This window comes from Periplaneta americana, chromosome 1 (genome assembly GCF_040183065.1).
Source record: "Periplaneta americana isolate PAMFEO1 chromosome 1, P.americana_PAMFEO1_priV1, whole genome shotgun sequence".
NCBI classification, from domain to species: domain Eukaryota; kingdom Metazoa; phylum Arthropoda; class Insecta; order Blattodea; family Blattidae; genus Periplaneta; species Periplaneta americana.
In genome coordinates this window covers 175963152-176539867 of record NC_091117.1, presented here as the reverse complement: position 1 = coordinate 176539867, position 576716 = coordinate 175963152, and the positions used below count along the sequence as shown (strand labels likewise).

At 36.5% G+C, this 576716-nt stretch overlaps 10 protein-coding genes and 1 non-coding gene across 17 annotated transcripts in view; 4 read left to right on the top strand and 7 right to left on the bottom strand.

Moving 5' to 3' along the window:
• Positions 1–2550, bottom strand: part of LOC138704680 (uncharacterized) — a 5160-nt gene extending 2610 nt beyond the window's left edge. Inside the window, exons 1-2 of the mRNA XM_069832808.1 lie at positions 2413–2550; positions 1–113 (exon numbers count right to left, since the gene is read on the bottom strand). The exon at positions 1–113 is cut by the window's left edge and continues 55 nt beyond it. Coding sequence (XP_069688909.1) covers positions 1–113; positions 2413–2420 — 121 coding nt within the window. The 5' untranslated portion in view covers positions 2421–2550. The remainder of the gene's footprint in view (positions 114–2412) is intronic.
• The window catches only part of Cubn (Cubilin), a 300325-nt gene extending 224437 nt beyond the window's left edge, over positions 1–75888 (top strand). Inside the window, exons 47-70 of the mRNA XM_069832790.1 lie at positions 5748–5909; positions 9482–9663; positions 12855–13020; positions 14570–14776; positions 19281–19372; positions 19463–19645; positions 23745–23964; positions 26233–26417; positions 26860–27000; positions 33742–33907; positions 39025–39219; positions 40010–40133; positions 41315–41541; positions 44175–44383; positions 51071–51233; positions 51575–51792; positions 53731–53814; positions 57339–57486; positions 60268–60431; positions 61491–61650; positions 67102–67242; positions 68480–68586; positions 70629–70740; positions 75758–75888. Coding sequence (XP_069688891.1) covers positions 5748–5909; positions 9482–9663; positions 12855–13020; positions 14570–14776; positions 19281–19372; positions 19463–19645; positions 23745–23964; positions 26233–26417; positions 26860–27000; positions 33742–33907; positions 39025–39219; positions 40010–40133; positions 41315–41541; positions 44175–44383; positions 51071–51233; positions 51575–51792; positions 53731–53814; positions 57339–57486; positions 60268–60431; positions 61491–61650; positions 67102–67242; positions 68480–68586; positions 70629–70740; positions 75758–75780 — 3779 coding nt within the window. The 3' untranslated portion in view covers positions 75781–75888. The remainder of the gene's footprint in view (positions 1–5747; positions 5910–9481; positions 9664–12854; positions 13021–14569; positions 14777–19280; positions 19373–19462; positions 19646–23744; positions 23965–26232; positions 26418–26859; positions 27001–33741; positions 33908–39024; positions 39220–40009; positions 40134–41314; positions 41542–44174; positions 44384–51070; positions 51234–51574; positions 51793–53730; positions 53815–57338; positions 57487–60267; positions 60432–61490; positions 61651–67101; positions 67243–68479; positions 68587–70628; positions 70741–75757) is intronic.
• An 8688-nt stretch (positions 75889–84576) lies between these two features.
• On the bottom strand, positions 84577–107780 carry LOC138704686 (protein CREG1-like). The gene is made up of 6 exons (XM_069832822.1): positions 107641–107780; positions 94479–94697; positions 89993–90147; positions 89162–89281; positions 87497–87578; positions 84577–84830 (listed from the first exon to the last, which is right to left on the bottom strand). Exons 2-6 carry the CDS (start codon positions 94654–94656, stop codon positions 84718–84720), a joined length of 648 nt encoding a protein of 215 aa, XP_069688923.1. The 5' UTR covers positions 94657–94697; positions 107641–107780; the 3' UTR covers positions 84577–84717.
• Positions 107781–114304: 6524 nt separating this feature from the next.
• Manf (mesencephalic astrocyte-derived neurotrophic factor) lies at positions 114305–118917 on the bottom strand. The gene is made up of 5 exons (XM_069832835.1): positions 118789–118917; positions 118466–118573; positions 117320–117444; positions 117083–117224; positions 114305–115693 (listed from the first exon to the last, which is right to left on the bottom strand). The coding sequence occupies exons 2-5, from the start codon at positions 118551–118553 to the stop codon at positions 115524–115526; spliced, it is 525 nt and encodes a 174-aa protein (XP_069688936.1). The 5' UTR covers positions 118554–118573; positions 118789–118917; the 3' UTR covers positions 114305–115523.
• A 7896-nt stretch (positions 118918–126813) lies between these two features.
• qin lies at positions 126814–383493 on the top strand. 4 transcript variants are annotated; one of them, XM_069832718.1, is made up of 33 exons: positions 126814–127070; positions 131884–132195; positions 139544–139629; positions 154978–155184; positions 160709–160789; positions 311520–311881; positions 316175–316320; positions 323353–323493; positions 323695–323847; positions 324627–324777; positions 325594–325725; positions 329463–329625; positions 333664–333777; positions 334285–334384; positions 335564–335739; positions 337561–337787; positions 341426–341504; positions 344770–344963; positions 345054–345207; positions 348535–348747; positions 353755–353897; positions 354049–354072; positions 358245–358356; positions 358744–358966; positions 360348–360499; positions 362556–362699; positions 366778–366894; positions 368721–369059; positions 372129–372257; positions 372339–372429; positions 376123–376267; positions 379562–379715; positions 382390–383493. In XM_069832718.1, the coding sequence occupies exons 1-33, from the start codon at positions 126962–126964 to the stop codon at positions 382498–382500; spliced, it is 5184 nt and encodes a 1727-aa protein (XP_069688819.1). In that variant the 5' UTR covers positions 126814–126961; the 3' UTR covers positions 382501–383493. The 4 variants fall into 4 exon arrangements, with proteins under 4 accessions (XP_069688819.1, XP_069688845.1, XP_069688834.1 ...); XM_069832744.1 differs by lacking the exon at positions 131884–132195; XM_069832733.1 differs by lacking the exon at positions 154978–155184.
• Positions 162687–261090, bottom strand: LOC138708858 (uncharacterized). The gene is made up of 5 exons (XM_069839119.1): positions 261032–261090; positions 244111–244240; positions 238985–239150; positions 167766–169189; positions 162687–164297 (listed from the first exon to the last, which is right to left on the bottom strand). Exons 1-5 carry the CDS (start codon positions 261088–261090, stop codon positions 163989–163991), a joined length of 2088 nt encoding a protein of 695 aa, XP_069695220.1. The 3' UTR covers positions 162687–163988.
• TRNAY-GUA (transfer RNA tyrosine (anticodon GUA)) lies at positions 180665–180736 on the bottom strand. The gene has a single exon. It is a non-coding gene; the product is annotated as a tRNA-Tyr (tRNA).
• LOC138704662 (uncharacterized) lies at positions 268914–309109 on the bottom strand. Its single transcript, XM_069832777.1, has 3 exons — positions 308984–309109; positions 277578–277736; positions 268914–275570 (listed from the first exon to the last, which is right to left on the bottom strand). Exons 1-3 carry the CDS (start codon positions 309036–309038, stop codon positions 275233–275235), a joined length of 552 nt encoding a protein of 183 aa, XP_069688878.1. The 5' UTR covers positions 309039–309109; the 3' UTR covers positions 268914–275232.
• On the bottom strand, positions 382800–401349 carry CstF64 (cleavage stimulation factor subunit 2 CstF64). Of its 2 annotated transcripts, XM_069832755.1 has the most exons (9): positions 401199–401349; positions 400970–401048; positions 400234–400403; positions 397036–397289; positions 393247–393590; positions 391671–391697; positions 388847–388926; positions 386815–386948; positions 382800–382991 (listed from the first exon to the last, which is right to left on the bottom strand). In XM_069832755.1, the coding sequence occupies exons 1-9, from the start codon at positions 401242–401244 to the stop codon at positions 382872–382874; spliced, it is 1254 nt and encodes a 417-aa protein (XP_069688856.1). In that variant the 5' UTR covers positions 401245–401349; the 3' UTR covers positions 382800–382871. The 2 variants fall into 2 exon arrangements, with proteins under 2 accessions (XP_069688856.1, XP_069688866.1); XM_069832765.1 differs by lacking the exon at positions 391671–391697.
• A 1609-nt stretch (positions 401350–402958) lies between these two features.
• Positions 402959–479196, top strand: phtf (putative homeodomain transcription factor). Of its 3 annotated transcripts, none has more exons than XM_069832691.1 (17): positions 402959–403095; positions 410656–410732; positions 417410–417549; positions 418966–419186; positions 420804–420984; positions 423293–423392; positions 426368–426541; positions 428066–428627; positions 431787–432107; positions 445339–445384; positions 445456–445578; positions 447295–447493; positions 452105–452333; positions 454137–454295; positions 461096–461239; positions 462554–462649; positions 463505–479196. In XM_069832691.1, the coding sequence occupies exons 2-17, from the start codon at positions 410707–410709 to the stop codon at positions 463652–463654; spliced, it is 2871 nt and encodes a 956-aa protein (XP_069688792.1). In that variant the 5' UTR covers positions 402959–403095; positions 410656–410706; the 3' UTR covers positions 463655–479196. The 3 variants fall into 3 exon arrangements, with proteins under 3 accessions (XP_069688792.1, XP_069688809.1, XP_069688801.1); XM_069832708.1 differs by having other exon boundaries at positions 402960–403095; positions 454137–454232; XM_069832700.1 differs by lacking the exon at positions 402959–403095 and adding an exon at positions 403236–403257.
• Positions 479197–515993: 36797 nt separating this feature from the next.
• On the top strand, positions 515994–573292 carry oys (lysophospholipid acyltransferase 6). The gene is made up of 11 exons (XM_069832679.1): positions 515994–516154; positions 537285–537430; positions 541959–542036; positions 551857–551948; positions 557662–557773; positions 561723–561861; positions 563576–563723; positions 565372–565577; positions 566998–567195; positions 569629–569780; positions 572338–573292. The coding sequence occupies exons 1-11, from the start codon at positions 516068–516070 to the stop codon at positions 572474–572476; spliced, it is 1497 nt and encodes a 498-aa protein (XP_069688780.1). The 5' UTR covers positions 515994–516067; the 3' UTR covers positions 572477–573292.
• Positions 573293–576716: the final 3424 nt, after the last annotated feature.

Below are 576716 nucleotides of genomic sequence, written 5' to 3'. Positions count from 1 at the left end.
CGCCTTCTGCCTTATTCTTCTTCTTTTTGTTCTCCTTACTGGACTTTTGGTACGATCCCAGACATTCATCCAGCACCAGAAGGGCGAGGAGCAGGACTGCTAGTACTTGCAACCTGAAACATGACATGTCAGCGTGCGTCATTTCAATATCAAGATATTGTGAATAAAATAGCAATGTTTTAGGCCATTATTTCCTTCGATAAAAAATCGCGAAAAGTCTTAAGACTAAGAAAGTACATCAATACTGGTACTTACGAGACTACCAGTAAGTGGTAGTTTAATGTAAATTTGCCATCTTGCAAAATTAATATTGAATTTTAAATATATTTCTTTGGAATGAAACTATAGAATTAAGACAATTTTGTTTTGAAAATACTTTCAAGACTTTCTTACCAGTATCAAATATATTCATCGTGTACCTTTTAAGTTTCATGAACTTAAAATTTGGACAGTTCACTCTTCCAGGTTTTAGAAGTGAAGTAGAGCAAAGTAAACCGCGTCTTGAGCGTAAATTAGTGAATCGTGTTTTCATTGCAACGAGTGAATTCGTTAGTTTTCAAACACACATAACTCTCCTAAGCTTGAAGAACATTAATTTGGATATGTGGTCCAATTTAATTTATTTTCAAAAATTCTCTTGTTCACCTGATAACGAAAATTAGCTTCCCGTTTCCATGCATTCTTCAAATATAACTCTACATGGGCTACAACTGTCATGATTTGGCTTCAGAACGCCCTCTAAACCACTAAAATCTTTCATTAAAAGTGGCTATTGGAATCAAATCGACTCCTGTCCACAACAAAATTGCGACAAAATATTAGTTCCAGCTTTGGAATCGAAGACTCTCGTCCTCCCATTTGATTCTAAATGCACCCAACCTTTTTGGTTTCATAATGTCTCTTACCTAACTGGTAAGAAATTTTAGATTTAAAAAAGTTTTTCGTGATTTCCAACAAAGTTATGGGAATAGGCTCCTCAATACAGACATTTCCTGCAGGCTACTACCACAATCGGCCAGGAGAATAAATATGAACACTCCATGGAGTATAAAAAAATGAACTAGATTTTAGGCCTATTGTTTTACGATAACTGAAGGGTACACGGGAAAAACTAACAATGTCACATTTCCATTAAGGGTGAGATAATGATCTATTTCAGTATATTACTGCAAAATTTATTATTTATTTACTTGAAATGAAGGAAATGATGAGTGTATCCGAGGTTTTAATTCTCCTTTACCATTTTTGGTAAAAATAACATTAAAGTTTGTAGTAATACAATGAATTAGATAACATCACCCATAACAGAATTGTGACCTTGTTCGTTTTTTCCCCGTGTACCCTTCGACTGTGAAATACACTGAAATTAAAACTTTAATAACTTGTAAACCAACAAATACTTTATGTCAAAAGTAAAACATACTTATCACCATTTAATTCGAGAAAAAGTCGTAACGGCACCGGGAATCGAACCCGGGACCTCTCAGCTCTACGCGCTGAGTGCTCTTTCCAACTGAGCTATGCGTAGGCGAGACCTCATATATAATGAATATGTGATGTAAAACATACTCATTTATAAACTGAATAAATTATTAAATATGACATTGTTGATTAACAGTGGTAGCTTTTCTAAGTTTTTCCGACAGGGCACAAATTTAACGAGATTTGTTCGAATAATCTTACAATTAAGAATTTCTCATGGTCATATTTTCAAACTTCAGATGTATCGAGCGTCTCATCCTCCCAGAACTATCTCAAGATCAGTTTTCATGTTGTTGTCTTTTATGTACTGCAGTTAATGTGATCAAGACCCGGCTTAAAAAAACTAATACGATCTAAACACAGTTTTCCTAAACTACAGGATTCAATCCCAGATTCAGATTTACCTACAGAGAAGGTTTCCTACTACCCCCTCATTTCCCCTTCGTACTAAAAAAAAAGGTAGAATATTCTTTTAAATAGACTACAGCTGCTATATAAAACACCTTTTTTTGTACTCAGAACTGGTGTATAAACGTGTATGACAAAACATCAATAAAATTTATTAGATCTAACAAGAATACTAATAATATGGAGGGAGAGATTCAACATGAAACTGCAACATTAGGCATACTCAAAAGAACAATTTCGAAGAAGTATCTGCATGATGCATTATATTATAATTTTGAGAAATAATACAGGTATTGAATATGCTATTGAAGTTTAACTACGTAGAAGAATATCACTTTCAAACTAAATACGTAGGCCTACGATATCTTAATCTGATGAGCAACGTCCATAAAAGTCCCACGAGTAAAATCGTTGTACTTCGATAAGGAATTTAAGTAACTGGATTTAATAACATTTTAAATTTGATCTTCCTACGTGTGTAGAACTTCCAAAAAAAAATCCTCGAACATACAAGTGACTTACCTTCTCATGTTTGTGATCCTCGAGTAAAGAACAAGAACTGAACGCTCCGCTCTCTGTTGCGCCTATTTATGCGCCGTGTGCCGGTTGGAAGGGGGAGGCTGAACACACGCTGCCTCATTTTTATGTAGCTTTTCTGTAGCTCTGTCTCATCTTTATGTAGCCTGTTTCAAAGTTATAACTTGTTCATATTAAATTTCCGACCATTAATTCTGGAATATTAAACTCTGCGATATGAAATGCGAATATGAAAAATTGAACCTTCAGTCTGAAAATAGATCAGAAATTTAATATTTTAACATTATTTTTCAATGACAGAGATTATTCAGATATGACGAAATGACACGCCGACAATATAGCAATGAGAAGACCGAAATACTTCGAGGTCTTTTACCGTTTTGTCCACAACAAATGTCACACAGTCTGTTGAAGGACCTGAATATTATAATATTATCAAGCAGTTCGTCGGATGACATTATTATTATTATTATTATTATTATTATTATTATTATTATTATTATATTTCTAATCATGCAAATTTGTCTCATTTACGATTATGGATTGCAGACGATCACTTTTCATTTGTCTTGTAGGTATAAATACTGTAAATCTTGATTTTGCCATCTCCATTCATTTCTTAAAGCAGATTCCGTCAAGTTAAATAAAATTTAAAAAACTTAAATCAATTAGTATTTTTTCCACGAGCTAGTACTGAGACGTAACATACACATTTTAGGGTCAACAACTGAAGATAGTGTAAAGAGTTTTTGTGTATGCCATGTAGTTTACTAACCACGGCAGGACGAGTTTTGTAGATCTCATTGTGAGACACCCTGTGCTTGTAAAATCTTTAATTCGTCAGGGTCTATCCAGAGTGCACTACAGACGGTGGAGCTATATTACACTCGTAATGAATGATAAAGATGATGAATTTTATTGTTGGGATATAACTGGACCGGAGTACCTGGTGGTGGGGGGGGGGGAAGAACCTATGTTATCTGGACTAAGGGCATATCCATCACAAGTTACACACTCGGGATGAACCGAAATTTGAACCCGAGACCTCTGGTTTACAAACCCTGAACGCTAACACTGAGCCATCGTGTCTGTTATTAAACAAACATTTTAGTGTGTGTGTGTGTGTGTGTGTGTGTGTGTGTGTGTGTGTGCGTGCGTGCGTGCGTGTGTGTTTTTCTCTCGAGCGCTTTAAATATTGAAAACATGAAAATGAAGAATGCAGTTTGTACTCTCTAACAGTACAACCGTCCACACCTGTGGAGTAACGATCAGCGCGTCTGGCCGCGAAACCAGGTGGCCCGGGTTCGATTCCCGGTCGGGGCAAGTTACGTGGTTGCGGTTTTTTCCGGGGTTTTCCCTCAACCCAATATGAGCAAATGCTGGGTAACTTTGGGTGCTGGACCCCGGACTCATTTCACCGGCATTATCACCTTCATCTCATTCAGACGCTAAATAACCTAAGCTGTTGATAAAGCGTCGTAAAATAACCTACTAAAATAAAAAAAAAACAGTACAATCACAGTCTAGTATATACAGTCACGAAGCTTGAGTTTATGAAGGTACTAGGAACAATAGACTGTGCAGATATTATTTTGCATTGGTTATAATGAGGCGATAGTAGCGATCCTAGTGGTTAGCAACTATCTATGGATGCATATTTACTACGTATTGAGCTTCGTGACTGTACATATTAGACTGTGGTACAATATTGTAGTGCATAGAAATATAGTTTCTTGCCCCAGAGCTCCACTTGAGTGTGGATTCGAATCCTATTTGGGCTGATTACCTAATTTTCTCAGAGATTTTCCCCAACTATAAGGCGAATGTTATGTAATTCCAAGGTGAATTCTCAGACAAATCTCGCCAAATATATCACCAATTTCAACATCGCTGGATAACCACGAAGTTGAAATAGCGTCGCTAAATAACATTTTTAAAAATCATAATCACTCTCATTATCCAAACTTCATACAGATTTCTCGTCATCCAAATGCTTTCTTTGTCTTCCTATATTTAATTGTACTTGTAGGCCTATTTAATCAATATTTGTTAATGTGAAATTATTTCGAAGAACAAGTTAATGATGAAATGCTTATGTCAGACGTGTTTTTCAAAGTATCTGATAAGGGAAAGTTTTTAGAGCAGGTATAGTAAGTAATGAACACACAATGCAAATATGCATGTGCCCTTTGGGTTCCGTGAAATATACATTTTTGGATAAAAAAATGTTTAAAACACTCAAATCATCTTTCAATAATAAAGAGCAAATATAATTCGAGTTCCGTCTTTTTGTTTACGTTCCTTACGATACACGTGAACATACATAGGTATGTATTAATTGTTATGTAAGAGTCTTTTCCATTGGGCCACGTTCTCTGGTACTGTGGGAGCCAGTAGCGTCGTTCCAAGTCTGTTCTTATCGCGAGCTCGGCTTACCACGTCAAGAATATGTTTGCAGCAGACTTTTCAGTTCCTATTTGAAGAGTTTCTTTAATCCTTTGGTTTTTGAGGAACAACGTTTCACAAATATAGACAATAATATTAAGCACAGCTCGCAGTATTATTTGCAACAAGTCAGTTGATAGTTTACTCCTCATATTGATAAAATTTCGAGCCCCAGCCAAGGAGAGCGAGAAGTTGCTCTTTCCATGTGTAACGACTCACCCTTAGAACATAATCAAATCCTCTCCTTTATTTATACAAATTCATTTTTAAGCTACGTAACGGTTTGCATGAAAGCCACGTAAAGGCAACGCCGTACCCGCAGAAAGTGATGTAGAGAACTTGGATTTTTATAATGCAACAATAGTAGGCCTACCGGTACTCGCCCATTTCATAGCAGTTGCTGCAAAATATGTTCTCTGCCTGAATTTAGGAATAGGAGGCACATCCTTAAGATGTTCTAATTTACACGAAGTTCTTGCGAGCTTATGAGAGAAATTTCTTCATTGTCTTTTTAGTTTTTTATAAAGTAGCCTATATGAACTGTATTACATATGCAAATATTTCTTTAAATTTTCCACAGACACGAATCACACGGCGTAATATCGAGAGCGGGATTTCGTATTTCAATTAACTAATCTTGTAAAGCACTCAATGACGTCATCTTTATTTTTTGTCTGAAATAGAACCCCTACTTTTTGTTATAATACGATTGTGTGTAGTATATCTCTATTGGAAATTTCGATATCAGAAAATTCTTTAACTTTTAAAGCTTCATGTCAAAAGCGGAAATAAAGCAAATTTGACATGGATTGATCTGGTAATTTGTTTCATAGTTTGTCATAATAAGTTTAACTTTGACTCTCTTCATTTTACAGCTGTGAGCGAGCTTGCCAGATACTGCAGGAGGCAGATTCGTCTACCTCCTCCGTTCAACAGCACATCCAATGAAGTGACTGTGAAGTTCCATTCTGATGACCGCTCTACATCTAGAGGAGATTTCAGTGGCTTTTCTCTGCGCTATAACACAAGTCAAGAGGGTGAGAATCATTGTGATATTATGTAATGATAATGGACAAGCCACTTTTGTGGCTCAGGTGCTAGCGTACTGGTCTTCCATCTAGGCGGCTTGGGATTGATCCCTGACTAGGTTGTGATGGAATTTGCTATGAGCAAAGCAACGTTGCAAAGGATTTTTTCTCGGGATACTCCACTTTCCCTCATTGTACCAACTCTCTCCACCTCTCCCTCATATTATCTATCATCCGGTCGGCCATGGTAGCATTGTTGGTATAGCGCTGGCCTTCTATGCTCGAGGTTGCGGGTTCGATCCCGGCCCAGGTCGATGGCATTTAAGTGTGTTTGAATGCGACAGCCTCATGTCAGTAGATTTACTGGCATGTAAAAGAACTCCTGCAGGACAAAAATTCCAGTACACCGGCGACGTTGATATAACCTCTGCAGTTGCGAGCATTGTTAAATAAACCATTTTTTTTTCTCTCATCCGAAATAGTATAAACAGGCTGGGGTGAAGTCTTTGAAATAGTAGGGGTTTCCGATACTGATACAGGAAGAGTTTGGGGCTCTGGGCCTCTAGGGCAGATCAGGCTACTCGACTGCGGGTGGGACATGGCTCTATCAGGGGCTGAGGCAGGTTGGTCCATCTGTCAGCATTGGATTCACGAATGCCACCCAGGCCAATGTCGAACTTGGATAATCAGCGCAGGGTTCACATTGGGCCAAAGCGTGCCTAAATGTAAGAAATCCTCCCAGGTCCAGTCCTCGAAAAACCAAGTCAAGATAATGGACAAGAAATAAAATAGTCTGATAATATTTCATCCCATTACACTGATATCTTGCCGATGGAACCAGGGACAGGCCTCCGGCAGGTATGAGATATATTCTTAAAGAACATATTGTGGGTCATGCAAATCTAGTCTTTCAGGTAAGGTTCCCTGTAAAGCACATTTGAATAATTTCAAGGGAAAAATTGTTCCGGGGCCGGGTATCGATCCCGGGACCTCTGTTGAACGTACCAGCGCTCTGCCAACTGAGCTACCCGGGGTGTCTGGGTGTCTGGCGCTTCGTCAGCCCACGTGAGTTGTGTGGATATAAAGGGAAAGGTTGAGACGGTGTCGGGTAGAGTTCCTGGGTAGCTCAGTTGGCAGAGCGCTGGTACGTTCAACCAGAGGTCCCGGGATCGATACCCGGCCCCGGAACAATTTTTCCCTTGAAATTATTCATATTGTGGGTCATGTTTTTTGTACCTATGATATTCAGGTTTTTCTCACAAAAAGAACCGCAGTTTGATTTTCTTGATTCTATGAAATTTGAGCACACCTTTTCTTTATGTCGGCAGGTCTTGAATCTTGTACGGAATCATTGCAGAGTAGGGGCTGACATTTAGTGCTTCATGGAGCAGTTTCAAATTCCGTGAATGAGTATGAGTACCGGTATATCTAATGAGAAGGGAGACACCATAGGCCACTCTTCAACCAATACCTAGGCCTATAACTTAAAACGTGGAACACTACAACGTGCAATGGTACAGCACACAGGAGAAACTTTACATTCAAAAGTGACGTACAAGCGCAAATTTCTTCGAGAGTGGGAAAACGAATATTTTTGCCTATTGAGTGGGGAAATGTCATATTCCTTCTATGCAATAAATTACTTACGGATTCTATAACAAAGCTTCATATACATTATAAAGGAGCTGACAAGGATCACCGTAAAATTACAGTTCAGAAATATGTAACTATCGCATTATTTTCTTTCTGTTGTTTTTGTTGAAAGCACTAGGAATTAAAATTCGAAACAAAATAGATCCATACATTAAACTAATTTTATTATCTTAAATGCTTACGCATATTCTTTGTTAGTTTTAGGTCTGAAAAGGACAGGGAATAAAAAGTAAATTAGAGGAAAAGGAAAATGTACGGTAGCAACAAAAGAGAGCAACAACATTCTCCTTGCAAATTATCTTGTATCACGGGAATTAGCTCAGGCTATGAAACCATTTATCGAAATGTGCATTACGAAGGTCGCTCAAAAAATTTGTCGTGCCTACCTATATGATTTTGAACGCCTGAAGCAATCACAGCGCACTATGACCCGCAGAATAGATACTGCATTACTGCTCCTAACATTGATCAGCAAATGCTGTTGAAATGCAGAGAGTTTTCGTGCTTTTCCCTTGTAGGTGAAAGCACAGACTTAATTGATAAAGCACAACTAAACTCTAAATTCGTAGAATAGACGAAGACTTGTCAGTTCATGAGTTTGTGCTTGATATTTTGATACCTAAGATTGTGCTACGAGGGAAAAAATCTTCCAACATGAATGCAATTCAGTAGAAGCCAAGCAGCTAGAGTGGAAAAACCTAATTAGTGTTGCAACTGATATACCACCGACTATGCCGGGCCAAAGGAGGGATATTCTAGGGGACTTCAGGATTTTATCATTGGTTTAGTTTCATAAAAATATTTATAAGGAACTCGTAAGTTTCTGGTAAGTTTCCTACTTTACTATGATATTTGAAATTATATTTTTAAGAACGGTCCCAATTTGTTCTTCCGGACGGACTCGTCCATTTCTTACTCAGCTGCAGAATATATAATAATATTATTTTATAGACTCTAATATATATACCGTTAATAATAAAAAATAATTACATTTTTACTTTCTGGAACGTCGTTCCAGTACGTTCCATTCCAAAGAAACAACTGATTTTATATATTAATAAAATTGTTTCCATCTATTGTGTGACAGTCTGTGATCTGCACTGGGCATATAAGAAGCAAGATTTCCTTTCCCTCCTTCTCTTCATAGACTACCCATCTACGTTCCTCTGCTCTCTTACAAACACCTACGTAATGCACAGAAAACTGCTTCAGGGTTTGCACTTCCTTGTTGTAGAATAAGAGGCACAATATAAATGGATTAAAATTAATTGTCTTGTTTCTTCATAAAATGCTAAGCACTACCATAACTTAAGATAACTAACCTAATGTTGTTGTTGTTGTTGTTTTTGTTGTTTTCTAATGCCAGGCGTTTGACAATAAAGTCATTTGACCTCTTGCACTCCAATATTTTTCAAAGATATTATCATGGTCAGCCACTGAAGCACAGATTTTGAGGTGTTCCGAATTCATTTCTTGGTTTGAGTTGCACAATGGGCAGTTAGGGTACTGATATATTCCAATTCTATGCAGGCGTTTGGCCAAACAGTCATGGCCTGTTGCCAATCTAAATGCAGCTACAGACGATTTTCGTGGTAAATCGGGAATTAACTGTGGATTATGATGCAGAGAGTTCCATTTTTTCCCTTGAGATTGTATTATCAAATTTTGTTTGTTGAAGTCACCTAATGTGAAAAATAGTATACCGGTACTTAAACTTACAGTAATATGTTTTGTTTTATATGACTATAAAAATGCTTATATTCGAATTTTCTGTGCCAGATGGTTTGCGATGTTGATTCATGACTGTGAAATAAATGGTGTAAAGAAATGCGGAGCTAACAGATAGGTAAGTTAATAAAGTATAGCTAGTAGGCCTAATTGAGTACTGTAATGTATCTAACAATTTTTCTTTGTTTTTCTGTTCTCAGCCTGTGGAGGACGTTTAGAGGGTCCGAGTGGAGTGTTCCAGAGCCCTGGTTACCCTTCAACACAAGGTTACCGGCGCTATTGTAAATGGGATATTATTGTACCCGAAGGGCGTAGAATAAAGATTGAAATGTTGGACTTCGATTTGGAGACATCAATGGAAGCAATTAGACATCGAATTCTTGTGAGTTCACGTTTTATGAAACTGGATTTAAAATATCATATGCAGTTCTCATTTTATTACGGATCGTCTACAGTATCAACTAGAAGTTTAAGATCGCACACATACACATATTTAGATAGCTCTAACTTAATTTTCAATTTTAAACTTTTATATTGTACTTTCTGAACTTCTGAGAAGTAATTAGATTCACCGAAAACTAAATTTTAAAAAGAAAAGGGAATGTAAAGTTTCGGAAAATACGAGTAATTTGAAGTTGCGGTATGAATTTGTGTGACCTCATTACATACATTAACTGTTATTTTAATCAATTTATGTTGTTTATTAAAAATAAATGTAACATTAAAATAGCTTTTTAAACAGTACATTAGAATAAAAAATACATATTTTATGTACAAGTTTACAAGAACTATATGAGCGCTCTGAGACCTAGGGGCATAGTCTTTAACACTGAAATAAGTTCGCTATTATCATACAGTTATTGAAAAATTATGCTTTTGTTTTTTTTTTTATTATGGGGGAAGGAAAGCTGTGATATTAATAAATTTGGAAAGACACATGCCCACCTACACTCTGTCTCACGTAAAGTGAATCTTAAATGGATGAATAAAATTAAATTCTGGTTTTTGCAAATCTCGTTAGAGAAGGGAGGCCTTGCACATTGCATCATGGGTGGCATCCTGTTCTGTTCCACTCCACTGTTTATTGAGCTGAATACCAAAAGGTGTAGTTGTCGACATAAATTTAACATGCATATATATAATAAGCACAATAATAAAATTACAGGTAGGCCTAATTCTGATGTGATATACAAGAACATGCATCGTAATCAAGATTTAGGATCTTTATCAATATGAATTTTTTAAGATTTGGTATGTTGAGAAACTACATTATAATAGTAACAGTAGTAGTAGTAGTAGTAGTAGTAGTAGTTTATTCACCATAAAGATCTTTACAAATCATGGCTTCGTCAATCTTATTTCTAAGTCTTAATCTAGTTTCTGATTATACTATGGACATATTTATGAATTTGTAGCTTTGTTACTGCGGGACATCTGCTGACATGATTTAAGAAGAACTATATCTAAGATAGTATAAAAATAATAATAATAATAATAATAATAATAATAATAATAATAACAACAACAACAATAATAATAATAATAATAATAATAATAATAATAATAATAATGTTAACAGCAATAACGACCTATATGCCTTCACAATTACACATTAGTAGGCACTTTCATGCAAGGTCTAAAGACATAAATTCCTCTACAGTATATGGCATATGATGTAGCAGCAACCTGTTGACCATGCTTTTAAACTTCTTTTGTTTACTACTTATTATGGGGCTTGGAATTTTATTATACATATTTATGCCTCTATGTAAAATACTTTTAAGACTTGTGGTTATTCTATGAGTGGACAGATGGATATGACTTGATGTTCTTGTTTGATACATGTGGTAGTCTGAATTCAATTTGAATTTTGCTTTGTTTTTATGAATGAAAGACGCTGTTTCTAGAATGTATATACAAGGTATTGGCAGAATTTTGAGTTCCCTAAAAATTTCTTTACTTTGCGACCTTATAGGTGCTTGTTTCATAATTTTTATAATTTTCTTCTCTAGCTTAAAAATTTCCGTAATTTTGCTTGTTGCGCCCCATAATGGATATGTCTAAATGCATCTCGATTCAAAAATAGATACCGGTATTATATATAATATTAATATATGCCAACCACTTTCAATGTTATATTCTGCATTCCATAAACCCTGATACCTAAATGGTAGCTTATTAGCCTGCCAAGAAAATGTTTCGTTTTCGATTTCCAGCTGTGAGCCTGTGACTCTATTATTATCATTATTATTATTATTATTATTATTATTATTATTATTATTATTATTGTTGTTGTTGTTGTTGTTATTATTGTTGTTGTTATTGTTGTTGTTGTTGTTGTTAAATTCGAACCTGTGTTACTCAGAATTATGTGCTTCTTGAATACATCTTAAAAAAGCAATAGGAGTAGGAGGAAGAGGAGGAGGTCAACATCGACTTTCTTTTATTTAAATTACAAATAGTTTTTCTGAGGCAGCACCCTTGAATTTTCTTCTTTATATTGTGTTATAGTTAATTTCATCTCGTTTTAATTGTTTATAGTTTATTTTTTAATTAGTCAGTAGAGCTATCATGAGAGTTTCTGCAATCTGTTGCTAATCTAGTGTACAGTAGTGGCAAAAAAACGGACCGACCCTTGTAGCTGATTTCAGAGCCTTGTTCACTCCAGAGCACGATAGACTGTTAACTAAGACTTTCGTGGTTCTAATCCTGCCTGGGAAGAAAACTTTTTTGTTTCGATTGCTAAAATTCATGTTCTGGGAATAATAAGTTAATTAAGTAGTAAAAGATCACTGCAATCGAAAAGTATTGGGAATAAATTTGAATAAGGAACAAAAAAAAAGTTTCCTTCCCAGACAGGATTCGAACCAGTCTATTGTGCTCTGGAGCGAACAAGACTCTGAAATCAGCTACAAGGGTCGGTCCGGTTTTTTTGCCACTACTGTACATAATAGAATGTCAAATCCCTATTATTTAATTTTTCACTTCTTTTTCATTTTGCAAATATAGTGGAAATCGAAGTACTGGACATAGGCATTTAACGCAAGAAATCAATTATATGTAAATACTTTTCTTTCTTATATGTTTCAAAGGAAAATGTTATAAGCAAAAATGATAAGGAACTAAAAATAGATCGAAATTCACTAAGAACTAGGCCTATTTGATTTTCTTAATAGGTTCAGAGGAATTAATGTAATAGAAATTCCAAAGTGTAACTTTATTTGCTTCTGGATTTTACTTTCCTAATAACATTTCTCCGAAAAATTAACAGGGAAGAGAGTATTTGAGAATAATTGATTTCCCATATTAAATTCTGCTGTCCAGTACTTTTATTTCCACATTATGTGTGTGCTTGGGTGTCGCCCATTTGGTTTCCTACCTCAACATTTTTGGCTGCGGTTCTGAGAACTTAGGAAACCTTGGAACAGAAATTCTTCAAGACCAGGGTTTAAGTAATTCACATTTACGTAAAAATGTGGTCTTGAACTTTGGTTTGCATGTATATTTCAGTGAAGAATCAAGTAAAGAAGTGTAAAATGATATTGAACCCTCATGCAGGTATATCTGTTACAGTTCTTGGATGGCATACGGAATTCAGTGCCAGCAAAATGGCTCTATGCAACAAATACGCCTGAAATAGTGAGATCAACAGGCAACACGATGCGAGTAATGTTTGTATCATATCATAATGCAGGACATCGGGGCTTCAAAGCCCGCTATACGTCAGATGAACCCTCATGTGAGTATCATATTCATGTTAAAAATTCCTACGCAAAATCCAATGTGTTAACCCAACAAAATTCTATAAGTAAACCATAACCACAGTCTAGTATATACAGTCACGAAGCTCAATACATAGGGAATATGCATCCACAGATAGTTGCTAACCACTAGGATCACTACTATCGCCTCGTCACAGACAATGCGAAATAGTACAGGCACAGTCTATTGTTCCTAGTACCCTCAACAACTCAAGCTTCGTGACTGTATATACTAGACTGTGCCATACTAAGTTTTAATTTCCAGCAGTAAAGAATATACTCTTTACCATTTGCGTGGTGCTACTGATTGTAGCAATGATACATTGCAAGAATGTTGTCTCTTCTGGGTATGGAAATTGCGAATTGAAGTTAGCAGACCTTTGAATCTGATCTAAAATCGTACGATTTTTCAGCAGGAACACTACAGTTCACTGCAATGATAACTTTTCAGACAATTTTCTTATTTGTACACGTGGCACTCATAGTTTTATAAGATACATCCATTTCATTTCTATGGTATAATTACTGGTGAAATACGAATTACCTAACATTCCATTGGCCTATCAGGTTGGACTCATGCTCTGAGGTTGTGCTTGGGCAAGGGTTCGAATCACTCGTAAATGTATTACCTGGTTGAGTTTTTCCACACCTTCAGGGCGAATGTCGGGTAATCCCATGACGACACCTTAACCCGAGCTCACCAAAATACTATGTTGATATATTAATTCCATCGACGTTAAATCACCATACAACATAGTTGATACAGCAACATAAAAATGACTGATTATGAAAATTCATTTGACAACATGGTGCTCGAGCTTGCACGGGTTCAAATCCTGGTTGGGACAAGTTACCTACCTGGTTGAGGTTTTTTCCGAGGTTTTCCCTCAACCCATTAAGAACAAATGCTGGGTAACTTTCGCCGCTGGACCCTGGATTCATTGTGCTGGCATTATCACTTTCATTTCATTCAGACGCCACTGCTGTAGTCTGTTGCAGTCTCGAAATCTATGTCTCGTTGGCCTCTCTACTTGTCTTTTCGATGATGTTTCGAAGTTGTCAAGAAATATAAAAAGAAAAATTGTTTTACAAAAGTTAAAAATGCTTGTTTTAATTTATTCTGTATGGCTCTTGTTGTTCAGTTGGTGATTAAAAGCTGCGTATTTACATTTGTCGTGAGTTTGTATTGGTGTGCAATATTGCAACCAAAATAATTAAAGCTGTTTATATCATTTATTATTTATTGCGTTATGTTAATCTGGCCTTAAGGATTCTATATCCTTAAAATATAAATATTTTACTTTCATTGCAAAGTCTTTTCTATTAAGCTTGAAAACTGTTCCTTGTAAATTACTTTCTGATGGTACATTTCTTATTTCAAAAAAAGTTCGGGAATTTATTGAAATTTATTTTCTAAAATATTTAGCTTAATTAAATAATTTACTGATGTTCTTATGTTGTTGCGTCTAATGTTGCACTAGTGACTTATCGAGAATTATTGGTGAAGTGTCTTTGTCACCTTTGCAGTATGTCTTGGCGATTTGAATGGAGACAGTGGCTACATCCGTCCACCTTCCAAATCCCTGAATCTGACTTACTTCCACTGTGAGTGGGAGAGAAATGTGCAGGCGGACAGTAACAGAACTATTGCCTTCACAATGTTGAATGGCACATTCGGCAATCAGAAACGACAGATTTGTTATTATCAAGCAAACATGGCAGCCATCACTACAAGTAAGTAGTTACAAATACTTAGCTTGTATCTCTATTATTATAAATTAATTTTCTTACTGATAATGTAAAACTTTAAATAGTTTGCCGCTGCTGTTTTCCTATTCTGAACTACTATTTTTTAGGGAGAAACAAATTAAACTAGCTTACTTTGGCGATAAAACACAAGGTCAGTTAAAAAAGTGTAAAATTATTTGGTGTTAAAAATATTGCAGGTACAGGCTGCAGGATTGAATAATTGATGAATTAAAAGATTCTTAATTTATTTCTGGCATCGCGAAATACGCAAATAGCAAAAACAGTAGAACATCACCAGTAGATGCAGTGTTTTATAATATAACAGTGATTACATGATGCAAGACGTCAGTACATTCAACGAAAGTTAGCCTAGAAAAAAAACTCACTTATAGCAGAAAGCACACAATATTGTAACTTTTAATTCAAACAATAATGTAACTTTATTTGTCACAACAATAATCACTTTCTATTATTTAATTTAAACACTCCCGTCAACAATGGGATTTGCACTCCACACAGCAACACAGTATTCGTTATTGCACTCCACAGACGACAATGACAGTACACTTGGATTATTGAAAACAACAATGTACTGCTAATTTCAACTAATGTTCACAAAGTACTATTTACAAAACAAAACTGTCAGTTCCCAGTTCTCAGTTCGTTTGCCTTGGCTAATTATTCTAGCTCATTCACTCAAGTTCACAGTATCTCGAACCCAAGACTTTCAGAGACAGTCCACTGAACTTCGAACTCAGGTCCCCCAATTGCGGTCCACTCCACGTCGAACCACAGACTCTGGATACGCCGCACTCGTCTGGACGCTCGCACAGTTGTGGACACACATTCAAGTCGAACTCCAGTCTCGAAGCTGGCTTCACTGCTACACAAGACTGACTGGCTTGCTGACCAAAAACTGAACTCGCTTCTCCTCGCGTCAGGGGCGTATTTTGCGGGCTACCGGGGCTACCGGCGGTAGCCCAAGGAAATTACAAAAGAAAAAGTTTATAATATAACATAGTGTAATAACTTTGTATTATTAGTTTTACCATAGTAATTAAAATTAAAGTAATTGTTAGATATATTTTGTGTAATAATAGGGTCAGCGGTAGCCCAAACCCTTTAACCAGTATACGCCAATGCCTCACGTCCTGTATTTATTACTAAATTACACGTTCTCGTCATTTCGATTTCCAGATGTTTCGCTATAACAACCGGCTCGCGTAACTTGTCAAAACTTCCAGCTCCCCCTGCTGGCCAGCCTTCCTTTACGTCCGTCGCAGTCGATTTTCTTCCCCTCTCCCTTCATCACGTGCCGCGCCGCCTCCTCGCGCCCCCCTCTTTTCTGCCGGATGCGCACGAAGTTCCCCGAAGCGGCCAGGAACGCCGAGAGTATTCGGCCTGCCGTCACAATATTTTAAATACAAGCCACTGATAACGATATTTGACAAAATCAAAATATACTGAGACGAACCATAATGAATTTTATTATACTGTAGAGTAGTCATGGCTGTAAACCCCGACATCATCCTTCAAGACAAACGAAAGAAAACTTACTACAAATTACCAAGCACATTGCACAGACATTGCCAAAAATTTAACTAAACCATAAAGCTCATCTAAGAAAATCAAAACTAGGTCGAAAACAAAGGCATCATTTATGGAGGGAAAGAGCAAACCTTTGCTATATTACTGGTTGTCGTCAGTTCTCAGCACAATTGTGAGTGTTCATTTGTTCGCACCTGCGTCATATTAACAGCAAGTGCATGTAAATTACGTAGAGTGCAAGTAGGATAAGAAGTTAAAACTAGGCCTATGTGTGGAAACTGGAAATGTACTATAAAATGGGATAAATGATCATTAAACAAAATAGAATAATAATACACCAGATATCAGCTCCATTTGGGACTTAAAATAATAAAAGTATTTCAGAAATGGAGAAAAGGTAATGAACTTTAAAAATGTGTTCAGTGCATCTGATATTATAGTTTAAATCTTTTTTTTATGATCAAGTTTGCCCCAATTTGTGGTATGGAAAATAGTTCATTCCAGAGGAAATGCGGAGGGAGTAGACCTATATACCCTATAAGGTCTTCCCAAAAAAATCTTGCCACTCTCCCAAGCAAGAACTGAAATGACGCCCGGATCGAAAATAAAGTTACATAGGTACGGTACCGGTACCTCAGTAATTTAGATCACTGAGTTCGATTTTATTTGCCTAACATTTAGTTACGTCATTCTTGTACTCAACAACTCACGCTAACCAGAGGGTGAGAGAGAGAGAAATTATTTCCCGCCTAGTCTTACCACAGTCTAGTATATACAGTCACGAAGCTTGAGTTGTGAGGGTGCTAGGAACAATAGACTGTGCCAGTACTATTTCGCATTGTCTGTAATGAGGCGATATTAGCGATCCTAGTGGTTAGAAACTATCTACGTATGGATGCATATTTGCTATGTATTGAGCTTCGTGACTGTATATACTAGACTGTGGTCTTACTCTCCTCCTGATCCTCACTCTTCGTCTCTATTCTTCTGTCCACTAACTTTCTGTAATATCAACTCGCATGTGGCTGAGTGGTTAGATGCTCTGTCTTTCACATTGGCAAACTAAATTTAATTTCCCTTCTGTGTTAAGGTGGAATCTGTGGTGGATAAAGCAAGTGCTGAGGGGTTTTCTTGGAGTTCTCCTGTTTGCTTTCACTTATAATTCCACCAAGACTCAACAATCATCCTTCACTCTGCAACGTCCCAGACTAAAAAATTGCTACAAAGATGAGCAAGTTGCACATGTTGTGTGTAATGAAGATAATTAATTACCATATTTCAAGAAATCAAACACTTTACATACCGGTACACAAAACATAGTTCTCGTGTGGTTCAAATCTTATGTGTCACCTGCTTCGCGCTAAAATGATACAAGTGAATGTTTGGCAATTTCTGAATCTACGTGAAGATTATTATTTTTGGTCCTACAGAATTTTTCTCCTCCTTAATTGTTACCATAACAGATATATTCTGTAGGACCAAAAAATAATAATCTTTACATAGATTGTTGTAGTAACAGTGTATATTTTGTGTACAGATTACTGTGCATATTACTGTGGAATCCCGGCCACCAAGTCACTCAACTGAGTACACTGCTTATATAATGGCAGTTGACTTAATATAAAATGTCAACATACATGCCCAACTTGGAGTCAGGTCACAAAGGGAAAAAAACACTGTAGGAGGGGAGTTCGATCCAGTGCTGTGAATTGGACTTTAGCGTAGCTCAATGGTGAGAGTGCTTAGTATGTAGAACCAAGGACCCGGTGCCGGAGCGAATTTTTCTCCTCTAATATTAATTTCTGAATCTGTTCCAATAACGGTGGTGGTGGCAACAGCGGCAGTGACAGAGTATTATTATTATTAGTAGAGATGAGAATTTCATGGACTATAAAATCTCAAAATATGCATGCATTCATGCTCTATCAAACTATGGAACATGCACGATCAAGTGCACTTCACTTTTTTGCACAGTTAACAACTAACAATAATTTCTAATTTCAATATTGCCCTCTATGCAACAAAGAAGAAGAAATGACTGAAGATCATCTACAAACCTGTGAAGTTCTACCTGATGGATCCACCACAGAGAAATATTGGAGAGCAAGAATGCTAATGGCTTCATTGCCAAAGCCCGGCATTAGATAACAACAACAACAACATAATTTCTAAATTGGTTTCTGTGAGGTTCCTGCTCCTGTCAGTCAATATGTTTTTGTAGGCAGAGAATAAATGTTAAATGTTATGTTTTATTTAACGATGCTCGCAACTGCAGAGGTTATATCAGCATCGCCGGATGTGCCGGAATTTTGTCCCACAGGAGTTCTTTTACATGCCAGTAAATCTACTGACATGAGCCTGTCGCATTTAAGCACACTTAAATGCCATCGACCTGGCTCGGAATCGAACCCTTAACCTTGGGCATAGAAGGCCCGTGCTATACCAGGTCAGCGGCAGAGAATGATCTCTCTACATCGCAAGAAGTTATGGGTGCAAACTTGAATCAACCTTTTTCTGTTATTTAGTTTTTTTTTCTTTTCCTTCTTCAATTCTGATTTATGAGTCTAAAATAAGGGGCATAAAAATCGAGAAACTAATGTGTCAAAACCATTAAAACATGCATTTAAACTGAAAATAATGTAATCTTCATCTTACGATGTTTGGTGACATATAAAAATAATGTATATTATATGCATGATTAAGTTAAAAATTGCTTAAATATACATTATGCATGTTTTTATCCCCAAAAAGGCCAAAACATGCAAATATACACATATTTGGAACCGGAAAGTAATGAAATGGATAAGTACTAAGTTTGAGCTATGTCCTATGCTCCTATAAAAACTTGCATTTGAATGGAATTCTCGTCTGTAGTTATTAGTAGTAGTAGTAGTAGTAGTAGTAGTAGTAGTGGTAATAATAATAATAATAATCTTAACAGAGAGCAACAAGAACACTTATCTGGGAGACTTCTGTGGAAACTACACAACTCCTGAGACTGTTTTGAGCCCCTACATGGACGTGGTGGTATTGGTGAGTGTCAATACAGCAACACATATGATTATGCTGATTGTGGCAGACTAACAGCACGCAATAAAATGGTCTTGTATTGCGTTCTTGCAGGCGTCACAAGGCAAGTACAATCGTGCTGTTGAGTTTGTACTGCAGTACAAAGTTTTCAACTGTGGGGGCATTCTATCTGGACCTCAGGACGTGGTGTCCAGCCCTGTGGCAGCCAATGGAAAATACCCACCCAGCACGTATTGTGCATGGACGGCCTCGTATCCCAGTGGATCTGTTATAAATGTTAGTAGACATGACCTCATCTACAGCAGTGAAACCAAAATGACTAAAATTAAATCTGATAATAACTTTCTCATGTTTTATTTTTCTTGTTATATTCCATTCAGTGGCGTAGCGTGGCAATAAGGTCTGGGTAGACTATTTTAAGGGGTTAGGTACAACTTACAGCAGTAAAATTTTGGAAATATTCAACATTTTTTTTCCTACATTACTGTATCTTGTACAATAATGAAAATTAGTATGTGTAAAACACTGTGCTTCTGCTATATGAAACAACTATTTTTACGATTTAAAAAAAATATTTATATATATTTTTTTCAAAATTCAAAATGTTGGCAGTTCATTGTGCAGTGATGAAGCATTTCCCTCATAACTCAAAAACGATCCAACATTTTGTGATCAAATTTTTTGTGTGTATTTATGCGTGTCATATCTACAATATGATGCAAAATCACATGTCTACCTTTGATAGACTGTCTGATAAAAAAATAAATTCATTTACAAAAGTGGTCAAATATCAGCATTTTCTTGTAACACAAAATAAAAGAAATATTATTTATTCAGGAATGTAGTTGAAAGACCATGATATTGTAAACATGAGTTTCAGCAATGTAATAAAAGAGAGAGAACATGAAAAAGTTAACACATTTATGAATTATGAGGGAAACGCTTCATCACTGCACAGTGAACTGCCACCATTTTGAATTTTGAAAAAAATAAATAAATAATTTGTTTTAAATCGTAAAAATACGTTTTTCATATAGCAGAAGGATAGTGTTTCACATATACCAATTTCAATTATTGTATAAGATACACTAATGGAGGAAAAATATGTTGAGTATCTCCAAAAATGTTACTGCTGTAAGCTCTACCTAACCCCTTAAAAAGTTGTCGACACTCAATTTTTTGTTTGATTTACGGTACAAACTAGAAGCAATATATACAATATAAGTGAGTACCTACCACATTCTATTCATTTCAAGCAAATTAATAATTTTTTTAAATCATGATATACCCAATCCTATTAATATTCTATTTTAAAATCTAAGATACTTGATGATGATGATGATGATGATGATGATGATGATGATGATGATGATGTCACTAGTCAGTTAAAATTTCAGTACTTACTGTATACTAAGTTATTAAGCATCACGCGAACAAAATTGTATCTGTACAAGTGGACGAAACATTGGATATCTCATGTAAGCTTCTTTAATTTATCTCTGAATCTGTTCATTTAGAACTGATGTGATAATCTTAATAAGTTCGTTCTGGATATCTGGCGAAATGCCTTTGAAACAAGAAGAAGAAGAAAAGTGGTTCTTCATAAATTGTTCTTCTTGTGCAGTATAGTCTAACAATTCTAAAAAATTACCCTTATTCTTTGATTCTAACACTTCTCTGTTTTCCCTGAAAGCTAGTTCTTGTTTTCCCAAGAAAGTTACAGCTTGAACAAGACAATCTAATATTTTGCGATTAGCAGACACTTTTTCATTGTGTTTAATGGCAGTCAAACGTGCAGCTTCAGATAAAACATGTTCAGTTCGTGTGACCCTACCCAGTAGTTGAAACGATTTCCTATTATGAGTATGTCTTTCAGACGCTTCATATTTTCATGCTTTCCTTTACTTTCTTTACACTTCTTCACTCCGCTCTTTTTCGCCCCCAAACAATAGACATACAAACCAATACAATTTATGTTGAGTATGACTGCCGGTTAACCAATTACATTTGTCATATCACGATGTTTGAAACATTCGCTTTTGTCTCTTCTAATGCAAGATAATGTCAAGTTTAGAGGTTGGTCTTCTACTTTTTAATTCGCACTTTCTTTCGTAAGACAGTGTCGAAAACTGCGTTTTTAATCAATATCAACCAAATCAATAGAATCGTCCATACTTCCAAAACAATTAAAATCGGAATATTTATTTAACAGTTGAAACTTGGTCAGTGAGTGAGGGATATTGGCGTATTCAGCCGACCGTTTCCCACCCTCATTGTCACTTCAAGAGAGCAGGCAGTTAAAGACTAAACTTTAAAAAACAGCATTCAGTCTCAGACGCTGCATTTTATGCCATTTATGGAAAATAAATAAACCCTGTCTTCCTTCAGTGGGCAGGTTAAAATTCAATGGGAAAAGCTATATAACTCACCCTTGTATGAGACTGGGAAGGTTCCAGTCTTTACTCGACTGTACTGCCGCATCAAATAATTTCAAGACTGCCTAATCACATGGCACATAAGTTGGACACTATCGTAGTTTATTTATTTATATTTTATTTTTTATTTTTTGGTCGGTAGACTCTTTTTGGTAGACTCAGTCTCAAAATCTCCCCTGACGCTACACCACTGATTCCACTTCTTATATATCATATCTTCTTCCTCTTCCTTGCTTCACACCCTCACTTGCTCTCTCTAATATTCTCGTTTTATTTCTTTTCTTCCTTATCTTCGTCTACTTCTTCTCTTCTTCTCTTTCTTTCATTTCTTTCTCCTCTCCTGCTCACTTCTTGTTTCTCCCCTTCCCTCCCTATTTTTCTCTGTCCTCTTCTCTTCTCCTTCTCATGGACTTGCTTTCCCTTTCTTCGCTCTTTTTCTGTCTTCTCTTTCTACGAGGGGGATCCAGGAAATAACGACCGTTCTGTTGTAATAATTAAAAAAATATATTTATTTGAAAAAACAAAGTCTGTTACATAACTGAAGCTTCCTTTACTTCTCTACATAATCACCACCTACATTTAAACATTTGTCGTATCTGTTCACTAGCTTTAGAATTCCCGTGTTATACTCCTCTGCCACCAGTTCATTAAGCCAGGTGTTCACTGTCTTCTTCAACTCTTCATCACTTCCAAAACGCGTACCACCAGAAAGTATTTCAGCTTTGTGAAAAGGTGAAAATCGCTAGGAGCAAGGTCTGGACTATAGGGCAGATGATCAAAGATTTCCCAACCGAATTGATCCAGCAATTCTCGAGTTGAAGCAGCAGTGTGCGGGCGGGCGTTGTCGTGAAGAAGCACAACTCCTCTTGAAAGCATTCCTCGCCTCTTGTTTTAGATGGCTCTCTGTAGTTTTCGTAAAGTCTCACAATAACGATTTGCATTGATCGTAGTGCCTTTTGGCATGAAATCCAGCAAAAGAACACCTTTGCGATCCCAAAAGACAGTAGCCATGACTTTTTGTGTTGAGAGAGTCTGTTTGAATTTTCTCGGTTTCTTGGGTGATGAGGGATGATGCCACTGACGTGATTGGCGCTTGGTCTCTGGGGTGTTGTGAGACACCCAGGTCTCATCACCAGTCACAATTTGATCAAGAAAGGCGTCTCCATCTGTGTGATATCGCATCAAGAATGTCAATGCTGAGGCCATTCTCTGAGTTTTGTGTTGGTCACTCAGTTGCCGTGGAACCCATCATGCACAGATTTTGTGGTAGCCAAGATGTTGCGACACAATTTCACCAAGCAAAGAACGAGAAATGTCAGGAAAGGCAATATGCAATTCGTCGAGTGATGTGCGCCTGTCTTGCAAGATTCTGTCGTTCACTTCAGTCTTCAGGTCTTCTGTGATGAGTGATGGGCGTCCGGGTCGAGTTTCATCATGGACATTTGTTCGCCCATTGTTGAACATTTCGTACCATTTTCTCACATTTCTTTCATTAATTACAGTATCACCATACACTTCTTTCAATTGCCGGTAAATTTCTGCAGGTTTCAAATGTCGTGCATTCAAAAATCGAATCACACTCCTCACCTCACAATCGGCGGGATTATCAATCACGTCGTTCATTTTGAAGTAACACAAAATGCACAATGGCGACTTGTTGCAACCAGTACTCACAACATTATGAGAACACATGTTAAGGAAGCCAGTTGACCTTCAAACAAGGAAGGGGAGTCAGCTGCGCGGCGGGTATGCGCGAACTGTCGTTATTTCCTGGATCCCCCTCGTACATTAATTGAAGCTCTAGAAACAAAGTGCTAATATCGGGCTATAGCTCTCATAGTGAGTACATCACTTCACTAATGGAAGCAGAAAAACAGAAAAAGACATTTAGATTGTATCCTAACTTGGAATAATGAACTAGTTACTCTGGGTCTCCACAGATAACGTTCACCTCTTTGAAGCTTCAGAGTGACTGCAGTGCTGACTATGTGCTCATTCGAAATGGTCCGTATCCTAATTCCCCGCTACTGAATAAATACTGTGGCGCTACTGTCCCAGCACCAATGCTCTCGGAGGCCAATTCTCTGTGGATAGAGTTTCATTCTGATGCATCGGATGAGGACCAAGGCTTCACTCTGCGCCTCGAGCCTGTATTTGAAGGTGAGTTGGCAACATACTTGTCTCTTCATGACTTAAAGTTACAATCTTAAGAGTTTCTTCAGCAATTGAAGGATGTTTCAGAGTTTGGAAATGCTGACCAATTATGTAGAAGAATATAGCTACGCCAAAAAAGACAATATCGACAAAACATATTTTCAACCTAAAGTTTCAGGTGAATGTACAAACGAATTAATTAATGAGAACGTAAGGGTCATTCCATACCAACATAGCAAATAGGCTGTGGCACCAAATTTTATATTTTATTTAAAGTTGGGCTATATGTAGGTATATACAACTGTTTCATTTCCGTAATCGGTTCAAGTATTAAAATTGTAGGTACTGTACAACTTTTCTCGTTTCACTGTTGTTGAAGTTTCGTGTCGTCTACATTTCTTTCTTCCTAGTGTGCTGCCTTCCCAACGCTGACGTATGCTTATTTTCACCTCTGCTGCTTTCCTTGATTCACCTTACTTTGCTCGATTTTAGTCCAAAACTCTGGTTTGTCACAATTCTTTTCACAGTATTCGAGATCGTAAACTTCATCATTGATTTTGAATTTGTCCTTATTCATGATCGCAAAATGTCCTTTGCTTCTCGCTGTTTTCAGATATGGTAGCAATAGTTTTCTTCTTTTTACTTCGTTTTATTTTATTGGGTTATTTTACGACGCTGTATCAACATCTAGGTTATTTAGCGTCTGAATGATATGAAGGTGATAATGCCGGTGAAATGAATCCGGGGTCCAGCACCGAAAGTTACCCAGCATTTGCTCGTATTGCATTGAGGGAAAACCCCGGAAAAAACCTCAACCAGGTAACTTGCCCCGACCGGGATTCGAACCCGGGCCACCTGGTTTCGCAGCCAGACACGCTGACCGTTACTCCACAGGTGTGGACTTTTACTTCGTAACTAAGATCATTTTCAAAGCGCAATTTTGTTCCCCTCGCATTTTTCACTCTGCTCATAATCGTTTATTTCATCCTAAAATTTTTTAATTTCTCTCAAATTGAACGCAATTTTCGCTTGCCAACTCTCGAAACTACTTCTATGTGGCCATCTACACCTACTTCGAAAAGCTCCCAACACTCTCTCCGGACTGCATTGTAAGTTTCTTCTCCATACTCTCTTTTGTCCTCATTTATACCGGAAATTATCAGATTCTTCTTCTTTTGGCTATCTTTAAATCTCTAATTTTCTTTTCCAACTGACTATTTAAGTATTGTAGCTCTTCAATTCGTTTATTGTTGTCCTCCATGTTTGTCTTCAGATTTTACTGTTTTAAAATGTTTTTTTCTTTTTTTTTGTGTGTGTGTGTGTTCAAAGTTAATATAAACCAAAAAAATAACACGATATTTTTAACTTTTATGGTAAAAGTATTGAGAAATCTCAATTATAAGTTTCGTTTAATTTTCTCTGTGCCAACTACTGTAATGACACTTTATGTATAATAGTGCAGTCTGAAAGTAAGTGTGTTCAAGTGGTAGATCTGTATTTGAGGTACACGTGCTGTTAGTTTTTTAGTTCTATGGTACCAGTACCTACTTCAGTTCTACAGCTACCTGTTTATTATTTTTACTAATATATTGTGACTAAATTTCAAGCAAGAATAAAACAAATTTCTTACAAGTTTCAACTCAAATTTAAAAAAAAACTATTGCCATTTGAGGCAAAATGTTTTTCAGTTATTTTTAAGCACACTTAGTTCAGTTCCTTTGCCACAAAATTTCAGACATATCTGAAAGAAGTGTGCAATCCTACTTGTCTGTGGTGTAATAATCATGATGAAGATCTGGAACACATTCTTCTATACTGTCCATCCATAAACCACAAAAGAAGTAAATTAAAATCATCAGTACCAGTTGCAGAAGACACAGCCCCGCAGTATATATTGACTACACCCCACCTCTGGCTACTAGCAACAGGCATCTATAATGAACACCGATCAAAATACCCCTCATTTCTCGTGAAAAACAACAACTGAATAGACTACAGTGGACTATAGTGGACTTTATGTTGTCAGCAAACAGCTGGATACATTAAGAAGATTGACAATTGAAAGAAGTGTGCCACAGCATTTAGGTTAAATTTGCTGTTTTTACATGGAATGACCCGTAAGTGAGTGAATAAGAGGATAGGCCTAATCTATGAATTTGGATAATGAATTAGAGTGAATAAATGAGTGAGTGGATGAATGAATGAACGAATTACGCAACAGGAACTACAGGATTCCAGACTCTGGGCCACAAGTGTAACGTTGTTGTGTTACAGGTTGTGGCGGTATCCTACAGACCTCTGGAAGCACCTTCACGACTCCAAAGTTCCCAGCAAACTACCCACCGAACTCTGAGTGTACTTGGGACATCAAGTTTCAGGAGGGCTACTTCATTTCCCTTAGTTTTATCGAACGCTTTGACATAGAGCAGTCTACAGACTGTACACAGGACTTTGTGCAGGTGAAATGACATCTCCTCTCCATTTTACTCACTTCAACTAACTAACCCGTTCCAATACCTATATTCAGTGATATTTTGACCAAGCCTTCCAGCCCTCTTTGCAAGTCTCGTGCTATTTTTATTATATGTTGTGCATTAGAATATATTGTATTGCTAATCAATTTCTTAATGTGGGCCAAGCTTCTATGTTGCTTTCCTATTCTTCAAACGTATAATTTCATTGCGTAGTTTTTTTTTTTTTTTGCTTCTGTTTATGCAATATATCAAATTCCGCTTAATAAATTAAACTATGGTCCGTAAGTCATGAAATGTTACACACCCTTGAACATTATTATCTTCAATCTTAACTTTAGTTTTTACTATAAATTTGTGAAATTGAAAAATCGTAAAGCACAATATGTTTAAATAAAATATGTATTTTACTATGTAAATCCTGTTTCAGATATTTAACTACATTGGAAATGCATGGGTGTTAATGAACACACTATGCGGTCGCAACCAGCCACCCACAATCAATTCAACTGGCTCTCAGATGCGGGTGCTGTTTCGTAGCAACTCTGGAGGTGCCAACTCAGGCTTTAAGGTTGTCTAACTTAATTTAATGAAATATTATTGAAAATTAACTTTCGAACTATGAAGTCAATCACAGACTACAAAGTAATGAGATAACGATAAAGAAATAATGGCAAAACGACTGATTGTTGAAACCGAAGTATGACGTAATTGGAAAAATCTTTTACTTTCTTTCTTTTTGCCTTATTTTACCTCCCTTTTTTTTACCGACTTACAGTCATTCTGTAAACGCAACGCCCTACCGCACTTGTGGCTCATCCGACATCAGTACAGGACACACCTCTGCCATACCTTTCAGACCACAAGATCATTCCTGGGCGCTGCGTAAATCCAAGCATGATGCTGCATATCTATTCCAACGAATTTTAATGATTCATAATTATACAATAACCACTTGTAAATGCAATCTCATGACAGTTACTATGTAAAAGGTCATAAGGAAATAATTGTTTCACATCTGAAAGGACTGTATACGCTGCAAAACCTCCATATTAGTATGTTATCATTTTTAAATATGTGCATTCATTAATTTTATCTTATATTTTATATTTTATATTTTAGTACAATATGGTCTAAGTAACCCATTGCACATCAGCACAAGAGTTCAATAGAGGTAACAGAGATCTGAAGATGGCTTACAAAGCCGAAAACGTTCATCAAGTAGAATGAAATAAAAATATCACATTATTATATAAGATAAGTTTATGGCGGACTTGAAGAAAATATTGTTAAATTAACAAAACTTATCGGAACAAAAATGGGTATAAAATTGACTTACAGTCCAATGTGGTTTAGGGAAGGGTATGTCTTTGGATCGAACACCAGATTCTCTCACATAACCGGTCTTCCTGATTTTGCAGTCAGCATGAAGCAAAGCCACTGCTGAGACATCACAAGAGAAGTACAAGAAAATGAATAAATATCTAGTCCCGTAAAATGGGAACAAACCTTCGCCAATGCCGGGAATCGAATCACGGACCACTTGCCTTGGGAAGCACACATGCTATTAGCAGAGAACTCGGAAAAATTCCTCTCACAAAAGCTAACAAAATGGAACCCCTAACTAAGTTCAAATTCATGATACAGATACTCTGACTTCCTAGGATACTTGTTAGAGGGGTCCTGTATTCTACACTATTATACATAGTGGGCCAAAAGTCTCCATACATAGGAGCATGACACCTCATAAGGACAAGAATGTGCTTCCACAAGATATTTTCAATATGTTCTGTTACAAGTGATGCAAAGCTCCAGACGATCTTCTCAATCACAACAAATAGTCCGCAGCTCTGCTGGTGATGTGGTGGCACAGGCATTGATGATTCACTGTCTCAAATGTTCAAGGTTAAAAATGTTCACTTTGTACATCATAACTTTCAAGCGACTCCAGAGGTGAAAGTCAAGGATAGTATAGTAAGGTCAAGGACCGTGCCAGCTAATCTTGTGGATCCCAGCAGCCAGGAAGCTGCTGATCTAACCACACTGCAATAGGGTGCTACCCCATCTTACTGGAAGAACACTGGAAATTTGTCCTACCTCATTCAACATCATTGCACTGACATGACAGTGGTCTCAGCATCTTCTTGTGTTTTACAGCTGTTAGGGTCCCTTCAGTGAAGTTGGAGTCGATCATACACTTGACCCTCATTCCACACCAAACCATTATCTTCGCACCACCTTGAATTTTATTCCCTGTCAACCAATGAGGATTGTTGTTGATCCAATACCGAACATTTTGACGATTTACCTTCCAATTGAGGTAAAAGTACGCCTCATCATAAAAGAGAATGTTACATGTTCTCTATACTTCATTCCTCAATGCCTGACAGGAGATGTAAACATTACCAGCAGAGGAGGAGAGAAGTATAATTGCTATTCAACCAGTGGCAGAGGTCTCATTCCACATTTGCCTTGAAGTTGGGCGGTCTGAAGCATTCTACCCCAGCCCAACTTTAGGATAAGCATGGAATGAAACCTCTGTCATTGGTTGAATAGCAATTATACTTCTCTCCTCCACTGTTGGCAATGTTTACTTCTCCTGTCAGGCATTATGGGACGAAGTATAGTCCACTTGCAGAATTGAACCCGACAATGTGGATCATCTTAGGTCATGTGATGCAATGGTTGCATCTTGTATGGGTGCCACTTGCTTATCTTCAGTGTACGGTGCTGACTAACACTGATCTGCAAGGCCAAATGTCGAGTACTTTTCTGACGCTCTTGACAACTAATGGCACAAACGTGGATGCGATCTCATCAGTGAATGATTGTGGACGACCACCACTCCCGAGGAGATCTGCGACGGTGACAGACTTACGAAATTTGCTAATCAATTTCGTCCCAGTATCTTGTGTTGTCCCCTGGTGCTCTAGATGAGCCTGTTAAATTTCTCAGCAACCTTACAGCATCTTCGAGTTTCAATAAGCAAGCTAATACAGTAAAACTTTATTTATGTTTCTCACATACGTTTTTCACGCTTATACGTTTTTTCTTTTCTGAAGTCATGGCAAAATTTCAATATTTTCCAAGTTAATTTTTTTCATTTACACGTTTTTCTCATTTATACGTTCATATATTAAACTTTGAGATGTACAACACATTCATTTATACGCTCTAATTAAATTTTGTTCAAAATTAGGTTCATCGTGAAAATTTTAGAACGCGAAAATACCATATTTATACCATTGAAAATAATACGCACATCTCTTATAAATTCAATGATTTTCACTTCCGAAATCGCAGGAACTACCTCAGTGCTAGTTCCACCGCTTTATGAGTGCTGCCTTATTGGCCTTCGGACACTTGACTATATTGAAATACGGTAATCTCATAGCGCTATTACTGAGCAACTAGATTTACAAAGTCTCCAATGCCCTGCCATTACATGCAGTATGTAGGCCTATGTTATATCATATGGAAATTATAGGTTATTATTTATATTCCTATATTCGCAATTATACATTATAATTAAGCATAATGTCATGTACGATACGCCGCACATTCAATTTGTCTGTATTTTAATACTACAATCGAGTACGTACTGAATTATTGTATTTATCTACTTCTTAAGAGACGAAGTAACACAATCGTACGTACACTAATTTCATAGGAGTGGTATGGTAAATTTTCTATCTACAATTAAGGAAGGTAGATGTGTTAAATTAAAATCACAATATAAATTCTTTTTTATTAAACCTCAAAATAGCTTCCATTCTAAACTTAAAATGTTGATGCGAATAGATTATGTTAACATGTAAAATTCTCTTCACATGAAAATAACACAGTTTTGTAATTATTTCTGCAACAAATTATGCAATAAGAAGTAAACGGAACTTATGGACACATTACACTAAATAAAACTTGGCACTGATACGCAATAAAGTTATAATATAATATTTCACTGAGCTCCATACACTATCGTCTGCTCGGGAAAGGGTCTGTGCTGAGACGATAGTAGCGATCCTGGTCGTCAGCAACTATCTATGTATGCATATTTAATAAGTATTGAGCTTCGCAACTGTATATACTTAACTGTGGTATTATAATCACGTAAATACGGTTCAGTACTGGTACATGTTCATTGTTAATATGTGGTTGGCTTTGAGATTATTGGAAATTCGAAGCTGCCCATTCTTGTCTCTGCAAATGTAGCTTCATTAAATCAGTTATGCACTAGTCGAAGAATCAATTCAGAGGGGATAGAAGTACTGGTATGTGCAGAGGGAAGAAATAGAACATTTTAAACAATGAGAATCCAGGTCCAAAGCTGTGACTGCACTGAATTATAACTACCAATAACCTAACATCTCTCCAAACTGAAAATATTTTGACAGTAGACTAAACTTGTTATGACAAGAAGGTTACTGAATAGTTTTTTAATTCTAATGAGTGGAAGAAAAAGGAAATGTGTTTGTAACCAACTTTTTTTTTGTAAAATAATTGCATGTTGTTAATTATTAATGCCGTTTCAGATGTAATCAAATACCATTTCAGTTATACTTTTTTCTCAAATATACGTTTTTTTCTTCAGACCTCCATAAATTAAATTTACTGTATATTAATGTGTTCTTCCTTAACATGCATACATGTAAGACCAGGTAGTGTTGGGGTTGGCCTTTCCTTTTGTATACCAATAATCTGTTCTTGTAAACTGAGTTTCCTAAATTTTCCAAAATATATTATGTTTTCACTTCCATTCATTGTTGAATAATTGCACAAATTAACAATTACAAGGAAATTCACCTCGCAGCATTTTTCGAGCACACTACAGCATCACACGTGTTGGAAGAGACTATAGCTAGAAACATGTAATCGGAACCGCGGAAGTGGGAATGGGAAATAATCTGAGGAAAGCGAGAACACTGTACCCACCCACGTGGTCTGTGTTACCACATGTACATTTTACAAGTTCAGTATCACATGCTTTTGAAGAATATCAGTTCTTGAAAAGTCATACTACCATTATTGTTCAAAGTTGCCGGTGGCCAATTAATTTTTTATGTTAAAAATAATGTAGTTTGGAGTACCTACTTTCAATTTCAAATATATTTGTACAAAACTGACAATTTGGCTGTTGCCCTGTCTAGTACACAATGAACGGAAGTGAATTTCAGGGGCCAAAAAGATCTACGATACTAACGTAGAACTACTTCCTCTTTGTTTTATATAAACTCGACTTTAACTTTCAAATATCCTTGAAAGTTTCAAACCATGGATAGTAGCTTATATAAAGTGCAATGAATAATATTTTTGATTTATAATTTTTTTTTTAAGTTTATATGGTGCCTTTCATAGCGTTGCGTTAAAACTGTTTTTATTGTGCCTCCTCCTAGATGTATTATAGTCTGGTTGAATGCAGCATCATTAGATGGCAGTGGTAGTGAGCTTGCTGCACGACCAGTCGGTTTCTATTTCCCGCCCATGCACTGATTCAGAGGAGAATCTCCTCCCTCTCCATTCATTTACTCGCTTTAAAACTCTGCTTCTTTCTCTGGCCGCTAGTGCGCTGTTGTATATGTGTACTAACTGCAGTGAAGGAGGAATGAATTGACTTTCCTCCACACAAACAATTCTCATCTTTCTCACAGTTTTATAGCAGCACATGAGCGTGCATCGTTTAAAACTCGATCAACCGAGTTTTTCTTATAGCTGTGAACTTAAAAATTATCGAATCTTCCTTGAATTTCAAGGCACATAATTCATTTGGTTATTTACTTTCAAAAGAAGAAAATGTGAGGAGGACGTTCCTCCCTTCCCTCCCCCGAGGAACCGCCACTGTTATTACCAATATTTATAATTTCTCATCACAATGTCCGAGATCTTTAGAATCGCCTTCTCTGTTATATCATATAGGCCTATAGCTGACCATCCAAACAACTGAACCTTAAGCTTATTAAAACATAGGTCATGTTAATTTAGCATAAATCATTGACTTCCAGTCTCAGATACAATTCTTCAGAAAACCAAGAAATAGCGCAATATATTGATGTTTCTACATCAGAAAGACTGGGATTTGTTTCCTAGTATATAATTATGTAGTATGACTTAGCAGGGAACAAAGCCGTTTTTGAGACATTCCATTTTGAGTACTGGTACTTTGTTTTCTCCTAGCATTGTAATTCCACTATTCCTCCATATTTAAATGTAGTGTCACCAATTCTGAAAATGTTGTTGTTGTTTTCTAATGCCAGGCATTTGACAATAAAGTCATTTGACCTCTTGCACTCCAATATTTTTCAAAGATATTATCATGACTAGCCACTGAAGCACAGATTTTGAGATGTTCCGAATTCATTTCTTGGTTTGAGTTGCACAATGGACAGTTAGGGGACTGATATATTCCAATTCTATGCAGGTGTTTGGCCAAACAATCATGGCCTGTTGCCAATCTAAATGCAGCTACAGACGATTTGCGTGGTAAATCGGGAATTAACTGTGGATTTTGATGCAGAGAGTTCCATTTTTTCCCTTGGGATTGAGTTATCAAATTTTGTTTGTTGAAGTCTAAGTATGTAGATTTAATAAATCTTTTCACAGAGTAATATGTAGATTTAGTAACAGGTCTGTAAGTAGCAGTGCTGCCCTTCTTTGCTAAAGCATCCGCATTCTCGTTTCCCAGGATTCCACAATGGGATGGCATCCATTGGAATACAATTCTTTTATTGAGTGATATTAATTGAGAGAGCATTTTAGTTATTTCTGCTGTTTGAGATGAAGATGTGTGTTTAGAGACGATTGATAGAATAGCTGCTTTGGAGTCTGACAATATAACTGCATTCCTAAATTTATTGATGTGGCATAGAAGATTCCTGAGACATTCACTTATTGCAATGATTTCACCATCAAAACTTGTTGTTCCATATCCAAGAGATCTATAAAGTGAGAAGAGACAGCACATAACACCTGCACTGGCACCTTGTTCTCTGGAGATCAAGGATCCGTCGGTGTATAAATGAAGCCAGTTTTGTGGAGGGTATCTAATATTAATTGTCTCTAAAGACAATTGTTTCAGTATTTCAGTGTTTACTTCTGATTTCAGTATTTCTTCTGTTAAATTTAGATTATATTTTATATTTAATAGAGTTAAAGGGTTTGGTTTAATTTGTAAGTTTTCTTTTAAATTCGGGATATTGATTTTCTGTTTTAATTCTTGAACAATGGATATGAAACTTGATTCTGAAAATGTAATTAAATAGAAAACTACACAAGATGTATACAGTAAGTTCGATGTGTGACTGCCTTCTTCTTTTAGGCCCGCTTCGATGTCGGCTGTGGTGGTGTAATCAGCAACAGTAAGAGTGGCCACATCATGTCTCCAGGATTTCCTACGCATTACGGCTTTAATCTTTATTGCAACTACACCATCTTAGCTCCAGGACGTTCTGTCATGGTGGAATTCGAAGTGTTTGAATTAGAAGGTACAAAATTCTTTACAGTACTGTAATTCATTTTAAATCACATAATTGACTCACTGTTAGCCAAATAGCTAATGTGTCGGGTTGATGTATCCCCAGTCTTTTGGCGTGATGCTATCTGCTAACTAAGCTATACCTACCGATAAGTAGACCTTCTCAAGATATCAATTTTAAATAAATAGCATTCGATAGTGCAATTTCTGGCTCTGGTTTACTAAGAGATTTTTCATGGTTTTTCTCAGTGTCTCGATGAATCAGCAGGATAAAACTAGTACTTTTAAATAAACTACAAATTATTCTTCCAAATCATATAATCATTATTCTTATCGTAGTTTTAGTCTATTCTACTCTGTTCCTTTTCTTTGTTCCTTGTGATGAATTCTGTCTCCTGTTCTATGATGTTATATTCTATTTTATTCTTTCCTAAACCATCTCCTCCCTCGCCACTTTTTACTTCCATTTTCGAGTTAGCCTATATTCTTTACTGTAACACATTTTCTGCTTTTCTTCTCCTTTTTCATTTGGTTGTAATGTATCGGTAGGCCTACACATGGAAACAGGTTTTGCTTAGTACGTAGCTGTTCGAAAGTGATAGTCCACTTAGTGACTCAGCATGTCAGCTTTCGGCAATAAAATCTCGTGACTTACACATTACAAAACAAATGTAATTTATATCTTCTTTATGAACAATCAGACTATCAGAAATTGAATGATCGTTAACATAACGTTCGTCCAGTAATGGAATATGGTGCTGCAGGTTGGGATCCTTACAGATTAGAACATATTAAGACACTGGAAAAGATTAAAAAACGGGCTCTCAAGTGTTGTCGTAATAATTCACCATTAAAATGGGACACACTCAAGGCCAGGAGAACGCGAATTCGATTATGCGCAATGTTCAAAACATACAGAGGTGAGCCTGCCTGGAGAGAAATAAAAAATAGGTTGCAGCCGCCAAATTACTCTTCAAGGAACGACCACTCATATAAATTGAAGGAAAGAAGACAGAGGACGGACACTGGAAAGTTTTCTTTTCTCAATTGTACTATCAGGGACTGGAATGCTTTACCAATAACCAAAAATGAATTTAAAAATAGGCTTAAGAACTTTACTAATAGACGGTAGTATATTATACACACTATTTAAAGGGTGTAATTGATATCTTGTTATTTGAAGTGTTCTATCAGTGAGGAAGTGTGTTGTGTCAGTGAAGTGTGTAGTGTCAGTGAAGTCTATTGTGTAAGTAAAGTGTGTTGGTGTCAGTGAAGTGGCTGTGCAAAGTATTTGAACAGTGAAATGGTTAGAAGTGTCAGTGAAATCAGGTAGAATCCAGGGGCGTATTTTGCGGGCTACCGGGGCTACCGGCAGTAGCCCAAGGAAATTACAAAAGAAAAAGTTTATAATATAACATAATGTAATAATTTTGTATTATTAGTTTTACCATAGTAATTAAAATTAAGTAATTGTTAGATATATTTTGTGTAATAATAGGGTCACCGGTAGCCCAAACCCTTTAACCAGTATACGCCCCTGGTAGAATCAGTGCAGTAAGTGAGTTGACAGAGAAATAAGTGTAGTGCCGAAAGGTACTTGTGCAGGTATGAACCTGTCACACTTGTGGGTCTTAGTTCGAACTTAAGGGTTAAGATACCAATTTAGATTTACTTTAAATGTTATTTTAAGTGACCATGCTTCATTTAATTTAGGATGCTCCTTGTTGTTGTTATTATTATTATTATTATTATTATTATTATTATTATTATTATTATTATTATTATTATTATTATTATTATTTACTTTTTAACTTCGCTCTAGAATATGCCATTAGGAAAGTTCAGGATAATAGACAGGGTTTGGAGTTGAATGGGTTACATCAGCTTCTTGTCTATGCAGATGACGTGAATATGCTAGGAGAAAATCCACAAACGATTGAGGAAAACGCGGAAATTCTAGTTAAAGCAAGTAAAGCTATAGGGTTGGAAGTAAATCCCGAAAAGACAAAGTATATGATTATGTCTCGTGACCAGAATATTGTACGAAATGGAACTATAAAATTGGAGATTTATCTTTCGAAGAGGTGGAAAAATTCAAATATCTTGGAGCAACAGTAACAAATATAAATGACACTCGGGAGGAAATTAAACGCAGAATAAATATGGGAAATGTGTGTTATTATTCGGTTGAGAAGCTTTTGTCATCTAGTCTTCTGTCAAAAAATCTGAAAGTTAGAATTTATAAAACAGTTATATTACCAGTTGTTGTGTATGGTTGTGAAACTTGGACTCTCACTTTGAGAGAGGAACATAGGTTAAAGGTGTTTGAGAATAAGGTGCTTAGGAAAATATTTGGGGCTAAGAGGGATGAAGTTACAGGAGAATGGAGAAAGTTACACAACACAGAACTGCACGCATTGTATTCTTCACCTGACATAATCAGGAACATTAAATCCAGACGTTTGAGATGGGCAGGGCATGTAGCACGTATGGGCGAATCCAGAAATGTATATAGAGTGTTAGTTGGGAGGCCGGAGGGAAAACGACCTTTAGGGAGGCCGAGACGTAGATGGGAGAATAATATTAAAATGGATTTGAGGGAGGTGAGATATGATGATAGACACTGGATTAATCTTGCTCAGGATAGGGACCAATGGCGGGCTTATGTGAGGGCGGCAATGAACCTCCGGGTTCCTTAAAAGCCAGTAAGTATTATTATTATTATTATTATTATTATTATTATTATTATTATTAATTATTATTGTTTTTTATTAGTTGTGTTTATTATTAATTGTCATTATTGAGTGTAATTAGTTACCACTGCCACCGGGTATATACCCAACTGCAGTGTGAATAAATACATACATACATACATATATACATACATACATACACATAACAGTCTATTTCTAGTTCAGAAGTTATTGAAACTCGTATTGTATGAGTTCGAATATGATACATGTATACTTTTATCACTCCCCCCACAATTTAGCCATTTTTTCTATTAGATCAACCTTGGAATTAGATTAATAAACTTCCTTTTGACTATTAACACTGTCTATAATGCTAGGATAATTTGCATTAACACTGTCACTGTTCTGTTTCTGAATATTCCTATAAAAATCAAAAGGTTACTTTATTGCTTAATTTAAGCTTCTTATTTGAATTTGTTTTTGACATTTTCATATTTTCACAAACAAAATAAACATTTCACAATTCATATTAGAGTGTTGGCTTTCACGGCCGGCATCAATAGGAGAAAAGTTTTCCGAGTTATGAGGCCATGGTCCGTTGGTTGTGTGACCAAACGTTTCATTCACTGCTGCGGTGAACGAAACGTTTGGTCACACAACTAACGGACCATGGCCTCATAGCCCAGAAAACTTTTCTCCTATTTCACAATTCACTATGATACACAATATACTCAACAAAACTCAAACTCAGTTCTGAACCTCTTGCTGCATAAGGCTATTTTATAACAACGTAATAAAATAATAGATTTACAGCTTTGGCCCAATGAACATTACCCGACTCACAATAATACAAGGCAGTTTAGTTGATCTTCGATAATGTTGGGTTTGTTAAGAATATTTACAATAGGAGATGTGCCTACGTAGCTGCAATAAAATGTTATATGCACGTGTCATTATAATTCCATTGATTTATTTCCCCTAGTAGTAGATGCATTTTTTAAAGAGCCAGAAATGTAAAATTTAACAAACATCGACTGTCTTTGTGATGAACACAGTATATAAAGTGAAAGTGCACACAAGCAGAAGTTAAAAGACTGCATGTCACGGGGGAAAAAAAAATACAAACTGTGAGAAATTTCAGTTAGCGTGGGCCCCTCCCCCTCTAATTCTGCCTTTGTATATATATTTTTTTTTATTTGTACTACACTTCAAAATTGATTTTAAGATATATGGAATAAAACAAATGTAACGAAGAACTCAGCAGTATTGTTTCATTCTGCTCTAATATATTCTCTTCCACTCTATCTTTTATACCTTTCTGTTTATTTTGTTATCTTCATTTTTATTTATAATATTGCCTAATGTATGAGTTACTGGAGTCTTTTTGGGATCTGCTATGTGTCAGAGGTTGTATAAGTTTGACACTTCCACATAGTGCAGTAATAATGAGGTAGTATATGTGAAATTAAGGCTAACTATTGGTTTCCCAAGAAAATACCAGCTCAATTCTTATTTATTAGGACCAGGAATCGAACTCATCATTGCAGACTTTGAATCTGTAAGAACTAGCTGATTGTCTATGCGGATGACGTGAGTATGTTAGGAGAAAATCCACAAACGATTAGGGAAAACAAGGGAATTTTACTTGAAGCAAATAAAGAGATAGGTTTGGAAGTAAATCCCGAAAAGACAAAGTATATGATTATATCTCGTGACGAGAATATTGTACGAAATGGAAATATAAAAATTGGAAATTTATCCTTTGAAGAGGTGGAAAAATTCAAATACCTGGGAGCAACAGTAACAAATATAAACGATACTCGGGAGGAAATTAAACACAGAATAAATATGGGAAATGCCTGTTATTATTCGGTTAAGAAGCTCTTATCATCCAGTCTGCTGTCAAAAAATCTGAAAGTTAGAATTTATAAAACAGTTACATTACCGGTTGTTCTTTATGGTTGTGAAACTTGGACTCTCACTTTGAGAGAGGAACATAGGTTAAGGGTGTTTGAGAATAAGGTGCTTAGGAAAATATTTGGGGCTAAGAGGGATGAAGTTACAGAAGAATGGAGAAAGTTACACAACACAGAACTGCACGCATTGTATTCTTCACCTGGCATAATTAGGAACATAAAATCCAGACGTTTGAGATGGGCAGGGCATGTAGCACGTATGGGAAAATCCAGAAATGCTTATAGATTGTTAGTTGGGAGGCCAGAGGGAAAGAGACACCTTTGGGGAGGCCGAGACTTAGATGGGAAGATAATATTAAAATGGATTTGAGGGAGGTGAGATATGATGATAGAGACTGGATTAATCTTGCTCAGGATAGGGACCAATGGCGGGCTTATGTGAGGGCGGCAATGAACCTCCGGGTTCCTTAAAAGCCAGTAAGAACTATTTCAGTAATAAGCTTTGTATTTTTGTGTAGAAAGCTGGGACTGCTACTTCGATTGGCTGAAAGTATACCAGAAAAATCGTTGGGTCAATTCCTTGGATTTGTTGGGCAAGTACTGTGGGACCAACGCCCCACCACCTCTGTGGATCAAGGATATGGTGTTACTCTCCTTCAAGACTGACTCGTCTGTCAACCAAAAGGGCTTCCTGCTTAAATACCAAGAGGACAGTGAGTGCATGCAGACTGGTTTAGCCTGCTGTTTGAAATCTTAGCCATAATGTTTAAACTTCGTCAAATCTCAATTAAACAGTGTACTTACACTATTTAAAATGGTAACATTTATTTTGCTGTTAAAATATTCAATTGCAAGTAGATTATGTAACATTCGACAGATGACAGCATGCGTATGCTTTGACATGTGCACCAGCTAGCAGAGACTTCTTGAACTTCGTGTTATGCTAAAAATGTTAGATTTTCTCATCAATTGATAATTTTACCTCAAAAAAAATACATATCCATGTTAAAACGTCAATTTTTAGGCCAAACAGAACATGTCAAATGTAACTGTATCAATTTAACATTCATAATTTAAATGTTTAATATTACTGTTATACTGTTAAGACTTTTGGTAATAGTATGACAGTTTGTATACAAGTTGTGTTATGTTCATGAATTTCAGAGTTCCTTTTAAAATAGTTAAGATTTTTATGAATGAAGCAAACTTTTTCTAGAATGTCGATGCAGAGAAGTGGTAAAGTATTTAAGTCTTGAAAAATTTATTTGCTTCAAATGCATTTAGAGATGTGTTTCATTATTTGTATTATTTTCTTTTGAAGTTTAAATATTTTTATAGCTTCAGAGGACATGTCCCAGAGCATTACACCGTATGAAAAAATGGAAAATGTAAATGAGTATAGTAGACTATTTTTAAAGTTAGAAGAGAGATGAGATTGCTTCTCCTCTTTCAGAAACTATCATCATGCTGAAATTCGAAACATTTATTGAAACCTGTTCACAGGCTGTGGTGGAAATGTGACTCAGCCCGGTATCATTCAATCCCCACACTTCAACGGACTGTACTTAGAAGGATCGAATTGCACATGGAACATCACAGCTCCTGTTGGCCATGTCATACTGCTCAGGTTGGCGAATCTCACCTATGATAAATAATTGCAAACAAAGCATATTCCGTATACATTTTTTGTACTCCGTTCTGTCACTTTTTCTTACCTTGTTGCAAGTGGAAGTTACTTTTGTGAGTTCATCATTTAAGATGAAGTATTGTTTATTAGTTTTACACTGTTTATTGTTGATAGTTGTTTGTTTCCTTGATACAGTTCTGAGACAACATGCACAATATGAGAGGAAAAGTTAGTATAATATTTGAAACAACTTCTAAAACAGCCATTTTCAACCGGTGTGCTGCAAATGATTCGTTGGTGTGCTGCGAGAAAATGAAAGTATAGGTTGTCGTAGCAAAATTGGAAAAATAAAAGTGAAAATAGCAGTAACGAAAGAGTCAACTTTCAGTGAACATAGTGTAGATGTGCGGGCAGCAGAGATGACAATGACAGACACTCAGCCAGCTCTGTAAAGTTAGAATATCGTACCAACCTGGAATTGAATTGAATCTGAATTTAAGGGAGGGGGCACTATGACCATCACTGCGACCATATTAAATCTATTGTGCTGACCTACATGCATTCTCAATTGGCTGATCACACTAAGGTTCGCTGAGTACCCAGGTTCCTAGCAGGCAACCCTACTAGTTCCTATACCAGCTCAAACATATCCTCTGATTGAGATTCTGGCTGATATGTACCGTACACCTATTATTACCAGGCAGTACATCTCACTTGACTATATTTGTCAGAGGAAGAACAATTGTTTGTATGGATCTGAAGTCTGACTAGTGTAATATGTAGTGAGTTGGCGATGTGTACAAATGGAACGGCCAACCTACGCCATTATCTCCTGGTCTAGTTGCCTCATAAGTGGTACCTTCTTGGTATCACGTATGAGGTTCAGATCTGTCTTCGGACAGTTGACTAAACAATAGCTGAAACTATCATAAGAACATTAACAACTGTGTTTGTCAGGGATAAGTTCAAACATTTGTAGGAAAATTTCTCCTCTTCTAACGAAATGTTGAATCGAAAACAAAAACTTTTTGTGAACGGAAGTAATAAGCCAGAATCAATTGTCAGTGGAATGCCTATTAGAATATTAGGCCTGTTATGTAAATCTGTGGAATATTTTTTGCGATTGTCATTTCTTTGATTTTAAAAATATAGTACCTAGTTAACTGTTTTTCTTTTTGTAGATTCTCAACGTTTGTTGTGGAGTACAGTCTTTCGTGCCACTATGACTTCGTGCGAGTGTTTGACAGTGACACAATGAACAACAGTTTGTTGCTAGGTCAACTTTGTGGGAACATTAGTAATCCCCCACCCATCCTTTATTCGACCGGTAACAAGATGCTGGTGCAGTTCGTGTCTGATTACTCGCAGCATTACCCAGGCTTCACTGCTGCCGTCATTTTCCAAACAGGTACATACTCATATGTAGCTTTCCATTGTTTCTTCTTCGAGATTTGCTTAAGTAGGTACACAGGCGTATATAAACTCAAATGTAACACCTGCAACAACTTCTACATAGGACAGACAGGCAGACCATTTCAAAGAACACATCACAGCCATAACAAAATTACAAAACACTTCCACATATGCAGAACACATCACAAATGCTAACCACAAATACAGAGACATCAACACAGACATGGAAATTCTACACATCCAACCAAAAAGCCAGAAAATAAACACACTAGAACAATACAAAATAAGTGAAAGTCTCAGGAATCTTCTATGCCACATCAGTAAATTTAAAAATGCACTTATATTGTCAGACTCCAAAGCAGCTATTCTATCAATCGTCTCTAAACACACACCTTCATCTCAAACAGCAGAAATAACTAAAATGCTCTCTCAATTAATATCACTCAATAAAAGAATTGTATTCCAATGGATACCATCCCACTGTGGAATCCTGGGAAACGAGAATGCGGATGCTTTAGCAAAGAAGGGCAGCACTGCTACTTACAGACCTGTTACTAAATCTACATATTACTCTGTGAAAAGATTTATTAAATCTACATACTTTGACTTCAACAAACAAAATTTGATAACACAATCCCATGGGAAAAAATGGAACTCTCTGCATCAAAATCCACAGTTAATTCCCGATTTACCACGAAAATCGCCTGTAGCTGCATTTAGATTGGCAACAGGCCATGATTGTTTGGCCAAACACCTGCATAGAATTGGAATATATCAGTCCCCTAACTGTCCATTGTGCAACTCAAACCAAGAAATGGATTCGGAACACCTCAAAATCTGTGCTTCAGTGGCTGGTCATGATAATATCTTTGAAAAATATTGGAGTGCAAGAGGTCAAATGACTTTATTGTCAAGCGCCTGGCATTAGAAAACAACAACAACAACAACAACAACAACAACAACAATACAAAATATACAAACACACAAAAACACATCCAAATGAAATCCTCAACACACAACTCAATTTCAGAACACACACACTCTTTGACTCCACATTACACTACACAAACACATCTCTACAGGAAACAAAACAAAAGGCGCCTAGACCAGCAACAACCATTTCTGAAGATGGCCAATAGCAGGCCGAAACATGTTAACTAGGTAACATAAAATTTAACACGTGAAAGACATAATACGTTTTCCAAAGTGATATAGTGTTAAAAGTTGTGTAATCAAGATGTAAAATAGATTGAACTGAAAGTTAGAATTTATAAAACAGTTATATTACCGGTTGTTCTGTACGGTTGTGAAACTTGGACTCTCACTTTGAGAGAGGAACAGAGTTTAAGGGTGTTTGAGAATAAGATGCTTAGGAAAATATTCGGGGCTAAGAGGTATGAAGTTACAGGAGAATGGAGAAAGTTACCTCTTCTTAGTTCGTTCTTTAGTTTCCTGTAGCTTCTTCTACCTTTTTATATGTTGGTGTTTTTCAGTTTTCTCCTTTTCTCCATCTTCTCCAACATTTTCCCTGTGACCCATGGTTTCTTATGTTTCTTCTGCTGTTATCTGTATACAGCTTTCTAGATGAGTTCAGTAGGTACTCATTACTATTCTCAGATGTGGATTGTAATGTATCAACTTTCTATTGAAAATTTGCTTAAATTTTTTTTTTTTTTAATAATGTATTTTCAACAATAATTGCATGTGTTTTACAGAAATTCACCAAAGATTCTCCTCTGTCATTTCTTTTTCCTAATCCATAATTGTCAACTGTTCTTCCATCTTGTCCTTCTACTACTGCATTCCAGTCGCCCATTAGGATTATGCATGCTCCTTTCTTCTCCTTCTCAATTATCTCTTCTATTTTGTCATAGCTTTCTTCCACTTCCTTGGCTGCTAATCCACTATGTGGCAGCATGTAAATTAGCACTAGCACTAGCACTAGCACTAAATCTATTTTCTTCCCTAGTAATCTCACCTTAATCATCTGGTCATCTACATAACGCACTGATATCACTTTATCTTTCACACGTGGTCCCAGTAATACACCAACACCATGACTTCCTTTGCACTCACCATTTCAGTAAAACAACCTAAATTCATCACTCACCAACTCGTCATTATTTTCCCACCTCACTTCTAATATTCCCAACACATCCACTCTTTTTCTTCTCATTTCGTCCTTCAAGATTTCCAACTTATCTGCTTGCAGAAGAGTCCTCACATCCCAGGTTCCAATACTCAATTTTATTTTATTTTCTCTGTTGGGTTGCTTCATAATGTGTCCTTCCCCAGCATGCCTCTCCTGGACATCCAAATGGGAGAGATATTATATACATGTATAATTTGAAGCTATTTTTTTTAAGTTTATAGCTTTTCATTCTCAAGATTTTCATGTGTCACTGTTTTCTTTAAAAATAAGTAGGCCAATATGTTGTAACATCTGTGGATAGCCATGGCTTCGCAGACTTCTGTGGATTTCGTTTAATTGGTTATAATTGGACACGAGTACATAGGAGGAGGAATTAGGTCTAGAACCGGAACTAAGACTATTTGTAACACATACTGTAAGTTGTAACAAGACTGAAAAATGCCTTTACCCTTCATTGAAATTCATGCGTGTTGCAGCATGTGGTGGTACAATTCAGGTGAACAGAAGTTCTGCCATACTGCAACCCATTGCCACCTCTGACCAAATTGTCTCTTGCCAGTGGATGATTCTGGGAGCACGAGATCAGCAGGTGCAACTCACCATCACATCTCTCAACATCAGGCCTTGCAGTAATGCCAGCGCCAACACCACCAGTGCGACCAACTGCTCGTGTTCCTATGTAGAGGTACGTCACTCCAAAATAAATAATTGTACATAAGGTAACTTCTGACATCTAAAATTAAAGATCGGGTTTAGTAAAAATTCAGAAAATGATTGAAAAACCCTCTAAGAATACTACTCTCCCCTTGAGAATTTCGATGGCTTTATAGTGAGGATCACGTAAGAACAGTTCCTAAACAGTAAATATTGCCGTCTTGTCAGTGTTGCTAACTGTTATCAGATATCACACGATCCTACGTACTGAATGACTTATTTACTTACTGTACTTTACCTTTATGTTGGAAGGTTATTCTAAATAATTCAATAATTAGTAACATATTTTCGTAGGAAAACTATACGAGAAAGCGATCAACATGTTAGGTATTTTGTCTGGCAATACGAAATTCATTGGTTTGAGCAAACAATTGATTCACGAGACCTAACCTAAAAATGTATTTTGTTTTACCACATGAAATATTAGTACTAACTCCGAAAACTTACCTGACTCTAGTCTTGAATTATAACCACAACGCAACACATAAAATAACTATTATGCATTAATATTAATACTGATATTAGTTATTAGTATGTTCAAATTTCTCTAGCTTCAGGTAACCGGCTCAGAAATCTAGTACAATTTTAATTTCATAGAACTCCAGTACCGACAACATTTGTTTGTTTCAGCTGCCAACATACCAGTTACAAAATCACTACCATTTGTATTATTTGCCAGTATCGAAATTCGAAACCAAGTTGTCAAAAGAAAATTCAACTTGCAAACCAGAAAATCATCACAGTTCACTAGCATATGTAGTAATGGGGGAAAAATGGTTAGGTTTCACCCTTATGGTATGAAGTAAGCTGACCCGGACTATACTTACAGTACACATGCATAAAGTAGAACTTTATGGTAGAAAACTCAGTGGCCCATTATAAGCTAAGGGGTGAGCTCGAGTTGCTAGTAATCTATTATACGGTACTACAGTGTCAACCATTTGTTTCACAACGCATTGGACTGAAATGTTTGCTGTGCAAGGAATCTCCTCTCACTGTTACAATATATTGACTCGCACTGAATCAGTCCATAATGTTTTGCTGCATATGTGCATGTACTAACGAATTAAGGATAAAAGATTTACTAAAGAACAAGAATTTTGATATTTTGTAGTTAAAAAAAATATCAGCTGCTCAGATACATTGAATACTTCAGAAACGTTCAGCTGTAATACAGACTTAATAAGATGCACTCAATATTATGAAACAATAGAAACATATTGCATCATTAACAAATAAAGTGAAGTGCTTATAAAATATAGGTACCGGTACTGAAAATGTTCAGTATTTATTCGAAGACTGCATTTTGATTGGCCTAATGCAACTCTGCTTCCGAAATGTGGAATATTATTTCTCGATGTGTTTCTTCTCCCCCAGTTCATCTCAAGTTGAAATATTTGAATTATGAAATTCCACCAGAGATATCCACAAGCATAGACGGAGAGAGAACCGTTTCCTTGGGAGGGGCAAAGCAAACCATATAATCCCCATATAACGGGGTTATGGGGAACATTATTAAACCTCCTCCCCCCGTTATACAGTAGCTTGACCATCGTTCAGTAATTATAGTATATCGGAATGTGATCATTTAATGAAGGTATTTTCGGGGAACATGTTTCTTACAGTGTTACATCCTTATCTGTGATGTTTCGGACCGAATTGTATAAGGCTTGAACTGTAGATCTACTACAAATTGTATTATAATAGGGCATAATGTAAAACAATCTCTGTCTTCTTCTCTCTCGTACAGAAACACATATACATCAATAAAACTACGTAACAGTGCTAACAGAAACTTTTTTATATCAAGCTTTTCTGAAGATATCATATGAAATTTTATTTAATCTCGTCTTTAAGTTTACACATTATACCTGGATCACTTTTCTTTTTTCTGCATTGTTCTGCAGTATGTTATTCATATTCCTTCAAGTGGCGGCCTGAACGCCTGCAGACTTCTAAACATGAGTAATGGCTGTTACAAAAGAAACATTACAGGCTTCCATTCCCCATGAGGTGTAGAAATTCTTATACATTCAAAAATTTAAAGTAAATATTTTAGTCCAGACACATGATCTGAAGACATTACCGGTAATTCGTCAATTTAGGCACAGAAACTTAATCATAAACAAAAGCAAAAAAGATCTTTCGAATTCAATATTTTCTAATGTTAAAAAAAAAAACATGGTTCAGACAAGTTTGGGGGGAGGGAGAAGTGCCCCCCCCATAACTCCGCCTATATCCACAAGAACAATGGTTGCATCTTTATATAATAATAATAATAATAATAATAATAATAATAATAATAATGATTTATTTAACCTGGCAGAGTTAAGGTCATACGGCCTTCTCTAACACTCAACCGGAGTAAAAACTGCGTTACAAAAACACTACAAATTTACAAAGTACACTACAATTTTACACACAAAACTGAATAAGACAATAATAATAAAATGTAAACAACAAGTAAGAAGAAATCAGACATAATATACAACATACAGAAAGAAAGAAAAAAGCATAATAAAATGTGAACAGCAGGTCAAAATAAATTAGGCATACAAAGTATAAAAAATAAGACAATTATTGATAATAATAATAATAATAATAATAATAATAATAATAATAATAATAATAATAATAATAATAACAATAATAATAATAATAATAATAATAATGATGATGATAAAAAATAAGAATAGTAATAATAATAATGATAATAGTAGTAATAATAATAATAATAATAATAATAATAATAATAATAATAGTAGTAGTAATAAAATAGTGCAGTACAAAGCATACAATGAATACAATATTTTAAGTACACACAGTAAGGAAAATTATGACTATATATATATATATATATATATATATATATATATATATATATATTAAGCTCAACTTATCACATTAGAGATGTACCATTATCGGAAAATATGAAATCAAAAATATAAAATAAGTTAAATATCACTAGAACATAAAAAAAATGTGAATACGTGGAAACATGCAATACAACACTTGTCATAATAGTAAGTTAGTTTGGCAACTCGTCATAAGATAATTTTCTAACTTGGATTTGAAAGATTTCAATGTTTGGCAGCCCTTGACTTCAGGCGGCAGAGAGTTCCAGTGACGAGAGGTAGCAACAGTGAAAGATGAGGAATACAGAGATGATGTGTGAAGTGGAATTTCTAGCGTGTTATCGCATTGTGATCGAGTATTAATATTATGATAGCGAGAGAGAGTATGAAAACGAGCGAATAAATAATAAGGGGATGAAGTGTACATAATTCGATATAAGAGAAAAAGTGGGTGCAGATTTCTCCTCTCATGTAACCTAAGCCATGATAACTTCTCGATAGAAGGTGAGATATGATCATAGTATCGAACATTACAAATGAAGCGGATGCACGCGTTATGAACACGCTGTAGTTTCTGAGCGGAATCAATCCTGAGATCACTGAACAAAACGTCGCAATAATCGAAGTGAGGTAGAATGAGTGTCTGTACCAGCGTCTGTTTTAATTGAGATGGATAATGATACAATCTTTTTAGTGAATGGAGAATAGAGAATGCCTTCTTACATGTATATTTAATATGCGTATCCCAATTGAGATTAGATTCGAAATGCACTGTGAGATTTTTTACGGTAGAGCTAAACGGGATGATTGTTTTATTCAGTTTCACAGGTGGAATATTCAGGTCGTTGACTTCAGGAATTAATATACGGTTCGCGAACAGAATAGCCTGTGATTTACATGCGTTTAGGTAAAGCCCAAATTGTTGAGACCAGAAAGAGATGGAATCAAGATCTTCATTAAGACTATTAATGCTATCATTTAGTGCATCAGGACGGGCTGAAATATACAATTGAACGTCGTCTGCATATATTTGATATCTGCAGTGCTTAAATGATTTAGAAATTCCATTTATATAAATAGAGAAGAGCAAGGGGCCTAATACTGATCCCTGGTTCATACATTGATAAAAAGGATCCAGAGGCTGGGGCATATTGCAGACTATTCAGCCACTATATCTTAATAACAGGCCATAAAACCAATTTTGATGCTGAGCTAGAGACAGTTCATTTCTCCCATACTTAATTGATATTTTATAGATTGACAAATTTAAAGAAAGTAATATTTGTAGTAGACTCAAAATAAGCTCACAAATATATGATCGAAAAAGTAAACAACAGCAAATTGAAATAACACAAGATGAAATGTGGAAAAATATAAAAAGATATTAGGTATTGAAACTCAGAAGAAAAAAAAAGCTATAGCAGCTTTTCGACTTCCAGCATATGATTTTTTAGCAAACCGCTAACATCGGTTCAAAATATACTCTAACAACTGCACCTTATGTGGACTACCGAATTTCTTAATGGATTCGAAACACTTCAGTCAATGTATCGCCCTGATTAATGTAAACAGAAGATATACAGCAATGTATTGGAATTCTCGAAGGAAAATGGCTTAAACACCATTAGCCTGATGCCACTGGAAAAGAAGAACATATTTGAATTATGAATTCTCATCTTTTTACCCTCCCTAAATAAAGATCTCATATCATTAGGTCCGGAATCAAACAGGGCACAGTTCTTTCCTATTACCCTTTAGGTTTAGCTCTGTCTATATGAAAAAAAAATAGATATAATATTCATTGTTAATTATGTACCGTAAGCTGTCTGTTATTGGTACCGGTACAGTAACTGTAAGTGGTCACAAAATAAAATAGGACCAAATGTTCACGTTGTACTTAACACAGCAATATTAGGATCATGTAGCAATAATGGAGTTTCGTGGAAGTCTTGAGTGTTCTCATGATTAGTTCTGGTACTGTACCGGTACCTATTACTTTTGGAGTTAACTCATGTAAGTGGAATCATCATCTTTGCCGAAAATCACTAACTGTGGGTCCATGTATGCTTTTCCATAATCGTATAATACTGGTATCTGTAGTGTATTCTTTTCTCTTTTGAATTATATACTTCAATAATGTAGTATTGATTATGGATTTGCCTTTACAAATACCATGCTGTTTTAAAAATCTAAAACATATACAGTACGGTACTCTTCATCTTACGATGTTTGGTGACGTATACACGTCCGTTGATGTGACATATTAATGAATTTAAATACTATAATAGTCACAATCATGCCATGGTATGAAAGAAAAATTTCACAACCTCAAGCGGGGATCGAACCTGCGACTTCCTGTTCTCCTGTCAGGCGCTCTACCACTGAGCTATCGAGTTCGTCTCACGCCAAACGCTTGGAATTATCCTTTCATACTGGCGACTCTGTTATAGAGTACTGTCCATAGCATCTGATCTAGTCAGCACTGCTTATGGATTGAAAGAAACTTTACAAATGTAATCTTCATCTTACGATGTTTGGTGACGTATACACGTCCGTTGATGTGACATATTAATGAATTTAAATACTATTATAGTCACAATCATGCCATGGTATGAAAGAAAAATTTCACAACCTCGAGCGGGAATCGAACCTGCGACTTCCTGTTCTCCGGTCAGGTGCTCTACCACTGAGCTATCGAGTTCGCCTGACCAGAGAACAGGAAGTCGCAGGTTCGATTCCCGCTCGAGGTTGTGAAATTTTTCTTTCATACCATGGCATGATTGTGACTATAATAGTATTTAAATTCACATATACAGTAACTTGTTTTAACTGCAGTATGACATAATATTTAAGCCTACTTTTATTCTGCCCACCACAGATGCATAGTTGAAAACAGCTATTGGACTGGTTTCATCTTTGTACTCTAGTCTCTCTTGCTATTACTTTATCACTGTATCACTACTTCATCGATGCTGAATAGCCTTGGTAGTTCAAAAGTGTAGATAAATGATCATAACACTAAATCTTTCATGTAACTCTCACTCTCGACAAAAAGTATTGCATCTTCTAGAGAAAAATTGATGGTGGAAGGTAGAATAAACATAATCCGAATGTCATACTTCAGGTACTACACTGGGAACAAACGACACAAACGATAAAAATAGACATAAAGAGAATCTATAGCGAGGACAACGATAGGTAGATTTTTTAAAATTTAGTAGGTTATTTTACGACGCTTTATCAACATCTTAGGTTATTTAGCGTCTGAATGAGATGAAGGTGATAATGCCGGTGAAATGAGTCCAGGGTCCAGCACCGAAAGTTACCCAGCATTTGCTCATATTGGGTTCAGGGAAAACCCCAGAAAAAACCTCAACCAGGCAACTTGTCCCGTCCAGGAATCGAACCCGGGCCACCTGGTTTTATGGCCAGATGCGCTAGCCGTTACTCCACAGGTGTGGACACGATAGATAGAACTGATATAAATTTCACAGTATACTAATTACAGAATTCTAATGTTACTTAAGTCGTCGTCAAGATGACTCCTTAATGCTATTTATACCCTTTCATGATCTTTCTAATTTTTTCTGTACGTAACTTTCAATATGTAATTCTCATCTGACTTCTTCTCTTCCCTTATGATTGAACACTGTGTCCTAAGTAAAAACACAAAATTTCATTTAATATAATTAAAACAGATTGTTAAGTTTAAAAACATAAAATCAGATAAAGCTAAATAGGCTTTTTTTGTACTTAATATCAGAAGGCCAAGATTTACAATAAATCATAATCATGTCTTGTAGGTACGAGATGGTCCTGGCCCGCTCTCAGACCTGATTCAGCGCTTCTGTGGCACTACCATCCCTTCTCCCATCACATCATCTGCCAATCAGATGTGGGTGATGTTTATATCAGAGAACGGAGTCACTGCAAACTCTTTCAGAGCCACAGCGACAGGCGTGCAGTGTGAGTACACTTTGAAACAAAAATTGATCATTGACATTTAAAGTGAAAGACTAAACTTCCACATTAATTGCAAGAATGAAAAAAAAATTGGCCACTCACAAGAAGAATATCTGTATATTTATTTGTTTATTTCAAAATTATCTCTCTTCTGTAGTTACCTGTTTACGTACGGTACAGTATTAATCTACTTTTTTCTCTTGATGCTCGTTTATTTACTGTTTTTACATACGTATTTAGTCATTTACTTCCTTATTTAATTTTTACTTACATATTTTAATTCTTACTTACTTATTCTTTATTCATTTATTAACTTTGCCTTTATTATTTATTATTTTTATTAGCTGTTTGTGGGCAGATGATACGAAATGTGACGAGTAGCTATCAGGAACTGACATCTCCTGGCTACCCATCTAACTACCCTGCCAACACTCGATGCAGTTGGTATCTCATGAGTAATGAGTATCGCCGCTTTGACCTGCACTTCGTAGACCTCGACCTAGAGCCCAGCACTGGCTGCACTGCAGATTACTTGTCCGTCGAGACTTTGTATATCCCATATGTAAGAAACATAGCAATATATTCTCTATATAACAGGGGTATGTAAAGAGAGTTTTTGTAAGTAGTGAAAGTTAGAACAGCCTCTGTCCCCCTCTAATGGTGACACCTGATGTTGTACTGGTACTACTTTTCTTGCTTCATAGTTGAGCTTTGCAAGGCTCATAAACTTTCCATTTTCTGGTATGATGGCTGCATATCGAAGGAAGTGATGAATCAGTATATATTTTATGAAGACAAACTGCTAAACAAACGTGTCAACTTACATATCAATACCTTCTTTGCATTTATACTTCGTATAATGATGAAATTAAAATTTTTTCCATTTAAGGAAATTTGTACGTACAAGCATGAAAAAAATTGATAACATTTAAATTGCAAATGCACAAAACGTTGTAGTCATAATTTAATGTAATTTTGACGTTGTAATGGATAATTATTTATGGATATTTTAAGGTGTGAGACATGACTTTTAGGTGCATAGTTTTTCTTTACTTGCTACTACATATTCTTTTACTTGTATACAGTGCACACATCTCAAAAAAAAAAAAAAAAATTAAATAAGAAAGCTGAAATTTTGTGTAGACTTTCAGAACTCGAGTACATTAAAATATATGGACTGTTATGATATTCGTATAAAAATTTCAAGTATTTTTACAGATATTATTAATTTTAATCAGAGTGATATCTAATAATCAAATTAAACATTTTGTTCAACTTAACTGATCACAAAAACATTACCAGTACTATGGTATTCTATTTTTTAAATTTCCTTATCGAGAACTCCAGTAAAACAAAAAACGAGATCTTTACTTAACTTCTTTTTGAGTGAGATGAGTGCACTCATACCTACTCATATATGCAACTTTAAAAATATCTCTGCATAGAATGTATGATAGAGAGTAGTATAGAAAAAGTATGCACCTGAAGGTTATGTCTCACCTCTCAAGACGCTGTAAAAACTACATCAAATTATGACTGCAACTACTGTTTAAATTAGCAGATTTATAACGATTTATCCGACATATAAGTACCTTACACTTCGTATAATCGGATTCTCAACCTATAAAAGAATACCTTCTTTCTAGTTACACTTCGTACGAGTATATTAGGAAGTTAAAATTTCAAAATCTCAAAATCCGTACATAATAATACTTGTACATTCTTTCTATCTACACATTGTATAAAGAAAAGTTAAAATCTCAACTTCTCCACCTACATATCAATAACTCATTTCTATTTACAATGTATATTTAATAAGAAGGTTAATAATTCAAGGTTCTCTAACTACATTTTCTTTTGAGATGAGAAAGAGTAATCAGAATTTGACACGGATTGAGCTTTAAATAGAAGTTCGCTGTATTTTAAGTGGTCCTTTATTCATTATACACTATTTCGACTATTCTTTAAGCCATTCTTTATGTCTCACTAATTCAGAGAGTAATGTATTCAGTATTTAAGGTAGTACCGGTACATAAATATACAACTATCTTCCTGATTTTTATGACAAGTATGCAGAAAATCTTGCGTAGAAATTTGATATCATTCCTAGTTATATGACACCGTTGGAAATTTCACAAATACTGGTAAAATATTATTCTTTCAAGTTTTTCATTTTCATTTCATTTATTGTAAGCCTATTCGACAGATCTTACATCAGCATTAGACATTCAAGCTATTACAATGTTTGAATGTCACTAAAAGAATCTTTCTTAATCAATGGGCTTAATTCTATTTGTATCAGTGTATGTCCTTTTTAATCTGGTAAATATCTCTTTCTGTCTTTGTGTTATACACAGTTGCTATACTGCAGGTTAGACACTGCGTGGAAGCAACGTCATGAGTTCGAAGCCTGCTTTATGCTCGATTGCTCTCTCCATTCCTTTCCGAAAATTGATTGAATGATGTCAACTTAAAACTTTTCTTCTTAATTGTGTAACAGAGTCATAACTTGGTGACAGAAGGACTTGGCCAGAACCTGATATACAATGGGGGAAATCGCATCATGTACCAGAGCTTCTATTCGGCAAGTATATTCTACGTGTGTTCTAATGGCTGTAAGATGTTGTGTTTAGCACTCCTCTTTTACATATCCCACCCCAAATGGTTTTGAAACTTCAGTTTATTAGATTTTTCTATTTAGTGCCCCATTTTGAGGGATTTTCTCTACTGGTGTGCTGATGTTATCTCAAGAAGCTGCGAGAATTTAAGTAGAACTGGCAATAAGAAAAGCACAACAGCAATATCTTAAAAACTTACTAGCTTTACAAAGAAAAACTGCATTAATTTATGTGCATAAATCAATTTACAATTGTAATTGTGTATGTAATTTCATTCATGATTGAATTAAATAGGAAAATAAAATAATTTATCTGACAATATGCAGTCAAAATATTATAATAATAATAATAATAATAATAATAATAATAATAATAATAATAATAATAATAATAATAATCTTTATTGTCATTGAACGAAAAACTTCACTATAGACATTGTCAAATGTTACAATCTTACTGCAATACATTTCATAGATATACAAAATAAAAATTTAATTATTAAAACAATGTAGATATTTATCAAATTACATAATATAAAGTTAAAAGTACTATATTTACTAGATAAAAGACAGTATCAAGTACTAATTGTCATATGTTTAATAACTAATTAAGAATACTACAAACAGAGGTCAATAATAAACTTTAAAAATGCAACATAACGTAGTGCAATTTGCTCTATTCATTAATACATTGAAATTTAAATGTAAATTGATTTACCACTAGGTTTCATTTAAAATCTCATTATTAAAAAGTTAAGAAACAACAACCATAACATTTAAAACTGCATTGTTTAAAAATGTATGTCAATTTCAAAGAACTCATTTATTGAGTAAAGTGGGTTTTTAATTAACCAACTGTACAATTTTGTTTTATAACTTTCAACAGGAAGAAGTTGAATGTTTATAGGGAGCTTGTTAAATAATTTTATTCCAATCAATTTATAGTATTTTTTTATCACACTAAGTCTACAAAGTGGATAATCTAATAATTGCCTATTCCTCGTTGTATGATTATGTATCTCACTTCTCATATTAAAATCCTGCAAATGTTCTTTCATAAACACTAGAACATCATATATGTACAGATTTATGACGGTCTGAATATCTGTCTGTATGAACAGAGGTCTACAGTTTGTTCTACTAGTTGAAACTGTCAGTATTCTAATAACTTTCTTTTGAATTAATAAAATGTCTGTAATATCACTAGAATTTCCCCACAAAATAAGCCCATATCTGAATACACTTTGAAAAAAGGCAAAATATGCATTTCGAACATATTCAAAACTAACAATGTTCATCAGAGGTGATACGTATCTATGGCAATGGAAGTCATGAACGCAACTTAAATGTGTGTATGGAATTATGGAATTCTGTATAATTTTTAACAACATTTAAGTTAGTTGCCAGCAATGAATATTTCGTTGTTACAGTATATTGAATGCGAAAGCAAATTTAAATTTTACTTGTCATCTGAGACTGATTTCGTGTTTAAAAAAATAATAACACAAATGTCCTATATGCTGCAATTAGTCTTGAAGAGGTGTTTTTTATAAATGTTTCTTCTGTTTTTTTGTGATTGCCATGAGTAAATTTGTTGCAATAAAACGTAAAATGAGACAATGAAAATGAAAATTTTCAATGTGAATTTTAATTTTGAATGTAGAATTTTTTGCCGAACCCTGAACGTTAAGTGATGACAAATAAAGCAGCACTCTTCAAAGATAAGAATATAATTTATTCAGTGAATAGGTACCGTAATTTATCATAATTTATTTATCTAGGAGAGTAAAAGGACAATTCTTGTTTTATGTAACATAACTCTCAATAACAAAGCATTAAGCTAGTTTAAGAATCATTCCATGTCAAGTTGGTAGCACATTTACCTTTTATTTCATTGGTATTTTGAGTAAACATCGGAATACTCGGGGAAAACTGCACAAAGTATTTTGCTTTAGTTCATAAAAGAGACAGAGAATAAAACTTGTATGAAGCTCTTATTTTCATTGTAGCTATACAGAGAGTTTCTATGCAGACTGGTCCCACTTCAACCTCTGCCTAACAAAATCTATTGGTAGGCAGTGAGTGGTCATATGCACGCTCCCTATGCAGATTTAACCCAATTCACCCTGTATCGCTTAGCTTTCTTAGGATGGGTGCTCTGCACTATGGTCATTAAGCCAAGGGAACATTACTACCTGGGACTAGCGGACTAGTCTGCATAGGAACTCTCTGTGGTTAAATCAGTGCCTATATTAAAATGGCGTTTCTTTAAAAAATATACATATGGTTGTGGAACATTCATTTTATATTCAGTAATTCAATAAGAGAAGAGGAATGAATAAAAATTTCAATTTTTAAAGTGAATTTATTATTTATTGTTGTTGTTTTCTAATGCCAGGCGTTTGACAATAAAGTCAATTAAATGGCAAATTGTAGCCGATTTAAGTGAACACCATATTTTGACGTTTTGGTGGCTACTTCATCCACACACAACCCCCAAATGTCTGGAGGACCATACCTGCTGTTGGTCGACGGGTCTACTAGATCTAGTTGGGAGATCTTGTTGATCACCAGCTTTCCCTCCTTAAGCCACTGGAGGACGATTTTAATGCCATAGCAGGTCAGCACTAGGAACAGAAAAGTAGAAAGGATAGGAAGGAAAGTGAAATGAACCCCTAGGCCTCGAATACTCTAATACCGTCGGGATCAGAGAAAGTAAGAGTTCAGTCAGAGGACTGGATAGGAAAGGGTAAAGAGAGAATTAGGTATTGAATAGAGAAAAATTATACCAAATTCAGTCATTAACTCATCAAACTGACCAGTGATAATTGATGAGTAGCCCCTCCCTTTAGTTCAGCTTGTAAAATTATGGTTACTAACAGCTGCACCACGGGAAGGTAAGGATGGAACATTGGGTATTTGTCCAGGTTGATTCCTTAAAGCCTTCAATGGGAAGGATTAATGGCTCTCCCCCCTATATTCGACAAATACCCTTTTGCAGCCATTTATTATTTATTATCTCACTGGGGAAGTTTCGGTATTCAATTTGACAAGGGGCCGAGAGGACCATAGGGTCATTCTGGAAGTTTTGGCAACAAAAAATCCCGCTATTTTCGGGATCGAACATGGGATCTTCCCATTCCGTAGCCAGTTGCCCTGCCAACTGAGCTACCTAACTGCCTAGTATATCGCTCCAAGCCTTTTAAAATTTCTTACATGGATCTTCATCTTTCAGTGTTCTTGGGTCTAGCGCTGTGGGAGGGTTGATAAGAGTCCTGATGTTTTTGTTGTTGTTGTTTTCTAATGCCAGGCGTTTGACAATAAAATCATTTGACCTCTTGCACTCCAATATTTTTCAAAGATATTATCATGGCCAGCCACTGAAGCACAGATTTAGAGTCCTGATGTAATAGGGAATGTTGAAGCTCTTTTCTTGGCAAGAGCATTGGCAACTCTTGCCCCACACTTATTGGCTTCTTTGTCTATTACAGGGCACACGATATCCTCTGACCAAGTCCACGTTCTGCGGCCGTGGCCTGCCTTTGGACTTCTACTCAGACAGAAATGCTGTGCAGATGATATTCAGTAGCAATGGAGCAGTGACAAGCAAGGGTTTTAAGATACGCTACGCATTTGCAGGTAAAGTGGTTGCTGTGCTCGAGAAAGGAAGTCAGAATTCTTGTTAAATATATTTTCAAGTGAGTTAACATAAATATACCTACCACCAGAAAAGTATACTAGAATTTGCTTGCATATGGTGCAAGGTTATGTGGAAATAACATAACATATAATTTTATGTGGTTGGGTTAACATACAATCACAGATTGTTAGACATTGTTTTGGGGGGGGGGGAGGGAGAGTTGAACTTCATATCATACGAGTTTCATTATCGCGAAATCAAATTCAATAGAGAATCATAATGAAACTGGAAACGATTCCGTGTTTTTACCAATAATAAATCAAAATTACCAAATCGAATTCCCATAAATTAATAAAACTTATTATTGCGAACAAATAATAAAATAAATAAATCATCAAGATCAACATAATCACAAACTACGCAAAAACTTCCTTAACTTGATCCAGTTCCTGCCAAATCCCAAAAATGGTACTATATAACGGTAAAATTAATTATGTTAGCTTGTAGAAATTCTTTTAAATATCTATATAATATGGCATTGTTATGAGCTCAGTAAATTGAAGTGTAGTTTCTTGAATTTATCAGACCTTTATGAACTTTTAATTTTACTAAAGTAAAATTTATGGATACAATGAGTCCCAGAGAACATTCTCGCTGTGTCTGTGAACCTACCGGCTTCAGTCCCCTCTCTGCTACCACTGCTGCTTACATCTGCAAACTCATGGTACTTCGCCAGATTAAATCTTACATATTATGTTATATTAGCAACTTTAACAAGTTTTCAAAGTTGGACTAATCACTAAAGATGCCAATTCGACTATTCTGACGAATTCCTCTCCCCTTATCTGGATGGCTAGTGAATCCCCTAATGTATAGCTTATTATATATTACTCCTCATTGACAACTCTTATTGTGTACTTTGTTATTACAACAACACGACGTAGAGACAGTCTTCCTTCCAATGAAACAGACCCGCAGTTGGTTATGTTCGGCTAAAGACAAACGTGACCGATTATCGACTACTGGAGTTTACAGGATCCCGTGCTCCTGTGGTTCAGTATACATAGGGACGACTCAACGTAGTTTCAAGACCCGGATTACTGAACATAGAAGAAACTGCCGCCTAGGCCACATAGATAAGTCAGCAGTAGCCAAACACGCGTATAAAGAGGGGGAGCATAACAACAGGTTCGTGGACACTGACATCCTAAGCAGGACGCCACACTTCTATGCCAAATTACATCGAGAGGCCATTGAAATCTACAAACACAAGAACAACTTCAATCGGAAGGAAGAAGGCCTTAAAGTCAATCAAGCATGGTACCCAGCCCTGAGAAACACACGCATTAAATCATTCATACAACAGCCGAACACGACGGTAACTCATCACAACACGTCGACTACTGGTGCAGACCGCGGTGACAATGGTGAGCCATGATCCATCCTGACCTTAAATACCACAAGACAACCAACCACAGTCTCAGTCGCTCCTGGCACGCTAAGGAGATCTTTGCGCTCCTGCCTGCCACACCACTGACATGTCTGCCGCAGCAGCAGACGAAATGTATGGTAGCAACAGCACCAACAGACCACGACCCTTTAGCCCAGATAACATCGATCCCCAAATTCTATTAATTTAATTGTATAACAATACAGCTTCAAATATTTGGGGTGTACTATAAATATAACATGAGCTGCTACCAGGAAGTCAAATGGAAGATAGCAACGACAAAAAAGGCTTTTAAGAGAAAAAGAAGCGTCTTCTGTGGATCTCTGGAAGAAGAACTAAGAAAGGGACTAGACAAGTGCTTTGTGTGAAGTATGGCATTGTATGGGGTAGGAACATGGGCATTACGACGAATTGAAGGGAAAGAGCTGGAAGCATTTTAAATGTGGATATGGAGGAGATTGGAGCGTGGGAAATGCACAGATATTATAAGGAATGAAGCTGTGCCAGAAAAAGTGGGTGAAGAAAGATTAATGCTGAAGAGGAAAATAAATTGGCTGGGTCACTGACTAAGGATAAACTGCCTACTGAAGGATGAACTGGAAGAAATGGTGAACTGGAGAAAAGTTAGGGGCAGAAGAAAATATCAATCAGATAAAGACGACAATAAGATATATGGATTGTATGTGAAGACATAGGGAGGACTGGAGAATGCTGGGCAGAAAACTATGAATGAATGAATAAACTCTGATATATGTACATATATACATATATGTGCTGTAAGAACTTATATATTGTTATTGTCATCATTTTGAGGCCCCTGGTGTCCACCAGGTTCACTCATTCTTTAAAACGGCACTGTATTCAACATTGCTTATTTCTCCTTCCCTCCCCTCCTCTCACACAGGAATATTCCTCGAAAACCTTTTGCAACTCATTCTTTCCCCACCACAAATTTTACGTAAGACTCGCCAGGATTTGAACTGATGATATTTTGTTTGGAAAATAGACGCTATAGTTGTTCTGCTGAAAGTGGGCCTCCACCAATAAATATAATTACAATTTATATCATTCTAAATTTTCTACTAACTGCAATTGAAAGTTTCAATGTACAATTAAAATACCCAAAACATCAAAAATTCAAAATGTTCTGATGCTTCTAAGGACGATTTTTAGTGTTCAAACAATAAAATATAAATTTCTTCTCGAAGAATGTTTTTAATTAAATTTAAGTAAAATTGAACCATGAAACATATGAATAACGACTAGATATTAATTTCTTAAATATAAGGGCGGCCGTGTTCTCAGTGAGCTGCCTCTGTTGCGCACACAGGTTGCAACAGGAACTATACTGGCGTGCAGGGCCGCATCTGGATGGAGGAAGTTTCCGCAGATTGCACGCTGACAGTACAAGCACCGACTAACTCCACCATCGCACTCTATTTCCTCTCCTTCTATCGGGATACCAGCGACGAGTGTTCATCAGCAGGTTTAGAGGTAATATAAATTGTGTTTTTAAATTATTTTGATAAATTATTTCAATTAATTAATTTAGAATCTCTACAGAATGATCCAAGAACCAGTTATCCATAGTAAATGCTAGTCATTTAACTTTTTTATTATTGTTTCTGTTTGTATTGCATCTAGCATGTCTATAGTTAAATTGATTCCTTTCTTGTATGGTCATGTTTGTTCGAATTTGTAATTTAGATGAGAGGTGCAAACATTTTATGGCTCTCTAACCGGCAGTAGAGCCTGCTGGTTGTCAGGCATGAAAGAAAAAGAAAGCATACTCACTTCTTACAAAAGATATTGGAAGTGTTTTCCCTTAGCTTCTGTACAATGTAACATGTCCAGATAAATTTTCCATTGACTCAGCGCAGTTTGTCTTCAGTAATATATGATTCATTCAGAGCAGAAATGGTGTAAGTCAAAAATGGGTAATGAGGGTTGAAGTATACATTCTGTAAAATACAGCGCAAAGTAGCAATTAATATTCAGTTTATTTAAACTATTAGTAGTCAGTGGATAGCAAGAAGGACATATTAATTGCTACTTTGCGCTGTATTTCACAGAATTTTTACTTTAAACCTCATTACCCAATTTTGACTTATACTGCTTTTGCTCTGAACGGCTCATATTATATTTCGTGCCGAATATTTTCGTTTAAATCCTTTCATGGCTGCTCTTACGTCTCGTGAATCTGAGGCTTCTTTATTTGAAGTTTTTCAAGGTAGAACCTCAGTCATTGTGTCTGTTGTAGGGAAAGCTAAAAGATAAACTGTATTTCAAAACCGTACAACAATGAAGAATTAAAAGGAAACGTTCACCACTAAATTTCATCAATTTCTTAAGACAAATTGCGCTGAATCAACAGAAACTTTATCTGCAGATGTCAGCAATGTTAAATATTATTTTTCATTATTATTAAAACCTATGTTTCTGTTAAAATCTCAAAATTGATTTTTTTAGTAGTACTGCAATTGCTTTGATTTTCTTATTACTATTCACATTGTAAAGACTTTAGTCATTATAGCATAAGACATGATATTCCAGGTGCGAGACGGGCCCTCCAGGAACTCCCCAAAATTGGCCCGTCTCTGTGGCTATATGCTTCCAAACCCCATCTTCTCGACTGGAAATACATTATGGATTCATGCATATGGTGGCAGCACCTACAATAAGCTGGACATCACCTATACAACTACAGACCAAGGTGCTTATTCATTTCTTTTCTCTTGGTTACTATTGAAGTTTTTATTCTCTTGACAAGGTCATAATAAATTCCTAATCATCATTGAAATTGTTATTAAGAGAATTCATTCAAAGTTTCCTGCCCAAGTGCAGGTCTTTCACTGCGCACCCAGTATTCTCCAATCTTTCCTATTTTCCCCCGTTCCTTTTATTTTAGTCTCTGCATATGGTCCATGTAATTATCCTAAAGTTGTGTATCATCTGATATTTTCTTCTGCCCCGAACTTTTCTTCCATTCACCATTCCTTCCAGTACATCCTTCAGTAGGCAGTTTCTTCTCAGCCAGTTTTTTTTTTCTTTTTCTCTTCCTGAGCACTTTCAGCGTTATTCTTTCTTCATCCACTCTTTCTAGCACAGCTTCATTTCTTATTCTATCATAGCAATATTAGTACGAGTATTTATGTTGAGCTATATGAATTAAATTAATATTAGTAATACTAGGTGACCATTTCGTATGTGAAACGTAAATAGCAATGCTGCGATCTTGTCTTGTTATCTGTGCGAGAGAGAAAGACATAAGCCTATAAATAGAATAAGAGAGCGATTGTACTGCACAAGTGATGTAACAGCGGTAGGCCTACACTGTGTAGTACAAGCGACTATCGTCCCATAAATAGAATGATCTTTTTACATCTTTTTCACAAAAATTAATTTGAATGACTCCAATATAACTCACCCTTATCAAATTATCGCTATTCAAAATAGAAATTCTGCTTATAAGTATAGCCAGAGAGGTTAAGATCATCATTTATTGTAAGCCTCAGTTATAGTCCGCCGCTGTGAAGTAACGGTTAGCTTTCTTGGCCGTGAAACGAGCGTTCCTGGGTTCAAATCCTGGCCAGGACAAGTTACCTGGTTGGGTTTTTTTCCTGAGGTTTTTCCTCAACTGCTCGAAGCAGAATTGCTGGGTAACTTTCGGCGTTGGACCTCGGACTCATTTCGCCTTCATTAATATCGTTTCCATTAATCATCTCAGTAGGTTACAGTATAACCAAGAGGACATGGTGGATGTCAGAAATTCTTCATATTTATTTTATTTATTTATTTAAATTTAAATATACAGAATAAAGAATATAATTACAAAACAAACAAGAGAAATATAAATAAAATAATACAAGCAATATAAAAAGGAGATACAGTAATATTAACAAAATTTGACCGAATGAGCAGCGCTCGTGTTCGGTCGCAGTTCAGATATAATATTAATAGGCCTATAAGAGAATATAATATAAAATAAAATAGGAAATAGAATTAAAATTACCGTTACAGAAATTATATAATACAATATTAATATAAGAGAAATATAGAAAATAAAAAATAATAATAATAAAAATAAAAATAATAAGTAAAATAAAATAAAATAGGAACTAAAATTTAAATTACAGCGGCAATGGAATTATATAATATAATATTAACACTAGAGAAGAATAATATCGCACGTGAAAAGTAGGACTAATATATATTTCAAAATTATAGAATACAAATATAATATAGGTTGATTAATTCATACACATAGGCTATAAATTTATTTAATCAAAATGAAGACGTGGTTCCAGGATCTGCCTATAGGCGGCATCTGTCTGCAGGAGCTTTAATAAGCGGACTGAGGGTGACCAGGGGATGTAGCTCCTTTGGATAGATGGCGCCTTGGTCAGTCATGGAATCGATGGCGACTTGTTCTTCTGGTTGAGGTGCAACAGATTCAGGCACATGAATTGCGAACAGATGCAATCGATCTGAGGAGGCCGCAGAATAACAATTCAGGCAGGTGGAGGATCAGGTCTCCAGTCAGAACTGGATTCTGTGACTGAATCGATACGATGACACCATGAATGAGTCATGCACTTGAATGAAGCGATCCAAATGGACTTCAATCATTTCAACAGAAGGAGATTGCACAATAAGCCCAAGGCTGCAGTGATCTGGGTAGCTGTTAAATTTTGTGTAGTGTATTTTTTGTGTTTGTTGAAGTACCAGTATTCTTGGAAGTATTAGATAAAAAATAGTCCGAGAGAAGTTTGCATTGGGACTAGGAGATTAGAGAGTTTTCCCTAAAAGTGAATATTGAGTCTGGCCTTGAGAAAGGCAATGTTGATTCCGTGGATAATTTTCTCGGAGCGAGGTAACAAATAGGGAGATTTAACTTGTAAATCCTTAAAGATGACGTTTTCTTTTTTCAATCTGTACTGCATTATAAAATGTTATGGCAGGAAGTTTTAGAGTGGAACGCAGCCGGGAAGGTGGTTTCGAATTTTCGCCAGCGCAGAGAGAGACAGAACTATGAGATGCGGAGATGCCAAGTTGCTTACTCATAACAGCACGAAGCGCGACACCAGAAGCTGTGTTAAATTGCGAAACTAAAGTACTTTTTGCAGTTGCATGTAGGGAGGCTATCTTTATATTAAAATTGAGAATCCGTAAACGTGTTCATTTCATAATGCAACCAAGAAAAAAAATTAATTAAATTAACAATAGACACAGAATCAAAACAAAAACCATGGAATAATAAACACAAAATTAAAAACTATAATAAATTAATAAGTAGACAATTACCTGAACATTAATCGGAAATATCTCTGAGATCGTTTTTCGTATCATCGTCGTCTGCATCATCGTCTTCACTTTCTTCGTCACTATCTTCAAGATTGATGATGAAGGGCTCCATTATATCATCCCTACGAATCTCTCGTGCATAATCTTCCTCTTGCAATTTTTCCGCGTGCCATACACAGTTTTCCCAAGCCTCAATTGATATGGTTTCAACAGCCTCATGTGTCAATGTCTCGACATCGGCGATTTTAAAAGTATTGTTTTTCTCGGCAACATACGATTTCATTTGCGCCCAAATTAATTCAATAGGATTGTAATGGCAGTGGTAGGGAGGGAGGCGAACCACTTGATGGCCATGTTGTTTGGCAATGCTGTCTATTTCATACGATACTGTCTTCGACTTGAATAGTTTTACCAACATGAGGAGTTCGTCTCTTTTCTGGGAAGATGTGTGAGGAATATTGTGCCTCGAAAGCCAAGACATTATATCTGCTTTGCGGGTATTGGTGGATGGAGCTCGGTCTAGTTGAACTGAATGAATACTGGCGTTGTCCATTACTATTGTAGAATTGGGTGGAATGTTAGGCAATAATTTCTCCACAAACCATTTCTTAAAAAGTGAATAGTCCATATCTTTATGGTAATCTGAATTTGATGTCTTGGACTTTGAGCGGAATATAAATTTGCATTGCGGGATGAAGCCAGTAGCAGATGAACCAACATGCAACACAATGAGGTGGCCACACTTACCAATTGGTACCCGTAGTCCTCCAGAACCATCACTCATTTGCCAACAGGCACTCCTGCTATGATTGTGATTTATCCAGGTCTCGTCTAAGTAGAATATCAAAGACTTCCCGGCTTCTCTTATCTTATGAATTGTTCTTAATAAGGCTATTCTAGCTGTAACAATGTCAATCCTTTCCAAAAGAAATTTCCTCCCGTCATTGCATTTTTTAAAAAAGAAGCCCATTTGTTTCAAAATCCGCAGTATCGAATCCCTACTGCCATTAAATCCCACTGCTTCTTTCATTTTTCGAACCAATTTTAATGCAGTAGGATATTCACCATTCTTATACATGTCAAATATTATTGTACGCAGTACATGTTTATCGAAGTTATCCAAATCCGTGACTGGTTTTTTTCTCTTAGGATTTTTCCTTGGCGATTTGAACACTGCATTATTTTTATTTCCGTAGCTTGTTATTCTTTGCATTGTTCGTAAACCGATACCACATGCTTCTGCTGTCTTCTTTTGAGGTGTGGCAACGTCGCGTTCCTTACATTCACCACATCTCGCTGTCTGCTACTCGATGCTTACGAATTATAAATACACTTTAAACACTATTTCTCTCGCCTGCCGATGTAATACTTGCCGTTTTTCTCTTCCTGGATCCATGTTTCTATAGTACACACACAAATAATAATCTAAATTTGTTTATCGTAATACTTTCAATAAAACTCTTAAAACATCCACTCGTGAACTGCACACTCAATCGTCTGTTACTGAAATGATTCTATTGGCTCAACGGAAAACACGTCATACCACAAAGCGCGCGAATGCTATCGCGCAACCGTCTTCACGCCGCCTTCCCGGCTGCGTTCCACTCTAGTCATTGATAAATGCAATTTTTCCAGCTCACGGAATTTGGGTTAGTCCAATCTACACCTCTTCTAAACATTGCTTCCTCCCTCACTTAAATCACTGTTTAGCCATTTGGTATAATAAAAAAATAGTGTCAATTTTCCGTGTTGAAGGTAAAGGTTGAAATCTCTTTGAGTCTAATGAGAAATTATATTGGAATAAGACTGTGTTTGAGGATGATTTTCTCCGAGTATTCACGTTTATTCTACCAGCATTATACCGTTTACTCATCAATAAAAATCATCATCTTGGCATAACATAATCCAGCTTCCATAGTGCACCAAGGACAGTGTCAAAAAACAACAGTGATCTACGGTTTTAACACATTACTCTTAAAGGAGGAAGATACAGATCAAATGATAAAGAATTTTCAAGTACGCCATTGTACCTATTATTTTTATTATCTCTTTATTTACTTATATCCCACTTTATTTATTTACTTACATCTATTTGTTTATTTAATTGAATGAAAATATTGTGTGTCAGCCTTCAATACTTGGTACTAATATCAGATATAAAAAATACTAGGCAAAGAAAGTAACAAAGTAGTTGCAAAGCTTAGAAAACTGGATGTATGAGATGTATGTCAGTTTTATTTATTCAAGATGCTGACCACTGTAGACATGAATGTATGAAGTCTAATATTGAAGGAGATCTGGCCAAAGTTGGAATATAGCTGTAAGGGACGAGTCAGTCATCGAGTATGAAAGAAATCTATTAATATTCTATCCATTCTAATAGTATACAAATACAAATAAGTAAATAGCCGAATTCATCAAAACAAGACAGATTCCCGACAACTATCCAAAACTGGATTGTTCCCTCTTCCACCCCAATACCGAGCACTTCTTAATTAAGTCATTGCTTCTTCTTCTTGATAGATCTCGATTCCATTGACACCTGTTTTCAATTTCAGCACCATACGCATATTAGAGATCACTACACATAGAAGGGTATGAGTTAGTGGTATGGATATGGAACTTATCTTTATTCTTTTTTTTTTCATGAAAAAAAAAATAGGTTCAAAACCAGAAGAGATATTTTGACTTTCCTCAACCGAATTTGATAGACTTTCAAAGACCATCTTCAATATGGTTTCCTTCTGCAGGAAAGTAATACTAGAATCATATGGTAAATTTCCTGTAAATGAGAGAGCTGTTTAGCAATCGGTTTTTTTATTTTTATTTTATTTTTTTATCCATTTATTTATTTTTGCAGGCAGAGGCTGTGGAGGCAGGCTGTTCAACTATGGGGGCGTATTTACCAGTCCGATGTACCCCAACAATTACCGCAACGCATCTCAGTGCCGTTGGGATGTGTCTGTGCCTGTAGAGACACAGCCCCTCTTGAAGTTCACAGGTATGTTGAAATGAAGTCCAAGTCTGAACTCAAAACTTTACAAGTATGATACCGGTAATATTAATGTACAGTATCCTATTTATGCCTATTGCGACTGGTGTTTTATATTTTTGTCATTTTCATTTTTGTTTTCGAGACCAAACTTGTCTCACAATTCCTCCTCTTCATTATCTGAACTTGAAGGCGTTACTTGAAGGTATTTTTCCCAACTTATGAAATAGTCACTATCTGCTTTCAAAGAAATGATCCCAAGAACTTTCCCACAATTAATAGCAAACCTGTGCAGCATTCACTTCTTGTCCTACTGTTCGAGTGTCCGTACTTTATATTTTCTATGTAAAATATCTTCCATGAGTGTCAAAAGTGTTTTGCTAAGTATTGAAATAAAAATGCAAATAATTGAGAGCTTTGGGAAAAGAGAAACCGTGGCTCATTTTGCATCAGAATACGAATTTGTCATTACTGTGCACGATTTAATGAAAAACAAGGATAAAGTGTATGAAGTATGTAAATCTACAACAGGAGACGTCTACTACTTCTATCTTTTCGCAAACAAACATCACAAGGAATTTACTTGGGCCTTATAAATCCATCATTGACAACCAGACTAAATTAGTTAACTTCTGATTCACTATCTAGCATGTTAAACACCACATTATGGAGAAAATTACAAAACTGTAATATGCATTTAATTTATGAAAATATTTTATGATACGGATTATCCAATTTTTTCGATTAACCGTCCACTCCACTCCTTTCATTACCACAGATAATAGAGTTTCTACTGTACAAAGACTGTCTATTTAATAAAAAAAACAATAGAAGAGAGTGAATAATTTCGAGGGAAAAATTGTTCCGGGGCCGGGCATCGAACCCAGGACCTTCGGTTTAACGTACCAACGCTCTACCAACTGAGCTACCCGGGAACTCTACCCGACACTGATCCAATTTTTCCCTCTATATCCACAGACCTCAAAGTGGGTTGACAACCAACAAGCAACCAACTTCGAGTGCACCCTAACTCCGTGTGACTTAAATTGTGGTTTTCTGTTAACGAACAGTGACTGTATTATGCAAATCAAGATTTCAGGTATAACTCCCTGTAAAGTTGATTTGAATAATTTCGAGGGATAGAAGAGAGATACAGAATACAGTCAAACTACAAATGTACACAACATTGCTTTCTCTTGAATATTTCTTCATCTCTGAAAACTGGCTAATATCAACATTCTTGCAGTGTTCGACATTGGGTCTCGCAGCACATGCACATCAGACTTTCTCGAGATCTATGATGTGGATTTGGAGAATAACGTGGAAACTTTCGTGTCACGGTACTGTGGGGAGGTAAGTTTGTCCTTGAAGCAAAGACTACCAGTACATTATTATGAACAACACATTCTTAATTATTTTCCGTACAGCTCTTTATAGTTGAAATTATTGCAATTATTTCACGTTAAAGTTTCGAGAATGTCTTAGTTTCTTAAAAAGAAATATATATACATATTTTTTTTTCACAATAGGCTAATCAAAAGCACTTGTCTTATAGGTCAACTACTGTTAATTTGTTTTAGCATAAAATTATCAATGAGAGATTTACTCTTTCTTATTTTTTTCTTCCATTTCCTCATCCTTATACCAGAATTGTTTGCAGCCTTTCTGTCGAACAATAATAATTCATGTTTATAAAAATTATTTATAGATCCATACCAATATCTATATAGTTTCTTAATGTTATTTATCTCGAAAGTAAATGTATAATAAATTATATAATATCAAAATATTAAATGCACTTATTAAACGCAAGTAAAAGAGAATTAGTCTTTGTATAATCGTAAAAGAACAATGTCAGTTTAACAAGTGAAAAACATAAACTTGAAAAAGAAAAATGTCTCATAGTTTTTACATACACTTTATGCCTCATTTATAGAATAGAATGTTTTATTTTCGCTGCTAGAGCTAAGGCCATAAGGCCTTCTCTTCCACCCACCCAGCCTTAATCAATGCATTAGTGACATACATATTTAAATTATGAATATTTATAATACACTAAAGATTCTACAGCAGTAACCTTCAGTTAAATTTTAAATACTAGTGTGTGTTTACTTAATTTCAGATAAAGCCTATACGAAAAAGTAATAATTTTATAAAAATAATGAAATAATGAAAAGTGATGATTGTTACCAGTGTCAAATATTAAAGTGGATCAGTACTCTGAAAGCAATAAGGAAAATTAATTTGTTTGATTTCCACATTATATAGATTTTCATGCCAGTTTAATTCAAATCAAGGAAAATAAGTTCTACTGTATTTGACCGCCTACATCTGTAGTACTGGTAACTCTTTAATATCAAAATTTCAAACGAAGCACATAATACAGGAGAAAAAAATTGTAAATTGAGCATATATAGTTTATCTTAATTGATATAGCTATGTGAATTCAATAATTATAGTAATGGTATTCTTTTTCAAACTGTTCGTGTGTTTGTAACTGCATTTTCTTTCAGTACAGTAGCAGGGTCTGAACCTATTAAAATGTCCCCTTGCATACTGGTATATTATTGGAAAGAGTCAGTCGATCTTATAAAGGTCACTTAAGTTATTGGTACAATATATGAAAATATAATTTCTTAGATACTTTTCATATATTAATTATATGAACTTGATGGATAAATATGGTAATAATGAATACCCTTCCAATAATAAGACATAGAAGCAATTTCGAACACCATAATGTGGTGTTAAAGATTCTGAAAATACATATATTCATTTAAATCTGAGTCACCGGTACTTAATTTTCACTATTATACTACTTTCTTTGTTATAAAAACGTACTTTTATCTATACTTAAAACAAAGTGGGCCATGAGAACCTGACGATTTTCAAAACGAAATCAACAATATAAGATATAAATTAAAATGTTAATACGGTTATATAACAATAGGTTATTGAATGACATTTGGGTATATGACCTCATTTTCTAAACAGCACATCTCTTAAATGTCTCCCACCACTTACGAAAGATACATTGCTCTAGTCAGTCACGCAGATTGTACATCACTGATTGCACCATGTTGTCCTGTTGTCCCATATAGCCTTCTTGAGTTCATTAAAATAATTTGGTTTCCTAATGTACACTTAAGATTTAGGTAACCCCAAATAAAGTAGTCACATACTGATTGATCTGGTGAACGTGCAGGCCATGAAAATTCTCCTCTGGAAATCACATGGTTTGGATACATTTCTTTAACCATTGTAATGGCATTCATAGTGCATGCACACTATACTTATTGGCCCAAATGTCATTGTTATCAACTTATTTTATATGTTAAAAATCGTCAGATTCCCATGACTTACCTTGTATAAAGTCACATATTTGTGCGTTTTAGGATAACCCCGTGATACATGAGGGCAGCACCGGCACCATCTCAGTTCGCTACGTTACAAGTATGCATAATGGGGGCACTGGCTGGGTAGCCCACTTCATAGCCAGGAAACCAGGTACGCTCATTAAGCATCATGCCATAATGATTCATTGATGGCTCAGTCTGTTTAGTGACAGGAATCGGTTTTCTCCAAATGTAATTGCAATATATCATTCCCATCATCCCAATTACTCTAAAGCCCTGTTCAGACTGTGCTTGTTTCTTTGCTGCCAGCAAGCTTGGTGCTGTGGTAGCTATGCTGCTGGCTTCCATGTCTGTTATCATTATCTTGCATGCTGGGACGTAAATATCACACATTACAACAGTAATTCTTTCAGATTCTAAAGCTGCAATTCAGGGAATATGTTCAAATGCTACAAAGAAGTCAACAAAAATAAGAGAATGCTACAAAATGTTAACACATCTCCAAAAAGTTAATAAGATTGTCCGTCTCCAATGGATTCCAGCACACTGTGGAGTCACGGGGAATGAAACCGCAGACACACTTGCCAAGAAAGGCGCAACAATAAAACAAAAATCTAAATTTAATTTCTCATATTCCTCAATAAAACACTTGATCACTACAAAATTTTCTCATTCATACCTACAAGAAATAGAATCAAATGCTAAAGACAAAAAATGGATTACACTACTTTCCAACCCAGATATAATCCCCCAGAGACCAAGCAAAACAGCAGTTGCAGCCTTCAGACTATTGACAAATCATGACTGTCTAGCAAGTCATCTCTACAGAATAGGTATCTCAGCTTCACCCATATGTGTCCTGTGTAACGATCCAGCAGAAATGAATGAAGACCACTTGAAGACCTGTGAAGCATTAAGATCAGAAGACACTACAGTTCAAAAGTATTGGAAAGCACGACTGCTAATGGCTTCATTGCCAAATGCAAGGCACTAGACAACAACAACAACAACACATTGAATGTGTGATGGAAGCTATTGGAAGGAGACGTTTAGCAGCCTTTTCTGTTTTGCTGGTTTTGGATGCTGAGGAGAAGGAGAATCAAGTTCAGAAAAGAAAAATGTAGAAACGAAAATGGGCACCCTAAAATGGGGTGAATAGGATCAGTGGGGGGAATAGGATCAAAACTTCATTCTTGGTTATAAAGTTTTGTTATAAACTGCAGTGGGAAGACAGTCATTGCTTACTAGAACAATATAGTAAGCAATGACTGTCTTCCCTCTCAATTGTCCCCATTTTACAGCATTCGTTTATTATGGTAATTCCAAATTCGGACTCTCAATAGCATTCCTCATAGTCTTAACTTGATCTTTGATCCACTTGTAACTCATTTTGAATACAAACTTTTCAGTTGCTCTCTAGTACAATTGTAAAATCGTCTGCTGTTCATCTGTTGCTTTGGCTGCATTCAGCCAGGACAGCGCTGAGGTAATGCTGAAATAGTGACAGCATTGAACGCCTTGCTGACCGACAGCACTGAAATAGCAGCCGCCATTTTTCGTAGCAAATTTATTTTCACTGCAAGCCTGCTGCGAGCCAGCGGAAGTGGAGGGGGTACACAACAACCAATGGTGTCTTATATTCCGCAGTAGACGGAACAATGATGTGTTTCTTTGTCAACACAGTGGACATTTTGGAATCTGGTCGTTCAGCCATTCACAGCTGCTGTAACTCAGCAAACATGAATAGCTGAATCAGCGCTGTCCTGGCTGAACGCAGCCTTTGTTTCCAACACTCGTTATGAATAACAAACTAAACCTTAAGTGAAAAACCACTGAAGTCATAACAATAGTCAATGTTGTAATAACAAAGTAACTAAACCAGGAGTATAAAACAACCAGAGTCCTATATTTAATTATTGCTATATTCTTAGAAACTAAGTAATACAAAAAAAAAAAAAAACATACATTTAGTTTCAAAACAACTAATTTGGTTACACTATCCCAGCATGCAAGCACACACAAAAAAATAGCAAGGAACCTAATCAGGAAATTCAACAAGCTAGTTACCAAAGCAGCGAGCAGTGGGTGAGATTTTCTGCAAGTAAGCAACCTAACTGCCATCAGTGCTCCATGCGTGTGATCCAACATCCACACATCATGGAAACCAGGCTTAAGAAAACTTGCTCACAAGCAAACATTCTGATGCTCCTTTTCCTATTAAAAGCTTCCTTTGCCATTGCTATCCTCCTTTTGACTTCCTGGTAGCACCTCATATTACTGCTTATAGTACACCCTAAGTATCTGAAGCTGTCAAGTTGCTCTACTGCCTCATTTAGATAAGAAAGTTAAATTTTTTTCTTTCACTATGTTAATAATTTCAAAAGAAGTGATTATACAAATTTTGGCCACTTGACCGCAATTAGGAGGCCGTCCAGAAAGTGATTTTCCCTGGGGCTGTTTGCAAAAAAAAAAACAATTGCATGGAAAGATTTATTGAAACAGATACAGCAATTGTTGCGCTATTTGTCAACACATCCCCCACTGGAATTGATGCATTTTTCGTACCATGGGATCAATTTTTGTATCTTTGTGTCATAGAAGTCAGCCACCTGGGATCAGAACCATCGTTTGACAGCCGTCTGTATCTCTCTGTCGATCCCATAATATGATAAACGTCTCAGTTCCGGTGAAGAATATGTTGAAAAATAGCTCAACAATTACTGTGTTGTTCCAATAAATTTTTCCAGTGAAATTGTGTTTTCTTTTTGTTAACGGCCTCTGGCGAACTTATTTTTTTACGACCCCTGTAATTGCTGTCGAATGTCCAAAATTTGTACAAGCACTTCTTTTGACATTATTAAAATGCTGGCAGAAAAAAAAATAACTTTTTTATTTTCCCCCATCAGAATGTTTGCTTGTCAGTTCAAAATAATTGTAATTTAATAAGTTGCTCCATAATATTCTCATAATTATTTCCCATCTCCATCTGTAGACTTACGAAGTGTGAAAGCAATATAGTACAGCATATTTAACTGAGCAGATCAGTGAGAGTGAATTGGCTCGATCTTCCTTCCCTCAGGAAGGCATAGGCCTAATGTATTTTTACATTATAACTCGCAAATAATCTTACAGTTTAATAATGAATAGGCCTATTGTTTCTCATACTAGTGATGGTTATCTCCTGCCACCATCTATCTTGCAAGCACACTGTTCAGAAAACAGTGCAATCAGTTTGTTTTATAAAAAAAATTGTATATAGTTTTCTGATACTCTCGTTATAAAATGATGTTTGGACAGTGGCGTACGCAGAATTTTGTCAAGAGGAGGGGGTCATTATTAAAATTGTTTACAGTTTACACTGTCGGTATTTTAAATTTTGTGTATTATGTTACGGTATATTTATTCTTATTATACATGTTCTAATAGAACATATTCATTAATATCCTTACAAACTCTTTGAAACCTAATTTTTTTTTCACAGCCATCCAATTTTTAACAAATTTTAACTTGTATTTAATTTTGTATAATTAAGAGGAACAGATGCATTATAGGGACCACCCATCACACATTATACGCAAAAAAAGATCAACGGAAGTGATGGTTCGATTATCATTTTTAGCATTCAATATTCAACAAGCATTAAATGCTACCAAATTAAAAAATTTAAACAGTTTGTTACTACTGATGTGATTTTAGTCAGTTTGTATTATATTTTTGGTCCAGGGAAAATATATTTTACTATTACTGCCGTTATTTCCATTTTGACTATTAATTTAGATGTTGGCAACATATTTTATGTCGATTATAACAACAATACATATCGATAGTAGTATTCATACCAATCAACCATGCTCCTATAATGCATCTGTGCCCCAGTTATTTGTATATGATAGGTAAACGATTACTTACTTATTATTATTAAACGATTATGGATAAAAAATACTCGAATCTAAATATGTCACTTTTTTAAAGTTCAACACCCCTCTTGCGTATGCCCCTGTGTTTGGACAAAATTCACAGCAGCTTTGGTTGATAAATACAGTGAATGTTTGTACTTTCTAAGCATTGAATTTAATTTCTTTATCAATTTAAAAGTAAACCTATCTTACTGTGGCCATTATACAGAGTGTCTCAGGAGGAATGTAAAATACTTCAGGATAATGTTGTTTGAGTTAATCTACATCGATTTAACTTGATAGACCTATGTTCGAAGTCTAACAGTTGAAGAGTAATTAAGGGGAGAAATACTGGAACGTCTTGCATGTACTATACTTGACGTTTACGCCAGATCTTCAGCACTGGCAGCATCTGAGCATCACAGCGCCTGTGCAACACACACAAACGAATAAATGTTCACTTGATATTTAATTCGTGTATTCGCTTAGTGAATGCATTGGTTGTTGTTAAGGAATACAGATGACGTTTTCCTAATCGAAGTGTCTCACATAGTTGTATGAGTTCCTATGTTTACTGGATGTTATCTGAAACTGGCAAGCTACCAAGTGTTTCATTCAGGTCGGAAAGAGCCATAAGAAGGGCAATCTTAGTAATTTGTCTTATGTAATTATTTTATTCTCTTACTGAGTTTGTATTAATTGAAGACCTCCCCGGAAAAAGGATGTAACATCAAATTTCTTGAAATGTGTGATGTAGGTGGAAAAACTAATTTTAAAGCATTTATTTATAACAATAAATTATTGCATTCAATGACTGAATAAACTTTTATCCTTTTTAGTCAAACGGTTATGATAGGAAATATTTGCCTAATGAAATATCCCCTGAAATAATTTTCCTTTATCCTGAAATATGAATTACAGTTTTGTTGGTTACATCTTTATTCCGGGGAGGTCTCCAATTATGAAATAAACTTATTGGAACAGCACAAAGTACAGCATTTTCAATAATGTACCATATCACAATGTTCTAAAACATTGAAATACATCTATAATGCCTCTCTCCATTTAAAAGTTCGCGTATCAATAATTTCCGAACTGTTACATTTCGGACATTATATAATGTTAAATCGATGTAGATTAATCGAAATTACTTTATCCTAAAGTATTTTACATTTCTCCTGAGACACCCTGTAGACTCAGTCTTCCGACATTTGCGTTCCTTTGTGAAATGTTGCAAGGCAGAAGGGTGATGGCAATTCTTTTCTGTTTCAGGGGAGCTTGTACACGACTTCTGAAATGAAATGATTACTTTCTCACTGTAAATAAAGTCTGAATTATTCAGTTGAAGTTTTTCTTGTACATGTACCTTTATTTCTCTGAAATATATTAAATTATTCCTGTTATTGATTTTATGGATCTCAGGTTTGTAATTCTCCATTTTTCACATAATCAGCCAATATCGGATGATGAATGTATTCAAGAAGTCTTGAGTTCAATTCCTGACATTGATACCTTGCCTATGAAGTCTCCATATGTGACTCTATGTAATGTACCCTATAGGAACGTTGCCTTCCATGCTGTGCCTATTGTACGTGCCGAAATTCAAGGGTGTTTGTTGGGTGTTGCTTGTGTGCAGTTCACTTCAGTCTGTTGTGAGTTACTGAAGGGTTTACTCATTCGTGTGTATTGCAGTGCAAACTATGTTTTTTTTTTCTAATTCTTTGATAACTGTGTATGTATAGCACATTGCAGCGAGTTTTTGTAGTTTTAAATTCTGCGAAAAGTGGAAGAAGATATCCGAAAAGTAATTTCAAACTATACTAAATCAATCTCCGGAGATGTCAAAAATGTATTGAAGCAGAAGGAGGATACTTTTAACTCTCTTTCTCACTCCTTTATGCAGAGGAGGGGCCCAAAGAGTTTCACCACAGCCTGAGTCGTATTCTGCTTACCACTCCTGGTTTTTTTAATAATTTTATCACCGAATGTTCATGCTCTTACACACATACAGGATGCTGCACCATGAGCTTAATCCAGACTACTGGGTGTTTGTTTCAAAGTGTGTCATGATGTCACTCTGTGAGTCGGCGATTTGAGGCGAGTTTCTGCTTTTATGTCAGAGAAGTTGCCTATTATTCAAGGCGTTCAATCTGAACTTGAGAACGTGTATCGTATAACTTGAATGTCGTAGTAACAGATGGCGGTCTGTACAGTCTGTGTGCTACCATAACCTCTTTCGAACTGTGTTTTGCGCGGTTAAGTCGTAAGCAGGGTATTTGTTATCATCAGTTACGTACGGCAACATTCCACAACACAAATCAAATGCTCTGTGTCCATGTTGGCCGTCTAAGTTAATGTCAAATACTGTACATAAGTAATCGTCTTCACCCTCTCCCCATTTCCCGACAGTAAGAAAAAAACTCATCTCAGTACGTGTTTCCAAACAGTTCACATTCCTGCCACTACCGGCATTACCATATGTATCGGTAAGTACTCTTCAGAATGAACACCGTACTTGCCAGGCAACTTCTCTGGCCCATAGGTAATACACCTTTGCGGAAGTGTAGGAAGATTGAATTCTCTAGGCTCATCGGCTAGCCACATGACGGCATACAGTGAGCCATGACACACTTTGAACTGAACACGCAGTATAGTGATGGTGATAGTGACATGTGAAAAAATGATTACGAAATGAGTCCAAGGTCCAATGCCGAAAGTTATACAGCAATCCTGATTTAATTGGTTGAGGGAAAACCTCTGAAAAAAACCATAACCAAGTAACTTGTCCCAACCAGAATTTGAACCTGGGCACTCTCGTTTCAAAGTCAGACACAGTGTTAGACTTGTAACAAAGGTAAGATGCACTTGTATTCATTTTTAAGCTGTTTATAAACAATTCCCACTAACAGGTTTTAGAAACTAAAGTTACTACCACAGAAATGCGGTCAATTTTGGTGTAATTGTGCGAGGCATATATAACAGAAAATGCTGCTGAGCTTGCAGTGTGAGAGAAGCGTCATGTACGGAGGACTCTCTAGTATTTCTTTCATCTTCATGTTCTACTGTATTTTGTCCTTCTGTCACATATCCTCCACATCCAATTCCCATCTTCTCCTACACTTTTTTTCTTATTTGGGGGGAGGGGGACCCGAGGGCTTGCTCCACAGCCTGAAGCTTATTGTGCCGATCTTCTTTTTATGAAATGATAGATGATTATTGAAGTTTCCTCACCAGTGGTGGTTCTTGCTCTTTCTAATTGCGTGTGCACTATCACTTTCAAAATGTATTTTATTATACCATGCATCAGTCATGCTACTAGACAGACGTGCATTTACATCAAACAGATTTTATGAGAAATTATCATTAAAATAGTGAATGATAAAATCATGCCATTATTCTGTTACAATTTATCTTCAAAACTTAATTGAGTGAAATTTATTTGTTTAATTGCTGAACTGCAGCTATAATGTACAAATAGATTGAAATAGCCTACTGTAGTTTCTCACACTAGTCTGTAACAAATAAACATTGTTAGAGTACGTCAAGGATGCCCTTTATCAAGACAAGAACTGATTCCAAACCGATACTGAACTCCCAGTGCCAACGTGCTTTAGAACTCGTTCAGAATGAGTGAAATTGGTCTCGATTAAGAGCAGGAACTCAGAATTCTTAATTGCTGATGCATGCGCAGATGGTTTAATCTGAAGTTATGGTTAAAATGCTTCGAAACTAGGCAGATTAAAATAAGAGAAAAATATTGGAAAGTGATTGCGATATATTTTACAAAGAATTAAGTTCGGAAGATCCCGGGTTCGAATCATGGTTGGGACAAGTTACCTGGTTGGGTTTTTTTTTCGGGATTTTTCCTCAACAATTGAAGAAAAATTGCTGGGTAACTTTCGGCATTGGACCTCGGACTCATTTTGACATCAATTCACATATCATCATCCATACCATATCCCGGGTTAAGTCCACAGTGTGGTGTGCTGTAGGCTACTTGTACAAGAGTGCGGCTGTTTGGCTACCCAATCATTCACAGAATAGGAGTGGTAAGCACAATAACCTTCGGGTCCCTCCTCCGTACAAGAGAAAAAAAAGTTCGGAAGATGAATATCGGTATAATAGATCATTTTAATGTCAGAAGAAACTCTAAAGGCCGTGAAAGAACAATTCAAGACCGTAAAATCCCGAACTATACTTGGTTTTTTGAAAGATGGGACATGACAGTTAAGTCTCCAGCGGCCGAGCTTGGAACTACAGTGCTTTGTTGCCAATATGGACTAAATTGCTGCCAGCTGATGGAAGCTAGCAATTGACGTTAAGATGGCAGACGTTAAAACATTCACTGACAATTGACGCGAAGATAAGAAAACAATATAAAAAGCGACAGAGAATCAAACACGAAACGTCGCCAAGAGAGCTATTAAGCAATAGCCATGTGGGAACGGTAAGTTTGGCAACTCAACCGTTGTTACCATAGCAACAGGCTTACCACGCTATGTGACATTCAGTTGTTTTTCCGATCGCAACGCTCCTGTCATGTCCCATCTTTCAAAAAAACATGTATAGTTCTGACACCATATATAACTGCCGCATGCGTCGAAAGAAATTCGGTATTGGCTGGAACAAAACTATTGTCGCACCCTCGCCCCCTTCACCATCGTCTAGGCACCAAATACCAATCCGTGTTCAGCCAACACCACCTACAGTACTACAAAGAAAACCTCGCAAAAAATCTGAACATCTTGTGACGTCATGCTGTTTGGGCTTCAGGTTTTGAAGCACAGGCGGGAAGCCGGAATTTTTCACGTGTTTCTTGTTTAGGTTTTTCTATGTTTTAAATAAATGTGTTTGTGAAATTATATTTAAGTGGTCCAGTACTATCACATTAGAAGGCATAATGCCACAAAAGTGCCGAACTGTAGAGGCAATTATTTAAATGGACCGAAAGTAAAGTGTTTTGTCTTTTCCCACTACAGAAGATCGAAGACTAAAATGGATTAGAGCTATTCATCGGAAAAATGTTATTCTTACGAAAAACTATGAGGTATGTGTAATATTAGATTACCGGTATTGAATTCTTTTGATACTAAAATCACATTAAGGGATAGCAGTAGCCTATAGTTTCCAAATGTAACATAACCTTTTCTTTTATTGGTCATTCGCGTTTCAGTTTAAATTGGCTTGTAGGTATGTGAACTTCATTTTAGAGATTATGAGATTAAAAGAACAACTGTATGCATTTATTATGTAAAGATTGAAAAGTTACTCATTACACCTTTCTGAAACCCAAGATGGATTGATAAAAGGTTACCAGTAGTTCTATATTTCATTTCTAGGTAGAGTTGGCCTGCAATGCTGTAAATAAACAGCCCATACATTTCTTGTTAATAGAATATTAATTATGTGATACAGCAGTGTAACAAGTACCGGTAATTAAAAAAAAATTAATGTAGGCCTAGTTCCGTCACAGTTTCCAAACTGCCCTGAATATCTCTCTGATACCGCTGCTTCTGCCGTGAAGAATCATATTGCCAGATGTTTTCATGGAAATTCGCAATTCTTTAAAAATCGCCCAATAAGTTAGGCTGTTTTAATTTCACATTTTCTCCTATTTTAATGACAGACAACAATTCTGTTTTAATATTTACAACAGAAACATTGCGAACTTATAAGTTATAATACATCTGTCGAATTGTTAATAATAATTAAGGAAATTTTTACTTCTTTCATATCTCATACTAGTTCCGTTAGGATATTAGGGACTATGACAGTCTTAATTATTGCGGTGCACTTTGTTCTATGAAGTTGGAGGTGTACATTCCTACACTTGTAAAATTTAAATGAATAATTTGGTTTAAATGATCCAAAGTTTTAAATGACTGGCCACAAAACCCCCAACTGAATTTCAAATGTTGTTGATAATTTAGCAACTAGCAATACATTTTTAAGATAAATAGATTCTGAATTTTGTTTGTATTTTTATGAATCTACATCTACATTTACTCATTTCTCAGAAGATATTAATTTTTAGACCCTGTGTTTGTAGGACTTTTATTTCCTGTTTTGATGCATATTATCGCCTCTCTAAATATTGGAACCTTTTTTTTTTTTTTTTTTCAAAACACCCTGCATACTTCATTATTGATATATTTTATATAAAAAAATTGAAGAGCAGGCTCTCTTTCCTTCTCTGACGAGTCACTATTGTCGAACAGAATTTATTGCATACCGGTATTTTATTCTTCTGCTCTTCCAGATATTTTTAAACACAGCATTCAAATGAAGGGAAATTATGAACTCTAAATTAATATGATGTAATAGTAATGGCTAATTGGAATTTCCCAGTCTCTGATCAGATCAAAAACCCTGATAGAACTAATGAATTTCAGTGAAGTCCGGAGGACCTAATTAGTCAAATCCACTCTTCTCACCCTCATGCTGAGGTCCCCTGGGTTCTTTTAAGATGCGAAAGAGAGAGTGGTGTGCGAAAAGCAAAGGGAAGCTACTCCATTTGCCTTTCCCAAGAAAAACTGCAAACGTAATGCTGAAACTGATCAGGAAGAGAAAAAGGAATTGGCTGGGTCACTGGCTGAGAAGAAACTGCCTACTGAAGGATGCACTGGAAGGAATGGTGAACGAGAGAAGAGTTCAGAGTAGAAGAAGATATCAAATAACAGACGATATTAAGATCATATGCGGAAACTAAGAAGAAGACTGAAAATAGGAAAGAATGGAGTAAGCTGGGTTTGTAGTGAAAGACCTGCCCTTGGGCAGAACACTATGAATGAATGAATCAGTAACATGGCATTGTATTAAAAATCAATATAATATTTATCACTAATTTATTTTTATTACAATCAATAACAAAAAATAGTTTAACAATAAGGCACAACCTCTCAACCACAATATTCGTTCTGCCATAAAAGGAGTTCTTGGTCGGCTGAACAGTTATTTTAATTATTGCAGTATTTGTTGACTTAGTAATCACAGCACTCAATCTTGCTTTGGAATATCTTGATTATATCCTACATTGTAACATTACAACCAATTGAAATAACAGTTTTACTTTATGTTACTTTGTAATTTCATTTCAACTGACTGGGGATGCATATGTTTACAACATTTTTGTGTAATATTGTAACTTTAGACCTTTTCTATAAAAATATCGCCAACAGAAACAACAGTAGCCTACTTGAAACGAAATTGGAAGTGGTACAAAATTATGCTGATTAATAAAAATTAATCATAGCTGACTGAAACTAAATACATGGCATTAGAATAACTTAAAAAAATATACAAATTTCTAAATTGTAGGGCCTAATCTATAAAAATTGGTTTGTAAGTTCTGCGCAATCTTTAATTCATGAGATACAAGAAAAGTGTCTATTTCTGTTTCCATCTCCTTTATATAGCCTATATATCAGCCCTTACAGAGGCAGAACAATACTATGCTGAACCTTACTACAGGTACGAAAGTGTATACAGTATTGCCTATTAACAAGTATTGACAGCTCTGTTTTTATGTAGCTGTAAACATTCTCATATTATGCAAGAGATCATTAGTACCGGTAATCAGAAAATCGAACCCGAGACTTTTTGCATAGTAAAGAAGCACTCTAACCTATAGATTTGTCAGATACCGGTACCTTACTATTGTTCTAGAGATAATAGACGAAGATAGACTTTGGAAATTTTGATCTGTATTTTATGAATAAGTAAGCCTATAAAAGAAACTGGTACCCCACTTTTTCGAGCTGAAGTCTCAATTTATTGTCTGGATTAACTAGAACTGATATTTATAAATTTTCATTTGGATTAACAGAAAGAATGTGTATTAAGTCTTTCAATAATCAGAATTGAGTGGCAGGAAAAGTCTGGATAAAAGATTCCCAGAAAGTAAAACCTGAGATAAATTTCTGCAAACACAACCAACATGAACGGCATTAAGCACAGGCAATTAATAAAAAGAAAATAAAGAAATGGTACTCAAGTACTGAGTGTGGACTGCATGTTATTGTAGTGGCTTGTGCAAGTGCCAGTGGACAATGTGTTCCTCCAAGATTAATATTTCTTAGTAAGAAATTAATAAAACATGTTACGATAAAGCCATTTCAGTAGGAGATATGATGTTTGAAGTAGTTAAACAATTTAAATACCTGGGCGCCATAATCGATTACAACTGCGATATGAGCATAACTGTTAAGGACAGAATACTGGCAGGCAACAGAGCATACTTTGCGAATGTTAAATTGCTTAGTAGTCGGCTAATTACGAGAACAACCAAACTAAACATATACCACACTTTAGTTCGACCGGTAACAACATATGGATCTGAGACATGGACACTAACTAAAGTAGAAGAAGATCTCCTACGGTGTTTCGAGAGAAAAATTCTAAGGAGAATATACGGACCAGTATGTGAAAACAACGAATGGCGGATGCATTATAATGAATAAATCAATCAACTGATTGGAGGACAAGATATTGTTCAATTTATGAAGTCCCAGAGGTTGAGATGGCTGGGACACATACAGAGAATGGACGAAAACAGAATTCCCAAGAGAATATTACAAGAGAAAGTCCACAACAGAAGAAGGAAAGGAAGACCTAAGAAGAGATGGCTAGATAGGGTCATCAGGGACTTGGAAATAATGGGAGTGAGGGGTTGGAGAAAGAAGACTGAAGATAGGTGAGAATGGAGGACTGTTGTACGAGCAGCCAAAACCCACCCAGGGTTGTAGTGCGAAATGATGATGATGACGATAAAGCCATACCAGAACCACTATATTCTCGCAACGAAAGTGACTATCTGACTGTACACCTGTTTGTAAAATGGCTGCACCAATTTACTTCTGCTGCAAAGCTTTCGTGGATGAACAAGTTCTGTTAATCCTAGATGGGCATACACATTAATAAACTAGCTCAATCGTGGTGATGTCTCCAACAGCAATGCATACACATGGTTTAGTTCCTTGACTTAATATTTCTGGACACTTGATACATAGTACAACTAAGAAGTTAGAAAGTGACCCCCAGACAATTCTGGAAGGATAGTGCCGATCTGTCAGATTGCAAAGCTGTTTCATTTAGCCTACATGTTACCTGTAAATCTCCCCCCACCCCCAAAGAATGCAATATCAGGCTTCTAGCAGCCAGAAATTTTCCTTTTAAATTCATCCAGAACACATGTGCAGTACAAGGAACCATTCTTCAAGGAAGAAATGCAAAAGAACATCGGAATGAAATTTCAGAAATTTTGACAGAAAAAACTGAATCACTACTACAAATTCCGCCAAAACCTTCAGGTTCTAAAACTGCAAAACGAAGAGAAATTAGCCAAGGCAGAAACTCTCAGCATCTCCAAACACAAAAGTACTAAAAACGAGAATTAAATTCAAAATAAAGTGTTTGTAATTAGAATATTAGAGAGCTTTTGTTAGGCACCATTTGATTTGGACCCCATTACAAGAAACAGGATCCTGTTGATGACGTTCCTAGCAATGACGATCTTGCTTGTTTGTACTGGGACTTGCTTAAGTCATTCAAGAAGCAAAGAAGTGTAACTACAATGTCTCTCTCGTTCAAAGAAATGTCATGTAGAATATGGCGGGGTATCAAAGCATACCGAAGTTCACATTAAGCATTCTTAAGAGAATGCTCTGATTCATTGCCTGTCTGCTTTGTACTGATGCTGTGATCCCATATTAAAGTTCAAATCAAAATTTCTTACGTGAATAAAAGCAAAATAAGATACTGTTATTTTTCATAACATATTTGTCTAAGCACATTAGTTTTCATTCTTGTAGCTCAGTATGTAAAACTGTACTTGTACCTAGAACAATGTTATGCTTCACTATTTCAATATATTGAGACTTGTTACATCTTATTGTATATAAAAGAAAAGTTTATTCAAAGAAGTATACTATGTCATTGTACCCAACCAGGTAGCCTAAAATGAAACGGGAATCATTTACTGAAAACTGAGATATATTACCAATTTTTTTAAATATACAGATGGTGGTTCTTATAATGTTGTAACTTCCCAGCTGCTTCATTTCAGGTTTTTAACAACTATTAGCTATAAAATAAATTTCTAAAGAAAGTATGTCATTTTAGGCCTCTTCCTCCCAAATATTAAATGTTATTGTATAATTGAAATTCAAGTAAAAATAACTGGGAAACATTTGACTTAAGTAGTTGAACAAGGGTACTTCTGGAACCATATCTCATTATTGTGGTGTTGCTTTGTAGTAGTCTTCAACACTGACGTAGACTGGACCACCAAAGTAATCCTGGACGACAACTTGTTCTATATTGAGCTTCACGATGAAAAAGTGGTGGTCTGCAACAGCAGAAAGCAAGACAATTATAAGGAATGATACAAATATTATTCAATTCCGGACTGACACTTGTACCTAAATTCAGGAGTAATAAATTCACAGCAATCCATCCTCTCCAACCATGCGCACTACAGTCATATGAGGGGCCAAGGCCAAGCTATGCATCTGCCACCTAGTAAGTCAACTGCATAACTACCAGATGGAATAGGGGTGCTACGAGTCCCCACAGGTGTTATTAATTGGCTTTTCTTTAGCCGAAGTTTGTCACCTAACATGGCTTCCAAATTTTTCTATCACGAGGTTGGATGGACTCCCTTCTAGACTCTTAAGCCTTAAAAAATCTCTTGGGTATAGCAGGGGATTGGATCTGGAACCTCGTGATTCATATTCAGGCAAACTAACCACTATACCAAGGAAGTGATCAAAGAAAATAAACATGTTTACAGAAAATATGATGGTGAAAGGAATGTTCTTCTTTACAGAAAGTTAGCCCAAAGCGTTTGATGTCAGAATAGTTTCAGCTTCGTTGAAGAAGTTGTTACTTGTCCTTAAGTCCTGTACATTGAATCAAAACCACAAGTAGGCCTACCTCTAACGAATGGGTAATTGTAGTAGCTGCCACCCATCATCAGAGGCAATACCTATAGCTCTGTTCATTTGTTTCTTTACATGAATAATATTTAATGATGAAGGGTTGGTGGAATGATAGCGAAGAAACGAAAGTATATCTCAGAAAGCTTGTCTTTGTTCATTGCAAGAAATGCTGATACATTTCATCTCTGCCACTGGTCTACAACTACTACCAGGAAAGAGGTACAGTTAGGAGGGTTATAGGCAAAACATTTTCTCAATCTACAGTCTGGAATAAACTCTTTAATTAACTATTTTATATACCTTCACCAGTAAAACAATAGGACAACTTACAATACTGAATATTACATAATACCATTACAAGCACTTCACTTAATGATATTACGTAATACCATTACAAGCACTTCACTTAATTTCTGTGAAATAAAGAAAGTGACACCTTTGGCTAGGACAACAATGGGTTTTCTCTGGAATAATATTAATAAAATTGTAGTAAAAGATTTTTATCTAGCGTAGGAAGAAGAAAAATTGCATTATTGTTTACTGTCAGTTATCTCACTAATATGTGAAAATTAACATTAGTATTTGTAATCATTTCGGGATTTTCTCTTCTTTGTTAAGTTAGTTTATTTCTAGTCACTTCTTGCTTTTCTTGAAACAAAAACTATGACTCTCAACTCAGTAGATGCAGCTAGAGCACTGACACTGACAGAGTATGGCCGTAACTAACGAAATTTTGCAAGAACTCTCAGAATACTACACACATTATCCTGAGGACTATACAATGACACAGAGGAATTGGTAGGTTTGCAAGGAGAAGTTGTTCAGGGAGAAAGAGTTCCACATCAGCTCAGGGTGATTATTTTTTGTGCTTCACACTATTACAGGCCATCACTCTATTACAGTTCAAACAAGAAATGTTCTCAAAGAAGTGCATCAGATTGATGTTACTGAGTGAACCATAAGGCACATGATTAACAATACTAATTCCATAATAATAATTTTTACTTATTTCATTACTAGTCTGAAGCACCTTAGCAGCAGTGCACTGACTACCTTTAGTCTTCCAGATCTCTTATCAGCAACAGAACCAGTTCTCTCAGACCTCCTGTTTAAGTCCTCGTAATTACGATGTACCGAAGTATATATGATATTTCCATGCAGAAATTCTGCGTCATCATATGATGAAGGATGAGTGGGGTGGAGAAAAATTCTCTCCGGTACCGGGATTTGAACCCTGCTCTTCAGCTCTATGTGCTGACGCTCTATCCACTGAGCCACACTGGATCCTTCATCATATGATGACGCAGAATTTCTGCATGGAAATATCATATGTACTTCGGTACATCATAATAATATATGATATGCGAAAATAATCACTTAGTGATTTAAAACAGCGCTCCTTCCGTCAGATCCCGGCTACTCAGTCACTCGTAATGAGTGCACCTCTGCACATTAGTGTGTTGGACATTGTGCCACTGTCACATTTGTGACGCAGTGCATGAGGGTAGGCCACTAGAGAGAACCTAAGAGATGGTGGAACTTAAACTGAGAGAATTCAATCCGGCATTGGAATGGGAATCGGGTGTGGCTCAGTGGATAGAGCGTCAGCACATAAAGCTGAAGACCCAGGTTCAAATCCCGGTGCCAGAGAGAATTTTTCTCTGCTCCATCCAACCTTCACCATATTCTCTTAAATTGTTAAGGGCCCTAAATTTTCTCAGATCTTGCTTTTATAATAGCATTAGCCCAGCTATATCGTTAACATTTAATGATAGAAGCATGGCTTGAAACTTCAAAATTCTTGTAGCAATACTAATAAAATCGTTAATGTTTTAATCAACAAAATGATAACTATGAGAAACGCAAAAAGTGAAATGAAAAATTCCCTTGGTTGCCCACATACTGTGATGTTTTTTCCTACCCAAATTTTATATTATTTTATATTGATTTAAAACCTGAAGTGACTTCTGAATAACCTAATATTTCAGAAAATTTTTCAGGTATGAGATAGACGGCATGTTTGGATAAAAGAAGTCTGTGCTTTATGACATCACAATACTGATATGATACGTACCTTCTGGCCATGTTTTCATGGAAGGATGGCGGCTGAATAAGGCTAACTTGGCAAAAGACTGCTCTGCTGATCCATTCTTTACCTGCCGACAATACATTTAATGTTCAGTTACAGCATTTCTTAGTACAATTACAATATGTTTATCATTATCATTCGGGCAAATCGCAATATAGCGAACGTAGAAGCTCCGCCCACGACCCCTTCCACTTTTCCCCTACTAGCTCATCAGACACTCTACGTGATAGGCGAGTGTTGTGTCGAATGCACATTTCATGTGGGTGGGGATAACTTCCCCTACTGGCGTTCGCTATATTGCGATTTATCCTATCATTCTTTCTTTATCCGTTTTACCTCCCCTGTAGTACTAAGTAGTAACGACTTACAGACCATTGTAATGTAGGGGCGAGAGGATATTGTCTTTGAATCATGACTAGACATCTACAGGCCTCCCTGGATGTAGGATTGGCACAATGCAGGACCACTGCAGCAACATCACAGGGCAATTACAAGGCAATGGAAAACCAACCAGTCCCATAGATGGAACATAAATTTCTTACGTTGTTTGTACCAGGAATTGAACCACATGCTGCTTGGATGGGTAGCACATACACCACCTCAGACACATGGTGGCAGACTCATTATTATCATTCTTATTAATAAAATCGTTTTGAAAATTATTTTATAAATAATATTAGCCTACCCTATGCCTAGAAATTCGTTCATTAAGGAGTCCGCACTATACAAATTCCTTGACTAACGAAGGTTTTTTTTATTATTGCAACACATGTAAACTAGGTTTTGAGTTTTTTTTTTTTTTTTTTTTTTTTTTTTTTTTTTTTTCCCCCCCCCCCGAACTGTGATTAGGTTAGGCTGACCAGATCCTGAGAAGCAAATCAGGACACATTATACTCTGTCCAGCAAAAGAATAAAGTGATGTAAAACATAGCATACAAAATAATCTCAATAAATCTATTCACATTGCAACAAACAAAAGAGCCAATTCGGAGATCTCAAAACTACATGCATTCATTTGTTGAAAGGACTTTAGTCTTTTTTTAATCAAATGGTGGGTACTTGGCTTTGAGCCAGTCAATGAAACATCACAATCTAGGTGCAACATGCATGGCTAGAGCTTCGGCTTTCCCCACTGGCAACTCGTGTTCGAATCCTGGTTGGTTCAAGTAGGTGCTCAGTGAGTAGGTTTTCACAGGGTGCTCTCGTTTCCCCTACCAATACTCCTCCATTGCTTCATTAATAACAAACTAAACTACATTATTTTAGTAATTGTTTATACTTGCATTCATGTTTAAACTTCATTAATAGATATAGCGAATTTTATTCATAATTATGTTAGCTACCTATCAAACAAAATGGTGGAGGACCTTTGGTGTTCTCTCCTGGAGGAACCATAAAATGTAATTATGTAAAAAGAGGAAGAATAAGGAAACAGAGAGAGGGGCAGAGAATGAAAGAAAGAATAGAAAAAACGAAAAGAAAAAATGAAAAACAATGATTTGAAAAAATAGACAAAGGAATGTCACAATGAAATAATTAGCGACCGAAATTGAACCCCTGCCCTCAAACATGATGTCAGCATGTTTCGTAATTTTCGCTGCACCCATTTAATGTTATAAAGCAGTGTTCATACATATTAATCATATTCACCTTTTCCAGCCGGCCAACTAGAGTAACTTGTGCACAAACTGGACTCTGGGGATCCAGCTCCTTCTGTCTGCAGTAGTCGCCCTGAGCCAGGCTCATAGTCAGGGAACACCGCGAGTCTATCTGCAACAGGCACGAGAAAAAAATTAATAGAAATCACCAAGGCTGTTTCTGGACTGTTAGCTGCTTCTGTCAAAATATTATTATTATTATTTTTTTATTATTATTATTATTATTATTATTATTATTATTCAGCTGGCTACGGACTGGAAGGTCCGGGGTTCGATCCCAGGTGGTGACAGGATTTTTTTCTCGTTTCCAAACTTTCAGAACGGCCCCGAGGTTCACTCAGCCTCCTATAAAATTGAGTACCGGGTCTTTCTCGGACGTAAAAGGCAGTCAGAGTGTGGTGCCGACCACACCACCTCATTCTAGTGCCAAGGTCATGGAAAGCATGGAGCTCTACCTCCATGCCCACCAAGTGCCTTCATGGCGTGTGACGGGGATACCTTTACCTTTTACCTTTTTATTATTATTATTATTTTTTTTTTTTTTTTGAAAAGGAAGAAATACAAGGAGGAGAATGAGGCTTAACATGAACGAGGAGAAAAAAAAGGATGAGATACAGAGAAATGGTCACATGACGAAAGAGGAAATGAGAGTACAGTACGAGTATCTCGTGGACACCTATCCTAGCACAGTCTTTGCATGCTAGAACTTCCATTTTGTCCAGCCAAGACTTGTTTAACAGTGCATTATCCTACTAGAAAGATATTAAAAAATAAACCATATGAAATAGTTTTCAGCAATATGTGAATGTAGAATCACTCTTACCTCCGTGTCCTGCACTACATCCTCCAGTCTGGTGACGTACATGTAAGGGGTTCCCACACTCTTTTCCACGGTTCCATCGCTCACAGACACAATTGTTCCCATAGGGAAATCTTTGGTCTTAGTATGCTGTGATTTGTACGCCAGCACAGTATAATCTGAAACACAAGAACACGAATTAATTCAAGAATCATGTTTGTGGGGAAATTGATATGTAGTTTTGTAAATCAAAACCTTAATATAGCATTCAAAATTTGAGACCAAAATCAAATAAGCTTACACGTATATTATTGATCTACATATGGTACATATTCAGTTAACGATTCCTGCCAAAAACGCAGAGGTTTTTTGTGTTTTTAAACGGTGGTCTTATGCCATGATCAAAGAGTCCCCTACTCGTACCATATTTGTCATGTTTTAAATGATGCCATGATCAAACAGTACAGTAGTCTTGTGCCAAGCTGATTACATAATCAAAGAGTGTCAGCCACCGGCGTGGCTCAGTCGGTTAAGGCGCTTGCCTGCCAGGCTGAAGTTGCACTCAGGCGCAGGTTCGATCCCCACTTGGGCTGATTACCTGGTTGGGTTTTTTCCGAGGTTTTCTCCAACCGTAAGGTGAATGCCAGGTAATCTATGGCGAATCCTCGGCCTCATCTTGCCAAGTACCATCTTGCTATCACCAATCTCATCGACGCTAAATAACCTAGTAGTTGATACAGCGTCATTAAATAACCAACTACAAAAAATCAAAGAGTGTCATCATATGTTTGTTGCGTTTTCTTGAATGGTATGTGCCATGCTCATCACAACACCATTATCTTTTGTTTTCGTGAACAGTGGTCTTGTGCAATGTGTATTTCAAATGTCTACAGTTTTGACTGGTAAATTAAGGTAAATTATAGGTTTAGTAAAGAATACTTGTCCCTGGCAAATGCTGTTGATGATCTGTCTAACTTAGATTTTGACAAGACAAATCCTTTTTTAAGGAACTATGTTGAGTGTTTGAAAGTAGATGAAACACTTCCCAAAGCGGAAATATCAATTATCAAAAACAGAGCAGTTGAACTTAAATACATTGGTTCCAGTCATTTGAACAAAATAGTAAAGAACAACCTATACCCAAATTTGCATGAAGTTCTAAGGATTATTGCTACTACTGTCATTCCCAATAGTTCAACAGCTTGTGAAAGGAGTTTTTCTGCAGTGAGAAGAATCAAGACATAGCTGAGAACTTCAATGATCCCAGAGAGAGATTTACTAATCAGGCCTTGCTTCAGATAGAAAATGGACTACTTCAAAACACCATCAGAAGTGACGATGTTGTCAATAGATTTGCTTAGAAACCAAGGCAGTTGCAACTGAAAGTGAGCAATTGTACTCGTTGCTGCTTCATAGAAATCTACAAGAATATTGGTAAATTATTTAAAGTATAGGCTATATAAAACACACTCAGACTCCCCCAGAATTAATAGGCTAAATCCGCCGATGGAGAGATGGTAATGGCAATTTTAAACATGTGTTCTAATTAATCATAAAATAAATGCAGAAACAGTACGTACCTGTACCGGTACTAGAAGAATTAAATATAACTCCAATTTTTAGGTAGGAACATGTTCTAAATAGACGATATATCAGATCTAACGTGTAAACCTGATTCCAAGGAATGGGGTTACGAAATTATTAAATTATGTATGGTATGACATTTCTACAAACAACAGAAATTCAGAAAGATCACGGAATCAGAATGGGTCCAATTCCCTGAGTTCTACATGATGATGAATTTAATTATATTATAAATTAAATGTAATTTGAACATTATGTTAAAGTATTTCTTCCAGTTCCATTTTAAATGTTAGGGTAAAGGCCTACTGAAACCACTTAAATATTATAGGGGTCTTTGATCTTAATCATGTGTCATTACACTTGCTATCAAGGTCTTGTTGTGTGCACACTGATAAGTAGCCTTAGTATACAAAGAAGATAAATGCTTCATCATTTAATTATCATATCTCTGATAGGAAGACAAAAGCCATGAAGCTCAGTGTTTGTTTTCAAGTCAGCATTAAATTTACTTACAGTTTTCAAGGAAACCATATCAGTATCTACTGGAATTAGACCCCTTTCTAGTCACGCTCTCCACACAATGTGGTTTGCATTATTTGTGTTTACAACTATTGAGCCAATGGCAGTAGAGAATTTGTTTGTTCACAATGTTAATCAGTCGTAGACATCTTCAATTGAATCTTCCAAGTAAAATTCTGTATTTTCCCAGTCTTTTTGGTAGAAGATTGAATAATTATTTCAAAATGTTATGACTGCTGTCATATCACGAGAAAGTCCAGACATAGTTCAATGTATGAACCAACTAGAAGTAGGGTGTGACAGCATTTTTCCTTCACAACTCCAAACTGTAACAGCTCTGAAAAAAAATCGCCATGATAGATAATAGAGATTTTATCACAGTATGATTTTTCTTTTTGGATGATTCTTGGCGACTGCAAATGTTGTAATGTCCTGACATTCAGAGTCATTCATTAAAGATGACAATCATATCATGAGTATAACACCAGAACATCCCAAAACATACATCTGAATTACCACAGGCTTACCGGAAGTCTTAACAGCATATCACATAGAGGCAGCAATTTATATAATAAACTTCCACAGAAAATCAAAGAACTTAACATAAGAAAATTCAAAAAAGAGGTAAAGAACATTTTATTGACACATATGCCATTTTGCACAAATGAATATCTAAATTTAAAATTTTAGAATTTAACGTTTCTTGATACTGCCCTTGACCATTTATGTTTCAGGTAACTCACAGTTGAAGAAAAGACAGGGAAAAGCAAAAAGAGAAGATACTAGATAGAACAGTGGAGACTGAAGATCAAGCTTGTCCTATAATATTAAATTGTTAAATTTATTTAGAATTAAGTCTAATTTTGTATTATATTGTATGTTATGTCATTTTTCTTGTGTACTGACGATGCCATGAATGCTTGTAATTCTATTCGGCTAATAAAGATCTAATCTAATCTAATCTAATATACAGTATGCCACATTCCAAGAGTAATGTAATCATAAGTCGTAATGTACAGCTTGCCTGGGTTCTTCAGTCTTTTCAATTCGTGGCCATTTTACAAAAATTAAGGAATATAACTGTTTCTTGCAAGGGGAATGTATATTGAAACAAAACCGGAATGAATCCGAACATTACATTAAAAAGGCATAATACAGCCCGTAATGTACCGAACACAAATCTTGGTTTCCCAAGCCATTATTTCTAACTGGTGACCAGTGTTGTGTTCAGTCATCTCTTTCACATATTCCATAACATTCGATTACTGAGATTTTATATAAATGAGTAATGAGTGTTGAATTGTTAAATTCATCTAAATTAATCACCTTTAGCAATATGGACTATAAATTAGCACTGTATTTAATCAAAACATTACAATTGTTCCCATCACAAGCAAACAAATATTTATGTTAATCGCTCTTCTGCAGATTGAATTGATATAGAGCTCGTGCAAGGAACGATTACCGAAAAGTAATGGTGGCATTGCTGTCTGTTTTGACGTGTGTATGTAGGCATGCCGAGGGGAGAAAGAGAAAAATTCGAAGCTAAATTAAACACGCAACATAGGTTTACGACTGAAATAATAATACCGTGCGATACAAGACACGTATTCACATGCAATGGCACAAACTAAAGTAATGTAACTATCACCAACGCAAGACTGATTCTATCGATGTCATTCCTCTTCCGACTGTACTCTTGAATATCATTCAAGCTATCTCGTGACCTTTCCTATCGCCCTCTCTTCCTTATCGCATTGTTTCATTCGCATTCCTTCCGTCGGTATTCCCTGCTTGCGAGACCTTTATACCAATGCAATGCCTATCAAAAAAGGTGATTAGCGCGGCAAGTATACTAAAAACAAAACACACTCTGAGTAAGTTACTCTGACCTCTGTTATCGCAATGTGTGGGAGTGTATATTCGCCCAAGAATGTTTACGAAGGTGAGTCATTCGTGGCAGAATATCGTCTGACTTGCAGTTGTCTGAATACTGGAGCTGTCATAACTATCAGTACATCAGTTTGCCATTGCTGTGAACCAGTATCGGTCTGAGATGGCGATTTCTCGGAGCTGTAACACACCTAGCACAGTGACAAAATCACAGGTCTGCAAATCACACTCCACCACTAGAACCAACCAGCCTTCAGTGAACGAATCAGGCAGGCAGTCAATCATTCAATTGGTCTGTGAGCCAGCAATCAAATTAGTTATTGAGTCATTATCATAAAAAGAAGGGTGTTTGATCCATGACAGATCCTGTGAGATCTGTGATGGAGAGGATTTTTCCATGTACTTCAGTTTCCCCCATGCTTTCATCATAATATTTTAATATAAATTTAGTTTAAAAGGAAAGTCAATTAAAAGGTAAATAAATATCAGAGTTTTAATTTGTTGACTGACTTACTTGAAACATGAACAACGTAGCGAGCCATCTTGGCCACCTGACCATGGGGTGGAGGTTCCTCAATAATTCTGTTGTCTTCTTCTGGCATATTCACTATGAAGATGCTGTTGTAGCTCATCACAGACAGTGAATCCACACAAAATGTGGTAACTAAGAGCACCAGCACTGTCCCATACATTCTGCAACACTAGTATTGCTCTTCAATTTCAGTGAACTTCCCTAGAATAAAAATAACGAGAATGAAAAAATGGAATAAAAATGGACTTCTTTGATGAAGAAAAAGAGAATGGAACAGGGCCTTTGCCTGAAAATAGTTGCTGCTGCTGCTGCTACTACTAGTGCCGCACCATTGCTCGAATGGCCTTCCATATTCTGGTGAGTTCATGAAAAATTTATAATGGGAAGAGATAGTGGTCATAGACATTCCTTTGTATTTATCATGACTCTATATTGGCTCACCCAGCTAGAGAATGTGGTATTAGTGTAAGTTAATAAAAAGCAGAGAGAGAGAACATTTTGTAGCATTTCCGGGTTGACTTTAGCACAGGCTTCAATGGCCTTCCATATTCTGGTGAGTTCATGAGAAATTTATAATGGGAATAAATAGTGGTAATAGACATTTCTGTGTATTTGTCATGACTCTATAACGGCTCACCCAGCTAGAGAATGTAATATTAGTGTAAGTTAATAAAAAGCAGAGAGAGAGAACATTTTGTAGCATTTTTGGGTTGACTTTAGCACAGGCTTCAATGATATGGTTCTTTAAAATGTTCCACATTCTCAATTTTCTCTTCATATACCAAGCTCTTTATGTAACCCCAAAAGAAAAAATCAAGGGGTGTTAAATCTGAAGACCTGGCCAGCCATTCTACTGGTCCATGCCGACCAATCCAATGTCCAGGGAACTGTTCGTCCAGTCTGCTGCAACATTTCTGTGGCTTAACCCACCAGAATGAAGAATGATATCAATTCTTTCTTCTTTCGATAATGCCATCACGAAAATCAAGGAATTTGTTATAGGAAAGCTTCACATAATCGCAACAATCCATTGAATTTTTGAGACAAACATAAATAACAAAAAGTATGAAAACTCACCTAGTTAATACTGCTTCATCCATGATTTTAAACATGTGAGTGCATTCCTTGAAATTATTCAAACCTGCTTTACAGGGAGCTACTACCTGAAAGCCAGATTTGCATAATATATTCCTTACTGGAGGTACGTAACAGAAAGCCACAATTTAAGTCACACAGTATTTGTGTGCATTCAAAGTTGGGTTCTGGCGTCTTGTCAGTCTGTTTGAGTTTTGTGGATATAAAGGAAAAATTGTGACGGTGTCGTGTATAGTTCCTGGGGTAGCTCAGTCGGGAGAGCATTCGTGCGCTAAGCGAAGGGTCCCGGGATCGATACCCGGCCCCGGAACAATTTTTCCTTGAAATTATTCAAACTTACTCTTTTTATGTTTATTCCTGTCAGCATGGCCAATTAAATCTGAATATTTTGCATTCAATATCACCTTACACCACCTTACACGGAGCTTTCGAACTACCACCAGCAACTTCTTTCACCCAATCTTTCAACACATGTATTTTCCACATATCTCTAAACTTTTGTATGTATGAAGTTTTACAGGCAATATTTTTTCAAAACTGAATAAAGTAGATCAAGAATATACTGGACACTTCAGAAATAATCACATTCACAATCACACCAGTCGGTTCGAAATCTGATTTCACACTGAGCTGGAGACGTACCTGCCAACAATGAATCTGGTTTTAAGTTTTAACCCTATATCTGTGTTACATAAACTGTAATGTGGAATGATAAATTAAATAATATATCATAAATTAAAATAATAATTCAGGTCATTATCTGTTCTTTATGATTAAATACATCAATTCATTTACAGAAACAATGCATACATGCATAAGAGTTTAACGAATGCAGACATACTTTATTTGTACAACAACAATGGATGAGCAGGAAATGGACGTGGTTACACCAAATCGAGTTAACATAAAACGTTGATATTTTATACTCGTACAATGAAAAGTGTGATAATACCATACTAAACTCTGGTTTATGATTAACATTGTTGTCCCCAAGTACATATAAATAAAAACAATTATAACATCTTTACAGAAAAAAAAAGCTTAAAAATATCATCTCCCTCTGCCGGAATCATAAAAAAACGCCAAATAAATAGCTGTCGGTAAGATTCTGTAGCTGACCATAGTCCTGAAAACACCATATTTAGCTACAAAACCGCTGACTTGGCAACACTGTATGTGCGGGCGACTATTTACTCATAGAGCTTACTGTTCAAACACCCCCCCCCCCCCAGCAAGATCTTGGGCGAGTTCATGTAAGTGGATGCCAATTCGTCTTTCGAGCAGGTGCCACGAGTTTGCTATCGGGCTCTACTAGGCGTTAGAGCTCTCTATAGTAAAGAGAGCATTGTTATAATTCGAATGTGTCGCAGCACCAAGCACAAGGATTATATATTGAAGAGGGGGTAGGAGGACTATGCCTTATGTCGATGTAGATTTTGTTACTCTGACAATGAAAAATTAGAGAAAGGAAAGCTATTATGGATAAAAAAAAATTCAAATCTAAAATGTATTTTTTTATAGAGATTCAATAGGGTTCAAACCCGGTAATTCCTTCCTTGCGTACGCCCCTATGATGATGATGATGATGATGATGATGATGATGATGATGATGATGATGATGAAAGGTATGCCGAATGTCAACAATTAGAGAATTTGTTTATTGTTACGGTAGCATGCTTCAAAGACTTTTCGATCGCTCTGATGCCGCCTGCGATCGAATGGCCGAGGCAACTTTAATGACTGGGAGTAACAATACACGGCCAACCAACAGCGATGTATGGAATCGTGACGGAAAAGAATATCAACAATGCGCTATGCAAATGCGTATGTATTCATTATGCTGTCATCCACGCGCCTAACGAAGGGTTAACAATACGCTATGCAAATGCGTATGCATTCATTATACTGTGTAACTTGCGAATTTTCCGTGTCAGTTACATACAGGTGAGTCACTAAATTATTAGGACACGAACGGTATAAGTGCACTAAGGACATTTGTCTCTCTACACATAACTTTTGAAAGGAAAAATATAATTCTTTACTCTTGTCACATGTATACAATTATATCTTAGTGAAAAATATGCATTAATATTTATAAACAGAAATAAAATTTACGATAAATTAAAACTTAAGCCATTCTTTTGTTAACAAAACTATTCGGACACTGGACATCTTTATAAATGAAATTAGTTCTGTATCCATACAAAAAAATATTCAATATCTGGTTGACCTCCCTTTCATTTTTATAACCTCTGCTAATCGTTCAGACATACTTTGCACCAATTTTCTTGTGTAAACCTTGCACACGTTTTGCCATTCTTTCTGAAGCCTCTCCTTAAGATGTTGTTTTGATTTTATTGGAGTTTTCCTCACTTGTTTTTCCAACATGTCCCATAAATGTTCAATCACATTCATGTCTGGAGACTGCGGAGGAAGATAGAGTACCTTTGGGCAGTGGTACAGCAACCAGAGTTGTACAATATAGGACGTATGCTTGGGGTCATTATCTTGGTAGAATGCGAACCGGTCATGAATCCCCATTTTTTCCGCACTTTGTTGTAGATTATCCTTCAGGAGTTGAAGGTATAAATACTTGTCCATTTTTCCGTCAATGAACACTAGATTGCCAACTCCATGCGTAACTGTTGCTTGCATATTTTGCTCGCTAAACTCATTGGGTCTTCGCCATATTGTAATCTTGCCATCTGATCCGCTGATATTAAATTTACTCTCGTCTGAAAAGATAACTCGATTCCACCAATCCTGATCCTTTTCTAGGTACTCTTTTGCGAACAGTAGTCTTTTACGCTTGTTTCTTTTGTTGATGTAGGGCTTGTTTCTTGCCACCCGGCCATGAAAATTGTTCCTCCTGAGGACTTTTCTAATAGTCTCGGGATGGACTTGTTTCCCTAATTCTTCATTGACCTCAGAAGCAATTCTTGGAGCACTTAATCTAGGATTATTTTACCTTCCGTATTATTAACGCTTCTTCTCGCATAGAAAATGTCCTTGGACGTCCTGAGTGAGGATACGATTCATCTCGGAACCGTTTAACAATATCCGCCACTGTGCTCTTCTTCATCTGTAGTATATCGGCTATGTGTCGGTAGGATTTCCCCCTTGCATGGTGGAAGATCACTAACTGACGCTGCTCGAACGTAGGCCTACTGTCTTTTCCTCTACGCCCCATCTGTTTCTATCCACTACACAATACTGATCTACTGAAGGCACACACTGTTACTGACTGTTCGTGTATCTGACTACATTATTCTGTAGGTTGCAGACAACGTACCTGTGGTCTCTGATAGGTGTCCGAAAAATTGTGTTGACTTCATATTATGACGTATACGGGTTCGAACCCCACTACTGCTTCCTAATCAAAGTATAAATATACATTAAACCCATTGTGTACAATCTTTGAAAAATAAACTTTCCAACAGATCACTTAAAATTCTTTATTTATACTTTTTATACATGTGACCGTACTATTTAGTAATAAATGGGCATTGTCCGAATCATTTAGTGATTCACTGTACGTCACATAATATTTATATAAGCTGATCTAATAGTGACAGTTGCGCTAGAGTATTCTCAAGGCACAGGGTCATGGGGTCGCAGAACCTTGACACCTTATGTTGGAATACTAGCACTTTGGTTTCATTTGAGGAAAAGTGATTCAAAATATTTAATACTTTCCTGCTATTTTAATAATCGCTATTATCATAAGTCAGGAGATGTCCTGTTTCATAATGCCGTTGCCAGTCGTCCTCTTTCTTGGTGCTTGATGAACTTGTGACAGAGAGCGGGACGCGTCATTAGCCGAACGCCTAGCTTCTACTTCCTCATTAATGATTCGAGTTCAGGTCCCAGAGAGTTCAAGGAAATGTGGTAGGCAGTGTCGGGGCACGATTTCTCGGAATATTTCCGCCTATCAAAGCTCCATCACTTTCCATAATTCATTATCATTTTCATAACCGTTCCAGACAGGAAAGAGAAAATCATTGACGTGAACAAAATTATGTCCCGCCTACTTACAAATTGTCTCTCTCTTGAGAGAAACTCAAATTTTCTGTTCTGTACTAGGCAAAATCAGGACAATGTGATATTTAGATAGTACACAACTGTTTGAAAAAACCATCCCATTATAACCATTTTAACACACACAGGCCTAATTATAAATACCAAAAAAATTGTAAACGTAACACAAAAAACTAAAGGAATTAACAAATTCCAAAAATAAAACTCTAGTGAAATTAAGAGTACTCCCATTAATTACTTACGTGTAAACTAAACCTCCCGACCCTCATTAAAATCGGACTGCATGTCGTGTCTCCGTAGATATAAAACTGACCACATCTTCACTAATATCAGCCGATCTTGCTCTATCACCCCTGAGCCTGTTCTGTTACATTGAACTGTGCTGTAGTTTTTTTTTATTATTAGTGTTTTGAAACAAGGGGATGCACTATCACCTTTACTTTTTAACTTTGCTCTAGAATATGTAATTAGGAAAGTCCAGGATAACAGAGAGGCTTTGGAATTGAACGGGTTACATCAGCTGCTTGTCTATGCGGATGATGTGAATATGTTAGGAGAAAATCCACAAACGATTAGGGAAAACGCGGAAATTTTACTTGAAGCAAGTAAAGAAATAGGTTTGGAAGTAAATCCCGAAAAGACAAAATGTATGATTATGTCTCGTGACGAGAATATTGTACGAAATGGAAATATAAAAAAAATACAAAAGCATAGCAATTCCCTAATAGATGACATGGAATATAGAATTACATTTCCTTTAATGCATTTCTGAAACAATGTGTTGGTGGACATTTATTTAATAGGTCATCCTCATACTCAAGGAGTTCCAGTGCTTCAGTATGCAGGCCTCACGTTTTCATCAGATGCTGATGATAGAAATCGTGGGGTTAGGGTGGATAAAATTTTACAAAAATCACTCGTCGCTATGGCAACGATCGACTAAAAAATGATGAAAATATCCACTCGTTGATCCTAGAAACAGTAACAAGAATATCTACAATATGAATAAGTTTATACTAGGTGTTCGGGTGAGTGTGTGTGGCAAACTTTGAGATGTGATACGTGGTGACAAATGGAACAACTTTTGCTTATAAACTCATATCCGCGACGCTCCAGTACGAAGCTACATACTGCTGAAAACAGCGAGTTTTTCCCACTACAGTTTTGACTCGTCCCTTTTCTGTATTAAATGCCTGGAATGACAGCAACCTGTTGAACGTATCTCCATATTTGGTTGCGTAATGCTAAGGGGTTTTAGTATTTTGTGTAAACAATATTTACTAGTTGTTACATGTGCCATTAGGTTACACTAAGGAACTAAGGGAATGCAATACGTATGTACAGTATCGGAGCCTTCTTTAGTTACAAGCCGGGGCATGGGTAGATTTGGCAACGCAGAGTGGAGGCGGGAGATTTTAGAGTGATATTGTGTTTGCTCATTGCTTTCGTTATACGTAACGCGTATTTTTTCAATATTACTTCATGCACAAAGGTAAGATCAAGATTCTGAGTAGTGATGTAAATTATTACGGGTTCGAAAATAGTGTTTTATTGCAATCAATTAGCTATACTTCAGAATACGGCGTAAGTAGGCTACTTACATACAAAGGCTGCCACTTAAAATAATTACAAAAAAACATGTTTTTATTGATAGTACGAAGGTAAATAAATAAATAAAAAAGATATTCCTTGCACCAAAAATAATAAAATCAATAATGCAATAAAGACGTAAGTTTCTACGCAGTATTCTTAAGTTCCATTCAGTTAACAAATTTGTGGCTAGCAAATTGACAATGTTTTGCGACTTAATGGTGTTTCATCTGTGAAAGGTTTAGGATATATTTTAATATTATCTTCTGCGATTATCTATCGTGTTTTTCTACAAATATTTCAGATGCCTAGAAAGTGCTGTGTGCCTATGTGTCGTAGCAACTACACTTATAATTTAAAAAAAAAATAAAAACATACTTGTTATTTTATTGATGATACAAGGGAAAATAAATAAATACTTAAAGAAATGTTACTTGTACCAAAAATAAATAAAATAATGACGTACTTTCGCAATACCCTATTCCAATCAATTAACCATTATGTGGCTAGTAAATTGACAATGTTTTGCCGCTTAATGTTGTTTCACCTCTGACATGAAAGGTGTAGATATCATATGCATTTTAATTTCATGTGATTATGTCGTGCTTTTCTATAAATATTTCAGATGTCCAGGAAGCCAGTTGTAGTTTGAACCTGGCCAGTCACCATAACAATACTGTTATCCTAAATTATTTGTTATAAACTTTTTAAAATATAATTTTAAATAAATATAACTACAGAAAACAAGCTAAGAATGTGAATTATGCAAATAGGCCTAAAATAAAATGTAAACAGAAGAAACTATTGACATCCCTATTACAATAAAAGTATGAGGATGTAAATACAGTTAAGCCAAGTAAAACAATCTATGAAAAAATGAAAACACATCCCTTCAACATAATACGTAACAAAACGCAATATTGTCTATTAAGTACATGTATGTATCAATTAGCGTAAACTCAGTGGACTTTAAATCCTGTAAATACCAAGTGAAGTGGGTGAATGTAGAGTATCCAACGCCCACTGAACGAATATTTCACTTTTATCACTGCCAATGTTGCGCTATAATCGTATATGCAAGGTAGGCTATAACAAAAACCTAAACCAACCAAACCTAACCTGTCAAAGAAGCAACAAGTTATACTAAATATGTGTAAAATTGGCCTGTCTCTATAGTGGGCGGGACATAAGTAACATTGACCAAACCAACAAAGTGATTATATGCATCTACAAATTATAGATAGTTCTCACGTATAGCAGGCATTCCGAATCTTCAACAAAACTGCAACATTTATGGGATCACAAAACAGCTGTTTACAATGACTTTGAAAACCAACGGCGTAACTTTATTGATATAGCAGGCGAGACCCAACAATTTGACTAGAATTCTGATACACACAAATCACAAATAAGAATATAAAAATGTGGTTATACAATATTTAATAGAATAGTCAATTACTTTGTCATCCATAACCGTAAAAATTCCCAAAGACTGCAACCATTTTATTTTCATTTATTGTCTTGTTTTTTTTATAACCAACACGCATTTAGTTTATAATACATCAACAATTAATGTTTGGTACGACCGCAAACATAATTCCATCGACACACACTTATATTGTAACATTAATTTACATTGGAAATCTGCATTAGCACAAACACGTGTACTGTACGATCAGCCTCCGGGTGACAGATCATTACAGTGTTGCCGACGTATGGCCCCGGCTTGTAACTAAAGAAGGCTCTGACAGTATCGTTGTGTAAACATTCATTCATTTGTCTACTGTACTACTAGAGTTGCGGCGTCGTTTAATACCAGGGCTGTATGTTTGGTATTATACCGAAACAGGGTATTATATAAATATAGTCCCGTCGCTCTAATTTCCGGCAGCCAATCACGTTGTAGGTCGGCTACATTTAAACGTGTGCGTCTTATGATTCGCTGATGAAGATGTTATGCATTTCCTAAGGCTAGATAAATATTTAATATAATCGCCCGCCATTTTGGCTCTTTCGTTGGCGTTCGCAGAAAGCACACGAGGACGTTATTTGCCGCTCAATTATTTGCTGAATTACAGTGCGTTTGATTTATTATCATAGGAGCTACGACATAATAATGTTTAACGGTGTGGCAAATAGATTCCTCGTGTAGTAGCTCTGCAACGAAAGAACAAAAATGGCGAACGATACTACCTACCTAGACTTAATAAAGCCTTCACTTCCTAAGACGTAATCAAAGAGGAGTCACGCCGGGAATAACAGCGTCGTGACTATAATATGTGATATCATTGGTAACAATGGTTGAATTGGTGACATGAATGCTTGTAAGGACTATGAACATTTTTGTTTTGAAAAATATACCTACATGTTCGTCATGAAAATAGTATTATAGCTTTATCGTACATATACGTAATATAAATACGTACAAGTAAATTAATTATTTTTTACTAATGTCGGCCTAAACATAGCAATGTTAATAAAACAAAAATTAAAGAAATTGAATTGCAATATACTTTGCATGATATTGACTTTGACTTATACTTTTAATGGAAAAAAAATGCACTGATTCTTGCAAAAGAAAGCAAAAATAACATTAGATACTCTTTCACAATAGATTTCACGTTATCATAGAAAACAAAACTTAAATATTTTGTACCAATATTAAAATGTTTTTACTAAGAGTTACAATAATTCGCAAGATCACTCGACCTCTTCATCGGATGACAATTACGATCCTTCATTCTCAAATCGTTCTGGTGCATCGCCCTTGTATCGGAGATTTCATTGTACCGAAACCAACTTTTCTGTTGTTGCCGGAGAAAGTCTGTTCCTAATTATTGTGTGGATTCACCCACGGGTTGAGTAATTGCGCTCCCATGCGGCTTATAATGGGGTGTTGTAGTATGTTTTTCTTTTTCTTTTTTAAGGATTCCCCAACGCAATATTGACGCTGAGAATCGTCACAGTGGATCAGTGCTAGAGCGCTGGGCTTAGAATGAGAACAGCAAGGAATACAAGAAAAGATCTCGGTTCAAGTCCCTATTGCGTTCTGAATTTTCCATGTCCTTTGTAGTTAACGTTTGTTTGCACATCTACGATATAATAGTCAAGCTATATACAGTATAGTATTTAGCTTTATCTAACAATTTTTATGAATACATCCACTTACTACCTCTGACTGAGGTTCTGACTGATATGTACTCTCTTATCAAGCAGTACATCTCACTTGACGATAAGTGTCAGAGGAAGAACAATTGTTTGTATACATCTGAAGTCTGATTAATGGAATATTTACTAGTCAGGGATGTATACAATGGAGGAGGAAAGGAACTGGCCACCCTACCCATTATCTCCTGGCCTAGTTGCCTCATAAGTGGTGCCATGTTGGTATCGGACAGCTGACTAAACAACACCAACAACATCCACTTAAAACTGAGTCTGTTGTGGCTTCTACAAACACGAAATCAAGTAAATGCTCATGAATATTGATATATCATCTGGAGCCGTATTAGCGTGCCTACATCTTACAAATAGCCTAGCGCAAATTATTACTTGCTTACTTACTGGCTTTTAAGGAACCCGGAGGTTCATTGCCGCCCTCACATAAGCCCGCCATTGGTCCCTATCTTGAGCAAGATTAATCCAGTCTCTATCATCATATCCCACCTTCCTCAAATCCATTTTAATATTATCTTCCTACCTACGTCTCGGCCTCACCAAAGGTCTTTTTCCCTCCGGCCTCCCAACTAACACTCTATATGCATTTCTGGATTCGCCCATACGTGCTACATGTCCTGCCCATCTCAAACGTCTGGATTTTATGTTCCTAATTATGTCAGGTGAAGAATACAATGCGTGCAGCTCTGCGTTGTGTAACTTTCTCCATTCTCCTGTAACTTCATCCCTCTTAGCCCCAAATATTTTCCTAAGCACCTTATTCTCAAACACCCTTAATCTCTGTTCTTCTCTCAAAGTGAGAGTCCAAGTTTCACAACCATACAGAACAACCGGTAATATAACTGTTTTATAAATTCTAACTTTCAGATTTTTTGACAGAAAACTAGATGACAAAAGCTTCTCAACCGAATAATAACACGCATTTCCCATATTTATTCTGCGTTTAATTTCCTTCCGAGTGTCATTTATATTTTGTTACTGTTGCTCCAAGATATTTGAATTTTTCCACCTCTTCGAAAGATTAATCTCCAATTTTTATAGTTCTATTTCGTACAATATTATGGTCACGAGACATAATCATATACTTAGTCTTTTCGGGATTTACTTCCAACCCTATCGCTTTACTTGCTTCAACTAGAATTTCCGCGTTTTCCCTAATCGTTTGTGGATTTTCTCCTAGCATATTCACGTCATCCGCATAGACAAGAAGCTGATGTAACCATTCAACTCCACACCCTGTCTATTATCCTGAACTTTCCTAATGGCATATTCTAGAGCGAAGTTAAAAAGTAAAGATGATAGTGCATCTCCCTGCTTTAGCCCGCAGTGAATTGGAAAAGCATCAGATAGAAACTGGCCTATACGGACTCTGCTGTAAGTTTCACTAAGACACATTTTAATTAATCGAAATGGGAGTATAGTCTGCAACAAAAAAATCACTATCGAAAATACGGTGATTGGACTATAGGCACATATGAAATTATGGTATGGGTTAAATTATGATGCGTGTATCATAATAAATTATGGTACAGTTTGCACCACTCGGACTCAACATACCGCATTGCACCTGTGTTTCCAACACAAAATTTCACAAAAATAACAAAAAAAAAATTCAGATCTCTGAGATGATCTATGTTTTGAACACCACGGCAGCAAGCAACAAACATGCTATACTCATTTATCGGCTGTACATGATAGAGAATCTTACGCCCATACATCACAAATGATTAGGTGACAACAAGAGATGCTTTCCGTGTCATTGTTGTTTAGTCAACTATCCGAAGACAGGTCTGAACCTCACAAGTGATACCAATAAGGCACCACTTATGAGACAACTAAACCAGGAGAAGATGGGGTAGGGTGACCAATTCTTTTCCCCCGTGTCATGATCGTGGTCATGGTTATACAATCAAAATAAACACTGAAAATCTAGTGCTATATTTATACATAATGTTAACAAATTCGTGCATAGGGTGAATAATTGTGGATGAAAATGGAGACGAAAATGTTAATGACAAAATTTCGTCGCTAAATAATCGATTAAAAATCAACCTCGCAACAATATCCTTGATACCATTCTGAAATACGAGTGTGAAGATACTGATTTCTTACGAAAATAAAGGAAACATCTTGTTTCGGCTTGTTATACACTTATTTATATTATCCTAGACATTGGATGACTCTAAAGATAAGAATACTATCAGACAAGATTAAGTGACATGTTTAAATAATATAATACGCCAATTTTATTTCCTTCCCACTAAGCGACACTTATTCCTGAACATGTGTAATGAAAGGAGTTTCCCTTACCTTCCTCGCGTTGTGTATATTGGCTAAAATCAAGCTTGAGATAACACTAAGGTAACACAAGACAAAGAAAGACAATAATTGAACTCATCCAGTCCCTTCGGAAGGGAGTTTAGTTTCCTTTATTCCTACTGGCAGTGAGTATAATAAAGTGTGGGTTTTCATGCACCGATTTCATTAACTCTGCCTGACAGGTGCATAGAAGAGCTGCAGAAAATTTTCCAGGCATCAAAGTTCTTAGTTGCCCTACAGTGCATAATATTGTAAGAGAATAAATTGGCAGAAATTTAGAGAGACTAGAAGAATGAGGAGAAGACTCAGGAATGAGATAATTTTATTCGTGTGAAACGTTTTGAATGAAGCGAGGTTTTTTATTTTTATTTTCAATACAATAAAATTGCATTTAGTAGTAATGATGAGTGACAATCCAAAAAACTAAAAAATAATATTTCGGGCCGCAATATGAATACGGTACCGCTGCTGCGGACAGTGAAAGTGCAACTCTGGAGTAAAGAAATAAAAGAGGGAAATTGTATTAATCAATACTTTATGCTTGGACACATTAAGATATATGGATCATATGGGAAGACAAAAAGAAAGGCAGAAAATATGAAAGACTGGAGAATGCTGGGTTTGCAGTGAACGACTTGCCCTTGGGCACAACACTGTGAATGAATGCATGCTTGGACAAAAAACATCTTAAAGTCATCTTTACATTATATGCGTTAATGCGTACGCATTATCTCTACACAACGTAACGAAAGTGAAGGTGAATAAAAAAACATTCAAGATCAACATAGAAATGGTAAAAGTATAAATAACTTGTATTTTGTTGTGTTAATACATAAATTACAGATCTACACGTTACTTGTTTCAGTGAACTGATTTGTGAATATAAGTCTGAATTAAATTAATTTCAAGTTTATAGCATACATACCTGGTGAAAATAGGAAACGCACGTTCATGCAGGCAGTACAACAGCTGATCTTGTTTATTAAGTCAGCTCGACTCAGCTATTATTTTTATTTGTGAAGATCATTGACGCAATTCTCACGTGTGATCGTACTTTTCCAACCGTGCTGTAGATGTCACTGAGTACAAGTGGCAAATGGTGGAACACTATTCGTTTCTCAAAAAGTCGCAACAGATGTCACTAGTGTCAGTTGGCGGGAAATTTTCTACATACGAGCTATCTTAAAGAAGTGACTCGCGACTAAGAATAAATAAAATTTATTGAAATTAACTACAATTGCATTTCGTACAAATAAATGCAGAATTAACAGCGCTTCATTTTATATGTTTTTTATACAGTGAAACTCTTGTACAACGTTTCAACGTACAAGAACTCCTCATTTCGACTCAGTGGGTCCAAGGCATAGTTCGCAATCCTTGTGAGTAGCAAAATGTGTAAAAATGCAGATATTCTAATATAATGTAGCACAAGTACGTAATAGAATATACTTTCTTTTTTTTTAATTCGTTAACTTTTTGGATACAGTATCGAAATCATTTGGGTGATCTCCCGACTGTTCCTAATTACTTTCTGCTTATTGCTCAGATGTAGTTCATTTATGATGCTGCACTCCCGTTATAACCAGGATGAACAGCGTGAAAACAAATTTGACAGATAACTATGAGAAGAGGAAAAAAAGGTGTACGATGTCTTGTGTAGTACTGAGGGTTATAAGTTTCTAGTTTTGATATATACACATTTTGATGGAAATGTGCCTGCTTATAAAATGTTTCAGCGAATCTCCTAATGAAACTGGGATACTTTCCACTTTTAGATCTTGATGTAGCTGTTCGTTTCTTGTGTACCACCCGCTGTTATGAATTACACGTAACACTTTAGTTTGTACTACTCAAATGGGATCTAACGTCTTAGGTGCATATCCCCATACTGTTGAACCATACAAAAGCACTGATCTAATAGCAATTTATAAATTGTCACTTTGGTGAATTTTTTAGATGTTGACAATGCACATGTTGTTAGAAGGGGATATAGTTGTACCATTCTTGCTATTGTTTTTGCTCGTGTATTTGCAATGTTGGTATGCCATAACAGACGACTATCCAAATGGATTCCAAGATACTTAACAGAATCCTGAAATGCTAGAGCAGTACCATATAGTGTTAGTTAAGTTTGTGGTACACTTCGAGTTCTACTGAAGGCTATAACTTGACTCTTCATTGTATTTACAAGAAAGCGCCAATGTTGGAACCATTCTTCTATAAGGTGGACATGCCATTGAAGTCGACCAATGGCTAGATCGGCATTACGATGTGTAGTGTATGCTAGTGTATCATCTGCATATAAGGCTAACCTGGTGACGTCAGTTTCTGGAAGATCTGAAGTATATGCACAATATAAGTAAGGGCCCAGTACTGAGCCTTGCGGAACTCCTCCAAGAATTTTCTTTTGTCTTGCTAAACAACAGTTTTCTTTAACACAGAAACGTCTGTTCCGAAGAAAATCAGCAATTGTATAAATCAGTGCATAAGGAAACTCTGATTCGATTAATTTATAAATTACACCAGTATGCCACAGAGTCAAATGCACTTTTGACATCGAGAAATATTGCTATGATAGTAGCTCTGTTGTTATAGAATATACAATTATGTATTAAGTCAGACCCATCTTCAGTTACTGAAGAAGGCTCTGATTAAGTTCATACAAGTTATGGTCGGGGCCCGAGGAACTACCCCACCCCACCACTTTAGGGTGTAAGACATTTTAATAATTTCACACTTAATATGAACATAATCCTTACTATCTTGTGGATACAAATTATAATTACTCTAGGTATGTCAAAATTATTTCATGTGCAACTTCTTACACTGAAATGGATGTTCTATAGATACATTTTACTGTATAAGACTGAAAAGTCTTATTTTTATTTTCTTTTCTTCCTTTTCAGAATCATGATGCAATGGTTCGTCAAAATGTTAGAACTAAAATCATTTCTCTCTATGTTTACAGATTCACGAACTTACGATGTCAGCCCTGTAACAATCTTCAGTACAACATGAAAATAATGTGAATCTAAGGCCTATTATTTCAGTTCTAACACAAGTAAAATTTGTCTTAAAGACTACAGTACCTGTATTAAGTGAACAATCCTTTAGAAGAAAACATTTATAGGACGATTTTGGCACCCTAAAACCATTGTATTTTGAGACCCATGGCCACACCTGTTCACGACCACAGTATCTTGGTGTCCACTTACTTTTATAAAATGAACATGGTTCTTTCGAGTTTTAATTTTGCCTATAAATAGTTACATCTTTCTTATTCTTCACAAAGTACTCTTAAATATAAACTCATTAAATTTTTAGGGCAACTTCAGCTTCGCATTGCTGAAATGAAAAGAAACATCAACCTACGAAACGTATCAAGTCACCCCGTTTTACAGTAGTTCATGTTGCTTTATTATAATTCGTGAAAGGCACAATAATGGACAAACTTTTTGTTTTCTGAAGTATGTTTCCATCATTCAGATAGTACAATACAATACAAATGGCTCTTAAGGAACCCGGAGGTTCATTGCCGCCCTCACATAAGCTCGCCATCAGTCTACCCTGAGCAAGATTAATCCAGTCTCTACAATCATATCCCACCTCCCTCAAAACCATTTTTATATTATCTTCCCATCTACGTCTCTGTCTCCCCAAAGGTCTTCTTCCCTCCAGTCTCCCACCTAATACTCTACACGCATTTCTGGATTCGCCCATACGTGCTATATGCCCTGCCCATCTCAAACATCTGGATTTAATATTCCTAATTATGTCAGGTGAAGAATACAATGCATGCGGTTCTACGTTGTGCAACTTTCTCCATTCTCCTGTAACTTCATCCCTCTTAGTCCCAAATCTTTTCCTAAGCACCTTATTGTCGAAACCCTCAATCTCTGTTCCTCTCTCAAAGTGAGAGTCCAAGTTTTACAACCATACAGGACAAACGGTAATATAACTGTTTTATAAATTCTAACTTTCAGCTTTCTTGAGAGCAGACTGGATGACAAAAGCTTCTCAACCAAATAACAGGCATTTCCCATATTTATTCTGCATTTAATTTCCTCCTGAGTGTCATTTATATTGTTTCTGTTGCTCCAAGATATTTGAATTTTTCCACCGAAATGTCACTGAATGGTTTGAAAATGCAAAAACCATTCTTAGGATATGCTGCATGCATCAATTTGTACCTTTGTCTAAAAGGCTAAAGTTTTTTTTCTATACGTGGTACAGTCATTAAGTTCTGACACTGACGCCTGAAGGGTAGGCACCCACAAGAATCTGGATGTCTCAGAAGATGCCGCGTGATACGGCGTACACTTAAACAGATCGACATCCTCCCTCAATATAGTCGCCGTTGACGGCTATGCACGTCTGCCAACGTTGGTGTAGCTGCTGGAAGCACCGCTGAAAGATGTTGGCAGGAAGATGCCGTACGGCTTCTCTTGTGGCAGTCATGACCTTTTCAGCCGCATAAAAATTACGCCCACGTAGGATTGATTTCATGAGGGGAAAGAGAAAAAAAATCGCATGGTGCGAGATCAGGTGAGTACGGAGGGTGTGGCAAAACAGCGACCTGTTGCCTTGCAAGTTCCTCTTGGACAAGGATGGAGCGATGTGCAGGGGCGTTGTCGTGTAGCAACAGCCAATTCTTCCTATGCCAAAGCTCAGGACGCTTACGACGAATTGAATTGCGTAAACGGCCAAGAATCTCTTTGTAGAGGATCTTGTCTACAGTTGCACCTTGTGGGATGAATTCTATGTGAACAATTCCATTTGAATGAAAAAAACTGTTAAAGCATCACCTTGCCTTTTGACCTGTCTTGTTGCGGATTTTTCTGTCGTGGAAATAATGGCATTTTCCAGGTGGCAAATTGTCGCTTCAGTTGCGGATCGTAAAGGAAACACCATGTTTCGTCTCCAGTTATGATCGGTTATAGCAGTTTCGCCTAATATCTGACAGAACGTGACGTTTGCCCGTTGCTCAAACTGCAACATACTCTAGTTCCGACGCGCGCATTCAAATCACCGTCACAACAAAGACCGTAGTTCTGCTTACACTATATGCACGTAACTGTATGATGCTGGGACGAGAGACTAACTGACAAGGTACCATATCACGGCGCCACCTATCCGTTCTAGTGCACCACATCGCCACTATGCCCTCAGTCTCAGAACTTAATGAATGTACCACGTATATAATATATGTTATGTTATAATTATTAGCAAAATAATAAATAAATATGAAATTGAAACAAAGTGATATGTTCTGATACAGACTACAGTGTGATATTTGACATATTTAAACCTGTTATGAATCCATACTTCAAGGCAAATTCTTATGTTGCTTATGTGTCTGAATCTTTGTGGTATGTGGATTTTATTGAAAAAGTTAATTATGAAGAAGGTGATGCTACAATAAAATTCATGCATCCAAATGGGGCCTCTCCATCATTTTTTTGGCCTGACAATGACAGTTGTGAAGTTCCATTTGCAAACATTTTGTACCAAATTGATGTCAGCACAGCCACAGGAAGGACCTATATTTTAAACCAAAATTCTTACAAGAGAATTGAAGCCAAACTGTCTCAGTTGTAAAAAGTTACATTTTGAGAAATGTTGTGCCTTACACTTCTGTATTTCTCTGCCAAAAAGTTATTTCCCCATTATAAATTTTTTGTCTACTGATATAGCACTGTGTTGTTGTTATTATATATAATTTTCAGCATTTTCTAAGGTTTCACATTTTTCACTTTGAAAAAGAAATAATTTCCAATCAACGCAAAAAAAAATTCGAAGAAAAGGTAAAAGCATCATACTTACAAATGGGTTTTAAGGAACCCGCAGGTTCCATAAGCCTGCCATCGGTCCCTATCATCATATCCCACTTCCTCAAATCCATTTTAATATTATCCTCCCATCTACATCTCGGCCTCCCCAAAGCTCTTTTTCCCTCCGGTCTCCCAACTAACACACTGTATGCATTTTTGGGTTCGCCAATATGTGCTACATGCCCTGCCCATGGTAAAAGCATCATAGTAATTTAAATGTGCAATTTTTATAATCTCCAATGTAAATTTCAGTTACAGAGCAACTTTAATAAAAATCCAATGATTACATTGGAAACTGTGGTATTATTTGTAATTTTTTCAACTGCTGACATACTATTTTCTGCTTCAATGACTTCATAGATTTCAATACAGTTTTAAAGGAAGTCATTCACCAAGGTATGTAACACATATGCAAAATCTCAGCAAAATTGGAAACAGTGGGTGACATGGTCTGGATGAATTGACATGGAATGATCCATTTGTTGTATTATCTTACATTATTTCATTTGTATGTATTAATATTTAGTATGTTAAGTTCACTTGTCCTATATTGATACATCAGTCAACAGGATCAAGTCCACTGCTGTGAAGTAATGATTAGCATGTCTGACCTGACTGTGAAACAAGTGGGCACAGGTTCAGATCCTGGCAGGAACAAGTTACCTGGTTGAGGTTTTTTCTGTACTTTTCCCTCAACCCATTAAGAGCAAATGCTAGATAACTTTCGGTGCTGGACCTTTGGACTCAAATTGCTGGTATTATCACCTTCATTTCACTCAGACACTAGATCAGTGATCAGTACTCGTTGAAATGGGTGGAGTACATGGAGGGTAAGGAACTCTCCTCCGTCGTGCATAAGGGATAGAGACAGCATACCCGCCAGCAGCGACAATTGCACGCTAGGGCTGTGTCTTGTCCACGGGTAAGAGATTCTAGCCAGAGTGTGCAGTGTTTTGATGACCGTTGCACTAGATAACCATCGCAGCATCACAGTTGATAAAACATTGTAAAATAAACAAATTAAAAAAATCAGGATCATTATTATTCATTAACCAATCCTCCTGTATGAAAACAATTGTAAAGCCCCCCCCCCCCCCCCCCGTTGCTCTCACTGTTGCCCCTGGCGCACAATGAGAGGTGCACCAGTAAAATAACTGAGCAAATGGTGGAATATCAGCATGGAAAATGGGAGTTCTCTGCAGAAACATGCCATCCACACAATCTTTAAATATTATGTTTTATATAACGATGCTCACAACTGCAGAGGTTATAATATCAGCATCGCCGGATGTGCCGGAATTTTGTCCCGCAGGAGTTCTTTTACATGCCAGTAAATCTACTGACATGAGCCTGTCACATTTAAGCACACTTAAATGCCATTGAACTGGCCCGGGATCGAACCCGCAACCTTGGGCATAGAAGGCCAGCGCTATACCAACTCGCCAACCAGGTCGACCACACAATCTTCGTCCACCACAAATTTTACTTTGAATCACTAGGGTTTGGCCTGGGCCTCTAGCATTGAAAGCAGACACTATCTGTTCAGCTATGTGTGCCTCCGATTCTTTCATTAATTTCTTAATTTTCTTTTTCTTTCATCTTCCTTCTGTGTATTAGATCTGATAGTCTTAATTTCCTGTCAATTTAATGTGAATATTTTTAAGTAGGCCTATTTAATAAAAAATCAACATCTCCCTATGATTGAGTTTGCTCCCCTTCCAGAGGAAAAAATTCATTTAAGAATTTCAATAGATAGGATTGAATTTCAAACTTAATATAACTTTATTAAATAACTTAATGACCCTTACATGAATATCGCGTGTTTTCTGCGCAGATGCACACAAACTCTACAGGGATTTAGCTCATTTCAGAGATAACAACCGCCACAGAAATGGTGCAATGTGTAGACTCCCATCACATCGAATCCCAGTAGACTAGGTCCGTTGTAGGAATGCAGTTTAACTACACAAGATTACGTGACAAACTCTTCAAATGTAAAAATAAATACTGTTTATTGCTTAGCTCACACTGTCTGCACCAACACACACTTTTTCCAAGACGTTCACATTAGCCACTCTCTTCACAACTAATCTCACTGCTTTCAAATCAGCACCACACAATATAAATCATTACTTCCACTTAAAACATGAGTTCAAAAATTACAAATTTTGCAGCCACAGTAAATAACATGAGGTGTCACACAATTGTTGGACCTCATGTTTCAAAAAACTTCTCCCCGGATTTAAAAAATAAAGATCTTGTTGAAAACATTACACATTGAACCAGCAGATCTGACAATTCTGATGTCATTTACACCATCCCTACTTGTGTTAGTATTTTCTGCAAACCGCTTTTCATCTTGACATAGGAAGTGGGATTGACTGTCCGAATTTATCACTTTCACAGAAGCTCCTCCCAAAATATGGAACCTCCAAGTAATAGCATCTGAGACATGTCTATTTCTGTATTTACTTGTGTCTCACACACTTACAACTTAGGTTGTATAATTGAAAAGAAAACACACTTGTCTGAAGAAACACTTCTGCCACTCAAATCAACATTACAACATGTTCTAATGTTTATAAACTGAAATAATGGCATGGTTAAATCTACACAGGACTAATTTTCTACGAGATTGTGAATTTATCTCATAGAATTGAAAATTTCGCCAAAACTATCAGTTTTAGATTTAAGTTCAAAGATGAATTCACAATTAATCTCATTTTATAGCCTGAGAAAATTATTTTACTCCTTTCTATACACATCAAATTATATTTTCATTCTCAATAGTCCTTGTATACACTGTAACATGACAATAATGCAATGTAGTAAGATGAAATGGAAGTGAAATAAAATGGATGAACACAGTCAAGACCAACAACAATCCTACCTACTCTTAAACTGAAAGAACAAGTCCAATGCCACAAGTAAATACAGAAGCTGACAGTACTGGCCGGCAAGTCACGCTAAAATGGGGCTAGAGTTCTTGGTGTGACATGTACTGCGGTTTCAGCTCCTCTATCCTGGCAATAAAGTCTGGCTTCTCTATGCACCCCTCACATGTTTCATCCCAGTCACTGAGGATCTTCCGCAGGTCTCGCACCTTCAGCTTCTTGAGGTCAACAGTTCGGAGATCGATTGTTTTATCTGAAACACAGATGTTATACTGCATCAAACAAACTCACAGAAAATAATTTTCAATAAGAACTCTGAACACAATGTTGTCGAGAAATATTTCGAATACAATTGTAACTGAGAAATTGAACTTCACGAAAACATGTGTAAATGGCAAAATGACTCTTCTGACACCTAATGTGATGATGCAATATTTGATGGAGTGCGAACTGTGTAAAATTTCCAATAAAGTAAATCTATGTCAACCAAACACGTGTTACTGTTATTAGTGTGGTTTTCTAAGGTATCATTTCATGAGATATCATCTGTGTCTTATCATAGTATCATGAGTAAGTGCCCAACTTGGCATACAAGCATTGAACAAATCCTCTAGCTTCATTTTAACCATTCAAGCTATGAACACATTAATAAAAATAAATACAAATAAGGATATTGAAGAAATAAACATATATATCTAGACACGATTACATTATTCCTGAAAATAAAAGTTAAATGTATTTCTTAAATTCAGTCAATTTCGATTTTTTCTACAACATATTGCCATTCTTAAAACTCTGTATATAATCTGTTACCAATCTTTTGCTTACAAATTAAATTTATTTCATAAAATGGAAAAGTGTGGTTTTGAAAATGAAAGTAATATAGGCTATTTATGCACAATAAAGTTGAGTTTTTAAGGTATTTACGTAAGCCTAGTTAGTAGCAAAAACTAGTATTCCTGAACTTATTTAGAAAATACTATTCACACTCGAACTCAATAATGTTATAGATGTTTCACTTTGTGGTGGCAGCACTTCTATGTCCTTGTTGCTGTGAGATGTTTGCTGTTTCTCAAAATCGGTTGAGATAAAGAGGTCAGAAGGTCTAATCATTATGTATAATCATGTGGCAAAAAGAGTTTACTTCCACTTATCATACAATACTGAGAGAGTATTTATTTTGTGTGTAAACAGGATTTTTATTACATTCTGATTGTACCAGGCTATCCTTGCTTACATTTAATCTGCATGTGTCACTCAATCCAACATTACACTGAAGCAACAGATTTCCACCACAAAGTGATAGCTCTATATCAATGTTCTATTCAGTTGAAAGTAGATTCGATTAAGATAATTGAAACTAATCATATATATACCAATATTTGCCACTGCAAAACTCCTCTGTAAAAATACGTGTTAGGCTTATTTGTACTCTTTCCACAGGAATAAATACCGGTAGTTATTAATGCCTGTATTTCATAGTGTGAAACATGTTGCAACTCTGTTATGTGTATCAAATGTGGACAATTTAACTTAAATATGAAAGGGGATTCTACTCCCGATATTCTGAATTTTACAGTACAGAACATACCAGTGTTTCGATTTCCAACATGCAAGCTAAAAACGTTAGAAACCAACTCACCATAGCGCAAGTCACATATTTGAGAGTCTTTCTTTTTCAGTTTTTCACACACTTTGTCGGCAGGCATGGACCAAGAAAGGGGCTTCGAAAGTTCTCCAAGAATACCTGTGGCGGAATCTTCAAGTCCACCCAGATAATAGCACTGCAAAATGAAATTAACAATAAGTTAACTAGTAGCAAAGAAACAAGGGTAATCATTAACATTCCTATAAGCACTTTTGATGTAGACAAACTTACAAATCTGTTCTCCTTGTTCTTTGAAGTCTTGCAAAATTTTCTGAACTCATCTTCTATTTTCTTAGGGTTCGACTTTATGTCTGAAGTCAGCGTGCTCGCGAATTTCTCTACCACAGTGATGCACACTAAAATAAATAATAAAAATAATTAATTACAGTAACAGGATATTTTATCCAGTAGGCTAGTAACTTAAGTGAACACAATGGACTATTGTTATTAATTGTTGTTACCAAAACAGATAAATTCTGTAGAACCAAAACTTAATATTTACAATGGACTATGTATAAAACTAACAAATTAGGCTATATATTCATCTTAAAAATTAAATTCAGTTATTCACAATGAAGTTTTATTCACAAATTCCACTTTTGTGTCAAAAAAAAATAGTGTAATAATAAAATTTGTGGTCATATAATTAGTGCAAACTGAATTTTTTGAATGCTCTATATACCAACAGTCCTAACACCATCTTAAGTTTATTTTCATAATAATAGTTACTATCTCAAATTTATCGGCTATTGTGAAGGACGTGTCTTGCATATACAGTGAAGTGGAAAGTACATTTCGCGTTCATTTTGGTGTGTTCTACCTCTTAACTCCACAGAAAACCTACCTGTTTCGCGTGTTTTTAGGTTATCTGCATTACCAGGTTTCATGCAATATTGAAAATTTTTCTGGGAAATTTAGCACCATAATTTAATTATTTTTACAATCCTCGTTCTTCAAACGTCTATTCATGAAAAAAAAACAACAGTTTTTGACAATTTTTGTCTCCCAAACTCACAAGTTACACGTCCTTCACAATCCCCGAGTTTATGTTTAGGCTATAGACTTAACGAAATGTTGTCATTCTCAAAAAAAAAAAAAAAAAAGTAATTGATATTGCCAAATCAGGCAAGCTAAAATTCAAAGAGTAGGAAAAAGTTTATGAATACTGGCAGTAAAATGTTGTATGTAACAGTAAGGAATACACTAGGTTAGAAGTTAAGTTAGTTTCAGTCAGATTAACATGTTAAATAAGTAGTCTATAACGACATAAACAAAAACTGTCCCCTATTATTTACATATTCACTCAATGAAAAATGTCTTATTAGAATCCCCCAAAATAGATACTAACACGTGGAATTTATCTTCAAATAACCTCACCTTCACAGTCTTCCTTCCTAAGTCCTTGTATAAAACCTGCAAACACCAAAACTCCAGCAACAGTTGAATATAATGTTACGGTCTTCATTGTGGAATGTATTTACAGTCCTGTATACAAACGCACAAGTTAATACACACAATCTTATATTGAAATTAACACTGAAATCCTGTTCATCAACGTCAACTTCACAACCTAGAAACAGAACACCCCAGAAGCCGGCGTTGATGTTACGATAAAATTACAATAATGATTATAGTATTTCACTTCTAAAGTAAATTGTCTAAAAACGAATCAAATCATAAACGATCGTACTCATCCTTACCTCTCTACGCACTGCTAATAAAATAAATGTCACAAATCTTTCTTTATCCCTATTGACTCACGTCATACTCTTGTCATGAGCTGTGAATGCACCACATTAACCAGATGGCGATATGCCATTGGTTAGATATGTAACTTCCGGTTACTACGTCAACAGAATGAATCGCTGTATTTCTCGAAACCTTACCTCGATGCAACTCCAACTTAACAATGATTCGGTTTTAATAATAATTACATCAGATGCGTTAATTAAAATACTAATAATTTCATCAAATGTGTTGAATTTAAATTCCCCCGTACAATAGTTTAAGCAAATGTTTTATATTACTATCAGTATTATCTCTAATGGACAAGTTGACTACTGTAGGTACCGTACCCTAATTAATAAAGAGCGTTTTCTATTAAATAAAATATGCTTATCGAAAATATTTAACTTACAAGAACAGTTACGAAAACTCAGATTTCTTCATATTCATCTTTAAAATAACTCAGGAAACTAAAAAAATAAAATGTGGGTGGAAAAACCCGTGACAGCCCTACAATGATATTAACATGAGTATACATGACTGTAGTACATTCATTATCCGTTTTGCTAATCCCTGCGGCCTGCGGTGCGGTAGCTGAGTGGTTAGACTTTCAGCCTATCACGCAGGCAATTGACAGTCTGGGTTGGAGTCCCAGCCAGACCTGGGATTTTTCATTTCATTGAAAAATCCATACGACACTTGTGACGGACAAGGTCGTCGTTAGGGTTCTTCTCGGGGTTCTCCCGTTTCCCCATATTAAGCATTTACATAATTCCATCACCATCCAAAGCATTCCCCGAATACCAGCTGACCTAGGGTCGAGTGAGATTGCTTGCTCAAAACTATAAAATTCAATTTAACTAGAGTGTTCAGAAAAAAATAATTTGAGCACAAATCCAGGACCTGAGATGTTTTTTTGTATCTCCTGAAAAGTTTAGTTTTCTAGATATATGGGGTTTCTCAATATTCCGGTTCAATTGATCTTGAAAGATCGCAATGCCCCCTTCCGGAATTCAATTCGTTTCGGTAAATTGTAGATGTTAGTAGAGTTCACAATAAGCTATTATTGCAATTTTTATGTAGCAAACTATATTTATGTTTCCAATAATAATATAATTCCATATATTATATATGTATTAGATTTGCTAAGTGGGACATCAAAATTCTCCAGAACAGGATGATACAGCATCATTAAATAAGAAGAGAGGAAGAAGGACATTAGTTTAACGCTCAATGACTAGGTTACCATACGTTAGTATTTTGTATGGACAGTTTGTATTTTAAGACCCATGTCCATGTCTGTATCATACAAGTAAAAAAATAGCGAAATGTCCGTATTTTCTGGTTCGGTTTCCGAAAGGAGATTAATAATTAGGTGCTGTTATAGTCATACACCCTTCAAGAGATGGCACCTACCACATATTCACCAATATAATAGCCACTGTTTCGTAAATTTTGGTTTTAAAGATAGGCTATATCGAAGACTGAAGTATTGGTACTGCATTCACAGATTATAATTATATGACAGCATTTAATTTTCTTTGTTTAATATCTCCGCTGCTTGAATATTTTGTACTTCTTGGCTTTTTCAATGCACACATAGTCTTAGCATTTGTACCTTTGTAGGCTTATTTTCTTTGTGTTGCTAGTGAGCATGATTTTAATAATAGAAATATTTATTATTGGCAATTGACAGTCTGGGTTATTTTCACTGTTTGCAATACACAGTTTTCAATTGCATTTGTTGTCGTATAATACTTTTTTCACAAATCTTTCATACAAAGAACAAACCTCATTCATGTTTGCTTATTTACATACAGTATTTGTCACTCTTTTCACAAATCTTTCTGTGACTCAACAATCTGTCATACATTTCCATGTATGAGAAACTGAAATTACACTGCAGCATTATGTTTGTTCCAGCATGGTTCAAAATCGATTCTGAATTGCCTGCTCATGCGCAGTAGCTTAATGTGCATTTCAACAAGACTAGAACTGATTCCGAACCGATTCTAAACTCCCAGATACCTATTCCAACATGCTTTAGAACTAGTTCAGAACAAGTGAAATTAGTTCTCGATTAAGAGCAGGAACTAGGAATTCTGAACTGTTGACACATGCGCAGATGGTTTAATCTTCAGTTATGGTTAAAATGCTTCGAGACTAGCAGATCAAAACAAAAAACATTGGCGAATATCGAACTTCGCCATACTCGAGAAACTTGAACACAACATAACGCCTGTAATGCACGACGCTAGTTTAAAGCATGAAGGGATGGGAGAGAAGGGCAGCAAATATTTTCATAATATTGGCGAACAAACATGACAGGCAAAGCGAACATTGGCAAATATCGAACTTCGCCATACTCGACAAAATGAACCAAACATAGTATCTGTCATGCATGACGTTAATGTGTAGTAGCATCGTTCATTACAGGCGCCAGGGTGAGAATTAACGGAGGGGGGGGATGGGGGATTTCCCCCTGTTGGAAAGTTATCCCCATCTCATAAATTCATATCAACATCTCTGCCAGGGATAACTTCTATCCCCCCTCACAAAATATTCTTTAATATGAGTATATGCACTTTGTAAAGTATAAACTAATCAAAGAAAATAATACTGATATATTATCATCACCGGCAAACTGACAACAATCAATAACTTAGGAATTACACATTTTATCTTAAGCCTGCTCATGGATATTATTATTATTATTATAATCAAGATGCAAGACAAGCAACTCAGTGCGACCAAGCGTTGAGCCGTATCGAATGAGGATAATAATAATTTTATGTATGGTATTCTCTATCTAGGATTCTATCCCTCCCTCATCAGAAATCTTAATTCGCACCCTGACAGGTGCTATGTTCAGTTCAATTTTGTCGAGTATGGTGAAGTTTGATATTCATCGATGTTCACTCTGCAAAAGTAGGCCTATTGTGTTTGTTCCATCTTGTTATAAAAATATTCTCTGTCCTCCACTCCCACTCATTCATGTTTTAACCAGTTAAGAATTTTAGCACAGATCTTGTGATTAATTTTTCATATGAAATAAGATGAAATTTGAAATATCTTGGTTACCTCTCTGATGTTCGAGCATTGTAGAACACTAATGTGTAGCATGAGACTGAAATTATTTAAATAAATAATTAAATATATAACATTAGTAAGTTGCCCATTTATCAATCTTCTGTAATAAAGTGTTAAAAGTAGTGTATGCAAGACTCAAGATTAAATTATTTATTTAACAGGCTGAATAGTATGTTATAATTATTCATTTATTTCATTCATTAACTGTTTTGCCCAAGGGTTCTGCAAACCCAGCTTTCTCCAGCTTTCTGCCTTCCTCTTTGTTTCCTCATATGATCCATATATCTTAATGTCGTCTATCATCTGATATCGTCTTCTATCCCGAACTCTTCTCCCGTTCACCATTCCTTCCAGTGCATCCTTCAATGGGCAGTTTCTTCTGTAGCCTATAATATTATGAAAATGAAAACATTTATTGAACATGTTGGATATTATTATTTTATTAACAGAGTGGATATTGTTTGTTGTTTAGTCAACTATCCTAAGACAGGTCTGAAGTGATACGAAGAAGGCACCTCTTATGAGGCAACTAGGCCAGGAGATAATGGAGTAGGGTGGCGAGTTCCTTTCCCCCTCCATTGCATACATCGCCGACCAGTGAGGAAAGTGAGATGGTACCAGTATGCACTGGTATGGAATACCGCACTGGTTTCTATGACCAGAAAACATACAGTTGGTGAAAAATGACATACTGTCACTGAAAAAATGTGATCCGTAAAAATTTGTGTAGGCCTATACATTTCTTCACAGCAAAGACTGCTATCTGTTTGCTTCGTAAATCTAAACCACAGCCTTCTGGAACTGTATTCAACGTGTATTTATTTATTTGATAAGTCAACCCCTGGAATGCTTACAACGGTCCCTATTTCAAGTATATAAGGCTGTGGTCTGTAGCTTGTGTGGAATGTTGCCAATTTAGTGACTGTCATTTTTGTTGTTGTTGCACTTTTTATTAATAATTAAGTAAGGCACTTTGAAGCTTTAACATTATTTTAAATGATAGCCTAAGTCTCAATGGACATTGTAAAATAATCTAGTAAATAACTGAAGTAACTTGAAATTATTTTATTAAGAAATTTAATGTATTGCATAAGCTTCAAAGATTCGCGTTACTGACTGCACGAAACAATTTATTGTATAAGTTACATCATGTATCTCTATATTGTTAGGGAGAGTGTATGCCTGTTTTAAATCGAGGTGCCAGGGAAAATCTTGGGGTAGCATACCACCTCTGGTTTCTTCCCACTTCCCTCACTGTCACCAACTAACTACATATTACACTAGTCAGACTTCAGATGCATACAAACAATTGTTCTTCCTCTGACACATATCGTCAAGTGATAATAGATGTACGGTATGTAACAACCAGAACCACAATCGGAGGACAGTGGATATTATAATGTATAGTATGGAAATGAATTCTTTTTCTTTTTATTAACAGGTAGGGTACTGTAAGTTTATTACTGGTATGTGTATTATAAAAATGAAATAATGATATTTCTTCTCAGGTTGTATATTGCAAGCTACAACGAATTATGTGTAGTACGAAAATGAACTCGTATTTTATTTATTATTACAATTTGGATATTATCAGTTATTGGTATAAAGATATGTACTATGAAATTGAAATGATTTAATTTTATGGAGTTATACAATATATTTTATATTATGTGTTCATGTTATAATACTTTAATCCATACAGTTACTTGTGACTGAGAGGTTAGCGAGTCTAACTCCGAACCCAGCGGTCCCGGGTTCGATTCCCGGTCAGGACGAGTTGCCTGGGTGAGGTTTTTTCGGGGTTTTTCCCTCACTCCTATGGATGAATATCAGGTAACTTTATCAGGCGATTGGAACCCCACTCATCTTCGCCACTTCCTTTCCTCCCCCATCATCCTTTCCTCATCATCCCGTTTCTCGTTTTTCAGATCACTCTACCGGTGACCTCCCGAAGCTGCTGACTCTCTCGACCAGCCTCCGTGAAATGTAGTTAAGCGACGTTGGATGGCTTCTGCAATGGCACCCAAGGCGGACGTACTCGGGGGGGGGGGGAGTTTCGCCTCAGACCGACAGGGGGGCCTTGGGGGAAGTTGCCGAAGCAGAAATGGTATATGGATTCTGTCGACTGTAGGGACCGGTCGTTAAGGGAATCATGTGATTAGAGCGTTGCATGTAGGGGATCTGTGGCATGCAACTCATTCCATATTGAGGGTTAGTGCAATAGATCTCAATAGGTCGCAGTACTGGGTCATCTGTGCCCCCTTCAGTTAAATTCCATTCCATTAATCTGTATAGCCACAGATCTATTGTTACCGAGCAACTGTAATTTATTTGAATATTATGTCAAGAATGTAATTATAACTACCTTATGTAGGTATCGGTATAGTAAAACCTGTCATATATTTTAAAACAAAATGTGATTCACCTATATGTACGTATATTTCTGTCGATATTTAATGATAATTTTGTAGTAAAAATTACCTGTCCTTATATCTTTATAAAACTTCACAAGATTTGTTTTAAAATCTTTATGCATCCAAAAGCATGAAAGGATGGGAGGAGAGGACAGCGAGGTAGATTCGAGCGAGCTGGATAGATCCGCTTCTTCAAGGCAGACTTCGGTTCTTGTTACACTCGACAAACTTGAACCGAACATAGCGCTTGAAATGCACGACACTAGTACCCATGCTGTGCTCATTTTCGAGGATGTTGCAGCAGCTGTTGAACCCAATTTGTTTTTTTATTTTCTGGTGTTGTAAAATATCTTAACTTCCACCATGTACAATGGAAAATGTGACATGGCAAACTGTGCAATAAACTTCATAATTTATATAAATTCATGAGGTTCTGGCTGATAGGCCTATGTAGGCCTCATCTATTATCAGGCAGTACCTCTTACTTGATGTTATGTGTCAGAGGAAGAACAATTGTTTATATGCATCTGAATTCTGACTAGTGTAATATGTAGCTAGTCGGCGATGTATGCAATGGAGGGGGAAAGGAATTGGCCACCCTACCCCATTATCTTCTGGTCTAGTTGCCTCATAAGTGGTGCCTTCTTGGTATCACTTATGAAGGTTCAAATCTGTCTTCGGACAGTTGACTAAACAACAACTTTTTACAAAAGGATTTCTTCAGTTTAGATGTAAATTCGCACTTGCGTTTAGACATATTGTTGATGAAAACACAAAACCCAATAGAATGTGAACACAAAATTACAGAAATACTCATCCACAAAACATACAAAATAAGAGCACACGAACTTCTCTATGCAGTTCACAGCAAGCTTCATTCAGCTCTAAGGCCAGCTCGGCAGAACATTGTAAGGAAAATAAGTATAGCTCGCTCAAGAAACAATTACCGAAAACCAATGGTGGCGTTGCTGTCTGTTTTGACGTGTGTATGTAGGCACGCCGAGGGTGGAGAGGTGCGAGCCGATGAAAGTACTGTCTCTTCCAAGAAGATGAACAAATGAGGACATCGCTGTGGAAATAAAGAACGTAGCAAGAGAAAAATTCGAAGCTAGTTAAACTCGTAACATATGTTTACGAATTAAATAATAATATTGTGCGATACAAGACACGCATTCACATGCAATGGAACAAACTAAAGTCGTAATGTAACTATCACAACGCAAGACTGATTCTATCGATGTCATTTCTCTTGCGACTGTACTCTTGAATATCATTCAAGTTATCTCGTGACCTTTCTGTCGCCCGCTCTTCCTTATCGCAGTGTTTGATTCACATTCCTTCCGTCGGTATTCCGTGCTTGCGAGACCTATACAATTGTAGATTTTCAAATATAGAAGCAAAGAATGCGGTAAAAATTAAACCAACGCTGAATATAGTTTTATTTCTATGTTAAGTAATGTTCTGCTGCAATTTAATCGGTTAATATTAACATGATTTGGTGCAATCAAATCGACAATCGCAAAGCGGTTTACGGCTATTGTTGTGTGAAAGCATGCATGCAGGTTAGTTACAACAGAAACCTAACAGAAATAAATCAAGCGAAAACGTAGAAAATAAGCTAAACTTTACCGGTACAACAAATTTTCATTACAGAGCTCAACATTTGCAAAATTTCAGTTTGTGAAATTTAACTATGATATGATGAAAATACGGGACATTTGTACGGTCCAACAAAAATTACAGGGATGCCGGCCATCTGGGCCAAAAAAGAAAAAGGGGGGGATGGTCCCGTTTTCTAAGGAACGTATGGTATGTAGGCTCAGACTATAAATGCCGAAAAACAATGTTTTAAATATTTTAAAACCTACTTTAGGTACCTAAACGCCCTTTTTTTTAGAGTTTATAAATCATGTGTAGGCTACTCAGCTTGAAACAGAGGGGTTCTGCTCTTGGAAGAACAAATGAAAAATTAACAGTCATAGAGCATAGGTAACTTACAAATATTTTTAAAAACATTTAAATGACTATAAACTATATAATTACCGGTAACTAATATTTTTTTTTATAAATTAATTTAACTACGCCCTAGCAATTGCTCTTCGTTGTAGCAAAAATATTTTTTCATTTGTTTTGAGCTTGTTCGAATGTCGTATTATGATTTTTTTTCGAAAAGAATTACATGTTAAAAAATTTTAAGTACCGATTTTTAAAACGTATTTTTTTGCTCACTCATAACAAAATTCGCGAATCTTTCGCAGGTCCTTCGGACAATAAGTAAATGCTGCCCCAGGGCAACTGCCCCGTTGCCCCGGTCTGCCCATTGGTAAATATGGACCTACATATTTAGTATGTATGTATTTATGTTTGAAATGCTACTCTACTCAGTATCGCGATGCTGGCTGATGTTTGTACCTTGGTTTGTATAGCGGAGCGCAGGGTAAAGGAATTTTGTCAGATCTGTGGCGAAATTCCGTACTTTTTCGTTGGCGACCCTGGTTGTCTGATAAGCCTCGTAGTGCGATCGGTTTATGCCGCCGCGTTATGCAGATTTTGAGTGGAAAGTTGAATAATCTCAGTGTGGATATTTTCTTTTGTCATGTTAGAGTTTAATACATAATTGGGTATTGCATCGACAAGATTCACGATGTCTAATACTTATTGGAACAAAAACTCTTTTTCTACACAGAGCATGGAGAGCAAATTCACTAGGAATATACTGTGTTCGAACTGTTCACAGTCTTTTTTAGTGAGGGGTAAGGTTAAATTATTAAATTAAGCTTACAAAGAATTTGAATTATTTTAATCCTACGGGCACATAGCTCCTTTGCCGCATTTTTAGCTTCCAGTTTCCTACCGTATCTTATCTAAAACATTTTACAATATTTTTCCACATTACAAAGGATTATGTACCGTAAAACGGGGTGACTTGATAACGCTTGGGGGTGACTGATATGTTTTGTAGGTTGATGTTCCGAAACGAAACATCAACCTACAAAATGTACCAAGTCTCCCAGCATATAAAACAGGGAGACTAGACACGCTGGGAGGACTTTATATATTTTATAGGTTGATGTTTCTGTTCCGAAACATGAACTTACAAAACATATCAGGTCTCCCCAAGCGTATCAAGTCATCCCGTTTTACGGTACTTTAGAAGAATTTGAAATTTTGTTGTATGAAGGCCTATATTTGTTTAGGTATCCACGGTAGATGTTAAGCACAGGAACGGTATTTCTTACCAATTTGTAAAATCACTTGAATAACATAGAAAATGAAAAGGAACAGGTCCAGTGAGCTCTATGGTAAAATAGGCTTACTTACTGGCTTTTAAGGAACCCGGAGGTTCATTGCCGCCCTCACATAAGCCCGCCATTGGCCCCTATCCTGAGCAAGATTAATCCAGTCTCTACCATCATATCCACCTCCCTCAAATCCATTTTAATATTATCTTCCCATTTACGTTTCGGCCTCCGGCCTTCCAACTAACACTCTATATGCATTTCTGGATTCGCTCATACGTGCTACATGCCCTGCCCAACTCAAACGTCTGGATTTAATGTTCCTAATTATGTTAGGTAAAGAATACAATGTGTGCAGCTCTGAGTTGTGTAACTTTTTCCATTCTCCTGTAACTTTATCCCTCTTAGCCCCAATATTTTCCTAAAAACCTTACAGTAAAATAGGCTACTAATACTCATTTTTACTCCATTTGTGGGTCTATTGTATTTTTGGTCCAGGGAAACTACTAGTCTTTTACGAAAACACACTTAAAAAGTAAAGTGTTTTCGTAGAAGACGAGTAGGCTATTTCCCTGGATCAAAAATATAATACAAATGGAGTAAAAATTTGTATTTTAGCAGTAGGCTATTTCCCTGGATCCGACCAAAAATACTTATAATACAAATGGAGTAAGAATTTGCATTTTATGCGGATCAAGTTTGTGGTAAAACGTCTCAAGCATAGGCTACATTACTATGGCTCACTGTAGCTGTTCCCTTTCATTTTCTAGGTTATTCGAGTGATTTTGCAAAGTGTTACGGAAAGGCATTCGTGTGCTTGTCATTTACTGGGCACAGTACTAATGAAACTTGCCATTTTCTTAGCAATTCTTCCTGGACGTCTTGCATGTTATTATGGGTAATTAGTAACAAGAAGACGAATGAATTAGAATGTACAGATATAGATCTCGCAAGCAGGGAATACCGACGGAAGGAATGCGAATGAAACAATGCGATAAGGAAGAGATGACGACAGGAAGGGTCACGAGATAGCTTGAATGATATTCAAGAGTACAGTCGGAAGAGAAATGACATCGATAGAATCAGTCTTGCATTGTGATTGTTACATTACAACTTTAGTTTGTTCCATTGCATGTGAATGCATGTCTTGTATCGCACGATATTATTATTTCATTCGTAAATATATGTTGCGCGTTTACTTAGCTTCGAATTTTTCTCTTGTTACATTCTTTATTTCCACAGCGATGTCCTCATTTGTTCATCTTCTTGAAAGAGACAGTACTTTCATCGGCCGACACCTCTCGCTCCCTCAGCGTGCCTACATACACACGTCAAAACAGACAGCAGCTCCACCATTACTTTTCAGTAATCGTTCCTTGCGCGAGTTATAAATATCAAATGATTTTTATGTTAAAAATATTTGTGACTGCAAACTAAAACCGCGTGTTTGTCACTGTATGCATTTCACAGAAGCCAGTGAAACAAAACAGTATTATTACTATTATTTATAGTAACAGATAATAATAATAATAATAATAATAATAATAGCAATATTAATAATACGAATAATAACAGTAACAGTAATGATAATAATAGTAGACCTAGTAATATAGTAACAATAATAATATACATTTCAAACCAACTCATTCTAGTTTATTCATAATTTTTATTTCTTTTTACATTTTTTTGACCTGTTTTTACGCAATGGACAAATTCAATTTCATTTATAGAATTAAACAAGTTATTCTTCACATAAGTTACGGTTGTATTTTTTTCCCCCACCATATTTACAACTTCAGAAGTGATAGGCCTAGGTAATTAATTATGGGATCTTAATTAAGTCATGATTAGAGTCTGGAAGTTCAGGCATTTATTTTGGCTAAAATAGGCAGACAAATAGACACTTAAAATTCAGGAAGGCCATTTAAAAATTATGAAACTGTAGCTAAAGTAAAATCATCAAAATAGTAATTTAATATAGGCTATTTAATAGCCTAAACCTCTGTATCACATTACAATACTTTTATTTTTCTTGGTTACATGCCACAAGATGCTTTTTCAAGTTCTCAACTGTTATAGTTAGAGAAAATGTTTTTCGTCATAGAAGAAACTATACTTAGTTTTACTTCCACAGAAGTGATTGGAGCATACTTAAAACGTGCTATTGTGGATTGACTCATACTGATAACAATAGAACTTTCACTTTTCAGAACATCACTAATATTTAAAAAATTTTCTAGGTTCCTGTTTACCATTCATCACATATTTACACTTTTCACTAACAGCCAGTCCTTTGACTCCCAGTGCTTCTCGCAACTGACTTAGAGTATGTTCGACATTCGTCATGGATGACACAATGTCGCAGCTCTTTTCTTTAACTTCGCATTGCTTCTGGCAAAACACTATCATGTGCTGCTGTAAATGCGATATCATTGCTGATTTCTTGTTGGTGCAGGAGATTTCACCTAGCGAATTGACGCAGCTTCATCTTCTGATAAAGCATCGATTACCTCACTGTCTTGTTCAAATTATTGATGTAGTAAACAGCAGCACAGATTCAGTTTTCCTATCTGGTCAAAACTGCTTGTGGACATAAAGCAAGCTCTGATGCTAAATCCTTAAAAATCCGGATTCAAGAGGGAGAAATCAGGAAAATTTTTTTGGTGTTTGAAGTCAACATCTGGATACAAACTTCTTACTTCTTCGTCGATTTTGTGCAGCCCATGAACTAAACATATTAGATGGAACATTTTCGGGAAGAGAACTTCCAGGCTTTAGTGACTTTTTTCATGTAAGATGTCGTATCTGTGATGAAAAGCAAGACATCATGCCAAAGTAGCATCAAAAGATTTGTAAATACCTGTGCCACTGTGGATCCAGTTGCTTTCTCAATATATTATAGATTTAAAAAATATAATAAGGTTCTTGTAAATAAAGAGGAGTATTTTTCCTAGCCCAGAAGTACAATGAAGGTTCGTCTAAAGAAAGACGAGTGTTTCCCATGGACCATAAGGGCAGGAGGCAAGGGCTGTGACATATTGGGTTAGAAAAGAGGATAGTTAAGTTTTAATTGGGTTATAGTAGGTTCAATATATGTATTGTGGGTCCCTATCACTATGACATTCTCAGACTGCAGATAGAGGAGATATGGAGGGTAGCTGCAAATATATTGAATAAGCAGTTGCGTACAGCCGATAAGGGGTGTTCCTCCAGCTTGGGGGTTAAGTGAAGGGCTGACAACCCATCACTGTAAAAAACAGCTTGTTACAAAACCCCAACAGAAACCTCGAAATAAGACTGATTCTGTGGTTTAGGAAGTTCTGCCAAAGTTGAGAAGGAGTTAGATGTTAATAGCATGTGGGAAAATATCAGAGATAATATCAAAATTACTGCTGAACAGAGCATAGGTTATTATGAAACTAGAAAAAGAAACCGTGGTTTGTTGAAGATTGTTGCATGGTAGTAGAAAAAAGGAAACGTATAAAATTGAAATTCTTACAGGGTCCAGTCCAGGCGAATAGAGATAATTATCTCAATTAAAGACGGGAAGCAAGTTGTACACTTAGAACAAAAAGAGAAGACTGCTTGAAGGAAAAACTGAATGAGGTAGAAACAAATAGTGAGAATGAAAACGTTAGAGATTTATTTAAAGGCATAAAGGAATTTAAGAAAGAATATCAATCAAGGGTGAACCTGATCAAGGATGAGAATGGTAACTTTGCTTGCAGACTCTCATTTCTTCCTGAACAGATGGAAAAACTATTTTGGACAACTACTAAATGTACAGCTGGCAAAAAAAAAAAAAAAAAAAAAAAAAAAAAAAAAAAAAAAAAAAAAAAAATTGGCCACACTCTTGCACAGCGAATATTCTAGGGGGATGATCATGCCAATCACATGTTATCTCCTTACTGGTTGGATGATAGTTCTTGTCTGCTGAGGCATGTCGATGTGAGGTCAGCAGTGAGCTGGTCTGCCTTGACCCTTTGTGGGTTGTCATACCACAGATTACTACTAGGTCTACTATCCTACTACTACTACTACTACTACTACTACTACTACTACTACTACTACTACTACTACTGATATAGGAAGCCAGTAGAGAGAAAATCTATGAACTGGAAAGATGTGCAGTGGAAGTAGTCTTACATAAGAAGGGGACTTATTTTTTTCATAATTTTCAAGACTGTTCTGGGATCGACTCCATTTCCAGTTATGCCAGCTACTCACTTCGTAGTATCATTGTCAAGTAATCAGAACTAACATATGTTTGCGACTAAAGATGTCAGTTGCAGTTTGATGATTTTAATATTTGATGTATTGATTGTAGACCCATTGCATCCTCGTGGGACACGCTGCCCCCTCATCCTCAGTTGTGGTCATTCAGCATGTGAGAACTGCATTCGTTCAGCCCTTCGTGCTGCAGATAGAGTGATGTGTGGCATTTGCAAGCGCACCTCTGTACCAGCACAAAAGACTGCAGATCTGAGGCTAAACTTCCCTCTCAACATTTATCTTCTTGGAGTATTTGCTGCCCAGCACTCGAGACAAGAACCACAAGACTCCAAGATAGCATTCATTCCTTCAGGATCTGCTCTATCCAGGGCTGGACAAAGAGGACTGCACCAACAAAACACTACAGGTAATACGATGAAAGAGTAATGGAACGGAGAAAAATTCTCTCCGGCGCCGGGATTTGAACCCATAACGAGTGCACCTCAGCACATGTGTGGACTTCAGTCCTAAGTTCATAGACATCTATGATGTAGTGCAGAGGACGGCCACTAGAGGGAACCCAAGAGTTGGAACTTAAAACTGAGATGATTCTGTCCTACGCCGGGGTGGGTATCCGGTGTGGCTTAGTGGATAAAGCATCTGCACGTAGAGCTGAAAACCCGGGTTCAAATCCTGGTGCCGGAAAGAGAATTTTTCTCCATTCCATTACTCTTTCATCATATGATGACGCAGAATATCTGCATGGAAATATCATATGTACTTTGGTACATTAAATAATATATATGATATGCGTAAATCACTTCGTGATTTAAGATGGCCCTTATTCCGTCGGATCCTGGCCAACTAGTCACTCATAACGAGTGCACCTCAGCACATGTGTGGACTTCAGTCCTACGTTCATATACATCTATGACGTAGTGCAGAGGGCGGCTACTAGAGGGAACCAAAGAGTTGGAACTTAAACTGAGACGATTCTGTCTGACGCCGGGGTGGGTATCTGGTGTGGCTTAGTGGATAAAGCATCAGCACGTAGAGCTGAAAACCCGGGTTCAGATCCCGGCACTGGAGAGAATTTTTCTCCATTCCATTACTCTTTCATCGTATGATGACACAGAATATCTGCATGGAAATATCATATGTACTTCGATACATTAAATAATATATATGATATGCGTAAATCACTTTGTGATTTAAGACGGCGCTTTTTCCGTCGGATCCCAGCCAACTAGTCACTCATAACGAGTGCACCTCAGCACATGTGTGGACTTCGGTCCTACGTTCATAGACATCTATGACGTAGTGCAGACGGCGGCCACTAGAGGGAACCCAAGAGTTGGAACTTAAACTGAGACGATTCTGTCCGACGCCGGGGTGGGTATCCGGTGTGGCTTAGTGGATAAAGCATCAGCACGTAGAGCTGAAAACCCGGGTTCAGATCCCGGCACTGGAGAGAATTTTTCTCCATTCTATTACTCTTTCATCATATGATGACACAGAATATCTGCATGGAAATATCATATCTACTTCGGTAAAAAAGGTAAAGGTAAAGGTATCCCCGTAACATGCCATGAAGGCACTTGGGGGGCATGCAGGTAGAGCCCCATGCTTTCCATGACCTCGGCACTAGAATGAGGTGGTGTGGTCGGCACCACGCTCTGACCGCCTTTTACCCCCGGGAAAGACCCGGAGGCTGAGTGAACCTCGGGGCCGTTCTGAAAGTTTGGCAACGAGAAAAAATCCTGTCACCACCTGGGATCGAACCCCGGACCTTTCAGTCCGTAGCCAGCTGCTCTACCAACTGAGCTACCTGGCCGCCCATATGTACTTCGGTACATTAAATAATATATATGATATGCGTAAATCACTTCGTGATTTAAGACGGCGCTTTTTCCGTCGGATCCAGGCCGACTAGTCACTCATAACGAGTGCACCTCAGCACATGTGTGGACTTCAGTCCTACGTTCATAGACATCTATGACGTAGTGCAGAGGGCGGCCACTAGAGGGAACCCAAGAGTTGGAACTTACACTGAGACGATTCTGTCCGACGCTGGGGTGGGTATCCGGTGTGGCTTAGTGGATAAAGCATCAGCACGTAGAGCTGAAAACCCATGTTCAATCCCGGTGCCGGAGAGAATTTTTCTCCGTTCCATTACCCTTTCATCGTATGATGACGCAGAATATCTGCATGGAAATATCATATGTACTTCGGTACATTAAATAATATATATTACAGGTAATGCTAGTGCGTTTGTAGAAGGACCAGGCAGAGGTGGCAGAAGGATGATCGAGAATACTACTCCCTCTGTGGCTGGGCATTTTCAATTTTTTTTCCTCGATCATTAATGAAATAATATGTTTTTTTCTCAGGACTTTGTCCGGAATAGTGACAGCACAGAATTGTTATCGAAATTTGCTCATGAGAACATGGTCCTGCAGTCCATCCTGATAGGCAAAAAAAAAAACACGTTTGCACTGCTTGCCCCTCCCCCCACACTCGCACGCGCGCGTACACATGCACGCACACACATACTCACTCACTCTCACTTTAAAAATGACATTTATAAGGTTTCGCTTTTATTTTTGTTATAGTTTTAAAATGACAACTTTACATATTTAGGATCAGTGGTCACTAGCGATAATAACATGTCCAAAGAAATCTCTAATTGATTAATGAAAGCAAACAGAGCATATTTCGGCTTGAAATATCACTTTAATTCGCATGCTCTATCCAGGAAAGTAAAAATTATTCTTTACAAAACATTAGTGAGACCAGTTTTGACAAATGCGGCAGAAACGTGGTCAATCTCCAAAAACGATGAAAAAAGATTGGAGATTTTCGAAAGAAAGATTCTGCGAAGGATCTATGGTCCAACATTTGAGGAAGGTCTCTGGAGGAGGAGATGCAATTATGCAGACTTCTAGGATAGCCACATATAATCAAAACAGTTAAAACAAGCAGATTGAGGTGGGCAGGACATGTAATACACATGGACCCAAGTGAACCTTGCAAAAAAATTGTAATAACAAATCCGGGAGGTCAGAGAATACGAAGTCGACCACACTTGCGGTGGATTGCTGGAGTGGAAGAGGATGCCAGAAAGTTGGGGTGCAAGAATTGGAAGGCTGCGACACAAGATAGAGACGGATGGTGACAATTACTAAGGGAGGCCCAGGCCCACCAAGAGCTGTAGCGCCAATGATAATGATGATGATGATGATGATGATGATGATGATGATGATAGTTTTAAAAACGACATTGCATTACGTTTGTTACGAAAATGTCATGATCCTACTAATCTACTATTTGTGATGTGTTTGGCTAAACACCTGCATAGAATTGGAATATATCAGTCCCCTAACTGCCCATTGTGCAACTCAAACCAAGAAATGGATTCGGAACACCTCAAAATCTGTGCTTCATTGGCTGGTCATGATAATATCTTTGAAAAATATTGGAGTGCAAGAGGTCAAATGACTTTATTGTCAAACGCCTGGCATTAGAAAACAACAACAACAACAACAACTATTTGTGATGAGAACAATTCAATTACCAAACATGCTACTAACTGTACAGGCCCAGAAACAAAATTTTCTATTTGAATTTTCCAAATTGCAGTTATAACATATGGTGCATGCTCAGTGCAGGATGTTATAACCGGAACTTGGGAAATTTAAGTGGCTCAGATTTTGTTTCTGGGTCTGTACAGTGACAAAGAGATAAACAACAAATGTTTTTGGTAGGTACTACACAATAAATTCTTGAGTAATGGACCCTAAAACTGGCTCTTTCAGTAACAACCCCTAAGGGTGGCTGCTCCCACCTCTTTCTTCAACCAGCAGAACTATAGATTCCTATCACAGACAGTATTAATCACAACTGAAAGTACCACATACTTCATCTGTTGACTGGACAAGAGATGCTTATTCATGATTACACTGAACAACAAATTTTTACTTTTTGTCTTGCTTCGAAATGAAAATAGGTGAATATTACTAATATGTGTGTGTCTTAAATCTGAATTTCAAATCCAAATTGCCCCATCACGTACCATTTTCCTTGCAAAATGAATTGAATTTTTTATGACAAAACTTATTTGTTTTTAATTTTTCGCTGCTATTGATAAAATTACAACACACTAGGGATTCAGAATTCCTCATAATACTTGAAAAATGTGTACTGGATACAAAAATGATGTTACATAGTTTAAAACACAACAAGAATAAAAATATTTCAAGCATATAATGAGAAAAATCTCGGAATTTGAACTTACATTTAAATTAATGTTCTGGATGACTTCTGTTTATAACCAGACCCGGGACTGTATTTTACAAGGAACTAACAATAGTCTGCAAGCATGCTGGATGATGATCTTCCTTTATATCACCTTTCCATTTCAGATATTTCTTGATGAAATCTTTCCCCAATGCTCTTCGTTTACCGCTCCAAATTTAGGAGGAAAGAAATCCAAATGAGAATGTAAAAAGTGTATTTTGAGAGACATATTACACTCCATTTTGTCATATGCATTTAACATGGTTTCCACAACAAGTTCTATGTAGTTCTCTGCCCTAGAATTTCCAAGGAAATTTGAGCAAACGTCTTTGAAAGCATGCCATGCCATTCTTTCTGTAACAGAAATTTTTTCCTCAAAGAAAGGGTCAGCCATAACTTCGTGAATTTGTGGACCAATGAAAATTCCCTCTTTTAATTTTCCTTCACTCAAACTGGTAAACGCTTCCTTTAAATACTGAAAACCACACCCTTGTTTGTTCATTGCATAGACCTCACTTTGAACTGTTACGAAATTTACTTAATAGAAGGGACCAATATCTGTTTATTGATTAGGAATACAAAATAACATGCCAACAACCATAATAAACCTTAAATAACTCATAAACTCATAAAATACATTAGCTTTTGTTTTGGTTTATACCCCCAACCCACGCCAGATGTTTCCTGGGGGAGCGCTTATCGAAAAATGAAATCATAGTATATCTTAAAAACCTTACGCGATACGAAGAAAAGAGATGCATTTTCTGATTCAGCGCACATCAAGCCATAAGGGACACATTGTTTTAAGTCTGAGCAAAATTCTTGTTGTTCAGTGTTACTAGATTTTCCAGCTAATTTGATTAGCTTTGCAAACAATATTGTGTATTATATTAAGAATATTTTCTCTCTCTCTTTTTTTTTTTTGAGGTAGATTAGTTCTGACTTGTTAATGTTGTTGTTGGTTTCTAATGCCAGGCATTTGGCAATAAAGTTATTTGACCTCTTGCACTCCAATATTTTTTAAAGATATTGTCATGGTCAGCCACTGAAGTACAGATTTTGAGGTGTTCCGAATCAATTTCTTCGTTTGAGTTGCACAATGAGCAGTTAGGGACTGATATATTCCAATTCTCTGCAGGTGTTCGGCCAAACAATCATGATCTGTTGCCAATCTAAATGCAGCTACAGACGATTTGCGTGGTAAATCGAGAATTGACTGTGGATTATGATGCGGAGAGTTCCATTTTTTCCCTTGAGATTATGTTATAAGATTTTGTTTGTTAAAGTCTAAGGTCGTGTCTCAAAGCTCAAGTCCATACTACACACTAGTGACTAGCAACTAGGTGACTTGTAAACTACACACTAAGGAGCTTTGGAAATGTATGCTTGAAACATGGCCTTCTTCATAGATTATTTTTCTAAAACCCATGACAACATGGTGCAGTACTAAATTAAGAAGGCAGTGTCCTAATGCAGTTTCATTACGAATTATGTGGAAAAAAAAGATAAGGGCTTAATATATTACAGTAATGCTTAACACATTGTACAAAAGGTACTAACAATGCCAGTGTTCAAAGTTAACGTGTTATTCTACATTATATTTACATTATTTCACTTGCAAAGCATTTTCAGATTTCATAACCCCAATTGCTGATGAGGTATCCATTTTATTTAGTGAACAAGTCAACAATCAAGCAAGCATTTTCGTTTACTAGCTACTACGGACTTGATTGCTATGCACTATGTAGCTTTGTATCATAACTTCTGACGTCACATCCGGCTATTTAGTAACAATCTAGTTCACTTCAGCTGAAAATGTAGCTTTGAGACACTGCCTAAGTATGTAGATTTAATAAGTCTTTTCACAGATTAATGCGTAGTTAATGTAGTTTAACGTGTTCTTCATAGACTTATAGTTAGTGGGCATGTCAAGTATCAAATTACTTAGGCCCTAAGTTCTTCCTGATCAGTTGATTACATATATCAGATTGGCCATTCCCATTTTATAAAATGGTAACATAAAAAAGAACGATCACTAGACATCTTCATTGTCGAAAATGAACTTTTGGTAATGATTGCTAGATGGACTAAGGCCGTATCTCAAAGCTACATTTTCAGCTGAAGTGAACTAGATTGTTGACTAAACAGCCGGATGTGATGTCAGAAGTCATGATCCAAAGCTACATAGTGCATAGCAATCAAGTCCGTAGTAGCTAGTAAACGAAAATGCTTGCTTGATTGTTGACTTGTTCACTAAACAAACTTGGATACCTCATCAGCAATTGGGGTTATGAAATCTGAAAATGCTTTGGAAGTGAAATGATGCAAATATAATGTAGAATAACACGTTAACTTTGAACACTGACATTGTTAGTACCTTCTGAACAAAGTTTTAAACATTACTGTAATATATTAAGTCCTTATCTTTTCCATATAACTCGTAATGAAACTGCATTAGAACACTGCCTTCTTAATTCAGTGCTGCACCGTGATGTCATGGTTTTTAGAAAAATAGTCTATGAAGAAGGTCATGTTTCAAGCATACATTTCCAAAGCTCCCTAGTGTGTAGTTTACAAGTCACCTAGTTGCTAGTCACTAGTGTGTAGTATGGACTTGAGCTTTGAGACAGCCTTATAGCTGCAAGCTCCATGGAGTAATAAGTATTACTCAATTCTTCGAATTCCTTCTTCTCTGTATTGTACAGAAAAACGATGTAGGCCTGATTTGAGCGCGTTAACATTAAACTCCCTTACCCAAATTGTATAAAGAAAATTATCGCTTTGTCTTATAAGTGTTATTGCATTTCATATCAGGGTTAAAAATATTGCTTAATGCGATAATTTTATTTATCACATTGCTGCCGTGTCCAGAGCTGTGTCATATGTTGTTGTCTGTAGAACTACTCATGTTGTTCCCAAAAATCCTATATTGCGGCCAATCTGTTATAGGTGATCAGAGCCTTAAGGTTTGAAATATCCTTCCCCCTTCAATTGCCTGTGGTATAAGCTTAAATATTTGTGGAATATCCATTTTGTGCATTAAAAGCAAATATTTATAATACTTTCTAGAACTGAAAAGCAGATGCATTATAGTTTCTACTACTTTTTACAGTTTCAAAAAATGGCGAGACCTCATATAAGAATATATATATGTATATAAATAATTTTCAACTCTGCACAGACTAATCTAAATTATTAGAGTAAAATATATTTTTTACAATTTTATGAAGATTATTCTTAATAGCAGCGAAATTTGTTCACCATCTTTCACACTTAGTGCCTTTGACTATTTTACACATGCTATTAGTGAAAGATTTGCTTTGTTTTTCTTTTTTTCACCTTCATTGTATGAAATATTTTGAAGACTCTTTTATTAAATCGGTTGTGATTAGAAAGTTGATTTTTTCTTACAAATGCCTCATTTAATATAAAAATTGTTATAATTTGTTTGAAATCTACAACTATTATATTACTTTCAGAATCTTGTTCAGAATGTGCTGAAAGGAAAACAGACTGGAAATGCATTCAGTGTGGAGTCCCATATTGTGAACAATGTTTCAACAAGGTAAGTAAGCTGTGAGTGAAAATATGCATGCTGCTATCTGCATGAATTCATACTAAATGTTCAAGTTTTAAATTGCATGTTTGTGAATTGGTATCATTGTTAATCTGTTTACTGTACTTGACGAAAATCAGTTTGATAAATATAAGATAAGACAAAACACAAGAAAATGCTGGACGTGGGTAAAATTAGTTTTTGCTAATGGAAGAAATTGTAGTTGTTACTTTCTTTATATAAATTTTTAAAGTTGCAATGTTCAAATTTAGTTTTTTTTTTTATATTGGCAAAAATAGTCTAATGTTATGTATAGCAGGAACATAATTATTATGCAGGCAGAAATGTTTGAAGATCTCTAGTGTGGTTCGTAAGTGACTAGTTTTAGTTCTTCTTGGACATAGATATGTTATATTTGAACAGAAAGGCAAAGTGAATATCTTGTTGTCGTATGAACCAAAGCTTTTGGCTTGGAGCATGCACGGTGTAGCATTCTTTCATATAGAAAATACTTCAGTTAATTAACTGTTATGTCCCTCATGATACAATAAACAATCAAAAAGAGACAATAAAGTTTTACTTATAAAGTTTATGTAAGTGATTCAGCATGCATATTACTAAATATTTTAGTTTAGTTCACCATTAGCAGGCGAGCTTACCATGCTGGTAACTCGCGTCTGAATCCTGGGGGGGTCTGAATAGAATTTGTGGTGGGCAGAGATAGTGCTTGGTGATAGGGTTTTGAGGGGTATTCCTGTTTTCCCTACCAACATTTCAACATTGTTTCATTAATCATCATCTGGTGCTATATAGATCGCCATCAAGATCAACACTACAAAGAAAAAAAGATCTACTGTTACAGCCTGTCACAGAAAACTCTCGATTATTCGCTCGCAGATTTTCCGATTTTGAAGTTATCTGTGCTGCACCACTGAAATTTATTTATTTAATTTTTTATTTTTTTTTCACAAAATATTGAACAAATATGAACCGAGCTTGGAATTTGAGTGTGAGAGTCTCAGAATGATCTTGTTGTAAAAATAGTCTGTAACAAGCTACCTTTTCCTGCTTTCTTTCCTGATACAAATCTAATTGCAATATACTTTATAAGGCTTATAATTATATAAATATCTGTATTTCTCAACTGACAACCAGATAAAACGAAGGAAGCATAATGCTTGGTTGAATACTTATTATAATTGGTCACAGCAATCCATGTTATCCTTTTGTTCTCTCTGGTCTATATACAGTAATGACTATACTAGGGGCAGAAGAAATCGGCGGGTATGGCGAACCCCTACTTCTCTACCCCGACTCCTACACCCCTCAGAACATGCTTGGTGTATGGTCCTGTCCCAAATAACTCCATTGATATTTTTTCACTGCAGGAAAACTTTGAAAATAAAATAATAACGTGATTTGTAATAATTACAAATAGGGCCTACGTTCTTTACTCAATATTATCATTATAATATTTCCCAAGTTAAGTCATTTCACAAATGTAATAAAGTGTAATGTAAACCTAATATAAATCAAATATTTAGCATTACACAAATACTTTGTATTTATGTATTTTCAGAATGTTGTGTTGAAATGGTAAATATTAAATAATGTTTATGTAGTATACTTACCAACTTTATAAATCACGATAAAATTAAACATTGAAGTACAAAATATTAATGTATGTTTACTGATTGTGGAATATGTATATTATTATAACATGAACGAATTTCGTAATGAAAGCACACTTACGAATGGCTTAGCTTAATAAAATAAATAACATAATAAGTATGACACAAAAAATCATTTTATAAATTGGGCACTCAGCACTATTCTGATTCTATGCGGTGAATTTCATTCAGTCTTGTTTATGCGTCTGTATTATTGAAGTCCATCAACAATTCAATACAAGAAGTGTTGAAATAGCATATATTCAATGAAAAAAGTCGATAAAATAGTCGCCAGTCACAGTTATATCTACTCAAGTTAATGTAATATTGACAGGTTATTAAATAACATTTCATTTTATGATTCTAATAATATTTTATTCCCAAACGTAATGTATTTTACCTAATTATAACAAACACTGGAGCTCCTAAAAATTTAGCAGTCAAGAACATGTAGTAGACTACAATATAATACTCCATTTAACAGAGATATAATTAGCACATCAATTAAGAAATTTACCTTATTCCGTGAACAATTTCTAAAAAATTTAAATTAACTTAATAATGGTCTTCAACAATCTAAATAATGAAACAATTTTCCATTGTTAATGTCTTAAATAAGCAACTTAATATAACATAAAATAAAATGTTACAATATCTAAAAGAAATATTGTTAATTTAAATGTAAAATTCCATATTATCTACATCTGCCCGTGTATTCTTTAAGTAAATATATGTAAAATTAGGCTCCATAGGATGATAGTTTTAATGCTATTCGTCTTCCTTCTGCATAAATTCTCTGGACCGATCGTAAAGAAGCGCCACTGGCCTTTGATAGTGACTGTCTGCATTGATGATAGGACATTTTTAATGTCCTCACAGTTCTTTCAAGAAACAGTGAAGTTGATAAACACCACCTTTAGTAAGGCTTCTGATATCAGGGCCCGATTGAGACATGATAGCGATTACAGTACTCGGATGATAGCTGTTTAAAAATAATGTTTATTATGAGATATATTGTATTTACGAACAAACTGTAGCACAGTAATATCACAGACAAGCACTTGTCAATAACTAACATTCGAACGGAGCAACAGAAAGGTTTCTTTGTTCAGGTCATAAACCACTCGAGAAAGTGTGGAGTGAGTTGTTTCCGTACCAAATCAAAAACCTGCCTATTGATTCTGCCTGTACTATAATGTGTAAGGTTGACATATGATCCAGGAAAAGAATTCACTCCCTTTGTCGATATGTTATCCATATTAAAGTTAGCTTATTGGGTGGATACTAAAGACACCAGGTAGCATTACATGAATGAACTTAACTGTAGCAGCTTTGGCTGAGAAATGGAAGATGACAACTTCCAGCAGGATTGACAAAAAATCAGGTTTTTTTTTAAAATCCAGGAACGCTGCTTTTTTTGGTTTAAACCAGGTTTTTATTTAAATAATTTCTGTTTTTAACAATAACCCCATACAATGAACAATGAAACAGCATTTGCTTTGCAACAGCACACTGATTTTATTATATTTGTAACAGTGATAAACTGATTTAGAAAGAGAAAAAACTAAATAAACTTCGTAGGCTACATTTTTTTTGCGATAGATCACAGCCAGTGTATCTATATAATCCCCTTCTCATGCCTTGACTATTTTTCCTCCTCCACCAATAAACTGACACCATTTAGTTAAATATCAAAATCATCCAAATTTGCCTCCATATTGAACACTATAAACAGGAATATCAACTTTGAGATTTTTTCTGTTTCCAATATCTGTCTAAGTTTAGAGTGAACTAGTCCAAATGATTAAAAAATGTGCTCAACATTAATAGAAGAGGCCTTAGCTGTGAATAGCTGTTGAATTATAGGGAACACTTTTACATTATATTTATTGAATTCATTTTTATGACTCTTCCACCAGTCATGTCATTATATTTATTCAATTCTGGTTGGATGATGGTCCACCTCTGCTTTGTCATGTGGACTTGAGGCCAGCAGCCGACTGGTCAGTCTTGGTCCTTCATGGGCTTTAGTGCCACGGATTTACTTTTACCCCTTCATTAATTTGACTATTAAAAATAAATTCAAATACATAATAAAAATGTTGATAAAAAGTACTTGTTTAAAATGAAATAACATTGAAAAACGTATTTACCACATTTTACGCTGAAATTATACCAAAATCTTGTATTTTTAGTTATCTGAAACAGTATCCTAGTTACAACAGAAAGAAGGTGAAGGATATTGACGATCTCGAAAGTCACTGACTAGCCATAGTTTGTATTTCTTTTAGTAAATAATTTTAGTAACGAATACGTTTTTATAAAACATATTACATGAAAAAATGTCAAGGTTTTGTTAGTAGATAATTAATTAATTTTTAAACCGCAAGTCCTTCAAAAATACATTGGAATCTGAGCTTTTGAAACAAGAAATCGAGTTACGTTGACATCCATTGTATGGTGATGGCATTGGGGGTGGTGGTGTCATTGTTTAGCTGCATTATTCAGCATCATATTCAACATAGGCGAAAAATAACTGACAAATTTTATCTGGAGCCTTCTATAAGTAGCAAGGTTCTTTTATGTGCCATAAATCTATGATACAAGTCTTTCAGCTTTACTTCCCTCCCAGAGGAAACTAAGGATTTTGTCGTCCTTCAAAGAATACATTGCCTTCATTTGGATCCAGTGGCCAGCTGGATAACCACAAAACTATCGAGGACAACTCCAGTATAGTTCCAGCAAAATACTCTTAACAAATTAAATTTAATTCTAAATGAAGTCAGCGAAATATACCAAAATAAATACAGAAAGAAACTACAAATATTCTTTAATTAAAAATTGCTTCAATTTGGCACTATACAGGTATTTTTCGATTGAAATTTAGAAATAAAATTCTTCAGAGGGATGATTTGTTTCAAATCTTTTCACTGCATGTAAAGATAAATTTGGAATAAAATGTAAAAATCAAGTGTTTCAGATGGATGATTCTTTAGTTCACACCTTAGTTTTAAATTACGGATCTAGTAGTAAACAGTCAGTACTATTAGAAAGAACTAATGAAGGGTAGAATGATTCATTAATACAGTAAAAGGGCCTGTTACATGGCAGGAAGAAGAAGAATAAAGAGAAGGAAAGAACAGAAAAACTCTGTTATCTTCAAGATATTCAAGTATCTGCATTCAGATTAAAATGTTAATCAAAGTAATTGTTTGTAGATGTTTTGCCAGTTTTCTATAATATATATTGACAATATGTCCACTGTGTTCACCTTCCCATATTCACTCTGTTTTCGTATGTGTATACTATTACACTGTACATTTTTTAATATATACTAGTATATTTGTCCCGCGTCGTGGTCTAAGGCATCATGCCTAGGACTCGCATTATGGAATGCACGCTGGTTCGAGTCCTCATAGGGGATGAAATTTCGGCCAGTGTATGGGACCGGTGCCCATCCAGCATCGTGATGCATTTGGGGAGCTACGATAGGTAGCGAAATTCGGTTGCGAAAGCCAGCTATAATGGCTGGGGGGATCATCGTGTTAACCATATTATACCTCCATTCTGGTTGGATGATCGTCTACCTCTGCTTCGCCATGTGGGTGTGAGGCCAGCAGCTGGCTGGCTGATCTGGGCCCTTCACGAGCTGTAGCACCACATATTATTATTATTATTATTATTATTATTATTATTATTATTATTATTATTATTATACTAGCTGTACCCGTGCGCTCCGCTGCACCCGTTAGAAATAAATATAAAGTAATTACATAATTAAAATAGGACATTTGATCCAGGGAACATTCGTGTTTGATAGAAGGATAAATCGTTTAATATGTTACTTAATTTAAATTGTGTTTAAATAATTAAAATGCGATCATTTCGGTCCAGAGAGCACTCATTTGGTGCAATGACAATTCCTTTAACATGTTTCTTAATTGTTATTACATGCAACCATAGTTTAATGAACATTGACATCATTTAGATTTAATATCTATACTTTATTTTACTTGCTATATGTTTCCATTGAATTATGGTAATAACTTAAATATTATATTATATTATATTATATTATATTATATTACTTTATATTATATCAGAAGTTACTGTAATAACATTATAGCATTATGTCCATAAAGAGAAACTACACTTTCCAATGGTGAAATAATAATTAATTATACAAATCGGTTAATTTAGCTTCCGATATTACTTCATACAAACACAGAAACATTCTCTGTAGGCTATCTTTCATAGCTTTCGATTGTTGCTGTCCAAGGCCCCTTATATACGAAATCATTTGTTTTTTATTTCATTATACGGCCTTAGATGGCAGTTATTTTAATTTTAAAACTCATTTATCTCATTAAATATCAGTTCCATCAAAATTTTTCAAGGAATAAAACTTATCGCAAATTATTTTTAAAGAAACTTTTGTTATGTAACATTTTTCACAAAAATCAATAATAAGCTAGATATTTCGATTTATTTAATTCAGGCCCCCTTATAACCCCCCTTTTAAATAATGTATTTTGAATGCCATATAGCCTAAAATCTAAGTTACAACGAACTTAATTTATATTCCAATTTTCATCGAAATCCGTTCAGCCATTATCGCGTGAAAAGGTAACAAACATACAGACAGACAGACATACATACAAACAAAAATTTCAAAAAAGCTATTTTCGGTTTCAGGGTGGTTAATTATATATGTTAGGACCAATTATTTTTGGAAAATCTAAAATTACCAGAAAAATTTCGGCTACAGATTTATTATTAGTATAGATTGTGTGTATAGTATAATTGTCTAATTTGCGATTTTCTAGTGATAGATAAGAAAGGATACAACAGTTTGCTGTGTTGCACTCTGTCTCACGGTATTTTGAGTACAATGAAGAGACGAATTATTTCGTAGACAGAAAATTAAAAAATTAAGGCAGGAGTAATTTTTTTCCACGAGAAGAGAAAAAGATTTTCTAGTAAACCAAAATTTTTGTAACATCATTCCAGTAGTAGAAATAGTAAATATATATATATATATATATTGGACATTAGAGAAAAAAGATATTTCTAATGTAAAATATATATATATATATTTTTTTATCCAATGCCACCAGGTTGTCTTTTCGACATTTCTGGTCTTCTCTCCTGGCCGTGGCTTAGTTGTAACCCACTTCTGAGGTTGGGGCGCCTGGAAGGCGGAGTTACATTACCCCGATGATGTGATAGGATGATTATGATAATGTGGTGCCAGGAGAGGTCTTAAATCTAAACTTAACCTAAATTCCAGACCATGGACGAACACAGGAATAATCCCCTTTAAGGAAAAATTCCTGTGCTCTAACCAGGAATCGAACCCGGGACCTCATGAACTATAGCCAGAAGCTCTGACCACTAGACCATGAGGCTGGTCATAATACGAAATATACAGATACACAAAAACACACCCACAACAAATCCTCAACACACAACTGAATTTCAGAATACACACACTATTTGACTCCACACTACACAACACAAACGCACCTCAGGAAAGAGGGAGAAAGAGGGGGGAAAGAACAGGAGGAGGAGGAAGAAGAGATAATGATAGAAATTTTGATGTAAAATATATACAGGGTGATTCAGACCACCCGTAACAGTAATTTATTTCGGAAACTAATGCATGAAAATTTCCAAGCCAAAAATATTTATAACTAAACCACATGTGAACTTTCACTTGAGCTTGATTTCATCGATCAGCCCTAACAGGAAGTAGGGTCAGTGGCTTATTACTTTAAAATTTCAAATGGGAGTCGGGGTCAAATAGGATACCATTTGATAGAGCTCTTCAAAACAAACAACTTTCATAGGAATCGTTTTTATTAATTCCTACTCTTTCAATTAGAAAACGTACGAAAAGGCAATGGGTGATTCGGATCACCCGTAAGTCATTTATTTCGGAAACTAGTGCATGAAAATTTTCGAGACAAAAATATTTATAACTAAACCACATGTGAACTTTCACTAGAACTTGATTTCATCAATCAGCTCTAACAGGAAGTAGGGTCAGTGGCGTATCACTTTAAAATTTCAAATGAGAGTCAGGTCAAATAGGGTACCATTTGATAGAGCTTTTCAAAACAAACAACTTTCATACAAAACGTTTTTATTAATTCCTACTCTGCCAGTAACTTGACCACACCGAAGTATTAGGAGTCACTGACAGTGTTAGAAGAAGAGTACAGGTGTATGCTGCTCTGAACGGCAGATAGTTTGAAAATTTATAAAAAAATTAATGGAATTGTGAAGCCTTTCAGTAACATGTCAACATTAATTGTCTTGTTTACATTTCGTCTTGTAACATTTCTGAATATTGATGACATTATCTTTTTGTACGTTTTCTCATTGAAAGAGTAGGAATTGATAAAAACGTTTCCTATGAAAGTTGTTTGTTTTGAAGAGCTCTATCAAATGGTACCCTATTTGACCCGACTCCCATTTGAAATTTTAAAGTGATACGCCATTGACCTTACTTCCTGTTAAGCTGATTGATGAAATCAAGCTCAAGTGAAAGTTCACATGTGGTTTAGTTATAAATATTTTTGTCACGAAAATTTTCATTCACTAATTCCGAAACAAATGACTTACGGGTGGTCCAAATTACCCATTGCATTTTCGTACGTTTTCTAATTGAAAGAGTAGGAATTAATAAAAAACGTTTCCTATTAAAGTTGTTTGTTTTGAAGAGTTCTATCAAATGGTACCTTATTTGACCCCGACTCCCATTTGAAATTTTAAAGTGATACGCCACTGACCCTACTTCCTGTTAGGGCTGATCGATGAAATCAAGCTCAAGTGAAAGTTCACATGTGGTTTAGTTATAAATATTTTTGTCTCGAAAATTTTCATGCACTAGTTTCCGAAATAAATGACTTACGGGTGGTCCAAATTACCCATTGCATTTTCGTACGTTTTCTCATTGAAAGAGTAGGAATTAATAAAAACGTTTCGTATGAAAGTTGTTTGTTTTGAAGATCTCTACTATCAAATGGTACCTTATTTGACCCCGACTCCCATTTGAAATTTTAAAGTGATGCGCCACTGACCCTACTTCCTGTTAGGGCTGATCGATGAAATCAAGTTCAAGTGAAAGTTCACATGTGGTTTAGTTATAAATATTTTTGTCTCGAAAATTTTCATGCACTAGTTTCCGAAATAAATTACTGTTACGGGTGGTCTGAATCACCCTGCATATCACATATATATATATATATATATATATATATATATATATATATATATAAGAAATTGCGACATTGAAGACGAAGTCACGATTTTGAAAGAAGAAATCCATACAAATCACGCTCAACTTAAGGTAACGCAAATAATGAATCTGTTAACATGTACAGCTGAAGAACATTTCAATGAACCACCATCAGCAGACACGAAATGAATCGAATTGAAGGGAAAGAAGTACTGTTCTGCAAAGCAAAGCCTTGAACAGGCATATAAATTAGATAAGTCAGAATTCAGCTCATCACTGTGGAATAACGGTTAGCGCACCTGGTCGTGAAATCAGCTGGCTGGGTTCAATTCCTGGTTGGGACAAGTTACCTGGTTGAGGTTTTCTCTGTGATTTTTCCTCAACCAATTGAAGCAGAATTGCTGGGTAACTCTGGTGTTTGAACCTCGAACTCATTTCGCCATCATTAATTCACATATCCATACAATAGCCAGGTTAAGTTCACAGTGCGATGTGCTGTACTTGTACAAGAGTGCGGCCGTTTGGCTACTCAGTCATTCACAGAATAGGAGTAGTAAGCACAATAAGCCTCAGGCAGCAGTGTAAGCCTTCAGGTCCCTCCTTCATACAAGGTAAAAAAAAAAAAAGCCAGAATTCAATACTTCTAATGGATGGCCTCTAGTCCAATTAAATAATGTGCAGTGATGTAGAATACAGTGTTAGGTATTAAATTTAGTGTTGTTAGTAAACTTTAATAGTGTTTAATGAGTCGGGATAACATTTATACAGAAAATGAGATTTTCATCAAGATGGTTCACCAATGGAATAAGTAACAGAAAGCTGATTTAATGTGAGTACTGTTAAACAGAATGTTTTTGTACTTGTTGCATTTGCGGCATGCCATTTTGTTTTTCATTTACACGAATGATAAAATGTTGCATTTTAACTTCACACCTGAATAATACGGAAACTTGTCCACAAAGGAAAACAAAATTAGGACCATGTCACTTTCATCCTGAACAGGTTTCGCTGTACTGTCAAAAGAAATGTTATACTACTATGCACACTCTTCACTACTAACATTTTCAATACTCTCTGTACATTTCTAATTACTACACATTAACTGCATTCATTGTTCGATCACTAAAACTTACTGAGCTGGCTCTGTAGCTCATTGTACTTCCACTACAAAACACTGCACACACATACATACACTATAACTCACTGCACTTACACTACTACACATTGCACACTTACTATAACCCACTTTCACTATAAATCTAACAAATAGCGAGCAATTTATACTACCATGTATTAGTAAAGTCCTTAAGCCTATTTTTAAAAACATTTGTGGTTATTGTTTAAGCCTTTAGTAAGTTTGTAGATAGAGCATTCCAGGCCCTGATAATACAGTTGAGAAAAGAAAACTTTACAATGTCTGTCCTCTGTTTTCCTTCCCTCAATTTATGTAAATGGTCTTTCCTTGAAGAGAAATTAGACAACTGCACTCTTTTATAATTGCCCTTCGGGGATATAGGCACAGTCATCTTTGTACATTTTTAACACTGCGCATTGAACTTGTGTTCTCTCCGTGAGTGCTCTGAAACAAAACTCATTAAGTCTGCTTTGAATTATAACTCAAGTTTGAAATGGATTCATACTTTTGGGAGGGCCCTACATCAGGCTACAAACTATTTGCTACTAACTCATTTGTTTCCCTTAAATAGACTTTGTAGCCCAATGTAGAGCCCCTTCTAACAGTATAAATCCAATTAAAAATCAGTTATGAATGGAAGTGGACTTGGCAGATTTTGTAGAGTTCTCAATTATAAAAATTATCATACACAAATACCTAAATACACTTCCTGCCTGGAATCTGCAAGCATAGCTACTGCTAGATGTCACCTGTATAATAGTGTGTATGCAAGGTGAGCACCTACATACTGTTCTATGTACATAATATTATTCCTACTTCACTGCTTGGTTGCTTAGATAAAAGTTATTAGTTCAGCATTCTGTTATTAAAGTTAAATGTATTTTTAGTGTTATAAAGTGTGTTACAATCATAATTTTAGTGAATAAGTATTAACAAATTAGTGTGACATTAATTAAAGGTAAGTGATCGTGATAAATGTTTTCATGTCTGGTAGTATATTGCCATCAAACACCTTACATGAACCCATTGCATATCATTACTTGTGCTTGCAGATTTCAGACATGTATATACAGGGCTTTCATTTCAAAACTTCCCAGTCTAAATAACTAATTATTTAAACTGAATTCAATTTGAACAAAAAACACGTCAATTTAAATATTGAGGGGAAGTCTGAAACCAGGCTTAATTGCATTTTAGATTTCACCTTCATCCCCCAGCCATTTCTACTTTGAAATTTCAAATGGCACCCCTATATTTTTATACCTAAATATGAAAGAGTACCTATTCAATTGTTTATACACCTCATTCATTTGTTTTTGCATCTTTTGTTTTCTATTGTCGCCGGCCACCTGGATTATTGTTATTGTTGATTAGAGCTAAAGAGAATAAAGTTACAAAAACTTATGGAGAATTTCATATAATAGTTGTGTTTGTGTATTAAATTATTTTAAAATGGTGTATACCTTTAAAGAGAGTACCTTTAAAGAGAGAACATAAATCATCCTTATTGATTAAATTTAGGAAATTACACAAAATAAGCTGTGTTTTCATTCTACAGTCAACTGATATTAACAAAAATACAGGTTGCCAGGTGACGATAGGAAACAAAAGATGCGAAAACAAATGAATGAAGCGTATAAACAATTGAATGCTCTTTTATTCTTATGTATAAAAATATGGGGTGCCTTTTAAAATTTCAAAGTGCAAGTGGCTGGAGGGTAGGAGGGGGGGGGGAATGTAAAATGCTATTAAGTCTGGTTTCAGAGTTACCTGTCCATATCTAAATTGACGTGTTTTTTTTTTTTTTTTTTTTTTTTTTTTTTTTTTTTTTTTTTTTTATTGAATTCAATTTAAATAATTAGTTATTTAGACTAGGAAGTTTTGGAATGAAAGTCCTGTATGTTATTTTATTAAAGTAAAAATATTAAACATTGCACGGTCTCTTGCAATGTGTGCCTCAAGTTTACTCTTAGATTTTGCCGAAGTAAACTTGGAAACTCATCTTGCATTTAACTTCCAAATGAACTAGATGTTTTCAGCTGGAAGGTCATTGGATGAAGAATAGTTTTTAAATAAAATTTTACCGTTACTACTTACCTAAATTCGAATTTTTAATATCTTAGGCAGTCTCATTCTTCAACCTTAACCCAATAGTATTCCTCAGCTGGGGTTTCTTGAGTCCGCTGCCAAGGCTAGGTGGATAGCATGTGCTTTTCACTGAAGTCTGTGGTTCGATTCCCAGCGTGGATGGAGATTTGTCTCCATTTCCTGTGACTGGGTCTTGTACTTTTCATGTGACATCTTCATGGTGGCTTTGTATCATGCTGACCACACGATCAGGAAGACTAGCCATATGGGAGTATCAGGTATTGGTTCAAAAGAATATTGACCCTCTATTGAGGTGTTAATATTAGCATATGAGAATTGTTTGTATAAGGCCTGCACAGACAAATGCGAATGTGAAAGTAAATGCGAACTATTCAACATTTGGATGATTATGCAGTGATGCAAACCAGTATGTGAGTAGTTAATGCAGACAGCCAGCCAGACAGATTGGTGTTACACTGTGATTCACTTGTTTCACTTTTTAGTGCTAGTATGGTTAAAAAACTACAGAGAGACTAATAGAAGGAAGGAAGTTCTTTAAACTTTGTCACATGATGACTACAAAAATATCAAATTAACAATCAAGATATGGAACGAAATAGGCTCTGCACAGTAAGATATAATTAGCTTTCAGAATTGATATTTATTTGTTATTATAGTTGTTACATAGTTGGAAAGAAGGAAATTAGCCTGAACACATGCGATTAAATTCAACTCTTTATTTAAGAATGGTCTTAAACTGAATTGAAAAACATAACAAATCTTTCACGTATCTCAAAGGCAACATTAGCTGATCTCATGAGATGCAAATTCCGATTTTGAAAGATTCTATCTTGAAATTAGCTGGTTCAAGAAGATATCCAAAGTTTTCTTCACTATCCTTTGATTATAGATAGTTAAGAGAAATGTAAAGAAAAAGGAAGATATAGTTTAATGTACTGCAAAGTAAAATGTTTGGACTTCATAAATAAGAACAGGAAATTCATGTGGTTGATAGAAAACGAAATCTGTAATGAAATAACAAACAAGAAATAATGAACAGACAGACGAAATGTAGAAGAACTATATGAGACAAGGAATTACCCAGATGGAAGACGAAGCAGCCATATCAGATGAAGAAAAAGGATTTTCTATTCTAAGAAAAGGAAGAAAAATTTTCTGTTCTAAGGAAAGGAAGAAAGATTTTCTATTCTAAGGAAAGGAACTAGTGCTTAAGGAAATGAAAAATGGGAAAGCACAGGAGTTGATGGAATGCCCATTGAATTAGTGAAATGCTTAGGTGAAGAAAAGAAGGAAATTCTATCATTATTAAGAAGAGGAATAAAGAGCATAAGTATGAATTAAATACTATTATAGTCACAATCATGCCATGGTATGAAAGAAAAATTTCACAACCTCGAGCGGGAATCGAACCTGCGACTTCCTGGTCTCCGGTCAGGCGCTCTACCACTGAGCTATCGAGTTCGTCTCACGCCAAAGGAGACCAGGAAGTCGCAGGTTCGATTCCCGCTCGAGGTTGTGAAATTTTTCTTTCATACCATGGCATGATTGTGACTGTAATAGTATTTAATTCATCACATCAACGGACGTATATACGTCACCCAAACATCGTAAGATGAAGATTACATTTGTAAAGAGCATAAGCTTTGGTGATATGGAATTGTTAACAAAAGTGGAGATAATATTAAGGGATATGCTGCTGGAGCTAACAAACAGCTGTGAGGAGTATGGGATGAAGATAAATGCAAGTAAGACGAAGACCATGGTTATTGAAAGAAAAATAAAGAAGATAAACGTACAAATTCGAAATGAGGCAGTGAAGCAAGTGAAAGCTTCAAATACTTGGAGCATAATATAAACAGTAAGATGAGCTACTGCCAGGAAGTCAAAAGGAGGATATCAGTGGCGAAGGAAACTTTTAATTGAAAAAGAGGCATCTTCTTCAGACCTCTGGAATAAGAACTAAGAAAGAGACTAGTGAAGTGCTTTGTATAGAGTGCAGTATTGTAAGAGACAGAAACATGGAAATTACGCCGAAGTGAAGGGAAACAATTAGAAACATTTGAAATGTGAATATGGAGAAGAATGGAGGATGTGAAATGGACAGACAGACAATAAGAATGGTGAACGGGAGAAAAGTTCAGAGCAGAAGATGATATCAGATTATAGACGACATCTAAGATATATGGATTGTATGCAGAGCCTTTAAGAAAGGCAGAAAATAATAAGAGAATGCTAGGTTTACAGTAAAAGACCTCCCTTGGCCAGAAAACTGAATAAATGAATGAATGAAGAAATACAAGCAGCTTTTACAATGAGATTTGCAGCTTTAACCCTCACTGCTAAAGGCCTGAAAAGTTTCCATTTTTGCACCAAAATTCCGAATGCACTCTCGCCTTTGCGTCTAGCTCGACATAACCTTTTTGTCGTATTTTTCTTTAATTTCGTTTCTAGATTACCTGTATGGGAATGGCTGCATCAGGTACGAAAATCTGCGTCCCCAATCATGATACATGGTGTATGCTCATTTTATTCTGGCAAAGTTCTACCTTCTGGAACATGGAGGTGGTACTGTTAATTCTTTTCCCTATTGATAAAGTTTCAAAAATAGCACCATCATTATTTCTTCCATATCCCCCAACATCAATACATGTAAACTTACAATCATACAATACAAAAGCACAATTGAGTATGTATGTATGAGTAAATAAATAAAGTAAGTTGAGCCACTTCTTTTTGAGAGTTTTATGTGCATAGGCTTCCCATTGCAAAGCATATTTACCTCTCTGTATCTTCATCATCATCCAAGACTCTTCCTACAGGAAGTCATTCTTCTTCAAATTGAGAAGGATCCACGTTCGTCGCAATGCTGCCCTCAGAAAACTGTTTGGTTGTGTGAGTTTTTGTATTGTTGTTTTGGTTGTGTGAGTTTTTGTGTTGGTGTTTTGGTTGTGTGAGTTTTTGTGTTGGTGTGAGCCTAAAGGTTCGTGTTCGCATTTGTATCTGTCTCGGTGTGCGCAGGCCTATATAAGTATCTTCTCTATTGAGAGTAGATATTCGTCGCAAGTTTGCGTCCAGAAAGGAATAAGATAGTGGTTTGTACTCAGAATCATTTAATAGAATAAAGAGACATAGATTCTGCATATCCTGGAGGGAATTTATGTCTTCCATCCCATTGTTTAAAATCGTAACCTTGTTTCCAGGTCCATAAAGCTGGCAAGGCCCTTTCCAAGCACCAAAAGTCGCCAATAGAAAGTTCATCCCTGCTGTCCTCACCGACGATCATATACTGTGCTGAGCACCAAACACAGAAACTAGAGTTCTTCTGCAAAGAGTGTGAAGTGATGGTGTGCTCGCACTGTATGATCTGTCAGCACCAAGGACATTCAGCCATGACGAAGAAGCAGAAGGTAGCACTCATCCCCTCTCAAATAACTTATTTTTATTTTGTTTACCGTTATAATAGCTAAAGATTTGACATTAACACTTTTATACGTTACTTGTTTGTGGACACATGTATATAAATATTTTATTTATTTTTTTTTTCATTTCTCATACCATAGCTCGCTAGTATGCTTAAAGCTGCAGCAATTCACCTACTTTTCTGTTTTAGATAGAAGTTAAAAAATTCTCCATTACATACTAAGTAGCTGGCATTGATGTTTGGTCTCAGTATAAGAGATGGTTGTAAGGTCGGAACATTAGAATTGCAATACTTGGTGACGGCACTTACCTACTTTTCTACTCCTGCAGTGGCTGAGTGGTTAGACCTCCAGCCTGTCACGCAGGTGGTCCCAGGTTTGAGTCCCGGTGAGGTCTGGGTTTTTTCATTGAAAAAATCCATAGTGACACTTGTGGCGGACAAGGTTACAGTTGGGATTTTTCTCGGAGTTCTCCCATTTTTCTCCGTGTTAGGCATCTACATAATTCCATCACCATTTTTCCATTCTGTCATCATTCCTTAGCATTCCCTGATTGCCGGCTGTTGATGCATGGAGGGTGCTACCCTAGGGACAAGGGGGTTGCCTGTTCAAAACCTGGGTACACAGCGAACCTTAGTTTAGTCAGCCAGTGTGAATTTGCGAATGCACCTAGTTTGAGGGTTAGTGCAATAGATTGTAATAGGTCGTAGTGCTGGGCCATAGTGCCCCCTTCTGTAAATTCCATTCCATTCCATTCCATACCTACTTTCCTACTACAGATAAAAGTTATAAAATTCTCCACTACATTGCCACTTGGCACTGATGTTCAATCCCAATAACAAGAGACATGGTTGTTGACAGAAAAAATTAGGGTATCAATATGTGACAAAGTGGTTTGTTGTCGAAGGAGTTTGGTTTCTCAAATACCTGCCATTGCTGAAACATTGTGATCACTGAAATTAAGTAGTTGCAAATTCATTCACTTCTGAGTTTAGAGTAAGTATCATTACTTAAGCGTGTAAATAGCTCAGTCCTTTCCAATTCAGGTTGTAAATATATTTTTTTCTTATGTAGACTTTACGAAGCTTAAGGATGGACCTATAACAACAAAATATACTATCAACCTATTAAGGTAATGTATTTTGACACAATGAAACTATATTTTCATATGCTGGTATTATGCCCGTTTTGGAATGGTGTGCTCCGTCAGTATTGATGACAGATTTCACCACTCTGAAATAGCTATATGGCGTATTTAAGATATATTACCTACTTTAATATTTTTAACACTATGACATTTTACAATTTACATGTATATAGTCCTCTCATTTACAGTTGAATGGTTAAATAATGGCTCACTTACTTACTTCCTTTTAAGGAACCCGGAAGTTCATTGCCACCCTCACATAAGCCTGCCATTGATCCCTACCCTGAGCAAGATGAATCCAGTCTCTATCATCGTATCCCACCTCCCTCAAATCCATTTTAATATTATCCTCCCACCTACGTCTCGGCCTTCCCAAAGGTCTTTTTCCCTCCGGCCTTCCAACTAATACTCTATATGCATTTCTGGATTCGCCCATACTACGTGCTACATGCCCTGCCCACCTCAAACGTCTGAATTTAATGTTCCTAATTATGTCAGGTGAAAAATACAATGCGTACAGTTCTGTGTTGTGTAACTTTCTCCATTCTCCTGTAATTTCATCCCTCTTAGCCCCAAATATTTTCCTAAGCACCTTATTCTCAAACACCCTTAACCTATGTTCCTCTCTCAAAGTGAGAGTCCAAGTTTCACAACCATAAAGAACAACCGGTGATATAACTGTTTTATAAATTCTAACTTTAAGATTTTTTGACAGCAGACTGCATAATAAAAACTTGTCAACCGAATAATAACAGGCATTTCCCATATTTATTCTGTGTTTAATTTCCTCCCGAGTATCATTTATATTAGTTACTGTTGCTCCCAGTTATTCGAATTTTTCCACCTCTTGAAAAGATAAATTTCCAATTTTTATATTTCCATTTCGTACAATATTCTCGTCACAAGACATATTCATATACTTTGTCTTTTTGGGATTTACTTCCAAACTTATCTCTTTACTTGTGTCAAGTAAAATTCCCGTGTTTTCCCTAATCGTTTGCGGATTTTCACCTAACATATTCATGTCATCCGCATAGACAAGCAGCTGATGTAACCCGTTCAATTCCAAACTCTCTCTGATATCCTGGACTTTCCTAATGGCATACTCTAGAGCAAAGTTAAAAAGTAAAGGTGATAGTGCATCTCCTTGCTTTAGCCCACAGTGAATTGGAAATGCATCTGACAGAAACTGATACAACAGCTTAAATATGCTTTCTCTGTGACTGATCTTGCAAGAAAGAATCTATCACAGGATTATAGTCAACTGCTATTTTTAGTTGATTGATTCTGTCATGAGCACGACAGTCGAGTTGAGGCATTTGTGTGACATGCAAGTCATCATGATTACTAAATTCTACTTTGCTATGCCTTGTTTCACCTGCTTGAAGTTTTCTTTTCGTTTGTTTTTTATTGTGTCCTCGTATTCGGAGATGGACAACTTTTCTATAGCAGATTTTTCATAATTATTCCTAGCATTTATTATGTACTGAATCAGTGATCTATACAGTTGACCAGTGAGTAACGACAGAAAATTTAACATCAAATGCTTTGAGTGTTTTGATAGTAGCATTGAATCTTTCCAAGAGATTACCCCACAGCTAGATAAAATAGCAGTTTTGAGTTGCTGCACTTGGTGGAGGTAGTCTGAAGCTTTACTTGATTCACAAGGTTTCTCTCTGACTCATTTTTCTCAATAGACTTGAGTAGTGCCATAACTTATTTCCAATCTCTATTGAGACTTGTACATGCATCATTATGGACTTAGCAAGTCTGTGATAAGTGTGATAACGATAAATTTTTTAGAGTTTGATTTTCTGGCTTTGTTAAAGCTTTTGTAGTTCATTGTATCAGTGAGTAGAACTAGAAAACACTCACAAACGTTTTGAGGAAGCTTGAAAAAGTGACTACTTTCTTCACAGCAACTTGCTTCATACTATCCCATTAAATTCAGAGGATGTGCAGAGCAGTTTGTATTGAGATGTTGAATTAAACTGGCTTGAAGTCCAGTGTAAGTTCTGACCATGTTTGAAGCATTGTCACATTAGTATGACTGTCCCCTACAGTTTGTCGTGTCAAGATCATAAGACTTTAGCACATCTAAAACATCTTTGAAAACTTCTTCTGATTTGTGATGTTGCAGGAGAAGAGAAACAAAAGTCTCTCCATAGAGTGCTCATTTTGTTGTACATATACGATAAAAATAATTATTTCTAGATCTATGATATTGTATCAGGACTGGAGTCTACAATTAATCAATAGTACTGCTGAACTTCTTGAATTATTTGTTTGGTAACTTTTTTTCGCCATTAGTTTAAGGAGTTGTTCATAAGTCATCATCATCATCATCATCATCATCCTTGCATGTATTGGCCTAGTGGCCCGTTACGGTCTCTTGCCAATGCTTGAACGGTCTGCCCAAGGCTCTGTTGCCCACAGGATGGTAATTTAAAATTTGGTGTGGAATTCTAGAACAAGGCATTCTGATGACATGTGATCTCCAGTTTTGTCTGTATTTCTTTAGGTATTCCATAATCGGTTCAATCTGCAGTTCTTTCATAATGTCAACATTTTTAAAGTGATCCATTCTCGTGTATCCTGCTGTACGATGCATAAATCTCATTTCTGATGCCGTTAATCTTTGTGAATCAATATTACGAATCGTCCAAGCTTCACTACCAAAACAAAGTATAGATCTGGCCAATGTTTTATAAATTCTGGTGCGCATGTGTTTTTGTACTAAGGTTGGTTTGAATATCTGATTAATTATCCCCATTACTCTGTTGAATTTAATAATTTTCTCATTCAAATCCTTTTCTTCTTCATATTAAATTTGGTGACTGAGATAACTAAAATTTTTGACTTGTTCTATGATCTTATTATTGATGCATATTTTGCTATGGACTGGTTCCTTTCCTAAAAAAGCCATCACTTTAGATTTGTCAGTTGAAATTTTTGTAAACCAAACGTTGTAAATTATCTTCTGAAGTTGCCATAAACATAATATCATCAGCAAATAATAAAGTATCTATTTGGGACATAAGTAAAAAGATAAATATAAGCAGTACTATAGTTGAAACATTTTTTTTACTGGAACTCAGCTATTTCAGAAGCCCTCAATTACTTCGTAATTTGTTTCCTTTACATGCTTACTGCAAGCAGTTTCATCTGTTGTCAGTCTTCCTATTCACAATCACTACACATATGGAAGTGCATTGAAGTCTCGTAGAGGGGAACCAACACAACTGATGAAATCAGCATGTAGTATTATTATGGAAGTAATGGAACATGCAGTGAATAAAATAAAAAACACAGAGGGAGGAGAGAAAAAGGGGGGGAGGAAGAGGGAGAGAGATATGTTACCAGGGTGCTGTGAGTGTTGCTTTAGGGCAGTGGTCGTCAGCACTCGTTGAAATGGGTAACGGGTAAGGAGTGTATCAGAATATGCACCGTCATGCAGAATGCAGAAGCGAGGGGGAGAAAGCACACCTGCCAACAGCCACTGATGCACTCTTAACCGCAGATAAGAGATGCTAACCTGAGGGTGCACTGTGCTGATGACTGCTGCTTTAGGGAGTAAACATTTTGTGTTATAGGAGTTTATGGGCTGTATTAATTTCATTATGTTAGCACTGTTGTAACACTCAACATGACCCTGTTGCAACATGAACTAAAACCATCAGCCTTAATGCATGTGATCTGGCATAGGATTTTTCATTGAAATATCCATAATGGCATTTGTGTGGTGACAAGGTCCCGCAGTTAGGAGGTTCTTTCATGTGCTCATGTTTCTGCACCTGTATCATTCCATTAATATATCTTTACCATTTCATAGCATTTCCTTGACTTCTGGCTGGCAAAATTGTGGAGGAGACTGGTTAAGACATGAGTAGAGCTGCCTGCTTGCAACTTGAATACACAATGAACTTTAGTTCAATCAGTTGACCTAGGTTGGAAAATGTATTACATTATACCAGGGATGATCTTCATGCTGTGTCTTATGACCTTACCAAATGAAAAATAAAAATAAAATACTCAACATTATTAAATTCCACCATGGAAAGTGAATGGAACATTCATTAGGTTCCTCAGAAACAGACCAAAAAGCTGGTTTTATGTGTTTATCAATAAAATTATAATAAAGCATTTTGTACCACTATCCTTTTCCTGTGTGCCATCCATCATCTAAGTATGGTGGGAACTGTAATTTACTATAAACTGGTGTAAGAGACCATTGTTTCCTAGTGGTTCTCTTTGAAATTCTGTCATTGAAGAAGAGCTTATTGTCTCTTCTCCTTACGTTTCAAAAATGAGACCTGGTGTTACAGTTCATAATTGATATGGGTTTATGCGTTCGGATGATTTCAGAATGAGGAAGATATGGAAGGACTTGACTCTGCAAGGGAGAAGGCTGTAGAAGTCCTGAAGAGAATGGTCCACACCCAGAAGGTAGGGCACAGTTCTTTTTCTCTCCTCTTGATAGTGCTGAATATACGAGGCCTGTTCAAAAAGTTCCGGAATTTTATTAAAAATCTATCTCTAGGCTTACCTGTAATTTATTGTGCATGGTCTCCCTCAAAGTACTCTCCTCCCCAGTTGATACATCGTTCCCAATGCCGTTTCTACTTCTGGAAGCAGTCCTGGAATCTTTTTTTCTCTATGATGTGTAGCACCATCTGCAAATTCATTTTTATCTCATCTATCACTTCAAATCATCGCCCTTTCAACGCGGTTTTCAACCTGGGAAATAAAAAAAAAAAATGTCCACTAGGACAGGTCAGGTGAGTATGGAGGATTAGGCAACACAGTCATTTCCTTTTTGGCGCAAAAGTCGCGAACCAACAGCGATGCTTGTGCTGGCACGTTGTCATGATGCAAGAACCACGAGTTGTCTCTCCAAATTTCATACTGTTTCCTTCTCATATTTTCTCTGAGACATCGTAGAACTTCCCGATAGTACCGTTGATTAACAGTTTGTCCCTGTAGCAAAAATTCATGATGGATTACTCCTTCATTGTCAAAGAAAACTGTCAGCATGACTTAGACATTAGATCTAACGAGCTTTTTTTGGTCTTGGAGAACCTTTCCCAACCCACTGGGATGACTGAACCTTGGTCTCAACATCGTAACTGTAGACCCATGTCTCTTTATCAGTTACAGTTTTCTTAAGAAACATTTCGTCCTCATTGGAGCGATTTAAAAGCTCTTCACAGATTAAGACGCGATGTTCTTTCTGCTCTTGAGTAATGAGGCGTGGGATGAACTTGGCTGCAACATGATCCATTCCAATCTTCTGGCATGCACAGTTTCGTTGACTTGCATGACTTTAGTGTTGTCGGTAGACATTGAAGGTTGTCCTGAACAAGGCTCATCATCAATTGACATCCAACCACTTTTAAACTGCTACATCATTCATGGCACTAAGTACGGCATAACACTCATCACCATAGGCTTGCTGGAGCATTTGGTGGTCTTGGTAAAGGTTTTATCGAGTGTGGCGCAAAATTTAATGCAGATGTGTTGCTCCTGTAACTCGGTCATCTCTAAATTCGCAAAAAACACAATGCACTGTTCTACTCAAAACAACATCCAACAATGACTAAGAGGATTAAATGAATGCATCTTGAAGCAGTTTCAAATCAAAGTCAACAAACAGGCGTACCAACCACATTTCACTCCGGCACTCCATTGGCTCGAAATTATGAATGTTCCAGAACTTTTTGAACAGGCCTCATACACTGGCCGGCAAAAAAAAGCGTCATTAAATTAAGGAGGTTTTATGATTGTAGAAGGATATGTTCAACATTGTTGAAGATGTTTATGTTAAGAATTCATAAAATACCACCCCATGAGCCACTTTCTTCACTGTAAGTGCCAGGCCGTGAGCATTATGATGTGCGTTTTCTGTCTAAAGTCAACATTTTTCTTCAGTTTCTCTTTCGAATTTGGTAAGTTAAAATGCATTCTAATCGAGAAGATATGAGAGCTTTCATTTTGGTTGAGGATGGATGAAGCATTCGATTTGCCGCTAATGTCACCTGTGCTTTGTTTGGAAACACTCAACATGTCCTATGGCAATTCTGTGATGATGAAGGATTTTAGGATTGGAAAGGAGTTTTGTTATTTATTTAATAATATACTAATACATTAATATATCAACAGCAACATCAATTTCTATCTAACGGTTACTGTTAGAATATGAAAGTTGCTAGAACCGAATTACTTGTTAAATTAAGTTATTGGGAATTTCTCTTGCTTAGGAGGACCATGAAAGAATTGCTGACCATTATTAATGAAGAAAGTTTGGGTTCCTCTGCCTTAGTAGATAATACAAATAACATCATCATACTTAGGAAACAGTTTTATTACAAAATACAAGCTACAATGCAAATATAAATTAGAAAAAAGTATTTCTCCAAGTTTTGAACAAGATCTACAAGTTATCTTGCATATTGCACATGTTTCAAGTGACTAGATATGTTGTTACCATCACAGGGGTATGTAAACATGTCGATGCAATCTTGGGGGTGGTGTTTATTCTTAATTGGAGGTTATGGTGTCATGAAAGAAAATTATATTGTACGTCATTGAGAGAAATGATGGATATTGCATACACCCCATAATTCGATTACAATGGCCTCATCACATTGCAGTCTTGTGTGTTGTCAGTCAGAAGTACTCGACATGTACCTCTTTATGACATTTGGCTTTCTGAACCACACACATTGTCTCTATTTACAATTACATTAAGTTATGATTTTCGAACTAATGTTCTCTGCCACTTGAGATTCTAATGATTTCTCCGTTGCACGTAAACTTAGGCAGTAATATCTTTTTATGATTGCAGCTTCTCGTGTTTAGGCTATTTTTATTGCATCTTCATATTTATAGTTCACTAAAGTTGTTCTTTGTCCTCTAATATTTGTACTAATGACAGGAAGTTTTGCTGGAACTTCTTCATTGCTGGAAATATATCAAATAGCACGTCATAGTAATGTTGAAAATTACTTTATCAGATGAAGAGGAATAGGACATTTTTTATTATAGAAGTTGTAACTGAATTCATATAGGATTTAGACTTGATCCCTCGTCCACAGCCAGTGCTTCTGAGATGTTAATTTTGAAGCAATGGGATTTGCCTGTACCAGTTTGGGTATTGTATAGTAAAAGTCTTTATTTTAATGACAAAATTCTACTTTGGTAATTATAGTCAGAATAAATTAGCAACGGTTTTCATTGCATATTGAGATTGAAGAGAAGCTTCTTTTCAAAAAAATGGATTACAATGTTTTCTAAATTCATAATTTTCCATAATTGTAATAGCTTACCAATAAGCTTTCTTCTCTTCATTCTCCTTATGTAAGGACAAAGATTGATTATTATTGATTCAAATTTGAACTGTGGTGCTGTTGTGATTAAATAATTCACCAGCATAAATTTGGACTATCACATGCTTGAAATAAGTTATAAATAAAAGAGGATATTTTAGTGTTTAATTGCTGCTTATGATGTTCTACCTGGACTCCATGAGATTACTCGAATTTGAAGTTTAACAAAAAGCAACTCCAATTACTATTTCAGTATATGAAGGTTTCATGAATGCTACTGTGAGATTACAGTTCTATAGTTCCCTTTATATTATTTATTTTTATTGCTCTTTACTTGGAGTTGCTGTCTCGGTTTTATTCGAGTTTTTAGCATTTTTCTTATTTTCCAATTCGTTAAACTTGAGTGTTAGGTATTGGTCCACAAGGGGTCCAGCAAAATCTTCAGGGAAGCTGGGTGCTACTGGCAGAATGTATTTATACAGCCTCTCATTCAGAACATATAGTTGTGGTGTTGATGAACATTTTACATTGAACCACCAGTCACATGTGAGACCAACTTGGCTGAACATGGTTCCATTTGGACAGAGAAATGAAGCTTGTCCACCGTTGAGATCGCAGTAGTGCCAGACCTGTGGACATTATTGATATGTAAATTAGAAATCTTTGTTGTTGTTTAATCTACTGTCCGAAGAGAAGTCTGAACCCCACAAGTGATACCAACAAGGCACCACTTACGAGACAACTACACCTTTTCCAGTTCTATTTCAGAAAATATCAATTGTATTTCAGATTTGTCATTTGTATTTCAGATTAGTCAATTCAATTTCAGATAGTATCAATTGTATTTCAGAAAATACCAATTGTATTTCATACTTGTCAATTTAATTTCAGATAGTATCATTTGTATTTCAGATTAGTCAATTCAATTTCAGATAGTATCAATTGTATTTCAGAAAATACCAATTGTATTTCATACTTGTCAATTTAATTTCAGATAGTATCATTTGTATTTCAGATTAGTCAATTCAATTTCAGATAGTATCAATTGTATTTCAGAAAATACCAATTGTATTTCATATTTGTCAATTTAATTTCAGATAGTATAATTTGTATTTCAGATTAGTTAATTCAATTTCAGATAGTATCAATTGTATTTCAGAAAACATCAATTGTATTTCAGATTTGTCAATTGTATTTCAGAAACTATCATTTGTATTTCGGAAGTTATGGTTGGCACCTTATTCTCCAATGTTAAATCCAATCGAGATCATTTGGTGTAAAGTGAAGATGTATGTAAAAACCCATTTTGGAATTCCTGACATCATAGCTCCTGATGTTGCAGGCAAATTTACCTACTGTAGAGAATAAAATTGATGAAGCAACACACATAATATTGTTGGCGGTGATTGTGCTCGTGCAGTGCAACACAGTACAATTCATTATGCTGCAGCTTTAGCTATGGAGAATATGCCTGTCTGACTAAAATGCAATTAAGTTAAGGATTTTTTAAATCCATTTTCCATTTTTTTAAATATATGTTAAAATCTCAAGTAATCCTACATTTGTTATTTTGTAAAGTAAAAGTGACTATGTAATCTTAAATGCATTGCTTATTTTCTGAAATACATTTGATACCATCTGAAATACAATTGAGTAGCTTAATATCAAAGACGGACATCTGACCTCAATCGAAATTTAGATAGCTGTGGTTTTTTATGCAATTTTTCATGTTCTATCCAGTTATAGTGAAACCATATGCAAACCCTAACACTACATTCATAAAATAAATTGTGTTAAATATTACAAAGAACACTGTGAATTAAAAAATTGCCTCTAGATCAAAACTATGGAGATGACAGATGTCCTTCTTTGATATTAAGCTACTCAATTGACATATCTGAAATACAATTGATACTATCTGAAACTGAATTGACAAATCTGAAATACAATTGATATTTTCTGAAATTAAATTGACTAATCTGAAATACATTTGATAATTTCTGAAATACAATTGATATTTTCTGAAATACAACTGGAAAAGGTGTAGATCAGAAGGTAATGGAATATAAAATTCTGAGCTCGAAAAGTTATGTATATTTAGTCAACTGTCAATGGACAGGTCTGGACCCCACAAGTGACACCAACAAGGCATCACTCATGAGGCAACTAGGCCAGAAGATAATGGGATAGGTTAGCCAATTTCTTTCCCCCTCCATTACATCACTGACTAGATACATATTACACTAAGAAAGAGTTATGTTGGTGTTAAATTGTGGAAACCTTTCAGAATATTTATGCATTGGTTGAATTGCTCTATCATCTTTGTCTTTCTTATTTCCGAACAATAGGATGTTATGATATTAAATATTTCCACTAATGCTCTTAAAGTAGCGATCCTTGATGGTCCTGTCTACCTTTTAAATTATTTGCGATGAGAAGAGAATACAGATTCGGTTGTAAGTTGTCATATGAAATGTATTGGAAACAGTGGTAGGCAGTTTGAACAACACATGCGAACAGTATAAGTGCGATACATGAAATTATATATTTGAAATAAATAATTTTGCAAGGAGAAACTAACTTCAAGTCACTTTGTACTTTCCCAATTGCGTACTTCTCATTTCCATTACCTTCTTATAGTTAGTGACACAGTTCATCTGCCCTGGAAGGAATGCGGAGTTGGGGTAGTAGTTTCGCACTAGTAGTGGATAGAGAGAAAGTTAGAAGTACAATGTAGCATGCATTATAAAAACATTGATTTACCAATTCCGTGTCACGTTACTATGGAGTACACTACACATGAAAGTTATATTGCTACGCCTTAACTTTGAATATATATTTACTCCAGCAATTCTATTAAGCAAACATTCACCTTCGTCTTCCAAGTACAAATTAAGAGAGAGAAATGGTTTTTTGGAGAAAATAGAAAGGGGATTAAGCAGAGGATATTCACACCAAAAGTACCGTTAGCCAGCCTCTTGCTCCAAAGTTAGCCTCACACCCCTCTAAACAACACCCCAAACTTCCCCAAGGTTCAGGGCAGATGAGCTGTGTCATCAACTGTAGAGTACTATTGGAAACAGTAGGGGAAAGAATACATCTTTGATACACACGTGAGTTTGTCTCTATGGGTTCAGTAAGTTTTCCTTCATTACTTTTATATATCTCAGTCATATCCTTGATTATATTAATAATCTCCCTCGTGATCTCGCATTCTTGTAAAAACTACCATAAAACTATTTAGGATATCAAAAACTCTCTCAAAGTCGAAGATTACACATGTGCAATCTGGAACTTAGCATTTTGTTGTAAAATTGTGTGAAATGTGCAGTATATGAGATCCATGTAGTTTATATTCTCTTGGTATCCTACTGGGTTTTCTAGGAAGAGATTCGATGTGTGTTTTAATTTGATTTGGAATGATTCTTGATAATACTGTACTCGGTAATTGATAAAAGATTTGATAATTATTATTGGTATCTTCTTTCTTTGGTATGTAATTTCAAATAAAAAAAAAAGTAATTTATTTCTTTCAGTCTTTCAGCATTTTCTCTTCCACTCTTATCTTTTGGATCAGGATTTATTGTGGCTTAGAGTGTAAACCTGCTAACTAACGAAAAGGTAATTTTTTTTTAGTTAGCAGGTTACAGTCTAAGACAACATTATACGGAGTTTTATCACGTATGATGCAATTGCCTATAGGACGAGCTTTAACATTATGCACTGTTCTCAAAAGATGTGTTGGAATTCTTAAACTCTTGTTCAAATGAAAAAAAAAAAAAAAAAATCTGTTCATGGTGCATGTGGCTAACAAGTGTAACAAAAAGCTGAGCAGTTATATGATAAAAAAAATTGCACAAATAATAGATAATATGTCTTGCAAAAAAATTAATCTGAATATTTATCTGTTTCCTTCCTATGGTCAATTAATTTACAAGTATTTACGGACATTAAGTTCTTTTTAAACGGTTTTTGAAGTCAAACACCTGTTTGACTTGTGTCATGGTAAAAAAGTAACATGTTTCTACAAATATTTGTACATTTTGAAAAATTTAAAGATGTTTTATTCATATACCATAAGTGGTATATGAACTTACCTGACAAGACGTTTCAGGATCTCCGAAGAAGCCTTTGTACCTCTGGTTTTTGCAGGTAAAGCTAGTTTCTGGAATTCTCGAGTAGGTTGGATAGTCTATGCCTGGGCGTCCTGGTGTGCCTCCTTCTGTTGTGGGATCTGGGAAGATCTGCGTTGTGGTCTGGCCATGGTAATAGTTGGACTGAGGTTGCTTAGTTGCATAGCCATATGTCTGCACCCCATCAACAGAATCTGTTACTGCTTGTGGTTTCTTTGAAGCTAGCTTGCCTTTCGTTGATGGTTTGCTTTCTGGAGTATCAATAACCTCAGAGCTATAGTCATAATTCTGAAGATCATTGACATTCTGAGCCAGGGAAGGAACTGGTGCTAATGTCGACACCTGAGGCAGAGCAGGCTTCGGAATGGGAGTTAAGGGACTGACCAAGATTTTTGGAGTGGGTTCTGGTGGGCTGGGGTCATCGTAAGCCTCATAGTCTAAGCTTGTTACTTGGTTTGGTACAGGCGTGGAGACTTGAACCACTTTGCCTACATAGTTCTTGGGATATATACGGATGATGGTAGGGTTAGCATTGGTATAGATAGGATTGGGACTTGAGCTAATGGGTGTGTCCACTGACTGGTAAGCCTTATATTGAGGAAGACGACTCAGAATTTTAGCCAGACTGGCAACAGTGCTGGTGGGTAGCTGGCTGGTTTGTCGCAAAATGTCCACAAGCTGTGCTGTTGTCTGCTCTCTATTGTTAGGGGTCACTGTTGTGGGCAGTCTGCGTATCGCTTGCAAAATATTCAGAATCTGCATTATAGTTGTTGCTCTGTCAGTGTCATACTTTATCTGTGGTGTTGGCTGTTGTCCTGTGTAGTCTTTGATTGGCTGAGTCTGATAGGTTTGTGACTGTTGGTAAGCCTGCACAGGTGGAAGATCTTTAATTGGGTGTGTCTGGTAAGTATGTGTTGGTTGATAGATCTGTGCAGGTGGAAGTTCTTTAATTTGTTGAATCTTGTAATTCTGTGGTGGTTGGTAGGTCTGTGCTGTTGGCGACTCTTTAACTGGCTGTGCTTGGTAGGCCTGTGCTGTTGGCAGCTCTTTAACTGGCTGTGCTTGGTAGGCCTGTGCTGTAGGAGAATCTGGATATCTGTTACTTGGAGAGAAAGGTCTAGGTGCAAGTGCTGGCCTAGAAGTGTAGCGGAGGAGGTAAGTGGTGGGCACCACGAGATTGCCTTGGTATTGTGGTACTGCTGATAGCTTGTTGCTGGTGACAGGAGCCACCTCCTGGTACTGTGGTCTGTTGCCATAGTTCTGCTGTGCAAAGTAGAATGTCATGTATGGAATTAGGCGTCGGAATCTCTCGTTCACTTTGATTGCTGCAGGATTTGTACCAGTAACATTTTGTGCTGTTACCAACTTGACTGTTGCTAGTGTTAAACCTGCAACACAGGATTTATTTATCATTATTTAAGTGTAATTATTTAAGTAAATTATAAAGTTAATAGAAGATTTAAACTTTTTTATGCTTTCGAAACTTATTATATACTTTCCATTTAAGGTTTTTAACTTATCTATTTATCTCAGATTTTTATTGTTATACATTGTGGAATTGTTTCAATACAAACTAGGTTCGCTAAATCTGCTTTTCTCCCGAAGAATAATATGAATTAAAAACACTGTTCGTGTGTTCCACTAGCAATTTCTTAACGCGCGCGGGGGGGTGTGTGTGTGTGTGCGTGCATGCATTTCTTTTTTACAGTATATATTTCAACATGCCCCATTACATAGGTTGTAATATTACATGTTTTGACATTTCTAGATAATTACATTTTTAAGATTGCAAATTTACCAGTTGCGTAATCAATAAATATCTGTGTGATAAGATATACGATGAGAATAAAATTATAGTTAAATACCATTCCAAATTACGAATCCTTACACCTTCCTTCTTACAAACTTACAAATTACATTAGCATTATTAATTCAAGATTATAAGACCCTATGATTACCCTAGTTACAATTTTAAATTACATTAGCAGCAATAATTTAAGTATATATCACTCCTACATTTTCCTAGTTACAGATTTCAATTCAATAAGCAATAAACACACAAAAGGATAAAGATAATACACCAGTAAGTTACACAGATAGATCAAAAGACATTAGGGACATGGACATAGTTCCACAGTATCAGTTTTACAAATTACACATACAATTAGAATATAATCATCTTAAAATATAATTACAAATTACCAAACCCCACATAAGAATAGAAACACACTAAATTATAATTAAAAATTATCAAGACTTCACTTTCACTATCCTATTTACAAGTTTTGCAATTTCACTGTCAAGTTTGATGTTTCACAGAATTGTGAAGTCTATACAGCGGACGAAGGTCGAAAATATTTGGAGGTAGTTGGAGGCCAGTGCTTCGCACATTGTTGGACACTTGCCTCCTGCTTCTTGGATTTTTCTTATCATGTCGTTCCTTTGTCTGGTCACTATGCTACAATCAAATATTACGTGACTGACTGTTCCTGCTGTCCACAGGGGCATATGGGAGACTCTATTATTCTAAATCTGTGGAGATTTGCCCTCAGCTTTCCATGTCCTGTTGTCATTGCTGTGAATTTCGGGAAAATGGGGTACCTTTTGGCTCAGCCTCCTCTTGACTGAGGGGAGAAAAGGCTTTGCTTATCCTTCCTTTCGTCGAATTGGACCATTGTTGCTGCCACATGTCGAGCCCCCTCTCCTTCTCTCGTGTCAGAATAACTTCTCTTGGTGTTTTATTGTAGACGACTTCACTATCCTCTAACACCGCTGCTTTCGCCAATCTGTCTGCTAGTTCGTTGCCCATTATACCAGAATGTCCTTTGACACAACCGAAGTGTATTATCCACTTGGATTGTGTTAATTCTATAATTTTTGTTTTTATTCTCTCAATTATTCTGCTCCGTTTGGATTTGTTACTCAGTAGGTCTAATGTTATCTTGCTATCAGTGTATATGGCGACAAGCTTCTCTTCGTCTGATCGGTATTGGATTCCTTGGAGCGTTTCTAGTACCTTTATGACTGCAATCTGTTCACCCTGGTTGTTTGTACAGTTTTTGTGTAATTTGTATTTTAGTTGGTGTGTTGGGTTCCCATTCTCGAATATAATTCCTGCTGCTCCTACATTTTCTCCGGTCTTGCTACCATCGGTATACACTTCAGTTGGATATAGGGCTCCTTGTTCCATTTCGTGAATGACTGGTGATTGTGCAGGATGTCGCCAGTATTTAGGTTCCAGTGGGGAATCGTATTCCGCGTTGTCGACTCTCGTTGCCAGGTAAGTTTGCACTTTTTCTTCTATTGTTATGGCTATGGGGGGGGGGGTGTGTCAGCTAGTATGCAGGAGGCATCATAAGAAATAGTCCGGTAGGCTTTGGCTATTTTGATGTTGATGAGTCGTTGTATCCTCTTGAATTTCGCGAGGTTCTTATTTTTCTTAATTGCTTCCGCCCATGCTGGTGCTCCGTAAGTTAAAATAGGCACAACGGCTCCTTCATAAATTGTCTTGAGCGATTTGTGACCTAAGCCCCATTGTAGCTTAGCTGTTCTTGCCAATCTGTTTATCAAAGTGAGAGAGTTTTCTGCGACATGATCTATATGAGAAGTGAAGTTGAATTTGGTGTCTAGGTATATTCCTAAGTTTTTAATTTCCTCAGTTTGAGCCAGCCTTTTATGGTTCAAGTAAATGCTGACATTTCTGTCCTTGTTCCTTTTCCTTGTTATGAAGAGAGTCTTAGATTTTTTGGCGTTAAATTCTATTTTGTTTTTAGTTGCCCAGTTCTCGATCTTCTTGCTGTCTTGGTTTGCGGTTTGTTCTGCTTCTAGTTTGAACTTTCCCCTTGTGAGAATGATTAGATCATCTGCGAAGCCTATGGCTTTGGTTTGGCTGCTGAAGTCCAGATTTAGGAGTGAGTTGAACATGATATTCCAATATCCAGGGCCGCAACATGATCCTTGTGGGCAACCTTTTTGAACTTCTCTTTCTGTTGTGTAGTTGAAAAAATTGCTCTTCTGTTGCTAAAGTAGCTGGCTGATAGACTATACAGATTTTTAGGGCATTGAATTTCTCTTAGTTGTTTAAGGATGCTGGGCCACCAGGCTGCGTCAAACGCCCCTTTGACGTCCAGACTGACTATAACGACACATTCTTTCGAGCTCAGGCTCTTTTCTACGAAGTTTTTAACTTCTACCACTGCGTCCACTGTTCCTGTCTGGGGGGTGAATCCATATTGATTATTGTTAAGGAGTTCGTTGGAGTATGTGTGATACAATATCCTGTCGATCATCAATCTTTCCAGCAGTTTGCCTCCGATATTCAGTAAGGTGATGGGGCGAAATTTGAACACGTCGTTGCAGTCCTCTTTGTCCTGCTTGATGAGTGGGACGATGATTGAACATTTCCATTTTGTGGGGAAACAGCCCTTCTGCAGACATGCGTTATACATTTTGGTAAAGAATAGAGGAAGGACTTTGATAGCCCTCATGAGGATTTCGCTGGATAATCCGTCCTCTCCAGGAGACTTTTTTGGGTTGAATTTCTTTAGAGTTGTCATTATCTCTTCTGTAGTGAAATTCTTGTCGTCCTCGGTGCCTATTGGCTCTTGATCTTCCTTTCTAATCTTCCTATGTTGGTCGTTATCGTTGTGTTGTCCATCTTTGGGTATGAAGTTTTCAATCATATGTGTTATTGTGCTGCTCGTGTCCGTAGTATAGGTTCCGTCTTCTTTTAATAGTATGTTCAATGTAGTTGGAGATCTAATTTTTCCAGATGCTATTTTGTATGCTTGGTTCCAAGGGTTGGTTCCTTCGTCAATGGTACAGATTGCTTTCCATGATTGTATTTTTGTTTCTTGCATTTTCTCTTCATATACTCGTTTTCCTTCCAAGTACTTTCCTTTTCTTTCTTGTCTTAGGTTCTCGTTATTATATGTTCGTTGGTATCTTCTCCTTAGTGCATTTGTCTTTTTCCTCAGCACTGTTAGCTCGTCTGTCCACCAGGAGACTGTGTTTTTCTTCATTACATGTTTGGCTCCTCTTGAAACTTTAAAGGTGGCGTTGCTGGTTTCTATGATGCAAGAGAATGCTGCGTCTATTAGGTCTTCCACGTGCTCGTAGATATTTGTTTTTTCGCACATTTCCTGGTCGACTTGGCCCGTGCTTTTATTTTCTTTCTTACAGTTAAATTTGGATGCAACTTTAGATATGAAGAGGGTATCAAACTTTTTTAGTTCCTCTTCCCTTACTGTGTATCTTGACCTCACATTTCCTATAGTGGTATTATGTCTTGCCTGCCTTTCCACTGTGATGTTATATGTGAGTAACTTGTGATCCAAACAACTTTCTTGTGTGCCGCATGACCAATCTTTAACGTGCTGTAATAATCGGGGGTTAATTATGGTTAGGTCCACGTAACTACTGCCTCTTATAGTTTCAAACGTTGGCTCTGATCTTTCATTTATGATGTGTAGGTTACTGATCATCAAAAAATCTTCCAGAGTTTTACCTCGTTGGTTAGTTACAGTGTCATGCCATGTTTTATTCCTGGCGTTGCTATCAACTGCTATTAATAGATCTTGCCCCTTTGAGAATTGCATAATGTGCTCTACTGCTCTAATGTTTATGTTGATGTCTAATGTGATATCGAAATATGAACATATTCCGTAGAATTTCAAGTTTTTGTAGCTTATTTCGGTATGATACAGTCTTCGTATGATAATTGTGTGATGAGTAGTACGTCTACTTCTTTGTTATTTACGATTACAGCCGATCGTTTCCTTCCGTTCCCACACACAAATGTTCTAAGGGATTTTGGTATACCGGCAAGATGAGTATGGATATTATACGGCTCCTGCACAAGAGCAATGTCTATTTGAGCTTCTTGCATAAGTTGGACCAAGTTGGTTGTTGCTGCGCGCTTGTGTTGTAGATTAACTTGTACAGGGACATCACTTTATTTTTACCAACATTTTTAACATTAACCTGGCTATACTCGGAAACACTGTTACCCCCCTTCCATTGCAGGAGTTTGGAGTTGCTAGTGCAATATGTAAACAAATCATTTTACTAGCGATAGGAGGAGAGAAAAGTAGTGTATCCATTTATGTTACAGGGAAATACAGTATTACGATTTTCAGTTTGATAATTACTTTTACAGTATTTTATCAAAAAACAGTAGAATAGTACCTGTAACAATTTTTTTTTTTTTTTTTTTTTTTTTTCACAAACTCAACTATTCAGGCGGTTATATTCATTATGTAATGTCTACTTTATTCAGCATATTACTAACCTAATGTATTCCTGAGAATTTTGTGAGCGCTTCCGTAAGGAACCCCAATTTCTACAGCTAACTTCTTGACCGACTTATTAGGACCTCGCTGCATCCTTTCTCTAGCATCTTCTGTCACCTTTGTTCGCCATCTTACACTTTTCTTCCTTTTTGTACACTCTGTTGCTCTAAATTTATCTACCAGATTGACATTTCTACGAAAATATTCCGTAATTATATAATCAGGAAATTGTGAAAAAACTATTGTTCACATTCGGTTATATTGTAATTCCAGTTTCCATCATCGTCCTTCATACCTACAAACAGTAAAACAAAACTCTTGTTTAAATAATGCTGTTAAGTACCGCAGCATATTATAGGGTACCGTACTTTCGATAACTCTAATCTTCACTTGTGCTCAGTCTACACAGATAAATTCAGTTATGCTACACACGATACCTATGTGAAAATAAACTTCAATATAAAATAAGCTCTTCCTTCTACAGAAAATGAAACATATTTCTGAAACACATTGTACTCTGTACTGTTTATTTCACTGCTAGCAACAGCGGCCATAAGTTTGTGTGACTGACGTTAGCAAGGACATCAGTGAAAGGGGTGGGAGTCAAGTACATTTAGAAACGCAGGTACAATAAAAATTGAAGTAAAAATAAAATGATGTCCCTGTACAAAACGTAAGTGGTTGCACTTTTTGTGTGTAGGGTTAACATCCATTTCAATAGTCGATCTTTTCTGCTAACTTCTTTAGTGCAATTGTGTAACAAATACCGCTCCTGTCAAGCGATGAATGATTTTCACGAATTGCAGCTCCATTGTTGTATTTATTGACATTAACGCAGTTAATACATCAGTGATCTTCTTTATTTGTTTTGCAGTCTGACTTTCTATGGTTCTGTGAGCAGTGTGGGCACACTAGTTCTTCTTTGCATTCCTGGGCTCTGTTGTTGTATTTAGAGCATTTGTAGCAGCGCAGGACGGTTAGATAATCGTCAGTATTACAGACATGCCACCCTATTTTAAACTTTGTTCCTGCCAAGCGTTTGCGTATTTCAGATCGCACTTCTATTACTAGGTTTTTGTGCTTCTTTCTATCTTCGAATACGAATTTTGGAGTGACGTCGCCTATACTCAAATTTAATTCCGAATTCTGAGATATGATTGCGTCCTCGGCGTTCTCTATATTTACCTCCCCGGGTACATTAAATACTATTATTCTTGGGTTTTTTAGTATGGGTAAATAACTGTGTGTGTGCATGCGTGCGTGCGTGTGTGTGTGTCTGTGTGACCATAAACAGTGAGTTCATTATTGCCTCTTTCACACTGCTTATTTTAACATCTCTTTCTACGATATTATTAATATTGTAACAGAATTTTTGTCTCTCATGAAGAAAGTGTGAAATAAAAATCTTGGGAGCTTTTTGCCTCTAAAGGGCGACTTTTAAAGAAATAATTTCGAATTTATTTGGAAACAACCTGGCAACCCTGACTCAAACTAGTAAGCTATCAGCTCGAATGAAGTGTCGTGCTTCAAGTTGCAACTTGCCGACTCGGCATTGATGACGTACTATGAACCGTAGACAGACGTGGTTTCCTTCCCCATGTTGTGATGAATAGTCGTCCTAATGTGGAGCGAGGCTGGTGCGGTGGACACTGACCCAGTCCGCGAATTGTTACGTAAGCGTAGCTGCTTCCTTTCACTGCAGTAACAGGCCGTGTACTCGTGTATTGTTACACGTGGGATACACACATCTCTCCCTCTCACGAGTTCTCTCATTCCTAGTGGTTCCTGATAATGTCAGTGAACTGTACTTTGTCATACAGTGTTAAACAAAACAGTACAATAAGATTTGTACCTCATTTTAGTTTAGATATATTTTATGAAACAATAATTTATAGAACACTGCTTTAGTAGAGTATTCTAAACTTGTGATCTGAGTTGTTTTTTCGGAGGTTGTGCAGTCTGCCTCGAGTGGTAATGTCACGCCGTAGCTTTGTGGTCTAAGACGCTTGCTTTGGATTAAGTGTTACGGAATGAGCGCTGATTCGTGTCTTCATGACTTCTTGGCCGGTGTCCACCCAGGATCGTGATGAATTTGGGAAGCTACAGTAGGTGGAAAAATCCGATTCCGTGAATCTGCTATAATGGCTGTGGCCTCATGCTAACGCAGGGGTTTCCAACCTTTTGGAGATTGTGAGCTCTACCCACGTGTAATATTAAGTGATCGAGCACCATGAAATCGAATATGCTTAATAGACCTATATGAGTACACAAAATAAAATATAGCTTAAACAAATAAACACATAAACAATCGAATATGCTTAATAGACCTATATGAGTACACAAAATAAATAGCTTAAACAAATAAACAAATTTTTAAAACACATATCAGTATAATGATATCCTTGAACTTGAATGTTACTCAGAATTTCAGTAATGTCCAAGGAGAAGTCGCATATAGCTACCTGTAAGCAGTCCTACAGATGTGAATTAGTTAATCCTGTTCATCTTTGTTCTTAGGTATTTCATAAGTGATAAAGTTTTTTTCGCATAGGTAGGTTGTCCCGAACATAGCCATACATTTGATAGAAACACTCCGCAATATTTGGAGTGCTGTATCTTCTGCTCTTCAAAGGCTGAGAATTTCTCATTTTAAACGAATATTTCAGAGCTAAGGAGGACTGGAGATCTATCAATTGAAGCTCCGCACGAGGAACCATATTATTCTCTTGAATAATATTGATTTCTCTTATTAAGTCCACAAAGGAGTTACGCACCATGAAATACGGGAAGGTCTATCAAGTCCTTAAGAAATTATAATGGATGGATGGAAACATAATTGTTCCGGCTCATACAACAAAGTATGAATTGAAAAAAAGGATCTCAGGAGCGTTCGTGCTTGCGATCACTTTTTATTCGCATGACGAGAGCACTAAATGTCTTTTAAAGAGCACCAGGTTGAGAACGCCTGTGCTAACCTCTTTACTGATTGGATGATCGTTCACCTCTTTCGAGGCATGTGGATGTGAGACCAACAGTCCGCAGTTAGGCCTTGGTCACTTATGGGCGTTGCGCAAGGATTGCTGCTACTAATACTACTAATGCTGTTGCTGCTGCTGCTGCTGCTACTACTGCTAATTAGCCTATGTAGAAACGCACAACTAACCTAACTACAAGTGTGTACACTCCCCCCTCACCCGTGAATAGTGTTCAAATTTCGGTGAATCCAAAGGAAGGCAGATTTTGTCGGAGTATTTTCCATTCCCCGTTAATTCCATCAATTTTCGAAGCTTTGCTGTTATAGTTAACATGGATATAGAATTAACAGAAAATATTACTACGTAATACGTGTTTTATTTTTCCTAGAAGACCAACGTGATCGGTTCTTACGAACGGTCTGCAGTGCAAGTAACCACGGAGTTTCCGAGTTGGCACCAGTACCTACATATACAGTATTAGACACGTGTGACGTCATTGAAAGGAGAGACGCGTGGTCGCAAATAAGTCCATCGTCACCATGCAAGCAACAGTTACTGAAGACTGCTGACAATAGCGGAAGGGATAAGATGACGAATCAGCTGACGGCGGGAAGAGTAGGTCATAGAAAACAGATCAAGAAGGTGGTTAAGAAGAAACAAGCAAGACGTCCGGAGCCGACAAAGAGGGGAAGTAAAGAAGATTTGGGTAGTCCATCTACTTGTGAGGGAAAGGAAGAAAATAAGGAACTTCAGAACTACAGTCTACGAAGTTGGTGCTTAAGGGGGATGGAGTGATAAAAGTGTGGCAAAAGACATAGAAACAATGAAGTGAGTGTTCAAGGAGTAGGAGTAACTAGAAAAATAATCGGAGGGATAATATATGAACGAATAAGTGAATTAGTGTCCAGAGAAACAATAGTTGATAAAAGAAGTGACTAGAGAAAATTAGAAGTGTTTGTTAATAGTAATTGGTAGTGAAAAGTTACTAATATTGGAGTGTCGACTAAGCGTATAATCAGAGAAATTGAAAAGATAGGAAGACAACAAGTATTTCAATGTAAGTGTACAAATGAAGGGTGAGTTGACTTACAAAAAATAGTGCCAAACGGAAAATTTATCGGGGTGAAAGGGAACAATTAAACAAAATAAACATGTTATTCAGTGTCTAATGGAGAAATAGGGGATAAGAGTGATGACAGAAGTGAGGAGAGGTAGAAGTGATTGTAAAGTAGAGGGGAAAGTGAATGATTAGGATTAAATAGTGTTAATAAAAGTTAGTTCAAAATTAGGGAAATTTTAGACGATAGGAAGTACTTCAATATAAGTAAACAATAAAAGTGGTGAGGTGTTCATTAGAAAGAAGAGAAAATTTTAAGGTGAGAGGTTAGAAAGCAAATTGAGAGTATGTATTATAGTAATAGAGGTAACAAAGGTAAAATAAGATGACTGCACACGTCAATGAAAGTTTGTATGTGTTATTGTAATTAGAAGGTAATGGGGAGCACGAATACAGAGATGTGGTGGCGACCCATTACCAAATAAGAGTTGTAGAAATAAATATATCATATCAAATATATCATATACAGTATTGGGATATACCATAGAAGCAAACAATCTGTCTAGTCCTTTTTCGCATCTAAATCATTTTTGTCTTAAGTTTCCGATTTGAGGCATACATTACTTTTTTTGTTATATATTATGTATTATGTTATCACTTCATTCTGCGCTGTGAGTAGTACTCGTATGGCTATTAGGAAAGAATAGAGAAATAACAGGTAGCTTTTGACGAAAGGAATCGGGGTTCGCTTCCAGACAATGATATTAGTGGTGTACAAAACGAATGCTGAACATATTCTGCTACTACTTCGTTCCTTCTCAGTTAAAATTTCACAATTTATTCCTTTATCTATTGTGCAGGCTTGTGTCAGAAGGAACCCTAAAATAATTTAAATTGTCGACACTAGATAGCTAGTTATGAGGATGGTAAGATCTTCACTTCCATTTCTGGAATCGAACCACACGCTATAGTATTTAACCCCACCCCCCCAAAAAAAGCTTATTTTATTTGTTGTCCTTCATAAACTTATCACGAGTTCATACCCTGCCGAAGGTGGTGCAATTCAAGTACACTTTCCATCGGATGAAGAAGTGAAACCATTGGTAGATTTCTATGTTCATTAATGAAAATTAAAAAAACAAAAATTTAAAAACATGTCCAGGCCGAATATTACGTTCTCAACTTTCAGTTACAGTGTCACTATGATTAAGATTGTGCCAGAGATGAGTGGGGAAATCTCACTGGATCTTTTACTCTACACTACAGTTTCTTCTATATGATGATATCTGCTTGTGTACATATTAAAAATGGATTATAAATTAAATCGAGACGAGTTTAAAATGGCTTAGTTGCCAAGTGCTTAATATTGAAAACCAATCGATATTTATTTATTTATTTATTTATTTATTTATTTATTTATTTATTTGTGTGTTACACTGTAGGCCTGCAGATTTATCATTATCTCTGAAATCACCGTGAAAAGTTAAAGTAATAACAGTGATGTAGCAGTGATAGAATAATATTGGCAGAAAGTAAATAACAAGTCGAGGAAACTAATCCACAGCTGCTTTGTCCGCCATAAATGTCAGAGGATGTGTTAAGATGACACCAGCAAAACTTCCGCTTCCAGCACGTCGTGAGAAATGTCAGTCGGACTGGGTCCTTTCACTCGGCCGCAAGTCTATCCTTTCTCCACTTGCATCTCCTAAAACTGGTTTCGTATATCACGTCGCTCATATTAATTATTTACTTTCGTTTCGTAATGTGTGATCATCGCTAATAGTGGCGGAGAATTTAGATGGCACTCCAGAGAGAGTCACTTCTTTCAGGTTTTGATTGCAAGAGACTATTGTTTAGAAGTACGAGTAGTTGACATTCTTCCTAATTAACAAACAATGGATTTTGGAATTATTATTATTATTATTATTATTATTATTATTATTATTATTATCACCACCACCACTACCTCCACCTCATATTCATGAGTTGTTTTGTTGTCCTACTCAACTCGGAATGAATTCAGTGTGCAATCTATTCAAAGGGTGTCGTAATATCTCGGGTGTGCTTTGTTTTTCTAATTTGACATTAGTTTGACTTTGGAATTCTTAAAACTTATTGTAATCATACGATGAAAGAGTAATGGAACGGAGAAAAATTCTCTCCGGCGCCGGGATTTGAACCCGGGTTTTCAGCTCTACGTGCTGATGCTTTATCCACTAAGCCACACCGGATACAAACCCGGCGTCGGACAGAATCGTCTCAGATTAAGCTCTAACTCTTGGGTTCCCTCTAGTGGCCACCCTCTGCACTACGTCATAGATGTCTATGAACGTAGGACCGAAGTCCACACGTGTGCTGAGGTGCACTTGTTATGAGTGACTAGTTGGCCGGGATCCGACGGAATAAGCGCCGTCTTAAATCACGAAGTGATTTACGCATATCATATATATTATTTTATTGTACCAAAGTACATATGATATTTCTATGCAGATATTCTGCGTCATCATACGTTGAAAGAGTAATGGAACGGAGAAAAATTGTCTCCGGCGCCGGGATTTGAACCCGGGTTTTCAGCTCTACATGCTGATGCTTTATCCACTAAGCCACACCGGATACAACCCCGGCGTCGGACAGAATCGTCTCAGATTAAGCTCCAACTGTTGGGTTCCCTCTAGTGGCCGCCCTCTGCACCGGAGAGAATTTTTCTTCGTTCCATTACTCTTTCATCGTATGATGACGCAGAATATCTGCATGGAAATATCATATGTACTTCGGTACATTAAAATAATATATATTGTTATAATCAGTTTTGTTTATGTTCTTAAATTCTGTATTCATTTGAACATTCCAGTTCTATATGTGTCTAAATTTTTAAAATCTAAAAGCGCGTAACTTATTCCTTCACTGCACGTCTGAACCTCATTTCTGCTGATTCGATTTTTATCATATATGTTCTAAGTAATAACCAATTGTCGCTTTTTTATGGCATATCCATCGGCGTTCCCTTGAGAGATTTTAACACATTTGTATTTTGCAAGATTACATTCTTCATTATTCTCTTGTTACACTGAACGAAATAATGATGATGATAATAATAATAGTAATAATAATAATAATAATAATAATAATAATAATAATAATGCTTCATGATGTTTATGTAGTTTCTATCCCATCATTAATCATTCTCAAGACTTCTTTCTTCTATTGTCTGATGTAAGCCTACTCGTATACAGCTGTTCCGTGGTCTTACTCTTTCATTTTCCGGTTGAAGACAGTGCAGTGCTTAGAGGCTAAAATGTCCAAAATAAAATGTTCATAGTAAAAATGCCCACGTTCACGAATGTTAAACAAATCCAAGGTAAAAGGTTAACATATAGGAATGTACACACGAAAAATCTATATTGTAAAATGTCCACTAATATTTGATATTGTCCAAATTAATGTCCATATAAAGGGAGCAAAGGCTAATTGGGATTTCCCGTTCTCTGGTTGGGACAAAAATCCTGATAGAACTGATATTTAACCCTTGCGGTGAATTTCGGTGAAGTCCGGAGAGCCCAATTAGTTAAATCCACTCTCCTCACCTCCATGCTGTCCCCCCAGGATCTTTTAAGTTGCGAAAAAGAGAGGGATGTGCGGAAAGCAACGGGAAGCTACTGCATTTATCCTTCCCAAGAAAAACTGCAAACATGCCATGATGAGTCTTTTCACGGTAAAAGATTCCGGACGTAGGCAAAAGAAGCTTTTAATAGAAAAAGGAGCATCTTCTGCGGACTTCTGGAAAAAGAACTAAGGAAGAGACTAGTGAAGTGCTTTGTGTGGAGTGTGGCATTGTATGGACATTACGACGAAATGAAGAGAAACGAATTTGAAATGTGGATATGGAGAAGAATGGAGCGTGTGAAGTGAATGGACAGAATAAGAAATGAAGTTGTGTTGGAAAGAGTGAGTGAAGAAAGTATGATGCTGAAACTGATCAGAAAGAGAAAAAGGAATTGGTTGGGTCACTGGCTGAAAAGAAACTGCCTACTGAAAGATGCACTGGAAGGAATGGTGAACGGGAGAATAGTTCGGGCAGAAGAAGATCAGATGATAGACAACATTAAGAAGTGTGAATCATATGCGGATACTAAGAGGAAGGCAGAAAATAGGAAAGATTAGAGAATGCTGCGTTTGCAGTGAAAGACCTGCCCATGGGTAGAACATGTATGTATGTATGTATGGTCCTCATTCAAATTCCTACTACACAGAGAAATCATATTAACAGTATTGAAAGATGGAATAAATAGGAATAGTAATTTGTGTACTACGACTACAAACATGGATCTTTATGTGAACATGAAATTAATGTTACCACAGTCTAGTATATAATTACAGTCACGAAGCTCAATACTTAGGAAATATGCATCCGTAGATAGTTGCTAACCACTAGGATCGCTACTATCGCCTCATCACAGACAATGCGAAATACTACCTGCACAGTCTATTGTTCATAGTAACCTCATCAACTCAAGCTTCGTGACTGTATACTAGACTGTGGTATTACGGTTCACCAGCCATATGAATAACGTTACACCAAATCTGTGGGAGACAGCGGATCCGTTTGCGTTTATACCTATACAGTATAGTTGCGATATACCGCACTGTACTGTGCAGAGTAGGCCTACTTCAACCAGATTGTTGTTGTTTAGTCATCTGTCTGAAGACAGGTCTGAATCCTACAAGCGACACCAAGACATTACTCAGCCAGGAGATAGGGGATAGGGTGGCCAGTTCCTTTCTTCCTCCCTTGCATACATCGCTGGCAAGCTACATATTACACTATACTTGTTTTTTTGAAAGATGGGACATGACAGTTAAGCGGCCGAGCTTGGAACTACAGTGCCATGTTGCCAATAGGGACTACCACGCTGCCAGCTGATGGTAGCTAGCAATTGTCGTTAAGATGGCTGACGTTAAAACATTAATTGACAATTGACGCGAAGGTAAGAAAACAATACAAAAATCGACAGAGAATCAAAGATGAAACGTGCCAATGCTAACATTGTGTGCACAATAAATGTAGCCAAGAGAGCTATTAAGCACTTGCCATATGGAAACTGTAAGTTTGGCAACTCAGCCGTTGTTACCATAGCAACAGGCCTACCACGCTTTGTGACATTCAGTTGTTTTTCCGATCGCAACGCTCCTGTCATGTCCCATCTTTAAAAAAAACAAGTATAGTCAGACGTATACAAACAATATTATTGTTCTTCCCCTGACACATATTCTCAAGTGAGATGTATTGCCTAATAATATGTGGTGATACACCATAACTAATATAAATGTTGATGACAATTCATATAATAAATAAATAAATATCACTGCTTGATAATAGGTATACCTACTTACCAGTCAGAACCTCAATCAGAGGTGTCAACTATATTTTTCAACCGTTATTCCCGTAATAGTTGCTTTATTTTAGGAAATAAGTCATATTCACAAGGATTTATTGTCTCAGTTCCACCTCACAAAAAGCTAATTCACTGGTTGGGCTGTGTGACAGTGTGCATCTTCCTGAATAAGCGTGAATTACTAATTGTACCCTAAAGAAAAAATGACCGTTTTCTTCTTAGCGCTGACTGATATGATAATGCAGAAATCGCTTGTAATACTTAGCATCCACGTGTGTCCCTGAGAAACTGCGTTATGCAGGATTATATAATATAAGGCGACAGCAAAATCACTTTCACTCAACTAGCATCTTGCCGAAATTTTTCTGGTCTAAGGGGTTTCTCATGTCACACTTCATTTGATTGACATTTCAGTTCCGGCTCAAAGTCCGTGCTCATGTTTCGTTTATGGCGATGATTCGATGAAAAATGCATGCTCCTGATTTTGATGCCGCTCCAGGTGGAGGTTTGGTTGTTAGCTAAAGGGCGCGTTAGTAGCTCTCGCTATTTGCGTCCTTACACTCGCGTCATTTTGAGATACCGATTTTAAAATGGATATACTGTATTGTACATTCAAGGTAACGGATTTAAAATTACTGAATCTAAAAAGAGAAGGCGATGCATATTTGGTGGTTTGCTACGGCATACTTTGTGTTACTTCTGTACTTCGGTAAGATGATTCGATATCCATATTGCTACTATTATTTATGTACGGAAACCATCATGCAGGAAGCAAGCCTCCGGCATAGCTCAGCCGGTTGAGGTGCTTGCCTTCCGATCGGGTTTGCGCTCGGGCGTGAGATCGATTCCCGGTTGGTTGATTACCTGGTTGTTTTTTTTTTTTTAGGTTTCCCAATCGTAAGGCAAATGTCAGGTAATCTATTGCGAATCTTCGGCCTTATCTCATAATCACCAATCTCATCGACGCTAAATAACCCAGTAGTTGATACAGCATCGTTAAATGACCAAGTAAGGAATCATGCAGAATGTGACGCATAGTGAAATCACTGAATCCAACCTCATGTGCTCATTGGCACGTTGAGCTCTTGTTATGCGCATGCTAGATGTTATATGGTATACAGTGGACGTGCAACGTCTGTAAGCTGAATTTTCTTATTTGTTTTGTCCATTATGATTATGTCCAGTTAGTTTGAGGGCGTCGTGATGTCTAAAAATGTCTTACTTTAACACATGTTACAGTTATCATTTTCCTGGATTACCGAGGGTTAGTGTTTGGAAGGGCTTGTCTCTCTGGGTACCATCATACCATTTACGAGATGTTACTGTACAGATCTTTGCAACGTTGTCATGTGTTCGTGTTGAGATAATAGTCTTTCAATTTAAGTATATTCCATTATCATATTTTTTGGACGGTGCAACAGCACATACTGCAGCCATCTCTCTGACGGAAATGCGGAATTTGGTTTGGGAATCATGCCATTTAGAAATGGAGACATTCCCTGGCCTCCACGATCTCCCGATTTAAGCTCATATGATTTATTTTTATTTTAGTCAGTTATCCAAAGGCAGATCTGAACCTCATAAGTGATACCAAGACACCACTTATGAGGCAATAGCCCAGGAGATAATAACAATAATAATAATAATAATTACGGTATTATTATTATTATTATTATTATTATTATTATTATTATTATTATTATTATTATTATTGGAATGAAACTTTAGCAAGGGTACGAGTCGAGTCCAGTGAAACAAAATTCTGAAATTCTGTGATGGACGTTTTAAAAGACATTTGCGTGCTTTTGCTACGGAATTGTGTACGTTGCTATGTTATCTCGTAAATAAAGTTGATGTATGTGGTTTTCCACGAATTTACACACATTAATGCATAAATTAGTGAGAATGGGGCTGCCGCCTGTCAGTGCGCCTCCTGTGTGGTGGTGTTACATTATAAAACGAAACCATTGAGCAAATTTCGAAGAGCTTTTTGTTAGAAAATATGCCGAATTCAGGGGCTGAACGTACGATAGCGTAGCATGAAAGAAAGTGTGCAATTGAGCCTGGAACGAGTGCGAGAATGCAGAACAAGAAATTGTTTCATTTTTTTAAATTTTGAGCAGTATTGAGCATGTAAATGTTAAATATAATCCTTATTTGTCGTCTGTCGTTGCACGAACATTTAAAAAGATCACAGTACACATTTACAGGTTAAGGGGAGAGGATGGTATTTTTGATGAAAAATGACTAAATTTCCAAAAAAAAAAAAAAATATATATATATATTCTTTAAAATACTATGTGATATGTGTGGATCGCCATTTTTAAACTTCCTGCGTTATGGATTTTTAAATCGCCCACTTTTATTGTTGTTTCCGGTAACTTAAATTAAAATTTTTTTTTTCTTTAAAATACCCTTTGATATGTATGGAATGCATTGCACAACATTTTGTGGGTATTTGTGCCCTTATCGGATGTTGAGACGTCATTTTTAAACTTCTTGCGCTATGGAGTTTTAAATCACACGCCCGCTTTTATCGGTTTCCAGTAACTTCATTTTTTTTGTGCTACATTGCCAGACAAAATGGATATAATTTCTGAACTATTAAATATACATGCATGAAATTTAGAACACATATTCTTTAGACTATTAGGAAACTTTTCTCTGTAACAGAATTTTGTTAATTTATTTCATTTTAAAAATACGTCCGTTTGTTTGCAAGAAAAGAAATCAGAAAATTGTTACTAAATTGTAATTGTTTATTTTACAAATGTAGGAACAAATATCAAAATTCTGTTACAGACAGTTTGTAGAACATACTTTTGCAAATACATTGCAAAAACTGTTTGAATCTATCTTTAAAAACGGTTTAGATATATCGGTTTTAGTACAATCCTGCATTGGGTATATTTTTTTCTAATTTGGGCCCCAAATAATTTTTTTTTTTTTTTCAAAATATTTTTATTTGGTTGAGTTGCCACAGCTATGAGCTCTCTACATACAAAAAATTAATAATTTACACCAAATAGGAAAAAGTTTTAAAAAATACCATCCTCTCCCCTTAAGAAGTTTCACTTCTGCCACGCGTAGAAGTTGCACACTATTATTATTATTATTATTATTATTATTATTATTATTATTATTATTATTACCTGTTCTTGTAGATCTACCGTATACACGTCTGGTTATTTCATGAACATGTCAGGTCAGGGTGAAAAAAGTGATACATTATACTCATAGCTTTCAGAATGTCAAAAGGATTCTAGTAGTGAAGGGTCCAATCACTTTCAGTTATCCTTGAGCATTTGCAGTGCTTGAGAGTAAATCGTTTAAAGGTACCGTTGTTCGCGTCTCACGATTTAGATATTGCACCGTCGAATGTTAGGTGTGGTTCGACGTGCAAGGTCATGGATTTGATCCACTGTACTGCAAGGTATCTCTGATTTTGACTTCGTTGCTAATTGTACTGAATCAACTGATCTGTGAACTTTTGAACAGGAGCACAGTCGCACCTCTGTCAGGTACAGAATTCTCGTCAAAGAACCAGGGATAAATCTTTTGCAAATTCTGTCAAATTTTCCTGTAAATCAACAGTGGGACAGGATTCCTCAGAGTACTTCTGTTTCTTCCGCCCACGCATTCCAAAGTTGCTTCATTATGTGTAGGGGAGAGTCGGGTAGTATCGGACATCGGGTAATATCGGACATTGCGTTTCTTTCATCTACCACCATATGACACCTGAATGACATGATTACGTTTCTCTATGCGACATCACAGAAACGTAACCATGTCAATCAGGTACTATCATCGTGCGCTAGATGAAAGAAACTCACTGTCCGATATTACCCGATGTCCGATACTACCCGATTCTCCCCTATATCTTATCGTGTCTCAATAATATCTTCAGTTAAAAAAAAATAGTATGTTATTTAACGACACTTTCAACTGCAGGTATTATTCAGCGAACGTGAGGAGAATGGCCGACAAATTTTGCCTGGAGCTCTCTTATCAGGAGTAGACTTCTTTTATATGCCATAAATCTATGATATGGTTCCTCCAGCTTCCCATGATAATCATTTGATATCGCTTTGAAATCATCCTTGGCTTGGTTTGAAACCTCGAATCTCGGACTCAGCGACCATCATGGTAACCATGAGACCACTGATGGCGATAGCACTAAATAATTAGTACAATTCGAGCTGATTAGTATAATATAATATTGTATCTACATTGAAATGTCCGAATTGTATCGTGTTGTGAGGAAGTCTGTCAATTGATACACATAGGCTCTACAACACATTATAAAAATAATAAGAAGAATTCATTAGACCTTCACATGTGCTCCTTTGATGAAACGTAGAATATCCTGTCTGTACTCGAATTTCCGTTTACGTTCTCTGTAACATCCGGAGTGATCGTACAACTTTCACCATCCCAAGTGAGAGATTAGGATTTGTCCCAGTAGGGACATGTAAACTCTTGATACAATGTTAGTATGAGTAAATTATTTTATGGAAATCTCTTGTAGGCTGTATATTTTATTCCTTCTAAAATATATTGAATTTAAACAACATAAATATCAAAAGTAATGTTATGTATAGTGGAGGAGGCAAGATCTGTCCTGTGACCTTGTCATATTTCGTGATTATATCACCAATAGGTATGGAGAGGGAAGATAGTTTGAGATAAACTTCCGTGTCGGTAGATTCGTATAATAGTAACCATTATGAAACAAAATCGTTTTCTGATAGCTCATTTGCCCCTACCGCACATCTCAGATGCCAGGTCTCGCCTCCTCATCTGTACACGGATATATGTACGCTGCTGTACTACATGTTTAATTATTTAGTGCTGATTGAGCACATTTTGTCAACGCCTCCCAATATACAATGGTATAGGAGAGGAGGCAAGACCTGTCCTCTGACCGTATTATGTGCCGTGGCTATATCACCAATAGATACGGAAGGGGAAGGTAGGTTTTGGTCTGAGATGAACTTCCGTGTCGGTGGATTCGTGTAGTATTAACCATCATGAAACAAATTCTCTTTCTGATAACTATTCTTTCTCCTATCGCCCAGCTCACATGCCAGGTCTCGCCTCCTCATTTGTACACGGATATATGTATGCTGCTGCAGTCTTTTATTTATAAACTACACGTTTAATTATTTAGTGCCGATTGAGCACATTTTGTCAACGCCTCCCAATATACAGTGGTATAGTAGAGGAGGCAAGACCTGTCCTGTGACCGTATTATGTGCCGTGGCTATATCACCAATAGATATGGAAGGGGAAGATAGGTTTTGGTCTGAGATGAACTTCCGTGTCGGTGGATTCGTGTAGTATTAACCATCATGAAACAAATTCTCTTTCTGATAACTATTCTTTCCCCTATCGCACAGCTCACATGCCAAGTCTCGTCTCCTCATCTGTAACCTAGACTTAGTTTGTCGCTGCTTGTCGGTCGATGTTAATTCTATTTGTTATAATATGGAACCTGGGAGGTGAAATTAATTATCACTATTGAGGCGAGATTGTACAGTAGAACTTGGTTATAGCGACCTCGTTTTGTGCGACACCTCGCCTATAACGTCAAATATTCTGTGGTCCCAACTAATTCCCCATAAGACATTTGCTTTCCTACCTTACTCAATACGACAAACGCATATGCGTCTACCTCGCATATAACGTCATTGTCAACCTCAGTTTGCAATAAGATTTTCTAAGAAACGAAGTATCTTAAGAAATATTTTGTTGAAATCTGATCCTGACAAATTCTTTACAGTCTCCTTCTGTCATAGATCTCTGGAATGCAGGCGGATTCCCCACCCCATTGTAACCTGCCCGAATTCATGCGGTATTAGATCAGTTTCGACAGGAAGTTTTCACTAAGTGGACGCATTTTAACGCAGTATGGCCACTAAAAGAAGTGAGTGACGCTTTAGAAGCCATTAGAATTATGAACATGTTCTATGAAGCTAGGGAAGGGAGCAGTGAAATTGCAACTGAAATTATGAAAATAGAAATTAATTTAGCCCTAGAAAGTGGGTAGAAGACAACAGAGTAAAATGACTGATTACTTCACTTCTAAGTAAAGTAGTTGGGTGAGTCCTGAACGAACTGTTTTAATACAGAATACTGTATTTATAATTGTAGGCCTACATGTATTTTATTATGTTCATTGTAGGCTTAAAATTCAATACATAAATCTAAAAGAAGTCTAATTAAGTTTGTTATTTTTCATTTTCCACCTCACTAGATTGATAATGTGAATCTCGGTTACTACGACACTCGTTTATAACAACATAATTTTTAAGGTCCCTTGGATGTCGTTATAACCAAGTTCTACTGTATATAATTGCAGTGGAATTATGATGGGCCAATTCTAATGAAACTGCTCGCAGTGATTCGAACTCGGGCCTTCACTGGAAAGTCGATGCTCTAGCCATTCGGTTAGGGGTGGGTGTGTATATATTCACTTGAGAAATTAAAAGGAAGTAACCTCCCCAAACAGTCGATTTCGGGCGCCAAACTTGGGATTACAAGGCAGGACGTGGCAGTTCCTGCTTGCTGGTCCTGCGGCGTGACCCGCTTGTTTATAAAAAGCTGTCATAACAATGACAGAGTTCCTCGTTATGCATTCGGGTCTGTAATGCAGTGCTTTGTTTTCTTTTCCCTGCAGTTTGTTCCTCTCACAGGATTATGAAACAATGACCATGATAACCTCGGCTGAACCCTATTGTTCTCTCAAATTCGTGCGAGTATAATCTTACATTTCCTGTATTTATTAATAGGCACCTAGATTCAGGGATCCGCAGGCATTAAATGGCTGTCTGTTCATACAGTGTGTCTATGCTTGGCGTCATTTATGCAAAATTATGGCCAGATTATGAGGGAAATAATGAGGTTTTCTGATTGCTGTGAAGGATAGAGAAAAAACAGCTCATTGTTAATATTGAAGAGCTTAGAGTAGACTGCTGAATAGAACACAGTCCAAGACGTGTTAATATATTATTCTCAGTAATATCCGAGCAACAAGTTGCACACATTAATAATTTATTAATATGCAGTAATTCAATAAAGTGATATAGAAAAATTGACTCCTGTGAAATTTGTGGTGGACAAAATTGTATCCTACGCTTATTTGGCTCATGGGCTCAAAATGGCTTTGTATTGCAAAAGAGTGGGAAGATATAATGGCTTATATAAAATTGCAATAGATATTGCTAAGACAATAACTCCTAGTTTATTAGGGATTGGTCGTAAAATGGTATATGCGGATAAATATCATTCTGGTTGAGTATGTACTTACTGGAGTAACTAAAACATTTGCTGGAATAAAATTGTCTGCCACGTATGGATAGATAGATAGTGCGGTTTAAAAAGGACGCATCAGCTACTGTGGCAATTTTTTTAGTTGGTTATTTAACGACGTTGTATCAACTACTAGGTTATTTAGCGTCAGTGAGATTGGTGATAGCGAGAGATGGTATTTGGCGAGATGAGACCGAGTATTCGCCATAGATTACCTGGCATTCACCTTACGGCTGGGGAAAACCTCGGAAAAAACCCAGGTAATCAGCCCAACGGGGGATCGAACCCGCGCCCGAGCGCAACTTCAGACCGGCAGGCAAGCGCCTTAACCGACTGAGCCACGCCGGTGGCTACTATGGCTATTTGCGCCGTTGCCACGTATGAATACGATTATGGTTATTATTACTACTACTACGACCATATGAACCGAATCTACAGGCTTTAACCGACCATCATGTTAAATGTTCAAAATTTATCACCATCTCATTCAGACGCTAAATAACCTAATATGTTGATAAAGCGTCGTAAAATAACCTACTAAAATAACAAATATTTATTCATTATGATAGTTCGGTCATTTTGAACAAGAATATTTATATGAATAGTAAAAGAAATTTTTTTTTTTTTAACTATTTAAATTTGACATTAAAACAATTTCATCTTGACAATCGTTCAGCATAGACAACATATTCATATGTACTCTATTGTTCGAAATGTTCAATGCTATGATCTCCCATAATATTGGCCTCTCCTCCTAAGATACCTGCATATTAAAGACATAGGTGTGTTTCAGGTTTCTATAGTGGTTCTGGGATTATTTGTTAACATTACTATAAAATTGTAGTATTTGACATAAGTCTTTATCACTTTCAAATGTCATTTTAGCGTTTGGCATTGAGATATTAGCTTACGTTGTTTACTAATAATGCAAGAATATTAATTGTGAGAAAAAAACATAGTTTTTCGTTCTTAAAAAGATGTACGAAAGATTAACCATGTGAGCAATTGAAAAAGTGCAGTAGGCCTCAAGGTACTTTTTAAGAAGAAAAAAAGATCAGTGTTAAATGCGGTTCGTATTATGTGGAATGAATGGCTACGAAAATTTCAATTCACAATGTTTGTCTAACTCAACCCGTCTACTTTTACTGTTGCTGCCAATCCGGAAACTTGTAGTTCTTGCATCTTTTTATGACCATGTTTTCAATCATTGGAGAAGTTCTTGGTATCTCGCCAAGTTATAAGAAAAAAAAGTAGTTTTTTCTCTCCCTTTAAGTTAGCAGTGGAATGCTGGCCCCTCTGTAAAGGCTAGTGACTGAGCAGTTAGGCTTTTTCCTGAAAATATTTGCTGTACGGAATTGGAATTCTACGTAATATTATACAGTACAACTGTTTAAAACAACTTAAAAGAAAAGGGTCTCGTTGAGTAATTAACTGTCACGTGATTTCTCCCGTTTCGACGAGCCTGCGACATAACCACTCGGTCGGACAGTACGGTGGTGGTGGTAATGGGGTGGTGGTGGTGGTGGTGGTGGTGGTGGTGGTTGTGGCGCCGGCGGCGGCAGCAGCAGCAGCAGCAGCACCTGCGGAGACTACCCGTTCTCGTTTGATACTGTCTTGATGATAATGATGAGGATGACAATAATAATAATAATAATAATAATAATAATAATAATAATAATAATAATAATAATAATAATATGTAAACGTAAGGATGTACCTATCAATTCTATCGATTCAAGAAGCACGGAACATGCATTTCACCAAACATCTGCAAGAAATTTGACTCCAGCAGTGATATCTTAGTATCATTTCTTTCAAAGGGGGATAATTTTATTCTTCTGACAGATCACATTGTTTAGACTTAGAGATTTCTAGCAGTTACAAGATGCAATTCTAAGTTGTGTTTCTTCCAGCGAAGACTTTGTTAAGTTACAAATTTTATTATTATTATTATTATTATTATTATTATTATCATCATCATCATCATCATCATCATCTTGGTCTTTTGAAACCCGTGACATAGTCTCCCGAAAGTCAAGATGATGATGATGATGATGAATTTCATTGGTAGTTACGTCAACACACTGTACTCTGTGCGTATTGGGTGAAATTATTATTTTTACAAATCAGTATTGTTCCCACTGTGGGTCGTCGCCAAGCATTGTTGAACGTCTACGGTTGAAATTCTGTGAGGCATCATTTTGCAATAGATCTGTTTTGTTGCGCTATTACGGGGAGAAACGCGACGCCACGCCGCCTTGGTTTTGTTGTAAAATAGGAAAGTGAGAAGCACACGACTGAAGAATGCGACGCACAAGGTCGCTATGTAATTCTCGTTTTCTAATGTGTTGATTGCCTGAGGTTTGAGGCAGGTGTAGCAAGTGTCTTGCGCGCTGGCATTGAACTTGCGACTTTCACTGTGGCACACATCCAGCCAGGCGCCAGGAGCTTGCTCCCCTCCCTTCCGCAAGTAATTATACTATGCATTAAACTGCAACTGTAAATCGTTTGAGATATCACCACAGTCTAGTATATACAGTCACGAAGCTCAATACGTAGTAAATATGCATCCATAGATAGTTGCTAACCACTAGGATCGCTAATATCGCCTCATTACAGACAATGCGAAATAGTACCGGCACAGTCTATTGTTTCTAGCAGCCTCACAACTCAAGCTTCATGATTGTATATACTAGACTGAGATATATCACTGAACAGCCACGTGCAACTCTCCCGAGCGATGAGCGCGATTCACGCCCAAGCGCAACAGTGCATTCAAGCAGAAGGAGGTACCTTTGAAAATGTGCGAAAACATCGACTCCGACATCTAGAATATTAGGTATGTATGCATACGTGAATATAAACTTTAAATTTGGCCGTTACCTGTCTCTAAATGCGAGTTAGTACAATGGAATCCCAGAAGCTTTTGTGAAATCAAAGAGCCATATCTCCGTAACCGTTCGAAAACGGGCCTTTATTCATATGAACTTTTTAACTCAATGACTTCAGAATTCACATCCCAAATTATTTACCTTTCCTCGTTAATCACCCTGTATTTCTTTACTAAAATCTTTTTTCTTGCTGACTACTTAATTGATTAATATGTTTCCAAATTTGCAATATTTTTAACACGTCTGAGAACGGTGAACAATGGTGCAACGAGGACAAAGTCTATCCTAAAGTGACTTGTGAGATAAACCGTGGCTCGAGCCCAGCTCCCTTGATAAGAGATCGTCACGCAACTGACTGTTCTTAGCCCTATTGGAGAATAACAGGGCGGTGGTGAAATCTGTGATTTGCAGCTTCTCTCCTGAAAATTAAAGGTTTTAAAGACCACACCTCGCAACGGCCGGGAGAAAGTCGTCTTCCAATATTACGTGCTTGCGAACAAGACACAGCAAACAGTCATGCAGCTTGTTCGGATTTCCTGGTGACTGTCTTGTCTCCATAATAGGCAATAACTGGTCGAAAACTGTTTAATATCCGTCATAATTTTAAATCTAGAAGTTCAGTGGATGTTTCAATAGATGTCATATTAAGAATTTTTCACAGTTTAGCTACAAATTGCTGTAGAATTCTGTGTCGGTGATAATATGAAGAGGACGTACACTTTAAGAATGCAGTGCTTGAATTACATTTTATATTAGATTACTTCTTATACAACGATATAGCTTTGTCAACTTTTATACAGATCAGGAGACTGCAATGGGCAGGACATGTAGTCAGGATGGAGAAGGGAAGGATACCAAGGAGAACTTTAGAGGGGCAATATGGAGGAAAAAGACCTGTTGGAAGACCACGGAATAGATGGGAGAATATGATTCAAGAAGATACTACCAGTTTGCTGCTATTGCGGAACTGGAAGGTGGCAGCAAGGGATAGAGAAGAATAAGAATAGAGGGGAAAATTGGGGAGGCCATGGCTCGAAAACAGACCGAAGAGCCATGGATGGATGGATGGATGAATGGTTAGATAGATAGATAGATGAGATGAGATGAGATGAGATGAGATGAGATGAGATGAGATGAGATGAGGAGATATGAGATGAGGAGATATGAGATGAGATGAGATGAGATGAGATGAGATGAGATTACTTATAGTATCACATCGAAGTGGCACTCTTGGCAAGTCTTACACTTGTACATAAAATCGCTAGTAATCGTACCTTCCACATGTTATGAATAATGGTACGTGGATAGTCAGTCCAGGTGAACTGTCTTATGTTCTCATGCCGATATAAGGCGAATTTCCTCACTTCACGTTTGTTAACCATCCTTGCTTCTCGTCTCGAATTTTTTTCAGCAGAATCTTGAAGAATATCGACGAGATGTTCTCAATGTTTCTTCCATCAGAAGTTTCGTGAACCATCATTAGATATTCTCAATATTTCTTGCATCAGAAGTTTCGTGAATCAGCAATAGTCATCGCTCTCTTCACTCACTAGAGCCTGTTAAATATTTCTTACTGCCTCAGGACACAGACCCCACTAAAAAAGCCCAAATCTATCCCAGACAAGTTAGATGACATTCCTCACCCTGCTCCAGAAAGGTATCTCTGCCTTCTTATCGAGCCTGTGGCCAATCGAAACTTTTCGATAGTGCGTTCAGATACTCCTTACATTTTTTTCTAATTCATTCCACAATACTTTCTCAATTTCTGTCTCACTCTTTCTGTTGGTGGCTGTTGCAAGTCATCCGAGGATTAATAGCAGAAGTGTCAGCGAGATGTAAGTGTTAAAATACACTTGGATGGAACAAGAGGATGATGAATTAAACGATTCTGGAAAGATGACGGACAGAAAAAGTGTTTTATAAGAAATGCGGAAAATCGTTCAGTTATAGTGCAAGAACAAGTAATCTCCAATATCATCTTAAACATACTTTCCAAGGTGGATCTACGTCTACTAACGTTGCTACTTCCAGTTCATCTTTTAAATCAACGTTGGAGCACCTAATAGTGAAATCTGTATCCTGTGTTAAACTGAAACAACGAATAAACCAGTGAAGTACAGTCAACGTATTGACGTGTTTGGCTGGAGCAACGAGATGTAACAGGAAAAAGAGTAAAGTGAAAACTTTTTTTCCCAAACTTATTGTATACATCATCAGTATCAATTGCTTCTTAATAATTATTTGCGATATAGCTACATAAATAAAATTATAAATATCTGGAAAAAGTATGTTCTTCTTTATAGCATATAGAAATAAAGTGATGTTGGGTGTTTTGTTCAAACTTTCAAGCACAGCTTAAATTCGATTAATATAATGTGCTGTTTCAACAATACTTATATTATGACAAAAATAATATAATAGTACACATCGTATATTATTTAATTATAAAATATGTATGTATTTATGACAAGATTAAAATATCTTCTTTTAAAACTTTCGCCGTAGATTATACGAATTACATGACCTGTAAGTTCCTGACATTACATAATAATTTCCTCGCCATCTGTTTTGTATGTACAATTGTTTTGTCACGTTTTGCAGGAAATATAAATGGCGTTTAGGAAGTCGTTTCAGCCATATTTGTTTGTCACAGATTTCAGCCTTTCGCCAAATGTCATAGATTGAAAGTTCCATAAGAAATGCGAACTGAAAGTGCAGAGTTTGTACGGTCTACACGTGCGTTTCCTTTTGATTTCTAGTACGTTTATGGAATAATGATGCAGTGTGTGTATGTCACGAACTGCATTGTGTGTTTTTTATTCAATATGTGAGCATTGAGGCATGTAGGTCTGCGTCAGTGGAAGTCATCGCCGTGGTTCAGGCGGTAACGCATTCGCCTCCGGAGCTACGCTCGGGCATCGGTTCAATTTCCACTTGGACTTATTAACTAATTTGACACCTTTTTCCTAGGTTTTCCTCAACTAAATCTAATGTCAGATAATTCCATGGCAAATGCTAAGCCTCATCTCGCCAAAATACAATTTCGATATCACCAATTCCATCGATGCTAAATAACCTGGTATTGGATATGACGTCATTAAATAACTCGCTTTATTTCCAATCTTACAATCTATAACATTATTTATTACTTATGTCATTCTCACCTTTCGCGACAAGCCGGGCCATCTGTCCGAGATATATCATAACTGGCTTGAGTGTGCCCTCCTCTATCGAGAGAAAATAAGTAACATTAGGAACAACTGCTGAAAAGGGGAGTCGCCTTAAAAAATTGGACTGATCAGATTTCCAGCAGACCCTATGACAGTCATTGGATAAAGCAGTTGTGGAATAGGTTTTCTTCTAGAATTTAGGCTTTCCCTGTCATTATCATTACATAGTTACTTTAAAATATTAGCTGCCGTAATTGAAAAGGAATGTTAAATAACGTATTGGCATTGTGACGATAGATGACTATAATTCTGCCTCTAAATGATCATAGCATTTTGTTCCCGGTAATGTATGGCTATTTTATAGTCTGTCCTCTTGATTTTCGCTAGGTAGAGGTTTATTATATTTTCACTCCAATTGAACAATAAACCGGGTCAGCAAGTCGCCGGACCTGCACCGGACAAAATAGAGCATCAGTTTGAAAACGGACGAACATGGCTACTGATGGAATTCGAACTCACGACCATGTCTTCCGCGCGACTCCGTTAAGCTGCGCGCATCAACTGGTTCGAACACCGCGATTGAATACACTAAATATCTCTGAACTGCAATTCGAAGTGTGACATTGCAAGGATTGAAAATCTTAATATTAAATCCAAAAAGCAATATAATTTTGTTTTAACTGTTGTGACCTCCGTTTCCGTTATAATATGTAATTAAATTATATGACGGTAATGGAGAAATGGTGGATAGAGAAATTCAAGGAAAACCTGAGTTTCCAGAAGAACTTGTGCAATAGTTGCTTTGTCCATCTGTCTCCCAGAATCTGTCGCAACCTTCGGTGAATAGATACTGCGGAATCTTCAAGATTTATATCTTATGCTGGTAGAAAATTACATATTTTGTAATTTACATTTAGATCCACGTAAGAGTGAATTTTCATTCATTATGCAACTGTTACTTGAAAGCACGTAATAGATGTAATACCATTAAAAGTTATTCCTCGTTAGAGAAGCACGTTAATTAAACAGTTTACATTAATTACAGACTGCTCAAACGGATGTAGTTTTGTTAACTTAATCGTGTGTATCTTCATATTATCTTTAAGTAATCTGATTGCTGTTGAAAGAATCACCAGTTAGAATGCATATATTAAACGAGGGTAAGGTGTATGTAATAAAATAACGTTTTAGAGTTTTTTCTTCAGCCATCGAGAATATTTTGGCCAACGCAACATGTTGACCTGATATTAGGGAGGGGTCCAACTTAGTCGACTCAGTTAACGGATTCGTATCAATGGGAACAGTTTTAAATGTTCGGTTTTACGAGATTTGTGGTAAACGAAGTAGCTGTGCGCTGTTTTCTTCCAGTATATCATTTCCCCACCATCGTCCTTCCAACGTTGATCTATTATTGCAATATCAATGTTATGCCCGTTTCTGATACACCTCAGATAACTCTCAGTTACTTAACTGCTCTTGTAAATTTAACTGCACTGGTAACTTTCGTAAGTTTCCGGAAAGTTAAATGTAGATTTATCAGTGCTTGTAACTAATAGTTGAGGTAACTTCAAGTTCAGTATCTATTTTATTATTTTGCTCCTGTTTTTAGATTATTTTTGTCTTTGTTAGTCTGATTTGTAATTCCTTATTTTACTGGTTTTATTTCTTTGAACTGGGTTTGTCGTTCATAGATGTCTCCACTCGTATTTTGTTAATGGTTTTTTAGTTATTTGTAGTTACTTTTGTTTGCAGAAGTTTTCAATAATATAGCTGATAGGTGCAATATATACTGTATCTACAGAGTGAGCTCTGTATTACTAGTAGCAAGGCTTTTTAGTTAAAGAACTGAGTGATGAACGATAGGGTAAGGTCGGGTGAGTCGCCCCACATTTAAATAATCTAATATTAAGACTAATTAAATTCAACATTTATTAACAAAATACAAATGAAATTGTAAAAGACACACTTAAGAACATGTTAAAGAACATTTTCAGTGTCTGTCAGCACTCTGTTTCTGCTTGTTTATAATAAAGTAGAATAGCACGCAACGGCCAACTCTCCCGACAGTGCGGGTGAGATGCCCCACGACTGAGGATGAAACGCCCCACTCACTTGTTTCTGTTTTGTCTTTTAAATAATTTTCCATACAAATCGCAACGATCACCATACATTGTATATTCTTCATGAATCCACTTTTTGCAATCCAAACACTTTATCCAGTCGCACCTGCATAAAGATCCTCATATCCGGCACACATTTCGTCCTCATCTTCTACGATTAAGGGCCCAGGTTCGTCCTTAACCTCGGAGTCAGTTCTGTGCTGACGTTTGGAAATAGGTACGCTTGCTATAGGCCTCTTGTGAATTCGACCTTTCTCCAGAAATTTCGGATGATTTTTGGCCATGTTTTCGTCTGAAGTCAAGACGGCTTCCGACTGTTTTCTTTTTGGTTGGTTTTGTGGCAGTGTCGGTAAAGGAGAAATTTCCTGCATTATTTTACGTGGTGTAGCTACTATTTACCATGCCTCCATCATTTTGGTCGTCGTTATTGCCCACAAGATTGCCAGAAGCTGAGGAAGCTCCCACAAGATCAGGAGGTCCTTCAGATTTCACTTCCATATTCTTTGGAGATTTAGAAGGCTCATTTTCATTTTGACTGTTTTGGTCTAGGCCTTCTTTGACAGCTTGACCAGAGAGGAGGAATGCATTTTCCGGGACTGCAGAAAGGTCGGAAGGGAATGTTCATGTGGCTCAAAATCCAGACATGCCATTTCCCGTGGTTGCAGCTTTCCTCAGGCTTTACTCAGAAGATACCTAAATTGTAGTCTGCTTAGCTTCCTGTTTTCATTTGTCACCATCCACGTTCGACAGGCTTCATAAAAGCAAGACTTCAAGGATTTGAAGAAACTACGATCTAGTGGTTGTAGGTAATGAGTTGTATGACTGGGCAGATACAAGAGGATTTCATCATCAGCAATGGCGAAGTCTAGAAGTTTTATGTTGCTTACATGCGATGAATGTTCATCGAGAATAATTATTAATACTTTTCCTGCAGATTTCCTTGAGAGGAAGTGTTCCCTCGAGCACATCATAAATATTCCGACGTGACATAAGCTTTTTTGAAATTACAGCTGTAGAACCGGGTGACATGCCATCTTCGAATCCTTTCTTTTTGTTTACTCCTTTAAATATACAAAAGGGTGTGAGAAAATATCACTCAGCACTGGAAGAAGCAAGAACCGATATGGTTTCACTTTTTTCTACAGATGTCAAGACGAACGTCTTTCGAGCCCTTCTTTGCAACAACATAACCAGGCTTGTTGTTCAGCTGGAGTCCTGTTTCGTCCATGTTAAAAACATGACCTGGCTTTTGCAGCAAGTCTTCCTTTTGAAGCATTTTTTCCAGCATTTGAAAATACTTTCTGACTTCGTCCTTGCTCATTCCTTGAGCTCTGTTCAAAGACATCTTCCGCTTTCCTAATACTAATTTCAGGATGGCGCCTCATGAACGATTTAAACCAGTGCTTGTCAGCTTGCCTTTGTGGACGGAAAAAGGATATTTGATTCCCAGCTCTTGAGCTATTTTGAATGCCATGATTTTTACATAGTTTCTGGTGGGTGAAAAATCCAACTTCTTGCATTTTCTGAATATGCGTCAACAGCTTATTCTCCGCTTCATCGCCTAAACATGCAAGACGGGCCAAGTGACTTTTTGTAGTTCGAACTGGTCATTCGCCTTCTTGGTGTTCTAGATAGAATGCCAAAATTTCGAGAGGCTTCATCACACCTATTTTATTCTCCCTAACGGCATCGATGGCACTTTTCAAATCGTCCTCTGTCCAACGGCCACGGACATCATTTTTCCTCTTGTAAACTGTTGACATTTCCTATAAAAGGAAATTTCATTGTGCTCTTTCTTCATTCTTACTTTTTAATCAATAACAAGTTTGTACCAATTTATTCGCAATGAAATTGCGTAACTACAAACAGACTTTTATGTATCCCAGAATAATAATAATAATAATAATAATAATAATAATAATAATAAGGTAATAACAAAAATCCAATATCACCTACAATAACTTAAGAAATTATCACGAATTTATAATTTAATGGCTTGATTTTACTAGGCATGTTAAATGACACTTCGATTAAAATTGTCAAAATTTGCAAGTGGTCTGAATAATTGTGATGAATATTAACATTTTAATATGGATTATTTTAATATTTCAATTGCTTCAATGATGGAATAATACTTTTAATAATAATATTCTCTCGAAAGTAAACTTTGTCATGTGGGGCATCTCTCCCTCATCGAAGTGGGGCATCACTCCCTCACATGGAGGGTGAGAAGCCCCAGCAAATAATTTGTCTTCCAGGAAAGAATTAGCTTTGAAAAGGTCACTGGCATATAACTCGATTGTTCAACTAACATTTTAAGTGACAAAAGGTTTTAAATAATCCCTTACCTCGTCTATAAGAAGGTTTCACCAAACTAGTATAAAAATTTCTTCCAGGTAGATCGGCTCCTCGTCCTCAACCTAACGGAATACTGTGGATATTTCGACACACAAAATACAATAGATAGCTCCCGTCGAACGTTCACACCAAACTGAAGATACGGACAAGAAATAATTTCTTTCCTAACATTTCTTATGTCCTTATGAGAGGGCGGGGCGACTCTCCCTCTGGGGCGTCTCACCCGAACTTACCCTACTGTACATGTACCCATGTGTTAAAAGGGTTAAGTCATTCTTCCATCTATGATGCAGGTATAGTGTTCCGTATTTTGTGACAAAGGGGTTAAGTTCACTACCAAAGGAGAGAAGTTTGCATATCTTACAATTTAACTTAACCGCCTTTAGACGAGCACCCGCGAAATATTCCTTGACTGACAATATAGAATCTGAAGTTGATGATGAAAATTAAGATTGAGATATTCGAAATTGTTTTTACAAACACATATTATCTTAATATATCATAGATAGTAGAACATTTACCGTAAATTACGTAAATAATACGACAAATTTTTAAAACTATATAGATAATATAGTACATTAATTTATTCTGGTCTTTATTATTAAATATCAGTTATTATAGTTTACGAAACAGTAATGCAGTAGCGCCGCATGTCAGTATTTATTTGAATCCGTACTAACAGCCAGGTAACTACAGACCTTTGTTAAAGGCAAGGGTCCAAGAGACATCTTAAAACTAAAAAAAAAAAATAAATAAAAATAAAATGATGATAATAATAATAATAATAATAATAATAATAATAATAATAATAATAATAATAATTAACTACAGGCCGAGGCAAGAAGCATAGATAACTGTAAAGATGACGGTAACTCTTGTTTCGGAAACTTCATAGGTAACTCTATATTTGCAGGTATGTCTTTCCAGAAACCGGGCATTGGACCGTTAAGTTTAACAGGGGTGTTAAATAACTACCATGTCATGTCTTTGCTACTCTATTACATCATATCCTAATAAATCACATCCGTATAAGATACAGAATGAGTCAGCAGCGGGATGACGTGCAGATTTATTATTGGAAAGGTTCAGAATTCAATCCCTATTCAATTCAGGCCAATCTTGAAAGGTTTCCCAAAATGGAACTGTATAATATTTTAAAGTAGACCTATGTGACGTCTGACTCCTTCCACATCTTTTTCTCGCTACTGAAAACGTCGTAAAATAAATTAAAACACGTTAATATTTAGTCCAAATCTATCGGTTTCATATTACGGACCCTCTTAGTTGAAGTTACATAAAGCTGATAAGAGGATGCCATAACCTCATCTTTGTCACTTTCTCTGCTTCCTTCCGGCCACTCGAGCTGAGCATCTTTCCTGCGAGAGAAAGTGACCAGAGGCTATTCAGAGAAAGTCCAGCAGTTTGCAGGGAACCTGGTCTTGGGCACTGATATTCTTCGAATTGTGTGTTATACCTTCGAGCTTTCTATCGCTCACATCAACTCTTCGTCCAAAGATGGAATAAAAATGTATGCCTAAGTGTTTATGTTATATCGTCTTCGTTCAACCTCAGTTTTATGTGGAATTGCACCTAAAGGCTTCGTATTGTATTAAATCTTTTGCATTATTATTATTATTATTATTATTATTATTATTATTATTATTATTATTATTATTATTATTAGATAATGGTCACCATGACGACATAGTAGCAGTGATGGTGGCGGTAGAGAATTGGTAGCATGGTGGTATGAGAAACAAGAGAAGCACCTTTTTTATTCACTACTAGCCGTACCCATGCGCTCCGCTGCACCCGTTAGAAATAAATATAACGTAATTACATAATTAAAATAGGACATTTGATCCAGGGACCATTCGTGTTTGATATAAGGATAAATCGTTTATTATGTTACTTAATTTAAATTGTATTTGCATAATTAATTATTAATGCGATCATTTTGATCCAGAGACCACTCATTTGGTCATAAAAATTATTTTAGGAAATACAGGAAACGAATGTACAGAATAGCCTATCAAGTTTTCTGTGCATAAGAAGCTATTTTAATCTTACCTGTCCTCGATTCACTCAGAAGTTTCTGTAATAACATTATAGCATTATGTCCATCTAGAGAAACTACACTTTCCAATGGTGAATTAATAATTAATTATACAAATCGGTTAATTTAGCTTCCGATATTACTTCATACAAACACAGAAACATTATCTGTAGGCTATGTTTCATAGCTTTCGATTGTTGCTGTCCAAGGCTCCTTATAGACGAAGTCATTTGTTTTTTAATTCATTACACGACCTTAATTCATTACTCGACGGCAGTTATTTTAATTTTAAAACTCATTTATCTCATTAAATATCAGTCCTATCAAAATTTTTCAAGGAATAAAACTTATCGGAAATGCTTTTTAAAGAAACTTTTGTTATGTAACATTTTTCACAAAAATCAATAATAAGCGAGATATTTCGATTTATTTAATTCACGCTCCCTTATAACCCCCCTTTTAAATAATGTATTTTGAATGCCATATAGCCTGAAATCTAAGTTACAACGAACTTAATTTATATTCCAATTTTCATCGAAATCCGTTCAGCCATTATAGCGTGAAAAGGTAACAAACATACAGACAGACATACAAACAAAAATTTCAAAAAAGCGATTTTCGGTTTCAGGGTGGTTAATTATATATGTTAGGACCAATTATTTTTGGAAAATCGAAAATTACCAGAAAAATTTCGGCTACAGATTTATTATTAGTATAGATAAATTACACTTGCACTAGCCGTAATTTGGATCTACGTATCCAAAGTGAAATTAAAATGAAAGCGATCTAAGAACACGGAAGAAACCAACCCGTAACAACTTTGTGCACTGCTCTTCTCACAAATAATAATGATAATAATAATAATAATAATAATAATAATAATACCCTGATTGAACTGATATTTAACCCTTGCGATGAATTTCTGTGAAGTCCAAAGGGCCTGATCAGTCAGATCTACTCTTCTCATGTCCACGCTGGGGCCCCCTGGAATCTTTTCAGATGCGAAGAAGAGAATGGTGTGCGGAAAACAAAGGAAAGCTACCGTGTTTATTTTTACCAAGAAAAACTGCAACCATAGTGAAGATTGGAGAATGCTAGGTTTGTAGTGAAAGACTTGGTCTTAGAAAACTATAAATGAAATTATTAATAATAATAATAATATTATTATTATTATTATTATTATTATCTTCACCATCGCCATTACCCTACTAGTACGACGTTTGAAACTGCATCTACCACTTGCGCGTTTTCCTTCTAGAGAAGGATGTAGGGATCAAGATGATCGAATAGGTACCCGCCTTTGGATAAACTGTTATATCATCGTCGTCGTTGTCCTTTGGGATAGTTGAATACCTATATGCCATTCCTTGTCTCTTCCTTATGTCATTTCCTACGCTCTTAGCAGTTTTCTATGTGCACATAAAATTATCCACAACACGTTGCGTTGCTAAGTTTTCACCATTTGTGTTGTATTATTCTCACGTTGTCTATTGTACTAAAGTTATCAACATGATGCTTTATATGTGTTGTTCTAACTTAACAGCTGTGACCTAATACTAATATACTTGCAAGAAGGTCTCTGTATTAATAAGAACGTTTAACTGAAGACGGGTATGGCAGAACTGCGAAATTGGGGTCTGTAATAGTGTACAGAGTCTGACATAAAATCTTAAGAAAAGGCTATTTTAACACATGCTGTCATTGTATTCGGGCTGTCCGGGGTTCGATCCCAGGATCGCCTATGCAGACTTCGGTTTTTCGTGATTTTTCAAGTCTCTCCAGACGATTGCTGGATTACTACCAATTACAAAGTCTATACCCGCTTTCTATCCAATCTTACAATCTATAACACAATTTATTACTTATGTCATTCTCACCTTTCGCTACAAGCCGAGCCATCTGTCCGAGATATATCATAACTGCTTGAGTGTGCCCTCCTCTATTGAGAGGAAATAAAAACATTAGGAACAACTGCTGAAAAGGGGAGACGCCTTAAAAAACTACCACGTGACTCTGCGAAGGCCTCACGCTTGAGATTCTTTGGCGGTGTAGAGTAGACTGTATATGGTGGGGATGTTAAAACACCCGCACAATAATTCCTTAAAACCGATGATTGTACTTTATCTTCCTGATAAGCGAACCTTGTTGGATTTGTATTGCTCGTAGTATGAGCATGTAATAAAGGCGCTGAAGGGGAATAGCAACGGCGTCTAAGTGGCGAGCCTTATGATATATTTGAATTATACATTTTTTGTAGATAGCTATAAGAATAACCTTGTGTCTGTCGTATTCATTTTATGTCAGGAAGAGAATTTAAGTTTGGAAAGTAGTGTAACTGCGCATTTTAAGTGTTCCATCAAGAGAATGAGTTTATTTATTGTACCATAAGATTTCGACACTTTTGCTGGCGGCCTTGCAGCCTAACGTTTAACTGGTTTAAAGGTTAAAAAAATATCGCATACATGTACAAAAAAGAAATTTCTCGTGAGTTAACAATAATATTATTAATAAAATAATAATAATAATAATAATAATAATAATAATAATGGGCCTAATTGTAACAACACAGCAAATTATAGACTTCATGTTTTCGCTGTATTAAAAAAACCTTTTGCTCCCAATCTCCATAAAATTTTCGCTTTTTAGAGGTAGATAGTATTGAAAACGACGTTATAATCTGCCACATTATACCAACTAATAAGCAACTAGAACAGGTTCAAAGACATTGCAAGCACAGCGGTGGTAAGGAGCTGAGTCGACGTCAGAAATGGATTGTAAGCAGATTTACTATGATATATGACGATTCACGTTTTCGTCATCGCTGATCTAATATTAACTCTGTTCTTGTATTTAGTTATGATGCTAGTGTCTTTGTATTTTAATGCGAAGTTTATTTTTGTCCTGTTTTTACTTGATGCAATTTTCTGTGTGTGACTTGATGGAACTGTGTCTCAGCAAGTAATAAGTAAAACTTGACATGATTATATACCGTATATATTTCTTCCCCTCTTCCAGTTCTTGTGCGAGAAATTAGCATGTGACCGCGAAATGATAGGCCACAAAAGGGATTATAACGTCCTCAGTTAAATTTGTTGTTTGTTAGTTTCATAATTTTGGTATGTAGGTCATGATTCTTTGTATGAGAAACCGGAGTCTCGGTTCCGTTTTCGTAAATTCGTGGAAGTCAGATTTCAGTAACCCAACGACAAAGTGACGGAAACGATGTTGAAGTATCCATATTGAAGAATTGAAATCTGAAACCATTCACTGAAAATAGATACATGGTTGGTATGACTGAAAATACTGTATTTTGTGATAGTGATACAATATTAAGTCGACATCTGTGAGTAACGATGGCCCGGGTTCGATTCCCGGTTGGGGCAAGTTACCTGGTTGAGGTTTTTTCGGGTTTTTCCCTCAACCCCATATGAGCAAATGTTGGGTAACTTTCGGTGCTTGACCCCGGACTTATTTCACCGACATTATCACCAACCTCATTCAGACGCTAGATAACTTAAGATGTTTATAAAGCGTCGTAAAATAACCCACTAAAATAAAATAAAAAATACAATATTAATTCAATCGCTCCCTTTCAAAATGGCCACAGTCCAAAAATTGTAAATTTGAGAAAATTTGAAAAAAAAAAACTGTTCTGTGTTGCTCATATTCAATAAATGACTTTATTAGCATTGTGATGCCATGGATGTGATAATAATGTATCCATATAACATAGAAATGGCAATCAAAAATTATTTTCTCTTATGTTATTAGACTTAAGCCCATTTGGAAAAGTTCTGAATATGTTTACGACAACTCGATACATAGCTAACCACAACAGTAACTGTCACTACTTTCAGACGGTTATTCTTTGAGGTATTTAAAATGAAAACTTTTAATACAATTTTGCTTGTTTTGGGAAAGCCATTGATTTAATTCCCAATATGCTCACTCAATTTTAGAGAGCAGTGTATTATGGTAACAAATGATTGAAAGAATTTTAGTTTTGTCCTTTAAATATGCAGAAATTTGATTCGAACAAATGTAACATTGTAAAATTCCTTTGCAAAACAAAAATTGACATGTGTTCGGATCTTCTTGTTTGAAAGCTCTCTCAATCCTGGTAAAGTTACTGTTCTTCTTGTGATTTACAGTATTCACTTTCCTCTTTCTTGAAGCATTATCTTGATCCATTTTTACTTACAAAATGAACCAGGAATGTCTTCAACAACGATACAACAGTCAAAGTACTACCAACAGAACATTACAATACAAATCATTAGATATATTTCGATTATAATTATCAATCCAATCGCATACATAAACCATGGTTGGTAACAGTTTTTTTTCCAAACAGGCCACAGTCCAGGACTGATGGCCATTTGTAAAGTAACATTTCTACACCTATAGTTCACACATTAGTATCAACTGGATTGACGCTGTTTTGTTGTGAAGTACTAATTCCAATAGAAAACTCGTTTTGCCAAAAAGTGGACTGAAGCCCTTTTCGAAAGGAGCGATTCAATTGCGAGAGGAAGATTAATCGCCCTTACAACGGCATCAACTTGTTCACGCATTGTTAATCTTGCATAATTAATTGTTTCCTTTGCAAATTTTACAGTAACGAACTACCTAACGACAGAAGCATGTTCCCGTAGCCTTGCATAAAATTCTTTGTTTTTGCAAATTATTATTTAACTACGCTGATATCTTTGTCGGTGGAATTGGTCGTGGCGAAGTGATATTTTGGCGAGACGAATCGGAGGATTCGCCATTAGATTATCTTAAACTATCTCCTGTAGCGTGAATTTGCCTAAGTCCATCTTCGTGCAGTGTCTGGTTCACACGACTAGGGATAGGACGTTTATTTTACACCTAATTTACCATTTTAATATATCTTTGTTAAAGATTATTATTTATAACACTTGATCTGTAAACATATGGAAAGAGCAACAAACAAACAAAGCAAAAACAGAGCGTAGCCTTGCATAAGAAATTTGTTGTAGACCAAAGTCTCACGAAATCAACCTAATTCTTCCGAAGAGGGCTTAGCGTATTGCAGCCTGTCTTTTTTGTTCTAAGATGATAGTCATTTATTCTTTCAATTACTATTAACCTACATAAGATTAAAACTAAATAGTTGAATCACTGTTATGCGACAGCAACTTGTCCTGTCTTTGCATAAGAATCTGATTTATTAATAAACTATCTTCTTAGAAATTAAATTTTTGGAGCATACACGAAACCGGTATTCGAGCTTTTTTCGTTTTAACACATTAATCGAACACAGATTGAGATTTCTTTTCCATAGAATCGTCATACAGCTCCGACTAATTACACAGAAGATAAGAACAAAAGCAGCTGAGCACCTAGCTCCACTAGCATACACTACGATCTGTTCGAGTAATATACAAATTAACATTTTTGAATTGGTGTGAAAGTAGTAACTACGAAAAAGGTACCTACGCAAATCATGTGAAATGAATAATTTCACTAGCCGTCATACCGATGTTTTTATTTTCACATGTACCCTGCACTAATGTAATGTCTTAACATGCTTTTAGAAATCCGCCTACTTGTTTAGAAGCTGTTATTATGGTGCACACAATGTATTTCAGTTTCCTTGTTGTGAAAGCAAAGTTGGTAAATGAGACTGTATTTGTGAAAACCAGGTATTTAGTAATTGATGCACAGGGTGTACGCATATGCGAACTTGAGTTACAGGAATGTTTAATCGTTGCTGCAATGTATGAGAACGCGGGTTGTGAATTCGCTGTCCGAAGTTCTCACACGCCCCCGGTACAAAGCGTGACCTTCCTAAGTAGCTGGGAGTTCTGTACAATGCATGCAAGGCAGGAGTGATATCCATACCGCCCATATAGGTATGTTCGGTGTTCTTTGGGGTTGAGAAGGGGGAGATTACCTATGGGAGGCCTAATATTCGTTCCATATAAGACTTCACATGTCAACAAACACAACGAAAAATCCGATTGCTTAGTGGTCCTTTCGCGTCGGAAAATGAGGCATGCATCGACATGCGTGAAGCACTGACAAACGACGTGATATAACAGTATTGTAACATAAGGCATCAAATAATACGATATTTTGACAAGAGTGTACTTACATTTTGAAGGGTTCACATCAGATAACGAACTGTTTCTAAAGAGCTGAGTCCTCAACTACCGACAACTGGATCAGTCAATATAGTCTACGATATTACTGCAAATATGTCACAGGATGTTAACAACAGATCAGTCACCAGCATAGCTCAGTCGACTGAAGAGATTGCCTGCTGATCCAGAGTTGCGGTTGGGCTGATTACCTAGTTGGGTTTTGTCCGAGGTTTTCCCCAGCCCTAAGGCAAATGTTAGGTAATCTATGGCGAATCCTCGGTTTCATCTCGCCAAATACCATCTCGCTATCACCAATCTCATCGGTGCTAAATAACCGAGTAGTTGTACAGCGTCATTAAATAACCTAAAGAACGGATCACCGTTTCCATCTAATTGTTTGCGTTAGAGTTTTGAGTTGTGACGCAGCCACAGATAAATTAGTCTCCTTGTTATGTTGTCGCGCCTCATTGCCAACTGTCCATTTCGTTCCCTCAAGAGCCTTTCAGTCTATTGGTTTTTCCAACTGCTTCATATTTTTTTATTTCTTTCTTATGTATATAATAACAAATTTCCCATTGTTGTTTAGTCAACTGTCCGAAGACAGGTCTGTACCTTCCAAGTGATACCAACAAGGCACCGCTTATGAGGCAACTTAAGACTTCGAGAATATACTAGTAGAGTCAGAAAGAACCGGAACTTCGAGTGGCAACGCCATGCTCTACAGGCACTTCTCTGCCTTGTCCGTGTGGTATGTGACCTACTCTCCAGGCGTATAGACTCAGTGCGGTTGCGCATGAGAATCGGGAAGACTAACGTAGCCGGAAACCAGTCGAAATACAATGCAGCTCTCAGCTTCGTTTAGTGAAGACGTGTAATACAGTGCAGCTTTCCGCTTCGTTTAGTGAAGACGTGTAATACAGTGCAGATTTCCGCTTCGTTTATTGAAGACGTGTAGGCACATGTGGTAAAATGAGCTAGATGTAACATTAAATTTTGTGTTAAACTCGGTAAAGCATTTATGATACTTTGGCACTCATGCGCCAAGCATATGGAGAAGAAACAATGTCTCGGTCCCGAGTGTATGATTGGCACAAGCGCTTCACAATTGGCCGTTTCAACGGATGATGATCCACGTTCAGGAAGACCCAGATCGGCAAGAACGGAAGAAATGATAGCTCGAGTTGCACAAGAAATCAGACGAGACCACAGACAGTCAGTAGACAATGTGGCTACTTTGGTAGGCATTTCCATGGTTCTGTGTAGTCCATTCTCCACAATGATTTGAAAATGCAACGTGTGTGTGAGCACGTTGTTTCAAGAAGCATAGCAGATGAGCAGCGGGAAAAGCGGCAACTTGTTAGTGGAGACCTGATTGACAGGGTGGACCAGGATCAAACTCCCTTGCACAGAGTGATCACAGGTGACGAGGCATGGTGTTTCCTTTATGACCCGCAGCCAAAGCTGCAGTCTTCAACGTGGAAATCTCCCGGCCCACCACGGCAAAAGAGATTCCATGCCGACCGATCAAAGGGGAAAGTAATGCTGGAAGTGTTCTTCGATATCAAGGTCTCATACATTTCGGGTTTATTCCTGAGGGTCGAACTGTCAGTAAGGAGGCGTATGTTGCAATTTTCGGCGTCTTCGTGATGCACTTCGACGAAGAAGACCCAACTTGTGACAAGGACAGAATTGGGTTTGTCCATCATGACAGTGCCCCAGAACATCGGTCGCTCTTGGTGAGCGAATTACTAGCACAATACAAAATATCTGTCCTTCCACATCCACCATATTCTCCAGATCTTGCTGCAGCAGAGTTTTACTTAATTTCCAAAGGTCAAATCCCTACTCAAGGATGGCGGTTTGCGTTAGCCGAAGAGGTGAAAATTCATGCGACGGACGTTGTGCGGGAAGTGACCAAAGATGGGCTGCAGGAATGTTTCGAGAAGTGATATGGACGCTGGCAGAAGTGTCAATGCCCAGGGGGCGTACTTTGAAAACGGTGTTGTGTAAATGGTTATATTTTATGCCATTTGTAACAAAGGTATCTACGCATGTTCACACTGAGTCTGTACGCCTGAAGAGTAGGTTACATACCACACGAATAAGGCAGAGAAGTTGCCTATAGAGCATGGCGTTGCCAACCGAAGTTCCGGTACTTTCTGACTCAACTAATATAACATTTTGTGCTTTCAGACAGGGATCTAATTAACGTCGCGCTCTAGATGCCATAAAGAGGTTCTTTATCTTGCAGTCAGTAGGAAATTACTTCGGAAAAGTGCATTTGTTATGCGTAGTCTTCTTATATAGAACGAAGATTACAGTAGCTGAATATAGAGTAAAATAAAATTCAAATTTCTATTGGTCTTAACTACACATTTCACCTACAGTATATCAAGATTTTTATTTGATGTCTCTGATCACGCATGTTTCAGAAGAAGTATCTCTTTGAGAAGTAGATTCTAACATAAAATGTTCATCCACCGTTGTGGAGCAATGGTTAGCATGCCTGACCGTGAAACTAGCGGGACCGGGTTCAAATCCTGTTTGGGACAAGTTACCTGGTTGAGGTTTTTCCGGGGTTTTCCCTCAACCTAATAAGAGAATGGTGGGTAACTTTCGGCCTTTGATCCAGGACTCATTTCGCTGGCATTATCTTCATCTCATTCAGTCGCTATATCCATAGCAGTTGAAAAAGCGTAGTAAGATAACTAAGTAAAAAAAGAAAACAAAAAGCTTCAAAGAAATTTGTCAGTCATTTTAAAATATGAAATTTATCGACATTGACTTCATTCAGTAGCATCACACAGTTTGGAATGAATTAGAGTGCTGCTATTCTGAACCCATCTGCCGCTCTGTATTATTTTGACGCGAATTAATGTTACGATACATTTGCGAGACAGATTAGGAAGTTGTATAATTGCAACAATATGGCATTAACAAGTCGTTTCATCCTCTTGTCTACATAAAAGTATTATTATGATTGTATCTCCCACACGCGTTTGTATAATTCTCGTGAATTATGTCAGTATAACTTATACTGCGTAAATACTACACAACTGAAGTAAGAGTCGTCGTGGCGGAACGTGTAATTTGATTATAGCTGATCAGTTCAGACAAGTACGGCTGCGTCACGTCGTCTAGATCGTCAGGCTGTCACGTAGGCGATTTGAGTTCGAGTTCCGGTCAGGCCTGGGATTTTTCATTGACACCTGTGATGGACAAGATTACGATTGGGATTTTCTCAGTGCTCTTCCATTTCTCCGTGATAGACATCAACATCATTCTGGCCGCTCTCCATTTCATTACCATCTTTGTAGCATTTCTGCAATCACCAGTTGACGAAGTGCTGAGGGTGCTGGCCTTGGGACGTGTGGAGTTGCCTGCATGAAACGTGGGTACAAAGCGAACCTTAGCATAGCCGGCTGGTGTGGATGAGAGTGTGCATACTTTGGGATCAGCGTATAGTTCACTCAGATGGTCGTATCGCTAGGGTTCGCCCTTCCTCTACAGCAGGCATGTCAATTGATGCCCACAGGAGCAAGCGCGCGCTTTAGAGCCCAGGAGAGCCTGAGCGCTTTACAGCGGAAAGGAAAGAGACAGACGAAAGAGGTGATATATGCCGCTTGGTCGAGCTATATTCAGGGATGGCCAGCACTGATTCAATAGATAAAGGGAAGAGAACTTATTAAAACTGTATCCATGTTAATTTTTAGATTTGCCTGAGAAGTATAAGTGCATTATAAGAATGTAAGTTTTAATTTTAATGCTCATTTTTCACAAGTTTGATTGTTTTGTTCAAAAGAAATATTTTCTCAACTTTTCGTATAGAAAAGTGAAATTTTCAGGTATAGGCCTATTTATTTAGTAGCCTTAAAGAATGTTTTCGTAAATCTAATATACCGTATATACGTATTACTGAAGATAGTGTATTGAAAATTTTGAAAATATTCGCATGGAAATTGTTTGTAAGGAAATGAATTAACAAAGCAACTACTGTTACATCATAAGCAAAAGATACGTGCCCATGTGTTGTAAAAATGTCAGCTCTGTAGCTTCATCATATTTCGAGAAAATAATTTAATATTCTGATGATAGGAAGTTGCTCACAAATATTACCTTAAAAGCATAATGCGATAAGAGTTTTGTTATGTAATATTAGTTACACTTAAAACAGATACGGTACCTAGGTAACTTTGCTTTGTACTGTAATATTGTTTTGGTTAGTTTATTGATTACTTTTGTAAGGCTAAAGATACCATCAATATAAATTCCAACTTATCATGTCATACTCAATCTCTTTCTTTGGAATATCACTTTCTTTATCAATGATGTGTTTCATACACTTAATACAGTATAATATTAACTTCTATGGAATTTAAGTTAATATTCCTTCTTAATTCTCTATTATGTTATTAAGATTTAAAACACAAGTGCAATATTAAGAAATCAGTGTTAGTACTTTCGTTTTACAGACAATATAGATATGTAATATCAAACAGAAAGAAGCCGTATAAAAATAACGACATAAAATTTCACGTTCCGTTTGAAGTTTGTGCACCACTGTTTTCTTAATCCAACAGGTTCCTTATTCATATACACAACCCTTCCTCTTTCCATACTTAGCGGTTGCTGCCCGCGCACGACGTCAAGGTCAGAAAAATGCGCTTGCTTCGACATCACTGCTCTACAGGATAATAATAGTGTATATTACTTCTAATTCACCATCACTTCCAATAATCCACACTTCACTCAGTTAACGGTGTCGCCTGCGCTAACAGAAGCGTGCCATTTGTAATGCAGAAGAAAGACTAGATATACGAGTAACTGTACGTTTATCAAAGACATCTGAGTTGTAGCTTGTGCTTTATTTCGATTTAATACGGACTGTACAGCATTTCCTCTCTTATTGGGGCATTAGTAACGTTCCTTGCGCCAGTGAACAAACCAACCATAGTTGAGCGGTAGTAATGACAAGAAAGTATGTGCTGCAAGTAATATAGTCTATGATTTACGAAGAGGGAGAGAAAGCTTTATATGCCTATGTGTCGATTTTCTTTTTTACACTTGACCTCGGATTGAATCCTGGAATCTCTCTCACTATTATGTGGAGATATGAATGCGCAGTATTTTATCATATTACAACATTTCTGCAGATTTGAAACTAATGAGTCAGATTTCGTTCAGAACGATACAAGATTGGAAGTATACAAATAGCTGGCCATCCCAACCGTTCTCTTCTGCCGGAATTTGGAAGCAAGTAAAAGCAGAAAATAGTAATAATAATAATAATAATAATAATAATAATAATAATAATAATAATAATACGAACTATACGAAATGTTTTAGACCATGATATAATTGCCATAATAAAATCCTCAAGAATAAGATGGCCGGGACATGTTATGAGGATGGATGGAAGATAAACACCCAAAAAACTTTTATTGAATGAAGCAGGGGGATGCAGAAAACGAGGAAGACCGAGATTTAGATGGTTGGACGAAGTGACGGAAGATTTGGTAAGGATCTGAATTCGGAAATGGAGAAGGAAAGCACAGGAGCGAGAGACATGGAGAAGAATTGTTGAAGATGCCAAGGCTCACTTTGGGCTGTAGGGCTAGTGAATAATAATAATAATAATAATAATAATAATAATAATAAGAATAATAAGCATGCTGGTCAGCATGCTGGTCTCTTACGCAGAGGGCCCGGGTTCGATTCCCAATCGGGTTGAATTTCCTGGTTGAGGTTTTTCAGGGTTTTTCCTCAACCGTAATGCAAATGCCAGGAAATTCGGGCCACAACATCCCTGAAAATCACCGGTCTCATTCATCACCGAAATCATATTCATAACAAGTCAGTAACATAAATACGGTCACCATCTAGTTCACAACAATAGAACCAGTCTCAACAATAGTACACAGGCCTTCGGATTTCAACCAACTCGCGATATGACCAAAGATGTTAAAGCGAGTATAAATAACAGCGAGAGAAATAATAATAATAATAATAATAATAATAATAATAATACGTAGATTGAAGTACGATTTTTTAGAATACCGATGTATACACGTTAATAAGAAATGAAATGTTTTAAAATAATTTAATGTGACTCCAGTAGAAGAGAAAAAAAAGTAAAAAGTTGAGTTTCACTTTGTTTCGAAGATAGACCTACTATATCAAACATGTCGAAGGAACTCATTCATTGAACAGGGGTGGTAAGCAAAATGTGGCTACGGTGTAAACCTTCGGGTCCCTCCTCCGTGAGAGAGAATAAAAAAACTGGAAGGAAACAGCGAATAAAATGTCTTAGAAGATTGATTATCATAATAATATGAAGCTTGAAACAAACGAGTCAGCTGCCAAAATCTATTAAGGTTAATTATCATAATTATCATTGTTGTATAGCAATATTTATATTCCTCCACTTACGTCATAGCGGTCGATTTATTGACATTAAATAACGGTTGTAGTGTCTCACTCCATTTGTTTCGAGATCAGAAAATTGTGGGTTTCTGGCAAGATTCTCAGAATCTCCTCGAATTAATTTCTGCCATGGCGAAATTCAGTTTTGAATAATTCAGATTATGACATTAAGAGTCTGGGCGTGAGATGACAGACCTCGGAAATGTTACTCAGCCCCGAGCAGAAACTCGTGCACGTCCTCTTGCAAATTAGAGAAGAAATGAAGATCGATGAATTGTTACGTCATCATCGCAGTGTACTCTTTCTCATTGTTCTCGTAAACTTGCGACTTAAGTCTAAATCGAAGTATCTGTGATTCAATATGTGCATTTAACTCAGGGTTGTGTGAATTTTTGTAGCATTCTTTTACTCACAATATAACTTAAATGGGAATAGCACAAATTTGTTTGTAAGACAGCATGCTGCCTGTATCAGGTTATCTTTTAAGCAATAGGAATACTTCTATAAACTCTACCTATGTAAATGTTATGTCACGTCGGACATCTCTTCGTAATCCCATCTCTGTAAATATTTACAATATTGCTGGAATTCAAACCAATAAGGTGGAAGTAGCGCCTCTGATAGGTCTCGCAAGCAGAGAATACCGACGGAAGGAATGCGAGTGAAACAATGCGATAAGGAAGAGCGGGCGACAGGAAAGGTAATGAGGTAGCTTGAATGACATTCAAGAGTACAGTCGGAAGAGAAATGACATCGATAGAATCAGTCTGGCGTTGTGATAGTTACATTATGACTTTAGTAATTTAGTTTGTTCCATTGCATGTGAATACGTGTCTTGTATCGCACGGTATTATTATTTCATTCGTAAACATATGTTGCGCGTTTAATAAGCTTAGAATTTTTCTCTTGCTACATTCTTTATTTCCACAGCGATGTCTTCATTTGTTCATCTTCTTGCAAGAGGCAGTACTTCCATCGGCCCGTACCTCTCGTCCCCGTGGCGTGCCTACATATACACGTCAGAACAGACAGCAACGTCACCATTGCTTTCCGGTAATCGTTCCTTGCGCAAGCTATACCAATAACTTTTAGCAGTGATAAATAATACAGTGAATTAAAACAGCAAAAATATTATGCAATATGACTCTGGACTACAAGATATGAAATTGTTTAGGTTATGCTTCTTCAAATTAGTAAGAACCTTTACTGTTCTTTCAGAAATGAAGAATAAAATGTCCGTAACTTGAACCTAATAAATTGACACATTCCGGGAAATGTTCGTGTATTCAGGGTGTAAAGGTATCTTCATGCATTTTTTTTTTCGAACGGCGAATCCACGATGTACGAACTCGACCACACACTGCAAGATCTGCTTGAATGGTTTCCGGTGCCGAAAATACGTTCAGTGACCTCATCCTAAGTATTTAGTTCATTATGCTATGATTAGGATAAGAAGGAATATGGACTCAGCCAGTGTTACCAGGTTGAGGGATTGGCGTAGAGATACTGTTCACCTAAAGGGATAGAGAAATATTTAAAAGAAATTTTAAGGAAAAAAATATGAAAAAAAAATCAATACTTGCTGGCGGGTGTTGCTAGATGATTTCCCTTGCTAACTACTTTGAGAACAGAGATTGATGGTGTTCGAGAATAAGATGCTTAGGAATATATTTGAGTCTGAGGGATGAAGTTACAGGAGAATGGAGAAAGTTGCACAATACAACTGCATTGTAGGCCTATTCGTTACCTAACATAATTATTAGGAACATAAAATCCAGACGTTTGAGAGGGGGGCAGGGCATGTAGCTCGTATGGATGAATCCAGAAATGCGCATAGAGTGTTAGTTGAAAGACCTGAGGGGAAAAGATCTTTGGGGAGACCGAAACGTAGATGGGAGGATAATATTAAAATTAATTTGAGGGAGTTGGGGTATGATGCTAGGGACTGGGTTAATATTGCTGAGGATAGGGACCGATGGCGGGCTTATGAGAGGCCGGCAATGAACCTGCGGGTTCTCTAAAAGCCATTTGTAAGTAAGCAAGCAAGCAAGAAAGCAGTATACAGTGCCCTTTTTGAGGAGGTTAATTAGATCAGCAGTCCAAATCATAGGCGATATACGGTAACACTTTCTTCATCCTCTATTTCTGGGTTTTGTAGGCCCATTCACGCGTAATAGTGTGTACCTATTTAGCTGATAAGTCCTTCGTAAATCACACGATAACTTGTGCTGCTGCAATGCCGGAATTCGAATCCTCAGGGTTAATCCGCATTCCAGAGGAACTGGGTATGGCCCTAATTCTTATGTTCGCACTGTGTTATCGTAAGTAACACGGGGATGCAGAGAATTTCGCTTTGCTTATACAGTGCGTTCGTAGCTCGGCCGGACCACTAAAACATTCAAATTTGAAAATTGTATTTTCAATAATTGTTCCTTTTAAAATTATTCATGTTTATTTTTTATTACATCATCCTTAATTAAAAGTTTTCTTGTTTATTGCATCATCCCTAATTAAAACTTTTCTAACATTATTATTTAGGTTATAACGGTCCGGCCGTGCTACGAACGCACTGTATTATTATTTTCTCTTCGCAGAGTAACTCATATGCGTAGTTTTCTCGACAACAAATGCAGCGGATATGAGTTCGATTCTGAGGAGTAGATTTATCTCTTTTTTTTTTTTCTAGGGACTACACCTGTTTTCCTTGCCTTGTTTTTATGGTGTGTTGTCTTAAGGGTATATGCACGTGAACGAACACAAATATTATCAGAAAATGCAGGCTCTAAATTTCTAAAAATTTTTAAGATAATGAACTCAGAATTGGACAAAATTACAAGGTACCACAACAAGACTTATTAGAACTTAAATATCTGATAAAATTATAAAAAATGTTACTAACAATATTTTTCAAACCAGTTTTATCAGAATAAAAAAAAATCTGCATTTACATTATTTGGTAACCATAACATTGTTATGGCCTCTCTGACATCTTTAATATTTTTCCTGCATGTAATAAACACTTATTTCTGAAAAGTAGACTTCTCTCAGACATGAAGAGTTGTTTATTTTAATACAATTAATTCTTTATTTGTTCTAGGATAAAATGTATTAAAATTTACATAATGTTTTGTGATCTAATTTTTCTATTTTCATAGAAATGGGCATTATTGTAGTCTACTTTTTGCGTAAATGTATGTTAAATCAGTGTACAAATTTTCAGAATTCTATCTCTAATGGTTGTGGAGTTATAAAATAATATGTGTGAAAATTTTCAAATTTTGGAAAATTTAATTTAAAGTAAAAAGTGAATTCTTAAAAATATTATTAGTAACCTTTTTTAAAATATTTTTATAAGATATTTAAGTTGTAATAAGTCTTGTTGTGGTACCTTGTAATTTTTGTCTAATTGTGAGTTCATTTCCTTATAAAATTTTAGAAATTTATAGCCTGCATTTTCTGTTAATATTTGTGCTCGTTTACGTACATATAGGCCTACTCTTTAGTGCCAAGCACTAAGCTAACCACATGGCCAGCGTGTCCCAAAGAATGTGAATATGTAGCGTTAGCTAAGAATTTTCTGCTTTCAAAATAGCCAGATTGACTTGTAAATGCTTAACACTAATTTATCTGCTGCCAGCACAGAGCTGCTCTTAAGATATTTTGGTGTACATTTTGAGATCTCCTCGGGATAGTGAAGGTAAAGTCAACTCCATTACCGGATGTTAATCTCCCGCGTCCACCGCCTTTACTCCCAAAAATCACTGGCACTAATTTCTTTTAAGAGACTGAATAAAGCACAGAGTCATAGTGCGGCTAGAAGAATTAGATCAACGGAGAAAATTCATGATTCGTTCGCGAATTGAACAAGCGACCTAACGGCTTTGCAGCGCGCACCAACCTTTGGTGTAGTCGCACTCTTGCTAGTTCACAGAGAATGAATTCGATTAAAAGTCGTCTGATTTTATCTCGTGTAATAGATCTACGACCCGCAGGGTAAGTCCTTGGTGTTTACTTCCTGCTTTATAATGGAACTGGCGCAAGATTGCTGCCCGTGTTTGTTTGTTTGTTTCTTTTTTACGTATTCATTCATACGATGACATCGCGTGCACTTTTCGCTGCTTGGCCGCGGGTGGCTGCGTTTTTGCCACATAACCTCACTCTGTGCTCTCTGAATGGGTCAAGTTTGTGTGTTTCGTGTCATAACATTGTCCTTTGTCACTCTCTTTGCAGTGTATCTGCTATAAATTAGTATTTAATGTTCTATTTCAGAATGGAGAGTTATTCTTGCCGTTATAGGCTACTATTGTTTCCTTCTGAAATTTGTTTGTAGAATCTCTTGGAAATAACATGTTTTAACCATATCTAATTGCGTCTCTGTTTTCATTTTTATATATCTGAACCCAAAAATGCTTTAATTTATAAGTAATTATGAATGACGCCATTTTTTATTTATAGGTGCTCGGTCATTAACAGTGTCTCATTTACTCGTAAACATTTAAAGTTATGCAATAATGTTTAATCGAAATCACTACTTATATTTAGACGCTAATAATATTAACTTCATACTCAACTAGCGAAATTTAAAATGGTCATTTCCTTGAGATCTTTTCCAACAGTATAATCTAGGTCATGTAAGATTCCCCAAAAAAATTCTTGTCCATAAATATTTTTTTAATTTTTAAGTACAGAGCCATCCATTCGTTTGGCGCTGCTTGTGGAAGTAGAGTGGAAGTGGCATTACTCCTGCACCGTATTCGAGAAGGGATGTCTGTAATTATTTTCACTGGAGTAGTCGTTCACAAATTCCATTATAGACTAATACATTTTCATAATTAGGCCTACATCAATTGTATATATTGATTTTCGTAAAAAGTAGAATTGTATTAGAAGTGAATGCATTTTCACAAGTGACCGTGTTTATGCAATATATGAGGAGGAATTCCAAAAATGTCCTTTAAGTGCGATCCATAAAAAGAGAAATGTATCTTCTCACGGTATATAGTAAATTACTTCGTTTATGAACGTGCTCTAAAATGCTAGTTCAAGAAAATAAAATATAAACGGTACTCATAGAATTATTATGTGAGGTAGTGGGTGGGAACTAGCAATGACATGGCGGACGCGAGTGGCTGCGGTTGCGCGGGTAAACAAACGGTGGTCGAACGCAGCCATAAGCAGCGAGACACGGCCACTCCGGACGCCGCCGCGCCGTGTCTATTAAAACTGCATACAAAATACAGTACTAAAAATGACATTTTAGGCGCCTCAAAAGGCTCTAAAAACAACAAAAATAGGGCAATAAAAGGGATTGAAATTATATTGAATCATCCATAATTCATAAACTAAACATCCATAAGACCATAAGTAATTTAACAAAGTACACTGGAAAAGTACCGGGTGTTCAGTTCAAAGTGTGTCATGGCTCGCTGTATGCCGTCATGTGGCTAGCCGATGAGCCTAGAGAATTCCATCTTCCTACTTCCGCAAAGGCGAATTACCTATGTGGCAGAGAAGTTGCCTAGCAAGTTCGGCGTTCATTCTGAAGAGTACGTACCGATACGTACGGTAACGCCGGTAGTGGCAGGAATGTGAACTGTTTAGAAACACGTAGTCTACTGAGGTGAGTTTTTTTGTTACTGTTGGTATATGTGGAGAGAGTCAAGACGATTACTTACGTATTCATTGACATTAACTTCGACGGTCAACATGGACACGGAGCATTTGATTTGTATTGTGGAATGTTGCCATACACAACCGATGATAACAAATACCCTGCGTACGACTTGCCCGCGCAAAACACAGTTCGAAAGAGGTTATGGTAGCACACAGACCGTACAGACCGCCTTCTGTTGCTACGACGTTCAAGTTATACCGTACACGTTCTCAAATTCAGATTGAATGCCTTGAATATAGGCAACTTCTCTGACATAAAAGCTGAAACTCGCTTCAAATCGCTGACTCACAACAGTGACGTCATGACACACTTTGAAATGAACACCTAGTAGTTCTCTGTTCTATAGACTTGTTTCACTTGTACTTATTCATCCACAACTTCATGTCCATAATTTGAGTTATAATAAACAACAAGCAACTTTTCAAGATTAACGCATAAACTTCTGTCACGTTTATTGGACAAAATCAGTGTGACGTCGGTAGAGCCGCGAAGTCCTACCAGCAAGCACCGTCTTTGTCCACCACAAATTATAGTTGGACTCACCGGGATTCGAAACCGGGTTATCAGCGTGGAAATCCAACGCTTCATGTATTCGACTAATAACTGATGTTTGTTGTTGTTTAGTCAACTGTACGAAGACAGGTTTGAACCTCACAAGTGACACCTATAGGGCATCACTCATGAGGCAACTAAGCCAGAAATTAATAGGCTAGGTCAGTGCTGGAGTTAGGTAGCAGTGCTGGGTAAGAACAAGGTCGATTCCGGAGTAAAGGCTGGTTCACAATAAATCTGGAACGGAAACGACAACGAGAACGGAAATATTGTTAAAATAAATGTATTTAAAAGTGAATATTCACAATTAGCTATTGCGAATGCTCACATTTAAAAACATTTATTTTAACATTATTTTAGTTCTCGTTCTCGTTATCGTTTACGTTCTCGTTTACGTTCTCGGTTTATTGTGAACCAGCCTTAAGAGAAACAACAACACTGCAGGTTGTCTCATATCTATGGCTACTGTAAGAACTGCAATTTGCTTAGTTTCGAACGCAGAAATAAATGCAGTATTGTTGAGTGAGTAGTCATACAAAGAAAAATGCAAAAAAGGTACATATAAAAGCAAGCAAAGGTAAAAAAAGTGCATATTAAAGTAAAAAAAAGCGTAAACGGCAAAAAAAATTCGAGATCATACTTCATCAGAATGCTTCATTTCTCATGATTCGTGCACATTTACTAAAAGCCTTTAAATATGAACATTTAAATAAAATAGGCATTTTCCTAAACATACGATGTCTAGTAATGGCTCAGTTTGCACACGCCCTAAGTTCCCCATTATTCGAGTGCGCGTGACAGGCAAGCGTATTGCCAAGTGCCTCGGTGTTCACGGTTTTCCACAATCGTAAACATAATACACTCGTTAGAATCATCTATTAAGATAACATTGTGAAATAGTCCCATCGAGATTTTTCTACTACTGTACCCGGTAGTCCTTCCCGACGTCTCTGCCCCCTCAAGATTCGTAGACCGGTCGTAAACACAATACCAGCGCCCCTGAGGTCAGAGGCTCTCAAATAGTGGTAGATATAAAAGTTTATACTTCTTTAGTACGGTAATAGGATTTTTCCTAGTCCGAAATTCAACACTGAAAAAATAAATCTCACGGTATGATAATACAGGTTGTATTATTGTTGTAAAACAGGACATCGCCATGGCCATCGATATTCTCAGCGAACAATGAGGTTTGAGCGCAAAGACACCCGCAGCTGTGATAGCGGGGTTGAGCAACGTGACAACGCATTCTGTGAGAACGGGATGTTTATTGCATCGAGCCTCCCCGGCGAATCCGTGAGAAAGTGGGGCACGCGAATGTGAACGCCTGTTATATAAACGTTACGTGTTCAGACTTCGCATCTCTTGCCAGGCTGGTTTCACAAAGCGCAACGAATGCTCACTCCTTTCTTGAGAATATCTGCATGATAGTTGATGCTTCAGAATTCGCGAAATCATTTGAAGGTCTACCGTTTCATTTAGTTATGTTGTGTAAAATGATTATTAAAATATTTAGTTAGTAAAAGAGGCCGTAGGGAAAAAGGCCTTTGGGGAGGCCGAGACGTAGATGGAAAGATAATATAAAAATGGATTTGAGGGAGGTGGGATATGATGGTAGAGACTGGATTAATCTTGCTCAGGATAGGGACCAATGGCGGGCTTATGTGAGGACGGCAATAAACCTCCGGGTTCCTTAAAAGCCAGTAAGTAAGTAAAAGAATCAGAAATACTGTATCTTATTAATGGCAGAGAGTATTAGTATATCAAGCGTGAATGTATGTTTGACAGGATTGTTGCTTGTGGAGATAGTTACCATCCAGTACCTAAATTCGAACGATTTAACATTTTAGAGTTGTCGAGTGTTGTATTGACAGACGATGAATAAAATGAAACGGTAAACATGGCAGATCTATGTTTTAGAGAAATTGAAGAATATATACGACAATAGAAACAAATTTATTCGTAATAAACTATTCTCGATAATTAAGAGACAAACGAAATAAAAAAAAACAAATGAGAAGTACGTACAAGGTGAAATAATGGCTGAACATCGTATTCCGAAATTAATCAGTAACAAACATGTTGTTGACAGGTGAAAACTTAGAAGGCCAATTTTAACAATACTTCCAAAAATTGAAATGGGCCCAAAGATTCTATTCTTTGTGTAATTTATAGTGGTGATGACGTATCACAGCATTGATGACGAATTTTACTTAAAACAAAAGTTTTTCAGAACATTTTTCTCCTCTTAGTTTTCCGATCTAGGCTAAGAGCGCATTCATTTTAGCTTATTCATCCTCAAATTTCTGGGAAGAAGAAAACTATTTGTCAGTTCACGTCTTCATTAGACTGCGTATAGGTATTCTTGTCACTAGTTTTTCATTCTTGTTATTTTTATTACATCTCTTCTTTCAAATGATTATTTTGCTCCCTACGGTGGACCTTCAAATATTTGCAGTTTCTTCTTTACGTTTACATTTTCACAGCTGTAGAGTCTGATTTCAGAGGATTCTCACCCATTAAGGACATCTGGGTAACATGAATATGATGTACTATTATAACCGGACACATTTCTATCTTATCATAAATGTAATTTAGAATTGCCAGACTGAAGCACAAAGGAAACGGGGGGGGGGGGGAGACGTCATCCATCCTGTCCACTGCCGCAAAACTTACGTGCTGTATTGATGAAGTGTGTTTCGAGTCAAAGGGAATGTCTGCAGTGGCGACACAAAGTCTTTTGGACCCTAACCCTTCTCTGTGACTGGTTTGCGGAGTTTCGAAGAGGAAGAACCATCCTGAAAGATGAGGAGCATCCAAGGCGTTCTGTTATAGCCGTTACAGACATGAATGTCATTCGCGTGGAAGCGTGACTCGTGGGAACCTTAGTATTGAAAGATCCACAAATGACCTGTTGGGGGATAGATATGTCTGTGCGTATTCATTCTCCGCAGGACTCAGAAATCCTCTATAAATATCTTCGTGTGAGGAAGCTTTGTTGCTCTTTGATCCCTCACCGCTTCACAGAACGACAAAAGGCAGGTGCAAGGAAATAATAATCGCTTCGATAAAAATGGGAACTGTGGGCGCTTTCACGACATGTTACAGGTGGCGAAAGCTGGATATACCAGTACGACCCGGAGTCAAGCGGCAGTCGACAGTATGGATCTTTCCATGTGATGATCTTCCGATCAAGGTTAAGCGATTCCGGAGCAGAGGCCGAACACGGTAGCAACTTTCTTTGCAAGTGGCCATGTTCTGATCATTCCACGTGAAGAACAATGAACAGTCACTGTCAACTGATACATAATAATCGCTTGCGTAGGGTGTTCAAAGTGATTACAAAAAGTCCGAAGTTCGGAATCTTTTGATTTTTACTCGATCCCAGAATATGATGGTTACTTATGTTCTGATCATCACTTGAACAAAGAACAGTCACTGCCAACTGGTACACAGTCTTTCCTGCCTAGAGTTTCCCAAGTGCTGACAGAGAAGTCGGAAGTTCGGAATCTGTGGATTTATGCTGTAAAGGGCGCAAATAGCCATAGTAACTGACGCGCCCTTTTTAAACCCCACCAACTAACTTTATGCTGTATCATGACCATGCGTCTGCACATACTACGTTACAAATAATGGACTTACTGCAAGAATCTGGTATAAAACTGTTAAATTATTCGTACTTACCATACAGTCCAGATCTGGGAAATTCCTCTGTTTTCTTAATAAAATTAAGAGAAAATTCGGAGTCAATCGATTTTGGATTCCAAATGAGATTGTTGCGCGCTACGAAGAGGAGGTTGGAACTACTTACTATATCTCTAGAGAGGCGTGACAAGGGTATTTCAGTGACCAGTTTCAGAGGATGCAATGTTGTTTAGAGTGTGGGAGAGAGTAGACATACTTCGAGAAAAAATAGACAGAGTTGGTGAGTTAGCCTACAGTTTTTACATTTAGTTTAATCCTAAAAATTAAATAGTTACCTTCGTATAAGCATATATTTATCTGCAGTGAAGATTTTTGTGCGCAGTTTGAGGAGAGGTTTCGGCATGAGCTCACCAACAGTTTCTTTGTCAGAAAATCTTAAATGTGACCTCGTACGAAAACTCACGCGGTTGAAAGCTGTGCTCGCACGCCACTACTATCGAGTGTTTCTCAACTTTTGCACGTCTGGTGCTAACTGCCGCCGCGAGTATGGAGGGAAGGGGAATTGCAGGTCACGAAGGCGATCTGGTTTGCTGGGTGATCTACTATACTGGACGCCGCCGCGCCCGCGAAGCAGCTGTAAGGATCCAGTGACAGTCACTACTGGCTACAACCCGATCTAGTAGGTGGAGATACAGAACATAAATCTCTCCTCTGTAGGCAGTGTGTGCTTTTACAATAGTGTTTTGTCTGAAGAGATGACCGTTAATCATGTTGACCTACAAATTGTGATCGAACACATTTTTAAAACAATTAATTGTTTCTACTCATGGAAGCTCAGGGCATTTTTCATGTTATATTCTCTATTTAAATATTTTTATTTATTCCCATATTCTAAACTTTGATGCTGGATTTTATTGTATATGCACGTACAGCAGTGACAAAAAAAAAACCGGACCGACACTTGTAGCTGATTTCAGAACCTTGTTCACTCCAGAGCACGATAGACTGGTAACTAAGACTTTCGTGGTTCGAATCCTGCTTGGGAAGGAAACTTTTTTTTTTGTTCCTTATTCAAATTTATTCCCAGTACTTTTCGATTGCAGCGATATTTTACTACTTAATTAACTTATTATTTCCAGAACATGAATTTTACCAGCAATCGAAAAGTATTGGGAATTTATTTATTTTTTTATTTTATTGGGTTATTTTACGACGCTGTATCAACATCTAGATTATTTAGCGTCTGAATGATATGAAGGTGATAATGCCGGTGAAATGAGTCCGGGGTCCAACACCGAAAGTTACCCAGCATTTGCTCGTATTGGGTTGAGGGAAAACCCCGGAAAAAACCCCAACCAGGTAACTTGTCCCAACCGGGATTCGAACCCGGGCCACCTGGTTTCGCGGCCAGACGCGCTGACCGTTACTCCACAGTTGTGGACAGTATTGGGAATAAATTTGAATAAGGAACGAAGTAAAGTTTCCTTCCCAGGCAGGATTCGAACTACGAAAGTCTTAGTTACCAGTATATCGCGCTCTGGAGTGAACAAGGCTCTGAAATCAGCTACAAGGTTCGGTTCGGTTTTTTTTTTTGCTACTACTGTATAAAATTCCTTCAGCACTCACACTTCAGACAACATGATCACAACAGGTCGGACAAAGTTAGTAGACTAACATACGATCTTAAGATATAGAAAGTTAAATTCACTCTTTAACCGGTTACGCTGTATCAACTGCGAGGTTATCAACCTTCGTTAGAATTTGTGATAACGAGGTGAGTCTCGAGGATTGACCGAAGGATTACTAGACATTCTGCCTACAGTTAAGGAAAATCTATGAAAAATTCAGTCATGTTAGCGACATTCGGACCCTCGCCCGAGCGTAGTTTCACACCACGAGCCCTGCTCGCTACCTTTAGATGAAGCCGGTGGCTGATTTTTTATGAAACATATTAGAAGAAAATGTGAATTTTATAATTGAAGTAAGAATTTTAACGAAATCACTGAGACTGCTCCACGCATATAATGGGCTACATTTAGGCCTAATCACATCGTCGAACACTTCTGGACTGTTTCCTTCACTTCAATAAATCCGTTACACGCGATTCTTTGTTTATTCATTTTATTTCTCTTCATTTGAAAACTTAATAGCATAAATAACACGAGGAAATTATTGTTCGTGTTTTACCTTACAAGCTTTACCCCACCCGGCTTTCATAGACCGTGACTTTACGCTCCAGTGACCTGCTTATCGCAAGTACATAATATATCATGGCAAAATGCAACCAATTACCTAAGATGGTCAGCATTTGTGCTTTTGTGAAGTTTTTATGCTATTTGATTTATGTTAAACTACCCGAGTTTACAATAAAATTAATCTACAACGGATACAAAAAATTATGTGTTGTTAACGACTATTCAATCAATGTGAACATCAGTCCTTTATTATTGCTTATGAATTCAGATTGTTAAAACTTTTTTTCTCGCTGAGGTATAGTAGCTTTTGAATATTACACATCTTTATACTGATACATAGTATAAATATGACGTGGTTTTTAGTGATTTTGTTATTATTTATATATGTTTTTTATATGCACTTCAACCTACAGCTCTAGTCCTTTCATTTATTTTCTTTGAAGCGATAGGGGTGATGATTTTGATGATAATGTTGAGGAGAATAAGTTGGACAGTGGTAAGGAAACGGCATCACTTCGGGAATTTTACCCCGGTATTGTATTTCTTTCACTTGGATTCACTGGAATTTGAATCCGGACCTCTAGCGTAAAATGACTATGCGTTAGCCAGTATTAAGGGTGCGCAGAACTTACGACATTATTCGTTGATTTCGCAGTTTACGTTTAAAGTAGTATGTTAATTGTGTGTGTGTGTGTGCGTGTGCGTCCAATGCCCACCCACTTCACTTGCGTGATTGGGGTTCCGCATGGTGCGGATACATGGCAGAACTGTGACCCATTTTCTAGTTGTACACCACTTCGGCGTGTCACGCTGTACATGATGTGTATCAGTGAAGAGTTATATCTTGTATTAGGGTGAGTGTATGTGTAAGTGTAGTGTTGGGAATGAGTGATGATGATGCTGATGATGAAGATGAAGGGAGAAGGGGAAACCCGATGCCGGCACATAGCCTACTCCTGTCGAATAGCTACCAGGCTTAACGTCCCCATCCGACGGACGAGTCACTATCAGCAGTGACATATGCCTTCTCCTCATATGCACTGCGGAGAGATTTAACCCAGGCATATTGGTGCACAATCTAGTGAAGTTGTGCATCGCCATCTCTCCTAGTCCCGAGGTAGAAATTTTATATTACAATTTCTGACCCCGCCGGGAATCGAACCCGGGCCGGCTATTCTGGCTAGACACGCTACCACAGAGCTAACTCGGCGGACAGTATCTTAATTATTGGAACTATGATTTTGTAATTGAAATTAGTTAAACGTCCCATCTGAAATTACAGACTACACTCAGAAGTGATTGTGATACTGTGATAATGGAGTAATTATATTGGCGAGAGACATTAAACTCGGAGAAAATCTGCCTAGGGCCACATAGGTTGATATGAAGTATGAGACAACATAGAACAAATAATACATTTTTAATATTTGTGGGAAGAACTAAAACGAGGGATCAAACCCGGAGCAGTAGCTGCAAGGGCTGTTACTGAGGTAAATCGGAGGATGAAAGATGTCAAGTTGCACTCGAATTTTTATGTGTATATGGGGAGTGAAATTTTCAGATTTAAAGTAGACCTATTGAAAAAGTGGAAGAATAATTCGAATTCAAGGGGGAATTGTGAACAGAGTTGGAGAAAGGGCCACGTACTGTACTGTGTTTTTGCAACATTAATACTGGCTGCCAGTGTTAAAATTGGTTTCTTGAGAGTGACCTTTCATAGTCAGCGACGGGTATGACCCAATACGTCGACCTCTAAACTGCCCGGACCTTACACGATATTCGTGTATGGAGATACTTTATAGGTCTTTCTTTCGTGGCCACTCCCTGTCATGAACACCGAGGTTGCACTAACTTAACGTAATGCCGGGGTTAAGTATCTAAGCAGAAAATTACAGAGTGTGAGTACATTCAAATCCCAACTTAAATCTTACCTCAAGACAAATCGTCAATCTCTCCATCAGTTAAAGAAAGAAAACGGAGCAATTCGACTCCGACAATATGGATTTTTACAAAACTTATAATCCATAGTGTACCTAGGTATGTAAGAGAGAAGGATTTGTTTAAATCATCAGCCTTCCAGTGAGGGTGACCACAAGGATCCAGAACAGTTATGTTTTTAAGTCGATTAATTAAAAACATACTAAATTTTGGATTTGGGATGCGCTTGATGCCAAAATGTCATATTGACAAAATTACCGTCCTTGAAAATATAGATGATATTGAATCATATGTAAAGAGTCCCTAAGAATTTGTATTAAGACGTTTTGTATTTGAAAGACTTGGAATTTTAATTTCGCTAATAGTTGGTTTGGTAGACTGTGGAAGGGAACCTCTCGCTCCAAATAACATACCGTTGACGACCCACTGATTAACAGGTATGTTATATTTAGAAGAGAGGAAATGTATATATTTCTTATTTTTCCTTGTTGACCTCGTCCGCTTGTGAGAGGTTTCTCTCAAAGCGGATGGTTGAATCTAATACAGGGATGTCAATGCGCCTGTATTACGTACTCACACTACAAGCAATACAAATCCAACAAGGTTCACTTTTTAGCAAGATAAAGTACAATCATCGCTTTTAAGGAAATGTTGTGCGGGTTCTTGAGAGCACGCAGTGCAGGCGCTTTGACATCCCTGATCTAATACCATGGCCTTATCGTTAACCCTATCGATGGCTATGATGTACGCGCGCCTGTTGGAATTTGCGGTCGAAATGCAGTGAAACTCTTCAAAAACCTCACAACCAAAGTGTCTTAGGACTTCTGCAATACTTGTCCTCACTCTATGATGTCTGTTGTTCCGTAGCAGCTCGCTTTTCCTGCAGAATCGCAATACGTGGCCAATGCTCTGATGAAGAGTGACACATTATAATTTTATATTATTCTCATGTTAGAAATGTTCATGTTATACTCATATTATAGAAATTCTCAGTTTAGTTTAAATTCGCATCGGTATACACTCTTTGAATTTGCAACATCATTCTGGGAATCAGACGTTCACAGTCCGCTGCCTACCTATCATTCAGTCATCGTTTATCAACAGTAATCTCACTAGAGGTTTTGATTTTATCGATAAATCTGTGAGTGGAACACGAGCAGATTTATCTAGAGAAAATCAAAACTCGAGTGGGATTTAATTGACTATTACACGATTAGAAGAAAGTATATAAAGATTAGAAGTAACAAAGTACTCCAATACAATAAAATATTAATTGGCTTATGAAAATACAACTGTCTTCAAATGTATCAACTATCGAACCTGACGATGTCATATCCAGGCCTTGTACACTGGTTTCTGACAAATAAGTATTATTATTATTGTACCATCTCAACATTACGCTAGATGGCAGTAGTGTTTTATGATTATGTTTTCTTGTTACCGGTATCAGTTGTGCCAACTGTGGAATCATCATTGAACTCTGTGGGCTGTTACTAGTCAAGAAGGCATTGTTGATTCAGTTTCATTTTTATTAAAATGCAACATTCCACTTCAATTATCCGAATCCCAGTAATCAACGTCACTTGACAGATAATTTTCAATAAATCTTAATATTAAACAATCTCTGATACGTGACTATCCATAATATCATATAGCAGAAGCTATAACATAACCTAACTAATATACTATACACAAGTGTTAGAAAAGTTTTAATTAACGACGATGACATAAAAAATAAACATGAATAATTTTAAAAGGAATAATTATTAAATGTACAATTTTCAAATTTGAATGTGGTTGGTGGTTCAATTGATGTTATATTGGACGTGTGCGTAATAGAAGTAGAACTCGTTGATTTAGGCCTACATGGTGTATTCAACTTATTCAGGATTTCCGAATGGTGCTCTTCATTTATTTGTAAATCGGATTTCAGAAGATACATAGGTATGATCAGTGATTTTTATTAATTCTTGTTCTTGAATGCCAATGCGAGTCATATTTGAAACTGCTGTGCATCGACTGGAGTGATTTGTAATTATATATATATATATTTTTTTTTTGACGTCCAGACCAGCGCAGTTTCAACTGTTGGCAAACAAAGAAACAAATGCTAGGGACGCGATAAAATTAAACAAATGCTAGGGACGCGATAAAATTAAACAAATGCTAGGGACGCGATAAAATTGTGCGATAAGCAGCCATGATTGGTTGAAATACGTCCTTTCGTACCGTTTTATTGGTCAAAAGTAGTATGACGTAGTAAGAGTGTAATAGTCATCTTAATTTCGTTCACGGTTGTATTACCTTGCATGAAATAGCTTTAAATTCTCTTGTTCCTTTCCTTTAGTGCCCGAATTGGGAAAGTTGTCGAGTCCACAATATTCTACTTCATGCATGTATTGTAGAACTGATATTTCTGTCTTGGTAGTTTATTGGCGGACCCGGGTTCGAATGCTGATGACGGAGGAATCATGGAGGACAAAGCCAGTTTTTCTCGGGCTTCTCCTATTTCACTCTTCATTCTACCGCCACTCTCCATTTCAGCATTCATTTACTATTTCAATACTATTCACACAGAACGGTGCGGCGTGATGTAACTGGAGTACAGATGGCGTTAGTCTGAGTGGGCGCAGTATACATTCAAGGGAGGGGATGGAAAGGCACTGTAGTGGGATTCTACCGGAACCTTAAAACGTGCAATCATAATCGATATATGGCACCATGCAGCTGAATCACGATGTCTACAAAAAAACGCGACCGTTCGATCTTAAAAGTCATTCCCAGTATTAGAGCGATAAGGCCCAATAAGTCCACTAGAGGCTGCAGTACCTCCGGGCATCTCTGTACCTACCAAATGACAGTAAAGAACGTGCATTTTGCGCTAAGATTTTCATGCCTAATTATAGTGTTTATTTCCTGAGAACATGATACGATTCATTGTATACTGAAGGATGCACTGGAAGTAATGGTAAACGGGAGAAGAGTTCGGGGCAGAAGAAGATACCAGATGATAGACGACATTAAGGTATATGGATCATATGAGGAGACGAAGAGGAAGGCAGAAAATAGGAAAGACTGTAGAATGCTGGGTTTGCAATGAAAGACCTGTCCTTGGGCAGAACACTATTGAATGAATGATATCCACAAAAAAAAAATAGAATGAAATTATTTTTTTTTAATAATAAGTAGAAAATTGACACTTTTAGTCATTTACAATCTTCTCCTTCTCGTAAAAATATTTCATGTTCAGGATATCTTCGTCAAGAATTGTGCCACCCACGTCCACGTAACTGATTTTTATTTTGCTCTTTACAAAAGGTTGATCATTTGTCTGTATATTTTTAATAAGACATCTTATAGACTCATTTAGCTTAGAATTATGTTTTGTTCATAGTTTGTTGGAACATTTACAGATTCAAAATTCCGTGTTCTTATGATGATTCGGTTTGGATGATATTAGTTTCTGTGACGTATCGAAACTATTTTCAGGTTCTCTCCAAGTCTTGAGGGATATAACCCTAAGATGAAACTTGTAATTATCTCTGAAATTAGGTCACAAAATTGAAACTTCCTCCGGAAAACGGTCGCTTCATGAATTGCATTTAGTTTCTCCTCTGTGAAAGATGGAATGATGCAATAGTTACCGTTGCCGCCACACAGGTAATCCTAATCTGTATTGTTTATATACTTGTTCTTTCCGTCCCTTTATGATTTTTGCGCTTTCATTAAGTATTTTCCTTTCTTTTGAAAATTCTTAAACTGCACCAAGATATTTAATTTTAGATGTTGAAACATGTCATTTTTTTCAGTATCGAAACCACTTGGCAATATTGGAGCTTTTTAAAAATTCTAGTTGGTAAATTTTCCGTATTCAACTGTATATTATTATTGTTACTACTACTCTGTAGCAGTAGTAGTGATTGCACTGTATTGAGTACTGTAATGGGGCAAAAATATTTCGAAACGCGAATGTATGTATGCTGTTGCGGAAATTGTATTCCCATCTTATGTAGGTATAGGCCTACATGTAGAAGGAAGAAATGGTGAACAGGTTAAGATTTAGTTTCCCTAGAATAACTAACTAAAAATATCGAATGTAGTTTAATAAAAAGTGCATGTACAAATGTATTTAATGCTCATTAATGTGGTAAGGATTGTGAAACATCTGCCTTGATCATCAGTTAAGCCTTCCTGTATGTAACAATGAAAGGCGGAACTCGTTCTTTTGAATATCTCGAGTTTCATAGAAGCAATCTGAATTAGCAACTTTCTAATGCAGAGCACTGAATGTTTTCCCCCACAAATGGAATCCAGACATCATTGCATCTTAAAACTGATAATTTGTAAATAAAATCATAAATGAAGGTGAACACATAGTCACTAATCCAGTTACGAGTGTCTGATCTTATTGGTGCAATATGCTTGTAAGTTTCAGTTTCTTTATTTAACTACTATTTCAACTGCAGAGGTTATTCAACGTCGAAATACAACGTGGATGAGAAATGGCCGACATATTTCGCCTGGAGCCCTATATCAGGAGAGGTTTCTTTTACATTCCATAAATATACAACATGGGACCTCAACTTTACTTTCCTCCCGCAGGAAACCATGCTAAGCATTTTATCTCCCTTTAAAATTCACCGCTCTCTGTCGCATTTGGACCCAGGAACCCCAGATCCATCTGCCAGCATAGTAACCGCGAAACCTTCATATTGGTGTCTATATAGGCGATGGAGAATTAGTGAAGTAATGATGGATTAAATGGGAGTACATCGAGAAAATCTGCTCCAGCACCGTCTTTACCTACAGCAGGTGGATACAACGAAATTTGACTTTCGTCTCTTGCGTAGGAAAGCGACGTATTTGTTTGATGCACCTAAAAGTCAAGTATTCGGAAAAATTCTTACCGAAAGCTGCTTTCTTCTACAAAAGTCTCGAACGGTCTTCCGAGTGTCGAATTCTGGTTATATTGTGAGGAGCCGTCAGCGAACTGAATCATGGCTATGCTTTTTCATTCATTTTACGTTACTAATCAGAATTGTTTAACTTCTATGTAGCAGAAAAATAATGATTTAGAAGTTAAGGGAGCTATCGTTATCTACATGAACTGTCGCAAAATTGTTCTGTAGAAACTGTATTAAAAAAACAGACATCTATCTGGATGGGTGTCACAGAGCGAAGTCCAGGATCAGCTTCGTATCCAGGTATGCTGACAAAGAAGGAAGGTGCAAGTGTTTCATATATCCTATCTGCATTTTCATATTTCTTGCTTCGAATCCCGCAGGCCCGTGTATATAGGTATAGCAATAGTAGGTATTTTATGTAATGTTTTTAACTGTAGATGTTATTCAGCGTTGAAATTCAATGTAGGCGAGAAATGATCGACAGATTTTGCCTAGGGACAGGATTCTTTTACGCGCCATACATCTGTTTCACTTCCGTCTCAGAGGAAGCCATACTGAGGATTTTATCGTCCTTCAAAACCATCGCTCCCTCTTGGATTTGCGCCCGCGAACTTCGGATAGAGCTGCCAGCATGGTAAACGCTAGACCACCGAGGAATCCGTTTGTCACTGAATGTTTCATGGCGGGAAGCACCGTATTTGTTTGTCGCCATTCGGGCCTTATTACAGGAATGTCAAAACGCCTGAATTACGTGCTCGTGCTACATCAGTACAAATCCAACAAGGTTCACTTATCTACAAGACAAAGTATAATCATCGTTCTTAAGGAAATGTTGTGCGGGTTCTTGAGAGCACGCAGTGCAGGCGTTTTGACATCCCTGCCTTATTCGATCAAAGGACCGCGATTGTTGTAATGCACCATGAACCAGTAAAGGCTGATACACTATAAACCGGAAACGGAAATGACAACGAGAACGGAAATATTGTTAAAATAAATGTATTTAAATGTGAGCATTTACAATTAACGATAAGCTTGCCGGCGCCCGAGAATGGGGACGTGAAAGTTAATTGTGAATGCTCACATTTAAATATATTTATTTTAACAATATTTCCGTTCTCATTCTCGTTTCCATTTCCGGTTTATTGTTAAAATAGTTTTGTTTAACGATGCTCGCAACTGCCGAGGTTATATCAATGTCGCCGGTGTGCCGGAATTTTGTCCCGCAAGAGTTCTTTTACATGCCAGTAAGTATACTGACACCGGTTTATTGCGAACCAGCCTTAATCGGCTTTGTATTATAATTCGATGCATGTTGGTCATGACCTCATGAACCATAAGAACCGACGTCCTTGACATTTAACACGGAGGTGTTGGTTTATATCGTGCTGGGAGAAATAAGTTGCGAGGGATACACACACGTCTAGGCCTATATATTTTTTAATGTATAACTCTTGAAGAACAAAAAAGAACGCAACTTTCTCGAATATAACTTTGAAGGGAGAGGAATGAAGCGAAGAATTCATGCATAATTTTAATATTTCGAACTTAACTATAATATTGTTTAAATTACATGACATTCTGTAAAAAGAAATTATATACGAAATTATAAAACCTATGCCAGTCATATAATTTAGTCTCTCTATGTGTATTTTGATATATTTTGAACTAACTTTTCTTTGTTGAATGGATACATTTTTAATGGTATTTTCTATGGAAATTGACTTTGAAATTAGTTTTTCCCAGTTCCAATGTTGTGTGTGTTGCTTTCTTTCTGCAGTGTGTTATACAATTGAGAATGTTAAGATACCGGTAATTCATTCAAAGAATTTCATTCCTGGCAGCATGAACTATGTAAATTGTACATACTTTTCTAGTTACAAAACGTGTACTCATTAATTGAAGCGTCGGCTGGAATAACGTTATAAGTTACATTTGGTAAAATTTACAGGAGCTGCAAAAATGTGTACGCGTACAACGTTGTTCTTATGAGGGTAGCAAACTTTTGAGTGGACAAATTTCACATACTGCATTGATGGACAGTTGCAAGCCAAGGAGTATAGCAAAGTAACATGACATACAAATTATTACACGGAAACACGCCGAATGAAAATTTTGTAACTTACAACGTTGTTCCAGCCGACGCTTCAATTACTGAGCTATAAATATAGTACTGTTGTAGCAAATTAATTTTATAGGTGTAATTCAAATATGTAATTTTAGTATGAACACACTTCGAAATTAAATTTAGTTTGTTTACTGAGACAAGCACGGGAGCTTTAAAATAGGTAACTTTGTTATATAGCCTACCAAATTAATTACGGAAATCTTTAACACTGCCATCTGAAGGAATTTTCTGTGTATTATTCGTTCCAACCCGCTAGAGGTTGTTTACTAAAGAAACCAACGTTATTTCCTTAGCAGATGCTTTGAGATTTGTAATGACAGGAGGGTAGATTTCTTCTTCTTTGTTATTCCTATCCTTCTCCATTATATATTTAGGGCCTATATGATAATGTTTGAATGTTTGAATAGCTATCGTGATGTGAAAGGGGCGCATCGGAATTGTTATAGTTGATCACATCATCATTTCGGCCAGGGTTTTATTCACAGAAAATTCTAGAAATGTCGTTAATTCCTTTTTTTATGTATGTGAGCTTTTCTTGCAATTCCGATTGTAGTATCTTTTTATTATTGCCTTATTATTGTCAGTGCACTTTTAAAAAATTGGAATAATATATTGGATAAAAATATATATGTGTGTACGTATATGTGTATTATACATACATACATACATACATACATACATACATACATACATACATACATACATACATACATACATACATACATACATACATACATACATACATACATACAGTAGAACCTCTATTATCCGTGGTAATGAAGGGGATGGACTGAATGGTTGATCGAAAAAATCGGATAATCCGTACCATGAAACATTTTGTAATTTTCTCCATGAGCTTGTATTTAACTCGCTAGGTAATGGATCAGAAGTTCACTAATTTAAGTCTGGATGTCACGATGGGTTTTTAAGGGGCAAAGAAGCCCTTTGTAATGACTGTCTTAGGAAAGATAGAAATAAAAGAGGTCTCATGTTGTAGATTTACATACTTTTTTACACGTTATCCCTTTTTTTTTTATTAAATCGCGCAGTTGTAACTCCAGTCTTGTATTCTGATGCGAGATGAGCCACAGTTTTTCTTTCTCATATCATTCACTTATTTCCATTTTTTTCTATACTTAGCTCAACACGTTTTCTGTTAACACCCGTGGAAGACATTTTATATACAAGTTATATTATAGAACGGCAAATCGAACAGTAGACAATGCTGTGTAACGATAAAGACTTGTAATAACAGTCTCTAGCAAAACCATATGTAGAACCTATTAATATGATGTACAAAACAGTACTTCATATAAGTTATTTATTTCTGAAGAAAAAAAAAAGAGCGAGAAATAGACAGTTGGATCATCCGCCAATCGGTTAATAGGGTGACGGATAATCAGGGTTCTGCTGTACATACATACATACATACATACGTACGTACGTACATACATACATACATACATACATACATATTTGAAAGAGGTGATGCCTCTTAATGTTCGTTACCGGAATGCAGACTTGGATAAGAAAAGTTCAGATATCGGACTAGTTATATTTTACTTCATGGCGAGAAAATGAAAACAGAAATAAGACTGGTATGCACGCATTTTAATAATGCCGATAGGCAAACCCCGAAAAATAGTAATTACAAAATTACAAACCCAGGATGAATTAAACATCTATGTCATGAAAATAATTTTGATGGACAAGGGCGAGAAATCCTGCAAAGAACGTCTAACAATTTTGTAATTCTAAATCATTAGAAAGAGATTTACGTGCAGACCTACTAAAAGATGCCTGGAGAATTATGAAGGCATATAGCTTAATCTGTGTAGTGACTCAAAAAAGAGAAGAGGACACAAATGTCGATCCTCTATTAATTTCTACAAAGGTTGCAAAAGCCAACAGACTTGAACCTATAAAGTGGATGATGAATATTATTACACTTAAGAATTATTGAATAAGAGCCTACCGCACATTAGGGGGCGGTACTCACCACAGAGAATCAACAGCAGCGTGCGGTGTCCCATGTCTGCACTCTCGTCCACAACTGCTGGAGGTCGCCGGCCAACTGAACTGTGGGTGCCTGTAGAAAGTCCTGGCAGGCGCTCAGTCTCGCGGGAAAGTGTCGGACCCCCGCTTTCATCCCGTGGACCAGCTCTCTTGTCCGATCAGGCGAGTCGCGTATGTTTACACCCCTTACTGCCCTTGTTTACCGTGGGAAGTTACAGACACAATACCTGTGAACAAGCTTCTAGGACATTCAGCTTCTTATGACTTTGAAGGTGGGCTAAGGGAATTTATTTCATGACGTCTGAAGTTGGAGAGTCTGTTCTGTATCTGAGAGCTGTATAGAGATCATGAAGCAATAGTGGAATAAGAATGACAGGTAAAGCCAAAAGCACTGCACTACAATCACTTTTTATAGTGGCGGTCCCTCAACAGTGCAGCAATCGAAGGCGTATTGTGACTTACTAAGTTAAAGTGAGCTACAAAATTTAGTGAAAAGTTTAACGATCCTTGTGTTATGTCTTAACGCGTTAGATGTTGTTACTTCACTATTCTTTGAACTGTTCTGTGCAGACTTGGAAAGAAGAAATTGCTGTTCTTGATAACCACGAGTCCACACCTGTGGAGTAACGGCTAGCGCGTCTGGCCGCGAAACCAGGTGCCCCGGGTTAGATTCCCGATTGGGGCAAGTTACCTGGTTGAGGTTTTTTCCGGGGTTTTTCCTCAACCCAATATGAGCAAATGCTGGGTAACTTTCGGTGTTGGACCCCGCACTCATTTCACCAGCATTATCACCTTCATCTCATTCAGACGCTAAATAACCTAGATGTTGATAAAGCGTCGTAAAATAACCTACTAAAAAAATAACCACGATCTTAAAACTACGTGCCGGTATTGCTTCCTCTTTATTACATTATTCTGATTCTCCTTTTTTTTCTTGATCTCTTCCTAAGGGGTATATTGTCTGTGCAAAATGTCGACATATAAGTAATGCTTTTCTTACGCTTGACTGTCTGGAGCAGAGGCCACCAATTAAACAATTAACTGAGATCTTAAAACATTGTACGAATTCTGAGGTCGGGACTATAAACGTATGAAGTTGTTGAAGGAAGTTTATATGAATGATATACCTATAGGTATAATACATATATGTACCCAAATCCGTAACACCACAAAATTAATCATCTCAACTTCAGTGAAATAAATTTCACGGAACACATTTTCATAATTACTGAACAAATGCAGTACAAATGTCTGAACTTCACAAGACACATTACAGAAAGAATGCTACTACCCGATGTGTCAGTGTGAGAAGTGGCACTTTTTGGATGCAACAATTTTAATGAAATATTGTTGTAAATTAGTGAAAGCTATTTTCAAGTCATGTAAGTGCTCATTTGTTAGTCATCATCTGAAATTGTTTTTATAAAGTTCATTTTTGAAAATGCGGATACACAAGTGTGTGTTCAACCGGAAAGATTGCGTAACATTAACATCAGCTTCTGAAACTCAGAATATTTATTTGCAGATATATATTTAACCCAAAATTGCTCATATAATGACTTCAGGTACTTTTTGAAACGTCTATTTTAAATTCTAAGTGTAGAGGACCTTTCTTGCTTTAGGAAAACAGTTTAATCTTCATTGCGCCATTGACCGATGGATTCCAAAGAAAAAACATTTGTTTTAACTTTTACTACATTAAATTTTTTCTCGAATTCAGCTTTTTAATTTGCGATGATTATGATGAAACAATTGCATTCCGGTTACATTGTTGTATTTGACGAAATCCTTTTGATTCGGGAAATGCAACAGATCAGTATCAGTACCCAAGCCACTTAAGAAAAGATAAGTTTGTTGGAGAATATTACATTTTCTGATATTAGTTTCTATTTTCTTTTCATTCATCTGTTGAAACAGGTTCCAAGAACACGATGGTAGACATACAGGTTTTGCATTCCAGAAACGCTAAGTGCTCCTGTACCGATTAATGTTTTGTTTTTACTTTTTGTTTAACTGGGCCCGGAAAGACAGGCTCTGCGATCCGCATTCGGACCGAGGCCCCCCAATTTCTAGAGAAATCCATACATAGCTCAGTGATTGACAACGTCTCACCTGGGAGACGGGAAGAATATTGTACGAGAATTCCTTAATGCAGTAAATCTAGTCTGAAAGGACTTTGGCTTAAGTTATCCGTCATAAACTTTTATTTCAAGTGACAATATTACAATATATATTTACTAAGACGTATTATTATTATTATTATTATTAGCATTATTATTATTATTATTATTCTTGTTGTTGTTGTTGTTGTTGTTAAAGAAAAGGCAATGACCAAGTGATTGTCGGAAGTTAATACCACTTATTTCTGTGAAAACGAGTCGTGCTTACGGATCAAATTTCCGCCGTCTTTGGTTAATTTTGAGGAAGTATTCTTGGCTGAGGTATGAGATGATTGGTAGGTGTACACGCGGCCGTCACACTGTCTGCATAGGCAGCGCTGACTCAGAACTGCAGAAGCACAAACAACACAATTTTTGTCGGTGTAGCAACAGTTACATCTGATGTAAGACTCCGTTCTCTCATTGTATAGCTAGCGGAGTAGATTCACTTTCAACGCAGGACTAACATAATATACAATACATGTACGTTTGTCCGCTGTTGTTTTGTGAAGTGCCTTCCTTTAAATTTGTTTCTGCAGTACGTATTACCCTTACCAGATAGGTCGGCCTTATAGGCTTTGACGTTAACAACTTTTGTTAGGTTCACTGCGCTGCCATCTAGTTGTTACATAAGGAGTCACGACATAATTCCCATCTGAATTGCATTAGCGACTATACTGCCATCTCGTGTTCGTTTACGGCGGACGGGTGGCGATCCTGGCGGTTGTTCTCTTCAAAGTGCAAACGATTTTAACATAACGATGACCTATCTGTTACATAATATATGATCTAGGGCAGTGGTGGTCAGCACTCGCTGATATGTGCAAAGTGTACGCGGTGCCGTCCCGTGTGCACCGTTGTGCAGCAGGGAGAGATAGAGAGCATACCCGCTAGCAGCTACGGAGTGCATCATGGTACACTGCGTTTTCTGCGGTTAAGAGACGCTAGCTCCAGCGTGTTCTGTGCTGACGACCCCTGATCTAGGGTAATACCTTGTCACTTTTGAAAAATGGATATTAAAATTATTGTTTCATGTTTCAGCCATCTCAGAATTCTACAAATCGATATTTTCGAATAGAGATATGGTTATGCGAATGCAGGTCTGAATAGGCGGATTGCGATTGCCCAGTTGTCAATATTCGTCTTATTCATCAACAAATTTTAACTTAAATCGTAATAGGCCTATTTATGCGTATACTCGAGGCTGTGGTTCTCGTGTGAATATCAGTTTTTTAAACAAGATATTCGTTATTCTAAATGAGGGGAAAGAGCAATGGTGAATTGTTTAGAAAACGTGTAAATTTGACTTCTTCCATATGAAAATGGATATCACAGCGTTTCGAAGATTGGCACATTCCTTGCCACCGTTGAACATCGAGTAACAACAGCTCATATAAATTGTTGTTCTCGAACAAATGTTTTGATTTCATTTTTCATTAACAGCAATGAAAAAGTCCAGTCTGCACCTTTTCTTAAGATATATATTTAAGAAGGGATTCGGTTTTCATGAAGATAAATTTCGCTGCTTACAATACTTCCGTTATAGGAAATATCAGAATCAAATGTTTCGTTAAGTCACGACTGTTTTCCCTTCGGTGTTTAGGTATAATATCGTCAGCTTACTTCTAAAACCCCGTTAATTCCAATTTTACCGAATGTCGAAATCTATGTATATTTTCAAAATGCGTCTGCTGTTAACACCTCGTGAGTGTGCAAATGTTTCTATATTTTATAAATAACAAACGTGTGACAGTTGTTAGCTGGATTATAAAAAGAATAAATTATTTTGCTCACTTGTACAATTTTTCTCAAACTCAGTTATGAGGTTTTAAAAGTAACTCAGTAATTTGTATTATTGTCTTAGTTTCCTTTTGCTCGAACTTAAAAAAAAAATACAATTAAACCCAGTTTCATACTAAAATTTCAACTAATATTACAATAATAAATATAAATGTAATACATCTTAAATATAGCAATATCTTAAAATTAGTCACACAACCAGTACTTTTTTAAACTTACCAACTTTCTATCACAATCCTAATCTCCAACCGATGTTAAACAATTGAGGGGATTAGTGGAAAAGGAGCCCATACCACAAAAACTAAATTTTTGTAGGAGAAGTATTTATTTCACTGAGATTATCTCTCTTCAAGTGAAGAAGAGGCATTTATAAATGCTTACCATGTCCGGTAGGCACATGCCACGAGACTGGAAGTTCATAAAAGAGGTTCTAGGTGGCAAGATCTGTGGGATTATCGAAGAAATTAAAAATCAACAGGAATGTGGCATGGACTTCTTTTCCACTAGTCCCCTCAATTTATAAAATTAAAAACGTTGTTCAATCGAAAGTGTAAATTCCGAATTTTCTTCGAGGAAGAGGCATTGTGGCGGTGGAAAAGGTAATAGTAGACCTAGTATTAGGAGCCGTGTGCCGTGACAATTATTGTTGGACTATTATAGTTGAGACGTCAGCCGTTCAAAAAGCGACTTCCTGTTCTTATCAAGCATGCAAGACGATGATGAAATTAATCTGGTGTAGGCCAAAGCAAAAACCACTTACTAAAAATCACTTTTATTTGTCACAGTCACAATTTATATTCCGACTCTTTTCTTATCTTATCGCAAGGCCGTTAATACCGTCTCGAAAGTCAAATGATGACAAAGCATGTGCGTACGGATGTTGTCAACTTTTTATTACTCTGGTATTGTTTTTATTGTAACATTTTCTTAGGGACTTAAAAGTGAAAATTATTCGGAATGAAATCCGGGATGTAAGGGGAATGCTGAAGAACTTCTCATGAATATTGCCGCTGCAGTTTTTTTTTTATGGTATTGCTATGCCGTCATGTGTTGTGATGCAAGATTGCTACATGCAATAATAAACTGGGATTTTCTTCGAATTGTCCCCACTTATTTAGAGGCCCTAATGTACACTGCCACAATAGCTTACCGCTCGACATTCACGGTGTTCCTTTGCTTGTTTTACAATATCTGCAAACAGTACCAGAAAGTCCAGAAATGTCACCTTTGTAGAAGATTTCTGGTGTTTGGATTCCTTCTTTGTGGATGTTATCAGTGGCCTAGCGTCAATGTAAGCTAAAAAGCTCAGCGTCCCCAATTAAAAATTCCATAATAAACCTGCAGTTTATGAACAAAATTATTTGTTAATTCTAATACAATTTATATTTACGCCTTAAATGTTGTGATGCGGGAGCTCAGGATGATTTGTGATGCAGCAGCAAACATGAAGCCTTCACACACCAGCTTCCATTCCCCTTCACAGACTCGTTTCTTTCACGCATTCTTCTGTGTAACCCACCCCGCAGATTTTCCATCTCTTTCTAACTAAACTTGCCGTGTCGCAAGGGTCGCAAGAAGCTAGCTTTGGCATTGGAAAGAATTTAGCTTTCGAGTTATCCCTTTCGCGGGTTGTGTTGAGTTGAAGTGTTAGTGTGCAGTGTGGCTGATATAATACATGAGTGAAATAATAGTTTCTGACACTAATTTATAATCTTCTGATAAAGATTTTAACGTTGATTGACGTAATTTTACTAACACTGTATCTATTGACCGTTAATATTGTGATTTCTCTAAATATGACAGGGAGTGAGCTAATGTTAAGTTATACGTAGGCTATATGTCTATTTCTTAGAGATATGTGTAAACCATGAAATATATTTTACTACCATTTGAGGTCATGCCTTATTGATGTTACATATGAGGTTTCAACCAATCTTCGGACTACTGACTTGACATCGACTACTCTTTATTTTAAGACTATATTTTTGCAATACGTTTCCTCATACATGAAAGACAACTTGAGTTAGCTTCCCCTGCTCAAAATTTCATGATATGCCACTGGATGTTATATGCTTGCATATAGGACAGTTTGCATTCAGATGTGTAGTGATTCATCGCTGATAACAATCGGGCTAAGAAGCAATTTGCCTTTCTTCTCATGACGCTTTAAATGTGCCGGACTTGTTGTTCCCCACTATGGCATTACGGTATTGGGGGATGTCATGACTAGGGAACGGATTTCTAGGTGCTAAAAATTTATGTAAATTTGTTTTTTTGTACAGAGTATTTTCTATTTCAGTTAACTCTTTATTGTGATCGGTTTAGGCCAGCGTAATAATAGGCGAATTAAATGTTTTTCATTGCTAGATTTCTTTTACCCTTAATAACATTGAAATGACTGAATTCACAGCGCTACTATTCCCATTTCTTTCCAAGACCGAAGAAACCAGCCACAGACGGTAGTGGTGGAGGTGCAGGGGAAGTGTTAGTGAAGGCAATTGTAGTACGTATATCTACTTATACTGTTCTCCAACCAGGAGATTAACCGTGAAAGGAATGTGCTTACTATTGCGTCATCTATTGGAGCGAAGTAGATAGATAATATTACCGTTATAACGTCAGTTTAAAAAACATGCGGTCTCCTGTATATGTTATTTCCTGTATGGAGGGATTAAAAGACCAGGAGATTAACCGTGATCTAATTTTGTAACTAGGATAGTATAAATATGTGTGTATCAGTGTTATCGTTTGTGCTTTGAGGGTTAGCCAATGGAGATGCGTGTACCCACGTGTGTGACCTTATGACATCTTACGACATCAATATTCATTCATAGCATTACCCTGCTGAGTCTCATTCCCCTGAGATTTTCTCCTGGGTGGAGTACAGTACAATAGCAGAAGTGATTTGATGGTCATGGTAGTGATTTTCAGATGTTAATCCTGAGTTAAAGTTCCGCCGAATCTTAGATATGATGTAAAAGACAATGTTAAGATAGTGTTTTTTTTTTCGAAACATAATTTCTTAAATTCTTTATTCCATTATACATAATACCCATTTTTTTTACATAAATCACTGTTTTCTTCAACATAAAGGAAATACATATCTGCCCAGTTACTTTTAACTGGAAGACGTTAAAAGAATATAAATTGAGATATTTGACTTATCTTGATGATAACATTGCTTTATTTATCCAAACATTGTAAATATCAAGTAAGTTACGAATTTATTCATCGCGTGGAACAGTTTACGTAACAACCTACTGTTGTATGCGTAAGATTTTTCTCAGCTGGACAGACCCTCACACGTGTAAGGTCAGCTTGGCAATACATTTATCTGTTTGTATAGTATGTGCAGTAATTCATTCACTTTCGCTGTCCGGATTCTTTTACGTGCAAGTATTCTGCCCGGCCCATCAGGAAAAGTCAATGGACGGCAGAAGAGATGATGAGAAATAGCGATCTCTAATTTCATGCCCACTGGGCCTGTCACTATGGTGATTAAAAAAGCAGGAAGCTCCATGATGACTGTTGTTTGGTGCTGTAAAAGTAACAGTAATTTATTTTGAGGTTAGGTTGTGCTATAATAAACAAGTAAACATTGGGCAGTTTCTAATTTTGTAGAAGTGTCGCGTGCATCGATGATGGTGAAACCGGAGTTGAGTTCCTTAATGATACTTTTAAATCACAGACGACGATCACATAGTTAACTTCCTCTCAACGTAGTCGATTCAAGCGACCGTGGTGTATGTAATAGTTAAGTTACAACGGCGGCGCTGCATGGCAGCCACGATAATGGATTAGAATTTCGCCTAGCACATGGATATTGGTTTGTTGTCTGTATGATGTAGCACTGCGCTAGCACGCTGGTCATCCATTCAAGTGGCTCGGGTTCGACCTCTGCCATGTATGCTTTGTCCACTACAAATTACATCACGACCTGTCGAGAAAAATAATAAAATATCTTACTGTCTCTGGAATCGAACACTATACCTATCGAATATCAAGGCGTTATTTTACCATTACGAAGAATTATATGAATGCTTCCCACTTTCATCTTGGCGAATATGATTGTGAAAGCAAAATTTGACTGGTATGTGAATATACTGCAAGTTTAATTTCTCTCCAGCAGATGACGTAAAGGTAGCCTCATTATCATCTTCATCATCATGATCATGATCATCAGTGGCATAACAGCCTTTTGAAATTCCTGCTAGGCTTCTCTTCTCAGTGCCAGTGTCCTCCAAAGATAGTAGGAAATCAAAATGTCATCGACTGTTGCTTAAAGCAGATATTCGAGATCTTTCCTAGAAGAGGAACAACATTGGGTGATTATTTTCTTGACAATATCGTTACCAGTGACGACACTGAGTATACCAGTATCAACCTGAGTCAAAATGGCAGTTACTAGACCTAGTGAGATGACAAATATTCTCCCTCGAAGAAATAGTTCATGACCAACAATATACTGAACGCCATGTGCAATGTCTTCCGAAATTAAAATTACGTAATTCTAGCGACGCGATGTCCTGGAAGCGCACTGTACTCTATTATAAAGGCAGATCACTGTTTTGAACCATTGGGAAACTAAACTTTGGATTGCACTGATTCAAAAGGGAAAAAGTTACACGTCTTCGTCATGTCAAAATAGAGAACTGTTTTTCCACATCCACCGTATAATTTTGATCTTAATCCATCGTACTTCCATCTGTTTGGTTTGATGAAAGATGTACTTCTAGAGTAACGCATGTTAGATAAAGATAATGTTTTCAAAGGTATTACGAAGTGGTTGACCTATACCTGTGTGGACTTTTCAAGCGGAGGAACTGTATAGAATAGAGTATAGTGATGCTTTGTAGAAAAGTACGTACAGTACGGCCTGGGTGACGCAGTCTGTAGAGTGCTGACCTTCTGTGCCCGAGGTTGCGGGTTCGATCCCGGCTCAGATCGATGGCATTTAAGTGTTCTTAAATGCGACAGGCTCGTGTCAGTAGATTTACTCGATTTAGATTTAAATTAACTCCTGCGGGACAAAATTCCGGCACACCGGCGACGCTGATATAACCTTGGCAGTTGCGAGCGTCGTTAAATCAAACATAATTTAATTTGTTTATAGTTCAATGCCGGTGTGATAATACCTGTATTAGAAGTGGTGTCACAGTGAAAACTTAGTTAAAGGGTTAACTATGGAATTTTGCACAAGGCTGTTGTGTATGCAGCGGACTCTCGAGTTACGTATCCTTGGTGGCACAATCGCATTCCTGGAGCGTTGCTACATGCATTTGTATGTCGTAACGCAAAAAGTACTGCCGGGTTCGGAACCCGGCGACGAAGCATATCAGGTTAGAAATGAATGTTATATATGATTGGTATTCTTTATTTTAGGCGCTAATTATTTTAACATTGGCAGTAAACTTAGGCCTACTCTTTTGTTACTTTATTTATTTTTTTTGGGGGGGGGGGAGATATAGTCGCTTACATAAATATTCTAAAATTTCATTTCATAACAAGGTATAGAGTATAATTTATTGGAGGTGAATTATATGATTTGCTAAACTTCTAGCATTGTTTGATCAGATATTAATAGACTCCATATTCCAGCTACTTATAAACTGTAATGGAGTTGCCCGATTCGAAGTAGCCTATATGTGACGTCACAGCGCAGGCATAGGTACGTTCGTATACAAAATAGTTACGCATCCTCTGCTCACTTCCTCTAGAAAGTCAAAACCGGGACGCAGTCATAGTGAGTAGTCTTATCGATCACTGCTCTTACTAGTCGTATTATTTAAATAACTACATCTCTGTGGCTGATTGAAGGTTCACTGCAGAGGTAAAATGCCTTAGGTAAGACGCTCAGCGTTTACGAGTATTTATCGTAGTATTGCAGGACGTAGTTGATATTTTAACTAATATTTTCCCTGTTAATATAGACAACATTACATACAAATTGTGTAAAATAAACGTATGTGACAAAAACAGTGGACTGAAAAACACTGCAATACCAAAAGGCACAGAATGTATGTTGAACGTAATCCAAAAGAACCAGTGTCATCCCAATCTGAAAATTATGAAAATATTAACTGGATGTTTAGCATGGATTTCTGTAGCCTACCATGACGTTCAGTGCCAACATCCCAATTAATAAATGAAGAGTCGACTGCAAGAATGATGGATGTCATTTGGAATACATTTTGCAGGAGAAGCAATTGAAAGTTTGAAATGCTTAGCGCTCAAAGCTTAACTGTGATTTTCCGATCATTACTGAACAATGACTATCAGTGTTAATGCCATATAACTCTATGTACATTGTATATGTCTTAAGCTATGCATTGACAGTCTTCGTTCATTTTCGACAATAAAGTGACATCCATCATTCTTGCAGTGGACTCTTCAAATTGAATAATCTTACATTTTAGGGAATTTGTAGAGAAGTACATAGAAAATTAGTGGGGTTTCAATTATAAATGGCATGCAATATCCTAATGAAACACGAAAAATATCAGACAATAGGGATATCTTGTACTACATCATGCATAAATAACGTCATGTGCTATTGAAAGAATTGCTTGCAATATAAAATCGTTTCAAGTGACATCCACATGTAAGTAAGATAGTTGCTAACCACTAGGATCGCTACTATCGCCTCATTACAGACAATGCGAAATAGTACCTGCACAGTCTATTGTTCCTAGTACCCTCATAAACTCAAGCTTCGTTACTGTATATACTAGACTGTGCTATAACCGGTATATTCCTGATCTTGTGCCTTCAGATTACTGTTTCATCTATGGTCCACTTCCTGCGTGGAAGAAATTTCCAAAACTTGGAAGCTGTTGAAACAAATATCACCCAATTCTTCGCATTAAAAACCAGAAACTGGTACCGTCGCGGGATAAACCTCACTGATAGGTGGGTCAAGATCGTAGAATCTAATGACCTTTATTTTGAAGATTATAATGAATTTATTGTCACTACACATTTCAACTAAATTTTGTTTCAAAATCGACATTACTTGTCAATACATTTTTTGTTAGTTTACGAGAACCGGGAAAATTGCTTACTTGAACAACACCTCTTGTAGTAAAGGTTTTGGCAGTAAGACCTATTCCATCATTGTAGCAACTCGACAGTATTTTGGCAGAAAGCTAAGAAATGTATGTTTCCATTTTAAATTTCGAAATGTAATGTTCTGTGCTAAAATAATTGAGAATTGCAAGTTAGGTATGAAATTCTAATTTTTTCTTTTCTAATTTCGTCGATTATCATTTTGTTTCCCTTCAGCACGTTGCCGATAAAAATTTTCGTTTGTTCGTTTCACTGGCTGCTTTATTGTATAGGTTTGGTTTGATTGATTGAGAACGGAAAGGTTCCTTTGTCAATGAATTCTTCGGAAAGTATATTGAAATGCAGAACTTAGGGTGAAAAGTTTTCTAAGATCAATGTACCGCGTAGCCGCTTTTTCCATCACAAAATAGTACAGTGTTCGAGCCCGGCATGCCCTGCATGGACTATAACACTTTTACTACGTCATTCTACTTTTGACCAATAAAACGGTACGAAAGGACATCTTTGAACCAATCATGGCTGTTTATCGCACAATTTTACCACTTCCTTGGCATTTGTTTATTTTTATCGCTTCCCTAGCATTTGTTTGTTTTTATCACTTTCATAGCATTTGTTTCTTCGTTTGCCAAAATTTCAAACTGCAAATTCTTTACGGTATTATAAAACATGCTTTGCGATCGTCATTTGTTTCCCGCATAGATTGTCGACTGAAAATGACGGCTCCGTTCAAACGTTTTGGTGAAGGTAACAGTAGTGAAATAGAATTTTAGTAAATCAATTAATATATATTTTATTGTATTAGAGTACTTCATTTCTTCTAATCTTTATATACTTTCTTCTGTTTTTATCACCTTCCTACAATTTGTTTGTTTCTTTGTTTGCCAACATTTCAAACTGCAAATTCTTTACACTACTATAAAACATTCTTTGCGATTGTCATTTGTTTACCGCATAGACAGTCAACTGAAAATAGCGGCTCCGTTAAACGTTTTGGTGAAGGTAGTGAACTAGGAAAGTTCAGGATAACACAGAGGGTTTGGAATTGAACGGGTTACATCAGCTTGTCTATGCGGATGACGTGAATATGTTAGGAGAAAATCCACAAACGATTAGGGGAAACGCTGAAATTCTAGTCGAAGCAAGTAAAGCGATTGGGTTGGAAGTAAATCCCGAAAAGACTAAGTATATGATTATGTCCGTGACCAGAATATAGTACGAAATGGAACTATAAAAATTGGAGATTTATCCTTCGAAGAGGTGGAAAAATTCAATTATCTTGGAGCAACAGTAACAAACATAAGTGACACTCGGGAGGAAATTAAACGCAGAATAAATATGGGAAATGCCTGTTATTATTCGGTTGAGAAGCTTTTGTCATCTAGTCTTCTGTCAAAAAATCTGAAAGTTAGAATTTATAAAACATTTATATTACCGGTTGTTCTGTATGGTTGTGAAACTTGGACTCTCACTTTGAGGAACAGAGATTAAGGGTTTTTGAGAATAAGGTTCTTAGGAAAATATTTGGGTCTAAGAGGGATGAAGTTACAGGAGAATGGAGAAAATTACACAACACAGAACTGCACGCATTGCATCCTTCACCTGACATAATTAGGAACATTAAATCCAGATGTTTGAGATGGGCAGGGCATGTAGCACGTATGGGCGAATCCAGAAATGCATATAGAGTGTTAGTTGGGAGGCCGGAGGGCAAAAGACCTTTGGGGAGGCCGAGACGTAGATGGGAAGATAATATTAAAATGGATTTGAGGGAGGTAGGATATGATGGTAGAGACTGGATTAATCTTGCTCAGGATAGGGACCAATGGCGGGCTTATGTGAGGGCGGCAATGAACCTCCGGGTTCCTTAAAAGCCAGTAAGTAAGTAAGTGAACTAGAATTTTAGTAAGTCAATTAATATTTTATTGTATTCGTGTACTTTATTTCTTCTAATCTTTATATACTTTCTTCTAATCGTGTAATAACCAATTAAATCCCACTCCAGTTTTGATTTTCTCTAGATAAATCAAAACCTCTAGTGATATTGCTTACTGTTTATAAAATACAGTATGGCAGGATTTCTTCGAATATTTCGATGTCTATTGCTTCATTATCGTCATATCAGTATCCCTCTTTGAATAGTGGCGTTAAATAACGAATTGTGACTGTGTACCGAGTCGACTTCCCAGGGATGTGTGCAATGAATTGCTTTTGATGACGAACGGTTGCTTTCCGCGTGCTACTCGGCCGGCCTTGCAGAAGTACTCTGCGCGGAGAAAGGGTTTCCGAACGTCCTTGTGACGTGTGCGATTTGCTTCAGGTGGAAGTTGCCAAACATGACACGTTCTCGTAATGCTCCAGTGACTACGAACTCGTTCACATCCGCCGTGGAAAAGTGAATCCTACACGACCAGAAAATATGCTTCACTAGAGTCATCCTATTGTTATTTCTGAGTAGAAGTTCTCACATTTTTATGCACACGTGCCATAATCTTCTTAAGAGGTGGAGAAGTTCAAATATCTTGGAGCAACAGTAACAAATATAAATGATACTCGGGAGGAAATTAAACACAGAATAAATATGGGAAATGCCTGTTATTATTCGGTTGAGAAGCTTTTATCATCTAGTCTGCTGTCAGAATATCTGAAAGTTAGAATTTATAAAACAGTTATAGAATTTATAAAACAGTTATATTACCGGTTGTTCTTTATAGTTGTGAAACTTGGACTCTCACTTTGAGAGAGGAACATAGGTTAAGGGTGTTTGAGAATAAGGTGCTTAGGAAAATATTTGGGGCTAAGAGGGATGAAGTTACAGGAGAATGGAGAAACTTACACAACACAGAACTGCACGCATTATATTCTTCACCTGACATAATTAGGAACATTAAATCCAGACGTTTGAGATGGTCAGGGCATGTAGCACGTATGGGCGAATCCAGAAATGCATACAGAGTGTTAGTTGGGAGGCCGGAGGGAAAAAGACCTTTAGGGAGGCCGAGACGTAGATGGGAAGGTAATATTAAAATGGATTTGAGGGAGGTGGGATATGATGATAGAGAATGGATTACTCTTGCTCAGGATAGGGACCAATGGCGGGCTTATGTGAGGGCGGCAATGAACCTCCGGGTTCCTTAAAAGCCAGTAATTAAGTCCTTGACAACTACTGGAACCATAAAACACCACTAGCATCATTTTCATTATCATCCACGTCAGAACAGGCTACGTCTGCCCTTTTCGCCCTGACTGTTGCGATTATTATGAACCAACACATTACATTCAGGAATATAGAAACTCTCTGATAATGTAAAATGCATGGAAAAATGCCAACATGCATTGGATTAATTTGTATACTTTGAACTATAACTAATAGAGTAAAGGAAACAATCGTTTGTAGGGCCAAGCGCTGTAATACGGTCAGTCTTTTAAAATGACCAGAAATTTAATTTTGAATTGTAGCGCCTTGGTAATTCGTCTGGCAAACGTGAGAGTGCTCTGGCAAAGAAGTGTTATCCGCTGTGTGTGTATGAGCTGTGGCTCGCTTGTGTAGCGAGTATTTTAGGAATAGAAGGTACTGTATTGTACTTGAAACCGAGTAAGAAATTGTGCTTTTTTTTTCAGTGTACACATTATATTTATTCACTTCAAGAGCTACGTTTTTTTCCTTAAATACAGTTCACTGTGATGATAGCTTGCTTTTTTTGTGTTCCTATCCGTAGTGCCATTTGCCCTGCAGAGCATTAACTACATCGATATGCACATTCTTGTTATATGGCCTTGTAGTGGCCATTTTACAAGGCTGAGTGGCCGTATTACAAGACTATAAGAAAGCTCTGTAAAGGGAAAAGGTTTTGGTAAAAGAACGTTTTGTCATCTGAAAATTAATGTGTTGATATCACAATGGAGTACGAAAAAGAAACAAAAGGCAGGCGTAACATATTATTATGATGTACCGAAATACATATGATATTTCCGTGCAGATATTCTGCGTCATCATATGATGAAAGATTAGTGGAACGGAGAGAAATTCTCTCTGGCACCGGGATTTGAACCCGGATTTTCAGCTCTACGTGCTGATGCTCTATCCACTAAGCCACACCGGATTCCCATCGCTATGTCGTTTCGAATCCTCTCAGTTTAAGTTTCACCTCTTGGGTTCCCTCTAGTGGCCTACCCTCATGCACTGCGTCATAGATGTATGACAGTGGGACAATGTCCACACTTGTGCAGAGGTGCACTCGTTATGAGTGGCTAAGTGGCCGGGATCCGACGGAATAAGCGCCGTCTTAAATCACTAAGTTATTGTTTTTCGCATATCATGTATTATTATGATGTACCGAAGTACATATGATATTTCCGTGCAGATATTCTGCGTCATCATATGATGAAAGATGAGAGGACTGGAGAAAAATTCTCTCCGATCTACTCATCTTTCATCGGGCAAAACTTAGTTTTATGCTTTCAAAAATTATCACCCAAAACTCTCTCGGTAAGAAAATCTGAGTTTTTTCATTGGCAGTGCTTGTCATTCTTGGATTAAACAATATCCAGAAAGAAGCATAACAATGTGGCAGTTTGGGATGTTACTTTCCCAAACTTTGAGAAAGGCAAATTTAATTGAAAATGCTGTCAATGGATTTCGTGCATGTGGGGCAGTTCCAAAATCTGCGTAGGCCTACTCTCCATTTGAATATTTCTCTCTGGTGGAAAACGAAAATTCTGAAGGGCTGGAAGTAGAGAAACAATGGGATCAACAAATGGGGCAACAGGGAGCAAATCCAGCAATAATAGGAAATTTCCAAGATTGTCTGAAAACCCCAGCACACAGCCAACAAAAAGGAAAAGTTCATCACCAACAGCGTCTATCGTCGGATGAGTCCGCGGATTACAATGAAAACAACATTTCACTGTTACGCAGGTTATGCCATATACCACATGTAACAATGGAAAAAAGTGGGTACAAGGGCGCAGAAGGCAACAATTTTAACTTTGCCTGAATAAATAAAGAAGAAACTGGAGAAGAAATTGAATTTCAAGAGAAACAAAACCATCCAAAACAAAGTTCAACTAAATAAGAAAAAAACATCGTACTGCTACCAACAAGAACTTTAAGAGTGGTTATTGTAGTGGACTATTCAGCGATGACCATGTTGTGGAAGTGTGGGTGTTCCGTGCTCGTGGCAAAAACTGATGTCATGAAGAACGTGCAGGACTTGCAGGAACATCAGGAATGACAAATTTTGTGTGTATTGACTGTGAAAATGAAAACCAAATATAGTGTCCACTTTCGTGCCAATATTACAAGACTGTCCTTTAAAATGACCATTTGTGTGGTTCTGTAATAAAACTGTATTTTCATATAAATATATTCAAGTAAAAATATCAATGTTTAATGTGATATTTTTTTAGTAATTTTCGAATCTAATACAATATAACTCATCAGAATAGTTCCAACTGTTTATATGAAAAGTTTTACAGAAAATTTTGTGTCTAAAACCATATTCCGTATCAAAAACGCTGGAAATGTGGATTTCATTTAAAATCTCATAGTCTAAAGACAGATTACAAATCCTACTTATCGTTTATTTAAATGACACTTTGACCTTCCATTGTGTTTTGTGAATTTTGAAGCTACGATTAGTTGCACTTCTAATCATCTGGTCACCGTGGCGCGATACTTAACACGATGTACGACAAAATGCAAGATAAGAGGCACATACATAGTTAGATTTATGAAGAGAACTGCAAATCTGCCTTTACCTGGTGGGAATCGAACTCAGGTCCGCTGAACTTCACCACTTGAATCACAGTGGAGGACAGAAGAACTTTCAGTATCTATCTTGTCTCTGTGTTCATCCATCTATTTATGTAAATTTATTTCTTTCTTCCTTCCTTAGGATTGTATCGTTGTTGGGATTAGTCCTTCTACATTTCATGTAATTTAATTTTACGCAGTAGACAGACATAGTGAGACTGCCACAACCTGAAATAGCACGACTCTAGGTCAGCACCAAAGACAACATAAGACATCTCATTAGCAGAGAACAAACATCCATGTCCAAATTTCAGTCAACGATAATAAATAATAAAGATAAAGATATCCCCTTTACATGCCATTAAGGCGTATGAGGATCATGTAGATAGAGTTTGATGCTTTCATGACTTACGCACTAGAATGAGGTGGTATATTTGGCACCACGGCCAGATCGCCTTTTACTTTCGGGAAAGACACGATACTCAAGTTTGTCAGAAGGCCGAGTGGACTCCGGGGCCGTTTTGGAAATTTGGCAATGAGAGAAATCCCGCTACCACTTGGGATAACCCGGGACCTTCTAGTCCGTAGCCATTTGCTCTACCAGCTGATCTCATGAAAAATAAAAAAGTGAAATTTACTCGTTTATTGGGCTGATTAATCGTTTAAACAAACAGTTAAAATTATCCGACAGCTTATCAGAGTGAGCTTGCACTTCGGATCATTGGTTCTGAGTAGTTACATTGCAGAGAATGACCGTAATAATCGTTACACTATGACTCCGCGAGATTCATCACTAGCACTTAATGATCTGTAATTGGTGTTCTTTTTTTCAATGCAGAAGTGGACCATAACTAACTTTTATTGTGTTCATATGATGCACGCAAGGGAAATCTGTCTTCAATCGCTGCGTCACACAAGACAATACCAGTCTCTCATTCAGGTTAAATCTGTCACTTTAAGACCTTTCTAATGAGTTGTTGAGGCGAGACTACTTTCAGATTTAGGTCACATCTTCAGTTTATTTTCATTCTTGTTAAATGCCAATGTTTAACTCAGTCGTCTGTTGTAGACTATAGTGACTGAGATTAGATTCCGGCATATTCTGTGTGATTGCATAAACAATTTTTTATTTGAGTGTATTTGTTTCTTTCGCCATTTGTCATTCTACGGTTGCTCTATTGTCAACATGATCTCTGATTGACCTCTGTAGTTTAATGGTGACGTTGAAGTTTATATTATACTTATAGATTTACGAGGATCTGCACTGTTGTCGACTGCAAATTTCCTCCATGTGACTTTCAAAGGCTTCACTGCTGCAGCGAATCGGAAACATGCATGTTGTGTGGTTAAAGTAACCATGACTCCCGCTACTATCAACAAGACAAAACATTTGGTGCTCGGGAAAGAAATCTATTCTAAAATTCCATAGCTTCCCATGCACAAATAAAATGAATTTCTAAGTAGGTACATCCGGAAAAAAAAAAAAAAAAACATGATTTTAGCTTAAATCGTCTTAACATTTTTGCCACATACAACAGAGTGAGACTCTTTCAAGAGTTGTGCAACTTGCGACAGAAACCTTGTTTTCTAGTGCTCGTAGATAAATATCGTTATCACCATATTAGCCAAAATACAGTGTCATGAATTTTTATTCATATCCTTGAGTAGGTTTCTTACACGTCTTATATAGCAATCAAACACAAGAGAATGTTTCGGACACCGGCATCGCCCAAGCATGTACATACTCGTACAAATATCCACAAACACATTATAGAAATATATAACAACTATTTAAAACTGTATGAAAAGTGTTTAAAATCTATTTGCAAAGGTCTGAAGATGTATTTTTCTGTGTTCCAGTTCGGATGGATAAACATGTGCCATTACACTCGGAAACATGCAGGTCTGGACATGTTTTCGGGCATATGTTTAGTTGCAGCTCGTGTCTCGGAGTAGCTTAAAGTACAGCTTACAGTGCGTGCGGGTCGTTACTTTTCTTTTTTTTTTATTGGCAGGAGTTTTGGAAATGTGTGGCGTACCAAAAACACTTGAGACATAGTTCTACTCCATACTTGTGGGATGTGTAGAAGTTAGGCTAATTTTCTTAATCCAGTTCCATCATTATTTATTTTAAGTCTTACAACATTTTCGGCATATCCATGACGTGCTTATAGAAATTTGCATGTCCACCAACTTCTGTTATTTTTTTTTATTTTTTTTTTTTTTTAACGCCAAAAGTATATAACCAATACTAACGTATGCGACTGAATGTAGGTGTGGATATTCTCTTTTCAAGAGTTGTGCAGATGTTTGTGAGGCACCACAGACTTTCCGGAAACAAGCAGTGCATCTGTTTGCTGGTAATTGTCTAGAGAATAACTTTGGAAAACTGTTTAAAAGTAGAACCTATTTATATATATTTTGCATTTGTATGTAGGTGTGGACTAGAGGTAAAAATGAGACTCAGTGGATTTTGCTTGGTCTTGGTCAGACTTGCAGAAATGAGTGCCAATTGTGGCGTACGTCACTCATCGGAATACGTCACTCATCCCTTCCTTCCACCCCTGCGTAGGGGAGGGGATTTGTATTCATTGTCTGTGTTATGTGATTGCGTATGGGTCACAGAGACGTCATTCAACGACGGTGGACTGTGGACGGGGAACCAACGCTTTCACCATGCTTTCCACTCCTCTCTCGCCATTCTGCATCCCTGGTCTTGGTCCTCTCTTCTGTCCTTTTACACCACAAGAAGTTTTGGGTCCTTTGGATAGTGCTCGCACTTTCCAGCAAAGCTCTTCATGATTCGATTTCCGGCGTGAGCAATGGAACATCTTTCTTCCACAGAACTGGCCGTTTGTTCCCTGTTCTGACTACACGACCATAGAGGCTCACAATGTAAGCTGTCTTTATTGTCGAGCCAAAGATATATCCTTCCGTATAACGTATTGAATCTAAGTCACTGTTAAAAGAATGAGGTAAAACAGACGAAGAAAAAAAAAAAAAAGACAATTTTTTTCCAAAATGCATAAACTTAAGTAACATATTTGTGTTACGTAAACGTGTTTTACGTTGTGACTGAACATTGTTTAATCGCTCAAACTATAACGTGTATTTTATACATAAGGAATCGTTCCACCAAGAATTTTAATCCTGTTGGACGAGTCCTGTATAAACAACATAGGCCTACTATAAATTCAAACCTACATGCTTTTCACGCTATTCGAATGCATAGAAAGGGTTTAAACATTTTTATGTGTACAGTACTGTTTTATTTACTTATTTTAGGCATTCTTGTGTTGTGGTGCTTATAAAAGTATTGGACAGAAAATCCGAATTTATCGATTTTTCACATACCCTTTTCCAGTGGTATTTTTTTATTAATTAATTTTTCTTCGTTTTATCATTTTGAACATATTTTCATATATTGCAACATCAATAATGTATGTAATTTTACTGACGTATAATTTGGGCTATTCTTAATCTAATTTAGGACAGAGTCGTGTCTTTTTTAACTGGTGCTTATTAATTATGAAACAAGCAACAAACTTTTTCTGCCAGCATTTTGGAGGTCGTTCCTAAGATTTTGGAGTGTTTGGTTTGTTTGTTATATCGATTTTTGAGAGACTATTATTGCACATCCTTATGCATAGTACATAATATCTCCGTCTTGTCCAACTTACTCCTTGGATTCGCACACGCACATACACAGATACATACATACATACATACATACATACATACATACATACATACACTCATACACACGGCTTAAAACGAATATCCTGAAGTATTTATTGACCTCCTTGGTGTTCTATGATTTCCGCTCCTCATATTCCTGTTTTGTCATTAATTATTATTTCTATTGTCAAGACTTGCTTTGCTAGATTTACTTTCACTTTCACTCATATACGCTAGCAGTTCGGAACACAGATTGTAGGAGGCAGCACTTGGCATTGAAGTTGAATACAAGCAGGTAGGATACATTCAAACATGAAGTTCTTAGTAGTGACATCTATAAGAAGGAATAAGCATTGCGTGGAGTGAGCCATGGAAAACTAGAAGCTCATATACACAGATACACATCAGATTGGTCATGCCCATGTTATGAATTGAGAACAGCCATCAGAGCCTCCACCGTCGAAAAGGCATCTTTTGGTGGAAATACAGTTGCTCCATCCAGTTCCATAAGGGTTATAACGTGACTTATTTTGCAGTTGCTAGATGGCAGCATAGTGAAATTAATAAAAGTAGTTGCCTTGAAATTCATTAGGCTGATTATTCTGCTGTAATTATGTGATCGGGGCTAGACGTATGAAATCGAAATTTCTGGGACAGAATATTGTAGAAGACAAGGAAAGATGTCCGTTCTTTTATGATCATTGTGCTATGTACTCGATATTCTGTATACGACGATCTGTATGACCTTAGTACAAAGTGACTGACAGTGTGTAACTTTTAGATGATTTAGATCAGTGGCTTTATGACCATTTCATTTACATGAAAAAGAAAAAGAAATGTAAATTTAAAAAGCATGAAAGTTGTACTGCGTAAGAATCATGAAACTTCGAGGGAAGCTGGCGGTAGAACGTTTCTCATGTCAATATCAAAAGGATATGTGTGAGTAATCAACCGAAGACCGAAATATTGCAGGAAATTTGTTTCTATCCATGATAAGTCGAATTTGTCGAATAGTGTATTCCAGTGTGTTGGTGTGGAGCAGTCAGCACTATGAACTATGATTTCACCAATTTTTAGGAGAAAACTTACGAAGAACACCTTATTTCTTCACCATGCTTGTTTTCCTGTCTCTATGGCTCCATATCTCTCAACTCCTCACCCCCTTTCCCTCTTTCTGTCTCAGAGTGCTACTGTATCTGCGTGTGTATGTTCTCATAAGAATTTGGCTGCAGCTGGACGGAGTTTTGCTGAACTGGTGTGTTTATACTTAATACAATTTTATTAACAATCTCAGTTTAATTTCCAGGAGTGCCATTAATGATAGTAAATTAACAACTGAGTGAAATTACTAAATGTTGTCAATATTGATTTAGGTGTAATGCAACCTTCATGTGTAACTTTAATATAAATTGATAAATTGGATCCATATCAAAGAACGAAAAAGTGTTCAACTCTTCAGTATTCTTTAGAATTCTAACCTTTAGCTGTTTAACTTCTTTTTTCCTAAAGTTGTCGTAACACCTTATCACGCTCTGTCTCCCTAAGCACAGAATATTCTCCTGTTATTCATCTTTACCGTTTCTGCATCTCATCTCTGGAACTCTCATCCACAGCATGTGAGAGACTGTCGGACATTATCAAGTTTTAAAAATAAACTAAAATTTTGCACTTCTTCACTTCAGATTTCCTTCAATTATACGCTGTGCCATAGTTTTATAAATTTTCTTTTTCACCATCACTATACTCCCTTGATCACCAGATGAATTTCTTATGATAGATTTTCCTGTTGCGGCTTTTATTTAAAATTTAGTTTTTTTTATTATTTTATTGCATTCCATTTGTTGTATTATTCCTTACTTTTCCTTAACTATTTGTACTAATTGAGTTGCTTGTGTTGTATTTCAATCTATAGATCTGTATTTTACTCCCTTGTATTATGGTGTTATTTTCATCTTGTATAGTCTCAATTTTGTTATAATTTTGTACATCTTGGTATTTTGTTATTTTTACTTTTTGTTAAATTTCACTGCTTGTTTATTTTGTGACCTGGTAGAGTGTAAGAGAAGGCCCTATGGCCTTATCTCCGCCAATATAAATAAATAAATAATGAATCAGTGAATGAATGAATGAATAAATCTACTTTTTGAAATGGCAGAAATGAACTTTTAGAGGGTGTCATGCTTGGAGGAAATTGCACAAATATAGATTTTTTAAATGCATTTATTTGTTATAAATTATTGTACAGTGTACAGTGTTACATACTCGTATGACATACTTTTAACTCTTACAAATAAAGTATCTAATCTAGAAATTCATATAGGAAATAGCAGTCAAAATTGAAAATTTGAAAATATATTTAGATAGGTAAAAGTGTGGTTTTATAATCGTGAAGTTGCTTCTATAAACAGAATCTTGAAATTTAATTTTACCATTTTTAGCATCTATCAGAGCTTAATGGCTGCAGCGGACGGAGGGACGGCGGCTTAGGATTACCATACGTCAGCATTTAGGTGGACATGTCCACTTTTTGATAATAAAAATAGTCGTCCACATACATTTTTGGAAATCCTCTAATTTGTCTGCGTTTTTGATATTGAAGTCTTATTTATTCATTTTTGTTTCGTTTGGTCTCATGTTGCTGTGAGCTGTGGGAAGCATATTGCCGTGAGTGTGATTGTTAAACATGTGAATGTTTTCATCCAGATACATCCTTCATTTTGTTAGTTATAAATAGCAGTGAACTTATCGAGTAAGTTATTAAGTTCCATGATTGTTAAACATGTGAATGTTTTCATCCAGATACATCCTTCATTTTGTTAGTTATAAATAGCAGTGAACTTATCGAGTAAGTTATTAAGTTCCATGGATTATACTTACCATCGATTCTGTGAAAGACTTGTGTCAGTGAAATTTGTAGTTTCCGACATTTTACATGCGAACTCTTTGTATATAGTAAGTAGCAAGGAATTGTTAAAGAAAATTGGATCTAGTGATAAATATATGCAGAAGCTACAGAAGTGATGTTATAAATGACGAAGTTGGTACAAGGAGTTCGTTGGTGAAAGGAATGTTTAGCATTTTCAGAGTTCAGAATATGGTAACCCTATGTATAATCTCTGAATGCACTTAGGCGTATGTATGTATATATATTTTTTAAATTTTAGTTGGTTATTTAACGACGTTGTATCAACTACTAGGTTATTTAGCGTGATATTTGGCGAGATGAGGCCGAGGATTCGCCATAGATTACCTTGCATTCACATTACGGTTGGGGTAAACCTCGGAAAAAAACCAACCATGTAATCAGTCCAAGCGGGGATCGAATCCGCGCCCGAACGCAACTTGAGACCGGCAGGCAAGCGCCTTAACCGACTAAGCCACGCCGGTGGATGTATGTATGTATGCATGAGTTCGAAATTCTTAGTCCCGGCCCGGCCCGATCTCAACCAGACCCGAACCCGACCCGATACCCGAGAATAGCTTATCCGAACCCAATTCGAAACCTGAAGACTAGCAGGTGAAGCAGAGACAGAGCCCACATGGGTCAGGAACAGCTACGAGAGATGTCAGTCCAGTAGGAGCGTGAAAAAGAGTAATCGCCCAGTCTCCCAGGTAAAACAGGTAGTCAGTGCTCTGTGTCTATGATAGAGACGAGACAAACGCCGTTAAGAAATACGAAGTCGGACTAAATAACGATACCGTTAGTTCATTCTTCTGGATCAGTATCGGATGAATATCTAATCGCTCATTCATTAAAATCTTCGTATTATTTATTTAATCAGTATATAATTCGCGGGAAAGAAATGATTTCCATCTCTTTAAGGTCCGAATCCGACAAGGATAAGTGAATTTCAGCTCGATTCCGGCCCGTATGTATGTAATGTGTATGGTATGTTATGTACGTACATATGTATGGGTGTATGTATAGTATTCTTCGCAAATCGCGTGGACTACATATCACTTTAATTTTCATAAGCTTATCTTCGATATGTTATGGGATAACTGCTTTCTCGTCATAATTTGCATGACATTGTTTATTGTGGGCTTCTTTATTGTTGCATAGGCCTAAATGATAGTTTCGTTCTTTGAACTCCATATATGCATTTTTCGAGTATCCCAGTTTCTTTCATAACAATGGCATTTTTCATAGTCGTTTTTGCGCACCTTCTTTTGTACAGAATTGGACATCTTATCTTAAAAGGGCGTAATTTGAGATAAATATGTTCTCCACCTTCTAATTTAATCTGTCATCTACAATAGTAAAAATTGGTTGGAGTGAAGTCTTGGGGTTTCCCCTGGGGCTTATCAGTCTACTCGTCCGCGAAAATCTGGTTCTATCGGGGGCTGAGGTAGGATGCACCACCTGTCAGCATCACGAGTGCAACCCAGGCCACCTATCGCAATTGGTCATTCGTAGCATATAAAGAGCGCACAATTGGTCGAAACGTGTTTAAGTGAACCCGTCCAGGGTCACGCCCTCGTAAAGCAAAATCAGCAGAGACATGGAATGTTGTCCTATGCACAAGTTAATTAAAGGCCTTTCTTCTACCGTGCCCTTTTGTGTTTACTTTCAGGAACATTAATTCATTGAGATAGATGATAATGCCTTTTTTTCAAGTCGTGGCAAAACCTGTATGTCTGCTGTTTTCTTGTAGTGAATATAATGCTTGATCAAATCTAATTTTCCTACACCTCTCAGTAATAATATACTGTCTAATTGATACTATTATATTTTCTACAAATTAATTACGCACTTTCTAATAGACGGAATATAATCCTTGCACTAAGAAAATATATATTGAATATTAAAGAATTCATTGAATGCAACTGGTACGTAAAATGTCGATACTTTGGTTACTGCGTGCAGTATACTCATATATAAGGGTGTTCCATTTTCTTGATCCGTTTACTTTAAATGTCCTGTTTCGTGACTTGAAAAATAGTTTTCCATAATCTTCATTAGAACCAGACGAATCAAAAGACTTTTGAAGATAATGATGTCAGCGATAATAGTAGTCGCAGTAGTAGGCCTACAAATAATAATAATAATAATAATAATAATAATAATAATAATAATAATAATAATAATAATAATTAAGCGAGGCGCATTTCTTTCCCTCTCTATTTACATTGCTGACTAGTAACATATTTCACTAATCATTAGAACTTAAGATTTAGGACAAACAATTTTATTGTTCTTTCTCTTGACATATCGTCAGGCGAGATGTACTGTCTGATATTGTATCAGCTTGAACCTCAGAGGTAATAATAATAATAATAATAATAATAATAATAATAATAATAATAATAAAGTGATAATGTCGTTGATAGTAGTAGTGATAATGCTGAGGGCAGCGGTGGTGGTGGAAGTAGTGACGGTGGTGTAAATTATGACCATTGTAGTGATGAAAGACGTTGTGGAAGTAGAGAGACTCAACGACAAATCTGTAGATGAGTGTTCTGTCATATAGGTGGCATAATACACACGTAGATTGTTTGTGTAGCTGTTTAACAGCTCTTTATCAATTGTCCTAGATAGGCAAGACCAAAAATAGTAAATTGCAAGCACGTTGCATAGGTAGAGGCCAGAAGTGAAAGCTAGTGAGCTCCGCGCTGTTTTTCTTGGCTTGACGCGCTCGTCCTTCAGGAATTTTTGTGCCATGTATGAGCAAGCAAGGGAATTGCCTTGTTTGACAAAGACACGAAGAGACAAGTATATAACGTAGTAATGTTTGTTTTTTTGGATTAAGGAACTGAAACTATATGTCACGCTGTAGTGAGCATGGTCGTGAGCAAGTGCGTGTTATTTTATATTCCTGGGTAAAAAGATTTTGCTAATAACTTTGTCTCATTTTTTGCTCAGCTCGTCTGAGCATGGTACAGATGAACACTTTCATCAATAAAGACATTGGATCCTGACTCAGGTATTCTTTAACGTTTTCAGTCTTCGTCACGACTACAAATCCAGCTGACCCGACCTCGACATCTCTTGTAGGGAAGTCTGTGTATGTACACCCTTTGGCACGGAAAATGGTCGCTCTCCTACAGCGTGAATTTGCCCAAGTGTCGTTCGGGTTAACGGAGATTCACACGGGGAAATATTAAGCATTGAGGTCTGAGGATGATATCAAGTCGTAGCAGCGACGTATCTGTATGTCATGAAACGACATATTCACTACGAAACCTTTATGGCTTAGCGATAGAGCTCTTCTCGTTACAAAGGTCGGGCTTCGAACCTCTGTGTAAAACGCACCCGTGTAAACAGCGCACACGATGATTCCCGAGCTATTCCGAAGTGGGACTTAGTCTCTGAACAGCGACCAATTTCCGTGTCGAAGGGTGTGCAAGTACCTCGTACAGTATTATGTTTTTCACTTACGTCTTGAAAGTTGATATTGCTGCATGCTGGCTACAAGGTCGCAGAGTTCCACTATTTTATTTATTTGTTTTATGTTCTCACAAGATTAAAACCTTTCTGAGGGATGGAAGTATGAAGTGGAAAACAGTCTTGATAAAAACCTTTCTTCGTTAGACGGGCCGGCCCAAGGATTGTGGTGTAACGCTCGGTATTATGACACCAGCTGAGAATCGAGTTGCGTGCAGCAGATCTCCATGTTTTGTTGTTGTGAAAACATGTGAATGCGAGTTTCCGCAGCTTTGTAATTTCAGTGGGAACTAGGTAGTGGTCAGATGCATTTTAAAGTGACACGGTAAATCTGTCCTGTACATGAGGTTTCTTTATAACAGTCACGATATCTGCTGCATAGTACCATAATTGAAGACTCAAACATGCAAAGCTGATGCTGTAGCCTTTCGGCTACATCATAACTAATTTGTGATAAAAGTGTAGGATTAGTAATGAAATGAATCGGGAGAAGACATCTGTGTACACTGAAGAAAGTGTGAACCCGCTGTATAATAGCGTATATTAGGGATGTATAAGAAATAGCGCGCGAACGAGCTTCGATTCTTCCGCGTGCTACCTGGCAGCAGTATATGTGCTGTACAAATAGCGACCAAGAGACAAGGGTGAACAAAATTAACATGAAGTCGGGATGTAATAACTCTTTATATTTTTGTTTATATAAATGCAATACAGTTACTTACCACACATTTTTAACAAATTCAGTACATTTATGTCACAGCAGAAGATGTTATAAATTATATGTACGATTTTAAATAACCAACAAAACGTTCCTTGTACATTACAATACGAATTTAATTTAAAAATAACAATAGCAATACTGTTATGCGAAATAAAATTTCGCCAGATTCTCTTTTTCGATTTCCACCTCACTCCAGCCTTATTACATCTCGCAAAATGTTATTTAAAGAAGCAAATCTAAGCTTAGGGCACTTGGCATGATCGAAGAGTTTGGCTCTTAATTTTGACTTTTTAGTTAGGTTCATGAAAACCTACCCGTGCGTATGTGCTCGTGAAAATCGTAATATACTAATTTTCACTGCAAATTTACGAATCCTCGGACACAGTTCATAGTTTAAGAAATTGTAAAAGCTAAAGCAGTCTATGTGATTATACGTACATTTCAGAGTCTGTGAAATATCAGTTAATTTTAGTTGAAACTCTGGAGGCAAATTTCCTGGGTTTGTGGAATGAGGGTGAGAGAAGAGCTCAAATTGTGTTGAATCATTTCCATTTGGCATCTCTGAATACTTCATTTCTAAATAATGCAATGTGTTCCACAAATTAAGGACAGTATATCTCCTTTTTGTTCTATATGTCGGTGCTCTATTTAACGTATTCATGGACAACCTTTGCAACGCTACCCCTCTTTCATTGCGTTGTTGTAGGGGAAGAAAGTTAATTCGCCCGCAGAGCACTTGCCCGCCGCGTGTTTCAGCGCGTACGGGCTTGAATATGCACCGCTGGCATATATCTTCCGAAGAGTCGATACTTTTTAGATATGGAAAAATATATCAACCATACAATTAATACTCGTGTTGTCTTCAACCAATAAACATTACCACATATTATTACTACGAAAGTGGAAAGTGGCATGTTAGAACAAATTATGAACTTCATGAGCTAAGAGACGAATTTCTGTGATCTAACAGTTAGTATTGCAACATGGTATAGTTCAAGATCAACAAACATTTAGTCTATCTTAAGTAGAATCTTCATTGTCACTGGGTACTTCGTTACGGTCTGGTGAACATTGACGCCATTATTCTAGATGTAGAAACATCCACTGTTTCTGAACTATAATATGTCTGCTATGTTCAGTAATTCTTTGACAGCGAACGTAATAAAAAGGAAGTTACTCGTATAATTAAATCTGTGGTTTGCGGTTTACACAGAAAACGATTATTTTCATTTGCAATACCAAATGTTTAGCAAAGCTTTTCTTCTTGATTGGAACAAGTTACCTGGTTGAGGTTTTTTCCAGAGTTTTCCCTCAACCCACTAAGAGTAAATGCTGGTAACTTTGGCGCTGGACCCTGGATTTATCTCGTTAGCATTATCACCTTCATTCATTCAGACGCTAGATATGCATAGCAGTTGATAAAGCGTCGTAAAATAACCAATTAAAAAAAAAAGAAATGACTATTTGAATTCCTAAGCAGTATAAAACAGCGCTTACTCTATATATTCTTAGACACAACTAATATATATGTTACTCAGTGTCATATACTTTTAGGTCATAAAAATCGTGACATCATTGTTAAACTTTGTCAAGAGGCAGCCTTGTATTTCGAGGAGGAAAATAAAATTAAAAACAAACAAACAAAAAACATTGATTCATGTAACATCTTATAAAGACACTTAAATTCAGCTGTGCGAGTAATGTTATAGAATCTCTTATCAAGGAAGATTGACACTTCTTCACATGACCTCTTCAGGTCCATACTTACAAATATAGAAGAGATCTGGATACTCTCAAATCAAGATGAAGAAATTTTGTTGTCGTGAACGGAAAATCCTTCTAAAAATCTATGAAGACAGAAAATCATGTAGAGAACGACCCGTAATTGTGAATTTCATGAGCTATTGATCTAGTCAGCTGGAAAATGTATAGTCACGTAGGCCTAGACTCAGGTATGCAAGTAATTTTATATAGTTTAACTACAGTGGAGGTTCTGATAATTGAGTCAAGAGGGAGAACAGAAGTGATCCAGTTGTATGCAGAAAGGCCAGAGTACATAAACTGGAAGTCTTGTCGCCTAAAGTCGAGAAGAATGATGAAAACCGTTTATGTGCATTAGCAATGGAAAATTTTTGTTGCTAAACAGTGTTGTGCAAAATTGTTTTCTTATTACGTAAGTGTTCCAGTCCCCTGTTCATAGTGTTAGGTCATTTTCAACATTATTTGTATCTCAGTCGTGATATTCCTCATAGTCGCTTTCAGTTTCTAAAAAAAATGAATGATTTGGCAATACAGTAGGAACCTTGTTTCGTAAAAGGAAAGGATAAGGAAGTTTAAAATTAAATAATAGTCTAGGAAACATAAGAATATGTTTTATAAACATTTTTGTACACTATATATGAGTAGTTTACAAAGTGATCTTTGCAGAACATGTAAAAGCAGCCCGTGACGAAGTGGAGTGTGAATATTTTATCTGCTGTAAAGGTTGGTTATGATTTATGAAACATGATGCATGTAAAAAAAAATCATATGCCTCTCGGACCACAGCGGAACCTCGATATAAGATATGAGTGTATCGATTTTCGAGAAATATTTTTTTTATTGAAGATTTATTTATTTATATTTTTAACGGTCTTTATTTTCGAAAAAGTGGACGGAGAATTAGAATTTGTATGATTTTGTTTGCCCTACTTGAAAATCGAGATGTAAAGCATCAGCTCCCAAGAATTCCCGTGGATACGTCATACACGCAGTTGATGTTCTGGGAAAGTAATTTACCATTGCTTTTGAACTCGTAAGGGGGAAGTATACAGTAGGTATGTGACTTACTGTAATTATTATGAGCTTAATAATAATAATAATAATAATAATAATAATAATAATAATAATAATCCGTGGCGCTACAGCCCGTGAAGGGCCTAGACCGACCAGCCGGCTGCTGGCCTCACGCACACATGCCGAAGCAGACGTGGACGATCATCCAACCAGAATGGAGGTATCGTGCGGTTACCACGATGATCCCCCCAGCCGTTATAGCTGGTATTCGCAACCGGATTTCGCTACCTATCGTAGCTCTCCAAGTGCATCACGATGCTGGGTGGGCACCGGTCCCATACACTGGCCGAAATTTCATGAGAAAATTTCTTCCCCCATGAGGACTCGAACCAGCGCGCATTCCGTAACGCGAGTCCTAGGCGGGATGCCACGGCGCGGGACAATTATTATGAGCTTAAGATCAGCATATTCGCTTCCCCTAGATAGAGTCAGTTTCATATGTTCATAAATATTCTTACTATGCGATTTTCTCCATATCTCAATACATTATGCGTAATCTATCGCCTGCTTATACTTAAAGAGTGAGACACTAACGGCATGCGAGTTGATCGTATGTGAAGACAAAAACGAACGTAAGATTGTCCATGCAGGTTGACGTGTTAACTTCTGTTATTTAGCTTTGTTCAGTGTAATAAATATTCTTCTCTAAATATTGGAGACGGAAAAGGCCAAATGAATAGCACAAGGCGTGATCTTGATGATGATGATGATGATGATGATGATGATGATTATGATTATGAAAGAAATAGAGTGAAGAAAATTGACGAACACGCATCCCACCATGCGATTCTTCGGTAAAAATCAAGATAATTCTAGTTGCATAAATTCCCACTCTTGCGTATTTTTCTCAGAAATATGTTTTGAAACGGAGGATGTGACAATACTAAATATTCTTTACAGATGGTCCTCCAAAAGTACTTTACTCTAGCCTTGCCGTTCGGTAAATTGTTACACTTTTGGCAAGCATATGATTGTAATTTTATATTAGTATTAAGTCAAGAAAAATGCAATAAATTTTGAGTTCAGAATGTTCTTTAAGTTTATGTAATGCGTAAATCATTAACTGAAAACTTAACGAAAATTAAAATAAAAGGAAAAAGTCTTACAATTTGAATTAAAATAAAAACGCTTTAGGATTGGGCCCTAATAATATTTTACACAAAATTCTGTTATAAACCAAAACTTCAACCGTTTACTGAACAGCAACGCGAAAGTATCATATCCCTGGAACATATGTATCAATTTTAATCCGTATCCTGAGAAGGATATGCAAGATTGGGAATTGTGAAAATTTTGCCAAGTAGTCGCATGGGGAAATGCGTGAAGACTAATTTTTCTTTACTATATGTAACTATTTGTGTATGTATATGTGTGTGCATGTCTCTCATATATTTGTGTGTAATTATTTTATGTTATGTAATTTGAGGTAGTAAAAGTGTAACTTTATGCCGTAATGAATTTATGAACGTTGTCTGTATCACTATTTCTGCACGTGAAATATTACGTTATTTATTATGGACCAATTATTTGTAAAATATTTTTATTATGTTTAAATATTAAGATTTTGAAATCAATTTGCATCTTTATGTTTGCAATGGTTTAGTTTGAAAATAATATATGCCCTTAGTCTGTTATATCTGTTCGCTAAGGTATTGAAGAATAATTTATAAAATGCATAAAATATTGTTACATATTTTAGTATTTGAAATAAATATTTCTCATCGACTACACTCGTTTTTATCGTTGTTCCACTGTGTTGTCGGAATTCGTAGGAAATGAATGGACATGATATTTGTAAATTAAATTAATTCTAGACAAATAAATGCAGTAGTATGTACAGATTCTTAGGAGCTAATCTACCCTATTCTAGTCTACATTGACAATGGAATGTTTGTTGTATTGCACAGCTTCTTACCAGACGTCAATTGAAACCAATCACTCCCATTCTACATCTTGGAACTTGACTAGACAGAACTAATTTGACTCGACCGTATTTCTGTCCTTCAGGCAAGTCGTCAATTAACCTTTCTTGTATATTTATAGTACTTTTCCTATTTCTGATTCCTCCAGATTGGCTTTGACTAGAGTTAAACGCACAATTGAAGACGGATGGGGAGCAGGAGAGAAGAGATGTAGCACCTAATTCTATATCTGTCTCATGTGTGGCAATTTTTAACAAGTATGAAGACTACATGAGTAGAAAACAAAATGTTTTTAATCGTTTAACTGTAATATTTATATTTTCGGGAATTTTTATAGCCCTAGAGGGGTTCACTCTAAGGCTGCATTTGTTCTTTTTTTAAATTATCACTTGATAGATATTTTGTAAGATACAGTGATGCTGAACCACCTTCATTAATACAGAAGTTCATGTTGACAACCGTAAACATCCATGCTCATTTCAAATCTATAACCGTGACATTCATGCAGTGTAAAAACTAAGCCTTAACCGTTGTAAATCGATATACCGTTAACATCTAAACTGTAATATAGACTTGAGTAATTTATTTCTTGGCATTAATTTCTACAGCCATAATTTCAACTTAGACTTATTATTTTTTATGCGAACCTTTAACTCACGTCCCCATTTTCTCTCTTTCAATGCTATAATGGTTTTACAAAAACAACTCAGTTGCCATGATTTCGTTCAGTCATTAGCTAGTAGATTGTGTGCATCGCCAAGTCACCTGCCTCCATTTCTGCGTTTGACTGTCTAAAGCCTTTACTGTGCGACTCGTCTGAACGTCATCATCTCTAGACCTTATCATTTACATTACTGCATTGGGATAGTGCAGTGCGACATTTTGCCTCGCTGAGAAATCAGTGGTTTCCGAAGTGCGCGCAATATTCTTCGGAGGGTTCTTCACTGTTACTAGAAAAGAAACTTTTGACCGTAGATTATTCTGATGTTAAATAATAATTTATTTGTATTATTTTAACCGACGAGACAAAATAAGCTCGTTGGATTATGTTATTTACTGCACTGAGGAGTTTAGGAGTTCGGGACACATGCGCTTTCGTACTTTTACGAATGATTATCCGAAATAATACTCGTTCTGTTTCTTTCCTATTTTGTTCCCAAACTTCACATTCTCCTTTTCAGTTTTTTGCGGTGTATAGAAGTGAGATGGACCACTGAAAAACGTAGTAGTTACAATTTTTTTAAGTTTTAATAATTGTGAGCCGGTATATTTTAGTTTAACTTCTGTCTTCCATCAACTTTACATTTTATCACTTTGTTTCTCTTTTGAAAAATGTACTGTAAAGTTGCCTAATGCCGTGATACCCTTAATCCCGTGATATTTTTTTTTAAACTGAATGTCAGTCAAAGCTTTGCCTTTCTGTCATAGCGCCAGACATCTTTCTCGAAAGAGCCATCTTTCAGCTACTTTTGAGAAATCGGTGAACTTTCAGGCAAGATACCCAATCTCGTGATAGTCAGTGAAAAAAAAATCACGGAATTAGGGGTATCACGGTATTAGGCAACTTTACCCTACATTGAGCTCACCGTGAAGTTGAACCGATTTCTAAGTGTTTGATTATCTCATTAAATGTATTTTTAAGTATATTCAAAGAGCTTCTGGATTTATCTTTGGTGCAAGTTGCACGGTGCATTACAAGAAAGGTAATTTGCTATGCAAGAAAAATTAGTCCTTTAAAAGCCAGCTTTAATTCCATTGGCGACTATTGCATTTATTCACTTAAACGCAATTATGATTATTGTGGGATTTTTTACTAATAAATATAAAGCAGAGTAATCTACGGTAACCCACAGCTCAGCACTGCCAGTCCCATGCGTCAGCAGCCCAGCCCACCCAAGACCAACACTGCCTGACGCGGCCGCTTCCTAGCCCGTCGCACTGGGCTTCGAAGCCCAACGTAGCCCACCGCACTGCTCAGCACTGCACTGACATCAACCCACCAGTTGGTTGCATTCTACTGCTTTTCTGCTTGCGCTCATTGGTTGTGCTTTCGCTTCTCGTGTGGCATGAGCATGCAGTTCCCCGCATACCGGACAACAAACAGCATTAAATTATTTTCCACTGCTGTCGAACACAGATTTGAAACCTGTCCCAATGATACTTATTTAATTTCCATCCGACTCTCTTGTTTTAAGCTCTCCAGCAGCGATTTTATCCTTCACTACTTTTTCTCACAGAGACTGTATTTTAGAATGTGTGCTTCCACGGCCGGTGTCTGTGTTGAAGGTTTTCCGGCCTGAGATGCCTTGGTCCTACTACATTCATCACAGAGACTGTTTTTCTTTGCGATGCACAATTATTTGGACTCGTCTTGAAAAAAAAACAGAAATCAAAAACTAAAACAAATACGTTTGAAACAGTAGCTGATCGTTGATCGAACCGCACATGCAAGCACAAACCCGCGCAAACTCAATAAGTAACTGATAGAAGAGGAGACTTGGGCTCGATGCCTTGATACCAGCCCACCGCATTAACCGCTACGCAAGCAGCCTGTCCGGCCTGTGCGGTGACGTCACGAGCTTGTTCCGTGCGAGACTGTGAAGCCCAATGCGGTGCAGTGCGGAAAGCAGCCTACTGTCTGGGCCGTTGTGCAGGTCTCTGATCTAAAGATAAAAGTGACTCAAAACCTGTTACGCTCCATTGATATTTCTCCTAATACGGTATTGGAGGCAGTGAAGTGAAGACGGAAGCAGCGGAATTTGGAAACCACTGAAATTACGGCAAAAGCTTACAGAAGTGTTATGAGTATTATGCATATAAATGGAGACTTAATGCTTTATGTCAGAATTTGCTGGCCTTCATGATCAGTTTGTACCCAAGTTAAATTCTAGATCTATGCTTTCACGTTTTGACAAGTTTTCACAACAGAATTAATATTTCACAAACAAATCCGGGGTTTTATTACTAAAATCTGAAAATAAATAGATTTCGGTCATTAATGCAGATTTTGCATTGTGTCTGAAAGAGAAAACATAAAATACGGTACCCTAGATACTTCTAAGAACAGTTCTGTTCAGTTTATAGAAATGAATTTGAGAGTATTACTAATAATTCACATGTTGACACTCTCTTCTACTCAGATTTAATTCTGTACGTATTTTATATCTTTGTCTTTTCTATGAATAACACAAGCAAATCCACAATTAGCTATTTCAGTGACAGTTCTTTCGAATCAGTAGCTTTAAACATGAATTTAAACTAATTGTTAATACATCACATGTTATCTGAGCTCAGGCATGATGGCGGATGGATTTTACATCTTCGTAATAAATAGCCTTCAAAGCCAACATAAAAATGAAAGCCTCGATTCACCAGTTATTTACCACTGAATTTCATTAAATTACTTTCAAATCTATTCGTAATTTCATTTATCTTGACGTTAGCAGGCCTGCAGAACTAACTGTAGCTCTTGAGAGCGACTGCTTTCCTCCCCTTTCTTACCTTACCCACCTTCTCTACCTGTGCGGTCACGGCGTTCTAGTTACGCTCGGCTGCATCAACATTTATTCTCGGGGCGGAAGTCGATCATCCCCAATAGAAGTGGAGTGAGGCTGACGTCATAGTTCTCCTACTTGCGAGTTCTGCAGGCCTGCGCTAGACGGTTTTTAAATCTGTCTTATCTTACCGAGAGTATAGAAGGGAAAGTCCAGAGCTGTTGTTATCTTCTGAACACTTCTTACCATTAAATATAAGATATTTCACACATAGCACACGCGGACAGATTCTTTCTTTCGTCACTCAAACTGGATTTCAATTCACATCTCTCAATAAGATGATGGAATGAGTTCACTTTACACCAAAAATAATTCAAAAGCCTCAGAAGTCCTGTGAAAATATGAAGCACATCGCCGAACTCACACAAAGATGTTCTGAAGCAGCTCTTTGGTGATGAATCTGTGAGGCCGTGTGGGGTCCTCCTTGGGTGTGCCATAGAGGCGACTGTTGATGGCATAGAGCGCGGGACTGAGGTCGCAGCGCACGTTGAACCACCAGTCGCACACGAACACGGCCTGCGAGAACTGCGTGCCGTTGGGACACAGGAACGTGGCCTGTCGCCCGTCAATGTCGCAGTAGTGCCATCCCTGGCATCGCGTCTCCATGTCCGCAAAGAATCCAGGATAGGGCTGCGAATCGCAGTAGAAGTTGGTGTACGGCACCGCTGCGAGCACGGGGTAGTCCGTGCCTGGCCGACCTGCAAGAGACATAATATGCTATCATCGTAGGGATTGTTGTATGTAAGATGTTATGAAAGAAAACGAGATCTATAGGTCACTACTAGCAGTGATGTACAGTAGTGGCAAAAAAAACCGGACCGACGGAATAATCAAAGTCCCCGAAATGAGCCACTGCGCATGCCACGCCCGCATTCACAAGATAGCGAGTAATCTATTGAAATTGTTGTAGTTTCGACTGCTGACGTAGCGCATTTCGAAAGCCATTATAAAATAAGCTGATAAAATTCATGTTCTGGGAATAATAAGTTAATTAAGTAGTAAAATATCTCTGCAATCGAAAAGTATTGGGAATAAATTTGAATAAGGAACAAAAAAAGTTTCCTTCCCAGGCAGGATTCGAACCACGAAAGTCTTAGTTACCAGTCAGTCGTGCTCTGGAGTGAACAAGACTCTGAAATCAGCTACAAGGGTCGGTACGGTTTTTTTTTTTTTTTTTTTTGCCACTACTGTACGTTTTGTTAAAACACAGCTCTTGTATATGCCGTTATTTGGAACGTCATTGGGCTGATATTCAATCATGGCCATTTAACATTTGATATATTACGTCACTGATTATAGAGATAAAGCCGTGACTTGAAGTAGAGTTATTTTAAGACTACAACAGGCAGCATACAATAAGTGTTGACCTGTAAAGCATGCCACTGATGGTAATACTGTGGCGTAATATAATATTTGTCGTGCAGATAGTGCCAAGCTTTAATCTAACAAAAACATGCATTGATGACAGAGATGGACATGATGTACAGTGAAGTTCAGGATAGATTATTCTTAAAACTTTGAGATTGCCCACTTTCAGAATCAGAATGCAGGCTATACTGTATGCATTTCACATACTTCACATTATATTCGGTTGTCTGACAAAGCTTTAACCAACCTATTTATTGATCATAAGATGAACTTCTAGCGAATACATTATTTTATTAAAATTTGTGCTGTATAATAAATACGAAATAGACTTTATTGCATTTCGAACAACAGAAAATATATCAATTTACTCACCAAATAAAACTCGACATAATTTTAATTTTCACTATGAGAATGTAATGGAAAATAAGTTACCGGTACTTGAGGATGTAGGCCTAGTTGTTTGTATGGAAACACACCACTGAAAGAATTTTTGAAATGTTGTCTTCTCTTTCTCTGTTGCACACTTGTAAGTGCTTGTTTTTCATTCTGTGTTTTCAGATTACTTGTATGTTCATGTTAGGAATTGTTTTCGACTTAGTTCTAAGAAATGGAGGAATATTGAAATATACTTTTCAAGTTTAGAAAACAAAAATAAGTTTACGTGTCGGGAGCTTTAATTCCTTAATTAGAAAAACAGGCAATTCATTATCTCGAAATTATATACAGGGTGGCACATAAGTCACCGTACAGGTAATTTACACTAAGTGTAAAATAAAATAAGTCTTATTTACTGACATGTATTACAGAACATAAAGTGCTTGAATGAGTTCTGCTGTTAAAAAATATGCTCGATGTGACTCCCGTCACAGGTTAATCCGATCCATCCAATCATCCTGAATGTAAATTAAAATGCAGCATCATCTGTATGGTATGCGCCACCCTGTAGATCAGCTACATGTTATGTCTGAGATTAGAGCCGTTCATTTTAGTTGGTTATTTAACGACTTTGGATCAACTAGTAGGTTATTTAGCGTCGTTGGAATTAGTAATAGCGAGGTGGTGTTTGGCAAGATGAGACCGATGACTCGCCATGGAATTACCTGACATTCGTCTTACAGCTATAGAAAGCCTCGGAAAAAACGCACAACTAAGTAATTAGCCCAATGAGGAACCGAAGTACGCTGATTATTACATTCCAAAGCATGATCATTATGCGTTAACTGTGATAGCAAACTATTGAAAAAATTGTTACTACTGTATTAGCTATATGATATGATTTTGACGGTCTGCTACGAGGTACTAATTCATGCAAGCTAGATACCAGAGCTGAGTCTTACCTGGAATGGACTTGCCCAGTTCGAGGTATTCCTTGACGGAGGGGCTGAGGAAGCCGGGCGGTACTGTACTGGGTTCGGACACCTGCACGTTCCTGTCTTCGATGTTCTCCTCGAGGTCGACGGGGGCTCGCGTCTTCTTCACGCTCACCTTCAATCCACCTGAAACGTGACGTCATCTACCGCTATTAACTTCATTGGCCTCCGCTATAACTTACAAGCCCAATAGGCCGACTCTGGTTCAAGGCGACTAGTGAAAATATATCTCCTTCACATAAGGACTGGATATTGTGTTACCTATGTGGTACTGCGACTTCTCTCTCTTGCCATTCGCATTCTAGATGTATTTCTTACCACTATAACTTATATACATAGTATAAATCTAAATAAACTCTCTGTGAATAAAGAACAGTTGATCTTCGGCTTGCGCGTTGCTGAGCAATCCCGTCCATATCTAAGTGGCAGTTGCTGCACGTGGGGTTTAGTCAAGGAGGGTCTTAATTGAAGGGTTCAGAGCTATAGTGGGCCAAGCGCCATTTATTAAAACGGAGAAAGCAAGGGTTCAAGTTAAGTGAATACCATAGTTCAATGAAGATTGACATATCATTTAGTTTTAAGGTGTATAATTTGTTACTTGCTATATATGTTTCCATTTAATTATGGTAATAACTTCATTTTAACCCTTGTTTTCTACGGTTTTAGTAAATGGCGCTTGGCCCACTATGGTTCTGAACCCTTCAATTATGAAAAATTACAATATCAAATAGGCTGTGTTGAAATTACGGAAACATAAATAATGCACAGCAAAATATACTCTTAATTTATTTCGTTTAACTCTTTATATCCATCGAATGAACTCATACACGCTTACTTCAGAAAAAAAAAAAGCATAAACTATATCCGTCACGAGAGGACTCTTCGCGATTCCACCCTGGTGTAAACTTACAGTGTCAGTAGTGGGATGCGGTGTTTGTTATGGCAACGCCATGCTCTGTCAAAGCTCAGTTGAGGGGCTCGGCGAAATACCTAAAGAGATACCGGTATTCAGTACGTAATGTAGAAATGAAATAAAACTTCTCTCGTGATCACAAAAAGTGTTATTACATTATTTTCATAAGGAAGGTAGCACCTCAGAATTTTTCTCCATACCCAACACTGCAAAGAAAGAGAGAAAGGACACGCTTTAGGCATTACCGATTTTGATGATATTGTTTCGGATAACGAAATATAGAAAGCCAAGTTTGCAACGGTCGAAGGTTACATAGTTATTGGTAATGAAAGTTGCTGTTTACTGCCTTCTCAGTTAACATACTTCCTCCTGCTTATGTTAGTTATAAGCTGTACGTCAGTGCATAGACAACAGGCTGAGAATATAGAGATCTGAATTAGAGATCCGATTAGTTTACCTGTTTCTTTTAGTTCTTGCCATATTATTATGCTATGTAATTTAGTATATAAAGATGCGTTTCTCACATATTTTAAATAATAGAGAAAGAGAGGTATTGTTCTTTTCTTTATACAGTGCCTTACTGTGAGTTGTGGATCTCAACATTATTCTTGTCCTGTATTCCTACGGGCTGATGAGTTGACCATTGTCAGGTATGCGATTGCCAGTAACCTGATAGATTGATGTGTGTGATCAGTAGGGAACAGATGTCTAGTTCCGTACCTATTTTGTCTGTTACGTCTAGAATTTTGTTATTCAGATATCTCTACGTTTCGTGTACACAGGATCCCTCTATTGAAATTCTATGGGACCTAAAACGCTTAAAGCAACCATAAACTTCTATAAACACCTAAACATTATATGTGCTTGAAAAGCGCCTTTTTAGTATCTTATATTTAAAATAAAAAATACCGGTATTAAAAATGCAAAAATGCCCATTAATTACAAAAATGCTATTTGAAACTTAAAGAAATTCTCTTACAAACACTGGTCTGGCAAGTTCCTCCCATTTTGATCTTAGAAGGGGAGGGAAGAAAACTTTACCAAGTTTCCTGGAAGCAAAATTCGTTTCGAAAAGTCCATCTTACCATAAATGTGGTGGTAGGTTATGTTTGGCAAGAGCTTGCAAATTAGTTTTCACGTCAATGCACCCTCGTTAAGCGAAATGAAACTGATCAGTAGGGCTATGAAAAGGGAGTAGTTAAAGCTAGTACAGACTGTACCGCTGCTTACGTCAAGTTGTAGGGAAAATTCACCACATTCCACCTGCCGCAGCTATACTCAGTACCCCATCACTAGCTTTAACTGCTCCCTTTTCATAGCCCTACTGATCAGTGATCACTCTTTCACTGATATAATTTGAGTATTCAGTTCAATAAAACTCATTCTCAGCACCAGTGCTCCGTATATAAATTCCACCTAAAATGGAATATTTACTGAAATTAAAAATGATTTATGTTTACCGATAATTGTTAATTTTATATAAATCCTAAAAGTCCTAAATAGGATTTTATTAGAAATTCGTTCCCTAGTGATCAGTGAAGAAAGCTATGTTGCTCAAAAATATAGATTTAGTACCAAGTTAAAATTAATACGATAAAAATATTAGAGAATGGATTAATGTAATATTACGCAATGCTTTCATTTCCCTTACTCACTGTCAGATAATGGCGTATTAATTTCATCATAATCACATACTGAATGAAAATGTCATTGTGTTTGGGTAATATGTATGTGGCATGAATCGCAGCCATTCGTGTTTCTCAGAAATGATACCAGTAACAGTCCCTGTCCCTCATACGTCGCGAGCCATCGCACGATTTCGTAACTGTACATTCTTTCTTATGAAGGGAAGGAACATAACACTGAAAATATCAAGGACGTAATACTCGTAGTCACAGGTTTACTGTTTGTATCTTTGTTGTTAAGAGAGTAGGCGTACTGAAAATTTGATTTCTATTGCGCGAATAGCGTTGAGATAGTATCGCTCACATTGCGTTAATGAATAAGCAGTAGCTACATCTCTTCTGTTATTTTGAAGATTATGAACATGCCCATAAATTATAGCAACAAGTGGAAACACTCAATAACGTGAAAAAAATAAGATAAATTAAACGGATCTTTTGTTCGTGGCCTCTCCACTGTCAGTTTCATGTGTACGCATTGAGCTACCGTGCTTACCTGATGAAAGTTGGGGAAGGTTTATTTCGTTTGTCATCACTAGCTTCCAACCGAAAGCTATTATTTCTAAAGCACATCCTTATTTTGCAGGTAATACGTGGTCTCCACGATTAGAAAAAAGAGTAGACTTGTATTGGATTAATCGGTTGGTTCCTCTGTGTTGTTTTTAAACCAGAACTGCAGAACTGTAGCTCCTCAGAGCGACTGCGTTACCATCCCTTCTACCTCACCTACCTTTTCTACCAGTGCGGTCATGGCGTTCTAGTTACGCTCGGCTGCATCAACATTCATTCTCGCGGCCGCAGGTATACAATACGCTATCAAGAATTACAAATGAACAGATAATAAAATCCTTAGGAGCATACCTTTAGAAAGTAAGAGAAAAATGAATGAGCGAAATAAATAAGTTAAAAGGTATGTAAAATAAATTTTAAAATGTATGTGTGCATATAATGTAAAAAGGTCTACCTATGTATATATCGTCTTATTACTAGTAAAGCCGATTAAGTCCACTTTTTGTGTAAATTAAGTACAGTCCCCGACTTGTCTTTCCGTGCTCTGTATTTTACTAAAATGGAATAAGTCCGAAATATTGCATGCAGGCAACAAACCAATTACTTTATTTGAAGAATTTATTATGAATTTTCGTGCATTAATAACATTTTAATTCCTGTTTTTATAAAATTTGCATTACTGGTCTAAGTGAGTGATAGCTATATGACCGGATGGCAATGCTGTCATTCAACATTGTAACACACTCCAGCCAAATAAATAAATACACAATACGCGTACTGCAGTTTAAAGAAAACTGGAACATGGCAAAATCTAAACACGTGAAGAAGGAAATGGGAATATGATTATTTTGTTGTTGAAGACGAAAGAATTGCTTGTTTACTGTGTTCCATCCAATTTATTTCTGCTCGTCATTTCAATATTAAACCACATTTCAACAAAGCCCATATTAAGAATTATGGAATGCACAAACTTTCGGTTAAGTTCATTATTACGAACTGTATAGGGTAAACATTGGTAATTTAGTGGCAGTGGTTATTTCGTGATACTTTTTCTTTGCTCTTTTGTGAACTAACCAATGGTGTTACGAGATCCAAATTTCCGCCAAGGGATTGCATATGTTGTCCAGTTTCCAGAAACATACAGCTAAGCTTTGTGACTATTGTAGTTGCTTCAGTGAGCTTTTATGTTTGGAGAGAGCAAGTTTGCGTCGACTTCTCAGGCATACAAATTTTGTGGATGTTTGTAATTACATTACAGGCTTATTACTAAAGGTAAGCCTATGATATTTGGTACAAAGATTTATTGTATCTTCATGAAATTTTAGGAAATGTTTTTGGAATTTTAGATACATCTGTAGTCGCCATATAGGCTTAGCTTTACTGATAGAAATCTTAGCTGTTTGAGGCGAAATTTTGTTGAGCATTAAGTGTTACAATTTTTTAAATAGTATAAAATGTATTACAATAGGAATTTTAGAAATCTGATAACAAAAAAGAAAACAGAGACGCAATGTGTTCAGTGTAGCTTCTGTTTGATTTGTTATCATGCTAAGTGTCAATGATTAGTGCTAGATGACTTGCAAGAATTGTGACAGAAGATGGAACATGGCTCAGACGTGTTGGTCCAGACTTTTACCGTGCTGGTCTACAGGCCCTCGTTCCTAGGTTACGTAAGGCAGTTGAAATGGATGAGGATTATGTGGAAAAGTGACATTTTGTTCCTTAAGGAAGCATCTACATTCTGTGAAAATAGCAAAGCTGTAGGATAAAAATATAATTTTTAAACAAACGTTATGCATTACTTTTGGAGTTATCCTAGTAATATAGGCTATAGTAAAGTCCGTAATAAAAGTGTTCACCCTTTCAGGGCAAAGAAGATCCCTTTTCAATTTCAATTTTTACTTTGATTTCATTCTTATATGTGTTGATATGTATTTCTATGTTTTCTTGCTATAAATATTAGACGGAATTACTATGTTTGAAGTCTTGTAACAATAAATGAGAATTTCATTTGACTAATGAATTTTTCCACAATTCTTCTACCTCTCACGAAATTATCAATGCAATATCACGAAATTACCAAGGTTATCACGAAATAACCAACCTTTCAGCTTAAGTTGTAAAAGTGGTTTTTGGCTACGTATCCAATCTTTTATGTCTCCAGATTTGTACAGCAAGTTATCGTATTTTAGATGAAAAAATCGGAATAAGGATATATTTACACATTTGCATTTTAAATTAGTTTTCATGAAATTATCACGAAATTACCAATGTTTACCCGATTGATTATTTACTTATTTATTTATTTATTTATTTATATACTGTTAAATTAAGGACGTCACTCGTTGTGTTCATTTTGAATTGAATTTAATATTGACTTTCAAGGTTCATTACTTAAATGCTATAAATTTATGTTTCCGTAGGTGATCATAGGAGAAAAGCTTTCGAAAATCTAAAGCAGGCTAGGAGCAAATAAATCTAAAAGAACATACCGACAGGAAATCTAGCATAATTGTAAAGCTTGAAACGATATAACGCCTTATAAATACAATGAATTTATTACAATCCTTTTTTAAAATTACAGTGCCGCCACTGATTGACCTTGCACGGGAAAAGAATCTAAACAACACGATCATCCCCAGTAGAAGTGGAGTGAGGCTGACGTCATATTTTCCCTACTTACGGGTTCTGCAGACCTGGTTTAAACCTTCATAGATATTATACATGCCGTTCGTTGGATCCGATATTCATGAGTGCATACCTTTTTCTGGGAGGGAATCAAAACTGTTGCCCCGTGTCGTACGTATGTCACGTAAAATAACCCAGTTCTTAGTTGAGAACTCTGGGGGGGAAAAATCGACCACTTCTTGTCGACGTTCAATATGACGTTGGATGACTTCTGCAGCTTTCAGCATCTTTAAATAAATTACTTCAAGTGCTATCTTCTATATCCCAAATATTTATTACCTTTTTTTTTGTACAAAAAATCTGGCGAGTTTTACGTATCGTGGTGGTGGTGGTGGTAGTGGTGGTATCTCTTAGCCTTTGCGTGAGAATGATTGTGAGGCATACAGTCTGTTACTCTGTCATATGGTAAGCATAGTGAAGACTATCCCACCTAACTCAAGGACGTATCTCTTCCTCGATTCCTATGAAAGTGGGAGAAGTCTACACTTTCTACCTAGAATCGAATCCGAGGCCGTGATACTTATTTACAGGAACGCTATCGCGTGTCACAAAGGATGACAGCTTTTGCATTTTTTATTTTAAACAAGCATTAATAGATTCTCATAGTCATTCATTCCTCATACAGCCTATTATAACTGTGACTACATCAGCCGAGGTAAAACGTGTTAAAATCCTTTGGTAGTCCGCAACCTCGCTCCACATAACGTGTGGAGAAGTTGCCTACATGGGACGGCGCCCTGTTAGTGCAGGGACTCTCCCTGCTGGAGTGCATTCTGCTCGGAGTTTACGATTATTTACGGCGTTACTCAACACGACACAGCATACACAATACTCATTACTATTCTAGCAACGAATTGCACACTTCATGAAGTTAAACAAGGCGTCGTGGAATCGGCTCTTGTGCTTAGTTATAGCTGTTATTAAAATAAAATTCATTTTGACAGACGTAATTATCGAAGTGCTGAGAATTACAAGTAAACTACCCACCATGTTATTAAGTAGGACACAGCACTCGCGTATCCTCAGCTTTAGTACGAAGTGATGCAGGCTTCCAAGGAAGTAACGCAGAGCCCGTGTGCCCAAGTCTGTCTTGCCGCTCTCACGTCTTATCTCGCTTGCAGACTTGAGCAACTTCCAGCAGCCGGTTTATTGTCAGGCTGATCTGTTTGTCAACTTCCGGGAGTCGATACGGCGATCGCCTTGGGGGCCGCTACATGATGGGTGAAAGTCCCGCTCGCTCGTTAAGCTTCTGCAAACGTTTTTGGTGTAGAGGATGCTTACCCTCCGTGACTTCGAAGGTTAAGTCTTGTTTCGCAGGAATGGAGGTGGCGCATGGTTATGCTTAAAGTGATCAGACTTGATATATGAATTGTATTTGACATTTTGTCTCATATGTCTGCTGACTAACCAACGTTTAATGTGGACAGATGAGATGAGATTTGTTGGAGGAGCTTATTTTATGTTATCTATGTGTGTGTGTGTGTGTGTGTGTGTGTGTCTAATGCCTACCCACTTCACTTTACGTGATTCGGTTTCCGCATATTGCGGATAGATGGCAGGACTTTGACCCATTTTCAAATTGCACACCACTTCAGCGAGCCACGTTATGCATGATGTGTATCTGTGAAGAGTTATGTCTTGTACTAGGGTGAGTGTATGTTAAGTGTTCGTGTAAGTGTAGTGTAGGGAATGAGTGAGGATGGTGGTGAGGAAGGGAGAAGGGGAAACCCGGTGCCGGCACGTAGCCTACTCCTGTTGAATAGCACCAAGTCTTAACGTCCCCATCCGACGGACGAATCACTATCAACAGTGACATATGCCTTCCCTTCATATGCACTGCGGAGAGATTTGGGATTTAACCCAGACATATTGGTGCATAATTTAATGATTAGAAGTTGTGCACCGTCACCTCTCCTAGTCCCGAGGTAAAAATTTTACAAGAAAATTTCTGAGCCCGCCGGGAATCGAACCCGGGCCGGCTAGTCTGGAGGCAGACACGCTATCATAGAGCTAACTCGGCGGACATGTTATCCATGTATGGTACATCATTATTCACTCAGTGATGACTCATGCTATCCTGCGTTATGTCTTAGACTGGCATATGGAATGAGCGTTAGTTCGATCCAGTCCTCATGAGGGAAGAAATTTTCTCATGAAATTTCTGCCAGTGTATGAGATTAGTGCCTACCCAGCATCGTGATTCATTGGGAACCTAAAGTGAGTAGCGAAATCTGGTTTCGTAAGCCAGCTATAACGGCTGGTCGTGTCACCGTGCTAAACCACATGTAGTCCCATGCTGGTTTCATGATCGTTCACCTCTCCTTAGGCCAGCAGTCGGCTGGTAGGCCTTGGTCCTCCATGGGCTATCGCGCAACAGATGTATTGATTCGCTCATATCTAGAAAGTGTCTTTTCTCAGACTTTTCTTGACACTTTAATTACTTCGTCCTCTGTTGCTCAAGTAGCTGCGCTTCCGGCTTCTAATACAAATTGCAGCAGGAAGGAGTATCGATCCATTCTTATGTTTGTGTATTACCTTAAGAGATTGCCTTTCACCATGCTGGAGTCACACTACTCGCTACATACGAACATCTAGTGTTAGTTAAATCTAAACAAGCTATAAAACTCTGTGGCTTCGTACGAAGGTCATACTGAAAGTTATGAGCAACCCATTGTTATAAATCTTAATTTTTATTTTTTAGACAAACCAGGTACATCATCTTAATCTACAGACTTTTCTGTCACTTTTCAACATAGTCTTCATTTAGCCTATTTGCACACATTTTTCCTGCCGTTCTGTAAGTTTTAAAATTTCCTTGCTGTAGAAATCCTTTCATCTTCCCGAAGACACTGACGCACTGCTTTACGGATGTTTTCCAGCGTCTCGTAGCGTTGGCCTCGCAGCTGCTTTTTTACAGAACCCAAAAGATGGTAGTCGGAGGGTGCCAAGTCGGGACTGTAGGGAGATTGCGGAAGAGTTTCCCACCCAAATGTTCTGATTTTGCCCACGGTGACACGATCAGTGCGAGGCCACCCTTTATCTTGTTACAGGATAATCTTCTTTCCAGGACGTTTCTCGCGCAATACACAACGGAGCTTCAAAACTGTCTGAATGTAGCGTCCAGCATTTATTGTCTGTCCAGGTTCAAGAAATTCAACCAGAATGCATCTCAGAACTCAACTCTTTCCTTGTTGCGTTCCGTGGAGGTAGTTCGAGGCCCACCTCTACGAGGCTCATCTTGGATGCTCGTGTTCCCATCTTCGAAATGTTTCACCCATCTCCTAACACTGCTAGCGCCCATTCACACATCTCCGTGTGCACGCTGAAGTATGAGGTGAATTTCAGCAGCAGATTTTTTTTATTTAATAAGGAATTTAATGACAGCACGCTGTCGAAACGAACCATCGTTGTCGACCATTTTGCAAACATTGTCTGTGGTCACGATAGGAGTTAATGACGTCACAATAGGCTATGTCAATACATAGTGTAAAGTCTGTAGATTATGATCATATAATCGTTTTTGTTACATTGTTGAAATCGAAATTATAGCAATGTGTTGCTCATGACTTTCAGTACGACCCTCTTATTTTAAGTACTGAACCCCCCGCCCATTCGAGTAAGGAGAATTATGCACTGATGCACGGTATTTGCAGGTACTTTTATGTAACTTTTTTATTTGATGTAATCGTCTACAACTCTGGTACATCATCTATATTTCAGAAACTCTACTCCATTCAGAACATAGCTCTTCGAATTATACTCAGCGCATATCGCACTAGTCCCACCCACAGTCTACACATGGAAGAAAACGAACCACCACTGACTGTCCGCAGAGTACAGTTAAGTATTAAATACGCAATAAAAGTTGCGGCACGTTCACATTCAAGAATACCTATATTCTTAAGTCTTCTACAACACTGACAGAAATAAACTACACTAACGAAAGCAACTCTCATTACCGTTCCAGCTGAGCTTACACAACTACCTATGCACAAACAATATAACAATTGAAGCCGCGAGATGTAAAACAGCACAAATCCAATTTTCGGCCAAATTGAGTTAAGCACAGAATCGTGTTCTTTGCATGCCTATGCACCAAATGAGATGCAAAACAACGTAAATTTCTCATCACAAGTCCTTTCTTTGTATGACTTTAGAAATAATGTGTAGCAAAAGAATATAAAGTCGGAACCTATGCTCTTTTGCTGCTCATTTAACTACCAGCATTGAAGCGCTGTGTACGTATGTATGTATGTATGTATGTAGGCCCTATGTATGTATGCTTGTGCAAGCATCATATACAAGAACGATTTTGATCATCTCTTCAGCTTAAAATGATATTCTTGAATGAGATCTCAGATTAGCTTTCTTGAGTATGAAAATTGAGACTGGGAGAAATGTTCATAGTCACTTACATAATATATGGGAAATTCGTAAGTGAAATTTCCTCATATTGCCAAGAGGTAAAGGAAAGAAACGGAAAGGGTAGTAACTTACATACGTCCAACCATTTTTCAGAAAATGTAAAGTTGGTAAGCGGAAGAACTCCGGGACAAACCCTCATCCTCCGATTTTGTTCACTCCAAGGATAAGATTATTCCAGTCGGCGCTGTGACTCGAACACGTACACTTAGCGGCAAAAAGAATGGGCCGGCGGACAATTTCTAAGTTCCAGAGACATAACATTGCGCATGCTCGTCTCGTCAAAGCCATAGTTCATCCGGTAACACTTAATTAAACCTTTTAAATTTGCTGTATTTTGTTTAAGAGTCTAAAATATGTAATAAAATCGAATGGCGGGTTCATTCTAGATACATCAGGGCCCTTGAAGAGTGAAATAATAATAAAATTGGTAAATACAAAATCAACTCGAGTGAATATGAACAGGAAAACCACGTATTATGCCGAACTGATATTAACGTTCACAGTAGCGTAAGTCGTTGCGGCATTGATGTATTGAACAAATTGATAGTAGTAGTTTAAGGTTCGAATCTCCCCCAATCTTCTTTTTTTAATTACAAATTTGCCATCGTATGTGTCTCTCAAAACTATAATTATGTGGCGATATCTCTTAGAATATGCCCAAACTCTAATAAATAATAAACCTCCCTCTGTCTTTCAAGCAACACTGCTATCTGTTAATACAACAGGATAATCATCCGATACACACCGCCAACCTGATTCAAAGATGGTTTACGAGGAGGCTGATGTCGACACAGTCGACTGGCCTCAAAATTCACCAGATATGAATCCGATTCAAAATTTGTGGGCTGCAGTCAAAAGGATCCTACGCTCTAATTGGGCAGAACAACCACCCGTTCGGACACCTGAGAAATTGTGGGACAAAGTTCTAGATGCGTGGGAGGAGATGGCTAAGAATTTAGACCTGTTCATAATCTTGTGGACTCCATGCCGCGCAGAATGAGGGCAGTTATTGACGCAGGTGGTTTGTGGACGAGATACTAGTCCCCACCACAGGCCTTGTTTTGTTAATATATTAAAAAATGGTTTGTTTTTGTTAATTTAATTATTTGTCTTTGATATGCCTCCGGTTTTTTAGGATGTGAAACAAGTATTTTTGTTTATACAGGCCACGGCTCACCTATTAATAGCCCACAGGTGATGAGCAATAATATTTTTACAAGGCAGGCATAACGAAGTTTGTTAACAAATGCCATTTCACATTTAAACTAATAAATTAAGTAAAAGTTAAGATAAAAAAGTAATAATTCTACCGTACCTGGAAGCGAACTCACAACCTCTGGTACGCATGTCAGACTTCTTACCACTGGGCCACACACTGCTCGTAAGGTTTACTACATTATAGACGGACGACTTTCAATGAAGAGACACCACAGTAGTGCCTTGCACTGGGTTACGTTTACACGAGTGAACCGCGCGATAGGACTTAGCATTTCTATCGACCAAGAGTCGGCCCATTCTTTTTGCCGTTAAGTGTACATACACATACGAGTGTGTCACAGGGCGTTTTTCGTTTTGGGAAGCATACAGGACGGCGTGTGAGGGTTGTGTGTACCCAATTTCATTCGCGTCACTGTCGCGGCTGGGCGGGATCTGGCACTTAACAATACTGAGGAGTGTCGTAATGCTGTGTCGGGTGGGTCAAGGCCCACGGTGTATACAATGCTCGTGGCGCGGGCGTCTCCTCCACTCACACAAGATCAGTCTGGCCGGAGTGTGAGCGACCTTTCTCGTAGTAGCTAGTTTACTTAATTACAAAGACTGTGAATGAGGTGATCGGTACTCAGGATGCCTGCGTCAAAACTGCTTATCCTTCAGAAATCTTACAAATTGCACATAAATCAAACCCTGGATTCTCTGTGTGAAGGCTTTAGCTGACCGAAGTAGAACTTGGAAGAAATTTTAACAGTAATACGGCACTTTCATATTCCCCATTACTCTTACGAATTGCTTCTCTAACATTAAGATCACGTTACGAGATTTCAAGTATTCACGTGAGTGGAATTAACAGCTTTGTTATTCGTACCAGTTCGGTTACAAATGCCTGAAGTCCTTTTCCTTCGTTAGTAAGTGATTTGTTAAAAATAGTGATTGGAATTTTTCGGTGTCTTGGCATCTTCAAATGCGAAAATCGGTGACTTCGCCTCGGAGGACATGTCAAAAAAAATATTATCAACACGACTTAAAATAATTTTGTTATCATTAAAACAGAAGTAAAATGCAATTTATTAACATAGCTCACTTTTTTGTTTTCATTCAGTGGTGAATAGAGTGCTAATGAACATCAGTAAATATATCCTCCTCACGCTGAGGAACTTCGAAATAGATTGCAAAAAAACTCTTTAAAAAACTCAGTTTCGAGAACGATTTTCCATAATCGATTGTTTTTATTCGATAATGGTAGGTTCAGGGCTGCCATCCTGACGTCATAAATTAATTTTATACTTATTTTGTGTAAGCATATTTTTATAATTTCTGGTTGAGGGGAAGGCTTTATAGCCTTATCTCTGCTAGATAAAATAAATTAGTATTATTATACATCTAGAAATACGTCCTTACGTTGTAAAACTTCGAAGTAGATTAAAACAAAGAAAGAAAACCCGTGAAAACAGTTTCGCGAACTCCGATTCGTGAAGTTGTTGCTATAAATCCCAAATTTGTGGTTTGTCGCGAGTTCAGAAACATTTGGACAATGTCAAATATTGTTTCCCCCTAGATGTTAAGTTATATATATATATATATATATATTCAAAATTCATTAAATTCGCGGCCGGAAATTATTCTGATCTCTACTTAAAAAGAATTTGAAACTATTTCGTAAAACATAATTTACTGTATTGTTATAATGCCATTTTATAAGGTATTTGATTCTGCCTTGGAGTCTGCCCTTAGGGAGAAAATTATAAATGTAAGTAGAAATACGCGGGTTCGATAATGAAGCAGTTTAAAACGGCCATGCAACCATGTCTTGATGCGTGTTCCTGGTCGGGAGCCGAGATGAACGATCTGTATAAATAAAACCGCTTAATATGCACCCAGAAGATGAATTTATGTTTCCAGGTTTACAAATGTAAAGCATCCCTTGTAAGGCCGATAAAAAAAACATTTTACTGAATTTATACAGGATGTTTAAAAAGTGTCGCATATTTTTTACAGGAGGTAGCATTGGTTGAAACTAATAAAAGTTCCTATAATCATTCGTCCGGAAACAAATATCTGTTGAGATAAGGGCCATGCTGTATTGTGGCCTACGATAAACACCTCTCTGTTACATAGACACTACAGAAGGTTTTCTATGTCGTTACCACGCATTGTTACACACGCTTCAACCCTTCTCAGTGAATCACGAACTCTTGCGACCACACCTGGCTGTTGTCGGATTTGCTCACATGCATTGGATACACGCTCCTGTAACGTTTGTACGTTGTCGATGTCTTTAAATGTGCCCATAGACAGAAATCCAAAGGATTTAGGTCAGGTGATCGGGGAGGCCATGCTACTGGACGACCTCGACCAATCCATCGCCCATTAAACCTCCGAGTAGAAAATGGGGTGGTGCCCCGCCGTGCTTATTAAACACTCTGTATATTGCACGGTTTAAGTACATATATGTATACGTATCTTTTCTGTTTACAGAAATTGGTATTTAAAAATACGAGTTTTAAAATGCGTTAGAGCGTTACACCTTGCATCATGGGTCATTCACGCGTAACAAATGAATTTACAGTAAGGACCGCAATGCTGTCCACTACTCTCCGGTATATGTTCAGATCGTGACAGAGTTCAAGACTCAAGAAAAAAAGACCAACAGATAGGTTCTCCTTCCCCTGCCTTATTTGATGCCTCGAGGCATGGGCTGTGACAAGTGCGGATGCCCAAAGAGCTCGCACCTCATTGAACACCGTGAAAAATCTAAAATTATGTTGAAACTAAACGTACTTAATAGGTGGAAAATTTTAAATAAAATGTTTAATTCAAAAGTTATTTAGAAAATGTTCAACTCTACGGGAGTTATGCTCTTCATTTGTACCATAATCCATAGTCTTTCAGACTTACAGTGGTACAAGCATGGTTGTTGTCATAATTGGGTACAAAAACTGTCTTACCAGGTCGTTGAGAGAAACTTCCCAAGTTAGGCAACATAATTTGAAGTGACCTTCAGAACTCAAGTGCTTTACAGAAAGATCTTCCTCACTCGTTGATAAATTCTGTTTGTACATCTACATTCTCATAATAATACTAATATGTGCCTGGAAAGAGCAGTTTCAGGTCCGCAAACACTCCCACTGTGGATGACTTCACTTGTCGAGTGCGTAAATCGGTATATTTGTGTGTGCAAATGGTTCTTGTGTCCGGGTCCTCGGCTTGTATCCCGTGGCAATCTCCCCTCCACCACAGTCTGACCCTGGCGAACGGGCCTACATTCGACCTTTCAGCAACAGCGCCTGCACCGTTGATTGGTGGCTTTGAACTTAAACGCGTGATGTGTATATTCTGCTGCCTTACTTGTATACTAGTGCAACTTCAATATATGAAATACAAACTGTTTACACGAGAGTATTAAGCAATTGACTCACTCTGCTCAGTTGAATTGCTGTTACGACAGCAACTTGTTTCCGCACTGTTAATAGACCTTGCCTAAGAAACCGTTGTTATTAACATCTTCTGGTAACGAACTGCCCATATCACATTAACTAATAACTAGAGCCCGGATTTTAGGCATTTATTTTGGTCAAAATAGGCAGGCATATAGACACTAAAAATAGTAAAAATAGGCATTTATTATTCATGGAAACAGACAAAAATAGACAAATACTTAATAAACTATCCCATACGGTACTCACTTTCCTTGGTTACATGTCTCACTGTCATAGTGAGTTGCCTGTCAGAGAGAGCGTTTTTCATGATGGACAAAGATCTTTCTACTTCTACTGAAATGATTGGAGCAAACTTAAAACAACTTATTTCAGAAGGATTATCTCTACTTTCTTTCAGAGATCGGGAAAATTCGACTGTGTATTGTGTCAAAAAGAGGGGTGTTAGAAGGGATTAGAGACCTCAAAGTACGCGTGACTTGTACGTGCAAGAGACAACAGTAACGGGACTTGGAGACTTGCTTTTAATACTTCCCTCATTCCCTTTCTTTCGCTGGTAAACCCCGAAGTGACCTGAGCACTGAGAGTTATACCGTTCAAACATCTTTGTTAAGTGACATAAAAGATGGAATCGGTAGGGGAGAAAAGTTTACGACTTTTTGGAAACATATGTATTGCTGGAGGATAAGATTCTCAGCATTTTTTGTGAGGTGAATATATATTTTTAATTTGTACAACTGTTCTTTTTTATTTTTTTATATAATTTATGTGCGGTTTTTTTAAATGCATTAAAAATTTAAAAAATGTACCATAACGACGTAAAAAGGCTAAAAAAAAGCATTTAACCTTAAAATAGACAACGGGAGCTAAAATAGGCAAAAAACGCAAAATAAAAATTGGGCCTATCGTCCCCAAATGTGTGGAAACGTGTTTATCTTTAACAGGTCTTTCATACATATACTCAGTTTAAAAAAAGGCATTTTGCCTAACATCCGAGCTCTCCTAATAGCAGTTGAATGTATGTTATGATAGCTGCATCGTATTATTTCGTTATTATGATAATAATTACAATTTCTTATAGTATGCGTTGATGTGCACATTTTTCAATTAACGAGAACTGTCAACATAACATTAGGTTGCGATGAACCCGTATTTACGTTGCGTTGAAGTTCTCCAATTAGAGGCTAATGTATTTACAATCAACGATTGAACTTAACTCAAGACGTGTCTACCCGACTTGTTTAGGTCTAGCTTCTGTTATGCGTCCAAGGGACCAGCCATATCGCAAGCAAGTCGCTGCTATCCGTTTGTATGATCAGTTTGTAGTTATATCACAGACTAGGCAACTTTTTCTGCGTAACACGCAAGTCAATCAAGTGGATGATAAGCGAAACTAACGTTTTTCATATTCATAAACCAATGTTAGCGATATGAATAATTCGTCCCTCCTCTGGCAAAGTCGGGGCTAGTTTAGCACGCTCGTAGCGGGGCTAGCGAAATTTCTATGAATAGCACCCTTAATGTCTTCATTCCCATTTATTATTATTATTATTATTATTATTATTATTATTATTATTATTATTATTATTATTATCATTATCATTATCCCCTACTAAATTCCCATCTACCGCATTTCATCTCTTGTAGGTTGACAGGTCTCATGTTAACATGCGCTCTGTGATTGTCAGGATCGATGTTAAGACGTTTCGCCGACACGGCTGTGCGGTTTGTCGCATTATATAAACTCGAAGATACGTATTTTAAGTTGAACGTCGGTCACGAATCAGAAACCGCATGCCGCGCTTCGTTTGTTTACACTTCTTTTGTTAAGTGACTCGTTATTTTAACTAGTTGAATAGAATAATAAGGAACGATCTTTTAATTTGAATTATCACGCCGCCCAAATATGTTTTCAATAAAAAAGAATCATCCGGATTATAAAAGCACAAGCAAAAAAATGATGACTGTAACATTACCTGTATTTAAATATTTTAAGTAAGTATAACATAATTTGTGCTTAATTTTATTGCAATATTATAATAATCAGCTGACTGTGAGCTTTTTGAGTACTTACACATTTGGTGGAGAAGTGAGCTATTAGTGATCGACATGAGTTCATGAACGTGTACGCATGTCGATCATAAATACAACGATTTCATCGACATCGACATGCGTTCAGATTCATGAACTCATGTCGATCATGAACACAACCATTTCATCGCTCGGTAGAAGTTTTAACATTCACATAAAATATACACAGCCTAAACCCAACATAAATGAATGGTGATCATAATTCTAGCTTTTCGACAACACTAAACAGTCGAATCGCAGTTGTTACGACAGTAACTTGTTCCCGCACTGTTAGAGTACCTTGCGTAAGACTCCGTTGCTATTCTTACCTTCTCTAGCAACGAAATGTTTACATGGCGTTTAATTGGACAGTATTCTTTCAGGTACCTTGCCTAATTCTAGATATCTCATGGATTAGTGTCGGAGGATAATGTGCAGTAGTTTGAGCTACCTTGTGCCTGATAATAAATCAAAGAGAAATGATGGAATGATGGCAAGTGAGATGTGAGTGAGAAGTTTTATTTTATTTTTCGTGGCGATGCAAATGTTCGTCCGCAACATACATTAAATTCTGTAATGTATTTAACCTGTCCTATCTTCTGACTGTCTGTATGTCCGACCAACGGCCGTCTGTGCATCTTCAGGAACGGAATCCCGAATATCCGAATGAAAAGCCTGCACGCCACTCTACGTGTAGCCCGATAGTTTTGAAGTCGTTTGACAGGAGCGCTCTGTAGCCCGGCCTTGATGGCGATATGTAAATGAGTCTCGGCGGATGAGACTTTCCCTCTCCGTTGTCTCTTGAGCCTTGGAGTCCTATTTATGTAAACCTCACTCATCAGTCATCAGTTTTTGTTTACTTTCTATGCACTAGGAAGTATCGGATGAAATCTAGATCATCTTCGTTAACTGCCACATTTTTGTTATAGAAACTGTTTACTGATAGACAAATCCAGTTCATTTTCTTACAACCCTCTTTCGTTAGTCTGTTCAATTCCACAGATAAAATGATTGTCTACACTTGTTTTATCTCCAGACAAACGTCGATCACTTCACTTGACGTTATCCTAAGAGTGAAAACGCATCATTATATAACTTTCTCCAGTCTCTTCAAGATTCATAAAATATTGTATTTTTACCATATTCTGTCTGAGAGAAAAAGAGAGACAGGGAGAAAGAGAGAGAGATCACATAACCAGTACTGACATAAGATCACTCGACAGCCCAGTTATCTGACGGCTTCTTGCGGAAGAGATTGTATTCGATGGTGTGGTTTATGGGGTACAAAGTTGCTATTCTTACAAATTAGGGCGAAATAAATGGAATGAAATACAAAAACAAATATATACTCGTAAATTACAGTCAAAAGTTACGCATTGAGTTTTCTGTTGAATGTGGCAGTATAGTCTTGGTTTTTCTGAACCGACGCATGCGAGTTGTGTAATGCGAGACCCACCGCGCACAAATCCGGACTACACGAAAGATAGTGAGTGGTTTCTATAACTGCGAGGTACGCAGACCTCGCACCTCGCAGTTAGAGAAACCACTCACTATCTCTTGTGTAATCCGGATTTGTGCGATGCGGGCGTCGCATCTCGCAACTCGCATGCGTCGGTTCAGAAAAACCAAGGCTTTAACTTTTGTTCCGCCACATGTATTTTTCCCCATCTGAATATGCTATCAGTTTACTTATGAGTAGAATATTTATGTTGATTTTGGAGTTTATATCGTATTTCTTTATAAATGAATCGCTATTTGTTAAAAGTCAGAAGTCACATTTTCTTCACAATTCATTTTTTTATTGAAATGTGTTCTCTTACCATAGACGCATCAATTTATGTTCAAAGGACGTTAAAAAAAAACAAGTAGAAATGATTAAAATTGAACGTAACATTTTATAATTTATGTTAAAAGGCGGATGTCCTGGACAGTTTTTGTCTCTCCTGTAAAATTTGTATTTTTCGACTTCTGCCCTTTTAACAAATAGCGATACAAATTTTATGTCGTAGGCCTATTTAGTTTTGAAAGTGAGCTCACTTTGCCAAGCAAATAGGCCACATTAAAGATTTTTCTTGCCTGTGGGTCACACTGGTTGCATGCAATCATGGGGTAGGCCATATTATACTTTTCCTTCTTTTTATGTTAAAATATGGTCGGTGTCGCACTCCTCAAGGGTATGATATTCCACAATTAATTTTTGGTCAATGGTTATTCAAAAGTACTGCATTTTGTAGAGTAAACATACATATGTTGCTACATGCGTATTCTTATTTTTACCAGGGTCTGTATCATTAATCAAATCCTCAATTTGGATTAGAAGCTACTTCATTTCCTCCTCAAAAACAAACGCCTTGACAATTGTGCACAATAAGATTATGTACCCATAGCTGATGTTTTTAAAAGGCCAGCGGGCTCTAAACTTGCGGTGTTGAAAAACGCTGCTGCATGTCAAAAGTAAATTTTTTGAGTGTAATGTAATATTACTAATGACTTGTCCTCCTTTACACATCTTAATCATTAACTTCGGTGTTTTAATAAATAAGTTTAATTGCAATTTAGTTAGTTTTCTTTAATTTAAAAGTTTCAAATTATTTCATGTTTTCATTGTATTATTTAAATTTTACTGTTTCTTTTATTAGTGTTTTTAAAAATGTATTTATATGTTTTTCAATGTATTCTGACGAAGCCTAAAACGGTATGTCTAATGGCCAAATAAATTGAATTGAACTGAATTGACTTACGCACAATTCTCTTTCATCTTCAATTTCAAAGCTATGACTTAGCCAGTTTACACACTGGAGACTCTTGGCGGACAGACATACTGTTAGAGCAGGCTTTGTTGGGCACTTCCCTTTTCCTCTGCCATCATTCTACCGTTTATCCATAGTTTATTCTATAGCAGTTCTTCTTGCAATAGCGATGGGAACCAAACATTCCGCTTCATATTTCCCGAGAGGTAGACTTCATTGGATCCATACGACGAACGTTCCATGGAACAAATAACTACAAGAATCCTTGGAAATGACACCCTCTACAAGCTTGGAAGAAATAAACAAAGAACGAAAGGGAGAATTTGTCATTTATCACCACCCGGCGTATTGAGTCAATCGTTCACACACTCGACTGCAGGCAATTGCGGAAATGAATTTAGATAGTGGGCGTAACTTTTTTTGTCTGTGGTTTTATCAACCAGTGACGCGCTGGCTTAAGATATTTGGTTACTGGCATTTCTGCCTCTTTTGGAGTATTGCGACACTTTCTCCGAACTAACCAGCCTGCAGGAAACCAGCAAAATGTGCTTGCAATAAGCAGCTAGTATAATAATTGTTGTTTTTTTTTTCAACTTATTGCTGAATATTTTAAGTCTACAGAAACAATAAGGACGACCGTACGTTGTGGTTAATGTGGTACTGTGAGCTAAAAGTCAGACGGCCTCGAGTTTATTTGAAAATATATTTCTTTTTCATGAAGTCTCAATGTATGTTGCAGCTGAGAAGAACTAAGGATTTCCTCTGTCTTACGTCACACGTGAAATTTTAAAAGTGACCCTTTTAGAAGTGTTCTAATTTCGTGAGCTATTATAAATGCCAATTGAAAATGTTTATCATATCGAACTTCTTTTTTCCCAATAAAAAGCAATTCACTGAACAGGTAAAACTCTTGTCATAGCTTGAAAATATAATGGCAGGGAGTAGTTTACATAATAATGTTAACATTGACAACGAAAAATACTTGCACTAGAATTTCGATTATCCGCTCCTCGATTAACCTTCTGCATATTATCCGTTGCCAAAATATGATGCGATTATTTTCAGCGGTGTATAGTAATGACTTAGTCTTTTCTACTTTGTTATAGTGTCTACCCCGATCGTATAACTTCATCGGATGCGTTACTTTCGTTCTGTTCTCTATCATCTCCGGTCTGTCATAAAAATTTCATTTTGGAACCTCTTGTTCGAATATTTCTCAATAAATAATAGATCTAAGTTTATGAAAAAAAATTAATTGTAGGAAAGTGTAGAAAAAGTAATCGACTTTTTAAAGTATCTTAAATAGCACTAGATACTCGTAGATTTAAGTCAATTAACATTGATACTACGGATTATGCGTTTTTTTCCTATTAACCGTTGACTGTATTCCGTCCATTAAAACGGATAATCGAGCTAGTATTGTACGTTCAGAATTCAAATTTAATTCCAGGGCCAGCTTTCAAATCCTGAAAACTGGCTATCAGATTCTACTTTGTCTTGAATTTTACATCAAATTACTGTATGTGTTTATTCAATCTATTCACACCTCGATCTACATTTAACTCTCCTTCTAGATATTCATTTTTTTTTTCACAGCTTACACAATGATAAACTACCGTAATACTAACAAGTTACAATTTTAACCGATTATCACTTAAAATATCTGTCGCTTAGAAAAAACGTCTAAAGAAATAAGCAGTAAATTCTCAGATGAACTCAAATTAACTGATAGAGCAATCGTAACAAAATGCAGACAAGATGAACCACTGTAAAACATCTAAACTGCAGTAAGTATAGTGTGCACACTTTTTAACGAAATTCATCCAAATCGGCCACCAACTGTAGTACAATATTTTTTGTCAGTCTACTTCGAGTGGAATAGAAGCAAAATCCAGAGAAAACATGGGCATGTCACAGACAAAAAAAAAAAGTTTTGTTTTATTTTCATTTTGTCAATAAAACTGTCTTCATAACACAAGGACTAACAAAATGTATTCACAATTAAATTAAATTGTTACCATAGTAAACCATACTGCTGTATAAAACAAATAAAGTATTGCATAGCGACAGAAAAAAATATGCTCTTTCAGATGATATTAAAAAAAGACTATAGCGTGCCATTTAAAAATATCCTCGATGACGTCATAATTTGCACAACAATAATTGCACATGTATTTATTTCTAAATACGAGGTTTGACGTGTCTCAGTTTTTTGTCTCAAACCCCCTCATTAAATTTTAATTGCAATTATGCGTTAATGTTGTAACACCTTGTGTATATTTAGAAATTACATGTTTTGAATTAATAACGGAAAGCAGATAGGTACGGTTACATTTTTCATTCATACTTTCCGTGCTTGTTCTGTGTAATGCGATAGCCTTGACCCATGGTGATTTAAGAATTCTAACAGTAGAGGCTACTTCGTTTGATTCTTTATCCTCACCTAAGTTAGAACGGAACGAATTGCAGGATTCTGAGCTTGGAAGCAGATAATGAAATCTCATACGATAAATATAAACAGAATGGGAAGACCAAATATGAGGTGAAGAGATGGTATCACATTCTTTGGAAGACGAACTGGAGAACTAAGAATATGGAGGAATGGAAAAAGTTAAAAGTTTTGGAGGAAGACCATGACCCACACAGGCTGTCGAGCAAATGATGATATAGTATATGAATTGGAATGAGACTGTGTATGCGCGCGTGTGAATTTCAATGGATGAATAATTGTATTAGTAACATATTCTTTCGCAGTTAATAGTAATTATTATGAGCGGCATGAATGCACTTGGAAGCTTAGAAGTAGTTTTAATCTGGAACACACGCTGTTCCAAAATGCCTGAATATTTCTCAGTCCTGTCACATTAAGTCTCGTATGTAGAGAGAGAGAGAGAGAGAGAGAAAAGGAGAATGTGCAGATGCCTCAAACTAGGAAGCTGCCTGGAGAGGGGAAGTAGTAGAGCTAACGGAGGGGGCCCACCTAAGCTCCGATACCCAGGTATAGTCATATTATCTGAAAAGTTGACCTCTTGACAATGTATTCAAGATGTAACCTCCCTATGCAGCCTTCTCAACTGTTATTAGAACTGAGCTATACCGTTCTAGTCCACAGTGCACAGCAGTAGGCGGACAGTGGTAGGGGAGAAGTGCTCTATGCGCCTGCGCGAACGAGACAGCTTGCTAGTTTGAGGCATCTGTACACATTTTGGAGGATACTTTGCTTAAAAAAATAATTTAGTTCACAGATGTACGGCGATACATTAAAATAAAATCTATTTAGTCACACATTTTCATATCCGTGATTTCCCTTGTGTGATACGACATACTTTAACAGTTTCGCTTATTTCTGGAATTTATAATTTATTTATTTAACTAGCTAGCTAGTGAGTACAAATTAAAATTATAAAACAAAAATGTTTCTAGCCACTACCGTAAGAGGCAGGCTCGTGTACGGTGTGGTCTTAGCCAGTAATGTTACATAAAATTTACAAGGGCAGTTTACTAAATACAGTAAGTAACTTAATTCAAACCAATAAATAACACACAAGAGCAGAAAAAGGAAGAAAGAGAGAAAAAACACATTTAATATAAATTGACGATCAGACAGAAGCCAGTGATATTCAATGAAAACATGAATATAGTCGACAGAAATAAAGTTTCTCAAGTTTCTTCTGAATCGAACAGTGCTTTAAACAGACTTGTTCGGAATGCAAGATATAAAACGCTTTTGAAGTAAAAACATGAGTTGGAAGAGATCGTGTTGAGAAATTTGTCACATGGAATTTATCGGCTGAGAAAATCTGCTTAAGTCACATTTTCGCATAGATAGGGATGTAATCTCCGCTTGCGGACTGCAGATTCCTTTCCCTTAAAAGGCAACTGCGAGGTTTGATGTACAAATTGTGTAACGCAAGTTACGGTTGCTCCACATCACAGCGTTTAACGTGCCTTTTTCCGTATTCGGTAGCTTTCATTATCTCAACACAGAACACAAGACCTGTAGATCCAGTGGTAGTATCAATTATTTTTGTAATGCTCTACGTTCACTCTTTCCCGTCAGATGACTGACTACCGCAAGGCTTAGCTCTGTTAAACTATTGTTGTTATTCTGTGTAGAATACTTCTAGTGGTTTTATGTACAGTCAACTCCGGATATAGTCAACCTCTGCGGACTTGCATATTTCGTTCACTATATCCAGAATGTCTTTCCTCTAGCCTTAAATGACGGAAATGAATGAAATTGTGAACAAGAAAATAAAATACTTCATTTTTGTGGAATGGATTACACTGTATACTGTTACTCACAGTTGATTTACTTAAACTATGCTGTCGACACACGTCCGCTTGCGAAAGACCACGTTCAATGCTACTTATAATATTCGCCTTATCTTCCAAAGAAACGCTTCGACATTTTTATACAGTACATTCACCATTGGAACACTAGAAACAGACTGATCAGGTAGAAATGACAAACGATGTTATGGTGTGACTGCGTACTCAGCCTTGGAATTTCCCGGTCACTTAAGGAAACTGGTAGAGGGTTGATGGGAGTTTGAAAACCATCGAAATTTTACCTTCATTTATGTTCTGGACATATGTCCGTCCACTTTTAATAAAGGAAGGCAATTTAATTTTCCGTTGTTGCGATGCTATCCGTCATAATGGAAATGTTTCTGAGAACAAAAGACAATCCTTTGACTGTGGAGGATTAGAAATAACAGTAGAGTACAGTAGAGTAGAGTAGAGTGCCTAAGAACAGAATGTCAACCCTTCGACGGTGGGGTGAGGCAAGGAAGTCACGCGTTGCCTGGATTTACAGTACATCTCATTATCTAGAGATCACTAATCCTGCCTTTGTCCTTTGACTAAAGGAATAAGAAACAAGGGGCCGTACTCATAGACATTCTTAGCGCGGGCTTTCGGTGGATGATCAGCGAACTAACGCTTTTCATATTCATAAACCAGTGTTAGCGATATGATATGAATCCTGTTTAGCACGCTCGTAGCGCGGGCTAGCGAAATATCTATGAATAGCACCCTTAGAATATTGTTCTCAACACATTCTTTCAATTTTAAACAAGAAGGTCTGACTTAAAATAAGAATTTGTCAGGATACAAGGTTCACTATAACCGAAGCGAGGGTTCACTATAAATGGAAATATTAATGCACTTTTTAATGTATACAGGTCGGAACCAACGATTTAGGTTCACTATAACCGAATTCACTATATCCAGAGTTGACTGTATATTCTTTCGAGTGTATCCAATAAACATTTATGGACATTATTATTATTATTATTATTACTATTAGTATTATTGGTGGTGTTAATGATGAAGTTTATAGGTTCCTTTCTCTCCTGAATAAGTTTCATCGCCCTTCTAAATATATTTTTGCACATGTGTTCGCAGCAATGGAAATAGATCGGAGCAAACCCTTCACGAATAACGAGTCACCATTGCTTTTAGTTTTCCCGACAGATCCGTTTGTCTGCCCTGAAGGGCAAGGAAACCCGCATCGTGTCGCATTATGTTTATTATCTTACTGCAAACAAGGATGCTGCTGGCGTGTATATGACTGTTCAGCCTTGATCTTTGCAATCCACCTCTCCCACTTACTGTACACTTCAATATTACAGGGCTTATAATACCGTTTAGAGTATGGTTATAGTATTGAGAAACATAAAAACGTTGGTAGTGTACGTAAAATACTATTTTGTGGCGTGACAGGTTGCATACGCCCTGTGGCTCAGTTGTAACTGTCATTCCTCTACGAAACTACTGCTGCTGTTTCTGCTACTTGTTTTCTATGTTTTTCTTGACTTTGGCAGGTTCTCTATGTAAAGTCCTATCGATTTTTGACTAAGATTGGCGAACTTCCTTGTCACGTTACAGCCTTTCGCATATCCGATAGGACATTTGTTTAAGGGTAATTTTGACAACTGTACTCCAAATGACTTCATAATGCTCATATAAAAATGTTCTGAACCTCTTATATAACATGAGTTATACTCGAATGACCGAAGATAACTGACAACTGTACTCCAAATGACTTCATAATGCTCATATAAAAATGTTCTGAACCTCTTATATAACATGAGTTATACTCGAATGACCGAAGATAACTGACAACTGTACTCCAAATGACTTCATAATGCTCATATAAAAATGTTCTGAACCTCTTATATGACATGAGTGATACTCGAATGACCGAAGAGCTACCGAGAAGGTAGCACATTGGGTCCACATGAATGATCTAGTGCGCGTGAGCTTGTCTCATCCATCACTCTCTGATGTGCAACCCAATCTATTGTAACATTGCTGCTTCCAAGAATTTTATTTTTCAGTGCTTAATGTTTCATAATTTGTATTATCTTTGAGTCCTCTTTGAGTTGTCCACATCTGTGGAGTAACGGTTAGTGCATCCGACCGTGAAACCAGATGACCCGGGTTCGAATCCCGTCTGGGCAACTCACCTGGTTGAGGTTTTTTTTTCGGAGTTTTCCTTCAACCCAATATGAGCAAATGCTAGGTAACTATTGGTGCTGGACTCCGGACTCATTTCACCGGCATTATCTATCACCTTCATTCCATGCAGAGGCTAAATAACCTGAGAAGTTGACACAGCTTCGTAAAATATCCCACAACCCTCTTTGAGTTAGAAGTGGAAGGAACAGCAATAGACCTATATGTATGTGCGTTAAGATAATGCTTGGCGTGTTGTAATTCACAATTCTGTCATTATTTGTTTTTCCAAAACAGTATGATTGTGCTGCTCTGAAGAACGAGACAAGAATAATGTATTTAAAATAATGTATGAATTTAGTGACTATAGTCGCGACGCTGTTATTCACGGCGTGAATCCTCCTCTTTGCTTACGTCTTAGGAAGTGGAGGCTCTACAAAGTCTAGGTATGTAGTATCGTTCCCCATTTTTGTTCTTTAGTTGCCGAGCTACCAGACGAGAAATATATTTGCCACACCGTTAAACATTATCATGTCGGTAGCTCCTGTGATAATAAATCAAACGCACTGTTATTGAGCGAATAATTGAGCGGCAAATAACGTCCTCGTGTGCTTTCTGCGAACGCCAACGAAAGAACCAAAATGGCGGGCGATTATATTATGTATCGAGCCATAGGAAATGCATAACGTCATCATTAGCGAATCACAAGACGCACACGTTTAAATGTAGCCGACCTGCAACGTGATTGGCTGCCAGAAATTAGAGCGACGGGACTATAGTGTTTGATGTTTCTACGAATTGCTGCTGCTGATTTAGCATTCATCTGCATATATAGTCTAAGGACACGATAGAAATATTCTCCTGGAGTTTGAAGCTTTGAAAGTACCACTGTGAGTAAGTATATGCACCTTTTAGAATATGTCCTTCAAAGTAAAATTCTTCTGACTTTGTTATAATTGATTAGCATCTGAGTCTTGGCCTTCTTTTCGCTATACATTCAGGTGGTTTGTCATGAAAAGGTCACGTTCAAACCATTTAATTCTTTAGACTGCAAGCTATCTCCTTAGGGTTTTTCATACTCTTGGCGGAGTTTAATCAAAACACATTTCAAAGTACCTTACGCAGGCACGGTGGGTCTCCTGCGACTTGGAGTCAGTATCATGCTGGCTTTGTTATCAGACCACTTATAAATATGATCTAATTTACTATGACTATTTCTACGGTGTAGACGTGTGGACCTTCAACTTGCAGTTTTCTGAGATGTAAGCCTATGCCGTATTGGCATTGGGATCTACTAAGTCCAATTTCCTGTACGCGCCAGTCGATCGGCCTTCTTATTATTACTCATCGGCCTTCTCTGTTGGAGCTGTGACATTGTTTCCGATTCTGAGCATTCGATGCTATATTACTGCCAACAGTTAATGTGAGTTCTGATTTTGAAATGATGGCAATTTTTCTTTTTCGGATGAAATAAATTTATATTTACTAGGTTCTCAGCGTTTTCAGTATAGTGCAAGATGTTTGTCTTGTGCACCATAGAAGCACTCGTTCATACTTTGGCTTTTCTAGTTTAAATTATCTTTTCTAGCTAAGGTTCTTGCTACATATGTAGTGGAACCAGGTTTCATTTCCGACGGAGAAGAGATTATTTGTCTTTGATTGGAACTAAGTGTTCTGTTTGTCCTGTGTTGTTTCAAGCACTGGCTTCTTGCCTTGTAGACTATATGGAAATTCCATATTTTGAAATGTATAATGTTTGTTCAGCATTGAGGACAGAACGGGATGACTCGGAGGATTCTGGCGGCGACGGGGTGGTGGTGGTGCTGGTGGTAGTGATGGTTCACACAAGTGAGGACGGTACGGATCAAATGACTGTGATTGGGTCTTTAAAAATATTGATTTCATTGGTAGTAGTGGATTATGATGAAAAATATCGTTTGAACCATTTGAAATGTAACAATAGAGCCATGGTAAAGTAGAATTCTCCGTGAAATTGAAGTATTTGGAACTAGACGTGCTCAGAACCTGCTTTATCGCCAAGATTTGAAGAACCTGCTTCTGATCGAACGCTTTCTTTTGTTAAGAGGCGGCTATCTGAATGTAAATTATCGGTTTATTTATTAGTAAACTTTCTGTTTATTTTTGCAGCATTTGTTTCGATTGTGGAGAAAAAATTATTCTGAATTTATAAAAATTTTTATGCTCGACCATGCCGAAATGTAATTGTACACCTGGTAGTAGCCCTTTAATGCACCTCATTAAAGTACACCTATTCATTATAGTTCAGTTGTTCAGCCAATGCGAAATCACCATTGTAGCATTATAAAAGCGCAAGTATCGATTATTCTCGGATATGCAATCGAAAGACAACTAGTAAAACGTCACGGAGGCCGGAAATCCAATACTGTCGCAGAAGGTTATGTTCTGTTACTATAATAATTAGCGTTAATTGTAAATAATATTCAAATAAATTCAATTTGTCATCTCGTTTTTCAATTCTAAATCAATTTCCAGGTTATATCAAGATTAATGTTCATGTTATTCTCTAGATTATATCAAGGTCAATGACATTCGTTCCTCGGAAAAAATCAATACTTTCGCGTGTGCGCACATCTCACAATTTAGAAGGTCAGTTCCGCTCCTCACTTAGATAACCATAACATGAATGCTTATGAATAATTTCAAGTTAGAAATATGGTCGAGCATAAAAAGTCGTATGAAACTTGCCTATAATTATAATTAAGACGCTCGTATGAAAATTATGAAACTCGCTTGCGCTCGTTTCATAAACAAACATACTCGCATCTTAATTACTACCATTATAGGCTCGTTGCATAATGTACTAAAAATGTGTTGTCTTTTCAGTATGTGCTCATACTACGCAACTCATAAGAAATCGGCAACTTTTCTGTTTCTTGTGTGGTGCATGTAGTTGATATAATTGCAGTCGTTATATATTAGGTTCGACGTAGGCTCACGGAAAAGGTTGTTCGGGATTTCTAAAAATTTAATTATTGTACTAACGCAACTCATTCCATGAGAGATCGGCAACTTCTCTGTCTCATGTGTGATGCGTGTAGTCGAGACGTATTGCTGCAGGAGTTGTATAGTACCTGTAGCTGTAGGTTCGACGCGTGACGTAGACACATGGCATACGTATTGACTAGATATAGAGAAAATGTGACTTAAAACAAGGGAAAACTTTGGTTTAGTGGAATGTACATTTCCATATCGTACAATCGAGTTCAAATTTCGTTCATTGGACACTTCTTGCCTGATAAAGCACATTATTTCTCAGATTACTTCCATCTCATTTGTCATCATTCCACAAATTATTCCACAGTTTATTATCACATATATTTCCGCTGGAGGAAACAAAAGGAAACTACTTCACAGTATTACATTTCCAAAAAAACTGATGCCATGACTAACATTCACGAGTGAAATAACCACAGGTAATCTCAACATCTGAGCTGTCAGATATGTTAAACCCTGTGCAGTAACCAAGAAACACAACATAAAGTTCTAAGAGAAAAACGTTTTATAGAACTCACATTCCTAGCTGTAATTTATTAAATTTAAGCCATTTTGGAATTTTGTAGGTAAAAGCAACAGCATACCATTTGAAAAAAAAAAAAAACCTTAAATTTTAGAATTTTTTGAGGTTTCACATTGACGTTTACTTTTGGACATACTTCTAGAAGTTTATTTTACAGTCGACTTAACAGAGGGGGTGAATAAAAGTTCTAACACATATCGACATAACACTCCTTATTCCTTAAAATTAAATACAATTTGTGTTGGTCGTTATTTACTACAACATAATTCTGCCAAGTCATTTTTTCTATGGTTAATTGCTATACTACCTACTGTATTCAAAATGCCGGTCCATGTAAGACTTTTGTTCGGTCTGTTGGGCGAGGGGCATAATACACGTGAGAACAGCATTTTTATTGCAGCACATTTACTCGTTTTGCCGTATTTTGCCGATACTGAGTTCTTTGAGATATTGCTGTAGTAACAATAAAACCTAAAATGTTGAAGCTTTCCGGAAAGAAGAAGTGTGATGAGCTGATGACAAACTCTGTGTTAAGTTATATGAGAACCGTTTCTGAAGGTAAAAGTTTGACATGCCTGTAATATATGTAAATAGTCTTACATTCTGCGTAGCAAGGTCTATTCCTTGAATCTGAACATGCAATGAAAATAACATTTGAAGGGTTCAGAGCCATAGTGGGCCAAGCGTCATTTATTAAAAACGGAGAAAGCAGGGGTTAAAGCTAAGTGAATACCATAGTTTAATGAAGATTGATATATCATTTAGTTTTAATGTGTATACTTTATATTACTTGCTATATGTTTCTATTGGATTATGGTAATAACTTCATTTTAACCCTTGTTTTCTACGGTTTTAGTAAATGGCGCTTGGCCCACTATGGTTCTGAACCCTTAATTTGTTTTAAAGTTTGTCACTTATATGAATTTAGGCTACTAGATCCTAATTTGTTCGGATTCCATTAAGCAGCATTATAAAATGTTTATATTTCACGTTATACGCAGTGATACACACGAAAGTGCAGTGAAAACAACTACTTGGAAATAATCTGCCTTATAACGTTTTGTTCACAAATATCACATAATATTTCTGATTCCATTTCATGAGAAGTCGTCATCTGATAGCTACTTGGGTCTTATATAACATCCAAAATCAGACATGGTCTTTTAGTTTCTATTCATATCGTTATGTATTACGTTGAAGTTGTTTTTACTTGTATTAGCGCCTCTGACATTAAGTACTATTTATGAAGACCAGCATTAGCCAACGACTAGGGCATCAAGTTTTCACGCCCAAAACCGAGGCTAACAAGTGAGAACAAGTGAAATTTGAGGTAGATAATACAGTGATGGGACATTTTCTGGGAGGGTACTCCAATTTCTCCTGTCTACGTTTTTAAATTGACAATCATCCTTATCTCCAGGGCAGGAAGAAACGGAAAATTACTGCTTCGTATTGCCTTTTCAGCAGGCATACTCCATAGAATCATATTACTTCCGTTTCCCCTCTCATCATAATGTAGTCATTCTTATCGCCGATGCCGAAAAAACGAGGAAACTACTGTATCGTATCATCGTCTCAAGAGATCTGTTTCATAATATTTTACAGGACGATTAACCGTCTGAATCCCTTGCGCTGGCGCCGCCGCCCGAGTATTGTACTTACCCCAGGAGCAGGTGAGCAGCTGGGTCAACAGCAGTGTGAGATGTAGTGCGTTCATGTCGTACTGTTCACGGAGCCATAGCCGCAACTGGAGAGAGAGCGCGCGGAGTATTGGGGTCAAGCTGCAGCCTCAAGCCTCCGTGACGTCACCTCCCTCCTCTCAAAGACTCTGGGTTCCCTCCTTTCCCTTCAGGTAGCAGAGGTCAACAGGCCAAGAACTACCCAACAGAGCTGCGCGCCTTTCTCATGCAGCAGTGACAAACCATCTCCGTCATGAACCCCGGACTCTTGTTACGTTCTGCAGACTTCACATTTCTTGTCAGTATATTTTGTCTCGGACATTAACTTTTAGCTTTTATTTTCAGAATGGCCCATATGCAAGTTAAAAAATCGGATAAAATAAATAAAATGTGAACTCCAAGCATGTATAATATTAAAAATATTCTTTCCTCATTAGTTTTTGCCTTTACATTCAGTCATTCTCGATAGTCTGGTGATTTCCGAGCTTGCTTGTAAAACTATTGCAAGTTCAAATTCGATCGAGTATGCTTGGTTTTTTGGACAAGATAATCCAAAATACGACTTCCTCTGAAAGGGAATAAAAGCTTAGTGCCCTGTACTGTATTGAAGTCCACACCTGTGGAGTAACTGTTAGCGCGTCTAGCCGCGAAACCAGGTGGCCCGGGTTCGATTCCCGGTTGGGGCAAGTTACCTGGTTGAGGTTTTTCCGGGGTTTTCCCTCAACCCAATATGGGCAAATGCTGGGTAACTTTCGGTGTTGGACCCCCGACTCATTTCACCGGCATTATCACCTTCATCTCATTCAGACGCTAAATAACCTAAGATGTTGATAAAGCGTCGTAAAATAACTTACTAAAATAAAATACTGTATTGAATTTGTAGCATATAATATTTATTTATGATACAAGTGTTAAAAATTACATTTTATTCTGTAAGCAGAGATGTTTGTGAAGCGAGGCGGCAGGCCGAGTGTAGCAAAGCTGCGAGCGAAATATAATATCCTGTAATATGTGCACAATATTTCTTGGCTACTCATCTGTGATGGTATAGAGGCAATTCCCCCGACATCTCCAATGCTGTATTCCTTCTCGTTGTAGTATTGAAACTTTATCACATTAAAAGTAAGCTGTGGTATTGCTCAATAGTAAAACATTTGATTGCAGATCGAGAGGTCCCTAGTACAAACCCGGGTCTCAGTTTTTATAATTACATTTAATTTGTGTACTTTCTTGACTCAAAACAAGTCTTTTTAAAAGTACACCTTACATTGTTTGAACCGCCTTATTGATGGGTTGAGATTGCTGCTATGTGACATCTGGTAGGAAACAATTGACGATCGGTGGAAATAATTGGAAGTCTTCAAGTTACTAAGTGAATATTAAAAAAAAAATGTGAAGGCATCGGTGAATTGAAACGGGTGATGTTAAGCAATAATTCATTGAAGGAAACTGCACTGTAAAGTTAAAGATGGGACCTGCTTATCATGTTCATATGCCTTGCAAACCATTCACGCCTGTTTTGAAAAGAGAAAAATATCACATTTGATTTCCTGACTGAAGCTCTTTCCATTGAGAAGCACTGTGACAGAAACTAAACAAAACTATGTGTTAAATTTACTGAAAAAGTTTGATAATAATTTAAATAATGCAAATGATTTGAAATATATTTCAAATATGCTAGAAACATTAGATTTTAAAGGTCGAACAGACCTAAACAAATTGAAATTCTACACCCAAATTGATGTTGTATGATTATTCTTATATATTTCTATTTATTGATGAGGAAGATAATAATATAATTTATCTAATATAATTAGTATATTAGTATATTCCTTGAAAGTGAACACGAAGTTGTGGAACTATGCAAATTGTTTAGAAGAAGTGTGTGAAATGGGTAGATTGTTAAGTGCACTATAAACAAAGAAAATAATAGGTTTCTGTAATAGATTTTGAAAATTTCGATTTTATTTAATTTCTGTACCTTATTAGAAGATACACATTCTTCAGGTATAGAACAGCAATTACAATTACTGTGAACAGACCAAACTGTATAATGTCCAGAACATCTCCCTTACAGTAATTTCTTCGAATTTAACCGTGAAATGATTTCATTCTTCATGTTAAATTCAGGATAATCAAATCTTCAAATTCTGGCATATTTCTTCTTATTTCACTCATACTTGGAGTATTTTTTTGTCTCTCTTGTAAAATCCAATTTTTTTAACGTAATATGGTTTGCAATGATGCTACCCATCTAGTCTAAGTAGCATTTCTCGGATGGAGGCTTGTGTATTGCTCCTGATGTTAGGTAAGAATGATGACTAGGAGGGTTGAATTCTCATAGGGACAAGAAATAGCCCTTAAATGTTGCCTAGAACTCTCTTGTTCAGGGATAGAAATTTTTATATCCTGTAAATCTGTGACATGATCCCAGCTTCAGTTCTTTTCCATGTTAAAAATCCATTACTGTGTTACATTTGAACCACCTTCATTGTAGCATGCGAACTTGGTTGTTTCAGAAAGTGGGAGAGGCATTGTGTTTACCTACAGCGACCAGTAGCAAGACAAAATCTGTGGAACAGGAGGTGATAGGTCACTTTCTGCACCTTCACGGAATGCTGCAACTCCTGGAGGAGAGTCTTATGGAACAGCTAAAGATTTGCAAGACTGAGACTGCAAGCAGCTTAGAGTCTGTCTCGAAGGAACTGACCTCCAACATCCAGGAGGTCCAACAACTGGTCCAGGAAGCCGTGACTGCCAAGGACTTGGCCTTTATTGACAAAGTTGAGGTCTCTGCCATAACAGAAAAGCTACTTGAAGTTCAGAATCTCCCATGCCATCTGCTGATCGATGGCAGAGATGTAATGGACACTTCTGTCAGGTGACTTGTTTCTTCTATACTCCCTTCAGTCTATCTACATAGCTGCTAAGTGCAAGAGTGTGATTTACTTGTGTACTTCCTTCAGTTCATCTACATTTCTGCTAATTAGGCCTACAGCAGAAAATGTAATATGCAGCTAAAATTACCGATACTTTATGATTGGCAATGATCATATTAACGAGTAGTGCCTGTTGATAAATAATAAACGGGATATTTGCAAGATAATAAATAACATGACATTCATCACTACAGCTATTCTATGAAATTAAAACATAAGTGAATTCTCCCAGTGTAGCTGAAAAGACTAGAACAATTTCTTTCATAAATTGAGTTACATTACGACTAGGCTTTCCTATTGTATTCTTCATTGTGTATTGCACATCTAGACAGAAATGACAACTTTTTTTTAACCTCATGATGTGGCCATACATCGTCGATGCAGAGTTATTTACAGCTTTCACCTTGGAATAATCTCTAGAATACAAGCAAGTAGCTAAAAAATCGCGCCATAACATTGCGAGAAATCAAGCCAACAGTATAAAGAAGTTTGTAAAGTAATCATTCCAGAGAAAATATTTCCCTTCATTCACTGATCTTTTTTTTTTTTTTTATAGGCAAGAGAAACTACAACTTTTTTTTCTTTATTCACTGACTAAATGGATTACTCATTTTAACTTGATGTTGTGTAACAAAATCTACTAAGCCAGCCAAAGCCTTTGGTCCAGGAATAATTATTCGGAATACATTGCTGGTCCAGGAATAATTACTCGGAATACATTGCATAGCCATCTTTATTGATCTTCACTTATTTCTCCTCTCCTTTGGTTCAAGGTTCGACACGGCATGGTCACTTATGCTGGAACTGCAAGAGGGATTTGATAGGCAACGCTATTTTAAGCTCGAACCAGAAGATAATTCTAATAGTAATTCTATCAGCCTCCTCTTCTATTTTGAGGGCATATTGTTATTATTTGTCATTTTTTATACAATTGTTTTTACCATTGCAGAAAGAATAATATTCTCTTAATTTTAATATCAAACATTAAAGATGCTTTTTATAGTACCAAAGATACTGGACGAAACTTCTGTCGAATTCTCCATCTGTAACTCAGCGAGATCACAAGTTTAATTTCTTATCGTTACTTCAGGCTTGTACTGAACGGTGATCACAGTTAAAGTTGGACCCGGAAGATTATTGGTATTAAAAAAAAAAAGCTAAAAATATCGAATAGATATGCAAAACTTTTAAGTCAAGAGAAATCATTCATGCGAACTCATTCTTGTTAAACTCTGTGTCTCAGAAGTCTGAGGTAAACAAAGAATATTCCAGAAGGCTGATAAAAAAAAAAATAAAAAAAGTGATAAAGTTAACATTAATTAAAATAATGTTTGAAAAACACCACATGTTGAGAACTGCTACCTTATAAAGTTATAATATTACGAATGATCTTCCCCCTTTTTGTACTTTCGACTATCATCCATTGCTCATCACTAGTCTCTGCTGAGTTTTTCCAGTAGTTCGTCCACTACAAGGCACCACAGCAGAAGAGATAATATTCCCCCTTGTGGGCAACCCAATTCCATGGTGACCTCTCTGTTTTCCCCAAGCAGAGATGCTGTAACTCTTCGATTGCTTAGAATTGAATGGATCCATAGATAAATGGTTTGATTGACCACTTTATTTTGGAGAGATTTTAAAATAAAGTATTTTTGAGACTATCAGAAACTTCCTCTGTGTCAGGAAATGTACCTAATGCTATTTGCTTGAATTTTATTGCTTTCTCTAGACATAGCAGTGTGCTATGTAATGCCATCTCTGTAGATTTGCCTTGCTGATACGAAAATTGTGTTGTAGAAAGTGAGTTCTTGGTAGTATCTCCTCTCTGATGTACCTGTCAAGCATTTTCTCAAGAATTAAGAAGCAAAGAGATCAGGCTAATAAATCTGTAAGATTTGGGGTCCTAGTAGTTTCTTTCCTGGTTTAGGAATGAAAACCACTTTTAACTTCTTCCAAATATCAGAAATATGTCCAAAACTAGACATATTTTACATGTATTTACTACTATGTAATGTCAATAAAAAGAACAAAATTTGATTACATCATTCTGTATCGACTAATAATTAATTTCAGGCATTTGACACTGCTTCTCTTTGTAACTAAATAATTTTTACGTACCAAACAAAGAACATCATCTCCTCTTTCATTACAAAAGAAGTCAAGAGTCCAATCAGCCTGAAACTTACTGTAGGACTTCTTCCTCAATGTCTAATGTGTTCACCAGTGACTTGTACTTGTGTGACCTATATACTCTCAACTATGCATATATCCAGTGAGGCACACCTGTGCTCTCGTTGACACACTGCTGTAAGTCATGCTTGCAGTATAAGAATGAAATGGAATATAAACAAGATGCATTGCTTCAGCAAGAATGCTCTATCTACTCTTCTCCAAAATTCGATATCATCTATCAAAAACAAATAGAAATGGAATATGTATGTGTTAAAAAATCTCTTTCTGAATATTATGTTTACGTTAAAATGTCATTGTGAATGTAGTCTTAGAGTCATAGGCTTTGAATTGATACGAAAGAATTTTAAGGAGTATCGTGAGTTAATTTTATCTTCTGCACAGCATTGATGCATCATTGCTTGCCACGTCAAAGTCTTGCAACAGTGGAACATAAACTAAAAAAAAAACACTATGTATTATGAAGCTGTATGAGCAGTAGATCAATAGTATGTAGGTTCCATAACAAAAGGAAGATTACAAATGGTTTTAAAAGTATTTTGAAATACGGAGGGTTGGAGCAGATAAAAGTAAATGAATTTAGCATGCACCCTGTGTTACCACACTACCATGGAAGATTTGGGACTCATACATAATATAGGTTGATATCTCTCTTGCAATACGTCTATTGTAGCTGCTCCTTGAGCTTTCTGTGAGAATGAAGTTAATGGCTTTTTGGGAAGGCTACATTTTTGACCTTTAAATTGTAAATGCACCTACTTCATCATAATAAAAAAAATGTAAAGAATCTGGAATAATTGTTTCTAAAAGCACCATCAGTAAGATGATTAATTGATGTAAAAGTCAAGCCCCTGAATAAAGAGGGCGGCCGGAAAAAATTAAAAGAAAAGGAGTTCAATCCTTTCTCACTCCTAGCATAATCAAGGAAGTGAAGTCTAAAGTTCCGAGGGAAAATTCTCCAACACAAAGAAGCATTCTAGAAGGAAGGCCTGAACTGTCGGACACATCATCTAAATTTACAAAGGCGACACAAAGGATGTGATTACCACTTATCTGGGAAACACATTCAAGAACCGTTCACAAATGCAAGGTAGCTCTATGAATAGCATCTAGCAGGCAACAGATGGCAATGAGTGGTGACATTAGATGAAGCATGGATATATCTTGATGATACCAATTATTTAGCCTTGAGCCATATTTTATCAGAAATGTAGAAAAAAAGGCCACTCTAATTTGATAAGACAATGCAAGGAAAATTTTTCTAAAGGGTGTATGGTGGTGGCTGGTTATTGCTCCTGGGGTGAGCTAAAAATTAAGAAAGTAGCCAACAGAGCTAAGGTCAATGCAGTTTACTTCCAAGAGGAGGTGTTGAGACCAGTGTACGTTCAAGATACCCCATGAGTTTATGGCAGAGATCCTAGTAAAGTTTACATTCATATGGACAAGGCATCCAGTCATACTACGAAATCATTGCTGCTGTTCTTCCGCCAAATGGAAGCTGAAACTGGAATAAAGATGATTCCTTTCTGTGGCTTTGGTCTACTGAAGAGAGGGCTTTCTAGTAGGAGGCCTGAAACTATTGAAGGCCTATGGAAAGCCTGTAGAGGAGTGTGGCAAGATATTCCCCTTGCTCATCTCAGGAGGAGCCTCTTTCAGTGGAAACTGTGCTGTTGGATGATAGACACAACCGTGGTCAGCACATCGAGCACAACAGATGGTGGAAACATGAGATTTCTTGTACTTTTTACAGGTTAGAAATGTTTACTTTTATCTGCCTTAACCCTCTGTGTATTGAATTAATAGAACTCATGGAATTAACAGATTAAATAACCAATTATCTTGTTTATAAAAATGGCAACAGGAGGAACTGATACAAAAGTAGAGATACATACTGCTTTCTTATTAGCTGCTACAAAACTTGCTTTAAAATAACACCTCAAAGATATAAAATAATTAATAGCAAAGCAATTTTTCTAAAACAGTATAATGGTTTATGTGTAGAGCAAATTAGAGTGATGAAAATTGATTTTGTGTATTCATTTCAGATTCATTGTGGATGAATCATTTATGGATAAAGTGGAAAACCATTGTGAGCTAGAGATACAAGGTATCCAGCGTTACACTCTAGTTAAAACTGCAGACCTGCCTCCTGATGTTATTGTAGAGCCTATTGAAGAGGATAATGAGAGAAGTATGTTGATTCCATTAAACTCATTAATGCACTTTGCATGACACAGTATTATGTTTTAATGTTGCAATAAGAGAGGATGAATAGATGTGAATAGGATTTGCTTTCTTCTATCTGAAACTGAGGATAAATGATCTGATATTGAAATAGTTTATCTTGTATAATAATTTTATTCTATGTTTTCATGCTAGATATAGTATAATATATAATGTATGTGTGCATGATGTAAACTTATACATATTGTTGATTATTTTTCTGTATTATCTTATATCTGCAAAGTTGTGCGAACAAGTACAGTGAAACCTCTCCTTACGGACACCCCCAAGATACGGACACTCCTCAAATATGGACAGATTTTTATGTCCCAACTGAATAATATTGAAGTAATGATAAATTTAACTCTCATTTACGGACACTCTCAGACACGGAAACGGACAGCTGTTTCACAGTCCTAACGCTTGCTTTACTTCCTGACTGCGGACAGAACTTGGTTTTCAAGACCTAGTTATGTTACAAAAATGGAAAATTTAGTTTTGATAACTGTACAAAAATTCCTTAACATGAAAGAAGACAGTAAGGGTCTCGTAGGCTACCACTAGTCCAGCTGGCTACCCCTTGTTAGCTGGAAGTGGGTGGATAAACGAAGTTATAAAATTTAACCTGTGTGATGGGTCTGAGGTTTCCGCGATCATGAAATTGTATTCGACACATGATAGGGTTAGTAGGATTATTCTCTTCACTTCAGTCAGTTGTTCTGTTTCGAGTGACATGGCACCTGAACGTAAAGATTAAGTTGAAAACTGTAAATTACAGTACTGTGTAACTGTAGACCTAGAACAAAATTGCATGGCACAGTACTGTATTTTCCTTTTTCGGTCTTATCTACTGTAGTTCATAGTTGCAAAGAATTTGCTGTAGTATACTGTATTTAGTATTAAACTACAGTAATACATTTCATTTAAAGCGTGAAGGGGTACATAATGCATATTATAAATTTACTGTTAGATTGGAGAGCCTCCATCCCAATAAAGGACATCTCCCAGATGTAGACAGATTGTTACGTCCCTTCAATGTCCGTAAATGAGAGGTTTCACTGTAATCATAATGAGTTTTATTTTCATTATGAAAAATAACTTAATCACAGACCCATTCTCTTTCTTTCTTGTTAGCATAGTCTATGTTAACTTGATATTGCTGCTAGGATACGAAATTGGCCTCATACTGAAGCTGATATAATCATTAAACAGGGTCGTAGCTTTGCAATGGTGCCCCTGAAAGCAAATATTTTCTGCATCCCAGCATCTGTTGATCATTTTTAAAACTTTCTCCACTAGATACTGTCATATAATGAAAGGATAACAAATATTTGATTCATCAAATATAACAAAGTTGTGTTTAGAATTATAAATATTCTATCATACTATATCCCTACAGTGAATAAGAATATGTGAATACTACTGAAGAGAGAAATTGCAGTCAGATTCCATACGTACACTAGTAAATTATTGTTATTCTCTTATGGTCTTACTAATAAACCGTGTATAGTTTTTATACGAGACTTATGCAGCGTTGAGACAGAAAACGTTACTAATAAACCATGCATAAGCAATGGATGTATAAACAGGCTGTAACTATACAATGGGAATTGCTTTGCAGTAGTTATATATACGAAACCCCTTGTTGAAGCGTTGTATATAGAGAAAAAATGGCCGCCCCTCTAACAGCTGTTCATATCGACAGTCATTTTATGATGATGGATGCCTGGTAGCCACAGAAGAACACACCAAAGAGCACAGAATAAGTAGAATATTATTGCTGTAGCTTGTTTTCTTTGACCAAAATATAGTGTGGTAATCGATCAGAGCCAGTTGTACTATCGATTCTTAACACGGCACACTAGAGCGCTCTACCAGATGCAATAAGAATCTCAGATATTCTATTACCTTTCGTAATGAAGTAATGACGAAACTATGACGTAGCTGTGTAACAGTTATACTGTTATACACGATGTATGTAGTGATTATTAGTAGGGAATTTACACATGACTTATAAACGAACTACTCATTATATACGTATAAGACAGTTAAACGTCTGTATATTTTTTTAATCCAATGCCACCAGGTTATCTTTTCGACATTTCTGGTCTTCTCTCCTGGCCGTGGCTTAGTTGTAACTCACTTCTGAGGTTGGGGGGCCTGGAAGGCGGAGTTACATTACCCCGATGATGTGATAGGATGATTATGATAAAAACGTCTGTATATAGAGTTTTTATTAGTAAGACCGTTAGCCTGTATCTCTTTTCACGCGACTTAGTTCATGGAGGTCACGGCTTTTTAGCCACCCAGAACAACATGAGGCATTCACACTTAAGTTGCCTAGTTATAATGTGTTAAGACTGAGTCGCTATTAGTTATGGTAAGTTAAATGTTATATGCGTCCAGACAAAATATTATAGCCTCGAAGAAGATGAGACACATGAGCTGAGTTGCTTGAAAAGTATAATAATAAAGTTTTATATATTTTCGTTTTGTGATATGTGAGTAATTTTTTTCATATTAATAACACGCACTGTCTTGTATCTCTCTAAATCCTATGCCCCTGACAGCTGCCCTGTCAGCTGCCTTGCTACGGCCCTGCCATTCAGTTAATTTTATGTGCATAATTCTATTATAATTTAACCTTAAGACTTGTTTCTGTATCGAGTGAACACAGTTAAATAGGGAAAATGTTGAATTTATTTTATGTTCATTACTAGTTGCAAAAGAGCCTTAGGCTCGCAACCAGAAGTTGTTGTATTGCTGTCACAGATTTTTTTGGTAATTTTTTTAATGCAAATACATTGAAAATGAGAGGACATGTGTCTGGCTTTTTTTTAATAGGCTCTAGTTCTCCAAAAAATTAATTTTGGTAGGTTTTTTTAATATTTTAAATACCAATATAACCAAAATGATATATCCCATGGGCCTTGGGACTTTCTTTGGGTAGTAGTGTATAAAAAATTAATGGATTCACATTACATCGGTTTTGCTAATATACCTTCGATCAGATTTAGAGTAATAATTGTTTAAAGTTCATGATTTCATTGCTCTCCATAGTTCCTTCTTGTCCGCAAGTCTCCAGCTCTGTCATCATACAACAAGCACAACACGAGACCTGCCAGATCAAACGTCATATTATAGACTGTTTATCATAACGTGATAGTGTGATTGTTTAATACATAATAATTACTAGAAATCAGTTTCTAATCATTTTAACGAGTTAGGGCTGGCCCTATATAGTATTGTTATCCAATGCTCGGCTATCTTAGCAATGAAGAAATCAGGTGAGGCCATCTATAATGACCTACTGATTTTTAGATATATGCAAAGCAATGCGCCAAATTAGCTCTGTAGTAGCGCATCTGCCTCTAGACTAGCCGGCCCAGGTTCGATTGCCAGCAGAGTCAGAAATTTTCATGTAAAATTTCTACTTCGGGACTAGGAGAGAAGGCGGTGCACAATTTCTAATCACTTAATTGTGCACCAATATGCCTGGCATAAATCCCAAATCTCTCTGCAGTGCTTATGAAGAGAAAGCATATGTCACTGTTGATAGTGATTCGTCTGTCGGATGGGGACTTTAAGCCTGGTGGTCCCCTTGATGCTATTCGACAGGAGTAGGCTACGTGCTGGTACCGGGTTTTTTCCTCTTCTCTCTTCCTCACCATCATCATCATTCTCACCCATTCCCTACACTACACTTACACATACCTTCACCCCAGTATACGACATAACCAGTGACGAAACTTCAGGGTAGGCAGGGTAAGCTGAACTTTCCCAGATATTTTCGAAGATGGGACAAGGTCAATTTAGAATTTAGTTAATTAAAAACAGGAGCATTTCCGCATTTTGTTTACCTTTTAGCGACGTAAAGCACGGCCTAGATCACCATGCCTTCAGCCCAGTTTACCCAAAAATTTTTTGTCACGCTTCGCTACTAGACATAACTCTTCACAGATACTGTACACATTATGCATAACATGGCACGCCGAAGTGGTGTGCAACTTGAAAATGGATCACAGTCCTGCCATTTATCTACAGTATGCAGAACCCAAATCACACAAGTGAAGTAGCTAGACATTAGACACACACACATATGCAGAGCTGTGTTTTTATGGTGGTAATTTTCTTCAAATTTCGCGTATCATTTTTTTAAATTAATTTTTTTTGGTGTTGAGCAAAGTATCAAATTTTCACGGTAATGTTGCAATAAAATAAAATGTGCCATTGGTGTAAACTTAACATTTTACGCATTTCCTTCACCTTATAATGACATATTAATTTACCAGTTGTATATTTAATATTGAATGTACAGTAGTGGCAAAAAAAAAAACAGACCGATCCTTGTAGCTGATTTCAGAGCCTTGTTCACTCCAGAGCATGACTGACTGGTAACTAAGACCTTTGTGGTTCGAATTCTGCCTGGGAAGGAAACTTTTTTTTGTTCCTTATTCAAATTTATTCCCAATACTTTTCGATTGCAGCGATATTTTACTACTTAATTAACTTATTATTCCCAGAACATGAATTTTACCAGCAATCGAAAAGTATTGGGAATAAATTTGAATAAGGAACAAAAAAAGTTTCCTTCCCAGGCAGGATTCGAACCACGAAAGTCTTAGTTACCAGAGTCTGTCGTGCTCTGGAGTGAACAAGACTTTGAAATCAGCTACAAAGGTTGGTCTGGTTTTTTTTGCCACTGCTGTACAATAAAGTGGATCGAAAAGATTTTAATTTTTTTTTCGAGTATTTGTTTTGGATCAGAATAAAAAGTTGCAAAATGGCATTGTATTGAAGCACGTTAAAACTTATTCGCTTAGAGTAAATTTTCACTGAAGCACAATTGACTTAAAATTTAAAGAATTTAAATAAAAATGATGAAATTTCAGGATTTGTTCTACTTCACTTTTGCTTAATATTTATTGTTGACTGTACCTTCTAATAGCATACTAGAATTCGGAAAGTGGTGTTATTACTTTATTTGTACGAGATGTGGGGTTGGGGACACTTTTGAGAGGTGACTGGGTGATGAAATTTGCCCAGCCAGCAGAACAGTGTGAGAGTGCCTTGCAGTGTAGCAGTTTGCTTTGCTCTACTGCCGTTGTGTCTTTGCATTATAAAATAGGAGGAAAGGTGGCCTATATGTAAAGAAGAAAGTGAAATGCATTCAAAATGATCTAGAAGTTCTTCAAAATATTAAAAATGACCAAAAAATGCCGAACAAATATAAAAGTGAACTAGTAGTTCAAAAACTGCAAAAATACAATATAAGAAATTAATTTTTTACGTTGATATTAACATAAAAAGGATTTCTATATTAATAGGCATCATCCTAATGTGAAAAATAAGAAGATGACTTTTCATCAACATCTGCCCCCTAATTATAACTATGTCGTTAATTTCAAAACAAAAGCAATAATATCTTCTTACTTTGAAAATACCGCACAGCTTATCGAAAGACTCCACTGTTTTTGGAACTTGGGAACTTATTGGGGGTGAGCTAGTTTCATCCATGTAACTTACCATGCTTTTAATAAATGTGTATGTATGTTATTTATTCACACTGCAATGTTTATATACCCAGTGGCAGTGGTAACTAATTACACTCAAATAAAGACAATAATAAACACAATTAATAAAAAATACAATTAATAATAATACTAATTAATACTAACAATAATTTATAATAATAATAACAATAACAACAGAGAATATCCTAAATTAAATGAGACGATCACTTAAAATAACATTTGAAATAAATCTGATTTGTATCTTAAACCTAAGTTCGAACTAAAACCCACGAGTATGATATGTTCATATCTGCATAAGTATCTTTCAACATTACACTCATTTCGCTGTCAACTCACTCACTGCAATGCAACTACGACACATTTCACTGATTCTATCTTGATTTCACTAATACTTCAAAAACATTTCACTGTTCAAATACTTTGCACTGCCACTATAAACTATAAAGCTTCACTGACAGGAACACGTTTCACTTACACAACACACTTCACTGACACAACATAATTCTTCACTGATACAACACTTCAATAACAACATATCATTTACACCCTTTAAATATTGTGTATAATTACCGTCTATTAGTAAAGTCCTTAAGCCTATTTTTAAATACATTTTTGGTTGTTGGTAAAGCCATTAGCAAGTCTGCAGGTAAAGCATTCCAGTCCCTGATAGTACGATTGAGAAAAGAAAACTTTCCAGTGTCCGTCTTCTGCCTTCTTTCCCTCAATTTATATGAGTGGTCGTTCCTTGAAGAGTAATTTGGCGGCTGCAACCTATTTTTTATTTCTCTCCAGGCAGGTTCACCTCTGTATGTTTTGAAGAGTGCGCATAATCGAATTCGCGTTCTCCTGTCCGAGAGTGTGTCCCATTTTAATGGCGAATTTTTCCGACAACACTTGAGAGCCCGTTTTTTAATCTTTTCCAGTGTCTTAATAAATTCTTTAATACTAACTCACACAACATACTCTATTAAAGACACATTCCATTTTTTAATTACTCAATTATTCAACTGTCAAACATTGTGGGTAGTGCAAATGCTCTTAAATCAAAGAATAGAACCTGCTATGATGTATTACAGCTGTAAAAAAAAAAAAAGGCTGGCATAGTGGCCTGCTGCTACTGTTGTGCTAGCAGTGGACGATATTGCTTGCAACATACTAAAGTACACTTAACATTTTATATGTATCTTTTATTTTTTATGGAAAAAGTAGTGGCTGTCTGCGAAAGAGCCAGGATATAGGTCCTCTTATTTTCGATGTACTTTCACCAAAAGATACTTTAATATGGTTATGTTGAGTGGGCACAACTTGTGTTAACAATGTGTAATGTGGTTGCTGTACTTTTAAATTTTATAAGTACTGTAACTTACACAAGGAAGTCACTGTTATGTCTGTTGCCCAAAGCTTCCTATGCATTTATATCAGAGATTACATATAGTCTCTTAAATAACGAATAATGCATTAAACAGATTCAGTTGTGTCTATGAGTTCCTGTACATCATCATTATCGGGTCCTATGGAGAAAGTGTCACCTCCTGTAGAAAATCAGAAAGAGAATTCCAGGAGACCTAACATCCAAAGACATTCACAAAATTCAAGAACTGTTAGAGGTAAGTAAGAGAAAGGACATTAAGACAAAAGTTCAGGAATTAAATGTGAATAATGTGTATAAAAACTTCATCACTATGTTGGGATTAATTTCTGACAAAAAAAATTTGAAATACTTTTATTTGTTAGAAAAAGTAAAATACTTAGCAAACTTTTATTTGTTCAATATCAGAACGTAACTCGTGGAATTTTTTCTGTTATAGGTAGTTCAAATGTAGTAACTGTATGTCACTTGCGTGACCCATCCAGTTTTTATGTCCACTGTGTTAAAGATATTACAGCTCTAGAAAATCTTTCCAGACAACTTATGAAACATGTGGACGTCTTCAATACACCACCAGAAAGTGTAATGAAAGGTAAATAAAAATTACACATTTACTTTATACCAAAAATATGTACTTTATATTTATAATAATTTAGTGCATATTTTTATTATTATTTGAACACTGTTATAGAGAGCACTGTAGGTAACTGATGTGTGACAATTTAGTGTGATGGTGTCGTGTATGGTTCCTGGGGTAGCTCAGTCGGTAGAGCATTCGCGCACTAAGCGAAGGGTCCCAGGATCGATACCCAGCCCCGGAACAATTTTTCCTTGAAATTATTCAAGCCTGCTTTGCAGGGAGCTACTACTTGGGAGCCAGATTTGCGTAGTCATCATATAGTTGTGTTAAGAATTAACAATCCAAATAACTAATAAATGAAAGGAAGTCAGAGGAACGTGATTTACACATTCTTGCAGTGTGTGATGAATCTGATTGAATTAGATGTATGTGCTCGAAGCCAGTGGGTCTCTTACCTCATTTCACGATCCTCGATTCATCTGAAGGGACTTGAAAGAATTTTGAAGAGAAAATGGCTAAAAAGGAAACATAGCCCAATAGAACATATGATGAGGAAAAATCTATTCATTCAGAAAGTACACATAATTCTCAAAACACAGTTTCTGTGTTACATGCATAGGCCTATAATGTACTGGAAGTATAGCCCACACAACTCAAGTTACAATCAATATGAAATTCATAAATATTGGAGTCATTACATGTAGACAGAAAGATACAAGTACTCAAAAACTACACAACAACACTATTTCAGTTCAAAAGCCACATATTTTGTATATCTCTGTATATTTCAGATGGTTTGTATATGGTCCAGTATCATGAGGACATGAAATGGTATCGTGCTCGTGTTAGAGCTGTCATACCTGAATCTGGTGAGACCAAGGAAGAAATGGCTGATATTCTGTATATTGACTATGGAAACACGCAAATTGTTCCAACCACTAAGTAAGCATTGTAGTTATACATTACATTTTGAAATTGTATTTGTATGCAATCCTGCAAAGTGAACATTATGGAACATATATACTTTTTTTTTTTTTTCAAACGAATATGTCCAAGGCTTTTCTTCGATCACTTTTTTTATCCGTATGTTTATGAAAACAAATTATATTACATAGGATTATTTTTTTAACATACCAGTACCTGTAATTTCGCAGTTGGTACATAAATAAATAATGAACTAGATAAATAAGGAAATAAAAAATCAGTATATCTTTGAAAAATATTGGAGTGCAAGAGGTCAAATGACTTTATTGTCAAATGCCTGGCATTAGAAAAGAACAACAACATAAAAAATCAGTAACTGTATAATGTACTGTAAAGAAATTACTATAAGTAAATATATAATTTTAAATTAATATTTAAATAAATAAATGGCTAAATAAAGCTGTGTTACAACACACAATAGTGGATGCCAATGATGTTATTTTGGTAATAGTTATGAAAACAAAACGAATATCAATGTAGCGAATACATGTCTGTCAGTCTGAGCTAGTATGCCCCCTATTGTTTTCTTTTCTCGAATAAAATATGCATCTTGGTTTTTGTTTAAAAAGGTAGAAAAAATGTATGTCTTATTTGAGTAAATATGGTACACAAAATAAAATATTAATATGAAATATAAATTAGGAATGTATAAATGAAGTACATAATATTTTCATTAATGTGTTTAATATGTGTGAAATAAACGAACATTACTTCCAGTCACAATGTTTGTATTTGTGTTGTGAACATTTGTTATACAGTTTAACAATGTTGCAGATTGCGCTGCATTCCACCGAAGTTTGCCCATACCCCAGCTATCGCTCTGCATTGCTCAATGTTTGGGGTGAGACCAGTTAATGACAGATGGTCCCAAGAGGCTGTGAAGACGATGGCAAAGATGGTCAATGGGTGAGTGAAAATAATAGTTTATATTTGATATTTGGTAGGTGACACAGATATACAGAACTTTGTTGTAACAAAATTGATTTTCAATTTATACAGTGAAACCTGTTCAAATCGGAACCTGAATAATCCGGAATCCTGTCTATTTCGGAACAATTTATTGGTCCCGGCGAAATTCATATGTATTATGTGTAATTTTTTCTGAATAAAACGGAAACTGTCCAACGCGAAAACGGAAACTGTCTGCTAATGTTCAAAACGGAAATAATATTTTGGACACACTACTTTAATGTAAACTATATTTTGAAACATTATGTGCTTTCAAGGAATGTACGAAATACGTAAGCCACTAAGATAAAAACAAGTTTTCTTTGCAAAATTTTCGAGGGTATGAGGGTGTGTTGGCCTGGTGGTCATAAATTTTATTTCCCTAATGACTAGGCAGACGAGTCCCTTCAAAGATATTCAATGCTTCACTTCTGTATACTGTCGTAGCTGGGTAGAACGCAAGTGTATTAGTGATTTCGTGATAAAAAAAAAAGGCTGCGTAAAAATGTTCCACTAGCATTAACTGATGAAGTAAAAGTTATTGAGGAAAATGAGAAACGAAGCGTATGTAAAATAATGTTGAAATTTAGGACTGGAAAACTCAGGTGTAACTGAACACTTTCAAAAATAAAGGCCGTATCATGAGTGAGTGGCTTGCGGTCAATAAGGTATGTATTTATTCACACTGCAATGGGTATATACCCGGTGGCAGTTGTAACTAATTACACTCAAATAAAGACAATAATAAACACAATTAATAAAAAATACAATTAATAATACTAATAATTAATACTAACAATAATTAATAATAATAACAATAACAGGGAACATCCTAAATTAAATGAAGCACGATCAGTTAAAATAACATTTAAAGTAAATCTAATTTGTACCTTAAACCTATGTTCGAACTAAAACCCACGAGTATGATATGTTCATATCTGCACAAGTACCTTTCAACATTACACTCATTTCGCTGTCACTCACTCACTGCACTGGAACTACGACACATTTCACTGATTCTATTCTGATTTCACTAATACTTCAAAAACATTTCACTGTTCAAATACTTTGCACTGCCACTATAAACTATAAAGCTTCACTGACAGGAACACGTTTCACTTACACAACACACTTCACTGACACAACATAATTCTTCACTGATACAACACTTCAATAACAACATATCATTTACACCCTTTAAATATTGTGTATAATTACCGTCTATTAGTAAAGTCCTTAAGCCTATTTTTAAATACATTTTTGGTTGTTGGTAAAGCCTTTAGCAAGTCTGCAGGTAAAGCATTCCAGTCCCTGATAGTACGATTGAGAAAAGAAAACTTTCCAGTGTCCGTTCTCTGTCCTCTTTCCCTCAATTTATATGAGTGGTCGTTCCTTGAAGAGTAATTTGGCGGCTGCAACCTATTTTTTATTTCTCTCCAGGCAGGCTCACCTCTGTATGTTTTGAACAGTGCGCATAATCGAATTCGCGTTCTCCTGTCCGTGAGTGTGTCCCATTTTAATGGTGAATTTTTCTGACAATACTTGAGAGCCCGTTTTTGAATCTTTTCCTTTTTGAATCTTAAAAAAAAATATAAAAAGGAAACAGAAAACAACTGATTACATAGAAATAAATGAACTGTTGTGGGAGTGGATTCTTCTTGCCCTTTCAAAGATCATGCCAATTTCTGGACCTATTCTGCAAAGCAAACCCTTGAACTGGCAAAGAAATTAGATAATTCAGAATTCAAGGCTTGTAGGCTCCTAGTCCAATTAAATAATGTGCTGTGATATACAATACAATATTATAGTATAGTGTTAGATATTAAATTTAGTGTAATTAATAAACTTTATAGTGCTTAATGAGTGAGTTAAGACACAATTTATACAGGAAATGAGATTTTCATCAAGATCATTAACCAATTAAATAAGTGACATGAAGCTGATTTAATGTCAGTAGTGTTAAATGGAATATTGGAATATTTTGTAATTCCTATAATTTGCAGCATTCAGTTTTGTTTTTCATTTATACAAATGATAAAATATTTTATTTTAACTTCATACCTGAATAACATGGAAACCTGTCCACAACGGAAAATAACTTAGGACCATGTCACTTCCGTCTTGAACAGGTTTCACTGTACTACACTTCGTGTGGAGATGAGTAGTTGCAACCTATCTAGAACTGTTTCTGCCACATGAGAATTTTATCATCCCAAAGACTAAAATGTCACTGAAAATGAAGATATTATTATTACTATTATTATTATTATTATTATTATTATTATTATCTACCTTATCTACCTTTATCTGAATGGTTACAAAAATCATAATAGGAATGATCACCGTACAGAATCAACTGAGTAATGAAATAATAAATATTAGTGTGCGTATTTTATATGTTGTCTAGAATGTTTATGAAACAGAACTCAGTCAAACAATACAATTAATTTTATGAGTCTAGTAAAATTAGGTGATGTTATTAGTGTGTTTATAAATCAGGCCCCATAGTAAATCTTACCAGGAGACTGTCTGCCATACATAGTGCAATGCTCAATAGGTTTATGGACACCTCCGAAATCTTCCATCATTTCAGTATGCCTAGGACTTCCAGAGGAAAATTTATCTTTTCAAATAATCTTTAAAGTCGATCCCTAAAATACATATTTATGCACTTTCTCATTTTTCTGTTGCATGTTGTATCTGAGTTTCAATTTTTCGAAACAAGGTTAGGACTATAAAGCCTAATTCTGAAGGTTAGGACTGTTTGCTTCGAAAGCTTCAGTCTGTTTTTAAACTTATATTCGTTTATATTTCAAAGTGGTGCACTCTATTTCGAAAACTTCTTGGCCGCTGTAGTCGTTCAGTAATATTGATCACTCACTTATCGTCACTCATAAGTTCTTGGAAAGCATCTGCAATATCCATGTGTAGGCTATTGCGAGAACCACCATCTTGCACTGTTGAACCTTGAACTGCAGTTTAAACAACAGAGGACTGCCGATCAAGTTAAACTCAAGATTAACTGGTTGTTAAGGTTTATAATACGAAACAGAACGAAAAACTTCAGTTTAAACTGAACATAAGGTTTAAACGGTGTTTGTAATACTGGCCCTTAAAAGAAAATTAACATATCAAATAATATTGGAGAAAGAAATAAAAACCGACAGAAAAGTGAGACAAATAGATCAGATATACTGTATTACTGTGCAACAGGCAAATTAAAAAAAAAAAAAGTGAAGGTAAAGTCATCCTCATTATAGGCCATGGGAGAATTTGAGAAGTAAACTCGGTGAAATGTTTGGATTTAAATTGAACGATCATGGAGAATTGCTTGACCATTTCATAGCAAAATGAAAGAATTAGTATAAGAAGACAAGTTAATTTCTGTCAGCAACGTAAATACTAGTAAGAAAATTCAGCAGTCTCTCAGTAAAATATACCTTCTGGAACATGCATTGAGATGCAGAAAACAGTTTTGCATAACCATTTTTGCGAGTTTATTTATAGACTGCAAATAAGTTGCACTTAATCATTGTGCCAATGAACTTTTTGCATAAGAGTAGCCCATGTAAATGGAAAAGTAATAAGTTGTGGTGGTGATGGTAGGGGTGGCAGCAGCAGCAACCATGGTGGACTTTAGTATGAGAGCCATATCTGTAGTCTGGTATAGAATATTTTATTTTTTTTTGTTTCAGAACCCATGTGAAGATGATTGTGATGGAGATCTCAGGTGACTCTTATGAGGTGGATCTCTGTCAGCTGCCTGGTGATGACCAGAACAATGATGTACCTCTGTCTGTCCGGGATGCTCTGGTGTTTCTTGAGCACGCCTGCTTCCTGAATGATGGCCAATCAAGAGTAATGAAGAAACCAAAATGCAATTCTTACAGATAATTATTGAAATGTCATTTCTTACCATTGAGATGAGTCATGCTTAATAGTCAAAATTTTGCCATACTCGCCAAAATTAATGGGTTCAAAACCAACTGAGAAGGATGGATATTTAGGAGGGATAAAAAATTTTTAGTTCTGTTTTGTTCAAAAGGAAAGAGGAATGAATTGTCCATATAGCAGATTTATAGCATGTAAAATAATCTCATTTCTAAATGAGAGGGCTCCAGGTAAAAGTTTCCTGCTCTTTTTTTGCCTCGTTATCATAATTATTTAATGTGTGTGTGTATGTCCTCCTGGCTCCCCAACCCCCCCCCCTCTCTCCCTCTCAGTCTGTCTCTCGTTAGTCAAGTGGTTACTATGTTCATAGGCGAAGATATGGGGGCCTGTGCCCCACAGGTCAAAGCAATATAGGCCGCTGTCTCTCTCTAGTGTTAGGTATAAAGAAAGCATGATTCTGTGGCGTTTTAATAGGTTTATTTGCAAATTAATATAGAAAATCAACATTTATGTAAACATTATGTGTACATTAAAAGTCAGGCTTGCCAATTTGGGTACAATTCACGTTCGTATTCTGAAGAAGAAAGAACAGTGGACCATGTATTTCAGTTTCCAAATTGTGGAGAAGATTGCAGAAGTTTTGCAAATCGAACAAACTAATGTTAAAAATAACTAGTAATTTGCAGTTGGGCCCTTCTTGTGCCAGCTTCGATTCATAAGACTATTATTTCATTAATATAATTTAGTAAGTTTACAATATGGTAAATTTTGTAGTTTGGAGTTCCAGCTTTCTTTCTATGATGTGTCATCTCGTTGAATTTACTTAGGCCCTGTTTTATAAATATGGTTAATCTAAAGATTATATTAAACCTAAGTTAAACCTAACCATGAGTTTAACTCAACGTGCCTTATTACAGAGTCTCGGTTAAGTTAAACCATAGTAGAATACGATTGGTATTACTGCTAGGAAAGAAAAGAAGAACATCACAACTGTTTAATTATATTATTGATTTAAAATAGCCGACGCTCGTGGAGACTTGCATGACCATCCGCGACGTAACTCCATACAGAATCAACTGAGTAATGAAGTAATAATATGTTGTTGTTGTTGTTGTCTAGTGCCTTGCATTTGGCAATGAAGCCATTAGCAGTCGTGCTTTCCAATACTTTTGAACTGTAGTTTCTTCTGATCTTAATGCGTCACAGGTCTTCAAGTGGTCTTGAGCACGACAACACACTTCTTCCCCCATCTACATAGAGAAGCGATCGAAATCTATAAACATGACAACAACTTTAATTGCAAGGAAGAAGGCGTAAAGCTAAACAAGTGTTGGTACCCGGTCCTAAACAGAACAGATAAGAAACCACTACAACAAAAGGACAGAACCCAGAACAGGAGCAGCGAACAAAGTGACGCGGACCGCAGCGACAACAGGCCTCGGCCCGCTAGTTGCACTATAAATACGCCCACACAACCAGCCACAGGATCAGTTGCCTCAGGTATGCTGAGAAGAGTTTTGCGACCTCGGATACCACTCCACTGAAGATGTCTGCTGCAGTTGCAGACAAAACATCTGGTAGAAAACCAACCAACAGACCACAGCCTCTCAGCCCGGAAAACGAATCTGGATCTATAGACTTCGGCCCTGAAAGCCTACACTACAAGATGTAACTGTTATTGATAAATGGATAAATTCTTAATAAAGAAAACTATCCAAAATAAAACGGCAATGAACAGAAACAGAATGATGAATTGAGTTATTGTAATGTCAGTAAAACTAATAGCTCATGTTCATCATTGCTGCAAGAATGAACTAAGGGTGAGCAAAACAATAAAAGGAAAAAGTAGCATACGAGGGCATTGTATTTTTCAATCACCTCAGGTTAAACTATTTCTTTATCAAAAATCAGACGGTGTTATTTTCTGAAAAATATGTAATAATATTTTGGAGGAACAGCTGTTAAAGTGTTCCTAGACTGTTTTTTTAATTGGTTTATTTTACAGGGCTTTATCAACTTCAATGGTTATCTAGTGTCTGCAACTTGTCCAAACTAAGATTTGAACCTGGGCCCACTCGTTTCACGGTGAGACATGCTAACAGTCACTCCATAGCTCTCAAACTTTTGTGCAAAGTCATGCTCCTCCAATATTTCAAAGAAGTCTGCGCCTGTGATCTTCAAACAAAGTAATGTCATTTTAAATATATGTATCGTACACTTTTTTTAAGATAGCTGTTCATCTGTACTGATATAGAGACACTTCCCCCTACGTCTTCATTGTTTACTGTAGGGTGCCTTTATTGTAATGTTGATACTTTTAGAATGTTAAAGGCAGCTGATGTAGCTCAGTGGTAGAGTATTCAACTGCAGATCAAGAGATCTCTAGTTGAAACCCAGGTATCTTTTAATATTTTTATTTAATTCTTCTTTTTGTATAATACTTACATACTTATGGATTTTAAGAAACCCGGAGGTTCATTGCTGCCCTCACATAAACCTGCCATCAGTCCCAGTCCTGTGCAAGATTAATCCATTTTCTATCATATTCCACCTCCCTCAAATACATTTTAATGTTAACCTCCCATCTATGTCTCGTCCTCCCCAAAGGTCTGTTTCCCTCCGGCCTCCCAACTAACACACTATATGCATTTCTGGATCGCCCATACGTAGTACATGCCCTGCCCATCTCAAACGTCTGGATTTAATGATCTGTTTTGTATAATTATCACTAAAATGTTGTTGAAATAGTTTATTTAATTTCTGTACGAATGCTCTCCTGACTGAGCTACCCCAGGAACTATACACGACACTATCACAATTTCTCCTTTATATCCACACAACTCAAATGGGCTAACAAGAAGCCAGAATCCAACTTTGAGTGCACACAAATTCTGTGTGACTTAAATTGTGGCTTCCTATTAATGTACCTCCACTAACAAAGCACTCAAAGTAGGGTTCTGGCTTCTTGTCAGCCTATTTGAGTTGTGTGGATATAAAGGAGAAATTGTGACTGTGTCGTGTATAGTTCCTGGGGTAGCTCAGTCGGGAGAGCATTCTTGCGCTAAGTGAAGGGTCCAGGGATCGATACCTGACCCCGGAACAATTTTTCCTTGGAATTATTCAAACCTGCTTTACAGGGAGCTACTACCTGAAAGCCAGATTTGCTTAATTTCTGTACGTTTCTTAACTAAAACAATCATTTTTAAAAATGGACCTGCCATTATTTGAACCACTTTATTGATTGGTTGCAATTGTTGCCATGTGGGAAACAATTGACAGTCAGCCAAATGATGGAAAGTCAGTGTTACAGCTATTTACGTTACAAGTCCGTTATGTAGAACTTAACATGCGAGCATGGAATTTAACTAACTAGCGACAGCGAGTTTATTTATCCATGTGATTATGTTGAGTTCTTATAACAGTCGTGTATTGTACAACATTTTATGGTATTTTGAATTGTATATCTTAAGAGAAAATAAATTAGTAATTATATTTTGCATGTTGTTGGAACAGAAATTATTGAGAATTTGTAGATATAACAATTGAGAAACGTCTTAATCGGTTATTATGATAGGGAAAGTCATAATCAGTTACTAAGGTAGGAAAATAAAACAAAACGTGTTTACTACAAATGGTTTTGTCTGAGATTAATTTGTAGAAATGAATTGCATTGAAATTCCTAACGAAATATTGGTAGAAGCAGAACAAGCAAGCCAGAGAGCTATACTATGAAAATCGCGAGATCGATACTATAAGGCGCTCTCACTATTTAATGAATGGCGAAAAAAGAAGGCTGTGAGTGAGATGTTAAATGAAGCGGTTGTATAGCCTGAAGTGTAAAATAAAAAGTGGTAGCCTGTTAAGTCATATTTTCGTACATAGGCGCATCTCTGTTAAACAATCTTTACAATTCAAAATACCATAAAAAATATTTACAAAAGATCTACTTTCAGAAGTGGCTCTCTAAGAAATTCTTTTTATTAAGATATGTTCTGTTTTCTGCAGATGCCCGTACAAAAAGCTGCTAAATTCTTTCAAGAAGAAAGCTTTCGGAAAGGTGCTGTTGTTGATGTGGTTGTAAGTCACGTGGAGACACCACACAGTTTTTATGTCCAGCGAGTAAGTACTCAAAATCTAGGTTAGGTCACTGACAATTCTGTTGGTTTCTGAACAAAAACTGTTATGTGACTAAGAAAGAACTTCTTTTATACTCTTTTATGAGATTGCGAAAAAAATTTCTAATTTTATATAATGTTGGAACAACCACTCAACGTAATAACTTCACATTGGCCCATCTATACCTTTGCTATTGAAAGAATTAGTGGCTGTTCCTTTATTGAAATTATTGGCCAAAAAAAATGTTGTGCTGTAGATTTTTCCAAGTTCTTTGGTTTCCCCTGCCATTTCACATTTCGATCATTTTTGTAAGTTCAAATTTCATGGAACTTTTCTTAAACTAATTTGGATTCGAATGGTTTGTACTTTTCTAATAACTTCAGTTATATTATTTGTGATTTCCGTATTATGTTTTATAATCTAGCGAAATGCAGCCTACAAAAATGACAACTTTTTAAAACCTTTCTTTTTCTCACCTGTGCGTATCTTTTTTTTTTTTTTTTTTTCTAGCTTGGAGACCATGCTCGTTATCTGACGTCCATAATGAAGGATATGAACACTGAATTTATCAATACCAGAAACAGGGGCATTATTTATACACCATATGTTGGTGAGTGGTTGTCCTCTATATTTTGTTCTAGGTGTTTAAATGCAGTGGAGTATTATTTCAACCTTTACTGAAATGTAGTGAAATACTTTAGTTAATAGGATCAGTGAGACCAACCATCATAAATTTCTTACACGTTTTTATAGTTTAATGTTATGAAGTGGTCCTTAGTGGTCTAGTGGTTACCATGCTTGTCTCTGGACTCAAGAGTATAGGGACAATTCCAGCCAAAGACAGTGGATTTTTAGACATAAAAATTCTGGGCAAATCTTTCATTGAATGAAAAAATGAAGTTGTTGGCCTGATATGGTAAATTTACTGCATGTTAAAGATTCGTTTGTTCATTAATAATATTATATTGTTGGTTCGCCATTATTCCATTCACAACTCCAGGTAACAGATGTTATTAGAATAATTGTGGAGATGTAGAATAATGAGAATATGTTGATCTCTAATCTCATTGTTTATCGCCTTCTATGTGTAATTGATGTCTAAATCTACATACATAAAATGAAAATGGATGTGAATTAAGCAGAGACAAATTAAGAACAGCCATTTACATGTATTTGGTGCTTGGCATCAGAAACCAACCAACAGTCCACTTTTCATTCATTGATAGTTTTCTGCCCAAAGGCAGGTCTTTTACTGCAAATCCAGCATTCTCCGATCTTTTCTATTTTCTGTGTTTCTCTTAGTCTCTGGATACGACCCATGTATCTTAATGTCGTTTATCATCTGATATCTTCTTCTTCCCTGAACTTTTCTGCTGTTTACCATTCCTTCCAGTGCATCCTTTAGCAGGGAGTTTCTTTTCAGCTAGTCACCCAACCAATTCCTTTTTCTCTTCCTTATCAGTTTCAGCATTATTCTTTCTTGGCCCCACTCTTCCTAGCACAGCTTCATTTCTTATTCTGTTCATCCATTTCACAGTTCTATATTTCCTCTCTCAGATTTATTGTGCTAATACACTGATTCTTTGCATATGGTCCCAGATACTTCTCCTACTCTATTTCATTTCTTCCCAAAATCTGTTTTTTTTATTATTTTAAGAACTCTTCTACAGTGTATTGTGTATGCACGGAAATCATAGTCATTATAAAAATTATCCACTAAAAAATTCCTGAAATAATATAAATGACAAGCCTGATATTGTTTTATAAGTTTCGGCTTCTTTATTTCCAGGAATGGCATGTGCTGCCCTGTACTCCATTGATAAACGCTGGTATCGTGCCAAAGTAATAAGCTTGCCAGGAAACAAAATGGTGGAAGTTTTCTATGTCGACTATGGGAATCAAGAAATAATGATTTGGGACCAAATACGAAAATTACATCCACGATTCTTACGTATTGCCGCTCAGGTACCTTTCTTCTTCTGCATTGTAATATTAGGATGTCTAATTTTTTTATTATCAATCACCCGTCTGGCTATATGTTTTTGTAGACTTGCAAGCATATTAGGAATTTCTCTCCAACTAGTTGCTAGCAAGGAAGAGGTAAGTCCAGTGGTGGGGTTGCCACCTACTTTTGTGAACCGTAACTGTCCTTCTGGGACTATAACCTGAATGGCTGATGATGATGATGATGATGATGATGATGATGATGATGATTAATTACCCCAGAAACTATTCGTTACTTGGTATGAAATTTTTTGCATCATGCTATACATCTGGAAGTATCCAACATTTTGGAGATACTTATTATCAGAGAAGGCAAGAAAAGGGGAACCTTCTGTTTGATCTGTTACATTCTTCAAGTGAGAAAACTAAAAATGAATATCAATAAAAACTATATGCAGCCAAAGTACAAAAGAAAGTAACAGAATCTTTTAAAGTGGCTCATGATTAGTTTTTAATTAAAAAAAACCACTGTTGTAAAGTAATATTAAACAATAATATTGGCATATTGTTTAAGTAAAAGGGATCATCCTTAATTTTCTGTTATCTGTCAGCCCTTTGCCGCCCATTATAATGGATAATTGAGATTCTACTTAGTTATTTTATGTTCGTCCTGTGCTCTTAAAACCATTGAGGTTCTACTGTAGTTATTTTATGTTCGTCATGTGCTCTTAAAACCATTGAGGTTCTACTGTAGTTATTTTATGTTCGTCCTGTGCTCTTAAAACCATTGAGGTTCTACTGTAGTTATTTTATGTTCGTCATGTGCTCTTAAAACCATTGAGGTTCTACTGTAGTTATTTTATGTTCGTCCTGTGCTCTTAAAACCATTGAGGTTCTACTGTAGTTATTTTATGTTCGTCCTGTGCTCTTAAAACCATTGAGGTTCTACTGTAGTTATTTTATGTTCGTCATGTGCTCTTAAAATCGGTCCCTATCCTGAGCAAGATTAATCCAGTCTCTACCATCATATCCCATCTGTTTTGTTGAAACTTTTGCTGCGGTTGCGAACAGTGTTGCCACCCAAATGTGCCAATGATACTTTTATTGTTTGGATATATTTTAATGTTAGAGGTGATGAAAATCAATGATTTGTAACAGTTACTAAATGTACAACACAGTCAGAGTATATTTGCTGATGATATAATTCATTTTTTTAATTTTTCGTAGTGTAGTTTCAAACAGGAGGGTTGCCAACATTGATTACGTGAATATGCTGTTGGTTATTATTTAAGTATATAGGCGTTTTTAATAGCTTTATAGTAAAAATAATGCCAATTTTTTTAAATATTAGTTAGGACAGAAAAGCAAATAATAGATAAGTAAGCTATTGCATGAGTTCCATAATTATGCGAACATAACCACAAAATGTATATTGAAAAGTCAACACGGAGATGGAAACCTGCAGTTAGACTGCAGCTGCAAAAGTAGCGCCTTGTGTGTGAACAGACTCGCAACCTCCAGTTGCAACTTTTGCAGCGCTCAGGTTGTGCAGTATGAAAAGTAGCTTGCAGCGTGCTATTTTTGGCTTACGTATGAACATGACACGCAACTTTTGCAGCTGCAGTACAAAAGTTGCGCAGCAAAAGTAGTGACATGTGACCGTACCTTTAGATTGCACTGTAGATCAATCCTTTGTTTACATTCTTCCTACACGTGAGAAGTAAGATGATACAATTCTGAAAAAGTGTACCAACTGCAACAAATAATGTAAACTAATCGTTAATCTGCTGCTGCCCTAGAGCCACATGTACATTTTCCTGATGAGGATATCTGTCATTACAGGCCATTCACTGCTCCCTGACCGACATCATTCCAAACCAGGAAGTGTGGACTCCTGCTGTGAAAGATTTTTTGGTCAAGACCACTGCGAAAAAAGTGCTTCGTTTGTATGTAGACGAAGTCCAACGAAATCAGCTGAAAGTGACACTGTATGAATCACAAGCTGAGGTAGACTTGTGCATTAATGCTCTGCTTGTTCGAGAAGGCTTTGCGACCAGTGTGGGAGTTAGGTGAGCAAATTCGTCCTCTCTGAATTAGTTTTGTTTATTCGTCTTTTTCTTAATAATAAGCAAATTAAGACCCAACAAATTTGTCTTCACAAACACTTTACGTTCAACATTTTTTAAACTTGGACTATAGCAATATGTAGACATTCCTTCTGTAATGTTAGGATGTAGTTGTAACTCACAAGGGAAGTATCACACCCCACATGCCGAAACTTACCTCGAAACTTTGGTGACATAACCGATGTACTATGAGAAGGCCATGTGAAAAATATTAGTTGCCTGTTTCCACTGCAAGGTCCCGAAATAAACCCCGGAATTTTGCATGTAAGTAATAGGGAAGTGGATACTAGTCGCTACTAGTTGGAATGGACAGCCCTTCCTGTGTGCAAGCCAGTGGAGCGGTGGGTGGCAATCAGACGTGAGTCAAGGTCAGTAATACAAGCGGACAAGGGTTATAGGTTTCGCAAGGACGGAATACCGACGGAAGGAATGCGAATCAAACACTGCGATAAGGAAGAGCGGGCGACAGGAAAGGTCACGAGATAACTTGAATGATATTCAAGATCAGTGTGACAATGAAGTGTTTATTCGTTGTGCATGGTGCTGAAAAGAATTGTGTTTTAAACATTCAATCGATGCCAGTCACTTCTGTCTTTTGTTTATACTTCATTGAGAAGATGGGATGCGAGAGAGTTTACTCCATTTCATACACGCACTCCACTCCGCTCGCCAGTGAGGCAGGGATGTCCAGCTGCGCCGTGTTATCGTCTGGCCACAGAAGGATTCCAGCGTCGATTTCGGGGCCTTGCGGTGGAAACAGGCAGCTAATGTTTTGCACGTGATCTTCTCGTAGCACATCGGTTATGTCACCAAAGTTTCGAGGTAAGTTTCGGCATGTGGGGTGTGATACTTCCCTTGTCAGTCATTTGACAACATCTCACGAAAAGAAACAAGATTTGTTTTTCAGCTGATTATGTGGGAGTTACAGTAAGTATTGCTGTATGGCACTTTATCTTCGAATGCTGAAATTTTCAATATCTTTGTCATTCACGTCTTCTACGTAATTGACATCAGCATATTAATATTGTGTAGCCTGTGTAACAGAAAAGAGTGATTAAATAGTTTTCTCGAGTTTTGTAGTCCTGTAAATATCTTCGTTCTTTCTTAAATAGAACACTTTTACTTACATAAAAATAAGTACCTATACTCTAGATCCTTAATATTTATTTGATGTGTTCGTTATATTTATTTATTTCACATGTTTACAATGTCTTTGACATCTTCCTGTATCCATTTCAAGAATTTATAGCCACTCGCCACTCATCTCTATTCTCCCAATCTCCCTCCTCTAAACCTCTCTCACGCAATGTTCTAACTATTCCCTCTGTCCAGGTTAAGTTCAGTCTTCCTCTCTTTCTTCTTCCCGTCGGAATCCATTCATAAATCTTTTCCGTCATCCTTTTTATATAGCCAAACCATCTTAACTGTGCTGTTTTAATGTCTTCTACAAGAAATCCTTTCAGTTTCATTTTTTCCCTTATCACGTTGTTCCTGATTTTTTCTCTCCTCGAAATCCTTGCAGATCGTTGCCAGAAATCCATTTCATTCGAATGATTTATGTATTGTTCTTTATTTGAAATGCCATGTCTCTGATCGATATGTGATTGTGTTTTTTACAGTTGAGTTATAAATGTTTGTTTTTGTTTTTATTGTAATATCTTGGTCCCATAAATGCTGTTTAGTCTTGATATTGCTATCCTTCCTTTGTTTATTCTTCCATTTATGTCCTCTGCATGGTTACCGTGTTTTGTAATTTTCACTCCCAAGTATGTGTGTTCTTCACAATAGTTTATGGTTCCTTTTCCATCTTCTAATATTAAGTCTTTTGAATCTGTCCCAATTGCCATGTAATTTGTTTTCTTCAGATTAATGTTTAAACCCCATTTTCCATATTCCTCTATCAATTTCCGTGTCATGTGTTCTACATCTTCATAATCTTCTGGAACTAATAACTGATCACCTGCAAATTGTAGTGAATAAATTGTATCCTCTGTTAATAATACTTCCATTTGTGAGCATTTCTTTTTCCAGACTGTTAAATCATTTTGTATATCTGTATATATTTTGTGACATAAAATCCAGTTGAAATCTTATGCATTTTGATTTTCGTATATGATTTATCATATAAGTTTTTTATCACCTGGATAATGATACTGTTTATTTTGTATTGTTTTAACGATTCCCATGATTTATTCTATGGCACACTATCATGTGCCTTTTCTAAGTCCACAAACAATAAGTGTAGAGGTTGTTGGAAAGTTATTCTTTTTTCAGTCAGTTGTCTTACACTAAAAATATGATCCATAGTTGATCGTCCTGCCCTGAATCCCACTTGTTCTTCTGTTTCTAGAGATTTAAATTCTTGTTATATAAAGTACTTTAATATCTTTCCACGCATATGACTGAAAATGCTTGTTACAGTGATTCCTCCATAGTTTTTACATTCGTTTCTGTTCCCTTTTTTATGTATGACTGAAAGAATCCAATTTTCCATGCATTTGGTACTGGTTCGTTATATACCAATACCAATAAGAAAGCTATGAAACTGAAAATATGACATTTGTCAAGATACATGCTTCTGTCTACCTATTTAATAAATGTTATGTAAACACACTCTATTGGACTGCTTCGCAACAAATGGTTCATCCTTCATTGTTGACTATTAGAAAAAGAATATAATTTGAGTGATTTTAGAGGCTATGTTAAATTTATTTGGTGCTAATATTACTTAAAAATGTTGTGATTCAGTCATGTGACTTGTCAATTTTAATGCAATCTACAATATAGTTTACATTATATACTATATTGTAGATTACATTCAAATTGATTGATAAATCACATGACTGAATCACAACATTTTTAAATAATAATAATATTAGAATTGACTTATCTGAACCTTCAGAATGAATTGTAAACTTATTTGGTGGTGCTAACGGGTATCATAAATTAATTTTTAAAATGCATTTACTGATATTTTTAAAATAATGAAAAATTCTAAACCACGTCATAACAGTAGAAACTTCACAATTTCTTATTGCTCATTCACTATGGCACTACTGATGATCTGGGATGTGATCTAATAAGCTAAGATCGTTGTGTACCTACTGAACAAGACTGTAAAATTTGTTATTGACAGAGCAAGACTGATTGGTGTAGTAAATGCATACAATTAAGTAAGACTTCTAAACTACTTATTAGTACACGTGAATCTTGTATGTGTGTTTGTGCATATTTCGTGTTTATATATGTGTGCACACATTCTACTGTAGTTTCCAAGCAGCTTATTGTTTCCTTAATAGAATTATTCAGAAACAGGACCAAGTCTTAGAACCTTTCCTTACTCCTTAGTTCTCTGTTACTACTCATAATAAACATGACTGTAAACAGTGACTCCTTACCTGAAGATAGAAATCCTACAGTTATCGCATAATAAGATAATTACAGTTAATTCATTATGCAAATAATGTTAAGCTCAGCTTTCCTATCAGGAAATCTTGCCATGTTTCTATGCACTTATAATTAAGAAGTGAGTTGTTGAACCTGTATCTGTTTACATATTTACTTATTGTTTTCTTGCCTAGTTCAAGTTTGGTGGAGTATCACAAGTTAGATGGTCTTCCACTTGCACCACAGCCACTACCAGTACAACAAAATTCTAAGGTAAGTAAATGTTTTATTTTATAGAAATACAAACTAAAGCTTGCTTTCTACTTTCATATTGACTTACTTACTTACTTACTTACTTACTTACTTACTTACTTACTTACTTACTTACTTACTTACTTACTTACTTACTTTTAAGGAACCCGGAGGTTCCTTGCCACCCTCACATAAGTCCGCCATTGGTCCCTATCCTGAGGGAGATTAATCCATTCTCTATCATCATATCCCACCTCCCTCAAATCCATTTTAATATTATCTTCCCACCTATGTCTCGGCCTCCCTAAAGGTCTTTTTCCCTCCGGTCTCCCAACTAACACTCTATATGCATTTCTGGATTCGCCCAACTTTCATATTGACACTACATTGAAATGTCACTTTGAAAGTATTACCATGATATTGTGGCATATCTTGCATTCAGGCTTTTGCTGTAAGATGTGAGATGGAGGGAAACAGGAGTACCCTGAGAAACACTATGCAGCGTCTTTGTTCACCACAAATTCCATCATGACTTGACTGGGAATCGAACCAGGGCCACCACTAGCACCTAGCACTTATGGCGTAGCATGGGCTGACAGAACAAGACAATTGCATTGAATTATGCATTCTCTTCGATGCTGACTATCATTGTTTTTGTAAAATACTTTTACAAAAGAAGTGCATTGCACTCAAGTCCACAATGGGAATAAATTACAATATGACAGTGCTTGTATCTGTCCTATTCAAACCAAACTGGCTCAAACCAGTGTTGCAAGATCGTCCAATTCACTGGCTTACTCTTTACATATTGTTTTTGCTGACTCTGAAATTATGAGCAGTAGAATTAATACAGAATAAACTGATATCTGTAACATCTTCTAAGAAGTTCAGTAGGAAGTTTTATTCTGATCATCTAAGTCATCATTCATCAAATGATTATTTTCTGTATCAAATTAAAAATCATTCGTTGTCATCATCTTCCTTGCAAGTATTAGGCCTTTTGATCTGTTATAATCTCGACAGAGAATAATTCTCTGAAGAACATTATTTTCCTTCCATCTTTTTCTTGGTTGACCTAGTGATCTTTTACCAGCTGGTTGGTAGTAGTACATGATCTTTGGTATTCCTTTTTAAGGATGTTCAATGTAAATGGTTGTACCATTTGATTTGATATTCCTGAATATGGTGCATTATAGGATCTGCTTTTAATTGCGATATTTCGTCATATCTTTTATGGTCCATTTTTGTATACCCTTGCTGTTCTCAGGAACTTCATCTTACAAGCTGCTAATCTGCTTTCTTCATTCTTCCTTATTGTCCGCACTTCACATCTGTAACGTAACACAGGTCTTGTTAATATTTTGTAAAGTCGTATTCTAGTATGCTTTTGCACCAAAGAGGGCTTCAATACCATTATTATTCCCATAGTTCTATTGTACTTGATAATTTTGTCTGGCAAATCAGGTTCCTAAAAAAGTGATAACTTCAAACCTAAATATGTAAAGGTGTTGACTCTTTCTAACAATTTATTATTTAAACATATTTTGCTCTATACAGGATATTTTCTACAAAAGGCGAAAACTTTAGATTTATCAGTATTTATAACCATATTCAATTTTTTTGCAATAATTAAACTTATTAAATATCATACAGAACAAATTTATTACTACTTTGAGTACATTTACTTACTTTTGAACACCAGCAGATTCCATTTCTTTCTTAGCTTTATTCTATCATCTTTCACCTTTATTTGTTCATAAGCATCTTCTGTATCTTTCCTCGACCTTCCTAATCATTATTTCCCTTCAAGTTGGCCCACTCATTCCAGTCTTACTGTTTTTATATTTCTCATTAATCAGTTTTTTTTTTTTTTTACATAAAACGTTGTTCATTTCATCATTGTTTCATATTCCCCAAGATCCTTGTTCCATTACTGGCCCACTAAGAATATTTCTGTCTCATTTATTTAGTATACTATTGTCCTTCTCTGAGATAATTTAATAGAATTAATCTATACTAATAATAAATCTGTAGCCGAAATTTTTCTGGTAATTTTCGATTTTCCAAAAATAATTGGTCCTAACATATATAATTAACCACCCTGAAACCGAAAATCGCTTTTTTGAAATTTTTGTTTGTCTGTCTGTCTGTCTGTCTGTCTGTCTGTATGTTTGTTACCTTTTCACGCGATAATGGCTGAACGGATTTCGATGAAAATTTGAATATAAATGAAGTTCGTAGTAACTTAGATTTTAGGCTATATGGCATTCAAAATACATTATTTAAAAGGGGGGTTATAAGGGGGCCTGAATTAAATAAATCGAAATATCTCGCTTATTATTGATTTTTGTGAAAAATGTTACATAACAAAAGTTTCTTTAAAAATAATTTGCGATAAGTTTTATTCCTTGAAAAATTTTGATAGGACTGATATTTAATGAGATAATGAGTTTTAAAATTAAAATAACTGCCATATAAGGCCGTGTAATGAATTAAAAAACAAGACTTCGTCTATAAGGGGCCTTGGACAGCAACAATCGAAAGCTATGAAAGATAGCCTACAGAGAATGTTTCTGTGTTTGTATGAAGTAATATCGGAAGCTAAATTAACCGATTTATATAATTAATTATTATTTCACCATTGGAAAGTGTAGTTTCTCTAGATGGACATAATGCTATAATGTTATTACAGTAACTTCTGATATAATATAATATAATATAATATGTAATATTATATAATATAATTTAAGTTATTTCAAGGCTTCACAACCATAGTGGGCCAAGCGCCATTTACTGAATACATAGAAAACAAGGGTTAAAATTAAGTTATTATCATAATTCAATGGAAACCTATAACAAGTAAAATAAAATATACACATTAAATCTAAATGATGTCAGTCTTCATTAAACTATGGTTGCATGTAATAAAAATTAAGAAACAGGTTAAAGGAATTGTCATTGCACCAAATGAGTGTCTCTGGACCAAAATGATCGCATTCTAATTACTTGGATGCAATTTAAATTAAGTAACATATTAAACGATTTATCCTTCTATCAAACACGAATGTTCCCTGGATCAAATGTCCTATTTTAATTATGTAATTACTTTATATTTATTTCTAACGGGTGCAGCGGAGCGCACGGGTATGGCTAGTTAATAATAAACGTATTTAAAATTGCACATTGGACATATATTAATTAAACCTTATTCTTCAAAAAAATTGACAGGTAGTTCTACAAAAAACACTTTCTATGCAGTGAATTCATTCATGGGCTTTGTTTTCAGCAAATACTAAACAAAGTCTCCAAGAGAAGAGTAAATATAAACAAGACGCAGGGAACTGGAGAAATAGCCATTACCGAGCCAACTGGAACCGAGGAGTCTGTGGACCCATTCCGCTTGGAAGTTAAGATTCTCAACTGCCCTACACCCAGCTGCATCTACGTTGCACTCTTAAGTCAGGAAGAACAGATAAAGAGGTAGAAATTCTGCAGATGAGTAATAACTTCAAATTGATTTGTTTTAAAATGAATGTATGTACTTAATATGAGTGATGCATCTTGTTTCAGTTTGATGTGTGATTTGCAAGACTTTTATGCTGGAAAAACATTCCAGTCTGAAATGCCATGGGAAGTGAACAGCAAGTGCTGTGCCTTCAGTGTTCAACATAAAATGTGGTACCGAGCCATCATTGTGGAGCTGCTGCCAGACCAGCAGGCTAAGGTATTTTGTGTTGGTGGTTTCTAGTGCTGTCATCACTCCATATTGTCTACAACATATTGTCGCCTGAATACAAGAACTAGGTAACTCGAAATTTGCGTTTTTTAGTTACCTCTTTTATAGCATAGCAAAAATCGCACAAAATGTAATCCAGGATCTAGGTAACTGATCGAACGATACCAGCGACACCTATTTTCCAATATAACAAATGGGTAAAAGAAAACGAGACATATTCCTTAGTGCAATAAATAAGTAAATAAGCAATGTCACAAAATATGAAAAATCAAGTTACCTAGTTCTTGCATTCAGGCGATGATATGAAAAAATATTTTTTTGTTCAGTAATCTTTTAAGCAGAAGTTCGTAATGGATCATTGCTCGAACATTACATTTATAATAAGAACAGCCTATGTCACCATCACGGATTGAACACTTTTACCCCTTGTTTAATTCTCAGAGTTCATACAAGAGAGAGTGAAGATGCTGTACATATATGTTTTTAATGATTATGTTTACCACACATACTGGTGACACAAGTCATTGAGAAATGGGAAACATTACTAATTGTAAAATTATTGTACAAAGTAACATAATGACATGTTCCCTCCAAGATGTCCGTAATATGAGTGAACTTTTTCATTTGTACTGTTAAGTTGACATATTCCCCTTTTGTACCACTAGAATTTTCCACCTTTTTTCTTCTTATCAGTTTTCCTTAATTACTTTCTGTAGAATACGTAAATTGAATACAGTACATAAATTGAAGTAGGCCGTGGTGTGGTAAACAACAATGCTACAGTTAGTTTGTATTTTGTTTCTTTTATTGTTTTTAGTTGTGATATTGATATTCATTCAAAGTTGAAGAGATCATGTTGACTCCTGAACAGCGAGTCGAGCTATTACTGCCCTGTGGGGACAATCACAGAACAAGAGAAGCTGCAGACGAGTTTTGTCGTCATCGTCATCCTGACATTCCAAAACCACCATACCAAAATTTATCCAAATTATTGTATAAATTTAAAACAACTTTCAGTGTACTTGACAAGAAACGAATTATGATGAAAGATGAGTGGAGCAGAGAAAAATTCTCTCCGACCTGGAATTTGAACCCGGGTTTTCAGTTCTATGTGCTGATGTTCTATCCACTAAGCCTCTGGACGTGTATGGACATTGTGCCACTGTCATACATCTATGAGTGCATGAGGGTAGCCACTAGAGGGAACCCAAGAGGTGGAACTTAAACTGAGAGGATTCAATCCGACATCAGGATGGGAATCTGGTGTGGCTTAGTGGATAGAACGTCAACACTTAGAGCTGAAAACCCGGGTTCAAATCCTGGTGCCGGAGATAATTTTTCTCTATTCCACTCATCTTTCATCATAATTATGATGACGCAGAATTTCTGCACGGAAATATCATATCATCATGTGAATGCAAGAACTAAGTAACTCGAAATTTGCGTTTTTTAGTTACCTCTTTTATAGCATAGCAAAAATCTCACAAAATGTAATGCAAGAACCAGGTAACTGATCAAACGATACCAGCGACATCTATTTTCCAATATAACAAATAGGTAAAAGAAAACGAGACATATTCCTCAGTGCAATAAATAAGTAAATAGGCAGTGTCACAAAATATGAAAAATCAAGTTACCTAGTTCTTGCATTCAGGTGACGATATGTACTTCGGTACATTGTAATAATATAAGAAACGAATTGTTCGTCCCAAATCTGCTACTGATGGACAGCATTCAGTAGACGTGATTGCGAAGATGATAGCCAGCCTTAAAAGGTCAGTGCGCTATGTGGCTCTAGAAAGTGGTATCAGTAGAGAATTGTTCACAGAATATTGAAATCTGCACGTTTTCACCTCTACAAATTACAGCATTTACACACACAGCAAGAAGAGGATCCACTCGAGGCGAACATATTGCAACTGGATCATACAGCATTTGTGTACTGATTGATCCTTCCATCAGCATGTTCTGTTCATTGACGAATGCTTATTCTTTCTGGATAGGCATGCCCATACACAAAATGCATGATACTGGTCCAAAGAAAATGAAAGATAGGTGTGTGAAGCTAACAACCTTGGTGCTCCAAAAATTATGGTGTGGTGTGGAATAATAGGTGAATATGGTTGTGGACGAGGTGGACCTCAGTCATGGCCTCTATGGTCACCAGACCTCACACCCCTTGATTTATTTCTATGGGGATTTGTGAAACAGTACGTTTTTGAGACAGGATCACCCTTGTTATCCAGCACATCCCACCTGCAACATTTTTAAGAATGACAGAAGAATGTTAGGATCAAGTGGGGCATTCAAGTGAATGGAGCAGATTTTGAACATTTGCATTAGTGAACATACTGTATACAATTGTATTTTCAATTAGAGTAATGTTTCCCATTTGCCAACTAATGTGTCACATGGTATACTGGAATACAAGGAACATGTGGGTATTGAAAAACATTTTTAACATAATTAATTATGAAATGTCGAATTTTTTAGTCAATGTTTGAGTAACGAGGTTCCTATCCTGAGTATACAGCATTGTCATCCTCTGCTATAGAAATGAGCAGCAAAATTATAGTCATTTTCGTGATTAAATATGCATACCTGTTACTTTCGGCATATATTCCAGACGATTAATTTCTTACCTTATATTTTTAATTCATGTAATGGATGAAAGTTATTTTATCTTTAAACTTCACCCACTGAAAAAATCACACTAACCAAAATCGAGAAACTTTGGAGATCAGAAAATATTACTGATGTGATCACCAAAGACTATGGAAATATTAGCTATTGACTAATTGGTGATGTGTGTAGTTGTTTACTCTCAATAAAGTATGCTTCTACGATAAATTTGATAAAGCAATGTATCTTTCTGAGTTAATAGTCCTTTTGAAAAGCATGGATCCAATTATTTATTTATGAGCACTGATTGCATTTTTCTATAATTTTGTGCGGATTTATCATATTCCAATAATGATTATTTTTACTATAAACATAATCATTGAGATAATTGCACTGTCACTGAAAAGGATTGAAATGAGACTGATTAAACCTTCATGAACATACTGCTGACAAAAGTTCATTCTTTGTTTCATAAATAAAAAATTCAATGCAACTCATTCTCACAGTGAGACCAGCTATAAGCAAGTATGTACTTTAATGGTTCAATTTGACTTAGATTGGCAATCGCACATCAGGTAATGGCATAGTGCAAGAGAGGCATTCATCTAGCAGCTAATTTTTTCAAGTCCTGTGACTGCTACTGCTCATCATCATCCTGCTGCTGCTTTTATTCTGATTTTTTTTTTTTGGCAGGTATTCTTGAAAGACTTCGCAGAGTTGGAGACAGTTCCTCTTTTGAACTTGCAGCCACTGGATTCCAAGTTCTTGCAGATACGTGATGGTGCTGTGAAATGCCACTTGTCAGGTGTGCGAGCTGCTGGTGATAAGACTGAATGGCCAAGTTTGGCTTGTGAATATCTCCAGGAACAGATCTCCAATTATCCGGAAATTTTTATCACCAAAAAGGTAAACATATGCCAGGAAGAAGATGTTTAACTTTCTCGTCATACAAAGTATAGTGAAACAATATACTTTGGGATTTAAAAAAAGTGTACTTCTTTCAATATTTCTGACATTTTTATGGCACTTGACCAGCCTAACCATTCATTCGTCCATACTTCTGTTTTCTGTCCAACAATTTCTTACAAATTTCGTTCATATTAATCAGTCTTTAATTGATTTGTCTGAAGTATGCACATAAAACATAAAAAATGTTCGACATCACTTCGAAACTTGTAATATTTCATTTGAGACTATTCAGCAAAAGCAACGCAAATGGCTGTTTATACAAAATCTGCTATAATAATTTTCGTTTTCTATCATCATCGTCGTCGTCATTGACATATTTTGAAACCATGTCCTCAGAGTCCCTTTTTGGTCATCAAATGGACGTTGCTGTACTGTACATCCATTTCCTCCCCAAAAAAATTTAAGAAATCTGCTATTAAAAAAGCAGTGAGTGACATTTACAAAAAAATGTTTATAATTCGTCAGTGTAAAGCTATACTGGACTAAATGTTCATATTGAGAAAAACGAAGTTGAAGTATTGTTGAAGACTCCAATCTTGGAACTTGTGGGGTGAAGTAGGGGTGTGAAGCGGGGAATCAAAAACAGCAGATAACGTACTGAGGCTTGTGTATCATCATTGCACGTATTCAATATTGCAAGACGTTCTGAAAATAATTTCACCCATCGTAGACTGGAGATCGAGGTACTAATATCTGATGCAAATAAATGAATTCCGGAGCAAGGGACAATCAGTTTTTTTTTAATATATAGATGAGACTGGGGTGAATAGCAATATGATATTTAAAAAATGTTGGCAAAATGAGATTGTAAGTATCCACACGATCTGAGAAGAATTCTGTAGACACATTGAAAATATAGAAAAACAATAGGGTACTGTGAAAAACGTGTACTCCAATCATATATGATTAATAAAATTATTAGGCTTGTAATGTTGGGGATCGATTATACAAGTTGACTGCAGTATTGTACATAGCCAGAAACGTGAGCTAGTACAATGACATTGACTTGGTTCTGCGATCAATTACACGAATTAAAGGTGCACATAAACAAATCTGGACAGGTCTAAAAGCAAATATACGCTACATAGCATTACAAAGATGTATTTTTACGTACCTTTCGTTATGTGCAGAAGAATTATCATAGAATTATTCGTGGGTTTGAGTTTCCTCCTTTATTTTCTTGTGCTTCAATGGCTCTGTATATAACATCGCTTGTCACCTCATGTGTTTGTATTACATAATTTACATGTAATGTTCCCGTCATTCACTTCAAAACTCTCACCAAATTCCGCTGCAAAAATATGAGCCAGAGAACCTTCAGCAGGTACACTGTTTACACATGCTACGCGAATGGAGTATTCAGCAGGTACACTGTTCATGCATGCTGGAGTACTGACTGGTGAATGGATAGTCAACTTGAAACCACTGTAATGCACCCTATAGGTCCCCAACATTACAAGCCTAATTATTTTAAATTTAAGGGGGTTTAAGACAGTGGTAGTGATAGTGATAACATTAGTAATACTGATGACGGTGATGGCAGTAGGAATAGTGAAAACAGTGACATTGCACCTAAATGTGATGCTGATATGACTTGCTCAACAGCTTCCACTGTGAAGTAGGAATAGAACACAATTTTTAGACATCTGGTAGCAGGCTAGCATTACTAATAGGGGTCATTATCGTGAACTGTAGGGTCATATCGCATTCCTGTCAGGTTCCAAGATTAAAGTCTTCAACAGTAGAATTGAATATTATTATTTAAACAACATTAAATTTCTAAGTTGTACCCCTGATCACTTACAGTGTGATTCACGAAGTCCCCCACCCCCCAGTTTATGGAGGTGATTTCTGAGGTTATTTGGAACAAAAAATGTAAATAAATTAATGGAATCACATTAATAACTACAGAGTTACGGTAATTTGAAAATGGCATAAAAAACTTATATTTCAGGATTTCACTAACAAAAATACAAAACATAATTAAAATGGAAACAATTGATTGTTTATGTATCAATCTCTTTCATTTAGACTGATTTAAATCACATTTTCGAAAATGCCTCCCTGAATCTGAAGTTGATAGTCTGCACGGGTGTGAACTGCACGTGTAGCATTTCACAACTTCACGCGTTTATTTCTTACTGTCATCACGGCATCCAGAATGAATTGATAAAAGTTATTGCCTTGAAAGTCCACTAGGCTGAGCAATCTGTTATATGTGATCAGAAGTTGTACTTTGTCAGTATATACTTGCGCAGAAGCAGATGTTAGAAATAACGTCAACTAAGCAGGATAGTAAACCTAGTTCATACTTTTCAAAATAGGCATTTATTTTACTTTGGCTGTACACTGATCAATTGCACTAAGAGAAATATGTTCGCAATTGGAGAGAGGGAAGGGAGGAAGAGAGCTCATTTTCAAGTTGTACAGCACTTCGGCAGGCCACACTTTGCATGAGGTGTATGTGTGAATAGTTATGTTGTGTACTCAGATGAGTTTATGTGTAAAGGTACAGTCACTATCAACAGTGACATATGCCTTTTCATCATATACACTGCGGAGAGATTTGGGATTTAAGCCAGGCATATTTGTGCACAATCTAGGATTAGAAGTGTAGTATTTATTAAATTTTGAAATTGTTGACTGAATCCCTAATTATATTTGATAAATCATTAATATAGTATAAGTAATCGATTAACTATTACTACTGCTGCTGCTGCTGCTGCTGCTGCTGCTGCTGCTGCTGCTGCTGCTGCTGCTGCTGCTGCTGCTGCTGCTGCTGCTGCTGCTGCTGCTGCTGCTGCTGCTGCTGCTGCTGCTGCTGCTGCTGCTGCTGCTGCTGCTGCTGCTGCTGCTGCTGCTGCTGCTGCTGCTGCTGCTGCTGCTGCTGCTGCTGCTGCTGCTGCTGCTGCTGCTGCTGCTGCTGCTGCTGCTGCTGCTGCTGCTGCTGCTGCTGCTGCTGCTGCTGCTGCTGCTGCTGCTGCTGCTGCTGCTGCTGCTGCTGCTGCTGCTGCTGCTGCTGCTGCTGCTGCTGCTGCTGCTGCTGCTGCTGCTGCTGCTGCTGCTGCTGCTGCTGCTGCTGCTGCTGCTGCTGCTGCTGCTGCTGCTGCTGCTGCTGCTGCTGCTGCTGCTGCTGCTGCTGCTGCTGCTGCTGCTGCTGCTGCTGCTGCTGCTGCTGCTGCTGCTGCTGCTGCTGCTGCTGCTGCTGCTGCTGCTGCTGCTGCTGCTGCTGCTGCTGCTGCTGCTGCTGCTGCTGCTGCTGCTGCTGCTGCTGCTGCTGCTGCTGCTGCTGCTGCTGCTGCTGCTGCTGCTGCTGCTGCTGCTGCTGCTGCTGCTGCTGCTGCTGCTGCTGCTGCTGCTGCTGCTGCTGCTGCTGCTGCTGCTGCTGCTGCTGCTGCTGCTGCTGCTGCTGCTGCTGCTGCTGCTGCTGCTGCTGCTGCTGCTGCTGCTGCTGCTGCTGCTGCTGCTGCTGCTGCTGCTGCTGCTGCTGCTGCTGCTGCTGCTGCTGCTGCTGCTGCTGCTGCTGCTGCTGCTGCTGCTGCTGCTGCTGCTGCTGCTGCTGCTGCTGCTGCTGCTGCTGCTGCTGCTGCTGCTGCTGCTGCTGCTGCTGCTGCTGCTGCTGCTGCTGCTGCTGCTGCTGCTGCTGCTGCTGCTGCTGCTGCTGCTGCTGCTGCTGCTGCTGCTGCTGCTGCTGCTGCTGCTGCTGCTGCTGCTGCTGCTGCTGCTGCTGCTGCTGCTGCTGCTGCTGCTGCTGCTGCTGCTGCTGCTGCTGCTGCTGCTGCTGCTGCTGCTGCTGCTGCTGCTGCTGCTGCTGCTGCTGCTGCTGCTGCTGCTGCTGCTGCTGCTGCTGCTGCTGCTGCTGCTGCTGCTGCTGCTGCTGCTGCTGCTGCTGCTGCTGCTGCTGCTGCTGCTGCTGCTGCTGCTGCTGCTGCTGCTGCTGCTGCTGCTGCTGCTGCTGCTGCTGCTGCTGCTGCTGCTGCTGCTGCTGCTGCTGCTGCTGCTGCTGCTGCTGCTGCTGCTGCTGCTGCTGCTGCTGCTGCTGCTGCTGCTGCTGCTGCTGCTGCTGCTGCTGCTGCTGCTGCTGCTGCTGCTGCTGCTGCTGCTGCTGCTGCTGCTGCTGCTGCTGCTGCTGCTGCTGCTGCTGCTGCTGCTGCTGCTGCTGCTGCTGCTGCTGCTGCTGCTGCTGCTGCTGCTGCTGCTGCTGCTGCTGCTGCTGCTGCTGCTGCTGCTGCTGCTGCTGCTGCTGCTGCTGCTGCTGCTGCTGCTGCTGCTGCTGCTGCTGCTGCTGCTGCTGCTGCTGCTGCTGCTGCTGCTGCTGCTGCTGCTAAAGTGTGTTAGAAAATTCTCTTCACAGTGTAGAAAACAAAGTTCATTTACTGCTGATGCTTGGAATGTTGGTAATCCTCAGTGAAGATCACACGAGTCTGTGAGTGCCTGGACAGCTACCAGTGCTAACATCTGCTTTTCATACTTTGCAGATTTTTTAGCATTCTACTCACTGCGGAGGGAGTTTTCTAACACACTGTACTACTACTACTACTACTATTACTACTACTACTACTACTACTGCTAAAGTGTGTTAGAAAATTCTCTTCACAGTGTAGAAAACAAAGTTCATTTACTGCTAATGCTTGGAATGTTTTTAATCCTCAGTGAAGATCACACAAGTCTGTGAGTGCCTGGACAGCTGCCAGTGCTACCATCTGCTTTTCATACTTTGCAGATTTTTTAGCATTCTACTCACTGCGGAGGGAGTTTTCTAACATACTCTACTACTACTACTACTACTACTACTACTACTACTAGTACTACTACTACCACTACTACTACTACTACTACCACTACTACTACTACTACTCCTGCCCCTCCTCCTCCTCTCCTCCTCCTCCTGCTGCTGCTGCCACTGCCGCTATTTGATTTTGTATTTATTATTCTGTTACATAGGGTGAAATAGAAAATTGGTCACTTCCTGTTGAGCTGTGGGTAAAACATGTGAAGGAGGGTGGTCCCTTGGATCCAACAGAAGAAGAATGGCTTACACTTAACAAAAAGTTGACAGATCAAGGTCTTGCCATCCCTCTCAAAAGGTGACTTTATTTTATGCATGTTGTAAACAGTATAATGTAAATATTGAACTGAATATGATATATTTCGAAATGTAGCTAATACGAGATATTTTCAACATTTCTGATTTCTGAATGACAAATTCTTAACTATTTTCAATTGCATTCATGTTAGAAGTTATTCGTCACTTCTTCCAAGGTATGTGGATTTCTGTTGTACTCTTCATGTTTTAATGTTCCCAGAGCTGAAAGTTTTACAGTTTAGAGTCTTATTCTAGTATTTTTTTAACCATTGTAGATTTAAAAGTATTACAAATCCTGTTACTTTTATAAATGTTGATGTTTTTTTTTTCTATTACGTCTTTCCCTTCTTCATAAGATAAAATACAACTCAGAAATTTAAAGATATTTACTTGTTCTAAAAATTCCCTTTGACACAGAACAATACAATTACTCTGTAACAAATTTTTATATATTTGGCTACTTACTGAGCTTATTTTAAAAGGGATTTGTCTTTTGAATTCTATGAATCTGTGTTCTGCTATTGTGTTCATATAGACATGGGAGGTGTCATAATACTGAAGTGGCATGCACTCAGAATATGTGGGACTTGCTGCACCTATCCAGGCATTGAAAAGCAGACCAGGAATTTGTTTAAAATAAATTAGTATAGAATGCTTTGAAATTCATTAAAATTTAGTGCAGGCTGTACTTTACTTATTCACAGGTTCACTTGAAATGTTAAGTACCTTGCTGGCCCAATAATGAGCACATATTTCATGTGCCAGTTGAGTTAGGCATAGTAGAGGGCACTAATTCCCATTTCACTCATTAGGAATGTCCGAAGTGCTGTCGGAGGGGAAGGAAGGGGGAGGTGGTGGGGAAAAAGATATATATATTCAGTAGTATACAGTACAGTTCTATTCAGTCGGTCGGCTTGCCATATTGTATTTTCGTTTCCGATGTTGGTTTTTCACGACTTTGTTTCTTTAATCTAAAGTTCATACACTTTAGAAGATTTAACAACCGGAATATCTTTCTCTGCTATGGAAATTCGTAATATGTGTTTCTTACTCAAAATTTTGTGTACTGTTGGAGCTGTCTCATTTCTATAAAATTCGTATACAGTTATTTCTTTCTTCATTTATGTCAGCCGTGGCGAAAATGTGATCTTGCACCGAGCCACTGTGTAACCTGCAACGTGCATAGCATCTATGGAGAGAGGCGGACATCCGAAGAGGAAGTGAAGCAACTGTCTGACTTATAATGGATGTTCATTTTCCTTACATTAAGCACTTATATATAATTTTATACAGTATAAGGCTGCAAACTAATGTTTAGTACGTGTAACGAAGAAAGAAATTAATAAGAAAACATAGCACACATTATCACAACCTAAAATTAATTGTCTTCAGAATGTCTCTACGATAGAGTTTCAAAGTCAGGAATTATGTCACTGCCAGTCGTAGTTGATCAAGAATGTATTTGTCTTTCAGTTGTGATCTAAATTTGGTTTTTATTATTTCCATTGTTGAAAATAATTTTTCACAAACGTAAGTTGTAGCGAACATGGCTTCAACATAGCAAGCAAAAGAACGAAGCTTCGGATATTAATAATAATAATAATAATAACACTTAACCTTTTAATGTTTCATCAGTAACTAGCAGTATAATGCCGTTTTATGTTATACAACCGTTTTCCTCGTAATACTTGTGAACAAATCATACATTTAATATTCTCATCATATTGGCAGCAAAAAAATGCGTCCTCCCATCCTACTTGAAACTTTCGTTTTTGTAGAGATACATGGTTTCGAGAGAGACATTGAGACGATACGCCACTTGTAGGTCAGAGACAAATACACATGCAACGGAGTTTGACTCCAGTGAGTGAGAGGGTGGGGGTTGGGGGAGGTAGGAAGCAAGAGAAATGCACAGCTATCATTGCGAGCCACAATGTGCTCGCAAGTCACATTTTCGCCATGGCTGATTTATGTTATGGGTAAAATCGTCATTGTTATGAAATTCACGAACTGTTGTGTTCTCATCACTTCTTCCCCTACCCCCAATAATTACTGATGTCCACGTTAATAATTCTTTTCACAATAGTCCTAGGAAGACCTGTTGCAGTAACGGTATGAGGTAAGAATGAGTTCCCCTTACCATTCTCTTCTTTGAAATACTTGTAACAATGAAAATGTTATGCGCCACTTGTTTATGTACTGGTTTTTTACGTCCTATTGGTGTAATCACTGCGTTATTAGCTTATTACTGTTACAAGCAGGGCATTCGTTAGATTTCCTCATCGCTATAATTTTTGCACTATTCAACAGTATAACCACTAATATTACTACAGTAAAACCCCGATAAGACGCTGTTCAAGGGACCGGGTGTAAACCGCGCATTAGGCGTGTATACTAATTTTGACTTATATACATATCTATTAGCATTTTTCTTTATTGAAATACATGATCCATGAAAGGTAATATAGTTTTACTCCATTATGTAATTACTGTACTGTACGTCAAAGACATTTACAATATGTACTGTACTTAATTCTTTCGGAAAAAAGTAATTTATAGTTATTTGCAGTGTGTGTGTTCTCCAAGTCCTCATGTTTACCACACTTCAGTTTCCAGCGATTATATCCTCCCGACGACGTCGCAACTGTAGTGATTGAGTCGCGATTTTTTATTATCGTTCTTAATATAGATGATGGGATTCCTAATGAATCAGAGAGTTATTTCTGAGTAAGAGTACTGTTCTCATCGTACTTTCGTAAGATTTCCAATTTTTCCAACACAGAAAGCGCTTTTCGTTTAACACTCATTGTAATCACATTCACAGACACTTCAATACACTGAAGGACAACAAACTGCCCAGCAAAAATTTCCAGAATTTTATTACGGCCAAGTGAGGAATGTTGTTTGAAAGAGAGGGTTAGCAAGAGGGTGAGGTATTGTAACTGTATGTAGGCTTTAAGCGCGCAGGTAAAGAGTCTAATAAGAGAGCGTAACAAGAGGGTGGGGTTTTCTAAGGTATGAAGTATAAAGGTTTAAATGTGCAGGTAAAGGGTCGAATACCAATACTTTTCAGGTTAATGACACCAGTGAGTTCAGTGACCAAGATGTTTCATTACTGTTACAATACATTGCTGAAAATTACATCGAAAATATTCCACAAAAACAGCGTATTATGCGGGACTTGAGTGCAACAAACGGGGTATTTTATAAAGGTGTTATATATGAAATGTGCAGGGACCGGACAAAAAAAGCGTATTACACGGGATAGCGTAATAAGCAGGTGCGTCTTATCGAGGTTTTACTGTACTTTATTAAGACAGAGAGAGAGAGAGAGAGAAACTTTCTCTCTCTCCACTTCACTTGCGTGATTCGGGTTCTGCATACTGCAGATAGATGGTAGAACTGCGACCCATTTTCAAGTTGCATACCACTTCAGTGGGCCACGTTATGCATGATGTGTATCTGTGAAGATTTATGTCATGTACTAAGATGAGTGTACGTTTAAGTGTTCGTGTAAGTGTAATGTAGGGAATGGGTGAGCATGATGGTGAAGGTGAAAAGGGGGAAACCTTGTGTTGGTACATAGCCTACTCCTGTCGAATAGCACCAGGCTTAATGTCCCCATCCGACGGACGAATCACTTTCAACAGTGACATATGCCTTCTCTTCATATGCACTGCGGAGAGAATTGGAATTTAACCCAGGCATATTGGTGTACAATTTAGTGATTAGAAGTTGTGCACTGCTATCTCTCCTAGTCCGAAGGTAGAAATTTTGCATGAAAATTTCTGATCCTGCCAGAAATCGAACCCAGGCTAGCTAGTCTGGAGGCAGACGCGCTACCACAGAGCTAACTCGGTGGATCTTTAACAGTAAAAGTAATTCTACTATTCATATGCAGCATTGATGTGACATCTGTACTCTACCAGAATAAGTAATTAACTAAATCTTGCAATCATGGCTGATTTGATTTGCTCTCATGCAACATTTTGGCCTGTCCTTGATCCTCTACCTCCGTTAGTTCAAAATACTCTGTAATATAATACTGTTCTTGCTCTTACTTTATTTGCCAGAAAATATTCACTTCTCTTACCTGCACAAATAATGTCAATACTAAATTAATTTTAATATAAGTAGAGAAAAATATATTCTTTCTTCGAGATTGGTTTGTAATATCATCATAATATTCCAAACACCAATTTAGGCCATTGTTTACCTGTTTTCAATTACAGCTGGACAAGGTCCAGAAGATGTTTTAGTGGGCGTCCAGGTCATCATTGTCCCTGAAGATAATATTGAAGCATTGCAGAGCTTATATATTAGACTGACATACTCAATCTGTTCACAGGGAATATGAAGTTCAGAGTATTCCTTCAGTCCAGGTGCTGAAGGAACTGGATGAGCAAAGTGCAGAAGCAAACAAAAATAGTGTGTCAGACTGGCTGCAGCTATCTGCCCAGGTATGACTTTTCAACTTCTTTCCACTGTACCTCTGTGTGCTGATTTAAGGCTGCCCTTACCATTTTAAATTCTATAATTGAATATTATTTGCATACATTTAACTTTAGGCATTATTTTCATTTTTCTACAGTGAGTAGTTTGGTTATATGATAGAAAAAAGGGTTTGTTTAATGATAATTATATGAACTAATTGACATTTTTTACGAGATAAATCAAGAATCACAACAGCAGAAAAGAAATTTTTAAAATAATTTTTCAAATATATCATTTTTCAATCTTAGTAGCATATTAATCTAAGAAAGACGTATTATTTAGCAGATAAGCATCCAATAAAATAATATTATCCTTTGATTATAATGCAGGTATATAATATTTGTTCTCATCAGGTGGAAGGCAGTTCGAAGACTGAGAGTAGCGAAATGGTGCCAGAGGTGAGCTGTGACGAGAGCTTCAGTGACATTGAAGATGAGGCTGCTTCAGAGCCTAACATTTTGTCCCCCTCAATCTCCGAATGGCTTCCTCCTGTGCCCATGATCAAGACCAAGTTCCTTGCCACGCCCACATATGTGGACGATGAGTGCTATGTCTACCTGCATGATACTGAGAAAAGTAAGTAATGTCGAGTGTATATAAATAAGGTTGCATGGAGTGGAAAAGTCATGCCACACTTACACACTTGGGCCACAAATGGTCTTTTATGAAACAGACCCCCAAGTAATTAATCAGTCCAAACAGAAGTAGAACCCATGCTCAAGTACAGCCCAGGTCCTACCGCAACTCCTCTTACCTTTGCAAAGCAGAGAAACGGAAATCCCAGAACTCAACCATAGTGTGCCTGTAACCTCTCCGAGAACATACTATGCCTCCTCAAGACTGATACCATCTGCCAGTTACAGTACTACATCATGCTGCGCAGTTTTGGGTAGACACTATTGAAATAAAGACGACTATTAAAATGGAGAGTGACAGTGGAATGATATAGGGAAATGGAGAACCCGAGAAAAACATTTGGGAAGCTTTAACTTTATCCACCACAAATACATCTCTGCCATCACATCACTGGGATTTGAAGCAGGGTCCGCGGTCATCATAAGTCAGTGAGCTACCAAAGCAGCTATATATATATATATATATATACACATACTGTATGTACTCGAATAATCCCTGCACCCTAATTTTATGGAAAGAAATCATGAATTTTTTTTTTTTTTATTTATTATTATTACAAAGGAAAATTGTTGCATTATGTATTTACTATATTGGTCATGTTGACACATTTCACTTGAATCGGCACAACCGAATTGTCTTTTCTCACCTATATAAACACAAAACCTCGGTAGCGCAGTCGGTATAGCACTGGCCTTATGTGCTCGAAGTTGCGAGTTCGATCCCAGCCCAGGTCGATGGCATTTAAGTGTGCTTAAATGCGACAGGCTCATGTTAGTAGATTTACTGTATTGTAAAAGAACTCCTGCGGGACATAATTCCGGCACACTGACAAAACTGATATAACCTCGGCAGTTGCGAGCATCATTAAATAAACCATAATGTATTTTTTTAATTTTTTCGATTTCTGGAAACTTGGCTTTTTGCTCTCTAAATGCCTTGTGATTAACACTGGTCTGTTCAAGTCACGTTTTATTCTTATGTCAATCACGTATGCAGCTTTCATCTACACTGTATTTCTTTCCTGCTGTGCAGTTACCAACTCGTTCTATTTCTTCAATAATACCTATGCAGTTTTTCTTTCGCAGTGAGAGATCTATAACACGAACTTCGTGAAGGCATGATTAACACCTACTGAACTCACTGCACCTACTAACCCATGCTGCCACGCACAATGCACTTTATCGCTTTGAGGTCAGGGTACCAATCTTACCACAAATAATACCTGCACTCCAATTTTCAGCTGCCAATTTTTGCAAAAAAATATGCGGGAATTATTCGAGTATATGTGGTAAGTTTTACATTGTGTATTGTTCTGTTGCAGGTGCTGACACACTTACTGTTATTGGAAATGCTCTCCACTCGCGTTTCAAAGCCTCACAGGCAAAACCTCACGACTTGTACTGGTTCCCTGGGCAGCTATGCATAGTACAATACCATTCTGACAAGATGTGGTACCGTGGTAAAGTAGTTGAGGTCAGTTGAACTATTGTGATATTCAGTTTTGCAGTATACGAATATATGTATACTCATTATTTTCATATAAAACTTTCTATCCTAACTCATTCCTACCCATTAAATGAAGATCATAAGCGCTCTGCTCCTGGCCACTGTTGTTATGCTGCCATAACTATCGGAATCTGTTATATTTGCTTCAAAAGAAATTGTTTTGAAAAAATAATTATGATTTTATATATTTTATATAATGTATTTTTTGGGTCTTTCAACAAAGTGATTAAATGGAAACTTTACAAAGTTCTGGAATCATCTAGCTCCATCCCCAGGGATTTATGTAAAAGCAGCACATCATACATACTGCTGTCATTACTTTCTGTTGTGATTTACTTCTGCTACTGATATTCCATAGGATGAACAAAAAGCATACTGTGTCCAAAACATTTCAAACTTTCACATTCCATGATTGAAACACCACAAATTATTCACAGTTGAGGTCTCACAATTCATATGAAATGCAGTGCTAGGCAAAGGTGACACCTTTCCAATTTTTATGATTCCCACACTTTTTTAACGCATAAACTAGGAAGCAGCTTACAGCTTAAATCTGTGGTTACAGACCTCTTCCTTAAAGCCAGTAAAGAGAAACAAATGTGCACTTTCACTTCTAATAAGAAATGGTGTGGTTTCTTAGGTAATACTGTGTTTTCAGCTTGTACATTTTGTATCTTAGAAATGATTGAATGTTCTTTCGAACAACATATTTTTCTCTTTGAAATGTAGTCTTAAAGAAGAAATCACAAGAAAAGTGTGCATTCACAAGTTTCGGAGACTTTATCATAAGTGTAGTGTATTGTAATACAGTTCAGAAAGTGTCGTGAAACTGGCTCATTATTAAATAAGAAATTTTATGCTAAGAGAAAGGAACAGATTTTGGAAGACAATGCTAGTGTCCATTCCAATGGGGATGCACAATAAGCCTTTTAGGCTGACATGCAGGAGGCCTTTAAGACTCCATAAAGACCCCTCCATAACCTAGCCTAACCGAACCTATGCTAAGAGATCCTTGACCTAAGAAAACCTTGAGGATACGCATGTGAGATTAGAATTGAGTTCTAAGTTAACAGAATTTCACAAAGATCAGTTTTACAGGGACTTAATAATTCAAATGTTTAGGCCTAATGCAAGAGTTAACTTTTGTAACTGGATGTTACAGTCTATCTACAATGGAAATATTGATCCATTATTCATTTTCATAACAAAGGAAACATAGTTTTGTTTAAACAGTGGAGTACTTTTTCTTTAACAAGAAATGGATTCGGAACACCTCAAAATCTGTGCTTCAGAGGCTGGTCATGATAATATCCTTGAAAAATATTGTAGTGCAAGAGGTCAAGTGACTTTATTGTCAAACGCCTGGCATTAGAAAACAACAACAACAACTTTTTCTTTAACTTTGTTATTTTCAGCATTCATGAAAAGTTGTTGTTGTTGTTTTCCAATGCCAGGCACTTGACAATAAAGCCATTTGACCTCTTGCACTCCAGTATTTTTCAAAGATATTGTCATGGTCAGCACTGAAGCACAGATTTTGAGGTGTTTCGAATCCATTTCTTGATTTGAATTGCACAATGGGCAGTTAGGGGACTGATATATTCCAATTGTATACAGGTGCTTGGCAGTCATGGCCTGTTGCCAATCTAAATGCAGCTACAGACAATTTGCGTGGTAAATCGGGAATTAATTATGAATTATGATGCAGAGAGTTCCATTTTTTCCCTTGAGATTGTGTTATCAAATTTTGTTGGTTGAAGTCTAAGTATGTAGATTTAATAAATCATGAAAAGTTGTTCTCTCTTTTTTACCTTGCATTTGGAAAACAGTGTCATAATAAATCCAGTATTATTTTCGTGTTTATTAGACAACAAATAGGAAATATATCAAGATTTACATTTTCTCAGACTTTGTGTTTAGATGACAAATTATGTAGTTTCTAATAACGACAAAAGAACTTTCTTCTTTGTTCAGTTGTGAGTTATTTCTAGAAACTGATATTGTGTGCATGTTTGTTGTTCAGGTTAATGATGACCGAACAGTCAAGGTTCTGTTTGTGGATTATGGTAATGTAGAAGAATGCAAAGCATCAGAGATGCGCAAAAATGTGTACATGGGTCACATTCCAATACAGTGTTACAAATGCCAGCTTGATGGAATCAAACCTGTAAGTATGCAACATGTTACTATATCCTGTGCCTTCTGATATAAGAAAGATTACACATTGTTATAAGATTGCGAAAAGTTGTAAATGCAGTAGTGAGACTACCTTCATTCAGTTCGTATGTCTAGGAGCCTATTCCACATAAGTATAGAGTAATAATTTACGAGTTACAAGTTAATAAAAATTCTTTTAAAGTAGATTTTATACTTCTATTTCACAGAGCAACTTAAAAAATTTGTACATTATTGTGAAAAGTTAAAAGTGACGCATTAAGGAAACAGCTGATTTAGTTCACGCCATTATTATTCTAACCTTTTTCCATTCTTTGAAATAGGCTGCAGTTTCTAAGGACAGGTGCAACATGAACTACTGGTAAACTGGCACTGGCGTCAGTGTTTTGATGCCAATCTGCTGGGAATTTTATTTCATTTATTGTCATTGCCACTGAAAGAACTTTGAAGCCTTTGATATCTGATGCATGCCTACAGTACCGTATTATCAGCTGCATTTCCTAAGCAATGCAGCGTAGTAAATAATTTATTTCTAGATTACAATGCATTGCTTCCATTTGTTGGATGTTCTAATCTCTATCCAATGTCATATAAAAATTTAATCTTCATCTTACGATGTTTGGGTGACGTATATACATCTGTTGATGTGACATATTAATGAATTAAATACTATTATAGTCACAATCATGCCACGGTATGAAAGAAAAATTTCACAACCTCGAGCGGGAATCGAACCTGCGACTTCCTGGTCTCCGGTCAGGCGCTCTACCACTGAGCTTTCGAGTTCGTCTCATACCAAAGGCTCGGAATTATCCTTTCATACTGGCGACTCTGTTATAGAGTACTGTCCATAGCGTCTGATCTTAGTCAGCACTGCTTATGGCTGGAAAGAAACTTTACAAATGTAATCTTCATCTTACGATGTTTGGGTGACGTATATACGTCCGTTGATGTGACATATTAATGAATTAAATACTATTATAGTCACAATCATGCCATGGTATGAAAGAAAAATTTCACAACCTCGAGCGGGAATCGAACCTGCGACTTCCTGGTCTCCGGTCAGGTGCTCTACCACTGAGCTATCGAGTTCGTCTCACACCAAAGGCTCGGAATTATCCTTTCATACGCCTGACCGGAGACCAGGAAGTCGCAGGTTCGATTCCCGCTTGAGGTTGTGAAATTTTTCTTTCATACCATGGCATGATTGTGACTATAATAGTATTTAATTCATATAAAAATTATTCTGCTTCTGTTGAACCTATCCTGAAACAATGTGTTATCGAATATAATGTGAATTGTCATTTGTGCTGAGAAGTACAGACCACTTGCTTTGCCATAGACTATCTAGAATGCACCATAGGCAATGGATCTATTTTACACTCATAATGGATGATGATGGAAAATTCTTGGATGGTACAGGGGAACCAGAGTACCTGGAGGAAATATCTGTGTTGCCAGGACCACGGACTTACCCAACACAAATCATAAATTCAGGGTAGAGCAAGATTTTAACTGAGGCTCCTTGGCTTATAAGCCCAACACACTAACACTGAGCCACCATAGAAGTCACAGTGTGAAAATTATGTGAGCAATTTTCTAAGTAAACATAAGATCCATATCATTACTACATCACATTTTTATTTACCTTGCTTCTTAATATTATTATACACACTTAAATATGCTTTTAAAATAACACATACTAAAAATATTGGCTTTCTTTTATTTGTAGGAAAATATTTGCAAATTACAAGTAAGTTACTAATAATATTATTATTATTATTATTATTATTATTATTATTATTTTTGTGGGACATAACAGCATGAATGTCATTTGTAAGTTGGAAGTGTAGGCTGATGAAATACAAGTATACAGGAAACATTTGTGGAAAATAATTTTTCCGATTTGTGTTGGCTGCAATGGGAGTCACAATAGGGAGAACAGAAAACAATGTAGAGAAAGCATTTGTAACATTGAAACATTCTGCAGGAAAAATGGGTCTAAAAGTAAATAAAGAAAACACACAATACATAGTAACAAATGCAAGAAAAATCATAATGCATCAGATAAATACATTCATATTCAGAATTACAAGTTTCAAAGCGTGCAGAGATTCACATACCTAGGCTCTATCATAAATTAAAACAGTGATCTAAGAGAAGAAATAAATTGGTGAGTGCAAAGTGCTAATTTCTTGTTTTTTTTTCAGATTGGCAAAATATTTTAAATCAAAGCTCCTTTTACACAAATCTAAAATCAGAATTTATGAAACATTAGTCATGCCGGTGTTAATGTATAGAAGCAAGACCAAGGTTGTAATGCAGTCTGACATACGTATCAACACTGAATAATATTTGAGAGACAAATATTAAGGAGAATCTATGATTCAACATCACGATTGTATATTACTATAGGTAGCAATTGAAAATGGAATGTGTACATTATGTGGCAATTTTTTCCATACATATTACTGTCAAAAATTGGGGTGCGTACATATGTATTATACGAGTAAATACAGTAGTCAATACTAGAGAGCACCATCAGAGGTTGGTCACTAGAATAGGGTTCCCATTTTATTTTATTTGAAAACCGAGACATTTAAAAAAATACCTCACTAAAACATGGGACAGTTTGTAAAAAAAACGGGAGAAAAAAAAAAAGAAAGAAAAAATCTCAACATTATTAATTAATTAAAGTTTAATTATTAAACTGAAGTAGCCTACCTACTACTATGGTGAGTGCAAAGTGCTAATTTCTTGTTTTTTTTTCAGATTGGCAAAATATTTTAAATCAAAGCTCCTTTTACACAAATCTAAAATCAGAATTTATGAAACATTAGTCATGCCGGTGTTAATGTATAGAAGCAAGACCAAGGTTGTAATGCAGTCTGACATACGTATCAACACTGAATAATATTTGAGAGACAAATATTAAGGAGAATCTATGATTCAACATCACGATTGTATATTACTATAGGTAGCAATTGAAAATGGAATGTGTACATTATGTGGCAATTTTTTCCATACATATTACTGTCAAAAATTGGGGTGCGTACATATGTATTATACGAGTAAATACAGTAGTCAATACTAGAGAGCACCATCAGAGGTTGGTCACTAGAATAGGGTTCCCATTTTATTTTATTTGAAAACCGAGACATTTAAAAAAATACCTCACTAAAACATGGGACAGTTTGTAAAAAAAACGGGAGAAAAAAAAAAAGAAAGAAAAAATCTCAACATTATTAATTAATTAAAGTTTAATTATTAAACTGAAGTAGCCTACCTACTACTAAACTACTTGTATTTTATTTTCATCAGAGCATAGTCATTTTTACGTACCTTTTTTCACATACAGATATTATGTTGAAAGTTCTGCTGAAGTTGATGCACAGTCATTTTTTTTTTCTGCTGCAGTAGATTCACAGTGAATATTATATTTACAGGAGCTGTGATTTGTTCAAGAATTTGGACTCTTTCAACATTACATTGAAAAATTCAACACATTAACTTGCTAAAATTTTGGTTTTTACATACTACATCACGGATACTAGAACATATCGGTCGGGACACTAACATCGCCATATCGATATTTGTACGAAGAATCGATAATACATGATGCTCAGAGACAATCGCGATTGAATGTTGTAGTCTGTCTCTAGTATTCAGTAGAATACTCACAAGTACAGCCATTTTTTGAGATCGAGAAAAAGCGGGACTTTTCCCATTCCGAAAAATGTTAACTGTAGACAGATGATACAATAACAGATTTGAGAATTTTGTGTTTAACATTAATCAGTGAAATATCCAAGTTTCTTTCGTATGCCACAAACTTAGTATGATATGTGTATTATCTTCGGCTTCTCTACATTGAGGAAGGATTCTTACTTTGGATTTTTTGTTCGTTCACAACCAATTTCAATTTTTGATACTTGGATCCAGACGCAAGCACACATCACCAGATTATTGAGGACAATAAAGTAGTAAAACTTGAAAGAAAATTGGTTTTAAAGTTTCCATTTGAAATAGATAGTTATATAATTGCTTTTCACTTTTGAATTTGATTTCAGGCATCAGAAGATGGTAAATGGACGACATCAACATTAGACTTCATTCATACGACAATTGTAGAAAAACAGTGTCATGTTACAGTAAAGGAAGAGCCCAAAATTGGTCAACCACTTGTGGTAAGTGAATTATTATCATGTAATTATTAATGGACAATACGTGGCTAAGGGAAATATGATAGATTTCATCATCAGGTCTTACATATCACATCCATGCATGAACATCATACAACAACCAGCATAATAAAAAATTGTAGCATGTCTTCTTTAGAAAAGTATGGCCGGTTATGTCTCACATTATAGATTTATATTATGTGACGGAAACTAAACGGCTTATGATAAAATATGGCCATGAGTGCTCTCATATATATATATATACAGGGTGTTTCAAAAATAGAGGGCATAATTTCAGGTATGCATTCCCCATATGTAGACAATACAAAAAGTTCATTATAACATGTGTCCGGAAATGTTGGTTTCAGAGTTATCGCCTTCAAAACAGTGATATTCACCGGAACGTTCTTCTTCCCGCAGATAGGTGCCGTGACAGAAGATATTAAAAAGAGTTAATTCCGAGGCGAAGGGTACATTGAGTGTTGAACTGTGCGACAAGTACTCAAATCAGAAGCTGGCAGAAGTGCACTTCATGTACGGTAAGGTGGACGGCAATGCTGCGCTGGCTCGTCATTTGTACCAGGAGAGGTACCCTGATCGATGGATAGGTAGAGGTGGCCCAATTGCTTCGTCTCCACGCTCACCTGATTTCAATCCTATCGACATCTACTTGTGAGGCGATTTAAAATCGTCTCCGATGCCTGACATGGAATCTCTTCGGAATCTAATTGTGACAGGTTGTGAGGAAATACGCAATACTCTTGGAATTTGGGATCGTGTTCGCAGGGCCATGAGACATCGATGTGAGGCCTGTATTGAAGCAGGAGGTGGAAATTTTGAACATCTGCTGTAAAAGAAACTACCTGCGGGAAGAAAACCGTTCCGGTGAATATCATTGTTTTGAAGGCTATAACTCGGAAACCAAGCATATCCGGACACGTGTTGTAATGAACTTTTTGTATTATCTACATATGGGGAATACATACGTGAAATTATGCCCTGTATTTTTGAAACACCCTGTATATATATCGAGTGTTTCAGACCACCCGTAACAGCCTTTTTTCTCGAAACCTATATGATATTGGGTGTTAATAAAAAATTTTAATAACCAGAACCTATGTAAAGAATCGATTGGTGATAGTGCCATTTCTCGCATCAAGCCAGAAGTTGCGCTACCTATGGTCAACTTCGAAATTTCAAATGAGAACATGGGTCATTGAAGGTACCATTGGAAACTACTTTTAAAAAGAAACAACTTTTACTGAAACTTTTTTTCTCTAACTTTTATTGTTTACTCACAAAACAACAAAAAATAGTATCTTCTGAGAAATGCTATATGTTGTTAATGTATGTACACTCTTCATAGTAAGTGTTCAAAATGAACGCCACCCTGTGCTTAACAATGTTCTGATCACCTCCTATCATCCGTGATTGCACTTCAACACAGCTGAGAGACCCACAGGCTTCTCTGATTCTTTGTTTCATGTCTTCTCTAGTTGTTCGACACACCTGGTAGAACATGTATTTAATCCTCCCCCACAGAAAGACATGGCAGCATGCTTTCAGTGACAGTAGAAAAAGTTTAAAACAAGACTAGAGCAGGAAAGAGGAAATGTACAACCACCAACGTCTCTCTGCGACATGTTAGGTTACTGAGCATTTCGTGCAACTCAACTGCTACGACCACAGTGATAATAGACTTTTATGTTAAACTCTTCCCTGATTCATCTTTCAAAAGGACTCTAGTTAGTCCCATTCCACCAGGAGTGTGCGTGCATGCGTCATTCTTCTTGTAGGTTTTATTTAGAATCTCTGTCTTTGAATTATTATAGATTGATTTAATTGGTCCTGGCAACATAGACATTGCAGAATTGCTTGTGCGCATGCAGTTCGCAATATATACCACTTGCACCATGTTGCCTAACTCTGACCAAGGCACAGTCGATGATGAAGCAAGCGTCATTATTGAGGATCAAGAACAGATTGAGGAGGAAGACCCTACTGACAAGGAGATTGAGGAGGAAGACCCTACTGACAAGGAGATTGAGGAGGAAGACTCTACTGACAAGAAAGAAGAAAATAATGACACTCAGATTTTCATTCCATCCGGAGATGTAAACATAACTATGAAATGGAGCGATTTAATAGACCAAGAGGAAGAACAGCCTAAGGTCAGTTGAAGTTGCTTGATAATTTTTTTTTTATAAATTCGCGAGCTTATTCTTCAAAATCTTGCTTTCCTTATGGTTTATATAAGGTGTAATACAATACAGGGGAATTATGTGAGTAGCAAAATTAATTCTTTGCAGTAACATGTTCTGAGGATATATGCATTCTGTTCGGAATCTTTAAGGAATATAAGCTAAACAAGAACCATTCTCAGCTCAGAGCTTCTCACTTAATGGACTGCATGTTTGTTGAAATCGTCATTGTATTATAAACTCTCACCTTGTGCATACTTTTACTGTGTATTTGAATTAAAAGCATTATTTAACAAATGCAATATCTTCACAAATTTTGTTATATTAATTTACCTTTTTTCTTACTAATGCTTCTACTTCTACTACTGTTACTGCTGCTCCTACTTCTATATGATTACTGCTATATAGTGTCATATCTAATCCTTATTGCGTCTGAGTGAATGTAGAAGCAGCATACCAAATTACTAGGAGCTACAGCACTAAAAGCGGGCACATTATAGTCGTAGAGGAATAAATTAGCATTCAGTAACTAAACTGTGTACATATATTTACTTGAGTGGAGTGGCAAAACAGTGCTATCATTTTCGTCTTCACCGTGCATCTTCTTTTCTGGAGAATGTTACTGGAATTTTACTTACATTGACCAAATGATACCTCGCATTATCTGTGACTGATATGTAGCTTTTTTCTAGATAATTAATAAAACTATTCCACTTCAATTTTTTAATTTATGAGCTGTCATGTTCTAATGAAAATTGAAAGTTAAATTGAACCTAAGTTCCTAAATATTCATTTGCTTTGTAGTAGGAAACCTGACTTGTTTCTGCAGATCCTACATGACGAACAATAACCTGGCTCCCTTTGTAAAGTTACTCTCATGATGCGTGAAAAGAGTGATATCGAAATTCTGTATTTAATCTGAGGTTGTTAGAGTGATTAATTATATTGCTTGATGATGACAGCACTGCACGAAACTACGTTAGTACTCTGAATGTTGGAGCAAAGAAACTTCTCGAGGTTAAACTGCTTTAGATTTGACACAGGTTACTACTACTACTACTACTACTACTACTACTCCCACCACCACCACCATCACCACCACTGCTGCCACCCTCCCACAAGTGCTGTTCCTGTACTGCTGCTGCTGCTGCTACTACTACTACTACTACTACCACTACCACCACTGTCAGAAACCATGACCACCATGAACACTACTACTACTACTACTACCACCACTGTCAGAAACCATGACCACCATGAACACTACTACTACTATCACCACTGTCAGAAACCATGACCACCATGAACACTACTACTACTACTAGTACCACCACCACCACTGTCAGAAACCATGACCACCATGAACACTACTATTACTACTACCACCACTGTCAGAAACCATGACCACCATGAACACTACTACTACCACCACCACCACTGTCAGAAACCATGACCACCATGAACACTACTACTACTACTACTACCACCACCACTGTCAGAAACCATGACCACCATGAACACTACTACTACTACCACCACCACCACTGTCAGAAACCATGACCACCATGAACACTACTACTACTACTACTACCACCACCACCACCACCACTGTCAGAAACCATGACCACCATGAACACTACTACTACTACCACCACTGTCAGAAACCATGACCACTTTGAACACTACTACTACTACTACCACCACTGTCAGAAACCATGACCACCATGAACACTACTACTACTACTACTACCACCACTGTCAGAAACCATGACCACCATGAACACTACTACTACTACTACTACTACTACCACCACTGTCAGAAACCATGACCACCATGAACACCACTACTACTACTACTACTACTACTACTACCACCACCACTGTCAGAAATCATGACCACCATGAACACTACTACTACTACTACTACCACCACCACTGTCAGAAACCATGACCACCATGAACACTACTACTACTACTACCACCACCACCACTGTCAGAAACCATGACCACCATGAACACTACTACTACCACCACCACCACCACTGTCAGAAACCATGACCACCATGAACACTACTACTACTACTACCACCACCACCGTCAGAAACCATGACCACCATGAACACTACTACTACTACTACCACCACCACCACTGTCAGAAACCATTACCACCATGAACACTACTACTACTACTACTACTACTACTACCACTGTCAGAAACCATGACCACTATGAACACTACTACTACTACTACCACCACTGTCAGAAACCATGACCACCATGAACACTACTACTACTACTACTACCACCACCACCACCACCACTGTCAGAAACCATGACCACCATGAACACTACTACTACTACTACTACTACTACCACCACTGTCAGAAACCATGAACACTACTACTACTACTACTACTACTACTACTACCACCACCACCACCACCACCACCACCGTCAACATTTTACAATATTACAATTACAATTTTTACAAATTTTTATAATTTTACAATTTAGTAATTTTCTACATTTGTTTACATTTTTTTTACATTTTGGCGAGATGTAGTGAGATGAGATGAGGTCCGAGGATTCGCCAAAATATTACCCGGCATTTGCCTTTTCGGTGAGGGAAACCTCGGAAAAACCCAACCAGGTAATCAAATCAAAGGGGGTAATCAAATCTAAGGGGTTGATGCCAAGGACTCGCCATAGACCAAATACTACTACTAATACTACTACTACTTCTACTACTACTACTACTACTACTGCTGCTGCTGCTGCCGCCACCCTCCTGCCATTGTTACTGCTACTTCTACTACCAATACTATCATCACCACTGTCAGACTCCATGACCACCACGAACACTACCACTACTAACTTCAACATTTACCACTATTGCTGCTGCTGCTACTATTACTAATACTAATACTTCAGTTTATACTATTTCAGTTATCACTCTTAGCAGCAAGCACTTGTACAAATTAAGGAGTAGTGAATGTATTATGTGTACACATATCAGATACTGTACATTATGTGTTGCAGGCTGACAGTAACTATGTGCATTACAAATCTCTGGAGTTGCCAAACTGCGAGTCTTTCAGTGTCGAAGTGACTGCCATCTTATCTGCCACCGAGCTTATAATACATCCATGCAAGGAGGAGAACTCTGAGGTAATGTATGCTGCATTTGCTGCATTACAGAGCAAGTGTTTTGTTGTATATCATATTCACAAATAGTTTTTTTTGTTACAGCTTTTTGAAATAAAGGAGAAATTTGAAAACTTGACACAGGATATACAAAATGAAGCACGATCTCAACCATTGATCAAGAAGCCTTATGTAGGTATGTACTTAGCATATTGTGAGTTTTCCTGAAAACTACTTGTAATTGTATTGTATTAGCACTTCCAACCAAGATCAATTTAAATGGCTCCAGATATATTTATCAGAAGCATTTAAACTCTTATTAAAATACGGAGTAATATTATTTCTGCCAGTTCCATGGTAAACTCAATTGCAGGAACAGTAATACTTTAGCCAGACTGAAAGTTTACAAATATTTTCCTTGCCAGTAAATAAGTAAGAATTATAAAAATGTTCATATTCTCAGACCATTCGATTTGTGCCCCTGTAAGATATAACAACCAAAACCCAGTTCCTTCTTAGCTTCGGTAATTCATTTCTATCCCTGGATATATATATATATATATATGTTGTTGTTTTCTAATGCCAGGCGTTTGACAATAAAGTCATTTGACCTCTTGCACTCCAATATTTTTCAAAGATATTATCATGACCAGCCACTGAAGCACAGATTTTGAGGTGTTCCGAATCCATTTCTTGGTTTGAGTTGCACAATGGGCAGTTAGGGGACTGATATATTCCAATTCTATGCAGTTGGAGTTAAATGGCAAGTTGTAGCCGATTTAAGTGAACACCATATTTTAACGTTTTGGTAGCTACTTCATTCACACACAATCCCCAGAATGTCTGGAGGACCACACCTGCTGTTGGTCGACGGGTCCATTGGACCTAGCTGGGAGATCTTGTTGATCAGCAGCTTTTCCTCCTTAAGCCACTGGAGGACGATTTTAGTGCCATAGCAGGTCAGCACTAGGAACAGAAAAGTAGAAAGAGGAGAAAGGAAAGGGAAATGAACCCCTAGGCCTCGAATGCTCTAATGCCGTTGGGGTCGAAGACTGGATAGGAAAGGGTAAAGAGGGAATTAGGTATTGGATAGAGGAAAATTATACCACATTCAGTCATTAACTCATCAAGCTGACCAGTGCTGATGGATGAGTAGCCCCTCCCTTTAGTTCAGCTCGTAAAATTATGCTTACTAACAGCTGCACCACGGGAAGGTAGGGATGGGACATTGGGTATTTGTCCAGGTTGGTTCCTTAAAGCCTTTAATGGGAAGGATTAATGGCTCTCTCTCCTGTATCCAACAGATACCCTTTTGCAGCCATATATATATATATATATATATATATCCCTCCCCTCCCTCCCTCGCCCTCTCTCACCCTCCCGTCCTCTCTCCCTCCCCCCCTCTCTCTCTCTCTCTTTTTTTGTGCATTTAGACGAAACATGGATATATTCACATTCTACTGTTATACAAATGCTCGCAAAGCGAAGATATCTCCATTGTTACACTGCTATTTTCAAGTCGAAAAGTAAAACAGGTGATTATCACGATGAAATGAGTAAAAGTAAAACAGGTGATTATCACAATGAAATGCGTAAAAGTAAAACAGGTGATTATCACGATGAAATGAGTAACACCAACTTTCAGAAATGGTTTCTAGAAAAACTGATAAGTAATTTACCTCCCAATTGCATTGCAGCAATGCAAAATATCATACAGTCTAAGAAAATAAACCCTCTGTGTACTGCAGACAAAGAAGCAGGAATTCAACATTGGCTGCGATTAAATGATATAACCTTCGACGAAGATATGAAGAAGGCAGAATTGTTGGAAATTGTGAAAAGAAATAAAGCTGACCATATCCTTCACGAACACAGTCATATAAGCGTTGCAATATTATTGTGACCTTAGTCATATTGAATACATGTGGGGATTGGTGAAACAAAAAGTTGCAAGCAGAAACATAAACTATTGCAGAAGATACTTAAAAAAAAAAAAAAAAAAGCGGTAACCTGAATCGGGACTCAGGTCTCCAACTTAGCACTGCATGGACAACGGTGATAAAAATTCTCTACACCCAGACAGTCACCCATCATCAATGGAGGACATAGGAGAACATGTCCGCCAGGCCTACCGAGAGACCTGTGATCAGTCAGCCACCCCACACAACACAAGGCAACACATCGGCCGTGTTCCACAATGCATGGAACACAGAAAGCCAATCAGCGCCTAGCTCCTCAGGTGACTATAAATAAGAAGCAAGATATCCCCCTAATAACCAGTCAACCCTGAAGACGAGGAAGATGAACATCCTCAAAACGGGTGGATCACCAACTTGTTAGCTGGCTGGAAACCCGAGAAAGTTTTGATTTGTGTAAAGAAATATTGATCTCCCCAGCTACTAATCATAATGAGGAACTGATAAATAAATTTATGAATAAAATAGATACTCTGATGTCTATACTTTTGTCTCTTATTAGTACATTGCAACAAGTTCTTCTTGCTCTTATTAACAAAATAATAAAATAATTGAAAAATACCTAAGTTAACATTATTGTAATGTCAGCAAATTCAAATATACCATTAGGAATTTAATTTTTAAATTTGAAGTAGAATGTCATCAGTCAGCCGAGGTCCACCTTGAGAAGAAATCTATCTATAAGCCTACAGTCAACTATTTCTAGCTGAAATATGCCTTAATTCACGTTGAGGTATTCGGCTTGCTCATAGGTGCTCGAGGGACTATACCAGCTTTTTTCGAAGAATTTCGACGGCAATTTGCTCTGCCAACATCTCTGAGGGATGACATTGTGATAATTGTGTTAAAAAAATCCTGCCAAATCCTAATTAATCACATGGTGCCACATTAATAGCAATTGTAATTTTTCACGCCTTTTCTTTGTTTCCCTTCTTTAAAATTTAATATCTATGTTTACATATGTATAATAATTTTTTGAGGATATACTGAGTCCTTAAGGGCTACCCTCAATGGGGGGCAGTTTAGTATTATTATTATTATTATTATTATTATTATTATTATTATTATTATTATTATTATTATTATTTAATGTGTATTTATGTAAAGTATTTGTACAAGTTAAATTGTTAAAATTGAAATTGTATTTCTTCCAGTTAATTTATCCTTAAGTGTCTTTAACCCACTTTGTTTTTAATAATTATGTTTATCATATCCTTCACGAACACAGTCAAAGATATGAAGAAGATATGTCAAACAAAATATCTAAATTTATAAAAATCACTGGTGTAATTAACACCGTCTTCAAATCATCCCATGTTCAGAAACATACAAGGCTAAAGGTATATAAAACACTAGCTCGACCGGTCCTCACTTACGGTAGCGAGGCATGGACAATCAGAAAAGCAGATGAGCAAAGGCTGACGACAGCTGAAATGAGGTTCATGAGACGAACAGCAGGATGCTCTTTGCTGGAACACCGTAAAAATGTGGACATATTGCAGGAACTAAAAATGGTTCCTATAGTTAATTTTGTTCAACAATATCGACTTCAGTGGAAAAAACATGTCGAAAGGATGGATCGCACAAGATGGCCTAAACAGATTCTTACTTATGTACCAAGAGGAAGCAGGAAATTGGGAACCATGCAAGCGCTGGCATGAGACCCGTAACATCCCGTAGGGTCTAATACGTGAGGGATATGATGATGATCTTTGTTAAATATGTGTTAATTGTGTTTGGTTGGATAACTCCCTGAGCACTAGTTTTTACTCCTGCAGGGATGATTTCTGTTTATGATTTTTTTATGTCACAGAAGTCATTCAGTGATGATATAGAAATGCAATGAACAGGCTTTATAGTACCAATTATTCCATGCAATAAAACTGAATGCGTGAATATTTGTGTGGTTGCAGGACAGCCATGCTGTGCTTGCTATACTGAAGATGAACAGTGGTACAGGGCAGTTATCATTGCTGTGGACATCGAGAACTCAGGCCAGCCAGAAGTCAAAGTGCAGTATGTGGACTATGGCAACGTAGAATGCCAGCCCATTGACAAGTGAGTGTTGTTGTTTTCTAATGCCAGGCGTTTGACAATAAAGTCATTTGACCTCTTGCACTCCAATATTTTTCAAAGATATTATCATGGTCAGCCGCTGAAGCACAGATTTTGAGGTGTTCCGAATCCATTTCTTGGTTTGAGTTGCACAATGGGCAGTTAGGAGACTGATATATTCCAATTCTATGCAGGTGTTTGGCCAAACAATCACGGCCTGTTGTCAATCTAAATGCAGCTACAGACGATTTTCGTGGTAAATCGGGAATTAACTGTGGATTATGATGCAGAGAGTTCCATTTTTTCCCTTGGGATTGTGTTATCAAATTTTGTTTGTTGAAGTCTAAGTATGTATATTTAATAATACGTAGATTTAGTAACAGGTCTGTAAGTAGCAGTGCTGCCCTTCTTTGCTAAAGCATCCGCATTCTCGTTTCCCAGGATTCCACAATGGGATGGTATCCATTGGAATACAATTCTCTTATTGAATGATATTAATTGAGAGAGCATTTTAGTTATTTCTGCTGTTTGAGATGAAGGTGTGTGTTTTAGAGACTATTGATAGAATAGCTGCTTTGGAGTCTGACAATATAACTGCATTCTTAAATTATTGATGTGAAATAGAAGATTCCTGAGACTTTCACTTATTGCAACGATTTCTCTATCCAAACTTGTTCCATATCCAAGAGATCTATAAAGTGAGAAGAGACAGCACGTAACACCTGCACCGGCACCTTGTTCTTTGGAGATCAAGGATCCGTCAGTGTATAAATGAAGCCAGTTTTGTGGAGGGTACCTAATATTAATTGTCTCTAAACACAATTGTTTCATTATTTCAGTGCTTACTTCTGATTTCAGTATTTCTTCTGTTAAATTTAGATTATATTCTATATTTAATAGAGTTAAGGGGTTTGGTTTAATTTGTAAGTTCTCTTTTAAATTCGGGTTATTGATTTTCTGCTTTAATTCTTGAACCATGGATATGAAACTTTTTTGAGTTTTCAATCTACAGAGAGGACTGTATGAATGCCAATTGTTGACAAGTGAGTGTTAAAAATCTCTTAAAAGATATAGAACCCCTTACCGTAGTTTTCTTCGATAGATAGAAAATAAAAGTTAAAAATACTCCATTTCTGATGTAAAACATCAGAAAAATGAATTCATTGCATCCTTTGATAGGATACATTAGAATGATTGCTAGTATAGTTGAATTTTCACTTAGGCGAGAAACAACTTGTAAATGTTTTCTAGAGCAGTCTCATTCAATGATAGAATTCCTTTATTTACCATAGATCTACAAAACATGATCTTGAGCTTTATATTGTTTTTCAGGGAATTCTATGCTAAGATATTTATCATCATTAAAAATTCATCATCTTTGCACACTTTACACATCTACTGACACACATGGCCACCATGCAGCTGCTGAGGATAATAGATTTACGAATATACTAACACTACAAAATAAAATTATCAATTCAGAATTCAGTCTTTTTGAATCCACGGCTGGCCTTCTTGTAAATTGTAATTATTTGTCATTTGTGTGAATAATCAGCAAAAGAACCATTTTGATAAGACATTATTCTCGTATCTTGTATTCTGTTTTATTTATGTTGTTTGCACAGTGGAACAAGCATGTGTTTTGGATTCTTTTGATGGGGTTTATGTTACGTACTTACAAAATCTGTTCGAAAATTTCATTTAACTTTAGAGCATCATTTCATTGCTGTGCATTCACAGTAGCTTTTCCTGATCCATATAGGGTAAATCTTTTCTATTCTGCCAATTGCTCATTTGACATCCATTGTAGAAATTTACTTCATTTCTGCTGAAAAGATGCACTCAGACATATCTATAGTCCCGTGGCTCTTATTTCCAGCAACCAATCACATTGCAGGTCGGCTACATTTAAACATGTGAGTCTTATGATTCGCTTATGATGAAGTTATGCATTTCCTAAGGCTCGATAAATACTTAATATAATCGCCCACCATTTTGGCTCTTTTGTCGGCATTTGCAGAAAGCACAAGAGGACGTTATTTGCTGTATTACAGTGCGTTTGATTTATTACCATAGGAGCTATGACATGATAATGTTTAACGGTGTGGCAAATAGATTCCTCGTCTGGTAGCTCGGCAACGAAAGAACAAAAATGGCGAACGATACTACCTACCTAGACTTAATAGAGCCTTCACATCCTAAGATGTAAGCAAAGAGGAGGAGTCATGCCGGGAATAATAGTGTCGCGACTATAGTATCTTGTATATTGTGCCTATGTGCAAAACACACTACTCCTGCCACAACCATTTTCACTTCACAATGCATCACACTTGGAGATATTGTCCCTACAGCTTTCTTGGACAGCATTTAACCTGAACAGAGCTGAAATGTAGCTGATATTGCTTCCGTTTTAAGGTTCCTTATAAAAAGTAGATGTAAAATGCATAATTATTATTTGCGATTGCTTCTTTTGATTAAACCATTATCTTTCACCCCTAAGTAAGGGCCATAAAAGTCCATTACTTTGGAGTAATGATTAACCTGCCTGAATGTGAAATGAGCGGGCCCAGGTTCAAATCCTGATTGGGATTTTTTCCGAATTTTCCCTCAACCACTTGAAGCAGAATTCCTGGATAACTTTCGGCATTGGACCTCAGACTCATTTCACCTTCATTAGCATCATTTCATTAATCATCTTTAATAGTTACAGGTTGACTGGGAGGGACATGGCAGACGTGGTTTTAGGTGGCCATCTGCCTGTGGGAGCTGCACATACCCCATAGATGCTGCAGTGGCTTCAATCAGCAGACTGCAGCAAACAGGGGGAGTGTAGCTCCCTCGGATAGCTTGCGTTTTGGTGAGTCGTGGAACTGACAGTGTCATGTTCTTGTTAAGGATGCAGCAGATTCATGCGCGTGAATTGCAAACAGATGCCATCGATCAAAAGAGGCTGCAGAGGAACATCACAGGGAGGCAGAGGGGCATTTCTGTTCACGCAGACTCTGTCAGACCTGGATGCTATGGCTGAATCGATAAGATGGCAATAAGAAGTGAATCATGTACTTGATGAGCGGTCCTAAGGACTTCAAAATATCCCAATATAAGGAGGTTGTAGAATAAGCCTAAGGCTGTGGTGCTTGCGTACAGATCCTCTTCCTCCGAAAAAAAAAAAAAAGGGGGGGCCCATAAAATGTTAAAAATAATAAACATAAGTTGATGTTCTTCATTGCAAGTTGATTTCCTTCAGAGAGGAGTACAGACTTGAAAATATTTTTCTCTTGATGTTTTGTCTTTTAGAGTGCACATGCTGAAGCCAGAATGGTTGGCGGTACCTGTACAAGGTGTTCGTTGTAAACTATGGAACGTTGAGAGACCTGAAGAATGGAATCCAAAAGATCTTTTCAGCAAGTTAACTGAATGCCTGCAGCCACCATTGATAGCCAAGATTAAGGTAACATGTCACTTTTTGCTCTTCTCAGCACTTGAGCAGGTAGTCTGTTCTTCATACAATAAAGTCCTGTTTTAACATTCCCTTTTTTAAGGAATAATCTGTTAAGTTACAGCAAATTACCATAAGAATAATGTAATTAATTCCCACTTTGAAAGAAACCAGTTTAAGGAAAAGCCCGAAATATCAAATAGACTTTCAATGATCAATAGTACCAGCATATTTGATAGTGCATCTCAATCGATAGTAATACGGTGCCACACAGATGTGTTTAAGAGCCTTGGAATACCTACATCTATTATTCCGGTTGTAACCTTAGCTGCATTGAAAGGATCAATTGCTCTCCTGAAGCATCACCTATATTCGAAATCAAACTAAGTTCATTATAGTCCCGTCCCTCTAATTTCCAGCAGCCTATCACATTGCAGGTCGGCTACATTTAAACGTGTGTGTCTTGTGATTCGCTGTTGAAGATGTTAAGCATTTCCTAAGGCTGGATAAATACTTAATATATAATCGTCCGCCATTTTGGCTCTTTCGTTGGCGTTTGCAGAAAGCACACGAGGACATTATTTGCCACTCAATTATTTGCTGAATTACAGTGCGTTTGATTTATTATCACAGGAGCTATGACATGATAATGTTTAACGGTGTGGCAAATAGATCCCTCGTCTGGTAGCTCGGCAACGAAAGAACAAAAATGGCGAACGATACTACCTACCTAGACTTTATAGACCCTTGACTTCCTAAGACGTAAGCAAAGAGGAGGAGTCACGCCGGGAATAACAGCGTCCCGACTACAGCATTCTTCACTTTTTTGTAACACTTATCTCTCTAAAACTAAGTATATTTCCACTAATCTCAAAATGTATTTGCAGCTATGTACTTGTAGGAGTTTCATTGTTAAAACAAAATTAATGGTTCAATGAACTTGTAAACATTTATATGGTTAAGTACTCTTTGTCCCTTGTGGCACCTCACGAATGGTGAGATGATTTATAAATTAATGGTTATGGTCTTGCTTTGTTCTCGCAAGTTGTGTGGATCATGTTTCCAAGTCTTTTTTTTTTATGCATTCCGAAGTTCTGGTGGGGAGAGCTTCTGTTGTGCATGCATGGTAAATTGTCAGATATCTCAATATAACTTTTTTTTTTATTCCTGTAAAGTTTAAATTCTTTTCTTAATTAAATTTTTCATCTAATAATGATGTCTGCATACAGAAAGGTTCTTTGTACTACTACTGTCCTATGATGCACCTGTGTGCGCACACACAGTCGGTTGCAATAGAATTTGTGGGGAGAAAAGATAAAGTTTCGAGCACATGTGTGTGGGGAGTGCTCTGTTTCTCCTGTTGGAATGACACCAGTTCTCTATCATCCTGGTGTAATGTAGATCAACATTCTAATGGTAGATCCTTGAGATAATTGGTAAGAATTAAAATATGTGAAATTTTATTCTTTAGAATACCGAATTGGTCTTACTGCTTCCATTGAAGATTTTAAAGGTGATATATTATAATTTTATACTTAGCTTCTTTTTCTTGGTATATCTTTAATTTAAAGTGCTTTCTACTATAATTTGATTCAAAATGCATTGAACCTGTTACAAGACGTATATTACTGTGAGATAATTTGGTTCACAGACAGTGCACTGTGACCATAAAGTGATACTGTTTTGACGCTATTGAGAGTCCTATAATTCATCAGACACAGGGTTCTTTTACATGTCATGAATCTACAACATGGTAACGCTGGTTCTGCTTACATTCCAAAGAAAGGCATGCTTAGAATTTTCTACCTACCTGGAAATTACATCATTCTTGACTGATTTGAACCTGCAGATCTTAGATCTAATGACTTGAATAGTCGACTACTGGGTGTTCAGTTCAAAGTGTGTCATGGCTCGCTGTATGCCGTCATCCGTCATGTGGCTAGCCGATGAGCTTAGAGAATTCAATCTTCCTACACTTCCACAGAGCTGTATAACCTATGAGGCAGAGAAGTTGCCTAGCAAGTACGGCGTTCATTCTGAAGAGTACGTACCGATACGTACAGTAACGCTGGTAGTGACAGGAATGTGAACTGTTTGGAAATACGAACTGTCGGGATATGGGGAGAGGGTTAAGACGATTACTTACGTATTTGTTGACATTAACTTTGACGGTCAACATGGACACGGAGCATGTGATTTGTGTTGTGCAGTGTTGCCGTATGCAACCGATGATAACAAATACCCTGCGTACGACTTGCCGGCGCAAAACACAGTTCGAAAGAGGTTATGGTAGCACACAGACCGTACAGACTGCCATCTGTTGCTACGACGTTCAAGTTATACTGTACACGTTCTCAAGTTCAGATTGAAGAACGCCTTAAATAATAGGCAACTTCTCTGACATATAAGCTGAAACTCGCTTCAAATCGGTGACCCAACAACAGTGACGTCATGACACACTTTGAAATGAACACCCAGTAGATCATGAAGGACGTCTTTGTTAAATTATTCAGTTCCAGGTTTTTTTTTTTTTTTCAATGCCATCACCGATTTGTAGCTCAGCTGACAGTTTCCATGCCACTCTCATTACAACATTGCACCTTTATCGTCATGTTATACTCTACATAGACTGAATAGTTTGTTACATGAGAGAGTTGTTGAATAAAGCATTGTTGTCATATTGCAGACAAGACAGCCTGTGTTACAAGTGGAACTGTTCAAGACTGATGGAACTACACTGATTTGGCAGCCTCTGATAGACGCTGGACTTCTCGTGAGGTCAGAAGAACAGGCGTAACTATGATCTATGCATATGATCATTCTTTGACTTGTAGACAAATTGTGATGATATTCATTAAATTAAGTGCATTTTGTTTCCTTATAACTATGTAGGTATTTTACAACAGAAATTCTTTTTTTTTTACAGTACATAATTTTCTTTTATTAGTTCCAGAAGCATATTTTTTACAGAATAACAAAGATAATATGTTATTAATTTAGATGGGGGGAGGAAAGTGAAAAGGTTTTTAATTTCAACAGTGTTGTGTAACCAAGAGTGTATGCCATCAGTGGTCCCTGTTCCTTCTATGTCGGCACTAAGATCCTAAGAGATGCACAAAATGCATTTCCATTTTTTTTTTTTTGTAAATTATGTAGTATCTAAATATCTTAGCGCTGTGTGCTCTTGGCTATTTGCTCTTTGAGGACTAGAATACTTTGGCGTTGTTCTGGTGGAAGCATTGCAATCTGTTCATCTGACAACTGCAGTACCTGCATTATCAGCGCAGCCTGAGAAAGAAAAAGAAAGAATTAAATTAGTACTCAATCTTAATTAAAATTTTTAAATGTCTGCAGTTTAATTTGAAGAATAAAATGTTTAAGTTATTTCATGTCAACAGATATTTTCATAGTTTTGTGAAATACATACATTGTCTTAAAGTTTTCCATATAGTTTGATGTTCTTAATTGTATATTTCAAGTGTGAATAAACCATAAGGAATTCTTTTGTAATTACTTGTATACATATTATGATATTGAAGATTGGGTGAACCTCCTTAGTACCATATAATGTAAGTGCTACACAGTCTGACAATTGAATAATACATGTATTTTATTCAAAGTACATTCCTTCTGAATCAATACCAGTGAGACGATCAAGCAATGACTGAAACAACCTCTGCAAATTTCTTTTTGGTATGTCTCAAAGAGCCGATATCACAGTCCTTTGAAGTCTTCAACATAGTCAAAGAGTCTCCCTTTCCACAGCAACTTTAGTTTTGGAAAAAGAAAATAGTCTCAGGTGGACAAATATGGTGAATAAGTTGGTTGATGGAGCACATACATTTGTTATCGAGCCAAAAAATTTCTGTATAACTACTGCCCAGTAAACTCGTGCATTGTCATGAAGAAGAAACCATCTGCCAACATTCTCACTCACTCAACGATCTTTTTTAATCCCTTTCTTTCACTTTTGCGATGGGTCCTCGTTATGCACTGAAATTGGATGCCCAGACCTTGCTTCATCTCCTATTGTTTTCACACTACTTTAAAATTGCTCATACCTGCTGAATATCTGTGCACGAGATAAACAATTATCTCCATACACTTGCAGCATCAATTGCACAGTCTTGGTCACACTTCTGCAGAGCTTAAAACAGACTTTAATGCCTTTAACGTGACAGTGGTCTCCTGCTACAGACAAAAAAAAGGCACCCTAGTTCCTGTCATGCTTAGCATGAAGCAATACAATTTTGAGAGATTGTATATGAAAGTTGGATATTTCGATGATATGCAATATATTGCTGGTGGCATTTCTCTTTTCCTTACAATAAAATCAGTCTCATTATTTAATTGTCGGACTGTGTATGATGTTGTAAAGGGGAGAATCTTCATTCCACAATAAAATGACTCTGTACCCTTTTTTGATAGGAAAGGGGAGAGCTCACAAACAAACGTCGTGCCTGAGGACTTAAACAATGATGTTAACTTAAATCCTGCAAGCACAGTCATTAAGCAGATTGAACTTTTCATTTTCCTTCTCACACTCATTCCACTTTTACTGTAGGAAAGAACCCCAGTCCTCTTTTGAGAGATAGAGTTAGTTCAGAGATTTGTATGTAAAGTTTTGGAGCTATACCTTTAGATGGAATTGATTGAAGCTACAATGCAACCCATAGCAACTCCACCTATATATTGAGCTAACTTTACTCATATGGAATACATGTGTTACTTGTGAATATCCTTAAAAGTAATCTGGATATGAGTGGAGATTTTGACGTTACAGATCCAAGAGGGTAGGTTAGTCATTATACATCAGACATTTATGTCATTGTTTTTAAAACTGGAGTATGTGGAAGCAATATATAAGAAATATGCCATGACTAATTTAATTTTTTTAAGTTATTTTCGGCAGCTGAGATCAAACTTAAAGTAATCTCCTTCCTCTATGTATCCATCCTTGGCACTAATGAAGTTGTTTTTTAAAATGAGTTCAATCAAGGTTTCTTCTGCATATATGCATAGCTTGCATAAAGCGGTCGAACTGGGTTCGAATTGACGAAACTGGCCATACTTACTATTGCAACAGGAATATTGACCAGAGTTTGCTTTATGGTATAGGCAATAATGGCCATAGACTTTCTATTGGTTGGTGTGGTTAGCATACCTGTCATTGTTGCTCTGAATAAATGAAAAAATAAAAGTGAACTGTGCAAAATGGAAATGTCCAAAAGTGAACAGCATGCTATAATTCATTTTTTAACTTCAGAAGGGCATCCATATGTGAAACATGCCCTGCCCATCTCAAATGTTTGGATTTAATGTTCCTAATTATGTCAGGTGAAGAATACAATGCGTGCAGTTCTGTGTTGTGTAACTTTCTCCATTCTCCTGTAACTTAATCCCTCTCAATAATAATCCATGGCATTACAGCCCATGAAGGGCTTAGACCGACCAGTCGGTTGCTGGCCTCACGCCCACATGCCGAAGCAGAGGTGGACGATCATCCAACCAGAATGGAGGTATCGTGTGGTTTGTATGATGATCCCCCCAAGCCGTTATAGCTGGCATTCACAACTGGATTTCGCTACCTATCGTAGCTCCCCAAGTGCATCATGATGCTGGGTAGGCACCATCCCCTACACTGGCCGAAATTTCATGAGAAAATTTCTTTCCCCATGAGGACTCGAACCAGCGCGCATTCCGTAATGCAAGTCCTAGGCAGGATGCCTTAGACCACGGCGCGGGACTAATCCCTCTTAGCCCCAAATATTTAAAATTATTATATTATCACTGATTAATTTTACTTATACTGTATATATAAATAATAAATATATACCTTCAAACACCTCTAACCTCTGTTCCTCTCTCAAAGTGAGTATATCAATTTTAATGTTTCATTTGCAACTTTTTATACAATTTTATTGATATTACTTGAAAATTTAGGAAAATGGACGCATTTGTGAATAAAAGTTTGTTCTTTGTACAGGGACATCATTTTATTTTTACTTGCATTTTTATTGTACCTGCATTTCTGAATGTACTTCACTCTCACCCCTTCACTAATGTCCTTGCTCCCGTCAGACACACAAACTTACGGCCGCTGTTGCGTTCGAAGTCTTCAAGCAGTGAAGTAAACATTGCAGTGTATAGTGTGTTTCAGAAATATGGTTGCGTTTTCTATAGAAGAAAGAACCTATATTAATAATATCGTACTAAAAAATTATATTGAAGAAACGATAAATTCAATTTCAGAGGATATGATTCAAAATGTTTTTAATAATATGCATAAAGAATTGAAGCCTGCATTGTAATGAACGGCAACCATTTTCAGCAACTTGTTTAAAAATTCATATTAGCTTATTTTGAATTGAGGTGGCTAGATGCAAAGGAATGCTAGTGACATTTGTAATAACATGAGTTAAGTGCATTTAGTGTAAGCTAAGTATCTAAAATTTTAGTGGCAAAGGGATATTTTAATCGCATCACACATTAAAATTTAAATAAAAATTTCACCGGTTTTACGAAAGCTTAAATATTTAATCCCCATTTTCTCAAAAGTAACTTAAGTGCACTTACAGCCCTTTACTTATGACTCCCTCAATTTAAATGCACTCTCTATATTGTATGTTAACATCAATAATTAATATGCTAAATAAAGTAGACATTACATAACGAATATAGCCGCCTGAAAAGTTGAGTTTTTAGAAAAAAAATGTTACTACTGTACTGTATTTTGATAAATTCCGTAAAAGTGATAATCAAATTGAAAATCGTAATATCGTATTTTCCTACAACATAAATGGATACACTACTTTTCTCTTCTCCTATACCTAGTAAAATGATTTGTTTACATATTGCATTAGTAACATCAAACTCCTGTAATGGAAGGGGGGTAACAGTGTTTCCGAGTATAGTCAGGTTAATGTTAAAAATGTTGGTAAAAATAAAGTGATGTCCCTGTAGTTCTTAAAGACGGAATCATCAAGAAATCCCGAAACATAGGAAGAGAGCCTCTCTCCCCAACTCTGTTCCAAGATTTAAAAAAAACTGCACAACAAAATGTATTGACTACCAAAAAAGTGAAACAGTGTGTGGACAATTGCTTGTATACCTTTTCTTGATCTGAGGCACCACCACCAGCACTGATGGGTGACATGGTGGGACCACCTACTGGACGGGGAGCCAGTGCAGCTGGTATGCCTGGCTGTGGGGGACGAGGTGCCACAACGGGCAGGGGAGCAGCACCTGAAAGCATCACAAAATTTTATTATTTCATTGCATCAGCAATATTTACTTAGCAGTAATATTAATCAACCAAAAGTGGTGGTGTTGTGGTTAGCGTGACTGCATTGTATTCGGGAGATTCTTTTTCGTGGTTTTCAGTCTCTAAATGCTGGGACAGTATCATCCTCATCAACATTTCAACAATAGGCGTAACAACCTGTTTTGATATCAGTTCGTCTAACAGGTATACTGACATTTCTTCTCTTGGTTTATATAAAAGTATTTAATTAGGCAATCTACCTTTCTCCATTCAGTCAATGTGTTGTTTCCACTTTAGTCTATTTTCTTTTATTATATCCAGTTCTGTACAACCATACATACTCCGAAGGAATTTCATTTTGGTGATCTGCATTTTATTTTCTTCTTTTCTTTCCACAGTCCATTATTCACTGCCATCTACATTTCCCCTTAATGTTCTTCTAATGACTCCATTTCTGATTGGTATCTTTGAAACGTATTTATATCTTCATCCTTCTGGTAAGATATACCACAACCTAGCCAGATAATTAGACTTGTTCCGATGTCGTATTTTCTATGGCTATTTTTGATCTTACAGAGTACTTGCCACAAAATACTAAAAACATTTTTTGTCTTGTTTTTTGCAGTTTACAACTATTATTAAAAGAATACGCTACTTTTTGCAGTTTGTCCTTATCTTGCAAAATCACCACATCATCCACAAAAAGTAATATATTTAAAATAAGTGTTTGGTTGATTCTTATTCCAGCTTCCACTACATAGGGTAGCTGCCTCACAATCTCGTTCATATTAATGTTGAATAAAGTTGGTAGCATGCTACAACCTTGTCAGAGCCCTTGATTTATTTCTATTTCATTACTGAATTTCCCCTTAAGATTTTTAGAACATTTTTTTTTTCTTTGCGTAATTTCTTCCTCTTGCTTTAAACAAAATTGGAAAGTCTTTCAAGAAGATTCCAAATATCGAACAAATATGCTTGGGGAAACCCAAAGTCTTTATTTATCCCTTCTATAATAAAGAAGTCTATATTTCCTCTGATAACATGGAAGATAATTTGGATTTGTTGTCTGTTTGAAGTGGTATAGTGTAAAATACATACATGTTTACACTCTTTATGTAATTAAAGAAATTAATTTTGATACGAATATTTTACATGGAGTTTAATACCATAATCTGAAATTAGTCAAGGTCAGGGCTAAAGGCAATAGAACTGACAAGACAGCAGTGCAACAAAAAGCTATAAAATTGTCCATAGTTTACTGAAAAAGAGCAAAATTGTGTCTTTGAAATGTAATCAGACTTGTTGATTCTTTTTTTATTTATTTATTTTATTGGGTTATTTTACAACGCTTTATCAACATCTAGGTTATTTAGCGTCTGAATGAAATGAAGGTGATAATGCTGGTGAAATGAGTCCGGGGTCCAGCACCAAAAGTTACCCAGCATTTGCTCATACTGGGTTGAGGGAAAAACCCTCAACCAGGTAACCTGCCCCGACCGGGATTCGAACCCGGGCCACCTGGTTTCGCAGCCAGATGCGCTGACCGTTACTCCACAGGTGTGGACTTGTTGATTCTATGAACCACTTATTTTGTATGGCTTAATGCACAGTAACTTATTGCTTGGTATGATAACTTGTGCAGAGATTTACTCATACATTGATAATACTTTTAATTGGTAAGCTGTGAGATCAAGTTTCATTTCAGTGGGCATTTTTTTAGCGTTCATCTGTTCAAAAACTATCCTATTTTCCACATTTCGTTAACAGATTTTTGAATAGCTGCTTTATAGGGAAATGTAACATCATGAAATTCTCTCCTGATTTTTTCACACCCTCTTCTGTTTACCTTTTTATTTTTACACCAAAGCTACTAACTCACCTGTTCGTGGGTCAACTCTCTCTCTTGGGTCACGTGGAGTGAAACGTTCTGTAGTACCCACACGAGGATCTCGAGGAAAGCTGAAAGAGATTACAAATTTAGTGAAGTAATGCAGATCATGAATATATGATGTAAAGACAAGAATTTCTTCTACACTGGAAGGCAGATACTTGTATTTCTATACTTAGTGCAGATTGCCATGCAAGTGGATATTGCAAGAGGAAACGTGAAGTATTCTGCTCAACAGTGTGTCAACTAAAAGACACTTTTCGCAAGTTGTTTCTTTCGAGGTGGAACTGTGTGTTTAAAACATCTTCAACACCAGAAACTTAGTTGTCACCAAGTTAATTTTCAATATGATATTTGTATTTCATACAGTTTTTTTTTTGTTCCCCACACCCCCGGCAACATGTTTTAGCTGTATTCTGTATCTGTAAGAAGATAATTATAGTAAGTAATGCAGATAAAATAAAATAAAAATTGTAATAAAAAACCTGCACGATTTTCTCGAAAACAGCTCCCAACAATTTTCTTCTCTATTTCTTTTCTTATGTGAAAACTAATCCTAAAAAGTATTGCAGAATCCATGTGTTTCCACAATTACTTTGTCAGAATATCTGCCAAATAAGAAGAAAATTTTCAGCATGCAGTTCATTAGAGATAAGTTAAATTCATGTCAGCTGTTAGGGGAGAAAAATATTTCCTTAAATTTCAATTAATGTCAAAATAATATCACGTAAAAGTCGTAAATTCTGTTGTTGAATAAGATTATAACACACATATACCAGCAGGAATATACAAATATAAAGAAATACCTTTCTTCCAGTTAAAAGATTGATCAGATTATAGTATAAGAACATCATCAAAAACATAACACAGAGATGTCCATAAGAAAGAAATTAGAAAAATATATATGACTCAGGACCTCCAGCTTTACAATTCTTCTACAGAAAGATATCCCAAGTGCGTATTTTAAAGTATTGAATAAACAGTGGCTCGATAATAGTACCAACTCTAATTTTTATCAGAAGCAAAAAATGCCAAAAAGTCCAAATTTTTTTGCTATCTGCAAGCGCTTCCAAAAATAAGGTATACTGTACATGGGAAAAAAAGAAATGAAAATGTTACCATAATATTCTTAGTTATAATTATATTCCAAAATGAAATGTATTCCTTATTCATTTTTCAAGATAATCACCAAGCATTATTATACATTTGTTCCAATGTGCGTGACATTAACTTCAAAATACTCTCTGCATAAAAATATTCGCTCATATCTTTCAGCATGGTCTCACTTTCCGTATTTTTATAAAATGAAAATAGTTTTCTTGAAAGATGTTCCTTCAAGCAAAAATAAGAGTGTGCCAGATCGGGATTGTGAGGGGCTACAGCAAAATTTCTGAAAAAGAATTCAAAACAACACACACCATCCATAAAGTGATAAAAACACACTCTGAGACAAAATGGTATTCTTATTGGTTAATTTCATTCACAAAAAAAAAAAAAAGTTAATGCTCATTGGTACATTGCACCTGTATACAAATTACGAGAAACTATTAGTAGAAAATATTGTGACAGCCACGTGAGATTCGATCTTGCGACTGACAGAGGGAGGGCGCACGTGGAAGGATCGGGCGACGCGGCAAATGAAGTTGTGCATGCATCTACTTCCTAGGGCATGTGCTGTGCGAGGAAAAAGGAGGAGCTGGAAGCCAGGCGAACTGATTGTTGTAACGACGAGAATGATCCCGAAATCGTGGTTTCTGGAAAGTAATGGCTTAACTTATAAAAAGCAAGCAGCCTTCGAAGAGAGTTAGATAGTTGCAGTAGTTGCTAGCCAGTCAGTCTTGTGTAGCAGTGAAGCCAGCTTCGAGACCGGAGTTCGACTTGTGTGTGTCCGCAAGTGAGGGAGCGTCCTGGAGAGTGCGGCGAATCCGGAGTCTTTGGTTCGTTGTGCAGTGGACTACAGTTGGGGGACTTGAGTGAATGAGCTAGACGAACTAGCCAAGGCAACGAACTGTGAACTAGGAACTGACAGTTCTGTTTTGTAAATAGTGCTTTGTGAACATTAGTTAAGATTAGCAGTACAATGTTGTTTTCAATAATCCAGGTGAATTGTCATTGTCGAGTGTGGAGTGGAAATCTCATTGTTGACGGGAGCATTTAAAGTAAATTATAGAAAGTGATTATTATTGAAACAATAAAGTTACATTATTGTTTTGTATTAAAAGCTACAATATGTTGGAAATGCTTTCCCAAAGTGTCAAACTTTGCAAGAGAATGCAACTCCCCAAACTGCTAGGATAACTCGTCAAAAAAATCATAGAATTGATGGAGAGATTCTGGAGCATCCCCTTCACAGCCCCGACCTTGCACCCTCTGATTTCCAACTATCTGAGAAGCTGAAAGAATAATTTTCATCTCATGAAGAGGAAAATGAAACCATAAACTGACTGGAAAATATGGACTAAAAATTTTATGCAGAAAATTAAGTGATTAAACATACTTAAGGAAGTGTTGAAAAATGAGGAATAAATAAGCTTCATTTTGACACAAAATTATACCATCCTTGTATCTTTAAGAGATCACTCACTTAACACTAAACAGGAAGGCTGGTGCACATTTAGCGGAAATACTAGAACATTAACTTTCCATGCTGGAGACTCAGGTTCAAATTTCAGTGAGTTCAAGTGGAATTTTTAGTGGAAAAAAACTGTCTCATGGGTCATTTGAAAATGATTCTATAGAAATGTGCTACTACTTTAACTTATGGGTAAGGATGAAAGGTTCTTCAAGCACATGCTGATGGTATGCAATGACCAACCTCTCAGCTGATTCCACGAGTTGCGGGCTGCAACAAACAACACAGTATTACGGACATCTAAAATCTAAACCTAAATCATTTATAACAGTGGTTTTCATTTTACGTTCCTTAAGTGCTGCGACTTTTGAAGGTTTATTGCATCTAACTTTTTACTTTCTTTCTTAATTTATCTCTGTTAAATCAGTACAGTACAGTACAATACTAATAAAAAAAACTTGGTAGTGCAAGAAATAGTCCTAGCCGGTAATTTTGCTTTCATTACACAGGATATCTACAATGGTGATCTGTAGTTGGATGGGCTTAAACCCGTGACACCTGGATAGGTTGATAAGCACAGTAATCACTAGACTTCGTGGAATTGCCACGAGAATCTCAAGGTTTACTGCGCACGTGGTATAGACTGTATGAGAAGGAGACGTGCAATGGGTGGAGTATGCCTCTGAAGTAAACACTGAGCAGTATACTGCGATTACAATAAAACCATTATCCTGCATTCAAGAAATATAATGAATGATCTTTGAAGTAGGAAATGTCTAAACATGTAAATACACAATTATTTTATAGTGAGATATATTAACTCTTAAAATTTAATGTAAGATACTCATATCGTCCTTGAATATATGCATTGCAGTGAAGAGTTACGTACATTTTGAGCAACTGCAAAGTAACCTCCCTTGATGGTAACTTAAACAGTTTTTATTTTGGGAAAATGTATGTTCAACATCACACGATGTAATATGTACATATTTGAGGAACGGAAAGTCACTACTTTTTAGTACACCAACTTCAGATGTCTTGTCGTGACCTGATAGTACATCATTTATAATAAAAAGTTGTGAATAGGCAGAATTTTTAGCAATAATGTTTCTCAACTTACATTTCACTTTTTCTGAAATTAGTGAATTGTTATTTTGTACAACGGTTTGTGATATTTTATGCACTATATTAAGGGCTTCTGAGAGTTGTAGTTTAGACGATTCTAACAGGGTGATGCTTTTGGACACGATTTTAAAATTAGAGTCAATGAACACAATATCTTCCAATATTCAGAAGGCAATGATTTTACAGCTGCAACAGCGGAACTGTCTGTGCTATCCAATGCATCAGTTACCTCCATTATTTTGTTGTAATGTTCTGCATAATAATTAACAGCATCCAACCACATTCCCCAAAGAGTCAAGACTGGTTGCGGGGGTAAGGGTATTCCAGGAGCAATTATTTGGAACAGCAACACTCTCATTGTAGTATGTTTGATTGAATTCTTGTCTGCACTGAACAAATGTTAAGCTTTGACTATTCCAACCACAGTAATGCAAAAACAAGTGCTTACATAGGTATACATTAGCTGTAGCTGCTCTATCTATTGGGACCGGTCACAACTCTTAACATGAACTGCTTATACTACGAGACCGGGCAGTCGCTCACCTCCTCTATACTACCGTACATCGGCAACCTGATTGCATGCTGTGTGTGACAATTCAACGAAGTCTAGTAATCACCGAAGATGTGCTTTACAGTAACAAGATATGGGTATTCCAACTCAACAAACTCGCTACATGTCATCACAGATACATACTGCTCTGGAATGAAGTTTTCTCTGGGAGGAGCCTGGGGAGCAGCTACTGGAGGACCTGGTGGAACGCGCAGATCTTGGTCACCCATGCGAGCAAGGCGTGGGTCCACAGGACGCAGATCGACGTCAGGAGCCACGAAGGCTGGTGTCTGAGTAGGAGCGGCAGCTGGCACAGGGACAGGGCGGGGAGCAACTGGAGCTGTCCAATTCTCTTCACGTGGTGCAGCAGTTGTGACTGGAGGAGGTGGCACAGGAGTGGGCTGTGGCACTGGTGCCTGAACTGGCACCGGGACCTTCTCCACTGGCATCAGAGGTGTGGGCATTGGATTGGCTTTGTGCAGCATACTCTGTGAAAGAAAAGAAATTTAATGTAATTATTTTACTGCACATTATAGGGCTAGGTTATGGTAAAGTTAAACTTCTGTGAAGTTGTAACCAAATACCTTACTATAATAATACCTGACAGCTAGCAGTTTTGCGTGCGAACAACGCTGGTGCTGCTACCTACCTACCGGTGTGGAGATACTCGCGAAACAAGCTGTAATCAACTGCAATGTATATTGTTGCTGGGCTAGTTAAAAGTTTTATTAATTAGTGCTGTGTTAAAATGTCAGGGTATATGTGTGCTGTTTATAATTGTGACAATTGCAGTATTACAAATTGCTCCAAATCGTACTTTCGATTTCCGACAGATCCTAAAACGTGAGTCAACAAAATTCGTTATTAGGCCTAATGCCTTTGTCTCTGTGTTGATAGAACAATAAAAATTCGATTTTTTATTTAGACCTAATAAATGAATAGAAGTTAAAAAAATATATTGGAAATTTTAAGGTTTTAGCAAATTAAGTTTTATTGTTGTCTACATGCCTTTACTAATAATTATTACAAGCATCACAATACTACCATTTTTATTTTTGCAGTTGTCAGCAATGAGTATGTAAAGCATGATTGTAAATTCATTCCTAATGTCAGAACTGATTTTGTCTCACTAAACCAAAGAAAAAATACGTAACAGTTAATAATTACGGAAAGTAATATGAAGTATGCAATATTCTCATAATATGCAGCTCTGATATAAGGTAATAATTTTACATTAAATAATATTCAACATTTATTACGTGTTTCATATATTATTCCACATTAGTAACTCACGTTTTAAACAATAGTCCAAATCCCGCTATGTTAATATTTGTATATGTGGACGTAATTCCATCCCCCTCCGCTAGATGTCAGGTCTGCGATATTTCGCACTCACGCCAATGCTACTAGTATACAGCTGTCCGGTATTATTATAGTAAGGTATTTGTTGTAACTACAGCAGGAAGGTAAAGTTTTCCTTGTTTTTGTAACTTGACACAAAGAGATGAATATAATCATGCTGTAGCCACGTCATTAAGGATTGTGATGGACTCAATCATAGTGTACTGTATGTACTCTTGTAAAACACATATACAGAATGAGATTCTATGATGAAAACCTCAAGTGTAACACTTGTTGGCTAGAAGAAGATAATAGTTGGCATGTGATCTACAAATGACATTGATTAAATAAGCCTCATATCTCTATAATGGAGGATTTTTTTTGGCAGAGGAGGAGCCTGAAGGCTTGCACTGTAGCCTGAGGCTTAGGGCCAGTTTCTTTAACCTTTGTTAAATTATAACAATATGTTATTCCATTTTAACTGTAAACTTAACAGTTGAAGCATTTCTTCAACTACTGTTAGTAGTAACAGGCTGTTAAAACCTATGTTAATTTAACCGCCCAATTTCATGCAGTTAAATCATTTAACTCTCTGTTAGCATAGAAGTATCCAATATGGCTGGTGCGTTAGATGCTGAACTTATATATCTGGATTATTTAGAAAATGATATCCATGAATACATAAACAGAGGGGATGATTTCTGTGATTTGACAGACCAGAAGTTCATACAAAGGTATAGGCTATTTTCCTGCCAATTCTCACTTTTCGCTTTCAACTTAGATCCGTTTGTTTGTTTATTCTCATTAATTGGTTTATACTGCGAAATAATTTCCAGCAGAAGGTTTTTTTCGAACGAAGAGAAATTAGTCCCACGATTTCTATTTGTTCCAGTGTTTTCCATTTCACAACAGCAATACCAATACGCCGCTCCATGCTATTGTGATACAGATGACGAAAGAAGCAGAAATCAAACTTGAGAGAATAGAAAGACTTCTATCCTCTCTGAATCAAACAACGGAAACAGCGAGAATCGCAATTGTCAGAGTTCAGAAAACAGAAGTGAGCCTATACTTGGTTATAGGTTATGGTTAAACTCTAGAATCTCTGGTCCTAACAGAGAGTTAACAAACAGAATGTTAAAATGTGAAATGTAAAGTTGAAGAAACGCAATATTTTTAACAGCAATTCATACTTTTAACTTACAGTTAATTAACGCTATGTTAAGTACATTTCAACAAAGGTTGAAGAAACCGGGCTTTATTGTGCTATTCTGTGAATAATTGTCACTGAACAGCTGTGTTCTTGTATGTATACAACACGCTGCACTATGAACTTAACCAGACTATGATAATGATGACAATGACATTTGAATTAATGATGGCGAAATGAGTCTGTAGTCCAACGTCAAAAGTTCCCAGCAATTCTGCTTCAATTGGTTGAGGGAAAGCCTCGGAAAAAACCTCCAACCAGGATTTGAATCTTGGCCTGCTCATTTTATAGTCAGACATGCTGTTACTCCACAGTGGTGGACAACAGAGAGTATACCAAAAGGGACAATAAACCACCTTTCGAAAAAGATTAATAGATAAGAGGCTGAGAAACTGTAGTAACTGGGGAAAACATACTCAACAACTGCTTGTTAGTTTGATCACCATTAATTTCATAAGTGCTGCCAGATGCTGAATGTCGGTAATTTTGGTGAAAAGTCATCTGACATTAAGATGGTACTGATTTGAAGAATTTTACACAAAAAAAATCAACCGAAGACATAGCAAAGGCAAGCAGTTTGTTAACATTTTTTTATGTGTTCCTGACAGTCAAAAGCACATTATCCGATCCTCCTGCCTTGTTTAAAGACAAATGTCTTGCTTACATAAAAAATAAAGAAGTGTTGTTGTTTTCTAATGCCAGGTGTTTGGCAATAAAGTCACTTGACCTCTTGCACTCCAATATTTTTCAAAGATATTATCATGGTCAGCCACTGAAGCACAGATTTTGAGGTGTTCCGAATCCATTTCTTGGTTTGAGTTGCACAATAGGCAGTTAGGGGACTGATATATTCCAATTCTATGCAGGTGTTTGGCCAAACAATCATGGCCTGTTACCAATCTAAATGCAGCTACAGACGATTAAGTGAAAGTGGCAAGTTGTAGCCGATTTAAGTGAACACCATATTTTAACGTTTTGGTGGCTACTTCATTCACGCACAACCCCCAGAATGTCTGGAGGACCACACCTGCTGTTGGTTGACGGGTCCATTGGACCTTGCTGGGAGATCTTGTTGTTCACCAGCTTTCCCTCCTTAAGCCACGGGAGGACGATTTTAGTGCCATAGCAGGTCAGCACTAGGAACAGAAAAGTAGAAAGAGGAGGAAGGAAAGTGAAATGAACCGCTAGGCCTCGAATGCTCTAAAGAAGAAGTTGAAGACATTATTTGCTATGATCTAGCAAGTACCAATGTTCTAATCTTTCTAGCCTTACGAACCAGTTCTTTCTTACATACAAGGAGGCTGAAAATATGGAATTCACAAGTAGTTTCACATTTTGTTTAGAGTGCATCGCATTTGCCTCTGATTACATCAGACATTTACCACAGCAGTGTGGGGATCCACAATCCGCATGACAACTTGGGCCTGCAGAAGAGCATATGCAAGCTGAGGGTTCTGCAATAGCATGGCGCGTGCCTCGCTGGGATTGTTCTGCACACACAGCTTCATCTGCTTCATCAGCTCGAACATCTGCTCAGGCGGCAGGGAAGCCACAGCTTTACTGATTGCCTCAGGTGCTTTGTCTGCCTGCACTGCTTCTCCATATGGATTCTCCACCACTGGACCCTGCAACAAGCCTGGAAGAGCATCAAGTTCAATAACAGCTTCTGTTACGAAACAATCTGATTTTGGAGCCCTTGAAAGAAACTTTCGTAATCTATTGTTTTGGTAGCAGGGAATAAAAGAGTGTGTGTTATTTCAATTTCATATTTAATGAATGAGAAGTGAAACATTATATACTTTATGCTCGACCATGCCGAAATGTAGTAATTATACACCTGGTAGCAGCCCTTTAATGGACCTCATTAAAGTACACCTATTCATTAAAATTCAGGTGTTCCACCAATCAGAAGACACCATTGTAGCAATATGAAAGCTACAATTATCCGATTATTCTCGGATATGCAATCGAAAGACAACTAGCGAAACGTCACAGAGGCTGAAAATCCAATACTGTCGCAGAAGGTTATGTTCTGTTACTATAATAATTAGCGTTAATTGTAAATAATATTCAAATAAATTCAATTTGTCATCTCATTTGTCAATGTCTAAATCAATTTCAAGGTTATATCAAGATTAATCTTTATTTTACTCTCTAGATTATATCAAGGTCAATGACATTTGTTTCTAGGAAAAAATCAATATTTTCGCGTCTGCGCACATCTCACAATTTACGAGATATTGCACAAGGTCAGTTCCGCTTCCCAGTCAGATAAGAATAATATGAATACTTATGAATAATTTCAAGTTAGAAATATGGTCGAGCATAAAAAGTCATATGAAACTTGCCTATAATGGTAATTAAGAAGCTCGTATGAAAATTATGAAACTCGCTTGCGCTCGTTTCATAAACATACTCGCGTCTTAATTACTACCATTATAGGCTCGTTGCATAATGTACTATTAAATAATTGAATGAAAATTGTCATTTTGTTAATTTTTAGATATAACACATTCAGATAAAATTAACTAAACATGAATTTCAATTTTGAAAGAGAAAAAGGAAAGGCATATTATCTGCCTACTTCAGGCTTAGAAACTTCATGAATATCTGCTATTGCATGGAAGTGACACCCAATACCCATTCAAGGAAAAGCAATATAAAGTTGTTGTTTTGAGTTAGACTCCACTTTTTCCTCTTGGGTGTTGGATATGACATCAATTGCTTTGAATCTCATGTCAAATCTTTCATTACATTTATACAGTGATATGAATGCGTTGTTAGTATTGATCGGACGTCTTCTTTGATTAAATTCTGTCCCTTCGTTTGAGTCTCTAAAACTGCTGCTAAATAACATTTCAATGGTCGCGTTCAGCCAGGACAGCACTAACTCAGCTATTAATTTTTTATGAGTGGCAGCTGCTGTGAAGGGCTGAACTACCTGATTCCAAAATGTCCTCTGTGTTTACAAACAATCATACCCTATTTCCTTCACTGAGCAAGTAGCAAAAAAAATTTTGCTATGAAAATGGTAATCGCTCTTACAGCAAAACCAAAGTGGTCAGTCAGCAAGGCGTTCAATATTTTAGCTGCCTTAGCGCTGAATGCAACCAATTATTGCATTAATTTAACTCTTAATGGTATCCAATTGTTCATGAAATGAATTTCCTAAATATGTATTTACTTGCTATGAATGCATAATTTGTTGCACTGTTAAATTTTTCACACCTAAGAACAATTAATTTAGAAAATGTGCTAGCTTTACAAGTAAAACTTACATATTTGTAAAATTACTCCTTCATTGTATTAAAAAAAACCTTGTAAAGTATACAAAATTTAATTTATAAAGATCTGACTTTTTCTGTTTGTAAAGTTCAACTTTAGAAACTCAGACTGTGAAACAAAAGTTGACAATTTGGAAGAACTGTAGACATGAAAAATGTTATAGCCTACATACATAAATAAAAATTTAACTACAAGTAATTTCGAATTGCATTTACAATTACGTATTTCCAATATGCGTAGTACAGAAATTATTCAGATATTATTAAACACGGAGAATTCTACAATTTATACTCTGTTATTTGCAGACGACCAGCTAGTTATAGCACAGGACTATGAGGACATAGAATATATGACCAGAAAACTTATAGAAAAATATAATAAATGGGGTTTAAAAATAAATTTAGAGAAAACACTACCGGTATATATGTTCTGTGGGGAGGAAATGAAAGATTTGGTTTTGGAAGATGGAATGAGATGTATCAAAGGATGTGAGGAGGGTGAATATTTGGGGGCAAAAATTAACTCAACATACAACCAGGAAAGTGACATAAAATATAGAATTCAGAAAGGTAGATCGGCAATAGCTATGTTAAATGGGGTTTGGTGGGATGAGACAATAACAACTGAAACAAAACTCCAAATCTATAAATCTATAATAAGGCGTACCGGTACAATAACATATGGGGCACAAATGTGGAATTTAAACACGAATCTGAGATTGAAACGCCTCTCCACTGAAATGAATTGTTTTAAATGTTCCACTAGACATTCTAAATTGGAAAAAATTCGAAACACAATCATTACACAAGAAATGGAAGTTAATAGTACAGTGTTAAATTTCGTTAGCTACAAGCAATTAGAATGGTATGGCCACGTATGTAGAATGCCAGAAACAAGATTGTCCAGACAGATTTTGGAATGGATTCTGCCAGGAAGAGAAAAGAGGGGAAGACCAAGGAAAACCTGGATGGACGATATAAGAAGTGGAATGAAGGAGAGAGGCTTGGAAGAACAGCATTGGGAGGCAAGAGAAGAATGGAGGAAGAAGATAAGAATTTAAACACTTTGGATACAGGAAGATGTAGTTTACATTGTAACCCTGTTAATGATTAAATGTGTCACTTTGCAGAACTCTAAAAGTAGTGGGGGGCCCAACTTAAAATTTTTCCAGGGACCTTCAACCCTCTAGTAATGCCACTGAATTCGCCATTGGAGTGTAAGAATCCATTCCCGACAAAAACTTGCCTAAGTTAATTACTGCACCATAAATAATTAGCATTATGTCCCCAACTTACTCTGCATTTCCATACGGGATTTTTCTGTACAAGCATTATCAACACGCAATGTTCTTCCGCCGATTTCATATCCATTCAGATTTCTCATTGCACTTAAAGCAGTTTCCTGATCCTTATACTCACAGAACCCATAGCCTTTGGGTTTGCCCGTTTCACGATCATACACTAATCTGAAACGAACACAATAAAAAAACGTCATGACATTTGTGTATAAATGTTTAAAAATGTAGCAAAATTGGCCTAAATAAAGACTAGACAAATTTACAAGCAGTTTGAGATTTATAATCAATCTTTTACTATCGTCAAAAACAAAATTACCAAGACTACGTAACTCAATATGAACGGTCCATTTACGGAATAAATCTAGAGGGCTTCGATCTCTTCTACTAAATACAGAAACTAACCCTAATACAACCTAATTATTAGGTCTCGATATTCCTAACATCACTAGTCACAGCCATCCATATTGAGCCACTTAATCTTGATGGAATACAAAAAAAATGCTTCCATATGAAATAGGTTATGTTTTCAACATTTGTTGAAACTAGCGCTGAGATATTTCGGAAGTGAAAATCGTTGAATTTATAAGGGGGATTTTTTGTGGAGATGCAGTTTCTCGTATATTCAAGGCATATTAAAAGCCTACACTAACCAAACCTAGCTTGTCACAGATTCGTATATGCAAGGTGTATGGAGTACGAAGGGAACTACCTCAGCGCTAGTTTAGCCTACATACTTGAATGACAACACCGGGCCAACTTCATTGAAAATATCTTTCAGCTTCTCTTCTGTAGCTTCATAGGGAATATTACCCACTGAAACAATATTGAATAATAATTACACAAAGCAAGCGACAAAATTTTCATGTATTTCAAAACTTAACATTAATATGAGTAGTGAGGTTATGTGCACAGAAATTATTCTGAAACCTAACATTAATGCAGCAGAATTAGCTTTACACTTACCGAACACTGATCTTAAGGACTTATCCATTAAGCTCTGATCTGTCATGACGCTTAAATTAAAGACTGTAAACAAAAGCACAAACAATGTTATCAATTGTTCTTCCTATGTTTTTCTGGATTTGAAACAGGTTAGCCAAGCCAATAAAATAGTAAACAGTGTTGCTAACCTAAAATTAAAAAAACCGCTGTAGCTGTCTCAAAAAGCCGCTAGATCATGATTCTCAAGCTGGGGGAGCGGTTATTGTGTAGCCTACGTAGTCTCTTTTTTTTCTCTCTCTTTGTTTTTTCTTCAGAAATTGGAGTAGTGCTATTAAAAATTATTTGATTTATGCGAAATGTAATATTTGTATGTAATTGTATGCAGGAAACCATGAAAATTACTGTTTTATAGAGACCATAAGGAAAGAATAGAAATATACTGGTAGTGATCAGAAGAAATTAATATTTGTTCATTTATTGAAATAAAAGAAGAGCCTTGCGAATTCCAATGTTTTATAGTCTAATATCGGTGTACGCGGTTTTTTTCTTTTACCCCTAACCACTTAATGTATTGTGATCAGAGCTTTTATGATGGAGGGGCGCAAAGGTTTGCACCTTAAGGTGCATCTACACATTTTAACCATGGATAAATATATAATATATTTGTTCATGTTCGCATCCTATTGTATTATTATATTTATCCATGTTTCAACTTTTTAAGCATTCAAGCAATGCATGCAAGATTGAACGAAATGCATTCAGTATTATTGTGCATGATTTTTTTGCACAAAAAATGAGAGCGCATGCGGCAATTGAAAGTTACCCATCGCCGATGGGTATCTTGTGCATATATCGTTCAATAGTAGCATGTAGCGAACAGCTGTATTTTAGGTTGCCATGAATAAACTGAAATTTTCTTCATCATATGAAAATTCTTTTGTTTAATGATGGTGGACCTTTGAAGCAGAAAATGGCGGCAAGTACGACTAGCTTTGTTGAAGATTATCGGAAATACGAGCGCCTTTGGAGTGTTTAATCACAATTTTGCGAATCCAGTAGGTCTAAGTATTGGATTATTTAGTACTAATTAATTAAAATATATACGTAGCGAAGATGACGTTCAATAGGACCGTGTAGACACAAAATTTGCATCACCTTAATTGAACATTCGTTTTCAACTTGATTTTTTTCAATATTCTCCCCAGATTGCATGCGTAAGCGCATGGAAAATTGAACCGTGTAGATGCACTTTAAGTCTAAAGCTCATTGTGCTTACCACTACTATTCTGTGGATATTTGCTGCCGAACAGTCGCGCTCTTGTATGAATAGGTATAGCACGCCGCACCGTGATAATGCTTTTTTCTATTTTTATATACATATGAGTAAGTCTTGAATTATTGTTGAGTTTCCGTCTCTTGTATCTTACTGTTTAGATGGCATGTGTTTATGTAACTGCTTTAGATTTGTTATGTTTATTATATTGATGATTAAGCTGTGATGTATGTAAAGCCTGCCACAGGGTGTGAACTCGAGACCTCATGCGAGTCTCAAACGTTACTGTCTTGAGCCACGTCGTTTGGTTGATGAATTATTTATTTTACTCGTAACTTTATGAAATTATTCTCAATATCCAGGCAGTAACAATACAGGCAATATTTACAACTACCTCCTTGAATGTCAAATTAGTTTGAATGGTGATCCCATGCGTATTTTAGGAAGTTATGTGTACGGTACTGTGCAGTGTGCACAGACCTTGACACCTACATCGATCCAGCATGCCTATTGCTTGTCTGATGTGTGCCTGCTACATCTAGAGGAGAGTTCCTGAACTATATCGAACAAAGAGTAACTCTTCTAGCAGAACAGTAGTTGAGTGTTTTAATCGTACTGACAGTAGTGACAGTGTATCAGCTGAAGGTAATTATAAATATCAATAATGATTGTAGATCTTGAAAGTATGTTCTGTGCATTTGTGAATAGCTGAAAGGAATCTAGAAGAATATTATCATAGTGACGTATCATACAGTTTTACAACGTTCTTGTCAATTGATGAGTTTCTTGTAGTAATTCACTGAATGCGTACGTATGCTAGAATTTATGCTGATTTTGAATAACATATTTTTAGTGTATTGTTATTGGGAAGTTCATAAACTGCCGGAAGCAGTTTGTCGCTGTAAAATCGTGTGGAGATTTTTTTTTTTTTTTATTTTACTCTTCGTTATATTCTCATGTTTTGGTTTTAAAGGTAAGTAAGAATTGTGTTACGTGAGAGTTGCGTCTGTAATCTTTTGTTGTTCTGAAATCTAAATTTCCATATTTCTAAAACACAATCCATTTTGTTTATTTCTTTAATTTTTACGAAGAGCTATTTCCATGTTGTCTCAACGGGATAAAGCATTTTGACAATATAATTTTCTTGTTGTGTCGATAGGCGTAGGCTAAGTATTTTATACCCACGTTGAGATCCTATATCTATCAAACGACATAAACGCAATCCAAGAGATCTATTGGTAGCACTTCGAAGTCGATGTTTTTAGAATTTATTACACGAAACCTTGACTTCTTGTAACTCTTTGTCAAGTACGATATTACCACAGTATTACCGGCATTTCTTCTATTGGCGCATAAGGGGGGTGGTAAAATAAGATAACGTCTGCTTAAGAAATATAATTTAATAAATTTATCAGCTGGGAGGGAACCATGGTATATTTGTGTTTTCATATTTTCTTTTCCAGTTTTATTTATGGAATGTTTGACATGAAAATTTGGTGAACCGAAAATTTTAGCATATCACAATATAAAGAATTTAATTTTCTTTAATTTAATTTTATGTTTATATACATTATTAACATAGTTCTACCAATAATAAAAAAATGGAACTATAGCTTTGAGAACCTCATAGCTTCAATTTTTTGTTGATTTTTTCCTCGGTTACTGTAATTTCTTTGTAGATTAAGGTTGGCCAAACCATTCGGTCTGTTTCCATATAAGTTTATTGTATATATATATATATATATATATATATATATATATATATATATATATATATATACACATATTTTTTGATATGATTTATTCGACGAAGTGCTGAAAAAGAACGTTCTGTTGTGCTTACAAATACAGGCAACGTGCAAAAGATTGTCACTGACTCGCATAGACCTGCATTGGAAATGCATGTTTACAGCAATTTAGGGCTTCTGTAGCATTATTTTAGATGTTTTCTTTGAAACTCTTGTACCACAGCTGAAGTTAAGCTATACTGCGTTCGTTGTTATTGATTGTACTACATTGAAAATTAGCCTTTAGACTTAATTAGAAAAGTAAAAAATACTTGCGTCTGGAGGAGACTTTAGCCCTGTTACGAACCCCCTACTCCTGGTGGCTGCGCCACTGATGATGGAACTTCACTAGACACCAAATTTTGCGATACAAATTAAACAATTCCAAAAAAGTATTTTCAGTGCCAGTAATAGAAAAAATTGTTCAACCGATACGAGTCAAAGTCAGAATAGGAGAAATAGGAAGTGAAATAGAGAGAGGAGTACGACATCACCGACCCTATTCAACATCTACTGTACATGGAGGATTTAGTGAGGAACTGTTTTCAGAACATGAGAGGGGTGATGGTAGGAGGAAGAAGAATAAAGTGCATAAGATTTGCTGATGATATTGTGTTGTTAGCAGAAGAGGAGACGATACTAAGAAATATGATACTGGAGCTAAATGACAGCTGTGAGCAGTATGGAATGAAGATAAATTCGAACAAGACGAAGACCATGATTGTCGTAAGAAAAATAAAGAAGATAAACGTGCGAATTCGAAATGAGGCAGTAAAGCAAGTGGATAGCTTCAAATAGGCTACTTGGGGTGTACTATAAGAGTAACATGAATTGCTGCCAGGAAGTCAAAAGGAGATGGTAATGGCAAAGGAAGCTTTTAATAGAAAAAGGAGCATCTTCTGCGGACCTCTGGAAAAAGAACTACTTTATATGGAGTGTGGTATTAAGTTCTATGGAGCATAACATGGACATTACAACGAAGTGAAGAAAAGCGAATAGAAGCATTTGAAATGTGGATATGGAGAAGAATGGAGCATGTGAAATAGATAGGCAGAATAAGAAATGAAGCTGCATTGGAAAGAGTAGGTGAAGAAAGAATGATGCTGAAACTGATCAGGAAGAGAAAAAGGAATTGGTTGGGTCACTGACTGAGAAGAAACTATCTGCTGAAGGATGCACTGGAAGGAATGGCGAACGGGAGAAGAGTTCGGGACAGAAGAAGATGAAATATTAGACGATAGAAACATTAAGATAGGCTATATGGATCATATGCAGAGACAAAGAGGATGACAGAAAATAGGAAAGATTTGAGAATGCTGAGTTTGCAGTGAAAGACTTGCCCTAGGGTAGAAAACTATGAATGAATAAACTATTAATATAAGTTTGAAGGGTTAAATTTCATTGTAATACTATAGAAAAATGATACGAGATTGAACAAGGAGTTACCATTTTTTTTTTGCCTTGGTGAAATTATTACAAATTTTTTGTTGAATTAGTGACAAATCAAAGAACTACAAGCTTACTGTTTAGTGTTCAAGTTAGGATTAACTACTTCGGTTGTTTATTCATTACACGTGTCCAGAAGAAAAAAGGTATGATAAAGGTATTGGTGAAATTGTAGTCCGTCATGACGGCCGTTTTTCTTTGTTTTCTTAAAAAATTAGGCATATTTTCATGGTTTTACAAAACGAAAATTACTGAAAAACGGCGGAAAACAGAGTTTAAATTTTAGAAAACCAAATAAAACTAACAAATTGCAAATTTGAAAAATCGGTAAAAATAAATATTTTATAGCTACGAAAAAATATATAAAATAACTTAGGTAGGCCTACTTATCACAAATGTAGCACAATTAAATTTCTTTCCAATTTTCACTTCATCAGTTTCAACAATATGTCTTTCCTCCTTATTTTCCAACATCATCTACATCACCAGTCTATACATACCTTCCTACAATAACTCGACTAGTCAACCACAGTATGACTACTCAAACCTGACTCATGTCCTAGAAAATACTGTCTAGACAGATCCTTAGTTAACCACACACAAAATAACGATGAAACTTCAGTCCCGTTATGCACCACACTTGGGAGGAAAAAAATCTATTTAAAAATTTGAAAATCACTTCAAATTGTAGTACACTACTCCATAGATACGATGTGAAAGCTGTGAACCCACCAAAATACCTTTGTTTTTTATATACCTGATTGATTATTTCATCAGACATTTTCATACACAGTCATCATGTAACCCAATGATCTACCATGATGTTGCACTATTCAGGAAAATAGTTTACTCCTCTTTCCGGTCCAAGGTACCAGTACCCATCTACCAAAAGTGCATAACCTCCTGAGTTCTGAGACATTTGTTGTTTTATTTTTAAAGTTCAATATAATTCTACACTTCAAAAAAGTCACTGAAATGCAAAAAAAAATTCTGGTTACAGTTAGGGCACAAATGCAGGTATATTATACTATACAGAAACCATTCTGAATGCATTCTGGAGTGGCTCTTTCATTGAGGACAATGAATATCACAAAATTGTGAGAACAGAAAACATCGGTTACACAGCAACTCAGAACAAACTGAGAATTCACACAGGGAGATATCTTAGAAAGAATGGGTCCAAGCAAAACACTTATATTCTACTACATAAAAATACACTATAATTTATGTAATAGAATGTAAGTGTTTTCTGTGATATATTTCTACTTGCAATTGGAGACTGAATTGCAGCAGTAGATGATGAATTTTTTTTCCCCTTCATCTGCATTTCTTCTCCTTTCTGGCGAACTTCCTCAGTTTGCATTTCTTCTCCATTCTGCTGTGCTTCATCAACATAAATGTTTCCATGACAAGTCACTATGGCAACAGCAGTATTGTTGGATTCATTGGGTCGTATGCATCTTTTCCGTAATTTTAGTCAAACATAAATGAGTTCTAGACATAGGTAACTGCAGTCCGATAAGCCTAATGGTTAGCATTTATAAATTGTTTTCAGCAGTAATCAACAAAAGAATAAGCCCAACAATAGAGAACAACCAGCCACCCAAGCAAGCAGGCTCTTGACACCGCTTGCCCAACAGAACAAACATTGCTTTCAACTGTAGTACTAATATCAGCGCTAGAATGTATAATAAATTAATAAAGAAATACCCACATCTATTTACCACCAACATATTTGTATCGAATCCTGCCCTGAGCATGAGAACACTCTCTTTCAGGGGAGTGCTAGACTTTTGTAAATTTAGGCTACAGTTTCTTTGTATTGTATTTTTCTGGCAATAAACATTATTATTATTATTATTATTATTATTATTATTATTATTATTATCATCTGTGACTCAACTTTGTCCACTAGAGTCATATCTAGATTTTTGCCCATTGGGCACTTTACATATTATTATTATTATTATTATTATTATTATTATTATTATTATTATTATTATTTTGTAAGTTTTGACAACTAGAAAACTTTCGTCACTATCTGGGTTAGAATCCAGAATGTTCCAGTTTGTTGCTGTACCAACTGAGCTACCTGATACTCAGTTTGGCTTCAGAGATAAGAAGTTTGCTTTGTTAGCTGTTGAAAAATTAGTGTCTGCTGTAATTTATGAATTTGAAGAACATAATAGTACTCTTACTGTTACGTATGCCTTATCTAAAGCTTTTGACTATCTCTCTGATAAAACTATTGTTTATAAATTGCAATATTATGTTACCATGAGTAATGAATTAAAACTAATTGAATCTTCTTTATCAGATTGTTTTCAATCAATATGCTTTGATTGTAGTTACTCGGAAATGCATAAAAGTTGTAAGTGGTGTGCCTGAGGGATCTGTTTCAGGTCCATTTTTTTTTTTCATTTATTTATTTTATTCCATAGATCTTACATGAGCAATGAAGCTTTAAGATGTGGAACAAGTCAAAATTTTACAATATTACAATTACAATGTTTACAAATTTTTTTACAGTTTTACAATTTAGTAATTTTCTACAATTTTTACAATTTTGTGCAATTTTTTACAATATTTTTGCGAGATGTAGTGAGATGAGGTGAGGTCCGAGGATTCGCCAAAATATTACAGTTTTACAATTTAGTAATTTTCTACAATTTTTACAATTTTGTGCAATTTTTTACAATATTTTGGCGGGATGTAGTGAGATGAGGTGAGGTCCGAGGATTCGCCAAAATATTACCCGGCTGTTTTTATTATATGATTAATAACATCATATATTTCACGTCATTCTGTACTATTTGCCGATGACACCACTCTATATGATACTGGTAATGATGCCAATGAATAGAGTTGTTATGGCTAACTTGTTTCATGAAGTAAATAAGTGGTTTCAAGTTAATGTTGATAAAACTCAGAAATTTTATTTATGTTATGACATAACTAATGTTGAGGATTTTCTCTCTGTTAAACTTTCAGGTATTTTATTAGATTCAAAATTAAACTGGGATATTCATATCAATTCAATTTGTATTCGTTTGACAAGAGTGATTTTATTTACTTAGACATTTGAAACAACTTGTGCCTGAAGAATATCTTAAAAATGCGTATTATGATTTTTAATAGTATTTTATTTCATGGCATTCATATATGGGATAACAGTACAATGTTTGCAAAGTTCTTTTATTGCAGAAACAGGCTGTTCGAATCTTAAGTGGATCATCTTATGATGCCCATCGTAAACTCTTATTTATTTCTGAAAATATTTTAACTGTAATTAATCTATATGTCTATCAGTGTCTGATGAGAACCAAGCTTACAAGTGAACATTACATTAGATCTGATATCCATGATTATGCAAGAAGGTAGAGTTACTGTCTTGGCATGCTTACTGTCAGACTGACCAGGCATAGTTAATGTAGTTTTAATGTTATGGCTCCTATGTTGTTTTAGTACATTATGCAACGAGCCTATAATGGTAGTAATTAAGACGCGAGTATGTTTATGAAACGAGCGCGAGTTTCATAATTTTTATACGAGTGTCTTAATTACCATTATAGTCAAGTTTCATACGACTTTTTATGCTCGACCATATTTCTAACTTGAAATTATTCATAAGTATTCATGTTATTCTTATCTGACTGAGAAGCGGAACTGACCTTGTGCAATACCTCGTAAATTGTGAGATGTGCGCAGAAGCGAAAGTATTGATTTTTTCCGAGAAACAGATGTCGACATTGACCTTGCCATTGAAAAACGAGATGACGAATTTATTTGAATATTATTTACAATTAACGCTAATTATTATAGTAACAGAACTGACTTTATTTCAAATATAGGTGATTTATTGTCTTTCGATTGCATATCCGAGAATAATCGATACTTGCGCTTTCATATTGCTACAATGGTATTTTCTGATTGGTGGAACACTTGAACTTTAATGAATAGGTGTACTTTAATGAGGTCCATTAAAGGGCTGTTACCGTGTATAATTACTACATTTCGGCATGGTCGAGCATAAAATAAATTATGTACCTCTGAGGCTTTTACTCCAAATTTTTTAAGGTTTAAAATTGTACTATTTTTTTTCTTTATTAATATTCTATTTTATAATTTGATAGGATTTCTTGTTTCTGATGTTGATATTTGTTTTAATTTATATAATATTTTATGTTGATTGTTTCCATAGCATTACCACAGTCTAGTATATACAGTCATGAAGCTTGAGTTGTGAGGGTGCTAGGAACAATTGACTGTGCCGGTACTATTTCGCATTGTCTGTAATGAGGAGATAGTAGCGATCCTAGTGGTTAGCAACTATCTATAGATGCATATTTACTACGTATTGAGCTTCGTAACTGTATATACTAGACTGTGGTATTACAGTTAGACTTAATGCTCATGATAATAAATAATCATTTAATCATACCTGGCCACTGTCTGTTGTTTAAAAAGATCATTAATAAAGAATAAATTACAGTACAAAGATTTCTGGGAGAAGAAAAGAGAGCCGGATTTTTTGGCATTTAACTTAGATAACTAATCACCATTTTTCAATTGTTTTAACTCGTTTGGCTTTTTGTACTAGAGACCTGTCATCAGGTTCTAGCAAGTTCGAGTACAGTCCGTACAGAAAGACAATATTGAGGCATGTTACTGAATAAGATAAGGTTTTTGCAGGTTATTTGCTTTTGTAGTTTTAGTTTTGATATTGAATTAATTTAAACACAGCAGTACTTTGTTTTCAGAGCCCTGAAGTGCAAAGTACATAGTGTAATGTTGGTACTGTAAACACGTGTATGTCGTTTGTGTGCTTTTGATGGTCAAGGTTTTTATGAATAGGATTGCTTACTTGGCTCTCTTTCAAGGTTGTGCTAAATATATTCCAACCACTTTGCACCTGAGAGAACATAATTTCTCTTCTTGGGTAATTGCAGCAGTCACTTGTTTGTGATTTCAGAGGCGATGTAGGCAACTGCTGCCACCTATATACTCAGGGGCAGGCTGAACCATGGGACTGCGGGAAATTGTTACCTGGTAAGAAATCAGTAACTTCTTTAAAAAGTGACTTGCATTGTTTTGTCTTTTGCTGAACTTGTCTGTACCTCACATAACTTCTTTTCACTTGAAGGTTAACAACTTGTGAGCATGCTTTTATCTTAACTCCATTTTTAGGTGACATAATACATCAATTTTAACATAGAAATGTGATGTAATTTTCCATCAGACTGTTCTATATTCCTGGACGTTGTGCATGTCTTTAGTCATGAAGTGGTCAGAGTTTGTCGAGTTATATTCCAGTATAATTTTATAAGCTTTGGTAATGCTTTTTACAAGAAAACCTTTGAATAATCTTCCACAATATAGTCACGTGGCAAAATTTACTGCATTATTAAATCATAAGTTTTACCATTATAGCTATATGAATTGCCATTTATGTTTTGAAATATTCTATATACTTTCAGATAATAAATTTAAATCTATAGTACTACTAAGGCCAGTTCCTAAATGTTACTCTGTTTCCTCTGTATTTACATACAGGGCTTTCATTTCAAAATTTTCCAGTCTAAATAACTGTATAATTTAAATTGAATTTAATTAAACGAAAAACACTCAATTTAGATATTGATGAGGAAGTTAAAACTATTCTTAATTGCATATTAGGTTCTTTTTAGTTGATTGTGAGGAGAATTGATGTGTACAGAATTATTTCAATTTTTTGTTACAAATTATTTTGAAGCCCAGTGGTGATCAGGTATGGTAGATCTGAAAAGACAAGACATTTCAGTTCAGTTGTAAACACATTTGTTGTGTGTGATGAAGTACTGGAAGAACATCTGAAAGGTTTAGAATGAAAATCGAGGGATTTGTTCTGGCCCCTATAATAATCCACTAATATGCTTTTCATACTTAAGGGACTTCGGAACTTCAAAAATGATGAAATTTTGAAATTTTATTTTATTGTCTCATTGTATTCTATAGAATCGGGCATTACAATGATATAATATGTCACTTATTGTTTTGAAAATTGGAAAGTCTTTTTTTTATTTATGTCGCACCTGTCATTGATGTTTCTTGTCAACTTTGAATGAAATTTCCCAAAAATTACATTTTGTTTAACATATGACCCATCATTTCAGCTTCTGCTTTAGACACAAAGCCCAAATTTTTACATGTTCTTCATAAGCATTTCCTACCTTTAACACAGAGAATGTACATTGGATATTGTAAAAAAAAAAAAAAAAAGTTATCTCTTTTTCTCTTACCAAAGTTCAGTTTCGTAATAATTTTTTTTAAATTTGTAAAGATTTTCTAATAACTAACAGTACTTTTGTCCAAATCATCAACAGGCTTCCTGTAATATGTAGTAAAAGTTTAATCTTTCTACATATGAAGGTTTCTGAGAAAATGGGTCATGAACTTGGTGAAATTTAACATTGTGGAGATAGGCGATTCCGAACCCCCATAAGTGTCGATTTTAATATTCAGGTAGATTACAACATACACAACGTTCGTCATTTAAAATCCAGCCATTTATTAGTATGGCATCCTTCAGAAGAGAAGTAAACCTGAGTGACAATTGTGTTGTAGGTATTTGGCACATAAAAGAATCTGTCCCTGATTGAGTAGTATCATCCTCGTGGTGTGGTGGCTAACATGCTTGCCATTAGAGCCGAGGTTTGTCAGTTAAAAATGATCGAAACTGTATTCAAAGGTCACCTACAATAAATTGGAATAATGCAGGAAACTTTGCACAAATATTTCTCATAGACCAAATGATTTTTTGATAGGAAAATTTACAAATGGTAAAAATTGAAATGTTTCACAAGAGCTCAGTAGTACATATCCTTAATTAATTGTTTCGAGTAGAGTTGCTGGAAAATTGATGTATTTGATGCTGGAAAAAAATAATTATCTACCAAAAATTCCATATTATTTTATGGAAGTTGTGTCATAGATGAACAACGTTTTTTACTTTTATTTTATTTATTTCCAACTTTTTATACGAATATCTTGTTGCTGAAAAATCACAAGTCACCATTTTATTAACAATAATGTCTTTAGAAATGTGACAGTGGGGAAAATAAACCTCTAGCTTCTTCTTTTGAGTTAAAAATAATTAAATATTTCCTACACAAGCTTTACAATTACATTTTCCCAGTCTGAATCTAAAATATCATTAATATGTCTGTCTTCTAATATAGTAATGCAAATAAATTGATTGTTAGTTACATAGCAGCTTTAACGGCATAAAACTAAGATATTTTTTCCTTATATTGTGCTTGATTGAGATGGCGCTCGTAGATCTCTGTCTCTTTTAGAAGTTCTTCATATTTTCCTCGAGTTAAATGCTGCATTGGTCTCTTATTTACATTCTCAAAACGTGTTGTTTAGTGTCCCATTGGCTGACTCTAATAGCACATTCTGGTGGAGAATCTGAAGCATTGAATAAGCCACTATAAATTAATGTATGTGCTTGCATCATTCTTTAATAATTCAACAGATAGCAAAGTTCACTCGTGCAGAACATTATGTTTCAAGGTCAAGTTCTACATCAATTCATATTTATATTTGCGTCAGTGTTGTTTGTTCATTGAATGATTCAGTCAATATTCCGAAGAACTCAAAGCATATATTTTTATTTAAATCTAATCATCTATGTATTTCAGAATCCCCAACAATGAAAAAATTGTTCTCAACATTTTGTGTGTCTCGTGTACGAATTTTCTAATGAACTATTGCACACATTTTGTTCATATTAGTATCTACAGTTAATTCAGCTGGGAATAATGAACATGAAATTTAACCATTTTTACTTGAAAGACTATCACAAAATGTTGTTTCATCGAAAACATCTTCTAAACTTCTTTTTTACATAATAATAAGTGGAAATGATATAGACAAGTCTCCAAAATATTGTTCTTGTCGGATATCATCTTGACAGATAACCATGGAAAATCATTATGATTTATTAAAATCTAAATAATACTATTATTTACATAATTGTATCTTAAGTAGAAAACCAAATGTCTATGCAAATTGTTTTACAAAATTAAACTAACCCTAGCCATTACGGAAATATAAAATCAGACTGCTTTGAAAAGATGATTTAATATCTGCAGAATTGCGCTTCTAATTGAAAATTTCTTCAGACAAACATTTTAGACTCCAATAATTGTTTTCGAAACTAATGTAACCCTAGCAATTATGGAAATAGAGCAAAGAAAAAAGGATTTCAGTAACACAAGAAGAAGAAGAAAAAACTTGGAATTCAAGATGTTTGGGAGAAATTGCATGTACCATTTGTTGTCTGAATATGTGGTACCTAGTTATAATTCCTTCTTTGTCAGAAATAATTTAAAAGCCACGGAAAACTGGTCGATTGGAAGAGGCACTCTTTGCAATAGAGCATTATTTACTTTTCACAACAGTCTGCTGTAAATATTATTGGATTCGAAAAGGATTGTTCATAAAGTATTTTCAATTGAACAGTTCTTAACAGTTGATTGGCAATTAACATACAGCAGAATCTCATTTTAAATGACTAATAAAATTTCTTTTCGCATTTCTATTAATTTTAAATACTTTTTTCGTAAATAACGAAATATTAGGAAAGAATACAATAGATTATAGGTAGGTAAATATACAGAGCATAGTTAATTAACAAAAGAAATTGCAGTATATAGAGATATATCCCTTGAAATTATTCAAATCTGCTTTACCCGAAAAACTAGATTTGCATAATATATAAGTTACTGTAGGCACATTAACAGAAAACCACAATTCCAAGTCACACAGAGATTGTGTGCACTCGATGTGGGTCTCTGACGTCTCGTCAGCCCACACGAGTTGTGTGAATATAAAGGGAAAAATTGAGACAGTGTCGGGTGGAGTTCCTGGGTAGTTCAGTTGGTAGAATGCTGATACTTTCAACCAGAGGTCCTGGGATCGATACTTGGCCCCAGAATAATTTTTCCCTTGAAATTATTCAAATCTGCTTTACAGGGAGCTTTACCTGAAAAATTAGATTTGCGTAAAAGGAAAACGTTTATATCATTCAAATCAATAACCTTTTGTTGATGCAGCAGTCGCATGTATAATAAAATATGAAGATGAAATTGATTTTGCTCACCCATCACTTCTTCAGCATCAATAATAAAGGAAGATTGTTAATTGTCTGATTCGGTGTCATATACTCCTATTTAACACAGAGTACAGTGAAATCTTGATACAACGAAACCACGTGGACCAGAAAAAAATATTTTGTGCAGGAATTTGTTATATTGAGAACTAGCCATACCCGTGCGCTCCGCTGCACCCGTTAGAAATAAATATAAAGTAATTACATAATTAAAATAGGACATTTGATCCAGGGAACATTCGTGTTTGATAGAAGGATAAATCGTTTAATATGTTACTTAATTTAAACTGTATTTAAAATATTAAAATGCGATCATTTTGATCCAGAGACCACTCATTTGGTGCAATGACAATTCCTTTAACATGTTTCTTAATTGTTATTACCAATTATTTTTGGAAAAGCGAAAATTAACAGAAAAATTTTGGCTACAGATTTATTATTATGTTTTTATTATATTATATTATGAAAAAGTGTGTTGATAACGGATGTACTCGAATTAGAAAGTTTTTAATTTGTTATGGGAGCTCTTGAATCTCAGGAGGAACAACTTTTATAACAGCGCAACATAATCTGCTTGGCTCATTACCCAATTTTTTTGCATTGCATTTATTGCATATGTATTTTATGTATTTTAACACGATTCAATTGAGCATAGTTAAAATTTGAATTATAAAATAATGGATTGCTAAGCTAATGTACTATTACTGCATACTAAATCAATACACTCTCGTTGTTCGTTAATTCTCTGAGATAAAAATGAATATGTTCATAAACATTATTATAAGAAATACAGGAAATGAATATACAGAATAACCTATCAAGTTTTCTGTGCATAAGAAGCTATTTTAATCTTACCTGTCCTCAATTCACTCACAAGTTACTGTAATAACATTATAGCATTATGTCCATCCAGAGAAACTACACTTTCCAATGATTAAATAATAATTAATTATACAAATCGGTTAATTTAGCTTCCGATATTACTTCATACAAACACAGAAACATTGTCTATAGGCTATGTTTCATAGCTTTCGATTGTTGTGTCCAAGGCCTCTTATAGACGAAGTCATTTGTTTTTTATTTCAATACACCGCCTTAGATGGTAGTTATTTTAATTTTAAAACTCATTTATCTCATTAAATATCAGTCCTATCAAAATTTTTCAGAGAATAAAACTTATCGGAAATCATTTTTAAAGAAACTTTTGTTATGTAACATATTTCACAAAAATCAATAATAAGCGAGATATTTCGATTTATTTAATTCAGGCCACCTTATAACCCCCCCTTTTAAATAACGTATTTTGAATGCTATATAGCCTATAATCTAAGTTACAACGAACTTAATCTATATTCCAATTTTCATCGAAATCGGTTCAGCCATTATCGCGTGAAAAGGTAACAAACATACAGACAGACAGACAGACATACAAACAAAAATGTCAAAAAAGCAATTTTCGGTTTCAGGGTAGTTAATTATATATGTTAGGACCAATTATTTTTGGAAAATCGAAAATTACCAGAAAAATTTCGGCTACAGATTTATTATTAGTATAGATTTACAAAGAAAAAAAGGCATGCTATTTGGGAAGTATATTGTATAAGGAACCGCTCCTATAATTGATTAATTATTTATTTCCGAAATGGATTCGGAACACCTCAAAATCTATGCTTCATTGGCTGACCATGACAATATCTTTGAAAAATATTGGAGTGCAAGAGGTCAAATGACTTTATTGTCAAACGCCTGGCATTAGAAAACAACAACAACATTAATTATTTAAGAATTTATAGTATTTAATAAATTGTGATAAACACTTGGATTTGTTAGCATAAAACACAAAATATTATAGAGAAAAATAATGCAGTAAATTGCATTTTACAATATTTTAACATTATATTATTGTTGTATCGGTAACTGTTGTATGGAGATTTCACTGTACATACATAGTTTAAGTAGAAACCTAAAAACGATAAATTTTCATTTTCTAACTGCACATTGAGCAAAATAAGATAGAAGGAACCATTTAAAAGAAAGAAAATATTCCTGTATGTCAATTCATAATGACACCTGCATATCACTAATGCTGAATCACTGCTTCATTTAAAAGTCTTTATTGAATCATTTTGTATTATCGAATCTATGTAGATAATAATGATACGATATTACGATAATTTAGAAGTAATACTGTGTGCGGCAAGAGATGCTGAAGTATTTGTTTAAAACCTGATCCACAGCCACTTTACCCATTATTCAATTTATTTATGATCTTCATAAATCAAATCCAGCCCTTCGTGAAAAGTACTAGCTAGCGGAACTCTGGTGCTCAAAGTCATTTAACAGAAGCAAGTAACTCAGAAGTACCATAGCATGTAGTCCTGTAGTATTTTCCCTCAAGACATTTGATAATGTGTGTTATTGGTATTGGGATCTTATCATGTTTATCTTATCTGTCTGCAGAATGCGTCATCCTGCAGGCCGAGTCATTCATAATCAGACGGTGGTGATCAGTAGACATCCAAACACAGACTTAGTGAGAAAGAGAATGTAATTTCACTATGATTCATTGCAGGTATCAAAAGAAAATTGGAACATATGACAAGCAGCAGTGGGAACGAACAGTTGAACAGCGCATCCTTCATGGTCTCACCCATGTCCCCAAGAAGACAGCCAAGCTTAAGACAGAGCTCATTGATGTGGATCTGGTTCGAGGTATCACCTTGTATTTGTGTTATTTGGATTTATGTGTGTAGTTGTTATTTCTCCTCTGTCTCTTCTTCCTCGTCTTTTTGTTTCTTCTCTCTCTAACTGTGACTTAGTCCTCTTTAGAGGTTCATATTTTGTTTCTGTAGCAAGCTGTGTTTTTAATGTCAGTGGCAGTAGCTGAACGAGGGTGTCTGGGGTGGTGCCTTTCAAATGGAAATAATTCCTTTTGTTCTGTAAGTTCTATTTTATTACTTGCGTTGTATTATTCATAACATTTCATTGTATTACATTTCGGTGTCTGGTTAGATGTGTTAGACCACTGATATCCAGTTCAAACACCACCACAAACTACAGACCAATTATTTAGTCCTGACAGCTCGACGATGCGAAAGAGGGGAAGTAATAGGAGTAGTGGGGAGAGCTCAGGAGTAGAGATAAGGGCGAGTGGTCAGTAAAGAAATGCAGTACAGCTTAACTGTACTGGAAACATACAGCTCTACCTCACACATGACATCCGATCGCTCTGAAAGCAAGCAACAGACTAACCCAAACACCCCTTGGCGTAACTAAATGGACTCGCCTGACCCAGGTGCATATTTCCAGCGACTGTCAGGACTAAATAATCTTACTGTACTCGGATCGTGCCCCAGAACTTCACAAATCACTGCAAAGTGTGTATATAATATGATGGATGACATTTTGAGCAACTGCTCTGAAATTCAGGTAAAACTATCTCCATTTACTTAGTTACGAAAGATTACTTGTAAGACTGTAGTTCCGATAAATGACAAGAATGTTATCTACGAGCACTGGCAATCTGCTTGCAAGACTAGTACCGAGAGATGGCAGGAGTGCTGGTCCCTTAGATTTGACTTGTCTTGTGTCTTCTGCACAGATCAATTAGTCAATAATGAGAAGCAATGTTCATGCTTTCTGCGTCCAGGAATTTTAAAGTACTGGTAACAGTACAATCAATGAACATGTTTTTGAGAGACTATTTTTTGAGAAGGGATCTAAAAGAATATAGTACTTCAAATATGTCTCAAACTATGACTTTTAAATATTGTGTAGCCTATATGTGTTTGTTACAAAGTGAGGAGAATATATTGACAGCAATGATAATATGATGGTTGAGAACCAGACTGTTCTAAGTCCAATTTTTTATAAGAAAGAAATTTGTGTTTCATTGTGTTCTTGTACACAAAATTGTATATATTTCTCTCCATAAGGTTGCTATGAAGCTATTCCAAATTGTTTCATGAAGCTTTGAATATCAGGAACTTAAAATAGCTCTCCTGAAAAAGAAAATAGTAAAATGGACTTGGAACAGTCTGGTTCTGGGCCATCGAATAGTAAAAAATCCTCATTTGTGTGACATATTCTCTTTTTACTTCTTGGGACATTACTTTCTTGCTTGTGAAGGTTCCTCCTTCCCGAAGGCCAAACCGAAACATGGGCTGCTGACAGTAACTCGACTTGCAACACTGAGACTTTTCCTGCTGCCTGCATACAGTCGTTGGTGGATACAGCAGACGTCACCAAGAGTCTTCGCCCTGCTGCTGCTCCTTTACATACTGCAGCTATTCAACATGGTGCTGTATTATTACTACTGCACCAGCCACTCTGAGGAAGACTCAGCTGAGGTAAGCAAGAACACAGACCAGAAATTTTTTGCATTTTGAGTTCACTTTTAGATACAACTTCTCATATACACCTTACATCGTCATCATGTCTCTCTCTATTTACATGTAACAACTCTGTCCATCCGTGCGGATTTTTGCAAAACTTAAAATATTTACAATTCTAATTTAATAATAATTGAAAATGTAAAATTCCTGTTACTATCATTTCAAAATGGTAAAGACGTGAATTATCTTCAAGATAAAAAGACACGCGAAACCTAGAACATTTCATAAGTTTATTTTATAAAATTAAAATTGCTTCATGTATACAGTATATATATCCTGTTTTAAACATAATTTGTTAATGATCCATAGTCAAAGCAATTGACAAGTTTCATCCAAAGTACGAAAGGCAATACTTTAACTTAATTAAACATGATACTGTAATCAAATCTCACATATAAGGTCAATTAAACAGTGTTCATGGGTTAGATGAGAAACATACTATATATATAACACAGTTGTATGAACACTTTTTAAAAATAAAATAAATTATTAAAATTTATAAAATTCAGACGTGTTTCGAACATTGCCTCTTCATCTTCAGTGACTCTACCACGACTGCAAGGGGAAAATAAATATAATGAGATTCATGAGTAGTTGCATTTAAAAATGTACGGAGAATATACGATGTCTGAATAATAGTATTTAATTCTTATAAAGGCTGGGAAAGTTAAGAAATTTATGACAAAAGTGTCTTCTATACAAAAGTATAATAAAATTAAAATATGGATAAAACTGACAATTTAAAATAATTAGCATCATATGAAGTAAGTACAATCTTATAATAAAAATAAATCATCATCATATCCCTCACGTATTAGACCCTACAGGATCTGTTACGGTCTCATGCCAGCGCTTGCGTGGTCTTCCCAATTTCCTCTCTCCTCTTGGTACATAAGTAAGAATCTGTTTAGGCCATCTTGTGCGATCCATCCTTTCGACATGTTTTTTCCACTGAAGTCGATATTGTTGAACAAAATTAACTATAGGATCCATGTTTAGTTCCTGCAATATGTCCACATTTTTACGGTGTTCCAGCAAAGAGCATCCCGCTGTTCGTTGCATGAACCTCATTTCAGCTGTCGTCAGCCTTTGCTCATCAGCTTTTCTGATTGTCCATGCCTCGCTACCGTAAGTGAGGACCGGTCGAGCTAGTGTTTTATATACCTTTAGCCTTGTATGTTTCTGAACATGGGATGATTTGAAGATGGTATTAATTAATAAACATAAATAATAAATAAAAATAAATGTCATATTTAAAAAGTACAAAAAGAGAGTAAGTAAAAAGAAGAATGGACAGAATTATGATTTGGATGCAAGACTCACTGGCTGGTTCAGGTGGTCGACCACAAAGTAGCGTGGCTTAAAGTCTCCTTGCAGTCGTGGTAGTCACTGAAGATGAAGAGGCAATGTTCAAAACATGTCTGAATTTTATCAATTTTAATAATTTATTTTATTTTTAAAAAGTGTTCATACAACTGTGTTATATATATTGTATGTTTCTCATGATACTGTAACATTGGGCAAGGAAATGGCGTGTGATTTTATACTCTGTGAATATCAATTATGTTGCAGCAACATGTATCAGCTTCTGAAGTGCTGGTGCCTGGAGCCATGATGATGGTCCTAACCATGATCCACTCACAGATTGTGTCAACTCACACTGGTCCCTCGAGAGAGCCCACCAGTGGAAAGTCTCGACGTGTCAAGCGCACCAAACGACGCCTCCTTTTCTCATCTCGTTCACGCACAGTGTGTAAGTGATGGGTGGTATTCAAGCAATTTTCTCCCTCCTTCTCAACACTGTGTTGCCTCCTCGTTTTACTTCTATTCTATTTCCTTTTCTTGTTCTTTTCGAGGGAAAGTAGCTGTGTTCTGTGTTATCTCTGAGTAACTTGGTATTCTTCACTGTTCTTATTATACCATTGTTGTATTATCTGCACAGCATCTAGTTTCTTATTGGTCTGTGTCAGATCTAATTTTTTAACAGAATAGTTCCTGAATACACGCTTTCTTGCATTCTGGCACTTTTTTTTGACACATTTGCAAATGAAAGTTGAAAAAAGTCTATTAGTCTGCAAGTATAATAGTTTATTATGTTTTAAAGCTGCGTGTTATTCCATACCTTCACAACATCATCATCATCATCATCATCATTATATCCCTCACGTATTAGACCCTACAGGATCTGTTACGGTCTCATGCCAGCGTTTTCGTGGTCTTCCCAATTTCCTCTTTCGTCTTGTTACATAAGTAAGAATCTGTTTAGGCTATTTAGTGCGATCCATCCTTTCGACATGTTTTTTCCACTGAAGTCGATATTGTTGAACAAAATTAACTATAGGATCCATTTTGAGTTCCTGCAATATGTTCACATTTTTACGGTGTTCCAGCAAAGAGCATCCCGCTGTTCGTCTCATGAACCTCATGAACCTTCACAACATGCATTTTAATAATATATCAGTGACATTGATATTTTAAATATTTGTAACAGTGTTACACTTCGGTTATATGTTACAGAACATCTTTTTGGTCTGATAACAACAATGCAATTACCTGCTGTGACTGTTGTCTATTCATCTGTCAGAATCAAACAACCTTTTGATATTACTGCATACGTGTTGCTAAGGTAACAATCAATTGTTACAAAAGATTGGAAGTCTTCTTCGTCTTCCTCTTTTTCTGCCATTTCAAGAATGGGTATTAACATTCCCGTTCGGAGACTAATAGAATTGCTCTATCTCTATCTGATTCTATATCACATCTTTCTTGAGATCTAACCGGTGTTTCAGACCACCCGTATCAGCCTTTTTTCTCGGAAACTATGTCATACTGGTTGTTCATAAAAAATTTTTGTAACCGAAACCTATGTAAAGAATCGATTGGTGGTAGTACCATTTCCTGTAACAGAGCGGAAATAGGGGTACCTGTGGTCAACTTCGAAATTTCAAATGAGAACATGGGTCTTTGAGAGTACCATTGGAAACTACTTTTAAAAAGAAACAACTTTTACTGAAACTTTTTTTTTCTAACTTTTATTGTTTACTCACAAAGCAACAAAAATGGTATCTTCTGAGACATACTGTATGTTGTTTATGTACGTACACTATTCATAGGAAGTGTTCAAAATGTACGTTACCCTGTGCTAAACAATGTTCTGATCACCTCCTAACATCCGTACAGCTGAGAGACCCACAGACTTCTCTAATTCTTTGTTTCATGCCTTCTCTAGTTGCTCGTATTTTGGTATAAAGATGTTTTTTTCCTAATGTCACTAGGTTGTCTTTTGACATTTCTGGTCTTCTCTCCTGGCATAGGTGTAACCCACTTCTGAGGTTGGACCGCAAGTTTACCAATGATATGATAGGATGATCATGATTATGTGGCACCAGAAGAGATTAATTTCCTTTAAGGAAAAAAATTTCTGTGCTCTAACCAGGAATCTAACCTGGGACCTCATGAACCGTAGCCAGAAGCTCTGACCATTAGACCATGAGGCTGACCGGTATAGAGATATTTGAAAGTAATGCCGTACAGTAAATGAACTTCTTCCATTATTTATGACCTAAGTTAAACACTTTAACTGAAAAATGAACCAGTAATATGCTTCCAGTAACAGTTATGAGATCAGTCATAATATTATGACATGTTTATCCAGTTAGAGTAATTTTGGTGGGGAAGGTTCTCAGTCATCATTCATTCTGACAGAAAAAAAAGAGCGTTACATAAAGTAATTGAGGGGCATTTTCACAAAACTCGTTACAAAATCTTCTTTTTTTCAAGACAACTCTTTTCTAAAATACACAACTGTAGATACCGAGTTTTGAAAAATCTCTTTTATTTCAAGATCAATTTACTGATATACTTACCAATTTATCTTAATTCCGATAGCACCATTGGATTCTCCTGACCCAAAAACATAACGATATGCTAAAACCTCAAAATCGAAAAAAATGTAGATAACGATTTTGTGAAAACGCCCCTCAATTACAGTTGCAGGCTGTGAGTTCAGATTGTAGTTGGGATCTGCATTGCTCTTATTTTGACTGACTTTATTATTTCAGGTTCTGACTCGAAATCATCTCCAGACACGGGCTCTGAAAAGGCTGGCTCTGTTGCAGACCATGGAGGCAGCAAATATATTAAGAGGGTGCAGCTACGAAGGTATATTAAAGTGAAGAGCAGAGATAAACAAATGAACAGACAGAGAAAAACGTCAATACTATATAAAAACGACATTAATAATAATAATAATTAAAAAAAAAACTGGACAAATACTTCTTTGTCGTATAACCAATGGGAATAGACATAATATGGGACTGTCCCTGTCAAAACGGGACGTATGGTCACTTTAAATAGTATTGAAAGGGCATGGAAACAAGATACAAACCGTAAAATGGGTGTACTTTGCATCACTTTTTTAGATGGTAAATAGAAAATTGTTAAAAAGAAGATAGAAGATACCACTTTTCGTATTACAAAGAAACATCTTAGAGTGACCTTTAGTTTAATAGGAATGCATATATATATATATATATATATATATATATATATATATATATATATATGCTTTCAATTTTGCATTAGATAATATAGTCTAAATTTAACAGAAGAAATACTGAAATCAGAAATAAATATTGAAATAATGAAACAGTTGTCTTTAGAGACAATTAATATTAGGTACCCTCCACAAAACTGGCTTCATTTATACACTGACGGATCCTTGATCTCCAGAGAACAAGGTGCTGGTGCAGGTGTTACGTGCTGTCTCTTCTCATTTTATAGATCTCTTGGATATGGAACAACAAGTTAAGAATGCAGTTATATTGTCAGGCTCAAAAACAGCTATTCTATCAATAGTCTCTAAACACACGCCTTCATCTCAAACAGCAGAAATAACTAAAATGCTCTCTCAATTAATATCACTCAATAAAAGAATTGTATTCCAATGGATACCATCTCATTGTGGAATCCTGGGAAACGAGAATGCGGATGCTTTAGCAAAGAAGGGCAGCACTGCTCGTTACAGACCTGTTACTAAATCTACATATTACTCTGTGAAAAGATTTGTTAAATCTACATACTTAGACTTCAACAAACAAAATTTGATAACACAATCTCAAGAGAAAAAATGGAACTCTCTGCATCATAATCCATAGTTAATTCCCGATTTACCACGAAAATCGTCTGTAGCTGCATTTAGATTGTCAACAGGCCATGATTGTTTGGCCAAACATCTGCATAGAATTGGAATATCAGTCCCCTAACTGGCCATTGTGCAACTCAAACCAAGAAATGGATTCGGAACACCTCAAAATCTGTGCTTCAGTGGCTGACCATGATAATATCTTTGAAAAGTATTGGAGTGCAAGAGGTCAAATGACTTTATTGTCAAACGCCTGGCATTAGAAAACAACAACAATTTTGCATTAGATTTCTATGTAAATTGCATAGTCATTTAAATAGTGACGCAAAGTAACCCTTGTGGACTGGTAACTTTGCATCCCTGCTTATATTTCTGTATTTTTCAATTAATAAAATTACTGTTTGTAATGTTACATTATCGAATTTTTTTTTTTTTAATTCCAATGCCACCAGGTTGTCTTTCGACATTTCTGGTCTTCTCTCCTGGCTGTGGCTTAGTTGTAACCCACTTTACATTATCGAATGTAAACTATGTGATTGGGATATAAGGAACTCTACATTCTGAGTATTATTAGCATATACCTACAGTAGCGTGCAAATTAATCCGAACAACGTAATTACTTATGCAAAAACACTGAAACGGGATAAAAAAAGGATCTAAGACATACCTCAGTAATCTATGTGGCTTCCCTTGTTCCTAATAACAGCTCTGAGACGATATGGCATGGATTCCACTAATTTCCCACAAATATTCTTCATTTCTTCATCGTGAAACCATACACCAATGAGGGCAGAAATCATCTTCTCCTTTGTAGAACAATCCATTTTTTGCATTCTTCTTTTGCAAATTGACCACAAGTTCTCAATGGGGTTGATGTCGGGTGAGTTGCCTGGCCAGGGGAGTACCTGAATATTCTTCTTGTTGAAGAATTCTGTAGTTTTTCGAGACGTATGGCATGGTGCCAGGTCTTGTTGGAACACACCTCTGCCATCCGGAAATGATTTTTGCAGCTGGGGTACGATTCTGGTTCCAATAAGTGAATATATATGTCAGAATTCATCATTCCCTTGATAGGTATTAATGCTCCAGGCCCTTCATGTGTAAACCAACCCCAAAACATTACTTTAGGGGGGTATTTGGTTGCTTGTTGGAGATGAGCTGCTGTTACTTTTTCGGATCCTTTCCGTATACGTAAGAAACACGGTGGCCGTGGACCTCGAAATGAGACTCATTGGAAAAAAGTACATTCTTCCAGTCATTCACTGTCCAGTGTTGATGTAATTTTGCTCACATTAAGCGTTTTTTTGCACATAACAGGGGTTAGCAGTTGCTTCTTAATAGGCTTACGAGCCCTTCGTCCAGCTTCCAAAAGCCTACGCCACACTATTGTGACGTGAATATTCGCCCCAATGGTAGCCATTAACTCGCGGGTTAAGTCGACAGCAGTTAGTCTAGGATTTAATTTACTTTTCCTGACAATTAAACGATCATCTGCAGGTGAAGTCTTCCTTTTCCGGCCACAGTTTCCTTTTTTCTGGGGTGTGATGGATCCAGTCTCCCTGTATCGTTTTTTGATCGAATTAACAGTAGCCAAACCGATGTGACATTCTGCAGCAATTTTCCTCTGTGTCATAGAAGAATGCTCTGCTATGGGTAATGTTATAATTTTAGACCGTTTTCGTGGAGTTGTATCCATTTGTGAAGACGACAGAATGTACACAGGATTGCAGTATTAAGTCTTCAACACAACTGAAATGCTTATAAATACAAAACGACAGGCAAAATGTCACATATTATAAAAAAAATAATGACAGACCTTCAACAATGGAATTACACGTACTACAGATGTCAATTAAAGCGGTATGAGCAGGTGTGAGGCCAACAATGACAGAAAATGTAAAAATATGTTGTGTTCGGATTAATTTGCACGCTACTGTATGTGTTTGGGATTACTAAGTAAAAAAGTTACACCCAGGTTGTTGATTTGTTTCAGATCCTCTGCAGACATCAGTCGGAGGAGAGGTGTTGCATGGGATACATCTGGGAAGACAAAATCTGAAAGCCACATTGGTCAAGATCTCGAAAGTAATAAGGATGTGGCTCCAGCAGAGCAGGGACAGGCAGGCTCTGCAAATACAAATAGAACATGTTCTAGGCAGCGGGTCAGGTGCGTACATTATCAAGACAGTTTACTTAAAATTGGTTCTTTCCATTGTTATCTTCCTGGTATAGGCCTTTTATTGGCCTACTCCATATTCAGTATTCCAAAAACTGATCTTTCTGACCTGCTTTTCGGTCTTTAATTGTAAATTTCATACATTTTGTTGAAGCTCATTCCTGTTGCGTTTTCTAATCAGTTGTTTCGATAAGTATTTTTGTTATGTTTTCAGTATAAGTTGTATTTTTTGTTAAGGTTATAATGTGAATGTACTTTTTAGTTTCCTGATGATTGAAGCAGTAAATGAGCTATTCCATCTCAAATCGACCAAAATATAGAGAAAATTGACCTTACAATTTCTAAATACAATGAAACTTTTTTTTGTACGTAGAGAACTGTAATACAATGCTTTGTGCAAAGTTTGAGGCATCAGAACTTCATAGTGTTTAAATTAAAAATATTTAAATTTATCATATTTTCATAAAATTTGCAACTTTAAACTGTTGTAGCCCCGAAACCCTTTCACCCAATGATCAAAATCATGGTTTATGTTGATGCTGAGAAATTAAAGTTTATATTGACATATAAACAGGTTTTCTTACTTTTTATGGAAATGGAGAAATTTAGATTTTTCCTCATTAAGATGGCTTTGTCACCGAAAAAATATTTAAAAAATATATAGTTAGATTCCGCATTGAAAGTACAAATAAACACATATTTTTTACTGATGGTATGTTGAGAAGAAAGTATTGAAAATATCAAATAAAGAAAATAAATAGTACGCACGTGAACTAACCTGCTGACTGTGAAACGGGAACTAGCCGAGACAAGCAAGGCCAGGAGACAAACACGTGATGTGTCGTCTAGTTGCGCATAGCTGAGCTAGCTTTATCACAAGTTTTCATAAACACAGGAGTAAAATGACGCCCAACACTCGCTTATCTTCCGCTCTCAGCTAGTGCGCGCGGTACTGCGCCGTTCAAGTCCAGGTGTGTGAAAATAATCTATTTAATACTCTCGAAACTTATTGCCATACCACTAAGGAAACAATGCCGAATCCCTCTTAATAATACAAAGTTTTTTCTCAATATTTTTTTATATTTTTTACAAATTGGCAAAAAGCCTAAAAGTAAGTAAAGTCAGATTATCTGTCTCTCTGTGTACAATAAAAATAAGGATTACTTCTTAACATAACCTACCAATGTCAGCTTCAAAATGAGCTCCCGTTCAATGTTCTACAGTAAATGGTTCCAGAGTTCTGAGCGCTGAAAGAGGCTTGCTTTTATAAAATACGCTAAATTTGTCGCTCAACAATACGAAAACCGTTTGACTTTCGATAGTATATTTTTGAAAATGCACTCTCCTCAGCACCTTGGATAAATAGGGAAAAAATTGGAGTATAAAAAAATGCGAGGTTTTTTACTGATCGATTTCATATGGAATAGCCCAAATAGTTTTGACACATTAAATACATCTGTTCTGAATACATCATTAAAAATCCAAAATCTTAGTCATAACAATTTATGTGAATAGATTGCAGGTTGCGCCATTGGAAGGAGAGGTCCGAGAGCAGCGTGAGGCCACACCTCTTGATGATGATGGGTTCGAGAGTCTCAATGGCAATGGCTCAAGTGAGAATGGTGAGGAAGCAGGAGAAGATACTGAAGAAGTCAGTGGGTCCCACAGCACTGAACAGGGACAGAATAGATCTTCATTAAACTGGAAGTCATCACCAGCAGATGATGGCAGCAGCTTCAAAGGACCTGGCAGTCCAGCTCGAACTGAAACCAGTCGATCAGCTTTAAACTATAATGCTCAAATATCTGAAGATGCTGATACCCAGCATAAAGACATTCTGAGGTTACCAGGCGAAAACGAGTCTGAAAGTGCTGGGGCAGGTCCTTCAGAGGAGGCAGAGTGTGATACAAAAAGACTTTGCAGTGTTGGTGACTCGTCAGCAGAGGAGCCAGCTACGCCACTCAGAAACTACTGGATGCAGGATATAATGACCTGCAGGAACCCCAGCCCTGACACCAACCATGCTGACTCAGACACAGACTTGTCAGATACTGATGTGCGGAGAAAGTCACCACAGGTAATCAGTAGCATTGACTTCCCTCTCGATCTGCCTCTGTCCTTAAAAGTATTGAGGTTTCAGTTCCAGACTACGACAATAGATTTTTAGAAAAAAAAAAATTCTGGTCGCTTGAAGTCCATATTGACCACAGACAACCACACCACAAGCTTAGTACCAAAATGTGCTTTGCTGTTGGCAGTTAAGTAAAGGCCCATTCACAATGAAAATTAAACATAACTGTAACATAAACACAGAAGTTTTCGCCCAGGCTACCAAATAGGATCATTCACAATGATTCATGTAAGCATTGATATAAACATAACTGTAAGACGTTAACATGAAAGTTTGCAAACTCCAAACTTCATGCTTATGCTTACGTGATTTGCAAACAGAACACAATCATGGTGCGCTGACGCATGCGACAGAATATGAGGAAATGGCGTCGTTGTTATGTTTCCATGGTTACCAAGTATGTTTGCGGTTATGTTTATGTTCCCATCGTGAATGATGGTATGACTTTTTTTTGATTTTACCGTAACGTTTATATTCTTAAAGGCCCATTCACAATGAAAATTAAACATAACCGTAACATAAACACAGAAGTTTGCGCCCAGGCTACCAAATGGGATCATTCACAATGATTCATGTAAGCATTGATATAAACATTACTGTAAGACGTTAACATGAAAGTTTGCAAACTCCAAACTTCATGCTTATGCTTACGTGATTTGCAAACAGAACACAATCATGGTGCGCTGACGCATACGACAGAATATGAGGAAATGGCGTCGTTGTTATGTTTCCATGGTTACCAAGTATGTTTGCGGTTATGTTTATATTCCCATTGTGAATGACGGTATGACTTCTTGATTTTACCGTAACGTTTATATTCTTAAAGGCCCATTCACAATGAAAATTAAACATAACCGTAACATAAACACAGAAGTTTGCGCCCAGGTTACCAAATGGGATCATTCACAATGATTCACATAAGCATTGACATAAACATTACCGTAAGACGTTAACATGAAAGTTTGCAAACTCCAAACTTTCATGCTTATGCTTACATGATTTGCAAACAGAACACAATCGTGGAGCGCTGATGTATACGACAGAATATGAGGAAATGGCGTTGTTGTTATGTTTCCATGGTTACCAAGTATGTTGGCGGTTATGTTTATGTTCCCATCGTGAATGATGGTATGACTTCTTGATTTTACCGTAATGTTCATATTTTTAAGTTAACGCTTACGTTATGTTTAATTTTCATTGTGAATGAGCCTTAAGTTAACGCTTACGTTATGTTTAATTTTCATTGTGAATGAGCCTTAAGTGTCTGTCGTTTCCAAGGATATGGTGTCGGCATCGAGTGGTTGGTATGTCGCATTGTGTGAGTTGCACTCAACCACCGACAGCAACAATTCTGTGGGTGATACCGACCACTCATTGCGACAGACGTCGACACTGACTTCAGTTAGTGGTTCATGTGAATTACCGGTACTATAATCTGTTTCCATACTAATTCCTGACCGCCCACAATTGAACCACCGTTTTGTGTTTGTGGTGTGGTTGTGCTGTGGTTCGTGTGAGTTAAGCCTTAAATACTAGCACACAGCAGACCCAGCAAGAAGCAATGAGGCACGTGAATCATTACGCACCGCCCAGTTGTCCCTTTTCTGTCTTTCTATAAACAGTGATTTGAGTTTGATACAGTAGACATAGGACTTTAATATTTATTTAACATCTTGATTACACAACTTTTAACACTGTATCACTTCGGAATATGTGTTAAACTACAACATCGCATACACAACAAATAACACTCTACAAAAACATCTCAACACACAAACAACACAAACAAACAAATACAACCACACAGGCGTATACAAACTCAAATGTAACACCTGCAACAACTTCTACATAGGACAGACAGGCATATCATTTCAAATACGTTACAAAGAACACATCACAGCCATAACAAAATTACAAAACACCTCCACATATGCAGAACACATCACAAATGCCAACCACACCTACAAAGACATCAACACAGACATGGAAATTCTGCACATCCAACCAAAAAGCCAGAAACTCAACACACTAGAATAATATGAAATATACAGACACACGAAAACACACCCCAACGATTTCTCAACACACAACTCAATTTCAAAACACATACACTCTTTGACTCTACACTACAAATGCACCCACACAGGAAACAAGAGGCGCCAAGACCAACAACGACCAGTTCTGAAGATGACCGAAAATAGGTCGAAACATGTTAACAAGGTACGTTAAAATTTAGCACAAGAAAGTTCTTATCATACATATTCCGATTTATTTATAGTACATTATGCAACGAGCCTATAATGATAGTAATTAAGAAGCTCGTATGAAAATTATGAAACTCGCTTCTTAATTACCATTATAGGCGAGTTTCATACGACTTTTATGCTCGACCATATTTCTAACTTGAAATTATTCAGATGTATACATTTTATTTGTATCTGCCAAGATCGGAAGTTACCTTTTTCTAGGTCGTGAATTGTGAGATGTGCGCAGACGCGAAAGTATTTATTTTTTCCGAGGAACAATAATGTCATTGACCTTGATGTAAGCCCGTTAAACTTGGTATAACCTTGATTATTGAATTCGACATTGAAAACCGAGATGACAAATTGAATTTATTTGAATATTATTTATAATTAACGCTAATTATTATAGTAACAGAACATAACCTTCTGCGACAGTATTGGATTTCCAGCCTCCGTGACTTTTCGCTAATTCTCTTTCGATTGCATATCCGAGAATAATCGATACTTGCGGTTTTATAACGGTACAAAGCTGACTTGTCATTGGCTGAACACCTGTAAGCTGAGTTGTCATTGGCTGAAAACACCTGTACTTTAATGAGTAGGTGTACTTTAATGACATGCATTAAAGGACTGCTATCAGGTGTATAATTACTACATTTCGGCATGGTCGAGCATAAACATTTATACAACTGATTGTTTAGGATGTGATTATAGTAGTTAAAGAAAAATTCATCTGTTTGCACCCTACCCTTATTTTTTAAGATTATTGTGGAAACTAGATGCCGCCAAGCTGTCCATTTTCATTTACACGCTCATATAATATGACGAATACGTTACTTATCTGATTCTCACTTTGCAGAGGGAGCGACTGCTTATACGTCGCAGTGGGTCCCAGACACTACAGCTATCATGTGGGCAGCAGCAGAGAGCACAGCTGGCAGAAAGTAGCTACAACAGCAGCTGCGAGAGTGAGGAGGGGGGCACACTGTCATCTCCAGGCACAGGTCCACTTCTCACAGAAGGCACTACTTCTGCTGGTGAATGGATTGGTGTTACAACAAACAGCGAAGAATGCAGCTACAGTTCGGAGTTGGAAGAGTCAGACAGTCAGCACGAGTGCAGCAATGTTCGGGACAGTGTTGAGCTGAATGATCACCCATTCGCTTGGGAGTTCGAACTGGTTGGTACATCTGCATCTTCCTTGCATGTGGTATCATTTCTAAATTATCCGACACCAGTGTTAGTGCTAGGGATTTCTATGGTTACTTGCTCTATTGACTTGTTTGCTTTTAGCTCTTTCCTTGAAAAGATCGTATGTTTCAGTGTCCCATTCTGTGCTATTGCAATGGTGGTGATAAGAATGGTTATGAGTTACTTAGATGTGATGAGATGATAGCAAAGAAATGGAAATTCTCTGGCAAAATACCTTTTCTAATATTATCTTTGTCCATCATATATTTCATTTATAATTGAAGACCCTTTGGAATAAGGTGTAACCAACAAAACTATAATTCATGTTTTAAGAGAAAGGAAAAATATTTCAGGGTATATTTCAATAGGCCTATATTTATTATCCTGAAAAGGTTAGCTGGTGCTAAATGGGGCTGCTCAAGGAGAGTCCTTAATACAACATACAAAATGTATATTAAACCAAACCTCTTGCACTGTTCTGAAGCATTAATAACAGCAGCAAATGCTAACATCAATAAACTTGAACAACTACAAAATCAGACTCTTCGTCTAATCACTGGAGCAGTTAAATCCACACCTGTTGATGCCATGCTTACCTTAACATGGATCCCACCAATAACAACAAAAATAGAAGAACAAGCACTGCTCCAACATGAGAAAATGTTACGACTGCCAAACTCTAAATGGACAGAAAAGAACCTCCCTTCCTCAATCCTTAAAACTCATAGTAGTTTCCTAGAAAAGGTAACACAGATTAAATCCAAATTGAACATTCCTAACACCAGAGAAAACTTACTCATAAGAGAAAATCCATTGGAATTATTGCCACCTACCTTCAGTTTGGAATTAACAGAGGAAATAAGTAAATCAGACACACCAAAAGAAATACAAAAACTTCTAGCACTGGAAACGATCAATACTAGATACCCTACAGAAGAATGGCTACACATATATACCGATGGATCCACCACAGAAAACCTTACTGGAGCTGGGGTTACATGTACACATTTTTCCTTTTATCATTCTGTTGGCAGAGACACAACAAATTATGATGGTGAAATAGAGACTATACACATTGCTCTCCGACAATTATTAAATCTTCCCTTAAATAAATATAACAAGACAGTAATTCTTTCAGATTCTAAAGCTGCAATTCAGGGAATATGTTCCAATGCTACAAAGAAGTCAACAAAAATAAGAGAATGCTACAAAATGTTAACACAACTCCAAAAAGTTAATAAGATTGTCCATCTCCAATGGATTCCAGCACACTGTGAAGTCATGGGGAATGAAACCGCAGACACACTTGCAAAGAAAGGCACAACAATAAAACAAAGCCAAAATTTAATTTCTCATATTCCTCAATAAAACGCTTGATCACTACAAAATTTTCTCATTCATACCTACAAGAAATAGAATCAACTGCTAAAGACAAAAAATGGATTACACTACTTTCCAACCCAGATATAATCCCCCAGAGACCAAGGAAAACAGCAGTTGCAGCCTTCAGACTATTGACAAATCATGACTGTCTAGCAAGTCATCTCTACAGAATAGGTATCTCAGCTTCATCAATATGTGTCCTGTGTAATGATCCAGCAGAAATGAATGAAGATCACTTGAAGACCTGTGAAGCATTAAGATCAGAAGACACTACAGTTCAAAAGTATTGGAAAGCACGACTGCTAATGGCTTCATTGCCAGATGCAAGGCGCTAGACAACAACAACATATTTATTATCCTTCACGACAGCCCTGAGGCTTTTCAACATAAAGATTGCGCCCATTGCCACATACGGAATACAGCTTATATGGAACCACCTCACTTACTCAAATCTCAAACAGCTGGAGAGAGTCAAAACAGCCTACCTGAAAAGAATTCTCTGCATCTCAAAATACACGCAAAGCAGAATAGCATATATTTTAGCAGACACAACCTACTTCATTAGAGGACCTGATGGCAACTCACAGCCTGGTACCAACACCACAAAGCATCAGATTCCTGAAAGACAGGTGACAAAAAGCAAAAAACATTAACCATAAACTCCTCAGCACTCCAGTGATGACAAACAGCGAATGGAAGAAAGCCAACTACCACCTGCGCCATCTATACACAAGAGTAGCAGCCCATGGACTACATCACCGAATGTGCCTAACCAAGGGATACCACAGCCCCACCGACGGATGTCAGTGTACCTTATGTGGAGGACCATGCGATACGTATCACATCATCGAATACAAAGAAAGAACATTGACACTATCCCACTATACAAACGATGCTAACTTTACTTAATTGTACTTATGTACACAGTGTGTTTAATAAATATATTATTATTATTAAAAAAATATATGTTTATTATCACAATCATTTGACTACAAGTTTATTCAGCCATTGATCGCAATGATTTATTGTTATAAATAGAGTGGTAGAGTGTAAGAGAAGGCCCTATGGCCTTAACTATGCCAGTATAAATTAATAATAAATAAATTAATAATAATATTATTATTATTATTAAATAAATGCTTTAATTATAATTTTCCCACCTACATCATACATTTCAAGGATCTGATGTTACATCCTTTTTCTAGGGAGGTTTTCAATTGCTGGGATGTGAATCTAAATCTCTGGTGTGTTTAACTAATGGTGACCCTATGTTACTATTAGCATGTCTTCAGTTGAGTTTCTGTTTTAATTTGCTCGAATGTGTGTCATTGTGTGGTTATGTACAGATAAAAATATGACTGTTGCACAAAACAAGAGAAGATCGTAGTTTTAATGAAAGGAGAACATTATGTATGGAGTGTTTCTTATATTAGTGTTGGGTTTTACCCTTAGTCCATATTTAGATCTCGATCTAACTGTATGGCAGTTTGCAGGACTATGATAATGTGGGATGCTCTTAAAACAATATAAGACATCACATTGATAAAAATATGTATGGCCTATATGGAATTCGAAGCCACAGCCATGGCTTCCACTCAACATCAGAGCTGCATGCTTTACATAGCTAATGTGAACACCATGGCTTGCCGAAAGAAAATGTTGTTTTCTAATGCCAGGCATTTGACAATAAAGTCATTTGACCTCTTACACTCCAATATTTGTCAAAGATATTGTCATGGTCAGCCACTAAAGCACGGATTTTGAGGTGTTCCGAATCCATTTCTTGATTTGAATTTCACAATGGGCAGTTAGGGGACTGATATATTCCAATTTGAGGGTGGAATCGTTGTTGGGGTCCCACGTTGGACGCCATTTGAGGGTGAGTGGTTATTGTGACCACACGTTGGGCGCCATTTGAGGGTGGGTGCGTCTCGATGTTGCGTGAGATTCACTCAGGGTAGCCGAGGTACGGTTGTGGTGCAGGTTGATGTCGGGAATAATACCAAGCCGGCTACTTAAATAAAAGGCAGCGTAAACTTCAAAACTATAAGTTTATTGTCGTATCCACTTGGTAAACCCTAGAATATGTATTTCCGGCTGACATATAATTCAATCGTTGGTCGCACTTCTGTATCGACTCTATGGCGGCTCTGAATAAGCTCTATCCGATACTACAAATTCAATACTCTGTCGAGTACACTATGACACGAAGCGAAATAGTAGTCCTGTCGACACCAAACGAAGTAGTTATTCTGCCCTGTATGTAGGGCCGCCGACACGATGTAAAGTTGTTTTGATGATCTCCGCTCCGAGGCGGAATAGTAGTCGTTATCTCCGCTCCCCGTCACCCTTATTTATAAAAACCTATCCTACGCTAAAACTAACTATCCTATTGGTTAAAAACTACGTCACTAACTGGCCTAAAATCTATTCCCTATTGGTCCAAAGTGACCTCATAAGCTGGACCAAGATCTCTTCTTATTGGGCGCGAAATATGTCATCTCTAAATTTAAACTTTGGATTTCCCATAACATCTAATTAGTTTGTATATCTCACAAGAATACCCGTTCTTTGGAAAACCCAAGCTTGGCAGTATCTTTCCCACGGGTCCAGTCTGACTTTAGGGTTTTATGCTTCATCGAGTCTCTATAGGAAACCCCGCTCAAGGTGGCCCTAAATCTGTCCGATGCTGACAAGTGACGAAACACCTGTGTGAGGAAGCTAATTCTAACGAAGTCGCCAGAACATCCCCGCGAATACCTGTAATAGAAATATGGAGATATCACTTCGCTAATAAATCGGTCTCTCCCTCTCCTAATTACTGCTTCAAATGCCCATCTACATAACCATTGGAAATTCCCGAAAGAGTTTCCAATGTTATGAGATGTCCCCGCTTTCTGCCTATAACTAGCCTCATAGTTCCCCTGCGCTATCAGCCGGTAACACATTATTTACAATACAATCTGATTATAATATCCCTACAAGCAATTACAATAAATATTACATATATCTTCACAAGCCTTTCTATGTACACAACTCTCACACAATAAGCACAACAATGTACAATTTATATTCACATTTACATATGTACAATACCATTCATTCACATATTTACATTTATTTATTAATTGATCAATTACACACTCTGCGTGCTTGGTTGTACCAGCCGCCCTGTACAGGTTCACCTAGCTGTACGCGTGAGACTAACCATCCTACTCTTTCTCATTCCTGCCTCCTAGCCTCTCCTGTTTGAAAGGCCGCAAGAGTTGCTTGTGGTACCTACCAACAGGTTTACTTTTTCCTCTTTCTACCAATTCGAAAGTATGGTCTCCGTATTTACTCTTAATTTCGTAGGGCCCCTTGTACAGTAGCTCCATGCGTGAGTAACGTCCTCTAAGGGCGGAAGATAACTTCACGTCCCTTAGCAATACCAAATCGCCGGGTGAGGGCTCCCATTTGTGGCGATATCTTTTAACTTTACCGAGTCTATACTCAGCCTTTTTCCTGATTCGGTCGAAAGCTAGTTTACACAGTAGTTCATCACTAGGAGGCTCACCCTCCTGTATTGCCTGCGGCAAACTCTTTATCATGGGATCGGGATCGATCCCTAACATAAGTTTGATCGGAGCTATTCCGGTCGTTGGATTGATAGAGTGGTTCATGACTCTCTCAATCACCTCACATTGCCTAAACCAGTCCTTATGGTTTTGGTGACACAGAATACGGAGGTACAATGATATATCCCTAAGCGCTCTTTCGCAGGGATTACCGCTGGGAAAGTATGCGGAGCAATTGTATAGTTTCACGCCCGCATCTTCCAGCCTTTTGCAAAACACTTTCGATTTATGTACCGACACATTGTCACTGAGCACCGCTGTTACCGGACCGTAAGTCGGTATGTAATCTCTAACCAGCTTGTCAGCACACAATTTACTAGAGATATTTCTTAAAGGGTAAATCTTTACAAATTTTGTGAAGACATCGTACGTAACAAATATGTACCTGTGTCCGAAGGACGATGTGGGCATTGGACCGTGTTCGTCCACTGCTACAAGTTCATTCTTTTTACCCCTGATAATGACCTGTGGTACATTGTCATACCTTACATTTAGAGGTTTCGCCCTCTGGCAGACCTCGCAACGAGATATTACCCTTCTAACCTTCTTTGACAGTTGCTTAATATAAAATGATTCTGACATAGTTAAAATGATCCTATCACTCCCAGAGTGACACATAGATAGGTGAAAGTTGTTTATAAGTTCATTCTCCATACTCGCAGGTATGTATATCTTCCACTTCTGGATATCCCTACCATGCAATTTATACAAGATACCAGAGCGCAATCCATACACTTCGTCTTTCACCTGTGAGATTTCTCTAGCTTTGTCCATTAAGGCCCTTATCGTGGAATCCTCCTGCTGCAAATCTGCAATTTTCCGAAATTTTCCCGTCAGAGCTCCATTCCTCGTGGAATCAATTTTCATCACGGCAATTTCATACGCGGGGGCGGTGATAGTTTCCGGTAGCCCCGATTTGGAATTCAAACGAGAGAGACAATCACCAAAAATATTGTCTGCCCCCGGAATATGTCTAATCGTCACATCATGAGCCAAAATCTCGTGCACATATCTAGATATTCTAGAGTTCGTCAATTTGCATCTACTCAGAAAAGCTAGGCTTACATGGTCAGTAAATATGATGATCTGCCTATTAAAGATATACTGACGGAACTTCTGTAGTGCGAAGTACACAGCAGAAATCTCTAGTTCCGTGATTGATGCGTTGCTTTCGGTACGCGACAGTCCCCTAGAAGCTGTGGCAATCACATGTCGCTTATTATCTTCATCTGTCTGACATAGAATTGCTCCATATCCATATGAAGACGCATCCGTATAAATCTGAAAAGGTAGGCTGTCGTTAGGCCTTTCCAACAGAATTGAGTCGGCGAAAAGCAGTTTCGTTCGATCGAATGCTTCCTGCTCTGCCGACCCCCACCTGAAGGGTGTATCCTTCTTCAACAATGCTCTGAGTGGAGCTACATGCTTAGCATAATTGACGAGAAACCGATTCTGGTATTGTAGGATACCTAGATATCTACGAACCTGTTTCCGGTTCCGCGGCGGCGGGATCCTCGCAATGCTCTGAATTCTCTCTTTGTCCGGTCTAATTCCGTCAGACGAAATTACGTAACCCAGGAAAACTGTCTCAACTTTAAAAAATGCTGTTTTCCCCAGCTTGACTGTCATACCAGCCTCTCTCAATTTAGTAAGTACAAAATCAATATCCCTAATATGCCTATCAACATTATTGCCATATATAAGAAAATCGTCAATGTACTGTGCCAGAAAACCTTTCGTCGAATCACCAAAAATTATGTCAAGTGCCCTTAGTAGCGCAGATCCAGAACTCGCGATGCCGAATGGGCATCGGGTATACTGATAAACTTTCCCGTTATGTAGGAACGCTGTGAATTTTCTCGAGTCCTCGTCCAGCGGAATCTGCCAATACGAACTGGTCAAGTCCAAACTAGTGAATATAGAACAGTCACTGATACGGCCTAACAAAGTGTCCACTGACTCCGTCCTGAAATTATCTTTAACTGAAAACGAGTTAACGTGTCGGGCATCGATCGTTACTCTTAAGCTTCCATTGGGCTTCCTAACCCAGCACAATGCATTTACGTAAGGCGAGTCCGATACTTCTATAACTCCGTCTTTTAACATATCATTTATGACTTCGTCTGCCTGATCCCTTAAAGATAGGGGGATGGGTCTACATTTATGCCGAAATTCCTCCATTCCTACCACCTTAATTTTGTGTGTATACACTCTACACAGACCCGGCGCGTCTGAAAAGACATTTAAATGGCTACCTACAACATCCATTAAGCGTTTTCTTTCACTCTCACTCAGGCCGTGTGCCTGGTTAACTTTATCTCTCACTATTTCGAAAGTATCTGTCCTCCTATTGTTAGACGCGACTACCTGCCTAAGATCGCCCGGCGAACTCTCATTACAATATCTGGCCCTACCGCTAATGAGATTACGTCCTATTTGTCTCGCCTGGACTAATTCGCCGATACACAACTCGCATTCTCCGCAGTCTACTTGACACACTCCCCTAGTTACCTCGTTACCTTCCCACGGATTAACCTCTATAATTACATTCTTACAAATTTTGAGATGCTCTACGAAAAATAACTCTTCCTGTAATTCTATCTCTCCCGCAGTTCTCTCATCTAACTCCGATCTAACGCTATCCCTACTGAATGGGACATGGCCTACACTGCCGTTACCTGCCGTAACCCCTAGTCTGTTTTCCCTGAAATCTAATAGCGCGAGCCATTCATAGAAGCTTTCTACTCCAATAATGATGTCGGTAGTCAACCTTTGTATCACAAGAAAAATAGCATTTAATTTCACGTCTCCGCACTCTAACTCGAACCATACTTGATATTTTACCTTTTCCTTCTTCTTGCTTAGGGCGCCCGCACAGTACAGTGAACATATGGGTAACGTTTGCAGTTTTATTCCTGAATCCCTAACCTTTTGAAAAAATTCCAAGCTGCATACATTATTGGTGGAGCCCGAGTCCAACAACACACAACACTTTATCCCAAATATTTTAGCATCTATATAAGGCAATACATAAGTCCCATTATTTTCTAACTCTGGGTTAGTAATCTCGCTCTGTCTCTTTACGCTTACCGCGTTGGTGGATTCTTTTGATAGTGACTTATTGCACTTAGCTACAGAAATCTCCGAACCCTTGAGACTTCTGTCTAGCAGTTTCCCGAGTGTGACGCAGTCGGTTCCACTGCTACCTCGTCTCTATTTCTACAATTTATAGGCTCCCGGCCCATATTCGTCCTGACCGGACTTTGCTGACGTCCGTTCATATCTCTATTCCTACTTTGTCCCACGTTACACGGTGTAGGGGGCCTATCGCACCCTTGTGAGGCCATTTCTTGTAGGACGTCTCGTCTGCCTCTCTCTTGCTCTTGTCTCCTCCAATCACCTCGATTTTGCGGTCCCCTGCTAAAATTAGGCTGCCATAATCCCTGTCTGTAATTTCTGTTTCGAAGCCAATGTGGTTGGGTTCTAAGCCTACTATTTCCGTTCTCTTGTCTTCCTGTGTACCATCGTATGTGGTTAACCCTACGCACGGGACCAACACCTCCTCTATCGTTTCTCATCCTGTTATGACTACTCTGGTTGTTCCTAATATTATTGTAAGGGCCCCCAAAGGGCGGGTCAATCCTTCTTTCCCTGTTGGGACTATTCCCTCCGTTCTGACCATTATGGTATCGACTATACGCATTGTTGGGGCTCCTATCACAACCCCAGCTACTCTGATTTTGGGCTCCTTTCCTTGGGGATGAAAAGGCTGTACTTGCCCCCTTCCCCGCTTTCTGGTCGGTGGGGCTTGAACCCTTTCCTTTGCCATGTTCATAATCTGCCTGTCCACTACATTCATAGTGCGTGGCGTCCGAACCATCCAGCGCAGTCAATAAATCTATTGTTTCCCCGAAGTCTCGGGGCCCTGCTACGATCAGATTATATCTTATGTTCTCGGGATACTGCGAAATCACAGTTTGGATCAACTCTGAATCCGGTATTGGCGGATTGAGGCTTTTCCCTTTCTTAACAATTTCAAGAAAATAGTCTATCATAGAGACGCCTCTTCCCGCGTCAAACCTGCTCTGATTAATTTCCTTCCTAATTCTTTGTTGTTGTCTTTGTCCCCAGTATCTCTCCGAAAATTTTTCTCTGAATTCCTCATAAGTGACATTATCCCCTAGGGCCACTAGCGCCCAGTTGAGTGGTCGGCTCTTTAGGCTCTTTCGTACGACAGTCATTTTTAAGTCATCCGGCACCCCTCTTACTCTAAAGTACGTTTCTAGCTCACTTATGTAGTTATGTGGGTTTGAAAATTCAACCTCATCAAAAATAGGGTAACCAATCTCATTCAAAATGTGAGTGGGGTACTGGGGACGGCCTAAATATGCCTTGTCGTTTACATTTATCAACTCACTACGCACATCATCCCGTGAGGTCTGACATTCCTCACCAACACTATTGTTAACATGTCTTACATTTATGTTGCTACCTGATGCCGGGCTCTCACTTGTGCCCTCTTGTCTAGAAACTGCACGGTCCGAGCTGCTATGTCCGCTTAAATTTGCGGGACTACCCCCATTTAGTACGTCGTTTATTGAGTTTAGTTTACTTCTTAATTCTTCCAAACATTCGTTATCCGCCCTTTCTTTATTCTTTATGGCTCGCTTGAGACCGTCCACTTCCTGATCCATCTCACCTATTTTCTCTTCCACCGAATTCTGAATTTCCCGAACCTTTTCCACTATCGTTTCCTCCACAGCTGATTTTAGATCGCTATTCTCTCTGGTAGCGCTATCTCTAACTCTAACTTCTAAATCCTTCATACTTTCTGACATCCTATCCATAGCTATCTTCAATTGGTTCTCCATTCCAATCCCATTCTCGGTTAATTTCCCCTCTAGCTTCTCTATTTTGTCCTCCATCTTGTTTCCTCTTTCCGCTAATTTTGCAATATGATCTCTAATCTCTCTCGAACTTTCCCCCAATCTATTTTCCATTTGTTTTATTTGTTCTCTACTTTCCCTCAGAATCTGCTCTCTATTTTCCCTTGAGTCATTTTCTAATTTAGTTTCCATTTGTTTTATTTGTTCTTTACTTTCCCTCAGAATCTGCTCTCTACTTTCCCTTGAGTTATTCTCTAATTTAGTTTCCATTTGTTTTATTTGTTCTTTACTTTCCCTCAGAATCTGCTCTCTACTTTCCCTTGAGTTATTCTCTAGTTTAGTTTCCATTTGTTTTATTTGTTCTCTACTTTCCCTTGAATTGTTGTCTAATTTATTTTCCATGAATTGTCTCATCTGCTCCCATAACTGTTCTAGCGTCATTTCCCCTTTGCCACTGTCTCTACTCTGTTGCTTTTCCACCGTTCGCTCTCCCTCTATTTCTTGTCCTGCGTTATTCTCGACCTCCTCCCTAATTTCCATAATTTCCTCGTCCTTCCTTTGCTCCATGGTTCCCTTGTTTCTATTCCCTCGTCTTTCTCGTATTTTCCTAACTACCTTACTCCTATGGCTACGTAGTATCATCTATATGCTACTCTGTCATCTATCCGACGCTTGCTTTCCCAATAATAATCTAACTAGGCCTGTATTTGCACTCGACTCACTTCCAACAAATTACGCAATACACTTATTTCACTCTTTCCCCCAAAATATCACACACAAAAAAAATACATATATATATATATACACCCGAAATATCACACCAGAAATTGAAACATATACACTTTATAGTTATTCCCCCAAAATATCATATACATATATACACATTCGTACGTCTTCTATTCATACTTACCACCGCCTCTCCGAGTCGCCTTCTCTGGTGGTCCCCGTGTTGTCTTCTCTAGTGTTGTCGTGATGTCGCGATGGCTTGGTTCTGTTCCCGCCTTCCAGCGTCGTTCCTCGGCTATGCAGGGCTGAACTGCTCCGTCCGGTCCTCCTCGTTGTTTGGTGCTGTGTTCGCACCCGGGGCCGGTCACTGGAACAGCTGTCTTCCTTCGAGCCCCACGTTGGGCGCCATTTGAGGGTGGAATCGTTGTTGGGGTCCCACGTTGGACGCCATTTGAGGGTGAGTGGTTATTGTGGCCCCACGTTGGGCGCCATTTGAGGGTGGAATCGTTGTTGGGGTCCCACGTTGGACGCCATTTGAGGGTGAGTGGTTATTGTGACCACACGTTGGGCGCCATTTGAGGGTGGGTGCGTCTCGATGTTGCGTGAGATTCACTCAGGGTAGCCGAGGTACGGTTGTGGTGCAGGTTGATGTCAGGAATAATACCAAGCCGGCTACTTAAATAAAAGGCAGCGTAAACTTCAAAACTATAAGTTTATTGTCGTATCCACTTGGTAAACCCTAGAATATGTATTTCCGGCTGACATATAATTCAATCGTTGGTCGCACTTCTGTATCGACTCTATGGCGGCTCTGAATAAGCTCTATCCGATACTACAAATTCAATACTCTGTCGAGTACACTATGACACGAAGCGAAATAGTAGTCCTGTCGACACCAAACGAAGTAGTTATTCTGCCCTGTATGTAGGGCCGCCGACACGATGTAAAGTTGTTTTGATGATCTCCGCTCCGAGGCGGAATAGTAGTCGTTATCTCCGCTCCCTGTCACCCTTATTTATAAAAACCTATCCTACGCTAAAACTAACTATCCTATTGGTTAAAAACTACGTCACTAACTGGCCTAAAATCTATTCCCTATTGGTCCAAAGTGACCTCATAAGCTGGACCAAGATCTCTTCTTATTGGGCGCGAAATATGTCATCTCTAAATTTAAACTTTGGATTTCCCATAACATCTAATTAGTTTGTATATCTCACAAGAATACCCGTTCTTTGGAAAACCCAAGCTTGGCAGTATCTTTCCCACGGGTCCAGTCTGACTTTAGGGTTTTATGCTTCATCGAGTCTCTATAGGAAACCCCGCTCAAGGTGGCCCTAAATCTGTCCGATGCTGACAAGTGACGAAACACCTGTGTGAGGAAGCTAATTCTAACGAAGTCGCCAGAACATCCCCGCGAATACCTGTAATAGAAATATGGAGATATCACTTCGCTAATAAATCGGTCTCTCCCTCTCCTAATTACTGCTTCAAATTCTATCTAGGTGCTTGGCCAAACAGTCATGGCCTGTTGCCAATCTAAATGCAGCTAGAAGGAAAATGTGTGTGTGTGTATCTAATGCCTACCCACTTCACTTGCGTGATTCGGGTCCCTCATATTTCGGTTAGATGGCAGGACTGTGACCCATTTTCAAGTTGGACACCACTTTGGTGGACCACGTTATGCATGATATGTATCTGTGAAGAGTTATGTCATGTACTAGGGTGGTATATGTGTGTAAGTGTAGTGTAGAGAATGGGTGAGGATGATGATGGGTCCACACCTGTGGAGTAATGGTTAGCGCGTCTAGCCGCGAAACCAGGTGGCCCGGGTTCGATTCCCGGTCGGGGCAAGTTACCTGGTTGAGGTTTTTTCCAGGATTTTCCCTCAACCCAATATGGGCAAATGCTGGGTAACTTTCGGTGTTGGTCCCCGGACTCATTTCACCAGCATTATCACCTTCATCTCATTCAGACGCTAAATAATCTAAGCTGTTGATAAAGCGTCGTAAAGTAACCTACTAAAATAAAAAATAAATGATGATTGTGAGAAAGGGAGAAGGGAAAACCTGGTACCGGCATGTAGCCTACTCCTGTCGAATAACACCAAGGAGGCCATCAGGCTTAATGTCCTCATCCGATGGACGAATCACTATCAACAGTTGACATATGCCTTATCTTCATATGCACTGCGGAGAATTTGGGATTTAACCCAAGCATATTGGTGCACAATTTTGTGATTAGAAGTTATGCACCTCCCAGTCCCGAGGTAGAAATTTTACATGAAAATTTCTGACCCTGCCAGGAATCGAACCCAGGTCGGCTACAAAGTATTTAAAAGATTAAAGCTTGGCAACCAGTGATGAACCATAATCCTCCCGAAAACTTACATCATACTTGGTTCTCGATTATTGTACAGTTTCTGTTATCCGTTTTACCTTTGTTTTTGTTTAGACTGGATAATTGAGACTACTGGAATTCTGATAAGTGAGGCATTATAAACTAACCAACCATAATCATATTAAAAAGAGTAAACCAGCCAGTAATTCTATCTCTTGTTGTGTCTCATCATGGTTAATGTTTGATCTCTTATATTATTATTGTGTTTCAGTCACCAACTGTGATTCTGAGCCCCAGCTGTGCGGCATCTGACAGAGGTAAGTGCTGCTTATGTCAGTGCATGTGGCTTACAGACAGTGCTACACACTGAAGCTGTTTCCTGTTGCAGTAAGCTGCACAGTGTGGGAGAGCCGTGACGTCAAGAAGGCCGACCTCTCTGTGCTGGACATCAGTTCTGCAATCATAGCACGTGTAGAAGCCATGCCAGAGAACATGGACTATTTCTATGTTGGTGAGTTCTGTAATTAAGACACTTAGGTTTTGCCTAGAGTTTAATCCAGTGGTGGTACTTGTAATTGAAGGAGGAAGAGGAGGGGCAGGAAGGAAAGGAGAAATACAAGATAAGAAAAAATAAGAAGAAAATAAAGACGTTTTTCTTTAATTCTGCAAGAGAAACTCGACACAGTCATTGCTCAAACATAACTGCATAATATATTACAATGTGAAAAGTGGTAAAAGATAAATTAAAATAAATGTTGCTATGCAGATAATCTGTGCTCATTACCCAATTTATGAATTTACAAAAATACTTAACTTTGTGAAGGTGGAAAGTGAGATGACCATGGCTTGTAAAGAATTGGAACAGAGAGCGACATCTTTCCAGGGACTGCACTGTTAAGAATTATTATGAACATCTTGTTCCTCCAGATTTCGACTTCCTTCTTTCTTCAGTTTCTGTTTTGAACCTGTTTTCAATTAGTTGATTGGTTAATGTATGAAGGATGAAGTAATAGTAATATGCGTTACAAGAGCGGTATGTTGAAGTTTTCATGTTCGAGGAAAAGTTTGAAAAAGCGAAACGTAGTTGAGCTTTTTTAATTTCCGAGAATTGAAAGAAAACATAACGCTCGTGTATTGTACATTATTTTGTGCGAAGATCGTTTATTACGTACCTGAAAGAGGAATTTCTAATTAGTTGCAATGAAATCTCCATGTTGGTTTCTGTTCAATGACGGCAAATTTGCAAAACAAAAATATCTATCTTCAACATTGTTGCTTTAAAATGTTTTCTGTGTTTACTATACTCCAGCAGGCCGTGATATACGTCTGTCTTTTTTTCCCCCAGTCTATGATGAGTCTGGAATCTTGTTGATTTTTTCACGGCTTCCTTAATGTTACTTATATCACGAATCCAGTAACTTTAGTGGAGTTGTAGAGTTTACTTAATTTTTGTAGATATTTAAAAACAATAATTAACAGTGCAATTTAGGTGAAATTGCAGTGGTAAGTTTCCAATTTATAATTATTACTATATTGAACGTCTCTAAAAATAATATGTTAAAAGCAGTAAAATCAATATGTCACTTAAGCGGTAAGAAGAGGGAAATTGTTGTGTGTGTTAGGTTGGGAATACTGAATGTGGAATTTTAGACTTTCCGCAGATTGGTTTTGTGCGGAAACCAAGCAAATACGCACTATCTCGCACAAATATTTATATGACACACTTCCAGAGAACGTCTGTAGAATTTCAGTGCTTCATTTTTCAAGTTCTGCTATCTCATAGCCTAGAAGCAGAAATAGAAGTAGAGAAAGGACGAAGAAAATGAACAAGAGGAGATGTTGGGTTGAGACAATAATAGTAGCAATGACACTGTTGGTGGTTAGGTTAATAATGATGATCATAATGACAGTGATCATGAATAAGAAGAAGCAGTACTTCTAACTGCTCCTGCAAACCACCAACATTTCTCAGACAGTAGATACGTTTACTTACTGATCTGGAGCTACACTCAGATGTGGGTTCGATACTGTTAGGCTGATTTGGTGTATTTTTTTCCGAGGCTTTCTCCAACTGTAATACGAATGTGACGTAATCATGCCGAATCCTTGGCTTAATCTCACTAGTGTTAATTAATTGACGCTGAATAACCAAGTAGTTGGTACAGCATTGTTAAATGACAACTAAAAAAACTGTCCCTGCAGCATTAATTTGGTGGTTGTGTTGTAGGTGTGGCGATATCCATGATTCTGTCCCTACTGCCCTCATTCTGTCGACTCAGTGACTTGGCCCCTGAGGGCACTGCAGCTGAATCTCCAACATCGACTGCTTTTTCAGTGACAGTTGTTGAACTGACTGGCTCATTGCTGTCAAACCTCTCTGGGTCTCTCGTCATACTGATGAATAGTGCCCTGGGAAACAGCCTGTGGTAAGTCAGGTCAAGACTTATTTTTGGGGGTGGGTGCTGGATTTTTATCCATTTTGCACTAACTGTTAGTAGTTTTGATGTTTCAGTGTGATGCTATATTTCTTACTCTGTGCCTTCTTTTTTTAATCAGATGCTGTCAGATTCTAGAGAACTATATGATGCAAGACTTTTGACCAGTGTCCAGTTGGCAGTAAAAATATTTGTAGTCTCTCTCTTTCTTCCCTCCTCAGTGTCATGCACCTTAACCAGTCGCCATTCGTCCTCTTTGTACAAGTGTGCTTATAGTTGTCACTAGTCTCTTCTTCTTCTGTAGCTCTATAGTTCAAATCGGGCCTTGATTCTTTCAGACGTTGCTTCCACTCTTTCCTATTTGTCGCATCCCTTTTCATGTTTCTCCTCTCCAAAATCGTTCTCCCATTTTCTCTGACTTCATCAAACCATCTATCTCTTGGTCTACCTATTGGTATATTTTCATACATTTTTTCGTTTAAAGATATACTTTGTTTGCTCATCCTTAGCACATGACCTGTCCACTGCAACAGTTGTCACTAGTGCTGAGAATAATTTCAGGTAATTCAGTGCGATGATTTTTACCACTCATCTGAAATGAATAATATAGGGATATTCAAAAGCTAGGAATCACTGAAACTTCGTTAAACAAGTTTAACATAAAAATTAAAACATTTTATTTTCAAAGATTGAAATTCAACAGCACAGTACTACTTCTCAGTTGTTTCATTTTGATTATTATTATTATTATTATTATTATTATTATTATTATTATTATTATTATTATTATTATTATTATGTTCGAAGATGTTCAAGCTATTCTTGTATGCGTTATTACATTCCCTTCCACAAATATATTCCTCGAAATAATGGTTTCTGAAGGCACAACTTGGCATTATTTGGTGATGTTATTAATGTAATGTCCCGCGCCGTGGCGTCGTAGTCTAAGGCATCCTGCCTATGACTCGCATTACGGAATGCACGCTGGTTCGAGTCCTCATGGGGGAAGAAATTTTCTAATGAAATTTCGGTCAGTGTATGGGACCGGTGCCCACCCAGCATCGTGATGCACTTGGGGAGCTACGATAGGTAGCGAAATCGGTTACGCAAACCAGCTATAATGGCTGGGGGGCTCATCGTGCTAATCACACGATACCTCCATTCTGGTTGGATGATCGTCCACCTCTTCTTCGGCATGTGGTCGTGAGGCCAGCAGCCGGCTGGTCGGTCTTGGCCTTTCATGGGCTGTAGCGCCACGGATTTTATTAATGTAATAGAGACGTTTTCTATATCCTGAGCATATTTAAAAATTTAAATGATTGAATCTACAGGGCATAGCAAGAACTATGTTTGTCCGATACTGGGAGCTGTCCGGGGCTGGGGGATGTTTCCCTACATATCTGTCAACATTTTATAGAAGGAAAAATACAGGCAAGTAGCACTTGCTCCAGCTCCTTCATCTTGTTCCATGAGAGAGCCACCTGTGTAAATATACAACGAATTCTATTGTGAATATCTTCTGTTAATTGTTTCTAGAGTAATGGCCTTTGCTTCTTCAGAATTTTGATCTCTTTATGAAAGGTTTTATCATGATCAAACAACAGTTTCCTTTTAAGTTATTAATCGGATTATATCGAGTAATCAAGTTTTCTTTCTCAATTGGCATTTCTCAATTTTCTCTTAGCTTTATTACCTCTTATATAAATCCATTTTGTGTCTTGAGTATAAATGTAGAGTCTTTGATCTACTCGTATATCATTTATCGGAATCTGGAAGCCTTCTTAAATTTTCATTGGTTAAAAGGGCTTGTGTTTTAAGATCTACTATAAGTGATTGCTTGCATGGCTTAAATCACTGTAGTTTTGATTGCACCAGTGATGAAACATAAAGCTTTGTTTTGTGTGCGTTCCAGTGTTTGTTAGTAGTTGATGAGATTATTCGCCGATACTTCGCCAAGATATTTTAGAATAGGGTTTATATACATATTGTAGATTGTGTCTAGTTTGAACTGCCTCATTTTGTTCCTGTGAACCTTTTTAATAGTTTAAATCTGTTGGTTGTCTTTACATTAATATATTCAGTGTGATTTCTCCATGTAAGCTTATTATCAAAATGTATATCTAGATATCGTTCATTGTTTGTTCTTTATACTTAGCATCTCCAGAGTTAGGTTTATTTGAACTATCTTTTTTCATAAGGAGAAAAATTAGATGTTTGTTTTTTCTGTGTTTACTGACATATTATTTCAACATCAGATTTTAATTGCCATTAATAATGACTAGATTGTAGTTTGCGGTTTTTAGTTAATGTAAATGATGTGATGATGTATAAGAAGTCTAAAAAAATGATGAAAATTGAGAATGTGGAAAGTGCGAAAGAAGTTTCAAGACAACTGTAGATGGCTAATCAACAGTATGCTGATTTTGGCTGTGGAGTCACTTAACAAAAAGTGTTCTTTTTGATTCTCTTAGTACTGAAGGATTGGAATGATCAGTTATTCAGGAAATATAGAATATGTTTCAGATTTTCTTTTGGTCACTGTACACAGCTTGAAAAGGGATTAGTAATTATTAAAAGGAAATGGTGATCATAGCAATTTTAATTTCATTTTAATCGCATTTTACATAAACATACTCCATCAGTTTTTATAATACAGTGAACTATTATTTATTTTTGCAAGTATATAAATCTACTTTTTATTGAAGTTTCAATGATTTCGAAACTGTTACAACTTTGAATAATTCCGTATTATAGAACACTTAATATTTGAAGTGTTATTTTATTAAAATCGTTTTCACAATTATTTATTAAGTCACATGGTGTAACATTAACCATACGATAGAATGTTAGCTTTCTCCAGAAATCTGCGTTCAGATTCAAATGATTATAAGTTTCACTTCGTGATGAACAAATGCTAAGTTGAGAGAGATTTTCTCCAAGTGCGTCATTTCCTATGTAATCATTTACTGCTGTCATTATCCATCAAAGGAAATGATTGGACAGAGTTGTAATGACTTTGTGATATGCTTATGGGTCTAATGATAAAGCAATTCTCCAACATAAGAACCGTACCAAATGACTCAGTTGTCAGTTCCCACTGTTGAGGTTGTTCACTGTAGGAATATGAGCGTAAGCAGTTTTGTCTCTTGGGAATATGAAAAGATGCAGTATTTTCCTTGTTGCTTTTTGCACCTATGATGAAGATGATTGTGATTGTGAAATGCTGGAATTATGGTTGGGAAACCAGTGTACTCAAAGTCTCTCGACACGTCATTGCTGTTATCACTAATTCTGACTTGTTGGTAGCTACTGATAAAACCCAGGCAGTAGCACTGTTGCCTACTGATCCAGGGCTGTGCTCGGTGAGGGTTATATATCTGCTTGGCTGATTATCTGGTAGAGTTTATTCCGAAGTTTCCTCAACTATAAGTCGAATGTCAGGTAATCATATGGCGAATCCTCAGTCTCATTTCACTAAATACCATCTCACTGTCATCAATTCCATCAATGCTAAATAACCTATTAGTGATAAAACATCGTTAAATAACGAACTAAAAATAAGACTTGTCAGTGTTTTAACCCTGTCTCTACATTACATCATAAAGGAATCTTCTCTGCCACATCAATAAATTTAAAAATGCAGTTATATTGTCAGAATCCAAAGCAGCTATTCTATCAATAGTCTCTAGATACATACCTTCTTCTCAAATAGCAGAAATAAATAAAATGCTATCTCAACTAATAACACTCAATAAAAGAATTGTATTCCAATGGATACCATCCCATTGTGAAATCCTGGGAAACGAGAATGCGGATGCTTTAGCAAAGAAGGGCAGCACTGCTACTTACAGACCTGTTACTAAATCTACGTATTACTCAGTGAAAATATTTATTAAATCTACATACTTAGACTTCAACAAACAAAATTTGATAACACAATCTCAAGGGAAAAAATAGAACTCTCTGCATCATAATCCACAGTTGATTCCCGATTTATCACGCAAATCATCTGTAGCTGCATTTAGATTGGCAACAGGCCATGACTGTTCGGCCAAGCACCTGCATAGAATTGGAATATATCAGTCTCCTAACTGTCCATTGTGCAACTCAAATCAAGAAATGGATTCAGAACATCTCAAAATCTGTGCGTCAGTGGCTAACCATGATAATATCTTTGAAAAGTATTGGAGTGCAAGAGGTCAAATGACTTTATTGTCAAATGCCTGGCATTAGAAAACAACAACATTACATCATAATATTTGCATATTGGCTTTGTGCATTACTCCCTTTCCATAAACTACAAGTTGCTGATGAATTTCAATTGATGAGACATTGTATGTACATAGGAAGTAAATAACAGACCTCCATCACAGGTGGCGAGCTTATTAATATTTTCTTGTTCGTGAAAAACGAATGTAGACATTCCACTGAGGCTGCACTGTTAATACATGCAAGCATTCGTTACTTTCTGGATGGCCCTTGTAATACATTGACGTATTCAATTCACCAAAATACCTGACTCACTGACAGATTGACTTACGGCTTTCCACAGACTAAATTGTGAATGTGGCACTGGAGCTTGCTTTTGTTTGTTTGTGGCAGGGAGCGCACGCTGGTGCTGATTGCTGTTTTCGAGCGTTGCATGCTGTCCACGCTGTTCTTCTTCCTGCTCGCTGTGGCAGAACGCACATTCAAGCAGCGTTTCCTATATGCTAAATTGTTCTCGCATCTCACTTCATTCCGTCGTGCGCGCAAATCTGAACTGCCACACTTCCGACTCAATAAAGTGCGCAACATCAAGACCTGGCTTTCAGTGCGCTCCTATCTCAAGGTATTGTATTAGAATGTTTCCAAGTTCTTATTATCCTCCTGTACTTATTTATCCTCCTTCCTATCTTCCTTCTTTCTTCTTTATCTTAGAACATAGGCTTCTGATTTGTTCCAGCCTCAGTTTTGAATTGTCAGGTTCTCTCTTCAGTGATTGGGTTATACATTTTTTTTCGTCACTTCGGCATTATTTTAGGATATCGTTTTTTATTTGTTCCGAATATTTATTATATTTTGTCTCTTTATTTTTTTTAGCCTTAATTCACAGAAAAGAAGTCTAACTCTTCTCGTATCTCATTTCTCTTTTTACCCAGTTTACTGTGATTGATAGCTTGCCCTAAACATTTCATATGTAAGGTTTGAAATAAAGATAAATGCTTTTTATTGATGTGTCCATAATTCAGAGCCATACAGGAAAATATAAATACAGTAGAACCTCTATTATCCGTGGTAATGAAGGGGATCGACTGAACAGTTAATCGAAAAAATTGGATAATCCGTACCATAGAAGACTTTCATAAATTAAGTGTTGCATAATGCAGTTCCATAATTTTCTCCATGGTCATGTGTTTTAACACATTAGGTAGTGGATCAGTGTAATAGCTCTGTTGGAAAGAGTGAGTGAAGAAACAATAATGCTGAAACTGATCAGGAAGGCTGGGTCACTGACTGAGAAGAAACTGCCTACTGAAGGACTCACTGGAAGGAATGGTGAACAGGAGAAGATTTCGAGGCAGAAGAAGATATCAAATAATAGACGGCATTAAGATATATGGATCATATGTGGAGACTAAGAGGAAGGCAGAAAATAGGAACGACTGGAGAATTCTGGGTTTGCAGTGACAGAACACTATGAATGAATGTCAATGACGGATTTATAAGGGTCAAGGAAACTTCCTATGATGCATTTATGTGGAAAGATAGGAAAAGTATAGGTCTCATGTTATAGATCTAAGTAATTTATACACTTTATCCTTGTTTTTTATTAAATCTCGCACAGTTGTAACTCCAATCTCGTATTCCGATGTGAGATGAACCACAGTTACTCTTTTCCAAAACCACTCAGTTATATGCACTTCTCTTCGATACTTAGCACAACATGTATTCTTTTGGCACTTCTGGAAGACGTTTTGCAGAGAAATTAAACAGGTCAGTCGAACAGTAGATCATAATGTGTAAGGGCAAAGACTTGTAATATCACTCTCTATAAAAAAGATACGTAGGCCTAGTAATGTATTGAGCAGTACTCAATATTTTTGCTGCAACAAAAAAGTGAGAGAATGACAGACGGATAATCCAACAATCGGTTAATAGGGTGACAGATAATCGGGGTTCTACTGTATTATTTTATGAAATGTTTTCCAATCGTCCGTGAAATGTTTTTATATTTCAATAATAATTTCACATAAGCATATTCTAGAACAAATAGAATTTTCCATATCATATCCATATCTCTGTTAAAGGAGATGTTGCATTCTTACTTAAAATAGTGGCTTTTCTTAAAATGTAATATCAAGGGATGATTTTGTTCTTATTCCATATTTCCCTTTAAAAGCCATTCTTTCTTCTAGAACTTCGATTGAAAAAGATGACAGGAATATAGAAGAATAAGGCATGAATACTGTCGGAAAACCCTCTAAACAAGATGTTGCCAAACTGCTTGTCTCGTGCCTAGTCAATGTGTATGTCTTAAGTTCCTTAAGTGCATGGGTTTCCTTCCTCAGTACTCTGCATTGAATGTGGTGTTGGTGGCCTGATCACATTATATATAGAGTAGCTGGTGACGCACTTGCTGACTGTTTTGCAGAAGCGTGGACCGCAGCGCTCAGTGGATGTGATTGTATCGGCAGCCTTTCTGATCACACTGCTGTTGCTGTCATTCCTCAGTGTCGAGTGTCTCAAGGTCAGTGCAGAAAATTCCCTGCCAGATGTGGGCCAGGAACTGGGGAGGGCGCGAAGCTCCTTTGTGAGTAGCACTTTGGCTTCTCAGCATGGAAGTCCACTTCCAAATGCGTGGACTCCCTTGTACTTGTGGCAACCCTGAAAATATGGAACATCCATCTTAATGACGGTGTTATCTTCACGAGGGTGCAATGAAGCTAGGGCAAGTTTCTCTGTTTTCAAGATGGATGAACGCAATCTGGTAAAACTAACGCAATGAGGGAGGCATTTGTAAGCGAGAAATTCACATACTACGAGTACAACCAAATATAGTTTTACTCTTGGTCGAGTGTTAGAGAAGGCCATGTGACCTTAACTTTGCCAGGTTAAATGAACCATTATTATTATTATTGTTATTATTATTATTATTATTATTATTATTATTATTATTATTATTATTATTATTATTATTATTAAATGCTTTAGATTAAGATGGCCGCCATTTTAGAAATTGCATAATAAAGGATTAATGCTAGCTCAAACAGAGAGTTTCACAATAATGTAACACTGTCAGGGATAGAAGAACAAATATCATGAACAATCACAGCTTTCTCTCCTTTTAACACTACTCTCTGAAGCACATATTATGTATGCTGCCATTTGTTGTATAGTGTACAGTACATTTGCATTAATAATTTTTCCAAGCTTTGTTCTTCATCATCTTATTAGTATGTACGTCCGGTTATTAACTATTTATTAGATATTCAGAGGCATCTGCAGAAGTGTGATTACTCATGACATCACTGATACCTGAAAATAGAACTGTACAGGGTGGATGGTAACCTCTGCACCAAAATTTAAGATGTGATTCTACATGTTAAAGATAACAAACATTTTATTACACTTTTTCTTCGATGAAGCACTGTTAAGCAGGAAAAAAAATAGTCTTTGCCAGTGTTTGCAGTGCTCTATTGTGGTAATGGCCCGAGAGAAATGACGAACTGCTATACAAGCAGGTAGGTAAAAATAATCTGAACAGTTAATGTCTTTATCTTATTTTATTTATTTATTTTTTTTTTGGTAAATTGAACTGTTTAGCCATGAATTTAAACTGAATAATAGCGAAAATCGTTGACATAATCTTGCGAGACATGTCGCGTGTTTTTTTTTTTTTTTTTTTTTACTTGGTTACTTAACGACGCTGTATCAACTACAAGGTTATCTAGCATCGATGAGATTGGTGATGGTGAGATATTTGGCAAGATGAGGCCGCGGGAATCGAATTGCCCAAGTGTAACTCCGGATCAGTAGGAAAGCACTTTAGCTGACAGAGCTACGCTGGTGGCTATGTCACGTGTTACCAACTGAGTACAGTGGGCGGGGGGGAAGGTAAGGAGTGCAGGTCGTGATGTTGCCACATGCTTCATAGAAACAACGATTTCTTCTAAAATGGTGAATGTTAGAGAAAAAACTTATTTAGATATTTCAGATCTCTCCTCATTTTGAGAATTTTGCTTATAACATTCATCTATGAAATTTCGTTAAGGAGTCCGTTTTTCGTTTGTGTGTCTTTTAGTGTGATGTGGGATCCTCATTTTTTACTACCTATTTAAATTTTTGACGTGGGATTAAGTCTATGAACTCGGGTCAGTATCAAGGCTGCACTTTGTGTTTCTTATTATTTTTGTTGAATTTAATGCGATAAACACAAATAATGGTATAGTGAAAATCACTATAATTTTTAAAGTAAACAAAGTCGTGCACACCTCCCTCTCTGTCCCAGGCACCAGCAGAAAATGTCATTTTTCAGTCTTGAGGCAGCATTCCACTCATTTCATCTCGACATCCAGTTGACATAACACATTCACTAACTTTTTTTTCCATAAAGACATTTACATTTTAAAGATGTTATACAAAACTGCTTATGAAGCAGTAAGAAGAGGAAAATAGGAATCAGAGAAGCCCAAAATCACCAGCACCAAGTGAGTTAAATGATTTCAACAGCGCACCACTGAAGTTATTGCTCCCATAAATCTGCTACAATCATCCAAGAGTCATCCAAAGTTACACCTTTCATAATGGCAACGAGCATAACTTCAATATCGACACTGTGGTTGATTCATAATTATTGTAAAGACATTGTGTGTGCAAGAAATCTATCAAATAAGAAAGAATAAAATTGTAAAAGTTGTATTAGTTACTTCAGCTATCATAAATCTGCTGTGGCTCAATCAGACTTTAGCTTTTTTTTTTTTTTTTTCCTGTGGTTAGACTTAGTGAGCATGTGCTGTGTTATAGCTATATTTCATATCTACTCAAACACGTGGCCAAAGTCGTAGGAGTCACGTGGGAACTTCGAGCAATAACTTATCTGTGTTCATCTGTCTTCAAATTAGAAAATACTTGCCCTTTCTTTTTTAATTACTTTCGTGTATACTAACTTAAATGTAGAGGAAGTCTCCAATACAAGACTGCAACTTCCTCAGAAATGCTGGTAAATTGTTCCAACTAGTACCAAATATTTTCGTAATTGTACTGCTTTATAGCATAAGGTGTGTGTATGTGAAAGTCTGCATCTTCCTCGTCAGCAGTTTCGTATGTATCACCTTGCTTCCTGCTTGCATTTATGTTCTATCACTACCCCCTTCGTATCGTCCTAAGCTGATCTAGTAGTTACCATGTTTGCCAGTAGAGCCAAGGTTCAAACCTGACTGAGGGTGATGAATTTTTAAAGCAACAAAAATTCATAGCACAGCTTTCTTTGAAAGAAAAGTAAATCCAGGAGACTCATATCGTATATTTATGGCATGTGAAAAAATCCTGTCCCTAAATGAGAGAGACCCAGGCTAAATTTGTCAGTCGTATATTGCTCACGTGAAAATCCAACTCTGGATGTAGCACAACGGGCCTTTACAGGTGGCCTAAGTGCACATGGTTTACCCATCCTCCGGCAGTAATCAGTCATTCCATACATGGTATGCACTTTGAATTAGCAGATTCAAATTTTCTAGGTTCGTTTTGAATTTTGCACAGATGTTTCTAGGAAGTCAGTATTATAAATAATATTTTCTTTCTCTTCCTTAATTTGCTGTTATTTGCCCTGACTTTATGAGCATGAACATGGATGTTACTAGTGCTGAGAAGCATAGACTACTTTGTCGGAAACTATCCAGAGTGCATCATAGGCTGTGGAACTATATATAATTATTCTTTTTAATAATTGAGACAATTGAAAGTCTCCACAATGATGAAATAATGATAAGGCAGCAATGGTAGAGTGAATATTTTAGAGGAAATAAAGGCAAGTGGGGAAAGTCTGCCTCACAGCTGCTTTATTTGAAAATATGATAGACTGTAATGCAATGTGTCCGCAAGCTCACTCTGCAGCGAGGAGAGATGCTCGATCTCCTAGTGGGAAGTTTTAAGTTGGCAGCAAAATCATTCACATGTGTTCAGTGTTGACATTCTTCGAGTGGTGTGAATCCCACATCTCAACATAACTGCAGCCGCTAGCGGTGAATTCCATCTACCAACATAACTGCAGCCGCTAGCGGTGAATTCCACCTATCAACATAACTGCAGCCACTAGCATATACATCGCCGTCTCCTCGCTGCGGAGTGAGTTTGTGAACATACTGTAGGTGATATCAAAATCATAGCCCTTTGGAGAGGTTTTATCAGCTGAATGATTTACAGTATTGGTAACCACATTTTGCCATTTAAATAACAAATGAGCAGTAAAGCACTAACTGGTAGAATGAGCAAATAAATTGGAACAAAGAATACACGAGACTAAACATCAGTAATTTTGTATAATTTGTTTCCTATGTGGATATATCTGTAAACATGTAAAAACTCGCCTGAAGCATGGTTGCAGACACTTTTTCTAAATTAGTCTAGAAAACTGCACTATCACCATGTTGGGTTAATATTGTGGTGATAGTGTGCATGTATTTGGAAGACATATTTTACACAACCTTTTGCATTTGATATTGGCAATGATTTGCACTGTGTAATGCTGCGAAATCTTTCATCTTTTCATGTTTAATTGTAGATGTGCTTTCAAATTTAAGTATTTGCTGTGTTCCCAGTCTCGTAGATTACTGCACACCAATTTCAAGTCCATTGTCATAGACAATCATACCATGTTCCCACTAATAAACAGAGGAGCAACTTGATATTTATACTGACAGTACATTGCGAACCATAGGTTTCATAATCAAGAAATTGCTTATATATGATATCTTTATTGTAAATTAATGAAAACAACGAAGGTTTATATTGAATCGTATTTTGTATAAATTTTAGGAAGATAAAAGCTTTGTGAATTTTTAGTACACTGTAAATTCTGTTCTGTTCTCTGTAAAAGACGCGTTAATACAAGATTTCATACATCAGAGGTGTCCATTTATACAGTGCATTCACTTTATATTCTTCTGCTCATGGAGTTAGAATTGAAGTGGCAATACATAGCGTAGCTGCACACAACCTCTCGCACGGCACAACTGGTTAAGTACAGAAAACATACTTACCTTTTTCTAAGACAGTGTTGAAAGTATTCTCCATTTGCTGTGAGATATGTGTCGTGTTGTAGTACCTAAACGTATTTTGATTCATACATTGCACCTCAGCTTCCGAAATGTTGGCTTTTCCTATCGTATGTTGTTCTGCAATTCATCCAATGTTCGTGGATTTGATTTATAGACCCAGTCTTTTAAACTACCCCATAAATAAAAATCACAGGGTGTTAAGTCTGGAGATCGAGCAGGCCACAACCCTATACTAAAACTCTCTCATCAAACACAACAGCAATCACATACAATGAAATTTGAGCTGTAATTCTGTTTTGCTGAAACACACTGTACTTTGTTTTTCTTCAGTTAATTGAGGGAGGGGAAAAAAACTGATCTAAAATTAGAGTTTTGTATCACTCAAAATTAATTGTTTCATGAAATATATATATATATAATTTGTGACGCCGCAGCCCTTGAAGGGCCTAGACTGACCAGCCAGCTGCTGGCCTCACGTTCACTTGCCGAAGCAGAGGTGGACGATCATCCAACCAGACTGGAGGTATCATGTGGTTAGCATGATCTCCCTCCCCCCCATCCATTATAGCTGGCTTTCGCAATCAGATTTCGGTACCTATTGTAGTTGCTCAAGTGGATCACGATGCTGGGTGGACATCGGTTCCATACACTGGCCGAAATTTCATGAGAAAATTTCTTCCCCTATGAGGACTCGAACCAGCGCGCATTTTGTAACGTGAGTCCTAGACAGGATGCCTTAGACCACAATGCCATGGCATGGGACCATGAAAAAAAATAGGGCCAATTATTCATTTCACTCTTAACGCACACCATACATTGACCTTTGGATGGTGTAATGTACTTTCATGAATAAGTCGTGGATTATCTACTGACCAGTACCAATTATTTTGAGTGTTAACTCGTCTGTGCAAGTGAAACCACGTCTCCTCACTAAAAATCACAAATTGTGAGTTTAAATGGCCATCATGTACAGACTGAATAAACCAGTTGCAAAATTGGTTCTCCTATGTGGGTCCCCAGGCTCTAGAGTGTGTACTTCTGTAACTTTGTATGTCGCATTATGTGCTGCTGTATGGCTTGTGCTAACTTCATGAGAGATTTTCTTGGTGATAGTTCTAATTGAGCACCGTATCGTCCAACTTTTCCTCATTTAAAACATAGTGCCTACGTCTTCTTTTCTTATCTAACACTGATCCCGTTGTTTTGAATTTATCCACTATTGAACGAACTGTAGACCTATTAGGTGGATCAACCCCAGGAAAACTTTCTTGAAATTCTCCTCCGACACTGAGTGGGTACTGTAATTCGTATTTTAAAAAGTTACAGTAAATGAAAATTCTTTGTTCTGTATTAAATCTGTAAACCATGACTCAAGCAACAGATACAAACAGAGAAATGAAAGTCAGTACTGCACACAACACATTTGGTGCACTGGAACTCAACTCAATACTGCACACAGTAACAAGACAACTATCTATCAGTGACTATGCTTGTTCTTGAATGGCACATTGCTGTGACACAGGTCCTGTAAGCGAGCAGAAAAAGATAAAATGTATGCACTGTAGAACTTAATGTACGTGTAACTTAACATGATAAAAAGATCTGTCAATACTGGAATTCTGCATATATTTTGAAAACTTTTTCAAATGTCTGATATAATAATGATGTAGGTGAAATTGACCAGTGTTCAATCTTAGGTATATTTCCATTCAGGTAGTGTGGTTATTTATCTTTTGACTGTATGCTCCGAAAGTCGAATATAAATTATAACTTGAAATTTGTCCTCGGTGATTTTATTGTTATCTTGCTTGCCTCGGTTCAAGAATCACAAATTCAAACCTGCTAAAAAGAATCCTAAGAGCAGTTCCTGTTAATTGAGGGAGTCCAGTCATTGATTCCATGTAGTAGGTACACTGCATGTAAAGACCATAAATAAAGGCAACGAAAGACAAAATTCTGTGTTAGGTTTGCCATAACTTTGTTTTCAACTTTTAATTACATGTTACTGCAGTAGCAGTTGTGGAAGTTACCAGTAGGGATGAGTGCAAACATGTCAGTTCAGAATATATATGATAGTTGCTACATTTGTTAAATTATAATATAATTTTGAAAATTGGTTCTCTTACGTTTACATTACACTAAATTTGTGTAAATGGGTCGCAAATGTCTGGTGAGTTTAACACTGTATTGTGTATTTATGCAGTTTTTATTCTCCATAATACAATATTTGAGCAGTTCCAAATCTGTAACTGATTTGCATATGAGAGTAACTTAGTGTTGCTTTCCAAGCACTAGTCTTTTCCAGGATGTGTGATCTATCTCTCACTGCTTCCAGGATTCTGTGAGACTTCACTCTGAGTACAACTTGGAGGCTCTTGTGTGGTGCCTGGTATTGGGAGTGTTCCTTCTCCGCTTCATGACATTAGGCACAAAGATTAATCGCAAATATCGCAATCTGTCAGTTCTCATAACAGAACAGGTAATTATGAAATTGATAGTTTTGCATTTGGCTCTTGATTTCCAAGATTGTTCATACATTCAGTCATAAAAAAATGCAACTAGAAATGCATTTCCTCCTTTTTAATTTAAAAAGTTAGCAAAATACATTGGCTTATCTTTGTCAGTGACATAGAACATATTATTTAAATTTAACATATGCTTCAACAGGCGAACATATCAGTGACGAGGGTTTTGGGTTAAAAGATGAAACTTCTAAGTAACAAGATCATTATGTTAGAAGTACTTCCTCTTCCGTCCTCTTCTCCTCTCTCTCTCATTCCAATTTCTTGAAAGTGCATTTACTCTATTACAGAATTAACTTTCGGCAAATAATTGCAGTAATTTATAATTACAGTATCTTCTGTATATATTGTATTGTTTCAGAACTTTAGGAAACGAGATGCTTTTATTGAAGTTTGTATATAAATAAGTTCGAAATTTTTTGGAAGATAAAATGTTGCATGTGGATATTACTGGTTAAAATCGTGGAATTTAAATGAAAATCCCAAGAGATTACGGAAAGAATAAATTATAATTTCTATTAGATTACAACTCAACTATCCAATAATCAAAGGAATTGCAGTCATCGAAATTGTTAGCCTCTTATGCCAAGATTAATAGGAATGAAAATTTTGTTTACACAGTATTATTTATGTTTATATTAATAAAAAGTATTTTTTTACCCCCCACCTCAATAAATATAATACTACTATTTTTATAACAGGTTTATTTTGATAAGGCTACTGTATAAGTTTGATTTCATATGGTTAACCACTGAAGCCTAGGAATTTGCCAAAAATACAGTTTTTTTTAGTATCTTTAGTGTTTAGAGAACTCAGGATTTCATGAAAAGAATGTTCAAAGGATGCTTTTTGTGCGTTAATTGTTTCTCACTCTTTGTAGAAATAGTTTGTGAAATTTATAATGGCGGAAAATTTAGAATGAATGGTTATGAAGATGGTACATTATTTACATTTTTTGTTAATCCTAGGAAAGTAATGACTGAAATAATCTAGAGTTCGCTAAATTTTTAAGTAAAAATCCAGAGCTTGTGTACAGGGAAATGAGTATTATTAAATAATGTTTATTTTCTTATTTCTGTTGTTTTAGCTATTTGTTTACTTTAATGATTTTAATTATTTATGTATTAATTTAATTTAAATAGATCAGATTAAATGTGATTGAATTTTATTGTGTACAACATTTATTATTTTTATTGTGTACAACATTTACTTTATTAAAAGCAACAAAAAAACACAAGCAGAATATTTAATATTTAACACTATGTTTGCAGATAAATTTGTACCTGCAAATTGAACAGAAACCCAATAAAAAGGAGGAGTTGATGGTCGCGAACAGTGTTCTCAAACTAGCTGCAGATCTGCTGAAGGTATGCATTAATGATTATCTTCTTTGGTCAAGTACAACATAATTGTATTTAACCTAAATTTTTTGTCTAAATTTATGTTAATGAGAGATATTGGAACATTTTGGAAAAAAATAGCAGTTACACAAAGTCACATTTGTTAATCTACAAGTTAAATACATCAACATCTCTTTGGTTGAATTATTTTACAGATTTTTTTCTCATACACGATTTTATAATTTGTAACAAAATATATTTTTAGAGGCATGTTTTATACTCAACTGAATTCTATATTTGAAGAGATTATTTTCAAAACGACCCTTGTCCATTCCCATAACTTTGTGGGAACGTTTTTAAGTCTAAAATTTCTTACCAGTTAGGCAAGAGATTATGAAACCAAAGAGGTTGGGTGCATTTAGGCGTTCTGAAGCTCATGAGCTTTTGCTCATGTTAGGTTGAGGGAAAACCCTGGAAAAAAACCTCAACCAAGTAACTTGCCCCGACCGGGATTCGAACCCAGGCCACTTGGTTTCACGGTTAGATGTGCTGTTACTCCACAGGTGTGAACTCGAACTTTCTGGACTTCGAACCTGGATTTCTGAGCAGAAAGCTTATGCTCTAGCCAGTGGACTGATAGTACATCTTTGCTTAATGACTTAAATCGGAGGTGATGTCATAACTCGACGCATTTTCTTGAATGTTAGTATTTCTGAATGGTGATACATTTAACACTAATTATGTTGATACTTTCAACTCATTTTTTTCCAGCTAAAACACGCCCCAAAAGTCTGTCAAATTTTGTGGTGTGTATAAAGCTATTTAAGAATCGAATTGTTCTCTTAATGTATAATGTGTAATTTAAGATGAACTGTGTTACAGGAATTGGAGAGTCCCTTCAAAATTTCGGGCTTATCAGCAAATCCATACTTGTACACTATCACCAAGGTGGTAATCCTGTCTGCATTGTCCGGGGTCCTGTCAGAAATGTTGGGCTTCAAACTGAAGTTGCACAAGATTAAGATAAAGTAGTTGTTAAGTGGAATGGAGTAAAACAGGGTGTAACAGGAGGTTTTGTATGTTGAGTTTTTTTTATTATTGTTTTATGCGTAAATTGGGAACTGCTGAGAGACGGAGTTTACACTCTGGATGCATGATAGTTGAACTTGTCTTTTGCTATAACGCAAGATATATTTTTACATAGAGACCAGAATTGTACATTTTTGTATAATATACACTGAAACACGTGTCAAATTGTGATTTATATTAAAATGAATGTCACTCAGTGACAGTTCAGTTTCTGTTGTGTGCCATCATTGCATATAAAAGGAAAGACCTAGTCAAAGTTCTGAGCAGGTAGAGTTGTTAAAACTGGCGTAAAACACACAAGTAGGTGATATTGTGACAGTGATAGGTTTAGCTTTGGAGGCTATTGCTCCCAATAGTATTACTAGAAGAAAAGTATTTTGGTGTATTGAGAAAATGCTACAAAGTGAAAAGGGAACTGCAGTGAAACCTCTATTTATCGTTTTCTAAGGGACTGGAAAGAAAAAAAATTATAAATGAGAAAAAACAATAGTTGCACAGATACATTAAAATGCATTAAAAGACAATAAAAAACAAAGAAACAAACAATATTTAAAAATTGGTACCATAAAATAATGAACATAGAAAATATTACAGTATCTATTTCAGCTTTTACTTTCTTTTTTCCGAATATTAACTGCCTGATGGGTATCATTTTCATTGGAACATTGGTATGTCAGAGCAATATTTATGTTTCCCAGCAATATTATGTGCGTAAAAAGGAAGCTATTTACTTTTTTTCAACTTAGCATAAGGTTTGTTTTCTAATGTCGTGTAAGATCCAAGCTTAGATTTGTCATCTTTGTCTTACTGTCTATCATTTGCATCTCTTTCGTCACACAAGTCGTTGATACTAAAAGCACTACAAGTGGCAAGGAAGAAACAGAATAGCAATGAATATAAATACCATCAGTAATATTGATATGGTTGAAGCCAAGCTATCGTAACTCAGTGTTGCAAGATAATACTCAACACAGAAAAAACGGAAGTGAGCAAAATGAAACCTGGAGATTTGGGTATAACAATATATTATCCTTCCATCATTGCCACCACATAATATTGCACTGGCACAGTAATGTAATTTGTTACAGATTCAGAAAATCTGAATACTAATATCACACTCCATGTTGCAGTATGTGATCATAAAGTTGCTCTCTTCCCTCCAAGACCATAACATATCAATCCTTGCATGCCTTTTATAATGGTTGGCTAGATGACAAGTACGGTATGTGCCAAAATATACAGTACTGGATTTCGTGCAGCCCACATGCGCATACCTGTGCGTCTGCGTGTTGTTGCATCACCATTATGTATTGCCAGTTGTGTAACGAATGTTGTACTGTGTGGTTGGAATTGACAATGGGTCTCGTGACTGAGGAAAAAGTGTTCATAGTGGAGTATTGTACGGAAATGGTTATCAAGGCGGGCTGAGTTTAAAGTGAGTGGCGCTGAATTCCCTTGATCTTACACCACCTGATGCTTACGTGTGGGGAATGTTAAAGGAGAACATTTTCAACTGTAATGTTCCACCCACAACTGTGCCTGCATTACGTCAGAAGATCATCTCGTTTTTCAGGATTCTGCAGCAACCTATGTTCCAGAATATGTTTCAGAATCTCCGTGATCGTTATGAACACTGTCTACAGCGCAGTGGGGCACATTTTGAACATTTATATTATCATCCTGACCAGCCTCATGGTCTAGTGGTCAGTGCTTCTGGCTATAGTTCATGAAGTCCCGGGTTCGATTCCCGGTTAGAGCACAGGAATTTTTCCTTAAAGGGGATTATTCCTGTGTTCGTCCATGGTCTGGAATTTAGGTTAAGTTTAGATTTAAGACCTCTCCTGGCACCACATTATCATAATCATCCTATCACATCATCGGGGTAATGTAACTCCGCCTTCCAGGTGCCCCAACCTTAGAAGTAGGTTACAACTAAGCCATGGCCAGGAGAGAAGACCAGAAATGTCGAAAAGACAACCTGGTGGCATTGGATAAAAAAAAAATATATTATCATCCCGATAACTAACAACAACAAATAACAGTAGCGTATTGTTCCAGTACTGTATATTTTGGCACATACTGTATATTATACATTTTAAAACATCAGACTTCAGTATTTTCTCTTTTCAGAAATGAATATTCCGAGAAGAAGGAAGTCATATTATTTATACATTAAAACAATTCAATGATACACAATTAATGCAATATACTTTAACATTATATATATCTTCTTCTTCATCGTCAGTCCTCTTCTACCTATGGTATAGAGGTTAACGTTATATATGCGCTTCTTTTTCCAGGATGTATCCGAGAAATTGACACAGACGAGAACTATAGATAGGGGTTTCACTTTATTTTGAATCTCAAACATGAATTTATTTCGCATTGCATTAGTGTCTTATCGCAAATCAATAGCAGAAACTGGATCTTAAATCTATTTCTTTTGCACTAGTAACAGCTGAGTGAAAATTTCTTGCATATTATTTCGCAATTTCTCTCTGAGGTTACATGACTCATTCCACGTAGCCCTTAGACTCTTTCTTCAGTTGTTGGAACATTCTTGTCATGATACAGATAATGTGATAATAAATTGGTCAATCTTAAGACCTACATATATGTCTATCGGAGGTTCTTTAATGGATTTTACCAGTTCTTACAAAGCTGATATTTGATTATCTGGAATAATGAGAAACACAAAGTTTCTGGGGGGAAAAAAATATAACATGTTCAAATGACAATCTTGACTTACCAAAAATTAATGTCTACTATTTCTTGTTCCCTCACCAACATTCCACCTTAAAGGCTATGTCATATTTCCAAATTATCGTATTCTTCCTGTCTTCTCTTGCTGTTTTCTTCATTCTTCTATTACTTCTTTCTTCTCCATCTCCTCCTCCCCCTCGTACTACCACCAACACCACCACCACTGCACTCCTTGGCATTCTCATCCTAAATGTTAAAAAATTGTTTATGCTCGACCATGCCGAAATGTAGTAATTATACACCTGGTAGCAGCCCTTTAATGGACCTCATTAAAGTACACCTATTCATTAAAGTTCAGAATCAGAAAACACCATTGTAGCAATATGAAAGCGCAGGTATCGATTATTCTCAGATATGCAATCGAAAGACAACTAGCGAAACGTCACGGAGGCTGGAAATCCAATACTGTCGTAGAAGGTTATGTTCTGTTACTATAATAATTAGGTTAATTGTAAATAATATTCAAATAAATTCAATTTTCCATCTCGTTTTTCAATGTCTAAATCAATTTCAAGGTTTTATGAAGATTAATGTTTATTTTACTCTCTAGATTATATCAAGGTCAATGACATTTGTTTCTCGGAAAAAATCAATACTTTCGCGTCTGCGCACATCTCAATTTACGAGATATTGCACTCCCCAGTCAGATAAGAATAACATGAATACTTATGAATAATTTCAAGTTAGAAATATGGTCGAGCATAAAAAGTCGTATGAAACTTGCCTATAATGGTACTTAAGACGCTCGTATGAAAATTATGAAACTCGCGCTCGTTTCATAAACATACTCTTGTCTTAATTACTACCATTATAGGCTCGTTGCATAATGTACTATTTCACATGACCTTAAAAAATAACAGTAGAAACCATGCAAGAATGTTTTAAGTTCTGAGGGTGAAGAGACCTAGTTAGTGAGTACTTATATGATTATCAGTATTTGCTTGTAACAGAATGACACTAATTTCATTAACCATGTTAACTTCAGCTTGTGTTAGAATTTGCATGTAACAGAAAAATGTAAAGTATTTCAGCATGATTCGTTTTGATAACTTTCTAACATATGTACAGATCACCTTGCTATTAGAGCATTTGAGATTCAGTCCGAAGTAATGCAAGAAGAAATATTGTAGATTTATTGATAACTATGAATACAAAATATAAATATAGTATTTGATCTTCAGTGCACGGTTTTAGGTAAGAGGCTGAAGTATGTGTAGGTAATCAGTTTTGTTATTGGACGATCTATGTAAGTATTTCAATGACAATAATTCGCTTTGAAGGACTGACTGTTCGAAGTGTTGTGATTACAGAATTTAAGAAAGTTAATTAGGATGTTATCAATATGTTCATTTTGTCTTGAGTGACATCTTTCTTCTGAACAAAACTGAGTGATACCATGATTATGTTAAACTCTGTGTATGTAATGAAATTTGTCACATTCCACAGCATTATTAGCTGCTTCACTTCGTTTTTGTTTATTTACTTATTTCAAGGTCTTCGTATATATCAGCGGTGGGAGCAAGCAGAAAATACTCCACTTGCCTTTCTCCTCATTCAAAATTAAAGGAAAATCGAAATACTGCAATTACTCGTACATTAGTACCAAAAGTAGCTCAAACTGAACTCTCTAATTTTGAGACTTACAGCTATGGAGTGTGTACTAAAAAAAGGAAAGACAATAGAGAATAATTTTAACTTTGTGATAGAGTAAACGTAAGGTTTTCTCTTTGTTTCTTGTCTCGTAGAGGTTTATTAAGTAAGTTTTTATTGTCTAATTATAAATTTATCATGCATATGAATTAAAATTAATATTAAATCAACGAATTAATAATGTTTTAGTCTTAATTTTCTTATAGCTTTTAAAGCAGGAAGGAAAATTTCGTACTTTTTAGTAAATTCGCGTTTTCGTCATTTTATACATTTACACAATCTACAGTGAATTTCATGTTGTAATTCTTATTTAGCAGATTATATTTTGACATCTTCTGTCCTGTTGCCATTTTCTGTTATGGTTGTCTGATATTCTCTTTCCAACTTCCAGTTGTTGTTCAGTCTGTGGGTTTAGCTATTTGTGATAGTCCTAATAAATAAAATTTATTTTTCTTAACATTAAGATATATGGATCGTATGCCGAGGCTAAAAGGAAGGCAGAAAATATGGAAAACCGGAGAATGATGAGTTTGCAATGAAAGACCTGCTCTTGGGCAGAAAACTATGAATACAAATTATATGACAACGAATATAGATCTAACTTTTGAAATGTCGTGTTTTCTGTATTTCATCTGCAGTGGAAAAGTCAGAATTAATTCTTTCCTGTTATTGCTTATCATTGAGAAGGTGTTCATCTGGGTACTTGTGACTACCCCAAATGCAGAAACAGTGACTGATTAAAATGCTTCTTTTGTAGTCTAGCCTGTGTTGAGCTACTATTTCTAAAAGTGGCAGTGTTATAATTCTAAAAATGGGAGTATAAGGGTACAGATTTCAAAAAGGCATATGATTTGGTTAAGAGAGAAGTTTTATATGATATTCTTATTGAATTTGGTATTCCCAAGAAACTAGTTCAATTAATTAAAATGTGTCTCAGTGAAACATACAGCAGAGTCCGTATAGGTCAGTTTCTGCCAGATGCGTTTCCAACTCACTGTGGGCTAAAGCAAGGAGATGCACTATCACCTTTACTTTTTAACTTTGCTCTAGAGTATGCTATTAGGAAAGTCCAAGATAACAGAGAGGGTTTGAAATTGAACGGGTTACATCAGCTGGTTGTCTATGCGGATGACGTGAATATGTTAGGAGAAAATTCACAAACGATTAGGGAAAACACGGAAATTTTACTTGAAGCAAGTAAAGAGATAGGTTTGGAAGTAAATTCCGAAAAGACAAAGTATATGATTATATCTCGTGATTATATATTTTACGAAATTGAAATATAAAAATTGTAAATTTATCCTTTGAAGAGGTGGAAAAATTCAAATACCTAGGAGCAACAGTAACAAATATAAATGACACTCGGGAGGAAATTAAACGTAGAATAAATATGGGAAATTTGTGTTATTATTCGGCTGAGAAGCTTTTGTCATTAGTCTGCTGTCAAAAAGTGTGAAAGTTAGAATTTATAAAACAGTTATATTACCGGTTGTTCTTTATGGTTGTGAAACTTGGACTCTCACTTTGAGAGAGGAACATAGGTTAAGGGTGTTTGAGAATAAGGTGCTTAAGAAAAATATTTGGGGCTAAGAGGGATGAAGTTACAGGAGAATGGAGAAAGTTACACAACACAGAACTGCACGCATTGTATTCCTCACCTGACATAATTAGGAACATTAAATCCAGACGTTTGAGATGGGCAGGGCATGTAGCATGTATGGGCGAATCCAGAAATGCATATAGAGTGTTAGTTGGGAGACCGTAGGGAAAAAGACCTTTGGAGAGACCGAGACGTAGATGGGAAGATAATATTAAAATGGATTTGAGGGAGGTGGGATATGATGATAGAGACTGGGTTAATCTTGCTCAGCATAGGGACCAATGGCAGGCTTATGTGAGGCCAGCAATGAACCTCCGGGTTCCTTAAAAGCCAGTAAGTAAGTAAGGTCCTAACTTTAAAACATGATATTTTAATGGAACCAATACTGTCTTGAACAACTGAGTAAACTCGACAATTTCCAAAGGAAAATAATATTTTAGTAAATACCTATTCATTATGTTATACCTAGAAATAGGAAAGCTGGTAACACTGCAAAACAGGCACTGCATTTGTAACCAAGAATTGGTTCTCTTCTAACAAAGACAAAATTTTACAGATCATAGGAAAGAAATCAGATGGCTTGAAAATGTACCTACAATAACGTGCCAAGATATAATCAAACATTTTTAACAGAAGCCAGAACAGGTCACATTATCACATTTATATTGACATTGATTTCACCTTTCTGATAGTCCTATTTGTCTGTGATGAAATAATCATGAAGAAGATCTGGAACACATTCTTTTATGCTGCCTATTCATAAATCATAGTAAGCAAGTTAAAGTCATCAACATGGTAGGAAGTTCGTACCAAAACAGTAGATTCCAGTTGAGTACAGCGAGAAGTATAGATGTCACCCGCACCTCGTCCTGTTCCTGCTCACTCAGACTATACACAGCTCACAAACAACACATACTATCATTCTGTGGAGCTGTGTACAGTCGTGAATAGTTCGAAGAATATTGTTAATTTATATTAATATTTCAGGTTCTGAACAAAGTGAGCTATTCTGTAATTGTTGTATTATTTACGTAATAATATTATGCATGATTCCAAAAAAGTAAACTCATTGGTATTAAATAATTATGCAAACAGGAGTGTGTAACATATTTATTTTTTCCCGGATTATTCTTCATTAAATGTTGGCATCTCGTGCTGCTATGCATTCGGTTGCGTTACAGTCCAAGTTCAACATCGGAATTACGATACGAACTTCCTAGCTGCCATTACAATAGAAATTAAATATTTTCGTGAAAACAATTATGAGTTTAATATTATGTGCCATATACGAGATACACGCAGAGTTATTGTTCACCTGATGATAGTAAGAAATACTGTATCATATTTCAAATTTGCCCCAGTAACGTCTTGTGACGCAGAATGAATATTTTTATAGTACAAATATTGTTTTTATTTTTCTCTGAACATAAAAGGAGTATTTCTTTTGATAAAATGAAAATGTTCATTGTTATTTGTTACAATGAAGCTAGAATCATAATTGTATGCTTTGTATGTTATTTTTATATGTATGGATAAATTATTTTATATTGGGTGTTACGAAGTTTATAATTACAAATTATTGTTTTTTTTTATATTATTCGTTTATTATTTTCTTTTTCTAAAGCCTTGGACGATTGGAGCACGTGTTTGGTTACTATCTGGCTGTACATGTTTGTTGTTCTGGTTCACTGACATTGAGAGCTGCACTACTAGACTTCTCATTCAGTAGAGATATAGTCCAAGCTCACACAACTTCACAATTTTGGTACCAACTTCCTAGCTGTGGTCATCAATACCAGTCGCTCAAGGTTCAGCTCTGACCACACCTCAACTCTGGCTGCTGCTATATGTCTCATTGTGCAACCCACAGACTAGAAATCATCTTGAAATGAATCCCTGGTTTGGAGAAATCGCCCAAATTCGTGTTAACATTAACACAAACATTACCTATAGGGAAGATGTGGGTACAGTGGCACACTTTTTTAATCACTTCTTTCAAACCATTTGTTATATTCCAAGAAGTCCTGAATTATTATTTACATCACTATTTGAGAATGCTTTACCATTATTCATATTTGGTTTGTACCTCAAAATCTGTGCTTCAGTGGCTGGTCATGATAATATCTTTGAAAAATATTGGAGTGCAAGAGGTCAAATAACTTTATTGTCAAACGCCTAGCATTAGAAAACAACAACAACAACATATTTGGTTTGTTTAGTCATCTGTTCGAAGACAGGTTGGAACCTCATGAAACCAATAAGGCATCACTCATGAAGCAACTAAGCCAGGAGATAAGGGGTAGGATGGTCAGCTTCTTTTCATCTCCATTGCCTACATTGCTAACTAGTAACATATTTCACTAATCAGACTTACGATGTATATGAACCATATTTGGTTTAATATTTTAATATTTCATGCAAATGTGAAATTAGCAATCACCTACATCTGTGTCACTCTTCCCCATACTTGGGGGTACAGTGAACCACTCCTTAGGGCTTATTAGGATAACTTACACTGAATGGTCGTTATATTCACACAAGTACTTAATAATAAATTCTAATAATTTGTACAAAATAGTATTTTCTGGGTCAACCTTGGTAGCGTTGTTGGTATAGCGCTGGCCTTCTATGCTCGAGGTTGCAAGTTTGGTCTCGGCCCAGGCCGATGGCATTTAAGTGTGTTTAAATGCGACAGGCTCATGTCAGTAGATTTACTGGCATGTAAAAGAAATTCTGCGGGACGAAATTCCGGCACACCGGCAATGCTAATATAACCTCTGCAGTTGCGAGCATCGTTAAATAAACCATAATTTAATTTAGTATTTTCTGGTACTTGTACAGTTTATTCACAACAGACTGCAAAGTACTATGAGAATTTTGACAAATTTGAACTGAACATAAAAACTTTAGACTTCACTTTTGTTTCTACTGAAGGTAAGGATGGCCGGGTAGCTCAGTTGGTAGAGCAGCTGGCTATGGGCTGGAAGGTCCGGGGTTCGATCCCAGGTGATGACAGGATTTTTTCTCGTTGCCAAAATTTCAGAATGGCCCCGAGGTTCACTCAGCCTCCTATAAAATTGAGTACCGGGTCTTTCCCGGAGGTAAAAGGTGGTCAGAGCGTGGTGCCGACCACACCACCTCATTCTAATGCTGAGGTCATGGAAAGCATGGGGCTCTACCTCCATGCCCCCCAAATGCCTTCATGGCATGTTAAGGGGATACCTTTACCTTTACTGAAGGTAAGGATGATTCAGAATTTTTACTACCGATTTCTTGTCAGATAGTATGCTTAATTTGTTTTAATAAATTTAATGAAAGATTGAGATGTTTAACATATTTCACCATAATCTCATCTACTAAATCATCTTCCACTTCGATGGAATAGACTTTGGAGCTTTGCTTACCTTTACAAATAACCATAAAGTAACCAACATGGACAGGTTCATCATTGTCATCATCATCATCCTCCTCCTCTTCAGTATACGATATGATCGATCTCACTTAAATTCATTCTAGCATCAGATTCGGCATACTGCACAACACCAGAACATGAGGAATCACTCATACTGTCAAGAACTAACTTCTGCTGGTATGATTTTCTTTGTGCAGCTTTTGGTTTGTTCTTTCTGTTCTGTCACTCTTATAATTCAAATGTGTCTGTATTTAACTGTTGTTGCTATGAGGACCTGACTTTTACCCTTTCTTTTGAATCGACCATCTAATCTTTCTGTGTGGAATTTTTGAAAGTGGACGAATGTCTTGAGGAAATAAACTACAGTAGTTGATGTAGTTCTTCAACATATGGTAGCTCAATGCATAGTTTCTTCAGGGTGGGTTCATTGACTTTGTTGTTTAGATGTTCGTCATGTAGCCTGTCAGTAACATATGATGATAGGAACTCTTCTTCTGAAAATATGGTTCGGTTTAAGGACCAAATGCTTAAAAAATTTTTAAGCATAACACGCCATGTTCCAATGTACAGTTATTCGAATATTTTTCTAAGTGTTGTCTATTAAGAGAGGTTTGGACAGTCATTTTTGATATATATATATTATCTGTCAGTGTCCGTAATAAAAAGGTTACTTAATATGGAGTTTTGATATATCGATCTATGGATTGATAAAATTGTCCATTAAAAAGAGGTGTCTGTTTAGGGAGGTTTGTAGCTAGTCGTGAAGTATGCAATGGAGGGGGAAAGGAACTGGCCACCCTACCTCATTATCTCCTGGCCTAGTTGCCTTATAAGTGGTGTCTTCTTGGTATCACTTGTGAGGTTGAGACCTGTCTTTGGACAGTTGACTAAACAACAACAACACTGTATTAAGAAACAATTGCCATCTTACATAAGGCTACTATCATACCATTAGTTTTAAATCCGGAAAATATTCTGAATTATAGTCGCGATGCTGTTTTTCCCGGCGTGACTCCTCTTCTTTGCTTACGTCTTAGGAAGTGAAGGCTCTATAAAGTCTAGGTAGGTAGTATCGTTCCCCATTTTTGTTCTTTCGTTGCCGAATTACCAGACGAGGGATCTATTTGCCACACTGTTATACCAGACGAGGGATCTATTTGCCACACTGTTAAACATTATCATGTCTTAGCTCCTATGATAATAAATCAAACGCACTGTAATTGAGCAAATAATTGACTGGCAAATAACGTCCTCGTGTGCTTTCTGCGAACCCAACGAAAGAGCCAAAATGGCGGGCGATTATATTAAGTATTTATCGAGCCTTAGGAAATGCATCAGCGAATCACAAGACGCTCATGTTTAAATGTAGCCGACCAGCAACATGATTGGCTGCCGGAAATTAGAGTGACGGTTCTATAGCTATTAATTTCAGAATGTTGGAGAGCATCTTTGTACTTCAAAATAAATCTCTCCTTTAAAGTCCTACTTAACAATAATAACAATAATAATAATAATAATAATAATAATAGTTGACATATGAATTTCTTAAACACACCAAAAAATTGACCATTTGCTAACTTTTCACATGGAGCACCTTGCTAAGGAGACACATCTGCTTGCTCCCCAGGTGCAGTTCATATAGAGTGAAAAGTTAATAGTAATTAACTTATTGAAAACTTCGGATCTTTCAGGATTTCAACAGAAATTAAATGTATGGTAGGTAAGTAATAATGTGAATTGAGAATATTCTCAATAGCTTTCAAAAGACATTTTTTCTTCACAGCATTTTATTGATTTTTATGTTCTTTTTATGAATATAATCACATACAGTATAGCAATCAGTTTTTAGATATTTATCAATATTATAGATCTTTGCTGAGAATGTTTTAGAATATTTCAGAAACTGCTGTAAGATTCCACAATATTCCAGTGTGTATTTTTTAGGTAATGCTCGATCTTATATAAATGTTCAGATATTGTTTGTTTCTGATTATGAGAGAACAAAACCTCTCATCTATTTATTCCTCGAATATTTAATTAAATTCAGGTTGAGGGATTAGAAAGAAATTGGTATCTAATTCATGTGTGTATTGGCCACACTTCTTCATTGCTCCCAGTTAAATAAGGCTAAAATTTCATATATGGCTATTCCATGGAATGTCAAAGCAATGTGTTAACAAAATGTACCATATTATGCTATGTAATATTTACATTATTACTCTAATACAGTAGAACTTAATTTATACATTTCTATGGAACTTAAAAAAAAAAAAAAAAAAAAAAGGTATAAGTGAGAAAAACCTAACTGAAATGACATTTAATGATGTTTGGAATAGCATTTGAAGAAGACATAATATTTCACACGTTAATTTAGAAATCTTCTCACCATTCGTGAGCTGCCACAAGGGACAAAGAGTACTTAACCATATAAATTTTTGCAAGTTCAGTGAACTATTGATTTGGTTTTGACAATCAATCCATCTTCTTAATGTATCCATCTGTTTGCTGACAACATAAAGTCCACTATAGTCCACTGTATTCTATTCAGTTGTTGTTTTTCACGGGAAATGAGGGGTATTTTGATCAGTGTTCATTATAGATGCCTGTTGCTAGTAGCCAGAGGTGGGGTGTAGTTGGTTTTGACAATGAAACTCCTACAAGTACATAGCTGCAAATACATTTTAAGATTAGTGGAAATATACCTAGGAACAAATAACGAATTTAGTGAAATTTTCATAAGAGAAATTTAGAAATTCATAGTTAAGCCATCTTCATAAAACAATAGGTACTCAAATTTATGATACATATTCTTGTAGAATATAAAATTTGTAGCAAATCTTACCTGTTTAGAGCCAAAGTGACTGATATATTTTAAACTCCAATCCAGAAAATTTTTACAAAATGACTTACCATTTTCTTCCAGTGTGATCTTCATTTAATAATATGTGGTTATTTTATAAATACAGGAATAAATCGGTTATTTTAAGTTGTTTGCTTCAAAGGAATAAATCTTGCCCGCAAATTGTGATAATTGCTCCATAATTTGTTCAGTTACATCATGATGTGTTATAAAATGTTTCACTGTTTCTAAAGTAGTAACAGCATCATTGAAGGATACAAGATTGTTGGAGGTAAGCATGGGTAGCTTCAAATTCCCACGAAATTTCAAAGTGAGTCGCATCTTAACAATGAACACACTATAAATCTAATTTGGAACAAAATTGATTTAGAACATATGGCGTTTCGTATTGTCTGGAGTTTCAAATAAGATTGTAAAAGTCTAGAAAACTTGTTTTTTTACTAGCAGGTACTTGACTGTTCGTCATTTACCCACATGAAGCCTGCTGTAGACCAATTTACCGACAGTGTTGTTGTGTAGAGTGCACAATAGGAGACTGGTCTATGCTACTGCAATGGGATGAGATGATGGAGATATGTTGGGATGCCATAGGAGAATCGGAGCTCCTGGAGAAAACCTCAGTGTTACCTGGACCACAGGCTTGTCCAACACAAATTATAAATCGGGGTTATGTCAGGGATCGAACCTGATTCCACAGTCCAGTGCTGTAGCCACTAGACCACCATGACAGTGGAGTAAAAGACAAATAAATGAAAAGTGTATATCCGAAATAAATTAACATGGGAAGTATAGGAATTTTTCTGGAACCTCAGAAAAAATTAATAAGTGCGATAAACTCTTAAGTGTGAAATATATAAAATAATTTTCGAAATATGAAGTCAAATCTGTGGCAGGGAGGAAAAAGGTCTCAAGTCAATATTTTGTGAAAATGAGATTTTTATATATTCTGAAAGCGGAAACAATTTTCTACAATCTGGTAAAACGGCTAAAGTCAAATAAGACTGCTAACTGGATTTATAGAATGTTACCAAATGTCCTAAGTACTTTTTGAATCGAGCACACACAGAATAAAGGGCTTCAGAATATTTAATACTTTATTCCTTATAAACCATCACATGTTTACTTTCCATGCTTATCTATTAATAAGATCTAACTTGTATTTTAGCCATTTTATCACATACTGATGCCCTTTAAACTTTAAGAATCAGGGTAAAGAGTCCTATAATTGTTTAAGACCCATTTTGCATTTCTAATAATTTACATTTCTCATTTATTTTGACATGAAAAAGGTCTTATGTTTAATAGCCCCTTCTACTCAGTTTGGCTTCTAGTCTTAAAAGGGCTTAAGTGCGGCTATTTTTTAAAATAATCAAGAAAATTGTTAAATGAGCAACATTACCTATTTTAGAAGAAATATAAACAAATAATATCCAGGGAAAAACTGTTAATTAAAAAACTCTATAATTGACACCAATTTCAATCTTCCTACTGCTCTCCTGAAAAGTATAAAATTTTTACTTAAGACCTTTTTTCCTCCCGGCCACAGAAATATATATAACAAATGAAATTGAACACTAAACCTGTCTACACACACAAAGCTGTAGAAAAGCTGGAATTTCATTGAGGGTGGCATAAACAGAAGGAAGCTCAGCAAGGAAGAAATAACTTAGTATTGTAAGTAATGGAAAAGCATATAAGAATGTACGATCTTTATAAGATTATTTATTTTTTTTATTTATTTTTTTTTTTTTAATGTGTCTTCTAAGAAATAAGGTGTGGCCATCACATTAGTAAATACGAAATTTCTTTCATTCCAAGAAGTTAATTAACACTTCCTAAATATTCATTTCAATTGTTGAAATATTTAGTTTATAGCAAAAGAAAGTTAAGAACAAAATTATCGGAGTAGAGAATTTTCCCCGAAATTTATCTCCGATAATTTTTACAGCACTAGAAATGAGTTAATGATACTCTCTATATATCTCAAGTCACTGATTCCGAATATTGAAGTTATCCATTTCAGTGCAGGGATTATGCATTGCTGGAAAAACTGATCACCAGTAAAAAAAAAAATGATCTAAGAAGTAATGTTACTGAAAAAATTTGCGCTTATTTTACAATGTATGGACTACAGTACAACAATTTTAGAAGCACTGACTTGAGTGTTTAGAATGAAATGTTTCCGAGCAGCATGTTAGTTATGTCAATATCCTTCCAAATTTAATTTCTACGAAGACTGCCACTGAAGTTGATAATAGACTTATCCTAATGCAATAATTATAGTTTCAGCATTTTCCAAATTTTCCCCACTCGATTTTTCCCCCTGCTTTGCTATTGTTCTTATACTGGTTGAGGGGAAGAGAAGGCTTTATGACCTTAACTCTGCCAGTAGAAATAAATAAAAAATAGTATGTGCCAAGGCTAAATTGAGAACAACTTCACTACTTAATACATCTTGATTTCATTACAAAAAATATGGTTTAAAACCTGTGATTAAAAATTACCGTATAAGTTAATAATAATAAAAAGCTAATAGTTCCATAAAAGAAACCAAGGAACATACTTTAAGTTACTCGGAAGTCTTGTCCCACAGTTACACCACAGTCTAGTATATACAGTCACGAAGGTCAATACGTAGGGAATATGCATCCATAGATAGTTGCTAACCACTAGGATCGCTACTATAGCCTCATCACAGACAATGCGAAATAGTACCGGCACAGTGTATTGTTTCTAGCACACTCAACAACTCAAGCTTCGTGACTGTATATACTAAACTGTGGTTACACTGTAGAGACTAAATGAATCTGCTACACAAGAGAGAATAGTCTGATTACGGCACAGAGATTATCTCCATTGTTGACACTCTTGCATGACTGCCAACTCTACTCTGTCTCCTGTGACATAGAAAGTGCTTAAATAATGTTCAGGGCTGGAAATGGGTGAAAAAGAACGCATTTGCGGTTTTCCCCTTTCAGCCATGATTCAATTGATTGTTCCTCAATTGATAACTGATATAAGACTAAGATGATTTTAAGTCCATAATGGACCTATTGTATTTTATGGTTCAGTATGTAAATACAGTGCAGTTGGCACTTCTGGCCATGAATAGCATTCAAAATGCGTCATTGTTATAAAATGTAATGAAGATGTCATTATTTAGCACATTTGATGGAAAATAAAATGAAGAAAAAGGCAGATTCTGAGATTAATTTATTTGTGAGTATGACAGCTTTTGTGGACTGACCATTGACATGTTATTCCTTTACTATGAATCCTGCCCTCACACGATGCTTATAAACTGATAGTAACATATTCATCATCACAGCTCATACTGATATGGAATACCATCACTGGTTTCTATGGCCGGAAAACATACCGTTAGTGAAAAATGACATACCGTCACTGAAAAATGTGGTCCGTAAAAAATTGTTTATACATTCTTTCACAGCAAAGAGTGCTCTTTGTTTCGTAGATCTAAACCACAGCCTTCTGGAATTGTATTCAACGCGTATTTAGACATACTCCTTTGATAAATCAACCCCTGGAACTCTTAACAACAGTAGAATTTCAAATATAGAAGGCTGTGATCTGTATCTTGTGGTGCCCATTGTTGCCAGTTTAGTGACTATGTCATCAGATCTTATTCTTTTAAAATATTTGTCAGTGACAAATCGCTGGCTAAATGTTATAAGGGTGTATGCAGTAATATTTCTGATATAGACGTAGAACCTTGTAATATTGAGCCAGCAACTTATATGTTATTTCAATAGGGTTACATACAGTACTATTTTAAGTATTCGCACTTTGAAGCTTTGAACATTTTTTTTTAAATGATCAGTCTCAGTGTACATTGCAGAAATCTAGTAAATAACTAAAGTAACTTGAAATTATTTTATTAAGAAATTTAATGAGTTGCGTAAGCTTCAAAGACTCGCATTACTGACAAAATAAAACAATTTATTGTATATATCATGTACGTGTATGTTGTAAAGGGAAGGGGGTGGGGTTAGACCTATGCCTTTTTAAATCGAGGTGTGCCAGGGAAATCTTGGGGTAGCATATCGCCTCTGGTTTTTTTCCACTTCCCTCACTGTACCGTATATTTCCATTCATGCTGTCTTTCCCTTTACTCTCTGTTCAGGACTGCCACTGTAACAATGTGGCAACATGGGCTGGTCACATTTTCACTGCAGACTTCTCGTGTCATACTGTTTTACAAATTAATACCTGTCACAGGGTTGGTGTAGTAGGTGGGGAGCAAGAAGAGATATTTCCTACAAAGATGTTCTTTGGTCATGCACAGTGCACCCTCGGCTAGCGTCTCTTATCCGTGGATAAGATATTGCACTAGCATGCATCCGTGGCTGCTGGCAGGTATACTGTCTCCCTATCCCTTGTGCACGACGGAGCATATTTCGTTACACTCCTTGCACTTTACCCATTTCAGCGAGTGCTGACGACCACTGCACTAATCTGCCTTTAATATGACAAATGCATGAACTCGTCATAGTAGCCTACTAAAGGAGTGGAAGGATGGAATCCACCCTCACTTCTCTTGACTGAGTTGAGTAGCTACTTAACCTCCTGTTCCTGACACATTTGGGGCGCTATTCATAGACATTTCGCTAGCCCGCTCTACGAGCATGCTAAACTAGCCCCGGCTATCGACTGATTACTTGTACAGGACTCATATCATATCGCTAACATTGGTTTATGAATACGAAAAACGTTAGTTCGCTGATCATCTACCGAAAGTCCACGCTAAGAATGTCTATGAATGCGGCCCGTGCTTTTCTTTTAAAGTTCAATATAATTCTACACTTCAAAAATAGTCACTGACATGAGGAAAAATGCTGAAAAAATTCTGCAGGTTACAGTTAGGGCAAAAATGCAGTACTTCTTGTCTCTACACATACATCTTGTATCATGATCATGTATGCACAAGGGTATAGTATACCTACTATACTCTAAGAACTCAAGTGGTTAAGACATTTGTGAAATCGACTTTTGTCCAGATAGATTGTTGAAATCGACCAAAACACACTGAAGCACACCAAAGACATTACAGTAGAGCTCCTGTAGTGTAATATACAGAATCGTCTTTACTTTGCTGATGTAGGAAACTTGATGTTCAGAGGTTGAGAAGTAGATAGATTATGGTAATTAAAAGTATAATAAATTACAACGTCACGCAATGTGGATAGGTAATGTATGTATGTATGTATTTATTTACACTGCAAGTGGGCATGCACCTGGTGGCAGTGGTATATACAATATAAACAATACACAATAAAGAAATGTTAAGCAATACATAATAAATTTACAATACACAATAGGCCTACAATTTTATACACAATACAATAAGAATACACAATATAATTTAACACAATAATAATAATAAAAACATTTCAACCTACATTATTATGTATAGGCCCTACATAAGCCATATACCATAATACCATATCATATCACATCGTTAACACTGGTTTATGAATACGAAAAAGGTTAGTTCCCTGATCATCCACCGAAAGTCCACGCTAAGAATGTCTATGAATGTGGCCCTTGTTGTTTTACTTTTAAAGTTCAATATAATTCTACACTTCGGAAATAGTCACTGACATGAGGAAAAATGCTGAAAAAATTCTGCAGGTTACAGTTAGGGCAAAAATGCAGTACTTCTTGTCTCTACACATACATCTTGTATCATGATCATGTATGCACAAGGATATAGTATACCTACTATACTCTAAGAACTCAAGTGGTTAAGACATTTGTGAAGTCGACTTTTGTCCAGATAGATTGTTGAAATCGACCAAAACACACTGAAGCACACCAAAGACATTACAGTAGAGCTCCTGTAGAGTAATATACAGAATCGTCTTTACTTTGCTGATGTAGAAAACTCCTTAGAGTAGAATTCACAACTTGATGTTCAGAAGTTGAGAAGTAGATAGATTATGGTAATTAAAAGTATGATAAATTACAACGTCACGCAATGTGGATAGGTAATATCATTATTTTGTGATACTGCTAGTTGAACAATGATACAGAATAACAAGCGCAAATCCATTACAATAGATTGTATGGGATTTATTTGGGTGTGGTTAGTAGCTTTGTAGTGTACATAAGGCATATGACCGAAGAATTTACCGTATTAGGTTGTAAAGTACGGTAGTCAATTCCAGGGAATAATGGAATTTACCGTAACTTTTATCCTTGTGTTATACCGTTACTCTAAGGCCTAAAAAGTGCCCGATAATGGCATGTGGAGATGTCGTAGGTCATGGTTCAAGGAATAAACTGTTGTTTTCTTTCATGTAAGGAATGTTTAAAATTTCACGAAGTTACAGATCACTGCATGTAATTAACTTTGTTTCTTTTCATTGAATAAACAATACAATTTCCAACATCATCCCATGTAGGCATTCCTGATAGTTGCAACCATTTGATAGGTACTGTACTGAGCCAGTTACTTCTATACAACCAGTGCGCATTTAAAAATGAAACTTTTTCTCTGGAGCCAAAGAAGAGGACATTTCATTGTTTTTTGTAAAATGCAACGGCACTCTTTTGTACCTCAATAAGAGAACGTATGGTACCTAACCCTAGTTATGGACCACATAACGGTGATACCAACGCATTTTCGTCGAAAGAATGTGTTCTCTTTTATATATATATATATATATATATATATATATATATAAGAAGTGTCCTCTTTTCTTATGATGAATCTATGGTAAGCTGTCCATAAGAGGATGTACAATATTTTAAGCTAAAAAGGTCTAATATGCAGGGTCCCATGCTTCCTTAGCTTCGGTATTTGAGGTATGTGGATATCACAACACCCTTGGTAAAAACCTAGAAGTTGTGACGAGTTGAAAAATACCATCTTCTCTGTAAACCCTTATAGTTTAGTCTAATACACTAGACTCTCGCTAATCCAGTCCCCAGTAATTCGGCGTCTCAATTATCCAACCTCTTTGTAGTGTACGGTACTTCCTATCACTTCTATTGTAATATTTTTCCGGGAAATTTGCATCAGTGCCATGTGTTATACTGTATTACATACTTATACACGTATATACCTATATCGAACGTATATGCGCGCAGGCAAAGTGTGGAACGTCCTAGTTTGAATTTAGAAGTGTAAGTGAAGTAGTTGGTACAGCTTATAACATTAAATTTGATAACATTTTTAAGCACTCAATAATCCGGCACTCTCGCTAATCCGGTACCCCTCTGTACAAGGAATAGCCGGATTAGCAAGAGTACTGTACTATGCTTTCTCTATACTTAAGGAGCTTTTCTCAAAACGTAACGTCCATTTTTAGAAAATGCCACAAATATGCGTCTCTGTGATAAACGAAGATTTTTCTACGGTAAAAAATTATACGAATCTATTGCAAAAAAAAAATACTAATCTTTAATATTTCGCCATATAACATATTTTGTTCATTTCAGAAAAGTAAGTTTTTGGCCTCTGAAGTGTATTTTTGTATATTGGACATGTTAAATTTTGAGAGAAAAAAAAGCTCCTCATTTATGTAAGGAGACAGTAACAGGACAGTCACTTGAATACTTAAATCTGCAAGACAAGTTTCTGACTGAGACCAGTCGGAAACGGAATGCGTGACCTTGCCCCCCCCCCTCCCTCCCGTCAATTCGAATGACAAAAGCCTCTTTATAGAGCAGAACGATCAGTTGACGCAGAACAGGGTTTTCGGACCAGAACCGGTTCATGTCAGCAAAGACACGGGATTTTGCGGCTGTCTTGTACTGTACGAGTTAAGACATTCCTTCTTGCGTTTCATCCACCACCAATTTCGATATACAGGGACATCATTTTATTTTTACTAACATTTTTAATTATTAACCTGGCTATACTTTGTTGAGAACCGAAAACACCGTTTGCTACCCACTTCCACGACTGGAGTTCGATGATACTGGAGTAATATACGAACAAATCACTTTACTAGGTATAGGAGGGAAGAAAAGTAGTTCATCCATTTACGTAAACTAGGAAATATCACGCTTTTGAGTTTCATAATTTCCATTAGATTTTTGTTTAATCCAAATGCAGTATAGTATGAACAATAAGTGTTTTTACTCACGAACTGAGCTGTCCATGCGAACGTATTCATTATGCAGCGTATATTATACAATCTACAGCACATCAGCGTACACTATAGAGAATGAAGTTAAATTGAAAAATAATCATAATATGGATATTTAAACACATTTTTTAAAATGGTGGCCGTTCATTTCAATACAGGCTTCAGGTTTAATGTGCATATTATCGCACTATAGACTATTGTACCTAATTCCAATTACCAGTTTCATCCTTCGTACTAGTAACTCGTGTTGAAATAATTCTGTACCTACTCTATAAAAGAGTATCTTACGTATTGTAAATTCAATCTTCACTTCTGTCCGATCCGAAAAGCTAAAATTACTCAGACATGCTATCTACTGTTCGTCCAAGTGGTTATGTCGCAGGGTCGTAGAAAGGGGGGGATCACGTGACAGTTAATTACTTAACGAGGCCCTTTTATTTAAGTTATTTTAAGCAGTTTTATGGGTATAATATTACGTAGACGTCCAATTCCTAACAAAAATTAATGTTCTTAGAAAAGAGCTAAGACAGCCCAGCCACTACCTTTACAGAGAGGCGAATAGAAGCAAGTGGAGGAAACCGGGATGCGACGGAGGCAAATGGACGACAGTACCTGTGCGAAAATGATTCAATATTGAAAGCCCTTTCGTCACTGAGAAACGCGAACATAATTTTGGAACGTACTGTTTACTATGACCGTATGGCTACTATGACTGTATATGCGGTCTTGGATCTGTATGGAGGACGGCTGAACTTCATTAGTAGAAGGGGTGGGAGTGAAGTACATTCAAAAACTCAGGTACAATAAAAATTGAAGTAAAATAGAATGATGACCCTGTACTTACCGTATGTATAACCGATTCAAACAAGCTACCGCGATAGCAGTTGGAAGTTTGCCAGATTGAAAAGAAGACAAGCTTGGAGATATATCTGAGATCCAGCGGACAATTATTATTATTATTATTATTATTATTATTATTATTATTATTATTATTATAGTTATTATTATTATTATTATTATTATTATTATTATTAGTAGTAGTAGTAGTAGTAGTAGTAGTAGTAGTAGTAGTAGTGGTAGTAGTATCATCATTATGTTATCATTTCGGTCTCTGTGTATGCCGTGGATAAGACACACTGTCGTGGGTTGGAATTGCAACCCTCCACGCACACAGCATGGATGTTTGCTAAGCGGATCGGATTTCCTTGTCACTACAACTCGCTCTCGTTCATTATAATTGGACGTGCGAACAGAACGTACTGCATAATATCGCCACGAAATGATGATGCATTCCCCTTTTCTCTTCTCGTCTTCATCATCGTTCTCACCAATTCCCTACACTACACTTACACGAACACTTACACGTACACTCACTCTAATACCCGACATAAGTCTTCACAGATACATATGCACAGTATGGCCCGCCGAAGTAATGTGCAACTTGAAAATGTGTCACAGTCCTGTCATCTATCCGCAATATGCGGAACCAAAATCACGTAACTGAAGTGAGTAGACATTGGATATATACACACATTGCTATGAACAAGAAATTTGTTTACTCCTTTTAAAAACGTGTACGTTCCTTCCCATGGCTTGAAACCTGAAATTTAGTTCTGAATTTTCGTTGTGTCTGCACAACGCTTTCGGTTTTTTTTTTAAATATCTCCATAGTAATTATGCTTCGATTTACTGAAAAATATCCCATTGTCCAACAAATTGCGTAATACAAAAAATGAATTCTTAAATTGGCACGTTCTCTTTTCACAGCATACGAAAATCCACCCGTACCCAGTGGTTGATCTACTAGTAGAGTCACAAAGTAACGGAACTTCGGGTGACAACGCCATGCTCTGTAGGCAACTTCTCTGCCTTGTCTGTGTGGTATGTGACCTATTCTTCAGGCATATAGACTCAGTGTGCCGATCGATCAAAGGGGAAAGTAATGCTTGAAGTGTTCTTCGATATCCAGGGTCTCGTATAATCCGAGTTTATTCCTGAGGGTCGAACTGTCAGTAAGGAGACGCATGTTGCAATTCTTCGACATTTTCGCGATGCGATTCGACGAAAAAGATCCAATTTGTGGCAAGGACAGAATTCGGTTCTTCATCATGACAATACCCCAGCACATCGGTCGCTCTTGGTGAGCGAATTCCTCGCACAACACAAAATATCTGTCCTTTCACAGCCACCACATTCTTCACATCTTGCTCCAGCAGATTTCTACCTACTAGTAGAGTCAAAAAGTAACCGAAAATGTGTATAAAACTTTGTTGCAGATGAGATGTAACCATTTACACAACACGACCTTCGAAGCACGCCCCCTGGGCAGTGACACACTTCTGCCAGCGTTCATACCACTTTTCGAAACATTCCTGCAGCCCATCTTTGGTCACTTCCCGCACAGCGTGCATCGCATGAATTTTCACCTCTTCAGCTGACGCAAACCGCCGTCCCTTGAGTAGGGATTTGACCTTTGGAAATAGGTAGTAATCTGCTGGAGCAAGATCTGGAGAATATGGTGGCTGTGGAAGGACAGGTATTTTGTGTTGTGCGAGGAATTCGCTCACCAAGAGCGACCGATGTGCTGAGGTATTGTCATGATGAAGAACCCAATTCTGTCCTTGCCAAAAATTGGATCTTCTTCGTCGAACTGCATCACGAAGACGTGGAAGAATTGCAACATGCGTCTCCTTACTGACAGTTCGACCCTTAGGAATAAACTCGAAATGTACGAGACCCTGGATATCGAAGAACACTTCAAGCATTACTTTCCCATTTGATCGGTCGGCACACTGAGTCCATACGCCAAGGTAGAGAAGTTGCCAACAGAGCATGGCGTTGCCACCTGAAGTTCCGGTACTTTCTGACTACTACTAGTACATCAGGATTATCAGGAATGTCAAAGCGTTTGTATTACGTGCTCATAGTACAGCAATACAAATCCAACAAGGTTCTTAAGGAAATGTGCGGGTTCTTGAGAACATGCAGTGCAGGTGCTTTGACATCCCTAACCTATATTCTATATATTATGATGACGGCCATTTATCATAAGTTATTTTCAAAAGATAAACTACAGAACTAAATTGCACATAATGAAGTTTGTACTGTTCGTATATAGTAGTTTACTTTTTTATGTATTATCATGAGTTTTTGACTTTATAAAAATACTTTAGTCGTCGGCCTTGGCTCTGTGGATAGACTGGAGTGTATGAACTTCGCATACAAACGCTGTGCTGTCGAGTAACGGTTAGCACTTCTGACCGTGAAACGAGCGGGCCCGGGTTAAAATTCTGAGATAAGTTACCTGGTTGAGGTTTTTTCCGAGGTTTTCGCTCAGCCAATTGAAGCAGAATTGCTGGGTAACTAGGGGAGTTCGAAGGCGGCGCACAAGGCGGTCTGTAGCACAGGGACCTTAGTGCTTGCACACCATTTCATCCCTGGTACTACAAAGGGCCCATCCGAGCGCCTACGTGCGAGGACAGTCCCAGTCTGTGCCCTACCTTGAAGGGGGACTAATAGAATAGAAGTCGTTATGAAAGGAAGTAAAGCACGACAAAGAAAGAAATAGAGCTACATTAAAACTCACCCGTACTCAGTGCCAATACTTTACGACTATTTTTCAATATGGATAATTTTACAGCAGAATGAAGGGAAGAGAGTGTTGTTCTAAATAAAACGGTCTTCCTCGACATAATGATAACGTCACTTTATGCGATGCATGGCTAACGTGCTACAAACTGATGCTATATAGTAACAAACTACCTGATGCATAATTAAATATAATTAATTAAACACAAGCTTTACTGTTTTATTCACATAATATTTCAACCAAGTCGAAGAGTAATTAATTTTCGAAATTCAACAAAAGAAAGTTCTGTTGGATTGGTATACGTATGCTACACAGATGAATCTCGTGCAGAAAGAGAAATAATTGAGACTGGCAATTTTAGGAGTGAAGATTTCAACGCCAATACGTGTCCAAAATATAGAAACACAAAAACATAAAGAGTGGGCACGAAGCCCCGTCACTCATACATACATACATACATACATACATACATACATACATACATACATACATACATACATACATACATACATACATACATACATACATACATACATACATATTGATTGATTGATTTATTGATATAGTTCACAGGTACAAAACTTAATAATATAACAAAAGATCTATAAACAAACATACATACATACATACATACATACATACATACATACATACATACATACATACATACATACATACATACATACATACATACCATACATACGTACATACATAGTATTCTGCCAAATGACAGATCTTTCACTGCAAATCCAGCATTCTCCAATCTTTTCTATTTTCTGCCTTCCTCTTAGTCTCCGCATATTATCCATATATCTTAATGTCGTTTATCATCTGATATCTTCTTCTGCCCCGAACTCTTCTCCCGTTCATCATTCCTTCCAGTGCATCCTTCAGTAGGCAGTTTCTTCTCAGCCAGTGACCCAACCAATTCCTTTTTCTCTTCCTCATCAGTTTCAACATCTTTCTTTCTTCACTAACTCTTTCCAAGACAGCTTCATTTCTTATTCTGTCTGTCCATTTCATACGCTCTATCCTTCTTCATATCCACGTTTCAAATGCTTCTAGTCGCTTCTCTTCACTTCGTCGTAACGTCCATGTTTTGCTTCATACAATACTACACTCCACAGCAAGCACTTCACCAGTCTCTTCCTTAGTTCCTTTTCCAGAGGTCCGCAGAAGATGCTCCTTCTTCTATTAAAAGCTTTCATTGCCATTGCTATCCTCCTTTTTATTTCCTGGCAGCAGCTCATGTTACTGCTTATAGTACACCTCAAGTATTTGAAGTTGTCCACTTGCTTTACTGCCTCATTTAGTATTAGCACGTAGACTTTCTTTATTTTTCTTGCGACAACCATACCATGGTCTTCGTCTTGTTTGCATTTATCTTCATCCCACACTGCTCACAGCTGTCATCTATCTCCAGTAGCATTATCCCTTAGTATCATCTCCTCTTCTGCTAACAACGCCATATCATCAGCAAATCTTACGCACTTTATTCTTCTTGCACCTACTATGACTCCTCGTATGTATGTGTGTGTGTGTATGTATGTATGTCAGATTGAATTCGTCGTTGTTTGTTTCATATAATATAAACAATGGCTTATATAAACGATTACCCATTGCACCATTGAAGAACATAATACATATTACTGGAAACTGCTGGGCTCCTGAAAGGACAGGAACAGGAAATACAATGGACATGATACATGTAGAAACCCAGCAGCCATTTGGATGAATGACTCATCAAAACGTTACTTTTGTGATGGGAACACAAAATCCTGACGAAGCATGTCATAAATTCTTATCCGGACTTCGTTCGATATACTTTGGACGAACACAACTGTTGCGTATGCCCAATGTAACTGTCAATATTATTCTCTTCTGACCCCATGTGGCATTTTTGATCCCACATTATCATTGGACAAACTCTAGGCAGGATTCAGATTCATTACCGTGGTTTTCAAAAGGCGTTAAACTGTTCCTTAGCTTTATTCGAGCATCACGTTGCAGAAGTGAATTGAACAACTTGTACTCCAATATTTTAATACATTTTCTTTGAGTGTAATGACATTATTTATGTTGGTATTACATTACTGTATTTGCGATAATAGCTGCATAATCAAGTGAACCATGTAACATAACATGCAAGTTTGATAACTTACTATTGCTGAGTATTTAAGTGCATCAGCAATGTGTGACGCAGTCGAATGCTGGAATATGCGTATTATTCCGAAGAAAGCGATGTTTAAAGATCGTTGTTTTCGGGAATGAAACGTGATTATCGTAAAGAAGTAGGCCTACACTTGACAAACGGAAACCTTATTCGAGGTCACGCATTCATTAAGATACAAGTAATAGCCCTAATTATATTAAAGATAAAATACAGGTTCTGCATTCCTCTGAATCCATTTTCACAACCTTAGCCTAAATTATACATAGGCTAATGTAAATCCATTCTCCTTTCTCTCTCTTTTTTTTTGTCCTCTTTTTTTATCAAGGTCTTGTTCAATCACTCTACTTACTTACAAATGGCTTTTAAGGAACCCGGAGATTCATTGCCGCCCTCACATAAGCCCGCCATTGGTCCCTATCCTGTGCAAGATTAATCCAGTCTCTATCATCATATCCCACCTCACTCAAATCCATTTTAATATTATCTTCCCATCTACATCTCGGCCTCTCCAAAGGTCTTTTTCCCTCCGGTCTCCCACCTAATACTATATATATATATATATATATATATATATATATATATATATATATATATATATATATATATGTGTGCATTTCTGGATTCGCCCATACGTGCTACATACCCTGCCCATCTCAAACATCTGGATTTTATGTTCCTAATTATGTCACGTGAAGAATACAATGCGTGCAGTTCTGCGTTGTGTAACTTTCTCCATTCTCCTGTAACTTCATCCCTCTTAGCTCCAAATATTTCCCTAAGAACCTTATTCTGAAACACCCCTAATCTTTGTTCCTCTCTCAAAGTGAGAGTCCAAGTTTCACAACCCTACAGAGCAACCAGTAATATAACTGTTTTATAAATTCTAACTTTCAGATTTTTTGACAACAGCCTAGATGACAAAAGCTTCTCAACCGAATAACAACAGGTATTTCCCATATTTATTCTGCGTTTAATTTCCTCCCGAGTGTCATTTATATCTGTTACTGTTGCTCCAAGATATTTCGATTTTTCAACCTCTTCGAAGGATAAATCTCCAATTTTTATGTTTCCATTTAGTACAATATTCTGGTCACGAGACATGATCATATACTTTGTATTTTCGGGATTTACTTCCAAACCAATCGCTTTACTTGCTTCAAGTAAAATTTCCGTGTTTTCCCTAATCGTTTGTGGATTTTCTCCTAACATATTCATGTCATCTGCATAGACAAGAAGCTGATGTAACCCGTTCAATTCCAAACCCTCTCTGTTATTCTCAACTTTCCTAATGGCATATTCTAGAGAGAAGTTAAAAAGTAAAGGTGATAGTGCATCTCCTTGCTTTAGCCCGCAGTGAATTGGAAAAGCATCAGACAGAAACTGACCTATACGGACTCTGCTGTAAGTTTCACTGAGACACATTTTAATTAATCGAATTAGTTTCTTGGGAATACCAAATTCAATAAGAATATTATATAAAACTTCTCTCTTAACCGACTCATATGCCTTTTCAAATAGTTTTCCCACATTCACCCTACTTTGTTATTTATTTTAATATTTCTATTTTATATGTTGCTGTAGATACGTACGCATTTCCTTCCTCTTTCATTAAATTTCCTTTCCCTTCCGTTCTTTGCTTTTATTTTCATTTCCTTTCCTTTCTCCAAACAATTTTATGCATTTCCACTGAATTTTATATGACTGAAGCCTGCTAATAAAACTAGACTTGATGTGAATAACAAGCGTATGGTACAAGGTCAACTTTGTGCGAAATGGAAGCCATAGTGCGTTACGCATATTTTTGTGCTCCACCACGTGACGAGAGCTCTTCATTTAGCAGCCAGTTAAGAACGATGACACACTCACGCCACGAATTACGGCTAATGCACGACGTGATAAGTGGGAAATATAGGCCTGCGTGGGATCCACCAGTTTAATCTAATCTGAATTAGTTTTTATTTGCTGATAAAACGAGCTGAGCAACACTGTAAGTTACGGTGTTGCGAAAATAAAATTTCCTGTCGATAACTGGATGGATAGTATGTCACAATTTGTTCTAAATAGAACCTGCTTCTTATACTACTACTTAGTATGTATCTCTGCAATTGCTGACTTTATAATAACTTGTACAGAACGAATTCTGTACACATGTTCACAATTGAAACTGTCAGACGATTTTTTTCTTCACATTTAAAACGTAATAATGGCTCAACGCAACCGGGCCTTGTAAACTCGTCCGAAGGAAAGTGCTTATTTGAATCCGTGTTGTAAACTCATCCGTGTTTTAAAAATAGAAACTTAATGACATATGTAAACTCAACCAGGGAGGAAAAATGTTATTTCCATTTTATCCGGACTTTGGGCTGTCTGCTTATTTATATGAAAGTTGTTGTGGTTGAAAGTTTTTCCTCTTGTAAGCATCTGTTTTAATTTTGTGGATATTACTTACTTACTTACTTACTTACTTACTTACTTACTTTACTTACTTACTTACTTACTTACTTACTTACTTACTTACTTACTTACTTACTTACTTACTTACTTACTTACTTACTTACTGGCTTTTAAAGAACCCGGAGGTTCATTGCCGCCCTCACATAAGCCCGCCATTGGTCCCTATCCTGAGCAAGATTAATCCATTCTCTATCATCATATCCCACCTCCCTCAAATCCATTTTAATATTATCTTCCCATCTACGTCTCGGTCTTTTTCCCTCCGGCCTCCCAACTAACACTCTATATGCATTTCTGGATTCGCCCATACGTGCTACATGCCCTGCCCATCTCAAACGTCTGGATTTAATGTTCCTAATTATGTCAGGTGAGGAATACAATGCGTGCAGTTTTGTGGATATTTGTAAATTTAAATTAAATATTAACCTGAAAGTGATGAGGTGTAATTTTTGTAAAATGTAGCATGGATATCGCTCCATCGTTGTAAACTTGAATGGCTTTACATATGTACAGATACGGAAATACAATTTGGAGCTCCCTTAAGGTAAGCGTTCACTACATCGTATCGCACTCCTCGTACGAATCGCACGCATCGGATATTTTAAGTGCAGTGCGTTCACTGTAACGGCTCTACCTCATCGCCTCATCGGATTCCCCTATCAGCTGTTTGAAACATGACGTCGTACGATATTGACATTGCTGAAAACAAAGGAGTTGAGGTTAAGTCTATTAATTATGATTGTTAGTGAATAAGAATTTGTAATTGCTTCATGCGTCTTAATTGAAGAGGAAGAAACGAAAGAAATATTGGTTACATAATATATATGTAAGAAATTACTTGGTTACTGTAATGGGAACGCCTCAAACTATATAATTCTTCGCAATTTTTTACACGCGAAATAAGTTTTCCATCTGCCATTTTGGCGCGACACTGAACATGGCACAACATAATAGTAACAGTTGACCAATTAAAATTGATTTATTAAAGAAGGCCATGATCGCACGCATCGGAAAAGTTGCCCATTCGAGAAACGTGGATGGATTTGCCGAGAGGCGATGCGTGCGATACGATGTAGTGAACGCTGCTACTTAACAATTACAGCAAAGATTAGCTTTTTCCGATCCGTGCGATTCGTCCGATGAGTGCGATACGATGTAGTGAACGCTTTCCTTTAGAGCCTCTTCAGACGAGGCCACTTCAGAAGCGCTGCTGAAACGCTGCCACTTGTGAATAATGGATAGCCTATAGATGGGAGCCTTCAAACACAGCCACAGAATAGTGGCGCTCTGAGTGGTTGTCTTCACAGCTGGTGACGGCCACTAAAAGTGGCGCTTCTCGTCGCGTTACCAAGAAATTAAATTGTAGGTTTCATACGGTGCCACAGCCACAGCACTATTCTGGTCACTTTAAATAAAACTATACTTCGTTCCATAATGTCTGAAAGGAGATGTAAACATTGCCGGCAGAGGAAGAGAGAGGCATAATTGCTATTCAACTAATGACAGAGGTCTCATTCCACGCTTGTCTTGAAGGGGGCGGGGGTAGAACGCTTCAGACCGCCCAACTTCAAGTCAGGCATGGAATGAGATCTCTGCCATTCTCATAATAGCAATTGAATCGGTTATTTCGAAAACGTAACATGTGAAATTTTCGCGCATGTTACTTTTTTTCAATCAGAGTGTTCTTATATTATTGTTAAAAATCATAAAATTCACATATTTTATCTATAGAAATGAATAAGAAACTGACTTTTAGTTTGATTAATGTACTAAATGCTACTGAAGTACTTTGCGCAGAACTGTACATGTTACGTTTTCGAAATAACCGATTCAATCATGCTTCTCTCCTCCTTTGCCGGCAATGTTTACATCTCCTGTCAGACATTATGGAACGAATGTTTCCAGTTACTGCAATGAAGATTCCAACTGAGTAGGTCCATGTATGTATTTTTCATTATAATTTTCAAAATTTTAATAAAACGTTTTTAATTTTCCTTCCAAAACATTTACTTCCATTAAAATTAAATTGTTGTTTTCACATTTTCTTCCTTCTTCTAAAACCTAGCATTCCTGCAAACTTACACTGTGTCCACAAAACCCTTCTTACCTCCTCTATCTGTGCCTCTACTTCAAGTATGAAATTCATCATGCCATTGATGTTATAGAAACTTCGGAAAACTGAAGTAGGTCTACATTTATAACTTAAATTGCCTCATAGAAATACATGTGTAAATGTAGATGACTGTGGATAATGGTTATTTTAAGAAAAAAATACTCTGTTGTGGCTGAAGTGTGCCTCTCCTTTAATCTTCTTTTTATTTATTACATCTTCTTCTTCTCCTTTCGTTGCTTACGTTTCTTCCATGGGGTTACTTCTGCACCTTGCGAGTTCGTATCTATCTTCGTCGCTGCCCTTCAGCATCTCCCCGTTGTTATATTTCTCTTTATATTCTCCCCTTGGTGAAATATTCCCCTGCCAGTCCATATCTCCCTTGTCTAGTGCCAGCCCGGTGTCACAACTGCCACCAATGCCTATGGATGGGGTCTTTCAAGCGGCTAATCTGGGTGTGCAGCAGATAGAGGTTGCATCCCGGCGCCACTACTGGCCGCAATAGCTTCTCGTTGAAGCCGAGGCGGTCCCCATTTTTTGCCAGCAGCTGTCCAAGACGGCCACAGTAGAGATGGACTGACACTGAGGACAATCACAGGAATAATTCTCGTCGCAAAAGAAATATATGTAAATAAAGAGATGCGTTGTAAACAGAACAAAATGAAATAGTAATATTCGTTACAAGAGCGGTATGTTGACGTTTTCATGTTCGAGGAAAAGATTGAAAAAGCGAAACGTAGTTGAGCTTTTTTAATTTCCGAGAACATGAAAACAAACATACCGCTCGTGTGTCGTACATTATTTTGTGCGAAGATCGTTTATTACATACCTGAAAGACGAATTTCTAATTAATTGCAATGAAATCTCCATCTTGGTTTCTGTTTAATGACGGCAACTTCGGAAAACCAAAATATCTTTCTTCAACATTGTTGCTTTAAAATGTTTTCTGTGTTTACTATACTCCAGCAGGCCGTGATATACGTCTGTCTTTTTTTTTCCCCCAGTCTATAAATGCGAACATAAAACAAACGGTAAGGTTATGTAATGATTTATTTTTTCATTTTAATATTTTAACAATATTATTTATATAACATATTGCAGTAATAACATCGGCATCTGGAATGTTGTTGATTTTGTCACGGCTTCCTTAATGTTACTTGTATCAGGAATGCAATAAGTTTCGTGGAATAGTAGACTTTACTTAATTTTTGCAAATATTTAAAAACAATAATTAACATTGCAATTTAGGTGAAATTGCAGCGGTAAGTTTCCAATTTATAATTATTACTATATTAAACGTCTCTAAAAATAATATGTTAAAAGCCTAAAGCAGTAAAATGAATGTCGCGCTTAAGCGGTAAGAAGAGGGAAATTGTTATGTGTGTTACGTTGGAAATACTGAATGTGACATTTCACACTTACCGCGTATTGGTTCTGTGCGGAAAACAAGCAAATACGCACGATCTCGCACAAAATAATATAAATAATTGATTAAATGGCGATCTTACTCGTGTAAATTATATAAGCACGTGTGGCTTACAGCTGTTCGTGCTACTTGACACCATCCTCAGAGCCTACTAGATCTCGGCGCTATCTCAACTTCGCTGCCTGTTGTGTGGGTGCGTTCGCGTGATGAATTCAAATTCTCAACACACAGATCAATTTCAGAACACACACACTATTTGACACAACTCTTCATCACACGAACGCACTCACACAACAGGCAGCGAAGTTGAGATAGCGCCGAGATCTAGTAGGCTCTGAGGATGGTGTCAAGTAACACCGAAACAGCTGTAAGCCACACATGCTTACGTAATTAACACGAATAAGATCGCCATTTAATCAATTATTTATATTCAGGTGTTAAAAGTAGTGTGCGAAAGATTGAACATGGATGAACAATAATAATAAATGACTTCATAAAGCTATGGTTTGTCTACGACAATCTTCGCCGAACGATTAACGGTGACGATTGAGTGGTTTTTTTATACCGGCGAACTTCGTAGGTGGATAGTAAATTGTTTTATATAGTTGACCATGCCTGATCAGCTGATAAATGGATGTTAATCTTATAACGTTACAATCTAAGTTTTGCTTTGAAAAACATTTATGGATCTTAAAAGTAGCTAACATCACGTTTAGAAATAGATATACAGAGGGCTGTTTTAATTCATCGATATTGAGACATCTTGAAAATGATTCCACCAAATTTAAGGAATATTTCAGACTTTCTTCCAAACAATTTAATTTTGTTTTAAGTTTAATTGAAAATAATATTGTAAAATGACCCACAAAATTTGTTCAGAAACAAATAAGCTCAGCTGAAAGATTAGCAGTAACTTTAAGGTAAATACCAATGATATCAACACTTTATTTTTATTTTTACAATGTTTTTTTTTTTTTTTTTTTAATTTAGAAGCATTTATTTGTGAAATAATGTTACAAATAAAAAATGTGGGAAGGAGGTTGTTGCACTTTTCTCCTTTGCTCGACATTCCAGTTCACTTACTATTTCACACTCTAACTTTTGCTTCCATAGCCAAATCTGCCGCATCGTGTGTCCTAATAATAGCGGTCCTTTATTTTTCAATTATAAATCATTTTACTCAATTGTGTTATTAGCTCTGGTTGATGCAAGATATAGATTTGTTATTGTTTACGTTGATTCTTATTTTTGGCTCATGTCGAACAGGGATTTGTGTTTGGAGACATAATCAATTAATATCTCGTCTTCATTAGTAAAGAAATTGCAGAAAGATGCTTTACCGCTACTATGTACGTATGACGTGTAGATCACATGTTATTAAATAGTTTAGTTCATGACCTACTGTAATTTTACAAATTGCTTTCTCGGCGATGATCGCCAGGTTTCTGCCTCGAAGGCAAACTCCGACGATGTTCGTCGAGCGCAGCGATGTTCGTTGACGATCTTCGCTATAAAGAAACCATGCACATTCAAATCAACGGGAAGGAATCCCAGCGAAGAACGTCAGCGATGATTTTTCGGCAAAGATCGCCGTAGACAAACCGTGATTGCGGTCGGGTCATGCTTTCCCCGGACGGGTTGTTGAATCACGACACCGGTAAAGCATTGAAATAGTTGCAGTCTGCAGATTGGCTATTAATGTTTGCTACACATCTTCTGTGTTTACTAATCGCACACGTAATTGTCCAATAATTAGATAATCATTATCTTATCTTCTTATGGCTCAAACGACATTCTTATCACGTAATCCTGACATAAGAAAGCTGTTTCGGCTCTGGTTCATCAGAAACGTCAGAGTAGTGTGATCATGACACATCAACTTAGATTTATCTACTTTACAGAGTATATTGTTTGCGTATAAAATCTCATAGCGGCTCATATCGTGTATTGTGATAATATACTGTTGAAAGGTATATTCGGGATACTTCTATACTGGCTATTCCATATGAAATCGATCAGTAAAAAACCTCCAATTTTTTCCCTATTTATACAAGGTGCTGAGGAGAGTGCATTTTCAAAAATATACTATCGAAAGTCAAACGGTTTTCATACTATTGAGCGACAAATTTAGCGTATTTTATAAAAACAAGCCTCTTTCAGCGCTCAGAACTCTGGAACCATTTACTGCAAAACATTGAACGGGAGCTCATTTTGAAGCTGACATTTAGTAGGTTATGATAAGAAGTAATACCTATTTTTATTGTATACAGAGAGACAGATAATCTGATTTTACTTACTTTTAGGCTTTTTGCCCATTTGTAAAAATGTAAAAAATATTGAAAAAAACCTTGCATTATTAAGAGGGATTCGGCATTGTTTGCTTAGTGGCTCGGCAATAAGTTTCGAGGGTATTAAATAAATTATTTTCACACGCCTAGACTTGAACGGCGCAGTACCCCACGCACTGGCCGAGATCTGAAGATAAGCGAGCATTGGGAGTCATTTTACTCCTGTGTTTATGAAAACTTGTGATAAAGCTAGCCCAGCCATGACTGCTAGACGACACATCACGTGTTTGTCTCCTGGCCTTGCTTGTCGCAACTATCTACAGTCAGCTGGTTAGTTCACGCGCGTACTATTTATTTTCTTTATTTAATATTTTCAATACTTTCTTATCAACCAGTAAAAAATATGTGTTTATTTGTACTTTCAATGCGGAATCTAAATTTCTTCATTTCCATAAAAAAATAAGAAAAACTGTTTACATGTCAATATAAACTTTAACTTCTCAGCCTCAAAATAAACCATGATTTTGATCATTGGGTGAAAGGGTTTCGGAGCCACAACAGTTTAAAGTTGCTAATTTTATGAAAATACGATAAATTTAAATATTTTTAATTTAAACACTATGAAGTTCTGATGCCTCAAACTTTGCACAAAGCATTGTATCACAGTTGTCAACGGACAGAAAAAGTTTCATTGTATTTAAAAATTGCAAGGTCAATTTTCTCTATATTTCGGTCGATTTGAGATGGAATAGCCCATACGGCGTCTCTGATGTAAGCCGTTCATTTTTGTTTAGGCAGCACAAATATCAGCCCAGACGTGTGGAAGGTATTGAGTGGTTTCGCAGAGGGAATCAGGAGTGTGTACTAGCGTCCATGTGAATGTTTTTGTATGATAATTTTTATCTTCATTGTTCTATATACACTTTTAACACTTATATAATCACTGACTGACTTTGTAACTTCTTTACTGTGTTAATATGAGGAATTTTACCTGACTGACTAATTTCGAAGTGATATTCTTGCGCGGGATCTTCACTAGGCTTCGGACAATGAAAAATACCACTTCGAAACTACTGTAGTTAGTCAGGTAAAATTTCATCATATTAACACAGTAAAGAAGTTACAACTAACAAGCAAACATTCTGACGGGGGCAGATAAAAAAGTTAATTCTTTTCTTCCATCATCATCATCATCATCATCATCATCATCATCATCATCATCATCATCATCATCATCATCATCATCAGCGCTACAGCCCTAAGTGGGCCTTGGCTTCTTCAACAATCTTCCTCCATTCATCTCTCTCCTGTACTTTTCTTCTCTAATTTCTTATACCCATTCTTGCCAAATCATCTGTCACACCATCCCACCATCTCAATTTGGGTCGTCCAGGTCGTCTATGTCCCCACGTTTCACTGAATAATACTTTTTTTGGGATGTTATTCTCCGCATTCCTCATTACATGCCCCAACCATTTTATTCTCGAGGATTTTATGGCGGCGATTATGTTATGTTCACCATACATTCTGTCTATTTCGCTATTTATCTCTTTCGCCACAAACCTCTGTCATTTATTGGACCGAATATTCTACGTAGCATCTTTCTTTCAAAAGATCTAAGAGAATTTTCTTCTGCTTTCGTCATGGTCCATGTTTCTGCTCCATATAATAATACTGGTTTTATTAGGGTTTTATATAGTTGGACCACTATTATCTGCCGTCACGATTGATCCCAAGTATTTGAATTGCGTGACTCGTTCAAACTCATATTCTTGTACTGAAAGGGATTCTCCTCGTAATATTGCTTGCCCCGTGAACATATGTTTGATTTTGTTCCACCATGTTAATAATGTCAAAAGAAGTGCTTATACAAATTTTGGCCACTCCACTGCAATTACGAGGTCGTCCAGAAAGTGATTTTCCCTGGAGTCGTTTACAGAAAAAAAGACAATTGCATGAAAAGATTTATTGAAACAGATACAGTAATTGTTGCGCTATTTCTCAAAATAGTCCCCACCAGAATTGAGACATTTGTCATACCATGGGGTCAATTTTTGTATTGTTGTGTCGTAGAAGTCACCCGCCTGGCATCGGAACCAGCGTTTGACAACCGTCTGCACCTCTCTGTCGATCCCAAGATATGACAAATGTCTCAATTCCGGTGGGGAATGTGTTGAAAATAGCTCAACAATTGCTGTGTCTGTTCCAATACATTTTTCAACGAAATTATCTTCTATTTCTGTTAACGAACTTATTTCTTTACGGCCCTCGTAATAAATTGCGGTCGAGTGACCAAAATTTGTATAAGCGCTTCTTTTGACATTATTAACATGGTGGAAGAAAAAAATAACTTTTTTATCTGCCCCCATCAGAATGTTTGCTTGTAAATTAATCAGTGATAATTTTATGTTACACATGTGAAGTCAGTTTTTTAATTATTTATTTTCTTTCGGCTTTCCAATGTTTCCTATAGTCGTGTCTACTACTGGATAGTGTTTTATTGAGTCAATTGCTCTCCTTATAATCCCGATATTATTTCTTAATGCATAAGTTATCTCCAATCTCCCATATTAATTTGTTTTGTTTCATTCGGAATAACTAACGGACATAATACACAAAGTACTTTTAAAGAACAGACGACATAGAGTTTTAACATAATTTATTCATTCATTTAAAGATATTTTGAGTATGTCCTTCTAGCGACACTATCATGAGAACGTCACAACCTGGGCAGGTCAAGGAAAACGTTGGATTCAGGCTATGATAGAGCATACGGTCTACAACAGTGGTATTCAATCTATGATACGCGTACCCGTGGTTGTCTCAACAGATACATATTCCACTGACCCACTGACTGCGTATGTAAAAATGCTGACATATTTTATTATATTTGTTGCTGATTATTTCAGTTTACATATTTTCATTGTTTTTTTTTTATTTCTCATATAATTACAATGCAGTTTAGGGGTGCAAAGAAAAAAAAATCATTTTGGGAGTACGCTAGCAAAAAAGATGGAATACCACTGGTCTACGACATACCAGGTCGACAACAACCCGCATGGAGTTGGACCATATTAACATATTCTGCTTGCTGGAACATGTTATATTCAGCTCTTCCCTCGCTATCTTTCACGTTCAGAGATTTGAAACGTGAATGATTACCGAAAGCAGAATTCGAGCTTTTATAGGTACTTTCCGTTTTAAAGTATACTTGTTTTTTTGAAAGATGGGACATGACATGAGCGTTGCGATCGGAAAAACAACTGAATGTCACATAGCGTGGTAGACCTATTGCTATGGTAACAACGGTTGAGTTGCCAAACTTACCGTTCCCACATGGCGAGTGCTTAATAACTCTCTTGGCGACATTTATTGTGCACACAATGTTAGCATTGGTACGTTTCGTCTTTGATTCTGTGTCGATTTTTGTATTGTTTTCTTACCTTTGCGTCAATTGTCAATGAATGTTTTAACGTCAGCCATCGTAACGTCAATTGATACCTTCCATCAGCTGGTAGCGTGGTAGTCCATATTGGCAACATAGCACTGTAGTTCCAAGTTTGGCCGCTTAACTGTCATGTCCCATCTTTAAAAAAAAAAAACAAGCATAGTTTTAAGTGTAACGTTCTAGAATCACAGGGAATCGGAGTTCGTAATTAAACAGTACAAATAGAAGAACCAGGGATCAAACCCTCACAGGTAGTCAAAATATTCACAGAACCCATTACTCTATCTGAGGGCCATGAATTACCTTGTGAGATCCGTATATTAGAAATTAATGTTTCTTTGCTGAAACGCATCGTATGAATTAATATATTAATCGGTACACCCGTCTATGTTTATTTATTATTTTAACTGTTTTCAGTCATTATTAAAACTACAATACAAGCGCTGCGAATTAAAGAATTTCAACAACGAAAAGTATCCACCTCTAGTCTTGTTGTGCGTGATGCCTAAAATAATTTATGAAAGGCTTAAATCAGACACCTTGTAGGTACAACTAAAACAGCCATCGGCGCCGTGTTTGCATACTAATTCCAGGCTGCGCTCGGGCGTGGGTTGGAATACCGCTTGGGCTAATTACCTGGCTGTGTTTTTTTTTCCGAAATCTTCCCAACTGTAAGGCGAATGTCTGGTAACCCCGTGGTGAACACTCAACCTTATCTCGCTATCACAGTTTCATCGACGCTTAGATAATAATAATAATAATAATAATAATAATAATAATAATAATAATAATACAGTAATAATAATAATAATAATAATAATAATAATAATAATAATAATTTATTTGAACGATCATAGTAATGGTACACTTTTGGTTCGCACTCCCGATGAAGCAAAAGCGTGTGGCCGGGAGTGGAGTTTACATCGAATAATGAAAAAGTAATATTACAAATTTAAGCCTACACTAAAATAATTATTTAATTGTTTAATTTAAATAATCGAATATATGTAAGCAAAAGTAAAGTGATGAATATCAAAATAATAATACAAGAAAGAATAATATAAGAAATACAATGAAATTATATCAAATATATGTAGGCCTAAGCAAAATAAAGTGATGAATATCAAAATAATAATACAAGAAATACTAATACATGAAATACAATGAAATTATATCAGGTAAAACATGGAACATTCGGTTAACTAGAACGTACAAATAATAAAATGAAATGAAAAATATTAAGTAATACAATTGTAAAATAAATGCAAAATATTATGCAATAATATAATGGAGTAATAATTATTATATACACAAATGACATTTTAGTTTTAATTCTTTTATTTAATTTTGAAAGATTGAAAGATTCCTAACTTAGAAAAATATTTGCTTTTTTTCTTTTAATTTCATGTAAAGAAAAAATGAAAAATAACAAAAGTGAATATATATATATATATATATATATATATATATATATATATATATATAATAGAATACTAATCAGTGTTTAAAATCAGGTGAAGTGCTTTCTTTTTAAATAATTTATTATTTATTGGAAGTTGCTAATTTTGAATGTTTTTAATGAAGTTATTATACAATCTCGTTATTATATAACCTAGTGATTGATACGATATCGTTAAATAAACCACTAAAAACAAGCGAAAAATGTGTATCATATAAAAACATGTGATCAGTTTACCTCTAGAATCGTTTAATAGGTCTTAGATATGTAAACACTTTCTGCTGGTAAGTTTAACTTAATATCATTTTCCAGTTAATTCCTTTGGTACGATGGAGGTGTCAATTTTCACTGCTGTTGTTAATAATTTTTGTTATTATAGTTTCTTTCCAAACCACGTGAATAATTCAAATTAACATTTAAGTGTATTACAATGAGAACTTCAGGTAATGTGTGTCAGAAGGAAATTCGATCAAGTTCTTGCATTTCAACATTAACCTGCAAGTGGTCCAACCACTTTCGCCCAGGATGAGAATCCTCTATGCTCCTTGTTCTTCTGGAGATTACGCGTAATGAAACACTGCTGCCTGCACCTGACATCGAACCCCTGCAGAACTAGATTTAGTTCTCTGTATTTTTTTAAGTATTTGTATTAAAAAAATAATATTAGTATTAGCATTAACAAAGATAATGTGGTAAGTTCTAAGTCCACCCTCATAAATCAAGAAGTGAGACAGGACTGCCCACTGTCCCCTACTCTATACGCAAATGGAAGAAAATTTTTAATAAGCATTTTAAACTATGTGCCACAACATTAGATACTATATTATTCGTTGATGACCAGGTTCTATTTGCTCAAACGGAGAAGCAACTTCAAATAGCTTCTCAACAGTTACGCAATAAAATTAAGTAATAGCCTTTGAAGGTAAACAACCAGTCAGATAAAAATTAATTATAAATAATGAATCAACAGAACAAGTTTTTTCATTTTAATTATCTTGGGTGTGATGTGTCATATGACAGGAAGAATTATCTTACAAATAAAATGCGTAAATTTCAACATGTGTGTCGACCTGGTTGGCGAGTTGGTATAGCGCTGGCCTTCTATGCCCAAGGTTGCGGGTTCGATCCCGGGCCAGGTCGATGGCATTTAAGTGTGCTTAAATGCGACAGGCTCATGTCAGTAGATTTACTGGCATGTGAAAGAATTCCTGCGGGACAAAATTCCGGCACATCCGGCGGCGCTGATATAACCTCTGCAGTTGCGAGCGTCGTTAAATAAAACGTAACATCAACATGTGTGGTACAATATACAGAAGTCTGAGAAACAAAAGCCGCATCGACACACAGCTCAAGTTATATAAAGTGATGGCTGTCCCGATGCTAATATATGGTTCAGAGAATTTGGCACTAAATAGATCTGACAGAAGAAAAATTGAAACAAGTGAAATGAAGTTCTTAAGAAGAGTTGCTGGTCTTACTTTGCTCGATCAAGTGAACAATAATGAAATTAGAAATAGACTACCTATATTTAACCTCAATGACAAAATTATTTAAAATAAAAATAGCTGGTACTATCACATAATGCGGACGGATCCTAATAGAACAAGTAAAAAGATACTACATTGTAAACCAGAAGGTCATAGAGATGTTGGCCGTTCTAGAACCAGATGGAGAGATTCTCTTTGAGCCTTCGGGCCTACTATGTAGAAGAAGAAGAAGAAGAAGAAGAAGAATATGATGATGATGATGATGATGATGATGATGATGATGATGATGATGACGACGATGAAAAAAGTTTGCTTTGTAGGCCTGCTTCAAGTAACCTGTTTGAAATATTAAGCCTGTTTACAATATGTATGACTTTTATCGTTTTAACGCAGTTAAAACTTTATCTACAAATGATAGTAGTACACGTCAGCACGGCATGTTGCATAACGGAGGCCTTGATTCAGACCCCTGTTAGCGAACGTTTAGGTTAATTTGTGGTATAAAAAGCGATATTGGGCAGTTTCCTTAGAGTAGATACGCTCAATCATTTCTCCATGCACTGCTATTCGCAAAATGAAATAGACTGGATATAAGTGAAGTCGCATTGGCATTCTGTTAAGCCCGCGGATCTCAGGGTCGATGGCAGACACATAATAGTCTAGCCATGGCTGGCTGGCATGATCGAGTTTTTACTGTCCGTAATACTACTCCTTTACTTTCATGCTCTACCTAAACATGATGCTTGTCGATTGCAGGGGACTTGCTCCGCGTATTATATCTAAGTAGTAAACATTGGCTTTCTCCTATATCGACGGAGAAGTGTATTTCAATTTTCAAGGATATTCACCGAGGGTAAACAACGACTGGAGTGTGGTGCTAAATATAACAATTCTAGTACTTTGGTGAAGAAAGTTTAGGAACTCTATACTTCATCTAGGCTACCTAGTCGAGTGGACATAAACAATACCATATGAATGAGCACGCGGAACATAGGTGGAGTTATGGCGGGGCATAGGGAGGCACTGCCCCCCAAACTTGACTGAATTTTTTTTCTATTAATGTTAGAAAATATTGAATTCAAAAGATCTTTTTTTGCTTTTGTTTATGATTAAGTTTCTGTTCTAAAATTGATGAATTAATGTCTTCAGATCATATGTCTGGACTATAATATTTATTTTAAATTTCTGACTGTATAAGAATTTCTATATCTCATTTGAGGAATGGAAGCACTGTAATGTTTATTTTGTAACAGCCTGTAAAATTCTGCAGGTGTTAAGGCCGCTACTTGGAGAAATATGAATAACATACTGCACAACAATGCAGAAAAAAGTGACCCCTGTATAATGTGTAAACTTAAAGACGAGATTAAATGAAATAATTAGAGTTTACATTTCATAATTATGATATCTTCAGGAAGATGAACTTTATATAAAAAAGTTTCTGTTAGCACTGTTACGTAGTTTTATTGATGTATGTATGTGTTTCTGTACGAGAGAGAGAGAAAAAGAGGAAGATTGTTATAAGTTATACCACAGTCTAGTATATACAGTCACGAAGCTTGAGTTGTGAGGGTGAGAATTTCTATATCTTATTTGAGGAATGGAAGCACTGTAATGTTTCTTTTGTAACAGCCTGTACAATTCTGCAGGTGTTAAGGCCGCTACTTGGAGAAATATGAATAACATACTGAACAACAATGCAGAAAAAAAGTGATCCCGGTATAATGTGTAAACTTAAAGACGAGATTAAATGAAATAATTAGAGTTTACATTTCATAATTATGATATCTTCAGGAAGATGAACTTTATATAAAAAAGTTTCTGTTTGCACTGTTACGTAGTTTTATTGATGTATGCGTGTGTTTCTGTACGAGAGAAAAAGAGGAAGATTGTTATAAGTTATACCACAGTCTAGTATATACAGTCACGAAGCTTGAGTTGTGAGGGTGCTAGGAACAATAGACTGTGCTGGTACTATTTCGTATTGTCTGTAATGAGGCGATATTAGTGATCCTAGTGGTGGGCAACTATCTATGGATGCATATTTACTACATATTGAGCTTCGTGACTGTATATACTACACTGTGGTTATACCCTATTATAATTTGTAGTAAACTTACAGTTCAAGTCCTATACAACTCGGTCCGAAACATTGCGGATGTGGCTGTAACACTGTAAGAAACATGCCCCCGAAAATACCTTTATTAAATAATCATGTTCCAATATACTGTACCACGGGGGAGGAAGTAAATGATGTCCCTCATAACCCCGTTATGGGGAGTCTATGGTTTTGCTTTGCCCTCCCCCCACCCAAGGATACGGTTCTCTCTCCGCTTATGATGTGGAAGTCACATTATCACGAGATTTTTCTTAAATATGTCTCGCGAACTCGTAAATAATAATATGTTATGCTAGTGGTCAAATGTCAGATATTTTCTCATACTAAATTAAATGCGATTTCGTAGTAACTTGCTTGACAAAAGTCACAGAAAAAAGGTGAAGTATAGCTTGAATTCCACTTGGTATAACCTACATGCTATATTACCCATAATATAAGCATAACATATTTCAATGTATTTGGATTTTTTTCTAATTTTTTCTGAAATTAAAACTGCAAGATTCGATTCAGTTTAATTTTTGTACATATACAATCATGTTGCTCTCAATGCTGCTTGAAGGACATTTCCTCGCACGTATTACTTACAATCTTCTATCGTAGATTGCATTTCACTTGACGTGTTAGACAAAAGTAGGGTGATCAGATTCACATCGATAAAAAAGAGGACACAAAGCTTCAAAAAGGAGGACTTTGTTCGAAAAAGAGGACAGAAAATATTATATACTTAGATTTATTTATTTATTTATTTATTTATTTATTTATTTATTTATTTATTTATTTATTCTTTTTACTTGGTTTTTAACGATGCTGTATCAACTTCTATGTTATTTAGCGTCGATGGGATTGGTGATAGCGAGACATTTGGCGAGATGAGGTCAATGATTCGCCATAGATTATCTGACATTTCCTTACACGATTAGAGAAAACCTCGGAAAAGTTCAACTAGGTAGACTAATCAACCCAAACGGGGATCGAACCCGCGCCCGAGCGCAGCTCCGAATCGGCAGGCAAGGGCCTTAGCCCTTAGCTACTTTAAATTACGTCAGTATCTATTTTATTACAAAATATTTACAGTACAGATTTAGGCTTATATCATACTTAAAAATATGTTAATATCTATTTTATTACAAAATAATTATGATAAAACTTAATAATAATGATTTTACAGTTAGCTACATGAAGACAGAAAGAGTATATTCTGTCGATGCTGCTTACAGGCAAATTATTTGAAAAAGGCGTCCTATCAAATAACTTAAAAATATCAGGCATAAAATGATGAAAGAGTGATGGAACGGAGAAAAATTCTCTCCGGCGCCGGGATTTGAACCCGGGTTTTCAGCTCTACGTGCTGATGCTTTATCCACTAAGCCACGCCGGATACAACCCCGACGCTGGTTAGAATCGTCTCAGATTAAGCTCCATCTCTTGGGTTCCCTCTAGTGGCCGCCCTCTGCACTACGTCATAGATGTCTATGAACGCAGGACCGAAGTCCATACATGTATTGAGGTGCACTCGAATGAGTGACTGATTGGCCGGGATCCGACGGTATAGGCGCCGTCTTAAATCACAAAGTGATTTATTACGCATATCATATATATTTTGATGTACCGAAGTACATATGATATTTCCATGCAGATATTCTGCGTCATCATATGATGAAAGAGTGATGGAACGGAGAAAAATTCTCTCCGGCGCCGGGATTTGAACCCGGGTTTTCAGCTCTACGTGCTGATGCTTTATCCACTAAGCCACGCCGGATACAGTCACTCATTCGAGTGCACTTCAACACATGTATGGACTTCGGTCCTGCGTTCATAGACATCTATGACGTAGTGCAGAGGGCGGCCACTAGAGGGAACCCAAGAGATGGAGCTTAATCTGAGACGATTCTAACCGGCGTCGGGGTTGTATCCGGCGTGGCTTAGTGGATAAAGCATCAGCACGTAGAGCTGAAAACCCGGGTTCAAGTCCCGGCGCCGGAGAGAATTTTTCTCCGTTCCATCACTCTTTCATCATATGATGACGCAGAATATCTGCATGGAAATATCATATGTACTTCGGTACATAAAAATATATATCAGGCATAAAGTTACGAGAAGGAGGACATTTCTTGATTTTTTAAAAATCCGCCCGGACCCCGGACAAAGGCCAAAAAAGAGGACATGTCCGGACAAAAGAGGACGTCTGGTCACTCTAGACCAGTGTTTCTCAAACTATGGTCCGCCGACCACCTGTGGTCCTCGAGGTCTGTCCTTGTGGTCCTTCAAAAAAGATAGAAGAAAAAATAAAATTCAGACACTATAGCTTAAAATCTCAGAGTTTGGAAACGACACATGACAATCGAATTTCACTTTTTCTCCCAGTAGTGCATTTTATTAAATTTATTACCCTACCCGTCTATCGACTTCCCACTCTACTCTCAGCAACAAAAGAGAGATTTAAAGCACTATATACGTAGTATTTCTCGACATCTTTTCCCTGCACATCTGGCGCCGCGCCTGTAACCCAGCCAGGGACCACCCGAATTCATAACAGAGGACCAAAGTACCGAACCTTAATTCAATTTTAAAATATAAATATAGGCCTATTGGTATTAAAATATGCTACGAAAATGATAAATTTGCTTTCAAAAGGGAACAAGAGTAAGGTGGTCCGCGGAACTGTTCTGACTTTAAAAAGTGGCCCCACTTCAAAAACGTTTGAAAAACACTGCTCTAGATAAAAGGAAATCCACATAGAAGTGTATTAAAACTGACAAGACAGAACTTGAGTGTAACACAGCTTGTGGACTATTTGCTTTGAGCAGAAGGAGCCACTCTCATTGCAGGAAGACGTTGTCATGTCATTCGACTGAAGCTACGCTCTCACGGTTACAATTACGTGAATAACGTTGCTCTTCGCTTCCTGTGAGTTTCAATTGGCGTGTGGAGGACACCTTCGCATTCACTTCCATTGCCTTTGTTGTTACCCATTAGCATTCTATTATTGTCTATGCTCTCCGGTCTTCCATCCAGACAGCCTGGGTTCGATCCTCGGCCTCGTCGTGATAGAATTTGCAGTAGGCAAAGCAGACGTTGCAGAGGGTTTTCTTGTGATATTCCAGTTTCTCTCTTTCGTTCCACAACACTCTCCATCTCCTCTCCATTTCATCTATTTTCATTAAATATTTTGATATGATACCTCTTGCACAAAAGGGGAGATCTATAACTGAAACTTGATTAATATATTTCAGTATTATTTGTATTTATCCTGGTAATAATGAACAGTTTGACTCGTAGACATTTTGTTTTTGCAGCATTAACTTCCCATGATGTACGAGAAGATTCGAAGAGAACGGCAGTTACGTAGACTTTCGGCTCCCCCCTACTACCAGTAATGCATAACACAATGTCAATACGGCGGTTGCTGTCGTCTGCGATACTTTTCTGTTGATTTTCGAGTTCGTCATTTTTTTCCGGTTATTATATGCTTATTTAAGTTATGTTAACTCTCGCTAGTGGTTTTATATTTTATTTTATCCGTCTTAGTATTTATTTTATATTTGTAATTATTTTTGTTTTATCACTAATATTATTATTATTATTATTATTATTATTATTATTATTATTATTAATTTTGTGTATTGCTATCTTTGTATCATCTCCGTCACGTTTATTCTATTATTATTATTATTATTATTATTATTATTATTATTATTATTATTATTATTATTATTATTATTATTATTATTATTGTTGTTGTTGTTGTTGTTGTTGTTGTTACTATTATTTCTATCATCAGCATTATTATTTGATCTCTGTAAAATTTATGTAGACTACTGGACTGTACCCGAGCACGAGCATATGTTCATTTCGGGTATCTATTCATATGTATTCATTTCAAATGTAAATTGTAAATAAATTTGAATTTGAATTTGAATCTGTTAAGTTAATAATAGGCCGAGGTGGAATCTTGGAGATAGTACGAATCTCCAATGCTGATATTATGATTTAAGGATTTGGAGCTCCTGCTCTGGAGCTTATCAGTAGAGCCCTGCGTTTGATTACTTTGAATACAAGTTAGGTGTACATCGATCATACTAGTTCCGTACGGAGAGCAAGTTGCAAGTGAATACTAAGAATTTCCCTACCGTTGCAGTTTCATCACTAGTGAACTATTTCCCTGATCAACTCGACAGTGAGAGCCTTAACAATGAACTGATAGTGTTTTACAACAGTCGTGATCTACAGCAGAACTGTACAAAACTTCAAGAGTTACTAGTGTACTTTGTTAAGAAGAACATTTGTAAATGTCTTCCTAATTATATACAAATTAGCGTGCTTATTTGCAGCTAGTGATGAAAGAAGCTTCTGAGCACTGAAGAGAATAAAAACTTATTATCGGCACACTATGGGTTAAAACAGCCTATCTTCTCTTGCACTTATGTCAATCGAAAAAGATCAAATGATGGAACATTTCGCAACAGCAAAACAGCGACGAGCAGAGTTCTTCTATCAGTAATGACGCTCATAAAAGGTAATCAATTTTGTTTTTACATGTAGGCTAATTTATGACATGTTTCATTCAAGATGTTGTCAATCTGCTGTTAACTTCTTTCCTCCTCTTAAGAAATATGCAGGAGACGCCATTGGCTCAAGGCTACAGCAAGGAGTGTTAGGTAGTACTTCCATTTTTGTCTAGTATCTTATATGGGGGTACAGTCGGTTGGCACAGTAAATAAAATTGTAGACAACTGCAAACAACATTCTTTCAGTAAATGTTTGACATACGAAATAATTCTACATATACAGTCTAATCCGTTTGGGTATGGATAATATTAATTTATTATTATAAAGCTAGCATGATAGAAAAAATTTCTTGCTGGTTATATTATGATTAAAATACGAGGGTTTCCATATATGCCAATCAACAATGCATAATCTGAAAGGACAAATGAAACTCGTAGATGATTAAAATGGCTACTACAAATCAACAGCGGGTACAATAATAGTGACAACCAGTAGCGGCCGGTGATCGAAATCCTCGGTGAGGCCAGATGCAACTAGTTTAAGTGCCTCCGATAGGAAAAGTTTGTTTATGATATTAATTATTATTGTTATTATATTATTAATATCATTATTACTGTATTATTATTATTATTATTATTATTATTATTACTATTATTAGTCTATTCTTATTACTATCAATGAAAAATAATAATTTCACTCACCAAATAAGTTATTATGCTCTGAGTTTCAGTGATTGTTTCAGTGTGATGAAGGATCCCATATTATGTGTTGAAATTCCCCTTTCTTTCTTTTCTTTTTATTTTTTTTTCCTTTGACAGCAACAAACAAGGCCAAGAGAAGTTTATTTTACATCACATTACCACATAACCATTTACGTTGCCCATACCAGGATGCAATAGAAACTCGCGTTTTAAGATTATGTGTCAGAGAAATTATCAGCGATGTCGTAGGTATCTCGGTAGTCTCTCTCTTTATTTAAAACTTCCTTTCTTTCAGTATTATTTCTTCTCGAAAAAGGACACTCTAACAATGAATTAACTGCACCAGCATTATTTCTCTCATTTTTTTCTGTTTATATTTTCCCAAAATACATAACAACAATGCCCCAGATTCACTACTGTACTACGAAGTACAATAGTAGAACACCTCGCTTATGTCATAAACTGAGACATAAGGGGAGAGAATCGAGTGGGTCTCTGCCTGCCAAAGAGCTGTTATTTATGGCCTAGTTAGGAAGACAAGTCACCACTGCTATTCCCACCCCACTCTACCCTTGAGGCCGGCCCATGGATGGGACGAGTGAAACCTGACCAGGCCAGACGAATTGTGCCTCAGCTACAACGTTTTAAGCGTAAACTCAAAGCCCGAGAAAGGACATGAAATGCATTAAGTCAGACCCGGCACGAACGATTCTGGCCTCAGGAACAAATTTTACTGCAAAACAGGTCTATATACATCACAAGCCAGACCCGGCACGAGCGATCCCGGCCTCAGGAACAAATTTTATTGCAAAACAGGTCTATATACATCAAAGTTTTCAAATGCTTCTACAGCGATATATGCTTCATTCAAATAACTAATACATTATATAAAAACACAAAATTTGATTTCAGTTAAGCCAAGTGACTGAGGCCCGGCCTCATTTGCTTCAGTCAATCAGCCGCCACTGGTGACAACATGTATGACTTCCTTGATTTCCTCAAGGCACATTTCTGTGACCTTCTAAAATATATTGAGTACTTGGAATCTTCGTCGCTACAATTAAAAGATGCAATTGGTGTCATTGACTCGCTTCTACAGAAACAAGTACCAGCACCCGTGAGTGAATCCGTCACTTTAAAACTGAAGAAAGTATTGCACATGAATCCAAAGTTAGAAAAAAATGAAAGAGTATGCTTCATTCTCCAGGGGGAAAGCTTCAATTGTCAGTTACCGTAGGTACCAGCTCCAGTGGCAGCGATGACATTTGCACCTATGACGTCAGGTGCTGTCAAAAAATCATTTCGTCCTTCAAATGTATTTTGAGAGACCACAGAAAAAACTTTTCAGTCGAGAATCTTGAAAAGTATTTGATCACATTTTGCAACTAGGAACAGTACCATTAAATAATGTTGTTTTGTTTGTTAGGTACTTTTTAAAATAATTCTTGATGAAGTTTGAACAAATTTAATTCAAAAGTTGTGCGTGTACTGTACCTTTTATCTATTGAAAATTGAAATTTATGTAGTTACCGGTATATGAAGGCAAATTATATTAGATAAAATGTTGGAACAGATGCATTATAGGGGCCACCATCACACATTATAGCCTACGCGAAAAAGATCAGCGGAAGTAATGGTTCGATAGCGTTTTTAGTAATTCGATATTCTCTAAGCGTTAAATGCTACCAAATTAGAAAAATTAAATAAAAAGAATTTAAACTGTTACTACTGATGTGATTTTAGTCAGTTTGTATTATATTTTTGGTCCAGGGAAAATAAATTCGCTATTTGAAAAGACTAGTCAATTCCATGCCCACAAGATGTGATCGAGATGGAAGGAAGATGAACTAAATATTGAATCATGGCTTTTTGTTTTGTCTTTTTTTTTAATTGTTAATTATTTTTTAACTTTCTAAGGCAGACGCCAGCAAGTTTGTTTTTATGCCACGAAGATATTTTTGTTGAGAATAAAATCTTTCTTTCTTTCCATTTGCAGCCATAATGTCATAATAAATAATGATAAAGTCATGGCATAAGATATTCATGAACCTGATATTAATTACTAAAACAGTCATAAAAGAGACAGGAACAATTATATTTTCTCTCTCTCTCTTTCTTGTTTATGTTAGTTAATTAGTTAGGATACAATTAATTATAATACTTAATCACTCATTTAAAGTTTGTGTGACTGCAACCTGTGTATATTTTTGTGTGGCTTTACTTTATAGTGTTTCTCTCTCTCTCTCTCTCTCTCTCTCTCTCTATTTTTTGTGTAGCTTTATTTTGTATATAGTACATTTTTTTCTCTGTTTTTCTATATTATTGTATTTGTATTCCTGGTGTTGTGGAAGAGAAGGCCTAATGGCCTTAACTACACCAGAATAAATAAATAAATAAATAAATAAATAAATAAATAAATAAATAAATAAATAAATAAAAACAAAAAAGAAAAACACACAAGAAGCACTAGGTTGAATTCGAACACACGACCTCATGAATACCACAAACAAAAGCAAAAAAGATCTTTTGAATTCAATATTTTCTAACGTTAACAGAAAAAGAAGAGAGTTCAGACAAGTTTGGGGGGGCAATGCCCATGCCCGCTCCCCATAACTCCGCCTATGTAAATAACATACATTAAATTCCTGTTTTGATGACTTTACTGTCTATTTTTGTAATTTTTAAATGTCCGTTTATCTATTTTACTGCTTATTTCCTGAGTTTTAAGTGCCTATTTGCCTATTTTAGACAAAATATATAGCTGAACTTCCGGGCTCTAGTGATGTGTTACAGCTCTGCGATTATTTTCAACTAGCCGTACCCGTGCGCTCCGCTGCACCTGTTAGAAATGAATAAAAAGTAATTACATAATTAAAATAGGACGTTTGATCCAGGGAACATTCGTGTTTGATAGAAGGATAAATCGTTTAATATGTTACTTAATTTAAATTGTATTTAAATAATTAAAATGCGGTCATTTTGGTCCAGAGAGCAATCATTTGGTGCAATGACAATATATTCCTTTAACATGTTTCTTAATTGTTATTACATGCAACCATAGTTTAATGAAGATTGACATATCATTTAGTTTTAATGTGTATACTTTATATTACTTGCTATATGTTTCAGAAGTTACTGTAATAACATTGTAGAATTATGCCCATCTAGAGAAACTACACTTTCCAATGGTGAAATAATAATTAAACAATTACGTAGCTTCCGATATTACTTCATACAAACACAGAAACATTCTCTTAGGCTACGTTTAATAGCTTTCGATTGTTGTTGTCCAAGGCCCCTTATAGACGAAGTCATTTGTTTTTATTTCAGTACAGCGCCTTAGATGGCGTTATTGTAATTTTAAAACTCATTTATCTCATTAAATATCAGTCCTATCAAAATTTTTTATAGAATAAAACTTATCGGAAATTATTTTTAAAGAAGCTTTTGTTAAGTAATATTTTTCATGAAAATCAATAATAAGCGAGATATTTCGATTTATTTAAATCAGGCCCCCTCTTATAACCCCCTTTTAAATAAAGTATTTTGAACGCCATATAACCTAAAATCTAAGTTACAACGAATTTAATTTATATTCCAATTTTCATATAAATCGGTTCAGCCATTATCGCGTGAAAAGGTAACAAACATCCAGACAGACAGACATAGAAACAAAAATTTCAAAAAAGCGATTTTCGGTTACAGGATGGTTAATTATACATGTTAACACCAATTGTTTTTGGGAAACCGAAAATTACCAGAACAATTTTGGCTACAGATTTATTATTAGTATAGATGATTTAAGTACCGTACGTTTTTTCTCCCGCGTGTGGTGTCGGAGGATATTGAAGTTTCACCTGAAATATTACCGGTAATGCGCTTACCGGCACCGTAATAAATTAACTGTTTATTTCGATTGCATAAATTGTAATTCTTTCAGTTTTATTTAGTTTAAAACGTAATATTTACAGCTCCGTCACCGATTCACCAACTCTACGTCAAGCAACAATGTAGCTACATTGTGAAATAACGGCATGATGATCACCTCATCGGAGTGGTATTCACGTCCTTTCCCACCTACTCCTTGAGTGCCCCGCCTGTCCGTTGCAACTTTCGCGCATCGTACATCGTACGATCACGGCGCGGCAACTGGCTGAACGGCAAACGAAAGCGAGGCAGCAGTAAAGCGACATGGCTTCTCCAGTCGGCGATGAATATTACGATGGAAGCCGCATTTTCAGCTGGGTTTCGGATTTATCAGGTCTTCCACTGGACCAAGTAAGTGGCCTTTCTACAAGGCTCGTAATTTACGTACACACAGTTGAAATTATATTCCAGTGCCTGTTTTACTAACAGTTGAGTCTCACGATGTGTAAATTAAGCCGGAATCTAATGATAATGTTCTGTGTTATTGCTAGTATGGTGCTGTATGCTGATAACGCGGGTGTTTGTTTACATTTTAATGACCATTAATGTATGCATTTGAACTGTCTTATGCGAAGAACTAATCGATCCGCCAAGGTCATGGGAATTCGTCCTACCATTTGGTACATTATCATCGAATAGTGGGTCGAGGTAAATGCATGGCGCGTGGTTTAAGCACACATGGTTTCTATAAACAAGTTCTTCGCATGAGATCATCTGTGCGTCTGTGTTCAACCCACGAATTTATCAATTTTATACGAAGTGACAGGTGAGCCGCGGCCAATAGGATTGTTCTTACATTGTTTCGATAAGCTACATGAGATGTAAGATTTCAAATAGGCCTACGTGTGTGTATGATTAAATGGACCGTAAGTGTCTAAAATAAAAATAGGACACAGTTTCACTGCTTTCTGTAATTGTTCATTTTGTGTGAGGTGTAGTACATTATTATTATTCTTAATAATAATAATAATAATAATAATAATAATAATAATAATAATAATGGCTTTATTTAACCTGGCAGAGTTAAGGCCGTAAGGCCTTCTCTTACACTCAACCAGGATTAAAACTTGCTTACACAGTTGAACATGAAACTGGATCGGGATTAAGTAATTACATACTGATACAATTTAGGTACATAATGAGATCAAAAGAGGTAGTTACATAAAATTTACCTCATAAAATAAAAATAAACATAGTGAAATACATATTAATGTTGTTAGAATCAAATACGAATCACATAAAAACAGAAGCCGATAATTCAATAAAATATGTACACAGTAAAAATAAAAATAAACACATTAACTTAGTATACATATTAGTATTAGATTACAATTAAGTAGGATTTACATAATTAAACTAGAAACCGACAATTGAATAAAATGTAAAAAAATAGATGAATAATAAAAAAACAACACGGTGGGATACATATTGGCGTTAAGTGATAAATAAACACGATTTATATAATAAAAATAAGAAACAAAAAAATTAATAAAAATGAATACAGTGGAACACATTCCATTAAATATTTGCAACGCGTTAGGTCTGGCAACTCATCATAAGATATTTTTCTAATTTACATTTAAAGGAAATTAAAGTTCGGCAGCCCTTGACTTCAGGCGGCAGAGAATTCCAGTGACGAGAAGTAACTTAGCAACAGTGAAAGATGAAGAATAAAGAGATGTTGTGTGGAGTGGTTATTATTATTATTATTATTATTATTATTATTATTATTATTATTATTATTATTATTATTATTATTATTAAAAAATAAGGACCCATACAATAAGATTTTACTCTTACCCTAATTACAATGGTTTTCCTCAAGATGTTTACATTTAAACTGAGCAGCATGGGATTTTGTAGTTCAGTAGAGGAAACTACATTAGAAATGTAATGGAATTCTAATGGGGAAGATTGTAGTGGGCTATATAATTAATAATTACCAAGTGATATTTTCTTACATTTATTATTTATCTTGTGATTCATCTGCAGTGTGGTCACACTTGTAGTTCATTCAGCTAAAATTTTCTTTCCAAAAGGACAGATTCGTTAGCCAGTAGACCCTATGAGTCATATTGTACAAAACAGCTAAGCGCATATTTCCTCCAATTGCTTCATTAGTCTTAATTATGACAGTCTTGTCATTGATTCATCAGTGCTACTTGAACACACAAACACACATCGCCTTTGAATAACGTACCTCGACTCACTAAGTAAAACGAATTTTCCATTTTGAACAATGGTTTATTACAAGTATTCAAGATTTTATCTTGACTTTAATATTTTTTAGCATCTGCTTTAGTGTTTTGTTATGTTATTAGTGTGTAACAAAGTGAGCTCTGGTGTCTCAGATCATGGAAGCAAATTTGGATTTATGGATTGTCTTAATTTTAAACAGTACTGTATTCCTATAAAGAATGCAGTCATATTTCTTTACAGATTCTGTGTTCATAAAATTGATGTAGAAAGTCTAGAAGATGTACTGTGGCATCTCAAATTGATACACAGGTACTTCCTAGTTAGCATTGGGATCTTAGCGTTAGTTTACCTGGAAATTACAATCTTCTATAATTACGAGGCATTTTTACAGTGTCTGATTTAGGCGTAGGCAACCTAGGCAGTTGCCTAGGGCGGCAATTTCCAAGGGGGGCGGAGCGGCATTCTCTCTCTCTCTCTCTCTGTCCCCTTTTTTTTTCATTTTCATTTTCATTTTACAGTGAAATTTGTTTTTAAAACACTTGTTCGTAAATCTTTTCTGAAGTTTGTTCTTGAACACCTTGTGGAAATCGGATATTGTTTTGTTATGACTAGACTTCGTTGAATTGCCACACGCAGCATGCAATCAGGTTGCCGATGTACGGTAGTGAGCGACCGCCCAGTCTGGTAGTATAAGCAGTTCATGTTAAGAGTTGTGACCTGTCCAAATAGATAGAGCAGCTACAGCTAATGTATACCTATGTAAGCACTTGTTTTTGCATTACTGTGGCTGGAATAGTCAAAGTTTAACAGTGCAGACAAGAATTCAATCAAACATACTACAATGAGAGTGTTGCTGTTCCAAAAAAATTACTCCTGGAATAACCTTACCCCCGCAGCCAGTCTTGACCTGTTGGGGAACGTGGTTGAATTCTGTTAATTATTATGCAGAACGTTATGGAAAAATAATGGAGGTAATTGATGCATTGGATAGCACAGACAGTTCCGCTGTTGCAGCTGTAAAATCATTGCCTTCTGAACAGCTATTGAAAGATATTCTGTCATTGATTCTAATTTTAAAATCGTGTCCAAAAGCATCATCCTGTTAGAATCGTCTAAACTACAACTCTCAGAAGCCCTTCATATAGTGGATTAAAAGTATCACAAACCATTATCCAAAATAACAATTCACTAATTTCAGAAAAAGTGAAATGTAAGTTGAGAAACATTATTGCTAAAAATTCTGCCTATTCACAACTTCGTATTATAAATGATGTACTATCAGGTCACGACAAGACGTCTGAAGTTGGTGTACTAAAAAGTAGTGACTTTCCTTTTTCAAATATGCACGTATTACATCGTGTGATGTTGAACGTACATTTTCCCAATCTAAAAACTGTTTAAGTGACCATCGGAGGAGGTTACTTTGCAGTCGCTCAAAATGTACATAACTCTTTACTGTAATGTACATATTCGAGGATGATGTATCTTACATTAAATTTTAAGAGTTAATATATCTCACTATAAAATAATTGTGTATTTACATGTTTAGACATTTCCTACTTCAATGATGAATAATTTCGAGCGAAAAATTGTTCCGGAGCCGGGTATCGAACCCGGGACCTTTGATTTAACGTACCAACGCTCTACCACTGAGCTACCCGGGAACTCTAACCGACACCGATCCAATTTTTCCCTCTATATCCACAGACCTCAAGTGGGCTGACAACCGTCAAGCAACCAACTTCGAGTGCACACTAACTCCGTGTGACTTAAATTGTGGTTTTCTGTTAACGAACAGTGACGTGTATTATGCAAATCAAGATTTCAGGTATAACTCCCTGTAAAGTTGATTTGAATAATTTCGAGGGAAAAATTGTTCCGGAGCCGGGTATCGAACCCGGGACCTTTGGTTTAACGTACCAACGCTCTACCACTGAGCTACCCGGGAACTCTAACCGACACCGATCCAATTTTTCCCTCTATATCCACAGACCTCAAGTGGGCTGACAACCGTCAAGCAACCAACTTCGAGTGCACACTAACTCCGTGTGACTTAAATTGTGGTTTTCTGTTAACGAACAGTGACGTGTATTATGCAAATCAAGATTTCAGGTATAACTCCCTGTAAAGTTGATTTGAATAATTTCGAGGGAAAAATTGTTCCGGAGCCGGGTATCGAACCCGGGACCTTTGGTTTAACGTACCAACGCTCTACCACTGAGCTACCCGGGGTTTACTTCAATGATCATTCATTATATTTCTTGAATGCAGGATACAGGTTTTATTGTAACCGCAGTATACTGCTCAGTGTTTACATCAGAGACACGCCCCCTTCTCATACAGTCTATACCGCATGCACAGTAAACCTTGCGAATCTCGTGGCAATTCCACGAAGTCTAGTTATGACATTTTTGTGGTCGTAGCGAGAGTAAAAGGAAAATGTGCAGCTGCATAGTTAAATTGTAATACGGGTATCACATTATTATGTACTATGAAACTGCGTAAATTTAACTGCTTGTACAATAAACAAGAAGGCATTGTTGAAAATCAAATTGGATGTTTGTTTATTATATTATCGTTATGAATAGTAACCACAACTCTCAATTATATTTCTATATTATAATACACCGTCAACAATACTATTTAATCACTTTCCAGCATGTGCACTATATAATTCGATATTGAAACTTTATTCCGCAAAGAGTTTTTAATTTACTTTATAGGCTACTTCCTATCGAAGTAAGAAATACTCGTAATAATTATCCCATCAACAAAACCAAAGCTTAAAAATAAACCACAGCCTGCCTTTCACAAATCAATTTTGTTTCAACAATGAATACGTTTGAATATATTTCCTTGCATCGAGTCTGATGTGCTTCGTCAGATCGACTTTGATGACATCATCAATGCTTTCTCTGTGAAGAAAGTGCGAAAGTAATCTTTATAATTCACAAGTAAGATGCATGTATTTTGATTCCAGTAATTGATTGTTCTCTGAATTGAAACATTTCATTTGACACTAATTTAAACTAAACATGGCCTGTATAATAGCTGGGTATAAACTGTTTGTGGGAGTTGGCGGCGGCAAATTTTAGCACTGCCTAGGGGCGGCACTATACCTAAATCCGTCCCTGCATTGTAATATAATATTGAATTGTGCAATTTCAGTATCGAGATGCCATAATTACATTGCAGAAAATTAGAGAGACTTGTGTCTTATGGACTCTCTGGTGAGGCACACACGGTAACGCGGGTATTTTTTTATAACGCATTTTTCATTCTGAATTGTCATTTGACTTAGGCTGTTTTATTTTTTTTTTCAGAAGTTTTTTTTTTGTAAAAAATTACCTCGGGAAGTACCAGAGAGCTTGATGTCAGATATAGTTATATTACTTCATTCCAAATATTTTCCGCAAAATGTAGGAACTTTCGCACATTTGCCCTTGACGTAGGTTAACTAAAAGGAATTTGGTACAATTACCAGTCGGCCTCGGTAGTGTAGTCGGTATAGCGCTGGTCTTCTGGCCTTAAGTGTGCTTAAATGCGACAGGCTCATGTCAGTAGTTTTACTTGCATGTAAAAGAACTCCTGCGGGACAAAATTCCTGCACACAGGCGACGCTGATATAACCTCCTACAGTTGCGAGCGTCGTTAAATAAACCATATATATATTTTTACAATTGCCAAATGACAGAGAGTGAGGGTTGCTTGGAAATTGAGATTCGTAGTTAATTATTATTTGACCGAGGCCAGTGGAGTCCTGCAGCCCGGAGCCGTGGCGCTACTACTCCTGCTTTCGTAATACCTCATCGCGATAGTTCACATTACGCCCACGGCTCCACTCGCCTCGGTCGAGTTATACTGAAATGACGACACTTTAACAAATAAATGGACATGAAGTTTGGTGTAATAAATTACGAGAACTCAATATAGTCGAGCCTAATCTAACCTATCCTACAGGTACTGTCTAACCCAGTCCTGGGCATAAAAGGGAAGGGAAAAGGAAAGGAGATACCCCCGCCCATGTCCTTTGCGCTTACACCGCTTTAGAAACAAAGAGTAAGGCATTGTGCATCAGTGATGGATTTTAGGCGACCAGCGAGAGCCGAAAGCTATGATGCCTGGCTTGTACAGTTCGTCACTGAGCGATGTTTACCTTTCTGTCTACTCGAAACATTACTGTCTCAGCTGGAAATGGTGGAGTGGAGGGTTAAGGGGTAGTCTGCAGTGACTGGATTGAGTTATTAGCGCCCAGACCTGGTCTAACCCAACTCAGACAAACCAAACGTCAGCTTGGCTTATTAACGCCATATCAAAATCTTGCTTACGTAACTGTTGGTCATAGGCGGAGTTATGGGGGAGGGGACATGGGGGGCACTGCTCCCCCAAACTTGTCTGGCCTCTTTTTTTTTCTATTCTATTGAATTCAAAATATCTTCTTTGCGTTTGTTTATGATTAAGTTTCTGTGCTTAAATTGATGAATTAATGTCTTCAGATCATGTGTCTGGACTATTGAGAATGGAAGCACTGTAATTTTTCTTTTGTAACAGCCTGTACTCTTGTGTTAGAAGTATACAGGTGTTCAGTCCGCCACTTGGAGATATATGAACAATAGGCCTATGCTGCACAACAATGCAGAAAAAAGAAAAGTGGTCCTGGTATAATGTGTAAAGTTAAAGATGAGATTAAATAAAATAATTAGAATTTAGATTTCATATGATATCTTCGGAAAGTAAGCTTCATATAAAAAAGTTTCTGTTAGCACTGTTACGTAGTTTTATTGATGTATGCACGTATTTCTGTACGAGAGAGAAAAAGAGGGAGATTGTTTTAAGTTATGCCCTATTATAATTTGTAGTAGACCTACAGTTCAAGTCCTATACAACTCGGTCCGAAACATCGCTGATATGGATGTAACACTGTAAGAAACATGCCATCGAAATACCTTTATTAAATGATCATATTTCTATATACTGTACGACGGTCAAGCTATAACGGGGGGAGGAGGTAAATGATGTCCCCAATAACCCCGTTATATGAGGATTCGATGGTTTTGCTGTGCCCCCCCCCCCCCAAGGAAATGGTTCTCTCTCCGCCTATGCTCACGCTACTCTTGTTTCGTCAAGTGCGGCAGAACAAAACATTGACCACTTTAACAATCACACTATGTACACTAGAATACGCTATTTTTTATATTTTACACTATAATAAAGAGTGTAGGCCTATATTGATCGAACATTATTTACAGTACTATTAAGCTTATGTATAGTCTTCTGTATTGTAATGCAAAGTATTTTATTTCATAGTACTATATCCTACTTATTTTTAAAATTGTGTGTAATAGTGTAAATAATGTTTTATCATGGAAGCTTTAATTCTTTATGATAGTGTAATAGTGAAAATAGCGTATTTTAGTGTGCATAGTGTGCTATCAGACATTGACTAGACCTATTTTCAAAAGCCGATTGTCAGAAAGGCTGTTCTTCGTCTCTAGGAATATGCTCTTTCTTCAAATATTACTTTTGTAGAATATTAAATTTATTTTAAATATATAAATTTTCCTTCATTATGTTAATCATTCCTTCGATCCAAATTGTCTTATTTAACACTAAATTGTACGTGTTTAACTTTTTAGAATTACATGTAACTAAATACATTTACATTTTGCTTATTATTATTATTATTATTATTATTATTATTATTATTATTATTATTAGGGTCTATTCCATTGTTTTCTCTATTGTTATATATGTTTGCAATGTAATTTTGTATTGGTTGAGTGGAAGAGAAGTCCGTATGACCTTAAATGTGTCAGTAGCAGTAAAAATAAATCAAATAAACAAATGAATACATAATTTAAATTCTAGGAAACGTCATCGTAGTATCAATGTACATTACTAGAATGCATTTTCAACATTCTCTAAGGTGAAGTTTTGACTCATTAATAGAACGTCAAATGCAGAGCAAACAAGTTCCGTCATAGTACCTGTCCCACGCGCCAACGTTAGTATTTATATTATGCCATATTTCTTGTCTACAGACGATGGCGCCATGAGTGCTTGTAATTCTAACGCTTAATAAAGATCTAATCTAATCCAATCTAATGAATATGTCACATCAACGGACGTATATACGTCACCCAAACAACGTAAGATGAAGATTATAATCCAATCTAGTCTCTACTTGTAACTTACATGATTTTATTTATTTCAGATCGGTGTTTTTTCAGATATTTTAAATGGAAATACTTTTTTCTTTTTGTATAATATTGTAATACCCTATTGAGTCTGTTCAGATATAATTTAAATTGAATTTTTTTTGTATAATATTTTATGATAGACTAGTCCGTCCCTTTTTTTGTGTGAATAGAGTATAATATGTACACTTTCCATCCGAGCGGTCCATAATTCGATTCCCAGGGTGAGAAATGAAAGAGACTGGGTGTTTATCTCTTATTTTGTGCTGTCCTGTTTCGTCTTAGGAGTGGCCCTGTGACATGCTGACCACACGACTAGAAACACCCACAGTGTGTGCCTGTCAGGTGTTGGCCAAAAGATATACATGCAGTATATTATATACTCTCCATTATACCGCATTGGAATTCCAAAAAATTATAGACTATCTTTCGTGTACTGGTACGAGTTGACATTAATAACTGTGTCAGATATTCACATCTGATATCATGTCATAAAATAATTAAAAGCTGACTCCATGTTCATTCCTAATTCATTTAAATATTATTAACCGTTCTATTTCCTAAGGTGATAATACGGTTTTGCCCAATCCTCAGTAATCAAACTGTAACTTACGGATTATTACTTTGTAAAGTTCTAAACTAAATTGTTGCATTTTATTTGTCAATTAAAAAATAGTCATGAAAAAATCAGTTCCCAGGTTTGACACAGTTTTATACGAATTCAGAATCCCGGTACACGGTAAGTTACAATACTGGTATTCCCGCGGATAAAAGAATGTTACAAATCTGCTGTCTGAGATAAGGGAGAAGCTGTTTTGTCTTTCGTGCTGTCAGAAAATTATGATGCTGTATCACTATATCGTCGAATCATGTGGGGGCGTGGCCATGTTCTATTATCTAACATTCTAACATAAGCACAAACCCTTTAAAAAAAAGTACACCGTGCGGTTTGAGTAGTGATGTGCAATGTACTATTATACAGAGACATAATTTTATTTTTACTTCAATTTTTATTGTACTGTGTTTTTGAATGTACTTCACTCCCACCCCTTCTACTAATGAAGTTCCAACTGTCCTCCACACAGAACCAAGGCCGCATATAGTAAACAGTACTGAGTTAGTGAGTCTAGTACGTTCCAGTTCGCGTTTTCCAGTGACGAAAGAGCTTTCAATATTGAATCATATTTTCGTCCGTTTGCCTACATCGCATCCCGTTTTCCCCCCACCTGCTTCTGCTCGCCCCTCTGTAAAGGCTAGGCCTAGTGACTGGGATGTCTTAGCTCGTTTCTGAAAACATTAATTTATGTTAGGAATTGGACGTCTACGTAATATCATACAACTGTTTAAAATAACTTAAAAGGGCCTCGTTAAGTAATTAACTGTCACGTGATTTCCCCCCTTTCTACGACCCTGCGATAAAACCACTTGGATGGACAGTAGATAGCATGTCCGAGTAATTTTATCTTTTCCGATCAGGCAGAAGTGAAGATTGAATTTACAGTACGTAAAGGTACTCTTTTATAGAGTAGGTACAGAATTATTTCAACATGAGTTAGGTACTAGTACGAAGGACATATCTGGTAATTGGAATTAAGTACAGTAGTCTGTAGTACGATAATGTGCACAAAAGAACTGAAGCCATATCGAAATGAATGGCCGCCATTTTCAGAAATGAGTAAAAACACTTATTGTTAATACTGTGCTGTATTTTGATTAAACAAAAACGTAAAGAAAATTATCAAACTCAAAATTGCGATATTTCCTAGTTTACGTAAATGGATGAACTACTTTTCTTCCCTCCTATACCTAGTAAAGTTAATCCAAAGGTATAGCCAGGTTAATATTAGAAATGTTAGTAAAAATAAAATTATGTCTGTGTACAATTCTACAAGAGGAGTCTATTCTGTAGTGAGTAGTCCAACATGAAATATGTGCTGACTATGCATTATTTACAACTGTCTATTGATACCACGTCTTGTGATTACGTGTCGCATTCGTCACGAGTTCATTCTCTTCCTTGTCGAATATTACTGTTACGGAAGCATGACATTTCAGACAGAAAAGAGTACAAGCTGTATCACAACTTTCATTCCATTATTATATTTTGTTAAATAGTAGATTACAACTCCTGGGTAGCCTATCAGTTACCGTACATGATTTTAATTTGTGTACTGTATTTAGGAGACCCTAGATTGTAATTATTATTATTTTGAGTTATTTTGCACCTATATATATTTTTTTTTTGTTCAGGTTATAACAACATACTATAGGAAAGTGGTATTCAGGGATACGCATCCTACTGATTGCATAATGTAAAAATACTGATATATTTATTTTATTATACTTGTTGATAATCATTGCATTATATTATAGTTTCTTTTGCAATATCAACTCTTATTTTTTCTCGCTTGAATACAATAGCGGCTGGTGACCGAAATCTTTGGTGAGGCCTGCAGCAAGTAGTTTAAGCAAGCTATCTTCCATACAAAATGTTTATTATTGATGATAATTTATTATGTTTGACATTATTACTATATTATTATTATTATTATTATTATTGTTATTGTTATTATTATTATTATTATTATTATTATTATTATTATTATTGTTGTTGTTGTTGTTGTTGTAATTATTATTAATGAAAAATAATAAGTCAATCTTCAAATAAGTTGGTATGCTGTGAGTTGATTTCAGTAGGCTTAACTACTATTTAATTTTTAAAAAGTAACTAATATTATGCTCAACTGAAGGAGCATATGTTGAAATTCCCCTGGAAATATTTTTCAGATTACTGAAGTTTCAGTAGACACACTGTTCTCTCTTTTTTTTTTGTTTATTTTTGTTTTTTTTTTTTTTTTACAGCAACAGGCATGACCAACAAAAAGTTTATTTCACACCACATTACCAAAGACGCATTTATGTTATTCACACCAGGATGCATTGAAAGCTCGCGTTTTAAGATTATCTTTCTGAAAAATTGGCTGTGATGGCGTAGGTCTGTCTTAATTTAAAACTTTCCTTTTTTAAATATTATTTCCTATCGATAACTATACTCTGACAATGAATTTATTACAATTATCATCATTATTTCTCGCATTTCTTTCGATTTCTATTTTCCCGAAACACATTGAGATCGGCATTGACAAAAGACGGGGTTCTGAATGGGGGAAGTGAAGGCTGATGGGTGGGGGAATACCGCTAGGCCACGAGGCCACAAGAAATGTGCCTCAGTTTCAGCTTTCCGAGTGCAACCTTAAAACCCGTGGAAACATACGAAATGCAGAAGCCAGACCCGGCACGAGCGATCCTGGCCTGAGGAACAAATTTTACTGCAAGACAGGTCTATCTATATACACGAAGTTTTCTACTTCTACAGGGATATCATTTTATTTTTACTAACATTTTTAATATTAACTTGCCTATACCTCTGGATCAACGCCGTTTGCTACCCCCTTCCACGACTGGAGTTCGATGATACTGGCGTAATATACAAACAAAGCACTTTACTAGGTGTAGGAGGGAAGAAAAGTAGTTCATCCATTTACGTAAACTAGGAAATATTGCTTTTGAGTCTGATAATTTTCATTAGGTTTTTGTTTAATCAAAATACAGTACAACATTAACAATAAGTGTTTTTACTCACGAACTGAGCTATCCATTGAGACGTATTCATTATGCAGTGTATATTATACTGTCTACAGCACATTAGCGTACACTATAGAGAATGAAGTTAAATTGAAAAATAATCATAATATGGATATTTAAACATATTTTTGAAAATGGTGGCCGTTCATTTCGATACAGGCTTCAGTTCTAATGTGCATATTATCGCATATAGACTATTGTACCTAATTCCAATTACCAGTTTCATTCTTCGTACTAGTAACTCATGTTGAAATAATTCTGTACCTATTCTATAAAAGAGTGCCTTACGTACTGTAAATTCAATCTTCACTTCTACCCGATCCGAAAAGATAAAATTACTCAGACATACTATCTATTGTCCATCCAAGTGGTTATGTCGTAGGGTCGTAGAAAGGGTGGAAATCACGTGACAGTTAATTACTTAACGAGGCCCTTTTATTTCAGTTATTTTAAACAGTTGTATAATATTACGTAGACGTCCAATTCCTAACAGAAATTAATGTTCTCAGAAAAAAGCTAAGACAGCCCAGCCACTAGCTGGCGAATAAAAGCTGGTGGGGGAAACTGGGATACGACGTAGGCAAATGAATGACAGTACCTGTGCGAAAATGATTCAATATCGAAAGCTCTTTCGTCACTGGAAAACGCGAACATATTTTTGGAACGTACTGTTTACTATGACCGTAAGGTTACTATGACTGTATATGACTGTGTGGAGGACGGTTGAACTTCATTAGTAGAAGGGGTGGGAGTTAAGTACATTAAAAAACTCAGGTACAATAAAAATTGAAGTAAAAATAAAATGATGTCCCTGTATAACTCTATACGCTTCATTGAAATAACTAATATAATATGCTATATAAGACTAAAAACCACTAAAATGTTGAGTTTAAGGGAGCAAAGTGACTGAGGCCCGGCCCCACTTGCCTCAGCCAATCAGCCGCCACTGCTTGAATACCATTTTACATACATCATTACCGGTACTATTATTATTGCATCAATCATCGTTTGTCCATAAATTGGTCTACAAGGCTTATTGACATCATCGCTATTCTGACAAGATCAACAAGCGGATTCATAATTGATCTAGCTGTAAGGATGGAAACATACGGAAATCAACCTGCTGAGGTACATCAAGAAAAATGCGATATATACAGGGTTGTTTCCGATCTCTGATAACGAATTTGAATGACGTCATGTGCGTTAAGAAAAACATCGACAGCTGAATTGCGGTGAGAGGTGACAGACCAGTAGTGAGAGATTTCATAATCAGAGTGCACGGTGTATCACAGTAGCAGTGCCCAAGAAAATCGAGCCTTTTTGGGAGGGGTACATAACAACCTTTTCCGATGGCAAGTACAGTTACGTGAAAATCATAGAAGCCTGCAAAAACGTGGTTTCGTTATTTCCAAGAAAGACAACTTGTGTGTACCTAATAAGACTGGCAAAGCTCGGATGGGATTAATTCCAGAGTGGAAAAAGCAAGCAAATCCACCTCCCGTCACAAGTCACCGAACCCCACGAGATGACTCAAATTAATTCCATTCGAGCTTTACCAATCTTATTAAGTTGCCTACACAGAAGATGCCTTTCTTGGAAATAACGAAACCTCATTTATTGCAGGTTTCTTTTATTTTCATTTAACTGTACTTGGCATTGGAAAGGGTCGGTAAAGTACCCCTCCCAAAAAGGCTAGATTTTTTTGGGAATTTCTGCTGTGAGTCGCCATGCACTCTGACTATGAGATCACTCACTACTGTCTGTCACCTCGCTCCACAGTTCAGCTGTCATGTGACTCCTGACGCATATGATGTCATTCAAATTCGTTATCAGAGATAGGAAACAATCCTGTATACTGTAAGGAAAAATATCATCTAACGTCAGTCGAAGTTATTGAATTACTAATTGGGGCTAGAGGGACCATCACAAAAAGATTCGCGCACTTTTGTGGGCAGTTTGGTCTAGGACAAACTCTTGTCACTGAAGTATCTCTGTCTACAGTGAAGGCATCTATAAAAATTCTAAGAAATCACTTCTACACTTAAATAGACTGAATTCTTTCCTATGGCGATCTGCTCACTTAAGTTGTGTCCTGCAACTAGTGCTGAATAGAAGACTGTAATCACCTGGATAGCAAATAAATACTAGGAGATTTTATGTTACTTCTGGAATTAATGATGATTTGTTTATTCGTTTTTAATTTGTCTATAATTGTTTTATTTCTTTTTCTTTTCCTTCTCCATTATTTTCTTTTTTCAATTATAATTGTTTACTTACAATTTATTTAAAAAAAACAACAATTTTATACGTAGCTTTGTCTTGTGGGCAGCTCTCACTTGGAGGAAGCTCAATAAAATAAAATTTATTCAAAATAAAATAATAATAATAATACTTACTTACTTTTATTAAGGCTTTTAAGGAACCCGGAGGTTCATTGCTGCCCTCACATAAGCCCGCCATAGGTCCCTATCCTGAGCAAGATCAATCCGGTCTCTATCATCATATCCCACCTATCTCAAATCCATTTCAATATTATCCTCCATCTACGTCTCGGCCTCCCCAAAGGTCTTTTTCCCTTCGGCCTCCCAACTAACACTCTATATGCATTTCTGGATTCGCCCATACGTGCTACATGCCCTGCCCATGTCAAACGTCTGGATTTAATGTTCCTAATTATGTCAGGTGAAGAATAAAATAATAAAAATAATTTTGTTTTTAGTATCACATAAATCATAGTCTTTTGTTAATTTTTTTTATATAATTGTAGTGCAGTTTGAGGGTACAAGTATATTTTGGGGGTACGCTAGCAAAAAAGTTTGAATACCACTGCTATAGGATATACTGTACGTAAATAAATGATGTGTATTAGTAGCAGAATACCAGCTATAACGGCTGGGGGATCATTGTGCTAACCACACGATACCTCCATTCTGGTTGGATGATCGTCCACCTCTGCTTCGGCATGTGGGCGTGAGGCCAGCAGCCGGCTGGTCGGTCTAGGCCCTTCACGGGCTATAGCGCCACAGATTATTTATTTATTATATTTTATTTATTAGTAGCAGTGACGGTACAGAATGCGGTGACATACAAGATATTGGTCTTTTTAAACTCTACGTCATGCCTTTCTTTTCCTACCCCAACGTCGGTTAATTTACATAAGCACAGATTTAACACTTGCCAATCAACTGTTAGTGTAAGAAATTATTTATGAATGATGAGCACTTTATTCACGAGAGAGAGTGAATGCACTCTGAGCCCAGCCCAGTATTACATAATGCTGAGTCATCACAAACCAGTGAAAACATCACGATCACGAGTATAAATATCTATTATTCAACCTGTAGTTCTGTAATAGCGCACGGCAGGAAAAGGAGAATGTCAGTTATAATTATACTACAATGTATTGCTGATTTCAGTTGTAAAATTAAATTTAAAGGAAACAAATTAGAAAAGCTTGTAGAAGCAGAAAAACATTTCTTGACAACAAGTCTCAAGGTTATAGAACATTATAAAATTAGAATTGAATTAAAAATAATAAACAACACGAACCGAAGCGAGAAGTTGTTAGGTCACGCATAGAGGTTGTCTGCTGAAATTTCGCTATCGTTTGTTAGAAACAGCATTTTGATTACAACAATAAAAATTACTTGTAATTCTAATTCATGATGATGATGATGATGATGATGATGATGATGACTACTGATGGCTATGAACCACCTACCCTTTCCTCTGCTCTACACAAATGCATCTAAAATTCTAAAAACTTATTTCAGAACATAATTGACTCGTCTATATGTATTAACTATAGTTGTATTTAGCTCACAACTTTCCCATGAGCACGGGTTCAAATCATGGTTGGGACAAGCTGGTTGAGATTTTTTCTGGGGTTTTTCCTCAACCCAAAGAGAACAAATGCTGGGTAACTTTCGGCGTTGGACCCTGGACTCATTTTGCAGATAATTTCATCTTCATTTCTCTCACAAGCAAACGTTCTGATGGGGGCAGATAAAAAAGTTAATTTTTTTTCTTCCATCATGTTAATAATGTCAAAAGAAGTGCTCATACAGATTTTGGCCACTCGACCGCAATTACGAGGCCTTCCAGAAAGTGATTTTTCCTGGGGCTGTTTATAGAAAAAAGCACAATTGATGCTAGATAACCATTCCAGTTGATAAAACGTCATAAAATAAATCACATTTTTTAATATCACTACACGATAAAAATGTAACTTACTTACAAGGTTAGGTCGAGATTTCTAAATTCTGGATTTTTTTTTACATAATTTAATGTCCTTTTTTGTACACGTAATCATTCTTAGGCATTTCTTTTGTAAAACAAATATGTTTAGCTTCAGAGGAGTTAACCCAGAATATTAATCCATATTTTGTTCTAGAATGAAAGTAGGCCTATGCAAGGTATGCCATTTTAAGGATGTTTGTATCTCTAATAGAGGATAAGGATCTTAATGCAGAATAGGCAGAGCTCACGTTAGGGGAAACATGTATGTATGTTTTCCAGTTCAGATTATTATCTAATTCCAAATGAAGAAACTTTGTGCATGAATAGATTATTTGATCTAATAATTATAGGGAAACTGAGCACTATTATGCATATAGTACTAAATTTGATTACACTGGTTTTATCAACGTTAAGTACCGGTACTAGTTTATTTGCATTAGGTTATACCATTAATTCATTATTTGTAACATTGTATGAAAAGTGTTTATAGAAAGGTCATATTGTTCACTTCAAATAATCACACTTGTATCATCTGAGATATTTTATTCTTGGTTAAGACTGAATCATTAATACAGACTATAAACAATAATGCACCTAAAATTGATTTCTGGAGAACTCCAGAAATTTCTGAGTAACAGTGGGTAACTATTTGATATATTTTATTTTTACATTTTGTTTTCTGTTTCATAAGTAACTGCACGCATTGTATTCTTCACCTAACATAATGAGGAACATTAAATCCAGTCGTTTCAGATGGGCAGCGCATGTAGCACTGTATGGGTTAAGAGGGCCCCCGACAGGATTTATGGGCCTCTGTGCAATATTATGCTCGGGCCCCATTGAAAAAGAATAGTTGAAAGTGAAAAGTTACCAATTATTCTGACCATAATAATTATTTGCAAAATAAATAAAAGATAACCCCATACACAGATACGAATCCAAAAATATACACTTTTGTTACATTGAAAACTTTTAGCAAAACTTCACATTAGCACAATATATTATATTCATCACGCTTCTTTTTCAATACGGTAGGGCCTACATAGTATGTTTCGTGACGAAACTTTCGTCTTTTCGTTGTCGTCATTTGTTTTGTTTCGTTTTCATAAAACACTATTCTTAAACACCTGTAATTTCTAACTTGCAGTCTAACATCAACAAACAACTCTCCTTGACTTCATCAATTATATCATCAAAATTTAAAGACCTAGCAAGATCGCTCTCCAGACTAAGGAGGCCAAGGTTACTCACTCTTTCTTGACACATTGTTACTCTGAATACATTTTTATTTCCTTCATTTTGTTTGAAGTTGGTGTGAAATTGAGCGTTGCTAGTGAAGGTGCAGAAAATAAACCAATCTCAAGCCCGTCTGTTCAGGTTGTCAAAAATGAAAACAGTTCATACTTAGAAGTGAATACTGATAGTTGTGGATGTCTAGAAAAAAATTCTGATAACGTAGTATTGAATTAGAACAAGCAAACAATAGTAAAAATGATGCGTTAATATGTGCAATTGAAACAAATTTACCCACATCAGTTCCTAACTCTGAGTCATGGCAAGTAACATGCGACCTTGGAAAACAAAAAGTGGCAGACAAATTGTGTCACTGAATGTGTTGTTCGAAAAAGTACCCCCAAACCTGCCTAATAATCTTCTAAGTGACAATAGCCTTTCCAGTATTATTTTCAAAACTCAAGAACGGAAAATGTGTTCCCAGAGACTGGCTAATGTGGAGTAAAACAAATCAGTCACTGTACTATTTTCTCTGATTTGTTTCACTCCACACTAGCCAGTCCCTGGGAACACATTCTCCATTCTTGAGTTTTGAAAATACTATAATACTGTTTTTGGAAAGGCTCTTGTTCTCGAACAACACACAATTTGTCTGCTAGTTTTTAGTTTCCCAAGGTCGCTCAATTTCACACCAACTTCAAACAAAGTTCTACTCCCTTTCTTAATATCTTCCAATTTTTCTGTCTCTCCTTGCGCTTTCAGCTCCCGACTTATGCTTCTACTTGTCCATTGTCCACTGGTAACACTAATGAGCAAAATTTACTATAAAAACAACGAAAAGACGAAAGTTTCGTTACGAAACATACTATGTAGGCCCTACTGAAAAGGAAACGTAATTCTTCGGCTTGGATTTGAGAAAGCCCACTAGCCTATTGCGGTGAGCTGACAGGGGTTGTTAGTTAAGAGGACAAGCCAATTGAGCGTGTTCGGTACAAGTGACGGGAACAAATTTCAGCCAAATCCCGGAGCCTTCAAGTGTCGTGTCGATGATTGTTAATGTGGGAAACCGATATTCTATTATATAAAAGTTAAACATTTACATAATGAAGTGGTAATTGGTATTAATTCTACTATTGTTGGTTAATATGTCAGATTCATGTAACAAATGTTCTTACAAAATGTTATAGTACTGGTATGTATCTGTGAATAATTATTCGTGATAATAAAAAGTAATCAGACTGACTTAATCTGACGGGCTCTTACTGGTTACGGGCCCATATGCACTTGCCCCCCTTTGCCCCCCCCCTCCTCGGCGGCCCTGTGGGTGAATCTAGAAATGCATATAGAGTGTTAGTTGGAAGATCTGAGGGGAAAAGACCTTTGTGGAGGCCAAAGTGTAGATGGGAGGATAATATTAAAATAGATTTGAGGGAGGTGGGATATGATGGTAGAGACTGGATTAATCTTACTCAGGATAGGGACTGATGGCAGCTTAAGTGAGGGTGACAATGAACCTCTGGGTTCCTTAAAAGCCATTTGTAAGTAAATAAATACCAGTAAGATATAAACCAACCTAAGGTTACTTCACACTGACTTTATGGGACAATTTTACAGAGAAGGATAGTTCATATTCACCATGTTTTACATAAATATTAACATTTTTAAGTTAATGCCTAATATTAACATTTAGCAGTACGGTATTTAAAAAAAATATAAACAAATGAAAGCTCAATTTATCCCGTTTTACTGTGTTCCTTTTCACATAAACTACCTCTGAATTATTGTTTCTTTTGCTGGCAGTCCCACCTCCAACCCCAACATATAAATCACCCCCAGGGGAAAAGACCTGAATTCAAATTACCAGGAGCTGCACATATTCTCCAAAACTAGACTCTCCTGGTTTGGAGTACAGAGCCAGTAATGTAATTCTGAAACACTGGATGTGTCTATATTTATGACGTGGTGTAAATATCCAAAAATCTCGCACCATGGTGTTAAAGTCTCAAAGCGAGTGTGGGTGGAGTGCTGTGTAATGCCACCTCCATTCTGCTTGAGAGAGCAAACAAAAAAAAATGGCTCTTTAGTAATAAGGGAATTGAGAATGTGCAGTTCAAAGCTGTTAAATCATGTTACAGTTGGTAATGATAAGGCTAGTTGTAATGTGTAGTTCGTTAACGTCTGAACTCTGATAGATTATCTCACAGTTCAGGCACTAACAGCTGTTGATGTGTCTTTGTGTTTGCTGTGTGACCTTGTTTGTTGAAAATTTTCAAGGTTGTCACAGTTCTATGGTGAATGGACGCGTAATGTTGCTGGAATACTTACTTACTTACTTACTGGCTTTTAAGGAACCCGGAGGTTCATTGCAGCCCTCACATAAGCCCGCCATTGGTCCCTATCCTGAGCAGGATTAATCCAGTCTCTACCATCATATCCCACCTCCCTCAAATCCATTTTAATACTATCCTCCCATCTACGTCTCGCCCTCCCTAAAGGTCTTTTTCCCTCCAGCCTCCCAACTAACACTCTACATGCATTTCTGGATTCTCCCATACATGCTACATGCCCTGCCCATCTCAAACGTCTGGATTTAATGTTCCTAATTATGTCAGGTGAAGAATACAATGCGTGCAGTTTTGTGTTGTGTAACTTTCTCCATTCTCCTGTAACTTCATCCCTCTTAGCCCCAAATATTTTCCTAAGCACCTTTTTCTCAAACACCCTTAACCTATGTTCCTCTCTCAAAGTGAGAGTTCAAGTTTCACAACCATAAAGAACAACCAGTAATATAACTGTTTTATAAATTCTAACTTTCAGATTTTTTGACAGCAGACTGGATGATAAAAGCTTCTCAAATGAATAATAACAGGCATTTCCCATATTTATTCTGTGTTTAATTTCCTCAATGTTGCCGGAATGAGTAAAAATTATCACTGGTCAGCAAAATTAAACATATTTTTTGTTGAAAAGATAAAGAATGGGTGATTCTTATAGAATTTTTCGTGTTGATTTCAGATCTGTTTTCAAAATGTTTGTATCACCCAGGGTTTTTGAGTAATTATATGAAATGTAATTCAGACTTTTCTGGAATTGATACCTTGTAACATTTTACCTAACATCATATTTATTTACCTAAAATGTGTGTGAAATAGGTTTTAGGCTATACTTTACTTGAGAAACATCTCTTTTGAGTGTCCAGCAGTAGTCTGACAAAATATTTGGGTTCCATTTTTCCTGGTAGTGCCTTTCCATTTCAGAAAAATCCTGATGAAAATGCTCCCCATGTTGTTCGTGGCTCAATACCCGAAGGTTTTGAGGAAAGAAAAAATAGATGAGAATCCAAAGAGTTAATTTGAGAGATACATGACATCCCATCACGTTATAGTTCTGAATCAACTCACTGACAAATTCTCTGTAATCTTCTAATCTGTGATTCCTAGAAAGTAACAGTCTGTTAAATGATCCTTAGGTTCCTGGCATATCATTGGAACTGGAAAAGGCATATGACGTTTGCCAACAAGTTAATATAATTACATGGAGCACAAAAGTACTATTTACTTTGTTCCTGAATACTGAGTAAGACCAGCACATTTATAATATTGTTAAGAGTAGGCCTATTCTAGCAATGGAGTAATACACATTAAGTATAAAGTTACCAAAGATTTAGACCTTTCGGTTCTTTATAAGTTTCTACATACTGTATTACAAATTATCATTGCAGAGAAGCTGATGTTTACTTTATGTATTTCATCCAGTTTCCTGTTGCTCTATCTCTGAATGAGTCATTTTTAAGAACTGACAGTGTCATTATTTTGTTGTATTCGTAAAGATTATGGATATTCCACTGATTGTTCTATCAGGTTACGCCCTCCGTGAGAAGAAATGACTTTCCTGGTGGTATGACAGTTTCTGAAATGTTTAACTTAAGTTCATGCTGAAGTTAAGACTGTGTTTACTTTCTTGTGCAGGTGAACTTCGTCATAAGCCAAGTGCTGGCCCTCGCATGTGCTCCCCTATTCAGGAATACTCTCCACCCTTCCACCACCAGCCCAGCTGCACGCCATGCCTTTGGTCTGGTTCTGGGGCTTGCCTTCGGCTACTTCTGCTTTGGAATGTAAGCTTTTTTCTTCAAACAATGGCTAGACAGATCTGTCCTCAAAATGTTCAAGATATAATTATAAATTATGAAAAATTTAGTGTACTTTGATGTAGTAGGTCTGCAGATTGATAGTTGGTATAACTCTTTGCTAAATGATTTAAGATTGTCCACCCTCCCCCAAGGTTATCAACTTCGTATGGTTCCAATACTTTTAAATAACCAGATTTGTTACATTGTAATAATTAGTAGGCTATTTTCTGCATTGGAGATAATGTATAAGGTACTTACAGATTCCAAGGAGAAGTTTCCTACACACATTTGAACTATTTTCGTAATGATCGTATGTACATGCGTTTAATCTATACATAAGAGACATTATAATTACTTGGCTGGTTCATATTTGACTAAAACTTTATTTTTTTCCCTTTTGCCTTGTATTTAGGCCCTACTCATAATAATTATAGGTAGGGTTGATGCAATTTACGAACTTTTATATTTTCATTTCCCAACTTTCCTTTCTTTCAACAATTATCTGCGGGGATTGATCAAAATGTGCACCTAAAGTGAAACTGTAGAAAGATCAGAAGTATAAGGGAGATAGGAAGTGTAGAATCAAATGGGTAGAGAAAGAATATAAATATTTATAGGAAGTGAGAATAGTGAGAAAAGATTTGGTGTAAGTGGAGTAGTGAGAAAGTGCAAATGAGCGCAAATAGGAAGAGTGAATAATAATAGTGAAAAATTGTTAAGAAAATTGAATAAGTGACAGCAAGAAAGTACATTTGAAATGAATATAAGAGAAATATTATAAGAGAAAAGGTCAATGGAAAAAATAGGGTAAATAATATAATATGATACTGGTAATGTATAGAAAAAAGTGAAATTGAGATTTTAGTAAATATTAGGTAGAAAAAAGAAGGGGGGATTGAAAGTAGTATATAATATTACAGATATTAGGATTAGTGAACAAATAGAGAATAACAAAAGAAATGTAGGATAAATATTGAAAGGGGAGATTAGATCGAGTAATAAAAAGATACGTAGTGTAAATTGAAGTATTTGCGTAGACTTGTACTGCTAATAATGTGTTAATGTAATAATGTGTTCATGGTGGCACCACAGTGAAATGTGAGGTACACCATTATGTAAAGAAGTGCTGTGACGTAAATATATCATGTATATCATCATATATCATCATATCATATCATATAATATCATATCATATCATATCATATCATATCATATCATATCATATCATATACCATATATATCATATCACATATCATATCATCATACATATCATATCACATATCATATCACATATCATATCATATCATATCATATCATATCATATCATATCATATCATATCATATCATATCATATCATATCATATCATATATCAACAATTATCTAGAGAAAAGAACAAAGGAGATATCTATGTCTTCAATGCTATTGCACAGTGGGGTATCTTAAAGTTTCTGGACATAGAAACAACCAGCAGTGCTGAAATTTGTAGAGGACATCTAACACAGTTCCAGAAAACTGTTTGTCTCATTCGAAAGTCTTCAGGTGGCGAAAATGACATAAAGATTGGTGCATTTTAGTTTCTGATATGCCACATGAACAAAATATTCATCATGTTGAACTTATTCGACAAAGCCAACAAATAAATATCTGTGATTGGCCAAGAAAGTAAGTATTGTCTCGTCTAAGCCAGTGTCTTAAAACACTAAAGTCATGCAGTATACAGTAATGAATGTTGAAAATGCAATGCACTGACGAAAATATATTTAGGCGTGGGTAAGATTCTTGCTTGAATTACCTGGTTGGATTTTTCCGAGGTTTTTTCCAATCATTCGGTGAATGTCAGGTAATCTATGGTGAAATCTCGGCCTATCTCACTATCACCAATTCCACAGACGCTAAGTAACTTGGCAGTTGATACAGTATCATTAAATAACCAACTAAAAAAAGGTTTAAAGTCATTTCTTTATCATTGAAAACCAATGATATGTTGAATCACAATTAATAATATTAATTGTTGGATACAATTTTGATATCTTATGCAATGTGTCCAGTCTTACTTCCACCATGTTTATCTTCAGGTGCCTATGCAAATAAATTGCGACTTCAAACTGTTCACATTTGCAGTGATGACCCAAGATTTGGCAGGTGACTTGAATGTCTTTGAGGCTGTTTTCGTGAGGCAAATTTATGATCCTCCCAAAATAACTAATGGAGTTGAAGTATTCTATCAACGTGCAAGGACAGTGATCAGTCTGTCTTAATTCATGATCATACATTTGCATGTTACAGAGATACTGAGATGTGATTTCTGCTCGTATTGATCCAACTTCATTTCTTGTTTTTTTTTTAATCGTAATAACTGTTGTGCCTGTGAGCTGAACAGTAGACTTTTTCATATCCTAGATCCATGTTCAAATTCTGGCAAGTTGAAACAGAATTTTATATAGTGATGAAGATGATGTTTGGACAGGTTTTTCGAGATACTTCTGTTTTGCTGTCATCATTTCTTCATTTTCCCAATAATTTATAAAATGCTTGTCACCCGTGTAAAAAGCAACAGGAAACTACTGTATTGTAACATATCTCCACAAAACGATACCAGGAATTCCTATTGTGCATATGCCATAAATAAGTAACTACATGAATCTGTAGAATTAGCACCAACACTTGAGTCTTAAGGTGTGACAGTAAGGAGAGAAGAAATATGATTTTAAATAAAATATACCGGTATCTAGAGTTTTTAACAAAAATGCAAGGTTTCATCATCACTGACACTGAAAGAATTTTTTGTACATCCCTTTGTAACAGTTCTCTTTTTATGCAAATCTGACTTTCAGGTAGAAGCTCCCTGTTAAGCAGGCTTGAATAATTTCAAGGGAAAAATTGTTCCTGGGCCGGGTATCGATCCCAGGACCCTTCGCTTAGCACACAAATGTTTTACCGACTGAGCTACCCCAGGAACTATACACGACACCATCACAATTCTTCCCTTTATATCCACACAACTCAAATGGGCTGACAAGACGCCAGAAACTGAACTTTGAGTGCACACAATTCTGTGTGGCTTAAATTGTGGCTTTCTGTTAACGTACCTACAGTAACGAATATATTATGCAAATCTGACTTTCAGATAGAAGCTCCCTGTCAAGCAGGCTCTCTTTTTATCTATGTAAGATTTGTTTTATTAAATGCTTATTACCGGTACTGGTAGTTACTTTTATTTGGGATGTTTACATATTTTGAAGTATCAGAATTATGACAAAAAATGCAACAAGTACTTCTAGTTTTCCCGTTTATTAATTATTTAATTTTATTCACAATAATTTTACGGATGATCACAAAATTGATGTAGACCTAATTGATAAATGTCCAATATTAGTACAGAATAGGAAGAGAAAAATGAAGAAAAACCAGCCTTTGAAAACCTTACATAATTTGTAATCCTATTCTTTATCCTTTATTATAACCATATATCTGTGTGTGTGTGTGTGTGTGTGTCCCCTTCATTTACGTGATTCTGGCTCCACATATTCCGGATAGATGGCAGGACTGTGACCCATTTTCAAGTTGCAGACCACTTTGGCAGCCCATGCTATGTATGATAAGTATCTGTGGAGAGTTATGTCGTATACTAGGTTGAGTGTATGTGTAAGTGTTCATGTATGTATAGTATAGGGAATGATTGAGGATGATGATGAAGATGAGGAAGGGAGAAAGGGAAACCCAGTGCCCGTACGTAGCCTACTCCTGTCGAATAGCACCAAGGGGGCTGCTAGGCTTAACGTCCCCACCTGAAGGACGAATCATTGTAATGAGAAATTTTCACCAAATTTCGAGTGTCAGAGTTAGCAATGTAATTATTCTGATAATGTTGAAGTTGTGAAAGAATATTGTTTCGTGCAGAAAAATACAAAGAAACATTTTCCACGAAGGAAAATACATCTCCCTTACCTTGTTTCGATTCAGACTTAGGTCTGCCAAGTTTTTTATTCACAAATGTTACTGCTTTTCTGTAGTGGGTGACCATTGCAGGGTTATACATTTAGCTTTTTGTTTTTGTGCGTGGATCATTGTTGCATGAAGAATTAATTACTGAAATGAACAATTATTTAAAGTACCGATTCCTAAGATGGAGAATACAATTTCAGTGATTGTAAGAGTTGCGTAGTTCTTTCGTCATGTGATTGACTTGGTTAATATGTAACTTAACTTTGTTTAGTTTCCGAATGACGAAGCTTTAACAATATTAAAGGGAAAACCGCGATAGTAGGTTCGAGTCTGAGTAGGACATAATTCTTTGTAATTGATGTGATTTTCCTATGTGTTGGTTAGTGGAGATGTGGCATTTTGCCAACTCAAGTGTCTACTTAGTACGAGGTCGAGAAGAACTCAGATATGAACTTACGGATTCAGATCAAGTGTTTTTATGGCGTTTAATTTTATGGCCATGAAATAGAAGCAGCAGTAGTTGTTGAATTATGAATTTACATTCCAATTCTTTTCTGTTTCTCGCAGGCAAGCCATCCACTTGGGTGGTCTCCCAGCTCTCTGTTACGTCGTGATGAGGACGCAAGATCCCCATATCATGCAAAGGTGAGCTGTACAAACTTTTTAGACATTATCAGCGTTCGAGTTTCACTAATAATGTGTCCATAATGCTTTGTAAGAGAAGTGAAATGTTGGAACGTAATGTTGAATTAGGCATTTCCCTCCATGTGGGAAAACAAATTGACGGAAAGGTAACTGTGGGTCATAAAGCGAAGTTAATCTATTTGCAAATAAGGTATAGGTATAACCAGCGTTCAGCCTTTTAACCCACTGTCCAATTAATAACTTAAACCTCGTACCTCATTGCCTTGGTTCCATTAACCCCTCCCTATGTCATCCAGCTGGTTTGTTAACATAGGTACTCATATCTGTGCTCCCATTATAAATTTTCATTCGTCTAGGTCTAGAATGCTGGTGTTACCTTAAAAAAAAAAAATTCACCAACATTTTTCGAGTGTTTGCATACATTGTATTATTTTGAAACTGATGTTTTAAGGAGTGTTCTGCACAGTCTAGATTTAAATTTTATGTTTTGTTTTGTTTACAGTGACATAACTTCAGTGATTTTTTCTGCTTAAAACTGGTATCGGTATAGCTCTGATATATTCTATTATAATTTAAATACAGTAGAACCTTTATTATCTGTGGTTATGAAGGGGGTAGACTGAATGGTTAATCGAAAAGATCGGATAATCCATACTATAAAATATTTTCATGGATTAAGAGCATAACAGTTTCGTAATTTGAAACTCCTACTATACTGCAACTACTGGTGTCTTCATACTACACACTACACTATATAATATGCTGGTTATAACTAATTAAAACATAAAAACAGTGAAATACAGTAATATGTAGCACTTTATTCTTGTTTCATTTTACTAAATTGCACACATTTCTACTGCTAATCTCATATTCTTATGCGAGATGAGCCATGGTTTTTCCTTTCCAAAACTGCTAATACGTTTTCTTTTGACATTTTGCACAGAGTGATTAAATTATGCACGATTTTCAATTGTGTGAAAGTTCTTTGAGTCATTTCTTTGAAATGAGATAGTGACTATTTTACAAGTTGTGAAAAACACTCCCTCCTAAAAGTAAGCGTTTCGGTAATGGTAGCATTCCTACTACATACTATGTAATGATAAAGACTGGTAATGACCCTCTGTAGAAAAAATGCGTACTTATTTAGGGAGGCCGAGACGTAGATAGGAGGATAATATTAAAATGGATTTGAGGGATGTGGGATATGATGATAGAGAATGGATTAATCTTGCTCAGGATAGGGACCAATGGCGGGCTTATGTGAGGACGGCAATGAACCTCCGGGTTCCTTAAAAGCCAGAAAGTAAGTAAGTAAGTACTAGTATAAGTACTTCGTATTTTTCTGCAAAAAAAAAAAAAAAAAAAAAAAAACAAGAGAAAGACAGTCGGATAATCCACCAGTCGGTTAATAGGGTGATGGATAATCAAGGTTCTACTGTACTTACTATGTTAAATTGTATGGAAATGTTAAAAGAAAAGTATCGAAATATTGAAAGTAAAGGATTGCAGACACATTTCCATTCAACTTATTTTCTGCATGTTGTACTGTTCATTCAGAGGAATAATTTCGGATGGTTAGTTCTTAAATAAATCTAAACCATGATGCTAGACTGACCAGATTTCCAGGAAAAATACTTCCCTTCAGTACTTATCACTTATTCATGTACCTAGATATTATGATACTGATAATAATTTTAATGCAGCAATAAATGGAAAGGAAAACCTACATTACATACAAAGAAAATAGTAATTAAGAAATTATGTAATAAGTTTAATTTTTTATGCAGTACTCTTGAGAGAATAAAAAATATAATACCCTGGGTGTGTTTACTGCAGTGCATAGGCTATTGACTATTCCATATTACTGCATCACTCACGCAATACAAAATAAAAATAAAAGGCAGTGTTCTACACCAGGGTGACCGAATTTTAGAAATAAAAAACCGTCCATGTGTTTGGTAACTGTCCACATATTGTTCTTACAAACACGAAAAACACTTGACTACTTGACTAAGATTTATCATCATACTTTTCAGATGACTGAATTGGTTATAGGAGTTTTTTTTTTTTTTTTTGAAAGGTCATAATAAAATATTCTGAGCATGATAGATTAAATTGAGTTTTTATTATAATAATAGCACAGTCTAGTATATACAGTCACGAAGCTCAATACGTAGTAAATATGCATCCATATATAGTTGCTAACCACTAGGTTCGCTACAATCGCCTCATTACAGACAATGCAAAATAGTACCTGTACAGTCTATTGTTCCTAGCACCCTCACAACTCAAGCTTCGTGGCTGTATATACTAGACTGTGATAATAGCTTTCACTCTATCAAGTCGTACAGACTTTTTTCATCAGACTAGTACATGTTAATTAGACTGAAAATTCTTTCTGCTGCAGAATTAGCTATTTGTCTGCCTCAATGGACTAATGTACAGATTTTGTCTCGATATGGTGTTACTCTGTCTGCCTTTAATGAGAATTCATTGTCTAATGAGCTTGGGCATGTGTAGAAAGTAATTGAGAAAATATTGTAAGAATTTTGCTTCTAGATTAAAAACTGGGACAATTATTTGTTCCAAAGATTTTTCTCAGGACACCAGAACATTTGTCTGACAAAGTTAGAACATCTGGTCAGCATACATGAAGCAAAATATTGTAAATAATGAACATTAAATATTAGTTCACCTGTACACACCTGATGGAGGTGAGACTTATTTTTCCCAAGCGAAAGAAATATCCTCCTGCTGAACTGTCCAATTCATTTCTGTTAGCATATATAAGAGGTTTTGAATTAAATTGACAAATGAGAATTTTTTTCTGCTGTTAAATTAAGCTGACATTTATCCTACATGTAGCAAATATAATCATAAAAATAAATTACTACAAGTTTTCAAGGGAAATTTACGTTTTGAAGTTCTCTGTATATCTATGTACGTTTCTAGAATTATCACATTCACGAGTGCAGTGTATGTGTTTTTGTATGCATATGCGTGTCTTTTTTTTGTGTATTTTGGTGTGTCTATGTGCGTTTGTTTTTGTATGTGTTTTTTTTTTTCATCTGAAGTATTTGGCTTCAAGATTTTTACAGAAATATTCGTTTCCAGCATTTCTGGTATCGAAAAAGTGATTTTGAACATGCTCTCTATCTGACCCTTCATCCGTCCGTGTAACTGTAGCACAGTTTTTCCTTTAGGAGTCAATTTATCTGGGGATGGTGCACATAAATACAACGATTTTTATAAAAATAAATGCGTAAATCTTTATTTGAAATCAAAAGTATAAAATAGTGATGAAATCGAAATCCCCTTCGTAGGTTCCTTTGTGAATTTGTTTCTTTTGTAAGATGAAGAAATTAATTTGGTGCCCAGAATGGCCCAAGACTCTTATATTTTGGACAGAATTAATTATTGTGTCCAGAATTGTTTCTACTTTTCGTTGCGAATATTCTAAATTCAAAGGCTTTTAGACTTAGTGAGATATAGTCACTACTCTTAGTAAAGAGTGCCTCATTGTTGTAGGATTAGTATCCCTTATTACAAACTCATTTGTTATGTGTGAATGACGAAAACGAAATCTTATATATTTTAATATTCCTTTCACTTTTAAAGCCCATTTTTATAAACAGAAAAAAAATATTAGAAGTCATTATTATGTACGTACATACAGCTATTTTATGAAAACTTGTTCAAAATTAATTACATGCAGTATCTATTTCAACTACGATTTATAAATGAAGTCAAATGTCTTAATTTTGGGATTATGGAGAATGCCTTTTGTGTGCAGTCCAAAAAATGAAAATTAATATTTTCATTTGGGTGCATATTAAATGTCTTAAATAATAGTTCAAGAACATAAACTGTAAGTGGTAATATATCATTTGTAATATGGTAATGAAACTGAATAACATTCGTGTTGAATCTTTCGTACACTACTTTTAACGCTTGAATATAAATAATTGATTAAATGGCGACCTTACTCTTGTTAATTATGTAAGCATGTGCGGCTTACAGCTGTTTCGGTGCTACTTGACACCATCCTCAGAGCCTACTCAGAGGATGGTGTCAAGTAGCACCAAAACTGTAAGCCGCACTTGCTTACATAATTAACACGAGTAAGATCGCTATTTAATCAATTATGAATAACATTGTTGCAAAATGCCTGAAACATTTAATGAGAAAATATGTGTTACAACTTTCGTAATGTGTGTGTATGTGTGTGTTCTTTTTTAATGCGCTTTACTCTCTCGTTACGGGAAGCATGCTGTAGCATAGTGGTTAAAACACTGTACTACAAAGCCAAATATCACGAATTCGATTACCGATGGGGTCGTGGTTTTCTCAATTGACTTAATAATCCTTTTGGCTGCTCTGACTGACTCAGCAAGTTTTCCCTGGGTGTAAAGTTGGCAAGCACATAGAACTGATATCCTTATCTCTACCAATGCCAATTGTCTTCCTTAACCTTCCTCTTCTCTTTGGGTCTCTGAGGCCTGTGACAGGGAGAACTTTACTCTTTATTCTCTCATTACGAAATCGTAAAGAGAAGGTACTGTGATTTTGCAATTTAATTGATATTCGAAATGCACATTCACAGCTTCCCTGAGATTGGAGAAGTGTTAGAGAATGCTGTCAGTCTTCAATGATTTCTCTTTAACTGTTGGTCGGATTTTGTTCATATTTAGTATCTACAAGTCATTTTGGGGCTGTGCAGTAGCATTGTGGTTAAGACGTAATGTTGCAAGTTAGAAGATCGTAATTGGAGTGCTCCCACGCTCTTGGAAACTTCATATGGGGAGTCCATCTATGGTTCCCGATACTCAGCAGTCAGACTATTAACTGTACTTGGTACTCGGATGATCAGCTGTATTTATCACAGTCCAGATTACCTGAGGTAGAGGTACACGTCCTTAATGAAGTACGTACAGTGTAGAACAATGCATGTTATTAGTGAATACTTTTGCTAAGTGTACTGTAGATTGTATCATGAGTGTAGATTTAAATTTGTGAGAAAATATCCTGGTGTAAATAGTCCAAGCAAGTCGGTGATAAAGAAACCTTAAGTTTCGCATTACTGGTTCAGTGTTGGACAAAAAAGAAATAGGAAAAAGACTGTTTGAATAGGAGAAAAAAAATTGTACATCTTGATTACACAACTTTTAACACTGTATCACTTCGGAATATGTATGATAAGAACTTTCTTGTGTTAACAAGGTACGTTAAAATTTAACACAAGAAAGTTCTTATCATACATATTCCGAAGAAAAATTGGATGAAATTGGAACAATATTAGAAAAAAAAAAGGATTTCTCAATTATCTAGTAGCACAGTATGTAGTTTCACGTGAATCTGCATATACAGCAACAAAATTATAGAAATTGCTACCATATAATACAGGGTGATCTGTTTGGGTATGGATAAAATAAAAACACCGTAAAACATTTACTGCTGAACTTTATTTGTTGAAACTTTGTGCATACAACACTGAAAGATGGGAGATTCCTCAGAACTCAACATGACACCCATTGCGCACCCTGCACAACTCATAATGGTGATGCAGTTCAGCCCATGTCCGTTGTAACGTAAGAGGGATAATTTGTTGAAAAGCTTCCTGGGTTTCTGTGAAGAGACAATGTCTTTAACAAAACCCTACACGAAGAAGTCAGAAGGAGTTAAATCTGGGAAGTTTGGGGACCAAGCCAAGAGATAGCTGCTCTCGTACTGGGTTTCGCCTGCGACCTCCTGCATGTTTTTTTTAACACAGAATCTGTTTCTACAAATGTTCGATACCACAACATTATGGAATCGTATTTAGGTACATTACGCACACCATACTCACATTGAAATTCCCTTTGAACTCTTTTAACACTCTCAAATTTAGCATACCAAAGAACACATTGTGCCCGCTGTTGATTTGTAGTAGCTATTTTAATCATCTACGATTTTCATTTGTTCTTTCAGATTATGCATTGTTGATTGTCATATATGGAAACTCCCATCTTTTAATCGTAATATAACCAGCAAGAATTTTTTCCTAGCCTACTATCATAATAGCTTTATAATAATAAATTAATATTATCCATACCCAAACGGATCAGACTGTATTTCATTGGTTCAAAGACTGATTAATTCCAATAGCAACGCTAAAATTCAGCTTTGTGATTGATTCCTGCAGTCTGTACATGATAGGATTGTAAACCAGAACTGATATTTTTACTGATGATACGTAAATTCCCAAAACAATTTATATTGGAGTTCGGAAGTGCCTCATCAGTTACATAAGCTTCCTTTACTTGACATTCTTAATTATTCTTCATAAAATTTCCCAAGAAGAATTGGGCCTAGTGTTTATCAGTTTATTGAAATAATGACAAACTTGTTTACCAACAGACGGACATGATTTCAAACATTTGTTGTAATGTAAAGTAACATTAAATACTGTTGTAGTATTTAATATTACATCTAAATCCTATATTTTAATCATAACATTGAAGAGTAGATTCAGTTCGAATATTTCACAGTGATAGTAGGTCCTGTTACAGCAGGCTCGGAAATGGATGGTAAGTGTTGGGTCCGCTCGAGATTGGAAACCCTGTAGAATGCAACATATTTTTTTCTTTGATTTTTTGTTTTTTTTTTTATGTTTATTTTATCCACGATTATATTCTCATTATACAAACTTTAAAGACAAAAACTATTGATACTGCAAAATTCGAAATTTTATGGAAATATACATTTTTAGCATCCTTTATATAAACATCAGATTTAGTAACAGATTGACTGTTAGGTAGACGAAGTGCTGAATCTGGGTCTTTGAAATATTTTGGTTGCCTTTATATTGTACTGTTGTTGTATTTATCGTAAATTTGAAAGTGGTGACAGTACTGCATCCCAGATATAAAATCCAGTTTTGCTCACCTTTCATAAAGAATATTCATTCCTTAATGAATATGGACAAAGGTCTTTCTTTTTACATTGCTTTTTTTAAAAACTGTGAAGACTTGTACGATCTTCCTAGTGTGGTGCTTGTTTTGTTGATAAATCAGCCTCCCCCCCCCCATCCTGTGAGAGACTATCATGAATTTTCTTCCAATTTTCAAAGCATATCCTTGTTGTTTGCCATGTCATTCTTATTTTTTTCCTTTCTCATTTTGTAGGAGGATCTGTTCTCCATTGTTCCCTGTACTTAATCATACACAAATTCTTGTTAAGCCATCCTCTACATGCAGCAAAGTGACACTCAGTTTTTGTATCAGATTAACTTAATTTTAATATTAGGCTCTGGCATTTATAAGTCTAAATCATCAGTAATGTTTTGTTAATATCTTTAATTTAATAACGTGCTAAATTAGATGATTTTAAATATGTACCAATAATTTTGGCTTTGCAATATTACTGCAACCTGTTACATCTTTTCATATTTAAAATTACATTCTCATGTCAGTGAATACTGGAATTCAATAAAGTGTTATCTCAACTTTACTTTTGCCAGAATTCTGCATTACTAAAAACTACACAAATCAGAACTGTAATATTTAAATTTTTATGATGTGATGGGTACAGGTAATTGTAGTCCAATCTGAAAAGTCCGAAGAAGAACATGTGGAAGGTGTTACACTAAAATACCGGTACTGCGATCTTTTTTTTAGAGGGTGGAGAGAGAGGGGGAGAGGGAGGGAGAGGGATTTTTTTTACTGTGTTTACCAGTATCTTTTTGTTCGATATATGGTGACGTATTTAAATTATGAAACTTGTGAAAATGAGTAGGCCTATGCAAAAGCAGCTAAATTCTTAAATATGAAAGAAATACGTTTCGATACCATTGGAGATCCTTATTTCCTATGTTACAAATTCGACTCTACACAGTGTCGAAAAACGTCACAAATCTTTCGATCGAAATCAAGGGAGAATAATGAGACCAATTGCAAAAGCAGCTGATGATCAATTGCAAAATTAGTCATATTCATCAGCCATGTTTTCAGATGCAATAGCCATTTCTTTTGTGAGCTCAATGATCCCAGAACTTCAAAGAGATATTAAGCTCAAACAGTGTGGTATGCAGAATTTTGTTGGGAGAGGAGTCATTATTAAAATTGTTCACAATTTACATTGTCGTTATTTTAAATTTTGTTTCTTTGCGTCTATTATTATTATTATTATTATTATTATTATTATTATTATTATTATCATCATCATTATTATCATTATATTACGGTATATTTATTAATATTACTATGTTCTAATAGAACATATGAATATCCTAATAAAGTCTTTGAAACGTAATTTTTTTCACAGCCATCCAGTTTTTCACAAATTCTAACTTCTGTTTAATTTTGTATAATAAAAAGTGCTTGTATCATTATTTCTTTTTAGTTATTTAACGACGCTGTATCAACTACTAGGTTATTTAGCGTCAGTGAGATTGGTGATAGCAAGATGGTATTTGGAGAGATGAGGCTGAGGATTCGCCATAGATTACCTGGCATTCACCTTACGGTTGGGGAAAAACCTCGGAAAAAACCCAACCAGGTAATCAATCCAAGCGGAGATCGAACCCACGTCCGAGCGCAACTTCAGACCGGCAGGCAAACGCCTTAACCGACTGAGCCATGCTGGTGGCTGTGTCATTATTACACTTACACAATAATCGTGTATATATTTAGTCATAGTTATGATAGGTATGATATATGATATATAGTTATGATATATAATAGGTAAATGATTATCAATAAAAAATACTCAAATCTAAATATGTCATTTTTTTCAAGTTCAAGGGGGGGAGGGATTTCAAACCTGATAACCACCCAACCCCCCTTGCGTACGCCTCTGTGCTCAAACCTCCAGAACTGAGTGATGTGTGCTCATTGATAGCTCTTCACTATGGAGTAAGATGGGAAGTAATCCCATCTGAGGTTTTCCTCGAGCTGGGCCAGAATGGAAGTTCTATCTCAGATTAGGGAACAGAATGAAAAAAAAAAGTGGGAAGATGTTGCACGAGATTTTTAAACAAATTCTGAAGATGACACTAAAGTAGTGTGAACCCAGTATACTCAATTGTTCCTTTTTAAATTTAACTGAATGAAGGAAATATTTTTCTTATTTGCTAACCAAAGTACTACCGGTATGATTTCTTTCTCCAATACAGTAGCATATTGTTTCATATTGTTGTAAATGTGTTAATATTGTTTCCTCTCAAATTTGACCATAAAATAGAGAGCAAAAAGATGCTTCCTGTGTATTTGTAACATAGTACTTTAGTGATGAATGTCATTGTGATTTTCTATCATTAATAAAAATATACTTTTCATATTATAATTTAAACAGAATTTGTAACGTGCTTTAGTAGAGTACTGGTATTGCGCGACTTCCTTATGAACATATGCATATTATCTTTACCCAAAACCTATTTCTCTTGCATTTTAACCGGTTTTTTTCATCTGGAAGTAAAATGCAAGTCCTGGACACTTCAATTTCAAAATGAGTTACATCTTTTACACAAATGCAAAACAAGTTAAATGCATTCTTTTATTAGAAACAAAACTTGAATTAGATTTCCTATATTATACAGCTTTTGTAGAGTAAGAATGTGACAATTTTTACTGATTTGAGAAAGTAAATCACATTGACTTGAAAGGGCGTGCTTTTACAAGTTTTTCGACTAGCAGATTTGTTCATCGAAACTGTGTGAATGTGTAATACGCTCATTGTAGAATATGACATTGTTGCTATGTGTAGAGAGTGACATAATTCGAAATGTCTTGTCTGTCATACTTGCAGTTATTTTCCATCGTAATTGTAACATCCTTTATTGCAGAATGGTATTGGGTGTGGCCTTAATATATCTCTCATGCATCCATCTGCACCGTCAGATATATGACTACGGTTCCTACACACTAGACATCACAGGTATGCTGTAAGCAAAGTTCGTAGATGTGAAGCCTTGCTGGGAGGTACATGTCATTTGTCAGCTATTGCGCAAGTAAATCGTTTGGCACGAGATACTAACTGTAATAACGAGATATTCTGGAGTGCTGCATCTAATTTTCTCAGAATATATGCATGGATTTATATAATGCTACATTGAAGAAATATATGCTTGACATTAATTTTATTGTCTGATTTAGCGTTTTATTTATGGTGTACTATGAGAACCGGCTTCAGGTCTAAGGTGAAATTGTTACCAAACATAGGCGGAGTTATGGGGGGCACTGCCCCCCCCCCCAAACTTGTCTGAACTCTTTTTTTTTTTCCTATTAAGATTAGAAAATATTGCTTTTGTTTATGATTAAGTTTCTGTGCTTAAATTGACGAATTAATGTCTTCAGATCATGTGTCTAGACTATAATATTTATTTTAAATTCCTGAATGTATAAGAATTTCTATACGTAGTTTGAGGAATGGAAGCACTGTAATGTTTCTTTTGCAACAGCCTGTACTCCTGTGTTAGAAGTCTGCAGTGGCCATCTACTGAATTAGGTATTAGTGAAAAAAAACACCATAGTCCATGTTAAAGGAGTGAAAATTTTCAGTAGTTTTCATAAAACAACCATAGTCCAAAAATTTTTTTGTGAAAACAGCCATTTTTCAAAAAGATGGTACGATGGTAGCATTTACAAATAATATCCCATTCATAAACAAAAGCAAGAAATGTCTTTTGAATTCAATATTTTGTAATTTTAATAGAAAAAAAAAAAAGAGTTCAGACAAATTTGGGGGGGAGGGGTCAGTGCTCCTGCATACCTTGCCATATGTGCTATTATAATTTGTAGTAGACCTACAGTTGAAGCCCTATACAACTCGGTCCGAAACATCGTGGATATGGATGTAACACTATAAGAAACATGCACCCCAAAAATACTTTTATTAAATGATCATATTTCGATATACTGTACCACGGTCAAGCTGTAACAGGGGAGTAAGTAAATGATATCCCCTGTAACCTCGTTATATCGGGATTCTAAGGTTTTACTTCGCCCCCCCCAAGAAAACGGGTCTCTCTCCGCCTATGTTACCAAATAATAATAATCATATTACTATTTAATTTTTTTTATCGGTTATTTATTTATTTCAGAGAAAGTGTTATAAAATTGGCTTTGTATCATACCTCATGAATCTGTGAGAACAAGTTACCATTTAAGTTATTCTCTAGTAAAAGTTCAAACCATAATTGTTTTCTTTATAGGGAGGGAAATTCAAGTTGCCCTGTTTCATTCTGTCGTAAAAAGATGCATTTTTCAGTAGTGCATGGGACATTCTCTATTCCTTTTCTACATCAGTAACCCTGATGAATTGGAAGCCATTATCATAAGTATAGCTGCGAAATTTAGACAAATGAACGAAGTGCAAAGACTGTACACATTGAATAGTATCAATAAAATATTAATGGAAGATTTACTTATAGAATTAACAAGGGAAACTAGTCAGAATGGCATATATTGCGAAGTTATTGTTTCAGTGTCTGACCAACCCAGTACCTCTGGGAATTAGATTACTGAATAGTAAATATCAATAATTAAATAAATGTACTAATCAGCAGTTTTGTAATGTTTTAATTTGATTTTACTTTTAAGTATTTTTTTCAAAATTCCTAAAATTATTTTATTAGTTACGTGTTTCAGCTGCAAATTTAAGGTCTTCGGAATTTCTTCTGTTAGTGAAAAATTTTAGCATTGCAGTTAATCATTACTCTGGATGAATACTCTGCCTTATTCTACTAATTTCCTGCATAGTTAGATGATTCTCTACCAAGCGTAAGAACTTCAGATGAGTCTCATCATCCTTTCTAAGGTAGTTTCTAAAATCATGTGGGTTGTTTTCTTTTAATTTTGTTAGTAAAGATGTGAACCTTTCTCTGTCCTGTAGCCATTTAGTGGTATTTCTAGTTGAATTTAGTAACGAAGATTTATTTAAATAAACCATTGCACAAATGAAAGCACACTTTTTATTCGAGTACCAGCTAGCTTAGGCTGTTGGTTAAGCCTCCAGGTTTTTATTGTCATGTATGTGCGTCAGCAGTTTAGACAGCCGCGAATTATCACCACAGACTTGATCACTACAGGTTTGTACCCCACAGGAAACAGTAAGTGTATGGGCTACTAGTATGTTCCTGCCTGGACAATCGCGAACACCAAATTCCCTCTGGTATGCCCTTTGCATTGCTACGACCGAGTTTGTTACCCAGTGTTTTTTAACAAGGAACAGCTGTTACTGTAGTGTGCATTGCATCTTAAACGACATTGACAGTGACTAGATTGCTATGACGTGTGAAATGAACAATAAGACAGTTGCAAGTTTCGAAAAAAAACTCCTAAAGATTCCACGTGACACATTAATGAAACTCCAAGACCTCTTACGTAATCTGAAAGGAAAATGAAACCTTGTGATGTATTTCTGTTAAAAAAATGAATAAACACATGAATGAGTTTATATGAATCATGCTGTATATGATAATTTTCAATCAGTTAGTTATGTAGTGTGGGAAAATATTTTTAATCATTGCATATTACAGATTCATAGCATTTTTATGAACTTGTAATTATCATTATTTGTAAATTGCGTGTTTTTTTTGATAAGTAAGCTTTCGTTTTTGTTAATGCCTGCTCTAACCACTCGTTCAAACTGTATCATATCATTCATTGCAAAAAGTTAGATAAATAAGCTTTCGTTTTTGTTAATGTCTGCTCTAACCACTTGTTCAAACTATCATTAATTGCAAAAGGTCAGATAGCGTAGGATATATATCTAAGACCCAACTGGATCTTAAATTAATTGGAAAGGTTACAGGTTAAGTGGGATTGATAACACTGATGTCATCTGTACATTGATGCCTCGCCTGAAGAAGCTTTAAACCATCTTAATATTTTCCTTTCTCTTTAGACATACAAGTTACAAGTCAAATGTTGCGGAGCACATGAACATATGTACGCACATTGCACATGTATGCATGCACATAGTTATAACCAGTAGAAAGTGTATGTGGTATCTTCCGAAATGGACGTTGTGAAACAGAAAAACACAGCTGTTCTCACTATTGTCCCAGTATCCTTGACAGTAGAACAGTCTGTATATAAATATACAATGGTGGCCAAAAGTTTAGAACATCTTCCTAAATATGTACAATTATATAAATTTTAGGAAGATATTGTATACTCATAAATGCCACATAGACAACTTAAGGATACATTTTTATGTAGAAACAAAGATGAATAGAAGGTTGTGTCTATGAAACCCATGTTTTAATTATTTTTGTACACTTTTTACATTACACATTTACAGAGTCTTTCATAAGTAACGAGTCTATTGAAAAATCAACTATTTTGGATAATCTTTTTAAATGATGTTCATCCTCACGAGAAAGAACCCTTCCCATTGCCGTACAGTCGATTTGAAAACAAATACCTCCTCCCCTCGTCGTCAGAGGAAGCTACTTATTCTTGTGTAATGTGCATTGATGCCAACTTAAAATGACCTGGAGCATGGCCTTCTATATGCTAAGGACTTAAAATTACCTGGAGCATGGCCTTCTATACTCCAAGGACTTAAAATGACCTGGAGCATGGCCTTCTATACACCAAGGATAATGGCACATGGCCATGCCTATACACATTGTTGTGATAGACTGGAATGATAAAATGCCATGCAGCTGCTTAACGTTATTGTAGAAGAGAATAATTGCTGCCTGGTTTGAACTTGGAAACAGTGTCACTCAAATTAAGCGTTTATTCCATAGATGCGTTTCCAGGCAGGTGGCTCGGTCGCACAGGCCCAATCTGTTGGCCTCCGCAATCTCCTGATTTGACTCCCTTGGACTTCTTTTTCTGGGGATTCATAAAGGATTGTGTCTATGTGACTAAGCCACGCACCATTCCTGAATTACTGGAACGAATTGAATACATGATACAAATTGTTAGTCTAACATGCTCACCAGAATCCATGAAGAGCTGATACTGTACTTCGCTTGCATTTGTGCATTCAGCAGAACGGAAGACATTTTGAAAATTGTACACCATAATTTGTCAACAATTGAAACTATTTTTACATTTGTGTTTTAATAGAGGTTTAAAACACTAACCATTCTTTCGTTTAATAGCTCTGGCAGCAAGGGAAGGGGGTGTTTGTTTCCAATTTGACTGTACTGCACCGGGAAGGGTTCTTTCTCGTGAGGATGAACATTATTTCGAAAAATTATCCATAATAGTTAACTTCGATAGACTCGTTACCTATTTATGAAAGACTCTGTACACTTCATAATTTTGGTTTGTAGTTCCTTGAAGACGAAACACTGTAAGAAGACTAATCCGTGGTAGTGGATCACCCCTCCCATGTTTTGAAAACAGTTCTTCACTAAATTCTTCAAGTAGATGTTAAACAGAGTAGGTGATAAAGGGTATCCTCTCCCTATTCCACTTCCATCTAACATTTCTTCTCCTGCTCTGACTTTGATTCATTGTTTCATAGAAAGATTACTGAATAGTCTTATCTTTCCAATCTACATCAATTTTCTTCAGTATCCCCATAAGTTTATTCCAATATACTACGTCGAAAACCTTTTCCAGATCCACAAATACTACATATATGCTTCTTTATTTGTCTCTAGCTATCTTTCACCGATTGCAGCAGACCTTTACTTCCTGAAGCCAAATTGCTCTGTGCATGTTTGTGTGTAGTTTATCGTGTTGTTTCCTAATTTTTTTCATATGTCAGTTTTGCGAGTTCACTTGTATCGAATATAAATGAAAATACACTTTAAGAATTTTTTTAAATTCTGAAATCTCAATATTTGAAATATGAACAAAACTATGACAAAACAATAATTACTCATTTACATTAATCAGTTTTTCTTCTTTTATGAGGAGTAATTCAGGCTGATATCACAAATTTCTAACTTCTACTCTCACCCAAAATAATTCGTAATTTAGATTAATTATTATTCTCTGTCAAAATGTACCTTTTATCAAAAATGATTACGTAAAAAATGTTGTTACCTTCAGTGCCACTAACCCAAATGTATGCATTACACATGACGACCAGTTCGTCTAATCAGTTATCAGAAAGTACTGTTTTCTTTTTCATTAAAATGAGTGAGTACATTAGTACAGATTGTAACTGAAATCCATGATCATGTTTATTATGCACCCCTGTCTATAAGATTTGTATAATGACAACATATTTTTAAATGGTAGATGATTTTTTACGTCGAAATAATTGACTTAATTGCATAATTTTTCACATCAGTAAAGTTGTAGAATATTGAATACAGTACTATTAGCAAATGTAAAAAGGAAATCTTACTAGAATTATAAAATTTTCACTTGAACTTTCAATGTTACTGTATATGTGAAGCTGAAAAAAAATTTGTCACGTTTGTGTGCATGTGTATGTCTGCTTCTGCACGTTGTGTCTACATCTGCATGTGAGTCACATCTGTGTTTGTGTACGTATGTGTGTGTGGGAATAGAGATCTGAGATTGATGTCCAGCTTTGGCTGCTGCAAGTTCCACTTGGTCTAACTGGCATTTGACTCAGGGTCTCCAATGTAAAAACCAACAATTCATTGATGTGACTTGTCTAATGGTGTACCATGACCTGACTGTTAGTAAGTGGGACATGTTTGTTTTAGGGCCACTGATGGTGATCACACAAAAAGTCACAAGTCTTGCATTTAGTCTTCACGATGGACTCACACGACGTGATGATGAACTCACTGCAGATCAGAAGTACCATGTTATAAGGTAAACAAGGGTGTTCATTTACCTTGTGGGATTATAAGTGAAAAAATAAGCATTTGTGTATTTACAAAAACCAGCTGTAATCTATGCAATGGTTTACAAGCAAACATTCTCACGGGGGCAGATAAAAAAAGTTTTTTTTTCTTCCACCATGTTAATAATGTCAAAACAAGTCATTATACAAATTTTGGCCACTTGAGCGCAATTACGAGAGCCGTCCAGAAAGTAAGTTTCTCTGGGGCGGTTTACAGAAAGAAAACACAATTTCATGGAAGGATTTATTGGAACAGATACAGAAATTGTTGAGCCACTTTTCAACACATTCCCCACCAGAATTGCGACATTTCTGTTACTGTGGGATCAACAAAGAGATACAGATGACTGTCACACACTGGCAGACTTCTATGACACAGGGATACAAAAGTTGATCCCATGGTATGACAGATGTCTCAATTCCGGTGGGGAATATGTTGAAAAATAGCTCAACAATTGCTGTATCTGTTCCAATAAATCTTTCCATGAAATTGTGTTTTCTTTCTGTAAATAGCCTTAGGGAAACTTACTTTCTTGATGACCTTCGTAATTGCGCTTGAATGGCCAACATTTGTATAACACTTATTTTGACATTATTAACATGGTGGAAGAAAAAAAAACTTTATTATCTGCCCCCATGAGAATGTTTGTTAAATGCAGCTGTTTCATTGTGTGGACGTGATGGCTTGGATTCAAATCCTACTTAGGTTACAAATGTTAGTTCGATGTCAACATGATGTCATGACAGAGGTCGATGTCATGTTGAACCCATGCTATGAAAGAGCCTCTATGTGTCCATGTAGTGTAAGGTTATGTTAGCCCAAAAGTATGGTCGTCGAGAATGTTCTGAAAGGGAATAAGAATCTGTGATGAGAAAATATATAAATAGTTTCACAAGAAATTAATTATTTAGCTTTTATATAGAAGAGATTTTCAGAAGAAATTAGTTTTGTGAATCTGTATTTGTGTGTAATGGTGACACAGAGCACTGAATCATATGAATATTAAATGATGGCATTTACTTTTAGGAATCAAGAATGATACTCTGCCAGTATGGGAAATAGTAAAATAAAAACCCTTTAAAGTTCAAATCCGAAAAAATAACTACTCAAGTGCTGTCATCTTTTTTATTGGTGAGTTAGTTGTGTAATATTTTCTCTGACTTATCTTCTTGAATGCCTTCGGAACAGCCTCTTTTTCACTGCTTTCCACAGCATTGCTTGTTGAAGTCACTCGGTTGGAAATGACAACCTTTTTTTATTCTGCCTCTGAACAATGGACACGACACAAGATGCACGTTTGGCCTAAGTATACAAGTGGACAGAAGATTCTGATACTCTTCTGGTCCATTGCTTTTACATCAGTTTGCTTCAAAGAAATCCACAATTGTATTTTTTAAATTCAGCTATTTTACTTAGACCAGAGGTGGACGTCCTGATACGACATTTGATCATCTAGGAACTGGCAGAAAACTGACCAGAATCGTTTATTACCTTTATCTTGTTTTCTTATTATATGAAGTGTTAAGGAAGTATTGTTTATGTTCCTATTGTAAATATAAGAAATGTATGACAAGGTAATATGTGAAAGAAGTTTTCTTTGTGCAATGTTCTTGTTGTAAAAATGTGTGCAGAATGAAATTTTTCAGTGATTGAATCTACCTTATTCTCTCCATGAGTAATGATTAGGGTGACCAAATGTCTTGCTTTTCGCAGGATACACCTGTTTTTAGCCCCTTATCCTGCGGCCCGTGTAAAAGCTTGAAATTCCTATTAATATCCTGCTTTTTAAGTTTATCCTACTAGAAGTATTCTGCTAAAAGTCCTGCGAAATAAAATTGAAGCATAAGTTCTATGTTTTCTGTTCTGTCAGAGAAAATAAGTGAAGAGGAAAACTACAGGAAATAGACCTACTTCGCAGCAGTAAATAATATGTTAGCAGATGAAAAATCTAGATTGAAGGCAGAAAATTTAAAATACATGATCACAAGGTATAGTCTGAATTACAGCTGTGTTGAATTCTTGGACAGCAGCAATTGTTGAAAGGAATACTGATATGTTCAAATAAATAATATGTAGTTGCTCAGTAAATTGAAGAATAATCATGCTACAGCTACATTATGTACTGTTTTCCAACCAGGAGATCAACCGTGAAAGGAATGTGCTTACTATTGCGTCATCTATTGGAGCGAAATAGATATATAATATTATCGTTATGCTCTCCTGCATTTGTTATTTCCTGTATGGAGAGATTAAAAGACCAGGAGATTAAAAGTGATATAATTTTGTAACTAGGGTAGTATAAACATGTGTGTATCAATGTTATTGCTTGTGCTGTGACAGCAAGCCAATAGAGATACGAGTACCCACGTGTGTGACCTTAGGACATCTTATGACATCAACATTCATTCACAGCATTACTCCGCTTCGTCTCATCCGGCAGAGACTTTCTCGTGGTTGGAGCACAGTATATGTATTTTTCTAAGTCATATTAGAAAATAGTTCATAGCGAGCATGAGTAATAAATACAAAATATCAATTTACAACTCTTCATAATAAAATTTATTATATATTTTTATTATTGATACAGCGTTTCCTTTGTTGCAGCCGTTTGTGATATCTACTAGTCTACGTAATTTGAAAATTCGTATTGTATTAAAACTAGTTGCTGCTTTGGTATAAAGTTACATTACAAATTTCTATTTTTTATTTGTTTAATATGCTGTGTCTTTTGGCACCCCTTACTGAAGGGCAGCTATATAATATGATATATAAGGCAAATAGCAAAAACCTAAGGCTATGCTTTACAGGTTCATTTTTAGGAATGGGTCCTGCTTTTTGTGTCTAAAAATCTGGTCACCCTAGTGATGATGAGGACGGTATAATTTATTATAATTGTCATTATCATTATTATCAATATAATTAACGCTGTTGCTGTTATCACTATCATTGCAATCCATGGTGCAAACAGCTCAGGAAGGACTAGAATCGACCAGCCAACTGCTGGCCTCATGTCTACATGCCTCAGCGGAGGTGATTATCCAATCAGAATGTAGGTATCATGTGGTCAGTATGATGATCCCCTGGTTTTCGAAACAGGATTTCACTATCTATCATAGCTACCTAAATTCATTACAATGCTGGTCCCATACACTGACTGAAATTCCTTCCTCATGAGGACCCGAACCACCATGCATTCCACAACATGAGTCCTAGGAATGATGTCTTTGACCATGTTGCTACAGCTTGGGATCTGTCACTATCATTAACCTATCACTACCATGATAGTAACCGTTCTTATAAGAAACCCAACACTGCTTTAAAGTCTCCACTACGAGATAAGGTTTTAAACCTGATAAACCAATTTGATATGAGAGAATCATTGTGTGATTTCCTAGTGTCAGTCGAAAAACCCAAAATATATGTGCGTACATATTAGAAAGGACCACTTAGCAGCTTTATAGTTTCAGATATAGACAGTGATTTGAACGTGATCCAGTTGACATAGGACTTCAATAATTATACGGTTTATTGCTTAGGATGTGATCATGCCAAAGGCAGTTTGAATAATCCCTTTGTTTTTTTAAGATTATATCTGAAATTAAAAGCCGCTAAGTGGTCCCTTTTCATAAGCACAAACACATATAACGTAAGGATAAACGAACAGAGAAATGCACAATTCTTTAGACAAACTAATAAAACAGTCATGTGCCTTCTTATGGGGTGGGAAAAAAATTGTACACTTGGGAGGAATATGGAAAATATCCATAATTACAACTTCAAACGAATTAATGAAAATTAAAGTCATATGCTGTTTTTGTAGCTAATATGACTTCGTGAGAATTACAGGGAAAAGAAGAAAATAATTAGTACCTAAAATGGCTTTGATTTTTAAATGAGGAAGGAATGTCATATTGCAGGAAGATGCCAACAGCACTGGAGTACTTCAGCTACATGTTCCATTTCCAGGCCCTCATGTGTGGGCCCATACTTTTCTACAGGGACTACATCGACTTCATCCATGGACACAGCTTCCTCAAATATCCACCTCCCTCAGCAGTAAGCAACTATTACCCATTGAGAATACAGTATGTTGTTGTTAACTAATGCTGAGTTCTTGGCAGTAAAGCCATTAACTCTTTTACTCTCCAATATTTCTCACATACAGAAATTGAGAATATAAATGAACCAATTATTTTTGAAAGGTCACATGTCCACTTTTGTCAATTTTACAGGAGAAGCAAAAAACTATTTATTTTGATAATGCTACTTTGTAGTGTAATCAGATATTTTTTATTCGAGGACAAAGGTGTAAAGTTACATTTACATGCATAAACTAATAGTAACATCACTATAACTTAACTGTAAAAAAAATAATATTTATGATGGACTTGTGCTCTTTTAATAATAAACAGTAAGTAAAATATAATGAAATGAATTATTATGTTCTTAAATGTGTTTCAACTATTATTGACTAACAAATACTTAAGAATTTAACTGTTAAGAACATTATTTAGCTAAGGCAAAATCTCTTAAAAGCATAAAACTTTTAAGTTTCTTCATTAAACATTTCCTCTGAAGTTTTCAGTCATCTTCATTGTTTTTTTCTTCTATCGGCCACTGGAGAATTTCTTCATAAAATTGAAGATATTCATGAAGTACATACTGCATAAGTTTTCTGAAATCTTCAACTTTTTTCTTATTTACTGGAACTTTTCCATAATATGATTTACTTTAAAGTAGTTTCAAGTCATTAAGGTACATCTCATTAGTTCTATGAAGTAACTTGAATGTGTGTGTCATTATTTCATCAATATATTCATGTGCAACCACTGTACTCGGGAACTTAGCATCAAAAAACCATAAATGAATACCGCGAAATTTGAAAGTATATTTTCTGATCTTTAGGCACTCCTTTTCCTAATAATTCAACTACTTGCCATTTTGTAACTGTTTTAAACAAAGAATGGAATCATGAGATTTTATATTATACATCATGCAAAGAATGATAGGAAAAAAAGAGAGTTTGTTATTGAAAGGTCACATGTCCTGAAGACGTGCCCTTTCAATACTAAACGGAAACTTCTTTACACTGTAACATTCGGTAGAGTGCACATACTCGTGCCTTTTCTTCAGCAAATGGTGTGCTACATTAAGAAGAATATGATGGTGGACATAACTCAATTTAAAAAAAAAAGTGGACATGTGACCTTTCAATAATAATCAATTCAAATATCGCACTAGTATTTTGCACCAGACCTTTGCACAGGGATAAGGAAAGTTTTCTGCACTAGAATTCAACTCCAGTTTGATATACAATCCAGTAGTAACTGTGACAATACTCATAGATGTCAGTCACTGATTAAATACACTTTGCAGATTAAACTCAAGTGTACAGCAAAAATTAGTATATTTTATATTATCCATATGACAAAGACCTTTTTAGGTATGTTTCATGCTGTAACTACAGAGACATTATTATGATGTGAGGCGAGAAAACAGTGGGTGACTCGTCTATCCTGTGTTTCATGCAGTGATCTTGTGCTCTGCTGTAGTCTATCCAAAGAAATAATAAAATGATGCAAACGCATGCTCGTGGTGTTGAGATCTCTGAAATAGCAGTGTCTCCTTTATTTGTTACCATGTGAACAGATCTGTTGGTGTTCTGTGGTTTACATTACTTTATTACCTATTTCACTGAACAGAGTTTTCCCTTTAGTCCTGTGCTGTAGACTCACTTCTTTTGGTGAGTTGATTTAATTTCTGATTGCAGGGCCATGTCGACAACAACTCCAACAGCAGGAAAGTGATACTTGAACCATCACCATATCTTGTGGTCTTCAAGAAGGTCGTTTGCTCAGTACTGTGTGCAGTTTTCTTTCTCAGCCTTATCCCTTCGTTTCCAATACAAAGACTTAAAGGTACCGGTACTGCTTAAAATGAAAGCTTAATTAATATATATTGGGTATATAGGTAATAGTCAATATTGTATTGGCTGTGGTTTTTATTATTACTGTTATAACAAACGAATTTTAAGTTTGTTTGAAAATTTGAGTTTCTTATTGTAAAGATTAAAGAAGAAATATATTGTTACAATGCAAAATATGTAGATGATGACTACAAAGCGTAATTTTAGGCCCTAAAAAGTTGCATTTTAGGTGCCTAAAATAGGTTCTTGAACTCCTTTAGTTAGGCTCTATAAAATAAAAAAAGGCTATTTTTTGTTAAAGAATGTCGCAGATATTATAAGATTCAACAATTATTTAACGCAAAATTCTAGGATTAAAAGAAACTTCCACACATTTCACATTTTAAAGGGTACATTTGTAGTAGGTTATTTTACTACCCTTTATCAACATCTCAGGTTATTTAGCATCTGAATGAGATGAAGGTGGTAATGCCGGTGAAATGAGTCAGGGGTTAATCACCGAAAGTTACCCAGCATTTGCTCACATTGGGTTGAGGGAAAACCCCCGAAAAAACCTCAACCAGGTAACTTGCCCCGACCGGGAATAAACCTCTTTATTTTTACATATATTTCCATGAAAAATGTAAATATTAAATTTCTAGCCTGTGTGTATCAAGGAAAAACATAGGTTTTTGCCTAAATCCCACTCTCTAGTGATGACAGTGGTGTAAAAAAATCTACTTAGAGATCTTAACGAAAATACACATTCTACGTAAATATCGATGTTTTGCAGATTTCCTTCTTGTCACATGTTTATGAATGTGTTTTATTTTTTATTAAGGAATTGCCTTATGTGGGAAATATCCATGCATCAATATTTGAATATGTACTGACTAATATATAATTTTCAGCAAATATATACATTGACCCAACATTGAGATGTAGGCTAAACATTTGTATGTGGAGACTAAGGGGAAGGTGGAAAATGGGGAAGGTTGAGCAATGCTGGGTTTGCAGTGAAAGACATTCCATTGGCCAGAAAACTATGAACGAATGAATATACATTGTCATCTTCAAGTACATCAAGTTATGATGAATGGTCCCCAACTTGGAGAAGCAATTGGTAGCCTATATATTATCAGATGTAAAGGGGAGGTTAAAAGGAGGGAGAGGGAGACGACGATGATGGAGTGAAAGAAGGGGAAAAGGTGATTAAGGATGAGTATTAGGAGGAGGAAGCGAAAAGAGAGAAGCAGAAATTGAGTGATCTAACCCAGAAGTCAGGTTCTTGAATTTTATTGTTTGACACACAAGTAAAAGAAATGAAGTTGCGTTTTTGTCTTGTTTTATATCTCACCAATACCGGTATGTATATAGTTTCACATAGTTACTCCGAAATGGAACATTTAATAATTAAAATGTGCTATTCGTTAACATTCTGACAAATGTGAGTATCTCTCGCCCTCTCTATCGGTATTCCACTTTTGTAGGCATCTAAAATATCAGGGACTAAGCTCATAGTTAGTTGACACCTATATTTGTGTATGCAAAATAAGAATATAATTTTAGTTTTGCTTTGCAAAAACTAAAAATTTATGTAATTAATTCTGATAAATTGTGAAGTACATATGTAGAACAGTTTACTTTCTCTATGTTTGCAGAGCCGGAGTTTCTAGAAGAGACCTCAATGCCCAGCAAGATGCTGTACCTTGTGATAGCTACAACTGTATGCCGTTTTAAGTATTACCACGCCTGGTTGCTGGCAGATGCAATCTGCAATGCTTCAGGGCTTGGCTTCAATGGCTATGACTCAAAAGGAAGAGCTCGCTGGGATCTCATTTCAAATGTTGATATTCTTAAATTTGAAGTAAGTTTTTAATCAATTTTGAATCTTGCGTACACTACTTTTAACACTTGAATATAAGTAATTGATTAACTAGCGGACTTACTCGTGTTAATTATAATAATCGTGATAATTAACATGAGTAAGTCCGCTAGTTAATCAATTACTTAAGTTTTTCAGTATACTTTACCATTATTCTTTAAGTTAATATTATTTGCAGTAAATGATGTGTAATTTAGAACTACTGTATAATGAACTACATTCAAGAGGAGAAATGCTTATATGACGGCTTTTTTTCCCTTCCTTATTTGTTACCAATTGAAGGAGAAGAAATTACATAGCAATAATTTTCAGTATTCTCTGATTTTCACACTCACTCAGTTAACGTCCTTCTTTAAAATAATACTGAAACAAATTTCGGGAAACTGGAAGTGTTATATATATAAAACATACAAGGAAACTTTGGTTGGTATTGCATTTCGAGCAGAAAATTCTTTTAAAAATCTCTTAGGCAGCTTTCTCGACAAGCAAAAAATTCCAAAACAACGAAATTATTAAAACTGTTGTTGTCAACTAATGTTAAGTTCTTGACATAAAGCCATTAACTTTCTTGCTCTCCAATATTTCTCACACAAGTGGGGTTTAGAGGAAAGAGAGGGACATAAAATTACAGTCACTCATGATTTAAGATTAGGTGATCCAGTCTCTAGACACAGGTTGCGAGTGGATTCCGACCCGTGTTCATGATGGAGAGATGGAAACAACCTTTATTTTCTCTTTAAACAAGGTCTGGTGGATATGTAAATTCTCAAAACAGCCTATATTAGAGTACAGAAAAACTAGACTTCCCCCATAAAGTGTCCCTTTATGTCTAGAAAATCGATGTTCACCATAAGTGATAAAGGAATTATAGGAACAACTTTTTTAAGCATAAAATAAATGCCAATTGGTACATTAGTCTCATGTTACAGCTTCAATCAGCTGACAGAAAGAGAGCTTAATTTCGGCTTCTTTTAACAGAATTCTGTAACAGTGCATGTCTATGTCCACTAGGGTTTCCCTGTCAAGCTGTTTTTAATAAGGAGGTGTCTTCAAGTGTTAAAAGTGTGTAATCAAGAGTGAAATGAAAGCCTGAATAAAGTCACGTAAACAAACTAATCATTCCATTAAAAAAAGACTATGATAACAGTAACAACATTTATCATATTTTGAATTTGTTGTTATTGTTGTCTAATGCTTAGCCCTTGGCAGTGAAGCCCTTAGCACTCTTGCTCTCCAGTATTTTTCTATTATAAATTCAGCAGGTAGAGCATTACAGGTTTGAAGATGGTCTTCAGTCATTTCTTCTTCTTGATCACATAGAGGGCTGCTTGGGTTATTGTAAATTCCTTTTAATGTGAATTTGTTAATAGATATACCAATAATGCCACATTCTTGTTCGCAGATTGGACTGAGTCTACGTGATAGTATTGAACAGTGGAACAAGGGTACGACACGATGGTTGCGGATGGTGGTGTATGAACGTGCTCCTCGTTATCGTACTGTTCTGACTTATGCCCTGTCCGCGTTGTGGCACGGCTTTTACCCTGGATACTACCTCACTTTCATGAGTGGTGCATTATTTACCTTTGCCTCAAGATCAGTAAGTTCCATATAATTTAGGACCTAAGATTCTAAATGTGCTAAGTGCCAAAAACAACTTTCTGAGGTATTGATGAAAAACACAGTGCGAAATGCATGTTGAGATGCCTAAAACACCGTCTTTTGGTGCATGAATGAGTCACTTAAGCCTGGTTCAGACGGTACTTGTTTTCTTGCGTGTTTCTTGCTGGCTAGCAACTGGGTGCTGTGGTGGGTATGATGCTGGCTTCCGTGTTGGCTTCGGTGATTGTTGTTGTTCTCACGGAGCTGGCTTTTTTCACAGTTCAAATTGGAAAATCATCTGCTGTTTCATCTGTTGCCAACATTCATGGTCAAAAATAAACTAAACCATGAGTAGAAAACAACTGAAGTCCTACATTAACAATAGTAAATGTAATAAGGTAATTAAGCCATAAGTACAAAACAGCCAAAGTCCGACATTTAATTGCTGTTTCTTAAAAACTAAAGAACACAGAAAAAAAGGTTTAGTTGGAAAACTACGAACATGGCGACATGGTTTCAGTGGTGATACTATATCACATCGTTGGTTCCAGCTTGCAAACCAACACGAAAAATAGCAAGGAACCTACCCTCGAAATCCAGCAAGCTAGCCACCAAAGCAGCCACCAGAGCGCATTATTTCCAGCAAGTGAGCATGCAGGGTAGCCATCAGTGCAGCCACCTTGGAATCCATCATGGAAACAAGCACCGTCTGAACCAGGCTTTACAGTTGAGCTACAAGACAATTTAGTATTCTCATATGGATATTACTCCCTTAGATTGAATAAAATGGAATTTGAAAAATATGCACTTAGCACATTTAGAATGTTAGGTCTTCAATTGTCAATTGTTTACAGATTTTATCATTTTATGTGGTGCTATATCTGTAAGATGATATTATTTACATGATGAGAATTTAAAAAATCCATAAATCAAAATAGAGAACTGACTAAAGGGACTCAAACCTCAGATCTCATCTATAAAAAATTTATTAATCTCACATAACACTCTTTGTGTGATTAGTTAGTTTACAAACTAATTGAATTGAACTCTTCACTAATTGTCTACAGTTCTTGTAGCTATACGAATCTTCGTAACTGCTGTATTACAGGACCAAATATACGAGGCGTGTTCTTAAAGTAAATTCCGTTTTCAATTAAAGCTATCGCATCACTGCAATCATTATTTTGTGCATGCATGTTTCCTTCTTCAGTCCTCAGGCAAGCTGTGCATGCAGTTTCAGAGCTTCAGTCCGTGTGTGTGGTTAGTTGTGATTGGTTGAAATGTTTAAAGTGATCGAGCACCCCACCGACTGTGAGATACGGTCTGTTATCTGTTTCTTGAATGCGAGAAACATCAAACCAGCTGACATTTATCGTCAACTTTGTGAGGTGTATGGTGATGATGCCATTAGTGATGGAATGGTCAGGAGATGGCCACACACAGCTCGTGACACGCAAAATCTCATCTCGAGATTTGGCTGGGAACAAATTGACCATCCCCCCTACAGCCCAGATTTGGCTCCGAGTGACTTTCATCTCTTCCTGCACCCTACGAAGTTCCTCGACAATGAAGTGAAAACAGCAGTGCGGGAGTGGTTCGCATCGCAGGCGGGCGAATTCTACAATGAGGGGATAGAAAGACTTGCGCCATGACTCGATAAATGCCTCAATAATGGTGGAGATTATGTTGAGAATTAATTGAATTGTGGGGAATATAATGCAACAAAAAATGGTTTGTAAATATCTTCCCGTTTACTTACTACACCCTTTTGGAACTTACTTTAAGAACACGCCTCGTAATATTCAGATCTTGCCCTATGCTTTAAAATGTGGTCTAATTTTGTAATACAAAAAAAAATCATGTACTTCCACAACACTATCAAAATTCAGTTCTGTGGGGTTGGGTGAATAAGATGTGATTACAGATATCCCACTTCAAAGGTTGGCACCTCTGCATCAGAAATACATGCTGGTATATTTGTTTGTGGATCCATTCTCGTTGGTCTCCACTGTGATTGAGATTGATTTTGTTTAAACAAAATGGGATTATAACAATTTTGTGAAAAGTAGAATAATTTACTAGCAAAACACTTGAGTGACAATTTAATCACTCACGGAACCAAATCTTTTACCATAGGCCTATTACATGTCTAGAAGTATTTCCTGTAGCTATTATAGCGAAATCTACGTTATTGTATGCTTTGTATGCGTTTAAGAACACATGAACTGAATATAGATCCATTATGTTAACAACTGGTATTGATTAAAAACACTGATTTTCCTTTATCACTTTTTCTAGAGTAAGATGAATTTAACATCATAATGGACTTTACTTTATGTGGCATTTAATTCGGTAAATGGACAACTTTACTGGTTTGAATGCTTATACCGAAATGTTGTGTACAAGAAATGGCTTATATATTTGCCTCCAGGTACGACGCAGTATTCGAGAATACTTTGTACACTCTAGACCAATGAAGGCCATGTATGATGTAGCCACAATGATCACAACACGTATTGTGATGGGTTACATCACTTTCAGCTTCTTGTTGCTTGAATTCTGGCCAAGCATCCAAGTGTTTCTGTAAGTACCTGTCAACATATTATTATTGATCATATTGTTTGGGAATCTTTCAGACAGTCACACAAAATGGAAAGAAATTGCATGTTAATTAAAAATAGTTACTTAAGTAGTCACTAAGCAGTTACTATACTTATTATTAGATCATGCACTACCGGTAGGCTATTTTCTGAATGATTAGGTGCAGTAATACAGTTTTCAACATTGAAAAACCAAGTTCAAATGAAATTTTAATGGACAAAGATGCTGTTGAGGTGGATTTTCACGAAGTAACTTCATTTTCTGTGCCATTATTCTATCAATCTTCCATCATATTAATACTGGCACACTCATTGCCAGTCAGTGCTGTAAAATAGTCTACAGCACATTGCAGAGGCTTCAGATTTGACTAGTCACTGAAGCTGAAAGTGCATTAAAAATATATAAAAGAACCCATTATATATGAAGTTTAAATTTTGCTGAAGCCAAATAATTTTAAGGTTGCTAAACGTCATTATGTTGGTTACTTTTGAAGGGCTGTAAAGCAGGGTGTGCTTGTTACAGAATTATAGAATATGAAAGAACCCTGTCACGTTAGGTTGGCTAACTTTGAAGGGTTGTAAAACAAAGTGCTTATTATTCTATGTCCTCTGCAAATTTTTAATAACCTTTTAAAAATATATCACAACTGTCACTAGGGTTGCCAACTATTTTTGAAGAAAATACGGGAGATTATATAATATTTCACATAGAAAATTGACAACTTATTCTGTTATGGTAACAGTGGTTATTAGAGGAGAAAAAATTCGCTCCGTTGCCGGGAATCGAACCTGGATCCTTGGTTCTACATACCAAGTGTTCTAACCACTGAGCTACGCTGAAGTTCAATCCTCTAGTGTTTTTCCCACCAAGAAATCGGGTTCGATCCCTGGCACCAGAGCAAATTTTTCTCCTCTAATAACCATTGTTACCATAACAGATAAATTCTGTAGGACCAAAAATTAATCTTTACGTAGACTTGTTATTCTTTTCGGTTACAACTATATTCTACACTTAGTATTTAGGCTTAAATTAAGAATATTTTGAAACATTTTGCCTTGCTTAATAGTTTCAACAAATTGTAAAATTTCCCTACATGAGTAGTTACAGTTAAATGTGATTTACAGTTCTGGTTTGATTAGATGTGTTGTGCTCCTTTTCCGACATCTTTTCACTTGTTCATAAGAGAAAACGCACTCTGCATGAGCTTTGCTGCCTGGTATGCTTACAGCACAACTTAATAGTTTCTTTTTTTTTTAATCTGTAGCTCTAACATTGTTTGATTTTAAACTACTGAGCCCTGAAACTATTTCTGGCAACTATTACCTTCTACAGAGATTGCACATCTCTGGAACAACAGAATTCATTGTCAGGGCCGCTGAGAGTATTCATGGGCCCCTATGCAATCTTGTGATTAGGGCCCATTCAAACAAATTAACCTATTGCTCTGAATACAATAAATTTACACAGAATAAATAATGAAGCAAACTGATGCACTAACAGACTTTTAAATATATTACAGTTTTCATTCCATAGAAAACATTTTGCGAAATACATTTTCAGAAATCCTTAGTCGGGGATACGTAATAAATTTCAGTGAAAAACTTTTCAATTATCTAGGTCTAAATCTACATTCAACAATGTAAAAAGTAACATTATTAAATCATATTCCTTGTAATAGTAAAACTCAAAACATGTAAGAAATGTTCTTATATTGGAGGCAAGTGACTAAAACTGTAATATTAGTAATTACGCAAATGCGCATAACAAAAATTTAGGCTTGCTTAAGCTGACGGGCCCCAATGCATTTTCCCCCCTTGCCACTTCCTGTCAGCGGCCCTGTTCATCGTATATATCACCTTCAGTCACGAGAAAATTAAATGTTTCAAATAGATTTTTACATTATGCAAAAATAAGGGAGAAAAATTCTCGAGGAGATGAAAAATACAGAAGTCGAGAGACTGTTAAAAATTAGGGCTAAATACAGGAGGGTTGGCAACCCTGTTACAATGGTGTTAAAATTTAATGTTTGTTTTCCTGAAATATTGCTGTGTAAAGTAGCAGACTTGGATAAGAGAGGATACTGATAAATTTGTCTGGAGCAATTTTTATTCAGAGGAGTTCTTTTATGTGTTGCAAATCTACGATGTGAATGCCCTTAGGGAATACATGCTGAGCATTTATATGATGCTCATCCAAGTTTGAAATTGCGTACCTCTGAACTAGTGATATGCACTGGGATGACAATTTCTTAGTTAACTATATGTAATGACATGGAAAACGATCAGTTAGTTCAAGTTTAGCATTTAGCATATTTGCCCATCTTAACAGTTTCCTTCTTATTGCATTTTTTTAAATTAAATTATAAATCAAGAAATGTTCGTGTTAAAATTACGAAATTCTGAGATCATGTAGTCATATATTAGGCAATGACTGTTTAGAAAGAGAACTTATTACATTGAGAATAACAGCAGATTTGTCGTTGCCTTTGTTTGAAGAATGGTAGTTTAACTACAAAAAATGTGATTACTTTTGTTGACAGGCACCTGTACCTGTTTCTGCATGTGCTGGGTTTTCTGGCACTGTGGTTGCTCCCGGTCCTGCTGCCCCCTTCTCGACGTGCCAGTCGTCCAGAAAAGTCTGGCGCCACTAGCAATGGCGTGGTGTCTGCACTGCATTAGACATTGCATCTTAGTCAGTAGGGATGCGCAGCTGGTCTCTAGGTTCTCTGTTTCTGATTTAACTTCCAGTGCAAGCGAAGGTGTCACATAGTAACATAGCACAAAGTGAAACTTAAGCTTTAACGAATGTGCAGCTAAAACCGGATGGCAGAGGAAGGTTGTACGAATTGATTTTGTGTATTTTTTTACAGTAATTGCATGCACAAACATTCCTTTGCCAAGCTGATTCTTCTCCTTTCCCATTCCTTCTTATCTCCAGCATCTTCCAAATAAAATCATCCCTTCCACAGTCATTTAATTCTGCACTAGTTAATTGTTTCAATTGTAGGCACTCATTTTAACATTTTTATTGAGAAAGTTAGACTTTTAAGACTGAACTTCAATGAACTTTGTAGGTACAAAATGATTATATTGTTTCTAGTTACAAAGAATTTTCTAATGCAGTGGAACTCCATTCATACATTTTCAAAATTCTAGTAAAAATGATGTTAGTGCACTTTTCAATCATAAATTTCATTACATACAAAATTAAATTAATTTACTGAATAAGTAAAAAATAAACGGAAACACTTCAATGAAATACAATGTTAGCAAACTTGTACTTTTCTTTTAATATACTCTCTGAAATTAGTTCCTATTCACATTTTTTATTGACAGTAACTTGTAGAATAAGAAAGGCAGTTTTATATTATGCTTTACATCTCAGGATCATTCTGGAGTTATAAAATATCTATTGTGTGATGTAAATGAATAGATGAATATGGAACACATCAAAAGGTGCAAATCATTGTTACAAGAAGATGACATCGTACAAAAATATTAGAGTGCAAGATAGGGAATGACTTCATTGTCAAGTGCCTAGGCATTGGACAAACATCATCATCTCAGGATAATCTGCTTCGTCATAGATTGTTTTAATGTGATATCTTTAGTACTGTGGATAAAACACAGAAGGTCTCCAGATGTAGTTCTACAACACCTGCATTTGTCTGTATGTGTTTTCACAAATATTGAGTTAAAAGTAAATCTCATATTTTCGTTGGAGCAGAAATTCTGTTACCAGTTACAGTTACCAAATAACAGGTTAGAATTGTTGACTATCAAATGCAAAACATATTAAAGAACTTATTCTGAAATAATTTTTCTTCTTCAGTTCATTGATAAATTGGGCTGTTGTAGTATGCCTCCAATTCCAATGTACCAACCTCATGGAACTTTTTATGAAATTAAATCCACCAGAAAGAATAAGGAAGTCTAAAATTGTGTAGTATCAGTCATCAGTTAAAAAAGATAAACAGTACTTCATTCAAAGACAGTAGGGTTTGGGAGGAGGAATTTGCTGCAAGGGAGGGTTTAGAAAATCACGTGATAGTATTGACATGTGAGGAGCATCGTTTCAAAACGTATTAAAGCCCCCAGTGGACGAAATTAAATTTGTTACGTTCTATTTATTTATCTTTCATGCTGTGAAGTCTGATGGTTCCAAGTCGTCATATTTGTAAATTGTGAAACCAGTACTTAAAAATGGTTTTGTGTAGTGTTTTAAAAACTTCTTCAGTTTACGAGTAATCAAGTTTTTCTTCGTTCGTGTAAAAAAAAATTGTAAGTTGCACATAATACGTTTTGAAACGATGCTCCTCATGTGTGGGCATTGTAATAGTGACAAAAATCACCAAACTACTAAGAGCAAATAATCATTTAGGCTACATATAATACACACACACAAGCTCTCTCTGTTGATATATGATTGTTTTGTTACAGTTAAGAGGACCATATTCATTTCTCTTCCACTATGTTTAAGCTGATGATAGCAACAAGTAGTAGTACTAGTAGTTATGTGTAACAAAATAAAATAGGAATAGGAGTCGTACTTTTTTTAAATTGGCTATTGCCGCGCATATTATCATGTTATTTGTGCCTCTGCCTACTTTTCTGGCGATTATGATGAGGAATCCTGTTCTGAGGTTGGGACACCCAGAAATATTGACAAAATATGTTACTGTCATCACCAATCTAGGCGGTATTTGAGGCATACAGATGTAATAAATATATAACAACACCTAAATTGTCTGTATGTTTTTTCACAGATACTGAGCTAAAAGTAAATCTCATATTTTCGTTGGAGCAGAAATTCTGCTACCAGTTATAGTTACCAAATAACAGGTTGAGAATTGTTGACTATCAGACGCAAAACAAAGTAAAGAACTTATTCTGAATTAATTTTTCTTCTTCACTTCATTAATAAATTGGGCTGTTGTAGTATGCCTCCAATTCCAACATACCAACCTCATGGAACTTTTTATGAAATGAAACCCACCAGAAACAATAAGGAAGTGTAAAATTGTGTAGTGTCAGTCATCAGTTAAAAAAGATAAACAGTACTTCATTCAAAGATAGTAGGGTTTGGGAGGAGGAATTTGATGCAAGGGAGGGTTTAGAAAATCACGTGATAGTGTTGACATGTGTGGGCATTGTAATATTGACAAAAATCACCTAACTGCTAAGAGCAAATAATCATTTACATATAATACACACACACACACACACACACAAGCTCTCTCTGTTGATATATGGTTGTTTTATAACAGTTAAGAAGACCATATTCATTTCTGTTCCACTATGTTTAAGCTGACGGTAGCAACAATGAACTGTAGTAGTACTAGTAGTCATGTGTGACAAAATAAAATAGGAATAGGAGTCGTACTTTTTTTTTTAATTGGCTATTGCCGCGCATATTATCATGTCATTCGTGCCTCTGCCTACTTTTCTGGCGATTATGATGAAGAATCCTGTTCTGAGGTTGGGACACCCAAAAATATTGACAAGATATGTTATTGTCATCACCAATCTAGGCGGTATTTGAGGCATACAGATGTAATAAATATATAACAACACCTAAATTGTCTGTATGTGTTTTCACAGATACTGAGTTAAAAGTAAATCTCATATTTTCGATGGAGCAGAAATTCTGTTACCAGTTATAGTTACCAAATAACAGGTTGAGAATTGTTGACTATCAGACGGAAAACAAAGTAAAGAACTTATTCTGAATTAATTTTTCTTCTTCAGTTCATTGATAAATTGGGCTATTGTAGTATGCCTCCAATTCCAACATACCAACCTCATGGAACTTTTTATGAAATGAAACCCACCAGAAACAATAAGGAAGTGTAAAATTGTGTAGTCAGTCATCAGTTAAAAAAGATAAACAGTACTTCATTCAAAGATAGTAGGGTTTGGGAGGAGGAATTTGATGCAAGGGAGGGTTTAGAAAATCACGTGATAGTGTTGACATGTGTGGGCATTGTAATATTGACAAAAATCACCCAATTACTAAGATCAAATAATCATTTACATATAATACACACACACAAGCTCTCTCTGTTGATATGGTAGTATTGTTACAGTTAAGAGGAACATATTCATTTCTGTTCCACTATGTTTAAGCTTACATCAGCCACAAGAACTATAGTAGTACTAGTAGTCATGTGTGACAAAATAAAATAGGAATAGGAATCGTACTTTTTTGTAAATTGGCTATTGCCGCACATATTATCATGACATTTGTGCATCTGCCTACTTTTCTGGCGATTATGGTGAGGAATCCTGTTCTGAGGTTGGGGCACCCAAAAATATTGACAAGATATGTTACTGTCATCACCAATCTAGGAGGTATTTGAGACATACAGATGTAATAAATATATAAATGAAAGATGCATAAATAGAGTACGTCATTTTACACTCACAATTAAGAAGTATAGTGAACATACAAATGAAAAGTGTATAAGTGGGGTTGCCACTGCATCTCTCTTTCATTTAACTTGAATGTGAGCTTGTAGAAGTATGAGTAGCAGAATCTAATTATATACTGGTTGTTGCTATCAATCGTCAAGGATGTTTCATTATAAGCAATATGTAACGGAAAATTTTATTCACAAACAAATTGGATGGTTGTGTTAATTTGACCGTTGCCATTGCACTTATGGGTATTTATGTGGCTAAATGAGGCTGTGTCATACTTCAAGTAACTGTTGACTTATAAATGTTGTTATATCATATTTACTTGCATACAAGCTGCCACATATATTTTTCAATATTTGAAAATAGTAAAATTTACCTAAATGTATGTCACACTGCGACCTTTGAAAATACTAATGTAACAAATAATTCTTTATTTTCTTAACATTGCTGGTAATTTTTTCTTCATACTGTCAGTTGCAGTTGTGCATGAGCAATTTCC

Bases quoted from the DNA above. Each gene is read 5' to 3' on its own strand.
- LOC138704686 (XM_069832822.1), bottom strand. From the start codon at position 94,656: ATGTATGGGACAGTGCTGGTGCTCTTAGTTACCACATTTTGTGTGGAT. The intron at 89,282-89,992 runs GTAAGAGTGATT...TGCCTGTTGCAG, and splicing joins ATGTAGTGCAGGACACGGAG to ATAGACTCGCGGTGTTCCCT. The intron at 84,831-87,496 runs GTACGTATCATA...CTGCTGTTGCAG, and splicing joins CATGAAAACATGGCCAGAAG to ACCACCACTTTTTCATCGTG.
- Manf (XM_069832835.1), bottom strand. From the start codon at position 118,553: ATGAAGACCGTAACATTATATTCAACTGTTGCTGGAGTTTTGGTGTTT. The intron at 117,225-117,319 runs GTAAGTTTGTCT...TTCATTTTGCAG, and splicing joins AGAACAAGGAGAACAGATTT to TGCTATTATCTGGGTGGACT. The intron at 115,694-117,082 runs GTGAGTTGGTTT...TCTGTGTTTCAG, and splicing joins AATATGTGACTTGCGCTATG to ATAAAACAATCGATCTCCGA.
- qin (XM_069832718.1), top strand. From the start codon at position 126,962: ATGTCTAATACTTATTGGAACAAAAACTCTTTTTCTACACAGAGCATG. The intron at 358,967-360,347 runs GTAAGTAATGTC...GTTCTGTTGCAG, and splicing joins CCTGCATGATACTGAGAAAA to GTGCTGACACACTTACTGTT. The intron at 360,500-362,555 runs GTCAGTTGAACT...TTTGTTGTTCAG, and splicing joins ACCGTGGTAAAGTAGTTGAG to GTTAATGATGACCGAACAGT.
- LOC138708858 (XM_069839119.1), bottom strand. From the start codon at position 261,090: ATGTCCGACAGTCTCTCACATGCTGTGGATGAGAGTTCCAGAGATGAG. The intron at 244,241-261,031 runs GTAAAGATGAAT...CATTGACGCTAG, and splicing joins AGAGATGAGATGCAGAAACG to GCCACTGATAACATCCACAA. The intron at 164,298-167,765 runs GTAAGTTCATAT...TAATGTCCACAG, and splicing joins ATCCTGAAACGTCTTGTCAG to GTCTGGCACTACTGCGATCT.
- LOC138704662 (XM_069832777.1), bottom strand. From the start codon at position 309,038: ATGAACGCACTACATCTCACACTGCTGTTGACCCAGCTGCTCACCTGC. The intron at 277,737-308,983 runs GTAAGTACAATA...GTCACGTTTCAG, and splicing joins GCTGCTCACCTGCTCCTGGG to GTGGATTGAAGGTGAGCGTG. The intron at 275,571-277,577 runs GTAAGACTCAGC...TGTCTCTTGCAG, and splicing joins ACTGGGCAAGTCCATTCCAG to GTCGGCCAGGCACGGACTAC.
- CstF64 (XM_069832755.1), bottom strand. From the start codon at position 401,244: ATGACAGATCAGAGCTTAATGGATAAGTCCTTAAGATCAGTGTTCG. The intron at 391,698-393,246 runs GTATGTATCTGT...TGTTTGTTGCAG, and splicing joins GAAAACTTCATTCCAGAGCA to CCCGCAACTCGTGGAATCAG. The intron at 388,927-391,670 runs GTTGGTCATTGC...AATCTCTTTCAG, and splicing joins CTCGTGGAATCAGCTGAGAG to CTTTCCTCGAGATCCTCGTG.
- phtf (XM_069832691.1), top strand. From the start codon at position 410,707: ATGGGACTGCGGGAAATTGTTACCTG. The intron at 410,733-417,409 runs GTAAGAAATCAG...GATTCATTGCAG, and splicing joins CTGCGGGAAATTGTTACCTG to GTATCAAAAGAAAATTGGAA. The intron at 426,542-428,065 runs GTGCGTACATTA...TTATGTGAATAG, and splicing joins TGTTCTAGGCAGCGGGTCAG to ATTGCAGGTTGCGCCATTGG.
- oys (XM_069832679.1), top strand. From the start codon at position 516,068: ATGGCTTCTCCAGTCGGCGATGAATATTACGATGGAAGCCGCATTTTC. The intron at 542,037-551,856 runs GTGAGCTGTACA...CCTTTATTGCAG, and splicing joins GATCCCCATATCATGCAAAG to AATGGTATTGGGTGTGGCCT. The intron at 557,774-561,722 runs GTAAACAAGGGT...GTCATATTGCAG, and splicing joins CAGAAGTACCATGTTATAAG to GAAGATGCCAACAGCACTGG.